Source organism: Lagenorhynchus albirostris, chromosome 5 (genome assembly GCF_949774975.1).
Source record: "Lagenorhynchus albirostris chromosome 5, mLagAlb1.1, whole genome shotgun sequence".
Taxonomy (NCBI): domain Eukaryota; kingdom Metazoa; phylum Chordata; class Mammalia; order Artiodactyla; family Delphinidae; genus Lagenorhynchus; species Lagenorhynchus albirostris.
Genome location: NC_083099.1, coordinates 72885579 through 73461903, shown reverse-complemented (window position 1 = coordinate 73461903; position 576325 = coordinate 72885579). Strand labels below are relative to the sequence as shown.

The window sequence follows — 576325 nt, the reverse complement described above, 5'->3', positions numbered from 1 at the left end:
GAATTATACATTTTTTAGCCTGGACTGGGGAGTGCAGGCAATGACTGCATAAAATATATTTGTTATACTATAAAACTGCTTTTTGCTATTCTGACATTTGTATTTCTTAAACTATAGCAAATGCCCAAAACATTTGCCTAAGAAAAGTTCAAAAATGCCTAGATGATTGATTTTATTGAAAAGCACTATTTGTAGGAGCTTAACACATGCTTTACTACTACTTTGACATTTGTGACTTTTTTTAAATTAGGGAATTATTTTTTATTCAAATCATTTAACAAGTTTTTATCTTTTGAAGAGGAGGAAGAGTAGAACAATGAAGGGAAAGGTCTTTTTTGACCTTTATTTTAGGTTTTTAATAAAATAATATGCACAGATTAAAAAGTCAGATAATCTTAAAGGAGTCATTATAAATAGTGCCAGTCCCCAGCTGCAGACTTTCTCACTGCAGAGTCCTCCACAGAGGCATCTGCTTTTAACTTTGAGCTGGTTTTAGCATGCATTAGTTTTCAGATTTCTATATTATATACTTATACAGGTATTTCTTTTTTTTTTTTACTTTTTTTATTTTTAATTAATTTTATTTATTTTGGCTGTGTTTGGTCTTAGTTGTTGCAACACGGGCTTTCTCTAGTTGCGGCGAGCGGGGGCTACTCTTTGTTGCAGTACGTGGGCTTCTCATTGCGGTGGCTTCTCTTGTTGCGGAGCACGGGCTCTAGGCGTGCAGGCTTCAGTAGTTGCAGCACACAGGCTCAGTAGTTGTGGCACACACAGCATGTGGGATCTTCCCGGACCGGGGCTCAAACCTGTGTCCCCTGCATTGGCAGGCGGATTCTTAACCACTGTGCCACCAGCGAAGTCCTACAGGTATTTCTTGACATTTTTGTATTTTTCTTTTTCTGGAAACTTACTGTTATGACAGTTGAGAATTTAGTTACTATTATACCATCCCATTTTCCCATTTCTACTCCCTCTAGTCTCCCAATTAAGAAAGGTGGCAAAGTTTTATTTGATTAGCAGTCAGTTTTTACCTTATGACTATGTAGGACTGTTGTTCACTTGAGTTGAGTAATTTATTATCACATGTCATTTCTTGTGCAACTCTTTGCTTTTCTTATTGTTAATTTTGTCTTTTTGTTTCCTTTGAAAGTTTCTATGTTCCTATCGCTAAGTTTTTCCAAACTCACTGCAAAAGCCCTCTGAAGACAATTTTCTGTAGAATTAAATGTCTTGGATAAGGACAGTTCCTTTTTCTTTCCGGGAACTTTATTAGGGCTCCAGTTTGGGCTCTTTCTCTACAGGCCTTCTGCCCTCGGGCATCTGAAACTCAGTTTCACTTTTCTCCTGACTTTAGATCCTTTGTTTCCTTTTGCTTGGTTTATTCCTCATTTTGGAGAAGTACATCTTTCATTAGTGTCCTGGAGAAGTACATCTTTCATTAGTGTCCTGAGGAAGGGTGCATATAGGTTAAGATTTTTAAGAGCTTGCATGTCTGAAAATGTCTCACATTTAATTGATAGTACAGGATTTTAGACTTGAAATAATCTTCCTTGAGAATTTTGAAGTCCCTGCTTCATTATCTTAAAAACCTGCCATTTCTGATAACATCTTTATATGTAACCCATTTTTCTGCCTCTCTGGAGCTTCTGTTCTGAAAATTTACCATGAAATGCCTTGGAGAGGGTCTATATGTTTAGCTTTCGGCAGGCCTTCATGATAACAGACTAATTTCCTTCAGTTCTGGTAAATTCTTGTATTATTTCTTTAATAATTGCCACTTTTTTTCCCTGTCATTTCTTTCTGGAATTCCAGCATTAATCTCCTGTTTTTCTTATCTTCCCTGCTTTCCATCTCTTTGCCTTTTGTTTTTAACTTTCTGGGAGAATTTCCTTGATTTTTATCTCTGACCCTTTTTTGAACATATATCAACTATCACTTTTTTTGTTGTTTTACTTATTTACTTATTTATTTATTTATTTTTGGCCTCGCCGTGCAGCTTGTGGGATCTTAGTTACCCAACCAGGGATTGAACCCGGGGCCACGGCAGTGAAAGTGCCAAGTCCTAACCACTGGACCACCAGGGAACTCCCTCACGTTTTTAAGATCATTCTCGTTTTCTGATCTTTTTACAGCCTTCTGTTCTTATTTCATAAATTCAATATCTTCCCTGGTGTATTAAAGAGTTTTTCCTTAGCTCAAGTTGCCATAACAAAATACCATACACTGAGTGGTTTCAACAACAGAAATTTATTTCTCACAGCTGCAGAGTCTTAAAAGTCCAAGATCAAGATGCCGGCAAAGTAGGTTTCATTCTGAGGCCTTTTGGCTTGTGGGTGGTCACCATCTAGCTGTGTGCTCACTGGACCCTCTTCTGTATATGTACACTTGGAAAGAGCAATCTCTCTGGAGTCTCTTCTTACAAGGACACTAATCCCATCAAAAGATCCCACCCTCATGACCTCATCTAACTTTAGTTACCTCCCAAAGACCCCATCTCCAGATTCTAATACAGTGAGAGGTAGGGCTTCGATATATGAATCGGGGGCAGACACAGACATTCAAGCCATAATAGGTCATTTTTTTAAAAGAGTTTTTTAGTTATCTCCAGGTTTGTTTATTTTTTCTGGGTTCTTTTTTAAAGTATAACACTGTCTGCAACTGCACTAAACATTTCACATTGGTTTTTCTCAGTTCTCAGCGGGGCCCACTGCTCATTCATTTCGCTCCTAGGTCTTTTTCTTCCTTTCTCATTTTTTCCAAACTATCTCATGACTTCCAACCCCTTTATCCCACCATCTCAACACTTTCTTCTCCCCTACTGCCAGAATTCTCTGGGTTTTTGACTTTGCCTTCTTCCTTTTGGTCTCAGTGAAAGATGTTCTTCCTCTCAGTGGCCAGACTCAGCGGGGACCCGTTCTCAGTATTCCACCACCTCCCAGGTCTCCAGGCCACTTTGACTGATCCTAACTCTCCTATACCTTTTACCTATGCCTCTGTTCTTTCCAACCCTCAGCAAAACAAGCATGCTCACCTATCTTCCTTTTAAAACAGTTTCCTTTGACTTTTCCTCAGGTAAACTTGTGGAAAGAGGAGACCATACTTGCTGTTTTTCTCATTATCATATTGCATCTACTGTCAACATGTCTTTGAAACTATCCCTACAAACATCTCCAAATCACTGAATTTCCAAAAGATTCTCAAAACATCAAAAAGATGACTTCCCTAGGGACTTCCCTGGTTCTCCAGTGGTTAACACTGTGCTCCCAATGTAGGGGGCCTGGGTTCGATCCCTGCTCAGGAAACTAGATACCACAAGCATGCTGCAACTAAGATTCCGCATGCCCGCAACTAAGACCCAGTGCATCCAAATAAATAAATAAATAAAGCAAAAAAACAAAAAAGTGACTTCCCTTGACTGTTAACTAGCGTGCTCACTGGTGTATTTGAGAATTTCTAAGATTCTACTCGTTATCAGTCTTCCTTTATGCAAAATAGAGGACTTTTATTCCTAGCTTTTTAAAAGTGCTGTGACCAGATATTTATTTGGGGCTAAGGTCCAGAATGTGATGCAGGTATGGATTTGGTAAGCTTTTAATCAGTAGGGTTCTGTTTTCACCACTGAATATAAAATATACAAGTAGCTCTTGGTAAACTTAGCAATCGGGAAGGAAGAGTGGTAAGGATAAAAAAAGAGCAAATTCTTAAAAATCTCTTCAGAACGTAATTTGTACTGTACATTATTTGAGTAGTCTTAAAACGTGTGTTCTTTGAGCATATTAATGTGGGCACCCAAAGGAGAAAGGCTTACCTAAGAATGTGCAGAGTGATGGAGGAAAGCCAGCCCAGCCTTAAAAACCAGTCATAGATTCTTGGTCAGAAATTAAGAGCTGATGAGTATAAAGAGATTTTTACAGCCTGTGTAGTCCTGATTATAACTTTTTAACCTAGGCATCTTAGTTTTTGTTTAGGGGAAAAGACTAAAAATATTGCCTTTCTAGAAAACAAAATATGTTCAGTATATAATGACAGCCTTTGTATAAATTTGTAACACATAAGGTTGATTATTTTGAAATGAACAACACTCATGTGTATATATAACTTCTGGTATACTCATTACTTTTTATCCACAGATCCCAGTTTGTGTTCTGTAGCAGATGAAAACATTCATCCTAGTTGTGCTGCCCTTTTTCTTTTTAAGCAATCAAAATGGAGTAACAGTGCCACATACATTCTTGTCTTTCATTTTTAGATCTGTAGGTATATACAGTATTGCCATGAATGCACTGCCAAAAAATGTTTTTCTCTATTTCTTAATGAATTACTTTACCTTGACTTCTCCTATATTTAAAAACAGAAATGCACCATTTTCAAAAACTATTTGATCTGGGCCATAAGATTAAGGAATGTCTAACAGTACAATCTGATTCTGATTACTTTAATATATTGTCTTTAAAATATTTAAAGAGTTTTGTGGTTGAAGCTAGGAGACCTCTTAATCACATTCAGTATTCCTTACACTTCAGGATACTATAAGTTTTGCTTCTAGTAACTTTGTTGAAGAGCTTTGTTTTTCAATAAACTAAAAAAAAAACTTGAACCATTTGACGTTTTACTACAGACATTGCCACTATTTTGATCACACTCTTCTTGGTGATACAAGAAGTATTTAAATGTTTTGCCTTTTCTTTTGTTCATCTGTAGATCTTTTGGAGTATGTTCTAAGATCAAGGATTCACTGAAAAATAAGTTTAGGCCATAGGCTGTTCAATACATGGATCAGCCACTTTCATATAACTTGTATTGTCAGCCAAGCAAATACTTTTCCACTTCCTTTCATCTATGCATGTTTTACTGCTGATACTCTCCACTGTGTGCCACTGTGTGTCCTGTTTCAGTATTTATTTTAATGACTGTGCACAGGTGACCATGGTCTTGACACAAGAAGTCTAAGTACTTGAGTATTTCTCGCTGCACATTTCTTCATCACTAAGCATTGTAAAGCAGAGCTTTATTAAAGCTTTTTTTTTTGTAACTTGGTTTCATCATATAGTTATTTGTGCTTAGGAGTTTCTTCTAAATAGAAATAAAATTGGAGTGTATAATTTTAAATTTTGCTGCCAATGGGAGAACCAGTTATGCTTTTAGTTAGTAACAGTATTACTCTAGTACACTGTGCACTGAAAATTGTTGCTGTGAATTGGTGGTTTTCTGTTTGTTTTGGGTGATAATAAAAGTGCCTACATTATAGGGATTTTTTTTTAGGGTCAGATGAGTTAATTTCACATAAAATGCTTGGAATGTGCCTAACACATACTTAGCACTCGATGAGTGTGATCTATCACTTTTTTTTTTTTTTTTTTTTGGCCACGCCGTGTGGCATGCAGAATCTTAGTTCCCTGAGCAGGGATTGAACCTGAGCCCCCCTGCATTGGAAGTGTGGAGCCTTAACCACTGAACTGCCAGGAAAGTCCCCACCTATCACTTTTTTTAACCATATTCATTGGACAGCCTTTTATGACAGTGCAGTAGCAGATAGGGGGGCTAATGAACTGAGAATGCTGCACAGAGCTATTTGCCCTTTCCCCCACCTCATCTTTCAAAAAATGTATGCATAATATATCTTAAGGAAATTATATTGCAAATATATGAAGACAGCCCCAATACATCATTGTTTGGTAACATACTATGAAATTACATATTTCATTTTACAATATTGCATAACTTGCAATATGAGACACTCTGTATTATAGTTTGGATAATCATTTTCCTGAAAGAGATTAAAAAATAAAAAGAAAAATATACTTTGGAATTGGTTTATATATCTATTATTAATAAGTTTGACTGTAAGTAACAGGTACCCAAGAGTGACTGAACAAGCAGGAATTTAAGTCACACCAAAAAAGTCCACTGGTAGTTTGGGTTGTCATAGAGTCCAGCGATGCCACCAAGAACTTGGGCTTTGTTCGTATTTTCACTCCACCATTCTTCACACGTAGGCCTATATCCTTATGCCTGTTGCCACACAGATGCACAATGGCTGCTCCACCTCCAGTCTCACGTCAGGCAAGAAGAAGAAAGGTGGGCAAAAGACAACGAGGAGGGGCTTCCCTGGTGGCGCAGCGGTTGAGAGTCCACCTGCCGATGCAGGGGACGCAGGTTCGTGCCCCGGTCTGGGAAGATCCCACATGCCACGGAGCAGCTGGGCCCGTGAACCATGGCCGCTGAGCCTGCACGTCCGGAGCCTGTGCTCCGCACGGGAGAGGCCACAGCAGTGAGAGGCCCGCGTATCGCAAAAAAAAAAAAAAAAAAAAAGATGAGGAAAGCAGGAAGGAGCAGTGCATGTATCCAGTAAAGAACATGTTCCCAGAAACCCTTAGTTTCTGTCTCATTGACCATAACTCTCATTTGGCTTCTCCTAGCTGCAAGAGATCTGGGGAAGAGTGTTTTTAAAAGCTGGGCACATTGCCTCCCCAGACAAAATCAGACTTGTTAGTAGAGAAGGGGGAATGGATGTGGTATACAGCAGTGGCCACCATAGCTTGCATGTGAAAACTGCACAGTTTCAATTTTTTATAGCTCTTCCCCTTAGTCTGTTCATGCTGCTGTAGCAGAATATCATACACTGAGTGGCTTATAAACAACAGAAACATTTCTCACAGTTCTGGAAACATTTCTCAGTCTGAGATCAAGGTGCCAGCAGATCTGGTATCTGGTGAGGTCCCTCTTCCTAGTTCATAGCTTTGCTTCTCACTGTGTCCTTATATGGTGGAAGAGGCAAAGGAACTCCTTGGGGGTCTCTTATAAGGGCACCCTCATGACCTAATCATCTCCCAAAGGCCCCACCTCTTCATACCATCACATTGAGGGTTAAGTCTCAACCTATGAATTTTGGGGGAGACAAACATTCAGTCTCTGGCATCCCCTTTCACATCTGTTGTCTCCTTTGATACTACATAGCTCATTTTTACATAGAAGAAAAAGGGTCAGAGAGGCTGAATAATTTACTCAGTAATGACCCAGCTAGAATTTCAGCCTTTCCATTACCCATCAACTCCTCAAGAGTTAACTGGAAACAACTCAGCTCCATAGGCTTCACCTCAGCTGTATAGATAGCTGATTTTGAAGGAATGTAATTGTTTACATAGCTTATGAAAACATAAATGCAATTTCAATATTGTTGCAGTGTTACACATTTAGTAATCCATCAGTGGGAAGAGACTACAAGTAGCTGCTATGAATTCTTGATGGAGTGATTGATTTAGCTTAGCTGAGGTAAGGCAGCTACCCAGGGCAGGAGCAGAGATGACCCACTTGCCCAGTGCAAATGGTCTTTCATGGCTTTGCCTTGCCTCTAGAGGGCGTTGCTGCCACTGACAGTCTGAAAGATCGATCCTGCGGAACACGAAAAAAACATGATTCTTGCCACTGCGGTGTGATACTCAGGTTTACAACACTACTCTGGAAGAATTTAGATGTAACAATCTGACTGTTTAGAAGCACGGACTCTCTTGGTTCTTTAGTCAAACTCAGTATCAGCAAAGCCACGTTCTTGTGGGGAGAAAACTAGGCGAGGCATCTCCCCCAACTTTCCGGTGCTCCAGAAAGCCCAACTCCTGTAATCATTTTTATTCTTTAAAAAATGTTTAACTACATAAGTAAAACAGGAATACATTCTCATTTCGTAACTAACAGCAATTCAGGTTTACTCAACTCCACTCCAAGTCCCTTTCCTGAAGGAAATCTTACCCATTTCTGTCTTTTCAGACTTTTCTCTATGTATTACATCTAGACAGTGACAGTAATGTAGACCAGGCAGTTCCTGAAGTGTGCAAAGAACATGTATTTTTTTTTTTTTTTTTTTTTTTTTGCGGTACGCGGGCCTCTCACTGCTGTGGCCTCTCCCGTTGCGGAGCACAGGCTCCGGACGTGCGGGCTCAGCGGCCGTGGCTCACGGGCCCAGCCGCTCCGCGGCATGTGGGATCTTCCCGGACCGGGGCACGAACCCGTGTCCCCTGCATTGGCAAGCGGACTCTCAACCACTGCGCCACCAGGGAAGCCCCAGAACATGTATTTTTGTTTCCCTCTCTTCTAATCCATTTTATGAGGCTAGTTATTACCTGTTCCCTGGATGAAATTTAGAGCAAAGACTCAGGCAGTTTTACCAGCAAGTTCTATAAATATTCAAGGAAAAATAATTCCAATCCTGCACAAACTATTCCAGGATGTAGAAAACACTCCCCAAATCCTGTTATGAGGATAGCATAAAGTGTGATACCAAAACAACATGTGAAAGGAAAAATTACAGGGCAGGCTTATTAATGAAAAACCAAATATGGCAATGTATAAAAAAGGTAGTACATCGTAGAGTTATGCACAGTTAGTAGAATTTTAAATCAATTTAATTTACCATATTAGTATATTAAATGAGCATCTCAAAAGGTGAAAAAGAATTTAGTAAAATTCAATATCAACTCAATTTTTAAAACAATATATTTTAGCAAAGTAGGACTGTACTTCTTTAAGCTGATGAAGTGTATGTACAAAAAACCTGCAGCAAGAAATCATAGGGACTTCCCTGGTGGTCCAGTGATAAAGACCCCACACTTCAACATTCAAAGAAAGATACACAAGATGAAAAGGCAGAGGGCTATGAACCAGATGAAGGAACAAGATAAAATCCCAGAAAACAACTAAATGAAGTGGACATAGGCAGCCTTCCAGAAAAAGAATTCAGAATAATGATAGTGAAGATGGTCCAGAACCTAAGAAAAAGAATGGAGGCAAAGATCGAGAAGATGCAAGAAACGTTTAACAAAGATCTAGAAGAATTAAAGAACAAACAGAGATGAACAATACAATAAGTGAAATGAAAAATACACTAGAAGGAATCAATAGCAGAATAACTGAGGCAGAAAAATGGATAAGTGACCTGGAAGACAGAATAGTGGCATTCACTGTTGTGGAACAGAATAAAGAACAAAGAATGAAAAGAAATGAAGACAGCCTAAGAGACCTCTGGGACAACATTAAATGCAACAACATTCGCATTATATAGGGGTCCAGAAGGAGAAGAGAGAGAGAGGATCAGAGAAAATATTTGAAGAGATTATAGTTGAAAACTTCCCTAACATGGGAAAGGAAATAGCCACCCAAGTCCAGGAGGCACAGAGAGTCCCATACAGGATAAACCCAAGGAGAAACACGACGAGACACATAGTAATCAAATTGGCAAAAATTAAAGACAAAAATTATTGAAAGCAGCAAGGGAAAAACGACAAATAACATACAAGGGAACTCCCATAATGTTAACAGCTGATTTCTCAGCAGAAACTCTACAAGCCAGAAGGGAGTGGCATGATAAAGTGATGAAAGGGAAGAACCTACAACCAAGATTACTCTACCTGGAAAGGATCTCATTCAGATTTGAAGAAGAAATCAAAAGCTCTACAGACAAGCAAAAGCTAAGAGAATTCAGCACCACCAAACCACCTCTACAACAAATGCTAAAGGAACTTCTCTAAGTGGGAAACACAAGAGAAGAAAAGGACCTACAAAAACAAACCCAAAACAATTAAGAAAATGGTCATAGGAACATACATATCGATAATTACCTTAAATGTGAATGGATTAAATGCTCCAACCAAAAGACACAGGCTTGCTGAATGGATACAAAAACAAGACCCATATATATGCTGTGTACAAGAGACCCACTTCAGACCTAGGAACATATACAGACTGAAAGTGACGGCATGGAAAAAGATATTCCATGCAAATGGAAATCAAAAGAAAGCTGGAGTAGCAATACTCATATCAGATAAAATAGACTTTAAAATAAAGAATGTTACAAGAGACAAGGAAGGACAGTACATAATGATCAAGGGATCAATCCAAGAAGAAGATATAACAATTATATATGCACCCAACATAGGAGCACCTCAATATATAAGGCAACTGCTAACAGCTATAAAAGAGGAAACTGACAGTGACACAATCATAGTGGGGGACTTTTAACACCTCACACCAATGGACACATCATCCAGACAGAAAATTAATAAGGAAACACAAGCTTTAAATGATACAGTAGACCAGATAGATTTAATTGATATTTATAGGACATTCCAACCAAAAACAGCAGATTACACTTTCTTCTCAAGTGCACATGGAACATTCTCCAGGATAGATCACATCGTGGGTCACATATCAAGCTCAGTAAATTTAAGAAAATTGAAATCATATCAAGCATCTTTTCTGACATGCTGTGAGATTAGAAATCAATTACAGGGAAAAAAAACATGAAAACACCAACACATGGAGGCTAAACAATACGTTACTAAATAACCAAGAGGTCACTGAAGAAATCAAAGAGGAAATCAGAAAATACCTAGAGACAAATGACAATGAAAACACGATGATCCAAAACCTATGGGATGCAGCAAAAGCAGTTCTAAGAGGGAAGTTTATAGCAATACAGTCCTACCTTAGGAAACAACAAACATCCCAAGTAAACAATCTAATCTAACCTTACACCTAAAGGAACTAGATAAAGAAGAACAAACAAAACCCAAATTTAGCAGAAGGAAAGAAATCATAAAGTCCAGAGCAGAAATAAATGAAATAGAAACAAAGAAAACAATAGCATAGATCAATGAAACTAAAAGCTGGTTCTTTGAGAAGATAAACAAAATTGATAAGCCATTAGCCAGACTCATCAAGAAAAAGAGGGAGAGGGGCTTCCCTGGTGGCGCTGTGGTTGAGAGTCCACCTGCCAATGCAGGGGACACGGGTTCGAGCCCTGGTCTGGGAAGATCCCGCATGCCGCGGAACGACTAAGCCCGTGAGCCACAACTACTGAGCCTGCGCGTCTGGAGCCTGTGCTCCGCAACAAGAGAGGCCACAATACTGAGAGACCCGCGCACTGCGATGAAGAGTGGTCCCCGCTTGCCACAAATAGAGAAAGCCCTCGCACAGAAACGAAGACCCAACATAGCTAAAAATAAATTAATTAATTAATAAACTTGTTGCAATCATTTACTTCAAAAAAAAAAAGAAAAAGAGGGAGAGGACTCAATAAAATTAGAAATGAAAAAGGAGACTTACAACAGACACTGCAGAAATACAAAGCATCCTAAGAGACTACTACAAGCAATCCTATGCCAATAAAGTGGACAACCTGGAAGAAATGGACAAATTCTTAGAAAGGTGTAACCTTCCAAGACTCAACCAGGAAGAAATAGAAAATATGAACAGACCAATCACAAGTAATGAAATTGAAACTGTGACTAAAAATCTTACCAACAAACAAAAGTCCAGGACCAGATGGCTTCACAGGTGAATTCTGCCAAACATTTAGAGAAGAGGTAACACCCATCCTTCTCAAACTCTTCCAAAAAATTGCAGAGGAAGGAACACTTCCAAACTCATTCTATGAGGCCACCATCACCCTGATACCAAAACCAGACAAAGATACTACAAAAAAAGAAATTTACAGACCAATATCACTGATGAATATCGGTGCAAAAATTCTCAACAAAATACTAGCAAACAGAATCCAACAGCACATTAAAAGGATCACACACCATGATCAAGTGGGATTTATCCCAGGGATGCAAGGATTCTTCAGTATATGCAAATCAATCCATGTGATACACCATATTAACAAATTGAAGAATAAAAATTATATGATCATCTCAATAGATGCAGAAAAAGCTTTTCACAAAATTCAACACCCATTTATGATAAAACTCTCCAGAAATTGGGCTTAGAGGGAACTACTTCAACATAATAAAGGCCATATACGACAAACCCACAGCAAACATCATTCTCGGTGAAAAACTGAAAGCATTTCCTCTAAGATAAGGAACAAGACAAGGATGTCCACTCTCACCACTATTATTCAGCATAGTTTTGGAAGTCCTAGCTACAGCAGTCAGAGAAGAAAAAGAAATAAAAGGTATCCAGACTGGAAAACAAGAAGTTAAACTGTCACTGTTTGCAGATGACATGATAGTATGCGTAGTAGATCCTAAAGATGCTACCAGAAAACTACTAGAGCTAATCAATGAATGTGGTAAAGTTGCAGGATACAAAATTAATGCACAGAAATCTCTTGCATTCCTATACACTAATGATGAAAAATCTGAAAGGGAAATTAAGGAAACACTGCCATTTACCACTGCAACAAAAAGAATAAAATACCTAGGAATAAACCTACCTAGGGAGACAAAAGATCTGTATGCAGAAAACTATAAGACACTGATGAAAGAAATTAAAGATGATAGCAACAGATGGAGAGATATACCATGTTCTTGGATTGGAAGAATCAATATTGTGAAAATGACTATACTACCCAAAGCAATCTACAGATTCAATGCAATCCCTATCAAATTACCAATGGCATTTTTTACGGAACTAGTACAAAATATTTTTTAATTTGTATGGAGACACAAAAGACCCTGAATAGCCAAAGCAGTCTTGAGGGAAAAAAACAGAGCTGGAGGAATCAGACTCCCTGACTTCAGACTATACTACAAAGCTACAGTAATCAAGACAATATGGCACTGGCACAAAAACAGAAATATAGATCAATGGAACAAGATAGAAAGCCCAGAGATAAACCCACGCACCTATAGTCAACTAATCTATGACAAAGGAGGCAAGGATATAAATGGAGAAAAGACAGTCTCTTCAATAAGTGGTGCTGGGAGAACTGGACAGCTGTATGTAAAAGAATGAAATTAGAACACTCCCTAACCCCATACTCAAAAATAAACTCAAAATGGACTAGAGACCTAAATGTAAGACTGGACACTATAAAACTCTGAGAGGAAAACATAGGAAGAACACTCTTTGATATAAATCACAGCAAGATCTTTTTTGATCCACCTCCTAGAGTAATGGAAATAAAAATAAACAAATGAGACCTAATGAAACTTAAAATCTTTTGCACAGTAAAGGAAACCACAAACAAGACGAAAAGACAACCCTCAGAATGGGAGAAAATATTTGCAAACGAATCAACGGACAAAGGATCAATCTCCAAAATATATAAACAGCTCGTGCATCTCAATATTAAAAAAACAACGCAGTCCAAAAATGGGCAGAAGACCTAAATAGACCTTTCTCCAAAGAAGACATACAGATGGCCAAGAAGCACATGAAAAGATGCTCAACGTCACTAATTATTAGAGGAATGCAAATCAAAACTACAATGAGGTATCACCTCACACCACTTAGAATGGGCATCATCAGAAAATCTACAGACAACAAATGCTGGAGAGGGTGTGGAGAAAAGGGAACCCTCTTGCACTGTTGGTGGGAATGTAAACTGATACAGCCACTATGGAGAACAGTATGGAGGTTCCTTAAAAAACTAAAAATAGAATTACCATATGACCCAGCAATCCCACTATTGGGCATATACCCAGAGAAAACCGTAAGTCAAAAAGACACATGCACCCCAATGTTCATTGCAGCAGTATTCACAATAGCCAGGTTGGAAGCAACCTAAATGCCCATTCACAGATGAATGGATAAAGAAGATGTGGTACATATATACAATGGAATATTACTCAGCCATAAAAAGGAATGAAATTGGGTCATTTGTTGAGACGTGGATGGATCTAGAGACTGTCATACAGAGTGAAGTAAGTCAGAAAGAGAAAAACAAATATCGTATACTAACGCATATATGTGGAACCTAGAAAAATGGTACAGATGAACCGGTTTTCAGGGCAGTATTTGAGACACAGATGTAGAGAACAAATGTATGGACACCAAGGGGGGAAAGCTCGGGGGTGTGGGGTGGGGGGGTGAATTGGGAGATTGGGATTGACATGTATACACTGATGTGTATAAAATGGATGACTAATAAGAACCTGCTGTATAAAAATTTTTTTAAATTAAGAAAAAGAAAAAAAAGACCCCACACTTCCACTGAAGGGGGGCCAGGTTCGATCCCTGGTCAGGGAATTAAGATCCCACATGCTGTGTGACGTGGCCAAAAAAAAAAAAAAAAAAGATATCAACTCAGTGGTGAAGCACTGAAAGCATTCTTTTGAGAATCAGAATAAGGGAAGGATACCCATATTCACCACTTCGATTTAAATTTGAAGTTGAAGACCCTAGTTAGTGTACTAAGATAAAGAAAAGATGTAAGAACTGGAAAGTAAGATTAAAAACAACCCTGTCATTGGCAGATAAGGTTGAGAATGGTGGGAACCCAAAAGAATACATGATGAATTATTAGAATTAATAAGAAATTTAGCAAGTTTGCTGGATACAAAACCAATGTGCAGAAGTCAATTCTATTGCTAAACACTAGCAACAACTAGAAAATATAATCTTAAAAGTCTACCATTTATAAGAGATAAAAAATATAGAGTACCTAGTACTAATACCAAAAAAGCATATGAAGTTTATAAAGAAAATGTGAAGATTTTTTAAAATTTTATTGAAGTAAAGTGGATTTACAATGTGTTAATTTCTGCTGTACAGCAAAGCGATTCAGTTATACATATATACTTTTTCATATTCTTTTCCGTTATGGTTTATCACAGGATATTGAATATAGTTCCCTGTTTTATACAATAGGACCTTGTTGTTTATCCATCCTATATAGTAGTTTGCATTTGCTAATACCAAGTTCCAAATCCTTTACTCCCCCACCCACCCCCTTGGCAACCATAAGTCTGTTCTCTGTGAGTCTGTTTCTGTTTTGTAGATATGTTCATTTCTATTTTAGATTCCACACATAAGTAATATCATATGATATTTGTCTTTCTCTTTCTGACTTACTTCACTTAGTATGATAATCTCTAGGTCCATCCATGTTGCTACAAATAGCATTATTTCATTCTTATTTATGGCTGAGTAGTGTTCCATTGTATATATATATCACATCTTCTTTATCCATTCATCTGTTGATGGACATTTAGTTTGTTTCCATGTCTTGGCTATTGTGAATAGTGCTGCTATGAACATTGGGGTGCATGTATCTTTTCGAATTATAGTTTTGTCTGGATATATGCCCAGGAGTGGGATTGCTGGATCATATGGTAACTCTGTTTTTAGCTTTTTGAGGGACCTCCATACTGTTCTCCACAGTGGCTGCACCAACTTATATTTCCATCAACAGCATAGAAGTGTTCTCTTTTCTCCACAGCTTCTCCAACATTTATTATTTGTAGACTTTTTAATGATGGCCATTCTGCCTGATGTGAGGTGATACCTCATTGTTTTGATTTGCATTTCCCTAATAATTAGCGATGATGACCATCTTTTCATGTGCCTGTTGGCCATCTGTATGTCTTCTTTGGAGAAATGTCTAGAAAATGTAAAGATTTTATTGAAAGATTTAAATTTTTGGATTGGAAATTTCTTTATGGATAGTTTCAATTGTGCATGTTTAAAGAAAATTAAAATTATGAAACAATTCCATTTAACCCAGAGAAACATTGGTTCAAAATCTGAAATATATAGTCCCCTGAATTTTGGTATAACGAGGCACTTCCTAGGAGCCATGAAGTGGCTTGTGTACTAATCTAGCACCTTTGGATAGTTTTTGTTTGTATGAGCCATGCAGCCAATACCCATCCATTTGCTATTCCCAGTTCTTTGGGGGAACTGGTCCCTAGAGAGCCACATCTCCTTATTGGCTGCTAACCATTCTGCCAGTCAAGAAACTTCATCAAATTCTAGAAGCCTCTTCTCACTTGGAGTTTTGTTGTGAAAGTTAAATTTTGTGATGCCCATAAAATGTTTAGTGCATGGTAAGAGCTCAATTAATAGCTATTTACGTCTTTAAAAATATTCTAGAGGAACTTCCCTGGTGGTCCAGTGGGTAAGACTCCATGCTCCCAATGCAGGGGGTCTGGGGTTGAATCCTGGTCAGGGAACTAGATCCCACATGCATGCCACAACTAAGAGTATGCATGCTGCAATGAAGATCCCACGTGCTGCAACGAAGATCCCACATGCTGCAACAAAGACCCGGTGCAGCCAAAATAAATAAATTTTAAAAAAATACCTTCTAGGGACTTCCCTGGTGGTCCAGTGGTAAAGAATCCACCTTCCAATGCAGGGGACGCGGATTAAATCCCTGGTCAGGGAACTAAGATCCCACATGCCACGGTGCAACTAAGCCTGTGTGCCACAACTACTGAGCTCATGTGCCTCAACTAGAGCCCGCTTGCCACAAACTACATAGCCCATGCTCTCTGGAGCCTGTGCACCACAACTAGAGAAGAGAAAACCCGCAGGCCACAACTAGAAAGAAGCCCACACACTACAACGGAGAGCCTGCGCGCTGCAACGAAAGATCCCACATGCCTCAGTGAAGATCCTGTGTGCCACAACGAAGACACAACACAGCCAAAAATAAATAATAAATAAATCTTAAAAAAAATCTTCTAGAGGACAAACTTAGGGCAACCAAATGATAACCAAATAAAGTATGGAAAAAAGGTTCTTCACTGAGCAATGGATCTATATAAATATCTAAGTCTAAAGAAATGTCAGAATTATAGTTATAAACAGGAGGTATCATTTATACAGCTGGGCATTGTGGACATGATAGAACTGAGTTTTACAAGTCACTTTTGCTTCCAAATAGGATGTAGTAGGTTGCAGCAGGACAATGTGCCTGCTACAACAACCTTAAAAAATGCAGAATAAGTTAAAAACATCATATTTTAAAATATATTAGAGGACTGTGAAATGACTAAGACTTTTTACCTTATTTTACGTAAACTAAAATTCCAGAGAGGGGAGGGCCCTTCTGAGGTGAATTGATAATCAGTGGCTGTTTTCTTTTGTGGAAACATTTGCTGGTTCTAGTTACAGGCTGAGGATCAGTCTTAACCTAGGCAGAGGTTGTCTAGTGGGGCAAAGAAAACCCAGAGGAACTTTTGGTGGTCATGTGGGACTATTGGGGAAGTTTGAAAACCGGAAGAGCCTCAGTGCATGGCTGATTTTCTGCGTGGGGCATTTGCTGTGTTCGAGACCTCCTTGGGAGGCTGCGGACCTGGGCCAAAACTTTTTAAAAGTCATGGTGTTTAGGAAACCATGCCCCATTAGAGGGACATGGCCTCCTCAAACACATGGCTACTCTCTCCCTCGAAACATTTCTCATATTTTGAAGCTGAATAGCTGGAGGTGAAAAAGCTAAGCTCAATGTCTCTAAAGAACTGAACTGAATAGTACTGTAGTATTTCAGGTCTGAGGAGATATACCCCGGAGGAACATGGATGAACCAGAAGTGGAATGAGTCTAAGTAAGAAGGAAACCTTGCCAAGACCCAGCTCGATCCCTAATTAGATTGTGATTATCAGACCCTCACTCTATCAACCTAATGGAGGGAAGGGGGAACTCTCACTGGGAGATGATATCATGTGGTAGCTCACTCTACAGTTCTTTTATACACACTGTCTGGCACAGAAGAAAACATTACCAAGTCTGTGAAGAGGCAGGAAAACATAATAATCACAAGAGAAAAATGAACCATTGAACTGGACCAACAGATGATTAAAATGTTGAAGTTAGCAGACAAAGAATGAAAAACAAAAACAAAAAACTGATGAATAAGATAAAACAGAGGAAAAGATGAACAAAATGGATGAAAAGATGGAGACTTTCAATGGATAACGAATCTATTTTAAAAATTATAAAAACAAATCAAATTCTAAAATTGAAAATACAATATTAAAAATTAAGAACAGGGCTTCCCTGGTGGCGCAGTGGTTGAGAGTCCGCCTGCCGATGCAGGGGACGCCGGTTCGTGCCCTGGTCTGGGAAGATCCCACATGCCGCGGAGCGGCTGGGTCCGTGAGCCATGGCTGCTGAGCCTGTGTGTCCGGAGCCTGTGCTCCGCAACGGGAGAGGCCACAACAGTGAGAGGCCCGCGTACCACAAAAAAAAAAAAAAAAAAAATTAAGAACACTGTGCAGATTTGATAACAGACTGGAGATTATAGAAGAGAGAATTAGTAAACTCAAAAACAGGTCCATAGAAAACATTCAAACTGAAATGTCAAGAGACAAAAAAAAGATGATACAAAGTATGAAACATATGGTGAACAAGGTCAAATAATCTTACATATGTAATTGGACTCCCAGAGGAACAGAGATAAGAGAATGGAGCAAAAACAATAGTCGAAGAGACAATGGCTGAGAATTTCCCCAAACTGATGAAAGATGTCAACCCACAAATTAGAGAAGCTCAGGGAAACCCAGGCCAGATAAATAAAAGGAAAACCACAGTAGGGAACAAAATAGTCAAATGGCTGAAAATCAACAACAAAGAGAAAATATTAAAAAGCAGCTAGAACTTTCTCTTTGTGCAGCTGTCTCTACACTGGGGACTCTTTCCTCTGAACTCTAGCTGCTTTGGCGTCTTCCCCTCAACACAAGGAGACCACCAGGCTCCTCTTGGTTTCCCCTACCTGTGACTGTCCTGGAGACTCTTGCCAGGCAGTAAACTGGTGCATTTGGGGGGGGCTCACCCCATTTATTGTCCATCTCTCAGGGATCACCATTCTTTTTTGCCTTATGTCAAATGTTTTTTAAATGTTGTTTCAGGGACTTCCCTAGTGGTCCAGTGGCTAAGACTCCGCGCTCCCAATACAGGGGGCCCGGGTTCGATCTCTGGTCAGGGAACTAGATCCCACATGCCACAACTAAGAGTTCACATGCCGCAACTAAAGATCCCGCATACTACAACTAAGATTCTGCATGCTCCAACTAAAAGATCCTACATGCTGCCAATGAAGATCTTGCGTGCCGCAACTAAGACCCAGTGCATCCAAATAAATAAATAAACAGCTATTAAAAAATAAATAAATGTTGCATATTTCTTGTCTGGTTTTTTAGTTGTTACAGTTGGAAGGGTAAAATCTGATTTCTTATTCCATCTTGGCTGGAAGTGGAAATCTCAAAAAGATTTACTTTTAAACTGAGGAAATGTGCCAAGCTGAGCTTACATATATACTATTAAAACTCAATAACTACAGAAATTGTTTATAAGGAAGACCAAGAAAAGCTTTTGTTTGTAAAGGACTACTTTATCACTGGCATTGGTTAGAATTTGCTGACACGTGTGATGATTAAAAGCAAACCACACTGTAGTCGCTTTTATTATTTTTTTAACCTTCTTTACAGTCAATGCACACCCTTATTGCTTGTGCCTGGGGCACAAGGCTCCCGGCACCCCACCCTTGGTATTCCATAGTATACATCTCCACTCTATTCCAAAAATCGAATATGGCCAAAATTGAATTCATCTTCCACAATAAATCTAGTATTATTATATTTTCCACCTATCAGGATATCGTATTAAAATTATGTATGTCTCCCCACAATTAGACTGAGGGCTTGCAAGAGAAATATTACTTCATGTTCACATTAAAAAAAAAATGCTTGTTGAAAGAATCGTGCTTTAATATAACAGACTGAAGTCACTTTCCTCTTTGTTCAGAAAAAGAATAATAGATTTATTGCACAGACTTACTAAGCACTTGTAGTCCAGTCACTATTTGGTGCTGGCTGGGGCTACAATGGTGAATAAGACCAGGTTCTTGCCCTCCTGGGGAAGTGTTCTCAGTTGAGGAGAGGCGGGTCAGAGATATAGAGGCACATCGCAATGCCAAGGGGAAAGATCACCATGGAAAAACCAGAGAAGAAAAGCTTGGGCCAGGCCTCAAAGTGCAGCCAGAGCAGGAATGTGGTCCTTCGCTTTTGACCAAAGGGAAAAAGGATTAGTGGAGGGAGACGCCGTATAGTAGCTACGGTTTGCCTTAGCCCTATGGGGGTTAAAAACTTGAGAGCAGGCTGTAAAGAAGTCTCAAACCCGTTCTGCAATGTTCAGATCGCAGTTTCTACAATCCTCACGCGCCACGAGGAAAGAGCCGAGTCCGCGACCAAAAGCGGAGTCCTGACGCCAGGGGCGCGGATCGTCAGAAAGACGTCCCGGGCGGGCGGGGGAGCGTTCGCCGCCGGAAGTGGAGGGAAGGCGGGGCCACGCCCCCAGCGCCGAGCCCTTGCTTCCCTCCCCCGTCCCCTGCACGCGGCGCGGGCGGGGCTGAGGCGGAAGGGCACCGAAGAAGGTGACGTTGTAAGTGAGCGCCGGCTTCTCGGCAGTGGCTCCAGAGGAAGCTCGGCGGCTGTGGCCGTTGTAAGCAGGCCGGACGTCTGCTGGCTGACGGGCTTCCCCCTAAAGCTGGCGAAGGCGGGGCCGCAGTCCGAACTGCCGCAGTATCTGGACCCACGGCGGGGCAGGTGCCGGCAGCGAGGGACGTAGGTAAGCGGGAGCCCGGGTGTCAAATACGGCGAATGACTGACGGACCAGGCTGGCTGGCCATTCTCGCGCCAGTGCGCGCCAGCTCAGCACCCTGGCCTGGAGGCCTCGAGCGCTGCTCTTCCCCCACCGCCGAACCAGAGGCAGCGGATTTCTCCCCGGGCGCTGTTGTGCCTTTCTGGGGGCGGGGAAGGAGCTCGTCCCGAGGGACCAGTGTCCCCTTTTTCTCGCCAGTCCGAGCTGTACGACGCAGAAGCGGAGAGGGCTAGCGCCCCCGGCCGCTCTTCCTGAAGCCGGGGGAATCTTTGAGCGGAAGAGCTGCTGGTAGAGGTCCTCCAGCTCCTGCCGTCTTGGGTTTTATTTGTTCGGACAATTCTGCTTCCTTCCTGCCTTTGGTTCCATCCTCACACTCCTGGGACCCTGTTCTAGTGAACGGGTATGGCACAATTGAACATTTGGGCGGTGGGAAGCCTGTTTTTCCCTTCTGTTTATGCTAGGCAGTATCAACCCCCGTTACAGTGTATGACCACTCTTTTGGGGGAGGAGGGGTGCGGAGAGGATGTCGGAGATAAGGGTTTTGGACTTGGAGTTCGAAAAGCTGGAGTTCGAAAAGCAGAATTGAAATCCTGGCCTGCCACTTGCTGGTGGCTTTAATCTTGTGTAGACATTTTTAACCCATATAAAGTGGAACTTTCTTATACCTATATAAATTAGTTGGGAGAATTAAATGAAATGAAGAAAGCAGAACGTTAATCATGAAATATTTTGGGAATCAGGTTAAAGTCGGTTTAAGAATACCCAGGACGCTTAATGGTAGGTTCTTAATTATGTCTTTTACCCAGAATAACTACGCTTGGTATGGAGAAGGGTGCCAGAAGAGATACTAGGATCTTGTGGTTAAAAGCTAACTGCAGTCTCTGCTTTGGGTCGGGCAGCATTAGAAAGAAAAGAGTTGCTCCTAGTCACCCAGAGGTCTCATGCTTATTGATTACACATTATTAGTGTATGAGGGATGACCTAAATCAGTTTTGCTTCTTGCTCAGTATGTCTAGTGGGCCCTTTCTAGGAGAAAAGCTGGGAGGGGCTTCATTCACACCTTGGCCCTCTTTAGAAGGAATTCTTTGCACGTTTCTGAGGACTCCTCCCTCTGCTTCTAAAGCATTTCATGTTAATTGAAAATGTTCAGAGAATAAATATAAGGACTTGAATCCTTTGAGTGGCTGAACATTACAGTTCTAAGTTAATATGAGGAGATACCTTTCTCTGTATTGGTGAGAGAAGACCATTCCCTGCTCTGAAGTTTAAGTAGACCCTAAGAGAAGTGTTTGGGGAGGGGAGAAGGGAGATGCAATCAGTGACTTGAGTGAGTAGCACCTGTTCTTACAGTTGCTTGGTCAGACAAATTAAGGATACTTGCCTTCCCTCATTGGAGTGTGATGATGCTCAGTGAAGCATGATGAAGTGCAATCTTCAGTTCCTTTGACACAGCATTGTCAATTTGGAATTTTAAGTCATGGATACGGAAGGGACCTTGAGGGTCATCTAATCCAGTGGTTCCAAAACCTGCAGGGACATCAGAATCAGTTGGGGAATTAAAACAAAACCCCAGATGCCCAGACACCACCTTAATAGATCTGAAATGGGACCTGGGTATTTGCGATTTTTAAAAAGCTTTTCAGGTGATATTCACCATTTGAAAACGCAGATTTTAGTTTATAAACAGGCTCAGAGAGGTGAAGTGTCAATTAGTTTGTTGCCTATGCTTTTTTTTTTTTAATTTATTTATTGTATTTATTTTTTTGACCGCGTTGCATCTTCGTTGCTGTGCGCGGGCTTTAGTTGCAGCGAGTGGGTCTTCGTTGCGGTGCGTGGGCTTCTTATTGTGGTGGCTTCTCTTGTTGCGGAGCATGGGCTCTAGGCACGTGGGCTTCAGTAGTTGTGGTGCCTGGGCTCAGTAGTTGTGGCTCGCGGGCTCTAGAGCACAGGCTCAGTAGTTGTGGCACATGGGCTTAGTTGCTCCATGGCATGTGGGATCTTCCCGGACCAGGGCTTGAACCCATGTTCTCTGCATTGGCAGGCGGATTCTTAACCACTGAGCCACCAGGGAAACCCTGTTGCCTATGCTTTTTAAATTTCTTTCTCTTTTTCTTCCTTTCCTTAACAAATAACCTTACTTGAATCAATAGTACTATTTCAGGTTTTGTATCTCTGAGAGCACAGAAGGGGAAAAAAGTCATTTGTCAGTAGCTCTATGTAATTCTGTTTTCATAGTTCCCTATGCAATTAGACTCCTTAATACTCTTTAATGAAAGTATTAGATTTTACAGTAAAATTTTTTACTAAATGTTGCTCAGGTTTTTTTGTTGTTGGCAGAATTATATAAAGACCATATCATTTTATAAATCAGTTTCTTAGTAGACTTTTATGCCAAGCCTTCATAAACCATGGAAGAATTCCAGTTAAAGAATATTTTCACTTTTGTTCTGGCTTGTCATAAACTCACTGTACTGTCCACAGGTTTCTCTCCACCACCATCCCCCACAATGCTGGTATGCATGACCTCTTATTTTGTGTCACTAGCCAGCTTCCTATGGAACTCAATTTGAGAACTGTTAGAGAAGCCCTATAACTTCTCTAATTGCCTTATAAACACCTGATTTAACCAGAGGCTCTTGGTATTGCCTTAAGCTTGTCCTTGAATTTTTAGTCCCTTTTTCTTTTTTGGTTAATTGTACCGTGCCACTGATTTAAAGAATTTGATAGATATCTAGAAAGGATGAACTGATAAGGAAGTAACAGTGCCTCATATGTATTTTTCTTGCCCATTACAGTGAAAATGTCGTGATTTTTTTAGGGGGGTGGTTAATATTTTCAGCATTCTTAAGGTAATAGATCAGGCAGAGTTGAACATTCTCTTTTGGGGAGATACATTCATTAGCAAATTATTCTTTGAATAAGAATCACTGAAACGATGAAAAGGCTGTGTTAGTAGAGCCAGAAATGGACCGTACATCACAAATCCTCTAAAGGAAGATGCTGAATTATTTTCTTTTTAAAAATGACCCTGTTTATAGCATGTTAACTTCCTACAACCAGATGACACAAGGGCATTCTGAATTCACTGATTAACAAAGCCATGTTAACAGAGAGGTAATCTATAAATTCAGCATCTAGAGAGACATATGGTATGTGTTTAAGATGAAAAACCAAGTCACTGAGTCTCTAATTTTTTTTTTTTTTTTTTTTTTTTTGGCCAAGCCGTGTGGCATGTGGGATCATAGTTCCCTGACCAGGGATTGAACCTGAGCCCCCTGCATTGGAAGCGTGGAGTCTTAACCACTGGACCACCAGAGAAGTCCCTCTAAATTTTTTAATTTTGTGTCTGAAATACCTTAATTCTGAAGCCTAAAAATTGGTGAATTTCAGATTCTGACAGAATACACTTTTCAAGTAGAGGTATTGAGAAAGGATAAATGGGAACCCAGGGTTCACAATTTTAATGTAAACTGATATTATGGATTTAACAGAAATAAAGGCAGGGGGAGGGTAGTGACAACTTGAAGACCCCATGAGAAGTGGAGTTTAGAAGTCACTTGCTGGTCCTTGAGGCAGTCTTCTCTGTCTGTAAGGACTTGAGACCAAAATTGGATATTTAACTTAATCTGCTTTATGTGTGTTAGCTGAATGTACCTATCACCAGTAGGTACCATAAATGTACAAGTCTCCAGTTCTCAATCTGGACCTTTTTATGGTTCATTCATGTCCTCTGATGCCAATGGGCAATACATTTTATTTTTGTTTTGTTTTGTTTTGTTTTGCGGTACGCGGGCCTCTCACTGTTGTGGCCTCTCCCGTTGTGGAGCACAGGCTTCGGACGCGCAGGCTCAGTGGCCACGGCTCACGGGCCCAGCCGCTCCACGGCATGTGGGATCCTCCCGGACCAGGGCACGAACCCGTGTCCCCTGCATCGCAGGCGGACTCTCAACCACTGCACCACCAGGGAAGCCCTTTGTTTTGTTTTTAATCTTGTTTCCTACTACAAACCATTCATTCTGTCTCATTTTTTGGGGGGGGGCGGATAACCTCTCCCCTGTTTATTCACTACACAGCAGCTATTCTCATTACTTCTTATTACCTACAGGAGAAAGAACTTTTTCATAGTGATGCTTCAGTTAATCTGTACAGTGGTTGCACTGCAAAATTTTACTCAAATAAATATTGAACCCCTCAAGGATTGTTCAGACTTCAGGCTGTCCTAGGGTCAGTGAGTATCTAATAAGAGTTGAAAGCTCACTTCTGTTTCCCTTGTGTGTGTGTTTTATCTTTTTTCTTAAAAACCATATTTGCTTTGCTCTTTATTTTATTATTATTATGACTTGACCACACCCCATGGCTTATGGGATCTTAGTTCCCCGACCAGGGATTGAACCTTGGTCCTCAGCAGTGAAAGCGTGGAGTCCCAACCACTGGACCACCAAGGAATTCCCTATTTTATCTTTGAAGGAATGTTGGTATTTGGTGAACACATAACAGTATGGCCGAGAATACAGGAGCAGAAATGTTAAGGGACCCCATGTGGAGGTTGCTTTTAATTTTAATTACATGTACTCTGAGTTCATGCTTGGGATATGTTGATTTTAGGGTACTCTGGCTGGACTCTTATTGGAGAACCTTCAACAGTATTATCTTTGTCTTTTTTCTTTGGCTAGGTAGATTTCCCAAAGAAGAATCTTCAGATCTCCTGCTTGGAGCTTATAAGCTGGGTTGTCAACAGTCTTGTAGCTAAACTGGGGGAAATGGTAGAGGTCTTAGCATTCAGTATGTAAACACTCATGTTCATTTAACTCAACTATTTTCAGTATGGTACCCTCATTCTCAACTGGACCAGATGTTTTCCAGTCCAGGAATCCTTTGTTTTTCCTTTAGAGCTGCGTTATCCAATGTGGTAGCCACTAGCCAAATGTAGCAACTTAAATTTAAATGAGTAAAATTAAATATTTCGTTCCTCAGTTGCACTACACACATTTCAAGTGGTCAGTAACCACATGTTTCCAGAGACTATCATATGGGGCAGGGCAGATACAGAATATTTCTATCATTGCAGAACTCCTGTTGGCCAGTGCTGTTTTAGTCTAGAAAGTAACACTCCAGGCTTCTGCAAGGATCAGGGAGGGGCAGTTGGCTGGTTTTTGTGGCGAGTAGAAGGGTATCTAAATGATTTGATTTATCCTCTTGTTTTTAGCACCATGTTCACACCCCACTTACAGAACTTCCTGCTGCCAATTCCTGACCTGTTTTGAGGCACTGTTGTATAAATTGGATTGCTTTCCTTCTTGCAAGCTTGACATTTAACTTTCTTTTTTTTTAAATTAATTAATTTATTTTTGGCTGCATTGGGTCTTTGTTGCTGCATGCGGGCTTTTTCTAGTTGCAGCGAGCAGGGGCTACTCTTTGTTGCGGTGCGCAGGCTTCTTATTGCAGTGGCTTCTCTTGTTGCAGAGCCCGGGCTCTAGGCGTGTGGGCTTCAGTAGTTGTGGCACGTGGGCTCAGTAGTTGTGGCTCGCGGGCTTAGTTGCTCCGCGGCATGTGGGATCTTCCCAGACCAGGGCTTGAACCCGTGTCCCCTGCGTTGGCAGGTGGATTCTTAACCACTGCGCCACCAGGGAAGCCCTGATTTTTATATTATTAATTAATTTATTTGGGAGGCACAAAAGGGCAGATACATGTATATTTTCTTATTTTTTCTTTTATGAAAGGTGGCTATATATAATATAGAAAAGAATTAACCTTGCACAAAAAGAAAGCCTTTATCCTTGGCTTTAAGGAGGTAATCTCTAAACCCTTGGAATGTTATGTCTGATTGGAGTGTCTTTATTTGCCTGTGGGCCTTGGGTCACTGATAATCTAACAATATGATATAGGATGGGGATTGGCCATGCCAGAAAAACCAACAGTGTGATTTAGGGTAATGACTTTGATATCAGTCGATCTCCAGAGGGGTTGAAGACTGAGCTCAGTCGTGTGGGCAATCAGTTATGCCTATGAACCCCCATAAAAACTCTGGACATCAAGGCTTAGGTGAGCTTCACTGGCTGGCAGTTCTTGTCACACTTTGTCACACATTGGTGCTGGGAAAGTAATGCTGTCTCTACTCCATGGGGAGAGGACAAATGGAAGCGCCTCATTTGTTACTTCCCCTAGACTCTGCACTATATAGTTCTTCACTTGGATGATTTTAATCCACAGTCTTCAGCTGTAATAAGCCATAACTATTAACAGTTTTTAGTGAGTTCTGTGCGTCCTTCTGACAAAGTATCAGACCTGAGGGTGGTTTTGGAAACTCCCTGAACTTTCAGTTGTTGTCAGAAGTGAGGGTGATCTTGTGTGGACTGTTCTCCCTAACTGTACATTGGCTAAACTATTGCAGTGGTTTACCATTGATACTCATTTGAACTCTGCTTTTTTCATTTAAACCGGAAATTACTCCATGTTAGTTCATAGACCTTATCCTTATTCTGTTACAGCTTCATTCATTGTACAGATGAACCATAGTTTATGCAACCACTGCCCTATGTATGGGCATTTAGGTTGTTTCCAGTATTTTGCAATTACAGACAGTGTTGCAGTGAATAACCATGTACTATGTATTTTCATTATTATTGGAGATGTATCTTCAGGGTAAATTCCTAAAAGTGGAGTTGTTGGATTAAAAGGTGAATACTTGTATGGTTTTGTTAGATATTACCAAATTCCCCTCCAAAATGATTTTATCAGTTTGTATTCCCAACCAGCACAGTATGAAAGTCTTTTTTCTCCCACCAACAAAACATGTTGCTATAACTTTTGCCAAATTTTTTTGAGGTATAATTGACATATATTAGTTTCAGGTGTACAACATAATGGTTTAACATTTGTATACATTGCAAAATAATTACAATAAGTCTAGTTAAATCCATCACCATACTTAGCTCCCCACCCCCCAAATTTTTTTTCTTGCGATGAGGGCTTTACTTTTAGCGGCTTTCAAATATGCAATACAGTATTATTAACTATAGTCACCATGCTGTACAGTACATCGTCATGAATGACTTGTTTATATGTTTATTTATGGAGGTTTGTACCTTTGACTCCTTTCACCCATTTTGCCTATCTCCCAAACCCCCTTGACAATTTTTTAATGCATGAAGTTGAACATCTTTACTTATGTTTAAGGGCCATTTAAAAAGATTTATTTGTGAATTGTTTCATTATGTCTTTTTCCCATTTTTCCATCAGCCTTTTCCTTTATCCCTCAATTTAAGATATTAAATATTAGTAATATTAGCCCTTTACTTTCTATTGAGTTTTTCATTTTTGCTATTTTAAGTGTCCTAAGCTCCTTTATTTTTTTAACTGTTCCTTTAAAAAAAAAATCCCATTCTTTTTTTCCCCAGTGGATGTAATGTTTTCTTCTTTGAGGATAGCATTGGGGTTTTTTTTCTTCTCTCTTTTTAAAAAAAAATTGTAAAATATACATAACATAAAATTTACCATTTAAATCATTTTTAGGTATACAGTTCAGTGGCATTAAATACATTCTTATTGCTGTGCAACCATCACCACCATCCATCCTGAGACCTATTTTAATTTTCCTAAACTGAAGCTCTTCACATTAAACAATAACTTCCCTTCTCTCCCCTTCTCAGGTTTTTTAAGTTGACTTCTCTAAATATGCTTTTGCTTTTTATCTGTTTGTTTTTGTCTACTTTTTATCCCTGGAAGTGTGGTGATTCTTAGTTATGCTGTCTTTTGACCACTAAGAAGTTGGTTGGAGGTTCTGAGCTTGTGGTGGGACTTGTCACTTGTGGGGTGCACTGTGGGCCATGCTGGGCCATTCTGTGGGGGCATACCTGTACTTATATATTTTCTTGTGGAATAATCAGTTTCTCTGAAGAAGAATCTTCCAATCTCCTGCTTGGACGGGAAAGACAGACTGCCAGCGTTTTGGGAGATGAGTGGGAAAGTGTTGTGGGGTCTTATATTCAATATATAATTCCATCTTCAAACTGTTCCTGGGATCCCCTTGTCTGCAGAACTTCCTTTCTGAAGGAGAAACTTCTAATCTTGGGTTGGGGAGGGACAGTTACCTGCTATGCGGAGTTGGGGAGGGATTTGGGGGTTTCATTGCTTCTTAAACTTTGGGGTAATTGTTTGGGCCTGTGTAGTTGTGTCATCCCCAAATATCAGTATCTGTTGGTCTTTTTGAATGATCTATCCCTACCCAACCCCCTGCCCACCCCCAGAACTGATCTCCTCCTTTGGGGTATAAACTTTTCTGGGAGCTGAGTGAGGAAAGAGGTTGGGGAGAAATTCCCTATGTAAACTGATTTATCCTCCTGTTTGTACCCCTGCCCTCAGTTGTACATGATGTGCCTGACTGTTCTAGTTCATTCCCTTGAGTAAGTGAAACTTTGATCATCTGCCATGGTAGGAGAAGGGATCTTAGAGTCTAATTGCTTCTTATTCAGACTTTCAACCAGTCCTTCCTTTTTCAGCTGTCCTCCATTCCCTGACCTTCATAGGTATTGTTGCTCTTGGTTCCTGAGCCTTTCTGAGGTCCTGTAACTTGCTGCTTGGCTTCCCCTACTGCTGGCTTAGATTTCAGCTCTTTTGGCTGGCTAAGTCTGTTATCACTCATTCATCTGCTTTCTTCTTTCAGCAGTTTTATTGCTCGTCTCCTTTTTTGTTGTCATTGTCCCTGAGAGGTTTTGCCTTTTTAAAAACTGCATTTCTGTCATCTTAATGGGATTTGGAAAGGAAGCAGAAGTAAACATGTGTTCAGTCCTCTTCTCCCCTCTGCCCCGCCCCCAGAGAAAACTGATGCACAGAAAGGTAATACAGCTTTTCCTAGTAAGTTATTAGTAGGCTGAAATTAGGATATTGGTTTTTGATTCTTCTCTTCCACCTGCAGTGGCTGGTGCCTTTCTTTCTAGGCTAAAGAGCCTTCAGTAATGTTAGATCTTATTAAGTCTGAGGGGAAATCATGTTTGTTTGTTTTTAATATTTATTTATTTGGATGTGCTGGGTCTTAGTTGCAGCACGCAGGATCTTCGTTGCGGCATGCGGGATCTCCAGTTGCGGCATGCGGGCTCTTAGTTGCAGCATGTGGGATCTAGTTCCCTTACCAGGGAACGAACCCGGTCCCACTGCATTGGGAGTGCAGTCTTAACCACTGGACAACCAGGGAAGTCCCAAACCATGTTTGGTTTTGACTATCATTTTCATCTACCCTTTCCTGTAAGTGTGTTCCTAAAGTTCACACACACACACACACACACACACACACACACACACACTTGTATTGGTTCTTTTTTCTTATACTTACTTGAGAGCCAGAACCATAACTGGTTGAGAGCACCTGATAGAGTCCTGTCTCCTCATAGTCACTCAGAAAGTCTTTGACTGACTGACAAAGAGGAGGCTGGTCGGTCTTCCTCTTGAAGTACTGATATTGCGTGCATATATTGACTGTCCGCCTGTGGATGACTGTACAGAATAAAAGTCCCTGCCTTTCCTTTCTGAAATTTGTTGTATGGGACTTCCCTGGCAGTCCAGTGGTTAAGACTTCACCTTCCAATGCAGGGGGTGTGGGTTCTATCCCTGGTCAGGAAGCTGAGATCCCACATGCCTTGTGGCCAAAAAACCAAAACATGAAACAGAAGCAATATTGTAACAAATTCAATAAAGACTTTAAATATGGTCTACATCAAAAAAAATCTTTAAAAGAAAATTCGTTGTATGGAACAAATTGTTTTGATGTGAACTCAGTCTTAAATGGTGTCTGGTCCCCTCTCCCTTCTCTATCCTTCATTTTACAAATGAGAACACAGAATTTGGGTGACTTGCTTAAAGTCACTTAGCTAATGAGAAACAAGGTCAACACTTAGAAATTCTCTCCTGACTCCCTGCCCTTTCTGCTTCATCAGAAACTGGCTGCATATTGGGAAATGATTCTTGAAACTTGTTTCTATCAGAGGCAGGTACAGCAAAATGGGGTCATGTTGGAGCACTCATGTCTTCCCTTATCCCTCATTTTCATTGTGGGGAAAACCTTGATCAGGTAGGATTTCATTATGTCTGATAGTATAAATTGAACTTCATATGCTTTTTTCAATTTTCTAATGTATATTGCTGTGAATATATCTTTTTTTTTTTTTTTTTTTTTTTTTTTGCGGTACATGGGCCTCTCACTGTTGTGGCCTCTCCCGTTACAGAGCACAGGCTCCGAACGCGCAGGCTCAGCGGCCATGGCTCACGGGCCCAGCCACTCCGTGGCATGTGGGATCCTCCCGGACCGGGGCACGAACCCGTGTCCCCTGCATTGGCAGGCGGACTCTCAACCACTGCGCCACCAGGGAAGCCAGTGAATGTATCTTTATGACCTTATTTTTAGGGTAGAAATGTAAATTTTCTTTCTCTTCTTTACAGCTGCATTCAGATCTCATTATGCATCAGAAAAATGAAAAAACAGAGGAAAATTCTGTGGAGGAAAGGAATCCACTTAGCTTTTTCTGAGAAATGGAATACTGGGTTTGGAGGCTTTAAGAAGTTCTACTTTCACCAACAGTTGTGCATTCTGAAAGCCAAGTTGGGAAGGCCAGTTACTTGGAGCAGGCATTTAAGGCATTTCCAGTGCAGAAAGAAGGCCCTTCAATTCCAGAAAACGTGGATCCAGGATGAACCCCTTTTTGCTAAGGCAAAGTCCAATGTGGCTGTTCAGAATCTTAGTACTTTGTCCTCTAAAGTGAAAGGAAAGGACACTAAACACTTCATTTCCTCCTCAAGGACCTTCCTGAAACTCCAAGCAGAGAAGTTGCTATCATCAGCAAAGAACTCTGATCATGAATACTCTGGAGAGAAAAGTCTCTTGAAGGCAGCCACTGACATACCAGCAAATAGTGTTTTAAGTCAGGCCAGTGGTCACAGACCTAGGACGGAGCCACAAGCTTCTGATCCTCCTATGAAGTTCAATGGGGAGAGCCAGAGTCCAGGTGAGAGTGGCACAATTGTGGTCACCTTGAGCAACCATAAGAGAAAGCGCTTTTGTTATGGCTGCTGCCGAGGGCTGGAGCACCACAGGAATTGGGGACCCCTGATTCCAAGAAAGTTCCAACTTAATCAACATAGAAGAATAAAAGTATCTCCTCATATGATGTATGAGAAATTATCCATGATTAGATTTCGGTACAGGATTCTCAGATCCCAGCACTTCAGAACAAAAAGCAAAGTTTGCAAGCTAAAAAAAGCCCAGCGAAGCTGGGTGCAGGTCACTGGGGACCATCAAGAGACCCTTAGGGAGAACAGTGAGGGTGGCAGTTGCAGCTTATTCCCTTCCCCAGAACCTAAAGACCCTTCTTGTCGGCATCAACCATACCTTCCAGATATGGACAGCAATGCTGTGGTGAAGGGAAAGAACTCTCATGTGCCTGATGGCCACACTAAAGGAAGCCCTCTCTTGGGCAAGGAACTTAGTTTAGATGAAGCATTCCCTGACCAACAGAATGGCAGTGCCACATACATCTGGGACCAGTCACCCTGTTCCTCTCCTAAGTGGGAGTGTACAGAGCTGATTCATGACATCCCCTTACCAGAACATCATTCTAATAACATGTTTATCTCGGAAACCGAGGGAGAAGTTATGGCTCTGGGTCAGGAAAATCGGACAAGTACTGTCAATGATGACAGAGTAAAACTGTCAGTGTCTGGGGCAGATCAATCTGTGAGTAGTGTAGATGGGCCTGTGTCCGAAGAGACTGTTCAGGATGAGAGTTCATGCCAGATGGATGAGGATGGATCTTTCAAGCAGAACATTCTTAGTTCTAAGTTGCTGGACCACCCTTACTGTAAAAGTCCACTGGAGGCTCCTCTGACGTGCAGTGGACTCAAACTAGAAAATCAAGTGGGAGGTGGGAAGAACAGTCAAAAAGCCTCTCCAGTGGATGATGAACAGCTGTCAATCTGCCTTTCTGGTATGCACTCTTCCTTTATTCTCCCTCAATCTCTGGCCCACACCTGCTGTCCATTATCCTTTCTAGGAGAGTCCTATTTGGTCCTTCCCCACATGGATTTCCCTTTAAGCATTTAGACATTCTTTTATATTGCTGTATTATATAGATGTTCCATAGTTTAGTAAGTTTTTGATTGACGGACACTTGTGTTGCTTTTAGTTGTTTCCCTCTATAAACAATGGTGCAGTGGAATTACTTCTTTATACTTCTATGGTTGTTTTTGTAAGTTAAATTCCTAGTAGTAGAAATGATGGTGGAAGGATAATCACACTTAAAATTTTAAGAGAATTGTTAAATTGCCCTCTAAAAAGTTGAACCCGTTTGCATTTGCTAAAGTTCGCTAGTCTCATAGATCACAAGAGAGTTCTTTGTTTTAATTTGCCTTTTTAAATTTAAAGTTTGAACATCTTTTTCTGTCTTTGCCATTTTTTGTTTGTATATAATTTTACTTTGCCTTTTTCTCTATTGGATTGTTTATATTTTATTTAATATATGAGAAGCTCCTATGTACCATTGTTGGCTCTAAGAATGTGGCAACAAACAGGATACACTGATTCCTACCCTCAAGGTCCTTAGCATCATTATAGTTTTTTTTTTAATGAGAACCACTATAAAGTTATAATGTAAATACATTTTTTTAAATGTAAAAAGGTATAAAATTTCCTTTATAGACAGCTTCTCATTTATCTGCCATGTAATGTAAAATGTGCCTATAATAAAATAAGTATGATTCTTATGAGAGAATAGAGCGAGATCAAATGCACCATTAAGAAAAACATGCATACGAGACTATGAATTCTACTGAGGACAAAGGCCATTACTTTAAATACTTTTAAATTCCCGAGTTCCTGATAGAGTTCTCAGAACAGAGTTTCTTGGTTAATGAATAGCAAATTGATTTATTGGTTAAATTAGCAACTGTGGAGCTTCCTGACAACAATATAAAATTAGTGGATAATTCACCAGAAACTGGCTTCTAGATTTTCATTTTAGTTACTATTTTGAAACAACATAATTTAGTACCAAAGGTTTAAACACCCAGTATAATTGCTAGACTGTGAAATCAGCATTATTTATATCTCATCAGCTATACAAAACTCATCATTTTTTCTTTCGGAAAAAAAACGGTAGTAGAAATCCCAAAGAATAAGGGAGAAACTACTAGTTAAAGGTCATGTTTACTAATCTAGCACCATAATTCCATTCTCAGGACCTCCCAAGTGGCTGGAAGGAGGAAGGGAAGAAGTGAGGATGTTGGAAAAGTAAGGGTTGTTCTTAACTTGTGGCCCCATTTGTGGTGTAAGGCAATGCAGGGTCTAGCAAAGAAGAAAATTGCTGAGGCTGGAGATAAAAACAAAAGCTTTTGGTTCAGATGGTAAAGGAGGCCCTCAAGAACAGTAGAATCAGTTTATCCAGGAGGCAGTGCTAGAGTCGGCCTCATGAACTAGGGGGTTTCTTCTTGGCGTCCACGTCCTTTTTAATTTCTTCAAGTATGTCGTAGTTCTGAGCCAGATACATTCCCACCACATTGCCAAGAGTAAATCCAAGCAGGAACTGGAGCATAGTGTCGGCAAGGAGGGCTCGAAGGGCGGCTGCAGCTCCTTGGGCCGTCCGAGCCTGCCTCCCCTGGCCTAGTTTTAAAGATGTTAAATTAAATTTTGGTAAAAGCCCTCAGTACCCTGACTGTGTGTATGACATTTTTGCTTAACAGAGAATTTCAGTTCTTATATAGTAAAATTTATTTGTCTTTACATTATGGCTTCAAGTTTTTACATAGTGCTTTAAAGTCATCTTGTCAAAATCTACCCCATGAAGTCATTTGGTATAAACACTTCTGGAAGATAATATGGCAGTATCAGTCTTTGACCCATTCCCCTTCTTGCAATTTAGCCAAGATATAAAAGAGTACAAATATATTTGTACAGGGACATTACTTATAGTATTGTCTTGGTAGTAAAACACTGAGGACAACCAAAGCAAGTGTTTTTATGGACCTATAAATTACAGCATATCCAGGCAGTATACTATGAAGCTATTAAAGAATAAATTCGAAAAGTGAAAAAAGCAAGTTGCAAAACAGAAGGAGGCCATTTTGTTAAAAGATACATGTGCACATAACGAGTACATGTATATATGTGTACACATGCATTTGTATAGGATATATCTGGACAGATATATCAAATTGTTATAAATGGCTTTTTCTGGGGAGTTAGGAGAGTTACTTCTTGGTGGTTTAAACAATTCTGAACACTTTGCTTTTTCAACCATTAAGTATGTATGAAAAACTTTTCCTCACAAAATGACAAAGTACAGAGTCCTAGAAAATCTTTCAAAAAAAATTCTGTTGTTTATGCTGTCCTAGAATGAAGACAAATTTCCCTACTAGGAGGTTAGCAGAACCATGATTCATAAATCTGAAAAAGTTAGCATTTACCCACAAATACCAATTAACTTACAAATATATATGTAGCACTTCCAAAAAAGTTGATAAATTGACTGTGTCCTATAGTAAAACTGTAGCATAACGTGAAGACAAGAATTTTTTACAGAATTCACATTTAGTGATCTGTAATGTAGTTATTTTAATAGGCTAAAAGAGAAAAGTCATGGTATCTCACCAAGTACTGAAAGCCTGATAATAAAGCTTAGCTTCCTTTGTGTTTAAATCTCTTTGAAAACTAGGAATAAAGAAAACTTCCTTCACTTAGTAAAGAATATCTGTCAGAAACCAATAGTAGATTTACGAGGATGAAGTAAGCCCATGGAATCTCTTCTTCCTCCTACCAAACCCATAGAAATTATGAAAAATATATTTAAAACATATGTATCTGTATACTCAAAAACAAAGAGAGTTTTGGTAGATCAAAAACTGAGAAACTAACAAGGCATAAAGTAGAGGGGAGATCCAGAGGGGAGCCCCAGTGACAGAAGGAAGATTAGTGCAGGAAAATGGTGCAACACTGAGGGTGTACCATTTCTGGAGATGGTGGAGGTGGAGAGGAAAGGGGAGACCCATGGTAAAAGACCGAGTAGTTGGAAAATCTCCACAAAAGCATCTCTCCCTGCCTGTGCCATATATCAGCAAGGAGGATATCTGCTATCAAGCTGAAATTTCTCCCCCCACCCCAATTTTATTGAGATATAATTGACATATAGCACTGAAATTCTAAGAATAGGAGATTGGTGTGGAGAGGCAGGACATTCCCCTCTGCTCCTGTCCCATTACTTATAATGCCTGGCAAGAATGAAGAACAACCCTTTCCAGAAGAACTGTTTTGGGGGTTCTTAGCATCCCCACATTGAAAATAGTTCAAGGCAGAGCAAAAGCTACTGCCCATCACAGCCTTCCCTCCACCCGCAAGTTATTCGAGTAGAGATGAGCCTGTAATCTATCACCAAACATCTGGAGAAAGCCAACACGATGGAAGAGACAAATTGAACTAAACTCGAGTAATCAGGATTAATAGAGCAATCAGAATAGGAATCAGTATAGGACAATCAGCATGGTATATGCTCCCTTAATTGACTTTGTAGTGTTAGCCAATATTCTGTGGTGTCCTGAATGCTGGCTCTTCTCTAATATAACTGCACATTATGCTCATTTTGTATTTATATATTTAATAAGAGCCCATTGTACTTATCAAAATTTACTTTTGTGTTTCATATTTTTATCAAATATTGCATAAACTGATGCAGTATTTGTTCAGAAAGTTACTCTCTTCAAAACCAAATTGAATACTTTGCAACAACAGTAGTGTTATGTTTGTACAAGACAACTTTAAAAAATTTCAGGGAGGGTAGGAAAGTCTAGGATTCTGTACTCAGATTAGCTGTTTTGGAAGGAAAAGAAATAGATTCCTGTATCACAATATGTTCCAGGTGGATTGAAAAGTTAACTAATTAGAAACAAATACAGATAAACAAAAACTTGTACACAAATATTCATAGCATCATTATTCATAGTAGCCAAAAAGTGGAAAAAACTTAAATATCCATCAACTGATGAATAGATGAATAAAATTTTGGTATATCTATACAATGGAATATTATTCTGCCATAAAAAGGAATGATATATTTCAGTTTGGGTGAACCTTGAAAACATGCTAAGTGAAAGAAGTCAGACACAAAAGGCTACATACCATATGATTCTGTCGTTTTGAAATGTTCAGAGTAGGCAAATACATAGAGATAAAAAGTAGATTAATGGTTGCCAGGGGGTGGGGAGGGGGGGAATAAGGAGTAATTGCTGATACATACAAAGTTTTTTTGTGGAGTGATGCAGATGTTCTGGAATTATGTAATGGTAATGGTTGTACAACTCTGAATTTAGGAGGATGAATTATGGTATGTGAATCATAGCTTAAGCTGTTAAAAAAAAACAAGACCATTTTTATAATCTCATATTGATAAGACATTTTAAAGCATGATAGGAAACTCAGAAGCAATAAAAGTATACCAATTTGACTCCATAAGCATTAAAATCTCGTAAATATAGATAACCAAATTCATAAGTGAAAATCTGCAAGTTTTAATGTCCTTTGACCCAGAAATTTGAAAATGTTTTTAGTTTTTAATTTTTGGCTTGCAGGGTCATAGTTCCCTGACTAGGGATCGAACTCTTGCCCTTGGCAGTGAAAGCATGGAATCCTAACCACTGGACCGCCAGGGAGTTCCCTCAGAAATTTGAATTTTAGCAAGTGTGTTCTAAGGAAACACTAGAACAAGGATATATTGAGGGTTTTAATTGTAACATTATTTAGAGAGCTAAAAATTAACAAATGGCCATCAGCACGGAATTGGTTAAAATATGCCAGATCAATTTAATGGACCACTAGATTGTTTTGAATTGACTTAGGGGAAAAAAATCCATGTATTGAATATAAAAAAGCAGCTTCCAGAAGAGTGAGTATAGTTTGCTACTTACATGTTTAAGACATACATGTTCATTAGGGCATAAAAGTTCTAAAGGAATTATGGGGTGGCTGCCACTTTATTTTAAAATGTTTATGGTCATGTATTGATACTAGCATAAATACTTAAAGCTTGTTCCCATTTCAAGTTTGTAAAAATATTCAGCCCTATTTTCTAGACTATTAATGTGTTATTTTTACATGTAGGTGTTTGGAAAAAACTAAAGATGGCTTCCTACTTTTTTTTTTTTTTTTTTTTTGCGGTACGCGGGCCTCTCACTGTTGTGGCCTCCCCGTTGCAGAGCACAGGCTCCGGACGCGCAGGCTCAGTGGCCATGGCTCATGGGCCCAGGCGCTCTGTGGCATATGGGATCTTCCTGGACCAGGGCACGAACCTGTGTCCCTTGCGTCGGCAGGCGGATTCTCAACCACTGCGCCACCAGGGAAGCCCGGATTCCTACATTCTTTACACCAAAATGAATTTCAACTGTGAACAAAAGATTTACTTGGTAGTTCTAATACTATTTATTGATTAATTCATCTTTTCCCCATGATTATGAGATGCTGCCTGCCATTCTGATTCCTATCTGGTTGGTTTCTCTGTTTCTGTGATAGCACTATTCTGCTTCAATCACTGTTATTTGGTTTTATAATTTGATGGGATTAGGCCCTCCTCCTCTTCTCTTTTGCCCCTATTCACCTCTCCTCCTTAATCTTTTTCAAAAATTTCTAAGAATTTCTCACATTTTTGTCCCAAGATGAATTTGGATTTGGTTTTTCAATTAAACCAATGAACAAACAGTGGCTTTTGATTGGTATTGCATTACATTAATAGACTAATTTAGGGGAAATTGCATTCATTTTAATATGGAGTTTTCCTGTCTAAAAACCAAAGAATTACTCCATTTATTGATCTGTGTCCCTTACTAGAATTTGGTAGTGCTTTTCACTTGTTTAATAAGTTTAATAAACTTAAGCACATTCCTTAAGTTTATTCTTAGATATTTTGTGCCTTTCTTATTTTTGATGGGACCTTTCTGACATGTGTATTGTATCTTGTTGGAGAACCAAGTGGTTGCATTTCATATGTGCACAACACAATGAACCCCTTCCACTTTCAGGGTGGGATGTGATCCAAGTGACCCATATCAGTTGTTGCAAGAAAAAGCTGTCTAACACAGTTGGTTTAACATGATGAGTAATTTAACTTCTAAAAAACACCTCAGCTTTTGTTTTTCACATTATTACCTTTTGTACTTACAAGATGGAATATAATTTGAACTCCAATTTTTCATAGTTTTGTTTTTTCCTAATATTTTATCCTTTGCTTCTAGGTCATACTAAAATTTTAGTACTTCTGGAATAAAAGAAATTGTATATTCCAAATGCATTTTCCTTGTTGGTTCATTGGTTTGGTGAAAACAAGTGGATAAATAGTGAATTTAACTCTCATTTTATTTTAATTTTTTGGCTGAGCCCTGCAGCAAGTGGGATCTAGTTCCCCAACCAGGGATAGAACCACTGCCCCCTGCAGTGGAAGCGTGGAATCCTAACTATTGGACCTCCAGGGAATTCTATAACTCTCATTTTAAGAAGTCTGTTTTTTGGGTTACTCTTGGCCCATGGGTATTAGAAGGGAAAGGTAAAATGAAGAACTAAGTTGTTTTGTAGAGAAGAGATAATAGATATTTCCTGCATTGGAGGTGGCACAGCATAGACGTTAACGGCTCAGTTTCTGTTGTCACATAACCTACAGTCAGAACCTGATTTCTGCCATATGCTAGTTAAGGGTCCTTGGGGAAGTTATTTAACCTCCTTAAGCCGCCTGTCTCCATTTTTAAAGTAGGGATACTGTCTAACACATAGGATAGTTATAAGGATGAAACGAGGTATGCTAGTGCTTGGCTTATGAGTGCTTTTTTTTTTTTTAAATTATGTATTTATTTTTGGCTGCATTGGGTCTTCGTTGATGTGCACGGGTTTTCTCTAGTTGAGGAGAGCAGGGGCTACTCTGTTGCAGTGCGCAGTCTTCTCAAGAGAAGCAGTGGCTTCTCTTGTTGTGGAGCACAGGCTCTAGGCACGCCGGCTTCAGTATGAGCGCGTTTTAACTGTTGTTTACTTCTGGTCCTAGTGAGATAATGGTGTGTGCATCAGTGAGACATTGTCATTAGGGTTGTCCTTGAAGATCCAGGTAGGGCTTTTCTACTGCATTACCAATCCATGTTTATCATCTGAAAGTGAAAACAAAAATACGGATAAGAGGAAAAAAACATAACAACTTAAACATAATAACTTAAAATCCCCCAAACACTGCCGTTCAGAAATAACATTGTTAACATAACAAGGACACCTCTTGTTACAAATTTGGAATTGGGTCCATATTCGATTGGTAGAAGAGATTGCTTTCTTATTTGAAGAGTCTCAATTAAGGTTGCTGGGCCTAAAGTTTAATTTTTTGTTATTAGGGGCAATATTTTTGTATAAAATTTGTTCCTTAAATTCAGTTTCTCAAATGTTGGGAATCCTTATCTTCTGTTTGGGTCCATTCTCCCATGTAGACACAAGACTATGCTTAGACAACTGTAAGATATGATATAGTAAACGCTATCGGCAAACATAGGCCGAATGGATTCCTAGTGTAGAAGCCCCAAGTCATCATCTCCTACTCTGACTAAACTGGAACATGAGACTCCCTTTGTCTTCTGTATGCCTAAAGCCTAGACCAGGAGCAGACATAAGCAAGCAACTCTTTCCTGCTTACTGTACTCTTAAGCCTTTCAAGTTGGGAGCTACTCTGGTGGGAGACTAACAGGAGGAAAATAGGTTTTTCACACATTTGTCTGCTCCTCCCCCATACAAAACACTCCATTTCCAGGACAGTTACTGTGTTGTGATCATTTCTGTCCATTTTATATAGATACTTAGCAGAGGCCATTCTTGAAGTTAGAAAGGGGGCTGGGTAAAATAAGTGGCTAACAGTCCTCATTTTTTCCATCTTAACTCGGTGGACTTAACTGTCAGACTGATGGTTAGCCAGACTGTTGTTCTCCCCACTCCCCACTCAGTGGATAGCCTAAGTCATATCTCCACTTCTGTGAGCCTCTAAGCCTTCCCTCAGCTTCTTTGTAGTTACTTAGAAATAATGGCCTGGTTTTATTTCCTAGCGTATTTTTAGGTATATTTCTTCATTGGATCCTCTTGGAAACCATTAAAATGCATATACCTATTACTTAAGTTGACGTAAAGACTAGCCTGTATCCTGGTCAAGAAGTCATTCTTTAATTCTGTTTCCTCTTTTAAAACATGCCTCACCAGCTGTTACCCAGTTAAGCTCACTTCAAAAGGTTTAGCTCACCTCATAGGGTTATGCAGTATCATGAGTATTAAAATAACTATCAAATTGTATATTAAAAATGCCTTAGTATATGTCCCTTGTTATGAGATGTGAAATTTCACACCTTTATCAAATAATAAATACAATGACAGTGATCTCAACAATTCTAATTGTGGTTTTAAAAAAGATAATTTCTTCAGTTACTAAATGTGATAGACACATTTAACTAGGTGATTAAACCCTTTAGGTTTTACCTTTGGGAGATAGGATTCTTCTCCAAGGTTAAGATACTGAAAAATGTCAGTCTTTAGTTTCAGTAGCTTAAAAATCCAATGTGAAATGATGCCTTAGAGCATTTCTCTCTAGATTGGAATGGTGAGGGCCTGATCCATTTAATTTTTTTTTAACAAAGTATAACTTTTAAAAGATTTCTTTTTATAGTGCATTTAGTAATGTAGGTTAAATGTATGTTAAGTGTTGTGTGTAAGTTAAGTAATGGGATGGTGACTTTGCTGAAAATGCCTTTTCCATCTTAAATTTTCTTTCTTCCTTTATTTAAGGATTCCTAGATGAGGTTATGAAGAAGTATGGCAGTTTGGTCCCACTCAGTGAAAAAGATGTCCTTGGAAGATTAAAAGATGTCTTTAATGAAGACTTTTCTAATAGGTTTGTCAATGATGCTTAAGTTAAGCCATTGAAAAGAAAATTATTGGCTTATATGACTTTTCTCTTGATTTAAAAAAAAAGGATACTTAGCAATAAACTGAGTTGAACTTTTGTTTCGTGTTTTTTTTTTTTTTTTTACTTTTTCTTTCAAAATATTTCTGTTTCAGAAAACCTTTTATCAATAGGGAGATAACAAACTATCGGGCCAGACATCAAAAATGCAACTTCCGCATCTTCTACAATAAGCACATGCTGGATATGGATGATCTGGCAACCCTGGATGGTCAGAATTGGCTGAATGACCAGGTTAGTGTATTGTATATTCTCAGCATGGAAGTTGCAGAGGATGTTGGACAATAAAATGTAATTAATAACCTCTAGGTTGGCCTCACAATTATCTTTTGGAATCAAGGATTCTTTATTCCTTACTGAAGTGACTCATTCACTAACGCAGTACAGTATTGGAAAGGTTTGATTACTTTTAGCAGTAGCAATATGTTATTCATTCTGAGTGGATGTTCTGAATTGCATAGGGTTATTAGTAAGCTGGTTTTATGTTGACTTTTTATAGGTCATTAATATGTACGGTGAGCTGATAATGGATGCAGTCCCAGACAAAGTAAGTGAAAACTTTCTCTTTAGGAGAAAGAATCCTTGTGTATTAAAGGAAGAAGCTTTTTTTTTTAACTTTATGTAATTATTGGATATTTCTTAGATTTTTAAAAGGAGATTTTTGTCTTGATATGTGCTAGGATTGCGCATAAGGTCTATAAAATCATTTCAGCATAAGAAAGTCATGATGCCAGTATTTTCCTGCTTATTTATTTCAGAATGGGTGTGTTTTTTGATATCTTGAAGAGGCTTTTTTTTTTCTTTAGTGGGTATATGCACAAGAAGGACTATTTGCTTTGAATTTTTAAATTTAACTTTAAAAAACTTTAACTTAATGTATTACTCCCTTTAAAAATGTAGTAAAGTAGTATTCATTTTCACTTTTTCTTGGATTAATCTTTGATACTCAGTTTAAATACAAACTAACCCCCCTTAAACTCTAAAATTCCCTCAAGAGCTTAGTTACTATTTTTTAAAATTTAATATATTAAATTTTCTTTCTGAGTACTCACATTGCCTGATGGGGAGGCTTTAATTTCAAGCAAAACCTTTCCAAGTACTTTATAAACTTTTATAAATCTAATAATTTAAACAGGTAAATATAATGAATCTCAGATTCCAACACTTTATTAATAAAGACAAAATGTCATAACTTTCCACTTAAAATCAAAAATCTGTTATACATTTTAAATTGGTATCATGAAGCTAATCTGTCAGATTCTCTATTTTGTCAAATTCTCTTAATCATCAGAAATCTAAACATACACCTGTATGTTTAGATTTAAACACCAGATGATTTTTAACATAAAAGTATTAATTTCAAGAGTATAATTTCCCTTCATTACCACTACATTTAATTCTAAACCTTCATTGGATGAAAAGGACACTTAACCAAGGCCGTGGTTCTCAAAGTATAGTCCCCAAACCAGCAGCATCAGCATCACCTGGGAATTTACTAGGAATGCAGAGTTTTGGATCTAACCGACACCTACTAAATCAGAAACTGGAGGTGGAGCTCAGCAGTCTGTGTTTTAACAAGCCCTGCAGATTCTGAAGGACTCAAAGTTTGAGGATTACTGTCTAGAGATAGCTACTACAAGCCTTTTTTATTAATATCTTAAACTGTGTGATTCTCAAAACAAATGTGCATCAGAATCCTCAGAAACCAGATTGCTGAGCCCTGCCCTCATAGTTTCTGTTTTAGTAGGACTGGAGTGGGGCCTGAGAATTTCCCTTTTAACAAGTTCCCAGGTGATGCTGATACTGCTGGTCTGAAGACCACACCCTGAGAACCTCAGCACTAAGGGAACAGTTTTATCATCTCAAGTGAGTCAAAGTTAGAGTGAACACTTTAAGACTGTAGTATGTTTACCGTCTCAGGTGAGCTCATACTCGTTTATAAGCCAGAATTTTGAAAAAGCCAAGGATGCAGGACATGATACTACATACGACTAGGGTAATTTTTTCAGTGCTAGAAATGATCATGCTAAAGCCTTTTTATAGTTGTTATGACTATAGGAGTCTCCAAATCCACATCCTTCAGATGGGGTTAGTTTTGTACTCCACATCCCTTGAGTTCAAAGTAATTGTTACCTGATTCTTTCATAGCCTGTTTCAACTTTATCACCTGATTTGACGAGATTTATCAGGTTGCTTCTTTACTTGATTGGATTCAGGTAATTTATTTACTGCCCCATTCCAGTTCTGACTATAGACCAACCACATCTGTGAGGTCATCCTAATGAAAATTTGAAACAGTCTTCTTTGAACTGGTTAATGTATGTTTTGGTCATTATTTTTAAGAAGAAACTTTTCCTCATTTTTTGGTCCATCTTACATTCAGGGATTTTAAAATTTCCATTTTCTTGTGAAGTTAAGTCTTGGCACAGCTTAATATAACCTGAGTGCTTGTATTTGATGTCTTTCTAGGTTCACTTCTTCAACAGCTTTTTTCATAGACAGCTGGTAACCAAAGGATATAATGGAGTAAAAAGATGGACTAAAAAGGTATTCTCTTTATTTCTTTTTTTTAATTTCTTTTTTATTCTAAATTTGAAATGCAGGTGATAAGCCACTTTGAGTGGAAGGATAACTTTATTGCCAATTATGATGTTAATTAGAAACAGGCTTTTCAGTGTAAGTTTTTTATTGTTTCTTTTGAATGCTTTTTATTTTTTTATCATCATCATTTGATTATGTTTAGTTTTTAATTTTATTTATTTTTATAGATCTTTATTGGAATATAATTGCTTCACAATACTGTGTTAGTTTCTGTTGTACAACAAAGTGAATCAGCCATATGCATACATATATCCCCATATCCCCTCCCTCTTGAGCCTCCCTCCTACCCTCCGTATCCCACCCCCTAGGTCATCGCAAAGGAATCTTTTTGCTTGAAAGACAAGACACTAGTAAAATTCTTGAGTCTATCCAGTTCATTGGAATCTGCTATAACAGAAAGCACTGGATTGGAAGTTCATGGTTCTGACATTGCTATTAGCTTGCTGTACAACTTAGATAAGACACTTAATTTGGGCTTCAGATTGCTTATTTATAAAACAAAATGATAAATTAGAGCAATCCCTAAGGTACTTTCCAACCTTAATTTCTCTCAGTATTCATTGACTGTCAGAAACATTATTTTAAAAGCCTATTTATATACTATTTTTGATATTTTGAAATTACCAACAAGTTCAAAATTCACAGTCATAGGTCTAGAGATACTGCAACTTTTCACTTTTTATACTGGATGGGCTAGAGAAGTTAGGAGTAAGTCTTGTCTTACGTAGTTGTGGGTGGAAATAATTTTTTGCAAAGTACAAACACCTGATTGAACATTGCTATATAGGTAATATGTTCAAGGCATCATCAGTAGTGGCAAGATAAACTATATGTGGTTGAAGTGTGCACATCTGGGGAAATAGATATAATGAACTCAGGATTCAGACCTGGGTTCAGATCCTTTTTTTTTTTTTTTTCACACACACACACACACACACACACACACACACACACACACTGTATTTTATTTTTACAAGAGATAGACAGACACCAAGCATTGTAAATGGATGACCACAACAAAAGCAACAATGATTGCAATTACCAAACATGAAACACACTCATACTATGTCATAATATTGACATTCAGTCCAGTAATCCTCCACTGTAACAGCTCCTTTACTTTGCAATGAAAATTGATTTGTATATTTTTTGCCCCTGAGTCCTTTGGGACTTTTTTTTTTTTTTTTTTTTTTTGCGGTACGCGGGCCTCTCACTGCTGTGGCCTCTCCCGTTGCGGAGCACAGGCTCCGGACACGCAGGCTCAGCGGCCATGGCTCATGGGCCCAGCCGCTCCGCGGCATGTGGGATCTTCCCAAACCGGGGCACGAACCCATGTCTCCTGCATCGGCAGGTGGACTCTCAACCACTGCGCCACCAGGGAAGCCCGGGACTTTTTTTTTTTATTCAAACAAAGTCACAAAAATTATAATCATCCTCATCAGTTCACTCAGTCCCATGTAATTAATTTTTTTTTATCTTGATCTTTTGTTAGCAGTTTTATGAGTTCATCAGTTTTCCATTAGAGTTCTGAAAATGCTATTCATTCAGTTCAGCAGTATAGTCAGTGACCAGAAACCTGTACTTGTCAGAGTCTTTTCCATGAATTCCTTGAAGATGAAAGAAACCCTTTTATAGGAGCATATTTGCAAAAGCATCAGAGTACACCCAGAACTGTCTGTAAATGACAGAAGAGTTAAAAATGACCATGGTTAAAGATTTGATGAAAGTTCATAATAATGCAATTGACAAGGAAATTTAGTTATTTCTGAGATATACATTTTAAAGTAATAACTAGAATTATGACTTACAACATTATACTGGAACATATAAGATTTTTGGGGTTCAGATCCTGGTTCAGCCACTTAACTGGTTGTAAGACCTTGGGTGAATTACTTAATTCCTTTAATCTTTAGTTTCATCATCTATAAAATAGGAGTATCAGTTTTATTTATCTTGTGAGGATTAAATGAGATAATGCATGTAAACCACTAAGCACATGATAAACACACATTAAGTGGTCATCATTTTTATATTGTGATGGTAGAAGCATGGGAGAAGACTAGTGTAGCTGGAATGCAGAGCAAAGAAGAGAGTGACATAAAGTGGATCTGATGCAGAGATCAGGGTCTTGAGGTCTGTGTTTTGAATTTTATCCTAAATGCGTAAGAATCTGTTGAAGGGTTGTAGGTGACGACATCCAATTTGTAGTCTACTCTAGTGGCACTGAAGAAGATGGACAAGTGTGGGAGCAAAGTTGATGTGGGTAGAACAGGAGGCCACTGCAGATTGATGATACTTTAAATTAGAATGGTATAGATGGAAGATGTACACAAATATGAGTGTGACCTAGGGAGTAAAATAACAGAACTTGGTGATGAGTAGGTTATGGGAATGAAGGAGAAGGAAGCGTGAAAGATGACTTCTGAGTATGTGGCTTGTGCCACTGGATGGGCTGTGGTGGTGTTTATATTAGAAAAATTGAGGACAACTAATTAGTAGGGGATTGGTCAAATTAAAACTGTACATACATATAATAGGATGCCACTTAACCAGGAAAAGTTACATAGCTGAGGAAAGATGATCATATGTAGTATGGATTAGAGAAAGGTTAGACAGGTATACCTTGGAGATATTGTAGGTTTGGTTCCAGACCACCACAATAAAGTGAGTATTGCAATAAAGTGAGTCACTGGATTTTTTGGTTTCCCAGTGCGTATAAAAGTTATGTTTACACTATATTGTAGTCCCTTATGTTTGCAATAGCATTATGTCTAAAAAAATAATGTGCATACCTTAATTAAAAATACTTTTTTGCTAAAAAAATGCTAACCATCCCCTTAGCCTTCAGTGAGTTGTAGCAGTAATATCAAAGATCATTGATCACAGATAACCATAACAAATAAAATAATAATAAAACAATTTGAAATATTGCAAGAATTACCAAAATGTGACACAGAGACATGAAGTAAACAAATGTTGTTGGAAAAGTGGTGCCAATAGACTATCTATGCAGGGTTGCCATAAACCTTTAATTTATAAAAAATGTAATATCTGCAAAGTACAGTAAAACAAGGTATGCCTTGTAAATAGCATGGAAAAATATATACTCATGGAAGAATTCCTGAATAATAAACAACATGAGAATGAAGGAATAAAGTAAAGTATAAATATGTGAGTCATTTCATTAAATAGAATAAATTAAATTGTTCCATCATCTGGACCCTCTCAGATTGGGTTAAATCAGAAAATCCAGCTATATGCTGTGTATAAGGAGTAAACATAAAATAATATGAAAAAGAAAGCTTGGAAGTAAAGTGACAGGTAAAGAGGTACTAGGCAAATGCAAACCAAAAGAAAGGAGTGGCAAGCAAAAAGGAGGAATAGCAGTATTAACAGCAGATGAGGTAGAATTTAAGGTGAAAAGTACACTGTATGATAAAACTTCAATACATAGGAGATATAACAATGATTACAAAAGCTAGGAGACCTTGGTAAATAGTGATAATGGGAGACCTCTTTCATAGTTGGACAAATCTAGTAGATAAAAAATAAGATCATAAATAAAAAATAATACAACCAGTGCTTTTGGTTTAATAGATATATACTAGATCTTTATACCCCTCAAAAAGAGAATATACATTTATTCCTATATCTAAGGAACATTTGTAAAAAATTGACCATGTACTTGGCCACAAAGAAAATTATTACACTATTCCTTAATCACAGTTCAGTTAAATTAAAAATAAATATTAAAAGATGACTAAAAACGTAATTAAAAAATTGCACTAGATATAAACCCTTGATATGACCCCTGGGTCTAAAAGAAAATAAAAAATGAAATTATATACAAACTGTCTAGAAAAGGATAGAAAGGGGAACACATCTTACCAACCACTATGGAACATAATGAAAGCTGTTTTGAGGAAAAAATAATGGCCATCAATGCATTATTATTAAAGAAAAAATGAAAGAAGAATTAAGTACTCACTAAATTAGACTACATTAAGATAAATTACAGAACGACCAAGGATTTGAATGCAACAAGACAGTGAAACAGTGGAAGTACAAAGGAAATCCATAGCAGAACTTTAAAAAAATAATCTCAGAGTAGCAAAGTCCATTCTGTGTACAACTTAAAGCTCAGATGACATTAAAAAAAAAAAAAAAGAATTAATTACCTAAAAGGACAAACAGTAAACTGGGAAAAAATATTTGCAATTCAAATCACAGAACTAATTTTTTAAATATATAAAGTGCTTCTACATATCAATAAGAAAAAGACCTCACCAACTCAATAGAAAAATGGGTGAATGATAAGAATGAAAAGTTTTGGGACTTCCCTGGTGGCGCAGTGATTAAGAATCCACCTGCCAATGCAGGGGACACAGGTTCGATCCCTGGTCCAGGAAGATCCCACATGCTGCGGGGCAGCTATGCCCATGTGCCACAACTACGGAGCTTGCGCTCTAGAGCCCGCAAGCCACAACTACTGAGCCCACATGCTGCAGTTACTGAAGCCTGCGTGCCTAGAACCCGTGCTACTCAACAAGAGAAGCCACTGCAGTGAGAAGCCCGCACACTGCAATGAAGAGTAGCCCCTGCTCGCCGCAACTAGAGAAAGCCCGCGTGCAGCAATGAAGACCCAACACAGCCAAAAATAGATAAATTAATTTTTTTAAAAAATGAAAAGTTTTTTAGTAAAGAAGTGCTTATTATTGAGTTCTGGTTGTAAGTCCTTTGTCAGATCTATACTTTTTTACTGCTTTCTCTCAGTCTGTGGCTTTTATACTTATTTCTTAAACAAGTGTTTTGTTTTTTTTTTTTTGGCCACACCGTGAGGCATTTGGGATCTTAGTTCCCTGACCAGGGATTGAACCAGTGCCCCTTGCATTGGGAGTGTGGAGTCTTAACCACTGGACCGCCAGGGAAGTCCCTAAACATGTGTTTTGATGAATGGAGGTTTTTATTTTGATGCAATCTAATTTACCATACTTTTTTCTTTTATAGTTCTGCTTTCTGTATCCAGTCTAAAAAATACTTGCCTCATATGTTTTCTTCTAACAGCTTTATAGTTTTAGGTTTTACATTTACATCTCTGGTACATCTCAGTTTTTGTGTAAGATACAAAGTAGGGGTCAAGTTCCTTTTTTTTTTTTCCCCCTCCATTGGCATTTCCTGAAAAGGCTTCTCTTTCCCACTTTAATTGCTTTGGCATCTTTGTAGAAAGTCAGTGGACAACATATGTATGGGTCTGTTTCTGGACTTTATGTTTTCTTGCATCGATCTCTTTGTTTTTATGCTAATACCACACTGTCTTGATCACTTTATCTTCACAATTTGTCTTAAAATCAGTGTAAGTGTCCAGCTTTAGCCTTCTTTTTCCAGATTGCTTTGGCAATTCTAGGTCCTTTTGCATTTTCATATAAATTTTAGAATCATTTTGTCAATCTCTACTTTTAAAAAACTTGCTGGATTATGATTGGGATTGTGTTTAATCTGTATGTTCATTTGGGTAGAATGGACATCTTAACAGTATTAAGTCTTCTAGCCCATGACATGGTATATTTTCCATTTATTTGAGTCTTTAATTTTTCTCAGCAGTATTTTATAAATCTTAGTGTACAGTCTTGCATGTATTTATTTATTTATTTACGTGGTTGTGCTGGGTCTTAGTTGCAGCAGGCGGGATCCTTAGTTGTGGCTCACCAGCTCCTTTAGTTGCAGCACATGTGCTCCTTAGTTGCAACTTGCAGGCTCCTTAGTTGCAGCCGCTGGGCTCCTTAATTGTGGCATGTGAGCTCTTATTTTTTTTAATGTATCCCTAAGTGTTTCATATTGATGAAACTGCTAAAAACAGAATTTTTAAAACGTTATCTTCCAATTGTTTGCAGTTAGTATATAGAAATACAATTGATTTCTATAAATTGACCTTGTATCCTGTGACTTGTCAGACTCACTGGTTTTAGGAGCTTTTTTGTAGATTCTGTGAGAATTTCATAGAAAGTCATGTCTGTAAGTAATGACTGTTTTATTTTTTCCTTTCCAAATCGTATGCCATCTTTTTCTTGCTTTATTGCACTGGCTAGGACTTCTAGTATGTTGTTGAATAAAAGTAATGAGAGAGGACACCTTTGCCTTGTTCCTAATCTTAGGAGGAAAGCATTCAGTTTTTCACTACTGTTTATGATGTCAGTTGTAGGTTTTTTGTAGATGCTCTTTACCAGGTTAAGGAAATTCCCTCCTATTCTTAGTTTGCTGAGAGCTTTTAATCATAGATGGATGTTGAGTTTTATCAGATGCTTTTCCCTATATCTAAGGAGATGATCCTGTCTTTTCTCATCTTTATTCCTTTAATGGGACCCAAACTGAAGGAGCAGCACCTAATCTTCAGACATGTCAGTCTCAGGGCCACATGATGGCTCTTGAAGTTTCAGCTTGGTCATGAGATAAATTCATTTCTCTTTACAGTGAATCATATGACTACATTTTTCCCGCTGGAAGGGGCAGTGAAGCCACATGGTAATAGGTAGTTCTGTATAATCCTTACAGGGAGGACACCAAGTAATTGAGATCAGTAATACAATTGACCACACACATCATTCTTTTTTTTTTTTTTTTGTCCCTCCTGCTGTAGCATATTCTTATTTTAGCATTTATTTCATCATTTTGAACTATATTTTCTACAATTTTAAAGTACTTTATATATTTGAAGCTCTTTTCATCTCCAAATCAAGGCATTATATTTCATTTTTTCCTGTAGTTTTTGGCAATATACAACTTGTTACTGTTTCAGATATTTTTTTCTTATAAATTTAAGTACTAACTTTGAATTAGATAAGTTCCCACTACTAGCTCTCCACTTTATTATGCAAATGAGAAACCAACTTTTTTAATACCTACAGAGAGGGCATAGTTCAGTGAGAAAGATTTTTGTAAACAATGCATTTTGAAAGTTCATCTTCTAATTCTACCTTATTAGCATGCCAAGCCCATGAGCCTCTCCCAGCTCTTTGCCATCTAGAGTAGATAACCCCCCATTTCTCCTGAAGCTAAATCCTCTGATAACTAGAGGGCTTTGTGCCTACCTTCTTGTTCATACACAAGTCTCAATACATAGTCTCAATACACACTCCACCTGACAAGTGAAATCTTTAACCTACACATGTTGAAGAAATGTGCTCCAAACTCAGTCTTGTTTAGACATTATCTCTCAATCCAAGAAAGCCTGTTAACAACCAGACTCTTCATCATCACATCCTCTATTTTTCTATCTTAGTCACTCCACACACATCATTCTTAATTACATATATGTAATAAGGTTGTGTGTGCGCGTGTGTGAACATTAATATATTAAAAAGAAGAAAAAGATCTGGAAAGACAAACTGAAATATATCTTTTATCTGTATTTCGCAATTTTTATTTTAAAATTGATTTATAATTAAGAAAAAAGTTTCTTTTTGAGAAAAATGTAAATTTGGTCTCATTTAATGCTGTATTTTAAATACGATTTCTTGTTTTAGATACTCAGAATTTTTGAGCTGGAAAGGACTAATTGTATGTCCTATTTAGTATTTCCTGTCCACCTCACCTCTCAGGTTTATGGATACAGAAACTGAAAAGCAGAAGTGGTTTGTTACAAGGTCATGTAGACTGGTAGAAGATTCTTCTAGAACAGGACATTATCTGAATATCAGAAAGCAAAGAACGCTTGAGAAATAGTTTCTAAGAATCTAGTTTAAAGTAGCCCTATAGGGACTTCCCTGGTGGCGCAGTGGTTGAGAACCCACCTGCCAGTGCAGGGGACACGGGTTCGATCCATGATCCAGGAAGGTCTCACATGCCGCAGAGCAACTAAGCCCATGCGCCACAACTACTGAGCCTGTGCTCTAGAGCCTGTGAGCCACAACTACTGAGCCCTCATGCTACAACTACTGAAGCCCTTGTGCCTAGAGCCTGTGCTCCGCAACAAGAAAAGCCATGGCAATGAGAAGCATGTGCACCGCAACGAAGACCCAACGCAGCCAAAAATAAAATAAAATAAGTAATTAAAGAAGAAAATAGCCCTGTAATTGTTTTAACCCAGGGAATCACTAAAATACAAAAAATGCCTGAGAAAAATCCATTCACTCTTTTACAAATGTTTATTGAGTACCTACTACTTTATCATCCAGTCCACAACTGGGATTTTGAGTGGTACAGTGAATGTTTCTAGATTTTTAAGTGATATGTATTACGATATGAAGGGTGAGTGAGGATGTAAAGGACATGAAGAATTATCAAGGCTCTTTTTCTCAATTTCGACATCTGAGAGATTTGAGGTAGTGATAACAACAGCTAAGATTTATTGGCTACATATAATTTGCTAAGCACACTTTTGTGCATTTTACATTTATTGTCACTCTCAACAACTTCATAAGGTGGGTACTATTGTTATCTGTATTTTATAATTGAGGAAATCAAGGCACAGAGAAGCTATGAAAATTGCCAAAGTCATCTGGCCAATAAGTGGCAGAGCTACAATTTGAACTTGACCAGACTTAACTTCAGAGCCTGTGATCATATTGCAAGGCTATGTTGTTTTCTAATACCACAATTCCTTCCTAAATAAGAATTGATTCTAGGTCAAATATGTATATAAGAAAATAAGTTAGGCTTAAAGATAAGGGGCTAAGTCATTTTAGGTAGTTAATAAACACAGGTTTAGCAGGTTAAATGGAAAACAGTGCTTTCTGTTATCTTCAATTTTCTTGTGTGTTTTAGCTTACTAGTTACAAACATGGGCTTTAGACTAAGATCTGGGTTCAGATTCTGGCTTCACCACTTCCTAGTTTTATGACCTTGGACAGGTCAAAGGTCAGTAAATGGAAGCTGCTGTTTGTTGTTGGTTTGGAAAGCCTGTGGTGATGGCTACATTTCTTTTTCTTTTCTTGATCAGGTGGATTTGTTTAAAAAGAGTCTTCTGTTGATTCCTATTCACCTGGAAGTCCACTGGTCTCTCATTACTGTGACACTCTCTAATCGAATTATTTCATTTTATGATTCCCAAGGCATTCATTTTAAGTTTTGTGTAGAGGTAAGTTAATATACTGCCCCCTGCTTTTTTTCCCCATTTATTTTGTGATTGACCAGATGGTATCTCAGCTTTAGGATAGAACAACAGAAGTCAGTACCACAGATGATCATTTTCTGTCATGTCATGTCAAAAATGTTGGCAGAGAAAAGGACAAGAGGAATCTCCAGGTGGGAAGAGGTAGCTGTCCACGATCTGGATCCCTCTCTGAGATACATGACCTGTTTTGGATTTCATCAGATTTTTTTCTGTCTTTCCCTTAAAACTACATTTTGAATGTGGATAGAAATCATTTTCCTTGGTTTCTCTTAGAGCTAAAATTGGCTTGTATCTTCAAAATAACTTCTGTAGAGTGTATTATAGCCAAGAGAATCAGCTGGCAAAATATTAGAGTTCAGTTAATAAGAGTTCAATAAGATGGTGGGATACAAAGCAAGAAAAATCAGTTTGTTTCCTGATTATCCCGCACAGTTAGAAAATGTAAATGAAAACAGGAAGATTCCATTTTCAAAAGTAGCAAAGACATGAATTACCCAGGAATATATCCTAACAAAAAATGGGGACATTCTTTGAGATGAAGACTCTAAAGTATTTAAAGGAAATCTGAATAGATGGGAAGACAGGCACACTCAGTATCGGAAGGAGATTAATTCTCCCTAAACTAATATAAACTAATTTCTGTCCTAATCAGTTTCCCAGGAGGATTTTGAATGAAACCTGATAAGCTCATCCTAGAATTCATATTGCAAAATTCATGTGCATGAACAGCTAAAATAGTTTTGAAGTAGATCAAAACTGAACAAAGGAATATTTGGTCTACTAGATGTCAAACCATATCACAAAGTTTTGAAAATTAAAGCTATTTTAATTATATTGGTTTAGGAATAGACAAGTGGATTGGTGGAACAGCATAGAGAATCTAGAAGTAGCTCATGTATATGTGGGAACTTAGTATATAATAAAGTTGGGGACGGACAGGCTATTCGATATATGCCATTGGGAAAATTAGCTCTCTATTTGGAAAAGTAAAATACAGGTTCTGTTTCATACTATTTATAAGAACAAATTCCAGATGGAATAATGACCTAAATATAAAACACAAAGAGTGTAGAAGGTCTTATACAGAACAAAAAAAAGCAAAAGACCTAAAGGAACAGATTGATAAATTTGACCATGTCATCATTTAAAACTTCTGTCTGTCATAAAGTTAAAAGGGATAGATTTGGAGAAAATGTTTGTGACATAGATAATAGTCACTATCCAGAATATAAAAAGAACTACAAATGAATAAGAAAAAGAAGGATCTAATGGAAAGGGACAAAGGATAAAATAAGTGATTTTTAGGAAAAATGCAAATAGCCATTAAACACATGGAGAGATGCTCAGCCTCACCAGAAATATGGGAAATGCAAATTAAAACTACCTCAGGGTTCCATTTTTTGCCTATTATGTTAGGAAAAGTTTGATGTTACTAAAGTGGGTGTAAGAAACAGGCACTCTCAATTTCTGGTGGAGTGTATAAATTGATACAGCCCCTTGGGGAACAATTGCAATTCTAAGTGCCTTATAAATTAAAAAGACACATATCATATTACATACCAGTTCTGTTTCTTGGTATATACTACATAAAAATACTTGCATATGCACACAAGAATGGGGCATACACCAGGATGTTCATTGCAGCATTACTGATAATAGTGAAAAGTCAAAACCTAAATTTAGCTCTACTAACAGAATAGCTAAATACATACATACACTGTAGTATATTCACAACATTAAACTGACCATAGCAGTTAAAAAGAATATAGTAGATCTTTGTGTCCTAACGTGGAAAGATCTCCAAGACATACTGAGTTTGGAAAAGCAAGTTGCAGAATGATACTATATATGGAAAGAAAATACGAATATGCAGATACGTGTATGTGTGTATGTATGTATATACAGACACATATTTGTATTTCTACATGTACATACATACTTCTGCTCCACCTTCAGGGGGTTAATTTAATTCATGTAACCTCTGACTTCACCCTTAGAAAAGATAGGCAGAGAAAGATACACAAAGAGGTGGAGGGCATAAGGGAAAATTAGGAACTTCAGTAGGCTTCATCTTGGTAGAGAATTCAGCAGTGGACTTGACTGTATTTAGTATCCAGGATGGGTTTTAAGTATCACTTTCTAGAAGCTGAATGATACTTTTACCTGCAGCCCTCAAAAACATGGAGTATATCTAAGGCTAGAATGTTTAAATTTCATTTATTAATGATTTCTGCCATGGGTTCCTTCCCTTTGTTGGGCATTGGCAGTAATTAAGGCTTTCTTTTTGTTTTGCCAGTATTTATTTAAGTTTCAAATTCAGCAAGTTGACTTACTCCTGGAAAAGGCTGACCATCTCATAAAAAGATCTAATTAAAGCATATACCAGTGTCCACAGTCTAAGTGCATACAGTACAGAAGGTCTGAGTCCTTCACTCTATAAATTGAAAAAGGTCTGAAATCAAGTTCCAGCTTTAAACTCTTTAATGCATACTCTGCCCAGTGGTGGGGCCACAGCCTCCTCCTTTGCTTCTGTCTGCTGCGGGCAGGTTCCATTTTTCACCAACTGATGGAACACAGCATCTGTGTTGTGGTTTCTTTTTAACCAGAATATAAGAAAGTATTTGCTGACTGAAGCCAGAGAAAAAAATAGACCTGAATTTCTTCAGGGTTGGCAGACTGCTGTTACCAAGGTAAGTAAGTGATAAAAATGAAAACCCAGGCATGTCAAGGGGCTGGAATTGTCTAAGGGGTGGGTGTCTTTAAAAGCACATGAAGACTGATCATGAAGATACCAATAGAGAGCCTAGAGGCTGCAGGGAGGCAGCTCAGAGTAAACCTCAGTTCAGTATTCATCACCTGGCTGCCCAATTTCCCACTGCCTGCTGGGGCAAATAAATTCAGTCATTTCATCCTGGGGGCAGCTGCTGCTGATATAGTTGCTCTGTTGAAAAAAAGGAAAAAAAAAATTTTTTGGTGGCACCTGCCTCTTGCCTCATGGCTCTTATTTCCAGATGACTCATGTAGACCCAGAGAAATACTGACATGACTATTTGCATTCACTAAGGGAGCAAGTGTACTGGGCTGCTTTCCAGGCATTTGGGGAAGACAAGTGGCCTGAGTGCTTCAGTCTGAACAGTCTAGAAGCAGCACTGTGTTTGGCCATAGACATAAAAGCTGTATGCGGGGCAGAGTGAGCAGGCCTAGCCTTTTAACCCTGTCACAAATATCAGTGTCTTCTGTTTTATGGGCACTGCTTTGTTTTCATAGTGTTTTTCTATGTATGATCTCATTTGATCCTTACAGTCTGTGAGGTAGGCAGGTCATTTAGGGATAAGAAGCTCTTTATTGTAGATGAGAAAGCTGAATCCTAGGTGTGAGCTTCCCCAAAGGCCATCAAAACTATTGACAGAGTGAAGTCTTTGAACTCAGGTCTATCCGGATCAAAGACACTGTTAAAAAGGCAGGGTCTTGAAATAAACCTTTAACCCAAACCCAAAGGGATAAGGCTTATTTGTTTATCCTTGAACTGTACTATATGCTAACTTGTAAACTTATGTTTTGTATTTTAAATAACCTAGTATATTAGTTCAAACCAGAACTGAACTTGTGAATATTCTGAATTTACCCAGTAGTATATGCAGGTATTCTAAATTTAATCAGGATCTTTCATATTCCAACACTTTAGGCAGAGTACAGTAACCAGTTCTTTGGAAAACATACTGCTTACCTTTACCATGTCTTTAAAAGAATAGGACAGAGTTGTGAAATATGAGATGAAAAGGGAAGACTACCAAGCAGCATTGTTACTATGTATTCAGAGTCCAGGCCATGCACTGCGTTCTCTGATCCACAATTCCATTTTGATTCCATTGTCAGTGAATTGATAGCAAAACTAATTATCCAAATGGAAGTTTTAAAATAGGATTTTATTTGATTTCCCACTTCTCATATTTAGGCAAAATGTTCTAAGTTGTGGTTGATTGATAGCTCTTTTCATGGCCAGATGCCTCCATAAACTCAAACACTTTGAATACCAGAGGTACACACCAGCTGTCTTGGATACAGACAAGTTTCCTGTCTCGCTCATTTTTCCATAAAAACAGCTTTTCTTATCTGAAGAGGAATACTTGGTTTTAATGATCGTTTTGTTTTTCCCCGTAGTGTATTCCACAACAGAAAAATGACAGTGACTGTGGAGTATTTGTGCTCCAGGTAAAGAAATAGTTTTTTCAGTATTTACAATTTATAAATTAAATTTATTGGGTTTAGGGAGAAGTGGGATCCCTCTGATGTATACAGGTACTAGGTACAGGTAACAGAACACTTTTCCTCCCAACCCTCCTTTGTTGTTGGGAAGCAGTAGTTCTGCATTTTCATATATTATCATTAGGAAGAATCACCTTCTAAGGCTGAAGATGAATAATTGGTATCATCCATGTCTTATCAGAGGCTATTGGTAAGCCACATTGGAGACTGATGTGAATTTGTCTGTTTCATAGACCCTTGGCATTGGTAGTATTAACTATATTTTTCTAACCATTGGTAGGTGGTCTTTAACCACAGAGTAAAACCTAATTAGATTTTAAATAAGGGCCACATTTAAACACTGTGCTTTCTCATGCTGTAGATCTTAGGTCTCAAAGGGCTATTGAAAAAGTTGTTATACATTTATGAAGGAAATTATAGTACATAATCCATGAATTTAGAGATATCCGAAGATCTTGGAAGATGGGCTCACTCATGAGACTCACGTTTGTAAACAAATTCAAGTTCTCACTTAAAGGCCATGTTAGGTCTGGCTGCATTCTCAGCAGATTTCACCTTTAGAAGAACTGGAGCCCCTTCATCGGTATGGCTTTTCACAGTATTGAGTGGGGAGGGAGGGAGAATCCCAAGACATATACTTGCCTGGAAAATTGACTATAATTTGGAGGTAAACGTTTTAAAACATTTTTACGAGTTTAAACAAACTTTAACATTTGCCTTAGACCCTATTCTATTAGGTCTGCATCTAGTAAAATACATTAGGCCGGTACATAACTCCACGTGCCACTTAAGTGTTTCTGGGACCTTTGCAGTACTGCAAGTGCCTCGCCTTAGAGCAGCCTTTCCAGTTTTCCCAAGAAGACATGCCCCGAGTGCGGAAGAGGATTTACAAGGAGCTGTGTGAGTGCCGGCTCATGGACTGAAACTCAGCAGGGACTCTGGGAAGTCTGACCAAGTTGGAGCAGATGGTTTGTTACTTGAATCTCCAAACACTTATTTGAATTTTTACAGATATTTCAGATCAGTGGTGTTGGGCCACTGTTGTTACCTCAAATTTATTTTCTGCCCTTACTCATTTCCCTAGTTACTATGTACTATTTTTTAATGTTCAGTTTGGTTTCATTTTTAATTTTATGGATTCTGTGTGTGTGTCCCCCCATATTTAATATTTATTATCCAAACGCATGCATATAGACAGAGCATGCAGTGCAGAGTATTAAAAAAAAAAAAAAAAGCCTAGTAGATTTGGTGCAGCTTTTGAAACTTAGTTAGATGTGAACTGAATACAGGTTTAAATTTTAATTCCAGAACCTATAAAAATGCAGGATGTTTTTGATACAGCGTAACTCTGAGAATAGTAGATGTTCCCTGGGGCATAAAGGGTAGCTAGAAGGGGTTTCAGACAAAGCCAGTCCTGTTTTATTTTTACCAGCAGCACCTTACACTGACTTCCCTCTCCAAGTGAGTCACATTCCTTTTGAAGGGTGAAAAGGAAGTGGCCATAAACTGACTGGTATGTTCTATTTATGGAGGCACACTTGTAAGCACAGTGCCTGCTTTGGGAAGAGTTGATTAAGGTATGAGAAAAAGACAGCGACCTTGAGGGTCCATTTATCTTCACACATGAGAGATTTCAATCTTGGTTTTAAGAAGCATTTATAATAAATGCTTTAATCTTACAAAGGCTTTTGCTGGAACACTGATTCCCTGGATTTTTCTGGTTTTGACCCATTAAAAAATTAGTATCTGTCAAAACTAGTGGTCAAACAAATGAGAATTCAGCCTTTCTACAGCAATTGTTTCCCATATGGAGGAAATTCAGATTTGCCAAATACCTTTCTATTTCAAGGGTATTTAAAATATAAACATTCAAAACCGAAGACTGACTTCAGGTATTTTGCACGTGGGTGGAGAGGAGAGAACAGGAAAGGTATTAAGGGAGACATGAAACTGTGGGAGTACAGCAAATGTTAGGAGTTTTTTCCCTCTTATTTCTCTAGTGATCTCAACAGCATGCAGGGCTCATCTGCCTCTGCTTGACCAACCCTGAGACTCTAGCACAGGAGTCCTTTTTTTTGCTTCCATGAACCTCATCTTCTGGGGGAAGGCAGAAGTGGCCCTGTCCTGATTTATTACCCTTGGCTGCATTAGGATTAAAGTAATGGATCTTGCATCTTTAATCTAACAAAGTTTTGTGATATTGGAAAGGAAAGGAAATAGGGAAAGATGCATGTTAAACTACATCTTTTCTGAACTGGGGGAGGAAAAACAACAAACGTGTATACAAGAAATTCAGAAGCTTGTACAGAAAAATACCAAGTAAATGGCAGAAGATGCTTTGGTTTATGCCTCGTTAGGTGTGAGGTGTTGAAAATAAAAAGCTAAAATGTGCAGTTTAACTTGGCCATAAGGTAGGGCTGACTGCCAGCAGTTGAGGGTGGAGTCAGAACATGTTTACATGCAGGGTTCCCATCCCCAGACATTCCAAGCACCAACACCAATGTTTACATTGCAAACAGCCCCAGCACTTTCCTAGTCACTCAAACTCCTTAGTATAATATAAAACCAGGTCAGTATTTCTTATTGTGCTTCAAGTCATTAAAAAGACTGCTATTAGAGGCACTTTGTGCTGCTACAGGTAGGGTTGTATCAGCATTAGGAAAGGTGACAAAATGGGTTGGGTGTCTTCTTGAGGTTTTCAGGCATAATTACACAAACATGAGATTTTTCAAACCTGTATGTGAGACATTTGCCTTTTTTTTTTTTTTGTAATGGGTAACTAGACTATTGATTTAAAATGTCTTATACTTTAGAGCTCCGTATCTCGTATCTCACTCTCTGACAGAACGAGGCATACAGAAGAGACAGAATTGTGTTCTGGCCAAAATCTTAATGCCCAAAGTTTCAGTTGCCATTTCCTCCACTCTGAGAAATGGTCATGCTCTTAACAGGGAGGCAGAGAGAATCTAAGGTGAGCTGTCCCAAGTCCAGGGTGCCTTTCACGTCCAGTTTAGTAGGGCACCTTGAGGTACATCGTCCAGCATGCTTTAGCTTAAATGTCAAATATTTTAAGTCTGGTTAAAATGTTTCTCTGTTGTTCACGAAACTTGCTTCAGCACACATAGTTGCTTCCCCCCATCTTGAGATTAGGTGCAAACCTCTATTTAGCCCAAGCCCTAAGTTTAGAATGGCCTTTATCCTGATGTTTGCAATAATGGCTTCCTTGCAACAGAAATTTTGGAAATACAGTCTGGGCTGTTGGTAGAAGAGACAGGCATTGTTTTACTGTCACTAGCTTGGCACTGAGTTGTTTGGGTGCCCTCAAGGTGGGCAGACCTTATGCTTTTGGGGTTGAGGGCAGGCCTTATCAAACTAAAAGCTGCTTATGATGTGCCTTCAACAAGCTGCTCAGTCCTCTCCATCAGCAAATTTACCAGTCTGTAGTTGCTTTTATCCTTTTGTTAAATCTATAGCAATGAATGTAGATTTAGTTCAACTTTTAGTTAAGTTCTACTCAAGAATCATACAGAACCAACCTTCTCTTAAGGAAGGGATGCACTTAAGGAAGGGAGAAGCAGCAGTTGCTGCCAGTAATCCCCAAATCATTTGTTTTGGCTTTGCAGTTTGTTTTCTACTTATCATTGAATATGATTAACATTGGTCACCTTGAATTCATAGTTGGAACAAAATAACAGACCTAACTGGGACACAGCCAGCACTAGCCTAAGTTGAGCTGCCCCTTTTCTTTGCAGTTGTGGTATACTACTTCCCTGGGTTAGAAGGAATAATTGGGAGCTCTGGGTGAATCAGACTCTTCAGGCGAGAACCAGTGTGTTAATAGTGTGAATTAGATATCCTGATTACCTGCTCTGCTTAATTGTTATGCAACTGAACTAATCAGCAGGTGTAAAGCACATACTTTGTTTTGTGCTAGGCTCTGCCTCCTGGCCTGTAGATAATTAAGAAGACCTAGGGAATGCCATCAGAAGTGCTAATTAATTGTATTTGGGTGTTAACAAAAGCAAATCTAGACAAGCTGTCCACTTAAATGGTACCTTTTGGTTAGAAAAAAATTATTTAAAGATTGTGATCATGTAAAAATCACTCAAACCTTCTAGCAAAAATATTTTTTTGAAAAATAAACTAAATGCCTTTATAAATGTGTGTTCTCTTGTGTTGGATAAAATGTACTGTTGTTTGGTAATTTTTCCCAGTGACATACCAGTCACGACAAGGCTCATCTATTAACAGTGACCAGTGTGGGCTCTAAGCAGCCCACACTGTCCATTAGTAGCATTTTTTGCAATGATGGAAATGTTCTGTATTGGCATCCTACAAATTCCATTATCTACAACAGCCATTAACCACGGGTGGCTATTGAGCATCTGAAATGTAGCTAATGTGACTGACTGAGGAACTGTTTTAATTTAGTTAATTAGCTACATGTGGCTAGTGACCAGCAATATTAGTAACTGTCAAATTAAAATGGACATGCAAATTCTGCATACTATTCATAGATTTCCCCCCAAAAATGTATTCCAGAGTAAAGACCGCTTCAATGTCATTATCGGTGAGGAAACACAGACAATAAGTTGGTCCAATTTTATTGAAATCTGTTACAGAAGACAATTCAAATAGGAACCACTGTGGTTTTAATGCCTATAGAAATCTGAGTTACGTTTTACTGCAAAATATAAAATACATTAATTCAAACTACAGTGTAAAAAAGATTTTAATTAATAATGAATTGTTTGTCCTCATTAAATTAGATACTTGCAAATGTTTTCCTAAATACAACTAATTTAGAGATATATTTCTTTTAAAGTTCAAATAGCCAGTTTAAATTTGAGAAAACATACACTTACTGTAACATGAAAGATGTTCAACTGAGATACTTCAGCCCCAACTTCACAAACTACTGGAAATTAGGAGATACTTTGTTGCTAGATGAAAAAATATCACTTACATCAGGGAAAATACTAGACTACCAGTTTAAAATGAGCAATAGTTCACATAATATTAGAGAAATTCTCTCTTGCCTTACAAATGCAAAATAAATCCTCCAGACTGCCTTCTCTGTAGAGACCACCAGCTCACTACCCAGGCTCTGAAACTCAGCACAGTTAGCTAGGGAACAAACAAGACAGACTTCAGTATGAGAATGAGCCAAAACATTTCCCGAGGGAAGCATTTCTGATTTTGTTAAGTATTCTCTTGATCTTTAAGCTCTTTTTTTAAAAAAACAAAACAAACAACCCCACTCAATTCCCAAGATCAGTTTGAAAATGAAAAATATAGATCTGCTGGCTCTAACAACCTTCATCATGTCAAGGCACTGGTTTAACTCACATCTCCTGATATTTCCTCCCCATTTCCTACTGACAGCGTCCCCCCCTTGCCCTTAGAGTAGTTGAGGTTCCCTCTAATACAGACCCTTGGTTTTTTTAGCGTTAGCGAAAACATATTTTGAAAAATGTGTTTAGTAAATACCCTTCAAGTCCTGACCTAATTTCCTGATATAAAAAGCACATAAGAAGTGGTGTCCCCTGCGACTGTCTAAGGCTTACCCAACTATTTAGGAAGTTCCCTTGACTCTAAGTTTGCCTTTAGAGGTTAAAATTCAACATAGAAAAAAATTCAGTTATCAAAATCTATTCCTAATTTAGAGTAAAGCTACATTACACAGCAAAACTCCACTTATTAAACTTTATCTCATGCAAACTTAAAATTATAAAAATAGTAATTCCAGGCCCCACGGTAGACCATAAACCTACTTAGATGCAAACATGGTAAACACTTAAAAATTTTTTTTTCCATTCTTCCTAAAAGAAGTGTGTTTTGGCTGATAGAGCAACATAACACATGAAGTCTGTTGCTAAGGAACACAATTTTTGACCTGGTAACAGAAATCATTCTGGTAATCTGACACACAACCAAGATGTTAAGACTATAGAATTAAAGGCATTCTTTTGGATTCTGTCCTTTAATAAGTTTTTAAGTGGAAAACCATGAAGAGCCTTCCAGCTCAGTAGAGACATATTAAATAAAGCTTGGTAAAAATAGGCAGGTTCGCAGACCTTGGGAATGCACATCAAATTCAACAGGCCAAAGGAGTGAGTTTTTCATGACGGGGCTCTCACCACTCACTGGTTTTGGGCCAGTTTTCCATAACCTCCTCTCCCAGCATCGTAGTCCTGACGATACTCATCTCGCACCTTAATTGAAAAGAACATGTTACAGTATAGAGAAGATGAGTGTAACAAACATGCTTCCTAAAATGTGTCAAATAACTACGCCTTTTCAGGTGTCATGATGTGAACATTTCAAGCAGAACAGAACATAATTTTAAGCAACTGATAATATAGCTCAACTGCCCTGCAAAATTATTTAAGACTACCTAATGGTGTTTTACCAAACACCAGGTTCATACTCAGCATTCAAAGATAGCACGTTGCAAAGAATAAACTATTTTAAAATAACAATGTAAAAGTCATTTTACTGCATTTTGTTTTTGTTCAACACTCTTGGCAGGTGGAGAACATTTAGCCCCTAGCAGAAGTCCAATTAATGGTTGCTTGTGATGTAGATAATATACTACTTAATGGTTTTTAAAAATAATTTATCATCACTTCTCAGCCTTTTGGCTAAGATCAAGTATAAAAATAATTTACCAACCCCAATGGGTGGTTTTCAGATTCACTTCAAGCCAAGGTTATAAGCACAAAGTTATTTTCAAAAGAGCAAATACAAATTGACAAAACACTTGTCATTTAGGACTGGAATCCCAGGCAAAGGCTGAACCCAGAGAACCTTTCTGCATACCTGGCCCCCAGAACGCCCACGGCCATACTGCCTGCCCTCCTTAAAGCCTGCGTCCCAGTCTGTGCGAATGATCCGGTCATCCAGACGAGTTCCATTTATGTACCGCATGGCATTTTCTGCATCTGCTCTTAAATAGTATCTTAATTATAATTATTAAGGAATTAGCATTTCTCCAGATATTTTTGTAAACAGAGGAAGCAACATCTAAATGAAGCTGAGTTAAGAAAAAGTACAAAAACTAATCCAACCAGATGGAGTTCAAAGACAATAATTTGTCTTGCACAGGCCTGTTTGAGATTGGTCCAGAAGCAGTCAAAAATGACACTTATCCGTGGCTACACTGATGATTTTTTTGATAATCCTGTTAAGTATCTGGTTCCACTGTCTCCATATTTTGGTTTGCAAAATATAAAATATGTTCAGTGCAGGTTTTAACCATGAACTGTTATCCAAGAAAACAGCATCTTTGGGTTCCCTGAATATGAAGCTGTATATTCAAGAACCTTACAAAGAGGTCACGGTACATATGAATTGCCATTGCATTTCATTAGAAGGAAACACTCAAAATATCACTCACATTAGTAGTTCCAAATCAGATCTACTAAATCTGTCTTTGGGGTGCTATTAAAAAAAAAAATCTCTGTAAGTAATACTTATGATCATTAGCTGGGTTTAGGAAATACTGATCTGGACTTTTTCCCCTTGTCTTTAATTACACAGGTAGGGAAACACTGAAATTCCAGTGTCAGCATCTACACAATGCCTAGCACACAGTGGGCATTCAATAATTTTTTGTTGAATGAAATGAATGCTAAAGGGCAAACTGAGGAAAAAAACACTAACAATGAACGGTAGCCTTTCAGGTATTTGCCATCATGATTGTTGATCTCTGACCTTCAAGGCAGATGCAAAAACACTCCAGTTCTTAGAGACTGGTTATTATCTAGTATTTTCTTTGCCTTTTCTGTCCCCCGTGAACTATTTTACAGTATTGCCACCAGAGGCAAAAGTAAAACCTAGGCACTCGTCCCTCGTATCTGAAGGAAGAGTGGGAAAAGCTTGCAGAATCCAGAAATCAGATACCGAAATCAAAAGTGGGGCTTCTGGGACTTCCCTGGTGGCGCAGTGGTTAAGAATCCGCCTGCCAATGCAGGGGACACGGGTTCAATCCCTGGTCCAAGAAGATCCCACATGCTGCAGAGTAACTAAGCCCATGCGCCACAACTACTGAGCCTGCACCCTAGAGCCCACGAGCCACAACTACTGAATCCCATGCGCCGAGAGCCCGTGCTCCGCAACGGGAGAAGCCACCGCAATGAGAAGCCCGCGCACCGCAACGAAGAGTAGCCCCTGCTTGCTGCAACTAGAGAAAGCCCGGGCACAGCAATGAAGACCCAACGCAGCCAATAAATAAATAAATAAATAAATATACATATTTTTTAAAAAGTGGGGCTTCTGGTTCAAGCTGATAGAGCACGTTTTCTCTTCTTTACTTCTCAAGGCCCCCATTAAAACAGAAAAGAAACACGTAGACAAAGAGGAGAAGAGACCATAAGCAGACTAGAGAGTCAACAGAAGGTGAAGAGTACTAGTGGATGAAACAAAGTCACAGTGCGAAATACCCTTGAAAGGGCTTAAAGGAGACAGCAAGCCCAGGAGGCTTTTTTTTTTTTTGGTACGCGGGCCTCTCACTGTTGTGGCCTCTCCCGTTGCGGAGCACAGGCTCCGGACGAGCAGGCTCAGCGGCCATGGCTCACGGGCCTAGCCACTCCGCGGCATGTGGCATCCTCCCGGACCAGGGCACGAACCCCTGCATTGGCAGGCGGACTCTCAACCACTGCGCCACCAGGAAAGCCCCCAGGAGGCTCTTTAATTCCAAGTTGAATAACAAGTGAGGCTGCATATAGGGTTTAATTAAAGGTGTCTATGTGGGGAAAAGACCTGTTAACAGAAAGGCATTTAATCCCAGGCAAATAAAAGTAAAATGATAGGGATCTGAACTGTCTGGAGGAACTAGGGCATTGTCTTTAACATTAGCAAGCCAAATAAAATCCCTTTTCATTCTAGCATTTGAGAAACCCACATGTCCCAAAGGCAAGGCAGCAACTTAAGAAGTTCTGCCTGGGGACTTCCCTAATGGTATAGTGGTTAAGACTCTGCGCTCCGAGCGCAAGGGGCCTGGGTTTGATCCCTGGTCAGGGAACTAGAGCAGCAACGAATCGTGTGCTGCAACTAAGACCCGGCGCAGCCAAATTAATTAATTAATTAATTATTTTAAAAAGTAGTTCCGCCTAGATCCACATAGTCTTTTTTCCCCTAATTATGATCAGAAATCCAGGGATCACCAGAAACTGAAGGAAATTTTACGGCATAAATACAACCAAAAGAAACAATTCAGGGCACAGAAAAGAAAATTCAAGACACGGTAGATCAGGTCTGGAAAATTTCTCAAACAAAATGACCGAAAAATATTAGTTAAAAAACAAAACATCAAAGGATAAATCCAGAAGGTCCAATATTTGGAGTTTCCAGGGAGAGAATACATGGTCACAAGTAAATACAGCTTTGGTTTTGACCTATAAAATCAAGCTATATACATCTACATAATGAAATACTATACAGTTGTTTTAAAAAGAAGTAGATCTACATATGCTAACATGAAGCAATTTCTAAGATAGGTGAAAAAAAAATGAGTGCATGCAGTACGCTACCACACATCCATAGGATTACTTCTGGAAAGACCCACGAGACTCGTAACTGATTGTCTCTGGACTTAGAATGGTATAGGGCTTTCATTTTCACTATGCTCTGGACATTTTGAAACACCATAAGCATATACATTTTCAAAGATTATTTTTCTTAATCAACTATGAAAAAATGGATTTCAGAAAGAATGTTAATGTTAATAGCTTTCCCAGTGTAAGAGTATAGGCACACTGGACAGAAGGAAGGAGAGGCAGAGATAAGTGTAGGGATGCTAATCAACGAATATCCTCACTCATCTTGTAAAATAGGGTACCAGTCACTCTGGGCCCCACCTCTGGCCAACAGCTACATCAAACATACAGGAAGGATACTCCACAAAGCAGAACCCACATGCTGTTTTCTTCATTTTATCCAGGCCCATGATGATTTTCTTTATGTCACCACTTTTGCTGAAGAGTTCATAGATTTGTTCTTCAGTTGTATAAAAGGAAAGATTTCCAACATACAATGTACAGCTTTTCTTCAGCAATTTTTCCTGTTCTTCATTGTCACCCTAGTATTTCCAAGAGCAAAGTGAAAAAAGAAAGGCACAAAACAATGTGAAGCGTATGCTCCAAGTTATATTTTTTAAAAGCATGAATATACATGGATACCACACACAAGAAACAGGTAATATGTCTGCCTCTAGGGAGAATCAAGGGACTGCAAGTCAGATCTCCATGTATGGAAGTCTCATTTAATTCTCAGAGTTGAATGAAGTAGGTCCTAATTTATTATCCTCATTCTACCTGAGGGAAGACAGTTAAGTAGCTTGTCCAGGGTCACACATATAATCAGTAGTTGTAGCTGGAATCCAAACCCAGTCTTATCCCCAATCCCATACTTCCTTAAAAGTTCACAGGACAAGAGTCATTTTAACGATACATTAAAAATAGGTTTTCCAGGACTCTGGAATGAGACATTAAATAAAGTAGATTCACTTTATCACTGCTGTTACTGATTTGTTAAAATTATGGTCAAGAAGCATTTTCCTTTTTCCTTCTTTTCTCACACATACAAGTCATGTCCCACCAAACAGCCTACAGTTTAGGACAACTGGTATAAGTACTTATTTAAGGTACGATAATAATGTGGATCCCATTCAGGAAACACTGTAGAAATTCTACAAGACAGTATCTTACTACTATCTAAATGAAGCTATAGGCTTTAGACTGCAGAGATAAACAACAGCAAAAGTTGAATCCTTTCACTGTTTTAATCTTGCAGGATGCTTGAAATTCAGGATGGTTATGATGTGGAACTTTCTAAAGTAATGAGACCTGTAAAAGTGATAGAATGAAAAATCATGCCTGGCATACAGTAAGCATTTAAAAACAGTTGACTGCGTGAAAATCTAAGATCCTTCTCAATTTGACCTCAAATTTCCATTTCCCTACCCTACTAATGCATTTTAAACATTCTCCACACCTACCTTCTTCTGTATGTGACCCCTCCTTTCCCCGTCACAGGGAATTTTCTGAATCCTCACAGCCCCTCCCTTTCCACTCATCATTTCTGCCTAGATTATGATCACTTACCTCCATTGTAAATCTGTACATTTACAGTCCTTCCATTTACAATCCCATAATCCCTAGAGGATTATGAAGTCTTAGGGTGTGGAAACTGTCTTCCCTCTCTAAGGTTTAGCAGAAGGCTTCAGCAACAGCACTCAATACAAATTTACTAAACAACCACTAGTTAATGAGTGTCAGTCACCTCCACCCCATCCCCGCCTTTGCTGATACTGAAGAACCCACCTTTAATAGCTGTAGCCTCCCCCTTTTCCACAGAATCTGCTGTGACGTGGGCCAAACGAAAATTTCCCTCTTCTGAAACCCAGCAGTTCTCCGATCTTGACATCCAGACACTTAACATGCTGGTCCCCCCTCTACACTCCAAGGGCTCCCTAAAAGTGGAGGCAGGGCTCAACTGTGTCTGCCGCTCACCACGTACAACTTGTGGAGGGCCGTTTAACTAGCCCAAGGAGAGGACGCGAAACGCCAAAGCGCAGTTTGGCTGATGTAACTGAAAATTTAAAAATAATTAAAAGCCCCGGTATCTGGGTCAGGATGGCGCCTCCACATGCTCCACGTGTCAAAAAGACACCGCTTTCCCTCATCATAAAGTCACCTTCCCGCCGCACCGTTCGGGAAAACCTGAGACGCCAGTACTACTGCCGCCCGTCTGCACTGCCCCGGGGATCAGGCAGCGGCTGCTAGGGAATGTGAGAGCGAGCCTCAAATTCCCTGCCTACGAGAGAAGAGGATTCAGTGATATCCAAACGCCCTTTCAGAATCCATTCCACAGCAGGCACCGAGGCTTCCCTTCGCGTTTCGGGATACCAGGGAATGGGAGACGACACAATGAGACAAGAGCAAACCAATTCTCAGCCTTCTGGCCCGGGGCCTCCCCTTCTCGCTGCCCCGCTTGCCTCACCCGGAAGTGCTGGTCCCGGTACTGGCTCAGCTCGACGTAGGAGTCGCTGCGCAGCGCCTTCAGGAGGCCACCCGACATAACGCACAGATTTCGGTCGAGGACGCCGCCACTGCGAGAAAAACGAAGCCGCCCCGGCGGTAGCGGAACCGGAAACGCTCGGAGGCCGCTGTGAAAAGTCTTAATCCCGTGCTCCAATCCCAGCGCGGCAGTGTCGTCATCCGGCGGCGCCGGCGCAGACGTGGTCCGTAGTCAGGCGTCGCCGATCAGAAGTGAGAGCGGCGTGCTCTGGATTCCGGGACGCTCCGAGGATGATTCTACGGCGGCTGCTGGCCGCCCTGTTGCACAGCCCGCAGCTGGTGGAGCGTCTCTCTGAGTCGCGGCCCATCCGGCGTGCGGCGCAGCTCACCGCCTTCGTACTGCTGCAGGCCCAGGTACACGGACAGGACGCGGCCCGGCGCCTGCGAGCCCTCGCGGCAGGGACCGCGGGCTCCCTGGGCTGCCGCGCTGCCCGCTTCAGAGACACCTTCATTCAGGAGCTACGCCGCAGCCTCCGGGAACGCCCGCGGCCACCACCAGGTAGCCAGAAGGGCCCGGGAGCAAACCCCTAAACCCAGGCCGGGCCGAGTCGAGGTCGCCTGCTTTCCCTTCCGGGCTCGACACCGGCCTCGGCGCTATGAAGTCATCCCGGACACTACGCATGGCTTGGAATCCGGACTCAGATGGTCCGCCTACAGAGGTCCCGCTCATCAGAGAGCCCAGGCCATACCGACACCCCTGGTGAAGGGAGCCCTGTGATCGGTCGGGACACAGCGTATGAGGAAAGCCCCCGAAGCCTGACAGAAGTAAAGACTGGTACCTGATACACCGCGCGGGCAGAGCGCCATGGACCAAAGTACAACCGGAAAGAGGGTCTGCCCTCTGAAATGGGACTAAAACTAGTGATGGATGCTGCTGCCTGTGCACTGATATAGCAGGACACTACTTCCAGGGGAGATCCTGGATGAAAAGACAATCCTGCAGTTGCCAAAATCCTCTGATTAAATGTGTGAGCTGAGAAATGGGTATTGTTACTGGACAAGGTTCTTTTGCCCCATGCGTAGAAAGCCAAACGCTGAGATGCAGAGGTTTGCAGCAAAGAGAGGGTTAACGCTCAAGGCAGCTAAAGGAGGAGGAGAACTAGTCTCAGATCCGTCTTCCCCAAGGCAAGGGGCTTCGGGTATTTTGGGGATAAAGAATAAAGAAGCAGGGCGGCCTGAGACGTGGGGAGCGTGGGGGAAAGGTGATTGGAGAAAGGTGTGATAATTGTAGTTCTGCACAGGTGTAACTAAGCCACATGCATCTGCAGCTTGAAAAATGGAGGCTTTAGCACCACCTGCCTCTGCCGGTGGAGTTTTCGGCCCTCTGATGTCAAAAGGTCAGGAGCATGCCCAGAGCTTGAACTAGACACAGCCAACTGCAAATTCCTGGAAAACAACTCCATCAAACATCTTATTGTTTAGGCTTTGTGCTGCTTGGAGGCCTTGTGAGTCTTAAAATGACCTTGATTAGTGAAGGCAGGTGAAATGGATTGACTCATTACCCATGGTTTCAGTGTGAGCTCCCTACTTCTCTGGCAAGGTGGATTTAGGATTCCTGGGGACTTGTAGGCCTATGGTAATAGTAGTTAGCACATATTGAGTACTTACTCTGTACTGGGCACTTGCTAACTGCACTCTGTGTGGGTTATCTCACTCCTTAAGACAACTTTCATATGAGGAAGTATAAGGCTACTTAAGTTGCCCAAGGCCTTACAGAGTGGAATGTGAATACAGGTGTTTGACTCCAGGGCCCACATCCCTAATCACATTTACCCTGACCTTCAAAGCCTCCCTTCCCTGCCACCAACCACTATCATCACTGGGTGTTAGGACAACTGCCTACCATGGAACAAGCTACCTGGATTCCTTGTCCCTATTTTAGAGGGTCTGGGATGCACTCTAAAGGCTATGCTCCAGCTAACAAACCCACGATTAGGAAATCCATTGTATGCATTGATTGTCTCTAATCAGGCTACACAGTTCATCTTGCAATCTAGAAAGCTCGAAGCCCAAGAAGCTTTTAGGCTGGTGATCAGTTTGTACTCTGGCATTCTGATAGTCACTGGATAGGGTGGAGAAGCAAAAGCAGCCTGTCCTCCACTTTCCTAATGGTCAAAGTTCTGATTTGACATTCCATCCTCCAGTCTTCCCATCAGAGGGGCTTCTATTTAATCCTCTCTGAGGCCAGTGTCCCACTCTCCTAATGACAGAGTTCTAATTTGGCATCCTACCCTCCTGTCCTCCCTCTCCCAGACCAGAGGCAACTCACTGGACTCTCCTTTGACCTTGGCAGTGAGGAGCCAGAGGAGCTTGTTCATTCTACTGCCTTGTTTGCCTCATTGGTTTCAATCCCACTCCTTGGTCTCTGGATCTGAATATCAGAGGAGCAGAATGTTAGCCGTCCCCAGCCCAATCCCTTACCCTCCACATAAACAAGCACACTCACAGTTGGGTCTTTTTCTAGACTAGCAGAGACAAAAAGGAAGTGCAGGAAGCAATGAAGCTTCTGGACAAGCTGGCCACTTGGTAAGAAAGGAAGGAAAGCAAGAAATGAAGGCAGTTTATTTTTTGCGGAAGAAGTGTGAAAACTAATTTCCCTCCGTTTTTGTAAAAGGAGCCTGAGAGCAGAGAGAGAGAACTGGGTCCTTTCTGCTCCAGCTAGAGGAGATTTGGATGCCTTCCCGCTTTGTTGGAGAAGCCTCCAGTGTTCGTAGTCAGTGGCTTGTCATCCCACCAGGTACCCTATTACTAAAGAAGCAGACCAAATTCTTCCCACCATCCCCAGTGACAACAATCTCCCAACATACCTTTCAGGCTCTTCTGAGCTTTGTCAGAAAGTGAAGCAGGGAAGTAACTGACTCCACTATCCTGCAGGACAATTCCAAATCACCCCTTGGTGCCACACAAATCTAGATACCAACACTTTACAGACAAATTTGTTACAGGTCATATCACTACAGTCTACACGGACTGCTACACCAACAGCTCCTCCAGGGAATTCTGAGGTTGTGAACCCAACTGGGGAAGAGAAGTCCCGAGAAGCCCAGAGGAATTTGGGACCTTTGAATCTGGGGTGTCTCAAGGTGGCATTTGGTTTTATCTGTTGGGCAGAAAAGCCATCTTTGGCTGCAAAGTAAATAAGTGCTGTCGGGTGCCAGAGATGATGCTAAGCAGTACAGGTAGGAAGATCAATCTGAAGTTCGTAACAAACCAACCAAAACAACAGTGAACTGTCATGAACAGGTACTGTAGAGTTTTAAAGAGGGAAATATCCGAACAGCCAGCTCAGGAGAGAGATCCTTGGCATCTCCTCCCAAGTTGAGTAACATCATTTTAGTAGTTTGAAATCAGCCACGGTAAGAGTATTTACACCACACAAGTCAGAAAACACTACAAATGGGGGCTAGTTTGCCCTTAGAGAACGGGTTGCTAAACATTTACTAGCATGGCGCTGACTTTTCTCTCCCTTGGGGTTGGAGTCCTGAGCAAAGTGTGGCACTAGGACCCAGCAGCAGCCACAGAGCAGCTTGCCTGCGGTGGGTGGAGCTTTAAGATGACCCGAGGCTTTAGCCAGCAGAAGGCGGGACTAGAAAAGCGCTCAGGTTTGGTCGGTTGTATAGGTTTGGCCGCCTGCTCTGTGCTCCTCCAGCATACAGCTCTCAGTGGCCTGGGTGCTTCTTGTTCTCACGAGATGGCAAGGGCGTGAGGAGGGAGAACGAGGACAAGCTTAGTGCCACAGCCCCTCATATTCCCAGCGGACCGGGCGGGGGCGCCCTGTGTTGTGAGGAGCAACACGCCCCGGTCTGATGGCTTCCACCAGGGCGGCAGGTGTGGGTTTGGCCCGGCGTCTGCTCTCCGTCCTGTGAAGGGGATCCAGACAGAAGCTTTGAGCTTGGAGAGTGACCAGACCACATTTAAGGTTTTGTGCTCAAGTGCCACCAGATACTGACTGAGCCTTCTATCTCCATTCCCACTGGGGCCAACTGAGAAGGGAGAACATCTGGGCTTGATCCCTCAAGGGTGAGATGCAGAAACGTTCCATCACCTCTCTCAGGGACAGGAGTAAGAGAGTGGGTGGGCAGAAAAGTTCCAGAACTACTTTTTTTGGTAATAACCAAGCACTGAGACGGTAGGTAGGCCCTGAAGTGCCATTAAATATGCCACACCCACTTCTATGCTTACAGAGCTTTGGGAGAGACATGCCTGTCTGGCCAGGGAACATGTGCTGCAGACCCAGGAATGACACAGTGTTAGCTGGCAGACACCTCAGAGACCTTCTGATCCATTGTACAGACTGGAAAACTGAGGCTGGGTGAGGGGAAGGGGCTCTCTTAAGATTACATAGCCAGTGTGTAGCAGACCAGGGACGAGAACTAACTCCTCTGAATATGAGCTACCTGCTCTTTCTACATCACTACACTGCCTCCTTCCAGGTATCTAGGAAGCCAAAGGGTTGTCATGACAGCAAGAGGTAAGGCATCCTGGAAGGTTTGGGGCGAGTCATTCAGGAAAGTCATTAGGAGATTGTTGTCTCCTTTCACAATCAGGTGCTATTTATATGTTTAAAACATCACAGTGGCTGGAAGGAATAGGGCAGGAACAGGCAGTTTGCGTCATTGATTTCACCAGGTTCTTTGGGGACCTTGGCATCAGGACTGTGACTGGTCAGATCTTTGGTTTTTGAGGGAAGATGGGTGTCAGTTTACCCAGAAGGTGGAGCAGTCAAAAGCTGTGCACAGGAGAGGTGGGGATTCTGGAAGGGAAAGGGAAGGAAGAGAGTCAGGGCTCTGTCCCAGCCCAGCTCTCTACCTAGAAGGTGGAGCAGCACCTTCACCTATGGCTGAGTCTTGGGCAGGGGCTTTTCTGTCATATTGTCAGGCTTCTCCCCCAGCTCCAGGATGTGAAGGCTGAGATGGTACCTCCAAGCCCCACTCAGCAGGGAGGACAGGGCCGGTGGGTCCTCCAGAGTCAAGTGGGGAAAGATGAGTGTCTCACTCTTGAGGGGGAAGCTGCACTTCTTCATGGCAGACCTGGTGGTGCCAGGGGTCACCACAAAAAGGCGGCAGAGCCACGGCCCACCAGCCACGTGGCAGGCTGGTCGTCTGGTGAGGTTGCTGAGGGCTTGGCACAGGAGCTGGTCCTCAGCCCCGCCCATGTCCACCACCTCCACAGGCGAGCCGAGGCCCGGGAGGTGCAGGAGGTGCCGGGGGGGCATGTAGGTGTGGGTGAATAGGAGTGTGTAGTGGGTGGGTACCTGTGGGAGCGCAGGAGCGCGAACCACCTGCTCCAGGTGCCCCAGGCCAGGCACTAGGCCCCCCTGGTGCAGGCAGCCGAAGAAGAGGGCACCCAGGGCATTGAAGAGGACCAGGGTGCCCTTGCAGGGTGCCAGTTGGGTCTGTAGACTACAAAGCAGGACGAGGGGGACCAGGAGGGGGATTAGGAACCGAGCCTCCTGGTGGCTAAAGACAGACAGCAGGGCCAGGGGCATGAAGTAGAGGAGCAGGAGGTGAGACCTGGGGCTGGACTGCAGGCTTCGGGCAGCCAGTGCCCTTGGGAAGCCCATCTGTGTGAAGGCCTGGAGGCAGGCTCGCAGCTGTTGCCACGCGGCCTGCAGGGCGTGGGCATGCAGCACCCCAAAGAGCAGGAAGCCATTGACTGCCAGGTGAGTGAGCCGCATGTGTGTGCCATGCCTCGCCAGGTTTACGGGATCCAGGTTGTAGTACAAGAAGTTGGCAGGTGTAAGGACAAGGGTACTGGGTCTAGATGGACTGGAGAAATAGCAGCTGTCCACAGCCACAAACCCCACTGCTGTGAGGGTCGCCCCTGGGAGCAGCACCAGGGCTTCCTTGGTCAGCGACTTGAAGCTGGGGTTTGTGGCTCCATAAGTACCCCAGAGGAAGAGGGGGACCAGAGCAAAGGCCAGAAAGGTGGGCCGGTTGAAGAAGCCAGCAGCCATGACACCCCCAAGAAGCCAACTGTGCCACGGCGGGCCTGGAGCAGGCTTCTTGGGAGTGCAGCTCCCAGCTACACGGGGGGATACCAGTACCAGCAGCCACGCAAAGAGCAGCCCCTCAATGGCATTGGAGAAGGTCCTTGTGTAGAAGACCAAGGTGACGTAGGAACCAGACAGCAGGACCAGGGCGTTCCAGCGCTCCGCCCCCCAGCGTGGGGCTAGGTGGTACACGGCCAAGTCCAGGGCAAAGGAGAGGGAAGCGAGGAGGAGGCGGGGCCCGACAAGCAGCGCATAGCCGCTCACCGGGCCAGGCCACGGCCCCCACTCTTCCCAGAGCCTGAGCAGCCAGAAGGCGGAGCCAGAGGTCAGCAGTGGGAAGACCACTGTACGGCAGGGGCTGCTGGGGTGAAACTCCCAGGGCCGCGCGGCCTTTATGCCCAGGACGTCCTCTGCAGAGAGAGAAGGAGAGGTGAGCCAGGTCCCAGCGCAGAGGATATTACGGACAAAATCCTAGGATGGCCCCCAAGATTTTCCAGCCCCCTGGTGTACATGCCGGACATAATCCCTGGGACTGGGAAGATGACAGAGTTCACTCCTGTGATTAGGTTACGTCACAGGGGTCAGCTGACCCTAAGATACAGAGATCACCCAGATGTGTGTGACAAAAATCACATGAGCCGTATAAATCAGAGACTTCTCTCCAGCTGGTGGCAGAAGAGGACATCAGAGGTGAGAAGGATTTGCTGGTTGAAAGGTGGAAGGGGCAGTTGGCAAGGCATGTGGGTGGCCTCTGGGAGCTGAGAGCAGCCCGTGGCTTACAGCGAGCAAGGAAATGGGGCTTTAGTTCCATAGCCTCAATGAACTAAATGTGTTCAACAGCAAGAATCGTCTTGGAAGCAGATTTTCTCCCAGAGCTTCCAGACAAGAACTCAGCCCAGCCCATACTATGATACCCTGACCAGAGAGCCCAGGCTGCACTTCTTCTCATTTACAGAACTGTGAGCTGCTGGTTTTAAGCTGCTAGGTCTGTGATGGTTCGTTACACAGCTCACACCTGGGAAGTGAGGTAACAGTGTGTCCTGGACAGGATGTATGAGGAGGAGCAGGGGGAGGCCCCATTCCTCTCCTTGAGTTCTAAAGTCTCCAAAGTCAGAGTCAAAAACGCATCTCCGTGATTATGACTGTTAGCCAGGACAGCCAGTGTGAGAATGGGGGAAGGGAATAAGCAACTGTGGTTATGGTCAAAAGCGACTGGTTTTGTCTATGATTCTTAATGTTTAAAATTAAGAATATACTCATGTAATTAAAATTACTTGCTGCCTGGGGCTAGTCTGTGACTCTGTGCCCCACTGTCCCAGAGCTCTAAGGGGTGGGGGTGAGGAAAATGAACTCTTAATTTTTGCATCTTAGCTCCAAGCTCTACAACATCTCACATTTATTTGATAACACTGCTGGTTGTCTAAGGCTCTTTGCTTCTCCTTATTCTTCTGGCCTTTTGGCAGTTTTTTCCTCTCTGTCAGAAGGTGAAAGGGAAACAGAAAACCTCGGATCAGATCAATCTGGCTGCTTTTTACTGGCTCAGGTTATAAAAAAACGGGGGGGGGGGATTGTGGAAAAATAAACTGGACCTTTCAACTTTAAAAACAAATCCACCTGTTGAGCCCTGTGGCAGAGATAGCTGATATCTCCCCAATCAATATCCATTCCTTCCTTCATCCTTAGTCTCTTTAGCTGGGCATTTGGTCAGATATAAACACTATATTTTTTAGCTTCCATTTGCAGGTACGTGTGGTCACATGATACATTCTGACCAATGGGATGGAATGGGCAAAAAGTATGTGACTTTCAAAATATGCCCTTAGGGCTTCCCTGGTGGCGCAGTGGTTGAGAGTCCGCCTGCCGATGCAGGGGACGCGGGTTCGTGCCCCGGTCCGGGAAGATCCCACATGCCGCGGAGCGGCTGGGCCCGTGAGCCATGGCCACTGAGCCTGCGCGTCCGGAGCCTGGGCTCCACAACGGGAGAGGCCACAACAGTGAGAGGCCCGCGTACTGCAAAAAAAAAAAAAAAATATATATATATATATATATATATATATATATATATGCCCTTAAAGAAAGTAGGCATGCCTAGCTCTCCTCTGGTGGCGGGAAAGACTTGGTGTCAGACCTGATGCCTGGAGCACAAGCAGCCATCTTGAACCATGAGGAGGAAGCCTTGTGACCACAGCATCTGAAAGGCCTCAAGGTTTCCAGCAACCATCTTCATGATGTGTCCTATACCACCTAGAAGTTAAGTTCTAAAAAGTGAGCATTCTAGGTCTGGGTTCCCTCAGCCATCACATGAACCTACAGAAGAAAAGTTTCGTTATTATTTTATGTTACAGCCCTGTGTAAGTTTCCCCAATCACTGGGGAAGCCCAACTCTAAAATCCTTCCACTGAGAAGCCCAAAATAGCTTTTGTTCTGAATGACCCGTACTGTTGTTATAAGCAGGAAGATGTCAAAGAGGCTGGCATTTCATCGGTATCATTTAGAAGGTCAATGTCACCACTCAGGAAGGAGATGCGAAGTCCCCACTCCCAAATTATTATGCCAAAGAGGCTTGTGGATTTACTGCTCATCTGCACAGACATTTTTCTCCCTCCGCACTAAATAGCCAATCAGCTCCTTGACCAGACTTTGCTGCAGCTTATTGTAACCACACATGGGGAGCTTTACCTGCCATGACCTCAGGAGACTGGAAGAACTCATCTGGGTGCACGTAGCCTGTCTGCGGAAGGAGACACCACACCAGGCGGAGCAGGCTGAGGCTGCCCCACAGCACCCTGGCTGCCATCTTCATATCAAATTGCTGCCAGGACACAGGGCCAAGAGCCTAGGATGACTTCAGCTGCTACAGATGCTATTCTGGTTCCACAGACCTGCATCTGAGGAGCATAGCATTTGTTGGTTATTATAAATTATATGTTCAGTTGCCTGAACAAACTCAATATGGGTCTACACACAATAAAAATGTTAGTAATAATAGCTGCTATTTACTAAGTACCTGCTAAATGCCAGGAACTTTACATCCATATCTCAATTAATCCTTTCCACAGTCTGGGGCAGTGGGTCGTATTATCTCCATTTTACAGATGGGGAAACTGAGGCCTCTGTTGAGTAACCTGGTTACTTGCTAACCATATTTGCTAAGTGTCTATATATGGCATTTGCTAAATATTTTTCCTAATATGACATTTTGCTAAGTGTCTAAATATGACATTTGCAGGTAGGAGTAGGGTACCTTCCAAATCTGGGTCTCACAGCCCCATCCTATTCACCAGCTCCTATTCACAAGCAAGCATGGCAGCCTGGCTCTTACACTTCTGAAAACTTAGGAACCTCAATGGATTCCATCCATTTCTTTGCAAAAACGAACTACATTCGACCCCATGGTCTTCAGTCACTCCCTCCAACTTTCACACATCCTGGATCCGACCTTTTGGAAGGTGATGGAAACACTGCTGGGGTTTGAATGTTTGTGCCCACCCCCTCCCCAAATTTATATGTTGAAATTCTAATTCTGAAATTCTAATGGTATCAGGAGGTGGGGCCTTTGGGAGCTGCTTAGGTCATGAGGGTGGAGCCCTCGTGAATGGGATTAGTGTCCTTATAAAAGAGACACAACCCGTTTATAAAAGAGCTCCCTCACCTCTTCCACCATGTGAGGACACAGCAAGAAGTTGCTGGCTATGAACCAGGAAGAAGGCCTTCATTATGCTGGCACCCTGATCTCAGACTTCCGGCCTCCAGAACTGTAAGAAATAAAGTTATGTTGTTTAAAAGCCACCCAGTCTGTGGTATCTTGTTAAAGCAGCCCAAACAGACTCCTCTTGGTGGAGGTTCTCACTCCCTTGACTCAAAGATCAGTGGGAATCTGAGTCCACAGCATGATGGACCTTTTTATCAACACCAGTAAATTATCACGGGTGCATAGAAAAACAAGTCTGACAACGTGTTTGTTACTCCTCCAGAAATACATATGGTCCCCTGACTTCCTGACTTTGATATTTTAAAGCTTGACCATAAACAGCTATTGTTCTCAGGTATGACATCAAGTCGTAACAGAGGAGACAAGACAAAGTGAAGCAACAGAACAGGGATCTGGCAGATGATGACAAGGAGCTTCCTGATACTAAAACCTCCTAGAGCTTAAAAGATACGTTTTGCAGCCTCTGCTCAAACTTTGCAACTGAATTGTGCAGACTATTTTTCCAGAGCCAGTGAATATCCTGACTTTTAGAGTTTTCAGATAGAAGATGAGGCCAAACTTAGCACTGGGAAGCAAAGGTTGAATCTGAATTTTTTTCATTAATAGCCAATTTGATACAGCAGGACAGGACAGGGGTGTGGGGTGGAGATAGGGGTAGGGGCAAAGCACGATACCCATCATACAGGACAAACTTTGCGGTCCTGTAGGCCTGGTTCAGATTCCAACTCTGCCATTAGGAGCTGTGTTACCTTGGACAAGCTGCCTATATCCCTAAACCTCAGATTCCTTATCAGGAAAGTCAGATAATAATATCAAGCTCACAGGGTTGAGGGAGATTTAAGAGCTGATGCGTGGAGGGCACTTAGTATACAGAGTTTGCACGTATAAGTGACCAAAGCTAAAAGCTATTACTACTTTTAGTTGAGGCACAAATAATGATCCATGCTGCTCCAGACACCTAGGTGTTAGTTTGCAACCTTCTTGGGAGCTTCTGAAACTGGCCCCATAGGTGAAGGGCAGGGAGAGACTGAAGAAAGAGGCAAACCACTGCAGATTGGTAGGTGGCAGGTTTAAGAAGCAAGAGAACCTACTTACCAAGCTTGTCTTGGGTGGCTGCAAGATGAACAGATCTCCACACCCGCCTGCCAGAATCCTGAAGTTTATACAGAGGACTGAACTGGGCTCCATCACGTACAACGTCCAGATGGTCTCAGCACCACATGACTATCTCAAAGCTGTGTCCTTGGGCAGCTTCTAGCGTGAGGAAGACAAGCAGAGCACACATTCCAAGGATGGGGAGGTGGTGAGGGGCCTCCAGTTGCCAGGGTCCAGCTCGTGGGTCACATGCTCTCTATGACCTCCTCCAACACTAGGAGATCCTCAAAACCAGCACTTCTACTGACTACGATAATAAACAGGATTTGGTATAGTCCAATTGTCAAGATACATTTATGCATGTGTTTGAAGCTTTTCTCAAGTATAGAACTTTTTTTTCAAGTATGGAACTTTCACTACATGATTAGATTAAAACACCAAATCCATTACACTGATAGGGAACACAGAAACCCAGCCTGCCCCGCCCTGGTGTGAGTCGGTACATAGCAAGCCTGGGTCCTAGTCTGTACTATTTTCCTTCTGCAGCAACAGAGGAGATTCATCCTGTTTAGTGCCCACCATCTATTCCCCCTTTCCAGTTAACAGTAGTCAGAATTCCCACTCAGAACTGTACTCTTCACCCCCATCACCTATTTTCAGCTATGTGGCTTGGGATTTGATCCCATCCCCAACCCAGGTATAGACCCTGAATTGTTTAAGCCAAATAACATTTCCCATCCCACTGGCCACACTAATTGGTTCAGGGTTGGGTGCATGACACGCTGGTCTGATCAGAGGAACTAAGAAAAGTACCGATAAAGGTGCGTCTTGGCCCTTCTCTTCTCTGCCAGGCTTGGTGGGATGAGGCTGCAGGGGTGAGAGGGACATCACTCCTTTGCTGGTATTAATAGTCTCTCCCACCTTTGTAAGTATTCCTCTGTGTTGTGGTGAAAAATGTGTCCTCTGCACCTTCCTGGGGCTGACGAGCAGGTCTTACAGAAGTACTCCACTCTAACATTCCAATCTCATATTCCCTGACTTTGTCTGTATAAATTGGGGAAATCATGCAGTGTTTTTGGTGAATAGCACACCTCTTCCTGCTTTACACTTCACCTTTAGGGACATGCTGGGACTTGAGACTAATTGTAGGTCTAGAAGCAAAGGGAGGGGTGGGAGTGGGTCCTGAGGAGAAACAGCACTGTCTTGCAAAGCAGCTGCTTTGGGGAGGCCATTACAGTTTCCAATGCAGGGTTAATCCCCTCAGATGCCAGTGGAAAGTCTGCTTCTACTGCTCGAAAGGTCTCACCAGAATTGAGGGACTCAACATCCCCATCTCTCTCAGGGTCTTCCCACTTGTCCTCATTCCAACTTTCAGTATCCCATCTCTTCGCAATCAGTGCCCTCACTTTAACAGTAGATACCATTGAGACTGGGAATTCAATTTGCATTATAATTCAGCCACTCACAGAGTGAGATATGGGGTTTGTTTTTCGGCCAGCTTTTGGGTCATTTTATGAGGATTTTGAGCTGGGAATTTAAAGCCTTGAGCTTATCCTTCTCTTTTCCCAATTTGTCCAGCACAGTTAGGAACTACCAGCCAATCTCATTATACTATTTAGTTTGACTAAAATGTTCGAAGGTCACCCAGGAAATTTCCCTGGTGGTCCAGTGGTTAGGACTCAGCGCATTCACTGCTGAGGGCCTAGGTTCAATCCCTAGTCGGGGAACTAAGATCCCACAAATCTCGTGGCATTGCCAAAAAAAAAAAAAGTTCAAAGGTCATCCAAACCCTTGCCTGGAGTATCCAATGGCAATATTTTTCATATCTCTAATATCATCACTCCATGGACTACCAGTACCCTCTTTACCACTTGAAATAGAGTCATTTGTGCCTTTAAATCTAATCAGACTACAGAAACAGTTCCAGCAAATCCAGGACCTATTCAGGAAACTTATCCTTAAGATTCTCTTCCTCTAGAACCACCTCCAGGACCAAAATCTGTCAGTCAGAGAAAGAGAATCAGTAGGAGACCTATATTAAGAAGATTTATTGCAAGGAATTGGCTTATGCATTTGTGGGGCTGGCTAGGTAAGTCCGAAATCTGCAGGGTAGGTCACTGGGAAGGGCAGGCAGCAACTTTTGGGCAGGAGCTGAAGCTGCAGTCCACAGTGGGAGTTTCTTCTTATTCAGGAAAGCCTTAGCTCTGCTCTGAAGGCCTTTCAACTGATTACAACAGGTCCATACAGATTATTATTAGAATAATCCCCCTTACCTAAAATCAAGTGATTATGGACTTTCATGCATCTATAAAATACCTTCACAGCAACACTTAGTGTTTGACTGAATAACTGGGAACTCTAGCCTACACAAACTGACACAAAAAACTGACCATCACACCCTAAATAATTCAGTGTTTGTAACTGTTTGAATTTTAGATCAATGGGATAATTCTTTATGTAACTCACTGATGATTTGCTTTTTTCCCCCAATGTTCTGATAATGGTATTCACCATATTGTTCTCTGTAGCTGCAGTTCCTTTCATTGCTATACGGGCTATACGGTATTCCCCTGGGTGAATATACTGAAGCTTATTTACTTACCCTTCTACTGTTGTTTATCAGCTAGGTTACCTCCAGGGGGTTACAAGATTTTTCTTTTTTATTCATAACAAAGAAAAATAAACTGCTATAGGAATAAAGACGCAGACCTCCTAGAGAACGGACTTGAGGTTATGGGGAGGGGGAAGGGTGAGCTGTGACAGGGCGAGAGAGAGTCATGGACATATACACACTAACAAACGTAGTAAGGTAGATAGCTAGTGGGAAGCAGCCGCATGGCACAGGGATATTGGCTTGGTGCTTTGTGACAGCCTGGAGGGGTGGGATAGGGAGGGTGGGAGGGAGGGAGACGCAAGAGGGAAGAGATATGGGAACATATGTTTATGTATGACTGATTCACTTTGTTATAAAGCAGAAACTAACACACCATTGTAAAGCAATTATACCCCAATAAAGATGTTAAAAAAATAAAATAAAATAAACTGCTATAAACATTAGTATTCAAGAGTTCTCTGAAGTACATACCTAGAAATGGAATTCCTGAGTCATAGGGTATGCATAGTTTTTTATTTTATTTTTTAAAAAATTTCTCAGTTTTTAATTTCTAATATGGTAAATAGCTACAGCTCACATAAACAAAAGCTCTTTGGGGTCCTCAATAAATTTTTAATGGGATCTTGATACTAAAATGTTTAATATAAGCTGGGTGAGGGAATAAATGCCCATTCAAAAAGAGAAAGTCAAATCCCATTATCAAGAGAATAAGAAGGATGTATTTAAAATTCAAATGAAGAAATCAATGCTGTAGTTAAAGGAAGAAAGAATTCAGAAATAAACAAAGATATTTTCAGTAAGATTAAGAAAAAAGGTGTTTTAGGCAAAAGATCCATATGGGTATGCCACTTTTAACTTCAGATAAGGCCAACTGTTTTCCAAAGGTTGCTACCAGCTAGCAGATAGTGTAGTGCCCCTGTTTCATATGCTCACTTATACTTGGTATTGTCTGACGTTTTGATTTTGTGACTCTCATAGGTATTAACATGCATTTCCTTGATTACTAATATGGTTAAACACCTTTCCTTTTCCTTTTTTGGCTGCGCCTCGAGGCATGCGGGATCTTAGTTCCCCGACCAGGGATCGAACCTGTGTCCCCTGCAGTGGAAGCACAGAGTCCTAACCACTGGACTGCCTGGGAACTCCCGAACACCTTTTCAAAAATTTGTGAAATGTTTCTTCTGTGGAATTCCTTTTGAAACACTGGCTGTCTATCTTTTTCTTACTCCGTATAGGAATTCTTTATATAGTCTTTATATTTATTGCATGACAAATATCCTTTTCTAGTTTGTGGCTTGTATCCTTAACTCATTTCTATTCCTAATATTGGTTACTTGTGCCTTCTTTTTGTTTCTTGATCATTGTCACCAGAATTTTGTCAATTTTATGAATATTTAAAAAAAATCAACTTCTGGCTTTGTTCATCTTCTTTTAAAACCTTTTTCTTATCTATAGTTTTTTTTCTTCCTTTTACTTTTTGGGGTGTTATTTTGATTGGACACTTAGCTCATTAATTTTGAGACTTTAACTTTTGAGCTTATTAATTTTTGAGCTTTTCTATGAGAAATATTTAAGGTTATATATTTCTCTAAATACTATATTAACTGCATCCCACAGGTTTTGTTATGTAATATTTTCATCAGCTCTTGTTTCTAAATATTTTCTAATTCCATTGTAATTTCTTCCTTGACTAATGCTTCATGGCTGAAGCAGTTGATTTTTTGATTAAGACTTTATTTTTTGGACTTCCCTGGTGGTGCAGTGGTTAAGAATCCACCTGCCAATGCAGGGGATATGGGTTCGATCCTTGGTCCGGGAAGATCCCACATGCCACGGAGCAACTAAGTCTGTGTTCCACAACTACTGAGCCCACGTGCTGCAACTACCAGAGCCCGTGCTCCGCAACAAGAGAAGCCACTGCAATGAGAAGTCCGTGCACCGCGATGAAGAGTAGCCCCGGCTCAACTAGAGAAAGCCTGCGCACAGCAACGAAGACTCTACACAGCCATAAATTAAAAAAAAAAAAATTAATTAAAAAGAAAGACTTTATTTTTTTTATAGCAGTTTTAGGTTCACTGCAAAATTGAGAAGAAGATATAGAAGTTTCCCACATATACTCAACCCCTACACATGCATAGCCTCTCCCATTATCAATATCCCCTGCCAGAGTGGTACAGTTGTTACAACTGATGAACCTACATCTACACATCATTGTCACCCAAAGTCTACCGTTTCCATTACTGTTTACTCTTGGTGTTGTACATTATACGGGTTTGGACAAATGTTTAATGACATGTATCCACCATTATAGTATTATACAGAGTATTTTCACTGCCTTAAAAAACTTCTGTGCTCTGCCTATTCATGCCCTCACCCCCAGCATTTAATTTTTAATGGTCCAGTTTTGTAGATATTCCACGGATGCTTGAAAATACCATATATTGGATAGTTATTGGATATGGAGTTCTATAGATGCTCATTAGATCATGCTTGTTAATTGTGTTCCTCAAATCTTTTATGTCCTTTATGATTATCTACTGCTTATTCACAGAAAATCACAGAAATGTGTGTTGAAATAGCTCATGAGATAGTGGTCTTGACTAATTTTCCATGTAATTTTGTCATTTCAGCTCATTTTTGAAGCTATATCATTATTTTTTTTTAATTGTTATACCGTATTAGAAAATTGAATATTTTATCATTATACAGTTATCTTTTTATCTCTAATAAGTTTTTTCCCTTAAAGTATTTTGTCTCCTATAGCTATATGACCTTTCTTTTATTTAGTATTTACCTAGTACATCATTTTCCACCCTTTTACTTTCAAACTTTCTGTACACTTATACTTTCATATGTCTCTTGTAAAGAACAAGTAGCTGGATTTTGTTTACCCGGTCTGACAATGTTTGTCTTTAAAATGCAGCTTTATTTCAAAATATTTAAATTTAGTGCAATTATTGATATATTTATTTCTTCCATCTTATACTGTGTTTTCTTTTTTCATGCCTTTCTATCTTTTGTTTCTCTCTCCTTTCTTGCCTTCTTTTGGATTGGTTTTTATTTTCTTCATTCCTTTTTCTCTAACACTTTGGAAGTTATACTCGATTTCTATTATGTTATAAAATGCAGTACATTATTTAATGTTTTAATATTTAGTATAGTATGTGCTATGGTTTTACTATGATGATTCTGAGTGTGATTTTTCTTTAATCATAGTCGGAATTTCTTTGTCTCCTTGACTCTGTGGATTAGGGTCCTTTGTCATCTATAGAAAGCAAAATCCTCCATTATATTTTCAAATATTGCCTCTTCCCTCATCTTTACTCTCTCTCTAGAATTATGACTGAATGTATGATACATCTTCTTGGTCTATCTTCCATGTCTTTTAAACTTCTATTTTATATTTTCCATCTCTCTGCCTCTCCTCTGTTCTATCTTCCATGTCCCTAATCATCCTTTCAGCTGTATCTAATCAGCTGTTAAACTTATCTATTGAATTTTAAATTTCGATTTGTCATTTCTAGGAGTTGTTTGATTTTTTTCTACATCTGCTTCCTCTTTTGTCATATTTTCAAGGCTCTCTCTTTTTTTTTTTTTTTTTTGCGGTACACAGGCCTCTCACTGTTGTGGCCTCTCCCGTTGCGGAGCACAGGCTCCGGATGCGCAGGCTCAGCAGCCATGGCTCACGGGCCCAGCCGCTCCGCGGCACGTGGGATCTTCCCAGACCGGGGCACGAACCTGTGTCCCCTGCATCGGCAGGCGGACTCTCAACCACTGTGTCACCAGCGAAGCCCGAGGCTCTCTTTTATTTACTATATTATATTAAGGGTACTTATTTGATATGCTAGATCTGATAATTCCAACATCTAAAGTTTTTCTGGGGTCCAAATTCTCAGGGAAACTGCCTTTCTTGGATTCTGATGCTAATTGAATTGGGGTAGGGCAATCTCCCCTGAGAGTCTGTATCCATGAGCTTACCCTCATATAGGTTTTCAGCATGAATTCACATGATTAGGCACTACCTCCCCCAAAAGAAAAAAATCCCTGGAGCCAATAATGCGATTAAAAATGATCCCACACTTAACAATGCACATACAGTTATATATATATATTAGGTTGGCACAAGAAATAGCCATGTTCTATACTACCCAAAGCAATCCACAGATTTAATGTGATCCCTAACAAAATACCCATGACATTTTTCACAGAACCAGAACAAATAATCCTAAAATTTATATGGAAGCACAAAAGACCCAGAATTGCCACAGCAATCCTGAGGAGAAAGAACAAAACTGGAGGCATAACCCTCCAAGACTTCAGAGAATACTACAAAGCTGCAATAGTGAACACAGCATGGTATCGGCACAAAAACAGACATATAGATCAATGGAACAGAATAGAGCCCAGAAGTAAACCCAACACCTGTGGTTAATTAACCATCAAAAAAGGAGGCAAGAATATACAATGGAGAAAAGACAGTCTCTTCAGCAAGTGGTGTTGGGAAAGTTGGGACAGCCTCATGTAAGTCAATGAAGTTAGAACAAACCCTCACACCATACACAAAAATAAACTCAAACTGGCTTAAAGACTTGGGACTTCCCTGGTGGTCCAGTGGTAAAGAATCCGCCTTCCAGTGCAGGGGAGCTGGGGCTATGGGCTGCCTCCTTTGAGGCACACAGACATCCAGAGGAGAGGGCTTACCCTAACAACATCAGGTTCTGTTAACAAGGAGGAAGTGAGACAGAGCATCAGCTGTGTAGCTGCGTCATGTGTGTGGCTGCCATGATGCCAGGCTCTGATTGATGGCTTTCCTCCTTCTTCTCTGACCATTTCTTCTTAGGCGCCTCTTCCTCTGTCCACTCCTGAAATGTCAGTGCTCCCTTCTCATCAACCACACTCTTTGGGTCATCTTATTTATTCTCATGGTTTCAATTTCCTTTTGACAACATCATAAATTGTTTCTTTTCTGAGCTTCAGATTTACTGATAATAATAATGAATATAAACAATAATAGAATTGCCATTTTTAGATACCTATTGCGTCCCAGGCACAGTACATTATCTCATTTTACTCTCATCGCAACCCTATAATTCTATTCTTATCCCTATCCTATAGATGAAAGAATAGGTTTAGAGAGATCAAGTTTTTTGCTCAAGGTAACTGAATGAGTAGGCTAATGAACGTAGGAGTTGGACCCCGTCTGTTTGACTCCAGAACCCTGATCTACTTCCTGTTGGGCTTCTGCGCCTCCCTCTAACACGGGGCAGCCGAAAAGAACGCATCATTTCCCCATGACCCAGCCTTACCCCCATGTTCTCTGCAGCAGTGAGGGAACTAGTTTATCCAGTTATTCAGTTCAGAGACCCAGGGGTCATCTGCCATCTTCACGCCTTTTTAAAAATTTTTTAAATTTATTTAATTAATTAATTTATTTTGCCTTCATTGGGTCTTTGTTGCTGCACGCAGGCTTTCTCTAGTTGCAGCGAGCGGGGGCTACTCTTCATTGCGGTGTGCAGCCTTCTCATTACAGTGGCTTCTCTTGTTGCGGAGCACAGGCTCTAGGCGTGCGGGCTTCAGTAGTTGTGGCGCACAGGCTTAGTTGCTCCGCAGCATGTGGGATCTTCCCGGACCAGGGCTCCAACCCGTGTCCCCTGTATTGGCAGGTGGATTCTTAACCACTGCGCCACCAGGGAAGCCCCATCTTCACACCTTTTATGTGACACTAACTTTGCTTCCTAATCATCCTTTGAGTCCAGCACTTGTTCTTCATCCTTCACTGTCACTACCTAAGTCCAGGTCCACTGTGACCGGGGTACATGTTGCCTGAGATTCCTCAGCCATAGGAGTGGCTGTGCAGGGATTTTAGATGGCTGGAGCCCCTGGGTTGGTTGCTCCTAGCTGCAAGCAGCCCTCTCCTTTATTACCCCAGTGTGTCATACAAAAGGAATCATTTTCTGTGTGTGCATAATGAGAAAAACATCCAGAAGCAAGATCTAGAGTACATGGCAGTCACCTCTCTGCTTTCCCTCCCCCCGACCTGCACCCACCCTCCTAACCGCTGCCAGAGAGAGAGTGCATTTCTTTCCTGTATAAAACCTCGGGGTGGGGGGTCAGCCACTCACCACCCTCAGGCCCAAGTCCACATTCCTGACTGTGACTTCCATGGCTCTCTCCAAGGCCCCCAGCATCCTCTCCAGCCTCCACTCTCACCCCTTTGTGTACAGAGCCTGGTGCTCCAGAAACAGTACGTTTTCCTGTAGTCTCCTCCTCTATTCTTTGCTCACATTGCTTCCTTTGTGGGATATGCTTATAATGTGGAGGTTAAGACAAGCTTTGGCATCGAGTAGACCCGGTTTCAAATCCTTGCTCTGTCAAGGTGAAAGAGCACTTAATCTCTCAACTCCAATGTATAATTTCTCTGTAAAATGAGTATAACCTACTTCAGGGCTGTTGTGAAGATGGATTAAACAAACTGCCTGGACCCCCAAGAAGCTCTCCCTGACCCCATTTTGGCAGCACCCTGTGCCAGGACTTGCACTGGGCTGTGCACCAACCACGGGTACCGTCTGATTGCTTCTCTGTGCTGTCTGAGGACTCCCAGTTCTGGGAGCCATTCGTATCCATCTCAGCGCCTTGAGCCCACCTGCATGGGACCACTGCGGGGCTAGGGTCAAGGATAGAGTCGGGGATCCCTGGAGGAGGTGGCAACGTAGCGGGGCATTGAGCTTAACAAATGTGGGAGCTCTTCAGAAGGAGACCCCCGCTGCTCAACCAGCGTCTGGCTCCCCAGGCTAAGGCCACGCTGGAGGAGTGGTCCCGCTGGGTGTTCTAGGGGGGTGGAGCCAACAGCATGGGGCAGGGCAACTACTCACCTAAACCCAATCAGTATGCAAGCCTGCTCATTTATGCCTATAAGCTCACTGAGCTGCCCAGCGGGGATCCAAATCCTGCAGATCCCACATCCTCCGGTGTCTGCAAGGACGAGGGAACGAGAGGCTTTGGCGTAAAGGGATAGCGCCCAGGGCTGTGGAGATTCGACTGTGGAGCAGGGGAGGGGTTGACGATAACCACAGACAGGGGCATCCAGCGCGCGCGCGCACGCGCGCTCGAGTGCGGGAGATGTCAGAGCTCAGGCAGCAGGGAGAGACCATCTCAGTGGCAGGGGTAGAGAGAAGCAGAAACCACTACGCCGGGCGCGGCTTGGGATGGGTGGGAAGGAAGGTGGGGAAGAGATCACTGTCAGTGGAGCGAGAGGACGGGAAGGTTGGGCAGAGACACTTGTCTTTCTCGCTGAGTCAGAGGGCCAGGGCTGGCTCTTGGTGCCCACATTTCTCTGCCGCCCACTGTGTGCGTAGCATCGTGTCCTGGAGACACAACTGTGAATGAGCATGGTCCAAGGAACGTCTTTACCTTCAAACTTAAACTTCTTCCTGACAAAACTGCAGGGTCGTTGCTTTATGGGAAAGGGCGGCGGGCCCAAGGTTCAGTCCCTTTTCTGGATCTAGTCAGTATTCGGTGCAGGTTTTAAAGACTGCATGGGAGGAAGTGCTGGAGAAGGGGGCCCCTGCGCAGCAGCCAAAGGCGTCTTCTCTGGCTCAAAACGCGCCAGGACCATGTCCCTCAAGGGCAAGGTCTTGTTCCAAACTCCGGGGTCCATCCCAGGGGCAGAGAGTGAGAGTGGCTTCCCTGAGTCCATTTTCCTGTTTGGTGTTGCATTTCATCCTCACCTCGACCCAGAGCGCGGCAGTAAACCCTGCAGGGCGCCCCATCGTGGAAGCATTGCTATGTGTGTCCCTGGTGCCTCCTTCTCTGGCTACCCAAACGGGCCCATGTTTATCCTTTGATTAACAGAGAATGCAACACACGGCATTAAACATACATAAGGGAGAGTGGAAGAGAGTAAGGTATTTCCACTAACTAGCATACATCATTTAACCATCTGTGACCTCGAGGTTCCCACCTGGAAAATGGGAACTCGGCTCTGTAGCAGGGAGTTTCCAGGTGTTAATGATTTCGACAGTGGTTCCCAGTTTCCCGAGGTGAAGGCGTCGGGGGAGAAGGTACGGTGGGGTATGTCCTCCTTAAGGAAAACTGTCCTCGTCATATCGTGCATCCCACGCAAAGGCTGGGACAGCCACCAACCAGAGCGCCACAGGGTCGCCTGGAGCAGCCTTGGTGACAGGGCTTTGGCTCTTGTCTGTGCCCCCATGTGACTCCTGGTCAGGGAGGCCATCCTCTCACCTTTCGAGAGGACAGGCCTGGCCCAAAGGGCACCCCATGAGACCGGAAGTGGCGATTCTTCTCCGGTACATGCGGACCTGTGCTCACAGGTTTCGGGCTCAGCACTTTGCAGCGTCTTTTGGCTTCATCTTCACAGGGACCCTGGGAGGTAGCATTATATTCCCATTTTATAGACGGGGAAAGTGAGGCTCAGTAAAGTTACGGAACCACCCAACAACACGGTAGTAGGAGAGGATTCAAGTCTAGGTCTCTGTCTGGGTCCAAAGCTAGCGCTCGAAAGTGGAGGATACCCACAGCCTCCCTTCCCCTTCCCAAGAAAACTGCGAGCTTCCTGTCTCCCCTAGATTGGGGCCGGTCAGTGCTCAGAGCCGGCGGATCCCGGTTTGAGGAAAGTTGCCCCCGAAAATGTGGAGGCCAAAGGTCCCTTGCTTGCCTCCTGAGTCTAGCTTCTGCTGGTCTCTGGGCAGCTAGCAAAGGTAAGAATGGAAACAATCGCCTTCCTCCCTGACCTTCCCTCCTTCCCCCTTGACCCCCATCAACTCTTCCCGAGCTGCTTGGGCGACTCACCGAGCGCTGCTCCGAGCTGCACCTGACCCGCTGGCGGCTTCCGGCCCCGCTAGAGCGCGCACAGGGGGTAGGTCCAGAGCCGCCCGAACAAGGGGCTGGAGCCGGGTGGCTTGTCCTCAGCGCGGCCGCCTCTGTCCGGTCTAGGGAATTAGGCAAGCCACGCAGTGCGCCAGGAGGGGCGGAGGTGTGGAGGAGAGGGCTGGAGACCAGCGCACCGGCGGGCGGGGCCGCCCAAGGCGTCCCTCGCGGTTCCAGCGAGGTGGGGGGAAGATGGAGGGTCCCCGGTGGCCCTTGGGCCGTGGCACGCCGGGCAGCGGCTGGTCTCTCCCCTCCCCCACTTCCAGCCCTTCCCCTTAGCAGCCCCCTCCTTGGCGAGCCACGCCTGGTGAGCCGACTTTTTAGCACGCGGGGCAATTAAGCAGAACATTTCTAGGCCATACTTCTTTGTCATTCAAAAGAAAAATTTCTGAGTTCTCTGTGGGTGGGGCTTGCTACGGCTTAGATGACCTGCTCTGTTGGTGGAGCAGGTCAGGGAGGACAGGCTCTGCGGGCCTGGTTTGGCAAGCCGCGCCGAAGACACAGGGTCGGTTTCACCCGGACGCAGCTCCTTCTCTGCAGCCGCCGCCGCCGCCGCAGCGCACTGCACCCTGGAAAGAGTGCAGCGGCGGGCGCCGCTTCCCCCCTCTGCATTCCACAAGTGGGGGACAGGTCACTAGCCCAGGGTTGCCCGACAGCCGGGACCGGAGGAGGTCACTGTGTGCCCGGGAGCCCAGGCTCCCTTCCCCGACGCGAGGCCCGCCGAGCCCGCCGCTCCTGGTCCCTCCGTGGGGTGACCGACCCCCCACTCGCGGGCTCCATGACGGAGCTCGGTGCGCCACTGGGGGGCTCGTAGCCTCCCGGGTCCCTCTGGGGTCCCTCTGGCTCCCCGGGGCTGTCGACGGATTGTGGTGGCCAGCGACTACTGCCCCCTAGCGCCGGAGTGTTTCACTAAGCCTGCCGGGGGAGGCTGACTTGGCCTAGAGGAGAGACTCCTGCCCTCTGTGCCCAAAAGTTTTTTGGAAGGTCTTAAGCAGAGTCCCTTCACCTGTATTCCCTTTCATGCTGCACAGCAGCCCTCACATTAAAAAACAACAAAACAGCCCCTACCTACTTTACTGAGATATTATGTACATACAGTAAATACCAGATGTTTGAAGTACTGAATAAAGTATAGACAAGGGCTCATTTCCCCCACTCTGGCCCAGCTGGAAGGTGCTGTCTGCCCCTCCCTTGGGTCCCCTGCCCCCTGGGGATCTTCATCTCTCTACTTGCCAGGGCCGGGCTTTGTCACCCTTCAGTTTCCTTGTATCTAACTGAAGTCTTTCCTGCTTGAGCCTACGTTTTTAATCAAAGGGATACATGGGCGCAGCTAAAAGAGTTCAGACGGATATACAAAGCTTACATGAGAAGCAGCAGCCTGGTATGAGAGCCCTTCCTAAGCCTGAAGGTGTAACCACGTAACCCCGAGGCCTTCTCTTCTCTGGTCAGGGTCCCCTTCTTCCAGTCCTCCAGTCCCCCCTGCTCTTCCTTTGTCCCCCCTCCTCGTTCATCTTCCTCCTCCTTGTCAACATCTGAAATCAGGACTAGACTCTAGGTAACTGAAAGACGGCTGCAGAGCCTGTGCTGGAACTGTCTTCAGTTCCTCCTCTCTCTGCCCTGGGCCCACATGGAGCGGGACAAAATTCTCAGATGGTGCAGGCTCCAGAACAGCTGAGGTCCTGGCTCAGGTCCTCCTGTGGTTTTTCTAGCTCACAAGTCATAGGTCAGTTGTAGCAACACTGTTTCCCGTCTCATCCGGGGTCTAGAAGCAGCTGGGATGGGGAGTCAGCACCTGGGTAATGACCTGGCTCTGCCACAAACTAGACAGATGTGTGACCCTGGGCAGGCTGATTCCTTTGTCTGTGCTCCAGCTTCTCCATCTGTAAAATGACACTGTCGTCTCTAGAAAACCGCAAAGCTCTTGGAGGTAAGTCACTTGAAATAGTCCTGGCCCTCTGCGGCCAGGATGGCTCTGACCAGTATCCCATGGCTTGGCCATTGTGATGCCCTCCCGATTCGCTGTGCCCAACCAGCTCAGGAGCCTTGGTGGTGGGGGGGCACCCTGCCTGCTTTACCGTTTCCTCAGCCTGCCTAACAAAGCAGCTTCTTCTCTTGGCCCCCAGGCAAAGGATGGGAGGAAGCAGCCATGGTATCATGGGAGGGAGTATTTGGCCATTTGATTTAAAGGACACTTTTTACCCCAAAGGAAGATTTGAATTAAAACACTTAATCCAAGTTACACAAATCCTGATTAATTTTTGGACAGAATTTTCCAGAGTGAACTTCACTAAGCTGACAATTACTTCATCAATTTTTTTTTTTAGTGGTGATTTTTCTTTCTTCTTTTAAAAATTAATTTTATTGATTTATTTATTATTTTTGGCTGCATTGGGTCTTCGTTGCTGTGCGCAGGCTTTCTCTAGTTGCAGTAAGCGGGGGTTACTCTTCATTGCGTGCACGGGCTTCTCATTGCGGTAGCTTCCCTTGTTGTGGAGCACAGGCTCTAGGTGCGTGGGCTTCAGTAGTTGTGGCATGCAGGCTCAGTAGCTGTGGCTCGCAAGCTTAGTAGTTGTGGCTTGCGGGCTCTAGAACACAGGCTCAGTAGTTGTGGCTTACGGGCTTAGTTGCTCCGTGGCATGTGGGATCTTCCCAGAGCAGGGCTCGAACCCATGTCCCCTGCATTGGCAGGTGGATTCTTAACCACTGCACCACCAGGGAAGTCCCAATTTTAAAAAAATTATACAGTTTCTAAAATTTTAATAAACTTTTAAATATCATTTTTAAAAACTATTGATTTAATGGCCTACCTTAATGGTTCTACTAACATCTTCTGCTCCTGTATGACACGAAGTGCTCAGACATCAGGTGTGTGCACCGGGATCAGCTTGGCCTGGGACCTCTGCGAGTTTCAATTTCCAGCGTGGAAGCCTCATCTTCTCCCTAAAACGGGAAGGGAAACCAGAGAATGTGAAGAGTGTGACCTAGGTCTGCCTCCCTCAGCTGTGTGATCCTGCATCACTTGCTTAAATCCCCTGAGCCTCATTTTTCTCACCTATAAAACGGGGATAGTAATATCTACTGCCTACCTCAGAAGAGCTGTTTGTAGTATATAAAAATAAGTAATTATTACCCTAAACCACAATAGCATTAAATAATCACTTGCGTAAAGCTCTAACCCCCAGCACGTAGTGGGAACTCCTACCTGTTATTTCAGATAACAGAAATGTTATTCTGTTATCATCACCATCATGATTAATGAAACAAGCGCCATTTGCTTGCTCTGACCACTGGGTGGCACCACAGATTTGGTTCTGTGACTATTTTGGTCTCAAAGGCAGCATTTGTGTTTGAACAATGTAACAGAGCTGTTTTTTGAAGGTCAAAACTAGCTGATTGTTGACAGTTTCATATGGTTCCGCCTATGCTGCCTGACTTGGGCTGTTTCCTTTTGGCTCTGTCTCAGCAAAGCAGGAACTCGCCAGTTGAAGCCTTTAGGAAGCCTGGGCTGTATCTATGACGTGGACGGTCTAGGCTGCTTGACTCGCCGCCAGAGACTCAGGGACAAGGGCCCATCCAAGCTGGGAAGAGAGAGCTAGAAGGACAGCATCAGAGTTAAGGACAGAGCCAGAGATACAGAGAAGCAGTAGGCTGGTGATCACAGGGATTTGTTCTGTAGAAGTGAAGGCCTCTCATTTTCCATGAGTTCAAATTTCCTTGCTGAGCCCAGAAAGCCATTTCCTGAGAAACTCAAAGGACATACCATGCCCAGATGACGCTGACCTTTGTTCCTTGCTTCCCGTTCCCTCACTCCCTCATGAGGAGTGCTGGCCTTCGGCCCCCAGCATAGTGAAAGAAGTTGAGAAACAGATCTCAAATCATTAACAGAATTGACTGGTGACCCTAAGAGGTGGGAGTGACTCACCTGAAGGCTAGATGGGGCTCCGGGCCTCAGAGCTCCCTGGGCCCAGGGATGGTCCTCAGGCAAAGAGCCCCCCTTGTCTGACCTAAAGCTAAGCAAAGCTTCATATTTGTATTGGCGGGGAGGGTTTTACTTTGGGCCATTTTCTGTGCCTCTCTAGCCATAGGGAACCTGGTTTTTCATATATAAATCAACTTGGATCTCTTAAAGGAACAAGAGCACTTGATGAGTAGCTTCTTTGTATTTTGCACATTTAATTTTTTTTCAGAGACAAGGGTTCAAATAAGAAAGTTTCTTTGTGTGTGAAGAATTCAAGTAATTAAAAAAATAGCTATCTTCCAGAAATATGAGAATCATTTAATATTAGGAAATCCATCAATATAATTTACCATATTAATAGATCAAAGGAGAATCATATGATTACCTCTATAAAGGCTGAAAAATTCAACAACTGAATCTTGGTAAACACTCTTAATAAAATAGGAGTAGGTGTATACTTCCTTAACATGATAAAATATATTTATCTCAATATTAAAGGCAGCACTGTGCTTAGTAGAGAGAAGCTCTCCCAACTCAAAGTCAGGAACGAGAGAGATTTGTCCACTTTTACAGCTGTCATTTTACAGCTACATCCATTGTTCTGTATGTAGTAGCCAATGTGATTTGACAAGAGTAGAACATAGAAGTATAGAACTCAGAAAGGAAGAGGAAAAATTACTATTTCCAGATAGCATAATTTTATACCTGGAAAACCCAAAGGATTTGACTCAAAATGTATTAAACACCAAATGCTGGTGAGGATGTGGCACAACAGGAACTCTCATTCGTTGCTCATGGGAATGCAAAAGGGTACAGCTACTCTGGAAGACAGTTTGGTGGTTCCTTACAAAACTAAACATATTATTATCATACAATCCAGCATTGTGCTCCTTGGTATTTACATAAATGAGTTGAAAACCTATGTCCACGTGAAAAACTGCACACATATGTTTATAGCAGCTTGATTCGTGATTGCCAAAACTCTGTAGCAACCAAGATGTCCTTCAGTAGATGAATGGATAAATAAACTGTGGTAGAGGCAGGCAATGGAATATTATTCAGTGCTAAAAAGAAGTGAGCCATCAAACCATGAAAAGACATGGAGGAAGTTTAAGTGCAAACTGCTAAGTGAAAGAAGCCAATCTAAACAGGCTACATACTGTAGCCAACTGTATACTGATCTCAACTGCATAATATTCTGGAAAAGGCAAAACTATAAAAGTAGTATAAACATCAGTGGTTACCAGAGGTTCACGACAGGGGAATGAATAGATGGAGTACAGAATTTTTAGGCCAGAGCAACTATTCTGTATGATACTATAATGATAGATACATGTCATTATGCACTTGTTAAAACCCATAGAATGTGCAACACAGAGAGTGAACTCTAATGTAAACTATGGATTTTGGTTGGTAATATGTCAATGTTGGTTCATCATTTGTAATAAATGTACCACTCTGATGTAGGATATTGATGGTGAGGGAGCTTGTGTATGTGGCAGGGGAAGGGCAGGGGCAGGGGGTATATGGGGACTCTTTATATTTTCCATTCAATTTTGCTGTGAACTTAAAACTGCTTTTTTTTAAAAAAAAATTTATTAAAAAGAAAATATTACAAATAGCAAAATAATGCAGTAAGATGTCTGGTTTAAAATGAATATTCAGAAACTATAGATTTCACATTTACAAACAACAGCTAGTTAGAAAAACTAATGGAAGAAAATAATCTATTTAAGAATCTGTAATAAAAAAAACTCCCTACAAACAAAAGTCCAGGACCAGATGGCTTCACAGGCGAATTCTACGAAACATAAGAAGAAGAACTTAAACTGATCCTTCTCAAACTCTTCCAAAAGATTGAAGAGGAGGGAACACTCCCAAAGACATTCTATGAAGCCACCATCACCCTGATACCAAAACCAGACAAAGACACGGCAAAAAAGAAAATTACAAGTCAATATCTTTGATGAATATAAATGCAAAAATTCTCAACAAAACATTAGCAAACCATAAACCAACACTTAAAAAGATCATACACCACAACCAACTTGGATCCAGCCCAGGGTTGCAAGGATGGTTCAACATAGGCAAATCAATCAATGCGATACACCACATCAACAAAAGACAAGACAAAAATCAAATGATCATCTCAATAGATGTAGAAAAAGCATTTGATAAAATTCAACATCCATTTATGATAAAAACTATTACCAAAGTGGGCATAGAAGGAACATATTTCAACATAATAAAAGCTATCTATGACAAACCCACAGCCAATATAATGCTCAATGGTGAAAAGTTGAAAGCCTTCCTACTAAAATCTGGAACAAGACAAGGATGACCATTCTCACCACTTCTATTCAACATAGTATTGGAAGTCCTAGCCACAGCAATTAGACATGAAAAAGAGATAAAATGTATCCAAATTGGAAGGGAAGAGTTAAAATTGTCATTATATGCAGATGACATGATACTATATATAGAAAACCATAAACACTCCACACAAAAACTACTAGAACTGATAAACAAATTCAGCAAAGTAGCAGGATACAAGATTAACATACAGAAGTTGGTTGCATTTCTTTACACTAACAATGAAATATCAGAAAAGAACTGAAAACAAACAATCCCTTTTAAAATTGCAGCAAACAAATAAAATACTTAGGAATAAATCTCACCAAGGATGAGAAGACTTATATACTGAGAACTATAAAACATTAATAAAGGAAAGTGAAGGTGATTCAAAGAAATAGAAAGATAACCCATACTCTTGGATTGGAGGAATCAATATTGTCAAAATGGCCATACTACACAAAGCAATCTACAGATTTAATGTGATCCCTATCAGATTACTCATGGCATTTTTCATAGAACTAAAACAAATACTCCTAAAATTTACATGGAACCAAAAAAGACCCAGAATTGCCAAAGCAATCCTAAGAAAAAAGAACAAAGCAGGAGGCATAACCCTCCCAGACTTCAGACAATACTACAAACCTACAGTAATCAAAACAGCATGGTATTGGCACAAAACCAGAAATATGGATCAATGGAACAGAATAGAGAGCCCAGAAATAAACCCACACAGCTATGAATAATTACTCTTCAACGAAGGAGACAAGAACATACACTGGGGAAAAGACAGTCTCTTCAGTGAGCGGTGTTGGCAAAGTTGGACAGCCACATGTAAATCAATGAAGTTAGAACACCAGACACAAAAATAAACTCAAAATGGCTTAAAGACTTAAATATAAGACCTGACGCCATAAAACTCCTAGAAGGGAATATAGGTGAAACATTCTCTGCATAAATCATACCAATGTTTTCTTAGGTCAGTCTCCCAAGGCAATAGAAATAAAACAAAGATAAACAAATGGGACCTAATCAAACCTACAAGCTTCTGTACAGCAAAGGAAACCATAAACAAAATGAAAAGACAACCCTCAGAATGGGAGAAAATGTTTGCAAATGATGTGACTGACAAGGGCTTAATTTCCAAAATATACAAACAGCTCATACAACTCAACAACAACAACAACAAAACTCAATCGAAAAATGGGCAGAAGACCTAAATAGACATTTCTCCAAAGAAGACATACGGATGGTCAACAGGTACGTGAAAAGGTGTTCAACATTGCTAATTATTAGGGAAATGCGAATCAAAACTACAATGAGGTACCACCTCACACCGATCAGAATGGCCATCATTAAAAGGTCTACAAATAATAAATGCTGGAGAGGTTGTGGAGAAAAGGGAACCCTCCTACACTGTTGGTGGGAATGTAAATTGGTACAGCCACTATGGAGAACAGTAAGGAGGTTCCTCAAAACACTAAAAATAGAGTTGCCATATGATCAAGCAATCCCACTCCTGGAAAAATATTTGAACAAGTCTATAATTTGAAAAGACACATGCACCCCTGTGTTCACAGCAGCACTATTCACAATAGCCAGGACATGGAGGCAACCTGAATGTCCATCGACAGAAGAATGGATAAAGAAGACGTAGTACATATATACAATGGAATAATACTCAGCCATAAAAAGAATGAAGTAATGCCATTTGCAGCAACATGGATGAACCTAGAAATTATACTAAGTGAAGTAAGTCAGAAAGAGAAAAACAAATACAATGTGCTATTACTTATATGTAGAATCTAAAACATGACACAAATGAACATATCTAGACTTACAGACATAAAGAAGAGACTTGTGGGGCTTCCTCGTGGCACAGTGGTTAAGAATCTGCCTGCCAATGCAGGGGACATGGGTTCGATCCCTGGTCCGGGAAGATCCCACATGCCACAGAGCAACTAAGCCCATGCACCACAGCTACTGAGCCTGTGCTCTAGAGCCCGTGAGCCACAACTACTAAAGCCTGCGCACCTAGAACCCATGCTCTGCAACAAAAGAAGCCACTGCAATGAGAGGCCTGCACACTGCAACGAAGAGTAGCCCCACTTGCTGCAACTAGAGAAAGCCTGCATGCAGCAACGAGGACCCAGTGCAGCCAAAAATAAATAAAATAAATACATTAAAAAAAAAAAAAACAGACTTGTGGTTGCCAAGGGTGAGGGGTTGGGGGGGAATGGGTTGGGAGTTTGGGGTTAGCAAATGCAAACTATTGTATATAGAATGGATAAACAGCAAGGTCCTACTGTATAGCACAGGGAACTATATTCAATATCCTGTGATAAACCATAATGGAAAAGAATATAAAAAAGAATATATATATGTGTGTGTATGTATGTATAACTGAATCACTTTGCTGTACAGCAGAAATTAACACATTGTAAATCAACTATACTTCAATAAAAAAATTTAATAAAAGGAAATCTATTTACAATTACAAAACAACACAAAATGAAAAAATTAGGAATAAACTTAATGAGATTTATGGAATATATTTATTAATAAAACTTTAAAATTCTACTAAGGGATACTAAAAATGATTTGAACAAACAGAAAAAAATTCCACATTTTTAGAAAGTCCATTACTCTAGGTTGTATAAATTTAACAAGAGTCCAGTAAAAATACCAACAGGTTAAATATTATAAATCAATGTTACCTCAATTAAAAAAAATACCAGCAGGATATATTTTTTTAAGGAAACAAGTAGAAATATCCAGGACAAATGAGAGGGAACCAGACTTATCAGCAATTAAAATGTCTTATCTTATCATGCCTATTATAATTAAACTAGTGTAGTACAGGCACAGGGCGAGACAGATCAATGGAACAGAATAGAAAGTACAGGAAAAGACTGAAATACAAGGGAATTTAGGGTATGATAAAGTCACAATTCCAAATCAGCAGAGGAAAACTATTCAATATAAAACTGCTAGGCAAACAGGGTAGTCATCTGAAAAAAAATAAGTGTTTTATCAATACCATATACTTCACAGCAAGATAATTCTGAGATGGACCAAATATGTAAACGTTAAAAAACTGAAACCACAAAATGAAGAAGCAATGGAAGAGTTAAAAAATAATTTTGCAGATGAGAAAGCACTTCGAAGTATGGCACAATACCCAGGAGACTTAAAAGAAAAGGAGAGGGCTTCTCTGGTGGTACAGTGGATAAGAATCCACCTGCCAATGCAGGGGACACGGGTTTGAGCCCTGGTCCGGGAAGATCCCACATGCTGCGGAGCAACTAAGCCCGTGTGCCACAACTACTGAGATCACGTGCCAAACTACTGAAGCCCACACGCCTAGAGCCCGTGCTTCGCAACAAGAGAAGCCACCGCAATGAGAAGCCTGTGCACCGCGATGAACTGTAGCCCCCGCTCACCGCAATTAGAGAAAGCCTGCACACAGTGACGAAGACCCAATGCAGCCCAAAACCCCCCCCCCAAAACAGTAATTCTTTAAAAAAAAAAAAGAGAGAAAATGGTACTACATAAATTAAACAAATTCTCTGTGGCAAAAGACACTATAATCACAGGCAAAGGCAAAAAATTAGGAAAGAATAACTATACCATGTCAACAGATTCATGGTAAAAGAAATGTAAATTAAAACTCACTGAGATAACATTTTTACCTATTTGTTTAGTAAAAATCATAAAGTCTGGTAATAGGTTATCAGAGAGTTGGAGAAATGGGTATTTTCTTGTGTTGCTGGTGGCTATGTAAACTGGCACAACCTCTGAGGTTGATAAAATCTATAAAAATTACCATTATTATTTTTAAAGACAATGGTTGTTTGGTTTATATAATATTATTTCCATTTACTTACTCAGCACACCCTCTTTCATCTTAAAGCTTAGACTGCTCTTGTGAAGTCATTTTTTCCCCTATAGTGCAGGTTTCTTGATGGTAAACTCTCAATTTTTATCACCCTCAATCTTGGAAGATAGTTTTATGGGTTCATAACTCTAGGTTGACAGTTATTTTCTATCAACATTTGCAAGATTATATTCACTATCTTCTGACTTCTGTGTTGCTGCTGAGGAGTCCACTGTCTTTCTAATTGTGGGTTCTTCGTGGGCCACCTCTCCTTTCTCTCTAGCTGTCTTTAAGATCTTACCTTTGTCTTTTGTGTCTTCAGTTTTACTGAGCTGTGTCTAGGTATGGATTTATTTTTATTTATCCTGCTAAGTATGCATTTTTGTTCCTAAACCTCTAATATGGTTTTCACTAGTTCTAAAAATTTCACAGCCATTATCCCTTTAAATATTTTCTTTCCTTCATTCTCTCTATTCTCCATTTTTGAGGATCTGATTATATACATTTGCTTATAATAGAGCTTTTTAGTCTAACCTTCCTATCTCTTAATTAGTGCTTCCTTTATGTTTTCTCTCTACTTATCTCTCAGTGTTGCACCTTTGGAGTTTATTAACTCCCACTTCTCTTTATCTGTGCCTAACATATTTTAAGAATTGTATTTTTCATTTCAAAAATATTAATCTGTTCATTCCTGGTATTCTCTTGTTGCTTTATTATTTCTCATCTCTGTGATTGCTTTATTACTTCTTTAAGCTTTTCATATATAGCTGTATTTTTTAAACTTTTATTTAAGAATAATTTTAGATTGCAGAATTGTAAAGATAGTTCATGTAGCATGGCTTCCCTTCATGTTAACATTTTATATAACCATGGCATATCACCAAAACTAAGAAATTAACATTCCACTAATGCCTTTTCTGTTCCAGGATCCCATTAGGATACTGTGATGCACTTCCGTCATCATTACTCCCTAGATAAGGGATAAGCTACAATTGTAGCTAGATAAGCTACAATTGTATCTGTCTTTCCTTGTTTTTCATGACCTTAACTTTTGAAGAATGCTGGTCAGTAATTTCATAGAATATCTCTCAATTTGGGTTTGTCTGATATCGTCTCATGATTAGTCTGGGGTTATGGATCTTAGGGGGAGAATCCCAGAGAGATGAAGTGCTCTCCTCATCAAATCATACAGGATTGATAACGTGATTTATTACTGGTAACATTAGTCTTGTTCATGTGGTCAAGGTGGTGTCTGTCAGACTTCTCCACTGTAAAGTTACTATTTTTCCCTTTCCAGATTCTATTCATGAGAAGCCAGTCACTAAGTCCAGCCCATCTCAAGGGGAGAGGAGTTAAACTCCTTTTCCCTGAGGGAAGAGTATCAAAGAAAACTGTTAAAACTAGTGTAGCAATTAACAATATTTTGGAGGAAATACTTTGAGTCTATGCAAATATCCTGCTTCCTCTGAGGGTTTTGCTCCCTGATTTTTGCATTTACTTGCGGGTCTTACCTGCAGGAATCACTGTGCAGTATTCTAATGTTGATTTTCTATTTCACTCATTCCTTCTCCATTTATCATTTGAAATTCTTCTGTAAGGGAGATTTGTCCCTCTCCTCCAATTTATTTATTCAATCATTCACAGGTGTATATTTTACATGGTTATAAAAAAAACACTTTCAAGCCAGAAGAAAATTGGACTATTTAATTGAAGGCAGGAAAGTAAAAAGCAACAATAAGATGTATAGTAAATAGAATATATAAAATAAGGTAGAAATAAGTCCTAATATAATAGTATTAATAATAATTATAAAGTATCACTAATTATAATTATATAAAGGCTGTATATATCTAGACAGAAGCTCTTAGTGTTGATACCTTGACTGTAAGGAATACACTTAAAACAAAATGATAGAGAAAGATTGAAAAGAAACAGAGAAAAAGGTGTATCAGGTGAATATGAACCAAAGAATGCCAGAGGAGCAACATTAATAACTAACAAAATATAATTCAAGACTAAAAAGCATCATATCGTCAAAGAGTGATATAACATATGGTAAAGTGGCCACAAACATGTGCATCAAACAATAGTCTTAAAATATATAAAGCAGCCACTGACAGAACTGCAGGAAAAAACAGCTCACCAATTGTGGTTGAAGATTTTAATGAAGCCATTTCCTCAGGAAGAGATAGTTTAGGGAAAAAAACAAACAAAAAAAAACCAAAAAAAGCAAAGATACAGATGATTTGTTTGACTCAGTTAAAAATCTTAAGAGTGAAGGTGTATCAGGAGATGGCGGCACCTGGTTGACCATCCCCCAAAGGTGACAGCCAGGATGAAATCCTCTGTGAATTAGAAATACATCATGGGATCTGGACTGGTTTGTAAAACATCACATTAAGTGAAAGATAAAGTGAGAAGGAGAATGAGATTTATTAGCACAGGATCACGTATATTAGTTCAAGACACATACCCATGAAAACACACGTGCTTTACACAAATGCAAGGAAGCACATCAAACACAGTGGAATGGATGCCCCTGGTAGCGTCAAGGAGGAATGGGGGCAAGAACTGGGCCCAGGGATAAAAGGGGATAATAAATAAATAAAACAGGAGATGGGCCTTGTGGGTTGGTAATAATGATAAACTCTGAACTGAGGTAGATGATAAACTCACCACCTTCTGGATACAAACCTGATTGTAATCTTTCCTATCAGCAGAAAGGTCTCAGCATGTGCTAAGTGACCCTAGTGGTCATGGGGCCTGTGGATAGCAAATTCTCCCCAGAAAATCTCAAGTGACTGGGAGCCCAAAGGCAGCTTTGGAGGTGGGCACTGCCCATTCCCAGCACCAGGCACTGGGTCAGCTGCCCTCCCAGCCCAGGTAAAACCCCCTCAAAACTGGCATCTCTTGGGGGAGGCATGCATTCTGAGCTGAGCCATCCAGAAACTGACTCCAGCTCAACTCAAGCTTCTGGATTTCTCAAGGTCTGAACTCCTGAGAGCAAAGTCCTCCAGGCCAGGTTCCAAGCTGACTGAGACTTCTCTTCATGGCTCCCTCACCTCCTGTTCCCACAGGAATGTCTGGGTGGCAGCAGATCTAGCCCCAGAATGGGCTGCAAGAAATCTCAGATAGAAATGGTCCCAATAACAACCTTCAGAGCATTAAGAATAGGAGTTTTAAAAAAATCTTACATTGTCTAAGGACTTGAATAGACATTTCTCCAAAGAAGATATACTAATGGCCAATAAGCACAGAAAAGATGCTCGACATCACTAATCATTAGGGAAATGCAAACCAAAACCACAATGGGAAACCTCTGCACACCCAGTTAGGATGGATAGTACAAAAAAGAAAAATAAAATAACAAGTGCTGAAGAGGATATGGAGAAATTGGAACCTTTGTTCATTGTTGGTGGGAATGTAAAATGGTGCAGCCTCTGTGGAAAACAGCATGGCAGTTCCTTAAAAAATTAAAGACCAAGTTACCATATGATCCAGCAATTCCATTTCTGGGTATATACACAAAACAGTCGAAAGCAGGAACTTGAAAAGTTACTTGTACACTCATGTACATAGCAACATTAAAAAGGAGGAAGCAACAGTGTCCATCGACAGATGAATATATAAACAAAATGTGATAGAGACATACAATGGAATATTATTTAGCCTTAAGAAGGAATGAAATTCTGACACACATGACATGGATGAACCTTGAAGATATCATGCTATGGGAAATATGAAATAAGCCAGGCACAAAAGGATAAATGATTCCTCTTGTATGAGGTCCCTAGAGTAGTCAAACTCATAGGTACAGAAAGTAGGATGGCTGTTGCCAGGGGCTGGGGAGGAATGGGAGGTTAGTATTTAATGTATACAGAGTTTCAGCTGGGGAAGAGGAAAAAGTTCTGGAGATGCATGGTGGTGATGGTTACAGAGCAGTGTACATGTACTTATTGCCACAGAACTATACACTTAAAAATTATTAAGGGGCTTCCCTGGTGGCGCAGTGGTTGAGAGTCCGCCTGCCGATGCAGGGGACATGGGTTCGTGCCCCGGTCCGGGAAGATCCCACATGCCGCAGAGCGGCTGGGCCCGTGAGCCATGGCCGCTGAGCCTGCGTGTCCGGAGCCTGTGCTCCGCAATGGGAGAGGCCACAACAGTGAGAGGCCTCCGTACCGCGCAAAAAAAAAAAAAAAAAAATATATATATATATATATATATATATATATATATATAAATGCTAAGTTTTTATGTCACGTATATTTTACCACAATAAAAAAAATATAAAGCTGCCTAAGATGAGATTCTGCAAAGCAGATGCATTTCTATTAAAGCAACCTCCACCTCACCACTTGTAGGTCTCAGAGGAAACCTAAGGTTGGGAGAGGAAGGAAGCCTGACTTTTAAAAAGTTCTTTAGCCTCTGATGGAAATGGAAATGGGAAGAAGAGTAAGGGCTTTAAAAACTTGGAGTCCTAAGACACCTCTGGGGGAGGGCATTTCCTGTCATCCTCTCTTGAGCAGGAGCCAGCAACCCTGTCCTTTTGCAGGAGGAAAGGTCTAGAAATGGGTGTACATGCTTACGCGTGTGTACACACATCCATCATGTACATGTGGGTACATGCACATACACTGACGCAGGCTGGTGTCTCTTACTGAAAGAAATAAGTTAATCAAACCACCCTCGAGCTTAGTAGCTGGGGCAGGTGGCCCTTGTCAGCCTGCATGTCCCTCCTCCCTAGTCATACCCATTCTTTGCTGTAGGTCTCTGGTCCAGGAGGGCTGATGGCACAGACCTGCAGGCAGAAACTGCTCTCAGCTCTTGGTAGCCCCTCAAAAGGAGGGACTTTATGCCCTGACGGCTAACAAACTTTGATGCAAAATTCTGTCCTTTCAGAGATAAGCTCAGTCCCCAACCCATCTCTAACCTGGGCGGGGCCTGCACTTCTGTTGTCAGTGAGGAGCCCACACTCCCACAAATGCTTGCCCAGGCTTCCTGGCTTGGGTCAGGGGCCCCCCTGACCAGGGCCCTGAGATGATCGGGTGGATCTGAGCACAGGAGATAAGGGCAATTGCACCTGGACTTTGGCTGGGGTGTCCTGGAGGCTGCAGGCAGGCAGTCCTGCCCTTGCTGTGGCAGGTGTGCCGACGCTGACTTGCCAGCACTGTGCTCTGCTGGCTGTGCCTGGGTTCAAATCCCAGGAAGTCCCGTGATTCTCATAGCCTCACTTTCCTGTCCTGTAGAATGGCAGGGGCAGGAGGGAGAGATGAGGTAACGATGAACGTTGGTAATTGATGGTACAAAATGCAACATCCTTGGAAAATGCCACACTGCCCATTTGCTTCCTTTCCAGCCCACGATGGGTGAAGCCAGTTTTGATACCCTAGGGCAGCTGGAGCTGAGACGGAAAAAAGAAAGTGGAGGAGAGAAAGGAAGGAGGGTGGGGGAACTGGGGCTGGGGCATGAGCACACTCCAGAGCAACTGGCACTGGGAGAGCCAGCTGCTTCTCTCTCCCAGATGTGTCAAAGCTGTGGAGAGAACTCTGAGCCAGGCTCTATCTGCAGGTCAGACCTGTCTGAACCTGCTCCTTTGCCTCTTTGCTGAGGGAAGGTAAGTGGAGGGTCAGAGCACATCTTGGGGCTGGGGGATCCCACCCAGACATCATTCATCTCGATAGCTCAGCATTGGTAGGCGTAGGACAGAGACACTGTGAGGCATTCTCTGCCCGACCCTGACCAACAGAATATGAGCAAACTGTCATGGGTTGAACGGTGTCCTCCCAAATTCCCATGTTGAAGTCCTAACCCCCAGTACCTCAGAATGTGACCTTATTTGAACATAGGGTTGCTGTAGATGGAATTGGTTAAGATGAGGTCATTAAGATGGGCCTGAATCCATTATGACTGATATCCTTATGAAAAGGGGAGATTTTGATATAGAGACACAGGCACACAGGGAGAATGGCATGTGAAGATACAGGCAGAGATTGGGGTGATCTACAAGCCAAGGAACCAACCTACTGACATCTTGATCTTGGACTTCTAGCCTCCAAAACTGAGACAATACATTTCTGTTGTTTAAGCCACCCAGCAAACTATATACACATCCTGGGAAAGGGGTCAGCCTCAGGACCAGGAAGAAACACTGGCCAGCCCTGATGTAAACAGCAACCCTTTCTTTAGCAGCTCCATAGTCCGGGAGTTGCCGGGGAGAACGAGGCTGCTCAGCGCTCTGGGAACTCCCACTGGAGCAGTCCACTTCCAGAATGCAAAACTACCATCTTCTCTCTCTCTCCCATTCTTTCTTTCTCTCTCCCATTCTCTCTCTTCCTTCCTTTCTTTCTTTCTCTCTCCCTTTCTTTCTCCCTTTCTCTCTCTCTCTCCCTTTCATTCCTTCCCCTCTTCCTTCTTTCTTTCCTTCCCCTCTTCCTTCTTTCCTTCCTTCCTCTTCCTTCCTTTCTTTCCTTCCTTCTCTCTTTCTCTCTCCCTTTCTCTCTTCCTTTTTCTCTCTTTCTCTCTCTCCCTTTTGCTTCCTTCCTCCCTCCTTTCTTTCTCTTTCTCTCTTTCTTTCTTTCTCTTTCCTTCCTTCCTTCCTTCTTTCCTTCCTTTCCTTCCTTCCTTCCTTCTTTCCTTTAATCTCTCTCTCTCTCTTTCAGCAAACACCTTATTAGGTCCTAGCTATGTTCCATATGGAGCTTGGCCCTGGGAATGCAGTGGACAGAGGGCGGGATCAGTCTCTGCCCTTGAAGAACTGGGGTGGGGGGAGGAGGACCTTTCCCAAACACAAATTGTTAATTGAGGAGGGGAGAGAAGAGCCTGGGGAGAGCATGGCAAGAGGACCTCTGGTCTGTTCCTCCCTGTCAGCCTTCCCTGTATAGCTGCCAGGCTTCGGGGCACATGGATCTGGGTTCCCAGGACAGCCCGTCAGCTCCACCCCACCCCCAAGGAGGCTCCACCCCACCCCCAAGGAGGAAACACACTATTTCCAAGGAATGTGGGGTTGCTGGCTGTCAAAGATCAACTTCTATTGGGGCTGATGATGCTGCAGAACACAACTAGCACTCGTGGTTTGCAACGTGGTTTGTATTATAATTGTTTCTCGCCAGCAGCCCTCTCAAAGGGACCTCTGGAGCAAGGCAAGGATGATAATGGGGATGACCCCCATTTACAGCTCTGTAAATTGAGCTTCCTGGAGTCCGAGGACCAGGGCTCTGCAGCAATTGTGGGGCCAAACCTTGCATCACCTGGTTGGCACCGGTACCAGTGGCCCTGCACAGACTTGAGCTGTGAGCAGGAGGGAGGTGTGGACTCCTCCGGCCAGACTTAGAGCAGGGAGCCTGCAGGTCAGCGCAGACCCTGGGTGGGCTCAGTCTCCTCAGCCAGCTGTCAGTCTGCAGACCAGTGGGCAACTCACAGAGGTCAAGTTCACCATGCTCTCCTCTTACTCCAAAAAACATTCAAAAAATGCACGTAATCCACAAGCTACTGAACAAGGGTCCAATTTGTCAGTAAAGTATGGCCTTATTATGTAGTGGCTCTGGGCTCATATCCTAGCTAATAATTGAGTGACCTTGGGGAAGTTACTTATTATCACCAAGCCTCAGGCTCTTCAACTGTAAAATGTGGCTGTAATACTATATACCTGCTTTTGAGGGTTGCTTTGAGAGGTAAGCCATATAATTTACAGATAGTGTCTGGTACAATGCCCAGCACAGTAAGCACACCCTTTAAGGATTAGACATTCATGTGAGTATTGAGATTAAGATGTGGGCTTTGCGTGCTCTTGGGTTGGAAGAATTAATATTGTAAAAATGGCCATACTACCCAAAGCAATCTACAGATTTAATGTGATCCCTATCAAATTACACATGACAATTTTCACAGAACTAGAACAAATAATCCTAAAATTTATAAGGAATCATAAAAGACCCAGAACTGCCAAAGCAACCCTGAGGAAAAAGAACAAAGCGGGAGGCACAACCCTCCCAGACTTCAGATTATACTAAAAAGCTACACTAATCAAAACAGCTTGGTACTGGCACAAAAGCAGACATATGGATCAATGGAACACAATAGAGAGCCCAGAAATAAACCCACACACCTATGGATAATTACTCTTCAACAAAGGAGGCAAGAATATACAATGGGGAAAAGACAGTCTCTTCAGCAAGTAGTGTTGGGAAAGTTGAACAGCCACATGTAAATCAGTGAAGTTAGAACACACCCTCATGTCAGACACAAAAATAAGCTCAAAGTGGTTTAAAGACTTAAATATAAGACACGACACCATAAAACTTTTAGAAGAGAACGTAGGCAAAACATTCTCTGACATAAGTCATACCAATGTTTTCTTAGGTCAGTCTTCCAAGGCAATAGAAATAAAAGCAAAAATAAACAAATGGGACCTAATCAAACTCATAAGCTTCTGTACAGCAAAGGAAACCATAAACTAAATGAAAAGAGAACCTATGGACTGGGAGAAAATATTTGCAAATGATGCAGCCAACAAGGATTAATCTCCAAAATATACAAACAGCTCATACAACTCAGCAAGAAAAAAACAAACAACCCAATAGAAAAATGGGCAGGCATTTCTCCAAAGACGACATACAGATGGTCAATAGGCACATGAAAAGATGCTCATAATCACTGATTATCAGAGAAATGCAAATCAAGACTACAGTGTGGTACCACCTCACACCAATCAGAATGGCCATCATTAAAAAGTCTACAAACAATAAATGCTGGAGAGAATGTGGAGAAAAGGGAACACTCCTACACTGTTGGTGGGAATGTAAATTGGTGCAGCCATTATGGAGAACAGTATGGAGGATATTTAAAAAACTAAAAGTAGAGTTTCCATATGATCCAGCAATCCTACTCCTGGGCATATACCCAGACAAAACTATAATTTGAAAAGATACATGCAGCCCTATGTTCATAGCAGCACTATTCACAATAGCCAAGACATGGAAACAACCTAAATATCCACCAACAGGTGAATGGATAAAGAAGATGTGGTATATAAATACAATGGAATATTACTCAGCCATCAAAAAGACTGAAATAATGCCATTTGCAGCAACATGGTTGGACCTAGAGATTATCATACTAAGTGAAGTAAGTCAGAAAGAGAAAGACAAATACCATATGCTATCACTTATATGTGGAATCTAAAATACAACACAAATCAGCATATCTACAAAACAGAAACAGACTCACAGACATAGAGAACAGACTTGTGGTTGCCAAGGGGGAGAGGAGGATTGGGAGCTTCGGATTAGCAGATACAAACTAGTATGTATAGGATGGATAAACAACAAGGTCCTACTGTATAGCACAGGGAACTATATCCAATATCCTGTGATAAACCATAATGGAAAAGAATATATATATATATATATATATAAAACTAAGTCACTTTGCTGTACAGCAGAAATTAATGCAACATTGTAAATCAACTACACTTCAATAAAATAAAATAAAAAAGATGTGGCTTTCGCCATCTGGATTTGAATTCAACTGCATCATTTACTGGCTGTGTGATCTCAGGCAAGTTTCTTCCCCCCTGCTGTAGTGGAGGCTGTGGTCTGCTGCCCAGAGCCCCTTCAGGACTGAGGCTCTCATTCCCCTGCTGCTGGGTTTCCCTCTGGGACTTGCCCTCAGCTGAAGAGAGCCACCCTGCTTAAGGTCATGTGTACCTTCCCGCTCAAACCTGCATCGCTGGAGGGTTGAGTGAGGAGTATGAAGGCCAGACCCTCCTGCTGTAAGGCAGGATAACCTGAAGGACATCAGAGCTCCTTGTAGGATCAACCAGGTTCTGCCTTACTACAGCATTGAATTTCAACTCCTCTCTGCCCATTCCATGAATCCTTACTCCCTCGTAGGTATTGTTCCTGAATGCTCTCCTCAGTAAACCTGCACACATCTGTCTCAGAGCACGTTTTCTGGGGAACCAACCTACGACAGTGAATAGTGGTGCCAGGAGCGCTGCTAGGAATAGACATCAAAATGGGATTTTGTTGCTGGATCACCTATGGTCCACTGGCCAATGAGGACCTTCGGAACATAGTTGTGGCATGATTGTTAAAGCTTTCCCAGGTGGTGAACTGGGTTGGGGTACTAGTGGAAGGGAATGCACTGGTGTGTGCTGGTCACTGTGCATTGTGTTCTGTTACCCAGACCTGGGGACTAGACTCTGAGTTTCAACCAGGAGCTATGTTCCCATCAGTAGAAAGTCCTGCCCTTGTTTTCCTGAAAGATGAGGGCTTGGGTCGCACTGATTGGACAAGCTGATTTACTGAGGGCCCTTCCAGCTCTAGCATCCTCCATAAGCTGTGAACTAGTAAAGGAAGCGGGTAGGGGGCTGGGGGCTGGGATGGGAGTGCCCTGGAGCCAAGAGTGTGAATGAGCGAGGGGGTGGAGGGGACTGGAGGTGATTTTCTGTCCCCACCTTGCCTGAAGCAGCCTGTCTGATCCTGGGCTCAGGACCCCAGACCTCCCCAAGGCTGGTGGGTTCTAATTCTGAGGCACTTGTAGCTGACCCCACTGAGCTTGGATTTTTGTCGGCTTCCCTCAGGATGATCCTGGCCTCATAGATTTCTCTTTCTTCCTCCCATGTCTGCCCACAATCTGGCAGGATGGTGTGGGCTCAGGATCACACAGTTGCAGAAGCGGGAGAGGTCAGACTTGCAGGCATGGGTGTCCGGTCCATGGGGCCTTGAGTTTGAGCTCCTGGACTGGCCTGGGCAGGCAGGACCTCACTCCATCCCCTCCAGAAGACCACATGGGCACTTGACCCACTCTTATCGCCTCCCACCATCCCATAAGGCAGACACTCAGGGAAGAAATGGAGGCTCTGAAGGGTTCACTGGCTTCTTGAAGGTCCCACAGCTCGTGGTAGAGCCACATCCACATCTAGCATGGAGTAGCTCCAAGCCTGGTCCTCCAGCAGCTCTGCTCCTCGTTGGGGCCGATTCAGAAGTGCTTGGCAAGAGATGAGAGGACGTGAGACATCAGGACTGTCATTGGGACAGCGGAAGGTTTTATTTTTTGTTTGCTTGTTTATTTATTCATTCCCAAGTGAAAATGATCAGTTATTTAGAATGCTTTAAAATTCAAAATCTAGAATTTAAAGAACAAAGTAAAAATTGCCCTTAAATTCCACCAACTGGAGATACTTACTGTTAACAGTTTGGTGAACAGATTTCCAGACAGCTCCGTGTGTGTGTGCGTGTGTGTGTGATATTTTATGATAATGGGATCATATACGGTTTCATAACCGACTCTTTTTACTCAACAATATGTCATGGAAATCTTTCCACAGGGGTAAATATAGCTCTGTCCTTCATTTGTTGGCTGCAGACCATCCATTGTATTCCACTGCAAGTGAAAATATGCAGCATCTTTCATTTATCCAACTTAAAATGCTGGGCATTTAGGTAGTTTCCAGGATTTTGCTGTCACAGAGACTCTTGGATGAACATTATCACACCTCTACCTTGGCCATTTGTCCATCTGCTGTGTCCAGGCACATTCTGATCTTAGAGAAAAATTCCCACAGCAACGGCGGTTACTCGGCTGCCTCATTCCAGTCACAGATTCTTGTTTTCCAGGGGCTCCTCCCTGAGGGGAGAGTGGCCTCCATTCCAGGTTCTCTCCCAGCAGCTCAGCAGAGGCACAGTTAGGAATATAGCTTTTTCCTTGGGCAGCTGTGAGTGAAGGGCAGGGATGAGCCCTTGCCCCCGACCTGTGAAATTTCCAAGTCCAAATCCAAAGACACAACCAGTCCACATGAATCAGTCCTGTCGAGTTTGCTGGGACTTGAGGGTGGCCTGCAACTCAGCAAGGTGCTTGGCTTTGCCCTCTAAGAGGCCAATGGGCCATGTGGGACCTAAAGAAACTTGGGCCAAAGGCTGCCAGTGGGCCAAGATGGGAGCCTGGGCTTGGTGACCCACTGATTCATTTATCGATCTGTGCTTTTATCCAGCAGGGCAGGTCTGTGGTAGGGCTGGTCACACAGAACTGAGGAAAGGAAGGCTCACAGTTGGTAGGGGAGAGCCCACAGACAGGTAGGGTGACTGACAATCCTCATGCATTTGAGGGGAGAAAGGTGGGGGATTGGAGGGTTTTGGGGGTGGTCACTTCATTACCAGCCTGTAGGCTATACCTCAGCCAGGCAAGGCCTATTTTAAAAAGAAACAAAGTGAGAGTAACTTTGATCATTATGATTTCACTCCCCCAACACTCACACATCGCTTTTTGCCCAGGGGGTGAACCTCTTTTACCATTTTCAAAGGCAAGGTTTCCTCTGCAGCCCTGCAGTGTGTCCCAAAGTCACAGGTTGGTTTGCTGGGGTACAATGATTCCATCAAGGGCTAGGCTTGGGGTCTGGAGGGGGCCTTCTAAAGGGGGTGAGAAGGGAGTGGGGGAGAGGACAGGAGAGTCCCAGAGTCTTGGCGTTGGGATCCTATTTATGAGGCCCTCAGGTTGTTGCCATGGAGGTGAGCATACGTGAGCTGACTCCCACTAGCCTGATCATGAACTTGGCTGTCATGGTTGCCAGTTAGTGCCTCCACCCAGGAGACGGCCTTTAAAAGTGCTTTTGGGAAAAATCTTACAACCAAGAATACTCTACCCAGCAAGGCTCTTGTTCAGATTCAATGGGGAAATCAAAAGCTTTACAGGCAAGCAAAAGCTAAGAGAATTCAGCACCACTAAACCAGCTTTACAACAAATGGTAAAGGAATTTCCCTAGATGGAAAAGCCCACAACTAGAAACAAGAAAATTACAAATGGGAAAGCTCACTGGTAAAGGCAAAATACAGGAAAGATAGGAAATCATCCACAGAAAATTATGACATCAAAACCAGCAATTGTGAGGAGAGTACAAATGCAGGATATTGGAAATGCATTTGAAATTTAGAGACCAGCAACTTAAAACAACCTTGTACATATATAGACTGCTATATCAAAACCTCATGGTAACCGCAAACCAAAAATCTACAATACACAGACAAAAGAGAAAAAGTAATCCAAACACAACCCCAAAGACAGTCATCAAATTGGGACTTCCCTGGTGGTCCAGTGGCTAAGACTCCATGCTCCTAATGCAGGGGGGCCAGGTTTGATCCCAGGTCAGGGAACTAGATCCCACACGCAACTAAGAGTTTGCATGCCGCAACTAAAAGATCCCAAGTGGGGCAACTAAAGATCCTGCATGCCACAACGAAGATCCCGTGTGCTGCAACAAAGACTCGATGTGGCCAAATAAATAAATAAATATTAAAAAAAATGTTTAAAACAAAAGGATAATCATCAAATCACAAGAGAGGAGACCAAAAGAAGAAGGGAAGAAAAAAGACCTACAAAAACAAATACAAGACAATTAACAAAATGGCAATAAGTACATACTTATAATTACCTTAAATGTAAATGAATTAAATGCTCTAACTGAAAGACATAGACTGGCTAAATGGATACAAAAACAAGACCCATAGATATGCTGACACACTTAAGATCTAGGGACACATACAGACTGAGAGTGAGGGGGCAGAAAAAGTTATTCCATGCAAATGGAAATCAAAAGAAAGCTGGAGTAGCAATACTCATATTAGACAAAATAGACTTTAAAATAAAGACTGTTACAAGAGACAAAGAAGGACGCTACCTAATGATCAAGGGATTAATCCAAGAAGAAGATATAACAATTGTAAATATATATGCACCCAACATAGGAGCACCTCAATATATAAGGCAAATAAGGCTAACAGTCATAAAAGGAGAAATCGACAGTAACACAATAATAATGGGGGACTTTAACACCCCACTTACTTCAATGGACAGATTCCAGACAGAAAATCAATAAGTAAATACAGGACTTAAATAACATCTTAGACATGATGGACTTAATTGATATTTATAGAACATTTCATCCAAAAGCAGCATAATACACATTCTTCTCAAGTGCACAAGGAACATTCTCCAGGATAGATCACATGCTGGGCCACAAAGCAAGCCTCGGTAAATTTAAGAAAACTGAAATCGTATCAAGCATCTTCTCCTACCACTAACGTTATGAGATTAGAAACCAACTACAAGAAAAAAACTGTAAAAAACACAAATACCTGGAGGCTAAACAACATGTTACTGGGACTTCCCTGGTGGTTCAGTGGTTAAGACTCCATACTTCCACTGCAGGGGGTACAGGTTCAATCCCTGGTTGGGGAATTAAGATCCTGCATGCCGCACACTGTGGCCAAAACAAAACAAAGCTACCAATATGTTATTAAACAATCAATGCATCACTGAAGAAATCAAACAGGAAATAAAAAATACCTAGAGACAAATGAAAACAAAAACATGACCATCCAAAATCTATGGGATGTTGCAAAAGCAGTTCTAAGAGGGATGTTGCAAAAGCAGTTCTAAGAGGGAAGTCCACAGCAATACAATCTAACCTCAGGAAACAAGAAAAATCTCCAACAACTTAACCTTACACCTAAAGCAACTAGACAAAGAAGAACAAAGCCCAAATTTAGTAGAAGGAAAGAAATCATAAAGATCAGAGCAGAAATAAATGAAATAGAGATGAAGAAAACAATAGAAAAGATCAATAAAACTAAACTCTGGTTCTTTGAGAAGATAAACAAAATTGATAAACCTTTAGCCAGACTCATCAAGAAAAGGGAGAGGGCTCAAATCAATGAAATTAGAAATAAAAAAGAGAAGTCACAACACCACAGAAATATAAAGGATCATAAATGACTACTACAAGCAGCTCTAAGCCAATAAAACGGACAACCTAGAAGAAAGGGACAAATTCTCAGAAAGGTACAATTTTCCAAGACTGAAACAGGAAGAAATAGAAAATATAAACAGACCAATCACAAGTACTGAAATTGAAACTGTGATTTAAAAATTCCAACAAACAAAAGTCCAGGACCAGATGGCTTCACAGGTGAATTCTGTCAAACCTTTAGAGAAGAGCTAACATCTATCCTTCTCAAACTCTTCCAAAAACTGCAGAGGGAGGACCACTCCCAAACTCATTGCATGAGGGCACCATCACCTTGATACCAAAACCAGACAAAGATACCACAAAAAAGAAAATTACAGGACAATATCACTGATAAATATAGACGCAAAAATCCTCAACAAAATACTAGCAAACCAAATCCAACAGCACATTAAAAGGATCATACACCATGATCAAGTGGGATTTATCCCAGGGATGCAAGGATTTTTCAATAACTGCAAATCAATCAGTGTGATACACATTAACAATTTGAAGAATATTAACAAATTGAAGAATAAAAAGAATAAAAAAATAAGAAAGAATAAATAAAAAATAAATAAAAAATAAAGAAAGAATAAAAGAATAAATAAAAAATATATTTATCCCAGGGATGCAAGGATTTTTCAATATCTGCAAATCAATCAGTGTGATACACATTAACAATTTGAAGAATATTAACAAATTGCAGAATAAAAAGAATAAAAAAATAAGAAAGAATAAAAGAAATAAATAAAAAATAAATAAAGAATAAAAGAATAAATAAAAACCATATGATCATCTCAATAGATGCAGAAAAAGCTTTTGACAAAATTCAACACCAATTTATGATAAAAACTCCCCAGAAAGTAGGCCTAGGGGAACCTAACCGCAACATAATAAAGGCCATATATGACAAACCCACAACTAACATCAAACTCAACAGTGAAACGTTGAAACCATTTCCTCTAAGATCAGGAACAAGACAAGGCTGTCCACTCTTGCCACTTTTTTTTTTTTTTTTTTTTTTTTTTTGCGGTATGCGGGCCTCTCACTGTTGTGACCTCTCCTGTTGTGGAGCACAGGCTCCGGACGTGCAGGCTCAGCGGCCATGGCTCACGGGCCCAGCTGCTCCGCGGCATGTGGGATCTTCCCAGACCGGGGCATGAACCTGTGTCCCCTGCATCGGCAGGCAGACTCTCAACCACTGTGCCACCAGGGAAGCCCACTCTTGCCACTTTTATTCAACATAGTCTTGGAAGTCCTAGCTATGGCAATCAGAGACGAAAAAGAAATAAAAGGAATCCAAATTGGAAAAGAAGAAGTAAAACGGTCACTCTTTGCAGATGACATGACACTATACATAGAAAATCCTAATGATGCTGCCAGAAAACTACTAGAGCTCATCAATGAATTCAGTAAAGTTGCAGGATACAAAATTAATACACAGAAATATGTTGCATTTCTATACCCTAACAACAAAAGATCAGAAAGAGAAATTAAGGAAATAATCCCATTGCATCAAAAAGAATAAAACACCTAGGAATAAACCTACCTAAGGAGGCAAAAGACTTGTACTCTGAAAACTATAAGATGCTGATGAAAGAAACTGAAGATGACAGAAACAGATGGAAGATATACCATGTTATTGGATTGGAAGAATCAATATTGTCAAAATGACTTGGACTAATGACCAAGGCAACCTACAGATTCAATGCAATCCCTATTAAATTACCAGTGGCAATTTCCACAGAACTAGAACAAAAAATGTTTAAATTTATATGGAAACACAAAAGACCATGAATAGTCTAAGTAATTATGAGAAAGAAAAATGGAGGTTGAGGAATCAGGCTCCCCAACTTCAAACTATACTACAAGGTACAGCAATCAAAACAGTATGGTACTGGCACAAAAACAGAAATATAGATCAATAGAACAGGATAGAAAGTCCAGAAATAAACCCACACACCTATGGTCAATTAATTTACGACAAAGGAGGCAAGAATATACAGTGGAGAAAAGACAGTCTCTTCAATAAGTGATGCTGGGAAAACTGAATAGCTACATGTAAAAGAATGAAACTAGAACATTCTCTAACACCATATACAAAAATAAACTCAAAATGGATTAAAGACCTAAGTGTAAGACCGGATATGCTAAAACTCTTAGAGAAAAACACAGGCAGAACACTCTCTGACATAAATTGCAGTAATATCTTTTTCGAGCCACCTCCTAGAGTAACGAAAATAAAAACAAAAAAAAACAAATGGTACCTAATTAAACTTAAAAGCTTTTGCATAGCAAAGGAAACCATAAACAAAATGAAAAGACTACTCACAGCATGGGAGAAAATATTTGCAAATGATGCAACCAACAAGGGATTAATTTCCAAAAAAAATATACAAACAGCTCATGTAGCTCAATAGCAAAAAAAAAAAAAAAAGCACATGAAAAGATGCTCAACATAGCTAATTATTAGAGAATTGCAAATCAAAACTACAATGAGGTATCACACTGGTCAGATGGCCATCATTAAAAAGTCTACAAACAATAAATATTGGAGGGACTTCCATAGTGGCACAGTGGTTAAGACTCTGCTCCCAATGCAAGGGGTCTGGGTTCAATCCCTGGTCAGGGAACTAAATCTCACATGCATGCTGCAACTCAGAGTCCACATGCTTCAACGAAGATCCTGCAATCGGCAACGAAGGTCACACATGCCGCAACTAAAACCGGGCACAGCCAAATAAATAAATTAATTAAAAAAACCCAAAACCAATAAATGCTGGAGAGGATGTGGAGAAAAGGGAACACTCCTACGCTGTTGGTGGGAATGTAAATTGGTACAGCTATTATTGAGAACGGTATAGAGGTTCCTTAAAAATCTAAAAATAGAACTACCATACGATCCAGCAATCCTACTACTGGGCATATATCTGGAGAAAACCATAATTTGAAAAGATACATGCACCCCAGTGTTCATTGCAGCACTATTTACAGTAGCCAAGACATGGAAGCAACCTAAATGTCCATCGACAGACGAATGGATAAAGAAGATATGGTGCATATATACAATGGAATTTTACTCAGCCATAGAAAAGAATGAAATAATGTCATTTGCAGCAACATGGAGGGACCTAGAGATTATCATACTAAGTGAAGTAAGTCAGACAAAGATCATAGGATATTACTTATATGTGGAATCTAAAAAAATAATACATGTGAACTTATTTACAAAACAGAATCAGACTTCGAAAACAAACTTATGGTTAAGAAGGGGAAACGTGGAGGGAGGGATAAATCAGGAGTTTGGGATTAGATATACACATGACTATATATAAAATAATCAACAAGGACCTACTGTACAGCACAGGGAACACTACTCAGTAGTCTGTAATAACCTATATGGGAAAAGAATCTGAAAGAGTGGACATATGTATATGCATATCTGAATCACTTTGCTGTACACCTAAAACTAACACCACATTGTAAATCAACTCTAATAAAAATTAAATTAAAATCTTTTAAAAGTGCTTCTGATGTATTCTTGCTCTTGCTGAGACAGCAGGGCCCCACCCTCACGTACTCAGGGAGCTCTCAGAATTGGCCGGTGCTGATAGGAATCCGTTTCAGGACAGGGCCGTGGCTGAGCCAGGGTGGAAGATGATACGGCTCCTCGCAGCCTCTGTCCATTTCTCAGGCTTTAATCACAGTACTCTGATTTCCTCCTTCCTTCCCTAATCTTAGGCCTTGTACTTTTAGGGGGATGGCTCTGCACCCCCAGAACTGGGGCTCTAACATATGACGCAGGCCTAAGCCAATCCATACATCACAGAGGACAACTCGTGACCTGGCTAACACCAATCAGAATTGTCTCAGGCTTCTCTCCTGCCTTGGCACCAGGCTCTGTCCTTCCCAGGAGCAGCTAGAGCTCCAGCTGGCCATCCACCTGACTACACGGACTGTGGGGCAGGGCACAGGTCTGCACAGCTACCCCGGGGCTCGTTTCAGGGACAAATGTGAACCACTCTGGGGACTCAGAGACTTACGACAACGGACTGAATTACTGCTGACACCTCTAATTCTGTGCTTCAGCTGAGCACTGATGAGACACAATCCTCACTGTGTCACCTATTCATAAGGTCACCTCCTGCCTTATCACTGAAATCCCCCCTTAAGCCCAGCCCTGGAACTCTCAGGTGGGACCAACTCTGGTTCTTGATTTTGAGCCACGAAAGTGCACAGAGCTACCCTGGAGAACAATTCATCCCCACAGATGAAGAAACAAGGGCCCAGAGAGGGGCCATGACTTTCCCTGAGACACACAGCCTTTTACAAAGCCAGGACAGGTCCCCAAAACCCATCTCGTGCCCTTCCCACTGTTAGTGCTATATCCCTTACCCATACATTCAGCTGAAACAACGGATTGGAAAATCAAATTAGAACAGTCCTGGCCTGGGTGCTGTTCCTCGCTCGACCCCAGCGTTTCCCTCTCTTTGCTTTGCTCTCCTCTGCTCGCCGTGTCCTCTTCCGAGTGCCTGTTGCCTCGCACAGCAAGACAGCTGCTCCATTTTCCAGCTCTCATGTCTGCTTTCTGGGTATGAGAAGAGAGAGCGCGCAGGGGCGCGGGGCTACGCTAGCCCAGGTGGTTCCTGTTAAACTCCTTCCTGAAATCCATACCCTGTAACTTCCACGTATCTCAGCAGCCAGGACTGGTTGCCCGGCCATACAGAGTGAATATTTTTAGCTGAGCACGTTGCCATTCTGAAGCAAATTGAGGTGTGCTAGGAAGGAAGAAGGGGAAGGGGGTATTGGATGCCACAGGCTGAGTCTGCCGGGAATCTGCCCGGATGGGGATTTTGGCTAAGAATGCCCTGCCCAGCATGTCGCCAGGCCCTTCTGTTCATCCCCCAATGTCCCAAAGGCTGGCCACAGTAGAGAATATGACGTGGAGCTGGAGGTTTCTGGGGATGTCAGAAGCTAGGAAGGTGGAAGGGGGTTACTCTGACTACACGTCCTTCTCGTGCTAGTCTTCGAGGGCTTTCCCCTTCCTGAAAGCCGCACTCAGAAATGCGCGGTGGGGAGCACGGGGGCATAGGACCAGGGGAGCCGAGAGCCACGTGCTGGGCAGGAAACTGAAGTCAGGACGCTGCTCCCACCCTCCCTTGCTGGGACCCCTGGGCTCCCTGCTTCGGCATCATCCTGCACCTTCCACCCCTCCCCCATGGAGGGCACGGAGCGTGGTCACCGGCCCAGCTCTCCTTCCAGGCTGGGCCCAGCTCCAAAAGGGCCTCCTAACCACTTGCCCTTCCCACCGGGCCTCCCGACCCGCCCCGCCGGGGTAGCACCTGTCACACTCTCGGGACGGGACGTGTGTGCTCACCTTCTTTAACAGTGAGACGGCCTGAGAGCAGCATCAGAAACGCAAATTCTTGGGCTCCACCGCGGCCCCGTGGAATCAGACTCTGGGGGTGGAGCCAGCACTGCTTTTACAAGCCCTCCAGGTGGTTCTGATACACGGTCCAGTTTGAGAATCACTAACATGTAATTACTTGCAGGCTGTGAAACAGCTTCTGGGCTGTTAGTGCCCACCCAAAGGCAGCTGGGAAAGGCAAAAATAAAAAGAGCTCACCTGGCGCCTCTGCACTTCGGCACCCACCAAGGCAATAATCCTGGGAAGACTGAGATTTTTGAGTCTGAGAATAATTGTTAGAGCCAGGAACTACAGAGGCACCATCCAAATCTCCATTTTATAGACTTGGGAACTGAGATTGGGACGGGGAAAGCATTTGTCTGAGGTGAACACCAAAAGTGGAACTAGAATTCAAATTTCTTGAATCCTACGTTGTTTTCCCCAAATTGAAATATCTTTTGAAAAACTGTAGCATGTATACCTATTGAGTGAATCTTTTACAGGTATGTGGTCCTAAGGAATCCATCCTCAATGCAAACGTGTAAAGAAAGCCCTGGGGAGGAGTCTGAAGGTGGGGTGATGCCTCATCCTCAATGTGCTGTGGAGCCAGGAGTCCCTGCCCCTCTTGTTGGGGGTCACGCATCTTCTCACTGTCCCTTCTTCCAAATATTAGCCCAGTGGCCCCACCAAATGAGCCCAAGGGCAGGGCCAGGAAGCTTTAACCGAACGTGTGTCTTCCAGATCCCTGACAAGAGGGTTGTCAGAGCTGGACAGCTGTGCACACAGCAGGCTGGTACAACGCTACCATCTGCGGGGCCCATGACAAGGGCACCAGTGGAGGCCCATCTACCACGTGGCTACAAATTTAAAACTTACAAATCAAGCTAACAAACTTAAATGTGTCCCGTCCCCCTACTTTGACAAATAAACCTTTATATAGACTCAGTCGAATGGAATATAAGGTTCAGAAGGAACAGGCTCCATCCCATAGCTCTTCTTACCCAGGCTCCATCCTGTACAAGAGGACACTGTGGCCTGTTCATCAAGCTCCAGCTACACCTCCCTGCAAAGGGCCACCTTTTGACCACCCTTTGGAGGCAGGATCTGGAGAAGAGGCCTGTCCAGACCCTGGAAGCTGGCTCAGGACTGCTTGGGATAAGAATTCCAGGAGCATGGCTAAAAGATGAGGTCTGGGTTTTGGGTGAATACCTCCCATTTCCCCATGACTCCAGCTGTGGGGGAGGGATATGGTCAGAGGAGGGCTCCAGGAGAGACCTCTGAGGGCTCGCCTCTCAAAATGTGGTCCCTGGACTGGCAGCATGGGCACCACCTGGGCGCTGGTTAGAGCTGCAGCCTCGCTCCAGACCTACTGAATCAGAACTGGCATTCTAACAAGGTCCCCAGGGGATTCATGTGCACATTGAGGTTTGAAAAGCACTGTTCTGAACCACAAAACCCAGGCCCAGGATCCCTCTTGTCCAGGTCTACGGGTACTAACAGTGGGTATTAATAAACATTTGCTCAGCGAATGCCAAACGTCCCCTAAAGCAGCTGGGGTGACTGGCTGCTGGCTCACAGTGCTTTAATCTCCTCTTTCTCTAGGGCCTCAGTGGCCAAGTTTCAGCTCTAGGCCCTGCTGTCGGCCTGAGCTGATTGGTCCAGCAGGAGTCACCTGACCCACATTGGGTCCATCAGATGATCTGTCCCAGGAATCCGCAACTTAAGCCCCCAAATCAAGCTCCCAGAGCAGCAGCAATGGTAATAGCCAACGTCTTTCCTGCATCGGTTATGTGCCAAGCACAGCACTGAGTGTTTTACATATAGTATAAATATCCCATCTTCACAACCACTTCACCAGGTAGGTATTATTATTCTGCTGTTGTTTAGATGGGGAGCTGTGGCTCAGATGTTAAGTAACTCTCCCAAAGGTTTAAGGGGGCAGGGACAGCACCAGGAGAGCTGAGCGACTGGCCAAACCCAAGCCATGTGGTGCACAACGTCATCAACATCATTCACATATTTTTTTTATGTGAATATGTTTTTAGTTTATTTAAATGGATTTATTTATTTTTGTATGTTAAGTATGATCTTATTTATAAAAAGAGTGTGTATACAAACATGTAAGTACAAATACATAAAGTACTGGAAGGTTTTGGATCCAAGTGCCTGCTGCTGTTTCATGTGATTGGTGGAAATAGGGGCAGGACAGGAATAAAGACGCAGACGTACAGAACGGACTTGAGGACACGGGGAGGGGGAAGGGGAAGCTGGGACGAAGTGAGAGAGCGGCACTGACATATATACACTCCCAAATGTAAAACAGATAGCTAGTGGGAAGCAGCCGCATAGCACAGGGAGATCAGCTCGGTGCCTTGTGACCACCTAGAGGGGTGGGGTAGGGAGGGTGGGAGGGAGGCTCAAGAGGGAGGGACATGAGGATATATATATGCATATGCCTGATTCACTTTGTTATACAGCAGAAACGAACACACCATTGTAAAGCAATTACACTCCAATAAAGATGTTAAAAAAAAATTCGTCATCAACTTCTGCTGCCAGGGCCCGGCTTCCGGGCTTCATGGTGATTGGGCAAGCAGGAGGCCCAGCTCTGTGAAGCGGCTGCAGGGAGGGAGGGAGGACTTCGGGCAGAATGAAGGGCAGGAGCTGTGGGAGACGGGAGCCCAGAGAACCTCCACTCTCCAAGCGAGCACAGGGCACCGGCCAAGAGCAGCCCACTCACCACACTTCAGTACAGGCCAGAGAGCCTGACCCCTCCTTTCCTCCAGTGAGCTAGCAGCCAGAGGAAAGGTGTGGGTGATTTATTTTGGAGACATAGGGCAGGGGCGGTGGAGAAGTCTGCATCCTGCTCTGTACCTGGTCCTCAGAGGAACGGACACCTAAGAGGCCGAGAGGGTGGAGGCAGCCGGGATGTGCTGGGACGACTAAGGCCAGAGAACCAGTCCATACTGGAGAAGGGAGTTGGAGGCCTCCCTGGCTGGAGGCCCTGGCTGGTTCCTGACGCTGGCTCTGAGTGGAATCTGCCATTCAGGGTGGCAGGGGGATGGCCTGGGGCACGTAGGCCTCTGACCACCTAAGAGGAAAAAACTAATCGTCAGCAGCAGGTTTCTATCAGAATCCAAGCCTCAGCAGGTGCAGGGCTGTTTGGCTTTATTTAAAAAACAAACCAACATCTTTCATTAGCATTAACCCAGCGGTGGCCCCCTGCCGTCACCTGAAAATCAGACGCCCACAGGTCACACCCTCGGCAGGCTCACAGTACAGGGTTACACCCTGGGCACCACCCCGGCCCAGGGCGGCCACACAGAAATACACTTCTCACTGCACAGATCCCCCTTTAAAAAAAAAAAGAAAAATCAAACAATCAGGTCAGAGAAGAATCACTTGCTCCTCCAGTGAAGAGGGTACACACTGGGTAGCCGAAGCCGGGTCCTCCTGGCTTCTCACAGTGGGGCGGGGGCCAGGACTCCTCAGGACCGTATGACTACGGCCGGGACACTGCCGGTGGCCTCGCTCCCTGCTGAGGGCGGAAGGGATCCATCCCAGCGCCCACGAGTGGCGGCGAAGTGCTGGGAGCCCAACCTGTCATCAGCATCCCCAGAGCCCCCGCAGACTGAGATGCAAATAGCTCCAGGCCCACGCAGCTCCCCGTCTGCTGACGAGGGTGGCTCACTCCTGTTTCTTCTCTTCTTACTTTTTTCAGGGAGCAGAGTTCAGAGTAAGAGCTGGCAGTTCTGGAAACTTTTCTTGCTCTTCAGACAACTGTGACAATCATGGAGACCCGCTCCAGACACTTTCCACTGACTCGAAGGGGATGGGAAGGAGGGACCCTTCCTCTGGAGTGAGTGGCCCTCGGGCCCAGTCTGTGCACGGCTGGGCGAGGAGACCCTGGGCTCACAGCTGAGGAGACGGAGCTCCTCTCAGCACCTCACCTGGCCTGTAGCTCCTCTGACAAAGAGAATGGCATCTTCCCCTTCCCGGCCCTTCAGAGGGCCTCCTGCTGCCTTAGCGACCTGGGCCGCCTGCTGCTCCAGGGCCTGGAGATTACTGGGCCACCCTAGAGGCTGAACCCTTCAGTCTGGAGGAAACTACCGCTGCTAGAGATACAGGAGTAGCTCCAGAGCAGTGGACATCACGCTGGGGTAGGAGGGGATAATCTGAAATGCCGCCTAAGGGGAGCAAACACAGGAGAGGGGATTCCTGCTGACTGGGCTTAGCCCCAGGACAGAGCCAGGTGCAGCTGAATCACCAAAGGACAGGGCACACAGAGCACGTCCGGTTCTGAGGCCTGCTGTCCTTACCACAGACAGGTATTTAGGCGAGATTTTAGACCCCCAACCCTGCATCAAGCCCCCACCTAGTAAAAGTTCTGAGAAGCACTTCGTCCTAGGACCCCTTGAGGATTTCACCCCTAGGGCCCAGCCCTGGCCTCCCTGCCCTCCCCAGCCCAGCACAGTCACGGGTCTGGTGGTCTGGGCCACGGCCGCCGAGCCGCAGAAGACAAGGACAAAGGGCTGCGTGTGCGCAGCAGCTCCGCCTCCTCGGGGGGTCTGGCTCCAGCCTCATCTGGTGATGCCTTGGTGAACAGACACAGCATCCTTGGGGGCGGGGTGGGGGGGAGGCTGGCATGGGGAGTCCAGAGGACAGACGGAGTGGGGGCTGATGGGAGGTGCTGGCTGTGGTGTCCCTTCTCCAGAGGGGGAGGTGGGAACTGTCAGGGAGGGGCCGGCCTGTCATCTCAGCAGGCCCCCTGGGCGGCTCAGCAGGGCAAGCTCCAGAAGAGAGGGCCGTGTGGGAAGCTCGGGTTCAGCCTGTTTCCCTGGCAACCGGTCTCTTCCAAAGTCAAGGCTGGCGAGGATCCGTGTGGTGGGAGCCTGCAGATCTGCAGGGCAGCGGCTGTACCAGCCTGTGGGTGGGACGTGACTGGGAGGCAGGCCAGCGCACCGCCTCAGGTAGCGGAGGGACAGGCGGCGCCGGGGAGGCAGCGGCTGGGTTCCAGCAGGAGGGGGAGACCTGTTCAGTCCAGCTGGGGGACTTTGCTGTAACGCCCCTCTTTATCCCACTCTGGAGCGATCACAGAAGCTTCAGTGTTGGAATCGCAGCCCTGGGGAGCTCTGTGGTTTCTCACTCTTCCTCTCCCTGCACACGTTTCCCCCTGAGCTGTGTTAACTGGATTTACTGAGGAGAACAGCCTTACTTAGGGAGATTTCTGAATAGGCTTCCATTCCAAGGGAGGGCGAGGCTTGCCCAGAGCGGCTTCAGAGGCAGGGCTGGAGGAGGCTGGCCGTGAGGGCCGGTGGGAGCAGCAGCAGGAGTGGGGAGACCCTGGAGGCCACGAGCGCTGAGGGATTAAACACAGGCGGTTAAGGCCTCCGAGTGCCGAGAGCCCTGTTTGTGGCCCGCGGGCACTCACGTGCAGGACTAGATGCAGAATACTTTCAGCACTACACTCACCTCGGGCTCCCTCTGGCTACCCTGTTACAATTTTTCTTTCCCCTGGTTTCTTTACATATTCATCTCTTTCACAATTATACTACATGTATATTTATGCAGTTGCCTGAATCCTGTCTGGGTGACTATTTTTAGCATTTATAATCATTATCCAGGTCTGTCTGGGTTCCACAGCCAGTGTTTCAGACCCTCCCAGGACACTTCACCTTGATCGTCTGCAAAGACCCAGAGGGCCCTTCAGTTCACTCAAGGTTTTGGGTGAAAGGCTTAGAAAGCTGCCCGGGGAGTATGCCCACTCTTCCTCTGTGGGGTGCGAACCCGCCTGTCCCGCCCTACCTGTGTCTGAGCACTGCTGAGACAGCATCCCTTCCAGAGCTGCCACGTAGTCGGGGCCTAGCCAGTCATGGTAAGTAGTTTTCTCTCCTACAGGTACTGCCCGGAGGGTGGCATCCTTGAAAAGCAGGTCTTGGCCATGATAGTTGGAGGAGTCGAACATTTTGAACCCATTCTTATTGTGGTCATCTCCAAACAGGTCCTGGAAGCACACAGCAGACCTGCTTTGCATCTGGGCTCACGAAGGGTCACCCGGGTATCACTTGCCACTAACTGCTTTATCCACCAAGCAGCAGGAAAAGTCAGATGCCAAGACTCTGCTTTGAAATCATAAGCTTGACAACTCATTGACCTCTGTTACCAAAGCAGATTTGGAGGAAGAGATGACCACAGCCACCACAGTAAGACAGCCATTCAGAAACATCACACCAAACCAGCTCTTGGATACAGAACTGAAGCCTGAGCCTCACAGGCAGAAGGACCCAGAAATGAGAGATGATGTAGTTGAGATTACTGAGGGGGTTGCTAAACCTGCTCAGCACTCCTCAACCTCTTCTACCAGGCTTCCTCACTCTTATCTTATCTTTTCCCCAAACCCAAATGATTTCATAAGAGAGCCTTTTGCTCTGTCACTAGCTCTAAGAAGGTACTAGGTGAGTTGAATACCCTTTACTAACCCACCCTCCTAGCACCCAAGAGATTCTTGCAGCAGCTGTTGTCTTCCCTTGCTGAGCGTCCTCGGGGTGAATGTGCTATGGCTCCCGCCCTGAGAGGGTCACTAAAGAGGCCAGAAGGGATGTGAGACATTATGAATCCATGCAGGACATCAGGAGAACATGGACGAATGCTTATGTCAGCTTTTAAATACCAATCAAGGGGGAAAGAAAGAGTAAGGCGGTTATTGATCTTTCTGGGGGGACTCGAGGATCCTCTTGAGGATCTGATGAAAGTTCTCAGCCTTCTCCCCAGAAAAGGGCACATCTACACAGGGCTCTTCCACATCACTTCAGAGGGTTTGGGGACCCGTGGGGAAGCCCAGGGACCCAGAGACAAGAACTCCTGGGACAGAGGGACTCTGTGGGGAAGATGAGAGCAAACATCATCTCAAAGGTTACGAACTGGCCTGGAGAGCCAGCTGGCTCTGCGAGTCTGTGGCGCTTATGGGGGGAGGGAAAGGAGGTCAGTTTCAGTCTATGTCAGGTCGGGGGTGCGTAGAGGGGGAGGTTGGGAACCAGGGGCCCTGCTGTCAGACAGCCTGGGTTCAAATTTTAGGTGTGTTTTAGGTGTTTGTTTTTAGGCCAGTAGGATTTGCTGATGCACGGGAAGTAGAGTGTGAGAGGAAGACAGGAGTCTGAGCTGACCCCTGAGGAGATGGAAAGGCTGAAGTTGCTCTTCACTGAAGTGGGGAAGATGGAGGGAAAAAGGGGAGTCCAACTTTGATTTGTTCAGCTCAAGATGCCTGTTAGAAATTGAAATGTCAAGTAGGTAGTTGTTAAAGATGCAAGTTTGAGATTAAAGGGTGGGACTGAAGCAGGGCTGAGGATGTACACTTAGGAGTCATCAGTATATAGACTGTAGTTAATGACCTGTGGCTGGACGAGATCAATATGGGTGCAGGTGCCGACTGAGAAGAGGGCTTAGGATTGAACCCTGGGGCACTCCGGTGGTCACCAGCCAGGGAAACGAGGAAGAACCAGCAAAGGAGACGGGAAGGAGAGGCCAGGGAGGTAGGAGGAGAGCCAGGCAAGCGTGGGGCCCTGGGAACCAAGTGGGGGAACTGCGTCCAGGAAGGAGGTGAACTTCAGGAAGAGGGAGCTGCAGCCAATGCTGCTGAGAGGTCAGGGAGAGGCAGACTGAGAAACGGCCGCTCTATTCAGCAACATGGGTCACTGCGACCTTGACCAAGGCAGTTTCAGGGCCCTGGTGGGGCCTCTCCAGAGTAGTCTCTATCCTTAAGAGAGACCAGGAGAGGATGACTGATGACTCCAGAGTAGAGATGGCTCTTTGAAGGAGTTTTGCTGTAGAAGGGAGTGGGATTACGGCTACAAGGGGATGTGAGGCCCAAAGAGGGTTCATTTGTTTTTACGAGATGGTAGAAATAACAGCAGGTTTGTATGTTGGCGAGAATGGTCCAGTGAGAAGGGAAAATTAATGATGTAGGTGACAGAGGGCACAGTGGTTGGAGGGAGGGCTTCGGCTAAGTGAAAATCACAGAATTCCCCTCAGGATTCCTCAGTTTCTCCTGAAGTCTGCTCCAGGTAGACTGAGGCGACCCGGGGTCTTGGCTCCCCTCTGTCACCCTCCTCCCAGTGAGGCAGCCCCTGCCCTGGCTCACCTGGGCCTTGTCCAGCAGTCCATACACAGTGAAGATGTTGGTGTCCGGCCGGACCATGACGGCATGGGACGGTATCTGTGCCAGGTTGCAGGCTGCGAACTGGGTCACCTCGGCCCGGGCGCCATTGGGACACAGCAGCTCGTAGTCCTCCGACATGAGCTCAGCAGCCCAGGGCTCAGAATTGTGGCCTGAGGGGATGGAGCAGAGGCAGGGAGAGGAATAGAGAGAGGCTGCTCTCCTCGGGGATCCCCAAATCCTTGGCTGGGGCGGGGCGGTGATACCTGGCCAGCTCCCCAGCCCTCTCCATTCTTCAGTTGCTATGCTCTATTACCAGGGTGAGAGAACCCAGCTGGGCTAATAAGGTTATTCGTAGGGCATAGGAAGTATGCACTGTGTAACTCTGCACTGTATGATCACTCCCATTTTACAGGTGGAGAAACTGAGGCTCTTAATCCCTCCCCGGCAAAGAACTCCATCTCTGTGTTACAGGTCTCAGGGCGGGATGGGCTCCTCCCCTAAGAGCTGAAGTTCTCAAGCCAGAAGAGGTATAACATCAAGTATGGATCTGTAAGATGCAGTTTCAAAGGCCCCTCCTTGCAAAGAATCTCATCAGGTAGGTCTAGAATGGGTACCAGGAATCTGCATTTTAAACTAGCAACCCAGTAATTCTGATGCAGGTGGTTGGTCCGAAGGCTTCCTGACAAACACTACTCTTAGGAATCACATTATTTTTATGTCTTCCTGTATTTCCAGGAGGAACTCCAGGTGGGCTCACAAGCAGAGATAAAAGAATTTGAGTGGCCCTGGGAGGCGGTCACCTCACTGCAGATGAACCTCGCAAGGGCCCCGCCTCCTCCCCGGCCCTCAGCCCAGGACCACAGAGGGCACAGGCTGGGACCAGGCAGCGCTCACAGCTCCTACAGGAGCACGCAGTTCCCTCCTCCTCGGGGATGATGCCCAGTGTTCTTGGTGGGAGGTTGGCAGGGGAGGGAGGGTATGGCAACAGGGCCTGGAACGCTTCCAGCTCTGTTGGGGCAACTGGTCTACAGCTTAGTGACTTTCATAGGCAGGGTGGGATCTGAGTTTTGAAATACTGACTGATGTCTTTTCCCTGCGTGTCTTGCTTTCCCTTCGCCAATGTCCTCCTCCCCTTCGGGCCTTCTGCCTTTCTGCCCTGAGTTCCCGGGAAGAGATGTGTTAGGACAGAGTGGAGAAGACTTAACCTCCAGTGTTTGGGGTTTCAAAGCCTGGGGTGTAGGCAGGGTATATAGAAAATGCAAACAATAAAGTGTTGAAGGGAAACAGCTTTCAGTCTTCAAAATGGATAGATTCCCTGAGGAGGGAGAACAGGATGGGGCAGGGGGGGTGATGCACGGTCAAGGGCCTGCACCCTGATAGGACCTCAGGTGGGGGCTTAGGGGTCCTGGAGGAGTTCCTGAGCTCTTCTTCCCGGGTGGAGCCCAGGAAGGTGACTCCAGAGAAAAAAACCACCTGTATGATGTGAACGGGGGTGTGCCCTGCCTCACACGGCTTGGGGGCTGCAGAGTGATTTCCCTGCGCGTGGCATTGACCTGCTTAGGACCAAACACCAGATGCTGATGTGAACTGATAACCCTGGGGAGAGAGGCCCCTGCCACCTCTACCCACACACCTGGGTGCCACATAGACACCCAAGAATGGGTTCTCTCCAAATTGATTGAGTTTCTACCGTTTCAGTGGAATGGGGATTTAGATGCCAGACAAATAAAGACTGTCATGTGATCTGTGCATCTGGATACGTGGCCTGAGGTCTGTTCTTACCACTCGGCCTTTGGGGCTCCTGGGATCCCCAAGGGGCAGAGCCTTCTAGACTCAGTCTTTCCTGGCTGCCACTTGGCCCCCAGTCCCAGCACCATCTAGTGTCTGGATTCTGCTGGAGATGGGGAACAGCCCCGCCAGAACCTGGCCCTGCCGTGTCCCAGCACCATCACATACCATTCGTGTTGTCGAAGACAGTCGTGTGCTTAACGAAGGCAACGTCCCCTGCATTCTCAACCAGGCATCTGCCACGCAAGAAGCCAAGACAGGTGTCGGCAGAAGGTCCCACCCCTGTGCCCGGCCCCAGGACCACCTCCCCACACCCCTCCCGGCCCGCCAGGTACCTGAAGGCGCCACTGTAGCCGTAGTACCTCTCCTGGCTGTTTCCCACACACTTGTTGTGGCCTTGCTCGTCTCCCACGCAGAGTGCGCACAGCGAGGACGGGTAGTTCTTGGGGTTGTTCACGGGCACACAGCTGGCACTGAAGAACTCACTCACCGCTGGGGCAGAGGGGGGGCTGTGCTGAGGGGCCAGCAGCAGAAAGGGCGGCCAGCGGGGAGATGCGTGGGCTGCTCCCCGCACAGATCTGCCCGCCCCATGGCTCAAGGCCACCCGTCCGCTCCAGTGCCCACCCAGCTCAGAGTGGCGTGTCTCCTCCTGTGAGGATCACGGGGACAGGGGCATTGCAGAGGTTGTCTAGATACAGGCACCCCCAGTGACAACCCCTGGTAAGTGGCCGCACAGCCTTCCCTTGAACTCCCTCAGGGACGGGGAACTCGCTACCTCATAAACTCTTCTGTTCCAGTCAGAGCAACCGCCCAGCTGTCTAGGAGTGGGAACAGCCAGTTCTAACACCTTACATGTGCTTGTGTGGGTGGTTAGAAAAAAAATGTGTTTTTTTCCCCTGAGGTGCCAGCCAGGACAGAGGTGTGTGTGCAGCCAGCTTCCTCCTGCCTTTCCCTCTCCAGGAATGTGCATGATTTAACACCCAGGGAGGGCCCTGCGTATGGCATATGGTGGGTGCCTGGTGAACGTGTCTTCTTCAGCACTTATACAGATGGCTGGCCACTTTCCAACAAGGTCCCCCAGATGCCCAGGGGGACAGCCCATGACTGGACGGTGGTACAGCCAGGCCCAGGCCAATGCACTCACCCTGCTCCCCATGCCCATTGGAACTATTCCACTCTTGAGTGAGTAAGTGGGTAGGGGCACTGGCACCTTCAACAGAACCAGACACCACTGACTGTCTCAAGTGTAGCCAAGAATATTCCCCAACCTTCCCAAGAGCAAGGGGCATGTCAAGGAGGAAGAGGACATCTCTCTGGGGCTGCCTTCTGTGGGGTCCTGCTGGGAGAGGACCCCAGCCCTCAGAGCTGGCCCTGACGCCAGCCAACCCCAAAGAAGAGCTTGCACACCTGTGTGTCTCTAGAGGATGGTACCTGTGAGGACGTCGCAGTCCCTGGGCCGGATGAAGCCCCTCTGCACAAGGGCGCCCACGGGGATGTCCCAGCCTGCAGGGCTGCCGAAGCCTGGGTGGCAGGAGCGCTTGCCCCGCAGCTCGTCCAGGGTGAAGGCATTGGAGCTGTTCCGCTTCACCACGGCCACCACGAAGTACGAGTTGCTCCTGTCCTCCGCTGGGGGAGGGGACACCAGTAAGGGCCCCTCATCTAATGCTTAGTGGCCTCAGCTGAGCAAGAGTCAGGGCCGGATCCTGACGGGGCGCTTCTTCCCTCAAACCCGTTCCCTCTTGCTGCTGCTGACCTCAGAGCAGTGGTCCTGGCCCCATACGCCTCTACCCGCTGGTACTAGGCCCTGCTGCCTGGGCTCAGGAGTGCCCAGGCCAAGGGCCGGGTGGGTGTTCAGGGAGCACATCCAGCAGCGGGACCCCTGCGTGTCCCCTCACTGCTGAGAAGCAGCCCGTGGGGCTCCACTTTTCAGCATTCTGTGCACCCTCCAACAGTCCTCACCCAGAGGAATTTGTTTCTTTCCTTACACTCAGGTGGTATTTTCTCACCTCCTGGGAGAAAGGTGGGGGCATAGCTGAGGCTGCAGAAGCGCTTTCGCTAAGATGAGAGAGTTTTCATGTCCAAGTGGAGGACACCTGAGGTCACCAGACCTCAGCACAGAGCACCTGGGCCCTGGCCCAGGCCACTGAGAAGGTGTTCATAAGCCGACAGGAAGGAGGGTCCCAGGGACACCTTCCGTGAGCCACGCGGTCTGGATGGAAGAGGCCAAGGAGGCTTTCTAGTTCAGGGCTTGGCAAATCACTCAGCCTGTTTTTGTACAGCCTGAGTTGCAAGTTAAAAATAATTTTTATATTTTTAAAGGGTTGTTAAAGAGAAAAAAGAAGGAGACGAGGAACATGCAGCAGAGTCTGTATGGGGCCTGCAGAGCCTGAAGTGTTTACTCTCTGACCCTTTACAGAAAGTTCTCCAAAGCCTGCCAGACTTCCAAACTTCCCATGCCCGGGGCCAGAGTGGCTTGCCTGTGATAGACAGCAACTGGCCTGGGGAGAAAGGCTCTGATGAGTCGTTTTTATAAATATAAAAATATCCACCAGCTCCCAGCCGAGGCCAGGTGGCCGGCACCTGCACTCACGGGCATAGTGCTCCCCAGCTGCTGGAACCAGGCCATATATCTTCCCCGCTGTGTAAATGTCCTGGCCCTTCAGGGTCACAGCGTCGATTTGCCCAGCCTGCAGGGGGGACAGAAAGAGTGGCCAGGCTAGAGTGGGCCCCAGGACAGCTCTGGGTGTCGGGATCTGACAGAGGTGCCAAGGCTGGGTCTCTCGGGGACTTTGGCCCCAGGCTCCCTTCCCCTGGGAATCCCATCTTGCCCTATCTGCCCCTTCCTCTCCTTGTGAAGATGGGCAGGCAAGAGAGGTGCTTGGAGGACCAGGGGCCTGAAACAAACCACCACCGGCATTCCCATTCATGGGTGTCTTTCAGTCTTTCAGCAAGTGTTTTCTGAGGGTCTCCCGTTGCCAGGCCCTGTTCTGAGCAGAACCTAGCACAGTGCCTGCTCTCACGCTCGGTGCGGGTCTCCCCACGGCTTGCCAGCCTCAGACACCTGCGGCACTGTGCCAAGGGCTGGCCCACAGCACGAATGCGATACGTATTTCTCAAATGCGTATGTGAACGGATGAATGAGCCAGGTCTGAAAAGACGGAGTCTCAGGGTCTGTGGGAGGAGGCTCCAGGGTTGAGGGATCCAGCCCTGCCTCAGAAGCCAGCAGGAGGGGCCCAGGACCCTCCTCCCTCGGAAACCTTCAGAGCCCTCCAGGTCATCTGCACCCCACCCCGCCTGTCCGTTCTGAAGTCTCCGGACAGGCGGCTCCTCAGACCCTGCCAAGAGGTTCACTGATAACCAAGCCACACCCCCAGGGACGAAGCTGGGGCCCGGGGACAGAGGGGACACCTGCACCCCGGGAAGGTGCCCGACGCTGTGCAGGGCCGGAGGCATGAGGTTACGACGATGGAATAACGGGCAGTGGCACTGACGTTTTGAGCCTGGAGGGTGCCTCTCTGGGGAACCCCTTTTGCTCCCACCCAGACCTTCTCCACAGTGGTGTGGTGCCGGGGAGGAATCCAGACCTTAACCCACAGCCCAGGGGCTGGGCCAGCTGACCCTTCCTTGCCGGCATCACTGCGGTCAGGCAGGAAATGGGTGTTAGGGCTACACTGGACATCACCTCTGAGAACCTTAGAAGTTAGAACTGAGGATCTCTGAGCCTTTGGCTGGGGTTCTCAGGGACTCTCCAGATCTACTCCTCTCTCCACAGGCCCCTGCGCAGCCCCTAGGCCCTCTGTGAGCTCAGGTGGAGAGAAGGATTGTGCCTGGAGACAGTTGCATCTCCCTGCATCTCTCCCTGCTCTGGTGCCCCTGGAACAGCCGCTCCTCTACAGGACAGCCTGCCCGGGATTAGAAAAAGAGTCCCCACCGCTAAGTCCCCCTTTCTTGATTCCCGCTGGGCTCCCCTCCCTCAGTGCCACATCCAGCTCTCATCAACCCCTGGGGATAGGGGCTCCCCCGCCCTTCAGCTGGGTGACCTGAGGCAAGTTACTTCCTCAGCCTCTCCCAGCCCCAGTCTCCACGTACGATAGTAATCGTATCCACCCCACAGTGTCGTCGTGAGGATTAATTGAAGAAACCCGCATGAAGGCTTAGCACAGTGCGAGGTACATAGGAAGTGCGTGCTCATGAGACTGTTAGTGTCACGATCCCGGGCCCCTGTGCTTCCTGCCCACTCGCCTCTTCTCAAGCCATGTGCTGCCTGGCTGGGGCAGGGTGGACGCACCTGAGGGGCTGTGACTTGACCTACACTCAGGGACCACCTTGAAAAGGGCTCCTCACCGTCAGGCCCCACCTAGTAGCTCTTGAAAAGCAGGAGAAAGTGAGTCCAGGAACCCGGGGTGGAGGAGAACCCTGTAGGACTTCATCCCTGACTGCAGGGCCTCGGGCGCGTCTCCCACTCCTGGTCTCAGTCTCCAGTCAGAGAAGCGAAGCAGGACAGAGCTGAATGGGCTTTCAGAGACAGGCCTGTGCTTCTAACTACAGGCGGCAGGCACGTTAACGAAGGCTTAGTCAGTTTAATGGGGACTAGGATAGACTAGCCCAGAGACTACCAGTGCACATTGTACTTAGTAAAGGTAAGTACTGTTTGGCTTCATATCTCTCTATAGGGGATACATAGTTTTACATGTTTATATCTGAAAGAACAGTTTTTGTGTACTAGACTGTGATTGATGGAAAATGTATCTCTGGGCTGCAGTTTAATAAACGAAGAGCCAAGGCCACCCCGTATTGTGCACAAGGGGAAACTGAGACTCAGAGAGGGGAAGGGGCTTGCCCAAGGCCACAAGGTCATGACTGCCAAGCTGAGCCGGTCTCACGGTCCTTCTGCCCCTGCCCACTTGCTCACTGGGGGGAAGCCCCCCTCTGCCCCACCCCCCAGGTGGGGTGGCTGTTTCCTGTGGCCACCTCCTCTTCCCCCTTCTCTGTGGCGTTGTCACAGGAGACTTTCTTCTCCCCAGGCTGCCCTGTGTCCTCCAGACCAGGTGGGACAGAGGGAGGGCCGGGAAGGACCGACTGTCCCACCCTCCCCGAGTGTTACAGCCCCCCCGCAGCAGGGCTCGCCGAATCCCGGGGCCAAGGGAGCAAGACCCGTGGCCGGGCTCTCCCCCCTCCCTGCGCCCACCCCCGCGGGGGGCTCTCCCGCGAGGGGGCGTTCCCCGCGGGGGCGCACTGGTGTCCGCCAGGGGGGCCGGGCCGCCCCTCCCACGGCGCGACCGCTCTCCACCGCCCACCCACCTGGCCCGCTCTGCCCCTCTCGACACGGCTCCCACCTGGATCCGTTCCATGCAGTGCTGGGGGGACTCGGCGGACACACACTGGATCTCCGGCTTGAGCCTCTGCCGGCTGAAGGCCACAGCCATGTCTCCACACTTCTGGATCTCGGGCGTGGACAGCACACACCAGCGCAGGTAGTGGGGCAGCCCTGTGTGGGTGTGGGCGTGTGGTCACGCTGGCCTGCCTCGGGGCTGGCCCCCAGCAGGAGGAGCCTAGAGTCAGACCCAAGGGAAATTCTGGCTCTTCCCCTGGTTAGCTACAAGGGGTAAGTTATTTCCCCATCTAATCCTGTTTCCTTACCCAGAAAGGGGACCACCGAACCTCTTTCAAGGGGCTGTGAGGATGCTTGAGGCAGATCATGGCTGTCGTGTATACAGCTCAGGCCTGGCATACCATCTCCCTGGCTGTAGGTGGTGGATACGCGGGGGCGGGGGATAGATGCAAAAGCCATTTGTAGACTACTTTAAGGGTCTAGGAGAGAGACAGTGCCAGAGCCAGGGCCGTGGCCACGTGGTGAGGGGGAGTGAGGCACGGTGGAGGGAGAATGACAGGACTTGACACATTCTGTATGGAGGGGCAAGGAGACCCTTCGGGTCTGCACCCCACCCCCTGGAGCAGGTGGGGTTTCCAGGGTACAGCAGGCCATGCGACTCCAGAGTCTTCTTCCCCTACCCCCAGAGGCAGGAAGGTGGAAGCAACAGGTTCCCATCGAGGCCAAGAGACACACACACCTTCTGGGGTGAGTGTCCTCCTTTGGCCACCTCTCCAGAAGGCCTGGCCACGCCTGCGGTCAGGCGAGGGCCGGCGGGAGAAGAGACAGCTGGACTTACGGTTGGGGTCACAGATGAGACCCTTCATGGCATGCAGGTACTCGCGGCCCAGCCACGCCTCATAGGTCTGCGTGGCGATGGGCACCAGCTCGGAGGTAGAGTCTTTGAACAGCAGGTTCTTCTGGCCGTAGGCCTCAGAGCTGAACATCTGGAAGCTGCTGCCCTCGTGGCTGAACAGGCGCTGTGTGTCAAGGGGTCGGGGTGTGGGCTGGTGAGCAGCTGCAGGGGCGAACCCTTTCCTCCCAGTTCAGCCACCACTTCCTTCTTCCTGGGCTCTCAGGCCAGGCGCCCACTCTGAGGACCAGGGGGGGCACCACCTCCCTCCTTGCCCTGTGCTCCCCCGGTGCATTCTGCCTCTCCTACTCAGCCGGTTGAACGCGTGGCTCGTGGCCCAGGTGTGCGACGATACTCGGCACAAGCAGTGGGGCTGAGCATCGGCGATATGGAGGAACAAGACTAACTAAAGCTGGTGTGGCCCACCGGCAGAAACTTGCTGCTCCTGTAAGCAGCGGTTTCAGCAAAACATTATTCACTTAATGAATGGTATACTTTGACATTTATTGGTTTTGTCATTTGGTTTATTTGCTCACATGTTCTGATTTTGGTTTTAAGAGCCACAAATACCAGGAGCTTTCTCTGAGGGGTGCCTGAGCCCCCTGGTCTCCCCACTCTGGCCAGCCCTCCTCGCTGCCAGCTGGCCCAGTTGGTCCCTTCTTCACTCTGAGCTGGCCTGAGGTCGAACGCCCCAGAGGTCTGGCTCCCCAGCTGGGGTCCGTCCCAGGGCAGGGCCTCGGGGTCCTGGCCCTCTGAGTCTGGCTGGCCCAGCCCCAGGATGGCTCTGAGCTCCAACCCCGGTGAGAGACGAGAAGGTCCGGCATCGCCCTAAGAAACTGTGTGGGGTGCCCTGAACTCACCTGGCCTTCGTTGAGCAGCCGGAAGATGAGACCCCCATCTGTGTCGGCCCGGACCACCACGGCATGAGCAGGCACCCGAGCCAGGTGGCATCGCCTCCATTCAGTGACATCAGCCCGGCTGCCATCCCGGCACAGCAGCTCGAAGTTCTGTGACAGCAGCGGCTGGCCCCAGGAGGGCAGGGTTTTCCCTGGGAAGATGGGAATCCCGTGGTGAGCCAACTCCTGTCCTGGGTGGGGCTTGGTGGGGACATCAGGGAGGACCCTTGAGAGGGAGTCTGGGGAGAGCCTAAGGGTTTCATGGCCACAGACCCACAGTGAAAAGAAACCCTTACGGGAGGTGAGAACCAGAGCCACACCAAGAAGTGAGAACCCAGAACCACACCAGGAGGTGAGACCAGAACTCAGAATGAAGAGGAGCTTGGTGGCTGCACCGCACAAAACCAGGTGTCTCTGTGGACTGTGTCTATTCACTTACCTTTTTTATTTGTCACCAATTTCTAGTAATAAAATGGATTTGAGATCTCTGACAAGAACACAATATATATAAACAGAACTGCTCATTAAAGGTAAAAAGAGTAAGAAAGTAAGAGAAGCTTAGGATGAGAGAGAGAAATGTGTCAGGAGTTCACCACTGCCGTCTGGCACTAAACTTAGCCCTGAGCAGAGGGCAGGGGACGGGGGCGCCATGGTGGAAACAAACCCCGACAGAATTCACCAGAACCGTGGCCCAGACAGAAGAGGGTAAATTCCCAAAGCTTCAGCCACAACTCCAGCTATTAATACTTTGGTATTTTTCCTCCATGTCCTTTTTTCTATTCTATTTTCTAACTATTTTAAATATGGTTAAGGACATACATGATAGGCAGTTTTGCATCCGACTTATTTAAAAATATTTTTCCACATTACTGGAAGCTTTCCATAAAACTCATTTATAAGAGTGACTATCAACACCAAATAGGAATATTAAGAAGACGAATTTCAAGGATTGTAAGTCATGCAATAACACATACCACAGATGGCCCTACACAACAATATTTTAATGACTTTTAAATTTTAAAATGAGTAGGAAAAACCTCTGCTAGAAAATAGGAGGGAAAAAGATAAATTTGTGGGGTCATGAACACTCTATTCACTATTTAAAAATAAACCAGAAAACCAAGAAAGTAATAGTTTGGAAAAGTCCATAAAGGTCATTTTTAATGACTGCATGGTAATTTATAGCACTCTCAACAATTACTCAGTGTCATTCTCTCCCCACTCCCCAACTTTCCTCTATTTATAAACTGCTACAAAACCTTTGCAATAGAGCTCCAAGGGATCATTTGGCCTTCCCTCCAGACAAATGCATCATTTAGGTATTTTGATCTGCCACTCCTGTTTTTCTTCACTAGGGACAATTAAAACCATATTACTTCACTACTTTGAACATTTATGTCAATTCCAGTCTTTTCCTCTTACCAACCTTTTTGCCTGAAGACAACTCTTTAAAAAATTACTTCCTTAGGTTTCCTTAGACTATCCTCAACATTTTAAAAGAGATGGGTTTAACCCAATACACCCCTAATTCTTTCTCCATCTTCCAAATTCTCGTTTGCTTGACTCATCATAGGATCGTCCTGCTCTGAAGACAATCCGGTCTCCTTTTTCAGATCAGTTTTTTCTCAAATCTGGTTCATGTTGTTTGCCTTCATGAATGTCAGACTACATGATGGACCTTCTGATTTAAAAGGAAAGATTAACAAAAAAAAAAGAGATAATGATTCTTTAAAAAAGACAATGATCAGAGCTTCCCTGGTGGCGCAGTGGTTGAGAGTCCGCCTGCCGATACAGGGGACACGGGTTCGTGCCCAGTCCGGGAGGATCCCACATGCCGCGGAGCGGCTGGGCCCGTGAGCCATGGCCGCTGGGCCTGCGCGTCCGGAGCCTGTGCTCCGCAACGGGAGAGGCCGCAGCAGTGAGAGGCCCGCGTACCGCAAAAGGAAAAAAAAGGCAATGATCAGACATTATGGAACAGGCAAAACTGTAGAGACAAAAGTCTGACTGGGGGGCATCAGGGAGGAGGTTGGAAGGGATTGACCAGAAAGGGGTATGAAGGAACTTTTGGGGTGAAAGGTCTGCCACAGTCACTATCTTGATTGTGGTGGTGGTTATACAACAGTATGTTTTTGGCAAAACTCATAGAACAGTACTTCAAAAAGGGTGCATTTTGCTTATGTAAATTATACCTCAATTAAAAAAAAAACTAGAAGATTCTTAGGCAAATCCAAATTAGGCTACATTCTATGAAATAACCGGCCTGACTCTTCAAAAATGTCCATGTCACTAAAAACAAAGATTGAGAAACTCTTCGAAGTTAAAGGAAACTAAAGCAACTTAAAAGCTAAATACCATGTGTGATCAAAGATCAGGCCCTGGCCTGAAAAAATTGCTACGAAGGACAGAATTGGGACAGTTAGTGAATCTGGAACATGGACTGTAGCTTAAATATTGTGTCTGTGTTACATTTCCTGAATTTGGTAACCGCACTGTGGTGAGGTCCACATCACCTTGCTCTTAGGAGACGTACTAAAGTATTAAAGGGTGTGATGTGGGCAAACATATTCTCAGGTGGTTCGGAAAGACACACACGTACAGAAAGAATGATCAGTTCCACGTGGCAAATGCTCAAAGCTGGAATCTGGATAAAGAATAAATGCGGGTTCTTTGAATTATTCTTGCAACTTTTCTAAAGCTCAATTATTTCAAAATCTAAAAATTTTAAAATGACAATGGTATAATGGATCGACACCTAACACCAACCCATCTTTTAACAAGTCCTCGTCCAGGGATAAGGGATGGCTTCTTCAGGAAAAGGAACAAAGGCTGGAAGGGACAGTAGATGACAGCTAGTGCAGAGGTTTGCAAACTTTTTTTCTTCAAAAGCAGAATCTTCACACGGAAACGGAACCCAAGGCCAGAAACGTATCAGAGCGGGGCAGAGCAGCTCAGCCGGTTCCCTTGCCCGCAGAGCAGCTGAGTTCCATCGGTGAGCCCCACCTCTTTCTTTCTGTCAGGGAGGGTTATGGGCCCTGAGATCCGCGGCTGGGGGCAGCCTCTCCACTCACCGTCTGTGTTCTCCAGCACCGTGCTGTGCTTCACAAAGGCCACATCCCCGGCCCCTTCTGCCAGGCACCTGCGCAGGTGGAACCAATGAGCTGCCATCCTCCACCTCGGGAGGTCTGGCCTGGGCGTGGGGTTGGGGTCATGGCGGGCACGGGTTTCACAGTCATGCTGTCCTGGGTCCCAGTTCCCCAGTTTGTTGGCTGTGTGGTTCTGGCAAGTTGTGGAGCCCTCCTAGCCTCTATCGCCTGTAAAGTGGGGATGAGAAAGTGGCTCCCGTAGGGAGAGACCCTTTAGAATCCGTATAGATCCTGTACAGCTGAGCTTGGGGCCCGAAAGGAGCAGGTGATCATAAGGCAGCTGCTTGGTCAGCAGCCTGAACACTCAGGATGTGTTGAAGATGACTCCCGAGGTCATACCAAAAACCCTGAGTGGAAGGGACAAGGATTTTGTGGATCCCCTATCTGTCACTGCCCAGGGACGGAGGCAGGTCAGGGCCTACTAGGCAAAGGGGCTGCCTGGGTCCCTACAGCCAGCAAACAAGCAGGGACTGGACTGGGGGGATGACACCAGGAGAGATGGGGTGGTGAGAGTTCTCTGGCTTGGAGGACCAAGAACTGTTTTTCTCTCTGTGCCCCAAACTGCATTTCCCTTATTGCACCCTGGGGCATGGGGCCCCAGCAGGCTCTCGGGTTCCAGGTGGAAACACTATGGCCAGGGCCATCAGAGGGACCTGGGAGACTCCCATGCCAGCCCCCATCGAGTGTTTCCTCCTTTGTGGACAGATGGAAGTGCACCACAAGCAGTTAGAGACTCTCTTGTCTCCATGGAGGGCTGCTCTAAAGTGCCAACCTGAACAGGGGCAGAGAGAGGCCAGCCCTGAGCAGCAAGCCTCGCGGGTCCCCCCCATGCTCCCCCACTCCAGCATCCTCCCTCCAGGTCTCAGACACCAGAACGGGGACCTGGGAGCAGCCAAAGGCTGTTTGGGCCATTTTCTTCTCTCTGAGCCCTTACTTCTCTAAATATACCAAACATGTTGATTTTATGAGCAAATCCCACCTGGCATATACCAGTTTGAGGTTTTTAAACTAACCAGGCACATGGACTATATAAAGGGTGCTTTGATGAGAGGCAGCTGACATCGCCACTCCCCCAGGGGCCCTCCCTGGGCCGAGGTGTTTTTCCCCTGCGCTTGTGGCCCCGTCCCAGCCCCTCTTACCGGAAGGCCCCGCTGTAGTCGTAGTATCTCTCCAGGGGGCTCTTGTCACACACCCCTTCCCCAGCGGTGTTGCCCCGGCAGAGTCGACAGAGGGACTCTGAGTAACTGGTCTCTCCTGCCCCGGGGACGCAGCTGCCCCCAAAGTAGTCGCTGACAGCTGTGGGAAAGAGACAGAAGGGGTCAGTCACACAGCATCAGACCCTGCCCCACCCTCCAGGGAGTGCTCAGGCCACTCGGGTTGGAGTCAGGAGGGCTGGGCTCCCCAACTCCCCAGGCTTCAGTCTGAGCAAAACCGCAGCGCTGGATCTGCTCAGTGGTTCCCAGACGGGGGCCACAAAAGTGTGGGCGTCGGAGAGTGACTACTGCTATTTAAAAATGGCTCAGGGGATCAAACGTTTACCCCCAAATGGCCACACAGGACAACTATCAACCAGATAGTGTTCTCATCGAGGGTTTCATTTCACAAGGAGTTATGTGTAATCAGTGAAAGTAGGGAAATAAATGATTACTTAAAGAGTATAATTAATTTTATAGAATACACTTCTCAAAACACAGGGAGGGGAGGGAAACAGCAGAGAAGGAGGCCTGGCTGGGGACAAATTCAGGATCTGCAGGATTCTGGGGCCCTTGCCAGCACCCAGGCCCCGAGTCCACCCTCCTGGCAAATATTTATCCTGTGCCCAAGGACCCCCTAGTGCCACGTAGGGTGAGCCAGTTGCATTGTGCTCGGCTAAACCAAGCTCTTCCGGGGCAGGTTCCTTCCTTGGTCTTTCTGCATCCTCGCAGGGGAGTGGACATTTAATAAATGTGCCAAATGACTGGTAAACCTCCCACAGCTGGGCGCCGTCTGAGAGGACACGGCTTCCAGGCCCTTGTGCGCGGTGCTGTACGGGGGGAGAGCATCCACGTGTATGTGTGTGTGCAGGTGGGGGCAGCATGCATGTGTGTAGCGTGTGGGTCTGTGCCTGCACGGATGGGTGTGCCCACGTACGCGTGCACGTATGCACACGTGTATGTGCGTGTGTGGGTTTGTGTGTGTGTGTATGCATCACGTGAGTGTGCACCACAGTGACCGGGAGGGAGGGAAGCTGAGCTCATGATAACAGCAGGTCCCTGCAGTGAGCACAGCCCCTGTGCCGTGCATTCTGCAAAGATGTTGTGGAGATTACCCCAGTCCTCCCAACGCCACAGCATTGGAGTAAGTGTTAATTTCCCCATTTTACAGGTGAGGACACTGAAGTTCAGTGTGTAGAGTAATCTTTCTGAGGGCAGGTCATGCTGAGCCAGGGTGTCAACTCACATGTACCCACAGCAAAGTCTGGGCTCTGAAAGACCGGGTGCTTGCCTATGTGCGGAGCAAACCAGGAAGCAGCACACTCAGGAACGAGGGGTTTGGGGACGCCTGAAACTCTCCTCAAGGGGTGGTGTGGTCCCAAGAGGGCAGTTTGAGAAGGTGGTCATGTGTCAGGGGCCACCTCAGACTGACACAGCTGGGTGGCCAGCGGGTGGCCAGGAAAAGAGGCCCAAAGCATGGGCCTCTGTCCAGGTCACCAGAACCAGGGCCCTGGGCTCCCAGCCAGGTCCCCTCAGCACCTCCTGCCCTCACTCAACTTTCATGGGGCACATGCTGTTCGCAGGACGGCCCTCTTCTCACCACCTGCGAGTCAATGGTGGGTCTCTGATTAGCCACTTGTGAGTTTCTGGGCGCAGGTCCGCAGCTTGCTTGGGTCCTGAAAAAATACGGCTTCTGACCCTGTAAAGCTAAGGACACATTCGTGGCCATGGCAACCATGTCTACACCAGGTGAGAGGTGCTCCTGGGCGATTCGCCGCCTCCCGTGGGGTGGGCCTGCAGGGCCTGTGCTTGGCTGTGCTGGGGGCCCCGGGAGGAGTGAGCGAGTGTTGAGTGCCTGGAGGAGCCAGCCAGGCAGAAATGTAAGTGGGGGCAGCAGCAGGCCGGCCAGCGGACAGGAGGGAGTGATGCCGTCGACGAGGGGTCCGGGGAGGCCCAGGGGAGGTGGCTGTGCTGCCCCTTAAAGGAGGCGCAGTGAAGTTGAGCCCGGAGGGAGGCTGTCCCACGAGGGGAAATGAAGAGCCCCTGTGGGAGAAGCCGCTGGCGGTCAAGCCCTCACCTTTGAGCACGTCGCAGCCCATCACCGAGAGGCGGCCACTCTCCACCAGGTAGCCCACGGGCACGTTCCAGCCCACCGTCCGGTTGATGCCCGTGTGGCAGGACGTCACGCCTTTCAGGGTGTTGATGGTCACGGAGGAGCCTCTCTTCACCACAGCCACGGCATAATAGGAGGTACCGACCTCTAGGAGGAGGGGAGAGGAGAGGAGTGAGGGTGGGAAGGAGGCTGGGACCCTGCCCGGGAAGGCTGTGGGAGAAGGGTGCGAGGGTGTGCACGGATGCATGTGTGCATGCATGCACATATGTGGATGTGCACGTGCGTGTGTGCATGGCATTCCAGTACCAAGAGAGCAAGTGGGTGCAATCCACGTGTTGTATCACAAGACCCCGCCCCCTCCAGCCTCTGCGTTAGCTGTTATCTTGAGATGTTAATTCATTCATTCATTTCCCCCTTGTCCTTCCCGAGCCAGCTGGCACTCAGCTGGGTCTACGTTTGCACACATCAAGGGAGCTCTGTAGCCAGACCAAAAGCAGAAGTAGCCTGCAAGTCTTTCGTCTTCCAGAAGTCTAGCCCCTTAGGAGAACTTAGAGGATGTGAGGGGATGGTATCACATTATGGGAAGAAGAGTGGTTGGGAGCAGGGCAGGGACTTCCCTCAGATTAGAAAAAGTGATTTCTCAGCGCTGGGCCAGGGACGCAGGGGTAGAGACAGAGAGAGACAGACACTCAGACGCTCACACACACACAGAGACACACAGACACACAGACACTCACACACACACAGAGAAGGAGAGAGACATGAACGATTTGGTCCCAAATCACTCAAGACCCGAATGGGGTGCATGTCGGTGGGCCAGGGTCTACAGCCTTGCAAAAGATTCCCCTGGGCCAGAGGTTGCCTGGAAGAGGCCATTCAGACAAGACAGGGATGACTCCGCTATGGGACTGATGACCAGAGGGCATCCATCACACACAGGCATGTACACGACTGCCTGGGGGTGGTCCGATGCCCATGATCATAACGAAGCTGAGTTCTAGAAAACCAAGCCAGTGTTATTTCTTGCACCCCTGAGCCTGGCCCCTGTCAACCTAAGCAGCCTGTCTGGTCCCACCCTCTGACTCCCCACTCTCTTTCTAGTTTCTTGAACTCACCAAGCTCTTTTCTACTTGGGACACTTTTCAGGGTGCAACTTTTTTTTTTTTTTTTTTTTTTTTTTGCAGTATGCGGGCCTCTCACTGTTGTGGCCTCTCCCCTTGCGGAGCACAGGCTCCGGACGTGCAGGCTCAGCGGCCATGGCTCACGGGCCCAGCCACTCCACGGCATGGGGGATCTTCCCGGACTGGGGCACGAACCCGTGTCCCCTGCAACGGCAGGCGGACTCTCAACCACTGCGCCACCAGGGAAGCCCCAGAGTGCGACTTTAATGTCACCTCTCCAGACAAGCCCTCCTGTCTGCTCTGTCTTAGCCGGTCTTCCACGGCCCTTATCTTCTCCCTCACGGCCCTTCCTTCCTTCACAGCACCCAGCACATTTGTAACTACAGTTTTTGGTGCTTATTTACTATGTGACTCTTGCTCTTGGAGGGCAGGAATGGGTTCTCTTGCTAACTGCTCTGTGCTCATGCCTGGCATGTAGTAGCTGCTCAATGAATGTGCTGAATTAATTAAAAAGGAAGAGCTATGTTTGGGGCCCACGAGGCAGGGCTGTTTCTGGTCATTGAGTGGAAAGCCTGGCTGGTTTGCAGGGTTGGACTGTGTCCTGTGTCATCTGACAGTCATCAATTCAACAGGTGACCAAGTGAGGCCCTGTGCTGGGTACCAGGCACCAGGGGTATACAAGGACGAAGACCAGGCTTGCCTCAGGGGACTCGCTGTGGTGAGGACAAAAAAAAACAGACAGAGGGGAAAGGACCTTGTGGAGTGAGTCAGTGCTCTGGAAAGCAGGAAAGAGAGGCCCTCTGCAGGGGTGGGAGGGCTCAGGGGAGCTCTTTGGAGGTGACAGCTGAGCTGGGCTGTGGCAGACGCTATGCACTGGGCAGGTAGAGGCGAGGGGTGGGTCTCCAGAGGGCAGGCTGTGCTAGAGGCATGTCTGGCGTGAGTGCAGGGCTGGGGCAAAGAAATGCATATTTCTGAGCACACACCATGTGTCAGGTACACACAGACTGGCTCATTTAATCCATGTGACACAGCAGGGACCACTATCCTGATTTTATGGTCAAGGAAGTGGAAGTTGTTCAAGGTCACACAAAATGACAGGAAGGGGCAGAACTGGGATTCCTTCTTGGTCTATGGGGCTCTGCAGCTCCTAGTCACCACTTCCTGTCTGGCCCCATCCCCACTCCACGCTGCATCTGACAGAGGGTACTGGAGAGTGCGGGGAGCTGGGCATCACTGATGCCTCGTTCACCTGGCAATCATGCCCCGCACTACTCCAGGCGTGGGGTAGCCCCTCAGTAAGAGCTTGTGGGTGACGGTTAGGGGGCTGCTGGGCTCCCCACGAGGAAGAACAAACTCAGGTCAGCCCTTCGTGTCTCTGGCACCCCCGGCTCTGGGGACAGGACTACTGACCAGCTAGGGGGCTGCAGGGTCGGGCCGGGCCCAGCAAGGACATACTGCTGAGTGAGCTCCTCTCTCCTTCCAGCCCCCTCCCACCTGGCCCTCTGACCTTGATCATACACCTCGCCCACCACGGGCTTCAGGCCGTGCTCCTTCCCCGCCTCGTAAATGGCTCCTCCGTCCAGAGTGATGGCGTCAGCTTCCCGGGCCTGCTGGGAACAGGTGGGTCAGTGCAGCCTGGCCCCAGGGGCACTCAGCCAGGAGGTCAGGGACACCTGCTCAGGGCCCTTGAAAAGCCCTGGAGGTCCACGTGGTCCTCCTCATCTGGCCTGGGAGCACTGTCTCGACTCAGCCTCTCAGGCCCCTCCCTGCCAGGGCCTAGGTGTCTCCGCCGACCAGGACCAAGGGCTCACCTTGTTTTTATAATTACGTTATTTAAAAAATATTAACGCTATAGGACTACGCATAGTTAAAAATCAGATAGCACAAAATGAAAAGTAGTGAAAAGTGAGCCTCCCTCACTTTCTTGTTTCTCAACCCCCTGCCTCTGCTACTCTCCTGTTTCTCGGGTTTTCTCTCTAAGATGCAGATCGAATCCTACACATATCCTCTTCAATGGTTTCCTTTTTGTTTTAAAACACAAATGGGGTCCACGGGTAAAATGATACTTCAACATAATTGGTTTCCACCCTCACGGTGGAGCCTGGCCCAAGCCCTTGGCCACATGGACTGTGACTGGATTAGCTCTGGGGGCGCACCAGGGGCTAAACTGGAATGAAAACCCAGGTCCCCTTGTGTTTGCCCCTGATGCTTCTCTCCACACTTTGTCCTGTACTGAAGTCCTGCCTCTTGAGTCCGTGCCAGTCAGCAGATCTCCTGCCCCTCAGAACAGCTCTCCCACCCACCATGCACCCACCCAGGACTGCTGGCCCTGTCCCTCCTGCCCCAGAAAACACACAAGCCCAGTTCTGGAAAACTCCAAGGAGGAGTGAGTAACTGCCATGGGCCACGGAGGGGTCTGCTGTCTGGGCTCCCCTGGGTGGGGCGGGTCATGTCCCCCATGTAGAGGGGCTCTGTGCAGGGAAACTCTGCCTCTCAGACAACTTTCACCACCGGTGCCCTGAGCAGGGCCCTCCCTGGGCCTCCCAGAGCCTGGGCAGGAAACAAGCTGGCCCTTGTTGCGGGGGAAACTCAGGAGATCCTATCGACCGGGCCCTGGCGGTGGGGAGGACTCCGGAGCCTTTCCCGGTGAATGAGGCTATTGTGCGCTCCCTCCTGAGTCAGAGCCCTCTCGTCTGTGCAGAGCGGAAGGGAGAGGACTCACCGTGATGAGCTGGATGCAGTGGTCAGCCGAGGTGCCCTGGACACACAGGAGGGAGGGCTGGATGCTGGCTTGCTGGAAGGCCTTGCTCATGTCACTGCACTTCTGCTGCTCCGGGTCTGAGATGGTGCACCATCGCACCTCCATCCCTCCGAGTGCTGGGGACGGCGTGGGGGGGATGGGGGCAAGAACAGTGAGGCCCGGCTCCTGCAGCCCCAGCCCATGTGTCCCATCAGCATGTATAGCCAGTCCTGTGCCTCAACCCTGCCCTCTCACTGTGGGGTACTGGGGCACAAAGAGGCGTCACAGGCTGGGAGGGGGCCGGGCTCACTGGCGAAGCTGTGCGTGGGCCATGCACTCCCTGCACTTGCCCAGCGCGGCTCAGAGCCGGGCCCTTTGCATAGGCCAGGGAGGGTTTCCCTAGGTAGCAGCTGGGCTTCCCCCACCCGCCCCTCCCTGGCCTGGAGCACAGCCTGGTGGGTGGAAGGAGCACTGGCTGTTTCCTGCCCCTCTTGGGTCTGTGTGTCTCCAGCAAGAGGGTGCTGGACTGGGTTTTCTCACTCAGTGGTGTCCCTGGGCCCTCATGAACTGGGACTTGAGACTGGGAAGTGGTTGTGGCTGCCCTTGAGGAGCCTTGCACCCTTTGGAGCATCTGTGATTATGCCCCCTGCAGACCTACCCTCTGTGGGCACAGTGCCAGGCCCCTGACAAGGGGAGGGTGAGGAGTCAGCAGGCTGGGTTCAAGTTCCTGCTCCTCCAGCTGGTGACTTCAGTAACCTATTTGACCTCTCTGAGCCTGTTTTGTCATCTGAGAAAGCAGATGAGGAAACCACCTTCTGCGTTGTAAGTAAACCTCTGTAGAGCCAGGACACAAGGTCCTCAGTGGACTGCCTCTTAGGCCCCTCCTCCTGATGGGGACCCTCTTGGGTCCGGTGATCTGGGGATCCTGGGGGCCCAGCAGACGTGGTGCCCAGCTCCCTGAGGTTGCTGCCTTTGCAGACCCGAGCTCCTCCACCACTCACCCTCCCAGCCAGCCCTGCCAGGGATGCCTGTGCTCCTGGGAAGCCTGAGGCTTTGGGTCCATTTCCACCCTCCAGGGACCCTCTCAAGGCAGACTGTGCTTTCCATCCCCACCCCAAGGGTCAAGACTGCCGGTTCTTCCACAGCCTCCCCTTGGCCCCCTCCGCCTCCCCTGGCTCCGGGTGGCCCCCTGGAATGTGGGGGTGCCCTCGCCCTCTCCAGTGCTCCAAGGCTGCACCCTGGTAGGCCTAGCAACTGCCGGGCCCGGACCGGGGTGGCAGGTCCATTTTTTGTACTGGCGAGGTCAGAGCGGTGGCTTGAAGCCATCCTTTCAGCAGCCTCCTCCCGCGATCCCCGCGGGCCTCTCCCGGAGGTCCGGCTTCACGTCTCAGCGTCCGGGACCGTGACTGCCTTGGGAGCGGCCCGTGCTGACGCGAGGAGTCCCGGTCTGCGCCTCCCACCCCCCACCCATGCAGGGCGCCCTGGAGCCCTCTCCTGGGCAGTATCTCTCTCCTCTTCCCCTCCGAATATTCTCCCGCCTCCCTCCTCACGGGGCTCAGGAGAAGTAGAGCCGTTCTGGCTCCCAAACCCTCCTTGGGCTTCCTCGCCCATCAAGAGCATTCACCCTCCGTGCCTCCCCCCCAACCCGACACTCCAGGCCTCTCCCCTCCACGCCTCTGCCCGCGCCTCTCCTTCCTCCAAGAAGCCCTCCAGACATCCTGGTCTGCCCGGGTCAGTGCTCGTTCCCTCCCCCGTCCTTCTTCGCGCCTCGCGCCTTTCTAGCCTTCCCCCTTTCCTGGGAGACAAAGGTTCAGGACACTTTTTCCAGCCCGCGGGACCCTCCTGGGTGGGTGGGTGGGTGGGTGTGTGTGTGTCTGGAGAACTCCAGGACCCCCGGCCCAGCTCCTACTCCCAGGGCCGGGCGGCGGGGTCTCACCAGTGCGCAGAGCCAGGATGAGCCACAGAGCCACGCTGGGGCCCCGCATGGCGCAGTCTAGAGCTAGCTGGGGCTGGGTTTGGCGCGGGTTTTGTCTAGGTGTCGGTCCAAGTGGGTCAACAGCAGCCGGAGCTTTCTTCCTCCTTCTTCCCTGGCACGGGCCTTCAGCTCCTTAAGTGCGGCCGGGGTGTGCCTTGGCGGTGTCCACGCCCCTAACGTGCACCCGCCCACCCCCGACTGGACACCTGGGCGCTGACCGGACTGGCCTTACGTTTCTCTTTGGCGCCCCCTGCTGGAGTCTGTGCCGGTGCGGGGGCTGAGTCTAACCGCAGGCCTCTCTTGATCCCCATGCTCCTAGGCCTGGACACACACGCTCAGCTGTTTCTGAGAGTAAGGTATCTGCTGTCTGGGGCCTGATTCCCCCAGCTCACGGGTGTTCCAGGGCTCTCTCACCTCAACAATCTGCCCTGAATTCCAGAACATCCTCCCCTCCTCTTGTCCTAGAAAGATCCCAAATATCTGGTCCAACTGGAGAGGGAAAAGTTCAGATTTGGAAAGAAGAGGTCAGAATCCTAGGGCCTGAGCTGGAAGGAAGCTCGAAGGCAATCAAATCCATTCACCAGCATCTCTTCAAGCACAGATTGTACAAAGGATCTGGGGCTACAGAGGTGAACCCAGGTTGATGTGGTTCTGACTGGGGAGGAGCTGCCAGTGGGGGTAACTCACTGCCTCTCTTTGGGCTTAGAGACAGGAAATGACTTGCCCTGGGTCACATATTTAGTCAGTGACAGTGCTGGAACTGGAACCCAGGTCTCCCGCAGAGCCTCGCTCATTCCATCATGCTTTGGAGGATGGGAAGAAGACCAAAGATGGACTAGGCTGGTGGTTCTCAAAGTGTGGTCCCCAAACCAGCAGCATCAGCATCACCTGGGAACTTGTTAGATATGCAGCTTCTTAGGCCCACATGTGACCCACTGAATCAAAAAATTTAGGGGAAGACAATCAACAATCTATGTTTTAGATTCTGATGCACAGCAGGGTTTAAGAAGCACTGTTCTATGTAGACCAGAAGTGCAGTTCTCCATGTGTACTGGGGACGAGGGGACTGGACTGCGGAAACGGTTACTCAGTGATCCATTTATGTCCTCATCTTTTGTCATCGCCACCCCTCCCCCACCCCCATGAGTACCCAGGAATGAGCTCCTCCCTGTCTTGGGTAGAGGACATGTGTAAAAAGAACACTGAGTGAGAGCGAAGGGAACTTGGGTCTGGGTTTGTCAGTCCTTGAGCCTGCTCTGCTCTCTGGGGAAGGGAGCCCTGGGTCCTCCGACTGGGCCATGAAACTGTTGCTTATCACACCCTGAGATGATCTGTGGACATTACATGGGCTGGGCTTTAGGAGACCTGAGCTGTACTCTTGTTATTACTGACTGACTGTGTGACCTTGGGCAAGTTCGTTCTCCTCTCTGGGCTTGTTTCCCCTGTAAAAGGCAGGTCATGATGGCTCTGATGTGCCATTCTTCTTCCCCCAATAGCTGTCTGCTCTGGAGAATCTGAGGGGGCATGTTTGGTGGAAGCTGTGTTTCCATCCCCAGCTGGATCCATCCGAAGGAGGGGCACCTCTTTCTAATTTGCATGAATAGATAGTAGGTGGCCCTGGCAGAAGGGCTATGGCTTGTCCTAAGGGGATGGAATAAATAGGTGTCCTTAGCAAGCCTCACCCCATGAGGATGAAGAGGCTCACTTTGTCACACTCAGGAACAACCAGAAGTTACTGGCAGGATTTGTGTTCATTAAGTCGTTCCTTCAGTAAAACTCCTGGTGACATCGATAAGGAGTCAAACAGCTACAAGCTAAGAGCTTGGGTGAGCTCTTTCACAACGGGTCCTTTCCCTATCTCTCAGGAGTCATTCCTCAACTGTGGCTCATCAGGGAACTTGCTGCTGCTGGGCTCCAGGGGCTTCTACATCAGGCCCATTTGCCTGGCCTTAGCATGGACATAGCTTTGTATTGATACCTGTGTGTAATGGGGAACTCTGCCTCAGCTTGAGCCTGGATCCTATTTCTGGGGTGCAGACATACCTGGGTGAATCAGAGGAGTGGGTGGGATGCAGCGAGAGTAGTTTAACCCAGGAATAGCCTTATAGAGGGCAGAAGCACTGAGGATAGTTTGGTCCCCATTCTGGACTCATACTGAGGTTAGAGGGAGAGTATAAAAAATATAAGAACTGGTTTCACTAACACTTCCGTAAGATGTTGGGGCCTAAGCAACAATGCTTTGGGACCTCCTGACCCTATTCCATAATACGAAATACAGAGAGCTCTTCTCTACCAAAGACACAGCTCTGGTTCTCCAAGGATTTGGGAGCTTGCTTGTCATGGAACTCAGGAACAGTAGCAGATGCTATTGGGTGGAACACCCTAAAGATAGCCTCTGGGGACTCAGAAAGAAGAGGGGGCCTTTGACAGGGAGCAGAGAACCTGTATTGGCAGATATAGGGGCTAACGAGACAGCAAAATGCGAACAATTCTTTTACCCAGAATCTTAGGAAAATTCATATTTTTTCATTTCAACAAACCATAATTTGTATTTTTCTATTTCTATGGGTTTTCAGGCCTATGACTAAGAAAAAGTCCAGACAATTTTTATTCTGGGGGACACTTGGAAGGGCTGGTATGCACAGAGAAATCAGGAATGGTGAACATTTGCAGCAGTAAATGTGTTATAAAAGGATATTACTGATGTCACTCCCCAAGTATTTGCTGTTTAACACATCTGAATTTGTATATTGAGATCAATGGTGGGCATATTAAGCAAGTTTTGTGAATAAAAGCTTTTGCCTCTCTAAAAGTATTTTCCTTATGAAACTGGACTTAGGGGAAGCCCTGTGTATTTGGGCTACATGATATTCTATGTGTAAGCTTTTCAAAGGCAGATTCTCTGTACTCATCACAGGGCCTTGAACAGGGAGGATGATTTCTAAGTGTGAGCTATTAGGTTTGAGGACGTTACTACTCATTGTTAAGGTGTCTCGTACTGCTGGAGGGGGATGCTGAGAAGAGCCACAGAATTTGGGGACTAGGTCCCCAGAAGCTTTGTCTGAGCTGTTTCAGTGGCATGGCAAGGGCTGAGCCTTGGACAGGAGGCTGAACTCCACAAGAGCCTGGGTGGTGTCTTGTCTGCCATCATTCCCAATGTCTAGCATCATGTCTGGGATAAGTAGACACTCAATAAATATTACTTAAGTGAAAAGTGGACAGTGTGTCTCTTTCAAGATATTTGGCTAGGAAAGGAAGAGAAGAGGGGTTGTTTTCAGGAGATTTGGGGTCAAGGGAAAGTTTTTATAGTATAGGAGAAATTTGATCATATAGTCAGAGCACAAGTAGCCCATGGAGGAAGGAGAATAACAGCACAGGAAAAGAGGGTAACGGAAGAAGATATGAGGAATAAGACCAGGAGGACAAGCATAGGGTGATCTTCAAAGGAAAAGAGAAAATGCTTCTTCCTCAGAGATGGGTAAAATGAAGGGTGGAAAACGCTCCACCAGGTGTCAGACCTGCATTCAAGGGTAGGTCTCTCATCCTGGAGCTCAGTTTATTATTTTAATTATCAAACCACAGAAGTTTTTTTTTTTCCCCCTGAAAATTCTCCTTGCAGTCCAGACTTTAAAATTCAGAAGAAGATTAGAAGGCTCCAAGATTAACTCTGGAGATACAGGTTTAAAGCCATTAAGAAATCTCCATCTATTTAGTTGAATATAAGATTTAATCTGAGTGGAAACCAGTATAAAGGGAGGCTAAAGAATAAAATCAAGAAGACTATATTTGGCTCCAATAAGACTTTCAGAGAAATTATTCATACCCAGCTACTTCCGAGGAGGTTTCAGATGACTTATAATGAAAACATATGCACAAGAAAGATAAAATTTATACAAAAAATGTCACAAAGCATGTTCAGGGAGAGAGATGGTTATTCCAGGAACCAGAAAGGAAAGGACTATAATTAAACAAAAACTTTTAGCTAATTTAGAGATTTATAGTCAGACCTTTTTATCCATTCTCATCCCCTACTCCATGCCCCCAACTCTACCAATTTGCAAATGAAGTCATTGCCAACACTTATACAAGTCTGTTTTCAGCCCATTAAAAACCACAGCAGTGAAGATGACCATGCTGTACAGAGGCTGGCAGGCTCTGGACAAGTAGAGGAGCTGTGTGCCCTGATCACCTGTCCCGGGCACTTCACTGGGGCAGAGGAATACAAGGTGAAGGCCACCTAATCTGTAAAGGCAGCACAAAGAGTGCACGCTCAGTATTAAGTGGACACCCAATAAGTACTGCAGGAATTCAGGCATCAAGGGCTATAACTGGGAAGGCTTCTGTAGGAGGGATTTAGGGTGGGTCTTGAAGAGAGGTAGAGTCTTGATGAGGGGACTTGGGTGGGGAGGACACAACAATCAGCACAGTAAGAATCTGCATGACCACCAGCCACAAGACAAGCACTGTAGGGGGTGTGTGACTAAAGATGACTGGGGAGGTAGGTGATTTATTGACCACATATTACGTTCCAGGAACTATATATGCAGGTCAATTGATTCGTTTGGATTTAGTACCCATGAAGGTCATGCAGGAGAGGAGATGCACAATGCAAGCTGCATCTTAGGAAAAGTCATCTGGTGGCTGACAGACTGGATTAGCAAGGAAGCAATTAGAGGTTGGGAGATGATTTAAGAGGCCACTGCAATAATTCAGGCCTGGGGGTGAGGGTGGGTTAAGGACCTGGATTACAGTGATGACAATGGAAATGACAGCAAGAAAAAATATGATGTTAAGGAAGAATCAGTAGTATCTAGTGACTGGATATTTGAGGAAGAGAATGTCAAGCAGCACTAAAATTAAAAACCTGGGTGATGGAAAGACTATTCTATTAAATACAACTATTATTAGCCACAGGTAGAAAAATAGTTAAAAGGTTAGTAAAGCTTTTTCCTAGTAAGGAAGTAGTGAGGAATGTCAGATAAACTAGATCTGAACCAAGTACTGAACTTTCAGAGAAAGAAATGGACCTATCATCAAGAGATATCCTTTCTAGTCTTAAATACCACTAGGGAAGTAGATATTTTTGTTCAAATGCCTCTCACAAGACTTAGAAAACCTTTCTGTAGAGATTTATAGTGTGGAACATATGGGACCTTTCTCTTGTTTTTAGCCCTCCCATCTGTGAGGTAAATGAACCTAATTTTATACATCCTAAAGAAAGATTACATCACTTGTTCTAATCTTTCCTTCCACCAGCAAATTCACTATATCTTGTTTCACATGCTAATTGCTTTGCACACTGACTTCTGTATAGTTTAAAAAAAAAATCATTCTACTGTGGTTAAAAACTGTCCAAATGAAATTTGTCATTAACAGCTAAATAGCAGAAGTAGGGATGATTATATGCTCGAGTACTTTATTCCTACTTTGGGTAAACACCAAGTAGTTCCTAAGGTTTAGTCTAGAACCGGTTTAAAGGCATGACCTAATTTTGTTTTGAAAACACACACGAGAAATAAGTCATATTACAATAAGAATGGAAAAGACCAACAAGGCTGAGTGTGCCATCCACATGCAAAAATGTTGAGGGTCAAACCAATCAGTCGGGGCCCAGCTCTGGTTCAGATTCTTTGAGTACACTGCACTAGAATTAGATTTCTGTTAATCACATATTAGTAATAATTAAGATGCAGAGAGAAACTCACAGCCAACATCATCCTCAATGGTGAAAAACTGAAAGCATTTCCTCTAAGATCAGGAACAAGACAAGGATGTCCACTCTCACCATTATTATTCAACATAATTTTGGAAGTTTTAGCCATGGCAATCAGAGAAGAAAAAGAAATAAAAGGAATCCAAATTGGAAAAGAAGTAGTAAAATGGTCACTGTTTGCGGATGACATGATACTATACATAGAGAATCCTAAAGATGCCACCAGAAAACTACTAGAGCTAATCAGTGAATTTGGTAAAGTAGCAGGATACAAAATTAATGCACAGAAATCTCTTGCATTCCTATACACTAACAACAAAAAATCAGAAAGGGAAATTAAGGAAACACTCTCATTTACCACTGCAACAGAAAGAATAAAATACCTAGGAATAGACCTACTTAAGAGGGCAAAAGACCTGTATGCAGAAAACTATAAGACACTGATGAAAGAAATCAAAGACAATACAAACAGATGGGGAGATATACCACGTTCTTGGATTGGAAGAATTAACATTATGAAAATGACTATACTGCCCAAAGCAATCTACAAATTCAATGCAATCACTATCAAATTACCAGTGGCATTTTTTCACAGAACTAGAACAAAAAATTTTACAATTTTGTATGGAAACACAAAAGACCCCGAACAGTGAAAGCAATCTTGAGAAAGAAAAATGGAGCTGGACGAATCAGGCTCCCTGACTCCAAACTATACTACAAATCTACAGTAATCAAGACAATGTGGTACTGGCATAAAAACAGGAACATAGGTCAATGGAACAGGATAGAAAGCCCAGAAATAAACCCACACACAAATGGTCACCTTATTTTTGACAAAGGAGGCAAGAATATACAATGGAGAAAAGACAGCCTCTTTCCCAGTGCTGGGAAAACTGGACAGCTACATGTAAAAGAATGAAATTAGAACACACCCTAACACCATACACAAAAATAAACTCAAAGTGGATTAAAGACCTAAATCTAAGGCCAGACACTATCAAACTCTTAGAGGAAAATATAGGCAGAACACTCTATGACATAAATCACAGCAAGATCCTTTTTGACCCACCTCCTAGAGTAATGGAAATAAAAACAAAAATAAACAAATGGGACCTAATGAAACAAAAGCTTTTGCACAGCAAAGGAAACCATAAACAAGATGAAAAGACAACCCTCAGAATGGGAGAAAATATTTGCAAACAAAGCAACTGACAAAGGACTCATCTCCAAAATATACAAGCAGCTCATGCAGGTCAATATCGAAAAAACAAAGAACCCAATCCAAAAATGGGCAAAAGACCTAAACAGACAGTTCTCCAAAGTAGACATACAGATTGCCAATAAACACATGAAAAGACGCTCAAAATCACTAATCATTAGAGAAATGCAAATCAAAACCACAATGAGGTATCACCTCACAGTGGTCAGAATGGCTATCATCAAAAAAATCTAGAAACATAAATGCTGGAGAGGGTGTGGAGAGAAAAAGGAACCCTCCTGCACTGTTGGTGGGAATGTAAATTGATACAGCCACTATGGAGAACAGTATGGAGGGTCCTTAAAAAACTAAAAATAGAACCACCATATGACACAGCAATCCCACTACTGGGCATATACCCTGAGAAAACCATAATTCAAAAAGAGACATATACCACAGTGTTCATTGCAGCACTCTTTACAATAGCCAGGACATGGAAGCAACCTAAATGTCCATAGACAGATGAATGGATAAAGAAGATGTGGCAGATATATACAATGGAATATTACTCAGCCATAAAAAGGAACGAAATTGAGTTATTTGTAATGAGGTGGTTGGACCTAGAGTCTGTCATACAGAGTGAAGTAAGTCATTAAGAGAAAAACAAATAGTGTATGCTAACACACATATATGGAATCTAAAAAAACGGTACCGATGAACCTAGTGGCAGGGCGGGAATAAAGACGCAGACGTAGAGAATGGACTTGAGGACACGGGGTGGGGGAGGGGAAGCTGGGATGAAGTGAGAGAGTAGCATTGACATATATACACTACCAAATGTAAAATGGATGGCTAGTGGGAAGCTGCTGCATAGCACATGGAGATCAGCTTCATGCTTTGTGACTACCTAGAGGGGTGGGATAGGGAGGGTGGGAGGGAGGCTCCAGAGGGAGGAGATATGGGGATATATGTATACATATAGCTGATTCACTTTGTTGTACAGCAGAAACACAACATTGTAAAGCAATTATACTCCAATAAAGTTATTTAAAAAGAAAAAAGATGCAGAGAGGTTACCACCTAAAGAAAATTGGTATTTTATTTTATTTTATTTTTTGCGGTACCCAGGCCTCTCACTGTTGTGGCCTCTTCCGTTGCAGAGCAACACGCTCCGCACGTGCAGGCTCAGCGGCTATGGCTCACGGGCGCAGCCGCTCCGCGGCATGTGGGATCTTCCCGGACCAGGGCACGAACCCGTGTCCCCTGCATCGGCAGGCGGACTCTCAACCACTGCGCCACCAGGGAAGCCCGAAAATTGGTAGTTTAATAATTTAAAAAACTACAGTCCTTAGGGTGTTCAACAAACTAGATTTTCTTAAGAGATTAGGGCTGTCTCCACGGACTGTTTTCTGAATTATAAGTCTATTAGACAATTTCATGTTTGACAAATAGCTCTTCTCATTTGTTGCTCAGACTACCTTCTTCTCGCTACCGTCCTAAACAAACTACATTTCCCTTAGGACACTGAGAACCTGGCACCAGTAGCTGGCACATCCAGCTACTGAATCATCTGTTATTCCCGGGAATTTGAAATTCTACAAATCCTGAATTGCTTATTCTAGCAGTCGCCTACTTTAGGCACAAGTTTGTTCTGTAAACAGGCTCTTGGGATCTATTATTCTGCATTTAAAGTTTGTTTTAGGACGATAGGCTCCTGTGCAACTGCCAAAATGCATGGCTGCTCACGGCAGATAAAGGTGTGCGTGGGGAGGGCCTGCTGTGGCTGTCAGATTCAAGGCCCATTTCTGGCTTTGCTCCTTGTTCCTGCAGGCCTATGGTTGTAACGAAGTACAAAAGCATAGTGGGGAAAACTGGAGACAATCCCAAAGTCCTTCAGTCAGGGAATGGATAAATGAATTGCAGCACATTCACAAACGGACTACTACTCAGAAGTGAAAATTAACCAACTATTGCAGCAAAAGGGATGAATCTCGGATGCATTTTGCTTAAGTGAACGAAGCCACACTCCACATGCTACATACGATACAATTCCATTTATATGACATTCTGGGAAAGGCAAAACTAGTAGAGGCACTAAGGAAAGATCAGTGCTTGCCAGAAGCTGGGGTTTGGAGGGGGTATTGGCTACACAGAGGCAAGAATAAGAGAAATTTTGGGGATAATGGAACTCTTGTATTCTTGACTGTGGGGGTGGTTACAGAACTCCATGCATGTCTCAAAACCCATAGAATTGTACACCATTTTACTGTACATAACCAAGAAGTATATACAGTAAGAAAATGAGGATAGTGGTCTCCCTTGCAGCAGGAAGTAGTGACCGGGAGTGAGCTGAGGGGTAGGGGTGCCTGCGGTGCTGGTCCCATTCTGTTTTTTGAGCTTCACGCTGGTTATTACACACACGACATTGGTTTGTAAAAACTCACTGAGGTATATGTACACTTATAATAATGCATTTTATATATGTATGTTATACTTCAAGAAAAAGTAAACAAGAGAGAGGGTGAGAGAGAATTCCAGCCTTCACTGTCCTTTGGTCTCATCCCCCTAATTCTTCACATATCTGTTTACTACTACTATAGGTGACAGAAACAGCTAGAAAAATCCTAGCGTGAAACTCTCCCTGGTAAGGTTTCGTACCTGTTCCTAAATGTCTCAAACAATAATACCAGGTTACCTGACCACCAATTCTGTTCACAATGCTGTTTAGCGGACCAGGATTTGTTTTGCCAGTTCTCAGGTAACCATATTTGGGGGTGGAATGGAGAAGTAGGAAACGAATGAGAAACCAGTCAGTGAGTAAGTAGTGACTATTTTATTCTTAAATTGGAAGACAATGTATTTTATCTGGGCAATTTAAGTAATTTTTTCCAGACCTGTTTCTAGACTCTCAATAATTAATGTTCTGGAGAATCGCTAGGGACAGTAGGGTCTAACACTGTACAGAGATGTGAGAATGGCTTATGAAATCTTGATGTCTTCCAGTTCCATGTTTAAGGCTGAGTTACGGTAGGTCACAATCACAGCATCTTTGACAAAGAGTAGGAATCCTTAGAAGAAGAGATGCGTTAACAAGATTATGGAGACTGAAATGTAAATAATTTCTTAACTAAAAGTCTGTCAAAATTTCTCTATAGGGATAAAGAATGGTGCACCATATTCTTCTTTCTCACTCTTCTGCAACCATAAACACACTCCAGAGCAAGAGGAAGAACAGATGTTGAGAGTCAAGTATCAGATGCTGTGATTGGTGTTTTGTACACACTGCTCTATTTAATCCTTATTAATAGTCCTGCAAGGTAGTCAATCAAATCTCATTTAAAATATGGCAAGGGACTTCCCTGGTGGTGCAGTGGTTAAGAATCCTCCTGCCAATGCAGGGGACACAGGTTCAAGCCCTGGTCCGGGAAGATCCCACATGCTGTGGAGCAACTAAGGCCGTGTGCCACAACTACTGAGCCTTCGCTCTAGAGCCCGCAAGCCACAACTTCTGAGCCTGCATGCCACAACTACTGAAGCCTGCGCACCGCAACGAAGAGTAGCCCCCGCTTGCTGCAACTAGAGAAAGCCCGCGCAGAGCAACGAAGACCCAACGCAGCCAAAAATAAATAAATAATATAATAAAATACGGCAAAATGAAGTCTCAAGTTAATCTATACAAGGGAAGTTGGAACAATTCCAGGCTTCTGATTCCAAGGAAAAGGGAATTAACTTTTAGGGTGCCCCCTTTATTTGTAATCTTACTGATTCTCAAAATATCTCCGTTTTACAGAGAAACCGAAAAAGGGATGACATGACTTGCCCAACTAACGTTACATAACCAGTAAGTGGTAAAGCTGGCATTCAAATCAAGTCATTCCATAGCCCACATTCTTCACATTATAGTACTCTGCTGCCAAAACCAACGAGAGCTATGTTGTGCAATTCTGGAGGGAGATCAATGGAATCTTCAACATTGGACTGAACCAGATAATCTAAATTTGGGTCAGAAAAGTGACATTTGTGTTTTTCCCTGATATCTTTCAAATCTGACCACCTCAATAAAATCTCTTAATTTCACTAATATTTACTTTCTTTCAGTCAATAATTCACATCCCAAGGGACTCAAGAGCCCACTAAATTCAGCTCACAGCAAGGGAGGAAAAGTAACTGGAATGGTAGAAAAACTACTGTTCCAGGAGCCAGGAGTTAAAGGCTCTAATCCTGGCTCTGTTCCTGGTTGCAGTGCAACTTTGATTAGGACACAGGGATCTCTGGGCTTCTGTTTCACCACCTGTAAATTAAGAGTATTCAAGGCAGAATCTTAGAAGGTAGCTGTTTAGTACTTTAGAAAACAAATTTTCCTCATTAGTAAAGTCCCCAAATTGCCAAGTTTGGAGTTTAAATACTGTGTGGTGGTTCAGCAGGTATTTGCTGACCAGAGTGTATTCTGCTAGAATGAGCCCCCCTTCAAGCTCGCTCCCATCATTTTTTGAAGAGCCCTGAGCAGATATGGAATAGGAAAGCAACCAAAGACGTGTAGTCACATTTAAGAGGCATTTTTATTTTTGCCGAATTAAGGGTATTAAGAAGCATATTAAAAATATGGAATATTTCATAAAACATTCAAAATAGTATTATTCCCTGTGTATTAGAACAGTGGACTTTTCCCCCTAATGAATAGTGTTCCATTTTTGGTTCTAAAGAGTTTCTTTCCTTGTATGTCACTATGACAGTGCTGGGCTGACTTGTTTCCCGAAACAGTCCTTCCAGCTGCGATGGGAATGACTTGTTCTGTGGGTCTGTCCTTACTTACTATGAGACTCTGGGTAAGGACCTTCATCTAAGTCTATCTTTATCTGTAAAGGGGCGGTAACATAACATAATTTAAGTCATAGTGCCTTCCACAGTAGGAGCTGAAAAATGAGGCAGCATAGTATATTAGAAAGAACTTGGGACAGAGAAACTTCGATACCAATACCCAGCACTGTCATTTACTAGCTAAGTAATCTTGGCCAAGAGATTCTGCTTAAGCCTTATAGTGCGGCCAGTAATTCTTATCTTCTTTTGAAAAATTAAATGATACTAAAGTGTCTGTTGCATAGTAGTACTAAACAATTAGTACTTTTATTAATAATTCTATACAATCTAGAAAGGTGCACAAAAGTGTCTTCTTACAAAAAATCACTTAACAAGGACATTCAGAAAGCAATGTAATATACATTTTAACACATAAATGGTGTCATTTTATAACCTCTTGATATTTTACAACATTCGACCAGTAAATACTTCAAAATGGTTTATGCTGGGGTCCTGCTATAAGATGATTTCTGAGGCTCTTGAGATCATTTTACAATAGTTTTCTCCTAATCTATTTATGCTTGGAAACAACTTATTATATTAGCATGTAACAGCTGTGGTATATATTTCAATGTGTTAACATATTCAATTCCAAAACCTACAGAAGAAATATGATTAGGTTGCCTAATGATTCTTGAATTCAGTTTACAAATCATGTGATGCCCCAACCTGTTCCAAGAAAATGCTAGCTTGTAAAATAATTTTTTCTTTCAGAATACAAGACACATTTAACATACAGATTTTACAATAAAGTTTATTAGCTGTTCTCCTCTTTCTCATAAATGGAATGGATAATGTTGATAATTCTTTACAAACCAGTACTCATTTGTTTAAGAAACTGTAATGAGGAGGTTGTCAAAAACACATATTTAATAAACTCCAAAAAAGCAATGGGAAGCCAAACAGTATTATTAATATAAAAGACCAGAGAAATTGATTTCTGAAATTGTTATCTACTTTTCACTAAAATTTCTTAATTGCTCACCATGAAGATCTGTGCAACTCTACTGCAGAGCAGCTACAAGAGATGAAAGGTGTACAGTCTGAGGGGAAAACACTCATACACATGAGGTTTTTGCCTGTTTGCCTATTAATGAAAGGAGAACTGGAAAGAGGTGGAGACCAAATCCAAACCCAATGACAAGAACAACGGGAACAACACCCAACACCCCCCGAAAAAAAAAAAAACCCACAAAAAAACCAACCAGGAACCATTTGAAAACTTTTATAGAAAAGAGGAGAACATGCCCATGTTTTTATGTATAACCTAATTTCCCTAAGGGCTTCTTTCCACAACCACCATCCTCCTGTTTTCACTTCACACGATTAAGGAAGATAAAGTCCAATCAATTAATATTTAACTTAAAACCAAACCAAGAGAGTAGGTGGCAAAAGAAAAAAAATATATTTTAAATATACATATATATGTTTGTGTGTGTGCAACTATGTAAAGAAAATAATTCCCATAGTTACAGAGTTTAAAGAAAGTTATATATATATTTATATATATATATTTTATTATAACAAAATAGTTATTGTGGGTAAAATATTCATTAAAATCTGACCCCTAAGAATGCATTTAAAATTTTAGACTATGAATTGGACTCCTTTCCCACTGCCATAATGATTACATCATCACTGTAACGTCTGTTTTGTATTTATCTCTATGAAATTTTCTCAACCTTATGTGTAAAAGGTAAACTCCCCTAGCACCTAAACATGGCCTCAATTCAGAAAATGTGATGATCATTATGTATGAACTTTTGTAAGACACTATAAATAGTGTTGCACAAGTAGATTAAAAACATTTAGACATTGTTATTCCTAGCAAATCTACTGGGAGGAAAAAAAAAACTTCAAACAATAAAAGACTTTAAGAAGATATGAATATCCCTTGTGAAATTATTAAAGTTAACTCAGATATTAATTTTGAAATTAAAAAACATATTTTCCTTATTTGTCTGTAATGAAATATTTGCTTTGATAACAGAAGTCAATTGAGAAAAGGACTTGAGAGCTAATATGTTGGCCAAACCATGCTATTAAAGTTAAGCGTGCATTGTTGCTCAAAGTTTACTAAATCATTGATTAAAACCACTTTTCTTTCATTTATATTGAAATTTGGAAAGAATGTATATAAAGCTTCTCTGAAAATCTCTTAAAGTTACTTTCCCTTAAACATTAAGGAATTTTACCACAATTTCCCCGTCTCCCCAAATCCTATTAATAGCTGGTCAGGCCATTCCATCTTCATTTGTGAAAAATGGCCACAAACCAATAGTGAGATAAAATAATACAGATGTTACAACTTGAAGGAGACACTAAGATGTCAAAAATAAGTGCAACTGCAGACCATGATGAGTGGGATATGATTCAACATGGAAGAAGTATTGAAGACAGACTCCAGAAGGAAAGGGCAAAGAAGTGTCAGAGAAAATGAGACTGGAAAAGAGAAACAGAGAAAACATCAGTCCTCATAACTTTTCTTTTGCTGGAACCCAGATGTAAGGACCAGACTGTTCTTCTATGATCTGCTTCACTTGGTTGTAAATGTCTTCCAGTGTATCTCCCTGTATAATAGCTGTAATGATAGAAACAAAATCAGAAACCTCCATTAAAATTGTCTATCTTCACCATTACAATTGTTGGTAAGACAGCAGAAGCTATATCTTAGAAATACTCATTCAGGAAGAGATACCATCTATGTATTGTTTGCTTAGACAGGGCTCATTTCATGAATTTTCTTATTTTTAAAATAGAAAAAAATTTATTTTAAAAATTTATCAGAAAGCAAGATTTGGTGATTTTTTACTTTGTTTTGTGTATTTGGGAAATAGACACTGAAGTAATTAGAGGCAAAAGAGCATTTGTCTGCAACTTACTCTTAAATGTTTCAGCAAAATTATAAATGTGGTAAAATGTTAACATTTGTGGAATACAGGTATATGAGAATTGCTGGTACTATTCTTGTGATTTTTCTGTAAGTCTGAAATTATTAAAAATCCTTAAAAACACACACACACACACACACACACACGGGTTACAACACCATGACACTTAATGGTACTTAATATGAACACCAAATATAAGCTAATCATTATTTCAAACAAACAATAAACAACAACAAAAACCTATCCAAAGATACCTAAGGAATAATTTAAAGAATAAAATGAATTTGGGAATTGCTACCTATTCTTCTCTTTTTAAACAAATAGTATCTTAAAATAGATCAAAATTTATAAAGAATAAGAGAAAAGTCAGTTTCACTGAAGAAGTCAAGTCTGAATGTTTTCCTCTGTACACGCTATCCTCATCGACAACCTAAGAAACACTAAATTTCAAGATTCCTCATCACTGCAACCTAGATTAGATGAATTATTCTGGAACTTAAGCACTTATTATTACTACTGGTAAATGTGGGCATAGTTCAAAATCCATTTCAATGGGCGAGTTCATATGGCTCCAAAGCAAAATTCTACCATAAAGGGCACTGCTACACATCATGCCAACCTGTGAAATGTTCAGTAAATTCTTGTTCCAGTTTCATGGCTCTCTCAAACGTCTTTCTGGCTTGTTCTTCCGTCAGACGCTTATTCATTTCCCTATACAAATAAATTTAGAAATTAGTAATTACTACATTATAATACTTTTGAAAAAGGATGACAAAGGAGAGAAGATATATAAAATCATGAAAAGTTGAGCTCTGTTGAGAATCTTAATGTCATTAAAAACTACATCCAGTCACTGACTATGTAGCTTTTTACTTGGAATGACAGAAGGGTTTCAACACATTTTTGCATTAGTTCAAGACAGCCAAAAAAACTAAGCATTAATTTGACAGTTTTGACTTCGATGAAAATTTCATATTAAAATATGACTTACAGATCTACTTACCAATTTATAGATAGTAAAGGGGATACATGAACACATTAAATAATACCATGAGAAGGCAATCAGCAAAATATAGTCTGGGGAAAATTGCAGAATAAATGAGTTGGTTTCTTCAACAAATAAACAGAAAAAAGAGAAAGATATGAAGGGAGAATCTGTAGATCAAAAGACTTAACAACCAACTGTCACAAACAGACCTTGTTTGGAACTTGATTCAAACAAATTGAAAAAATTAAACAAAACTTATGAATCAAGAAAACATGAACTGATGATATCAAGGAATTACTGTTTTAGTGTGACATAGTGATTTTTTTTCTTCTTTATGCTTGTTCATATTGCTTGGACCTTCTACAATGTGTACGTATTTTTTTTATACAGCAGGTTCTTATTAGTTATCCATTTTATACATATCAATGTATATATGTTTTAGTGTGACATCACAGTGATGTTTTTTAATAAAGAATTTTATCTTTCAAATATATACAAAGATGTACAGATGAGATCATATAATGTCTGCGGTTTGTTTCAAAATAATCTGGAGTGGAGAGGTAAGGAGGTGGGGGGATAGATGAAACGAGATTGGTCACAGTTGATAATTAATGTTACAGCTGGATGATGGATAAATGGAAGTTTGCTCCCAACTTAAGAGGGAAAGCTTTCAATGTTTCATCATCAAATATGATGTTTGCTTTGGTATTTTGTAGACGACCTTCATCAGATTAAGGAAATTCCCTTCTATTCATAGTTTACAAGATATTTTTGTCATGAATAGATGTTAATTTTATCAAATGCTTTTTCTGCATTTATTAAAATGATCATTTTTTTTAATACTAAAGCTGGTTTTTTTTTTTGGCTGTGCCGTGCGGCTTGCGGAATCTTAGCTCCTCAACCAGGGATTGAACTTGGGCCATCACAGTGAAAGTCCCGAGTCCTAACCACTGGACTGCCAGGGAATTCCCCGTAAAATCTGTTAATGCGGTACACTACACTGATTTTTTAAAAAATTGAAGTATAGTTGATTTACCATGTTGTTAGTTTCAGGTGTACAGCAAAGTGTTTCTGTTATATACATATCTATTCTTTTCATATATATATATTCTTTTTCAGATTCTCTTCCATTATAAGTTATACAAGATACTGAATATAGTTCCCTGTGCTATACAGTAGGTCCTTGGTGTTTATCCATTTTATGTATAGTAGTGTATATCTGTTAATCCCAAACTCCTACTTCATCCCTCCCCGTCCCCTTTGGTAATCACGTTTGTTTTCTATGTCTGCGAGTCTTACACTACACTGATCTTTAAAAATTACTTTAAAAATTGTGGTAAAATATACACAATATAAAAGTTACCATTTTAGCCATTTTAAAGTATACACTTCAGTGGCATTAGTACCTATGCAAGCATCACCACCATCCATCCCTATAATTCATTTCATCTGGTAAAACCAAAACTCTATACCTATTAAAAATAACTCTGCACTCTTGCTTCCCCCTGGCCCCTGGCAACCATCATTCTTTCTGTCTCTATAATTCTGACTACTCTAGGTGCCTCATATAAGTGGAATCATACAGTATTTGTCTTTTTGTGACTGGCTTACTTCACTTAGCATAATGTCTGCAAGGTTCATCCATGTTGTAACACATTGCAGAATTTCCTTCCTTTGTGTGCATATACTATATTTTGCTTAACCATTCATCTGTCCATGGACATTGAGTTTCTTCCATGTTTCAGCTATTGTGAGTAATGATAACATGAACATGGGTGTACAAATATCTCTTTAAGACCTTGTTTTCAATACTTTTGGGGATATACTCAGAGGTAGAATTGCAGGATCATATAGTAATTATGATTTTTAGTATTTTGAGGAAGTGCCATAACTATTTTCCACAGCCACTGTACCATTTTATATTCCCACCAACAGTGCACAAGAATTCCAGTTTTTCCACATCCTTGGCAGCAATTATTTTCTGTTTTTTTGACAGTAGCCATCCTAATGGGTGTGAGGTGGTATGTCATTGTAGTTTTGATTTGCATTTCCCTAGCGATTCGTGATGATAGGTATCTATTCACGTGCTTATTGGCCATTTGTTTATCTTTTTTGGAGAAATGTCTGTTCAAGTCTTGTGTCCATTTTTGAATCAAGTTTTTTGTTGTTGTTGAGTTTTAGTTTTCTATATATTCTGGATATTAATCTGTTATCAGACATATGACTTACAGATACTTTCTCCCATTCTGTGGGTTGCCTTTTTATTCTGTGGATAGTGTCGTTTGATATAAAAAGTTTTAAAATATTCACAAAGTCTAACCTTCCTTTTTTTCTTTTGTTACCTGTGTCTTTGGTGCCATATCTATGAAATCATTGCCAAATCCAGTGTTACGAAGCTTTCGTCCTGTTTCCTTCTAAGAGTTTTATTTTCTTACATTTAGGTCCTTGATCCATTTTTAGTTGACTTTTGTATGTGGTGTTAGGTAAGGATCCAACTTCATTCTTCTGTATGTGGACATGCAGTTTTCCTAGCACCATTTGTTGAACAGACTGTCCTTTCCTCATTGAATGGTCTTGCATCCTTGTCAAAAATCAACTGACCATTTCTTCCCCCTGGTCTTTTATCTCTGTTTTTATGCCAGTACCACAGCATTTTGATTTCTGTAGTTTGCAATAAAATTTGAAATCAGGAAGTATAAGTCTTCCATTTTTTTGTTCGTTTTTAAAGATTGTTTTCGCTATTTGGGGGTTCCTCAAGATCCTATATGAATTTTAGTATGGATTTTTCTATTTTTGCAAAAATGTCACTGGGATTTTGATAGGCATTGCATTGAATGTGTAGGTCACTTTGGGTGGTACTGACATTTTAACAATATTAAGTGTTCCAATCCATGAACATGGAATGTGTTTCTACTTATTTATATCTTAATTTCTTTCAGCAATGTTCTATAGTTTTTTTTTTTTTTTTTTTTTTTTGTGGTACGTGGGCCTCTCACTGTTGTGGCCTCTCCCGTTGCGGAGCACAGGCTCCGGACGCGTAGGCTCAGTGGCCATGGCTCACGGGCCCAGCTGCTCCGCGTCATGTGGGATACTCCCAGACCGAACCCGTGTCCCCTGCATCGGCAGGCGGACACTCAACCACTGCGCCACCAGGGAAGCCCTGTTCTACAGTTTTCATTGTACAAGTCTTTCACCTACTTGGTTAATTCCTAAGTATTTTATTCTTTTTGATGCTATTGTAAATAAAATTGTTTTTGTAACTTCCTTTTGAGACTGTTCATCGTTTATGTATGGAAATGTAACTGATTTTTGTATGTTGACTTTGCATACTTCTACTTTGCTGTATTTATTAGTTCTAATGGCTTTTGTGTGGAGTCTTTATGGTTTTCTACAGATAAGATCATATCATCTGCAAACAGAGATAATTTTGCTTCTTCCTTACCAATTTGGATGGCTTTTATTTTCTTGCTTAATTCCTCTGGATACAACTTCTAGTTCTACATTAAATAGAAGTGGTGAAAGCAGGCATCCTTGCCTTATTCCTGATCTTAGAAGAAAAGCCTTCAGTCTTTCACCATTGAGAATGATGTTTGCTGTCAGTTTTTCATAAATGGCTTTTATTATGTTGAGATAGTTTCCTTCTATTCTTATTTTGTTGAATGTTTTTATCATGAAAGGGTGCTGAATACTGTCAAATGCTTTTTCTACATCAGTTGATGATCATGTGATTTCCCCCTTCATTTTGTGGATGTGGTTTATTACAATGATCCATTTTCACATGTTGAAACATCCTTGCATTCCAGGAATAAATCCCACTTGCTCATGGTGTATAATTCTCTTAATATGTTGGTGAATTGTTTGCTAATATTTTGTTGAGGATTTTTACATCAATGTTAATAAGGGATATTGGTCTACAGTTTTCTTGTGGTTTTTTTTTTTTTTTAAAGAAGATGTTGGGGGTAGGAGTTTATTAATTAATTAATTTATTTTTGCTGTGTTGGGTCTTTGTTTCTGTGCCAGGGTTTTCTCCAGTTGTGGCAAGCGGGGCCACTCTTCATCACAGTGCGCGGGCCTCTCACTATCGCAGCCTCTCTTGTTGCGGAGCACAGGCTCCAGACGCGCAGGCTCAGTAGTTGTGGCTCATGGGCCTAGTTGCTCTGCGGCATGTGGGATCCTCCCAGACCAGGGCTCAAACCTGTGTCCCCTGCATTAGCAGGCAGATCCTCAACCACTGTGCCACCAGGGAAGCCCTTCTTGTAGTTTCTTTGTATGGCTTTTGTATCAGGGTAATGCTGGTCACACAGAATGAGTTAGGAGGGATTGGTGTTAGTTCTTCTTTTAAATGTTTGTTATAATGCACCAGGGAAGCCATCAGATCCAGAGTATTTCTTTGTTGGGAGTTTCTGACTACTGATTCAATTTTCTTAATATAGGGTGTATAAGTTATATGTATACAAAACTTACTATAGTTACAGGTATATTCAGATTTTCTATTTCTTTGTGATTTAGTCTTGGTAGGTTTTATGTTTCTAGCAATTTGTCCACCTAGGTTACCCATATTTTTGGTGCCCAATTGTTCATAATACTCTCAGAATCCTTTTTATTTCTGTATAATCAGTAGTAATGTCCCTACGTTCATTTCAGAGTTTAGTTTCAGTCTTATTTTGCCTTTGTCTGTCTGCCTAAAGGTTTGTCATTTTTCTTGATCTCTTTGAAGAATCAACTTTTGTGGCCTAACATATGGTCTTCCCGGGCAAATGTCCCATGTGCACTTAAGAACGTGTATTCTGTTATTACTGGCTGGAGTGTTCTGCATGTTTGTTACGTCTATCTGGTTTATTGTGTTGTTTAAGCCCTCTATTTCCTTATGTATCTTCTGTCTGGTTGTTCTATCCATTATTTTGAGTGGTGTACTGAAGTCTCCAACTATTATTGTAGAGCTGTTTCTCCCTTCAATTGTGTCAGTTTTTCCTTCATATATTTTGATGATCTGTTATTAGGTACATAACTGTTTATGATTGTTATATCTTCTTGCCATACTGAAACTTTAATTAATATACAATGTCCTTCTTGTCATATATAACCTTTTTCAATTTAAAGTCTACTTTGTCTGATATTGGTATAGCTACTCCTGATCTCTTTTGGTTACTATTTGAATAGAATATCTCTTTTACTTTCTCAACTTGTTTGTGTCTTTGGATTGCATGTGTTTTATCCAGTTTGCCCATCTTTGTCTTTTGATTGGACAGTTTAGTCCACTTACATAAATTATTGGAAATAAGGACTTCCGTATGTGGTAATTCACTTCTCTCTTGCTGCTTTCAAAATTCTGTCTCTGTCTCTTGATAGTTTGATTAAAATGTGTTTCAATGTGGGTCTCTTTGACTTCATTTTATTTAAAGATTGTTGAGCTTTTTGGATGTTTATATTCATGTCTCTCATCAAGTTTGGGACGATTTCAGCCATTATTTTTTCAAATATTCTCTCTGCCTTTTCTCTCTTTCTTCTAATACTGGGACTCCCAGATGCATATGTTCTTCCGATTGATGGTATCTCACAGGTTCCTTAGGATCTGTTCACTTTTCTTCAGTCTTTTCTCTTTCTGTTCATAGCCTTGATAATTTCCATTCTTCAAGTTTGACGAATCTTTGTTCCTGCCTGCTCAAATCTGTGTTTGAATCCCTGTTTGAATGAAATTTTCATTCAAAAATTTGAATGAAAATTTTCATTTCAGTTTTTGTACTTTTCAGCTCCAGAATTTCCTTTTGGTTTCTTACCTCTTTATTGATGTTTCCATTTGGTTCACACATTGTTTCCTTGACTTTTTCCCACATCTTCTTTGAGTTTGCTGAGAAACTTTAAGACAGCTGTCTTAAAGTCTTTGTCTAGTATATCTGCCATTAGGTCTTTTTCAGGGACAGTTTCTATTGATTTATTTTTTTCCCTTTGAATAGGTCATACTTTCTTCTTTCTTTGTATGCCTTATAAATTTCTGTTGAATACTGGACATTGGAATCTTATAATGTGATAATGCTAGAGGTAAAATTCTCTTTCCTTTAGGGTTTTTTGTTTGTTTTAAATTGTTATAGGATGTCTCCATGCCAGGGATTAGCCTGAGGTATACACGTAAGGTCTTCTCAGATCTTTTCTGAGCCTGTGCCTTTCCCTGGGCATGTGTGTTGACTTTCTGAATACTCCTGTATATGTGAACATCCTAGTCTGACTCCCAAATGGGAAAAAGAAAACGTGAAAGAGGGGAAAAAAAGGCACCAGCCCCTTAACTCTCTAGAAGTCACTTCAGCCTGAGAGGTGGGGCCCTGCAACAGTGGCAGTGGGGTTTGCAACAATGGCTTCCTGCTTCTGTGTCTGCACCTCCACAATTAGAAGCAGGAATCAGCTATCTGAGCACAGATTCCCCAGTGTTTGGAGGACAAGGTCCTTATTCCCCACCTTGGCTCCACAAACTTTATGTAAGCTGCTCAAGGAATGAGTGCATGGCTACCTGCTAGGGGGCTGAAGGTGGGGAAATGGGTAGTTGCTACCATGGTAAGAGGTGAAATAAATCAAATTTGACAGTTCAAACCATCCCCTAGAAGCTGCAAGCCTTCAATGAATTCCTGAGTTCCAAAATACAGTTGACCCTTGAACAATGTCAGGGTTAGGGGTGCCAACCAACCCTCCATGCAGTTGAAAATCCATGTATAACTCAACAGTTGGCCCTCCATATGCTTGGTTCCTCTGTATCCATGGTTCCGCATCCACAATCAACCGCAGATTGAGTAGTACTGAAATATTTACTACTGAAAAAAATCCATGTTTAAGTAGACCCATGCAGTTCAAAACTGTGATGTTCAAGGGTCAACATCAGACAGATTCTGCAAGTCCAACTGTTGTCTAGGTGGGGAGATAGATTCCTGGTGCTTCCTATTCCATCTTCTCTCTAGCTCTATCACTGATTAATCTTAAATGTTAACCTAGCCTTGCATTCCTTAAATAAACCCAACTTGGCTGTTGTATTTTATCTTATTAAAAAAATTGTTGGATTCAAATTGCTCATATTTTGGTAAGGATTTCTGTATCTATATTCATGGTAAGACTGGTTTGTCACTTTCATTTCCTGTGAAATCGTTCACAGGTTTTGGTATTAAATTAATGCCCATAAAATTAGTTGAAGAATCTTTATAAGACTGGTATTATTTCTTAGCTTTTGATAGAATTCAGTAAGTCCTTTTGGCTCTTTTATTTGTGGGAAGGCTTTTCATAACAAAGTCAAGTTCTTTAGGAGTACAGGTCTAGATTTTCTATTTCTTTTTTTCCTTTTCTATTTCTTCAGATTTTTTTAAAGCATAACTTTCAAACATAGAACAGAAATATCATAAATATATATCTTGATGAGTTTGCAGCAACTTACGCTTACCTGTATATCTGGTACCTAGACTGAGATAGAGAACATTACATCAGCACCTAAGTATCTGAGTGTCTTCACTCCAGTCACCAACCTACTCTCAAAGAGTAACCTCTATTTGATTTCTATAAGCAATGATTAAATTTGGGATCATGGAGTATATATACTTTTAGGTCTGAATTTTTTTTTACTCAAATTATGTTTGTGAGATTCTTCTATCTATACTTTTGCGTGTAGTTGGAGATTGCTCATTTTCATTACTGTAGAATATTTCATTTTGTGTGAATATGTCATATTTATGTAGGCTTTGATGGGTATTTGGATAGTTTCAAGTTCTTAGTTATTTAGTATAGTATTTCCAACTAATCTAGTACATTTCTTTGGTAAACATACGTAAAATTTCTGTTGAGAATATATCTAGGAATGAGACTTTTGGGTCCTAAGTTATGTGTATGTTCAGCTTTAGGAGATACTGTAAACAAGTTTACCAATGTGGATGTACCAATTTACACTCCTATCAGTGTTATGAGCTTCAGTTTTTCCACATCCTTGCCAACATTTGGTATTTTTTCATTTTAGCTATTTTAGTATAACATATGACCTTGTGGTTTTAACTTGCATTTCCATGATTAAGCATTATCTAAAATGTTTATTAACTATTTGGATCCTCTTGTGAAGTGCCTAAGTCCTTTGCTCATTTTTCTACTGGGTTGCCTGTGTTAACATTTTTAATGTCCACTGGATGTTTAGTGATATTCCCATTTTCATTCTTGATGTTATTTATGCCTTTAAAATTTTCTTTCCTTGATATTTCTTATTAATAGTTTTTTCAAAGAAAACATTTTTGATTTGTTAATCCTCTCTACCATATGTTTGTTTTCTAGGCTACTACATCCTCCAAATTTATTTACTTGACAATTTTGTTACCATTGAGTTCAAAACATTTATTAACTTATGGAGTGACTTATTCTTTGATCCACAGAATTTCCAAATATTTGGGGATTTTCCAGTGATCTTTTAATTATTCATTTCTACTCTAATTTCATCATGCTCAGAGATATTTGTTTTTAATCATTTGAAATCTGTGGCTTAGCATATAATTAGTTTTGGTAATTATTTTAAGTGCACTTGAAATCAAGCTGTAACTTTTGCAGATGTTGAGTGCAGTGGTCTATGTATGTCAGTTAGGTAAAGTTTCTAATTTGTGTTGTTGTATATCCTTATTTATTTTTTTATTTGTCTGTTTTCTTATTCTATTACTTTGTGATTCTTTTGTTACGTTCGCCCACTATGACTGTAGAATTATTATTTTTCCTATATAGCTGTTAATTTGTGCTTTAGATATTTTGAGACTGTGCTACTAAAAGTGCAAAACAAATGTATAAATATATCTTCGTAATGGAGTGAACCTTTAACTTCTATGAATGTTCCTCTTTATCTCTAGTAATACTTCTTACCTTAGAGTATACTTTGAAAGTAGTATAAACCAGCTGAATTTATTTACTGTTTGTATGGTATATCCCTTTTTTCTATTCTCTTTCAGCCCTTCCATAGACTAATAATTAAGGTATGTCTTATGAAAGCAACATATAATTGATGGGTTTTATAGCACACTATCCCAAAATATGGTACCTTGGCTTGAAGGAATTTGAAAAATGACAGGTACAGGAAGGACTCTCTGACCTTCCCCTGAAGCAGGTCAGTAAGACCCTCCTGTGAGAGGTGACCTCCCTATACCTGAAGAAAAGGACCATCCTTATCTCTGATGATGGAGGGAAGCTGAGAAGAATTTGAATGAACAAGCCTTACTAAGTTTCCATTAGTTTACTACCCTTAAGTCATATCGTCTGGTCCTATCACATTTTCCCATCACTCTCCCCTCATCTAACCTAGTATAAAAATGTTCAGGTTTAACCATTTCTTTGGGTTTTCATTTTCTTATGAAGGGTCCTATGTCATGTAAAACTTAAATAAATTTGCATGCTTTTCTCTTGTTCATCTGTCTTTTGTTACAGAGGCCCAGCTGAGAACCTGGAGGAATAGAAGGTAAAGATTCTTTTCCTTTTCTACAAAAGCAACATATAGTTATTTATTTCTCATTCCTCTATTCTGCCAATTTTTGTATTTTAATTGGACCATTTAGTCTAGAATTTAATTAATGAAACATTTGGGTTAATTTATACTATCTTACTATCTGTATCCTTTTGCCTCACCTATACTATGTTTCTATTTGCTCATTCCTCTCTTCTTTTAATATTTATTTAAATTCTATTTTTTGTCCTCTATTAGGTAAATATTTATGCATTATTTTATTCTCTTAATGGTTACCCAGAGCTGCACTGCCCAATTAAGTAGGTACTGGACACATGTGACTATTTAAACTTAAAAATTCTAACATATGTTACTTTATACTTTAGTATATTAACGTTGATGATTATGATAGTTAATATCGAGTGCTTATTTAATCCTCACAACAACCCTCTGAGTGGATATACTATTATTACCTGCATTTTACAGATAAAGGAATTGAGATGCAAGAAGGGTAAGTAAATTACCCAATCTAATAAGTAACAGAGACTAGATTTGTACTTAGAGGCTGTGCCTTAGGCATTTACACTTACATGATATTTTCCATGGATTTGGGTTTAATAAAAATGGAGATTGGGTAAAGTTGTGCAATCTGTAATCTCTTTATGGCATTTCCAGACACATCGAGGATACAGTGTTTGCCCTAAAACAGAGGGAATAGGGAAGAAAAACAAGTGAACCAAGTATTTTCAACTATATCAAAGGTACATTTCCTACAAGTACAAAATTGAATTATGATGTTTGGATCCTGTTCACTTTAAGCAAACTTGTCATTTCTGTTATGAAGACAATGAATAATGACTATGGATAACTGGTTTTCCATTCTCAAATATTACATTTAAAAAGGAATGAAAATACAGTTCCCTTACTCCTAGCTTTCACAGATCAGTAATCTCTCAAAACGGCAACCAATATGGGGTTCCTATCTTTTACTTCGCTGAGAAAGGGCACTAAAAAATACCCTAAGCTACCATCTTACCACAACCATCATTTCATAAAAGAATATATCATCAGGGCTTCCCTGGTGGCGCAGTGGTTGAGAGTCCGCCTGCCGATGCAGGGGACAAGGGTTCGTGCCCCGGTCTGGGAAGATCCCACATGCCGCGGAGTGGCTGGGCCTGTGAGCCATGGCCGCTGAGCCTGCGCGTCCGGAGCCTGTGCTCCGCAACAGGAGAGGCCACAACAGTGAGAGGCCCGTGTACCGCAAAAACAGACAAAAAAAACAAACAAAAAAACAAACAAAAAAAGAATATATGATCAAACAAGAATGTAAAAGTGTAGGATAAAGGCGAATCTTTAAAACTGAATAAATTTAAATTTATAAAACCTCACTACCACTCTCTGTTCTATTTTTCATCTTACTGGTGACCAGTAAAAACTTTATCACAAACTGAAGCATTTGGAAACCCCAATTCTGAATCTAAGACGCTTTCCTGACATGCTTAAATTCACTGCCAAAGGCCATTAAGATTTTTAGTAAAGATGAGCATTTCCATGTTAAATAGGGTAGTACTTCTAATTTATCAAACAGATTTTATTATAACTTTTAAAGTCAGGTCTACCCCATAATGCGTCTTGTAATCTAAGGGCTTGAATCCACCCGAATGAATGATAATTTCAACTCAGTAGGACTATTTAAAATAAAAAAATTAATATTTTATGAATATTTCAAACATATAGAAGGTAAATAACATATATACATGTACCCACCACCTCCTTTTAGTAGATATTACTATTTTACCTGATTGCTTAGAAATTTTAAAAAACTTTACATTGAAACATTAACATTCTATCTTGTTTGCTTTACCTCCCTGTATATATATGTACACAATAGTTTAACAGTAAATTGCAAACATAAAACTTCGTTACCCCTTATTTCCTAAACACAATGACATCTCTTAAATAACCACAGTATAATTTCAGTTGGTCATCTAGTATCCTTTACTGCAAAAGGAAAAAAAGTATTCTTGCTCTAGGGTCCAATCCAGGACCACACATTGCATTTAGTTGTATTGTCTCTTTAGCCTCTGTCAATCTGGCACAGTTCTTTAGTCTTTGTCTTTCATGATCTTGATATTTTTCAAGAGTACAGAACATTTTTTTTCATAGAATATGCCTCAACCTGGGTTTGCCTGAAGTTTCCCATCAGATGGCAGGATACACATTTTTGGTAGGAATACCACAGAAGTGATGTTGCATCCTTCTCAGTCCATCATATCAGGAAGCATAAGATGTCTACTAGTGATGTTAATTTTGATCACTTTTTAAAGGTTTTTGTCTGCCAGGTTTAGATTACTATTTTCCTTTTGTAGCTGATAAGTATTTGGGGCAAAGATATGTTGAAACTATGTAAATATCCTGTTTCTCATCAGGTATTGATTCACTCATTAATTTTAGCATACACTGATGATTCTTGCCTGAAACAATTATTATCATGGTGGTTGTCAAGAGAGCTCTCCTAATTCCATCATTCCTTCTAACCTTATTAGTAGACATTCTAATAATGTAAGGTAAATCTTTCCCTTCTATCTACTTATTTATTCATTCATATATTTATTTATACCATTATACCATTATGGACTCTTGGATTCTTGTTCTCTGTTATAATCAGTTATTATCATTTATTTTAATATTCCAATTATGCCAGACTTGGCCACTGTGGGGCCTTACAGGTTGGTTTCAGTGTCTTTTTGACATATTTGTATCATTCTTTAAGCACTTCCTTAGTTTTCTGACAGAGCAAAATGTTCTAGGCTCATCTTGTACTTTCCCAGTGGAATCAGCCGTTATTCTAATGAGTTCTGGACCTTTTTAATGGAGAATAGTATTTAGAAGCCAAGATCTAGACACTAGATATTCTCATTGTTTATTGACGAGTCATCATTTTTAGGCCTCCTTTGTGGACAGAGCAAGAAAACATATATACACATTTATATTTCTATATCTGTATTAAGATGCATGGGTTTATATTCATATCTCTAATTCCAATCCAATTACCACAGAGTTTATTCTACCCTCTCCCCTTTCCATATTTCTAAAATCCCTTCTTTGACAGTGAGAAATCTAGCTCCCATCAATTGTCAATATATTAATTTATTTGCTCAACTCTAAAATATACCTTAAAGTAGTTTCAGATCTATTAACCCATACCACTCTAATCAGAGTTCAATATTTGTTCATAGGCTTTCTGTCTTTAGCCTGTCTTCAAGGATTATTGGGATTAAGACTTCTCCCCTCCCTTCCTCTCTTCAATGAAGTTATTTGAAAATTAATTTAAAAATAACTATTTGAAACAGTTAGACTAGGTTTAGTCTGCTTATATATCATTCTGCTTTCCCCTCATCTTCTCTTTTTTTAATATACAAAATGCTAACACAGTTCTAAAGTCAAAATTATACAAAAAGGTATACTTGGAGAAATGCTGCACCTCCATCCCTTCTACCTCAATCCCAATCTCCCATCCTTTCCACTCCTCCCTCATAGGTAACTGATCTCAGGTTTGATTTATCATTTTTATATCTTATTTTTGTGTGAATTGTGTATTTATTTCTTTTGTCCATTTTCTAATAGATTCTGGTCTCTATTCGCTCAATTTTTAAGAGTTTTTAATATTCGGGAATATCAGCCCTTTTCTCGAAGATTTTTTGTCAGTTGTTTTTTGACATTGGTAATGGTGTTTTCTCTTAGTTTTAGGAAAAGTTTTTTTGTCAAGCAAAAGTCTTTTTGTTTTCATGTGTTCAGAAGTTGTCAGTCTTTTACTGCATCTGAATTTTGATTCATGGTTAAAAAAACTTCCCTATGCCCAGGTTATATTTTCTTCTGTCAATTGTTTATGGTGTGAATTTTTGTGTATGGTGTGAAGTATGGTTCTTTTATTTATTTATTTGGTTGCACTGGGTCTTAGTTGCAGCACCTGGGCTCCTTAGTTGTGGCATGCGAACTCTTAGTTGCGGCATGCATGTGGGATCTAGTTCCCTGACCAGGGATTGAACCCAGATCTCCTGCATTGGGAGCATGGAGTCTTACCCACTGTGCCATCAGGGAAGTCCCCCAGAAGTATGGTTCTAATTTACCTTTTCTCCAGTTGTTCCAGCACTATTTACTTAAAAGCCCATTATTAAAAGCCCCTGTGATATGAGATTGCACCTTTGTCATATACTATATTTTCATATGAATTTGGGTCTTCCTGGATTCTCTTTTCTATTCTACTCGTCTTTTTGTCCTATTCATGGGTCATTAACACACTGTTTTAATTAAGAAGTCTTAATAGTATTCTTTAATATCTGGTAGGGCTGGAATCTCTTGCAGCTTTTCTTTTTGTGTGGTCCTGGCTTCTCTTACGAACTTCAATTCGTCTAACCCCATAAAAAAGCTGGTAGTTATTTTTACCGGGATTGTGCTCATATATAAATCAGCTTAGACAGAACTGGCAGCTTTACAATGTTGAATAGTCATAGCTAAGAACAAGGGATGTCTTTACATTTGATTAAGTCTAATATTCTGTCTTTCAGGAGTGTTTTACAGATTTCTTCATGTAAGTCTGCATATTTCTCATTAAGTCTACTAAGTATTTTACATGCTATTTCTTACATTATAAATGGGGTTTTCTCTATAATAATCTTCTGATTACTGTTCATGTAAAAGAAAGCTATTAATTTCTGCATATTAATTTTATATGCTACCTTACTCTAGCTTTTTGTCTTTGATTTTATAAGTCTTTAATTTTATAATAAATTTATATTTTACAAAATAAATTTTATAATAAATTTTGTACGGTTTCTAGGTTACTATATTATCTGAAAACAGAGATAGTTTTATTTCTTTTCCAATTCTTATGCCTCTGATTGATTTGTATTGTATAATAGCATTGACTAGTACCTTGAGTAGTAGTAGAGATAATGGACATCCTTGCCTTGCTCCTATCATAATGGCACTGCCTCAATGTTTCTCCCATTAAGGATTTCGATCTGTCCCTCTCAATCTTTTTCTTTTTTCTCTTTAAAAAAATAACAACAATCTCTGTATTTTTGAGATTTCCCCCTCCCAGTAGAGGTACTGGATTTTACCAAATGCTTTTCAGGCATCTGTGAATATATGATTTTTCTCTTTAGATCTGTTAACGTGGTAGATTACATTAATGGATTTCCTAATATTGAGCTGACTTTAAATACCTTTAATCCCATTTGGTCATGGTATATCATTTTTGCAATGTGGTACTGGATTCTGTTTATTAAAATATTTAACACTTTTGTATTAATATTTATCAGTGATACTGATCTATAATTTTCACTGTCTTCATCAGGTTTAGATATCAATATTAGACTTGCTTCATAACAAGAATGCTCTTGAACAGTACTTATGGAGCTTTAGGATGATCTAACCTTTCAAGATTTATTAGAATTCCCCCATGAAGTCATCTGGGCCTGATGATTTTTGTGGCGTAGTTTCTTGATAACTTGCTCTATTTCTTCTAAAGATTTCTTCTTCTATAGAAATCTTTCCATCTCTAATAGGTCAATTTTGGTAAACTGTATTTTTCTAGGAAATTATCCATCTCAACCAAGTTTAAAATTTTATTTATATAAAGATATGCAATACAGTCTTTTATGATTTCATAATATTTCAATGGTTATGCCCTCTTGTCATTTCCTGTGTCTAGTGTTTGTGATTTTCCCCTTAAAAAAAATCAGGTTAGCTAGTAGTTTGTCTATTGTGTTATTTCTTTCTAGATCTTCTGCTTTTCTATTCTCCACCTTAATTTCTTACAAAAATCCATTTTATTATTTTTATTATAAAGAATATGTATGCAAGTGACAAAAATCTTAAGTAGTTCAGAAAGCATATAATGTTAAAGATACAAGTTCTGTTTTCCCCCAAAGCACTAGGAGGAATGTCAGTTAAAAGAAAAAAAGGCTTAGTTAAGGCATAACTGATACACAATAAACTGCAGATATTGAAAGTATACAATTTGGTTAAGTTTTGACAATGTGTATATACCTTGAAATCATCACCATAATCAAAATAATAAATGTATCAGTCACTCCCCAGTTTCATGCCTCTTTGTAACCTCTCCTTCCTGTCCTTCTCCAAGCAACCACTAGTCTGCTTTTTGTTACTATAGATTTGTATGAAATTTCTAAAACTTTATATAAGTACAGTTATTCAGTATGCAGTTTACTGTCTGGCTCCTTTCACTTAGCATAACTACTTTGGGATTCATCCATGTTGTTGTGTAACATCAACAATTTATTACTTTTTATTGCTGAGTAGTAGTCCATTACATGAATATACCACACTTTGTTTATCCATTCACCAGATGAGGGGCATCTGGGTTATTTCCAGTTTTTGCCCATTATAAATAAAGCTGTTACAAATATTCATGTTAAGTCTCTGTATGGACATATGATTTCTTTCCTCCTATCTCTGTCAAAACTTGGTAATGGTCAGTTTAAAAAAACTTAGCCATTCCAATGGGTATGTAGTGGCTCTTCATTAAGGTTTCAATCTGCATTTACCTAATGAATGACTGTGTTGAGTATCTTTTCACGTGTTTATTGGCCATTTTTATATCTTCCTTCGAGAAATGTCTTTTCAAATCCTTTGTTCATTTAAAAATAGGGTTGTCTTTATTATTGTGATGAAAGAGTTCTCTACATATTCTAGATACAAATCTTTTATGAAATATATGATGTGAAAATATTTTCTCCTAGTATATGGCTTGTCTTTTTATTCACCTAACAGTGCTTTTTTCTTTTTCCCCCAAGAGCAGAAGTTTTAATTTGATGAAGTCCAATTTATCATTTTTTTTCTTTTATAGATCGTGCTTTTGGTATATTATCTTAGGAATCACTGCCAAACCCAAAGTCATGAAGATTTTTCCTATGTTTATAGTTTTAGGATTCAGATTTAGGATCTATTTTGAGTTAATTTCTGTGTATGGTATGAGGCGTGGCTAGTCAACGTGGCTTGTTCCATCACCATTTGTTGAAAGAATATCCCTTTCTCCACTGAATTGCCTTTGCACCTTTGACCACAGCTGTCCATATATATGTGGGTCCATTTAAGGATTCTCTAGTATGTTACACTGATCTACCTTTTTTTTTTTTTTTTTTTTTTTGCGGTACGTGGGCCTCACCATTGTGGCCTCTCCCGCTGCGGAGCAGAGGCTCCGGACGCGCAGGCTCAGCGGCCATGGCTCATGAGCCCAGCCACTCCGCGGCATGTGGGATCCTCCCGGACGAGGGCACGAACCCTGTGAACCGCAACGAAGTAGTAGTGTCCCCTGCATCGGCAGGCAGACTCTCAACCACTGTGCCACCAGGGAAGCCCTGATCTACCTATCTTCATGCCAATATCTTTATGCATACCATCTTGATTAACTGTATTTTTATAAATTTCAAAATGAAGTAGTGTGAGTCCTTCAGCTTCGTTCTTTTTCAAAGTTGTTTTGGCTATTTTAGATCTTTTGCATTTCCATATGAACTTTAGTATTATTATCATGTCAATTTCCACAAAAAGAGCTCCTGGGATTTTTGATTGGGGTTGTACTGAGCCTAAAGTGCAAGTGAACAAAACTGATATCTAAACAACACTGAGCCTTTCAATCCATGAGCGTCGTGCATCTCTCCATTTATTTAGGTCTTCTTTAATTCTCTCAGCAATGCTTTGTAGTTTTTAGTGTACTGATCTGCAAATTTTTTTGGTCAGATTTATCTCTAAGTATTTAATATTTTTTTAATGCTACTACAAATAATGTTTTTTAAAATTTCAATTTGGTCTAGTATATAGAAATACAATTGATTTTTGTATATTGATCAATACTGTATCCTTTGATCTTGCTAAACTTATTTACTAGTTCTAGTAGCATTTTTTTTTCTTTTTGTAGATTCTATCAGATTTTTTACATAGACAATCATGTTGTCTGCAAATAAGGACAATTCTACTTCTTCCTTTCCAATCTGGATGACTTTGATTTCTCTCTCTTGTCTTACTGCACTGGCTAGGACCTCTAGTACAATGCTGAAAACAAGTGGTGAGAGTGGGTATCCTTGACATGTTTCTGATTTTAGGGGGAAAACACTGAGCTTCTTTTATCATTAAGTATGATGATAGGTGTAGGATTTTTAGAATATTATTTATCAGTTTGAGAAAGTTCTTTTCTATTCCCAGTTTGCGGAGAGTTTAATCAAGAATGGATGTTGGGGGACTTCTCTGGTGGTGCAGTGGTTAAGAATCTGCCTGCCAATGCAGGGGACACAGGTTTGATCCATGGTCCAGAAGATCCCATATGCTGTGAAGCAACTAAGCCTGTGCATCACAACTACTCAGCCTGTGCTCTAGAGCCCGTGAGCCACAACTACTGAAGCCCGTGTGCCAGAACTACTGAAGCCTGCGTGCTCCAGGGCCCATGTCCTGCAACTACTGAGCCTGCGTGCTGAAACTACTGAAGCCTGCGCGCCTAGAGCCCGCTCTCCGCAACAAGAAAAGCCACCGCAGTGAGAAGCCTGTGCACTGGAACGAAGAGTAGCTCCCACTTGCCGCAACTAGAGAAAGCCCGCGCACAGCAACGAACACTAATGCAGCCAAAAAAAAAAAAAAAAGGATGTTGGATTCTGTCAAAGCTTCTCCTAAACTATGGATATAATCATATGGTTTTCCTTTTTTAGTTTAATATGGTGAGGTAAACTGACTGCTTTCTCATGTTAAAATTTACCTGGAATTCACTGGATAAACCCTAACTTGGTGGTTATATTATCTCTTTTATATTGTTAGATCAAATTTGTAAAAATTTTGTTTAGAAATTCTGCATCTATGTTCACAGAAATTGGTCTGTAGTTTTTTTGGTAATGTGTAGTCAGGTTTTGAAATCTAGGTAATGCTGGACTCAGAATAAATTGGGAAGCACTCCCTCTTTTTAGATTTTATGGTAGAAAATGGGTATTATTTCTTCCTTAAGTGTTTGGTAAAATTTATTAGTGAAGCCATCTGGGCCTGGAGTTTTCTTTGTGGAAAGAAAGTTTTCTTTGTGGAAATTTTTAAATACAAATCAATTTCTTTAACAGATGTAGGGCTATTCAAATTATCTATTTCTTCTTGAGCTTAAGTAGTTTATTCCTTTCAAGGAATTTATCCTTTTCATCTAAATTGTTGAACTCAGTGGTATAAAGTTGTTACTAATTTCTGACTTTTCTTTAAATATTTGTAGATTTTGTTATTTCTCTCATTCCTGATTTTGGTAATTTGTGTCTTCTCTCCTTTTTTCTGACCAGTCTGGTTAAAGGTTTATCAATAACTTTGATCTTCTCAAAGGGCAAGTTTTGGTTTCATCGATTTTATCTATTGCTTTTGTTTTCTTATTAGTTTCCTCTCTGATCTTCATTTTCTTCCTTCTGCTTACCACATAATTTCTGCTTTTATTTATATCATGTTCTTCCTTTATCTTTTTCTAGTACTTTACACTAGGGATTTGGTTTATTTATTCTCATTCATAAAAGAAAATTATTTATTTAATTTTATTTTTTGGCTGCGTTGGGTCTTCGTTGTTGCATGTGGGCTTTCTCTAGTTGTGGTGAGTGGGGGCTACTCTTCGTTGCGGCACGCGGGCTTCTCATTGTGGTGGCTTCTCTTGTTGCAGAGCACGGGCTCTAGGCACGTGGGCTTCAGTGGTTGCAGTGCGCAGGCTCGGCAGTTGTGGTGCATGGGCTTGGTTGTTCTGCAGCATGTGGGATCTTCCCCAACCAGAGCTCAAACCTGTATCTTCTGCATTGGCAGGCAGATTCTTAACACTGTGCCACCAGGGAAATCCCTATTCGCATTCATTTTTCTTTGGAAAAGTTCTTAAGGCTATGAATTTTCCTTTGATCAGTGTTTTAAATGTATCCCATGGATTCTGATATGTACTACTTTCATTTTTAAGAAATTCTGTAATTTCATTTTGTATTTTCTCCTTCACTTAAGAGTTAAGAGGTGGCTTTAAATTTTCTAACTGGGATAGAGACTGGCCAAGATGGCAGAGTAGAAAGACCCTGAGCTCACCTCCTCTCATGAGCACACCAAAATCACAACTACGTGCAGAACGACCATGTATGAAAAAGATCAGAACTTACCAGCAAAGATCTACAACTAAACACATAGAGAAGGAATGACAACAATACAGGTAGGAGGGGTGTACTTGTGATATAATCAAGTTGCATACCCCTGGATGGGTGACCCATTAACTGGAGAATAATTATATTACAGAGGTTCTTCCACAGGAATGAGAGTTCTGAGCCCCTGGGGACCCTGCACCAGGAAGACAAGTCTCCACAGCATTTGGTTCTGAAGGCCAGTGGAGATCAATTTTGTGAGTCCCAAAGGACTGGGGGAAATAGAGACTTCACTATTAAAGGGTGCACACAGAATCTCACATGCACCAGCACCCAGGGCAAAAGCAGTAATCTGATGGGAGCGTGGGCTGACCTACCTGCTGGTCTTGGAGAATCTCCTGGAGAGGTGGGGTGGCTGCCACTCACCCTGGGGACACAGACACTGGTGGCAGCCACACGTGGGAGTTTTCTACCACGTGGACACTGGTGTGGGTGGTCGTCATAGTGGGATCCTCCTTATGGCTCATTAGTGCCAAGAACTGGCCCCACCTAACAGCCTGTAGGTGCCAGTGCTGTGATGCCTCAGGCCAAACAACTAACTGGGTGGGAATACATCTCCACCTATCAGCAGACAGGTTGCCTAAAGACTTCCTGAACCCACAGTCACCTCTAGACATGCCCCTGCCCAAGAGAGGGCCATGACCCAGCTACATCTACCAGTGGAAAGGCACCAGCTCTGCCTTCCAGGAAGCCTGAACTAGCCTCTAGACCAGCTTCACCCACCAGGAGGCAGACACCAGGTGTAAGAAAACCATAATCCTGCAGCCTGCGGACCCAGCCTGCCCACAGAAGGCCAACAGAAGCTTTGGGACTCCCCGGACACTGTGACCAACTGTATGAGGAACCGCTCTGCCACCAGTGATCTGACACCAGCTCTGGGATCCCATGGCCCTGCAGCCAGACTCCAGGACCTGGCTTTGCCTGCTAGTAGTCTGGCACTAACTCCACAGGACCTGGCTTCACCCAACAGTGGGTGGACAACAACCCCACAGTCTTTTGGGCCTTAACTCTGCCCATCAGTGAGCTCGCATAAGCCCTGAGGCATCCTGGGGTTCTGCAGTCACCCACTGTGTGACCAGGCCATGCTAACCAACAGCCAGCGGCCAGCAGTACAAGGCAGGGCCTGGCAACTAACTGGGCTAGGGGCCAACCAAGCCTACCACACTGCCCACATAGTCAGCCTCTCACAACAGAATGACCCCCCTTCATAGGGGGATCACCTGAAACATGTATCTTGGGTGACGAGATGTGAGTGTGCTGCTGGGACACATAGGGCATCTCTTACAGAAGGCCACTTGTCCAAGGCTGGGAAATGTAACCAACCTACCAGACACATAAAAATACAAATAGCAACTTAGATAAAATGAGGTGGCAGAGAAACATGTTCCAGACAAAGGAACAAGATAAAACCCCAGAAGAAGAACTAAGTGAAGTGGAGATAGGCAATCAACCCAAGAAAGAATTCAAGGTAATGATTGTAAAGATGATTAAAGAACTTGGGAGAAGAATGGATGCACAGAGTGAGCAGGTAGAAGTGTTTTTTTTTTTTTTTTTTTTTTTTTTTGGCTGCTCTGTGCAGCTTGTGGGATCTTAGTTCCCCAAGCAGGGATTGAACCTGTGCCCTCTGCAGTGGTGTGGAGTGCTAACTGCTGGACCATCTGGGAATTTCCAAATTAGAAGTTTTAAACAAAGAGTTAGAAAATATAAAGAACAACCAAACAGAGATGAAGAATACAATAACTAAAATGAAAAGTACACTAGAAGGAATCAATAATAAATTAAGTGATACAGAAGAATGGATTAGTGAGCTGGAAGACAGAGTAGTGGAAATTATTGCCACTGAAGAGAAAAAAGAAAAAAGAATGAAAACCAATGAGGACAGTTAAACAGACCTCTGGGACAACATCAAGCACATCAATATTTGCATTACATGGGTCCCAGAAGAAGAGAGAGAGAAAGGGGCTGAGAACATAAATGAAGACACAACAGCTGAAAACTTCCCTAACCTGGGAAAGGGAACAGTCACCCAAGTCCAGGTAGTGCAGAGTCCCAAACAGAATTAATCCAAAGAGGAACATACCAAGACACATTGTAATTAAAATGACAAAAATTAAAGATAAATGGAAAATGTTAAAAGCAGCAAGGGAAAAGCAACAAATAACATGCAAGGGAACACCCGTAAATTTTTGATTTTTCATCAGAAATTCTGCAGCCCAGAACGAAGTGGCATGATATATTTAAAGTGATGAAAGGGAAAAACCTACAACCAAGAATACTCTACCCAGTAAGGCTCTAATTTAGATTTGATGGAGATCAAAAGCTTTACAGACAAGCAAAAGCTAAGAGTTCAGCACCACCAAATCAGTTCTACAGCTAATGTTAAAGGAACTTCTCTAGGTGGAAAAGAAAAGGCCACAACAAGAAACAAGAACATTACAAAATGAAAATACTCAATGGTAAAGGCAAATATACAGTAAAGGCAGTAGGAAGGTTAAAAGAGAAAAGTAGTAAAATCATCTACATCCACAATAAGCAGTTAAGGGTTATATAAAACAATCAGATAAACAGTAATCGTGAAGGGAAGAGAGTACAAATGGCAGGTCTTTAAAATGCATCTGAAATGAAGAGATCAGCAACTTAAAACAATCACGTATACATACAGACTGCTATATAAAAGCCTCATGGTAATCACAAACCAAAAATCTGTAATAGATATACACACAAAAAAGAAAAAAGAATCCAAACATAACACTAAAGGCAGTCATTAAATCACAAGAGAACAAAAGAAGGGAAAAAAAGACATGCAAAAACAACTGCAAAGCAATTAACAAAATGGCAGGAAGAACATACATACTGATAATTATCTTAAATGTAAATGGACTAAACGCTGGAATCAAGGATACAAAAATAAGACTGGTGTATATGCTGCTTACAAGAGACTCACTTCAGATCTAAAGACACACACAGACTGAAAGTGAGGGGATGGAAAAAGGTATTCCATGCAAATGGAAATAAAAAAAAGCCAGAGTAGCAATACTTATATCAGATAAAATAGACTTTAAAATAAAGACTGTGACAAGAGACAAAAAAGGACACTACATAATGATCAAGGGATAAATCCAAGAAGACGTAACAAATGTAAATATATATGCACCCAACATAGGAACACTTAAATATATAAGGCAAAATTTAAAAACATAAAAGGAGGAATTGACAGAACACAGTTGTAGTAGGGGAGTTTAACATCCCACTTACACCAATGCGCAGATTGTCCAGATGGAAAATCAATAAGGAAATACTAGCCTTAAATGACACAATAGACCAGATGGACTTAATTGATAAAGAGCATTACATCTGAAAGCAGAATACATATTCTTTTCAAGTGCACATGGAACATTCTCCAGGACAGATCACATGCTAGGCCACAAAACAAGCCTTGGTAAATTTATGAAAACTGAAATCATATTAAGCATCTTTTCTGACCACAATGCTATGAGACTAGAAATCAACTACAGGAAAAAAAACTGCAAAAAACACAAATATGTGAAGGCTAAATAATAAGCTACTAAACCACCAATGGATCACTGAAGCAATCAACAAGCAAATAAAAAATACCTAGAGACAAATGAAAACAAAAACATGATGATCTAATAACTATGGAACACAGCAAAAAGCAGTTCTAAGAGGGAAGTTTATAGAGATACAGCTTACCTCAGGAAAAAAGAAAAATCTCAAATAAACAACCTAACCTTACATCTGAAAGAACTAGAAAAAGAAAAAAACCCCTCCAAGTTAGTAGAAGGAAAGAAATCATAAAGATCAGAGCAGAAATAAATGAAATAGAGATGAAGAAAACAATAGAAAAGATCAATGAAACTAAAAGCTGGTTCTTTGAAAAGATAAATAAAATTGATAAACCTATAGCCAGACTCATCAAAAAAAAAAGAGAGGGGGTCCAAATCAATAAAATCAGAAATGAAAAAGAAGTTACAACTGACACCACAGAAATACAAAGGATCATGAGTGACTACTAGAAACAACTATATGCCAATAAAATGGACAACCTAGAAGAAATAAACAGATTCTTAGAAAGGTACACTCTCCCAAGAGTGAAACAGCAAGAAATTGAAAATATGAGTAGACCCATTACCAGTAATGAAAACTGTATCAGTAATTAAAAACCGCCCAACAAACAAAAGCCCAGGACCACATGGTTTCACAAGTGAATTCTATCAAACATTTAGAGAAGAGTTAACACCTACCCTTCTCAAACTATTCCAAAAGACTGCAGAGGAAGGAATGCTTCTGAACTCATTCTATGAGGCTGGCATTACCCTGATACCAAAACCAGACAAAGATATCACAAGAAAAGAAAAAACTAGAGGCGAATTATCAATGATGAACATACATGCAAAAATCCTAAACAGAAATTTAGCAAACCATATCCAACAGTACATTAAAAGGATCATACACCACGATCAAGTGGGATTTATCCCAGATGCAAGGATTTTTCAGTATACACAAATCACTCAATATGATACACCACATTAACAAAATGAAGAATAAAAACCATACTATCATCTCAATAGATGCAGAAACAGCTTTTGACAAAATTCAGCACCCATTATGATAAAGCTCTCCAGAAATTGGGCACAGAAGGAACATACCTCAAGATAATAAAGTCCATTTACAACAAACCAACAGCTAACATGATACTCAAAGGTGAAAAGCTGAAGCATTTCCTCTAAGATCAGGAACAAGACAAGGATATCCACTCTTGCCACTTTTATTTAGTAGTAGAAGTCCTAGCTACAGCAACCAGACAAGAAAAAGAAATAAAATGAATCCAAATTGGAACTGAAGAAGTAAAACTGTCAGTGTCTGCAGATGACATGATACTGTATACACAGACTCCTAAACACATCACCAGAAAACTACTAGGGCTCATCAATAAATTTGGTATGAAGTTGCAGGATACAAAATTAACATACGGAAGTGTGTTGCATTTCTATACACTAACAACAAACTATTAGAAAGAGAAATTAATGAAACAATCCCATTTACCACTGCATCAAAAAGAATAAAATATGTAGGAATAAACCTACCTGAGGAGGTAGAAGACCTGTACTCAGAAAACTATAAGACACTGATGAAAGAAATTGAAGATGACGCAAATACATGGAAAGATATATCATGTTCTTGGATTGGAAGAATTCATATTGCTAAAATGAGCATACTACCCAAGGTAATCTACAGATTCAATGCAATCCCTATCAAAATACCAATGGCATTTTTCACAGAATGAGAACAAATAAATTTAAAATTTTTATGGAAACACGAAAGACCCCAAATAGCCACAACAATCTTGAAAAAGAAGGATGTAAGTGTAGGAATCATGCTCCCTGACTTCAGACTATACTACAAAGGTATAGTAATCAAAACAGTATGGTACTGGCACAAAAACTGACATCACTGGAACAGGATAGAAAGCCCAGAAATAAACCCATGCACTAATGGTCAACTAATCTATGACAAGGAGGCAAGAATAAACAATGGAGAAAAGACTTCACTCTTCAGTAAGTGCTGCTGGGAACACTGGACAGCTACATGTAAAACAATTAAATTAGAACATTCTCTAACACTACATACAAAAGTAAACTCAAAATGGATTAAAGACCCAAATGTAAGACCAGATAGTATAAAACTCCTAGAGTAAAACATAGGCAGAACACTTTTTGAAATAAATCACGGCAATATTTTTTTGGCTCTGTCTCCTAACACAAATGAAATAAAAGCAAAAATAAACAAACAGGACCTAATTAAACATAAAAGCTTTTGCACAGCAAAGGAAATCATTGACAAAATGAAAAGAAAACCTACTGAATGAGAGCAGATATTTGCAAATAGTAGAATTGATAAGGGATTAATATACAACATATATACAGCTCATACAACTCAGCATCAAATAAACAACCTGTTTAAAAAGTGGGCAGAAGTGAATAGACATTTTTCCAAACAGGCGATGCAGATGGCCAGCAGGCACATGAAAAGGTGCTCAACATCATTAATCATCAGGGAAATGAAAATCAAACCACAGTGAGATACCACCTCACATCTGTCAGAATAGCTATCATCAAACAGAGCACAAATAACAAATGTTGGCAAGGATGTGGAGAAAAAGGAACCCTTGTACACTGCTGGTGGGAATGTAAATTGGTGCAGTCACTGTGGAAAACAGTATGGAGGTTTATTAAAAAACTAAAAATAGAACTACCATATGACCCAACAATTTCACTCCTGGGATATACCTGAAAAAACAAAAACACTAATTCAAAAAGATACACGCACCCCAATGTTCACACCAGCATCATTTACAATTGCCAAGATATGGAAGCAACCTAAGTGTCCATCAACAGATGAATGGATAAAGAAGATGTGGTACATATACATAATGGACTACTACTCAGACATAAGAAGAATGAAATTTTGCCATGTGCAGCAACATGGACGGATTTGGAGGGTATTATGCTAAGTGAAATAAGTCAGACAGAGAAAGACAAATACTGTATGACATCACTTATATGTGGAATCTAAAAACACAACGAACTAGTGAATATAAGAAAAAAGAAGCAGACTCACAAATACAGAGAACAAACTAGTGGTTACCAGTGGGGAGAGGAAAGGGGGAGTGGCAATATAGGGGTAGGGGACTTAGAGTACAAACTATTATGTATAAAATAAGCTATAAGGATATTCTGTACAAAATGGGGAATATAGCCAACGTTTTATAATAACTATAAATAGAGTACAACCTTTAAAAACTGTGAATCACTATATTGGACACCTCTAACATATATAATATTGTACATCAACTATACTTTAATATGAATAAATAATAAAAATTTTCCAGTTGGCCTGGCTTTCAGTTTTTGATTTTCTAATAATTTATAGCTTTACTGCATTGTGATCACAGTGTTATTTGTAATATTTCTACTTTGTGGGACCTCCTGATATTTTCTTCTCCACAAGGTTTGCAGAAGAAATAGTTTGCTATGATATGGTGTTACTTTTCTATTTATCAATAATCTAAAGTTTGGATATTATTTGGCAGGCTGAGGTGTGTTTTTTAAATTTTTAAAAAATTTAAAAGAAATACAATATTACAAGTAAAGCTAAAGCTACAGTTTCCTTCCTTTTCTCTCAAAGGAAAACCACCGAATAGCAGCTACATATACACCTGAAGTAGATGTGTATCATTCCCATGCATTTTTTTTCCCAGTAAATATTTTTTTTTAAATTGAGGTACAGTTGATGTACAATATTATATAAGTTTCTGGTATACAACACAGTGATCACACTTTTTAAAGGTTATATTCTATTTATAATTATTCCCTGGGCTGTACTATATATCCTCATAGCTTATTTGATACCCATGCATGTTTTTATGTTTATGAAAACACGAAATATGTATTAATGAACTACCTTATGTTAATTAAAGTTTATATGAATAGTGTCATCCTGTATATATCCTTTGCAACTTCATTCATTCACCATATAATTTTGAGATTTATTAATGTGGATACACCTAATTAGTGGATATTTTAGTTTATTCACTCTAGCTTCTGTATCCTACTGCATGAATAAATAACAGTTAATTATCCATTCCCCTTTCCTGAGTCCAATTCTTCACTACTATAAAGTGCTACTATGCACATCATTATACATAATCCTTATGTGTGAATCTCTACTTAGATACCAAGAAATAGAATTTCTGAGTCACAGGTTATGTACATTTATTTGGTATTGCCAAATCGTTCTCAAATAAAGTGCTATTAATTTTACCCCCATTAGCAACATCTAATAAGATTTTCTATTTTCCCAAATTCTTGCCATCACTGAACATGTCCATTTTTTCGATTTTTAAAACTAATCACAATTAACCAAACCTCTTATTAAAGAAAGGAGCACTTACAGATGGAAAACTGAGATGTTGAATTACTGCTTTATATTTTGTAGGTATTTCATGACTAAGTCTTAAACTACTATAGTTTTGAAAGTATAAAATAATTTGTTGATGTTTATTTTCTAGGCCCAAAGATTGATTTAAGTATAGCAGCACATCTGGAGTACACTGTTTTGGCTTTACCATAAAACTGCCTTAACCCAATGTCAATATATCATCAGACTGCTTTCAAAAAATCTGTTGCTGTTACAATGTTACTGAGTATTTTTCCACACTGTCTTTTATTAAACGACCATTCAGGAGAAATTTTTGCCTAGTCTCAGTACCAGGAGCCACTTACACTTATCTTGAACATCTGGTTCATTTTTATTGATGATCTTAGCTTCTTAATTATGGTACTTGTTGGAAAGCTAGGGCTAAACACAAGGTCTATCTCTAGCAAATGTACAGGACCCCAAAATAATAACCTCCCCTCCTGCAGAGATTCATGTCATCATTTCTATTCTTATTTTCTTTGTTGCTCTTCTTTTTTTTTTTTTCAGTACGCGTGCCTCTCACCGCTGCGGCCTCTCCCGTTGCGGAGCACAGGCTCCAGACGCGCAGGCTCAGCGGTCATGGCTCACGGGCCCAGCCGCTCCGCGGCATGTGGGATCCTCCCGGACCGGGGCACAAACCCGCGTCCCCTGCATCGGCAGGCGGACTCCCAACCACTGTGCCACCAGGGAAGCCCGTTGCTCTTCTTATTCTACTTTATCTTATATATATTTTTCTAAGTCACCTAAAAGTAAATATTTAGTTGAATAAATTCATAACATTGCTTAGATTAATCAATGCTGCAACATGTATCTATATTTTTTCAAAAACATGAATTAAAAGTTTCTATCCATCATTCTTTCATACTGTCAAAGTATGAAAAAAAAAAAAGCGTATCTGATTAGAAACTTTATTCTGGGATCACTCTGATGCTTACCTTTTCTGCTACTTCTCGCACAGACTGAACACTTGTTCCATACAGATGGTTGTTATACTGCCCAGCTTCAATGAATTTATGTTCCTGGATATCTTTTTCCATTTGCTCTCTTGAAGTCACAAAATGATAATCTCTTCCATCTACCTCATAATCTCGTTTTGGTCTAGTTGTATCTTTAATAGAAAAGAACTTGAGGAAGTGTTTAATATTAAAAGGCACAACAAAGCCATTTTCTACTTAAAGAATCGTTTTGTAAAGTTCACTACAACAGAGATTGATTTAAATTTGAAAAGTGACAATAATATGGAGGATGAATAACTGATAAAATAAGTATAAACCATTAAAAAATGGTACTGTTTACTTTGACCACACACAGTGACAAAATGTTAAGAACAAAAATTAAGAATTTTTATGTGGGTTACTCACGAGGAACACATGATCCAAATTTGTCAGGAAATTCTGAGATCAAGTCATCATTTATCCTGTCTTTCATAGGTCCCAATATGATCACTGGTCGAGTATAATTAACTATAAAAATATACTGCATGTTAAAAGAAATAAACACTTAACAAACATCTGTGTATTTTACTTCACTAGAAAACAAAAGTATCCTTAACTGTTATGAAGAATTTATTTTTTATTCTTTCTCCACCAATGATGCCTAACTTGATAGTTTACAAACCTTTATTAAAATCTTACACTTCAGTCAATCTCCTGTTGGAAGTCATACACTTAGATAATTCAACCAAGTTATATTCAGCATTTTAGTAGATAATGTTTCTATACATTGCTAACATCATCTCATTACAAATGAGAAAACACAGTACAGTGTTTTACTGATCCCTTTTCAAGTAGAAACTGTAGGGAAGCAGATCAAAGAAGGGCAAAAAAGAAACTGGGTATAATCAGAGTAGTCATCGAGAAAGATGATCTAATAAAAGTGTATATGCTGGACTGTAAGGGACCATGTTGGAAGCAGGGAGATTGGTAGTGAAAATGAGACTTAACATTGTGGTAGGAGGGATGAAAGGAGGTTATAAATAAGAAAGGTATGATAAGAATAAATAGGGCCTAGAAACTGACTAGACAAGGGAGATGAAGAATAGAAAGATCAAAGATGATTCCAAGATTTTGAACAAGGATAGTGATACTATTATGAACACTGGAAAGAAGTTGCTTAGGAAATAAAACACCAATATAAAATGATAAGATTTTAATAATCTATGGGCTAAACCATGTTTCATAAAATACATATAGTAAATTTATATATATATATGTATAGTAAGAAAAAAGGCTAAAATTCTAATGAAACTTTTTTTAAGGTATGAGTTAGATCTATTTTCCAAATTACGTTTTTCCATAAGATTGTAAAACATCAACAGGCTTCACAAACCTTCTTGTTGATTCACTGGCTCATAAGATAAGACATATTCTTCTTGACCACCTATTAGAAAGTTAAAATACAGATGAGAAAATCTATAAAGAAAGCTATACTAATTTAATTCTTTAATATAACATATAAATTACTAGAATTTTCCCAAGAAAAGTAGCAAAGATGTAAAAAAAAGGGTACTTTACAAATTAATTATGGCAAGATTTAGGAAAAAAGTGATAAATTATCAAGTTTGGTATATGTAAAAACAAAATATAAATGTGCTAGTTAATAACTACCTTTCTGTTATTCTGGGTTTTACAGGTTATCAATAGACCAAATTAAAATCTTCACTTGGGATGTCAAGTATAAGCTATTAATTTTTTATTTAGAATCTAAGAGCTATTAAACAGTTCTTTAAAAATTAATACTTTAATGAGCAGTTCTACATATATGCATATTAGGTAATTTTCTGTTATTAATATGCTGCTTTTTTTGGTCCTACCAGGTATAACATTTAACATAGCACGAACATTTTTATAATTACAACTATTTTCTAACCAAAAGAATTTAATGCAAAGGTAAAACTAGTGTCACTATTTCACTGATGAAAAAAATTCATTATTATAATAATTGATTTATTCAATTTTAAAAAAATAACATTTTGAGTTAAAAAAATTTTAGATAAAATTAAATCCTTCCTTTTCAACAAAATGAATCACATAGATAGTAAAGGAGAAAAAATATATTTTGCTTTGATCTTAAAAGCACTTCAGAAGTTAAATTCTCTAGGATTAAATTAAAAGATTAGAGCTTATGAATATCCTAAATAGAAAAGTCTACGAATTATATCTCGACTCAATGAAAATAACTAAAAGTTAAAAATTTCAGGAGTTCTTAGCACACACATACACACACACACACATGTAGAAAACAAACAAGGAAGAGCTGTTAAATTCAAGTGGTTCAATGAAATCAATATTGCAGAATGTATTTGAAGATTTTCTTCTTGATTATTATGATTCTATAACAATCTTTTCACTAAATTTGTCATTGGTTTATATTACATGTATGCAGCTGTAAATCTTTTCAATTCATATACTGACATAAATATTCTTTCCAGCTTTAAAGTGTATTTTGTTGTTTTAAAATTTATAATACATAAAAAATGTATATTTACAAGCTGCTTTTTAAAGTACTGTATGTAAAACATGTTTTACATGTTATCAGAAACATGCAATTTGAATATTCCACACCTAATAATTCATGCAAATGGTGAGACAGACAGTATATACTTTCATTACCTCTTTTTAGTCTAGAAAGCTACTCAGCTACTCTCTGGTGAGTTCTAACTGTAAGTTAATAAAATGCTAAAATACGAGAAATCACATTCCCAAATCACATTCCCATTCCCATACCAAAAAAGAAAATCGTTAAATAACTATTATGCAGCAAAAATAACAACCAATCAAATGAATGAGGGTTAAAAGTATATACTGTCAATATGAAAAATATTAGAGACTGATATTAACAGGATGGACCTTTTGAGCAGCCATACTCATCTGTAATCAAGATTACTTTCATATTAGACAGCAGTAAAAAAAAAAAAGTTAGAAAAGCAATTTTAATTTTTAAAGTGCTACAACTGATAATATTCATGTACTCTCCCCTCCTCCCATGCCCAAATATGTTTAAAAAGTTCACACGCTTATATAGGTCCCTTAATAATATAATACCAAGACAGTACCATAAGAACCAAAAAAGAGATCAGTATTACTGTTTAAGCAACTGTTGAAAATTTTCCCTTCGCCATTTCTTATGTTCACCAAAAGCTGGCGATAAATAGTATCTTGACCCACACCAGTATTGGTGACACAGAATAAAAAAGGAAATAAAGCTAATTATAATTTAGCATTACTGAAAAATATTTTTATGATTAGTTAGAAACAGAATTACTAAATAAAATGGCAAAATACAAGTTTACTACTCATTTAACTAGGTATTTACTTCTTATAAGATACAAACACACATACACATACTGTGTACACGAATAGCACTTTTGTAAAATGAACTTTTGTATTTTATGAAAACCTTGGAAATTAACTTCTGTACATAGAGTGTGATTTTATTTATCAAGTAAAGAATTTTACTTGGCTCTACCTGATTTTAAAATATTAAGCACCTAATTTTTAGTTTTCAGAATACATCACTAAGGGAAAAAAACCCCAAAGGATATATTACTTGAGATAACAAAAGAACAAACAACTTAAAACACTTACGGTAACTACTTTCGCTATCACTGGCATTAGAAGTTACATGTTCTGAAATTGCAGGACAATGGAAAAAATAAAGAAAACACAGTGTCATGAGTTTAAAAAAAGCAAATTATCAAAATAAACACAAGGTGACTTAACAAAATGTCGAGATATAAACCACAGATACCCAAAGAGTTTTTAAAAACATTTCTGATTTTCTTTGAAAAGTTTAGTTATTTCAAGTAAATGAATATGAATTAGCAAGGAAAAAAAATCTGCAATCAAGGAAAATGTCTCATTTTCTGTTCAACAGTTTATGAACAAAATCTTATTATGAATAGATTATAATAGAATATAACAAAGTAGAATATAACAAAGTGATCCTAAATCAGTCCAACTGTCGTCATCAAAACCCCAAAGAGAAAATGTCATTGACACCATTTAATTTAGGTTATGATACAGTAATGACTAATAAAGGAAACAAGTTATATCTGAGCAAACAGATGCCCATTTCAATGAAGTGATATCTTAAAAAATAAATAATCTTGCTTTAGTTCAGCTTCTTTCTTGTTCCTGAAGAGAAATGAAAATGCATGTCTGAGATCATACAGATAAAGCATTTTGGATATCACAGATTCAGATGCCTCAAAAAAAAGTCAAATGGAACGGAATTCTAGAAGGTGGGATTGTATTTTAAAGTAGACTAATATTTCTGAGAAATTCTGCTTTGATAAAACTGACAATGGTTACTTTGCAAAATAAAAAAGATAAAGTAAACACACTCATCTGCTGCCTGGCCCCTCCTTCAAAGTGACCCCCATTTCATAACTTGACTGTTCAGTAAACAACCAGCACTCTTCTCATGTAAATATAATCTCTTGCACTCTCTCAATACGTGTCTCCTTTGAATTAAAAAAGGTAATTTTATCTATGAAAACTGAAAAACAAAATTTTCCATGGGAGAGAGGTAAATCTAAATTTCTTATGTCAGGCAAAGGAAAAAAAAAATTAACGGATGAGGAAAAAGCTTGAGGAGAGATATCTGCTGTACCATATCACCCACAGTCTCCTAAAATCAAGTAGCACTACTGAAAAGTTTAGGGAATGGTAGACAGTTCTTGAAATGGTAGTACAGTTTTTGAAAAACTGTCATAGTGAAAAATAAGTCTGTTATTCTAACCTACAAAGACAAGATACAACTTTCTTAATCATTATTATGTATACAGGAAGAACATTAAAAATTATAAGACTGAATAATGTATGATAGCACATATAAAATGGTGGTTTTCTAAAGTTTATATTTAAAAATTTCTTCTCATGTTACCACACAGATGTCAAAACAATCATTTTAAATTGCGGTATAATATTCTATTGGACTGTTACATCATGATTTACCTTACTACTTATTTAGATATTTTAGTTTGCTTTAAATTGTTTTCCACAAACATCAACAAATTATTAATGAACGTGTTCATTTACATGGCTTTCACCTTTTGTCCTATTTCCTTAAAATTCATTCCCAGAAGTAGGAATGCCACATAGAAAAAAAAAATTCTTAAATTTATACTAGGATTTGTATTACACTCTGCAATCTCTAATATACAAAAGAAAGAAATGTTATTGCACTCGAGTGAGTGGAAAGTGGGAGTATAGAAGAAACAAAATTAACCATGATTTGACAATTAGAGAAGTTGGATAAATGCATACTTGTGGGGTTTATTTTATTATTCCTCTACTATTGAATATGTCTGACATGTTATACATGTACAAAAAATTGAAGTTACTACAATCTCTTTTCTGGGAATTTCCCCTACTCATCTTGAGTTCTCTAAGATTACCAAGAGCTACGAAGCAGTCAAATTCTTCAAGTTCTTTCAAGTATCCTTTAAGTAACTCCTCTACAATAAACTCTTGCTACTTAAAGTACTGTCCTTGGAATGGCATCATTACCATTGTTTGGGAGCTTGTTCGAAAGTTAAAATGCTTTTTCCCTGAAAATTAAAAATAATCTTTTTCAAGGCATGTCATCAAAGAAGATGTTCAAATATCCAACAAGTATAAAAAAGTGTTCAAGCTTATTATCGGGGAAACGCAAATTAAAACCACAACAGATATCTCTATCATCCACCAGAATGACCAAAACGAAAAAACAAAAACAAAACAGGTATGTCAAGCGAAGAGAGAGATATGTAGCAACTGGAACTCACATACTACTTGGGGGTGGGGGTGGGGTAAACTGGTATAACCACTTTGGAAAACTACTTGGCACTATCTACTAATACCTAACATATTATATATCTGTGACCCAGCAATTCATTTCCTAGGTATTTTCCCAACATAAAAGGCATATATGCATACCAAAAGATGTATAAAAATGTTCAAAGCAACACTATTCAAAAATAGCCCTAAATATATGCGTTTACTTACAAATCTGAGATATATGTACAGTTTCATAGTTTACTTTTTTCATTTATATTGTGAGCATTTTCCAGGCCATTATGTTTTAATATGATTTTCAATGGCTATAAAATATTATACTATATAGTAAGTCATACTTCATTAACCACTTCCCAACTATAAGGCATTTTAGGATTATTTGAATTTTGGGGTGCTCTACTTTCTAAATAATATTAAACAAAACATCCTGATGTATAAACCTTTGTTTCCACCTCTGATTACATCCTATGGACAAATTCCTTGAAAAAGAATTAGTAGATCAAAAGATATGCTTTTCCAAAAAGGCTGTACCAATTTACACTCCCAGTAGTAATATGTTAAAAGTAGTCATTCCAAAGAACCATCTCCATCACTGGATTCGCCTTTAAAAGCAAAGTCTGCTAAGGTGATGGGTAAAACATGTCATTTTGTTTATTGATTATTAGGGCTGTTAAACATTTCTTATATGCTTATTTCATTTGCTTATCTTTTGAGCATTCTTCTTATATCTTTGTCCAGTTTTCTAATGGGGAGTGTTTGTTTCTTATTGGTCTGTTAGAAATTTATGTGCAAGAATATTACCCTTTTGACATAGTATAATCAGATTCTTAAAATTTTAATTTTTGTTTATATGTTTGATGATCACAACCATTTCAATTCTCTCTGACCAAGTCTCACCTTTCTAGTCAAACATTTCTTCCTGAGACTATATCATGTGTTTTCTCTTTGCTCTCCCTAAATACGACATATCCTCAGTCTTAAACAATTCTTGGCATCTTAAGAGCTCTGTACCACTCTACTCAAGTAAGTCTTTAAAATAGAAAAAGAAGAGATGTAATAGGAAATCTATATGCCTAACTGTAGAAGTTTCTGAGGTGTTCTACAAAGTGGAAAGCTATAAAAATAAACTGCATACAAAAGGTACAAACCTTGTCTGAAACTGTATAATTTCATTTCTGAGCACCTTATATAACTGCTCCTGAACTACACTTACTTTTAGTCTCTTTTAAAGGAATCTTACCCACTTTTTTCCTCTTGAATTTTTTCAAAATTGCCTTCTAAAAGCATAAAAGCTACACAGATTTCTATTTCTAGCTTTTTACAAGTATGATAATTTAGTTGTATCCTCCCAGATTTCTACCATACTTTAATTAGTTCTGTTAGTCAAAATTAGTTTTGGAAAGGCAATTTCTATTATTGTTTCATCTACTGTCAACAGGATACATCAATAATTTATTTGATCCTCTTCTTTGTAGAATCATTGAATTCTTGTCTACGAAAAGTATTCTAGGGTGTCACTTTTGTTTCCCTCTCTGCTCTTTAATTAAATACCCTACTTTTTCATAGCTTGTGTGAAATTACACGCAGGTATACATCTTTCTTGTTATTCAGTGTTATTCCACATCTCTTTAACAGGTTTATCTGGAATAATTTGTCCTTCTGTTTTCAGTCCCTTCATGAGTCCTGTTCCAGCAAGGTTTAATGAATATGAGGTCACATTTATCTTCTTACATTAAAATCGCACAGGATTTTGCTTAGTTTTTTCCCTGTATCCTGAACTTTAGAATATAGATAACTGAGATCTTAAATAATGCCCTTAACCCACCCTTCTTCCCAGTATTTTCTACTGTATAATAATGAGCATCTTGTTAGCTGCTAGTAATGTTTTATGTGATAACCTCCATCATATCCAGTTTAGAATTTTACTGATATTTTTCTGTCTCCGTCAACCTTTTCTAAATAAAATCTTTTTGATCTGATCAAGTTACCACGTGAATAAATTCTTTCAGTTCTTGTGATATGAAGCACAGAAACCTACCATTCAAGGGATCTTAAGTCACTGACCAGAAAATTAAATCAACGACATTGGTAATCAGTTATCATTTTTCATTTGTGTCTCTTCCCAAGTCTCAAACCTCAATTAAAATGAGAGATGAAAATACGATGTGGTCAAGGTGTAGTTATCTACTATAAAAATATCAACGTGGGAACCAAATTCTTCATTTAGTTCCTTTTTCCACGAGCTTTCCATAGTTCTCTGATGACTCAACAGGTAACAAAAATATGTGGGTTCATTTGATGATCCACACCACCTTATGATAATTCTCAAAATAAATTATATAGCATTAAGAATCTGTGGAAATATTTTCCAGTTTCTGAAGATTTCACTGATAATTTTTCCCAAAGGTAAGAGATTAAAAAAGGGTGCCACTAGTGATAGTAAATTTGTGGCTCTTGCCAGATCCTAAAATGGCAAATGCATAAATAATAAAGTGTGTGTAATAGAAATAATTACATATAAAGCATACTGCTTTCAATCTAATATAAACTTTTAATTGTTAAAGTTGAAATAAAAGTCAAGTACCTACAGTTAAGGTTAAAAGTCAAGTTAGCATTAATCAGGAAAAAAAATCTGTGAAATTTAATGTTTATTAAGGTAAACTTAGAAAGTTAAAAGATATTGGCTATATCCTTAATGATCAATGAATTATGAAGAAACAAGTTTTCAAGATGCTTAATAATGCAAACGGAAACAACTACTTAGAAAAAAACTTTAGCCTAAAAGATTACCTCTATGAGTCACCATCACCTAAAAGAACTTAGTAATATTTGGTAAAATTTCACATTTAATCAATCTGTAAACATTCACATTTAAAATTTTGTTTGCTAAAATGACTTCTTGTTTCATTCACTAATTCCAACATTTATTAAATGACTCCTACATTATCAGACTCTGTACCAAGCTTTATATGAAGATTAAGTACTAGCTAGAAAATTAAACAGGAACAACACACACAAAAGAACTCCCCCCAAACAGAGACAACACCTTGGTTAAAGAAAAAACAAAGGATAATATTTCTTATAATTCTTTTCATAACTTACAACTTCCTTAAAAAAATATACAATTTACCTACTACATAGACTGCTACTTGAACTTGAGTTCTACAATTCTTCTTTAATATTTAAGACCTATTGTGTTTTATAGTTTCACATTATAGCAATGCTTTTCTAACACAGGCTCAAAGCAATTTTAACTTGTTTTAACAAAAAAAAAGGGGGGGGACATAAAACTGTAAGGAAGATTATATTCTACCTTCTAATAATGAGGGCAGATAGCAGTATTTTAAAAAACATTAAAAGTCTTTCTTCATATTTAAAAAATTCCTAGAGAAAGTAATTGCCATAAAAATTACAACAAGGAAAATATAATTATGAGCAGAGAATTTTTCAAATGACATGTGAAAAATGGAGAAAAATAAAAGGTGTGTATTACAGAAATAAAAATCCCAAGCATATTATTAACATGAAGAATCTAAAAGCAATCTAAATCATACACCTCCTCATGCCAGCAGGGCACTACCATGAATCTCAAAATGTATCTGAAAAAGGTAGGTCTGTAGATGGAGGTTAAAAAATAACTTGGGAGTATTTTAATCACTTACTCAGGCCTTTTGATCCCATGTCGTCAGGGATCTCCTGTAGAGAGTAGTTCCCAGAGAGCAAGCAATAAAAAGATAATCAAAGAAAATAGTTGTCAGTAATGCATAAAATTGGTGCTACAATAAGAGACAGTTCCAAGACCATTACAGGTGCACGTATCTTACAGAGCATTTTTGTATATTTCTGAAAGTTTTAAATAAGCTAGCAGCTAGATATAATCTAATAAAAGAACGGAAGTTTTATATAAGAAGCTGATTAGGGTAGAGAAGCAAAAATTTTGACTATTTCTTGCTATTTTAAAAGTAAAATTCAGATTGTCTACATATAATGAAGAAATGGGATAAAACGTAATGATTTGAGGTAATCCATTATCAAAGATTGGCAATGCTATACCTAGAAATCAATAAGTAGCTTCTCAGGTACCCATGTTTTTCCTCTAAAATATTCTTCTGAGAGTGTAAATGTTTCTTATAAGAACCTTTACATAAAAAAATTCTATTTTAAACATAGCTAAAAATACCATTTACTTTAAATTAAGAATTCCTAAGGTGTTAGAAAAAGTTAAGATTGGTACGCAAATTAATTTATGCCTGTTAAATTGCCCCTAGTTAAGACAAGTAGTAACCTGTTGCAGCTCTTGAAACTGTCTCCATGGTAACAACCAACTGCAGGGCAGTAGGTCCCTCTACATTTATCTTCAGTTGACCACTGGATCCACATACTTACGGTCAGCATCACTTGTTTCCTGCTCACTCTGGTCCTTGTTCTTGTAGAAGGGGAATTTTCGGGAAAAGAGGTTCTTTTTACGCTTGTCATTGAATGACTGCTGAAGAAGAGAAGGAGGGGCAAAACAAAGGGATGTCTACTGTCTGTGTGTACAAAGGCCCAGCCTAATAGCTCTGTGAAAGCTGACTCTTGTGACCACAGTGTGCAGTTTGTATATGAATTTTGCGTTAATCACATATACAGTGAATTTTTAATTTAGTATTAACTTCTCTAATTCTAACATTTTATAACTGAAAACAGAAAAATTTCAAGAGTGTAATTCAATGATACGTAAAAATAAGGAGGAAGTGCTATTTGATAAAAAAGGGAAGAGTAAATCAGATTAGCTACTACTATAGTCCAAATCAAGCTTGCATCTGTTCATATCCATCCATATTTTTCTAGATTTCCAAGTATTAGGTGCTCTACAGCAAAAGTTATTACTTTAGCTGTTCAGATATTTAAAATTTTCCTTTCCTTCATTTTCCTTTGGCTTTAGCACATTTTTTCCCTTTCTCTCTCTCTTTTTTTGTGGCTCCAACAAACTAACAAAAAGCCACTACTAAAAAAGAGAACCAAAACAACTGAGCAAGTTGCTAAATATTTAAAAACCATCTTTTTTTTTTTTTTAAAGAAGAGAATTAGGATAACTAAATGCTTATCAGAAAATGGGAAGAAAACTAAGACGTGTCCATCAAGCACAGAGTCCAGCAAAAGAATTATCAATGCTATCTAACCAAGGAAGAAGAGTCAACTCTCCTGGCCAATTTAAATGTCATCATAACTGATTTATTAGCCTTTAAGCTCTACCATATTATCTATTTTTAAAGTATATATAAATAAAATAGAACCAAATTCAATTCATTAGCACCATGTCCTGAATAGGGAATAAAATGTTTGGTGCGGGCTTCCCTCGTGGCGCAGTGGTTGAGAGTCTGCCTGCTGATGCAGGGGACACGGGTTCGTGCCCAGATCTGGGAAGATCCCACATGCCGTGAAGCGGCTAGGCCTGTGAGCCATGGCTGCTGAGCCTGCGTGTCCGGAGCCTGTGCTCCGCAACGGGAGAGGCCACAACAGCGAGAGGCCCGCGTACCGCAAAAAAAAAAAAAAGTTTGGTGCTCATAATGTCAAAGAGGCAATTAAAAATCTAGTAGTTTATACATAATTGCTATGACAGCTGATTTGACGTCCCTTGTTGCACAGATGTCTGAGACAAGTTTTTTCTCTTCCTGAATGTCCCATTTGTGCATTCACACTTTTAAAAGCAGGTAGCACACAGAAAGATGATGCTAAAGAAGAGCAGCTTCTTCTGTAATTTGTCACAGGCACCCATGTCTTGAAGGAAATGGCCTTGCCTACCAGTGACAATAGGAATTATAATTTTTATCATTTTTTGAAGTGGGAACAATATAAAGGATAGAAATTCTGTTTTAATTTTTCTTGCGTTTATCCATGTCATAAGATGCTATCAATGTTGTGAAGTATATCAACACCAGGCAGTACTTTTTTCTGGCGTGCCGGTACTTTTAGTCATGTGATGCCAGGTGATTAAGGTGATGAAATGGATTAAAGTGACTTTTAGCTCAAGTTCTATTACTTGAAAAGATTTATTTTGGTAAGACTCTTTACAAAAACTTTCATTTTTATCTTTTTCAGATCAATAATTCAAAATTAATAAGTTCATAGTCATTAGACAAGCTGACTGTCTTGATATCAATCTTAAAATCTGAAGGCTCAGATAACCCTAAGCAGAAGTTAAAAATTAAGTTGAGAAAAAAAATACTGTGGAGAAATCTAAGCTTATAATTGTTTTATAAACTGTCAAGTAGCATTACTTGAATAAAAGTCTTTGCCTGAATCCAAATTTTAGAAAAGAGAAAGAGAAGAAAACATGTTTCAACAGAGAAAAATTTATGGTAATCTAATTTATGGAAGGACTAAGTCTTTTTGTTCATGACAATCACTGATTTTGAATTTAGTAATAATTTTTATGCTAACTGATAAAACTGATACATTTTTAATAAAAGGTTATTTACCTCTGCTACTGCATATATAGTGGTCAGAGTCAGTTTCACAGCAAACAACCAAAAGAAACATGAAGTTTAAAATGTTTTGATTTTTGATATCTTTTGCAGTTAGCCAAAATGAGATATCGTAAAGATATCATAATATAGGACAGAAAGAAATGCTTGTTAGTTAAGAAATGTATTAACTGTATTACATCTAACATCCTGCAGGTGAAGAATTTATTAAAAGTGAAAAATAGCACAAGCAAACAGGACAAAAATGTGTAGGGAAAACACAAAACTGAAAAAACATACTAACTTTAGTTTCTTTATATTTTCAATACAAAACAATCTGTTTAATTACTTATTGTTATTAATGCTATATTGCAAGAGAAAGTGTAATAAATATGAGGACTGATAAAATATTACAAATTCATGAAACATATCAAATATCTAATTTCCATATGTAGTATTTCAAAATAGCTAAATGAATGTTAAAAATGTTAATGAGAAACTGAAATGTTTTTAAAAAGTCTGTATTGGAAACAAAGTCCATAACCCACCATATAAGGAAAGGAAAAGAAGAGCTTAGAACGGGAAATGGTATTACAGAGAGAAATGCAGTTCTGTATCAATGGCAAGCGTATTTTTACCCCACTCAGTATCATGCATACTTTTGGTGCTGTGTTAGAACACAGTGACTGTGTATAAAGTTGGTTATAGTCAACAAACAAGACTAAGATTTAAAAATGTCGTTAATTCAGTTAACTTCTTACAGTTTGAAAGAAAAGTTACAACATGCAACCTCTTTTACAATACACTGACAGTGTATTTTACTAAAATACTTTAAAAGACATATATAAAACAAGCACAAAAACCATTGTATATATTTCAAATACTGAGCATTTACTTGGGATTTTTTCCTCCAAAGATTTTCTATTTTAAATATTGCTTCAGATTATACTATATAATTTTGTATTTTCTGAAAGGTACAAGTAAATTTTAAAAGAATTTATCATTTGTAAAATAACTGAATGCATTATATATAATTTACTCAGATTTAATTTCTTTGATCAAGGATCATATTCCTTTAAAATTTTAAAACTTTTAAGTCTGAGTGCTTAGTGATATCAAACATGTACAAAGAGTAGGGTTAATTTTTTTGCTGAGTTAACTTTCCATATTCATTTGAAATTTGATCAAAAGATGTTGCTTTAGATAAAAAATTTTTATCTATTTATTTTTTAGATAAAAAATCCCCAAAACACAAAACATTGCTATAAATAGTATTTCAACACAACATGTGTTTCAGCATTTTCTTCAGGCCTATTGCTAGAATATTCCATTGCACTAATTACACACATACTATAGGGTGAAGCCTGTGATATCATCCATTGACATCCACTAGATTCAAGAAGGACAAAGTAAATGAAAACAAAAATACGTCTAAAATATATATAAAAGAATTTTGATATATTTCTTGCCCACCTACAAAGTCCTCCTCTTGACTGTCCCTTTATTCCCTTAAGATAAAAATTCATACTGATTTAAACATTTAAAAGATGGATTTTATTAATGAGTAATATTAGCAATAAACAGGGAAAAAATAAGAAAATTTCCATAAATTCACTTGCAAAAACCCGTAAACTTACATTATGAACTAATTAATAGTTTTGGGAAGGCCTATTTTCTCAGATGTATTATTTATTAGCTTCATGACTAATACTGGTGACACAAGTTTATAGTTAATTGTTCATCTGAGTGAAGGCTGAAATCATTTCATTTATAAAAATAACGACCAAAAGTATGTTGTTAAGAATATATCAAACGACAGTTTTGATAATTTGGAAAAGTCTGTGAAATGGATGCTTTAATTTAATAAATTGTTTACTTTAGCATATCTACTATTGTAGGCCGCCACGGCAAGAGCAGTTGATAGTTAATTCTTATGGCAAAATCCTTCTCATTTTAATCATGTGCCTCAAACAAGAATTATGAAAAGGCCTATTACCTTCAATTATTAATTTCTAGAAATAATAGATTTCACATACTCACCCCTTTATCTCCTCTTGCTTTAGAATTGAATTTCACTGTTTTTAATCTGGCTCGTTCTTTCTTCTCAACCCTGGCGGAGCACAGATTATTTTTTAGTTATAATAAACATATCTAAAGTTCTAATTAGGAATCATCAGAACTGAGACTTTAATATGGAGCATTTTTATATTCTAAAGCCTTCAGAAGTCATTTGAATCCCATAATTTATAAGAATTTCTGAGAAATGAAATACAGGGCTCATTTTATTATGAAACAAAACCACTTGTGAAATATCAAAATACAGTACAAGTATGTGTACTTATATATGCACTCTATTCCATAATTACAATGAAATTATGAAGCACCACTTCTGAGTTTAGCAATTTTCCAGGTTTCCATTTGTTTTGTTGTTTAAATGTTATCTTAGCATGGAACACATATGCTAAAAACTCAGTGTTAGAAAGCAGATGGGGTAAAATATTAACTGATGAAAGTAGGTGAAGGATGATATGTGGGTGTTCTAAGTACTATTCTTGCATTTCTCTTATTTTTCTATAGCTCTGAAATTTTTGAAAATAAAAAGGAGGGAAATAAAAAAATTAAGCTTAATTCCAATGATATATTTGTGTAAATACATAAAGTAACCAATTATAGTGTACGAAATAGAGGGTTTTTTAAGAAAATATTTATTTGGCTGTGCTGGGTCTTAGTTGCGGCACGCGGGATCTTTGTTGCGACATCTTTTAGTTGCAGCACGTGGGATCTTTAGTTGTTGCAAGCAGAATCTTTTAGTTGCGGCATGAAGAATCTTCAGTTGCGGCATGTGGGATTTTTAGTTGTAGCATGCAGGATCTTTAGTTGCGGCATGCAAACTCTTAGTTGAGGCACGTGGGATCTAGTTCCCTGACCAGGGATCGAACCCAGGCCCCGTATTTTGGGAGTGCAGAGTCTTAGCCACTGGACCACCAGGGAAGTCCCCAAAATAGAGTTTTAAAGTATCTTTGGGAGGATATAGAAGAACTGGTAACCTTAGTTATCCCTAAGAAGGTGAAATGGGTGCTTGGGGAACAGGGTTAAGAGACAGCCTGTATAGCTTTTAAATCTTTTGAATTTTAAACCTTGTTAAAGATGTTACCTTTGAAATAAGCAAGCAAACAAAACTACAACAAATGTACAATCTGCAATCATGTAGATTGTTACAATATGAATCGTGCAAAATTTCATATAAATTAAGCTTTACAAACCCTTGATTTCAACATAGCAATTACATTAGTATATAGCAGAAAAATGTACCAAAACAGCCTATGAATAAATGCATATCTTCATTTTTTATTATCTAGCTATACAGTTTTACCATGGGTACAGAAGAACCCTAGCAGTCATGGATTTAAAACTTGCTTTTTCTAATTCCAGAGCAATCCTGAGGGTCCATGATATGAATAATTAATTTATAATTCTGCCTAGGCACTTACTGAGGGCACTGAAAAACTAACATTTAGTGAGTAAACATTTACAACTCAAAATGGTTTTGTTTTCTAATCATTATCTAGCTGAGTGACTTCAATTGTGTTTATTTGTCAACACGGTTCCCAAAAGAAAGCTAAGGATTGTAGGAACTACAATTCCTTGCGCTATTATTAGACATAAAGAGGTCTAAGAAAGATATCATTCTATTTAATGAAAGATATCATTCTATTTAAGAAAATACAAGTTTAGAATACACTGAAGAATGAAATGGCATAATTGGTTGTGATTTCATACTGCATTTTATGGAAGGAAAATTATATTCTATAATATTAGTCATGAATTTGGGGATCTGTAGAGGTCTCAAGGTATATCTCATCTCTTTTATCACTTCTGGCTTCAAAATCCAACCTTATAGAATTTTTATACACAAAATGAAAAATATCTCTTTCTACCAAAGTCAGCTGTATTTCTCATTTGTTGCAAGCACATGTAAAACCTTTGCAAGATATAAGACTCCAAGGGATAAAGACAATTTTTAGGAACTCTGACCTTGATATTTAAGATGTGAGGTTTCTATTGACTCAACAAGGCACAGTGGAAGCATTTCTGGATTTAAAGTGTACTACATTCTATTCCAGGAAAAAAGTTATGCAGCTGAGGGCTGCATTGCTAAAAGAGGAGTTGCCACCAAGTGTAAGATCCAGCCAAATAGTTGGATCTTGCTAAAAATATGGATCTAGCCAACAACAGTCATAAATTCCAAAACCACAATTACAAACCTTGGCAATATTTTAACATTTCTACTCTTCAACGTCTAAAAACAGGTGTACAAATATATATAAGGTAGAGAGGTTTATAAACAGGCATATGATTTGGCAAAAGTATCAATTTTAGAGACTTTTAACAAAATAAGTCCAACTTATTAATATGAAAAGAACAAGTTTATTACGTCATAAGCTTGACTTGAAGTGAATTAACTGGCTATAATAAACATTAATGTTTCACTGACAATTTTTACTGGCTATCTTAAAACTTTTAAGTTTTAGGCAATGATTTGGATGAATCAGATCTTATAAATAAGTTCTTTTGAGGAAATTATGAACTGATGTTTTAATACCTTTCCCATAGAAGTAGACATTGAATAGCATTTCATTGACCTTAGAGGGGGTTCTAAGTTGGGATCACCCTTTTCAAAGACAATCTGCACTTAACCACTTTTGCCACTAGATGGTTAAGTATGTACCAGTGAGTGAATCACTACAATAAATAGTTAAAAGCAAAGAGGAAAGAGCAGTGAATGCATGAATACTTTTAAATTAAACAAGAAAACAGAGATGTGAAACACATTCTTACATATTTCTAAAAATTTTGCATTTACTTAAAATGCTTTCATTTTTTAAGTCTAGAGGAGGAGGCAATTCACACAATCAAAACTCCTGAAAATTTAGGTTTTAACACCATCTACATGGGAAAACTACAGAGGCTTTTAATTCTCTCTCCCTCCACTGGTATAGATATATGGCACAGTGACTTAAAATATACTCATTTTGTTTTTAGCAACTAGTAGGAGTTTTAGAGAAATTTCTATTTGGGGGCATCATATTCTCTTACTATGTCATTGGTTACAACATAAGGTGAATAAAATTAAATGGTTGTGAAACACAATATATAAAACTGAGCATAAAATCACCACTTCAGTAAAAGAAATTTAAAGAAACAGCAATTATTTATGTTGTCCAATTTTCAAGTGGTAAAACTGTAACAGACTTATATTTACCTGCGTTTACTGGGAATCACCCCAACTTCATCACTTTCACCATCTGGTGTAACCTGCCTGGCCTGCCACCATTCGTCATCAGAAGCATTAATAACATGGAGGATATCTCCAAATTTGAAGTTCAATCCCTGACTAGGAAGGCCACTGTCTTTAGTCTTGTCATAATCAAAAAGGGCCCTAGATTAAGAAGAAAAAAGTCCATAATTATTTCTTATAATGATATTATGAATATTAAATAAACAGGATCCTAAAAATATATATATAATCTGGGTAGATAATTAAACAATGTACCATGGTAGGCAGAATAATGCCAAGCTCAATTTTGTACTATATTATTGGGTCGACCAAAAAGTTTGCTCGGGCTTTTCCGTGAGATGTTACAGAAAAGCCCGAAAGAACTTTTCGGCCAACCCAATACAAGAAGACAATGAGACTAAAAAAGAAATAGCAAAATTAACTTGTTATGTTAATAGATATACTACCTTATTTCTCTCAATGCTGTATGAGAAATAAAAAAATATACTTTTAGTACAATCCAATGGCAACCTGTATTGAATTCTAAAATGAAGACAAATCTGGTCAGTTGTTCTAAATTAATAAAGTAAATATTAAAAGAGACACTTCTCTTTATTTTGACTAGACACACTTGGGTAAACAAATTCCCTGACTGATCTGATTCATCATTTGTGGACTTTAATACTAGATCAACAGAGTGATTATTTTCCCAGTTAACTATTCCTTTCATTTATTCATAAAACTATAATTAATAGGGTTTTCAGAGTCAATAACAATGATGAAAACTAACTACAGATGACGATATGATGACTTTAACAGCTGCCAACCATTTTGGAAAAAATACTGTATTAATTTAATATAGTAATTGCAAAATGTTAGGAATATTGTAAAATTTGATAACAAGAAAATAGTGTACTGATACTTAATTAGTGTACAATATTTAAGCAAATTAAATTCTTTTTCTTTAACATCTTTATTGGAGTATAATTGCTTTAGAATGGTGACAAATTAAATTCTTATATTCAAAAAACCTCTAACAAGAGTACAGGAAGGATCCCAGGAATTACATTTATAATACAATTTATTCATTCTTTTGTTCTAATTTGGCAATGGGAAATTAGGATACAAATCATATTCCTTTTTATGCTACCCAACTCTTAAGACTATCTCTTGAAGTAAAACTGAAGAGGGTGAAATTATTTGATGGCTAAATGAATGAACTAGTTAATGGTTTTCAAATGTGTTCTTTCAAAGTCTTTTCAGTGGCTAACAGTGTGAAGGAAGTAGGTGAGAATCAAAAGTGGGAAGGCTTACTTAAACATATATTAAAACATATCCAATACATTGGATTTTATTTGAAGAAAGAATTCTACAACTGTAAGATAAACATTATAAATGATATAAATGTGAAGTCATTACTTCAGTAAATTCTGAATACTAAGGAAACGTCTTTCTACTGGAAAAGTATAGTTAACTTCAAATAATACAAAGGTTTGATATAGTTAGTAATTTACTAAATATTTATTTAAAAAGGTAATTAAGTAGATATGACAAAGATAAAGATGACAAAGATGATGAAGATACAAATAAACAGAATATAAAATAGCAAATAAAGTACCTTAAGAGGTAGAACAAATGCCACAGGATATTCAGAAAAGGGAAAATACTACATCTCAACGTTTTTATTATCATAAATTAATCTTTTGAATTACAAAATCAACACAACTATATTACCGATGAGCAACGAAGAAATCACTCACAATCTCTACTCCCTATGTTAGCATTTAAACTTTGTCTTTTAGTACTCGGATTAATAAAAAAAAGGAACTCATGGAATACTTACTTGAGCTATTAATCATAAGAATATAATGAACACCTGTTAATCTACTCTCCAACCTAAGACTATACACAAACTTTTATCAGTAACTTACATTCACCTATGTATTTTTCCCCTTGATCCTGTTTCCCTCAGATTAAGAGTTAAGCACTGTTAGAAGGTAACCACCATTCTGAATAGTGTTTATTATTTCCTTGCTCCTTACCCTTTTTTGTTGGTTTGGTTTTATCACACACATATGGATGACTAAGTAATTATGTATGATTTTACCTATTTCAGAGCTTTATAAAAAAGGTATCATACTGTATGTAGTCTTTTGTAGCCTTAACTTTATTTTTACTTTTGAAATTAAAAATACATTTACTAAAAAGAACCATAAGACTTCTGGTTAACTATGGCAGATTGGCTACATGTATCTACAGGCATACCTCATTTTATTGTGCTTTACCTTATTGCACTTGCCAGATATTGTGTTTTTTTTTTTTTACAAGATGAAGGTTTTGTGGCAACCCTGTGTTGGGTTGGCATAACCCTGTGGTAATCCCAAGTCTATTGGTGTCATTTTCCCGACATTTGCTCTCTGCATGTCTCTATGTCACATTTTGGTAATTCTCCCAATATTTCAAACTTTTTCATTATTATTATATTTATTATGGTGATCTTTAATGTTACTATTGTAATCATTTTGGTGCATCACGAACCATGCTCTTATACGATGGTAACTTAATTGATAAATGTGTGTGTTCTGACTGCTCTACCAACTGACCCTTCCCCATCTCCCTCCCATCTCCTTGGGACTCCCTATTCCCTGAGACACAATAATATTGAAATTAGGCCAATTAATAGACCTACAATGGCCTCTAAATGTTCACATGAAAGGAAGAGTCACAGGTCTCTCACTTTAAATTAGCTAGAAATTGTTAAGCTTAGTGAGGAAGGCATGTTGAAAGCCAAGACAGGCCAAAAACTAGGCTTCTTGCCATCAAACGGTTAGCTAAGTAGAAAAAAAATGAAAGTGCTACTTGAGTAAACACAGGAATAATAAAGTGAAACAGCCTTACTGCTGACACTAATAAAGTTTTAGTGGTCTGGATAGAAGATCAAACCAGCCACAACATTCCTTTAAGCCAAAGTGTAATCCAGAGGAAGGCCCAAACTCTCTTCAATTCCATGAAGGCTGAGAGAGGTGAGGAAGCTGCAGAAAAGTTCAAAGCTAGCAGAGGTTGGTTCATAAGGTTTCAGGAAAGAAGCCATCTCCGTAACATAGAAGTGCAAGGTAAAGCAGCAAGCGCTGATGTAGAAGCTGCAACAAGTTATCCAGAAGATCTAAGTAAGTAATGAAGGTGGTTACACTAAAGAACAGATTTTTGATGTGGACAAAACAGCCTTATATTGGAAGAAGATGCCATCTAGAACTTTCATAGCTAGAGAGAAGTCAATGCCGGGCTTCCAAGCTTCAAAGGGCAGGCTGACTCTCTTGTTAGGGGCTAATGCAGCTGGTGAGTTTAAGTTAAGCCAATGCTCATTTACCATTCTGAAAATCCTATGGTTCTTAAGAATTATGCTAAATCTACTCTGCCTGTGCTATAGAAATGAAACAACAAAGCCTGGATGACAGCACATTTGTTTACAACATGGTTTACTGAATATTTTAAGCACACTGTTGAGACCTACTGCTCAAAAAAAATTTTTTTTCTTTCAAAATATTACTGCTCATTGACAATGTACCTGGTCACCCAAGAGCTTTGATGGAAGTGTAAAATTAGATTAATGCTGTTTTCATGCCTGCTAAGACAACTTCCATTCTGTAGCCCATGGATCAAGGAGTAATTCTGACTTTCAAGACTTACTAGTTATGATAGTGATTCCTCTGATGGATCTGGACAAAGTAAATTGAAAACCTCCCATAAAGGATTCACCATTCTAGATGCCATTAAGAGCATTGGTGATTCACGGAAGAGGTCAAAATATCAATATTAACAGGAGTTTGCAAGAAGTTGATTCCAAACCTAACTGATGACTTTGAGGGGTTTGAGACCTCAGCGGAGGAAGTAACTACAGATGTGAACCCACTCTTGGTGAAGATGCTGTGAAGATTACTGAAATGTCAACAAGGGATGGAAATATTACATCAACTTAGTTGATAAAGCAGCGGCAGGATCTGAGAGAACTGAGTGCAATTTTGAAAGAAGTTGACTGTGGGTAAAATGCTGTCAAATAGCATTGCATGCTCCAGAGAAACTGTTCACGAACGGGAGAGTCAGTCAGTTTGCAAACTTCACTGGTGTCTTATTTTTAGGAAACTGCCACAGCCACCCCAACCTCCAGCAACACCACCTTGATCAGTCAGCAGTCATCAATATGGAGGCAGGACCATCCACCAGCAAAAAAAAACTATGACTTGTGTAAGGCTCATTGATGGTTAGCATTTTTAGCAATAAAATATTTTTAAATTGAGGTATGTATTGTTTTTAAAGACATAATTCTATTGCACATTTAACTGACTACAATATAGTGTAAACATAACTTTTATATACACTGGGAAACCAAAAAATTCGTGACTCGCTTTATTGTGATATTCACTGTATTGCAGTGGTCTGGAACTAAACCTGCAAAATCTCTGAGGTAATGCTTGTATTTCCTTTCCATCCTGAAACTCACTAAAATGATGACAACATCACCACCACCACCAAAAACAAACACAAGAGAGAGACGACAACAAGGAGAAAAGAGAGTTTAACATGGTTTTGGATGATGGTAAATTTAGCAGAGTAGAGGAAGCTCTAAATAGGGTGCCTGAAGAGAAGGATATTGAAACAAGATTTACTCCACGAGACCCCAGAAATGCTCACAAGTTAGAGGTGTACACTATCCAGGTAGGCAGAGATAAATTACTGCCATGAAAACAGAAGAACTGGTGGAACTTACTATAGAAATTAAATGTTACTCAAATGAAGAATATTTTATTATAAAAAGATACAGGTAAACAGAAGTGTTGGATGATATGACATATCAAGCTACACTAGTCACCCAGTAAAATATCAACTTAAAAAATTTTCTGGTTTGTATTTATTTTGTATTTCTTTATCATACTATTATTATTCAAGAGGTTATATAACTTTCATTAATAAAATTATAATAATACTCCAACTCCTGAAAGACACACTATCAGGAAATCAATCATAAAAAAACATTTCCTTGGTTTGCAATACACTTTTCTACAGTAAAACTAAGTCATGGTGAAAAACCTGAAAGAATCTGCATGCATGCATAAAGACTGCAATAATCAGAAATTTAAAAAATTTACCTGACATAGAGGGATCGCTTCTGGCTAGTTCGAAGAGAACCTGAACCTGAACTAATGCTACTATTCATCATCTGCTCCCGTAAGTCATGTATTTTGGCTTCAAAACGACTGTATTCTGATGGAAGAAAAAAGAGAAATAAATTCATATTTTATATTCTAGAAAAATAAGTTACTTGAAGATAAAGTATTAAATATGTAAGCTGTCTTATAATTGATTAAATGTGGTCAGAACCTTAAAAGAGTAATCTATACAAGATTTTGCCCAAGATGCAAATTTTAAAACTTAACAATCTCTAAGTGTACCAGGAATTAGAACTGGTTGAAAACGGTATTTTCAGTATGCTATTTTAAAGTTCGTATCACATTTAATAAAGGACAATTTCCATGTATCAAATAGCAGTATCAATTTTACTGTCGAATTTAACTGTAAATTTTAAAAAGTAGGATTTATTCTAATTTTTATACTTAAAAAAGCCTAAAATAATTTATACTAGATGCTTTGTTTACTGACTTTTTCTGTGAAGAAATCAGCTAATCCTATATTTTCAAATTATAGAACTTGTGCAGGGTCAATAATATGTGAAAAATATGCCTTAATAAGTTAATAAATGAAATTAAATTTACTTCAATTCATTATATAATTTATAAATTTTCAAAATGTTAAAATAAGATGCACAAAAGCAATCTGAAGAAATAAACATTTTATTTAAGATACTTTTTATACAAAAACAAATATGATTTTGAAGATGGACTATTTTAAACTATATCATACATTAAAAGCTACCAAACCTATTAATAACAAAAAGTTTAAGCACTTTTTCAAAAACACTGCAATTACACGGTTATACACACTTATACCTTTTTCTCTATTTACAACAAACAACTAACAGACAAGTCAGATTCCATTAGATTTTTTTTATAAAACCAGTCTTATAGCAAGAGCAAGTAACTTGTCTGGAGCGTGTGTAGTTTTAAGAAGACAGAGTAAGAGTAAGCATGATTATTGCTGAGTTACTCTTCCTTTCACCACAGTCATCAAGCTTGTTTTCTGGATACCAAGATTAAGGAATTGAAGCAACAATTCATCAAAAAACTCAGAAATATTTAAATGCTCACAATAATATGTAATAAAATATTCTTTTATTGCCCTTTAAAAATATAATAGAAAATTTAAAGTATAAACATTAGTAGACTGATTAGTAAAAATGAATCCCTGACAATTCAACAATTATCAACTCATGGCAAATCTTTAGTCTATGTAGACACAGCTAAGATACAGACAGATCGATGGATGAAGATAGAGATTAAAAATATGAAGTGAATCCTGAGTTTATACTGGTTCTTCTAATTAAAAATTAGGGCCATTAGGTTTTTACTTAATCTCTTCTTACTTTATATGCTTCCTTGCAATATGAAGAATCCTGGTTCTCAAGACACTGGGGGTAACAGAATTAGATGACCCATCACGACTTACTTGTTTTAACCCATATTATATTCACAACAGTCTTAAAATAACACCAAAACTAAAACCATGACATGATTACTAAAAACAGTTAATTACCTTTCCTAGTTCTTTTTATCTTTGGAGTATGGCTTATTAGGAATATACAGTTGAATACTGTTTTAAAGTCACTGGGAATAGTTCCTTCCTAGGTGTTAAGGCTGCCAGCTGGATATACATCCAGGTTCATTTGTTCATTTTAATTTTCAACTTCAATTTTTAGGGGTTGCTTTTTACATTTTTCATTGTTTTTATAGGTAGGTAAAACAGTTCCAAAGTCAAATCTATAAAACAAGGATATCAAACAAGAATATCCCTCTCTCCCTAACCTACTCTGTCCTGGTCATTATAAACATTTAAAGAAATGTTTATACTTCCACTTTTAATAATATAAGTAAACATATATGTAACATACAAATATGTTTATACTTATTCTATATTATTTTAATATATGTATATTTAAACTATATATATATTTTATAATTAATATGTATATGTACATACACATATATGTATTGTTCCTCCTTGTTTAATAAACAGTAACATACACATTTCTCCACATTGCTTAATTTTTTAAAAATTAATTAATTTTTTTGGCTGTGTTGGGTCTTTGTTTCTGTGTGAGGGCTATCTCTAGTTGTGGCAAGCGGGGGCCACTCTTCATTGCGGTGCGCGGGCCTCTCACTACTGCGGCCTCTCTTGTTGCGGAGCACAGGCTCCAGACGGGCCTAGCTGCTCCACGGCATGTGGGATCCTCCCAGACCAGGGCTTGAACCCGTGTCCCCTGCATTAGCAGGCAGATTCTCAACCACTGCGCCACCAGGGAAGCCCTGCTTATTTTATTTAATAATAAGTAGTCTTATTGCAGTAATAGTAAGAATGCTCCACAGCAGTATATACAGACGTCCCTCATTCTTTTTTTATAGCTATATTGTTGTTTTATTTCTAAACTCTAACTCTTTGTTACAACAAGATACTATATAGGGTTAGAGTTTGCTTTACTAGCAAATCTGAAAATTGTTTTCTTGTAACAATTAAGCTGAATTAACTTTTGATATAATTGAAGTTGTGTGATCTCCAGTTCTATTCATTCTGTTTTATATTTTATGTTCATATGCTGAATATATATATATACATGACTTTTATACACATAGCTTGTAGCAGATTATATATTCCAAAGATGCCTGGCATCCCACATGTTTTTGTACTATGTGACCTTGCCATTCCCTGAACAAGAGGTGGAGTCTAATCCCCTTCTTGAATTTGGGCTGGTCTTATGACTCAATTGTAAGCAAGTGAATGTGGTAGAAACGATCATATGTGACTTTCTAGGTTACATCAGAAGAGTCCATGGAACATTTGCCTGGTTCTTATGGGCTGCTTGATCTGGAGGAAGCCAGACACCATGTAAGAAGTCCAACTACTCTCAAAGCACCACTCTTCAGAGGTCATGTGATAGTTCTCTGAGCCCAAACTTCTAGCTGATGCCAACAAAGTCCCAAGACAAGGGGAGTGAAGCCATTTTGGACCTTCCAAAGCAGCTCATCCATCAGCTGAATCTCATTAAGTGACCTCGGTCTATGCCACAAGAGCCATACAAGCCAAAATTCCGGCGGAATTCCTAACATAGTGAATCCATAAAATGATGTTTTAATCCACTGAGCTTTAGGGGTGGTTATGAAGTAATAGTAACTGGAACACAGTTTCACTGTGCAGTCTATTTGTTCATATATATATACACATATATACATACACACACACACACACACACACAAGGACAAGCCTTCCTAAGTTTATATATATATATATATATATATATATATATATATACACGCACACATGCACATGCACACTAGATTCCTAAACAAGGGATCATATTATATGAATATATAAAATATTTATATAAAATTTGTATTTTAATAAATGTTTATAAAACACTTATAAACATTTATATATACTTAATAAAATATATTTAAATAAAATTTAAATATTTATAAAAGTAAATATATAAATATAAAATTAGGAAGCTTTATTCTGTTGTTCTAATGATAACTCTTGGTTTGGCTTTTGGCCCCCTACTATGAGCAATCTCCCCAGATCTAATTTGAAATATTATCCTTTTATATTAATAACTTCAAAGCAATCAGAAAGTTTATTCTAATTTTTTTTATCCTGTTGCGTTGGGTCTTCGTTGCTGCCTGCGGACTTTCTCTAGTTGCGGCGAGGGGGGGCTGCTCTTTGTTGCAGTGCGCGGGTTTCTCATTGCAGTGGCTTCTCTTGTTGCAGAGCATGGGCTCTAGGTGCACGGGCTTCAGTAGTTGCAGCACATGGGCTCAGCAGTTGCGGCATGCAGGCCCTAGAGCACACGGGCTCCAGCAGATGCGGAGCATGGGCTCAGTAGTTGTGGCCTGCAGGCTCTAGAGTGCAGGCTCAGTAGTTGTGGCGCATGGGCTTAGTTGCTCTGCGGTATGTGGGATCCTCCCAGACCAGGGCTTGAACCCATGTCCCCTGCATTGGCAGCTGGATTCTTAACTACTGAACCACCAGGCAAGTCCTTCTATTTTCACATTATCTACAATTCTACCCCCATTTTCTGATAACTGCATTTTTTCCAAACTGTCATAGCATACAGTGTTTTCATATTATACATTCTTTTCCTTATAACTATCTTAATTACTAACACCAGTCTTTATGTCAGCATCTCTTCCATTTTTGATGTCTGAAGTTTGTTCTTTCTCCTCAGGAAGGGTTTATGTGAACAATATCATCCTAATTCTCTGTTGATACATTTGATTGCAGTCTTTATATTTCAAGTCTGTTTGATTCACAGTTTCTTTCTTTGATTCTTAAATATGTTGACTCCATTGTCTCTTATAAATGATGGAGGATGAAGTTCTGATGACAACCTCATTTTCTTTTCTTTAAAAAAACATTTTTTGGGGGCCTGGAATTTCACCAAATTTTTTCTCTTAATTCCAATAATTTTATTAGAATGTTTCTCAGTGATGGTTATTACCTTAGGTACCTGGATTGTCCTTTCGATATGTAGCTTAAATTATTATTTTTAATTTCAGAAAAGTTTTCTTGTTTATATATTTTTATTATTTGTTTTGTTGTACTGTTTTGGTTTTTTCCTATGACACTATTATATGCATGTTGAATATTCTCTGCCTACTTTCTACATCTGTCACTCTCAAACCCTTTCTTATTCTTTTTTAAAAATTAATATATTTTTAAAGATTGAAGCAATCACAAACTTTTTCCTGAACCATTTGAGAGTAACATGCTACTCTGACGTCACTCTTGAATTCTCAGTGTGTAATGCCTACAAATAAAGATACTTTCTTATACAATCACAAGACCATCAAAATCAAGAAAGCAATGTTAATACATTACTACATCTAATGCTCACATCCCACTGAAGTTTCCCCAATAATGTCCTTAATAGCAAAAGGATCCATTTTGAAATCATGAGTTATATCAGAGCATATAGGCATTAAAATTGTCATATTTTTAAAGTCTCCTCCAGTCAGAGCAGTTTCTCAGTCTCTCCTTGACTTTGTAATCTTGCTACCGTTGAAAATTAGAGGACAATTATTTTGTAGAATGTCTTCTTTAGATTTCTCTGATGTTCCCACATTTAGTCCTGCAACTTTGGCAGGAATGTCACAGAAGAGATGTATGTTCTTTTCAATGTACCCTACCAGGTGGTATACATTTCTGATTTGTCCCATTACTGATGCTATAAACTTTCAGCACTTGATGAAGGTTGTGTCTGCCAGGTTTCTCTATTGCAAAATTACTCTTTTTCCATTTGCAAATAGCAAGTTAGTGAAACCATGTACACATCTCCATTCTCATCAAACTTTCAATTAATTCACTTATTTATATTAGTAAAGACCCATGATTCCTTAGTTTATTCAGTGGATTACTATCAGGTATTATTATCATCAATCTGATGTTCAAATTGTTCCCAATTTGGCCAGTGGGAACCCTTCCAAATTGGATTATGTGCCCTTTGACATGCCTCCATCATTCCTTGAGCACTTCCTTGCTTTCTGGCATAAAATATTACAGAGTAATCTGTAATATTTCCTTGCCCCACTCCTAGAACAGGCCATTTATCCAAACAGCCTTGGTAATTTAGATGGGGAATAGTATTTAGAAGCTAAGATCTGAGGCTTAGGTGTGCTCATTGCTACTGGGGTGGCATTGAGCCCAGGCCTTCTCAGTGGATAGAGCCAGGGAATTCCATATATATATGTAAAATAGATACACATTTATAACTATATGTTTATATTATGTAAACTGAAAATATGTTCATAAAAATTTCTCCAATTCTAATCTAATAATATATGGTCTATATTTAGTTTTCTCCCTTTCAATATTTATAACTCTCTTCTCCAACACTGAAAATCACAGACAACATTACCCTTAAAATATATATTCCTTTGATCAATCTCTCTGTATGTAACTAGCCTTCTGCTTCTAGTACCATCTACTTTCCAGACTGGGCTCTGACCAGTTCCATGTGTAACCATCTCACTCTGCTCAGGCTCCAACTCCTCACACCAGGACAGCTGCTTGTGTGGAAGCCCTCATCATGGTTAAGTCCTAACGGTTTACCATAGATGTCCCCCACCTTCCCAGCCCTGCAATGCACATAATTACCTTGCTATGCTTCACCTAATGGCTTTAATACAAAATTGATCAGGATGCGGAAGGGAAAGAACTCTTTATTTTTGATTTTTAAAAATTCCTCTTTTTTACCTACTTGCTTTAAATAACTATTGTGTGCTCCTTCTAGTTAAACTTAATTTTTAAAATAAAAGTTTTATCTCTAATAATTTCCTGAGTTCTATTAACTCATTTATGTTGTTCTTCCATATATTCATTTTCCTTTAACTTGTTTTGCAATATTAGGTTATACTTTTCATTTGTTTTGTGGGCATGTCTTTCTGGCATACTTTCATTGTAGAGACATTATTCTGATTCTTATTTTCATTTTTCAAATAGGTTTCCATTGGATTCAATCTTGATCCTTTTCTGTTGTTCATTTTTATGAGAAATTAGTTTTCCTAAACTTTTTAAGGTAAGAGTATTGCATCAGGATGGCTTTTCTATCTTCACAGCTCTAAAACTCCCTTTTGCTGTTTCTGTCAAGTGTTCAAAGATATATCTCATATACTGTGAGATCTCCTGGGCTTTCTCTCCCCCCACTCATCTGGACCTTCTATATCCTTTGGCTCTATTATCCCTATCCTGCTCAGTTTGGATTTTATTCCTAGTAATTGTTCCTTGGTGTGGGCCTTTGAACTAAAAGGGAGCTGTAGCTGGTTAATTGGGTCATGGGGCTCAGACTGCTCCAGCTTCTTCACACCTTATTGCAGATCCCTTGCACTCACATGTAGATTGTGCAAAAACCCTTATAGTTTCAGAGGCAGTTCTCAATAGATCCACCTCGTTTTTTAAATGAGTACAGATTGGCTTTTGGGCTTCTTCTACTGATTCTCCGGGTACAGATGCTGATATCATGGGGTCTTACAGCTGTTGACAGCTTGTTTATACCTGCTTTTATATTGAGGTTCATGGGGATACCTTTTCATCTGGTTTTGCTATCTTAATTTTTTTCTGGGGGTGAGGAGTGGGGAGTTCTGGGCAATTCAGTTTTTTTTTTTTTTTTTTTTGCAATTCAGTTTTAAATTTAACTTTTTTTTTTTAGATTTGAATTTTTATTTATTTTTAAAACACCTTTATTGGAGTATAATTGCTTTACAGTGGTGTGTTAGTTTCTGCTGTATAACAAACTGAATCAGCTATATATATACATACGTCCCCATAACTCCTCCCTCTGCGTCTCCCTCCCACCCTCCCTATCCCACCCATCTAGGTGGATACAAAGCACCAAGCTGATCTGCCCGTGCTATGCAGGTGCTTCCCACCAGTGATCTATTTTACATTTGGTAGTGTATATATGTCCACACCACTCTTTCACTTCATCCCAGCTTACCCTTCCCTCTTCCCATGTCCTCAAATCCATTCTCTATGTCTGCGTCTTTATTCCTGTCCTGCCCCTAGGTTCTTTAGAACCTTTTTTTTTTGATTCCATATATATGTGTTAGCATATGGTATTTTTCTCTTTCTGACTTACTTCACTCTGTATGACAGTCTCTAGGTCCATCCACCTCACTACAAATAACTCAATTTCATTCCTTTTATGGCTGAGTAATATTCCATTGTATATATGTGCCACATCTTTTTTATCCATTCATCTGTCGATGGACACTAAGGTTGCTTCCATGTCCTGGCTATTATAAATAGAGCTGCAATGAACATTGTGGTACATGACTCTTTTTGAATTATGGTTTTCTCAGGGTATGTGCCCAGTAGTGGGATTGCTGGGTCATATGGTAGTTCTATTTTTAGTTTTTTAAGGAACCTGCATACTGTTCTCCATAGTGGCTGTATCAATTTACATTCCCACCAACAGTGCAAGAGGGTTCCATTTTCTCCACACCCTCTCCAGCATTTACTGTTTGTAGATTTTTGGATGATGACCATTCTGACTGGTGTGAGCTGATACCTCATTGTAGTTTTGATTTGCATTTCTCTAATGATTAGTGATGTTGAACATCCTTTCATGTGTTTGTTGGCAATCTGTATGTCTTCTTTGAAGAAATGTTTGTTTAGGTCTTCTGTCCATTTTTGGATTGAGTTGTTTGCTCTTTTTATATTGAGCTGCTTGTAAATTTTGGAGATTAATCCTCTGTCAGTTGCTTCATCTGCAAATATTTTCTCCCATTCTGAGGGTTGTCTTTTCATCTCGTTTATGGTTTCCTTTGCTGTGCAAAAGCTTTTAAGTTTCATTAGGTTCCATTTATTTTTGCTTTTACTTCCATTTCTCTAGGAGGTGGGTCAAAAAGGATCTTGCTGTGATTTATGTCATAGAGTGTTCTGCCTATGTTTTCCTCTAAGAATTGTATAGTGTCTGGCCTTAGATTTAGGTCTTTAATCCATTTTGAATTTATTTTTGTATATGGTGTTAGGGTGTGTTCTAATTTCATTCTTTTACATGTAGCTGTCCAGTTTTTCCAGCACTGGGAAAGAGGCTGTCTTTTCTCTACTGTATATTTTTGCCTCCTATATCAAAGACAAGGTGACCATATGTGCGTGGGTTTATCTCTGGGCTTTCTATCCTGTTCCATTGATCTATATTTCTGTTTTTGTGCCAGTACCATACTGTCTTGATTACTGTAGCTTTGTAGTATAGTCTGAAGTCCAGGAGCCTGATTCCTCCAGCTCCGTTTTTCGTTCTCAAGATTGCTTAGGTTATTCGGGGTCTTTTCTGTTTCCATACAAATTGTGAAATTTTTTGTTCTACTTCTGTGAAAAATGCCATTGGTAGTTTGATAGGGATTGCACTGAATCTGTAGATCATTTTGGGTAGTACAGCCATTTTCACAATGTTCATTCTTCCAATTCAAGAACATGGTATATCTCTCCATCTGTTCGTATCATCTTTAATTTCCTTCATCAGTGTCTTATAGTTTTCTGCATACAGGTCTTTTTCTCCTTAGGTAGGCTTATTCCTAGGCATTTTATTCTTTTTGTTACAGTGGTAAATGGGAGTGTACCTTTAACTTCTCTTTCAGATTTTTCATTGTTAGTGTATAGGAATGCAAGAGATTTCTGTGCATTAATTTTGTATCCTGCTACTTTACCAAATTCAATGATTAGCTCTAGTAGTTTTCTGGTGGCATCTTTAGGATTCTCTATGTATAGTATCATGTCATCTGCACAGTGACAGTTTTACTTTTTCTTTTCCGATTTGGATTCCTTTTCTTTTTCTTCTGATTGCTGTGGCTAAAACTTCCAAAACTATGTTGAATAATAGTGGTGAAAGTGGGCAACTTTGTCTTGTTCCTGATCTTAGTGGAAATGCTTTCAGTTTTTCACCACTGAGAACAATGCTGGCTGTGGTTTTGTCATACATGGCCTTCATTATGTTGAGGTAAGTTCCTTCTATGCCTACTTTCTGGAGGGTCTTTATTATAAATGGGTGTTGAATATTGTCGAAAGCTTTTTCTGCATCTATTGACAGGATCATATGAGTTTTCTCCTTCAATTTGTTAATACGGTTTATCACATTGATTGATTTGCATATATTGAAGAATCCTTGCATTCCTGGGATAAACCCCACTTGATCATGGTGTATGATCCTTTTAATGTGCTGTTGGATTCTGTTTGCCAGTATTTTGTTGAGGATTTTTGCATCTGTGTTCATCAGTGATATTGGCCTGTGGTTTTCTTTCTTTGTGACATCCTTGTCTGGTTTTGGCATCAGGGTGATGGTGGCCTCGTAGAATGAGTTTGGGAGTGTTCCCCCTCTGCTATATTTTGGAACAGTTTGAGAAGGATAGGTGTTAGCTCTTCTCTAAATGTTTGATAGAATTTGCCTGTGAAGCCATCTGGTCCTGGGCTTTTGTTTGTTGGAAGATTTTTAAACACAGTTTCAATTTCAGTGCTTGTGATTGGTCTGTTTATATTTTCTATTTCTTCCTCGTTCAGTCTTGGAAGGTTGTGCTTTTCTAAGAATTTGTCCATTTCTTCCAGGTTGGCCATTTTATTGGCATATAGTTGCATGTAGTAATCGCTCATCATCCTTTGTATTTCTGCAGTGTCAGTAGTTACTTTTCCTTTTTCATTTCTAATTCTATTGATTTGAGTCTCCTTCCTTGTTTTCTTGATGAGTGTGGCTAATGGTTTATCAGTTTTGTTTATCTTCTCAAAGAACCAGCTTTTAGTTTTACTGATCTTTGCTATCGTTTCCTTCATTTCTTTTTCATTTTTTTTCTAATCTGATCTTCTTATTTCCTTCCTCCTGCTAACTTTGGGGTTATTTTGTTCTTCTTTCTCTAATTGCTTTAGGTGTAAGAGTAGGTTGTGTATTTGAGATGTTTTTTGTTTCTTGAGGTAGGATTGTATTGCTATAAACTTCCCTCTTGGAAATGCTTTTGCTGCATCCAATAGGTTTTGGGTCATCGTGTTTTCATTGTCATTTGTTTCTAGGTATTTTTTAATTTCCTCTTTGATTTCTTCAGTGATCTCTTGCTTATTTAGTGTGTATTGTTTAGCCTCCACATGTTTGTAATTTTTACAGATTTTTTCCTGTAATTGACATCTAGTCTCATAGTGTTGTGGGTGGAAAAGATACTTGATACGATTTCAATTTTCTTAAATTTACCAAGGCTTGATTTGTGACCCAAGATATGATCTATCCTGGAGAATGTTCCATGAGCACTTGAGAAAAATGTGTATTCTGTTGTTTTTGGATGGAATGCCCTATAAATATCAATTAAGTCCATCTTGTTTAATGTATCATTTAAAGCTTGTGTTTCCTTATTTATTTTCATCTTGGATGATCTGTCCATTGGTGAAAGTGGGGTGTTAAAGTCCCCTACTGTGATTGTGTTACTGTCGATTTCCCCTTTTATGGGTGTTAGCATTTGCCTTACGTATTGAGGTGCTCCTATGCTGGGTGCATAAATATTTAGAATTGTTATATCTTTTTCTTGGATTGATCCCTTCATCATTATGTAGTGTCCTTCTTTGTCTCTTGTAATAGTCTTCATTTTAAAGTCTATTTTGCCTGATATGAGAACTGCTACTCCAGCTTTCTTTTGATTTCCGTTTGCATGGAATATCTTTTTCCATCCCCTCACTTTCAGTCTGAATGTGTCCCTAGGTCTGAAGTGGGTTTCTCGTAGACACCATATATACGGGTCTTGTTTTTGTATCCATTCAGCCAGTCTATGTCTTTTGCTTGGAGCATTTAATCCATTTACGTTTAAGGTAGTTATCAGTATGTATGTTCTTAACTGCCATTTTCTTAATTGTTTTGGGTTTATTATTGTAGGTCTTTTCCTTCTCTTGTGTTTCCTGCCTAGAGAAGTTCCTTTAGCATTTGTTGTAAAGCTGGTTTGGTGGTGCTGAATTCTCTTAGCTTTTGCTTGTCTGTAAAGGTTTTAATTTCTCCATCAAATCTGAATGAGATCCTTGCTGGATACAGTAATCTTGGTTGTAGGTTTTTCCCTTTCATCACTTTAAATATGTCCTGCCACTCACTTCTGGCTTGCAGTTTCTGCTAAAAGATCAGCTATTAACCTTATGGGATTCCCTTGTATGTTATTTGTCACTTTTCCCTTGCTGCTTTTAATATTTTTTCGTTGTATTTAATTTTTGATAGTTTGATTAATATGTGTCTTGGCGTATTTCTCCTTGGATTTACCCTGTATGGGACCCTCTGTGCTTCCTGGCCTTGACTATTTCCTTTCCCATATTGGGGAAGTTTTCAACTATAATCTCTTCAAATATTTTCTCAGTCCCTTTCTCTTTCTCTTCTTTTTCTGGGACCCCTATAATTCGAACGTTGGTGTGTTTAATGTTGTCCCAGAGGTTTCTGAGACTGTCCTCCATTCTTTTCATTCTTCTTTATTCTGCTCTGTGGTAGTTATTTCCACTATTTTATCTTCCAGGTCATCTATCCGTTCTTCTGCCTCAGTTATTCTGCTATTGATTCTTTCTGGAGAATTTTTAACTTCATTTACTGTGCTGTTCATCATTGTTTGTTTGCTCTTTAGTTCTTCTAGGTCCTTGTTAAATGTTTCTTGTATTTTCTCCATTCTATTTTCAAGATTTTGGATCATCTTTACTATCATTACTCTGAATTCTTTCTCAGGTAGACTGCCTATGTCCTCTTCATTTGTTTGGTCTGGTCGGTTTTTACCTTGCTCCTTCATCTGCTGTGTGTTTCTCTGTCTTCTCATTTTGCTTAACTTACTGTGTTTGGGGTCTCCTTTTCACAGGCTGCAGGTTTGTAGTTCCCGTTGTTTTTGGTGTCTGCCCCCAGTGGCTAAGGTTGGTTCAGTTGCGTAGGCCTTCTGGTGGAGGGGACTGGTGCCTGTCCTCTGGTGGATGAGGCTGGATCTTGTCTTTCTGGTGGGCAGGACCACGTTCGGTGGTGTGTTTTGGGGTGTCTGTGACCTTATTATGATTTTAGGCAGCCTCTCTGCTAATGGGTGGGGTTGTGTTCCTGTCTTGCTAGTTGTTTGGCATAGGTTGTCCGGCACTGTAGCTTGCTGGGTGTTGAATGGAGCTGGGTCTTGGCATTGAGATGGAGATGTCTGGGAGAGCTTTCGCCATGTGATATTATGTGGAGCCGGGAGGTCTCTGGTCAGAGGCACAGGCCTGACACCCAGCCGGAGCACCAAGACCCTGTCAGCCACACGGCTGCTAGTGCTGGAGGGTCTCCTGCAGAGGCAGGGGTTGGCTGTGTTTCACCACGGGGACAAGAACACTGGCAGAAGTTCTGGGAAGTACTCCTTGGCAAGAGCCCTCTCAGAGTCCACCATTAGCCCTATCAAAGAGCCTGTCTAATTTTATTTTTAATAATGACCATGTTGGGACTTCCCTGGTGGCGCAGTGGTTAAGAATGCGCCTGCCAATGCAGAGGACACAGGTTTGAGCCCTGGTCCAGGAAGATCCCACATGCCACGGAACAACTAGGCCAGTGCACCACAACTACTGAACCTGTGCTCTAGAGCCCAAAAGCCACAACTACTGAGCCCGCGTGCCACAGCTACTGAAGCCCGCACCCTAGAGCCTATGCTCTGCAACAAGAGAAGCCAGGGCAGTGAGAAGCCCACGCACTGCAATAGTAGCCCCCACTTGCCGCAACTAGAGGAAGCCTGCGCACAGCAACAAAGACCCAACACAGCCAAAAATAAATAAATTTATATATAAAAAAAAAATGACCATGTTTAACAGCTAGTTTGCAAAATTCCTGAAAGTTTAACTGACCCTTGTAAGCCAGTACATCACTGCACTTATTCAAGTAACTTCTGTGATTCTTTAGTTCTCTGAGTTCCCAGTTTCCCTTCACTTTTTGTTTGATAATTCCTTACTGCCTTAGCAGCACTTTGATGCTTTTAATAAGACGTTCATTATATTTCACGTAACATTATTAGTTGTTTTCAGCCATCTTGCCAACTGAATTAACCAAAGTCCTAGTGATTTAAAATATTCTACGTTTTAGAAATTTAAAAACTTTCTGTAAAAAGATCACATTACCTTATTTTATAGTGAGGCAAAAAATTTCTTTCCTAAGAACTAAGTTACTACAAAGCAGTTACAGTCTCAGTCAACATTTAAGATATTGGAGACCTAAACTCAATTCCTGATAATTTCTTAAATATGTGCCTTTCTTATTTTGTTCACTCTGTTCAGATTTTCATATTTACGGTCTTTACTTACTATTAATAATTCCTCATAACCATCGGTCCGTCTGTTCCAAAGATACTTCAATACTTTCCTCAAAGTTACTTTTCCTTTAAACCTTCCATTTCATTCACCTAGCTAAGATTCTCATCTTTTCCTTTTGTTTCAATCAATTCATACTTTCAGCTCTAACAATTTCCACCTTACACCCATCCTGTGTACCCTTTCTTATATTTTATTTTGGAGGAAGTCTCATTTCTTTTTTTCTGCTAAGTCATTTGCACCCCTCTTCTAGAAATTACACCACAACTAATTTCAGGAAAGCTACCATTGGAGAGAACTAAAATGTTACCTAAGAGATAATCTCCACTAAGCATTTCAGAAATTCCTGAACCAAACTATATTTCCTGTCATGAAATATATTAGGGAGTCTCTGAACTACTGGCTGTAAGTTAAATAATATGTGTATGGTTATAAGAGGAGAGAAAATGTTTAATAGCGAACTTTCTGCATTTTATTCCGTTTTCAACTTCTCATCTTAGTTTGCACCTCCACACTTCAAGTGAAAAGATGGAGGAAAGCAGGGGGCAGAAGAGTGGGGAGAAATTTTACCTCTCCCAATTTCTTTGAAACTCACAATCCCAACTATGAAGAATAAAACTCATTTATACTCTATAATGAAATATATTAATTAAATACACAGTTAACATCTGAGAGCAACAAGTATCAGAGAATGGATATTATGACTGGTCTAGAAAAGAAAAATGGAAAGTTTCTGAGTAAGAAGTCAGGCTGGTTGTTTTAAGTAGTTAGGAAAGGGTAGAAAGGTATAGGAAGGAAAGTAAGATACTGAAAAAAATTAATTAGGAACCTGCTCCAGAAAACCACTTTAAGAGATGACATATGTTTCAAAAGAAATGCCACTAATCCAATACAACCTCTCCATTCAGTCTCCAGACTCTCTTTGGTTGTTACCAAAAGTAATTATGAAAATAAAATGAGAAGATGGGTTAAAACTCGATCTCTGCAACTCAGATTTAAATTAAACCTTTGAAACACGGAAAAGTGTCTATCGCCAAACCTCTCAGCTTTTCTAGACTTCAGTCACTTGAAGATTAGGGACAGTAACACCAATCTCAAAGATTTTTTTTCTTCTTACAAAAACGAAATAAAAATACCTCATAAGTTTAAGACATGTCCAATGGGAAACAGAACATATATTTAATATAAGTTTAATTCTTTCCCTTTGCTCTTTTTCCTTTATAATATCAATATAATTAATATTTTCTGAACCAAAAAATAAGGTCTGGAAGTTGGTATAGTATACCTGAGGAACACTGAGATAAAACATTTTTGAGTTTAGGGTTTGTGAAGGGAGGTAGCTTTAATGTATAGTTGAGAGGTGTTCAAGGTGTGGGGACCACTTGGAACCCCAGAGTTGTCACAGAGATTATTTTACGCTGAAGATATCTGAGGTTCAACAAATGTAGAAAAAAGCCTTCTTAGAGCTTTTCTTATCTGACTAAAAGGAGCTACTTCTGGGAAATGAGGCTATTGTAAATCTCCTCTCTTGGGGAGCTTTATGGCCTTGAAGAAGATGGAAAAACCACTCATACTGTAGAGACAAACATTATCACAAACTTTCTCCTAAAAATGTACTTTTCTTTCCTTAAGAAACCTGTTTATTTTTCCCACAGAAGGCTTTTATCTCCACTTCCTTTTCCATACTATGTTAGGTAGATAAGCCTTTAACTTTAATCATTTAATGAGCCAACTCCTTCTTTTGTTGGCTCTGTGTATGCAGGCAAAATAAAATATTTTCTTCTGTTAATCTGTCTTCTGTCAGTTTAATTCATAGGGCCCAGCTACTGAAACTAAAAGGGTAGAGGAAAAGTTTTTCCTCCTCTACAAAGGGCTAGAATGAATCTTAATCACTTAACAGCTATGTAACTGGCAAGTTACTTAACCTTTTTGTGCCTTATTTTACTCAACTGTAATGTAAAATGATGGTAAAAGTGCCCACTTTATAGGGCTTTATGGGAATTAAAAGAGCTAATAAATATGGTTAGATGCCCGGCACACATTTTTTTCTATTACAGTCTATCACCCAGCCCATAGAGTCTATAACTATAGACCAGGAACTATCTGTCCAAATTTTGTAACTTCTGGATATGGAGAAAAAACTAGAATTGTATTTCCAGTGCCCATGTTTGATTTCTGATTATAATTCCCCAGAATGCTTAGTAGTAAAGCTCTAAAAACAAACTGTTGCTTGTCTCTGGAGTTAGCAAAACTGGGGGAGCTAGGAGTTAAAGTCATTCTAAATGTATTGTGGAGATTATTTTTTCATACTTAGAGCCTATGTCATAAAAGTTCAAAGTATACAGGCTGAAAAACTCATAACAGTATTTCATGGGAGACCAACAGGCAAGCTATAGATCCTAAAAGATAAAAACTTACTCTTACCAAGAAGTTTTCCTCTTCACTCTTTGTCTGTTTGTATGTATGTATATATGTCAGATTATCAATGAAGCAGAGAATCCCAATGGATTCGTCATTAATAAAGTGAAGATACTAACTGCAAGGAGATGACTGATTATCAGAGTATCAGGCGACTCCTTTTGTACTTTGTAAAATAGCCCCCTCACTGAGAAAGAAAATCTGACTCTTATCTTCAATTTATATCCTTGGCCCTCACAGAAGTTACACACTGATGACGTGGAATATGTTTTTTAGAAAAAGTGCTGTACAACCAAAGTACATTTGTTAAAACTACATAGTTTTAAAACAAAACATAAAGCCATCAAGTCACTACCTAATAAACAAACATAAGGTAAGTAGCAATACAGCAAGGAGGACAGGTAAGTTTTTAAAGTACCGAAAAGATGCTTTTAAATTTTAACTCTCTTATCTTTGGTCTTCTGTTATTCTTTATAGAATGTCATTTCTTCTCTCTGCCCATCTAAAGACTACCCATTTTTCAGGTTTCCAGTTGAGCCCCAATTGTACTCTATGGCATTTTTTCCTCATACCAGGCAATATGATTTACCTCCTTTTGAATTCCTAAGGCAGTGTTTGTTTTCTGTGCTCTATTGGTACTTACCTTGTGTTTATTAGGCAATGACACCATAGCTATGGTAAAAGATTATAGTATAAATCAATACTGCCAGACTAAACACTCATCAAAATATTCCCAGTGAAAAGTATCTAGATTTTGAAGGCAACAGACCTGGGACTGAAGCCTAGCTATTACTAGCTTTGTTATTTGACTCTATATCATCACCTGTATGTAGGGATATAGCTATGTGTTTCATAAGCCTCTAGAGCAAGGCTTAAATAAACAAAAAGCCAACAGGCACCTAAATAAACATACAATTATAAACTGTGTTAAGTTGTTTAAAGAAAAAAATTGTCACAGTGCTATGACAAATGGAATTATGAGAAGGAGCCAATCATATAAAGAATAGGGGGAAAGAATATTCTACGAACAAACAGAATGAACAGAGAATTAGGAAAATACCTGGTGTAATCAAGGGTCTGAAAGAAGAAGTCCTGTGTGGTTAGACCTGAAGGAGCAAAGGAAGGAACAGAGGGCATGCAGTGAAGCCAAATGTACTGTGCTATGCTCGATCACACAGGGCCTTGCAGGCACTATTAAAGGCTTTGGATTTTATTCAGAGTATAATTGGAAGTGTTTTAAATAGAAAGTGATACAATCCAATCTTTGTATTTAAAAAGATCATTTTGGCTGATGAATGGATTGGAGAAAGTCAAGAAAGAAGTAAGAAGACTTGCTAGAGGCTATTAGAATAGGTAAGATATGATAGTGGGTTTGGTAAGGGTAGTGGCGGAGACATAGAGGTTGAGAAAAGGGGAGGGAAGTCAAGGATGACTCCTCGCCTTTTGGCTTAACCATCAGTGGAAGTGCCATTTACTGAGGGAGTAAAAGAATTTTCAGTCATGGTCAGTTTTGAACATTAAAGAGATATACACCTGGAGAAGTCAAACAGGACAAAAAGTCAGGTGTTGAGATGTTTGGAAAAAAAGATATATACACAACACTAATTAATATAAGGGTCTAACCTTGAAACATAGAAGATGTCTGCTAAATAGCAGCTACCTGGATAATCAACATACAATGCAAGTTCTCCTTGATACAAAAGTAGCTCCATCAAGATGAGAATAGTTTAAAAGTTTTGAACACAACTAAAGAAAAAGTATCAATCAGAAAGATTCATACAGAAAAAAAGTACAGAAATCACAAAAAAAGAGCAAAAGAAAAAAAATAGAGTACAAGCACAGAAAAAGATAATCTGAAAGAGAGATTCCTAGGTCCACGCAATAACTATCCTAGGAAAAGGGTAGCCCACCCTTGACAACCATCAGTGGCAAGTATACCTACTGCATACAGGGGTACATTAGGCTTAGTTAAGAGTCACTAAACATAAAAGTGGTAAAATTAACAATCCTTGTTCAGATCTATGCTCACCAAGCATTAGAGCAGTTCTTCCTTTTATCAATCAATTTTTACCTCCTTATTAATAACTTAATATTTTTATGGGGTTCCAGAAGTTTCTTTTCTTTTCTAATTTAACTATTTTATATTGGAATATAGACAATTAACAATGCTGTGATAGTTTCAGGTGCATAGCAAAGGGACTCAGACATACATATACATGTATCCATTCTCCCGCAAACTCCCCTCCCATCCAGGCTGCCACATAACATTGAGCAGAGTTCCCTGTGCTGTACAGTAGGGTCCTTGTTGGTTGTCCATTTTAAATATAGCAGTGTGTACATGTTGATCCCAAACTCCCTAACTATCCCTTCCCCTACTTCTTTCCCCCAGGTAACCATAAGTTCATTCTCTAAGTCTGTGAAATCTGTTTCTGTTTTGTAAATAAGTTCATTTGTATCATTTCTTTTAGATTCCACATATAAGGGATATTATACGATATTTCTCTTTCTCTGTCTGACTTACTTCACTCAGTATGACAATCTCTAGATCCATCCACGTTGCTCCAAATGGCACTATTTCATTCTTTTTAATAGCTGAGTAATATTCCATTGTATATATGTACCACATATACATATGTATATGTACCACATCTTCTTTAGCCTCTGTTGATGGACATTTAGGTTGCTTCCATGTCTTAGCTACTGTAAACAGTGCTGCAGTGAACACTGGGGTGCATGTACCCTTTCAGACCATGTTTTTCTCTGGATATATGCCCAGGAGTGGGACTGTAGGGTCATATGGTAGCTCTATTTTTACTTTTCTAAGGAACCTCTATATCGTTCTCCATATAGCTATACCAATTTACATTCCCACCAACAGTGTAGGAGGGTTCCCAACTCTCCATACCCTCTCCAGCATTTACTGTTTGTGGATTTTTTGTTGATAGCCATTTTGACTGCCATGAGGTGATATCTCATTGTAGTTTTGATTTGCATTTCTCTAATAATTAGTGATGTTGAACATCTTTTCCTGTGCTTCTTGGCCATTTGTATGTCTCTGGAGAAATGTCTATTTAGGTCTTCTGCCCATTTTTTTATTGGGCTGTTTGTTTTGATGATATTAAGCCTCATGAGCTATTTGTAAATTTTGGAGACTAATCCCTTGTTGGTCACATCATTTGCAAATATTTTCTCCAAATCTGTGGGTTGTCTTTCCATTTTGTTTATGGCTTCCTTTACTGTGCAAAGAATTTTGAGTTTAATCAGGTCCCATTTGTTTATTTTCGTTTTTATTTCCATTATTCTGGGAGATGGCTCAAAAAAGATATTGCTGCGATTTATGTCAGAGCATGTTCTGCCTATGTTTTCCTCTGGAGTTTTATAGGGTCCAGTCTCATGTTTAGGTCTTTAATCCATTTTGAGCTTATTTTTGTGTATGGTGTTAAAGAATGACCTAATTTCATTTTTTTACACGTATCTGTTCAGTTTTCCCAGCACCATTTGTTGAAGAGACTGTCTTTCCACCATTGTGTAGTCTTGCCTCCTCTGTTGTAGGTTAATTAACCATAGATGCATGGGTTTATTTCTGGGCTTTCTATCCTATTCCACTGATCTATATTTCTATTTGTGTATCAGTAGCATACTGTTTTGATGCCTGTAGTTTTGTAGTACAGTCTGAAGTCAAGGGGTCTGATTCCTCCAGCTCCATTTTTCTTTTCAAGATTGCTTTGGCTATTCAGGGTCTTTTGTGTCTCCATACAAATTTTAAGATTTTTTACTCTAGTTCTGTGAAAAATGCCATTGGTAATTTGATAGGGATTGCACGGAACCTGTAGATTGCCTTGGGTAGAGTAGCCATTTTGACAGTGTTGATTCTTCCAATCCATGCCATCTGTTTGAGTATTCTTTTATTTCTTTCATCAGTGTCTTATAGTTTTCGGAGTACAGGTCTTTTGTCTCCTTAGGTAGGTTTATTCCTAGGTATTTTATTCTTTTTGACGTGATGGTAAATGGAATTGTTTCTTGAATTTCTCTTTCTGATCTTCCATTGTTAGTGTATAGAAATGCAACAGATTTCTGTATTAATTTTGTAACCTACAACTTCACCAAATTCATTGATGAGCTCTAGTAGTCTTCTGGTAGCATCTGTAGGATCTTCTACATAAAGTATCATGTCATCTGCAAACAGTGACAGTTTTACTTCTTCTCCAGTTTGGATTCTTTTTATTTCTTTTTCTTCTCTGATTGCCATAGCTAGGACTTCCAAGACTACGTTGAATAAAAGTGGCAAGAGTGGACATCCTTGTCTTGTTCCTGATCTTAAAGGAAATGTTTTCAGCTTTTCACCATTGAGTATGATATTAGCTGTAGGTTTGTCGTATATGGCTTTTATTATGTTGACGTATGTTCACTCTATGCCCACTTTCTGGAGAGTTCTTTTTTTTTTTTTTTATCATAAACGGGTGCTGAATTTTGTCAAAAGCTTTTTCTCCATCTATTGAGATGATCATATGGTTTTTATTCTTCAATTTGTTGATGTGGTATATCACAATGATTGATATGCAGATACTGAAAAATCCTTGCATCCCTGGGATAAATCCCACTTGATCATGGTGTATAATCCTTTTCATGTATTGTTGGATTCAGTTTGCTAATGTTCTGTTGAGGACTTCTGCATCTATGTCCATCAGCCTGTAATTTTCTTTTGTGGTATCTTTGTCTGGTTTTGGTATCAGGGTGATGGTGGCCTCATAGAATGAGTTTGGGAGTGTTCCTTCCTCTGCAATTTTGTGAAACAGTTTCAGAAGGATAGGTGTTAGCTCTTATCTAAGTGTTGATAGAATTTGCCTGTGAGGCCACCAGGTCCTGGACTTTTGTTTGTTGGGAGTTTTAAAATCACAGTTTCAATTTCAGTGCTTGTGATTGGTCTGTTCATATTTTCTGTTTCTTCCTGGTTCAGTCTTGGAAGACTGTACCTTTCTAGGAATTTGTCTATTTCTTCCAGGTTGTCCATTTATTGGCATATAGTTGCCTGCAGCAGTCTCTTATGATGCTTTGTATTCCTGTGGTGTCAGTTGTAACTTCTCCTTTTTCATTTCTAATTTTATTGATTTGCGTCCTCTCCCTTTTTTTCTTGATGAGTCTGGCTAAAGATTTATCAATTTTGTTTATCTTTTCAAAGAACCAGCTTTTAGTTTCATTGATCATTGCTATTGTTTTGTCTCTATTTCATTTATTTCTGTTCCGATCTTTATGATTTCTTTCCTTCTACTAACTTTAGGTTTTGTTTGTTCTTCTTTCTCTAGTTCCTTCAGATGTAAGGTTAGGTTGTTTACTTGAGATTTTTCTTCTTTCCTGAGGTAAGATTGTATTGCTATAAACTTCCATCTTAGAACTGCTTTTGCTGCATCCCACAGGTTTTTTATCATTGTGCTTTCATTTTCATTTGTTTCTAGGTATTTTTTTCTTTCTTGATTTCTTCAGCAATCCACTGGTGGTTTAGTAGCATATTGCTTAACCTCCACGTGTTTGTGTTTTTTATAGTTTTTTTTTGTAGTTTATTTCTAATCTCATAGCATTGTGATTGGAAAAGATGTTTGATAAGATTTCAATTTTCTTAAATTTACTGAGGCTCGCCTTGTGTCCTAGCATGTGGGCAATCCTGGAGAATGTTCTGTGTGCACTTAAGAGGAATGTGTATTCTGGTTCTTTTGTATGGAATGCTCTACAGATATCAATTAAGTCCATCTGGTCTCATGTGTCATTTAAGGCCTGTGTTTCCTTATTTATTTTCTGTCTGGATATGTCCACTGATGAAAGTGGGGTGTTAAAGTCCCCCACTATTATTGTGTTACTGTCAATTTTTCCCTTTATGGCTGTTAGTATTTGCCTTATATATCGAGGTGATCCCATGTTGGGTGTATACATATTTACAATTGTTATATCTTCTTCTTGGATTGATGCCTTGATTGTTATGTAGTGTCCTTGTCTCTTATAACAGTCTTTCAAGTCTATTATGTCTGACATGAGTATTGCTACTCCAGCTTTCTTTTGATTTACAGTTGCATGGAGTACCTTCTTCCATCCCCTCACTTTCAGTCTGTATGTGTCCCTAGGTCTGAGGTAGGTCTCTCGCAGACTGTGTATATATGGGTCTTGTTTTTGTATCCACTCAGCCAGTCTATGTCTTTTGGTTGGCGCATTTAATACATTTACATTTAAGGTAATTATCGATATGTGTATTTCTACTGCCATTTTCTTAATTGTTTTGGGTTTGTTTTTGTGGGTCTTTTTTCTTCCCTTCCTCTTTTGTTCTCTTCTCTTGTGGTTTGGTGACCATCTTTAGTGCTGTGTTTGAGTTGCTTTTTCTTTTTTTGTGTGTGTATCTATTGTAGTTTTGGGGCTTGCTGTTCCCATGAGGTTTTGATATAACAGTCTATCTGTACAAGGCTTTTTTTTTTTTTTTAAAGTTGCTAGTCTCCTTCCTGCCTAGAGGAGTTCCTTTAGCATTTGTTGCAAAGTGGTCTGGTGGTGCTGAATTCTCTTAGCTTTGGCTTGTCTGTAAGGCTTTTGATTTCTCTGTCAAATATGAATGAGAACTGGGTACAGTATTCTTGGTTGTAGAGTATTCTTGGTTGTAGGTTGTAGGTTCTTCCCTTTCATCACTTTAAATATATCATGCCACTCCCTTCTGGCTTGCAGAGTTTCTGCTGAGAAATCAGCTGATAACTTAATGGGAGTTCCCTTGTATGTTGTCATTTTTCCCCTGTTGCTTTCAAATAATTTTTCTTTGTCTTTACTTTTTGTCAATTTGATTACTACATGTCTCGGTGTGTTTCTCCTTGGGTTTATCCTGCCTAGGACTCTCTGTGCTTCCTAGACTTGGTTGACTGTTTCCTTTCCCATGTTAGGGAAGTTTTCAGCTATTATTTCCTCAAATATTTTCTCAGGTCCTTTCTCTCTCTTTTCTCTTTCTGGGACCCCTATAATGCGAATGTTGGTGTGTTCAATGTTGTCCTTAGGCTGTCTTCATTTTTTTTCATTCTTTTTTCCTTATTCTGTTCTGCAGCAGTGATTTCCACAATTCTGTCTTCCCGGTCACTTATCAGTTCTTCTGCCTCAGTTATTTTGCTACTGATTCCTTCTAGTGTATTTTTCATTTCAGTTATTGTATCGTTCATTTTTTTGTTTGTTCTTTAGTTCTTCTAGGTCTTTGTTAAACATTTCTCTCATCTTCTTAATCTTTGCCTCCATTCTGGATCATCTTCACTATCATTATTCTGAATTCTTTTTCTGGAAGGTTGCCTATCTCCACTTCATTTAGTTGTTTTTCTGGGATTTTATCTTGTTCCTTCACCTGCGACATAATCCTCTGCCTTTTCATTTTGTTTAACTTTCTAGGATTGTGGTTTTCATTCTGCAGGCTGCAGGATTATAGTTCTTCTTGCTTCTGCTGTCTGCCCTCTGGTGGATGAGGCTAAGAGGCCTGTGCAAGCTTCCTGATGGGAGGGACTGGTGGTGGGTAGAAATGGGTCTTGCTCTGGTGGGCAAAGCCTTGCTCAGCAAAATTTTAATCCACTTGTCTGCTGACGGGTGGGGCTGTATTCCCTCCCTGTTGGTTGTTTGGCCTGAGGCAACCCAGCACTGGAGCCTACAGGCTGTTTGGTGGGGCTAATGGTGGCCTGAGGGAGGGCTCACGTCAGTGAGTACTTACCAGAACTACTGCTGCCAGTGCCCTTGTTCCCCTTGGTGAGCCACAGTCGCCCCCTGCCCCTGCAGAAGACCCTCCAACACTAGCAGGTAGGTTTGGTTCAGTCTCCTATGGGGTCACTGCTCCTTTCCCTTGGGTCCTGGTGTGCACAAGATTTTGTGTGTGCTCTCCAAGAGTGGAGTCTCTGTTTTGCCCAGTCCCGTGGAAGTCCTGCACTCAAATCCTGCTGCCTGTCAAAGCCAGAATCCCTGGAGATTGCTAGTCCTGTTGCTGGACCCCCAGGCTGGGACGCTGATGTGGGGCTCAGAACCTTCATTCCAGTGGGAGAACTTCTGTGGTTTAATTGTTCTCCAGTTTGTGCTTCCCCCACCTGGCAGGTATGAGATTTGATTTTATCACGATTGTGCTCCCCCTTCCCATCTCACTGAGGCTTCTCCTTTGTCTTTGGATGTGGGATATCTTTTTTGGTGGGTTCCAGTGTCTTCCCGTGAATGGTTGTTCAGCAGTTGTGATTTCAGTGCTCTTGCGAGAGGAGGTGAGCACACGTCCTTCTACTCCGCCATCTTGAACCAATACTCCAGAAGATTCTTTCTTGATAAAAATTAACCAGAATATGTCTGAATTTTGACCATTCTGAGTTAATTTTTTATCATGCTGTGTCTTTTCAATGTAAAGTTACTTCTTTTTAATCTAGTAAAGTTTTCTTGAATGAATTATAATTGCAAGCATTTATTCTTTTCTTTTAAAAAAATTTACTTTTTCCAGAAAGTCTAATTAAGTATATCCTGTGTGTGTGTGTATATATATATATGAAAATATATATATTATATATATATAATATGTATATATATATATAATATATATATATAATTGCCTGTCTTTTCTCTCTAACCTTTAAAAATTCTCTTCGTTTCTATTTCATTTTGTTTACTTTTCCTATTGTATCCTTTATGTCCCCTATTGATTGTTCTGCAGAGTCTCTTTGACTTTGTGTTCCAATTTAAGAAATTGGTTTGCTTTCTTCTTCTTTCCTGGGTTCTGCTAGCTCAAAATTAAACTCTTCTGGTTGTTAAGCCATCTCTTCCTACAGTTCTTTACATATCTACTGGTCTTCTTTCAAAGAAGTGAATGCATAAATTGTTTAAGAACATTAAAATCAAAGTTTCATCTGATACGTGCCAATTTTTTTTGTGTGTGTGTAAATGCATGTTTGTGACAACTTTTATCTCTTGCTAAGCTTTGCTTTTTGTTTCCATGTCTCCTTATTAATATCTTTGTATGAATGCCAGGCTAGCTCCTTTTAAATTGCTTATTACTGAATGAGTTGGCTGGACCAGAAAGTTTGGGGTGCAGGGTGGGGATGGAAGCACAGGTTATTTTTACAGCCTTTAAAACCAAAAGACTGCCTTGATAGCATCAGATAATCTGACAGACTGTTTTAACCAAATACTTCCTTTAAACAAAACCACATCAAGGATGGCTTCCGCTCTAGTTTGCTCACTCACAATTTTATGTGGCCTGCCATAAACAAGGGATAATGTTTTTATACTTCAAAAACAAGCCCCCCACCTTTAGGAAGTACAATTTTCTGTCATATTCTATGTTCTGCTACCACTGAGCATTCTCAACATTCCATGCTTTTACTCTTCCCTTCTTTACATGTAGCTTTTGCCAGATCTTAACCTGCTTAAGCAGCCTTTGCCTGTATTTTGTTGTCTAGGTATTACACCTGTCTTCTTAGTTTTGCTTAATGTGAAGTGAAGCTTTATGGGTAGAAATATGTGTTTATTTTCCTTGTTGCTTTTGTGTGTTTTCTGGGGAGGTCAAGGAGCAGATATTGACTTACCCTTAATCATACCTAAATAGTCTATATTTCTCATAAACATATAAATAAGAGGCTTTCTATAATACTAAGCAAGCACTGATTATACTTTGTTTCTGTATAATATGCCTATTGGGCAAGAATGTGTTGGCCAGAAGATAAAAGCATGTGTAGTCCCACTGGTAGTTTTGTTTCTCACAAAAATTAATGAATTAGCATTCTGACTTCATATATTAATCCCTATTTGCTTATTAATGTGATTTATTTGGAACTTACCCCTTACATAAATGAATTTATTCTTGTTCAGTTACTGAACCTAGAATGCTGAGGTTTATAAGAAATATTATGAAATAGCAAGCAGTGCCCAACATACTACTTTGATCAGGTAAAACACATATTAGGTTTTGTTACAGAAATAAATTCCACTCCAAGAAAAGAATAATACATGTAACAGCTGCTAAATCATAGAATGATTCACCTGGCTCCTTTACTCACAGCATTCTTTCCTTCTTCACCTTGTTTATGAACATTAAATAGTGTGTTATGTATTCTTTTGGGTGTTTAAGCTTTTTAAATTCCACCTAGGTTTTACTGAAGTGGTTATGTTGATGTAAACTAGAATTTTATGTATGTTTAATATGACCTCAGACTTTCCATTATCACCTTCTCCCAGTAGGAACTCGGTAAGGTCAAGTCCATGATACCTCACTATTTAGAAAAATATCATATCTCAAACTTACATTCTTTCTCTTTAAGTAACAATAAAGGCTATTAGAAACATATCTTAAACCCTGTTATTAATAAATATAACCTAATTCAAAGGTCAAAAAATACTGAAATAACCTAATTTTCTTTGGCAAAATTACTATCTTTGCTTTTCAACCACTGAGTTAGTCAAAGGTATACTTAAAGGTATGTGTTTGGTGAGATGACACATTTAAAAAGATAAACTCCTGAAAATTAATCCAAATAATAGAGAAATATTCAAAGAGTTGGCAGATACAAGTTCCTACATTCTATTAAAAACTCTTTGATCTGGACAGTGAATTAAGTTCAAACTAAACAAATAACAGATTAATAAATCAGACAAAAATATAAAAAGAAAGTTAAGCTTGGGAAGTTAAACATTATTAAGAGGAAGACTTCTAAAAACTGAAATAAAAAATAAATACAGACAACAAGAATTTATTACCTTCAGGTCGATATTGTGCAACAATTGTGACAGCTTGGCCAGCATTTTTTAAAGCAGCTGCTGCCTGCTCATGGCTGGCAGTTCTGAGGTCAACACTGTTTACCTGTAAATCAAACCACATATTAAATTCGAAAGAAAATCATCACACTGATTAGAAATCACAATAGCCTATTCTTTGAGTAGGCATAGATTAAAAAAAATTACTTGCAATTACTTTATCACTAAAATATTTTCTTGTTCTGATTTACTAAAAATGTTATACAGTAGAACAAAAATATATTATATAGTCAATCAAAACAATTTTATTCACTTAAAATATTCATTTTTTCACTTTGTCAAGTGAACAAATGCAAAACACTTTCCCCTGAGTGTTCCAGAAGGTTGTCTACCAATCTCTTGAGAAATGTACCTTAATTTGACAACTTGAAAAATCAGCAAGTGTCATCATTTTGTACATTTCATTTCACCAGTAACTCAGGCAATGAGAGGGAAATTCATTTTGTTTACAGCATACTTTCAACTCCTGCCACATTTTCACTATTACTCATCTCAGTTTCAATTCTCTTCCTTCCTTTCCCAAACTAAAGCTTCCATTCTTTTGGAGTAACAGGAAAGCAATTACTTTAAGTATTAAAATAGCTCAGATTTCACGGACTGACATTTAAACACAGTAAATGTTATTAAATGAGCAAGAAGACTTTTTTTTAAAACAGGGACCTTCCTTGGGTAAAATAATTAATGAGGTGATCAATCCCACTCTAGAAGAATAGGCAACTTCATTCTTATTTCTGAAAGGCTGCCAGCACCTAGTACGCTGCAAGGTACACTATCTTTAGAGACTGAACCTTTTCCACTACAAGAAAAACTTAATAGGACATTAATGTGAGCATTAAACTTAAATGTAATTAACTTTAAATATTTAAGTTGGCTTTTTTCCCTAAGAACCATGAATGAATAAAATACAGCAATGGGGGCTTCCCTGGTAGCACAGTGGTTGAGAGTCCGCCTGCCGATGCAGGGGACACGGGTTTGTGCCCTGGTCTGGGAAGATCCCACATGCCATGGAGCGGCTGGGCCCGTGAGCCATGGCCACTGAGCCTGTGCTCCACAACGGGAGGGGCCACAGCAGTGAGAGGCCTGCATACCGCGCAAAAAAAAAAAAAAAAAAATACAGCAATGTTTGGGACCTTTACTGAATATTTTTGGAAAGAAGAACTGTCACACAATTTTAGGATGACAGCCTGCTTCATTGATGTCTAATCTAAGACCTGTTAAAAATTACATACCAATTTTGGAAAATTTGACTATAGCCCAGAAATTCCTGGGATCATAAAATTTACATAAAAGAACATTTTTAATGTTTAATGTAAAACATTTAAAGACCTGATGTTTTACATTATCTATAAAGGATATTACTATGTAACTAAGTTAAAATGTACAGACACCTCTTAAATGAAAATCAAGATCCAAAAACCTTAATCTAAACAGGTGTAACATAATGTGGTTTTATTAGAGAATATCTCTAGCTTAATATCTTATTAGAGAATAACTGAACACAATGTATAAATAGTTCTATATTGAACATAAAGAAAATCCTAATTTCTAGCAGAAAAAATTAGAGAATATAAAAGGTAGACAAACTTTCATAGATTATTTTAGAAAAGATCACAATTTTTAATGAATTATTCCTAAGCACTGGATCCCTTTACTACAGAAAAGATCTGAAAACAACCTACATAGATTCAAAGGAGAATAATTTGTTAACAAGACTACAAATTAAAAATGTTCCTAAATAACGCCAAACATTTTAATGGAATACATTATCAAGGATATTTTAGAAGAAATCCTGGTACTGAGAAACATATCATGTAAACAGACTTAGGGTCACTTTTTTATGGAGATACAATTTATATAAAATCCAAACTTTTAAAGGGTACAATTTGTGTTTTTCAGAACATTCACAAGCATGTGCAACCATCACCATGCTTTAATTCCAAAACATTTTCATCAGCCCCCACCCCCCAAAAACCCACTACCCATTAGCATTCATTCCCCCCTTCCCTCTCCCCTTAGACCCTGGCAACCACTATTCTTCTTTCTAACTCTAAGGATTTGTCTGTTCTGTACATTTTATATAAAAGGAATATTACAATATGTGGCTATTTGTGTTTGCCTTCTCACTTAGCTTGTTTTCATGGTTCATCCTTGTTTTAGCCTGTTTTAGTACTTTGTTACTTATTATGGCTGAATCATATACCCCATTGGATGGATATTCCATATTTTGTTTATCCACTTTGTTAAAGTTATTCTTTTTGATACTACTATAAATAAAATTATTTTCTTAATTTCACTTTCAGGTTGTTCAACTCTGGTATATTAGAAACACAACTGTTTCTTGTATAGTGATTCTCTGTCCTGCAAACTTGCTGAGCTTGGTTATTATCTCTGATAGTTTTTTTGCATTTCCTAAGATTTTCTATATATAAGATCATGGCATCTGCAAATAAGAGATAATTTTCCTTCTTCCTTTTTAATCTAGAAAGCTTTTATTTCTTTTTCTTGCCTAACTGCCCAATCTAGAAACTCCAGCACAATGTTGAATAAAAGTGGCATGAGTGGACACCTCTGTCTTGTTTCTGATCTCACAGGGAAACCTTTCAGTGTTTCAGCATTTAGTGTGACATAAGTTATCAGTTTTTCATAGACATCTTTTATCAGGTTGAGGAAGTTCTCTACTATTCCTAATTTGTTTGGTGCTTTTATGATGCAAGCTGTTGGTTTTTGACAGGAGCTTTTTCTGTTGAGATGGTCATGTGGCTTATATCCTTAACTCTATTAACACGGTGTTTTACTTTGGTTATCCCTGTGTTGAACCAACTATGCATTCCTTGGACAAATTCCACTTGGTTATGGGGTATAATCCTTTTTTAATGCTGGTGTACAATCCTTTTTTTATGCTGCTGAATCCACATGGCTATTTTGTTGAGGATTTTTACATATAAATTCATAAGGGATATTGTAGTTTTCTTTTCTTGTGATGTCTTTGTTTGGTTTGATATAAGAATAATATTGGCCTTGTAGAATGAGTTGGGAAGTGTTCTTCACACCTATTCCCTTTTGGGGGAAGAGTTTGTGAATGGTGCTAATTCTTCTTTAAACGTTCTATAGATTGCACTAGTGAGGCCATCTGGTCCTGGGTTTTTTCCTTTGTGGGAAGTTTTGATTATCAATCTCCTTAATTGTTACAGGTCTACAGTTATAGTTTCCATTTCTTCTTGAGTCAGTTTCAAATGTTTATGTCTTTCTAGAAATTTATCAACAATTACACAATATGTATAACTATATATCACACATAATCTATATAACACATATATTATAAAATGTCCTTAGATTTTGAGAAATAATTTTTTTCCTAAAGTCTTTGTTTGATACTTGTATAGCCATTTTATGTGTTTCTTGGTTTCTGTTTGCATAGCATATCTTTTTCAACCTTTTACTTTCAACGAAGATTGAATCTAAAGTGTGTCTGTTGTAGAAAGTATATAATTTGATCTTTTTAAATCTACCCTGTCAATATCTGTCTTTTAGTTGGAGTATTTAACCCATTTACCTTCAATGTAATTTATCGAAAAAAAAAGATTTATGCCATCCATTTTGCTATTTGTTTTCTTCACACCTTGTCTTTTTTGTTCCTCTATTCCTCCATTACTAACTTCTTTTGTAAAATAGGTATTTTCCACTGTACTATCTTAATACCCTTTAAAAAATTATATATATTTTGAGTTATTTGCTTAGTGGTTTCTCTAGATCATAATTAACATTTTATAACCATTTACTCTGAATTAACACCAACTTAGTTTCAATAGTATATAAAAACTCTGCTCTTATAATTCTGTGCCCTCTATACTCCCTGTGATACTACTGTCATATAAATTACATCTTTATACAGTATGTGTGTGCCCATCAACACAGATTTAAAATTATTGCTTTATTTAGTTGTTGTTTAAATTATAAAGGAGAAAAAAAAGAGTTACAAACAAAAAATGCACTTATGCTGTTTTACATTTACCTATATAGTTACTTTTAACAGTGCTCTTTACTTCTTCATATGGATTTGGGCTACTCTCTAATGTCCTTTCTTTCTGGTCTGAGGGATGAGATGCTCTTTAGTACTCCTTGTAGGGCAGGTTTACTGTCTATAGGAGAAGTTAAGGAGATTAATAACTTCCTTAGCTTTTGTTTACCTGGGACTCAGATCTGTCCTTCGTTTCTGAAGGATAGTTTGACTGGGTATAGAAACCTGGGACAATGGCTTTTTTCTTTCAGAATTGCCTTCTGGCCTCCATGATTCTGACAAGAAATCAACTGTTAATCTTACTGAGGATTCCCTGTAATCAGTGATTTTTCTTTGCTTTCAGGAGTCTCCCTTTGTTTTTTGATATTTGATTATGATTTATCTGTGGTGTGGATCTCTTCAAGTTTATTCTACTTGTAGTTCACTGAGCTTCTCAGATGTGTACATTAAATTTGGGAAGTTTTTTGCCATTATTTATTCAAATATTCTTTCTGCCTCTTTCTCTCTCTCTTGTCATTCTGACTTCATTATACATACATTGGTACACTTGATGGTATCCCCACAGGTCTTTGAGCCTCTGACAATTTTTCTTAATTCTTTTTTCTTTCTGTTCTTCAGCCTGGGTAGTCTTAACGGACATATCTTCAAGTTGGTGGATTTTTTTCTTTTGCCAGGTCAAATCTGCTGTTGAAGTTGTCTAGAGGATTTTTTTTTCCCTTCATTTCAGTTATTGTACTCTTCAACACCAGAATTTCTGTTTGTTTCTTTTTCATAAAAGAAATCTCTTTATTGACATACTCTACTTGGTGCGTTATTGTTCCTATACTTTCCTTACATTCTTTAGACATGGTTTCCTTTAGTTCTTAGAATATATTTAAAATATCTGATTTAAAATCTTTGTCTAGTAGTATAGTGTTGGGCTTCCTTACAGTTTCTACTGATTGCTTTTCCCCCGGGTATATTTTCTTGTTTTGCTGCATGTCTCAATTTTTTACTGAAAACCGGACATTTAAAATAATATAAAGTAGCAATTCTGGGTATAAGATCTGTCCTCCTACCCAGGGCTTGATATTACTGCTGTTTGTTATAGTAGTTGTTTGGTGACTTTTCTGAATTCTGTAAGGCTTGTATTCTTTGTTGTATGTGCCAGTGAAGTGTCTGCCTGATTAGCAGAGTGGTCAGTTAATGACTGGACAGAGACTTCATTAAATGTGCACATGTTGGGTAATGCCTTCAACAATCAGCTAGGCAACTGATGATTCTGCCTTAATCTTCACTTCCTTCTTGCACAGAGTCTCATGGTCAGCCAGAGGTGAGAGTTTAGGGCCTTTTCAGGTCTTTCCTGAGCAGGCACACAACCCAAGACCATGCATGTGTCCTCCTAGATTCCAAAGTATAAGAGCTTTTCAAAGGTCCCATGGAGAGTTCACTCCCTAGCTTTTCCTTTTAAGTTTTTGATTAGTCTACTGTTTGCCCCAACTGTTACCAATGTCTCAGGCAGCCATAATATGCCTGTAATTGTTTTTGCAATTACCCCAAGGGAAAAGGCTTTTGCACTGGTGGAGCTTTGAATCAGGTCAAATACAGGGAACCTTTCAAATAGGATGTTCCAAGAACCCACCAGACAGGTCAAATTATGACAGTTCTTTGGAAAAGAAGCTCTGAACATTCTACCACCATTTTGCTCTCTCTAGTGGCTGTTGGGCCACTGGTTCTCACTGAAGAGGTGGGCTATTTTTCAAGGCTAATGTGGTGATAGAGAGCCAGGGATGGGACTTAGGCAAATTAAAATTCTACAAAGCTCATTCTTACAGAGATTCAGCAATTTTTTTTTTTTGAGTAAACACTTCCTGAATGGCTGTCAGTCTTTGGTTAATTTCCAGAGTTCTGAAAAAGTTTATTCTAAAAACAATTTTGGCCACTTTTCTCACTGTTTTTATGAAGGAGAGAATTTCTGTTGAACTCTCTTGGGTCACTTTCCATGTTTCTAAATTTTCAGGGAATATCAACTATATCCTGCCCTATGCTTGTCATCACTGGAAATAACAGTAATATTTCCATTTATACCATAGTGAAAAATGCACTGTCCAACATCTGTACAATAATAAATCTTGACTTAAAAAGCTTCTTTCTTCAACAAAATTAAATATATCAAAGGGAATATTTTATAAAAATTATTATTTATTTCCCTGCCTTCTCAAATATTTATGCTTTTCTCAGTAATGTGGGTTATCATTAAGAACATCAATAACAGGGATGTCTTTAGAACAGTGGTTCACAAGGTTTGGTCCCAGGAGCAGCAACATCAGTATCTCATGGAAACTTGTAAGAAATATAAATTTTCAGATCCTATCCAAGTCATACTGAATCAGAAACTTTGGGGATGGAATCTAGGAATCTGTTTTTTAATAACGCCTTGAGGTTATCCTGATACAAGCTGAAGACTGAAAATAGCTAAATTTTGTGTAAAGAGGTACTTAAATAAGTGTTTCTGGGTTTTATTTTAGAATATCTTTTCTCATGTTTTTCTCTTGTTCCTAAGGTCTTTCCTATTGCTTCTCAGGGTATTTCCCTAGGGTATTTCCCTAGAGCAGCTTAGTAACCATTAAAATATTTAAGATAATGGATGTATACTGACAAACAGAAGGCTGAATTTAACTTACAGTAACATTAGGGCAAGCAACTGGTTGGGAGGGTCTGGGTCTTTCAGTTTTAAAACTTAGCCTAAAGGGGTTTCCAGACATGGGGCTTTCAGTGCTAAAATTGGGAAAGTTCTGGGTGAACCACGTTGTGTTCGTCAGAGTAACATATTCTAGCAGTGTGACAGTAACCCACATAAAGAGGGCCCACATGGACAATTTAAAAAACATATATTTTTGTTTTGAGTTTTTCACACATACCTCTAAGCCAACTGAGAATTAATTTTGACACAAGGTGTGAAGTGAGGCTCTAAGCTAATTTTATTCCGCTAAGCAACTAGCTAATTTCTCCAACATTTATTTTTTAAACATTCATTCCTTATCACTAATTTGCCCTTATACTGTAAATTATTTTTAAAACTTAAATTACAGTATAACTTACAAGCAATAAAATGTACAAATTTAAACAGTTCAGTTGGAAGGATTTTTGACAACTGTATATGCCCATGAAACTAAAACCCCAAACATACCTTTTCCATCAACCAACCCAGAAATCTCCATTATGCCTCTTTTATAATAGGACAATTAGCGGCAACCACGTTCTGACTTACCAATACAAGTTAGTGTTGCCTGCACATGATTATAATTAGAATCATACAGTATGTATTTTTGTGGTGTGTTCTGTTTTACTCAACACGATGTGTTTTAATGTCATCCATGCTGTTTGAGTTTTATTATGGATAGGCTATTATGAACATTCCTGTTTTAGTGTAAACATAAGATTTCTTGGATAAAATCTGGGTGAGAAGGTTAGGTGTATGTATAATTTCTTTAAAACTTCCCCAAAAGTTCTTGTAGTGGTTGTGTAGTTTTACATGCCCACCAGTAAAGAATAAGAGTTATAACTGCTCCACATCCTCTCTAATGTTTGTTGTCATCATTTTTTCTTTAGCCATTCAACTGGATAGGATATGGTATTTCACTATGGCTTTAAAAATGTTTTTACTTAGGCATAATTTACATTCAATAGAGTAATCATTTTTAGTTTACAGGTAAGAGTGTTGACAACTGTGTATGTTGTATAGCCACCGCCACAATCAAGATGTAAAAAAGTGACGTTGCTCCCACCAAAATTCCTCTAACCCTGTTTTGCTTATTCATTGTGTTTTTTGCATTGCCCTGATGCCTAATGTTAAGTAAATTTTCATGTGTTTATAAGCCACTGATACACCTTGTTTTGTGAAATATCTGTTTAAGTCTTTTGCTCATTTATTTATTAGTATTATTATTTTGGCTGCGTTGGGTTTTCATTGCTGCACGTGGGTTTTCTCTAGTTGCAGCGAGTAGGGGTTACTCTTTGTTGTGGTGCACGGTCTTCTTACTGCGATGGCTTCTCTGGTTGCAGAGCACAGGCTCCAGCTGTGTGGGCTTCAGCAGTTGCAGCACGTGGGCTCAGCAGTTGCGACACGCGGGCCCTAGAGGGCACGGGCTTCATAGTTGCGGTGTGTGGGCTCTAGGGCATGTGGGCTTCCGTAGATGTGGCACACAGACTCAGTAGTCGTGGCTCGCAGGCTACACAGCACAGGATCAGTAGTTGTGGTGCATGGGCTTAGTTGCTTTGCGGCGTGGCGTGTGGGATCTTCCCGGACCAGGGATTGAACCTGTGTCCCCTGCATTGGCAGGTGGATTCTTAACCACTGCGCCACCAGGGAAATCTCCCCTCATTTTTAAATTGAGTTACTCACCTTTCACTGCTGCTTTGTGGGAGATGTTTATATATTCTGGATATAAGTTTTTTGTGAGATATATGTACTGGGAATATTTTTTCCCATTGTATAGCTTGCCTATTTGGTTTCTTAATGGCACATTTTTTTATGGTTAGTGTTTAACATATCTTGTCCAAGAAACTGTCGCCTACCTCAGGGTTGCAAAGATATCCTTCTATGTTTTCTTCCAGGAGGATTATGGCTCTGGGCTTCACACTTAGATTTATAAGATTTATAATCATCTAGAGTTAATTTTTATATCTGGAGTAAGACTGAGTTGAAATTTGTATTTTTCCATAAAGATATCCAGCTGTTTCAGCATTTATTAAAAAGACTTTCCTTTCACCACTGGACTGACTTGGTCCCTTGGTACCATTTAAGAAATCTTTGACTAATCCAAGTTCACTAAGATTTTCTTGTATGTTTTTTACTAGAAGTTTAGTTCTACAATCCATTTCAAGTTAATTTTTATAGATGATGAGTGGTAAGGCTAAAGTTATTTTCTTCTTTTCTCTACTTATTCTACCAGTTATAGAAGAGGGTGTTTAAATCCCCAACTCTGTAGATTTGTCCATTTCTCTCTTAATTCTGGGAATTTTTGCTTTATGTGCTTTGAAAGGATTACTAGGTACATGCACAATGAGGGCTGTTATGTCTTCTTGAAGAAATGATGCTTTCATTATATAAAATCTCTCAGTAATAACACCATTTGCCTTGAAGTCTATTTTGTCTCATATGAATATAGTCACACCATCTTTCATATGTTGTTTATATAGCATAATTTCTTCTACTCTTTTACTTACAACATATGAATCTTTATATTTAAAGTGAATTTCTGACAAAGGGTCTATATTTGGGTCTTGGTTTTTTTGAACCAAGCTGACAGTTTCTGCATCTTAAAGTGCTAACTATAATGTAGATATTAATATAGTTGCATTTTAACCTCACACCTTGGCACTGCTTTTTTCTACCTTGTCTTTTCTTCCTTTCCTACCTTTGTTTGGAGGAAGCATGTATTTTTTCATATTTCATTTTATTTCCTGTACTGACTTACATAAACTATACCCTTTTGGAGTATTTTTAGTGTTTCCTCTAGAGATTATAACATGCAAGTATAAATTATCACAGGCTACTTTCAATTAATTTTACACCACTTCTCAAACTGTATAAGAACCATCCTCCCCCTTTCTATTTGTGCTTTGGTGGCCTTATATCTTACTTCTACATATGCCATAACTCACACAATACGATGAAGTTATTTTGTTTTAAAGAGCCAATCATCTTATAATGAAACATGTAAAATTATTTCCTAAAAAATGTACCTTTTATACTTATCCAGGTATTTACCCCTTCTGTTATTCTTATTTCCTGTCTGCAGATTTAGGTTCCATCTGATATAATTTCTCTTTAACCAGAACAATTTCTTCTAGTATATCTTGTAGGTCTGTCAAGAACAACTTCTCTAAGATATACTGTCTGTTTGAAAATGTCTTTATTTCAACTTCATTTCTGATGACTAATTTCAGGAGATATAGGATTCTAGGTTGAAGGTTTTTTCTTTCACCACTTTAAAGATACTGTTCCATTCCTTTATGTCTTCTAATATTTCCAGTGAGAATCCAGCTGTCATTTGTACTGTTCCTATATATGTAATGTGTTTCTATGTTTACTTTTAACATGTGCTCTTTAGCATAGCTTTCTAGCACTTTACAATGTATCTAGGTCTGGTTTCCTTTGCATGTATTCTGCCTTGGCTTTGCTATGCTTCACAGATCTGTGGGTTGATATCTTTCATCAGTTTTTGAAAGTTCTTTGTCATTATGTCTTCAAAGATTCTGTCTCCTCTTTATTGTCTGACATCTCCTCTTTACTTCCCTAGACCTTGGATGCTCTGGTCTACTTTTTTTCCCTGATTTTCCCTCCACCCCTCCTGATTTACGTTTCAGTTTGGAAATTTTCTTTGACCTATGTTCAAATTCACTGATTCTTCCCTCTTCAGATTCCAGTGTGCTGTTATGCCTTTCAGACAAAATTTTCACTTGTGATAGTTAAAAAAAAAATTTCTAGCAATTCCATGTGACTCATTTTTCATATGTTCTATATCTTTGCTGAAATTCTCCCATCTTATCATCCATATTGTCTACCTTTACTCCTATATCCTTTAGTATTTTTATCATCATTTTATCTTATTTTAAAATACCTGTTTGATAAATCCAACATCTGAGCTTTTTCTCAAGTTACTTATACTGTTTTGTCTTGACAACCAGCTTTTCTTTCTTTTTTGCATGTTTTGTAATTTTTAATTATAAAGTAGACACTTTGGATAAAATAACAGTAGAGGTTGAAATAAAAAATAAATAATATTTAATTCCAGAATTGGGAATAATCCTTGTGCCAGGCCACTAGAGTGGGGCAGCTGTATCTATATGATCTATAGTTGAGCTGCTACTGGATTTTGTTGTAGCTTTAAGTTTAGTTTCAAATGTTTTGAGAGCAGAATTAAGACTTTTCTTTCTGAGGTGCTTAGGCTATGAGCACTGGTAAAATTCCCTTTACTGGTGTAAAGATCTCATCTCATTACACACACACACACACACACACAAACATACACCTTTATAACCCTGCTGCCAGCTTCTGAGGTTGCTGGTAAGTTTTCTTTGCTCTCTAGACCTGTCCCAGGCTTGCTATTTCTTGGAGGTATCTCTGTCCACACTGCCTCAGAGGGCTTTTTCTCAGCTTTCTTGCCCCACTCTCATCCCTGAGCAGCTCAAAGTATGGAGTTGCTGAGATTAGTTTTCACAGATCTTCTGCTCAAGGTCCCCTATTTACTGGCAGGTGCCTTGTATTTTGGGATGCTCTGTATGACTCAGTAATAACTTTTTCTTAATTCCCTGTTGTTTCACAACCTTCGGTTTACAAGCTCTGAGGTCTTAGTGAAGACCCATGGAAAAGAGTTGGCAGGTAGGTAAGGACTTGCTCTGCGGCTTCCCAGAATTTTTTATCAGTTTCACCAGTCCACTGAGGCCATTACATGTTGGGGTAAAGTTTGGTTGGTTCCTCACTATCCCCGTCTAACCCTTCTCTTTCTCCCACCGCTCTTCCAAGGAGCAGCTGCCATGGGTGTCTTCTCTTCTATGTAGGGCTAGTTACTATCTGGAAGTTACTTTACTTAGGTCACTTTGAATCCTCAGTTCTCTGATGAGTTTAGTTTTTCTAAACTTATCCAGATGGTTTGGGTTGTTATGGTTAAGAGTGATGGTCTCTTAAGGCCCTCAACATTCTAACACTGTAACTAAGGTGTATTTCTGCTTCACAGTTCTGTTCCAGTAATCACTATTTTGGGGTGGTACTATGCTATTTTAGTTGCTGTAGCCTGAAGCATATGGGTACAGTTTTCATTTACTTGCACTGCATATTAATAATTTCCTTTATTTTCTAAAATTGTAGTACTATAATCCTTAACAAAGTACCATAGCTTATTTGAAGACTCAAATTCCCAAGACTTTCATTCAAATATCAGTTAGTTATACCAATATCTCAGAACAGCTAAAACCAGAAAGAGCTCTACTTTTGTAAATGATTAGCCACCTTCTTTCTGTCTTAGACTCAGTCTATCTTGAACTATAAAGAATCCTCAAAAAGGTAGGCTGCAGGAATATGATGATATGTCTAAGTATATGCAGGGAAGGATCAGGTGGCAAGAGGGACTGCAATCTGAAAACTGCAATAAAAGATCCAATTTTTGGAATGCTTTTCCTATCATGTTCCAGCCACATGTATCTTCAGTTTGAAGAGTACTTTCTGATTTTCTTTACTTTATATTGAAAAAATGATTTAAAATAGTTATCAATACTGAATAGCATTGCTGACCCAGGATATAGGTTTTATCCCTATATCTCAGATCCCAAAATTTCAGAAAGCATTACTTAAATTTTTAATTAAAAACAAAATGACGTAGCATAATATAGTGGTTAAGGTAAATCCTGCCTATACCACTTATTAGGTTTTATTAGCTACTATGAGCAAATCACCCTTTAAACTTCAGTTTTCTCAATGGAAAAATGATGATAAGAATGATGCTCCCAAGTCTACCACAATCGACTTAAGATATTTTTCAAAGAATACCACTCCCCAATTCAGGCAGCACTGAATACCCACATGTGAAGTACATAAAGTACTACTGACATTAAGTTCACAATGAAAAATTCAGAACATAGGAAAACAATGTACTGTAAGTCACCATAAAGTAACATGTATTAGATACCTACAAACTTCAGAAAACAGAACTATTATTTATAGAATACAAGCTTATCTCATTTTACTGTGCTTCACTTTATTGTACTTTGCATTTTTTACAAATTGAAGGTTTGTGGCAACCCTGCTTTGAGCAAGTCTATTGGTGCCATTTTTCCAACAGCATTTGCTCACTTCGTGTCTCTGTCACATTTTAATAATTCTTGCAATATTTCAAACTCTCCACCAGCAAAAAGAGTATGACTTTCTGTAGGCTCAGATGATGGTTAGCATTTTTTAGCAATAAAGTATTTTTAAAATTAAGGTATGGACATTGTTTTTTAAGATATAATGCTAATCTAATAAACTACAATATAGTATAATTATAAGTTTTACATGTACTGGGAAACCAAAATATTTGTTTGACTTGTTTTATTGTAATATCTGTTTTGGTGGTGGTCTGGAACTGAACCTGCAATATCTTCAAGGTATGCCTGTGTAAGATAAATAGGTTTAAAAGAAAAACCTAAAAGAACATAAGAAACTTTAATCAAGACTCCCGCAAAACCACCAAGGAAGATTTCAAAAGAATTAGAAAGAACTTCCAGAAAGAAAATGGTACTTTGAAATGAAAAAGTTAGTTTTAGCCTAAAGAGCAGATTAGACACAGATGAAGAAAATTTATGAGCTAGAAAACAGATCTGACTGAAATTAAGTACAAGGAGATAGAGTTGATAAATATGAAATTGGGATTAAAAGACATGGAGAACAGAATGGTAATGTCCTCTCTCATAGGAGTTCAAGAAGGACAGAATACACAAAATGTGGGAAAGGCAAAATTTAAAAGATTCCAGAATTGATGAGACAGGACTCCTCTGATTCAGCAAGCATAATGAATTCCAGATAGAATAAATAAAATGCTAGACACAGACACATTTTAGTAAAACTGCAGTGTACCAAAGACTAAGAGACTTAAAAGCAATCAGTAAAAAAAAAGAAATCACCTACAAACAACAAAGAGTGATCTTTTTTGTTAAACAACAACGAAAGAAGACAGATAGTATAAAGTAATATGTTCATAGTATTGAGAGACAACACTTGTCAACATACAGTTCTAGACTAAATTTATAAGTGAGGGCAAATTAAAAACAGTTCCAGGTAAACGCTAAGAGTAATTACTATCAAGAAATCACTGCTAAAAGAACAATCTAAGAGCTCCCACTAAGGTGCATTTGGATATTTGAGGGACATTTTTGCTTTATGAAATAACTAAGGAGTTCTATTAGCATGAGGATGGGAGCTAGAAAAGCTAAATTTTCTACAGTGATCAAGATAGTCCTATACTATGAATCCAGTCCCAATGCTGGTAGTGACTTGCTGAGAAACACATAAGAAGTAAGATACAAGAAAGGATGATGAACAAAAAATTGTAGAACACTTGGATTAGCTGTTCATAAACAAAAAGAAAAATGACTAAGTTTGAGGGATATATAAATGAAACAAAAGTAAAATACTAGAAACAGCCCCATTATAATTAAGGTTTCCCCAAATCTGAGTCATTTGGGAGAACAGCTGAATTACTGATAAGGTTTTAGTCTAAAATTGTATGGGTAATAGCCACATAAGCACAGACACAAACTGAAAGTAAAAAATGGAGAAAAGATGAGGCAAATATCAAGCAAAAAAGTCAGCATAGCCACAGTAATATCAGGCATTATAGCTTCTAGGGTAAAAACCATTATTACAAGTAAAGAGGATCATAACCTAATGGTAAAAAATTTCAACTCACCAGGAAGGAATGCTGATTCTAAAATTAGATGCACATAGTAACATAGTTTCAAAGATATAAGGAAAATAATTGCTGCCAGGAAAAACTGTTAAACCCACCATTCAGATAAACTTAAAAAGTCTCCTTTAATAACAGATATGGTTGGGCTTCCCTGGTGGCGCAGTGGTTGAGAGTCCGCCTGCCGATGCAGGGGACACGGGTTCTTGCCCCGGTCCGGGAAGATCCCACATGCTGCGGAGCAGCTGGGCCCGTGAGCCATGGCTGCTGAGCCTGCGCGTCTGGAGCCTGTGCTCCGCGACAGGAGAGACCACAACAGTGAGAGGCCCGCGTACCACCAAAAAACAAAAAAAACAAAAAAAAACAGATAAGGCGATAACAGATTGAAGTATAAAGAAGATATGAACTATGCAAGTAACAAGGATGAGTTAACAGACATACAGAAAACCTTGCAGTCAACAAATAGAGAATACATACTTCCTTCAAGCACATTCATAAAGACTGATCTCTTATAAGTAAGTCAAATACCAAAAGAAAATCTATCATACAGAACATGTTCCCGGTCAACACTGTAATTCTACAATTAAGTTGTAAAATGTTAGGAGAAGATAGCCAAAATACCTCCCATAACTTTAGAATATAAAAAACAAAAGGTTTAATAATTAACAGGTCATAGTTAAAATAATAAAAACATTGTTTTGATTAACATATCCTACCGATATAATACGATCTCCTTTCCTGAGCTCTCCACTAAGATCAGCAGGTCCGCCAGCCAAAATAAAGGAAATAAATATTCCTTCTCCATCTTCACCTCCTACAATGTTGAAACCAAGGCCTGTTGAACCACGATGAAGAACAACTTTTCTAGGTTCCCTGAAAATTAAAAAAATATTGAATACCTTAAAACATATAGAGAACTTGACTTTCTATCAATGAGAATTCCCTACTGATAAATCATATTTCCATATTATAAAAAAAGTCAGATGAAATTTAAAGTTTTCTAAACTCTGGGGTAAAGAGATTCTTTCCAAGCCTAGAAATTAAAAGGAAAAATCCTAATTTTATATAGAAGCTAAAAATCCTTGTTAAGAAACAAACATAAAACTAAAATAAAAAGGAGAAAATGTGGAAATTAAAAAATAATGATATAAAGAGCATACTCAAAAAATAATACTCATGAAAAGCTGATGTTGCACACACTTCACTGCCTAAGAAGCAGTCACTGTCTCTACTTCTTACATGTTGTAAAAGGCAGATATCCCTTTGTCTTAGAGAAGGTAGGAAGGCCCCCTTTCTACTCTCAAACGGATCAATCATGAATAACTTATGCCAGTCACTGCAATTTCACTCCTGTTTGCTAAGGTGAGGCTATGACCCTATTCTGGTCTCTAAGAAATAACAGGAAATTTTACTGTCACTTCCCAAAGAAAGACTCTAACAAGGACAAAGCATATTCTGTCCCCATACAAAGCGTATTTGTTCCCCTCCTTATTCCAAATCACTCCCACACAAAAGAATGAACTATAAAATCCTGTTACTGATTTGGACATATCACAATCATGAAGATAACCAGCAGAATCCCAGAGATACCATGGACCTAGTTTTGCTACACAAATGTTAGAAATGCCCATCTCTAGACTTTCTATATAAAGTAATTAAATATCTTTATTTCTTAAGTCACATCCCTCCAATTCATCTACCTATCTCTGCTTTTCATCCATTCTAAGATGCATCTCTTTTGTTCCCTCCAACTCCCAATTTAAAATCTCTGAAATCAGAATACATCTTACCACTAATAACATTTCCCATTTGCTGCCACTTATACATAATTGTGTGAAAACCATTTACATCTTCCAGTAAGACCATGAAAATTCCAAGAGCTGACTGTTTTAGATATGATGAATCACAGAATATCATTTGAGATTAGAATGTATCATATTTGGTAAATATTTTAAAAATTTAATTTGCTTTTTCTAAAACACTGCAGAAAGCTTTTGGTAACAAACGGCTTAACAGAAGTAAATATTTCTAAAAACTGTATTTTAGGGATCCTTCCATATAATGTGGAATTAATCTTCTTAAATATTTGTCTGCTCAAAACTTAAAGCGGTGTGTTTTCTAGTCATACATAGGTATTCATCATTAATCAGCTTTGTCAGTTCACTTACAGGATTAACAAAATTATACTGAGTATTTTCTTGTCAAAAATGGCAAAATTCAACAATATGTTGTTTAGGAAATATATACATAAACACCTATATGAAAGAAAAAAGGGAATAGTAAATCCAAAATTCAGGAAAGGAGTTAACTTGGTGGGGCAATGTAGGAGAAGCAGGGTAGGATCAGGGGCACAAGACAGGTTTCACTATACTGGTCTTACTTCCTTGTTAGATTGTGGACTCATGGTTTAGGGTTCCTATAATACATTAAAATATATGTATGAATTATAATTTTGCATTAGCAAATAATAATTAAAAAATACCCTGCTGAAATCCAATAGTATTTCCAGAGGAAAATAAATTGAATTTTCAAATAACATAAGCACTTGAAGAGATGCTCAACATCATTAGGCACTAGGGAAATGCATCAACATCACAATGAAATACGTCTCACCTATAACAATGGCTATAAAACAAAACAAAAGAGAAAAAACAAATGTTGCTGAAGATGTGGAGAAACTGGAATCCTCATATATTGATGGTGGGAATGTAAAACGGGGTGGCTGGTACAGAAAACAGTTAGGTGGTTCCTCATGAACCTAAACATAGTTACCATATGACCCAGTAATTCCACTTCTAGGTATGTATCTAAAGGAACTAAAAGCAGGTATGCAAGCAGATATGTGCATGCCAGTGTTTATCCCAGCATTATTCACAATACCCAAAAGGTGGAAACAACCCAAGTGTCCATCAACAGATGAATGGATAAACAAAATGTTGTACATACATATAATGAAATGTTATTCAGCCATAACCAGAAATGAAGTTCTGATACATGCTACAACATGTATGAATCTTGAAAACATCATTATGCTATGTGAAAGAAGCCAGATACAACAGGTTAAGTATTATAAGATTCCACTACATGAACAATTTAGAATGTGAAAATTCAGAGAGAAAAAATGTAGATTAGAAGCTACCAGGAGCTGGGAGAACAGGGAAATGTGGAATTACTGCATAATGGTTATAGAGTTTGTCTGAGGTGATGAAAAGGGTTTGTTTCTTTTCTTTTGCTGCGCCATGCGGCATGTGGGATCTTAGTTCCCTGACCAGGGATCAAACCCACGCCCCCTGCATTGGAAGCGTAGTCTTTTTTTTTTAAAAAAAACATCTTTAGGGGCTTCCCTGGTGGCGCAGTGGTTGAGAGTCCGCCTGCCGATGCAGGGGACGCAGGTTCCTGCCCAGGTCCAGGAAGATCCCATATGCCACGGAGCAGCTGGGCCCGTGAGCCGTGGCCGCTGAGCCTGTGGGTCCGGAGCCTGTGCTCCGCAACGGAAGAGGTCACAACAGTGAGAGGCCCACATACGGCAAAAAAAAAAAAAAAAAAAAAATCTTTAATGGAGTATAATTGCTTTATAATGGTGTGTTAGTTTCTGCTTTATAACAAAGTGAATCAGATATACATATATTCCCATATCTCCTCCCTCCTGCGTCTCCCTCCCACCCTCCCAGGTGGTCACAAAGCACCGAGCTGATCTCCCTGTGCTATGCAGCTGGGAAGCGTGAAGTCTTAATCACTGGATCAGCAGAGAAGTCCTGAACAGGGTTTGGAAAAAGATAGTGGTGTTGGTCATAAACATCATAAATGCAATTAATGCCACTGAATCGCAATTTGAAAATGGTTACAATAGCAAATTTTATGTTATATATATTTTACCACAATTTAAAAAATTTATAATGTAATATACTAAAAATCACTGTGTTGTACATTTTAAATGGTAAACTGTATGGTTTGTAAATCATATCTCAATAAAGCTGTTAAAAAATGAACTTTAGAATTATTAACTGTTTGTATGTTGGGATTTCTTTTATTTTCTCTTTTTATTGGTAATGCGATATAATCTCTGAAAAATTGTTTAGGGTTAAATTGTGGAGAACTTCTAATATGAAGTAAAGATATCTGTACTTCATTATCTGGGCAAAGGAGTATAATGATCAAAAGGGAGTGATAAAACACTCACCATTTAGGAAGACATATTCAATAATCAACTGCCTGATTTTTACAGAAGAATACAGAAAACAGGTAGGCCTGTTGTGTAATACTACAGAGTCCAACAAATATTCTAGACAACAGATATGTAGTGAAAAAAGATGGGGAACAGCAATCAAGATGTTAATATGACATATTTTTAATTTGAAAAATATGCTGATTAAAGACTAGATAAGCTATTAACTACTTCCTCTTTACTTCTATAAATAAGCAGTATTAGAAAATAACAGCAACAATAAAACGACCATGATATGTCAGTATACTAGCACAGACTAAAGATTAACAGCCTTGAGAATTCACACCACAAACATATAATCACAAACACTATTCTTTCCAGTAATTTTCATCCTAAAACAATTACTGAGCACCTATTAAATTAAGTTCTCAATATTGCTAACTCCTGAAGAAGAGGACAAAGACAAACACCCCTATCTGACATTTAAGAGATCACTGCTTAGAGTCAGGAGTCTAACAAATAAAGAATAATTATAATTATAAAGGTTCAAAAATAATAATGCTAACAGTAATACAATTAATAAAAACATAAAATGACATGAATTGTCATACATTTTAACATTAAATGCTATAATATGAAATACTACTACATAATTTACTTCTACAAAAGCTATAAAGCAAACTGTTCAAACATATTATCATATTACTATGTTGAATAATGTGAAAAAGATCTAAAATATTTTTTCACTTTTTTTCCCACTTAGATAAAAGAGTTTTTTGGGGAATAAAAAGACAGTTAGGGCTTCCCTGGTGGCACAGTGGTTGAGAGTCTGCCTGCCGGTGCAGGGGACACGGGTTCGTGCCCCAGTCCGGGAGGATCCCACATGTCACGGAGCGGCTGGGCCCGTGAGCCATGGCCACTGAGCCTGCGCATCTGGACTATGCTCCGCAATGGGAGAGGCCACAACAGTGAGAGGCCCGAGTACCGCAAAAAAAAAAAAGACAGTTAATCTAAAAAACTGTTAGTGAGTAATGTTAGTAATGTTAGATGGAAGTAAATTTTAGGTGTCAGAATAAGTAGCAACACTAAAAAAAAGCAGTGATTTATTTGTAATATATATATATATTTTTTTGTGGTACACGGGCCTCTCACTGTTGTGGCCTCTCCCGTTGCGGAGCACAGGCTCCAGACGCGCAGGCTCAGCGGCCATGGCTCACGGGCCCAGCCGCTCCGCGGCATGTGGGATCTTCCCAGACCGGGGCACGAACCCGTGTCCCCTGCATCGGCAGGCGGACTCTCAACCACTGCGCCACCAGGGAAGCCCTCTAATATATTTTTACACTTATGGCCCTTCAATGAACCCTCCAATAAAAAAAAATAAGGTTTAGGTTCATTACCTGTTAATAAAATTAGTCCTGAAAATTGTGACTATCCTAGTTGGCTAACTATAACTCCATCTAATAGTTGGCTTTATGTAAGAAGGATGACTATTCAGTTCGTTACCTTGTAATTTCATCATCTCCAAGCACTGCTTTCGAAACAGGTGAATATCTGGCTGGTGATGCTGGTGTCTGGCCCAAGTAGGAAGATGTGCTAACATGGTTATCAACAGGCTGAGAAGAAGCTTCAAAATAAAGTAAGTAAAAAAACACTTGAAAAAGGAAACATACCATTTAGTACCACATTTGTGGATTATCAGTTTCAAAGTTAATTAATGTATAATTCATATTCGCTCATTTATATAATAAAATTTGGTAGAGAAAATTTATTTACTAGGTAAAAAAATTAGAGAAGCTCAAGTTTCCAGGTAAAAACTAGTTTAGAAATTCAGATCAGTAAAGCAAACTTATTCCATTTGGTTTCTCTGAGAAAACAGAACTAAAAAGGAGTTTAGTTTTACAGTAACTGGAGTTACAGTAACTGATTTGCACAATGAAATCCAGGCAAGATTAATCAAAAGACTGTCATAGGAAAGACTGAACCAAACCAGTCTTAAGTACAATAACCTTATTCTTCTAAGAAGTTATTTTGCAGACTAATGTTTTTAGAAAGTATATATGGCTGATTCCTGAACAACATGGGGGTTAGAAGCACTGACCCTCCAAAAAATTGAAAATGCACATATAACTTTATAGTTGGGCCTCCATATCCATGGTTCTGCATCCACAGATTCAGCTAACCGCAGATCTGTAGTACGTACTGAAAAAATCCACGTATAAGTGGACCCACATAGTTCAAACCCATGTTGTTCAATGATCAACTGTATACTCAAAATCTGATTGTGAATAACGAAAACCGAAAGCTTTGCAAAAAGCTATGCTTGACAAAGTTTTAGAATAAATTGAGGGACTTCTGGTTTCCAGCTTGGCATATAAGAAGCTTTGAGTCATTACTCTGTCCTAACAACAACTAAAAAGGTGAACAAACTGAAAAATCAACAACCCTTTTTAGATGCTTAAGATAGAAGTCATAGGGCAAAACACTGTCCCCCAAATTAAGGACACTGAAAGGTGAATACAGAAAATCACAACTTACTAGAGCAGAAATCTCTGTGGTAACAAGTGCTGGGGTAGAGTAACCTAAACTGTAATTAACAAATTGTTGGGGGCTCAGTGTGGATGACTTTGGGAGTCAAAAACTCCAGGGGGACCCCATCATCAGGGGCCCCACATTTTTGTGAGTTTTACCTCCTAGAACTCTACAGGTTCTCACAGTGAATACTGGAGAAAAATTCTGTCATGCTTCTGGCAGGAGGAGGGGAAAAGGAACCATTTTGAAATATATTACAAGCATTTTGTTCTTCTTAACAGTCTGTCCTCAGAAGAAACTATTTAACCAGAGCCTCACCTGCTGGGGTTTTGTCAGAGCCCAACAGAGCTGGGGGAAGGGAAATAACCAAATCTAGCCAATTCTAGCCATCCTGTCCTAAGGGAGCAGAACTGGGGAGAATACTGAGAAGCACTGTGAAGAGCACTGCAGAGGCACAAGGTCACTAAGGGACTGAGACTTAATCACAGGCCTATTCAACACTTTTCCACTCCAACACCTTATCACCATATTACTAAAGGCCTATTTACAGCAGTTCCTTTTATCCAGTACATCATGCCTGGCTATCAAGAAAAAATTACAAGACACACAAAAGGCAAAAACACAGTTTGAAGAGACAGAGCAAGCATAAGAGCCAGACTCATATATGTCAGTGATGTTGGAATTATCAGACCAGGAATTTGAAACAATAATGATTAACGTGCTAATGGCTCTAATGGATAAAGAACACGATGGGCAATACAAGTGGAGAGATGAAAACTCTAAGAAAGAAACAAAAAGAAACACTAGAGATCAAAAACTCTGTAACAGAAATGAAGAATGTCTTTGATGAGCTACTAGTAGTCTGGACATGGTTGAGGAAAGAATCTGAGCTTGAGGATATCTCAATGGCAACCTCTAAAACTGAAAAGCAAAGAGAAAAAATGACTGGGGGGGAAAAACCAGAACAGAATATCCAAGAACAGTGGTAGAACTACAAAAGGTGGAACATATATGTAATGGGAATACCAAAAGCAGAAAAAGGAGAGAAAGGAATAGAAGAAATCTTTGAAACAATAATGATGAGAATTTCCTCCAATTAATGTCAGACACCAAACCATAGATCTAGGAAGCTCAGAGAACACTAAGCAGGTTAAATGCAAAGAAAAGTTACACCTAGGCATATCCTTTTCAAACTACAGGATAAAAAAAAAGGGAAGAAAAGCCCTAAAAAAAGTCACGGGAAAAAACTGCACCTTACTGATAGAGGTGCAAGGTAAGAATTAAATATGACTTCTCAGAAACCATTCAAGCAAGACAGTGGAGTGTTAAGAGAAAAAACCCACCTGTGAAATTATCCTTCAAAAGTGAAAAAGAAATAAAGACTTCCTTAAACAAACAAAAATTGAGGGAACATTTATTGCTAGTAGATCTGCCTTTTGAAATGTTAAAAGAAGTCCTTTAGAGAGAAGGGAAGTTAGTAGGCCAGAAACTCAGTTACACAGAAAGAAAGGAAAAGCACTGATGAAGGAATAAGCAAAAGTAAAATAAAACTCATTTTTCTTATTTTTCTTATTCCTGATTGAGCTAACAAATAACACTCTGTTCAAAACAATAGCAATACTGTATTCGACTATGTCTGTATATATGTTTATGTATAAATGAAATGAATGTCAGCAATGATACAAGGGATGGGAGGGAGGAATTAGGATTATTTTGTTATTATAAGGCACTCACACTATCCAAAAAGCTGTAGTGTTACCTCAAAGTGGAATTAGATTACTATACATGTATATTGCAAACTCTAGGGCAACCACTAAAAAAAAGTAAAAGAATGTAACTAATACACTAAGAAATGAGAGAAAACAGAATCACGCAAAATGCTTAATTAAAGCCATAAAAGGCAGGAAAAAAAATGGATGACAAATACAGGAGCAAAGAACAGGGTAACAAACAGAAAAGAGTAGCAAATATCATAGACATTAATCCAACTATATCAATAATCACTTAGAACATCAATGGCCTAAATGCACCAATTCCAAGACAGATACTGTCAGAGTGGGTCAAAAAACCAAGACCCAAGATATACTGTCTACAAGAAAGCCAATTTAAATATAAAGGCCTATATATTAAAAGTAAAAGGATGGAGAAAGATATACCATGCTAACACTAATCAAAAGAAAGCAGGAGTAGCTATATTAATTTCAGAAAGAGAAGACTTCAAAGTAAGGAAAATTATCTGGATTAAAGAAAGGCATTTCTTAATGACAGAGTGGTCAGTTCTCCAAGAAGACATGATAATCTTTAACACCTAACAACAAAGGGTCAAACTATGTGAGGCCAAAACAGACAGACTGAAAAGAGAAATAGATTAATCCACACCTCTTTATCAGAAATGAACAAATATAGCAGGCAGAAAATCAGGAAGGACATAGCTGAACTCAGTAACATCACTAATCAACTGGATATGATGGACACCTATAGACTACTTCATCCAGCAACAGCAGAACACATATTTTTCTTAAGCTCCCACATAACGTTCACCAAGATAGATCATGTTCTGGGCTATGAAACATACCTTTACAAATTAAAAAAAAATAGAAATCATACAATGTCCGTTCTCAGACCACAGTGAAATTAAACTAGAAATCAATAAAAATATGATAGCTAAAAATCCCCCAATACATGGTGATTAAATAACACAAACACACTCTTAAATAACGCTTGGGTCAAAGAAGAAATCTCCAGAGAAATTTTAAAAATGTTTTGAACTAAATGAAAATGAAAACACAACCTATCAAAATCTGTGGGATAGGGGCTTCCCTGGTGGCGCAGTGGTTGACAGTCCCCCTGCCGATGCAGGGGACACGAGTTCGTGCCCCAGTCCGGGAACATCCCACATGCCGCGGAGCGGCTGGGCCCATGAGCCATAGCTGCTGAGCCTGCACGTCCGGAGCCTGTGCTCCACAACGGGAGAGGCCACAACAGTGAGAGGCCCGCGTACCGCAAAAAAAAAAAAAAAAAAAAATCTGTGGGATACAGCAAAAGCAGTGCTTAGAGGGAAATTTATAGTGCTGAATGCATATATTAGAAAAAAAAGAAAGATCTAAAATGAATCATCTTAGCTTCCACCTAATAAAACTAGAAAAAGAGTAAATTAAATTCAAAGTAAACTGAAGGAAAAAAAATAATAAAAAATTAGAGCAGAAATCAATGAAATTAAAAATAGGAAATCTGGGCTCCCTAGTGGTGCAGTGGTTAAGAATCCACCTGCCAACGCAGGGGACATGGGTTTGAGCCCTGGACCAAGAAGATCCCACATGCTGTGGAGCAATGAAGCCCGTGCACCACACCTACTGAGCCTGCGCTCTAGAGCCTGCGCGCCACAACTACTGAAGCCCACGCGCCTAGATCCTGAGCTCTGCGACAAGAGAAGCCACCTCAATGAGAAGCCCGCGCACTGAAACGAAGAGTAGCCCCTGCTTGCTGCAACTGGAGAAAGCCTGCGTGCAGCAAGGAAGACCCGATGGCAGCCAAAAATAAATAAATAAAATAAATAAATTAAAAATAAATAAATAAATAAAACAGGAAATCAACAGATTAAAAAAAATCAATAAAACCAAAAGTTGGTTCTTTGAAAAGATCAATAAAATCAATAAGCCTCCAGCCAGGCTAACTAAGAAAAAAAGAGAGAAGACAGAAATGAAAGAGGGCACATCACTACAGATTCCATGGAAATTAAAAGAATAGTAAGTACTATGAAGAACTTTATGCCCACAGATTTGATAACCTAGACGAAATGGACCAATTCCTTGAAAGACACAATCTGCCAAAACTCACAAAAAAGAAACAGGCAATCTGAACAAGCCTATATCTATTAAAGAAATTGAATCCATAATGATAACCTTCAGTGGTGAGTTCTACCAAACTTTTAAGAAAGGAATTACACCAATTCTCTATAACCTCTTCCAGCAGACAGAAGCCAAGGGAATACCTCCTCATTCTATGAGGCCAGCATTATCCTAACAAAACCAGACAAAGAAATCATAAGAAAAAACCCTCTAGAACAACATCGCTCATGAACATAAATGGAAAAAATCTTCAACAAGATATTAGCAAATCAAATCCAACAATATATAAAAAGAATTATATACCACAAGCATCTGGGATTTATCCCAGGTATGCAAGGCTGGTTCAACATTCAAAAAACAATATGATCCATCACAACAACAGGCTAAAGAAAAGTTACATAATCATATCAATAGATGAAGAAAAAGCATTTGATAAAATCCAAAATATCAATTTATACGAAAATCTCTCAGTTAACTAGGAATAGTGGGGAGTATTGTCAACCTGATCAAGAATACTCGGGCTTCCCTGGTGGCGCAGTGGTTGAGAGATGCAGGGGACACGGGTCTTGCCCTGGTCCGGGAAGATCCCACACACTGCGGAGCAGCTGGGCCCGTGAGCCATGGCCGCTGAGCCTGCGCGTCCGGAGCCTGTGCAATGGGAGAGGCCACAACAGTGAGAGGCCCACGTACCGCCAAAAAAAAAAAGAATACTCTACAAAAATCCTACAGCTAACATAATACTTAATGGTGAGGAGCTTGAAGCTTTACCACTAAAATTAGGAGCAAGTGAAGGATGTCTTAGTTAATGCATTAACATAAGAAAAGGAAACAAAAGGTATGCAGATTGAGAAAGAAGCAATAAAACTGTCTTTGTAGATGTCATGATTGTCAATGTAGAAAATCTGAAAGAACTGACAAAAAAAAACTCATGGAACTAGTAAGCAATTATAGCAAGGTTGAAAGATATATTATATATATTGTATATATTAACCTTTATACAAGGTTAATATATAAAGTTGACTGCTTTCCTGTATACCAGCAATGAACAAGTGAAATTTGAAATTAAAAACACACTACCATTTACATTAGCATCCCCTAAAATGATATACTTAGGTATAAATCTAATGATCTACGTGAGCAAAACTACAAAACTCTGATGAAAGATATCAAAGAAGAACTAAATAAACTGAGAGAGAGCCTATGTTCATGGATAGGAAGCCTCAATACTGTCAAGATGTTATTAGTTCTTCTCAACTTGATCTACAGATTCAATGCAACCCCAATCAAAATACCAGTAAGTTATTTTGTGGATATTGTCAAACGGATTGTAGAGTTTATATGGAGAGGCAAAACACCTAGAATAGACAACCCAATAATGAAACAGAAGAACAAAGTTGGAGGGCTGATACTACCTGAGTTCAAGACCTCCTAAAAAGCTACAGTAATCAAGACAGTGTGATATTGGCAAAAGAAAAGGAAAATATTGGATCAATGGAATATAACAGAGAATCCAGAAATAGACTCATATATAGGCAACTGATCATTGATAAAGGAGCAAAGGCAAACACAATGGAGCAAAGGCAGTCTTTTCAACAGATGTTATTAGAACAACTGGACAACCACATGCAAAAAAAAAAAAAAGAATCTAGATATAAACCATGTGAAAATTAACTCAAAATGGATCACAGACATAGTAAAACCCCAAACTATAAAAATCCTAGAAGATAACATAGGAGAACATCTTGATTACCTTGGGTTTGGCAATGGTGTTTTAGATACAACACCAAAGGCACAATCCATGAAAGAAAACTGACAAGGTAGACCTCATTAAAATTAAACATTTCTGCTCTGTGAAAGACACTGTCTAGTGAATGAAAAGACAAGCCACAGACTGAGAGAAAATATCTGCAAAAAATATATGTGATAATGAACTTTAGCCAAAACATGCAAAGAGCTCTTAAACTCAACAAGACAACAAACAATCCAATTTAAAAATGTGCCAAAGACTCTTAACAGACACCTCACGAAAAAAGATATACAGATGGCAAATAAGCATATGAACAGATACTCCTTATCATATGACATCAAGGAAATGCTTATTAAATCAATGTGATACTGCTGAATAACTATTAGAATAGCTAAAAACCACAGCACTGATAACACAAAATGCTTGTGAAGATGTGGAGTAACAGGAACTTTCATACGTTGTTGGTGGGAAAGCAAAATGGTACAGCCACTTTGGAAGACAATTTGGCTGTTTCTTATAAAACTAAACATATTCATACCATACGACCCAGCAATTGCACTCCTTGGTTATTTACCCAAAGGAGTTAAAAACTCATGCACATTACTACGTGAAAGAAGGTTTGTTTGTTTTTTTCAAACATCTAGGCCTTCTTTAATTCAAAAGTTTATGGAAAACTTTAGCCTGTGCTATATTTTAAAATATTTACTGAATTGTTATCTCAAATTTGACAAAATCAGCAGAGGGCTTAATTAATTACTTTAATTGTTTTTAAGGAGTTTGAGGCTTTTTGGTGTAATTTGGGTATTTCAATTGGACATATGTGATATATTCAATGCCACTTTGTGAGTTTCAGGTAAATTGGAAATGTTAATCAAATTATCTAAAATGTATTTTATGAAAAGTAAAACATGACATATTTGTTTTTAATTTTTATTGGAGTACAGTTGATTTACAATGTTGTGTTGTTTTAGGTGTAAAAAGTTAAGATTTTAAAAGGCTACATACTGTATGATTCCAACTACATGGCAATCTGGAAAAGGCAAAACTATGGAGGCAGCAAAATGATCAGTGGATGCCAGAGGTTAGAGGGGAGGGAGGGATGAATAGGCAGCGCACAGGATTTTTAGGGCAATGAAGCTACTCTGTATGATACTGATAGTGGGTACATGTCATTATACATTTGTCCAAACCCACAGAATGTACAACATCAAGAGTGAACCCTAATGTATACTATGGGCTTTGGGTAGTGATATGGCAATGTAGGGTCATCAATTTTAACAAACGTACCACTCTGGCAGATGTTGGTAATAGGAGAGGCTATGCAGGTGGGACATTTCTGTACCTTTGCTTAATATTTCTGTGAACCTAAAATTGCTCTAAAATATAAAGCCTATTAAAAATAAAAAGGACATGCCCTGACACCAGCTCAGATCTGCCAACCCAATTTATAATTATTCTTTTTAATGCACCATAAAAGAATGGAAACCTGGTAAAAAACCGGAATAAAAAATAAGCAAACATTATTTATCGGTTCATTTCAATAATAAAAAACATCATTATAGGGCTTCCCTGGTGGCGCAGTGGTTGAGTCCGCCTGCCGATGTAGGGGACACGGGTTTGTGCCCCGGTCCGGGAAGATCCCACATGCCGCGGAGCGGCTAGGCCCGTGAGCCATGGCTGCTAAGCCTGCGCGTCCGGAGCCTGTGCTCCGCAACGGGAGAGGCCACAACAGTGAGAGGCTCGCGTAACGCAAAAAAAAACCCAAAAAAAACCCTAAAACATCATTAGAGTTCATCGACTGTAATTCTAGTGAGAGCTAAGAACAGAAAATTATAAAGCTATTCCTGACCCAGGTAAGCAACACATTTCAGTTGTAACTTCCAAAAGCACAACACATCTGAATTATGTGCATTACTATCAGTAACACATAGAAACAATATTTAACTTTCTTGAGGTATTAACTATGATAAAGTTACTAGGTATTTCAAAATCTAGCTGTAATATTTATTATTTAACCATGAATCTCTTCTTTCACTACATTACCGAGTGCCTTCTATGCACAAAGCATTATAACACCCACTGGGAAAACAAAAGTGCAAGGATCATTACTTCAAATTACTACAGTGGCCAGATAGGTTACATATATGAGTGAAGTAACCTGAGTGAAAGACAGTAGGTAGTGACTGGAAGTATGGTGTACTGGAAACAATTATGTGCTATCAAAAGGAGACAGCAAAAAAACAAACAAAAAAAAAAGGAGATAGCATCTATACATCTCTTTCTGTAATCATACAAAAAGGAAAAAGTCTATAATGTCTATTAATAGTATAGAGCTTAGAAGTCCAGAGCCATCTTTGATTTTATACGTTTGCAGTCTCCAATAGCAATTTCTTCCCATCCAATTCATATATAAGATACTCTTCTGCATTTGAGCCAAAGGATTTTCTACCAATGGCTCTTCTGAAGTCCAAAGTCTTTCTTGGGTGATATGTAAGAATATATGTGATTTTCAAGGGAACCGGCATGTTGCCCTAAAGCAACAGACATGCACGTGAACCATTATAATCACTGGCCATTTAAAGTCTAGAGTTTACTGATTTTTTACTCAAATTTCTTTGCTGCATTATCAAGTTTGGCTGAAACAAACAAACAAAAAAACCCAACTGGGCAAGAAATTCGGTCAACTGCTCAAGCCAGAAAATGTACCTTTTCCCTACCATATCCAGACTGTGCCTTTATTCAATGGACCTTTTCTGAAGGAGTCATTCTCACATGTAAGGCATAGTATCTCATATGGCAGGAACTAAAAATTAATGCTCCTGTCAAAGAAATGACTGCCCAAAGAATGATTAGTTAAAACAGTGCTATTTCCTATACCCCAAATCCTAAGTAAAAAGATTCCTCAGAGAACTGCAAAACAAGGGAGGCTAAATTATTGTCCTTAGATACCAAGATTAATGACCCAAACCCTCCAAAGTTTAGGAAAGAAGCCAAGTGGAAGAGCTTAAAGTAAAAGCAGGAAGAGAGCAGTGGCCAAATCAGAAGTTTAACAAGGCCTTCCACCTGAACAGAATATAAAAGTGAAAAGATATATAAATGCAAAAGCATGAGAATTTTAATATCATCAAAGAAACTATGTTCTCTATCAGATCCGATGAACTTTTTTTTTTTTTCAGTAATAAACCTTCTATTCCTGGGTACCATATTTTGTCTATTATCCATATGTGGATTACAGCTATAGGAGTGTGACCCCATCTGAGATTTATGGTCATAACTTAAACTACAATTCTGTGCTTTTCTCTAGGCATGTTCTGCTTTTTAGGGAGCAGGAATGGATGAAGACAGCAGGTTGAACCAGGGTTGGGATTCTGCCAGTGAAGATGGAGAGGGCAAGAAAGTAGAAGATATATGCAATGAAGTGAATATCACGACAAACCAAGGAGGCTAAGTTAAAAAAAAGTAGACAAGTAGAAACACAAGGGGACAACCAAGTAATGGTGTCAAATGATTGAAGGTCAAAATGCGAATGAATTGTTAGAACAGGAGTAAATAAACTGATGGATGTAGTCAGAGAATGGGATGATTTAAATCAAGATTTTGGAGGTGGTGAAGGTATTGACGATGATAAGATCTAAATTATTGTCTTGGAACCAAGTATCTGAGTTGGAGTGGAGGGCAGGAGAGCTAGAAAGAAGGAGATCAACAAAGAAGCCAGGTTGTTGAATGAATCAGTGTGCATTTTGCCTGGACATCACTAAGAATGACAATGTGAATGTGTATCAAAGGACAATGGACCTGACACTAAAATCTTCAGTGACCAAAGCCAGATTGATGAGGAGGAAACTACATGACTAACAACATAAGGGACAGGCAGGTAAGTTGAATAGTCTGATGGCAAGGGCTTCACAAGAGCTGACAGGTAAAAATCATTTATGTAAAAAGTTTTCAAATACAAATGCTTTTTAAAACACACATAATAAGTTACTTATGAATTGCGTCTATAGTATAAGCATGGACTGTTAAGTGTACAACAAAATTCATAAGAAGAGAAACAGAACAGAAGTTGAACTAGCACGGTAAACTTCAACTTTTTCACAATATTCTATTAGTTCAATAACAGATGGAAAAAAAGGGACGAAATATTCTACATATGCCTATAGGGAAAACAATCATTATTTACTACTCTTTAGGACTAGCTCTGCCATTTTTTAAATGTCATATTATTTTATATAAAAAGAGATAATTCAATAAAAAGTAACATTTTTTCCAGTTCAACACATTTTTAAGAAGCAGCCTGGCTATTTGTATATTTGGCCATAATCAGGATGCCAACTCTCAATCTGTGGAACAACTGGGACATAGCTGTCTTGAACAGATAAAGCAGCATAATAAATAATATTTAAATTGGTGAATAAAAGAGCTCATCATTGAATTTGCATCTCCTAATAACAAATAAAATACATCAAGTCCTTATATAAAGCTTCTGTGAAAGACCAAATATATGGAAGAACTTTAAACAAGTAGTAAAGTTCTTTTCTGACACAAATGATGTATAAGACATCATTTCTGTCCATTAAAAAGACTGAATACTATTAAGAGAATAATTCAGCTATACTTGAGTAATTAATGAATCAATGAGCAGATAATGAAGATGCATCACTGGAGGACAGTATATATACACTTTAAAATATAATTTGTATTTAGCTTCTAATGATTAATGATTGTAATGAACTTTTTGACATTTTAAAACTGGAAACATTGCCACTTACAAAATCACAAAATCACAAATATCTTTAAAATTCTACAATTTAAAAAAGGAAAACTTGGAAAAGCAGATTACAGAGTACATTTATGATCTTTATTACACATGGATGATTCTAGTATTGACTCAACATACCAAACAAATAAAACTTTCATTTTTCAAACAACATGAACACATTAAGAATATATTTAAATCTCATCTCGGCTTGTACATTAAAAAAGAAAATCAAATAGGAAACTTAAAATTATAAGTACTTTCATTACAGTTCATTTCTAGGCAATACAATTGTACTGTGCACAAACAGAGTTAGGTAATACACTAAGAGTTTGAAGTACAAAGATAATATCTATGCTCACACAGTTGAGAGTATAGAAAAGCCCAGGTTTTACAAATATTTTAAGTTACTGTTTCTCAAAGTGCAGCCCATGAACCAGCAGCATCAGAAGCATCAGAATTGCCCTGCTTGTTAAAAGAATTAATTGCTTGCTAAAGTATATTTCTGTGCTCCATCCAAAAATTATTAGAACAAAATAAGAAGCCACATTACTTGCAAATACCTTTGGTGACTGTTACTTATATAAAAGTTTGAGAATCAATGCCTTAAATGTTAAAAGTAATTACTGCTATGAAATTACAGGTGAAAAGGTGAAAAAGCCATCTCCACTTATTATTATGAAGATTCTGACTTAAAATTGGTTTTTAAAATGATTAGGTTAAAATGCTTTATAGTTCTTTTAAAAATATTTGTATAATGTTTAAACTTTATATTGGGAATCTTCATTAAAATACATCACATCTAAGGAAACAAGATTTAAGCAAACAGACTTACAGTTGGTGATATCAGGTGGTGCATAGCCATCATTCATATACATACTTGTGGGTTTTGCCACTTTCAAAAAAACAAAATCAGATGTGTTCTTTAAGGCAGTTACTGCTTCTTCATGAGTAACTTCTTCTAAACACACAGTATTCACCTAAAAGAAAATCCCAAAAGTTTTACTTCTTCCTTCCCACTTGGAATGTCATTTTTTTCGCCCCTATTGCTCTGGGTATAATCTTCGGTACAATGTTGAATAGGAGTGGTAGTTTGTGTCTTTCTAGGACTTTGCCCATTTCATCTAAGTTACCTAAATGTGTTGGTATAGAGTTATTCATAAATAAAAGTATTCCCTTATGTTCTCTCTTTCATTCCTACTTTTAGAAATTTGAGTCATTTTTTTTTTTCCTGGTCAGTCTAGCTAAAGGTTTGTCAATTTTTTTTTTTTTTTTTTTGCTGTACACGGGCCTCTCACTGTTGTGGCCTCTCCCACTGCAGAGCACAGGCTCCGGACGCGCAGGCTCAGTGGCCATGGCTCACGGGCCCAGCCGCTCCGCGGCATGTGGGATCCTCCCGGACCAGGGCACGAACCCGCATCCCCTGCATCGGCAGGCAGACTCCCAACCACTGCACCACCAGGGAAGCCCAAGGTTTGTCAATTTTGTTGATCTTTTCTAAGACCCAAGTTTTGGTTTTGTTGATCTTCTCTACCAACATAGACAATATGGTTGTCCTATTTCCTATATTGTTAATTTCTGTTCTAATCCTTTCTCTTCTGCTAGCATTAGGTTTAGACTGCTCCTCTTTTTGGTAAACATTTTCTTTTAAAAAGAAATAAAACACTATAAATGTTTCTAGTGTTTTAAATTACAGTGCACTAAACAAATGTTCATTTTAGTATATTTTCCATTTCCCTAATACGTGACTTTATAATCGACTGCAGGAGACTTTTAAATGTTTTGACGAAAACTTCTAAAGGTCACAGAACAATCCTGACTTTCACCACTGATTACTAATAATGCTTTGCAGGATTTCAACTGCATGGTCATTTTTATGGTCCCACCCTACTGTGTACAGTGAGGACTTGCTGCATTTTGAAATACACAACTGTGGTATACTGTTCTTCTGATGGCCTGAAATGAGACATAAGTAACTGTGATGCAAAGAGAGGATTAATAAATGCCACACATTAGAGCTGTCTTCTTGGAAAAGCTCACTCTGGCATGTCCCTCTTGGAACCTGGCCACCACTTTGTGAGAAGCTCAAGTTAGCCATGTGGACAGCCCACTGGAGAACTGAATACCTGGCTAACAGCCCCAGTTGAGTTCCTAGATGACAGCCAAAACCAACCGGTCCACTATATGTGAGCCAACTTGGAGGTGGACCCCTGGCCCTAGTTGAGCCACCCCAGTAGACATTATATGGAATAAAGACAGGCTACCCTGGCCAAACATATCCAAATTGCAGAAGTGTAAGCAAATAAATAATTGTTGTCATTTTAGCCACTAATTTTTGTTTTTTCTTATGCAGCATTAGATAACTGATAAAAGAGCTGACAAGATTTGCTGAGGTGATTCAATGTGGAGTGGGAAAGAAAGAGAATGATCCTAAAGTTTTAGACTTGGGGAAATTAGAAGGATAAAGTTCCCGTTTAATGAGATGTGAAAATTATGCAAAGAGCAGAATTTGGGGGGGCAAGGTGGGGTGGGTTGCCGTGATTTGAAAGTTCATTTTTAGATACAGTTGTACTTCGGTATCTGTGGGGGAATGATTCTATAACCCCACTACCCCCCATCACCCTCCTCGAGGATAAAAAAATTTGCAGATTCTCATGTTCCTTAAGTAAAATGGCGTAGTATTTGCATATAAGCTACGCACACCCTCACCTTATACTTTAAATCATCTTTAGATCACTTATAATACCTAATATAAAATAAATGTCATGTAAATTCAAGTTTTGCTTTTTGGGAACTTTCTGGAATTTTTTTCCACCAAATATTTTCGATCTTCAGTTGGTTGAATCCACAGACGTGGAACCCACGGATACAAAGAGCCAACTGTATATTATATTTGAGATGACTCTTGAGACATAGAGAAGGAGACTGAAGTTCAGAAAACAATACTTATTACTATCATGTACAATAAGACGCAGTAAGTTATTTGACCACCTATCAAAGAGAGAAGAGAATATGTTCAAGTATTGAGTCCTGGATCACTTCAATGTTTAGAAGTTAGGGAGAAGATGCACCGAAAAGGAGAATGAGAAGGAATGGCTGGTGAGCTAAGAGGAATAGCAAGATAGAGGGTGACTATCAGGCGAACTGGAAAGAGTGTTTTAAGAAGGAAGAAGGTATGTCAAATGCCTGATACATCAATTAAGGTGAAAATTAAGAATTGAATAATTTCAGTGGAATTATGGCAACAAAAGCCTCCCTAAACGGTAAATCAGCATGAATTTCTGGCTCCCTACCCCTAAAATTGATTTTGGAAGAAGGATAAAGAAGACACAGTATGTAAGAAATTAAAAATAAAAGTGAGAAACGTAGTGGAGAAAGAAGGTTGTTTGGAAATGGTGTGTGTTGGTGGGGGGTGTATGCAATGATGAGGGAGTGTTGGTTGTAGCTTGGGGCAAAGAGTGGCAAGTCATAGCTGTGAGAGGATAAGTTAGAGAGAAGCAGTTGAAGGACAGTTCCTTCCTCCTCCCTGTCATTAACTCAAAAATAATTAGTTGCTCTTCCTAGCATAACTATTAAAAAAGGGCAAATAAATAAATAGGAGATAGACCAAATCACCACTATACCAGACTTTGTTTGTATGCCTTTTCAGATTCACTTGAGCCTATGTGTCCACTAGGCTTTGGTTGCTTGGTTAGGGGAGAGTCCTAGCTACTGCTACTCTCATATTGTCCCCTAACATTATGAGCTCTTTCAACCTCTTCTGGAGTAAAGGCTGGGCTTGGGTTTGGCTGACGTGTTCCACATAGTGAGAGCTGTAACATATTAGAAGACCACATCTGACCTGTCTAGACCACGAGGCTCTAGCTCTTCTCATGACTTCTGGGTTCAGGGGAAGTGCTGTGCCAGAGTGTGGGAACTGGCTTCCTTAGCATTTGTCCAGAGGGGCTGGGTAACACAGTCGAGAAATCTAGGACAGTTAACCCCCATGGGGTTAGACTCTAACTAACAAGAGACAAGAGACTAAAAGGCGTCAGTAGATAAAATCCTTTCTTTTCCCTGGATGGCTGGATCTAAGGTTTAGCAGTTCCACATTGCCTGCCTGGGAGACTGTCCTACATAACAAGCAATCAGCTACATTTTCTTATGATTTTATAGCCAGTTCAGAAACATAATACATTGTATTGGCTTTCCCTCATTCTCTGCCTCACTTTTCATTTTCACTCACTCTAGCTTCTCTGAAGTTATACCTCCCAATAATACCTTAGCAGAGTAGCTTTTCTTCAGGTTTTGTTTTTCTAGGGAACATGAACTAAGACAGTTATTGATGAAGATTGGATAAATAAATTGTGATACAGTCTACAGTCCCAGAATAGAATATTATGAAGAGGGTAAATGAATAAATCTCAGCTCTAGGCAACAATATGGATAAGTCTCAGTAAAACAATATTGAGTGAGAAAAGTATTAAAAAAGACTATATACAGCACAATAGCCTTTAAAAATTTTCAAAACACACACTACTAAACAAAACATTTAGGAATATGTATGTGCTAAAGCAATCTTTAAAAAACAAAGGAATGAGGAACACAAGTTGTTGATATTCTAGTTCTTGGGTTGGGTAATGACTAGCAGTTTTTACTATATTATAAATAAAATAATTGATTAATTAATTAAAGTAAGAAAGGGAAAAACAAGGTCACACATGAACAAAGGATGATGATGTTATGAACCTAAGGATTATGACTAAACAATTCTGTGCGTCCAAGCCCCTAAACAGAATGAAAGAAAAAGAGAGGGGAGCTAGTAGAGGAAATGGTAGTGGCAAATAAAGAATCATTTTTCAGGTTTTGACTAAAGCAAGACTAGTATTCACTCATGGAAATATCATTTAAACATTTTTGGCACGTAGAAATTCAGTCTGTCAGAAAAAAAAAGACATCAAAGTGATTTTTAAAACAATGGATTTCTTATACTCACTGCTAAAAGTTTATCTCCAATCTGAAGTTTACCATCTTTATGTGCTGCACCTCCTTCAATTATTTTGGTTACATAGATGCTATTATCCCCAGGAATATGTTGATTTCCAACACCTCCTGCAATGCTGAACCCAAGACCTGTATGGAAAACACTAGTTTTAGAATTTCACCAATATATGTAAACTTAAGTCCAAATGACTGAAAACTAGGTGATAACTTCACCAAACTAATGTTTTTTTAAAACAGAAAATTATCTATTTACCTATTTTAAAAATCCTAAGTATTTTGTAATCAGGGGCAATTACATATATAGGTGCTCCTATAGTTACAAATGAGAAACTTTTTACCCCCAGGTTACTTAAAAAAAAAAAAAATTTATTTATTTATTTATTTATTTAATTGGCTGTGCCAGGTCTTAGTTGTGACACACAGGATCTCTGTTGTGCCGTGCGGGATCTTTTAGCTGCGGCATGCAGGCTCCTTTAGTTGTGGCATATGGGATCTAGTTCCCTGACCAGGGATCGAACCCGGCCCCCTGCATTGGGAGCGTGGAGTCTTTAGCTGCTGGACCACCAGGCAAGACCCCCCCACCCCCAACCAGGTTACTTCTTAAAGTGTCTTTGTAAAATGCATTTGTTTATTAGTTCAAAGAGATGGTGTAAAATTGCTTCACTTTTGTTTCCATCATAATTGCACTTCTTACTAACACTTTTAACACTTCCACAAGATTAAAACTGAGAAAAAAAAATTAGTGGTGGGCAGAACCAACAGCTTCAGAAATGCAGATGCTGCTTCTCTTTTCAATATTCTATGAATTAATTTTAAGTAAGGAGCTTCAATAATTCATAAATCCCATAGCTTTGATGCCAAACCTGTAGCTCTCTATGCATTTTTCCATGAAGCCACAAATTAGAATCAATATTTCCATTTATCCTCAATCCCATCCATGTTTTCAAAATTCAGATCACATCCTAACAGTCTTCATTGCAGATGTAACTCCTGATGACATGTTCATAAATATTTTTTTCTTTTAGCCTGTGTATCTGCATTTTATGCACTTAGTAGATTAACGATTACAAGTTAATATCAACACTACACATGACTGCAAAATGTTTGCATAGTATTCTACTTAAGACAAAAATCAGTAGAAATAACACAGAAATTCTAAAAATTCACTAAGTTCTGTAGATTACCAGCATTGTTAATCTTAGAATGTGTGTCATAAATAACTTCATAGTTACATTTCACTTAGAGATTTCTTACTTAATAATTTGTCTTTGTTTGATTTATTTCATACCTTTAGGACCTTTAATGAGCTTTATTTCCATTATTTTTTCTGATACTGGTTTCCGTCTTTTTACGTACAAGCGTACAATAGATCCCGCTTCTTTCAATGCTTCAACTGCTTTGCTATGTGTCACATCACGAACGTCTACTTCATTTACTCGCAATATACAGTCATTGACCCTGAGGAAAAAAAACATTAAAAATTAAATATTAAAATTTTAATATCAATTTTTCTCTTTGCCAATTTTCTTTTCTTGACAAGAGAATTATTTACTGGAATTATTTATAAAAAACTGCATGTTAAATTCCAATGTATCAAAAACTCATATAAATACAAACATTTCCCAAGGGCCAGCAAAGGAAACAGTGCAAATAACAGATCATTATACAAAAATATTAAATAATAACGACAGCTATAATTTTTTTTTTGGGGGGGGCTGTGTCTGGGTCTTCGTTGCTGCACGTGGGCTTTCTCTAGTTGCGACGAATGGGGGCTACTCTTTGTTGCGGTGCATGGGCTGCACATTGCAGTGGCGGTCTCTTGTTGGGGAGCACAGGTTCTAGGCACGTGGGCTTCAGTAGTTGCAGCACATGGGCTCAGTAGTTGTGGAACACGGGCCTTAGAGGGCGTAGGCTTTAGTAGTGGCTGTGCATGGGCTTAGCAGTTGTGGCTCGCAGGCTCTAGAGCGCAGCCTCAGTAGTTGTGGCACATGGGCTTAGCTGCTCTGCAGCATGTGGGATCTTCCCAGACCAGGAAGCGAACCCGTGTCCCCTGCTTTGGCAGGCAGATTCCTAAACACTGTGCCACCAGGGAAGTCCTGACAGCTGTAATTTGTATGATTACGTATAGAAATTAAGATATTTTAGAAAAACAGCAAATATTTATTTAGCACTAACCACATGCTAGGAACTTCTTTTAGTGTTTTAACCCTTACAACAATCTGTAAGGTAGATACATATTTATATCCCCATTTTATAGGTAGAAAAACTGAGGTACAAAGTTTAAATAACTTTCTCAAGGCCACCCTGATAATGACTAACAGAGCAGTGATTCAAACATAAAAAATCTGAGGCTCAGACTGAATAACTAGCTTAAGGTCACAGCAGCAAAATTGAGATTAATTCATTGATTTACCAAAAAATAAACTAATCTCAGTTTCAACTGCATGGTATTCATGTAGAAAAAAAATAAGAAAACAAATTAAAAGATGGTCATCTCAAATTGGGCAGGGATGGGGAACACAACAATTAAAACATTTAAAGTGATCATGATAAACTTCTATATCTAATTAACTTTTTTAGAGAAAATAAATTCTATATCCAAAGACAGTGACACCTCAGAGTTAGTACTATAGGTATGTTCTCCAGTGAAACAAATGGAACATACTAATTTTCACACATGAAGCACAAATAAAAGGCCAATAGCAGGAAGCAGGAAGTAAATATTTACATTTACATGAAAGTCATTATTGATTTCATATTTAATTTCATTAATATACCACTTATCATATCCAGTGAGAAGTTTAGAAACTGAAAAGCTGTATAAGGCATGAACAGCCTTAAAATAAGATACTGTTTTTAACAGACCATATATAATCCTTAGTCCTAAAACTTTAGAAAACCATCACATCACCATGTATAAAAAGCAACAAATAAGGCAACAAGAAAAGTGCCACAGTCTATGGTCTAAGGAAACAACAAAGTATGCTAAAGATATTTTCTGAAATGGAACCTTACATTTAAACAAAAGACCAATATTACTTACATTTATTCAATTTAGAAAATAGATTAATTTATTTAAAGTCTGCATAATCTTTACTACTCTTTGTGGTCTGGGATACCAACTCAGATATATATGATTCCCTGTACCTTAAATAAGCGTATACACGTTTCCCACTCAGAAAATAACACATTTTGTGAATGTATTTGAACATACAATGGGAAATCTATGATTTCTATAAATTTGCTCAGAAATATTTAAACAGTCAAATTTATTATTCAAAATGCTTAACTTCTAAGATAAAACTGAATTCCTAATTGAAAAGAGGGAAAATGCTTAAAGCACAATTATCTCATTCATTCATTTGATATCTGAGCATCTACCTTATGTTAGTTATTATGATAGTGTTCATTTGTATTTATTCATTGTACAGTTGCCTCAAGAAAAAGATACAAAGAGGATTTGGTATCACAACATAAAGTGCAAAACATACCGCAATCTTCCATCTTGGGCAGCTGCTCCCCCTGCAATTATTTTGGTAATGAAAATACTTGAGTCATCTCCAATGTGTGGGTTGTCTGTACCTCCTGCAATGCTGAAACCAAGCCCTGAATTTCCCTGGGGATAGAGGGGAAAAAAATTGACACTGAATAATAATTATCTTTATTGATAGGTTCCCGTCATTATAGGACCTAGAAACTGTACTAACATAAGGAACACACACATAAAGGCATACGTATAGGAAATATGATGATTTTAAATTAAGAAATATAAGGAAAGCTCTTTTTCTCTATAAATTCAGAGGTATTACTGCTGAATATGTGAGGCTGATGATGTACTGAGTACTTTCTGGACTCTGGTCTACGATTCCTTCTTCAAAATTATGTGCAGTTTGTCCTTGGAGAGGTGTCACTATTAGGTCTCTTTCTTTTAGACTGCATCTTGCTCATGTTTGGTAAGGCAAATTGCTCCCAAGAGAAAAACAATGAAGTGATCCTTCTGTTGCTGTTATTTCCGAGTAGGTAATACCAATATATTATTTCATCTTAAATTTTTAAAAAAGGGGTACTGGGTGGTGCTTTTCTTCTGCTAACTTTGCCATCAGCTTATTTTAAAATGACCAAATTGTATGAGCTAAGTAACACAGCCATCATCCTTGATGTGTTTAACCAAGACACCTGACCAGCAAAAGGCAGTTTTTAATACTGAAGTCCAACTGGAGAACTTAACATTGGTGTACTTTCTTGACAGCAGTCAATTTTGCCAAAGTAGCATTACACTTCTTGCTTATTTTATTTATGTACTAGATTTCTGAATAATATTTTCTTTGAAGAAAGGGTTCTGCTACAAAAAGCAAAACTGATCTAAGCAAAGGTATTAAAAGTTTATTTTTGCAAGAATGTTCTAACTTTGGTTTTCAGGCAGCTCAAATAAGTGGGTATATCTGGATCTATTACTAAACTGTTTGTATTAAATAGCTTAGAATTTCACTAGACTATGACATGTCCTAAAATTCTATTTTAATAAAAAAATTTTTTCAGTCTAAACTCTTCAAGAGTTACTAGAGTATCAATAATAGTATCAATAGGTTGTATGGGGCTACCAAGTTACTCAGGTATTCGAGTTCTCGTTTTTACTTGTTTTTTAAAGAATTGAGATATAATTACAAATAACTTTGTGTAAGTTTAAGGTATACAACATATTGATTTGATACATTTATATAGTACAATATGATTACCACCTTAGCTTTATTTAGCTAACACCTGTATGAGGTCACATAACTGCCATTTATTTTTTGTGGTGAGAACATTTAAGATCTAGTCTCTTAGCAATTCTGAAGATTATAATACAGTATTGTTGATTATATTCACTACCTGTGCATTAGATCTCTGGAACTTATTCATCTTCTAGTTGCAAGTTTTTATACTTTAACAACATCTCCCCAATTCCTGGTACATAAGCTCTTTAATCAATGAAAAATACAATGTACAGTTCTGACTAAATAGAGGAATTTAAAAGGTACTGGGAAAAGATGAATAAGATAAAGAGTTAGGACTATATGTCAAGAAATCTCAATAAAGCTGGGAAAAAACCAACAAAATGCCACATTAAAATGTGTACAACACATTAATACTCTATTTACTTGTAAGACTCAGTCATCCATGTCACTTGAACAGGTGGGTCCAAATTCAGGTAAACAGGCAATAAAAATCTATTATCCCTCTGAAGTCTATTTTTATTCAGTTTATTCTGGCTTCAAACATAAACAAATCTAATTACCTAGGATTTTAAATATACAGACATTCAGTTACTTAGAAAATTCACTTATGCAGAGCACTTCATTTCTCAAAAATGCTGGTCAGACAAGGTGGCTCTGCTAAAATACAGTATCAATTAAATGCAGATATTCTTAAGGGGAAAATACATCAAGAAAGTTTACACATCTGAATTGTATCCTTAAATTATTTTCTGACTGGGGGAATGCATAAGAAGTTTTCAATAAGGTCTTTTCCATTAAATCTATGGTTTTTATCTTGCTGGGAAACAAAACTGATACAATGACCATATTACTAGGATATTAAATACTTATTTAAAATAAATATTTTACTATATGAAAGATAAATAATAAAATTAAAAACTGAGAAAAATCTGAGAAACTGTCAGTCTAGAGGAGCACAAGGAGACATCATAACTAAATGTAATGTGGTATTCCAGTTGTGATCCTGGAAGAGAAAAACATAAAAAGTAAGGAAATCCAAATAAAGTAGACTTTAGTTAATAATAATATATCACTATTGGTTCATTAGTTGAAAAAAATGTATTCTAGTAATGAAAAGATGTTAATAATAGGTGAAACTGAGTCCAGGGTAAATGGAAACTCTCTGTACTACTTTTCTGTAAATCTAAAACTATGTTAAATAAAAAGTTTATTTAAAAAAAAAGGTTATTAAAGAAAAGCAACATGTTCTGAAATGCCACGGCTAATTTTATACGTGGACTCATTAAAGAAACTAATATTATATGGTTCTGAAATGTGATCTTCCTTGGATCCTATATGAAAGAGCAGTATATTTAAAGAGTTATTTAAAGCAACAGGTTTATGCATAAAAACTTAAGATAATTAATAGTTTTTACCCTTTCAAGTGTGATTTCTTCATATTCATAATCTGCATCAGTGCCATTAACCTAATGGGGGAAAAAAAGAAGTAGCACAGAAATTGAGGGTGTGAAATTTAAAATGGCAAGACATAATTTTTGCATGATTTCTTAATAAAAACCTGTTAAATATGATAGTAATCAAATAATATAGCTTGATTTTAATAGTTTTAGGGAAGATTTTCAAAGAATGGAAGAATACAAATGTATTAATGAGTTGACACTCATGATATTGTGACTTTCACATACAGAAAGCGTACATTCAGCTTTTAATACTTACTGAACTCTTGACTCTCTTCTCTGCCTTGATCCACACATCTAATCAGCTGCCAATTCTTACTGACAAATATTTCATTTCTTCCTAAAACCATCACCCCTTCATTTTCATTGCTATTACCTTGCTTCAAAAGGTACCTTGCTTTGTTAACTCATCTGGACTACTGCAAGTGTAATCTACCCAATCTCTTAGATTACTGTTCTCCATTGCTCAAATCATTCTAATGTGTTTTAGTTACACAGATGGATCTTTATGGAGCCCATGTATAACATACTTGCTCCAAAATTCTCAAAAACTCTCATACAAGGCTCTGTATGAACTGACCCCAATCTATCACTCAACTTCATTCTAACATGTTTCTCACCTGTTCATGAGCCTTATATACCATCACACTTGAATGACTTGCTCCTTCCTTTACATATCCTGCAATTTCCTCCCTCCACATCTGTTACTTTATTGCTTCCTCTGTCAAATTTCAGTTACATATTTCATGTCCAACTTTGATTCACCATTCACAATCTTGCTTACACCATACAGACCAAGCACTTTCTCTCATTCCTTCTAATTTATTCCATGTCTCCTCCTGGAAGAAGTAATTCCCATAGCAAAGGCCACTGGTGAAGGCTGAATAGTGCTTGGAATCACATTAACTGGGATTCAAATCATTGCTTTAACATTTCTGGTGACACGAAGCTGGGCAAAATACCCAAACTAATAAGTCAAACAGGGATTGTGATAAACTTCATCTCTAGATGCATCCCATCCTTCCATCCCAAGTGCTCTTCTGCAATATGATTGAACCATCCTACCATCAAGAGATGTTATCTACTTCCCCTTCCCTTGGATCTAGGCAGGCTCTAGATGACCTCTGTTAAAAAGAATGTGGCACAAATGCTTTGTGGTTTTTGAATCTAGGTCATGTGATGCCTTGTAGTGTTTGCCTTTGTCTTAGAATGCACATTCTTAGAATCCAGAAGCTATAATGTGAGGAAGCTCAAAGATCCTATGAAGAGATTGAAATGAAGGCGCATCAAGACCCCTGGCCAAAAGCCCCAGCTGCACCTCTAACCAGCAACTAGCACTAACTGCCAGCCACGGTCAATGAGGCTACTTTGGATCTTCCAGTCTTTTCCAGTGCCCCAGCCAAGACCGTGTAAAACAGAACTATCCAGTTAACCCAGAAAATCATGAGAAATAATGAATTATTTTTAAAGCCACAAAGTTTCAGGGTGGTTTGTTATACAGCAATAAAATAATGAAACAACAGAATAATGAAATCCATGTAAGGTAGTCTGTTTTCTTCACCATACTATAAGAAGCAACCCCTAATTCAGGTCCAATGCAGGAGCTAGGGGTTTTTTTCCTGAGGATTTTTGAAACTCATCTCTACTACTTTTTTGGGTTCTTAATTCTTATGGTTCTAATGGATACAAACCCAAATGCTACTTTGTTTCACCTTCTTTTTCAACTGAAGATATTTTCTTCTTGTTTTTGAAATTATGTTATACATATGTGTGTATACACACACATATACACATATATACAAACATATATACATACACACAATATATATGTATATATATATATATAAATCTATGATTTATATGCCTATGGAGTACAGGAGGAGGGTTATACATATGCATATCCTGCCAACTTGACTGGAAGTTCTTTTTTTTTTTTTTTGCATACGTGGGCCTCTCACTGTTGTGGTCTCTCCCGTTGCGGAGCACAGGCTCCGGACACGCAGGCCCAGTGGCCATGGCCCACGGGCCCAGCCGCTCCGCGGCATGTGGGATCCTCCTGGACCGGAGCACGAATCCGCATCCCCCGCATCAGCAGGTGGACCCTCAACCACTGCAGCACCAGGGAAGCCCTGGAAGTTCTTTTTTATGAGTAAAAATAAAATCTGTATCTGCAGCTATACCACTCTTCTTATTCTAAAGGTTATTTGTATCATCTATATTTTTTCATGCTCAGACTTGCTAAAGGTCTATCAGTCTTTATCAAAGAAGTACTTTTAACATCACTGATTTATTACATTCTATGCTATTACATTCTGCTTTTATTTTTTATCAATTCTTTACTCTTTCCTTAGGCCCTTTTTAAAGCTTCTTGAGTTGAATGCGCAATTCATTTATGCTTATTACTTTTTCTATTTTTAGAAACACCCATTAAAGTTAATAAATTTTCCTTGGCATATGGCTTTGGCCAAATCCCCAAACTGCTACATTGGGCTCTATTTTTGTCCATTTGTTCATTTCCTAAATAGCCTGAAATTTTATTCTACAAAACATTTCCAAGTCAGTATACTTATACAGTCCTTTTGGTGTTAATATGTAATATAGTATAAATTTTTGTGCTGTGAGCTTATGGACTTCTGATTTAAGGTATTTGAGATTTTCACCATTAAGCCTTCTCAAAAGGTAGGTACTCCAAGCTCGACCCACCACCAGTCCCTCCCATCAGGAAACCTGCACAAGCCTCTCAGATAGCCTCATCCACCAGAGGACAGACAGCAGAAGCAAGAAGAACTATGATCCTGCAGCCTGTGGAACAGAAACCATATTCACAGAAAGATAGACAAGATGAAAAGGCAGAGGGCTATGTACCAGATGAAGGAACAAGATAAAACCCCAGAAAAACAACTAAATGAAGTGGAGATATGCAACCTTCCAGAAAAAGAATTCATAATAATGACAGTGAAGATGATCCAGGACCTCGGAAAAACAATGGAGGCAAAGATCGAGAAGATGCAAGAAATGTTTAACAAAGACCTAGAAGAATTAAAGAACAAACAGAGATGAACAATACAGTAACTGAAACGAAAACTACACTAGAGGAATCAGTAGCAGAATAAGTGAGGCAGAAGAATGGATAAGTGAACTGGAAGACAGAATGGTGGAATTCACTGCGGCAGAACAAAGAAAAAAGGATAAAAAGAAATGAAGACAGCCTAAGAGACCTCTGGGACAACATTAAACGCAACAACATTCGCATTACAGGGGTCCCAGAAGGAGAAGAGAGAGAGAAAGGAACCAAGAAAATATTTGAAGAGATTATAGTCGAAAACTTCCCTAACATGGGAAAGGAAATAGCCACCCAAGTCCAGGAAGCACAGCGAGTCCCAGGCAGGGTAAACCCAAGGAGAAACACGCCAAGACACACAGTAATCAAACTGACAAAAATTAAAGACAAAGAAAAATTATTGAAAGCAGCAAGGGAAAAATGACAAATAACATACAAGGGAACTCCCATAAGGTTAACAGCTGATTTCTCAGCAGAAACTCTACAAGCCAGAAGGGAGTGGCATGATATACTTAAAGTGATGAAAGGGAAGAACCTACAACCAAGATTACACTACCTGGCAAGAACCTCATTCAGATTCAATGGAGAAATCAAAAGCTTAACATACAAGCAAAAGCTAAGAGAATTCAGCACCACCAAACCAGCTCTGCAAAAAATGCTAAAGGAACTTCTCTAAGTGGGAAACACAAGAGAAGAAAAGGACCTACAAAAACAAACCAAAACAATTAAGAAAATGGTCATAGGAACATACATATCCATAATTACCTTAAATGTGAATGGATTAAATGCTCCAACCAAAAGACACAGGCTCACTGAATGGATACAAAAAACAAGACCCGTATATATGCTGTCTACAAGAGACCCACTTCAGACCTAGGGACACATACAGACTGAAAGTGAGGGCATGGAAAAAGATATTCCATGCAAATGGAAATCAAAAGAAAGCTGGAGTAGCAATACTCATATCAGACAAAATAGACTTTAAAGTAAAGAGTGTTACAAGAGACAAGGAAGGACACTACATAATGAACAAGGGATCAATCCAAGAAGAAGATATAACAATTATAAATATATATGCACCCAACATAGGAGCACCTCAATACATAAGGCAACTGCTAACAGCTGTAAAAGAGGAAATCAACAGTACACAATAATAGTGGGGGACTTTAACACCTCACTTACACCAATGGACAGATCATCCAAAATCAAAATAAATAAGGAAAGAGAAGCTTTAAATGACACAATAAATCAGATAGATTTAATTGATATTTATAGGACACTGCATCCAAAAACAGCAGATTACACTTTCTTCTCAAGTGCGCACGGAACATTCTCCAGGATAGATCACCTCTTGGGTCACAAATCAAGCCTCAGTAAATTTAAGAAAATTGAAATCATATCAAGCATCTTTTCTGATGACAACGCTATGAGATTAGAAATGAATTACAGGGGAAAAAAATGTAAAAAAACAAAAACACATGGAGGCTAAAAACTACATTACTAAATAACCAAGAGATCACTGAAGAAATCAAAGAGGAAATCAAAAAATACCTAGAGACAATGACAATGAAAACATGATGATCCAAAACCTATGGGATACAGCAAAAGCAGTTCTAAGAGGTAAGTTTACAGCTATACAAGCCTACCTCAAGAAACAAGAAAAATCTCAAATAAATAATCTAACCTTACACCTAAAGGAACTAGAGAAAGAACAAACAAAACCCAAAGTTAGCAGAAGGAAAGAAATCATAAAGATCAGAGCAGAAGTAAATGAAATAGAAACAAAGAAGACAATAGCAAAGATCAATAAAACTAAAAGCTGGTTCTTTGAGAAGATAAACTAAATTGATAAACCATTAGCCAGACTCATCAAGAAAAAGAGGGAGAGGACTCATATCAATAAAATTAGAATTGAAAAAGAAGTTACCACAGACACCACAGAAATACAAAGCATCCTAAGAGACTACTACAAGCAACTCTATGCCAACAAAATGGACAACCTGGAAAAAATGGACAAATTCTTAGAAAGGTATAACCTTCCAAGACTGAACCAGGAAGAAACAGAAAATATGAACAGACCAATCACAAGTAATGAAATTGAAACTGTGATTAAAAATCTTCCAACAAACAAAAGTCCAGGACCGGATGGCTTCACAGGTGAATTCTATCAAACATTTACAGAAGAGCTAACACCCATCCTTCTCAAACTCTTCCAAAAAAATGGAGGAAGGAACACTCCCAAACTCATTCTGTGAGGCCACCATCACCCTGATACCAAACCAGACAAAGATATTACAAAAAAGGAAAATTACAGACCAATATCACTCATGAATATAGATGCAAAAATCCTCAACAAAATACTAGCAAACAGAATCCAATGACACATTAAGAGGATCATAGACCATGATCAGGTGGGATTTATCCCAGGGATGCAAGGATTCCTCAGTATACGTAAATCAATCGATCTGATACACCATATTAACAAATTGAAGAAGAAAAACCATATGATCATCTCAATAGATGCAGAGAAAGCTTTTGACAAAATTCAACACCCATTTATGATGAAAACTCTCCAGAAAGTGGGCATAGAGGGAACATACCTGAACATAATAAAGACCATATATGACAAACCCACAGCAAACATCATTCTCAATGGTGAAAAACTGAAAGCATTTCCTCTAAGATCAGGAACAACACAAGGATGTCCACTCTCACCACTATTACTCAACATAGTTTTGGAAGTCCTAGCCACAGCAATCAGAGAAGAAAAAGAAATAAAAGGAATACAAATTGGAAAAGAAGTAAAACTGTCACTGTTTGCAGATGACATGATACTATACATAGAGAATCCTAAAGATGCCACCAGAAAACTACTAGAGCTAATCAATGACTTTGGTGAAGTTGCAGGATACAAAATTAATGCACAGAAATCTCTTGCATTCCTATACACTAATGATGAAATATCCAAAAGAGAAATTAAGGAAACACTCCCATTTACCATTGCAACAAAAAGAATAAAATACCTAGGGATAAACCTTCGTAGGGAGACAAAAGACCTGTATGCAGAAAACTATAAGACACTGATGAAAGAAATTAAAGATGACACCAACAGATGGAGAGATATACCAGGTTCTTGGATTGGAAGAATCAATACTGTGAAAATGACTACACTACCCAAAGCAATCTACAGATTCAATGCAATCCCTATCAAATTACCAATGGCAATTTTAATGGAACTAGAACAAAAAAATCTTAAAATGTGTATGGAGACACAAAAGACCCTGAATAGCCAAAGGAATCTTGAGGGAAAAAAACGTAGCTGCAGGAATCAGACTCCCTGACTTCAGACTATACTACAAAGCTACAGTAATCAAGACAATATGGTACTGGCACAAAAACAGAAACACAGATCAATGGAACATGATAGAAAGTCCAGAGGTAAACCCACGCACCTATGGTCAACTAATCTATGACGGGGCAAGGATATACAATGGAGAAAAGACAGTCTCTTCAATAAGTGGTGCTGGGAAAACTGGACAGCTACATGTAAAAGAATGAAATTAGAACACTCTCTAACACCATTCACAAAAATAAACTCAAAATGGATAAGAGACCTAAAGGTAAGACCAGACACTATAAAAGTCTTAGAGGAAAACATAGGAAGAACACTCTCTGACATAAATCACAGCAAGAATTTTTTGATCCACCTCCTAGAGTAATAGAAATAAAAACAAAAATAAAGAAATGGGACCTAATGAAACTTAAAAGTTTTGCACGGCAAAGGAAACCATAAAACAAGATGAAAAGACAACCCTCAGAATGGGAAAAAATATTTGCAAATGAATCAATGGAGACAGGATTAATCTCCAAAACATATAAACAGCTCATGCAGCTCGATATTAAAAAACAAACAACCCAATCCAAAAATGGGCAGAAGACCTAAATAGACATTTCTCCAAAGAAGACATACAGATGGCCAAGAAGCACATGAAAAGCTGCTCAACATCACTAATTATTAGAGAAATGCAAATCGAAACTACAATGAGGTATCAGCTCACACCAGTTAGAGGGCTTCATCAGAAAATCTACAAGCAACAAATGCTGGAAAAGGTGTGGAGAAAAGGGAACCCTCTTGCACTCTTGGTGGGAATGTAAGCTGATACAGCCACCATGGAGAACAGTATGGAAGTTCCTTAAAAAACTAAAAATAGAATTATCATATGATCCAGCAATCCCACTACTGGGCATATACCCAGAGAAAACCACAATTTAAAAAGACACACGCAGCCCAATGTTCACTGCAGCACTCTTTACAACAGCCAGGTCATGGAAGCAACCTAAATGCCCATCAACAGACGAATGGATAAGGAAGATGTGGCACATATATACAATGGAACATTACTCAGCCATAAAAAGGAATGAAATTGGGTCATTTGTTGAGACGTGGATGGATCTATAGACTGTCATACAGAGTGAAGTAAGTCAGAAAGAGAAAAATAAATATCGTATATTAACGCACATATGTGGAGCCTCGAAAAATGGTACAGATGAACCAGTTTTCAGGGCAGAAACTGAGACACAGATGTAGAGAACAAACGAGTGGACACCAAGAAGGGAAAGCTGCGGGGGGCTGGGGGTGGTGTTGTGATGAATTGGGAGATTGGAATTGACATGTATACACTGATGTGTATACAAACTGATGACTAATAAGAACCTGCTGTATTAAAAAAAAAAAAAAAGGTAGGTACTTAGTAAACATCCTTGACACTTCACTTAATGCCAAGTCATGATGTATTGATATCTGGTGAGGATTCCCGGTAGCACAGAGTAATTTAACAAAGGTGAAAAGTGAGAAGGCCATATGAACCCCAGATGACTTTATTCCTATATGCTTAATAACTTGAAACTGTCTGATAATTTCATGTATAGAGACAATTCAATAACATCATTAAACACATTCAAACTGGGCTTCTAAATGCCAAGAACACATTATCAAAACCACAATTACTCTACAAGTACCACTATTAACAGTAAATGTACAAAAATATAATGTTGGTGTAATATTTTCAAAAGCTATATGGTTTCCAGCAAAACTACAAAATGGTTGATTTGCTTGGTTTTCTTTCTATAATAGCTTTACAAAATGTGGCTTCCAACAGGAAAGAAATACTTGGCTAATGGGTTTATCACTCTCAATTAACAGGATAACGTGAGAGGTAAGCTGTGTATAAAATGAGAGAAGAGAGGTCAATCTTTAGACAACGTAGTATTTTACTGACAAAATATTTTTCCCCCTTAAAAATAGAAAAGAATAGATTTAGAATACTTCTTGAGAACTGTCATTTTAGTACTTCCTAGGTTTTGAATTTAGTCCTATTAACAAAATGGGATTGTGTATCAGGGGTGGGGGGGAAAGCTGGAGAAGAAACTAGAAGTGGATTGGAGCCTGATTGTGAAAGGTCTTGACTGCTTCCCTGATGAATGAGAAATATTCTTGAAAGTTTTGGAGCATCAAGTAGGTTTAATAGATTTTCCAGAAAAAGAACTGTGGCAGTATGTAACAGAAATGGAGAGAAATTGGAGAAAAGTAAATTGATAAAGAAGTTATGGCAATAATTTGGGTAAAAGGAAGAAATTCCAGAGACACTTAAGAATTGGTAAATTTCTAAATATTAAAAAAAATCTTAATATTAATGGGGAAAAAGTCCCATAAAGTCATAACTAAGAACAACTACTGTATAATAAACCTGACCAGGAAAAAAAATCAGATTATATAACATATAGCAAAGATGAGTTGTACTCCACTGATCTAATATGGTTTGGGACAAGAACTATGCTGCTTTAATTAAACAGTGTTTTATTATCTGCAGGGAAATCCCCCCAAATTACTTTTATTTAAAATTTTACTTTGTTATTTTGAGTTTTTAACTTTGCTATATCAACACTGTCCAAAAGAAGTTTCTGTGATGATGGAAGTGTAAAATAATCTGCCTTTTCCAATACAGGAGTTACTTACCCACACATGGTTACTAAGTGCTTGAAATGTGACTACTGAGACAGAGAAACTATATTTTAAATATTATTGAATTTTGATCAATATAAATTAAATACCAACACATGGCCAGTGGCTTACTATTTTGGAAGATGCAGCTCTAGATGAATCATTAAGTCTAACTCCATCCCTCCAAACCACACGTACATATTCTCTTTTTTCTCTCCTCCTTTTAAGTATTAATATCAATTAATACTTAAAACTGAGTATAATACATCATACTTAATGGTAAAAGACTGAAAGCTTTCTCCCAAGGATCAGGAACAAAACAAGAATGTTTGCTCTGCAACTTCTATAAAACATTTTAAGGGAGGTTCTAGCCATGGCAATTAGGCAAGAAAAATAAATAAAAGGCATCTTCATTGGAAAGGAAGAAGTAAAACTATCTCTGTAGATGACATGATCTTATATAGAAAGTCCAAAGGAATCTACATGAAAAAACCATAAATGAGTTCAGTAACATTGCAGGTAGAAGATCAATACCCCCAAATCCATTATATTCCCATGTTAGCAATGAAAAATCCATAAATGAAATTAAGAAAACAATTTCATTTATAATAGCATTAAAAGAATAAAAATACACAGGAATAAATTTAACAAAAGAAGTGGAAGACATGTACACTGAAAATTATAAAACATTGGTAACAAAATTAAAGATGTAAGTGAATGGAAAGACAGTCTGTGTTCATGGACTGAGAGACATAATGTTGATAAAATGACAATAATCCCCAGATACTTGTGTGCCCATGTTTACCACAGCATTATTCACAACAGGCAAAAGGTGGAAACAACCCAAGAGTCCATCAAGAGAAGGATGAATAAACAAAACGTGGTGTGTGTGTGTGTGTGTGTGTGTGTGTGTGTGTATAAAATGAAAAATAATTCAGCCATAAAAAGGAATGACATTCTGACACATGCTACAACACAGATGAACCTTGAAAACATTATGCTAAGTGAAAGCAGCCAGATACAAAAGGCCACATATTGTATGATTCTATTTATATGAACAGTCCAGAAAAGACAAAGCCATAGTGACAGAAAATAGATTAGTGGTTGCCAGGGGCTGAGGTAAGGGCAGAATGGGGAGTGATTGCTAACAGGTACAGGGTTTCCTTACAAGCTGATGAAAATGTTCTGGAATTTGAAAGTGGTGGTGACGGCACAACATTGTGAATAGACTAAAACCACTGCATCGTATACCTTAAAAAGGTAGATTTTGTGTTACGTGTCTCAACGTAAAATTTTTTAAGGTGAAAAAGTTGAAAAAGGTGAGATATAACATAAATTCAAGTTGAAACAATGAGTTAATACATTTTAAACATTATGCTAACAAAAGATCAAAAAGTTTATTAACACACCATGCTAGTGACAGTATGGGGTAAAAACAGTAGTAATTTTTGTTGAAGTATAAATGGATATAACTCTGTGAAGTACAATTTGGCAATAATGATCAAATCTAAAAATTGACACACCCTTTGAGCAATCTATCAATATATAAATATACTCTGATTATATAATTGCATATAAACACAAAAATATCTATACAAAAATTATCAGTGGGGCATTGATTTTTATATGGTAAAAGTTTGAAAACAACACATATATGCTTGTACATGCACAGAATGTTTACAGAAGGATATATATATTATATATATATATATAAATTACTTAATTTTAGAAAGCATGGTGACAACAATCAGGAAAAAAAGTGTTATAAAGCAATAGTTGCAAGTCTTCTTATTTTTATTCATCAATACATAGCTGGTATTAAACGATCAGGACTTAACAAAGGAATAACAAATAAGTTTAAAAACCATTCTGGAATATATTTTAAATTTCAGGATTAAATTAAAAACCTACAAAGAATAGTTATTAAACATTTTACACAGTGTTCTTCAAGTATGATAAAGTACCACACTCTGAAAAATCTTGCTTAAAGAATTGGAATTTATCTCATATCCTTATGTACAGAAAAGGTTTAATAAAGCACGCCCAAGGGTGTTATCACTAGAAGGCTCTTAGCAGGTATTTGAGAAATTGATTTTGGGTGTGTTCCCACCATTCCCTAAATGAAAGGGTTGCTTACTGTGGCTAGACTTTGCAAAGACAATGCATTTTATGCTGAACGCCTGTTTTCCTTCTGGGAGCTTGGAAATTTGGTATGCGCTGGACAAAGGGTGCCTATGTGATCATCACCAATAAATAACTTTGTGCTGTGTCCATAATGGGCTTCCCTGGGCAGAAAAACTGCATACGTGTTGCTACATTTTCACTGCTAGGTGAAAAGAGTGCTCTGTGGACCCCTCTGGGGAGGAAGAAAGTAGAAGGAAATCTAAACATGGACTCTTCTAGGCATACAGCCTTATAATCTGACTGTAGATCCTGACTTATCACATAGCTGTAATAAATCTTAGCCATAAGTACAACATGCTGAGTCTTGTGAATCCTTCTAGCAAATTTCTCACCGTGGGTAGTGAATGGTTTTCAAGACTCCCAACATACCCTGCTTTAGCAGGAAAAGTATTTTTTGAATAATATGTCATACAAACTTAAAATTAATACAACTTTTACTCTAAGTTTGCTGCTTGTATGCTAATCCTGCTTTTAATTTGTTGACATTTCCCCTAAAATGCATGTGTATTTATTTTCTTTGTTGATATCATTTTCTCTGTTAGTTCTTACATATTAACCTTTCAGTTGAAAGGGTTTTAAAATAAAAATAATTAATCACTGATTCTGTCCTTAAGCAAAACATAAGTCAACAAAAAGAACAAGTGAGGGAGAAAGAAATGTGAAGAAGAAAATATTGACAAAAGTACAAACAAAATTCTGCTTAAGTATTCTTTATCCATGTGAAAGGTGACATTGACTGAAAAGAGTATTTTTGGTTTGTATTATTATTTGAAGTTTTCAAAAATTCCCCCAAATTTGATATACCCATATAAACAGAAGATAAAGCCAAATATAATGTTTTAAAGTATAGACTGAAATCAACTATAGTTAAAAAATGGGAGAAAAAGATTTTTACAATCTATTAAATTATGCACCATTTGCTGTTTTTAAAATGTGCGAGCACAACTTCTACTTAAACATCTCTGAAGATATTTTAGTTGGGGTGAAAAATGTTAGATTCTGCTGTTCTGGCTATTTATCTTTAGGAGAAAGAAGGCTTTTTAACAAAAGAAGTTTAGAGAGAAGCACTAATCAATTTAAAGTTATAAAGTTATAACTAATTATTTTAATATGTGAACACCTATAAACCTGGTCACTAAAAATCTAGTCACTCAATTAGACTTCAAAAATGACTCTTTGAATATATGGCATTGTGTAAATGACCATTGGTCAGATAGCGAAAGTTATTCATTTTAATTTAAAAATAAAATTTCTCATTTCAACATTTCTGCTTTGCAAGAGTATAGAAAAAGAACAACCAAAAAAGGATGGTACTGCTTCATTTACTTTAACAATTACAGCTTAGTAACAGAACACTGTAAGTACAATGTATTAGAGAAAATAATGCTGTGAGTTTTGTATATCAAAACCTACAAAAGGGAAAACAGAATTATTTAAATATGGCAATGAATGGAACTTACATAAGTTGATGTTTCCAAGCTATCTGTGTTGACCAGTACTGGAGGAGGATTTGCCTTAGAGAAAGAATTGTAAATGTATTAGGCTTAACAGGAAAATTGACACATTACATAATAATGTTCACAAATGTTAGAAGTATATAAGAGATTTCCTATTTCTTTAAGTATAATTTTATATGAACTTTTCATACGTTAAACTATGTATCCAGTTTCTAGCACCAATGGAAAGATTTAGGTATAGGCAGTTGTTATATTTGCTTTTGAGAAATAAGTTCTTATTTCTGCTAAAACAGACACAATTTTCTTAAGATTTGCAAAGAAGTTCACCAGCCTTCTCAAAAAATCCACAAATATTCTCTAGCGTAACAAACAACTCTTCCCAAATTGGTTAGAGATCATTTGCTTTTCTAGTCTCAAGGATCCCATGAAGATTCCAATCATTTTATCACCCAGAAAAAAAATTCTGTCCCACACTGAACTGTGTTTAAATACTGGAATTAAAAAAAAAAGCCATACAAAGAAATCAATCGCAAACTTTTAGAATACTGGAAACACACTCAACGTAAAAGCCCTCAATTGTTATCAACTGCAATTACTGCTTTCCATGTGTTATTCTAGACCACTCACAGAATAACTAGTGGTCAAAAAACCCACAAAAAAACAAAAACAAAAAAGCCAAGTAGAATAATAACATAGGTCTAATTAAGTTTGGAATGAAAAAAGCTTGGCTTTCTGCTTAAGTTGAAAAGTGTTTATTATGTAGGTGCAATAAAATTTAAAGAATAAAATGCAATTAATACCAAATGAAAAACAGACCAGAATATACTAGAAAACTGATGTGATTCCTCTTAAAATTATCTTTCTTCTGCATATTTAAGAGTATAAAATTACCAAGTCAAATGACATCTTCAGAGAATCAAAAAGATGACTATCCTTTAAATAAATTTTAAGAGATGTGTTTAAATATTAACAGTTCTTCTACTCTAATTAAAGAATTACACAAAAAGGTTGTATGAAAGAAACGTAATACACAAAATAACCGTTTTCTTCCAAGTGTATGGGCTTTTCTAAAAGGTGAATGAATATTCAGAGTTCAAATGTTTTACATTATTTTCAGCGAAGTACTAGATCTGGATGATCATACGATAAAATGCTTAAAGACAACACCACTGCATGCTTAAACAATTGTACAGTATGCGTCTCAGCTACATAAAGCAGCAAGTTAAAAATGAGTAGGGACAAGGATTTACTGTACAGCACAGGGAACTATATTCAATATCTTGTAATAACCTATAATGGAAAATAATCTGAAAAAATGTATATAACTGAATCACTTCGCTGTACACCTGAAACAATAAAAAGTACCCTGAAAAAAACAAACAAACAAAATGAGTAGGGAATACTTTATTAAATATAAACATGATACTAACTACTTTATGTGTAGTCCTACCTTTGACTATAATAGTCTGTTTTCGAATGATTCAGTGAAAAGCAAACCTAATAGGTAAAAATACTATTTGTGAGAATGGTATTTAAGCAAAGCAAGTCAATTAACAGACATTTGAGATTTTATGAACATCTGAAATTATTCATTTCCCAATGACTACTGAGACTTCTCAAATTGATATTTTAATTCATTAAAAAATTAATGGTACTTCACCTTTTTTTGCTTATGAAATTACAGAAGAGGACAAGAAAGAACAAGGCTATTTAAAGTTATAAAACAAGTTACATTCTTCAAAAATTATGGCAAGAAAACCATTTGGTTCTCTCTGCTCATTTATTACCAAAAATATAGTGGAAAAAGTTGTTTATTACCAAAATCTAACTTATACAAAAATTATCACAACACTAGCTGTTCATGATCACCAACTCATCATCACTGTAGATAATTTATCTTTTCATTCTAGTCATATAAAAAGTCTAACTGATATTGAAATACATACAAACCAAACTATATGAAGGGTTAAATTTACTTCAAAATAAAATAATGACAATGAGAGATCAGGAGAAGGAGGGGCTATGGATCATATAAGAGTACATGAACTGAGGACTGTTGTAGTTGGGTGATGAGTATACATGGGAGTTCACTGTACTACTCCCTTTGTGTCTGAGCATTTTTGAAGTTTTTCATAATATACAGCAAAACAATTCTATTGAGTCAAGTACTCAGTTTGTAAGAGGTTAATAACTAATATAGTTGTAAAATATTATAGGTTAGAGTTGCTATTAAGATATTAGCATTCCCATCATAAAATTAATTTCAATTTTAAAGTTCAGTTCTGAATAAAGAATAATACAGACTAGTAAAAATAATTTGTAATTCTGACTTAATGAATATGATTAGATAATTAATATATGCATAATGTTTATTTGTAGATGTATCTTAGAATTAATATGAGTGAATGATCACACCTGAAGGGAAAGTGTGGGAATAAAGGACTTGAAACTGAACAAAACCTGGGAATGTTCACAATGAGGATTAAGCAAGAATTTCATTCAAAACTAATGTCAAGACAAGACAACCTAGCAATTTGAAAAAGACATATCACAAAATATAGTCTAAAATAAGAGCCTACGTAAATGACGCTCAAGAGGCATGATTTGACGGCCTCAAGTTTTAGCCGCCTAAAATAATGATAAAAATATTTAAGACTGTGTTAGCAGGTAGAGAATTAAAACATTACCTTAAAATTTACCCTTACTAACTTGAGATTTTCTAAATTCTTATATTACAGAATACAGAAATGGTATCTGACAAAGTAGTACTCCATTCCTCTCAAATTTGGAAGTGGTGGGAATGAGGTAGCACAATGGGCTTGGAGGGTATGATATACAACTCAGAAAGACATAATAACCTAGCGCCAAAGCCAGAACAGGTACTTCTGAAGCAAGAGATAGAGAAAAATTTGGCCATGGAATTTGCTACTTTCAGATAGCTAAAGTAGAGAGCACTAAAATAAAAAACAGTAGCAAATCTGGACAGTTTAAGACCTCAGGATCTGTATCTAGGACAGGGGATAGCAGAATAGGTAACAGGGAATTATCAGCTTTGCTTAGGGAGGAAATCAAACAACAGCATAATCTATGTGAAAGTTAGATTATTCAAATAATCTATGTGAAAGTTATTTCAAATGAAGGAAAAAAAACCCTTCCCTGCACCTCACCTTTAAGTGACACTTATCAAAAGATATGGTTCTAGATCTCTCTCTACCCTCACTCTACCATTCAACGACTTTGAATATACAGATAAATCACAAGTATTATTGAAACTTATTTTTTTACACCTGTAAAGCGATATACCTTTACTCAAGAGGACTGTGTGAGGACCTAGTGAAGTAATATAAAAAAAAATGTGTTGTAAACCACAGAAACCTATTGCTAATCCATTATTATTTACTAATAATATATACCATTGTGTATGTTTCAACTTAGACAATAATGAAGTCCTATATTCACTTAGAAATGGGGGGTGATTAGTAAGGGGGCAGGGATATACCAGAAAGAGAAACTTAACAAACCCCTAAAGAATATGACCCATGAATTAATAACAAGACTTAAGAAACGTAATTTTGCTCATCCAACTTTTACTATTTTATTTCATTATTAAAGGGCCTCATAGGGTCTACTGCTGTTAACACACTGCAGCATCCTTATACAATTTCAGAGCATAATATTACAGCTTAAAAATTCTGTGTTAAAATAATTCTAAGATCCAGTTATTTAAAAACAGGCCAAAATTAGGAGTTTAGAAAATGCTTTTATGCTGTATACTATATTTCTCCTTCTTAGCATGTATCAAAGTTTCATTGTATTATTATTGGCTTAGTGTCTCTTTCTCCCCTACTAAATTATAAACAAATGTTTTTCAAACACAGAACTCCCAAACCCCAGAGAATACATCTTGGATTCTAATTTGAGACACACTGCATTAAAAGTTAAGTGCTGTCACTTCAGTGATCACTGTAAGTTAAAGTGATTGTAAAAACAAATAGGGTGAATTCTGGGAAGATGGCAACACAAGAAGTCCCACAATTTTGTCTCTCCACCTAGATAACAACTGCACTGGCAAAAACGCAACTGCCAGTGTGATGTAACTATTTTGGAATTCTAGTCTATTGAAGGCTTACAACTCCCAGGGGAAGTATTAGATGGCAAACTGTGGTTAATCCAGTAAATTTCAGTTCTTAGCACAGTAGCAGCTACCCAACTCCCACCCCTCTTAAGTGTTCCTAGAGCAGCTGGCACAAACCAGGGTGGAGTGGGGATGGGGGTGGGCAGCAAAAAACACCCTGTTCTCCAAACATAGGGAATCTGTGCTCTTACTGCTGTTTCTGATCATGAAGGTGCAAAGAGGCAGTGGCCATTGTTGCTGAACCTCCTCCAATTGATATAAATCTCTCCCTCTCTGACTGAAGTGACTCCCAGGAGATTTAAAGGGCAAGTGTCTCCTCCCACCATTTCATTTTCCTCTTTTTCCCCTTCTGAAAAGGGGAAAAGCCAGACATTGAAGATTAGAATATTCAAAAGCAACCACATATATGAGGGAAATTAGAAAATCACTGCGTATACCTGGGGAAGGTACAGGCATAGAAAAAATCTGCGAAGATCTGAAAGTTATACCATAGGCTGATTTTTAGCACAGAGATAGCCTACAGAAATCAAAAAAACAAAACACCCAGCAAACCCTAGGAAAGGGGAGAATCAGGTTTCCAGAGAAATCATAAGATTCAAACGTCCAATTTTCAACAACAAAAAAATCACAAGGCATGCAAAGAAACAGGAACATATGGTCCATTCAAAGGAGAGAGAGAGAAGAAAAAAGAAACTGTCTCTGAAAGAGAGCTGGCGGCATACCTATTAGACAAAGGATTTAAAAGAACCACCTTAAAGATATCCAAAGAACTAAAAGACAAGGTAGACAAAGTCAAGAAAATGATGTATGAACAAAATGGAGATAAGAGAGAGAAAACCTAAAGAGAAACCAAAAGGAAATTCTGAAGCTGAAAAGTACAATAACTGAAATGAAAAATTCACTAGAGCAGACTGGAACACGCAGAAGAATCAGAAAACTTGAAGATAGGACAACGTAAATTATTAAGTCTGAAAACAGAGAGACTGAAGAAAAGTGACCAGAGTCTAAGAGACTTGTGGGCCATCATTAAGTGGACCAACACACACATTGTGGGAGTCCAAGAAAAAGAAGAGAGAGATCAAGGGGCAGAGAAAATATCTGAAGAAATAATGGCTAAAATATTCCCAAATTTGATGAAAGACACGAATATAAACATCCAAGAAGCTCAACAAACTCAAGGTAGGATTAACTCAAAGAGATTCACACTCAGACACATTATAATCAAACTCCTGAAAAGACAATGACAGGGAGAATTTTGAAAGCAGCATAAAAAAGTGACTCAATATACAAGGAATTCTCAATAATATTAATAGATTTTTCATCAGAATTCTGGAGGTCAGGAAGCAGTGGGTTGGTATATTCAAAGTGCTAACAGAAAAACACTGCCAACCAAGACTGGCAAAACTATCCTTCAAATATGAGGGAGAAATTAAGACATTCTTAGATAAACAAAAGCTGAAGGAGATCATTACCAATAGACTGGCCCTGAAAGAAATGCTAAAGGGAATCCTGCAGGTTGAAATGAAAGGACACAGGACAGCAACTTGAGGTGTTTGGAGAAATAAAGACCTTGGTAAGGATAAATACAAAAAAACTCTTATTATTTTAATAGCGTTTTGTAACATCACTTTTTGTTACCTACATGATTTAAGAGACTAATATTTTTTAAATTATATTTAAAAAATTAGTCTAAAAGCTACTTATTAGTACAGAAGTGAAGTCAACATTAGTAAATAACTAAAATCAATTACTAGTCCAGAAGCTAGTATCATAGTAACTTTGCTTTGAGATTCTACATTTGTTTTCTACATAATTTAAAAGAATGCATTTAAAAATTGTTGTTTTTGTACATACAATGTATAAAGTTGTAATTCTGTGATATCAACAACTGAAACAGGTGAGGATGGAACTGTTAAAAGGAGCAGAGTTTTTTTATATTATTGAAGTTAAGCTGGTTTAAATTCAAATTAGAGTGTTATAACTTTGGGATGTTAAATGTAATCCCCATGGTAACCACAGAGGAAATAGCTAAAGAATACACACAAAAGGAAATGGGAAAGGAATTTAAACATTTCACTACCAAAAAATCAACCAAACAAAAAATAAGACACTAATGCAGGAAATAAGGTACAAAAAACCTATAATGAATACAGAAAACAAACAGCAAAATGACAGAAGTCTCTCCTTATCAGTAATTACTTTAAATGTAAATTGATTAAACTCTCCAATTAACAAAAACAAAAACAGCAGAATGGATAAAAACACATAACCCAACTCTATGTTGTCTACAAGAGACTCAGTTGAGATCCAAAGACACAAACAGATTGAAAGTGAAAAGGTGGAAAAAGATATTCCATGCAAATAGTAACCAAAAGATAGTAGGAGTGACTATACTAACATTAGACAAAATAGAATTTAAATTTTAAAAAGTTACAAGAGACAAAGGACATTATATATTAATATAAGGTTCAAAACAGCAAGAAGATGTAACAATTACTAACATTTATGTACCTAATGACAGACCATCAGAATCTATGAAACAAAAAAATGACAGAATTAAAGAGAGTAGACAGTTCTACAATAATAGTTGGAGATTTCAATGCCCACTCAAAATAATGTGTAAAATAACCAGACAAAAGATAAGTATGGAAAAAGACGACTTAAACGACACAATAAAGCATCCTGACCTAACAGACATATTTAGAACATTCTGTCCAACAACAGGATACATTCTTCTCAAGTGCACTTGGGTCATTTTCCAGAATATACCATATATTAGGCCACAAATTAAGTCTCAGTAGATTTAGAAAGTCATCATACAAAGTATCTTTTATGGCCAAAATGGATGAAGATAGTAAGCAATAATAGAAGCAAGCTAGAAAATTCACCAAGCTGTGGAAATTAAACAACATACTCTTAACCACTGAATCAAAGAAGAAAAGCAAACTGGAAAAGACTTAAAGAGATGAATGAAAATGCAAATACAACATACCAAAGCTTATGAGACAGCAAAAGCAGTGATAAGGGGGAAGTTTACAACTACACGTTTATCTTAAAAAACAAGAAAGACCTCAAGTCAACAAACCGAACTTTACAAATCAAGGAACTAGAAAAAGAACAAACTAAACCCAAAGTTAGTACAAGGAAGGAAATAATAAAAATTAGAGCAGAGATAAGTACAATAGAGAACAGAAAAATAATAGAGAAAAAAGACCAACAGTTGTTTTTTTGAAAAGATCAACAAACTGACAAACTTTTAGTTAGATGGACTAAGGAAAAAAGAGAGAAGACTAAATTACTAAAATCAGAAATGAAAGTGGGAACATTATTACTAATTCTACAGAAATAAAAAGGACTATAAGAGTGTTATGAGCAAATGTAAGCCAACAAATTGGATAACCTACACAAAATGGACAAACTCCTACCAAGGCTGAATCATGAAGAGAAAATTTAAATAGACTTTATAATTAATAAGGAGATTGAATCAGTAATCAAAAATCTCCTGACAAATAAAAGCCCTTGAAATCTGATTGCTTTCCTGGTGAATTCTACCAAACATCTGAAGAACTAACATCAATTTTTCTCAAACTGCCCAAAAATTGAAGAGGAAGGTACATTCCCTAACTCATCCTATGAGCCAGCATTACCCTGATACTAAGGTCAAAGGCAAGGACACTAAAAGAAAACTGCAGACGAATATCCCTTATGAATATTGATCCAAAATTCTCAACAAAAACTGAATTCAGCAACATATTAAGAAGATTATATACCATGACCAAGTGGGATTTTTTCCTGGAATGCAAGGATGATTCAACATATGAAAACTGATCAATGTAATACACCACATCAACAGAATGAAGGAAAAAAACAACACGATCATCTCAATCAATGCAGGAAGTACCTGACAGTATGCAACATTCTTTCATGATAAAAACGTTTAACAAACTAAGAATATAAGGAAACCACCACAGCATAATAAAGGTCGTATATGAAAAACCTACAGCAAACATCATACTTTCATGGTGAAAGACTGAAAGCTTTCCCTCTAAGATCAGGAACAAGTCAAGCTGGCCCACTTTCACCACTTCTATCCAACACAGTATTAAAAATCAGTCAATTAGACAAATAAGAAAAATAAATGACAATCAAATGAGAAAGAAGGAAAATTATGTCTTCAGATAATATGATCATACATGTAGAAAACCCTAAAGAAACCACACAAAAACCTGTTCGAACTAATAAACTTAGCAAAGTAGCGGGATATGGTCTACACACAAAAATCAGTTGCATTCCTATACACAATCTGGAAAGAAAATTACAAAAACAATTCCATTTATAACAGCATCAAAAAGAATAAAATAATTTGGAATGAACTTAGCCAATGAGGTGAAAGATTTGTGCAATGAAAACTGTAACGTTGCTGAAAGAAATTAAAGACAACAGAAATAAATGGAAACATATTCCCTGTTCATGACCTCTTAATACTGTTAAGATGTCAATATTACCCAAAGCAATTTACAGATTTCATCCAATCCCAATCAAAATTCCAATGTTTTCTGCAGAAATAGAAAAATCCAACCTAAAATTCATATGGAATCTCAAGGGATCTGAATAGACAAAATAATTCTGAAAAAGACAAAGCTGGAGGACTCATACTTTCTCATTTCAAAACTTACTACAAAGCTACAGTACTCAAAAGTTTGGTACTGGCATAAAGACAGACATACACCGATGGAATTGAATAGACTGCAGAAATAAACCCTCACATATATAGTCAAATTGTTTTCAACAAGGGTGCTAAGACCATTCAATGGGGACAAGATAGTCTTTTTAACAAATGGTGCTGGGAAAACTGGATATCCAAATGCAAAAGACTGAATTTGGACCCTTACCTAACATCATATACAAAAATTAATTTAAAATGGACCCATGACCTAAATCAAAGACCTAAAAAACTATAAAACTATAAGAAGAAAACACAGGGTAAAAGCTTCAGGACACTACATTTGGTAGTGATTCAATGGATATAACACCAAATGCACAGGCAACAGAAGAAAATGTAGACAATTTGGACTTCCTAAAAATTAAAAGTTCTGTGCATTAAATGACACCACCCACAAATTAAAAAGGAAATCCACAGAATGGGAGAAATATTTGCAAATCATATATCTGATAAGGAACTAATATCCAGAATATATAAAGACTCCTAAAACTCTCAATTAAAAAAACTGCAATGCAATTCAAAAATGGGTAAAGGACTTCAATAGACATTTCTCCATAGAAGATATGCAAATGGCCAATAAACATATGAAAAGATGTTCAACATCACTAATCATTTGGGAGCTGCAAATCAAAACTACAATGAGATACCACCTCATACCCATCAGGCTGGCTACTATCATGAAAAGAGAATATAAGGAGTGTTGGTGAGGATGTGGAGAAATTGGAACCATTGTGTTCCACTGGTGGGAATATACAATGATATAACACTGTGGAAAATAGTATGATGGTTCCCCTAAAAATTAAAAATTAAGTTACAAAGTGATTTAGTTATTCCACTTTCAGGTATACACTCAAAAGAATTGAAAGCAGGGTCTTGAAGAGGTGTCTGTACACCTATGTTCACAGCAGCATTATTCACAAGAGCTAAAATGTGGAAGCAACTCAAGTTGTTCATTGACAGATGAATGGATAAGCAAAGTCTCATATATACATAAAATGGGATATTATTTAGCTTTCAAAAGAAGGGAAATTCTGATGCTACATATGCTACAACACAGTTAACCTTAAGGACATTATACTAAGTGAAATCAGCTAGCCACAAAAAGACAAATACTGTTATGATTTCACTTCCATGAGGTACTTGAGTCAAAACCATAGACACAGAAAGTAGAATGGTAGTTGCCAGGGCCTGGGCGGGGAGGAATGGGGAATTAAGTGTTTAATAGGTATAGTGTTTCAGTTTTGCAAGATGAAACAAGTTCTGCAGATGGATGATGGTGATGTTTGCACAACAATATGAACGTACTTAATACCACTGAACTGTAAACTTAAAAAGTTAAGGTGGTAAATTTTACATTATGTGTATTTGATCACAATTAAAAAAATGGAAAACAAATATATGACCTCAATCTAATTATTAAAATGCATAAAACACAAATTGCGGGATATTCTACAAAACGACTAGCCTGTTCCCTTGTAAAAGGTCACACACATGAAAGACAGATTGTGTAGCTACTTCAGATTAAAGTAGACTCATGAAAACTAACTGTGGTCTTGGATGGGCCAAAGTACCTTTTTGTTTTTCATATAAAAAAACATTACTAGGGCAACTGGCAAAACAGAATTACAGTGGGTAGTATTATATTAATGTTAATTTTCTGGTTTAGCTCACTGCACTATGGTAATATTTTTGTTCTTTGGAAAAATATTTAGTATTGTAAAGTATTAATATTTAGCGGTAAGAGGGGCATGAATAAAATTCCTTTTAACTGGTTTACAAAAAATAATATTATACTCAATTACAGAAGAACAGAAATGACAAAGCAGATGTGGCAGGTAAAAATATTAACAATTGGGAGATGTGGGTCAAAGTATATGGAATTTCTTTGTACAATTCTTGCAACTTTCTGTAAGTCTGAAATGATTTGAAAATAATATAAAAACAAACAAACCAACATAAAACCAACAAAAAAACCCAAAACACAAATAGAACAGTGGCACTGCAGTCAGATATTAGTGTGTGGCTTAAAAAGGCTCATCAAGGCAATCCAAGTATACTATTCTATTTAAGATTACTAGTAAAATGAAAATGGATCAAACCATGCTTTAGATTATACTAATGATCAAATCATTTAAGAGTCAACATTCAGATGTTCTGTGGAACCTGAATTATCCAGAAGCAACAGGATGTTCTATACTGGTTATACCTCTAACGTTAACTACTGTCATGTCATGTGGGAGTTATTTGTTAAGTTATGATTTGCATAAACAGAAAGTAGGCTCCTAGAGGACAAGAACAATGTTACATTCATCTTAGTATCTACATGATTGGAACAATAACAAATAATTGAACAAAAACCAATCCCTCCAAAGCACCTGTTTGCGTGTGAACAGAGACTTTCATACAAACACACAAAATTAGCTCTAAAGCATTTTCAACAACACTTTAATTACCCGATAGCTCCTCACAACTGGTAAAAAAGGAGGTCTAAAGAATCTGGTTTTAAAGCAGAGTATTTATTCTGGGTGTATATTTAATAGGCCAGTATCATAGAGATTATATGATTTTATCTCCAGCAGGAAGAGCTAGCATCTGTTATACAACTACTATGTGCTCAGTTTCTATGTGGAGAAACTGAGGCTATGAGAAACTGAGTAATGTCCCCACCATCACCCAGGCAAGGGTGAGGCCAGGAAGTGGTAGGGTCAGGTGTCACCATAAAGTCCAGGTTCTCTCTGCAACTTCAAAAAGTCATTCAATGTATCCTTTTCTGTACCACTCTGAGTAATAAGCATGATAATTCCTACTGCAGAGGGTTTTCATAAAATTTAAATGACATGATCAATATAAAAGTACTGTGAAAGTTTAAAGTTCTACAAATAATCAAAGACATATTAAAAAAAATTATCATCTACCTAGCTATCTGTCCTCAAACTCACTTTGAAGTAGTCAGGGAGGCGTCAGCCACCCTTTTGAATAGATGATGGGAGTAGAAATTCAGAGAGGTTAAGTAACTTGTTTGAGTCACAAAGTAGGACTAGAATCTAAATCTTGTATCTTCTGTTTCTATTTCTATTACATCCTGATGCATCTAAAATATAAAGTAGATCTTTAGAAGAAAAATATCTATTTAAAATGTTAAAATCAGGTTGTGTATTAGGTGTAGATTTCAAAATTCAATTGGGGACAAATATTTTAATCACTTTTATTAATTTTATAATGCACGTTATACTCAATTACTCGGCACACACTTACTTATTCTGGAAAATGAGGCACACCCACAGCCTTCTCACATAAACAACATCAATGGTTAAACTACTCTACTTTTGGACTTTTGTAAGTATATTTAAAACCTAAAATGAAGCTAGGTAGTATAAATAAGCCTCTTCTGTTCATTTGTTTTTTTAACTTGTTCCTTGGTTTACTGTCTCAAGGAAATATGAAACAACACTAATAACACAAATAGCCAAGATCATGTGCCAGCTGCACACACACACTCTTATTCTTTCAATCACTGTAAAACATTTCAAGTAAGTACTATCATCTTCAGTGTTACAGATGAGTAAAGAGAAGATCAGTGTTAAGTAAACTGCTCAGTTACACAGCCAGTTAAGTGGTAGGACTGGAATTCTAAACCAGATCAATCTGACTCTAAGTCCTTTATTTATAACTACATGGCTATGCAATGCCTCAACAATTTCCAAGTGTAGTGTGATGCTAAGTTAGGGACACTGGAGTAAATAAGTCAGAGAACTCTGAACTGGAAGGACTGGTTCCCTATTGAATATAAGAACAGAAACTACTACAAAATTTCAAAGGATTCTAGAAAACTATTTTAACATCAAAAGACAAATTGAGGTGACAAGAGTAAAATAAACTTTCAAACGTCCTACTTCAAAAAATATTGTACTACTAAATCCTAGTTACTTGGAAAGGTGTTACATTATTACAATAACGCTTTGGCTGCTTATGTAGAATTATATTTATAAATTCAATTTCTTCTCTGCAATACAGAGGAAATATCCAGCTGGACTTATCTATTCAATTCTTGGTAGTTTTACAATGATTTGACTTTTAATGATTTTCATAAAGGGTCAGAGATTATATAGAAGCAATAACATAATAACATGGACTGAAGTTTTAGTGTAATACCTATAATTTCCCCTAGAATCCTATTTTGTATAATGTTCTTACTGATTTTCATTTTTAGGAGAGGGGAAGGGCACTGAGATGTGAACAATCACAGCTGATAACCCATTTTTTCCCACAATAGGACTTACTTTGACACTGTGTTTTCACAGCAAAAACACCATTTTTACTAGATTTTATGCTATAGATGAATAATAATAAAAATACCTAAAGATGCATTTATTTACACTTTAAATGAGGTTGAGATCTTTCACACCAAAGATCACTATTATTATACATAATAATACTATCATTATTTTAACTTTGGATGACTCTGTTGGTTGGGTAGTTAATGTCTTAATAAACCATCCCTTGGAACTATTAAGTAAAGCTCTGAAAGCTAAAAATGTTCAGATTCTCTGACATTTGGCTATTGTTTCATTTTATTTTTTGACTGTTATACATTAACTTTAAAAAAATGAACTTATGATTTTAGAATAGTTTTAGATTTACAGAAAAGTTGCAAAGATACCACGAAGAGTTCCCCACTTTATATACATTAGCTATTGTTTTTAAATAATAAATGTGAAGTATGTTACCCTACCAAGTGACAGAAAGATGAGTATTTCCAAAGATAAATATATACTAGAAAACAAAATGCTATATATAAAATGACACATCCAGTACAAGATCAGGAGGACAATTATTTTTATTATCTTTAGAAAATAAACAAAATTTCCCAAAGCAAATAAATTAAAAAACTGTTTCGAACAGATTTACAAATATAAAAGGCATGATAACAAATCTAAGGCAGTTCAATATGATGAAGTTTAGAATGTATCTTATTTCACAGATAACCTAATAAAATGGCAAATATTAACCCATTTTATATTAAATCCCAGATATTTAACTCCCTAAAAATACCGTTTGAAGCCCAACGTGAATTACCAAATCTAACAAAGAAATAGTTAAAATGATTTGAAAAGAATACAAATGAAACATTAAAAACAAATGAAATTTTTATAAAGAAAAAAGAAAACTAATAAAAACCTGTGGTATGGTGGGTAGGATGACAGTATTCTCAGCAGGGACTGGCAGGACAGGGATCACAGGGACAGTGGGAGAAGAGGGAGGTACAGCTTCTGTTGGCTAAAAATCATCAACGACAAAAAATCAGGAAAAATATCAAATAAAAAGGAAACATAATAGAAAGTTTTGTCATAAAGATAAATTATAGTTTTCAGAAATAACTGAAATAGGTAAAATAATATATTACTTCAACTTAAATGAGAAAACGCTCAATTATACCACCAATAATAATTTTAATAACTCTGTAGTTAAAACGAGTGACTACTCTTTAGATGTTTAAATGAAAATAATAAAAGATAATGATTTAACAATACTCCTCCACTGGGAGGCAAGACACTCACTTCACAGACAGACTACAAAATATTTTTGTAGCATTCAGTATATATTTGACTACTTTCCTCCTTGCATTCAAAGAATCAAAAGTAATTTCATTAGCCCATGAGGTAGGCAATTGGGGCCTTTAAATCCACAAACAGAAGATTCAAAGGACTTAAAAACTGAATTTATATCATTTTAAGGAATCTGTGCTGTTAACCTCTACTGTCAAGAACTGTAATAACCTGTCTTAAACCTGCCTGTAAAGTCATTAAGTGGGAACTCTAGTGACATAATTTAAACTAAGAAGTTTTGATATTTATACTCAATCAAGCTTAATTACTATTTTAAAAAAAGGTGTAACTGGAACACAAAAGAGGTGTCTTGTAACGAGTCCCAATCTCTATAAACTGGATTAATTAATAAATATTTGCTATACCAATGACATATACTACATATATAAGAAAAACATTAAAATCAAATCTATAAGAAAACAATGTACATTAGAAGACACTTAAAACAGGAAGAACCAATTGCCAAACTTGAAACTATGCTTTTCCTCATTGATAAATACAAAATAAAATTATAATGTTGACCTTTTGCTGTCAATCAAATGAATCAAGATTTATCAAAAATGTATGGCATCTCTTCAATAATGGTGCTGGGACAACCAGATAGCAACATGCAAAAGAATAAAGTTAAACCACTACCACACATCCTATATAAAAACTAACTGGAAATTAATCAATGACCTAAATATAAGCATTAAAACCATAAAACTTTTAGAAGAAAACATAGGGATAAATCTTCATGACCTTGGATTTGACAATGGATTCTTAAATATGATATCAAATCATAAGTAAAAAAAAAATCAATTAGACTTTATCAGAATTAAAACCTTTTGTGCACCAAATGGCATTATCAAGAAAGGGGAAAGACAACGCATGGAATGGGAGAAAATCTTGTAAATCATACATCTGATGATAGTTTAACATGAAGAATATATAAAGAACTCCTACAACTCACCACAGAAAGACAATTAAAAATTAGGCAAAGGACTTGAACAGACATTTCTCCAAAGAAGATACACAAATGACCAATAAGCACATGAAAGTATACTCAGCAGCATCATTCATTAGGGAAATGTAAATCAAAGTTACAATGATATATCACTTCATACCTACCAGGATGCTGTAATAAAAAAGTGAAAACAAAAACAGAAAGTAACAAGTGTTGGCAAGGATGTGCAGAAACTGGAATCCTCAAAAACTGCTGGTGGGAATGCAAAATGGTGCAGTCACTGTGGAAAACAATTTGGTTTGGCAGTTCTTCAAAAAACTAACCCTAGGATTACCATATGATCCAGCAATTCTACTCCTAGGTAAATACTCAAAAGAACTAAAAAGAGGGACTTGAATACTTTTCCCCAGTGTTCAATGATGCATTATTCACAACAGCCAAAAGGTAAAAACAATCCAAGTGTCCATCAACAGATAAACAGCTACAAGATGTGGTATATTTATACAATGGATATTAATTCAGACATAAAAAGGGATGAAATTCTGATACATGCTACACATGGATGAATCTTGAAAACATTATACTAAGTGAAATTAACCAGACACAAAAGGTCAATATTGTGTGATTCCACTTATATGAAATATTTAGAATAGGTAAATTCATAAAAATAGACTAGAAGTTACCAGGGGCCAGGGAGAGAGGAGCATAAGGAGTTTACTGCTTAAGGGTTACAAAGTAAGTTTGAGATAATGAAAAGGTTTTGGAAATAGTAGATAGTGGTGATGGTTGGGCAACATTGGGAATGTAATTAATGCCACAGAATTGTGCAGTTAAAACTGGTTAAAATGGCAAATGTATTTTACCACAATTAAAAAACTCAAAAAAATTTTAATGCATGGAAACATGTCCTTTCACAGTGCTGCTGGATATATAACTTCATACAAACTTTACAAAAAGCAATCTAAGTAATTATCTGTAGCTTTAAAAATGTTCCAACTCTTTGACTTAGTATTTGTGGAAATCTATCCTAAGGGAATAATTCAAAAAGCAAATGTCTTAACAGTCACTATATTCTTTGTTTTTTTCTTTCTTTCTTTCTTTTTTTTTTTTGCGGTATGTGGGCCTCTCACTGTTGTGGCCTCTCCCGTTGCGGAGCACAGGCTCCGGACGCGCAGGCTCAGCAGCCATGGCTCACAGGCCAAGCCGCTCCGCGGCATGTGGGATCCCCCCAGACCGTGGCACAAACCTGTGCCACCTGCATTGGCAGGCGGACTCTCAACCACTGCGCTACCAGGGAAGCCCCCTCACTATATTCTTTTGAGCATTGTTTATACTTGGGGAAATGTAGGATATCCTAAATATAAGGTGTTGGAAGGGCTGAGCAAATAATGACAATTTTATAAGATTAAATATTATGCATCGGTTAACAAGAATCTGTAAGAACACCTGTAAGTCATAAAGGATATTGCCTATGACATGACATTAAGTAAAAAAGGGAAGATAAAGCTTTTATTCAAAAAATGGAAAGAAATGTTTGAAAAGTAAACCTCTGAGGGCAGAATTATGAATGGTTTTTCTCCCCTGCCTCTTTATTTCGAATTCTACTTTTCCAGTTGTCAACAATGAATACACAGTGATGCTATAATGCTGGGTGAGGGATGGAAGATCTATTCATATTAAGAGAAAAACAATTATTATGATCTTTTACCATCTCATTCTCTAGAAAATAAACTGAAAATGTGTTTCCCATTAATTGTTCTAAAAGGTGTTAACAAATTTCAATGATTTTACAAGACTATTAGAATTGAAGAAGCTAGGGATCAAGTTTAACCCTTCATTTTACAACTGAGCTAGGCTCACAAAAGGTAACCTGTAAGGAATTAGGAAAAGATATGCTAGATTATTGTTACCTGGATTTCTTATATCCTGTAGAAAGAGATTTTAAGCCATTAAATTTTGTTTCTTTTTTTCTTTCTTTTTAATGTTCCCAGTCTAAACCAGTTCCCTGTTTGGGATGACGGAAAAAATTATGGAGATGGACAACGGTGATGGCTGCACAACACTGTGAATGTATTTAATGACACTGAATTAATTGTACACTAAGAAAGGTTAAAATGGTAAAATTTTGTTATGTATATTTTACCACAATTTTTTAAAAAAAGGACATTAGGAATAAAGCCTCTGTGGGTCTTACTTGGGACTCCAGTCACCAATTATACATTGCTCCTATAGAAAAAGAAAATTCAAATTCCATAGTATGAGCTTAAAACAAATAATTTAAATGCTAACTAATTTTCAATGGAATACTTACAATTTTTTAAAAATGTTTGAAAAACCCAGAGATTCTAACTCCTAATTTATGACAAAGAGAAAAAGATAGTTTTAAAAGAATTTATGTTAAGTGAAATAATTCAGAGAAAGACAAATACCACATGATCTCACTACAAAACAAAACAAACAAAACAAAATGAAAAGAGACTCATAGATACAGAGAACAAATGTGTGGTTGTCAAAAGGGAGGGAAGCAGTGGGGCGGGGGTAGAGTGGACGAAAGAGGTGAAGGGAATTAAAAGGTATAAACCTCTAGTTATATAAGTCACAGGGATGTAATATACAGCACAAGAAATAAGGTCAATAATATTATAATAACTTTGTATGGGGAGAGATGGTTACTAGACTTACTGTGGTGATCATTTCACGATGTACATAAATATCAAATCATTTAGTATACCCAAAACTAACATAATACTGTACAACAACTATATTTCAATAATTTTAGAAAACTGCTGCTAAATCAACTGGATATACATATGGAAAATGAAATGAACCCTCTTCACTCCCTTACACCATACTTAAAATTAATTCCAGATGGCTTACTGACATAATTAAGAGATGTACAAAAATTAGGTTTCTAAAAGATAGTATTGATAGAATATCAGGATCTTGGTGTAGGCAAAGACTTCTTGAATAGGAAAGTACAGGTTGTTGAAATCGAGCAGGGTGAGGAGAGCCTCTGCGCACAGGGAGTGGAAGGGTGGCAGCAGTCTGGAGCAGGGTGTTGCGGAGTCTGAGCAGGATGAGGAGGGTATCCCATGTGGGCAAGTAGTGGCAGCAGCCTGATGTGTTTTGCTGGATCCCAAGTGTGATGGAGTATCTATGTGGCAGTAGTAGTAGTCTGGCAAGAAGTACAGGGACCCCAGTGGAACAAGGTGGGGATATCTCTTGGATCTTGAGCTGGGTGGGAAGGATGTCTACCTAGAGCATCGACAGTGACAGGAGATTGCTTATATACAGGGGATTTTTGATCCAAGGATAAAGGAAGCAAGGTTCCTCACGTCAGAGAACAGAGTCACAAATATGGAAAGGGAGAAAATTAGCCTGAAATCTATGGTTTTAGACTAGATTTGGAGGTACCTGTATGACTGCATGGTTTTCAATATATATAAATACAGAAATAAATGCATGTGTTTATATGTACATATATACCCTAGCTCTGTCTACAGAGAAGACCTGGGAGCAGTAACACCTCAAGAGCATGAAAATACTTGGCATTCAGATCCTGGTTTATAAATACCCATTCTTTGATTCAAAAAAAAAACAACAAAAGAGGAATCTTTGGAGAAATGGCTGATTCCAGTGCTAGAGTCCAGCAAGTACAATATAAGCCTAGAATATTCTGCTGTTCCAGAAAATAAGGAGGTGCTCGAAGAATAACGAGGGCATGACAAAGGACACTGGCAGTCAGCTTGAAGGGCTCTTATCAGTCAGACTGAGAATAATTTGAGACTCAAAATAAATAACAATAATGATGACATAAATCCCACTGAATTAAACAGGACTCCAGGAGTCTACACTGATATAATTACATAAAAATTAAATGAACAGAGAGAAGAGAGAGCATTTCCTTACAGCAGAATGCCCATTAAGAAATGTAGAAGGAATGATGGAGTTACAAAATCATCATTTGGCAACCACCATAGTAATAATTCATTCAAGAAACATCAACAAATGTTAAAACTTCCATTGCTGCTGAATGAACCCTCCATTTCATTCTAGTGGAAGAAAGTTTGAATGTGAGACACACACACACATACACACACATATCTCCCCTACAAAGATTTATTAATTACAGTGCAGAAATGTAGCAGACACTATCTTAAAGTTAACATCACTCACCAGGACAAATCAAAATCATATGCTACCTGATGGGATGTAATAAGAATACATCGCTTCTGCGACATTCTTATCAAAGATGCATAACTTGAACATTAAACATCAGACAAACCCAAATTGAGTGACAAACTACAAAATAACTGGCTGTAGTCATCCAAAATATCAAAGACAAGAAAGTCTAAAGTTTATCATTTATTTAATTTTTTTAAACAGCTGTGTTAAAGTATAACTGATATACAAAAACTGCACATATTTAATGTATACAATTTGATGAGTTTGGACATATGCATACACCTGTGACACAATCACCACAGTCAAAGTAGGAGACATATCTAACACCTATAAAAGTTTCTTTATGCCTCTTTAATAGGGTCAGCTATTAGCTAATTAATAATCCATTTTAACATAAAAAAGACAAAGCTGTATGCTTATATCAAATTTCAAGGCCAAGCACAAAAATTTCCTCCATTAGGCAGTTGCTCTCCAAAACTCTTTATGATAAACTATAAATTCTTTAATATTACATTTAAACCTCACTGTAATACTGGCTCAGAGCCTATTCTAAATCTATTTCCTTTCGATACGATAATCTAAAGGATCTGAATACCATTTTTTAAAAATCCTAAAAAAATGTACACCATCTGAATCCACCCCACTCTCTACAGGGCACTGAGCAAGTACTATGAAAAAGAACATATGCCCCTGCTTCTTCCTTAAGAAAGGCAAATACTGCTGAGAAAGTCTTCAAAACCAAATGGGTACCAACACACACAATTTCCTAGCCACAGCCAATAACCAGTTCAGGTAACACAGAATTACAGAACAACAAGTCATTTAGGTCATATGAAACAAAAATACCACGCTAAACAAATAATATCTAATCAAATGAACGTTGAGTGATGAGGAACAGCACAGATGTTAGATATGATAATACATATGAAGAGACAAGAGGCTATTTTCAGTGCAGGATTGAGAGCATGGTAAAATTCTGGGGAGTTGTATAACAAGATTCTAAATTGGAAAATGGCAAACTTAAGACTCTAATATAAATAATGAGGCAGCAATATACAGTAACCATTATATGTGGGTTATTACAGAAAAGAAGGAATTCACCATAAGCATTTTAAACTTCAAAAATCTTACATACATATTTTATTAGACAATATGACTTTTATGCCATCATCCTTCTCCTGCTCCATTTGTATATATCACTCAATAAGATCAGCTCCAACGAGTTTTAGTTGTTTTTTTTTTTTTTTAATCTTGACCATGTGACTAACAACGGTCTCAGCTGTTTCTATCCATAGCAACACCACGGAATCATTAGCCTCGGAGGCTGCCTTCAGAGACTTGTTTCCATGACAACAGAGGCTATAATATTAACACTGTCTCAAAGAACACTGCAGAAAATTGTAAATTCCAGGAAAGTAACTGGATTGTACATATTTTTAAAGTACCTTTTTAATGCCAGTATTGAAATGACAGCTTTCTGAAAAATGTTTTAACTAATTTTTAGAGATTCTTGTTATTTATTCACAGCTTTACATTTTAAATTTCATTTAAGATCTTAAAATTATGAAAGCAGCTTTTAAAAAAATTTTGATACAAAGTGGTCTGAAACCTCGTTAGGTATAGCCACATGCTTAATGTGTACTGCACATCTACATTTATGACTATGTACCTCCCTCTTTCACTTCCATTAATTCAACAATAAATGAAAAACAATATATAAATTGAGCGCCGTTACCTTTAATAAATCTCTATTTGCTTAAAATAGTTAAAGTGTTTTTTTTATATGTGCATCTGACTCCTGACTGATACAGGAAGAGACAGAAGGAACAATTAGGAGGCTGCTATAATAATCCAGCTGAGGTTATCAGTGGCTTTAACCAAATGATGGTGATGGTGAAAATGGACATGAGTAGTCAAATAAAGATAGATTTTGAATGTAGAATTGGTATATCTAGTGACTGATGGGAAGTTGGGAGGAAGGACTATTAAGAATAACACCAACAATGGCCACTAAAAAGTATCTTTTACATCATAGTTAGACCCAATCACAATAGATTTACAAGGCTTTCTGAACATATTTTTAAACTCTTTCTCACTTATTTTCTTTTTAATTTTTGGCTGCACCCCATGGCATGTGGGACCTTAGTTCCCTGACCAGGGATCAAACCCGCACCCCCTACACTGGAAGGCGTAGCCTTAACCACTGGACCACCGGAGAAGTCCCTCTCACTTATTTTCTTGCTTATTAAAATGGTCATCATAGCATAAGATCAAACTCTGAAGAAAGATAACTAATACCATACTACCAAGTAATTAATAATTGTTTACACCTTACATTAACATGTCACATGAATGGGGTAAACTGAGCTTAGAATACACACAAAGATTCAATAAGGTCAAAATAAATTTATACCACATTTACGGAAAATGAAATATATGAAATAGCAACTCTTTTGTTATCAATATCTTAGATAACAAGGAAAAAAAATTACCCCTATGCCACTGTTGGTCAATAAGGATTTTATTTTGTTTTTGTATGGCACAGTTTAATATTCTTAATCCAAGTTCCTTTGCTTCAATATCTACTATGTGGTAATGAGACATGTTTCTCTGAATAAATGTCAAAGAAGCTATCTAAGAGGAAAAGAGAAACCAGGGGAAAAAACTTCAAGCCTTTTGTATGTTTATAGAAGGATAAAATACAGCACAGCAGATTTATCAAAACTGTTTGGGAATCACTGTACTTAACAGGGGTCCAGTATCTTCAGAATAAAGGTGTTTTTCATTGCTTAGATCTGGTTCTTATTTGATTCAAATGCTCTTTTTGCCACAGTTACTCCAAATAAGTACCTTCAATATAAACTCCATGTTATTTGAACCAGCTGTATATGATACCTGTGTCATAATTATCTCAGAAGCAAATAGCAACGAAACCAGATACATTTTTTAACAAATACTAAGGGATTAAATATAAATTTTTGATTTTAAAATAACAAAGGGGGGGTAGGGAAATAGATGTAGTGATTAACAATCCTAGTATAGAAGCATGGGTACAAATTTGTTAGCTCACACACACAGAACATCTAGTTTACGGATCTATTTCTGCTTGCAAGATGCATGATAGTTAAGGTATGTCATCCCTTCATTATAAAAAGATGGTGTTCTATCAGCATTCAGCTGATTACTTTGTACTGGTAGAAGGATGAGCCAACAATCACTAAAAATTTCAAGTAGACAGAGATCCAAAAATTGGATTCAAAGATGTGGTTACATAATTAACAAATAGGTATGAAACTACCAACTGCAATATGCTGCCTGCTCCCCACCCCCCAATCTTATCAGACTATGGCTACAGAAACATACGCAACCGTGGAATCCATAATGACTAACCTAAAACGGGCCCTTAAATCTTCCTAGTAATAATATATTTACCCTATTCTATTCATTCTTGTACAAGTTCCTAGTGATTCAGGCCGCTGTTACCTTTCTGAAGTCGTCTTCTACTATTCTCCTCCCACTCAGCGTTTCGGCCATATTGACCTCTCTGTGCTCCAAACACTCTAAACATGCTCTGGCCTCAGAGTTTTTATTCACTCTTCCTCTGCATAGAATGCTCTTGCCCCAGATATCCATATGGCTCAACTCCATAACTTCTCTTATGCCGTTGCTCAAATATCGCCCTCCAGCTGAAGACACTCTTATTCTACTAACCCCACCCCACCCCCACCACGCACACACAAACATACACATTCCTGTTGCCTTCTCTTTTTACCTTTCCTCCAGCATACTACGTATTTTAATTACATTTGCCATCTGTCTTCCCCCCCTTTAATATAAGCTCTAGAAGAGCGTGGATTCTTGTTTTATTTACTCCTGTATGCCCAGTGCCTAGAATAGTATCTAGCACACAGTAAGTATTTAATACATTTGTTGGACGAATGAAACCATGCGATTGCCAAAAGAGATTGAGTTCATCAGCACTCTAAAGTGATAAAGTGACTCGGAATGGATTGTGTACATCCTCCCTCCCCATGCTATACACATAGCAGATATTGCTAAAAGATTCTGTGTGGTTGGGCGGTCACTACCAATCAGAAAGTGTTCAAGATGTTCTACCATTTGATAACCTTAGAAGTTTCAAAATACAAAAATGCCAAAAAATTGCCAGTTTCATGTTGTTCTCTATCTAGCAACAGCTAATTGCCTAATAATATCCCAACTGAAAATAAACATGTCTTGGTGAAGAACACTTGCCCCAAAGATTTTTACCTCTTTCCTTTTTAAGCTGTATTAGAAAGTAAATATCACTGACAGCTCATATTTAAAACCTGTGGTGCCCTTCCTCCAAACTTCTGGGTTCTACTAACCTTAACTTGGTCCCTAGGTCCCTCCTCAGAGGTTAGCTGCTTCTCTGTTTACCTTGGTGTTCCATGTTTCCTCTTCAGTTTCCTTTTTAACACTGACCCCCCCCATATTACATTTTCCTTGTTAAAATAATTACTGTGGTTTCTCTTTTCCTGGCTGGACCCAGTCAAGGTTACCAATCCTCTTGTTAAAACATAATTCTTCATCATTCTGTAATGAGGTTGCTTCTCCGTATCTCCAGATTCCTCACTTTTTAAAAGGCCAGAATATTCTGTGGGACGAATAATGATGGTGGTTGTGAAAGTGGTGATAAAGATGATGATGATGATGATGATGATAGGTACTTTACTGATGTCAGATATTATAATAAGGGCTTCGCATGTTTGTCCCATTAATTTTCACTAGATCTTAATCCCTGTTTTCTGCAGGTGGGAGAAGGAGACTCAGAATTTAGGTTATTTGTCCAAGGTGCTACAGCTAATAAATACAATAGAAATTTAAACCCAGGCCATCATCCTCTAAAGACAGCATTCTCAACTACTATACAACACTGTCTCTTCAAAATAGTTCAAAAAAAGAAAAAAGTTTGATTAGGTCATGAAAAGAACAGAATATAACTTCGGACACCTACATTAGTTTTTACTAACTATAGTTGGTTTAATTCTCTTGTAGTGCTTAACCTATGATAATAAAAACAAGCAACTCCTCCCCCAAAAAAGGGAATGAGAGAATTAAAAAAACAATAAATAGATATGAATATTTCAAGTTTCATCTAGAGTTCTTTAAAATATTTTTACAAAAAAGGCCTATATAGTAAAGCTGTGTTCTTATAACTGAAAGAATTTAGGATCTATACTGTATGTAGCCTTTCAGTTTGGAAAAAATGATTAGAATGATACGATTTTTGCTCTATTTCCCCTCTCCAAAATTCTGCTACGGCATTTAGTATAGCTGAAACAATTAATTCCTAAGGTTGGTATTCATCTTTCTCTTTTTCTTAAAATTAATTAATTAATTTCTGGCTGCATTGGGTCTTCATTGCTGCACACGGGCTTTCCCTGGTTGTGGCGAGTGGGAGCTACTCTTCATCGCGGTGCGTGGGCTTCTCATTTTAGTGGCTTCTCTTGTTGCGAAGCACGGGCTCTAGGCACACGGGCTTCAGTAGTTGTGGCTCACGGGCTCCAGTAGTTGTGGCTCACGGGCTCTAGAGTGCAGGCTCAGTAGTTGTGGCACACGGGCTTAGTTGTTCTGCGGCATGTGGGATCTTCCCAGACCAGGGCTCAAACCCGTGTCCCCTGCACTGGCAGGCGGATTCTTAACCACTGCACCACCAGGGAAATCCCATTCTTTATCTTTCAAAATACTTACAAACTGATTATTTTTCAAATTTATAATGCTTTGATATATTAGATGGTTCTACCAAGATTAGTCAGAGTTAAATACAGAAAAATTACGCTGGGATATGTTTTGATTCAAATTGCAGATTATAATCTCCAGTTATTTTCCTCAGGACCAACAAAAATTCTGTAAGGCAATCAGCTGGTCCCATTTTGTCATAATAATAATTTCTTCACACTCCACAGCTGGCTGAGTCAATAGTCACAGATCAGATTTCAAAAATACTGAAAATACTGTTCAGAAACAGGACTAAATTGGGGTTTAATAATGGATAAAGAATGAATAGGCAGGGCTCCTGTTAAGAGGTGAGGGGGAAAACATCTTTTAAATAAATTTATCTAGGGGCACAAGTTGTATTTAGGATTCTCCTAAAATTCCACTGCTTCCAGATGTGACACCAGTTGCTTTAAACTTGCACAAAATAGGTCCAGTCTTTGTTGATTGATTTGCATATGCCTGTAAAATTGCCACATCAGTTAGTTTATTTAAAGTTTGTAAAATAAGGTGATAATTGTACGCTACTGTTCTCCACATGGTCTGCACAACTATTTTTAGCTTTATCAAAATTCTAAATTTTGATATGAAAATGGAGGATTGAAAAAGTTATCTAAATAACAGTGCCAGGAAGTACAAAGAATAACGCAGTGAGAGCTCTGTAAAGAAAACGATACTAAGTCAAATTTTGACAATAAGAATTTAAGTTCTTCATATGTTAAGAAGATATACGCTTCAGTTTTTTCACAGAGGGCTTTGAATTACTTTAGAAATATACATGATTTTATAAAATCCTGTAATGGAGACTTGCTAATTTTAAAGCCATAGTTCTATATAAAAATGGCTTGGGAAATTTACAGTGGCCAAACCATATTTAGAAGTTCCAAATTTCCCTGTAGCCATCATCAGATTAAATGAAAACAGACACATATTAACATTTGTTTATTCATTCAACAAACAGTCAACACGGGCGTTCACTATGCTAGGCTCTGGGGATATAAGAGAAGAAAACATACATCTGTACTACCAGCTCTTGTGAAGCTTATGGTTTAGCAGCTGATATTAAACAAATCATTACCCAACTGATTACTGAAATGCAGCTGTGATAAGAGGTATGGAGTACAATTCTCAGGAAAACAAACACTGCTTGAAATAAGCAAAGGGAAAAAATGTTGTGCAGGCTGAATATCCTATTCTGACCTCAAAGCATATGGGCCAGTCATTCTTTAGCACTGTTATTAACACATTATTTTAAAAGTTAACTCTAAAACTATATATATATATATATATATAAAAAATACACATATACACATATATAATATACATACTAAAATACATAAATTGCAGCTTGTGAAATTTCTTTTTACCTATTTGTCCTTGACAAAAGGACAATCTAACAATCATGACACTCTATAGAAACTACAAAGATGAATGCAACACACTTCCTAATTATAAAGAGCTTATATAACAAATTTCACTTACTTAGTTCTTCAAACTATAGCCAATCTAATCCACCTTAAGATACCAATGTTGCTATTTTAACAGACTTTATTTTTTAGAGCCGAAGGTACAGAGTTCCCATATAACCTCTGCCCACACACATGCACTGCCTACCACTATCAATACTCCCCACCTGAGCTGTACATTGTACAGCTGATAAACCTACACTGACACACCATTATTATCCAAAGTTCATGGTTTACGCTAGGGTTCATTCTTGGTGTTGTACATTCTATGGGTTTGAACAAATTTATATATAATGTCATGTATCCACCATTATAGTACCCTACCTAATAGTTTCACTGGCCTAAAAATCCTCTGTGCTCTATCTATTCATCTCTCCCTCTTTCCTAACCATTGGCAACCACTAATCTTTTTACTGTCTCCATAGTTTTGCCTTTTCCAGAATGTCATATAGTTGGAAGCATACAGTATGTAGCCTTTTCAGATTGGTGTCTTTCACTTAGAAATATGCATTTAAAGTTCCTCCACATCTTTCCATTTGTTTTTAATGATTAATAACATTTCATTATCTGGCTGTAACAGTTTATTTATCCATTTACCTACTGAAGGTCATCTTGGTTGCGTCCAAGTTTTGGCAATCATGAATAAAGCTGCTATAAACATCAGTGTGCAGGTTTTCATGTGGACATAAATGTTCAACTCATCTGGGTAAAAACTAAGGAATGCAACTGATGGATTTTATGGTCAATCTGTTTTTTTTTTAATTAATTTTTTTGCCTGTGTTGGGTCTTTGTTTCTGTGCGAGGGCTTTCTCTAGTTGCGGCGAGTGGGGGCCACTTTTCACCGCGGTGCGCGGGCCTTTCACTGTTGCGGCCTCTCTTGTTGCAGAGCACAGGCTCCAGACGCGCAGGCTCAGTAGTTGTGGCTCACGGGCCCAAGTTGCTCCGTGGCATGTGGGATCTTCCCAGACCAGGGCTCGAACCCGTGTCCCCTGCATTGGCAGGCAGATGCTCAACCGTTGCGCCACCAGGGAAGCCCCAATCTGGTATTTTTTAAAAGCGAATACAACCATTGTAAACTTTTTGTTTAATCTTCATCTTTATGCTTTTCCAAAGTGTCCAACTATACAAATGACTGGGTCTCAAACACCATTTAAACATATTTTTGAGTAGATATTCTTTGGGTAAAAAGGGAAACAATTAATTTCCAAATCTGAGTAATGTTATTAATTTTACAAAATTACTGGCCTTTTGAGTAGGAAATTAAACTTTGCCAAGAGACAGCATTTCACAACCAAGTATAACAGAATTTTTATCCTAACTTTGATTGCTTGGTTAATCAATACTCAAAGAGACTATTTCTACCCATTCTCCTGGAAACTATTCTACTATCAGACTTGGCATTTCCAAAGTCGTTTAAGAGGATTATCTACTTACTCTCTATATATTTTAGTTTAATACAAAGGCATTATACTACTGAATATAAGCAATTTTATTCCTTAGAGATGAAGAAAAAAATATATATATATATATTTGATCTATCACTTCAAAACACAACTATTATTAGGCATGAGACCAAATGTTTGAAACATACATAGATAAGATTAGGCCAATCCGTGTCGGTCCAATGTGGAAATGTCTTGGTGTGAATATTTAGACCTGCTGCCTGGTAGAACTGTCAGAAGATAAATGGTTATAGATGATGACACCACATGCCTCTGTATGCCTGGGAAGTTCCCTCTTTCCATAAAAGTACTCCAAGTTTGGTCGATGAATTATATACTCATCCTAGTTATAAGGAAACCGAATGTTTTTTCTCCTCTTCTCTCCCTGTCTCACCTCCTCAAGGGTATTTCTTTCCATAAGGGTAAATAACAAGAGGATCATCAGCTAGAGGATCAGTATAACACTAAAGTGTGATATGTTTCACAGAAGGTCTAAGAGAGAATTCAGACAGATTAAAAATATATAATAATAAAGAATCAAGTAGTATTAAGTGCTATGAAGAAAAATATTTAAAAAGGTAAGAAGTCAGGGACATTTGGAGTGAAGAAGTGCCTGCTACCTTAGACAAGAATCTAGGAAGACCCTCTGAGAAGGTAACAGATGAGCAGAAATCTGAAGGAAGTGAGGAAATGAACTATGAGAATATCTGAGGAAAGAATGTTCCAGGCAGAGGAAACAGCAAGATTAAGGTTCTGAGATGGCCACATGCTTGATATATTTGAGGAACAGGAACAAGGCCAATACAGCTGGAACAAAGTAATTGAGGGAGCAGTAGGAAATGGGATTAGAGATACTGCCAGGGGCTAGATAATAAAGGGCCTTTTGGACTATGGTAAAGAAGGATTTAGAATTTTATTATATATCAAATTGGAAGCCACGGGAGAGTAAAAAGCAAGGTACTGACAAGAACTGACATTCCGTAAGGATGACTCTGGCTGCTGGGTGAAGAACAGACTGGTGAGAGTATAGAATGGAGCTAGGGAGACCAGATAGATATCTACTGCTATAGTTCAGGCAACAAATTAAATAATTTGAATTAGTAGTTGTAGAAGTGGTGAAAAGTGGTTAGATCATAATATATTCTAAACACAGAGCCCTCAGAATTTGCTATTAAGTTGCATGTGGAGCAAAGGGAAAAAGAACAGAAGATTATTCCAAGGGTTTTCATATTCAACATCTCAGTGACTGGTACACTGAATGAAGATGGGGGAGAACAATAAAATTAGAAACTCTGTTTTTGACATGTTAACTTTCAGATACTTAATCCAAGTGGAGATACTGAGTAGGAAAGCCAGACACACAAGTCTAGTGTACGGGGAATAGCTCTGGACTGAAGATATGAGTACTGATGTATTTAAAGGCACCTGGATGAGATCATCTGAAATATGAGTATAAAAAGAGAGAAGTTCAAGGACTAATGCCCTGAGTTACTCTAACTATTAGTGGTAAGAAGAGGAGGAGGATACTGCAAAGGAAACTGAGGTAGGGAGAGTATCAGGAGAATGGTGTTCAAGAGTCAAAGGAGAATTTAAAGGAGAGAGCAGTTAGTTGTGTAAAAAGCTGTTGTGGGGTCGAGTAAAATAAAGATTGAGAACTGATCACTGGATCTGACAGTCTACTCCTAGAGGGGTTCTGGCTGGTTGTTTTAATGAAAGGTATTTTAGCGGGTATGTACGCTGATCGGAATAATCCAGTATGGAGGGAAAGACGGACAATGCAATGAAGAGGAGAGAGAATTTCACAAGTCCCTGAACAGTCAAAAATGAAGATCTAGTACAGAAGTGAAGGGTGAGATTTAAGAACACAAGTGGATCATTTATTTTAACAGGATGGAATACAGAATAAGACCATCAATTGAGAATGAGGGCCAGGAAACAGGTATTGGAAGTTTAATGGGCAGCTTTGGAGCTGATGTGGAGGAGGCAGAGTTGCAATTAACCAAGGTTAGATCTTACCAATGAAGTGACAGAGGAGCAAGAGAGTTAAGATTATGAAAGGCAGTGTTTATAGTCATGGACCAAGGAATGTGAGCAAAGCAAGGAGGGAAGTGAGAGCATGAAAGAAATGATAGATAATAAAAAGTTGGGCTGGAAGTCTTTAAAGGGTAAAAAAAAAATTGTTGTAGGGGAGGTGAGCTGAAAAGAAAGGAAGTGCTAGTCAGTTTGAAATGCTTGCAGCTGAGATTTTGTAAGTGGTTCAGTCAATGGTAATGAGGTCTTGAATATAACCATTTCAGCAGGTCACTCAAGTGAAAGAAAAAATAAAGACTCCTAGAGGCAAGGATATCAAAGAACTGAGAAGTCAAGATTTTGGAAGGATCATACCAGGATACTGAAAATCACTAAGAATGATTACATGAATAGTGGACAGAGAAAAGACAGTTCAAATCATCAATGAGTAGGAGTGATTGTGAAAGATGCAGATGACTAGACAAGGAGGGGAAGTAGAAAATACTGTCTGATGATATATACATTTTTAAAAGGGAGGAGGTACAATCATCCATAAATACCAATGATAAGCAAGGAAGACATCAACTCCACTTGTTGGTCCCAAGGTACATGGGACGTGACAGATAAAAATTCCACTTTTTGTGAGGGGTAAAGAAAAAACAGTACTCTCGGGGGAACACCAGTTTTCTATGAGAGAAAAAAAGGTGAGATGAACCATCACAGAAGAGTTTGAGGAAAAAGGAAATTTTGCTGATCACGAACTGGGAGTTCCAAAGGGCAGAGTGAAAGAAATTGGGAGGTCACAGATAAATGGGAGTTTAAAACATACTGGAGATATACCAGAGTCAAACAGAGATAAGGAAATTAAGTGAAGGTGATCTGAAAGGCTTCAACTTTTTTTTTTTTTTTTTGTGGTACGTGGGCCTCTCACTGCTGTGGCCTCTCCCGTTGCGGAGCACAGGCTCCGGACGCGCAGGCTCAGCGGCCATGGCTCATGGGCCCAGCTGTTCCGTGGCATGTGGGATCTTCCCAGACTGGGGCACGAACCCGTGTCCCCTGCATCGGCAGGCGGACTCTCAACCACTGCGCCACCTGGGAAGCCCCAAGGCTTCAACTTTTTTTAGTGATTAAGATGTCCTGATGGTATGCTTGGTAAAAGGTGGATAATCAGTTAAATTTAGTTGTCTGCTTGTGACTGGTTTAGCATTTGCAGAAGGGGTGTTGGGCGGGAAAGCAAGGTCAGGAAATTGGTGTCTCACCAAGAATTTGAAGTGCTCTTTGGGGTCCCTCCTTTATATCCTGCAATTGAAGGTGTTGAGATATGTGGTTCTTTAAAAACTGTACAGCCTGCACTCACAGGAACTTATTCAGTCAACACTATTTACTGAATGTCTGAATGAACTGCACCATCCTAGATACTGTAATTCCTAATTATCTAATTTGAATTTGTTGAAGACTATTAAAATTAAGCAATATAAAAATAAAATAATAATAATAGCTTCCAGGCACTCTTCTAAGTGTTACATGCATTTAATCATTTAATACAATTAACTCAATGAAGTTGATGCTATTATCTTCATTTGGGGACAATATAACCAAGGCATAGCTCTAAAAATTAAATCCTTTCTACTCCAGAATGTACCTGTTTAGGACAAATCATATTCTTTTCATACAAATTAGCCTATTTATTTTTCTGGTATCTGAACAGTAGGCATCTATCTGAACAGCGTTTTCCTGTATTTTAATTTAGGACAGAGTTTCTTCCTCTAAAAAGCATATTATTCAATTCATGTGGCTAATATTCACTCTTGTTAAAATTTTATTGTTCTGCTTCAATTATAAGTCATTATGCCTGTTCCATTCACTCCTAGGAAGAGAATTTTGCTGTTTTCAGCTTAATTTGGCATGTCAATTATCTGGGGGAGGGTGGAAATTCTATTTGAATATTTGTAATGACCCACAATAGGGATTTTGAAGTAATCCAAAACATGGGAACAATTGCCAAATATACATCCGAAGTGACCTACCACATTACAGCTGTTCAAAGTTTATATATGACTACTATTTTCGTTAATAAACATTGACATCACCAAGTAGATAAAAGCTTTTACTTAGGAGATAATCAAGTAGCAAAGTCTAGAAGTATTGTGCTAGAGTTTTTTAAAGCCCTGTTGAATATAAAAATTGGTCTTGGATTTAACAGAGCTGCATCACTAAACAGGACAGGGCAGATTGGCATCAAAGGATCATAAATACAAGAACAGGAAGAAGGCTGAAGTGAGGAACTGAGGAGGGCTTGACAATGAGTAGCCCACGTTTTCTATATTATAATGACTATTCAAAATTAAGAACATAAGTAGTATGAAGCTCAAAATAGAAAACCTTACACCAAAGTAAAATAATTCACAAGAAACTCATCTTAGTTTAACACTAAAAACAAACAATAAAACCTCATATTGTAAACTTTTGGGATACAGCCAAATGACAAAAATTAGACATAGTCTTTAAGCTGTATGGTTATCATCATGGGTAAAGAGTCAAAGGGGTGAGGAAATCAGGTACATGGGGGGTTTGTGCAGCTTGAAGAAAATCTGAAGAATGGAGGGGAAGAAAAGGGAAGTGGAGGAAGAGATGGGCTACTGTGAAGAATCAAAGGCACGTATGACGGCAATAGAGTGAATCCAATAAATATAGGTACCCAAGAGGTTTCAGGTTAGGTGCCATTATTTCGGAAGGCCATGAGCTAACAAGGTTTCAGGTGACTGAAATGGTAATTAATCAATCAATTCCATAAACATTTACTGAGCACCAACTACATGGCAAGTCCCATCCTAGAAGCTGGGGTCCTGCAGAAATTTATAACCACTTGGCTTCCCTAACATTTAAAAATATTAATGACTTCCTACTAAGTTCCACATATTACAGTAGAATCTGACACAAAATCTTAGTTGTGAACACAAATATCTTAAACAGATGAGCAATTTAAGTGAATCTGTAAAGTACATTTTATTTTTTATTTATAGAGGCTATTTGGTGGGATATGAAATCATATAATGACTTTCAAATTACTAAAACTGCATTTAATAACAACTCTCCAAACTGCTAAAAGTACCATGCATCATAGTTATAAGGAATTAGATTCAAAGTTAATCTTGCTATCCAATCTTAGAAAAGAATATTTCTGACAATAGTGAAACAGGAGACCTGGTAATCACTTTTGCCATTTATCATTGACAGAACAAAACACTGTCATACATATATATTCATAGGTATATAGCATATGCTCAATAAACTAAAATTTCATTAATCTACTTTGTTTTTAACAATATAAAAATCCTCTTATGTTACAAAATAAAACTGCTAGCCATGAGTCAGTAAATGAAACAGAAAAATGTATCCTAGCATCAACTAAAATTTAAATACACCTAACATTCTTTCTCAGTCCTATTATATTTGATCCTGTAAAATGAATTCCAGTGAGTTACAACAAAAGACTTGGATATATAAAATATCCAACTCATTAGTGAGAAAAATAACATAGAATGCAAAATGATGTTGGTTCTCCAGAGCTGGGGAAATATAAGCTAAAACTCTGACCTAAAGTCTACATTTATAGATATGAAATACAAAGATAATGAAAAAGACAAAATAAGTAACAGAAAGAGGGCTGAAAGAAAGAAAAATAGTAATTTTTCAGTATACACAAGTGATCTGAACCAAACGGGAGGAAGATAAAATTTTAAATGGCTTTGTAGGATCAATTGCAAATAGAGTTTTTATTAAAATTGTGGCTATTTTAGTGCAATACAATAGCAACTTTTTGGCCCAACTCCTAAGTAACTATAATGTAATTCCATAGTTTCAGTAGTTTTATATGTAAACTATTTTGCTTGTCTTTCATTTGTATGCCTTTTACAAGATGAATTATATATCATTGGTTGTGTTTGTGTATATACATATAGTTGTGTGTATTTGACGTTTTTAACAGATCTTTCTTATTGACAATGGAAAAATATCACTTAATACTAACACAGAATGAATAACAATGCTAAGCTTTAGTCTCTGTGTCCCTTTTTGGTATATGTAATTGTAGTCAAAATCAAGTTAGTTAAATTCTTGGGGCAGTATTCAATCTAAGAGTTAAATCAATCGTTGCCTCTGAGTAAGTTTTGATTATAAGTAATCTCACTGCCTACATAAAAACTATTAATGACTCTCCCTAGCCCAGTAATTCCATTCCTCTCAAACATCTAAGAAAAAACAAGAATATTTTTACTTAAGAAATATGACATTACTTAAAAATAAAAACTATTGAAAGAAAATTCTAGTAACCAAAAACAAGAAGAAGCTGTTGACAGTTACTTTATACTTACTGTGCTGCTTCTAATTACTAAAAAAAAAAAAAAAAAAGATGGTTTTAAAGGAATTTATTTTTAAAAGGCCCTAAGGTATGTGTATATATTTAAATTTAAAGGACAAAAGCATTCTCACCTTGTTTTTTAAATTAGACTAATTTTTATGCTTTCATTTTTACTGAAGTTGAATATCTATTAAAAACATGTTTTAAAATGAAAATATTCCCCCAACCCTCCTTTAATACCAAATAATAGGTATTTCACTCAAATTATGATTAACTTTATATTTTCCTTATATTTTTAATACTCACTCCTCAAAAAGAAGTGGTTTTATGTGATTTTTTTTTAAAATTTGAGGACTTTTAGTATTTGCTCAGCTCTTTACACTGTCAATTGAATATTTGATAAAATATTCCTATAATCATGTAATTACACAAGTTTACTGCTTTCCAATTAACCCTAGATAATATATTTATAGAAATGGAAGGATTCATTAAATCCCTTGAATAAACCATAATGTAATAATTTTAAGATATTAGTATATACAATAGCCAACTGTATTCAGTTTAATCTATACTCAAAACACTAGAAAATAAAAATATTTCAAATTATCTTCTGTTTCTTTACTATAACAACCTCCTGAGGTTATCTAATGACATATAAAAGCTATACAAACAGGTATTTTCTTTGGTCAAACATCATACTTTATAGCGTTTAACACAATCTGAAAATAAGGAGACAAGCATTATTAATTTACATTTTAATTTATGTATGAATGGCTTTATATTTTTAGAGAAGTCATTCAACAGAATCTGAGACTGTTTTGTTTGGCATTACATAAGAGCAAAAGGGAAAATATTTTTGTTTCCCCTTTCACGCTAAAGACCTGCATAGATGGACTGAAAACATACATTTCTGCGTATCCAAGGTTTCAGGGCATAAGACTGTGTTTTAATAATAAGAAATCTATACTAATACATTTTTGCAAAGCAACATGAACCGAAAATAATTTCAACAAGTGGTATGTTACCTGGGTGGAGCTGGTGGCTACCGAGATGCAGTCAATAAAGCTGTGTCTTCGAGTGAAAAATGCAACTATCTGCTGCCAGCGTGAAGGTTCTGGCTCAGCTTGCAGTTCATCTGATGAGCCCTTTTTCGCCCAGTGTTTCTGCTTTGGGCCTACTGAGCCATGGCTAGAGCTAGTATTGCCTCCTCGACTGGCGCGAGAGTACAGAAGTGTGTTGTTCCCGAAAATGTAATTCATCTCTGCAGCCCTGCAGGTGGTTGCCAAGCAGTCTTACTTCTCTACCAGCTGCTGAGTGGTGAATGATCGGTAAAAACTGCAGCTAGAATTACAGCAGCATCACTTGTAGATCAGGGAAAATAAAAACCTTGAGAAATGATGCTCATTTTCTCTGTAATTTCTTCCCATGAAAGAGCTTGTATCTTCCCTCTGTACCTGTTAGCTGTATGATGGCTGAGTTTATATTTCTAGACAAAAAAGACGACATAAGGTGGTTTTCTTTCTCATGATTATTTTTTCACCAGCGTCTGCAGGAAAAGCTGTTCTTTTGTTAGCTGATAACTAGACGGACTGAAATCCAGGAAGTGAGGTCGATTAGCAGGTAAAGAAGGATGTTATAAACACTGGACTACCAAGACCCTTTGGGGCTGCCTGATTTAATGCACTGGGTGGAGAAACCCTGGATTACCAAGTTTCAATCACAGTCTGAAGTAAAATCCAATGGCATCTTCGCTGCTTAAATAAATTATAAATATGAACTGAATTTAAAAATACAAGAGGATTCTCTCTGCCAACAGTTCTGATTGTTTAAAACAATTTTACTAAAGAAATCTTTCTATTCACATATAAATTTCTACATCAGGAAGGCACTTACATTAAATAGCACTAAGGTTTTAAAAGGTACTATCTACATTAAACTCTGAGGATCTAATGACAGAGAGAAATCCATTTGGAATGTAACTTGATAATTTTATTTAACATATTGGTTTTTTTGATTAACTGAGTCTGAAGACAGAAACAGAATAATTAGCTAAATAAGTATTTGGCTTCTGGGACTTTTGTAATAAAAAAGTGCTATTATCAGCATCATCTCTCTCATATGTTATAAACATTAAGATTACCAAGTTATAAATTTGTAAAAATGCAAAAGAATTAAACATAAATTTTTTGTTTTATAGCCAGTAAAACATATTTTATCCAACATGACATAAAATAATACTCTGGTTCAAAAAATAGTACTGTTTGATTGCTAAATAGATACTTTCTAACATCTAATATCTAGGTCTGTGTTTCTCAACACAGTAGTCCACCTCAGAATCACCTCGGGTGCTGGTTAAAAAAAATACAGACTGATATCCCCTTCCCATTAGAATTTTTAGGGGTTAGGGAGATCTGGGAATTTTCATTTTTGAAAAGCCCCCCTAAGAGACTCTTAAGCACCCTCAAGTTTGAGAACCACAGATTCCTAAGTCTGTCCTCTTAATACTATGCTACATTAGTATATAAAACAACATTTCGCCATTAAAAACAATATATGAATAAAAATGCTACTTGATAACTAATAGTTGAGTAATTCAATTTTTAAGTTGATATAAGTACATCATAATCCCCAACCTCAGCCATGAATGAGGACCAACAAAATCTTGCTTGCTTTTGCTTACCAGCACCAACTAAATGCAGTCTATTGGAAAGTAGCATTGGCAAACTACAACCTCTAGGACTACTGCAAATCCTGATTTGGCAAGAAAAGATGCGAACACTGTCTCTATGATTCCGTCTCTAAGATACAAACACATGCCCAAGAAGGGTTGAGAGTCATGTGGGACTTCTGGAAGTAAGATGTTTTGTGACAGATTATAGCAAAGTTTGCTTCTTCCCAAGAACTGTACAGACAGTAGCTGGCAGCCTTATGGCCCTACACAGATTGATCTTATCTATTTGGGGGTAGGGGACTAGAGGAAAACACTAAGGGTAGACAGAGAACTAAGAATCCTCTCTAAAAGAAAAAAAATAAAACCTCCTAAAAATAAATTTTACTATGGACCAGATACTTAATAAAGAACTGATTAGTGTGGTTTATACAAATGCTCTAGTAATTGGTTTGACCCCGAAATATGTGTCTTGATCTGTATGATGGAAAGCCAGGGTGGGAGGGGGAACCTTAGAATTTATACAGATTCTGTTACTCTGGATTTGTAAGGATGAGGATATTTTAAAAATTTTGGCTGCACTGGGTCTTTGTTGCAGTGCGCAGGCTTCTCTCTAATTGCGGCATGCAGGCTCCAGCGCGTGAGGGCTCCAGAGGGCATGGGCTCAGTAGTTGTGGTGCACAGGCTTCGTCGCCCTGTGGCATGTGGGACCTTAGTTCCCCAATCAGGGATCAAACCCACGTCCCCTGCACTGGAAGGCAGATTCTTAACCACTGGACCACCAGGGAAGTCGTGGATAAGGATACTGAAAATGAATGTTGAATGCAAATATCCTACTCAAGTTGCAAACAGTACCAACACAGATGGAACAGTAAGGCATTCGTATACAATGATTTCTTATGCTAGAGAGCCAAAGAGCTTGGGAACAATCGAAAGTTGATGAACGCTCCATCCCATATATCCCGAGTACAGAGAAGAAATACTTCTCAATATATAAATTTCCTATTCAAATCGACTGACATCAAGAAAACAACTTTGAGTTTTGAGAAAGGCTTTTTTATGAAAATGTCCCATTACCTGAGCTACGGAAATCTAGGATCACCTCATCGACTGCACAACAGTCAATACACACATACAAAACCATATATGTACCTAAATCACAATTGGTTTCATATGATTTGATTGGGAAGCAGAGGCAACCAACTCCTCACTGATCTCTGCTTTAGAATAACCATACCCGTGTCACATATTGGAAATATAAGCTCTATTCCGTTAAACCAAAATTTAAATTCATTATAGAACCTGGAAAGTCTATTTAAAATAGTGAATTTTTAAAAATACTACACAACGTTTAAATCATCAAAAAGAACACTATTAAGATTTTAATATGATATATAAAGAATGGACATTTTTTTTCTGCAGTCAATTACTCTACCACTGAGCAATACTCTGCACCTAACATTCTTTTTTCTGTACAGTTTTTCTTTTTCACAGAATGATAATAATATTATCTATAGCAGAACTCTATAAACAGTAAGAGAAAGCATAAGTAAACTAAGTACATCCATTTAGTGATTACATACTTTAAATATGATTATGAAAAATTTATGACTGTTAGAAATGTTTATTTTATAACATTAAATGGAAGTAAAGACAGTTCAAAAATTTATATAGGATAGGCCCTCAATTATTTGTACCCTTTTCCAAACTTGCAAATAAGCCCAGAAGTCTTCAGGTATAGTAACAAAGGCAATGATTAAGTAATTTTAGTGAAAATTTTTAAAAGGTTGAAGGATGAGAGGAAAAACAATATTGAAACTCTAAAATATTAGGAAAAAAATTACTAAGTAACCACAAAGCCAATGTACTGTAAATGCAACAAGCATTTTCCTTACCTTTTTATCTTTATAATACGGCCTATTAAATTTCAAAACATGCAGCTGTACTAAGACAAGACTAAGAAGATTGATAACATAGATTTGTTATTTATCTAGAAAAAAGTGATCATATATATACAAATCGCTTCTGTATGAGCGCCATCTAGTGGTTAAATTGTATGCAAACTGTGTGCTCAACTTAGTACTCCAGGGTCATCCAAAAAAGATAAAATTCAAAAGTATTTTAATATATTCCAGAGTTGTAAAAACAAAGTTGACTTCAACAAAGCACTCAGTATGCACTCAAAATAGGAAAGATTCTCTTCCTGTAGCATTTAGTTCAACAGGCATATGTTTGCTTATAGCCATTCTTCTGCTACCTCCATTTCTCACAATATTTGAAAAACTACCGATTGCTGCTGGTGATTTCATTTGATAGTATTCTCAGTACTAGTGGATAAAATGTGTCCAGGCTAGAAGATACACTTATTTATAATAATTATCTGTTCACATACCCTGTTCTGTCTTCAATTTCAAGCCCCTTGTAACTACATTTACTTTGCACATATTAAACATAATTTTCCGTCATTGAAGACAAAAGCAAAATATGAACTCTTTTATTCAATGACCATTGCAATATCCCGCACTAAGCCATGTCACCCTTGTCATTTCATCTAGATTTAAATCTATTTTGAAAAAGGCTGAGGTTTTGTTTACTTGTTCAATTTACTGTTCTGACCATTTTTCCTAATTCTTAGATCATTTTCAGTTTTAGGAATCTTGACACTGTTCTTATTAGTACCATACTACTATATTTAGAACTGTTTAAAATTGAAGCTTACTTTTAAAGATTTTCATATACCACAAGAATTTACCCACTGTGTCTGTCCTTTTCTTCCACATTACAGTTTTTCACCATTATATTACCAATTTCTTTCTTGAAACTGTCTAGCACTGGCAAGAAACTTTCCCTTTTAGAGTCTTAAATCATAATTACTTTTTTAAAAAACTATTTTTTTTGGCTGTGCCACGTGGCATACAGAATCTTAGATCCCTGACCAGGGATCAAACCCGTGCCCCCTGCAGTGGAAGCACGGAGTCTTAACCACTGGATGCCAGGGAAGTCCAAATCATAGTTACTTTTACGTTTTATGCTAAGGCCTGAATAAAGTAACTTTCAATCACTATCTTATTTCATTCATTACTTCAGTAATGAGAATCAGCACTAGCACTACAAGATCCTGACAGATTATTTCACAGCATGTTTCATGGTGGCAAACCCTTCATAAGCCCACTCATCAGCTCAGGATCAAGGTCCTTCACACCTTGTCCTCATTTCCTAACAACCATCCTAAACATCAACTACAATATAATGAACTTTTCTGCATTTTTAGTCTCTTCAGACTATCACTCTCCTACTGTACTTATTTTCTCCAGTAACTGCCTTCTCCTCTGAATTAGCATATTGTATACATCCTTCAACACCTTGTCCAAATATCAACTTTGTTTTTTTACAATACTTCAAGAATTTAACTTCTCTTTATTTTTTCATGTTACATCATACCGTGTTATAACTATCTCTCCATAAAAAATACCAGTCACTGAAGCCTAACAAACTTACTAACATAGATGTTTAATAAATGCTAAATGCATGTTATTTGATAAACAAAACTAATATTATGTTGATTTTTAAAGCAATCATCTATTAATCTTATTTTTCTATTAGCTTTTATAAGAACTGTGAAGAACAAAGCAGTGCCTAATTTACATTCTACTCAGCAAACTGCTACTATTCAAAGATAATTTTTCAAATTACAAAAATAATAATTCATATACTGAGTTCTATGTACAGTACAACAGTTACTTGCTTCATTCCAAACCACAATACTATAAAAGTGGAAAAGTTCCTTATATTAGCTTTTTTGTTTCTAAAAAAAGACTGCTAATCTTATTTATATTTTAAATAACATATATTCCATTGTTGAGCTTCCTAAAACATTTGCAGTTATTTGAAAAAATTTTAAAAACATTAAAACTTGCCTTCTTATGTCAAAACAAAGTTATTTTTTAAAAATTTGGTTCTCTAGCAGAAAGTTAAAGTAATCCTAACCATTCTGCTATTACACTACCCCAATCCTATGCTCACTCCTCAAATTTTAATCTATGCATGAGATAGGAGAAGCAGGAAGAAATACCCCAAATGGGGCAGCTTTAATAATTCTTAAATTACAATTGTATCAGAATATAGTTTGTCAAAAGTCCAGCCTATCAAGATTTCTGACCCAGTAATTTGACTTCTGGAAATCCATCCTAAGAAAACAACTAAACATACTTTTTATGCCACAAGATGATTCACTGCAGCCTTCTTTACAAAACCTAGTAAAAATGGAAATAACAAATAGCGAAGACCAGAAGTGTTCAGCAAGTTAAGGTACCAATATACTATGTAATGTTACGTATCAAGTTTTAAAAAAATTTAACATGGGAAAATGTGTAAAACAAGTTTATAATAGGAAAAAACTCACATTTAAAAAAGTAAGATGTAAAGTATGATTTAGAAACAGATGAAGGAGTAGATAATTTCTTCTACTGGAAATGAAAATCCTAATCAGAGAGCCAGCAAGCCAAAGGGGGAATACGATGATGATACCCAACTGCTCTACCTATTTGCATCAGAAACTTATATTTATAACTGTTTCAGAGACTGATGCTGTTAATATCTAATAAAAGAAAACAAAATGAAAAGGAGCAAGAGAATGCCATGTAAGGATGGATAGATCCAGCTGCTTTTCACTGAGACCAGCTGAATTATTACCACAGTATACTAAGATGCTTTGAGGCTAGTACTTTCTTGATTTCTTGATTTTTGATTTTCAAAATTTGTCAAAGATTTGCATACAAATACTCAAACTGCCACTGCACTAAGGCAATAGTATAACACCAGCAACTATAAGATGTATGTCAATTGCAGAAAAGATAAACTGAAAAAGATGTGTTTTATAACTGTTAGTAAAAGGATATTTTAATCTCAATAACATACTCCTTTAAATAAGTCTCCGTCAAATTTGTCTTTAAAAAGCCCTCGGGGGGAAAAATGCTATGGGAGACATAATCCTTTAACATGTAATAATTAACTGTATGCAAAGGACAAGAGCATTTTTAAAGCAGATACCAAAAGAATCAGGCAAAATTCACTTAATTCTCTTATGGTAAGAAAATCAAGGGAAAAAGAGTCAAATTAAGGAAGCAAGTGAGAATCTTCAAAAAGTAATAATGCTTTCTCACTCAATAACTAGAAACACTTAAGTCTCACTGCAGAGTGAGGATTAAATAAAGAGATGTCAGAAATTTACTTTAAAATACTTCAAGACAGACAGTAAAGAAATATGTGTATGGTGGTTCAATTAAGCTAGGTTCTAGTGCATTACTTCTCAACAGTGGCTATCCCCTAGAAACACCTGGAGAACCTGTAAAACTCTCCAAAGCCAGACTATACCCCAGACCAGTTAAATCACAATCTCTGAGATGGCACTCAGATATAAATTTTAAAACCTTTTTAGGTGGTTCCGATATCCCACCACAACTGAGAACCATTACTATGGACAGTCAGTTGTCCTAATCAGGAATTAACATTCCTAGACTGGTCAGCTAACATTTAATTATAAAGTAAATGGCTGCTATAAGATTTTTGTTATGTTAATCTTTGATCAACACCAAAAGTTTGCCAATTATCATAATGAATGAAGTGGGCTTTCATTGGTGAAATCCATTGTATTTCAGTTATATGGATTGGCTAAATTAGACACAATCCACCCTTGCATAAGGGAAAGAAAGACTCTGAAGAGGCTTATACCTTTAGAGATGGCACCTTAAGGTTTAATACCTAAGATGTCTGGAAATTCTGGGTAACAAAATCTTGGTCTCTGGAATATTGTTTTATTTGCCTAGAGTGAGCATTTTATGCAACAAAAAAAAGTTGAGGCTTCATCACATTTAAAGAGGCTATATACAATATGTTATGTGGCTCACTGTCTGTTTAAATGTCTGCCTGTGTCAGAATCTGCATACACACAGAACTACCAAACAACCACCAAAAGACTGAGGAGTTGGGTGTGTGCAAATTGGCTTTGGATAATTTGTAACAATCATAAACATCAAAAATTCAAAATATCAGAAACAAAAGAATTATACATACCTGGGAAGGTTTTTCGACTGAAGTAAGAAATAGGCTTTATTAATTCAGTCAAGAGAAAATAGGCATAGACTGATAAGAACAGCATATAAAGCAGGAGGGAGTGCTTAGAATTCAAGTGTTCTAAGGTTCTTATGTTGTTCAAAATGAGGGTAAAAGATATATATTGAGTCTAAATTTTTGTAAGCGAAATATGTATATTAGAATTTCTAAAAAAAAAAAAAAATTTCTAGGATAACCATTAAAGGAAGAGAAACAGAACAGCTTCCAAGCTAAGAAGAAGGAAAAACGAGATGAGAAAATAAAATCTAAAAGAAGACATGTTGGAATAAATGTCTCGTATGTTTAAAATTAAGAAACATACTTTTAAATAACTCATGGGGCAAAGAAAAAAATAATAATGAAAGTAAGAAAAAAAGTTTGAATTATGATAAACATTTCATATTAAACCTGTGGGTTACAGCTAAAGTGTATTTAAAGGAAAATTTACAAATTCAAATACCGTTAGAAAAGGCTGATAATGCAGTTAAGTAACCAACTTGAGAAACTAGGGGAAAAATCCCAAACAGAATAAACTCAAAGAAAGCAGAAGAAAATAAAATAATAATGATAAGAGGAGAAAGGGGAAAAGATAAAATGAAAACTGTCTCTGTCACTAATAGACAACTGATTTTTTTTCCCATGTGTATCTCTCATTTAGCGTCCCAAAGTAAGATCAGATTGCCTTGGCCAAACGCAATCTTTGATTGATATGTAGGCTATCCACACATTTACATATTGCATAAACGTGTATATATTCATGTTTATGTGTGTATGAGAGGGGATGGAGGTGACAGCACATGGGGGAGGGGCACAGGAGAGGGTTTTTTTAGACATTTTTTTTCTTATTAAGTATAGTTGATTTACAATGTTGTGTTAAATACTGCTGTACAGCAGAGTGATTCAGTTATATATATATACATTTTTAATACTCTTTTCCATTATGGTTTACCATAGGATATATAGTTCTCTGTGCTATACAGTGGGACCTTGTTGTTTATCCATTCTATATATAAAAGTTTACATCTGCTAATCCCAAACTCCCATTCCATCCCTCCGTCAACCCCCTCGCCCTTGGTAACCACCAGTCTGTTCTCTATTAAAAGACATGGTTCTTTGAAATTGATCATCCTTTGGCAAGAAGGATCAAGAGGATAAAAAGCACAAATAAACAATACTAGGAATGAAAAAGGGGCTACACCTAAACATAAAATAATAGGATGTTGAGAATATTTCGAAGTAAGTATGAAATGGGCAAATACCTAGAAAAACTATTAACTGAAATCTGACTGGTACTATATAATCCATTACAATTAACCAGTAATATGAAATCATCCCTCAAAGAGAATTACAAAACCCACTTCAAGGTTTACAAGTAAGAAATGATCCTTATACACGATACATACAACTAACAAAGGATTAGTATCCGGAATATATAAAGAACTTGCACAAATCAGTAAAAAGAACAACCCGTTACAAAAATGAAAAAAAATCTTGAGAGGGTATGTCACAGAATAGGAAACCTGAATGATCAATATTATCAAACAGTGAAATGCACATTAAAATCACAGTAAGATACTACTTCAAACCCAAAACAATGGCAAAAATAACAATACCAAATATTGATGAGAATATAGATCAATTAAAACTGTTACATACTGCTGCTGAAAATGTAAATTATAGAACCTTTTGAAAATAATCTGGTGTTATCCACAAAGATGTGTATACATAACCTACGATTTTAACAGCATTTTTAATACTAGTAATAATCCAAAAATAACTTAACATCCATCAAAAGTAAGGTAAATTATAGTATATTCATAAAATAGAAAACTCTAGAGCAGTGAAGATAATGAATCTCAGGCATATAATGTTGACCAAAAACTGCAAGTTGAGAGTAGACACAGTATAATGCCAATTATATAAAAACCAAAACAGGCAAAAGAAACAATATATTGTTTAGAAATCTAAATATGTGAAACCAGGACTGTGGTTATTTCTGAGGGGAGAGACAAGGTGATGGGGTCAGGTAAAGTCACACACTGGACTTCAAAGATACTGTTAATGCTCTTTTTCTGTACTTACTAATATATTTTTTTAAAGTTTAAAGATATTTTGATGTGGGTATTTGAAATATAATAGTTACTTCCTTCATGAGAACTTTTAGGCTTAAAGATCGTTATCACTGAATAAAATTCATTTATAATATATATTTTTAAAAATGTTTTTAGAATGCTAACAAATACTATGAAATTCCTTATAATTACAAAACCAGAAACATCAAGGGGGGAAAATCCTACATGAAAAAATAGTTCTCTCTAAGCATGAGCTACATTAGTAACAAAAGTAATAAATAATTCATAGCAACAAAATAAAGTTACTATCTTACCTTTATTGGTGAAATATGAGAGTGAGAAACAAATCCATGGACATTTTCAATTTCTGACAGGTTCTTCTCTGAGACATGAACCAATTCCGGACCTATCACCTCATTAGTGATTTGTGGGGAAATGTGCTCTTGAGGAGGTGTATCTTCATCCTGATACCGGTATTTCTGTAACGTACAGCAAATTATTAAATATGAGGAAGCTCTGAAAAGCAACATGTGTTCAATCCAAATCATGATTTTCATAACTACCCAAATCATAATATTTAACTAAATGAAAAGTGTCTTTTACAGTTTAATACATAAAGTCTGAGAGAAATGGTTCTCCATTTTAAAGTCATGCCAATATTTTAATAAACTTATCTGATTATTAAAAATAAGTCAGACTCTGGAAAGATGGCAGAGTAGGAAACACCAGGAATCTGTTGCCCCACCTAAACAATAATTACAGAGGCATAATCTGTCTGATGTAATTTTGGAACTCTGGAGTGTGTTGAAGGCTTGCAACTTCAGGGGAAAATTTGGATGTAAACTGTGTTTAATTTGGATCAGTTTTACCACCTCTGTTCAGCATGGTACCGGAAGTCGTAGCCAGAACAATTAGGCAAGAAGAAACAATAAAAGGTATCCACTTAGAAAGGAAGTAATATTATCTCTGTCTTATATCAATAAACACTCAGCAAAAAAGCTGTTAGAACTACTGAATGTAGCAAAGCAGTATGATATACTGCTTTGTATCCTACAAAAGCTGACACACAAAAATCAGTTGCATTTCTATACACAAACAGTTGCATTTTATACACAACCTGAAAATTACAAAAACAGTTCCATTTACAACAGCATCAAAAAAAATAAGGTGAAAGACTTGTGCAATGAAAACTACAAAGACTTGTGCAATAATTAAGGTGAAAGACTTGTGCAATGAAAAGACCTGCTGAAAAAAAAAGTTAAAGACAACAGAAATAAATGGAAACACATCCCATGTTCATAGGTTGAAGATTTAATATTGGTAAGATGTCAATACTACTTAAAGCAATTTACAGATTTAATCCGATTCCTATCAAAATCCCAATGACATTTTTTGCAAAACAGAAAAACCCATCCTAAAATTCATTTGGATCTCAAGGGATTCAAATAGTCAAAATCACCATGAAAAAAAAGAACAAAGCTGAAGGACTCACTCTTTCTCATTTCAAAACTTACTACAAAGCTACAGTAATCAAAACAGTTTGGTACTCGCATAAAGACAGACATACAGACCAATAGAATGAAAGAGAGAGTCCAGAAATAAACCCTCACATACAAAAATTATTTTTCACAAGGGTGCCAAGACCATTCAATAGGGAAAGACAGCTTTTACAACAAATCGTGCTGCAAAAACTGGATATCCACACATAAAAGAATGAAGTTGGGCCCTTACCTAATACCATATACGAAAATTAACTCAAGGTGGATCAAGGACTTAAATGTAAGACCTAAAACAATAAAACTCTTAGAGGAAAAGCTTTAAGACATTGCGTTTGGCTATGAGTTTTTGGATATGACACCAAAGGCAGAAGTAACAAAAGAAGGAACAAATCTGACTTCATAAAAATTGAAAAATTTTGTGCATCAAATGACTCTAATCACAGAGTAAAAAGGCAACCCACAGAATGGGAGAAAATATTTACAAATCACATATCTGATAAGGGATTAATACCCAGAATATACAGAAAATTCCTAAAATTCAACAAAAAACTAAACAACTCAATTCAAAAATGGGCAAAGAACTCCAAAGAATATATACAAATAGCCAGTAAGCACATGAAAAGATGCTCAACATCACTAATCATTACAGAAATGCAAATCAAAACTCGAGGTACCACCTCACAACCACTGGAATGGCTACTATTAAAAAAAGCCAAGGACCTACTGTATTAACACAGAGAACTATATTCAATATCCTATGATAAACCATAATGGAAAAGAATATAAATAAAAAAGAATGTATACATATATACTTATAACTAAATTGCTTTGCTGTATAGCAGTAATTAACACAACACTGTAAATCAACTATACTTCAATAAAAAAATTATTAAAGAAAAGAAAGACTGGTTAAAAAAAAAAGCAGAAAACAAGTGTTGGTAAGGATGTAGAGAAATTGGAACACTTGTGCACTATTGGTGGGAATGTAAAATAGTCCAGCCATTGCAGAAAATGGTATGGTGGTTCCTCAAAAATTGAAAATACAATTACCATATGATTCAAGAATTCCACTTCTGGACATATACCCAAAAGAACTGAAAGCAGGGTCTTGAAGAAATATTTGTACACCAGTGTTCATAGTAGCATTATTCACAGTAGGTAAAACATGGAAGAAACCCAAGTATCTATCAATGGATAGATAGATAAGCAAAATGAGGTGTATATATATGTGTGTATACACACACACACACACACACACACACACACAAAATGGAATATTATTCAGCCTTTAAGGAAGGAAATTCTGCTATATGTTACAACATGGATGAACCTTGCAGACAGTACGCTAAGTGAAGTAAACCAGTCTCAAAAAGACAAATACTGTATGATTGAACTTACATGAGGTACTTAGAGTAGTCAAAATCATAAAGACAGAAAGTAGAATGGTGGCTATCATGGGCTGGTGGGAGGAGAGAATTCTGAGTTACTGTTCAATAGGCACAGAATTTCAGTTTTACTACACTAAACGTTATGGGGACGGATGGTGGTAATGGCTGCTCAACAATGTGGATGCATTTAATACCACTGAACTGCAAACTCAAAAATGGTTAAGGTGGTAAATTTTATGTTATGTGTATTTTTACCACAATAAAAAAATAAATACAAATAAGACTTCAAAGCTAGGTGAAAAAGAAACCTGAATACTGATTTGTCCATTTTTTACCCAATGTTAGCTGAACACTGTGTCTCTAAAGATACAGCTGTTTAAGTGAAGTCAACATAAAAAGCCAAAGTTGTTCAGCTAATTAAGTCTGGTCTTCTTATTCAATTAACTTGTACCAAAAAAAAAAGTCAGCCTTTTCAAATTCTAATTGAAAATTAATTACTAGATAACAGTATTTTTCTTTTACCTATAAAAGAATACTTGTTTCTTTCTCTCTCTTGCATGCTCACGCACGTAGAAAACCAAATCTACCTCACACCATACATAAAAGTAAAGGAAATCCTAATTATAGGAACTGGGAGAAAATAAAAGTGCATGTTTCTCAAATCAGGCTGGGAATGTGTATGCACATACACAAAAACAAAACAAACTTAGATACTACACCCCCCCCCCAAATTAAACACACATATAATGAAAAGACACAAAAAAGGTACAATAGAAAACAAATGTTTCTAACAATAAACACGATTATTAGCCACTATAAGCTGGCTTTTAGAAATCATTGAAAAAAAGAGTCAGTAAAGATTAATAAAGGGATACTCATAAAAGGCATACAAATGGGTCAGTAAACTTATAGGAAAAACATGCTCAACTTTTTTAGTAAGTAAGAATTACAGTGCCAACATTCAGAGAAATGGGCATAAATCATCACATTCCTGGCAGAGGTCTTTTTCTGGTGGGCAGTCTGGCGAAATGTTTCAAAAGTCCTGAAAATGTTTCTATTCCTCCAGTAATTCCACCTCTAGGAATTAATCTTAGAAGATATAGCATCAGTGAGGAGCATAGATATTTGTTGTATATAGACAAACATGTACATTGTAAAATATATTTTTAAAAACTTAGCTATGAATTTGCTGAAAGTTATTACACAACTTCCAGCATCACTTTTTAAACAACATCCTTCTGTGAAATGGTACAATTACATGGAAAACAACAATCAGGCCCACATCAACATCAGTTAATTTAACATGATATAAGAAACCTGGTTTTACATGTAGACTTCAATTATTTTCAAAACCAATGAAAAGAATTCACTAACTTTATCCTGAGTAAGGCTGAAATTAACATAGACATACTTACAAAACTTAACAGGTTATATGCTCAATTGAGTGAAAGCAAAATTTAAGTATTCTTATACCTTAGTAGTAGATATACTATAAGGAAGGAAACTTGATACCATGTTTTCAAACTTTAAGGATACTCCACAACTTAGTATGTACTTTAAAGAGAGATACATGTGGAAGGATATTCCCTATAGTACAGTCTGGAATAAAGAAAAACTGGAAACAAGCTGCCTTTCAATAGATTTTTTAAAAAAATTATGGTACAGTCATCCTAGGAAATGTTATGTGGAAGTTAAATTGGGTAAAAAGCTACTTATTCTAACAGAAAAAGATGAAGACACAATTACTGAATGAGGAAAGCATGTTTCAAAGCTAACACACACAACTTGAACATTTTAAAACAAAGCAATAGTGTATTTATATATGTGTACGTATGAATTAACATTATATGCACATGCAATATGTGTATGTGAAGCGTATCCATGAAGCATATCCATATGCAATTTGGGGGGTATGAAAAGATTTAAAACAAGAAATGGTTCATTCTGAAAAGTAAAGAAAGAAATCACTAAAAATTTTATGTCTTTTATGTATCTTTAATGTATGTTGCCCCCTGATCCCTTTTTACTCCTTATAATTACTGAGAAACTCAAGGCATTTAACCTGTAGGGTCCCCAGTATAATCACTTCATATTCATGGGACCATTCAGTGTGCTCCCTTGGCTTCTGTACTTCCTGCAAATTGGCAGCTAAATGTAATAGCTTGATCAGTCTCACGTTCAATCCTTTGGCAAGACTATAGATGGTACTATGTTCTTCTATCAAGAAGCACATAATGTCTTGGTTACATCTTTTTGTGATGTTAGGAGCTCTTGATACTCAATGCCTGAATCAATTCATTCAATGATGGTTGCAAAGTGATGACAATCTAATTCTATTATTCCTTTTTATTTATTAAAAGATATATGTATAAAAAGAGTAAGTCTCTTCACTTACTATTTGGTTACCTATTGGTATGATTCACACATGAATAACATGTCATTTTATCTACTAGTTTTCAAGACAGATAAAAAACTGGTTCCCTATCATCCTCCTAAAGCAATTAGGAGGTTTTTATATATCAATCAATGCAATTCCGATCAAAATGCCATCTGGCTTTCTTCAGAAATTGACAAGCTGACCCTAATACTCATAAAGAGCTGCAAAGGACCCAGAATAGTCGAAACAGTTTTGAAACAGAAGAAGAAAATGGAGGACTCACACTTCCCGATTTCAAAACTTCCTTCAAAGCTACATGAATCAAGATTGTCATACTGGCATAAGGATAGACACAGAGCAATATAATAATAGAATTAAGAGTCCAAAAATGTATCCTTAGATTATGGTCAACTGATTTTCAACATGAGTGCCAAGAGAACTTAATGAGAAAAGAACATCTTTTCAACAAATGATGCTCAAACATCTGGATGCAAAGGAGTTAAATTAGACCTCTTTTCTCAAAATGGATCAACACCTAAATATAAGAGCTAAAACTATAAACGTCTTAGAAGAAAACATAAGTGCAAATCTTTTGACCTTGTATTAGCCAATAAGCAACCAAAGTGGGGGGGAAAAACATAAATCTGCCTTCATACAAATGAAAAAAATTTTGATCATCAAAGGACATTATCAAAAAGGCAAAAAGATAACCCACAGAATGGGAGAAAATATTTGCAAATTATATATTTGATAAAGCTATTCACAAACAGTACATAAGGTAAGTATCTGATAAATACCCAGAATACATAAGAAAGTCTTTCAACTCAACAATAAAAAGACAACCCAATTTTAAAATGGGCAAAGGATTTACAGACATTTCTCCAAAGACGATACACTATTGGCCAATAAGCACATGAAAAGATGTTCAACATCATTAGTCATTGCAAAAATGCAAATCAAAACCACAATGAGATATTACTTCACAGCTACCAGGATGGCTATAATCAAAAAGACGGGCAAAACATATGTTGGTAAGGATGTCAAGATATAGGAATCCTCAAACAGTGCTGGAAGGAATGTAAAATGGTACAGGCACCCTAGAAAGCAGTTTGGCAGTTCCTCAAAAGGTAAAAAGAGTTACCATATGACTGAGCAATTCCACTCCTAGGTATATATCCAACAGAACTGAAAACATGCATCCACACAAAAACCTGTACACAAATGTTCATAGCATCACACTTCATAACAGCCCCAAAGTGGAAACAATCCAAATGTATATCAATTTATGAATGAATAAACAAAATGTGGTATATTCATATACTGAAATATTATTCAAATATAAAAAAGGAATTAAGTATTTATACATCCTACAACATGGAGCTTTGATTACATTATGCTAAGTGAAAGAAGCCAGATGCAAAAGGCCACATACTGTATAATTCCATTTATATGAACATATGTTCAGAATAGGCAAATTCACAGAACCAGAAGGTAGATTAGTGTTTTCCAAGGATGGGGTAGAGGGAAAATGGGAATCAAGTGCTGTGGGTATGGAGCTTCTTTGGGGTGTGACAAAAATGTTCTGGAATTAATTAGTGGTGATGGTTGCACAGCCTTGTATACAGAACTGTACAGCTTTAAAAGGTTAAGTGTTATGGTATGTGAATACTTTAATTTAAAAATTATTATAAAATGATGGACTACACATATATGATTGCTTTACATCCACTAAAAATGTCCTTTTTGATGCTGAAATTGTTTCATCTCTAGCCAGTAGAAACTCTTAATTTTCTGAGTTCCCTTGTACTTGGCACCTTTAAGAAAGCCTAATAAAACAAAATACAGTTACCAAAAGGAAAATTCTATTACTTATTAGTGATTTAAAAAAGGGATTTCTTTGGTTACAATTATTATTTGAGAAAGCATTTCCAAGTAGCTTTCCAGGCCCTCTATTACATTGCACAGCAACATTCATTTGTATTTCTTACTACCTAAAGGTTGATCTCAACATATTTTCAAAATAATTTTAACATAAAATTTCATATAAACACTGTTAATAGTTAGAATGCATAAAACTAAGCCTCCTACTGTGGTCCAAGCATAACTTATCTAACACCTAAACTAGAAAATAATTACAAAATGGGAATGAGAGAGTAGGGATAAAGGAGGAGGGGGATTTTAAAATGACTGTAATAAGAGCATTTTAAAATGATTGTAATAAGAGCATTCTAAATACATTTCCCCATCTTTTTAATGTTTTTAAGGCTTGTATCCTTAGTATAAAGCCTTCTACTGTCTTTAATCTAGAAAATATAAAAACGAACCAGTCAGACTGAAGAATAACTGAAACAAAAAACACACTAGAAGGAATTAACAGCAGACTAGGCGATACAGGAAAACAGATAAGTGATCTGGATGACAGAATAATGGACATCACCCAATCAGAACAGCAAAAAGAAAAACAAAAAAAATGAGAACTGTTTAAGGGATCTCTAGGACAACACCAAATGTACCAACATTCACATTACAAAAGGCACAGAAGGAGAAGCGGGAGAGAAGGGGGTCGAAAACGTATTTGATGAAATTATGACAGAAAATTTCCCAAACCTGAAGAAGGAAACAGATATCCAGGTATGAGGAGTACAGAGGGTCCTGAAAAGATGAACCCAAACAAACTCACGTCAAGACATATCATAATTAAATTGGCAAAAATTAAAGAGAGAATTCTAAACGCAGCATAAAAAAACAAAGAATCAGGCTATCAGCTGATTTTTCTGCAGAAACCTCTCAGGCCAGAAGGGAAGGGCAATTATCTCTGATAAATATAGGTGCAAAAATCCTTAACAAAATATTAGCAAACCAATTTCAACAATATATAAAACGAATCATACAGCATGATCAAGTGGAATTTATTCCAGGGATGCAAGGGTGGTTCAATATTCGCAAATGAATCAGTGTGATACACCACATTAACAAAAGGAAGGATAAATTAAAAAATCACATGATCATCTCAATAATCGCAGAGAAAGCATCTGACAAAATTCAACGTCCATTTATGATAAAAACTCCCAACAAAGTGGATATAGAGAGAATATATCTCAACATAATAAAGGCCATTTATGATAAACCCACAGCTAAAATCATACTCAACAGTGAAAAGCTGAAAGCCTTTCCTCTAAAATCAGGAACAAGACAAGAATGTCCACTCTCATCACTGCTATTTAACATAGTACTGGAAGTCCTAGCCACAGCAACCAGACAAGAAAAAGAAATACCAGGCATCCAAATAGAAAGGGAAGAACTAAAACTGTCACTATCTGCAGATGGCATGAAACTATATACAGAAAACCCTAAAGTTTCCATGCAAAAACTATTAGGATAAATGAATTAAGTAAATTTGCAGGAATACAAGATTAATACACAGAAGTCTGTTGCTTTTCTATACACTAATAATGAACTATCAGAAAGAGAAAGAAAACAATACCACTTGAAATTGCATCAAAAAAATAAAATAAAATACCTAGGAATAAACTTAACCAAGGAGATGAAAGACCTATACTGTGAAAACTGTAAAATACTGATGAAGGAAACTGAAGATGATACAAAGAAACAGAAAGATATTCCATGTTCTTGAATCAGAAAAATATTGTTAAAATGTCCACACCATCCAAAGCATTCTACGGAGTCAATACAATCCCTATCAAAATACCAACAGAACTAGAATACATAATCCTAAAATTTATATGGAACCACACAAAAGGCCCTGAAGTGCCAAGGCAAATTCTATGTGATTCTTTACAGGAACATTTGCTGACCCCGGATTTAAACTAAAAGCAATCAATCAGATGCTATAATGAAATAAAAGACTACATTTACAACAGAAGCAAAAAAGGTATGCCTAGGAATTAATAAATCTAAAGTATCCAAATGTCCAACTTCACCAAATACAAAGGTATACCATGTTCTTGGCAAAGAAAGCTAAGACGCCAACAGTAGTTAAATTAAAAGGGAGTACTTAAAAATATTCAAATAACCCAAAAGGAGACAAGGAGAACAAAGAAGCCTAAGAGAGAGGGTATAAAGATGAAAAAAAAATTTTTAATAAAAAATAAAAAGCAGATGTTAATCTAATCTTATTGATAATTATAGTAAATGTAAATAGACCTAAACACTAAGTAGAGTTTATCAGAATGGATAAAAAGGCAAGAGATGTACTTTATACATAAAGACAGAGATAGGGTGAAAGTATATGAATGAAAAAAGATATATCCTATAAATTGTAAGCATAAGAAAACTGGAGTGGCTACACTTATATCTGATAAAACAGACTTCGAGAAAAAGAGCATTACCTAAAGAAAAAGAGATTTCAAAATGATAAAAATTTAATTCACCAGGAGATAAAACAACCATAAATGTGTGCACCTAATCAAGAGCCTTAACATACACAAGCAAAAACAAAATAATTAAAGGGAGAAACAGACAATTCCACAATCTTGGTAAGAGATTTAAACTCCTTTATCATGAATTGATAGAACTATACAAATGTCAGTAAACAGACAATCTAAACTATCAACCATCTTGATCTAACTGATATTTATAGCTCGCTATGCTCAACAACTGAAGAAAATATATTCTTTTTGTTGTACATGATATGTTTGCCTAGATAGGACATGTGTTAGATCATAAAACAAGTCACAAATTTAAAAGGACTAAAATCATAAAGAATTTATTCTCTGACCACTACAGAACTAACTTGGGAACAAACAATAAGACATCTAGCTAAAACTCTTAAATCTGAATAATAAACAACATACTCCTAAAACTCATGCATCAAAAATGAACTCAATAAGGAAATCAGAAATATTCTGAAACTGAATGATAATGAAAATAAAACAGTTTTAAAATTTGTAGAATGAAGCTAAAGCAGTACTGTGTAGTAAAGAATTTAACTTTGCCCAAAGAGAGGTTTGGCCTTTGTCCTCAGCTCCTGGAAGGTAATCTCTAAACCCTTGGAATGTCCTACCTGATATGAATGTCTTTGCCAATCTGGGGGCTTTGTGACACACCAGATAGTATAACCATGTAATTTATGGTGGAGAGTTTGGATCATATATTATCAGCTTAGCCTCTAAGATGGGCTGGAGATAGGTCAGCATCATGAGCAGGCACCCATATAGATGTGACTAGGTCCCAATAAAAACTCTGGACACCAAGGCTTAGGTGAGTTTCTCTGGTTAGAAATATTCAGTGTGTATTATCACACATTGCTGCCAGAAAAGTTAAAGTCGTCCATGACTCCACAGGGAGAACACCTGGAAACTCCTCATTTGTAACTCTCTCAGACTCTACCCCATGTAACTCTCCCTTTGCTGATTTTAATTTCCATCCTTCACTATAATAAACCATAACCATGAATATAACAGCTTTCAATGAGTTCTTTGAGTCTTCTGTTGAATTACTGAACCAAAGAGTGGTTTTGGGAACCCCTAAACCTGCAACTGCTTTCAGTGAAATCTTTGAGTCTTCTACTGAATTACTGAAACTAAGAGTGGTTTTGGGAACCCCTACACCTGCAACTGGTGTCAAAAGTAAAAGTGGTCTTGTGATCTGTTCCTGAACTTTACAAGCACTTAGAAATAAATTTGTAGCTTCAAATGCTTATACTAGAGAAGGAAGTTTAAAATCAGTGACCTAAGGATTCACCTCAAGAGGCTACAAAAAGAAGACTAAAATAAACCAAAAATAAGAGAAAGAAGAAAATAATAAAGGACAGAAATCAATGAAGTTGAAAACAGACAATTGAGAATATTAACAAAGTCAAATGTTAACAAACTGAATAAACCCTTTTTCTAGACTGGTAGAGGAAAAAGAGAATGCAATCACCAATATCAAGAATGAAAGAGAAGTTATCACTACAAAAAAAAAAACTACAAACTTTAAAAAGACAAGAAAATAATTACGAACAACTTGAGGCCAAATAATTCAACACGTTAGATGAAATCAAGAAATTCCTTGAAAAATACTATTTTCCACACACAATATCTTGACACAACATGAAAACAGGTCTGAAGGGCCCCATATCTATTTTAAAAAACTGAATTTGTTATCAAAATTCTTCTACAGAGAAGTCCCAGATGGGAATTCTACCAAACATTTAAAACAGAGATGACATTTTTACACAAATTCTTTTAGAAAACAGAAACATTTCCCAACTATAAGACCAGCACAGCCTTAATATTAAACCCTGACAAAGACATTACAGAAGAAAATGATGAACCAATGTCCCTCACGAACACATGCAAGAAATCCTTTTTAAAATGTAGCAAATTCACCATGAAAATGATAATCCAAACAATAACACATCATGACTAATAATATTTATCACAAGACAAGGTTTAACATCTAAAAAAAAAGTGTAATTTTCCATATTAACATAATAAAGGAGAAAACCTACATGATCATTTCAACATATGGAAAACATATGACTCAATTTAAGCCAAATTCATGATAAAATTCTCAGCAAACTAAAAGTCCAGAAAAATCTCAATCCAGTAAAGGTCATATACAAAACCCCACCGCTAACCCGTCTAATGATGAAATGCTGAACATTATCCTCATTAAGATGGGGAACAAAACAAAGGATTCTCATGCTTCTTATTTCTATTTAACATGATGTTGAATGTCCTAACCATGGTTAGAGGGCAAGTAAAAGAAATAAAAAGCTTAAGAGCCAGTAAGGAAGAAGCAAAATTGTCTCTATTTACAAATGACATGATTGTTTATACTGAAAATTTACAAAGAATTTACAAAACTACTAAAACTAATAGTTAAATTTAATAAGGTTGCAGGATACTACATTAAGCAATCAAACTGTATTATTTTCCTAGCAAAAGCAAATAATTGGAAACCAAAACTTTCAAAAAATTCCATTTACACCAACTCCAAAAAAGATAAAATATTTAGGACTAAACTGTAGTGAATGATATGCAAGACGTCTTCACTGCGAATTACAGAACATTGCTAAAAGAAATTAAAACCTAAGAGAGACATAATATGTATGTGGGTTGGAAGACTCAATATTCTTAAGATGTTTGTTTTCTTCCAATGATTTATAGATTCAATGCAATCCCAATAATAATTCCAACACACTTTTTTTAAAAAATTTTATTTATTTTTGGCTGCGTTGGGTCTTCGTTGCTGCACGTGGGCTTTCTCTAGCTGCAGCGAGGGGGGGCTACTCTTTGTTGTGGTGCGTAGGCTTCTCATTGCAGTGGTTTCTCTTGTTGCAGAGCATGGGCTCTAGGCACACGGGCTTCAGCAGTTGTGGCTCGCGTGGGCTCAGTACTTGTGGCGCACGGCCTTAGTTGCTCCACGGCATATGAGATCTTCCCGGACCAGGAATTAAACCCGTGTCCCCTGCATTGGTAGGCAGATTCTTAACCACGGCACTACCAGGGAAGTCCCTCCAACACACCTTTTGTAGAAACTGATAAACTGATTGCAAACTGTTAAAAATGCAAATGACCTAGATTAGCTAAATCAAATTTTTAAAAAGAATGATGTTGAAAGGCTTACACTACTTGATGTCAACACAGTGTGGTATTGGTCAAAGGTGGACAGACTTATCAATGGAACAGACAAAAGAGTTCAAAAATAAATGTACACATATATGGTTAATTGTTTTTTGACAAAGTGCAATACAAATTCAGTGAAGGAGGGAAAAAGGCTTTTCAACAAATAATGCTGTTAACTACTGGATATTCATAAAGACATTAACATTGACCCTTACCTTACCTCACATGCAAAACTGATTCAAAATGAATCACAGACCTAAAAGTAAAATCTAAAACTATAAAATTTCTAGAAGAAAATATAAGAAAAAAAATTGCCAACTTTGGGTAGGAAAAGATTTACTATACAGAACACACAAACCAATAATAAAAACATTTCACAACCTAGGCTTTATTAAAAATTTTGCTCTTTAAAATCACCACTAAGGAAAGTAAAAGGCAAATTACAAAATGAGAGAAAATATTTGCAATAAATAAATCTGACAAAGGACTCATATCTGAATATATAAAGGCCTTTTACAACTCAGTAACAGGAAGACAAACAATCCAGTTTTATAAACTGGGGAATAAATTTATATAACACTTCATGTATTAGTTTCCTAAGGCTACTGTAACAAAGTACCAAAAACTGGGTGGCTTCAACAGCTTAAACAACTGAAATTCATTACCTCACAGTTCTGGAGACTACAAGTCTGAGATCAAGATATTAGCAGAGCTGGTTCCTTCTTAGGACTGTGAGGAAGAATCTATTCCATGCCTGGCTATAAAGCTAAATACTAGGTTTCCTACTTTCCCTTACTACTATGACATTTGACAGTCTGTACGACACAGTTCTAATCAGGGAAATATAAGCAGATGCCTTCTAGCTTTATAAACCACCCTGTTTCCCCCTTTCTACTTCTTTCTCTTTTTAGGGGCTACAGATCCAACAGTCACCTTTTCAATGAGGCAAAGGCCGAGATGTCAGCAGCTGTAGCAGCTGCATACTTCCAAGCTGATTATAATTATGAAAAAAATAAAGGTCCACTTGTTTCAAGCCATTTTCAGCTTAGTATTTAATTATGTGCAAACACAATCTTTAAGCATGAGTGAACTAAGTGAAGTAAATGGGCCACACTGGTCAAATCTATGCTGTAAGACTTCTTCCCTCCAGGGAAGGGTGCGGTGGGAGGTGGTGAGAAGGGGAAGGCAATTATGTAACAGAAAGACAGTGCTTCTCAAACTTTACCACCAAATGTCTTCTAACAGCAAAAAAAAAAAACAAAAAACAAATCATCACTTCAAGGATAGGAGGAGATATAGCAAGGAATCCTAGCTATACATACAATATTTCTTAAAAGCCTTACCTTTTATGTTATGTGAACTCCACACATACAATTACACCTATACAAATTATCCATATAAATTATCCATTAACCTACTCAAACAATTTATCACAAGTTTCAATATGAAAATATTTTAAAGTCTCTTTTTATTTAAAAATACATTCAAGAAAAACTGATTATATATACACTTTTTGATCTCCATTAACACATCATGTTTGTTCCTGAAGCTACCTGTATTCTAGGCCAAGAACCATAGCTGTAAGGGAACTGCATCTCTTCTGATAAAATAGAACCACCAAAGCTTAGCATCTTGGGATATCTTCCTGTGAGAAGACACTGACAAGAACATTCCTGACTTTTTACTGGCTGTGTTGAGTTCTCTCTGGGATTCTCTCACTTTAATAACTGCTGCCACCAAATACAATTTAATGTTCTATTACAAAAAGCTTTATAATGGCTTCCCTTAGGGACAGCTGGTAAAAGCAAGAACTTATAAGAGCTTCTACTCTTGTATTACAGAAGAGTAAAAAAAAGGTAATTTCTCCTTTACAAAATACAAGTTTTGATCTTATTAACACAGCTAATTTCCTCCCAAGGAATCTTAGGCTCTGGTCTTATTGCATCTACTATTTTGAAATAGCTAATTCTAATCTAGAGTGGGCACACCCTGGCACAATAAATCTGCTCAGTCTGTTAACATCCAGCCCTAAGGAAATGTACCCTAGACAGCTTTGCAACCTAGATTAGGAATCTGAGTACTCTCTGCATTTGCTCTACATTCTCCAGGGTCTTTACTCTGAGTTCTAATACTAGAGATGAAAGATAACCAAGCCTCTTTCTGGAGACTGACATTAGAAAGTAGCTTACCTTTTGGTGATACTACTCCACCTACCTACCTACCAACATAACTACCCACACACAGATGCTTTAACAGTTGACTCCTTCCTCATGATAACCAATTACTGTAATTGTCTTGGGTGGTTGTCTCATAAAGACTCACTCATACAGTCAGAGGTACGCTCCCATCACACAGAAATCTGACTTTTAAAAAAATATTTCATTTCCAACAAAAAAGGTGGGGCTTTTATTACTTTTCAAAAGTTCACAGCCATAAATGAAAATACTAAGTTTATTTTAAAATATGATTTCGAATTTACATGCGTAGCTTACTTGCTATTTACCTATAAACTAAGTAAGCAAACAATAATTGATATTAAAAGTACTAGCAGTATTAGAAAATAAAGCTCATGCTCACGTACAGTACTGGTATTATGCTTATGCACTGGAAAGGAAGGTCTGTTTATCCTTATCACTGCAAGCTATTTTTAATATGTATTAACCAAAAGTTGCAGGGTAATTTCACCTTTTATTAGTATTTTCCCCTGTCCTCCCCAAAAGTGCTCTGCTTTGATTGCATATTAAAATTTTAAATCCAAATTTAGTTGTATTTAGATACAATGCTTTAAATGATGAATTCTGAATATATAAAAATACATTAATGAAACATGCAGCTAGGACACTTGCAGTCTTAGAAACTTTATTTCTGTACTCAGGTATTCCTCCATTTTTCGAAGTTCACTTTAGGCCCCTTCGCTTTTATGAAGACCTACATTATTACCTGTTTTCCCTAACTGAAAGAAATCCGAAAAAGATTTTGGTTTTTATGAACAAAGGCAAAAAGCAAAAATAGTGTTCATCACTTGTTTTGCATCTCGCAAGCAGGGAGAGCGGCACCGCCAAGCTCCTTCCCTGGGAACTACAAGTCAAGCTGCCACAGCTTTGAACTGTGTCTGTGAGCATCTGTGCTTTATCTCAATTTATTTCCTACATCCATTTAGTAAGATATGTCCTAAGGTAATTGCTTCCTTTGGCTTTCAGAAGGGTTTCACAGGAACGCTCTACTTTTGGATAGTGGGGGCAACCTGTACAGTCTTTTATCAATGCTATCTGCTGTATAATTCAAACAATTTCGAAAAAAGGCTTGAAAAATTCTACCCACAAAAGTTTAAGCAAAGAAAAAACATTCTTTTTTACTATACAAATTAAATTATCTAATGATTTCCTAAGTAGATAAGTATAATGAATTAGATGTCCTTTTAACTATCTTAAATCGCCAAGTATGAGCACAGCAAGACATTCTCAATAAAACATTTTCTCAATTTTCCCACCAGGGGGCAAACAAGAACCTCAAGTGGTATTCTGTGAACCACAGGATGAAAGTGGTTTAAGGGGTGGTGGGGGTGCTGGGGGTAGAGGTGAAGTTCACAGACATTATTAAACTTATTATGAGCAATGGTATACCAACTTCTTAAAACTGATTCTGTGATAAGGACAGCATTCTTAAAACATCTTATAATACCTCATAAGGTATTTAATTTGCCTAAATACAAAAGAAGGAAAAATTTTAGTATGGTTGACTTTGTAAAAATATTATTTAAAAAATTCAAAACCCTTCTCCTAAGACATCCTGTTGCGCATACTGTGTGAAAAAAGCAGGCTTGACACTCAGGGAAAAACAAAAATGTAGCCTGAGCTATTTAAACCATGCATATGAATTTCACACTGGTTCAGTTTAATGACCAATACAAATCTTAAACTCTTTAAAAACCTGTTCCCGTAAGCAGCATATTTTCTTGCACAATCTTTCCATGTTAAATGTTTCTGAAAATTTCTGAAATATCATTAGGAAAATAAGATTTCTCTGATATTGCAAAGAGTTTAAAGTGGGGAGAAATAAAAGCCTTAGGGGACCAGAAAAGCAATATATTCTCAAATAAATGGATAAAAAACATTCTCAGTATAATTTTTTTAGTCAATTAGCAACTTGGACACCTCTTCACATCATCAGTTGGGAAGTTTCAGTCCTACAAAAACTAAGAAAAAGGTTTCATTCAAAAACCATACTTCAGAATAAGTAATTATTCCCCAAATACTATATTCATTAGAAAGCTCTTCCTGCTTTCAACTTGGTTTTAAATCATACGCTATTTTCTTATTACAGAAATCGGTAAAAATACATCGGTTCCTTATGCCATTTAATATAAAGAAACCATTAATCTTTAAGGCAAACTTTACATTTATTTTCTTTCTATATATACATCATATCACAAATTAACATAACCACTGGTTATGTTAATAGGGTACGGGTAGGGTCATGTTTCTTTTGTTGTTTGTATTGTTTAGAAGCTTTTTTCCCCCCTACACAGTCTTAATACCAACCAACATTTGATTTAGTACCAAAATTACAAAGCCTGTGACGTTAAACACAAAACCTGCCACCAATAATTTCTTCCAACAAATGATACTAGAAGGCATTTCCAGTCCTCCACATCAACGTTGTTTCCTGTATATTTAATTTTCCACAGTAGCAAAACATAAAAAACAAGTCAATAATTAATCTTCATTAATGGATAATGACAACACTTTACATACAGCGTGTATGAAAACTGTCAAAAAAACAATTTTTCCATTACACTTTCACTGTACACAAACCAATTCTTTACTTGTATCAGATACACAAAAAGAACAGGGAATTATATACCATGAATTAAAGTCAATTGAACTATCTAATCTGAATTATAATTATTTCTTTGCTGAAATACTACTGGATTTTAAAACTAAGCTTTTTTAGAAGTATTCAAACCCACCTTACACCCAAACAGTAAGGATACTGTGCTGTTGGTGCATGCTACTTTACAGTGGCATGACATCGGAGAAAAGCAATCCAAGTTTTTAATGTCAGGAAACATTTTTTCAGACCCTGAGCACTTCAATCGATCCAAGACTGAAATTCCAGAAAAATGCCTTGGTACATGTTGCTTGCTGACTGTCTTGAACATGTAATACAGACCCAAAGCACTCTTTTAAAAAATTTATATGAGAATGTTGCATTCTTCGGCTATTTCCACCCCCACAGCAGAGATCAGGTTGGCATAATACGAATGGAATTAAGATGTTGTTTCTTTTTCCTATATAATAAAACTTTCAAATTCCCAGAATGAAACTACTCATTCAGCACCACTTTGTAAGAGCCCAAAGCCTTCTAATATCTTTAAAATTTAATCCAGGATTGGATTCATCCCAGAAGCTCCACCCGCTGCAATGTATAAGCATTGCTACCTCCTCCATGAGAATGAGATACAACAGGTGTAGAACCACTATGCTGAAAAATATATGCTGGCTACTTTGGGGGAGAGGCAAGAGGTTGCAGCAAGGGACTCATTACGTAGTTCGACAGATGAGCCCAGAACATATTGGGTATGATGCATTCTTACAACAACACTAAACATTCTACGCTAATTTACAATATAGTTTAATGTAAAAAGAGTGCCTCAATCACATATTTTGTGCCTTGATTCCTCGCTACACCATTCAATAAAAAAAAAAGGCAATTATCTCGTAAAATTAAAGAGAATAGGAACAGAATTAAACTCTGACATTGAAAAAGTTCAGTGAGATGTAAATATTTTTAATACATCAAAATAACTTAAATTTTTGGGAAATGTAATTGAACCAATTTTGATGTATATCCAAACCATGTAGAAGGTTTAAAAGCAAAAAGTCAAGCAATTTATTTCACTGATAGATAGATCACTGATTTATTCACTCTTCCAAAGATTATTTTCTATGCTTTGGCTTTTTTTTTTTTTGCTGTATGCGGGCCTCTCACTGTTGTGGCCTCTCCCGTTGCGGAGCACAGACCCCGGACGCGCAGGCTCAGCGGCCATGGCTCACGGGGCCAGCCGCTCCGCGGCATGTGGGATCTTCCCAGACCGGGGCACGAACCCGCGTCTCCTGCATCGGCAAGTAGACTCTCAACCACTGCGCCACCAGGGAAGCCCAAGCAATATATTTTTGATTAAAATTTATGACACTTAAAACTGCAGAGAGAATGTGAGGAATATGAATTTCGGTCTTTACATGCAAAACGTAATTCTGACTGTTTTGAAAGTGAGTGAATCTGACAGATAAGCACTGAAGTATCTTGGGATTTTTTTGTTTGTTTGCTTTTAATGACACTGTTTAATAAATCAGTATCAGAAATACATTCTACAAATACTGATTTTCAAACTGCTTAAGGAACAAGATATTAGTAATAATAACAATAATAGTGGCATCATTGTTAGTAATAGCAGTTATTATTTAATAATTATCTACTACTTGTCAGGCATTGGGCAAAGTGCTTTACATGTGTAAGAAATATTAGTGTAAGAGGGCTTCCCTGGTAGCGCAGTGGTTGAGAGTCTGCCTGCCGATGCAGGGGACACGGGTTCGTGCCCCAGTCTGGGAAGATCCCACATGCTGTGGAGTGGCTGGGTCCGTGAGCCATGGCCGCTGAGCCTGCGCATCCGGAGAGCTGTGCTCCACAACGGCAGAGGCCACAACAGTGAGAGGTCCGCGTACCAAAAAAAAAAAAAAAAAATTAGTGTAAGAAAAATTACCAAAAACTTAGAAAAAAGGGGGAAATTAGGCAGTATATTCTTACAATGTTATATGGGTACAAAGGCCACTTAAGATTATCTAGGGCGATGGTTCTCAACCAGACACAATTTTGCCCCCCAGGGAACATCTGACAATGTCTTGGAGACATTTTTGTTGCTACACTGGAGGAGGGAGGGTCTACAGACATCTAGTAAGGAGGAGTCAGGGATGCTACTAAAAGTCCTACGATGCACAAGACAACACCCCACCACAAAGAATTATCTAGCCCTAAATGTCAATAATGCTGAGGTTAAAAAAATCCTGATTTAGCGGAATGTACTTCAACTCACTACTTGCTATTGATTAAAAAATCCCAGATTTAGTGAAGTTATATGTTTACCTATAAATTTTTATCCAGTAGAGAAGTAAATAATTTCTGCCCAGTTGAAAAGGTGACTACAAAGATTAAGTTTATGGTCTTGTTGGATATTAACCAGTTTCTATCTAACTCAGCAATCCTGTGTTAACACTGCCTATAAATAGCTAGATTCACAAATGCACTCTAGACTGGATTACCATCTTACTGGTTCCCGCATTTAATAAGTGGAATAAAAACTGTGATACGTGTTCATTCTCTGTTTGCTTAGTAGTAACTTCCCTTTTTTGAAAAGCATACTTTAACACAAGTATTTAGCTTATTTAATCCAAAAACTTCATGAGGTAAAAAATTACAATGTCTATGTGGTAAATGAGGAACCCAAGGCTTGGAGAGGTTAAAAAATTAATCCAACTTGTCATATAGCTAGCAGAAAAGAGAATCATGTTTGACTCCAAAGCCCTTTCCAACAATCAGGAAATGTAAATAATGGATATTTAGTGAGTCAACTTTGAAATTCAAAGTCCTTACTACTCTTTCTAGCTGCTAGAATGACAAATTAATATTATAAGGCAAGCTTCAAAACACTGTTATCAATTACTTATCTGTGTAAGGTGGCATTTTCTCAATACTGTACAACAAAATTAGAAAAAAAATATGTTGAGTCTAATAATATTGAAATGTTTTATATTATCAAAACTGCTCGGGCTTCCCTGGTGGCGCAGTGGTTGAGAGTCCGCCTGCCGATGCAGGGGACACAGGTTCATGCCCCGGTCCGGGAAGATCCTACGTGCCATGGAGTGGCTGGGCCCGTGAGCCATGGCCGCTGAGCTTGTGCGTCCGGAGCCTGCGCTCCGCAACGAGAGAGGCCACAACAGTGAGAGGCCCGCATACCGCAAAAAAAAAAAACCAAACTGCTTACTGTTCACATTTATAATAAAATAAGCAAATGTTTTATAAATCTGAACTTATAAGCAAATATGTGGTAATGAATACTACCTGTATTACATAGTACAGTTCCATGTATAAGATTTCACTTCCACTTAAAATCTTATAAAAAGGGGTGAGGGGTTAAAATACAAGAGGAATATCCAACCAAACTTTTAAACCTATCACATTAACAAGAGATCAGGGTTTAATACTGTGGAAAAATTACTTAGTAATAAAAATGATCCATCATATATAAACTGTGGTTACTAAAAAATGCTGAAGTTTTTATTAAGTTAGTATCATACAGCTAGGGTGAGCTAACAAATTTTTCTTCTTAAGTCCTTAAGAAGAAGCTAAATTTGGAGACCAGCAGCCCTTAAAAATGAGCAGGGTTTTGCATTTTTTTTCAGACCCCTTGATGAAACTGACATGTCCCTGTCCCCTAATCCACTCACGTTGAAAACATTACAACAGAGCTATCAATAGATATTTGAATTCAGTACTGAGAACTTAGTACCTTCTATTTTTTTAAATAAAACAATTATAATTCCTGCAAAGAGATGTTACATCTAAAGACCAGAAATTTAAATCTTAAAGAATATCTGAATTTAGTTTTCACACTTGCCAAAAAAAACAATAAGACTGCTAAGTAATATCTGCTAATAAGATACAGCACTCGGGGCTTCCCTGGTGGCACAGTAGTTGAGAATCTGCCTGCTAATGCAGGGGACACGGGTTCGAGCCCTGGTCTGGGAGGATCCCACATGCCACGGAGCAACTAGGCCCGTGAGCCACAACTACTGAGCCTGCGCGTCTGGAGCCTGTGCTCTGCAATACGAGAGGCCGCAATAGTGAGAGGCCCACGCACCATGATGAAGAGTGGCCCCCCGCTTGCCGCAACTAGAGAAAGCCCTCGCACAGAAACAAAGACCCAACACAGCAAAAATAAAATAAATTAATTAATAAAGTTATATAAAAAAAAACATACAGCACTATTTGCCAGGACTCTTCCAGTTGCTTTATAATAGTAATTAATTTAATAATTTTAATGGTAAATTTAGGTAAATAAGTTATAGATTATAACTAACTGATGTAACATCCGAGTTTCCATGGTAATGATTCAATGAAGAATTAACGTTTACTGATCATTTCAACATTAGAAACTACACCAAACAGAAGTTCCTAATAATTCTTACAATGAAGAAAATGCAGTTAGATCACAACACTGCAAGAAGGCCATATGGAATTCAAATGGTTAATGGAGTTAGAGAAACACTATTCTTAAGTCACATGAATGAAGAATTAGTTAGGGTTTTGCTTATTTGCTTTCTTTTTTAAACAGTAAGAATACAGCAATAACATCATATACCTATGAATTTGCTATCAACTTTTCCAGCAAAGAGTAGCCCAAGATAACATGCACATTTCTGTTTTAAGTAGACTTAAAAAGCTGACTGAGCAAAGGTACCATAAAACTGATTAAATAGGTGGCCACGATGGTGGAGTAGAAAGATCCTAAGCTCATCTCCCCGCATGTGCACACCAAAATTACAATTATTTACAGAGAAACTATTGGTGAGAATGACCCGAAGGCTAGCAGAAAAGACTTTCCACAACTAAAGATATAAAGAAAGAAGCACAAGATGGGTAAGAGGGGTGGAAATGCAATATAGTCAAGTTCCACACCTCTGGGTAGGCAACTCACAAACAGGATAATCACAACTACAGAGGTTCTTCCCAAGAAGCAAAGCCCTGCATCAGGATCCAAAGTCTCAGGAATCTGCGCTGGGAAGATGAGTTCCCAGAATGTCTAGCTTTGAAGGCCAGTGGGGCTTGTGTATGGAAGAGCAGGAGGGCTGTAGGAAACAGCCTCTGCTCTTCAAAGGCACACACAAAATCTCAATGCTTTGTGACCCAGCACAGAAGCAGTCATTTGAGAGGAACCTGGGTCAGGCCCACTTACTGATCTTGCAGAAGCCTCCCAGAGAGGCAGGAGGGACTCCCCATGGGGACACTGGTGGCAGCCATTTTGGGAGCTGGTTCTACCACTAGGACACTGATGCTGGCAAGCACCATTCTGAAGTCCTCCCTCTAACTATTGGTGCTGGGAACCAGCTTTGACAACCTGTGGGCTGGCCCCAGCCCCAGGCTCACTCAGGCCCCCCAGCAAGTCACTCAAGAACCAGCACCACCCACCAGCAGGCTGGGAGTAGCTCCAGGACTTTCAAGGCACCAGCCCTGCCCACAAGTGGGCCAGCACCAGCATAGGGATCCAGGTACCCTCAGCCAGCTGCCATGGGAGCTGCCAACACTCACCAGCTGACCAGAAACAGCACTCCCTGGCAGTGTAGCTACGGCATCAGTACTCAGCCTTGCCCAGGCCCTGCATGAGGTAGGGCCTGGTAATGAACCTACCTAATACATACAAGTAAACATGGAGAATTAAGCCAAGTGTAGTGACAAAAGAATATGTTCCAAATGAGGGAACACGATAAAACCCTAGAGGAACTAAGCAAAGAAGAGATAAGCAATCTATCCAATAAAGAGTTCAAAGAGTGATCATGAAGATCTCAACAAACTCAGAAGAATGGATGAACACAGTGAGAAGTTTAACAAGAGTTAGAAAATACAAAGAAGAACGAGAGCTGAAGAATGTAATAACTGAAATAGAAAATACACTGGAAGGAATCAACAGTAGATTAGATGATACAGAGGAACAGATCAGTGACAATGTAAGACAGTGAAATGGAAATCACCCAAGCCAAACAGAAAAAAGGAAGAATTTTTAAAAAGGAGGACAGTTTAAGAGACCTTGGGAAAATTTCAAGCAAACATTCAAATTACAGGGGTTCCAGAAGAGAAGAGAGTAAGAAAAGGGCGGAGAACTTATTTGAAAAGATAATAGCTGAAAAATTCCCTAACCCGTGAAAGGAAACAGACATCTAGGTCTAGGAAGCACAGAAAGTCCCAAACAAGATCAACCCAAAGAGGTCCACACCAAAGCACACTGTTAATTACAATGGCAAAAATTAAAGATAAAGAGAGAATATTAAAAGCATCAAGGGAAAAGTAACTAGTTACATTCAAAAGAATTTCCATAAGGCTGTCAGCCAACTTTTCAACAGAAACTCTGCAGGCCATAAGGGAGTGGCATGATATATTATAAATGATGAAAGGAAAACACCTACAATCCACAATACTCTACTCAGCAACGCTATTATTTAGGTTTGAAAGAGAGAGTTTTACAGACAAGGATAAGCTAAAAGAGCTCAGTACCACTAATCCAGCTTTAAAAGAAATGTTAAAGGGACTTCTCTAAGTGGAAAAGAAAAAGCCACAACTAGAAATATGAAACCTACGAAAGGAAAAATCTCATTGGTAAAGGCAAGCATACAGTAAAGGTAGTAGATTAACCACTTAAAATCATCTATATCCACAATAAGTAGTTAAGGGATACACAAAACAAAGAGATGTAAAATATGTCAAAAACATTAAATGTGGGTGGGAAGGAGTAAAAATGCAGGGCTGTTAAAATGCATTCGAACTTAAGTGACCATCATCTTAAGAAACTGTATATATAAACCTCACAGTAACCACAAACCAAAAATCTGTAGTAGTGCCCACACACAAGAGAGAAAGAAATCCAAACATAACACTAAAGATAGTGATCAAATCACAAGGGAAGAAAGGAAAAGAACAAAGGAACAAAGTGCAAAACAACCCCCAATTAACAAAATGACAATAAGTACATACCTATCAATAATTACCTTAAATGTAAATGGACTAAGTGCTCCAATCATAAGACAGAGTGGCTGAAAGGATACAAAAACAAGACCAATATATATGCTTCCCACAAGAGGTTCACTTCAGATCTAAAGACACACACAGATGGAAAGTGAAGAAATGGAAAAGGGAATTCCATGCAAATGGAAATGAAAAGAAAGCTGGAACAGCAATACTTATATTAAACAAAATGGACTTTAAAACAAAGATTGTAACAAGAGACAAAGAAGAGAATTAAGAAGAGAAAAAAAAGAGCATTAGGTAATGATAATCTTCCCACAAGAAGATATAACAATTGTAACATACATGCACATAATAAAGGAACACCTAAATACAGAAAGCAAGTATTAACAAACATAAAGAAAGAAATTGACAGTAACACAATAGTAGTAGGGGTTTTTACCACCCCACTTACATCAATGGACAGATCATCCAGACAGAAAATCAATAAGACAATACTGACTGGCCTTCACACATTAAATCAGGTGAACTTAATAGATATATAAAGAACATTCAACCCCAAAGCAGCAGAATACACATCCTTGGAACATTCTTCAGCATAGATCACATGCCAGGCCACAAAACAAGTCTCAATAAACTTAAGAAGACTGAAATAATACCAAGGATCTTTTCCAGCCACAGTGCTATGAGATTAGAAATCAACTATAAGAAAAAGAACTGCAAAACACACTAACATGTGGAAGCTAAAAATATGCTACTAGGGCTTCCCTGGTGGCGCAGTGGTTGAGAGTCCGCCTGCCGATGCGGGGGACGCGGGTTCATGCCCCGGTCCGGGAGGATCCCACATGCCGCAGAGCGGCTGGGCCTGTGAGCCATGGCCGCTGAGCCTGCGCATCCGGAGCCTGTGCGCTGCAGCAGGAGAGGCCACAGCAGTGAGAGGCCCGTGTACTGCAAAAAAAAAAAAAAAGCTACTAAACAACCAACTGGTCACTGAAGAAATCAAAGAGGAAATAAAAATCCTGGAGACAAATGAAAATAGGAACACAACAATCCAAAATTTATGGGACACAACAAAAGCAGTTCTAAGAGGGAAGTTTATAGTGATACAAGCCTACCTCAGGAAACAAGAAAACCTCAAACAACCTATTCTTACATGTAAAAAAAAAAAAAAAAAAAAAAAAGACCAAAATTAGTAGAAGGAAAGAAATAATAAAGATTACAGCAGAAATAAATGAAGTAGACACTAAAAAAAAAAAGAGAGAAGATAAAGAAACTAAAAGCTGGCTCTTTGAAAAATAAACAAAATAGATAAAACTTAAGCCAGATTCATCAAGAGAGGATCCAAATAAATAAAATCAGAAATGAAAAGTTACAGTCAACACCACAGAAATATAAAGGATCATAAGAGACTACTATATTGGCATATTTTATATGTCAACAAAATGGACAACCTAGAAGAAATGATAAATTCACAGAAATGAACAATCTCCAAGACTGAATGAGGAAAAAAAAGATTATATGAACAGAATAATTACCAGTAATGAAACTGAATCAGTAATTTAAAAAAACCCAACAAACAAAAGTACAGGACCAGAGAGCTCACACATGAATTCTCCCAAATATTTACAGAGGAATTAATGCCTATCCTTCTCAAACTATTCCAAAAAATTGAAGACAAAGAAATGCTTCTGAACTCATTCTACGTGGCCAGCACCACCTTAACACCAAAACCAGGCAAAGACACAACAAAAAAAGAAAATTACAGGCCAATATCACTGATGAACATAGATACAAAACCCTCAACAAAATGTTAACTGAATTCAACATACATTAAAAGAATCATATATGATCAAGTGAGACTTATCCCAGAAAGGCAAGTACAGTTCAATATCTGCAAATCAGTCAATGTGATACACCACATTAACAAACTGAAGAATGAATTCATATGATCATCTCAATAGATACAGAGAATGCTTCTGACAAAATTCAACATCCATTTATGACAAAAACTCTCAACAAAGTGAGTACAGAGGTAACCATCACAACATGATAAAGGCTATATATGACAAGCCCACATGTAACATCATAATGAATGGCAAAAAGCTTTTCCTCTAAGATTGGGAACAAGACAAAAATGCCCACTCTTGCCACTTTTACCTAAGCCATAGCAATCAGACAATAAAAAAGAAATAAAAGGAATCCAAAGTGGAAAGGAAGAAGTAAAATTGTCCAAATTGGAAAGGAAGAAGTAAAACTGTAACTGTTTGCAGATGACATGGTATTATATACACCACCAAAAAAACTACTAGAGCTCATCAATGAATTTGGTAAAGTTTGAGGATACAAAATTAATATACAGACATCTGTTGTGTTTCTATATAACAATGAACTATCAGAAACAGAAATTAAGAAAACAATCCAGCTTACAATCACATCAAAAAGAATAAAATATCTAGTAATAAATCTAACTAAGGATGCAAAAGACCTGTACTTGGAAAACTGTAACACACTGATGAAAGAAACTGAAGATGTCACAAAGAGATGGAAAGATATACCATGCTCATGGCCTGAAGAATTAATATTGTTAAAAGGACCATACTTCCCAAGGCAATCTACAAATTCAGTGCAATCCCTATCAAAATGCCATTTTTCAAAGAACTAGAATAATTTGAAAATTTTTATAGAAATATAAAAGACCCAAATAACCAAAGCCATCTTAAGAACAAAGGACAAATGTGGAGACGTTACACTCCCTGATTTCAAACTATACGACAAAGCTACAGTAATCAAAACAGTATGGTACTGGCACAAAAACAGACACAACAATCAATGAAACAGAATAGAGAGCCCAGAAATTATCCCACACTTATATGGTCAATACAACTATGACAAAGGAGGCAAGAATATACAGTGGGGAAGACACCCTTTTCAATAAATGGTGTTGGGAAAACTAGACGCTATTCACAAAAGAATCAAACTGGTCTACATTCTCACACCTTATACAAAATAAACCCAAAATGGATTGACGACTTAGACATTAAGACCTGAAACCATGAAGGCCCTAGAAGAAACCATAGGCAGTACACTCTCTGACGTCAGTCTCAGCAATATTTTTTTTGGATATGTCTCCTCAAGCAAGGGAAACAGAAGCAAAAATAAACAAATGGGACTACACCAAACTAAAAAGCTTTTGCAGAGCAAAGGAAACCAGCAACAAAACAAAAAGGCCATCTACTGAATGGGAGAAGATATTTGCAAATGATATATTCAATAATGGGTTAATATCCAAAATACACAAAAAATTCATATAAGTCAACTTCAAAAAAACAAGCAACCTGATTAAAAAAGGGTAGAGAACTGGAAGAGACATTTTTCAAGGGAAGACACACAGATGGCCAACAAATACATGGAAAGATTCTCTACAACAGGGAAATGTAAATCAAAACCACAATGAGTTATTACCTCACACCTGTAAAAATAGCTATTATTAAAAAGACAACGAACAAGTGTTGTCAAGGATGCAAAGAAAAGAGAACCCTCATACACTGCTGGTGGGGATGTAAATTGGTGCAGCCACTCCAGAAAACAGTATGGAGATGTCTCAAAAAATTAAAAACACAGCTACCATACAATCCAGCAATTCCATTTCTGGGTATTCTTCCAAAGAAAACAAAAACACTAATTTGAAAAGATATATGTGCTGCTACATTCATCATCACAGCATTATTCACAATAGCCAAGATATGGAAGTCACTTAAGTGCCCACTGACAGATGAATGGATAAAGGTAGGTAGGGGTGTGTGTGTGTGTGTGTCTGTGTGTCTGTGTGAGAGAGAGAGAGAGAGAGAGAGAGAGGGAGAGAGAGGGAGGGAGAGGGAGATAGATGGAATATTACTCAGCCATAAAAAAAGAATGAAATCTTGCCATTTGAAACAAGATGGATAGAACTAGAGGGGATTATGTTAGGTGATATAAGGCAGACAGAGAAAGACAAATACCATACAATTTCATTTATATGTGAAATGTAAAAAACAAATGAACAAACATAATAGAAACAGACTCATCGATACAGAGAACAAACAAGTGGTTGCCAGGGGGAGGCTGCAGGGGGGAATGAGTGAAATAGGTAAGGGAGATTAAGAGGTACAAATTTTCAGTTACAAAATAAATGAGACACGGGGATGAAATGTACACAGTGGGGAATATAGTCAATAATAATGTACTGTCTTTGTACGGTGACAGATGATGATGAGACTTATTGTGGAGATCATTTTGTAACATATAGAAATATCAAATCACTATGTTGTATACCAAGAACTAACATAGGGTTGCAGATCAATTACACTTCAAAACAAACAAACTCATAGAAAAAGATCATATTTGTGGTTACCAGAGGGGGGGAGGAGGAAGGGGGAATTAGTGGAACGCGGTCAAAAGGAACATACTTCCAGTTAAAGGATAAATAAGTACTAGGGATGTAATGTACAAAATGATTAATATAATTAACAGTGCTGTATATAATATATGAAAGTTGTTAAGAGAGTAAATCCTAAGAGTTCTTACCTCACAGAAAACATTTTTCTCTTTTATTTTGTAACTATACAACATGATGGATGTTCACTAACCTTACTGTGATAATCATTTCATGATGCATGTAAGTCAAATCACTATGCTATACACCTTAACTTATATAGTGCTGCATGTCAATTACATCTCAATAAAACTGGAAGAAAAAATTGATTACATTTTGCTGTAATTAAGAATACTAAAATGCTACTCTGTCAAATAAGATATTGAATAATTAAAATTAAAGCTAATGTTAAATCAAATCTATATTCATTATTAATCAAATTATACTACCTTGACTGATTTCAATTAACTATAGAATTTCAGCTTTCACAGTTGGACAGAGCCAATCAAAAAAAAAAAAGGCAGAAAAACAAAAAACCAAATTCAACTGTGACTATATACAATTTCAAATAATGGGGCAAATCTGTATGCTGCACACTGTACCATGAAACCTCACTGTATATGCCCAAAATAGAGACTACGATAGTCCAACTACAGGAGCATCAACAAATTAGTGTGATTTGCTTCGTCATATGGCTATTACCTATAAAGCGGTTCTAAAAGGAAATCTAGCACCATCTCAATCACCCCAATATGAATACAAGAAAGAAATGTAGCCCTGCTAAAATGATACTGCTCATGGTAATAACACCAACAAAAAAGCTATTATTTTAGGAAAAGTTAGAACTGGGCTCATTATTACTTAGGTTCTATAGCTATATATTTAGATGTTTAAAAACTGCTTTTAAAAATTTAGGGCTTCCCTGGTGGCGCAGTGGTTGAGAGTCCACCTGCCGATGCAGGGGACATGGGTTCGTGCCCCGGTCTGGGAAGATCCCACATGCCGCGGAGCGGCTGGGCCCATGAGCCATGGCTGCTGAGTCTGCGCATCCAGAGCCTGTGCTCCGCAACGGGACAGGCCACAACAGTGAGAGGCCCGCGTACCGCAAAAAAAAAAAAAAAAAAAAAAAAAATTAAACTCATAGAATAAGCAAAACTTTGTTATCATGCATCTGAAACTCTAACCTAGTAAATCTATATCTTTAGTGTTCATCAGAATCTAGTGCATTTGTTAGAAACACAAATTGCAGGCATTTCATGAATATTTGTTGAATGAATGACAGCAAATCATCTTTCATGGTTCTCATTTAAATCCAAATGATACGCAATGCACCAATGATACTAAAATCACCACCTATGTTAAAAAACAACAACATGAAAACCTTTGTGTCAAATTAAACATCTTTTTAAGAAGTGTCTCAATAGACATATAAAAAGCATGTGACAAACTCCAACATCCATTCACAATAAAAATTCTCTCAACAAACTTGGAAAATAAAGAAAATTCCTCAACCTGATAAAGGGTGCCTATAGAAAACCTACATCTAACATCATACTTAATGGTGAAAGACTGAATGTTTTCTCCTTAAGATCCTTAAAACAAGGAAAAAATGTACAATTTAGTCACTCCTAATCAAAACTGTATTGGAGTTTCCAGCCAGTGCAATCAGGCAAGAAACAAAAGGTATCCAGATTGGAAAGGAAGAAGTAAAACTGCTTTATTTGCAAATGCCATCATTCTATATGTAGAAAATCCTAAGGAGTCCCCCCCATCCCCCCACACAAAACCTATTAGAACTAATAAAGTTCAGTAAGGATGTAGAATACATCAGCAATATATGAAAATTAATGTAACTTTATATACCGTGAACAATCTGAAAATGAAATTAAGAACATAATTCCTTTCACATTAACATAAAAAAGCACTAAATATTCAGAAAAAATTTAATAAAAGTACAATACTCATACACTGACAATTACAAAACATTATTAATGTAAACTAAAGAAGATTTAAATAAATAGAGAAACATTCCATATTCACAGAATGGAAAAACTACCATGTATAGGTAGCAACTATGATTTTTTAACTTCTATTCAAAGATTTTAAGTATTGGATTAAAATAATTTATTAAAAATTTGTTCAATATACTCAACCATAAAGTAAAAATTATAACTTAAGAGTATGATATTTGGGAAACATCATATTTATATAACCATTTAAATAGTTTTTATAAGCTTTAACAAGCCATAACTCTTATGCAGCGACTTCTTTATATTTGAAGAGATAAACCCATCACACATCAGAGGCAGAGCTCTGATAAGCTATTACTGTGGTAAACACATTTCCTTTCCCATAAAACTTCTCTGAAACCATATCTTAGTTGGGTGCCCCCCCCGAAAAAAATAAATAAATAAAAGCAGAGAGGCTCTGGCTGAGGGTCAATGAGTTCCATCATATGTTCTTGTACATCCTCCTGAACCAATCAACGCACAGATCTTTAAGTAATCCTAGAGTACCAGAGATCATGTTTTGAATAGTGGTTCCCTAATGGTGACCTACCTGAATAAGATTCCCAGGTATTCAGTCTAATTCAAGCCTAAGAATCTTTATTTTTAACAAGCTCTCTATGCGATTCTAATATACAGATAGGCTTACAAATACAGGTGATCCAATTAATAAAAGAAAAGCACAGTTCTCAAAGTGAACCGAGTCCAAAATTTCAACAGAGAATACTTTCCTCAGAGAGGATGAAATGGATGAAACAAGGACAAAATATCCCCAAAAAAGTACAGAAGACAAAATTAGGAGTACAGTCTTTACTGACTAAAGATCTTACATTTGGAAATAATAAATGTTTAATCATAATCAATCCCATGTTGTCTGAATAAATGATAATACATTATTGTGATAAAAATCTTTAACTGCCATTACAACACACACAAATAGACACATACACTTTTAAAGAAAATGTAATGCCACAGAAAGCTATTCCAACCTGTATTTTCTAAAAGGAAAAAAATTGAAATTGGAGTAACAAAGAGGATTATGTGTTTATGTGCGCATGCCCCTCAATTATGTTTATAAGAAGTTACATATGCACCTAGAAAAATTAGTAGAACATACCAAAATGTTAACAGCGGTAGATACGGAGCCTGAATTTACAGATAAGGCTTATGTACATTGTTATCTATTTCTGTAGTTTTCAATGAAAATACATTACTTTTATATCTCCTTTACTGCCAAAGAGCAAGAATGTTATTTTTTTTTAAAGGCAACTATTGAAAAATAAGTTCATATTCCAGAGTAGGCCATCTTAAATCTATAAGTGAAATAGGATCTAAATAAATAAAATCGGAAAAACTGTGTCAGGCCACAAAGCAGTAACTGGTACAGAACTTACTCTTCTGCTTTAAAAAACTGGAAAACTAGGGAAAAAAATACATGCAGTAACAGTTTACAGACACTGGAACAACAAGCAGTACAGGATTGTGATACCTGAGAGAAAGAAAACAAATGAGATGAACAATACCATCTTTCTGGCTTTCTGCCTGGAGGCAAATTTGAGAACCTGGCACACAATGGGGAACTTCAAGCAAACACAGCCATCTCAGGGAACTGAAGAGATCAAGACTGGTTGAAGACATCAACACTGGTTTTCAGGGAGTCTAAAGCAGTTGGTATTTGCAAAACAGATTATCAGAAAGGAGGAAGCTAAGCAGAGAAAGAGCTCCAGAAATCTGTAGAGGGAGTGCCCTTGAGATTCTGGTCTGAATGTTAATTTACTTGATAACGTGAAACTCCACAAGGCCAAGAACTGTCAGGGAGGTGTTTAGATCTATATAGTCAGAGAAGAGAGACCTCAATGAACACCTGGAGCCCAGTATACACTCCTAGACAGTCAAGGCTTAGTAGTAAACCTAAGAAGAGGCTAGTGGAGACCCAACTTAAAAAAAGCCTAGGGCTTCCCTGGTGGCACAGTGGTTGAGAGTCCGCCTGCCGATGCAGGGAACACGGGTTCGTGCTCTGGTCTGGGAAGATCCCACATGCCGTGAAGCGGCTGGGCCCGTGAGCCATGGCCGCTGAGCCTGCGGGTCCGGAGCCTGTGCTCCGCAGCAGGAGAGGCCACAACAGTGAGAGGCCGACGTACCGGAAAAAAAAAAAAAAAAAAAAAGCCTAAAAAGAAGCCTTGAAAGTTATCAACCTTATTTGCAAAAGACCTAGCTGCCCATGAAAAAGTATGGACACTCTTTAGCGAAAACAATCTTATTCAGTGATAAAAAGAATGTGCCATCATGTGCCAAGCATGAAAAGACATGGAGAAACCTTAAATGCATGTTATAATGTGAAAGAAACCAAACTTAAAAGGCTATATACCACTATATACCAACTATATGACATTCTGGAAAAGGCAAAACTATGGAGGCGGAAAAAGATCGGTAGTTGCCAGGGGTGCACAGGGGGGAAGGGGAGATGAACAGGTGGAGCATTGGGGATTTTTAAGGAAATAAAACTATTCTGTATGATAATGTAATGGTAGATACACGTCATTATATATTTTCAAAACCCACAGAATATACAGCATACACAGTGAACCCTAATGCAAACAATGGACATTAGTTAATATTGTATCAATATTGGCTCATTAACTGGAACTCTGCATTTTCTCAATTTTTCTGTAAACATTAAACTGCTCTAAAATATTAAGTCTATTAATCTGAAAAGAAAAAGATAATTTTCTGTTTAAAGAAAAAATAAATAGCTTATAGGGTTTACGATACATGTAGAAGATGTATGATAACAGCAGCACAAATGAAAGGAGGAGGAAATGGAAGTGCATTGTTGCAAGATTTTAACATTGTATGTCAAGTGCTATAATATTTGAAGGTAAACTATGATAACTTAAAGATGCATATATTGTGTATCTTAGACTCTGGGGCCTGGAACAACAACTAAAACAATAAAGCAAAGAGGGATAGCTATTGTAATAAACCAATAGCTGAAGATAAAATGGAATCATAAAAGATACCCAATTACTACAAAGCAAGGTAGTAAAAGGAAAAAACAAAGAACAGATGGGACAAATATTAAACAAACAACAAGATGACAGATTTAAACCCAACTATATTGATAATTACATTAAATGTTAATTTTCTAAATGTGCCCATCAAATGGGGCATTCAAAGCCATGTGTCTGATCCCCAAATTATATTTTTAAAATATCAGGCTGCCAAAATTATAAATATTAGGTTTTTATTTACATATCACAAAATTTCTAATTCATTGAGTAATTTTATTTTCCACATAGATTTGTAAACTAAACAAAGTAAACAATTACAGAGTGATAAGCACTGAAAAGGAAACAGTGTGTGGTCAAGGGGGAACAGGGAAGATTTAAGTTAGTCAGAGAATGCTTCTTTGAGATGTGTCGTTTAGGCTGAACCCTAAAAGATTTCAAGAAGGTTGATATGTAAAAATCAAGAAGAGGGGCTTTCAGGCAGTAGGAGTACCTGATCCAAAAGTATTGGAATTTTAGGATCTGAAAGAAGGCTAGTATAACTAGAGAAGACTCAACCAGGAGAAGAGTAGCTTAAATCAACCAGGAGAAGAGTAGCTCAGAGTCCAGCTGAGGTAGGATCTAATATTCCAGAATGAGCGTATTCTAACTGGATTTTATTCTAACTGGAACTGTGAGCCATTCAGAGAATTTTAAACAAGGAAGAGATGAGACTCTGATTTAGATATTTTTTTCCCATTCTGGTTTATGTGGAGAATACGTTATATATCTAGGCAACCGAGGAAAGAGAGATCAACTACTAGGAACTTGGGTCCAAGTAAGAAATTACAATGAATTACAGAAGGATGCCAACAGTGTTGATAAGAAGAAGGGTTATGGTTCTATCTTGAAGATGCTGCAAGTTCTAGCCAGTGCAATAAGGCAAATGAAAGGAAATAAAAGCATAGAGATTAGAAAGTAAGAAATAAAAAACTCCCAATTTTCAGACAATCTACATTAAAAAATCTCAAGGAACCTACAAAGAAACTCCTACAACTAATAAGTGAGTTCAGCAAGGTCACAGGGTACAAGATAAAAATACAAAAGTAAACCGTATTTTTATACACTAGCAACAAACACATGACTGTCAAAAGATTTGCCACAAAAAGCATGACTCATGAAAGTATATATTAATAGACTGGACTTCATCAAAATTAAAAACCTTTGCTCCATGAAAGACCCTAATAAGAGGATGAAAAGACAAGCTACAGACTGAAAGAAAATATCTGCACATGACATATCTGACAAAGGACTAGTATACTAGATTATGTAAAGAACTCTCAAAATTCAACAACAACAAAAGTCAATTAGAATATGGGGAAAAGACATGAACAGGTATACAAGAAGGATATACAGATGGCAAATAAGGACATTAAAAGATATTCAACATCATTAGCCATTAGGAAAATGTAAATTAAAACCGCGATGAGATATCACTACATACCTATGAAAAGGGCTAAAATAAAAATTAGTGACAACACCAAATGTTGTCAAAGATGCAAAGAAATTGGATCAATCACACATTGCTGATGAGGATGTAAAAATGGTACAACCATTGTGGAAAGCAGTTTAGCAGTTTCTTAAAAAAATAAATATGCAACAACCATATGACCCAGCAATTTGCACTCCTGGGTGATTTATCCCAGAGAAATGAATACTTATGTTCACACAAAAACTGTACACAAATGTTTAATAGCAGCTTTACTTGTAATAGTCAAAAACTGGAAAACTCAAATGTCCTTCAACAGGTGAATGGTTATCAGTCGTACAGCCATATCATGGGAATAGTACCCAGCAACAGCAAAAAACCAAATTACTAATATAAACAACAATCATTTTTTGGATGAATCTCCAGAAAATTAGAGTTTAAAAAAAAAAAGCCAATCCCAAAAGGTTACATACTTATGATTCCATTTATATAAAATAAATGACAAAATTACAGAAATGGAATATTGATTAGAAGTTCCTATGAATTAAGAGGGTGATGGGGTGGAAGGAAAGTAGGTGTGGCTAGAAAAAAGCAGTATAATGGATCTCTGTGGTGATGGAAATGTTCTGGATCTTGACTATATTAATGTTAATATCCTGGTTAGTGACACTGTACTACAGTTACCTTTGAAGGAAATTGGGTAAAGGGCACATGAGATCTCTATACTATTTTTTACATACATACATGAATCTACAGTTATCACAAAAAGCTTCATTTTAAAAAACGGAAATTTCTGAACACAAATTAATCTCAGGAATCCAAATTCCAAAGAGATGAACCTTTTCTAGAGAAGGCAGACACTTACCTAAACGGAGTACTTAGCAAGTTTTGACCCAGGTGGGCAAAGGACTGGGCATGATCTAGGTTAAGGAACTCTGCTGGGGTAAGCAGTGGAGTTTTTTGTTTGTTTGTTTGTTTGTTTTTTGCGGTATGCGGGCCTCTCACTGCTGTGGCCTCTCCCGTTGCAGAGCACAGGCTCCGGACGTGCAGGCTCAGCGGCCATGGCTCACGGGCCCAGCCGCTCCGCAGCATGTGGGATCTTCCCAGACCGGGGCACGAACCCGTGTCCCCTGCATCGGCAGGCGGACTCTCAACCACTGCGCCACCAGGGAAGCCCAGCAGTGGAGTTTTTAATCACATGTGGGTTGGCATGTCAAGTTGGAATGTGGAGGAACCTAAAATGGAGAGCTTGTTGTCCCCACACACTGGATCACCCTCATGGGACATTTACTGAGAGTACTGAAGTGTAGGAGGCTGAGAATTGGGCTGGAAAAGCAGTGAAACATTTCTACAGTGTCACAGTTCTTAGGTCTTAAAGTCCTACTGGTGGAAAGGGAAAGGCACAGAACTGATCTCATCCTTATGATATTTGAAAATTGAAGTGAGCTGAAAGTAACTAATGTAGCAACCTAGCTCTAAACAAACAACTCCTAATTGATTAGTTTCATTCTAGCTTCTTACAAGGAAAAGAACACTGGTTCAGTCTCAATAGTTCTTTCACACATTACCTAAAGCACACAACAAAAAACTTTCAAGATATGGAAAGAATCAGAAAAACATGAACAATAAGAGAACAACAATCAAAAGTAGACCCATAGCAGAACCACAGAAGACACAGATGTCAGAACTAGAAGAAAAGGAGTTTAAAATGGCAACTTTAAATATACAAAATATATTAAATACAAATGATCCCACTGTTCTGCCAGGTCCTCCAACTTTCTCCAATCTCTCAGTCACGACAAAGACTACTAAATGACGACAGCACTCTTTCCTTCAACCTGCTATTAGACTTCTTAGCAAAGACCTCTAAACACCCAACATCAACCAAAGTTGGCATCAGAAAAAGAAAACCTATTTGATTTAGTCAAAAGGTAGGTTGCCTTAGTCACAGGGTTCATGAAGAAATGTAAAGGTGTCACTTTGTAATGGAGAGGTGGACAAGTCAAACTTAGTAAGTAGGTGAAAATGTGTCTTTGATTCCACCCTCCCACCTTGTCCTATTAAACAAACACTTTCTGGTAAGGACTCTACAAGATGAATTTAAAACTCTAACTCCCAGGTATATATGCCCAAGAGTAATAAATGCTTATGTCCACAAAAGACTTCCACAAAAATGTTCAAAGCAGCTTTAGTCTTAACAGCCCCAAACTGGAAACAACCCAAATTCCAACAACAGCAGAATAAAGTTGTGGTGTAGTCATACAATGGAATACTACACATAATAAAAAGGGACAAACTACTGACACACACAGAGACACACATGCTGAGTAAAAGAAACTGGAAATGACCATATACACTATATGACTACATTTGTAAGAAGTTCAAAGCTAATCTACAGTGATATAGGTCAGAAAAATGATTACTCCTGGGGAGGCCAAAATGTTTTAGGAAGAACAAAAGGGAGTATTCTGGGGTACTGAAAATGTTTTATATTTTTACATAGGTAGTGGTCACAGTTATAAAAAGACACTGAAGTGCCTACATAGATTTGTGCATTTTACAAAAAGAAAGTCATAATGGTAATGATGATAATGAGGTTGTGAAGCAGGATACTTGCTAATGTCTGATAAACAGGAATCTCTGGGAATTACTAGATGTTAGCACACTACTGAACTGGGAAGAACAGTGTTGATGATGAAAGCATATTTTCCTTTATTGCATGTTAACTTTATTTAAACTACTCCTGGCATTTTGTTTGTACGTCCTTTATAAATGCCCATTCTGAATTATCTTTTTAGATACTTATCTTCAACATCAGACCCCAAGTTCATCTGGGGCAAGGGTCAGAAAACATTCTCTATAAAGGGCCAGACAGTAAATATTTTCAGCTTTGCAGATCATATGGTCTCTGCTGCAACTGCTCAAACTCTGCCACTGTAGCATGAAAGCAGCCATGACATTAAGTAAATGACCACGGTCTGATTTGGCTAATTGGCTGACCCGATCTAGAGCAAGAACTATACTAACCATCTTTGTTTTTCCATTTCTATCTTATATACAGTAGATTACTTCATATACAATAGGTACTCAGTAAAACAAAGCTTAAGGTAATCTTAAAAATTATCTCTTCTAATCCTTTCATTTTACAGTGAAAAACCTGAAATCCAGAGGTTAAAATTTTGGTCAACATCACCACTGTTTAGGCAGGGCTTCCTTTTAGTAAACATATGAAGATCTTACATCCCTATTTAATATTGATTAGAATTTCAAATCAATTACATAAGATATTAAAACAATTTTTACTTTAGAAAAATACCTTTACCTGTAGAACTTTTTAGTTTGCTTATAAGCTATCAATACAAGCTCTGAATCTCACAACCATACAGAATCAATCAAGTGACCACCTAAAGTTCACCATGTAAAATAAGAAGCTAAGACTTTTGTTCCAAGATCCAAGTTTTTCTAAAAGCCAAAAAATGATGACAATGAACATATTTAATGGGAGTTAGCACTGAGTAATAAAAATAATTTAACAATTATGTTATCAGAATAATATTTTATATAGTTATACTCCAATCTAATAGTATACTCCAATCTAATACTTTAAAAAAAGTTATCCTAGTAGAGGTTACTGAACATTTTTACATGGCAGTAAAACAACTAGGCAACAGTAGAGGGCAGCATTTCTATGTATTATTAAAATTCAACTTCCTAAAATCTAAAAAACCTGAAATCTCTGTACTAGGATTTTCTTTAAAAAGGTCTCACACGCCTTTCAAAGCTGCTGGCTAATATACAATTTTAATACAACCCAGCACAACTAAAAGCGTCCTGACGTATAAATACAAACATTTAAATCAAAGACATTTCTATTCATAATTCTCAAACTGATAAGCCAAAACAATTCAACATTTCTCTGGTGATTTATTACCTACCATTATCAGTTATCTACTTGAATAGTTGTTGAGTATCCACTGGAATCACAAGTAAGTATCTTTTCCCACATATGGACAATCCTTTTTCTTTATCCATATAAGATGGTTACATACCAATCACCAAAAGAAGGATATATAGTCATAAACTTTTGGCAATCAGAGATTCAGGGAGCTGTCTCCAAAGACAGGCATTAGCATAACTCTAAAATCCAAAATAAAAGCAGCAAAAGAAGACATAGATAAAGCAGAACCAGGCATGTGTAAAAGTATCTTTAAATCTCATCCTTTTTCATTTTCCTTTTATTCCTAATGCCAGTTTGCCTTAATATATAGCTGTACCTAAACTATCCACCACCCTTAATAAAGAAAGAGAACCAGTACACTAGTCATAAAAGGCAGGGAACAAGAATTATAAAAGAGGGAACACCAACAGTGTAAAGGCAGAGAGAATGATTCAGAAAAGATTGTTCTGTCCAACCAGAAGGCTATATATTTTATTACTATTTAATAAAAATAATTAAAAATATCTGCTAACATTATTATTAAAGTCTTTCTATGTGGTAGTCATCATTTCACACACTTGACAGTGTGTAATTATTAGCTCAATTAATCTTTAATAACCATGTAAAGTAGGTGCCATTATTTCCCCTATTTTAGAGATGAGGAAACAAAACACAGAAGGAATAAATGACTTGTCCAGGAATCAAGGGTTGAGACTAGAACCTCAAAGGTCTCCAGAGCTTGAGCTCTTAACAATTATTCTTTATTCTGTCCAGACTAATGCACAATTTCAGTTGAGTGACTGCTGCAGAATGCAGACTATAAGGAATTTTAAAAAGTGAGAGACTGACAAAATAAGAGAAACAGAAGCCTTAGTTATCCTCATCCATTTGAAAGTCCAATTGTAAAAGGATAAGCAGAAATAGATAGTACTTGAAGCAACCTCTATTTTTCCAATGCAGTAGGTCCCAAATAAGGTAAACCCCGGATGAACACTGACTGGATATTAAAAGTTAACAAAAAGTGAAACAGTCGAGAAACTCAATCATTATGGATAAGATCAGAAGCTATAATGAATCCTTCCACATGTAAAATGCAGGACCAGTTCAGTGAAAACACACTTAATATAAAATAGGGTACTTTAACTGGAAAAATAATCTGAAGGTAATTAAAGTTTAGAAATTGTGGCAATATTTATCAAAACATTAAAAATGTTCATATCGGGCTTCCCTGGTGGCGCAGTGGTTGAGAGTGCGTCTGCCAATGCAAGGGACATGCGTTCAAGCCCTGGCCTGGGAAGATCCCACGGGCTGCAGAGCAGCTAAGCCCATGCGCCACAACTACTGAGCCTGTGCTCTAGAGCCCACAACCCACAACTGCTGAATCTCACACGCCTAGAGCCTGTGCTCCGCAACAAGAGAAGCCACCACAAAGAGAAGCCCGCGCACCACAGCGAAGACTGACTCCCGCCCGCCGCAACTAGAGAAGGCCCGCGCGCAGCAACAAAGACGCAACACAGCCATAAATAAATAATTAAATTTTTAAAAAATGTTCATACCTTCTATACTGAAATTCCTCACCTAAAGAATAATGGTTATGCTCAGAGACTAAGCATCAAGTACATCATTTTCAGAGAAAAAAACAGAAATAATCCAAATGCTGACTTAGTTATAAAACATCCAAACAGTAGAGTCATTTAAAATGCTATAAGGTGATAATGTGTAAGGATTTTCAAAACATTAAATACAAATGATCCCACTGCTCTACCAAGGCCCTCACCCTTCTCCAATCCCTCAGCCATGGCAAAGCCTATGAACTGACGACAGCACTTTTCCTTCAATCTGTTAGAATTCTCAACACAGCCCTCTAGGCATCCAACATAGACCGAAAATAAACCTATTTCACTTAGTCAAAAGGCAACTGGTAAACTTTGGCAATAAACAGGTAAAATGTGTCTTTGATTAAACAAAAATCAACTGGTAAGAACTGTTAAGAGATGAATTTAAAATCCTGTTCCCCAGGCTAGGGAATCAAAAAGACTATTGTCTACCCTTTTGTTGGCAGTTTATACTATTAGTTGGGAAGGTATGTAAGAGAAAATTTTACCAAACGCTCCTGCCTCTCCTTACTGGGCAAAAAAACTTTCCTTAAGTTCTATTCAGTCGTCCCTTGGTATCCGGTGAGGGGACTGGTTCCAGGATCCCCACAGATACCAAAATCCACAGACGCTCAAGTCCCTTATATAAAATGATGTAGTACAGTCATTCCTCTGTATTCACAGATACAGCACGTGAGACTACAGAGGGCTGACTGTACTTATTTAGAGGTTGTTCCCAATACTGAAACACTTTCTCAGACTAGATAAGTTGATTGTAAAATCTATATGGATAAACAAACAAGAAAGAATCATCCTTTTTTCAATAAAAAACTCAAAAACAGAGAAGCAAAGAGAAACAATAATTATATTAGATGTTAAGGCATACTAAAAAGCTTCAGTAAGTAAAACGCCATCAAGTTGGTTCTTAAATGGACAAACCAATGAAACAGAATTCGATGTCCAGAACAGACCTAAATACATATGTCAAAAAGTGGCATCTCGGGCTTCCCTGGTGGTGTGGTGGTTGGGAGTCCGCCTGCCGATGCAGGGGACACAGGTTCGTGCCCCGGTCCGGGAGGATCCCGCATGCCGCGGAGCGGCTGCGCCCGTGAGCCATGTCTGCTGAGCCTGCGCGTCCGGAGCCTGTTGCTCCGCAGCAGGAGAGGCCACAGCGGTGAGAGGCCCGCGTACCACCGAAAAAAAAAAAGTGGCATCTCAATCAAGTGGGGGTAAATATGAACTTTTAAATAAATGACGCTGGAACAAATGGGTAGCCATGTGGAAAAATATTACACCAGTTCCACAACTAACACTACAGATCAAGATAATCTTTAAATGGTCCTAAGACTTAAAAATGAAATCTTATATAAAGTACCAAAAGAATACTTGGGTGAATTTTTTATAACACCTGGGTGGAATTCCTTGTAACTCTGGAATATGAATGTGGAAGGTCTTGCTATGACCTCAAAATTCAGAAGAGAGAGAAGAGGGGAGGGGAGGGGAGGGGAGGGGAAGGGAGGGGAGAACTAATAATAACACCATGACAAAGTGTGGGGAAAAAATCTGCAACTCATCACAGACAAAGGCTAAGCTCCCTGTTATTATATAAAGAGCTCCTAGAAACTGAGAAGAAAAAGACCAACTCAGAAGGGAAAAAGTATGAAATATAATAAACCTTGTTTAAATATATGAGAAATGCAAATTAAAACTACATTTATATACCATTTCTCACCCAGGAAATTGGCAAAAATACAAAAATTTGAAAATACATTCTGTCGACAAAGTTTCAGGGAAACAATCACTCTCATACACTGCTGGTGGGAATGCAAAATGACACAACTCCAGTGGAGGAGAATCTGGCAATAGATACCTAAATTACAGCACATTTACTCTCTAAACCAGCAATCCTACATGATACAGATATACATGCACAAATATAAAATGACACACATACAAAGTTTTTTCACTGAAAAAAATTGTTTATAATAAGAGGTTAGAAAGAACTTTAGTGCTTAGCAAAAATATATTTATAACTTTTGAAAATTCGGAATTTTTCATGATATTCAGTACTAGGTACGTATCCAACTTTCATCTTTCTCCAATTAGAACCAGCTGTTACAGGTCATTTATTTAAAAGACCATGTTTGGTTAAGGAAACTGTTATCACACAACTAAACATTATACTTCTGAAAAATGAATGAGAAAAAGTTATGTATACTAAAATGGAGAGCCCTTCAGAATATTATAAGTAAAACCAGCAAGGGACAAAAGATTATATAAATATAAAACACATTATCTGTTGTATAGGGAAAGGGAGAAATAAAACATTCTTAATTCCTGTATATGCATAAACACTGGAAAAAATATAGAAACAAATAAAAATAGTTCCCTATGGGGACCAGGGTGAGAAGGGACAGAAGTGAGACATAACTATATAATTTTTTAAAGTGATTTTTGATTCCTGAGTTTATTTTGAATAATATGTAAGTTTATTACCCACTCAAAAAAATGTATAAAAAATTCAAGAATAAATACGTGAATGGTTGGCTGGTGTATGGAAATGGTTGCTACAATCAACAATCTAAGTCTACTTAAATTAATTAAAATTTAGTTCCTCTGTCAAACAGGCCATGTTTTATGTGTCAGTGGATAGGACAGCACAGATACACATTTCCATCACTGCATCAAGTTCTACTGGACAGTACTTAACTTGTTAGTCAACATTTTGCAGTCTAGAGATGGAAGTAAGCCCTGTAAAATGAAAAAGGATCTGACTCTCCCAAATTAAGTACAAGCAAGAAAAAAAATTATATATACAACCATTCAAAAAAAGTCAAATACTTAAGTGAATAGTAGACAAGTAAGTATCAAGACAAGATGATGTGGTCCAATATATACACTACCAAATGTAAAATAGATAGCTAGTGGGAAGCAGCCACCATAGCACAGGGAGATCAGCTCGGTGCTTTGTGACCACCTAGAGGGGTGGGATAGGGAGGGTGGGAGGGAGACACAAGAGGGAGGAGATATGGGGATAGATGTGTGTGTATAGTTGATTCACTCTGATATAAAGCAGAAACTAACACACCATTGCAAAGCAATTATACTCCAATAAAGATGTTAAAAAAAAAAAGATGATGTGGTCCATCCCCACCATAAACTAAGAAAGAGGTGGAAAACACTGGGAAGATGGGCCATTTTCTGGATTCTTTTGAATTCATAATAAATATAGAAAGATAAATAAATTTTAGTGACAATTTTCCAGGATGTCAACATACAACCATATTCAAAAGAGGGCTTAAATGCATTACAAAGTAAAAATATTCATTTATTTTTTTTAATCCACAAGTTTGGAACATCTGTGCCAAAGCCTCATTCATTCAACAATTATTTACTGAGTATCCACTATATGTAGATACTCAGACACTTGGTCAGGCCTCGGGAATACCATGAGAATAAAAGTCTTATTTTATAAAGTTTATAGTTCAGTGGAAGAAACATACACTAATAAAGAATCACACAAATACATGATACACTGTGTGCTAAAAGGAAAGTAAAGTATACTTACAGAAGTTATCAATAAAAGAACCTTATTTAATCTTGGGCCTCAAGGAAGGCTTCCCTGAGGAAATAATCTATAAACTGGAATCTGAAGGGTTAATAAGATTTGGGGGCAAGGACTTGCAAACAAAGGAAATCATTATGCATGAAGATCTCAAAGAACAAGGAACCACCTCACAAGAGCTGGGGGGAAAAAAAAGACCTGTTAATAAAAACAATGAAAACCTGGTCTGCAGCTCCTAATACATTTGTATTGGCAGTCCCTTAATTGGAAGAGACTCCCCAAGACTGCACAGACTTACAAATATTGCCCTAACAGAATTTAATATGGACTCCAAGTTTCGCCAAACAAGTTGAATAACCAAAATAATAACAACTGGTACTGAGTGTAAGAGAATCTCCTGAAATATGAACACTCCTTTCCACCTAATAAGCTTAATCAAGAACACACGAGAAAATTTTTTTCTTTTCAGGTCTTTCTCCTGCCACCTAAACTTCTGCTAAATGACCCTAAAATGAATAGAGAGAGAGAGAGAAAATATCCCTTTTCTACTTGATCAACAAATAGTATAACAAAAGATGGAGAAAGACATGATTCTACTGCAAGAAATTCTGATACGGAAGTTATGCAACTCCCTTTTCTCAGAAGTTAATAGACAGATGGGAAACCTCTATACTAAAGAATATGAATGCCTTTAGCTGAAGCTGCACAGCGCTTACCACTAAAAAAAGAAAACACACCGTATACAATACTCCCAAATCACTCTTGTTGGACTTCGTATACTTGGAGTTAATTTTCCCATAGGGATAATGAGTCTGACAAAACTACACATCTCTTCCTGGCCCTCTAACAATATTAATTCCACCTCAACTGACATACATTTACAAAGGAGCTAATTAAGAACAGAAGGATTTACAAACACAAAAACAAATATCTCTTAGACATTATGTGGAAAAGCACAAAATAAAATATTGTATCCAAGCTGATTAAATTACATAAAGATCTATGTATGTATACTAACAATAAAGAAATACTGCACAAGAGAAATGCTCACTAGGATCTTTTCCCCTGCAAAATACGTAAATTCAGAACAAGTATTTTTAAAAATTCAGACTGAAGAGGAAATACATTTTCATTTCCTACTAAGAGGCAAAACAAACATTACATGTGTTTAAAATGTATTAATCAGAAAAGGAACTAGAGCTATTTATGACTGCATTAATACTACTGTAAATGGAGGCCAAAATTTGGCTGTTCAGCAACAATGATGATTTAGTCATCACATCTCACAACCCAGTCATTTGCAAACATTTTAAAGTAACAGTCTTCATTGTGAAGAACATATAGTTATGGGGGGGAGCCCAGAAAACTAATCATCATTGCTTTAACTCAACCCACATGCCTGTTCTTAAGGGTATCCATGGTAGCAGTGATGCAACATGCCTACCTAGCTCACCATGCCTACACAAGTGGGAGAGAGGGGAGGCGGATGATGAAAAAAAATTCACTTGGAAAGGTGTTTTAGTATTAACATGATAGAATTACATCAACTATATTGTCAGACTTTAAAAATATATAAAAAACCATAAAGCTCTCTAAAGATCAGAAAAGCGAGAAAAGACTCAAGGGGGAGAAAACACTGCAGCACTTCAGTCGAAAAGAAAATTAAGATTTTTGCTCTTCCTGCTATAGCTATTGGTTAACTACGTTCAAAGGGGTTATTTCTAATAAAAGAAATCATTTTAATTTAGCTCTTTCAAAAGTAGCTACAAATAATATTTTAGGCTTCCTAATTTCCAACCTACATCTTTTCTATTTTTGCTTTAACAGTTACATAATAAAAACTTATTAAAACTTTAGATATTGATTCCATACAAATTTTTTTAACAATGGTAGCTCTCTTTTGCTTAAAAAGGATCAAATACAAAATATTTTAATGTATCAAAAAGGACAGGGGAGAGAGAAGATAGATCATTTCAAACAACCTTGCTATAATATTAGAAATAAAAATTAAAGTGAATGAAGTGATAAAAGGTAAATCACAGAGAGAACCAACCACCGACAACCATGAAAAGAACTTAGAGAAGGGAAAAAAAAAACCCAAACCAAACTAACTAGACTAAACCTGTGTCCCAGGCTTACTGCCCTTTAAACATTCTGTAAGAATATTTTGATAAGACAGTTTTACACAGAGGTACATGGAAGACATCCCTGATAAATAGAATGGGACCAGATAATGGGTATGTTAGTATCTGATGAAAACTCTTACTGTCTGAATTATAATTTTAAACAAAAAGCAAACAAAACTAATTTAGATCAATTTTCTTGCTTTTCCTTTTGTGAAAAATAATTCACTACATAAAAATAGACTACTTTCAGAATTCACAAATTTACTGATTCTTTTATTACTGAACATAATTTAAAAATCTCAACAATTTTGTCTAACACTGTGTCATAAGTTTATAGAAATAAAACCCCCAAAATAAATTATTCCATATTTTACAAACCAATATATAAATTTTAAATGTAAGCATCTGAATCTTACACAATCACACAATGTCCACAAACTGGTGCTCAGGAATAAAAGAAACCAAACTCAGAGCTTAAGTGAAGCATGTTGCACTTTGAAGATGAGCATAACAGACTTTAAAACAAATAACTTTAAGGAGTTCTTGCACAAGTTTAACCATTTTAAATCCAATCAACATCTTTCCAAAGGCAACACAATCAGAACTTCACTATTCTTCTTAAAACAAAAATTAACTATATTTGCAATAAATAAATGGGAGAGTCCAGAAAATGTTCTCAAAATGAGTTATACTTTCAACCAGCATGACATATGGGGACAGAAAATAAAGTAGAGGGGGAGAACTTTGAGAATATATTTATAAGATTTAAATATAATCAGGGTCCTATAAACCTTTGCTGTTGGGAGAAACGCTTCCTGTAAATCTCAGGGAAAAAAAATATCCGTTCAATATACTATTTTTAGCTATCTGAAACACATTTCAGAATATTACCTTTTCTAAAGGATATAAACTAAGCATCAAATGGATTCAAATATCTATTTTCAAATATATAACAATGGTTACACTTTATTTTTTAAATATATTATAAACAAAAAGGTCTCTCACACTGTCACTAACAAAGGTAGAAAGCATACTATATCTTACCTTTGTGGTTACAATGCACAGGCAATCCATTACTCTACCATTACAATATTTAATACATAAAGCAGTTTACTGCAAACTATTTTAAGTTGCCTATATGAACAAAAAGTAAAAATAAAGTTGTGAGATAAAACCACTGATGAAAAGTTATAACTGTGACAAGATCTCTCCAGGATCCATTCTTAGAGGTAGCAATTTTTCTACTACCTGAAATACAGGAAACCAGAATGTGTCACGTGCCCTACAATCTTCTTTATGTAATCTGTATCTGAAGAACTTGAAATTATCCCACAAAACACTGTGGAAGAGGTCAGGGTTTATTCCGCAAGAGTTCACTGCTGCTTCAGATGCTGTTTCATTAATCCCTCTTTTAAAGATATGAGGTTGACAGGGAGGCATCTAATGAAATGTTCCACAAAGAGGTTTCCCCGATATAAATTTAAAACTCCTCCTTGTTTGCTACAGTTTGGATATTCAAAAAATAACTACCAAAAGAAAAAAAAATCACTAAAAAAAAAAAAAAATGCAAGCAAACAGTTCTTCCACTAAACCATTTCAGCAACTGCAGCTTGCAAAGTAATGACTTTCTCAGACAGTAATGAATGGAATATTCCATGTGGTATTTTTGAGAAGGGGAGAGAGAAGAACAAAATGCAATAATTTAAAATATTAATTCTAAAACTTACCTTTTCTCCCTTTATTAAAAAATGGTAATAATAACATTTTACCAATTAAGTCAGATTTTAACTTTAGTGCCCTATTAAATCTATTTCACTTAATCCCTTAAAAAAAAAGAACACCACCACAAAAAGATAACTGTAACTATGTACCATTTCAAACTCTTCAAGAAGACTTCATTTTTAACCCAGAAGTAGCCTAACTTTGTGAATTCATGTCTTTTCCTCAAAAATCACTGAAAATAGAGCTAGACAGGCTGACAGGACAAGGCATAGGGCTACAACTGGCTTTCAGTCTCATAACCTTGCAGCCATGCTCCCCTGTAAAAATGTGTAATAAGGAAGAGCATTACCTGCAATTTCTGTCCACAAGGTTTCCTCATAGTCTACAGGTATTATAAACTGCCTCAAATTCAAACAAGTGAACTGTTCCCATTTTCTTCTTATACCTCACTCCTATAGTTGGTTTCTCCCTTAGTGTTCTGTGTTTATGTGTAATTTTTATTATCTAAAATAGTCTACCCTAGAGAGAGAAGGCATTCCTAAGTTTGGCAGACCTCATAACACTGGAGATTGAAAATCACTATAGCAAGAGTCAGAAATAGTGTTTCAGCCCATTAACAGAGTTGAAACTGTTTAACTTTTAAGTAGTCATATTCTTAGGTGAATACAGACGAAATAATCAAATATCTACTTTAAGCAGACTCAACATATATTTAACAACATATTATTAAAATAATATATCTAAAATATTACTTTATTCTACTCACATTCAGAAAACAATTATAGTCAAACTTCACATTCACCTTAAACGTTAGGGTCGTCATTATAACTACAGCCACTTTTTGAATTAACTCGTATCTCAAACATCATTTTCATTTCCATCTAAGTTGTTTAGATGCTGTACTTTTTTTAATCCATCTATTAAAATATCACCTGAGTCCTTTCTCTCTCTCTTCTCCTTCTGGGACCCCTATAATGCGAATGTTGGTACATTTAATGTTGTCCCAGAGGTCTCTCAGGCTTTCATCAAAATACTAGAAAACAGAATCCAACAACACATTAAAAGGATCATTCACCATGATCAAGTGAGATTTATCCCAGGGATGCAAGGATTCTTCAATATACGCAAATCAATCAATGTGATACACCATATTAACAAATTTAAGAATAAAAACCATATGATCATCTCAATATACGCAGAAAAATAGCTTTTGACAAAATTTAACACCCATTTATGATAAATACTCTAATAGGCACAGAGGGAACCTACCTCAACATAATAAAGACCATATATGACAAACCCACAGGAAATATCATTTCCAAAGGTGAAAAACTGAAAGCATTTCTTCTAAGATCAGGAAAAAGACCAGGATGTCCACTCTTGCCAATATTATTCAACATAGTTTTGGAAGTCCTAGCCACAACAATCAGAGAAGAAAAAGAAATAAAAGGAATACAAATTGGAAAAGAAGAAATAACTGTCATTGTTTGCAAATAACATGACACTATACATAGATAATCCTAAAGATGCCACCAGAAAACTACTATAGCTAATCAATGAATCTGGTAAAGTTGCAGGATATGAAATTAATGCACAGAAATCTCTTGCATTCCTATACACTAAAAACGAAAGATCAGAAAGAGAAATTAAGGAAACAATCCAATTCACCATTGCAAAAAAAAGAAAAAAATACCTAGGAATAAACCTACCTAAGGAAAGAAAGGTAGGTTTTTGTACTCAAAGTTTCTGTACTCAGAAAACTACAAGACGCTGATGAAAGAAATCAAAGATGACACAAACAGATGGAGAGATATACCATGTTCTTGGATTGGAAGAATCAATATTGTGAAAATGAATGAACTACACTACCCAAAGCAATCTACAGATTTAATGCAATCCCTATCAAATTACCAATGGCATTTTTTACAGAACTAGAACAAGAAATCTTAAAATTTGTATGGAGACACAAAAGACCCCGACTAGCCAAAGCAATCTTGAGGGGAAAAAACAGAGCTGGAGGAATCAGACTCCATGACTTTAGACTATACTACAAAGCTACAGTAATCAAGACAATATGGTATTGGCACAAAAACAGAAATATAGGTCAATGGAACAGGACAGAAGGCCCAGAAATAAACCCACACACCTATGGTCAACTAATCTATGACAAAGGAGGCAAGGATATACAATGGAAAAAAGACAGGGTCTTCAATAAGTGGTGCTGGGAAAACTGGACAGCTACACATAAAAGAATGAAATTAGAACACTCCCTAACACCATACACAAAAATAAACTCAAAATGGATTAAAGACCTAAATGTAAGACGGGACACTATAAAACTCTTAGAGGAGAACATAAAAAGAACACTCTTTGACATAAATCACAGCAAGATCTTTTCTGACTCACCTCCTAGAGTAATGGAAATAAAAACAAAAATAAACAAATGGTACATAATGAAACTTAAAAGCTTTTGCACAGCAAAGGAAACCATAAACAAGAGGAAAAGACAACCCTCAGAATGGGAGAAAATATTTGCAAGTGACTCAACGGACAAAGGATTAATCTCCAAAATATATAAACAGCTCATGCAGCTCAGTATTAAAAAAACAAATAACCCAACCAAAAAATGGGCAGAAGACCTTAACAGACATTTCTCCAAAGAAGACATCTCCAAAGATGGCCAAGAAGTACATGAAAAGCTGCTCAACATCACTCATTATTAGAGAAATGCAAATCAAAACTACAATGAGGTATCACCTCACACCAGTCAGAATGACCATCATCACAAAATCTACAAACAACAAATGCTGGAGAAGGAGAACAGGGAACCCTCCTGCACTGCTGGTGGGAATGTAAATTGATACAACCACTATGGAGAACAGTATGGAAGTTCCTTAAAAAAATAAAAATAGAATTATCATATGACCCAGCAATCACACTATTGGGCATATACCCAGGGAAAACCATAATTTAAAAAGACATATGCACCCCCATGTTCATTGCAGCACTATTTACAATAGCCAGGTCATGGAAGCAACCTAAATGCCCATTGACAGGTGAATGGATAAAGAAGATGTGGTACATATATACAATGGAATATTACTCAGCCATAAAAAGGAATGGAACTAGGTCATTTGTAGAGATGTGGATGGATCTAGAGACTGTCATACAGAGTGAAGTAAGTCAGAAAGAGAAAAACAAATATCGTATATTAACGCATATATGTGGAATCTAGAAAAATGGTACAGATGAACCGGTTTGCAAGGCAGAAATAGAGACACAGACGTAGAGAACAAACATATGGACACCAAAGGGGGAAAAGAGGGGTAGGATGAATTGGGAGATTGGGATTGACATATATACACTAATATGGATAAAACAGATAACTAATAAGAACCTGCTGTATAAAAAATAAAAATATTTTCACACACACCCCTAAAATAAATAAAATAAAATAAAATATCACCTGACACTTTATCCCAAATCACTGCTAGTACCTATTCACATAACAGACAATTTTTCCCATTGGTTTTCTCAGTATATATTATAATCTCTACAACATAATCACTTACTATGTTACTCTTTAGTATACTTTTTAATCCAATGCCTATAGTTTTTAAGGCCATACTCAGGAATGATTATTTAATCTGCCTTAAATTCTATACTCATTGCATCTTTTATAAACATCCAACCTGGCACTGATTAAGGACATAACAAGTCAATGTATTCTTCTCAAATAGTCATTTGCTGTGCAAAATAACTTATAAATTACTCTGTAATATGAGCAAGTTTAGAGGTCTCAAATATAAGCCTTTTGGGATGGCGACATCTCACCTAATATTCAGGCACATAAGATATTTAACAGTATTTTAGAATACCTATGGCTTTCTATATACAGGCAATTGTTTCCAACCATGATAGAATAATAGGGAACAGACTAACTCTCCCACTTTAAAACAACTAAAAAAATAGGACAAATAAGAAACAATGATTTTCAGATGTTGGACAAAGTCCCATAAATGCCCAGGAAACTGCCTGGAAAAACTTTCCATGCTGCAGCAGAGGGAGGGGGAAACTAAACAAAGTTCAGCAATCTAAGATAAGGAGACAGAGTTGAGAATTCAGGAAGGCCAAGGTGTGTAAAATTCACAGGTAAGAGTACCAGAGAGGAGAGGTGCATAGTGAGAGCTCCACAGATCTGCAGAATTCCTCTTCAGTCTTCATTATTTCTTTTTTTTTTTTAATTTTTATTGCAGTATAGTTGCTTTACAATGTTGTGTTAGTTTCTACTGTCCAGCAAGGTGAATCAGCTATACATATACATATATCCTCTCTTTTTTGGATTCCCTTCCCACTTAGGTCACCACAGAGCACTGAGTAGAGTTCTCTGTGCTATACAGTAGGTTCTCATTAGTTATCTATTTTATACATAGTATCAATAGTGTATATATGTCAACCCCAATCTCCCAATTCATCCCACCCCCACCCCCTTCCCCCTTGGTATCCATACGTTTGTTCTCTAGTCTGTGTCTCTATTTCTGCTTTGTAAATAAAGACTGTCTATACCATTTTTTTCAGATTCCACATATATGTGTTAATATACGATACTTGTTTTTCTCTTTCTGACTTACTTCATTCTGTATGACAGTCTCTAGGACCATCCATGCCTCTACAAGTGACCCAATTTCATTCCTTTTTATGGCTGAGTAATATTCCATTGTATATAGGTACCACATCTTATTTATCCATTCCTCTGTTGATTGACATTTAGATTGTTTCCATGTCCTGGCTACTGTAAACAGTGCTGCAATGAACATTGGGGTGCATGTGTCTTTTTATATTATGGTTTTCCCTGGGTATATGCCCAGTAGTGGGATTGCTGGGTCATATGGTAGTTCTATTTTTAGTTTTTTAAGGAACCTCCATACTGTTCTCCATAGTGGCTGTATCAATTTACATTCCCACCAACAGTGCAAGAGGGTTTCCTTTTCACCACACCCTCTCCAGCATTTAATGTTTGTAGATTTTGTGATGATGGCCATTCTGACTGGTGTGAGGTGATATCTTATTGTAGTTTTAATTTGCATTTCTCTAATAATTAGTGATGTTGAGCATTTTTTCATGTGTTTGTTGGCCATCGAGTATCTTCTTTGGAGAAATGTCTATTTAGGTCTTCTACCCATTTTTTGATTGGGTTGTTCCCTCAGAATAGGAAAAAATATTTGCAAACGAAGCAACTGACAAAGGATTAATCTCCAAAATATACTAATGGAGCTCAGAGTCTTCATTAGTTCTGATCAGTCATGCATATAAGGAAACTTGAGGCTGGGGAAAGAACCCTAGAAAGAAGCAGGTAGAACAATTCCCAGAACTCACACAGGACCAAGAATAATGGAAAAACTCATAATATACAGGCTCTGGGTGGAGTACCCAGAAGAGTACTGGGACAAAATTAACCCTATACTGAAGGCTGCTTGGTCCCACTAAAAAAAAGCTTTTTAAAAGCAAGTTTCAAAAGGATCACGCTGTTTCCAAGTAAGTTAACTGCATCCCAAAACAAACCTCAAGAATATTTAAAGCAGGGCTTCCCTGGTGGCGCAGTGGTTGAGAATCTGCCTACCAATGCAGGGGACATGGGTTCGAGCCCTGGTCTGGGAAGATCCCACATGCCGCAGAGCAACTAGGCCCATGAGTCACAATTACTGAGCCTGCGTGTCTGGAAACTGTGCTCCGCAGCAAGAGAGGCCACAATAGTGAGAGGCCCGCACACCGCGATGAAGAGTGGCCCCCACTTGCCACAACTAGAGAAAGCCCTCACACAGAAACGAAGACCCAACACAGCCATAAATAAATAAATTTTAAAAAATAAAAAAATTTAAAAAAAAGAATATTTAAAGCAATAGAAAAATATTTAGGACCTGAAAAGGTAAAATTCATAATGTCTGCCAAATCTAACTAAAAAACTTCCAGGTATTTAAAAAAGAGGTACATATAACCCAGAGAAGAGAAAAAACAATCAATAAAAAAACCCAGAACCACAGAAACAGACCCACAGACATAGAAAACAAACTTATGGTTACCAAAGGGGGAGGCAGTGGGGAGGGACAAATTAGGGGTATGGGATTAACAGATACAAACTACTAAACATAAAATAGATAAGCAACAAGAATTTATCTGTATAGCACAGGACATTATACCCAATATTTTATAATAACCTGTAATAAAATATAATCTGCAAAAAAACTGAATCACTATGCTGTACACCTGAAACACAATACTGTAAATCAACTATACTTCAATAAAAACAAACAAAAAAACCCACCCCAAAATGACAGATGATAGAAGTAGTACCCAAGGACATTTAAAAAATTGTTATAAATTTATCCCATATATCCATGAAAACAGAGAAAAGCATGAGCATGTTAATGAGACAGAAAATAAAAAAGGAACCAAATCAAACTTCTAGAGATAAAAATTTAAATGTCTGAAAAGAAAAACTGATTAAATGAGATTAACAGTAGATTCAATACTTCAGAAAATTAATGAACTGAATCAACACAGCAACAGAAACTGTCCAAAATATAACACATAGAGAAAGAAAGAAAAAAAATGAATCACATCAGTGAGCTATGGGACAAATTCAATCAACCCAATAAACATGTATTTAGAGTCCCTAAAACAAAGGAGAGGGAACAGAAAAAATATTACTGAAATAATGGAGAAAAAAATTTCCATATTTGGTGAAAATTATAAACCCACAGATCCAAGAAACTCAACAAATCCCAAAGGCATGAAGAAAATTGTAACAACGTAAAGTATATGGGAATGATAAGCACCAAACTCAGGACAGTGGTTAATTCTGGGGGATGAGGCAGAGAAGGAAATCAGGGTGGAAAATAAAGGATCTTCAACTATGTAACATTTTAAGTTACCTTAAGCTAGGTAATAGGTACATGGAGAGTCAAAATATTCTCTTTGGTTTCTGTATAACAAAGATCTTTTTTTTTCTAATAATGCTTACACAAAAAGAAGACAATCCAACAAGACAGTTGCCAAGAAGACAAAAAAACTGCAAAAACAGAAAGCAGACTGTAGCAAATGACATGAAGAAAAATCAGGGAAGGTAAAGGGCTAAAATGACATGGAAAAGGGATTTATGTTCTTTATCCTTTGCTACATTGATAAATTACTGAGTATGCAACATTTTAACATAAATAAAAAGATTATTTTATAAATCTACCATTTACTGAGCACTTAATATGTGTGTCAGACTCTGATGTAAGTTTTATATAAATTATCCCATTTCATACTTAAAGGCACCAAAGGAAGTGAGTTCTGTTTTCATTTCCACTTTACAGATGATGAAACTAAAAGAAGAGAAATTAAACAATCCGCCCTACATTATACAATATAATGCAACAGACCTAAATACAGACATGGAAAGAAAATTACAGAATGATACATATATGGCTTTCATTTTAAATATATATATGAGCTAAAAAATATATTCATTAACATATAGGATTAACTGAATAAACACATACCAAATGGTTAATGGTGGTTGTCTCAGTGAAAGAATATTTAAAAAAAGACTAATTTTCAACAATGTACATTTCTCTGTATATGTATGTTTTAAGATATGCCTGAATTATCTTTGTAATCAGAGAGTTTTTTTCTTTTTAAGTAAATAACTGAAAAAGAGCAACTCCTGTGGAAAAGCAGCATCAGAAGCCGGGTTACATTATATTGGGAATGAGAGGGAAGGACAGAATAAATGTAAACTACTTTTTTCAAGAAGCTTAGCTAGGAAGAGAAGGAATACTATAGAGGTCCTACTGAGAAGAACTTTTTCCTGTTTGTCTGGTTTTCTTTTAATGGAATCTTTGAACATATTTATAGGATAAAGGGAAGAAGGGAACAAAGGTCCACGAGAGAGGAAGAGGTTATAGCTATTACATGAGGAGTGCAGAGAATGAGATTCCAAAGATAAAAGGATCAAGAGCACAACAGAAGCTGTTAATATTTATTTGAGACAGTGACTTTCACATAATTGAAAACATATTTTTCTAAAAAGTTAGGAATTTTTGCAGTAAGTATGTATTACTTTGGTAATCCAAACAAAGAGGGAGGGTATTTTTTTTAATTTCCATACATTTTACTGGGAAAAATTATATATGCATTCTATTCCAACTCAAGATCCCCATATTTTTCACATCTGAAGAAACAGAAAGGGGAGGGTTTAAGAGCATATGAGAAGACATCAATGCTCTAGTACTGAAGATAGTAACAGATGCAGATATGGATATATAACAATCAAAATTATTTAAATGAGTTACTGAAAATGCCTTATAATCAAAACTCGTAAGTTAAGATGCCTTCTAATCGGGATGCCTTCTTGCAGCACATAAATCTATAACCACTGTGGCATACTTAAGCTTTAACAGAGATTTTTATTTTCTTAGTAACTATAACATTTTGCCAAGTTTTCTCCTAGATTAACAGCTTGGCATAATATGGTAGTTGTTTCACTTTTCTCATAACATTTTATTGTATTTCACTTCCATTTCAAAGTTACTGATTTAGGGGTATGTCCTTCAGTTCTAGAACTGGCAACTACCATTTAAACACTGCAATAAGACTGTCAGAGATATAAACATAAAAATATAAAAATTACATAATAGTGAATGTAAAATAACAGCATAGTAGTCATCAAAATCACTTGCAGAAACATTTAATGTACAACTCACTTAGTACACAGACTTGTCAGTTTTGGTCTTGATGAAATTTTTCAATTACAGGGTTTTTGCATAAGGGTTGTGCATTATTTCAAATTTTGTACATTTTATTTTCTTCGTAATACACCACTTAAAAACTGGAATTAAATGAGACAGCACTGTAAATCTGGTGGTACAGAGAGGGAGTTCAAACTAGTGTCTCTGGGATGTATTATCTGAGAGATAGAGACATTCTGTTAGAGAAATAAACATTAGGGAGAAGGATGAAAACCTTGAGAACACTGATAAAGGAAACAGGAAAAAGAACTGACCACCAATATAAAGGGACTGTCAACTGCAATTCAAAACTGTGAAAAATTATGAAGCTGTGCTATAAAATTTGGTCAGCTGTCTTCTAAAGTCCATAGTAAGAACTGAAGTGGAGGTCTGCATTAGGCATATACAATTATAAGATAGATGGTACCAAAAGTACTGAATTTGAATATGGACTGATAATAGCACTGTGTAGATAATAGCATTGTATCAATTTTAAATTTTCTCAGTCTGATAATTGTATACTAGATGTTTTTAGAAATGTTCATATAAAATAAAATAAATATTTTAATGAAAATATCCTCGTTCATAGGAGATACGTGCTGAAGCATTTAAGGGTAAAATCATGATGTCCGCAATTTGCTCTCAAATGGGTCAGCAAGAATAAAATTAAAAAGTGTGTGTGTATGTGTACAGAGAGCAAGAAAATGTGACAAAATGGCAATTTTACTATTCTTGTAAGTTTTCTGTAGATAAACATTTTTTTCAAAATAACAAATTTTTTACAAGAGAGAAATTGAAAAAAGGTCCAAAATAACAGTAAAATATAAGTCCTATAAGAAAAGTACAAAGTGCTATAGGCATTCAGAAGGGATTCATTTCGGAGAAAAGATGAGTGAAGACCTCACATGGAAGGTTTCTGAGCTGGGCCATGCAGGATAGGTAAAGTACAGACATTCCAGTTGGAATATATATACCAAACCATTTTCAGCAGCCACTGTTGCAGAGAGGGATTTCACTTTCTTATGTTAAATATCTCCTATTTTTTTCCTACAAACTTGCCTGTTATGTTTCTATCTCTATTAAAATTACTAGCTCTTTCTCTTATTTTATTAACTTTATTGTGGCATTTTCATTTGTCTAGGTAACAAATCCAATTACCAAGAAAGTTATTAAATAAAGTTAAGACAGAAACATCTGCCTTTGAAGCCTGAAGTTTTGAGTTCTAATCTCAGGTTTTCTACATGATAATAACGTAAGTTTGGGCAGTCACAACATCCCTGAACTACAGTTTGCTGAATTCTAAAGTTAGTATCAGCTCTAAGTACTAAAGACCAAAATCCGGCTTACCTCATATATATTAGGAGACTATACCAAGAATCCATGGTCCTATAACATCTCAAAATAAAATAATGTGTGTGAAGGTGCCCTTTAAAACTATGCAATTTGAAAATAATAAAATTATTCTTATAATCCTTTCCTACGGAACACGTGAACATTTTTTAAGAAAGGAAGAACATAATGTATCAGTTTTAAAAATTAATACAATAAGCCATTATTCCTGGCTGATTCTAGTTCTGGGGCAGTGAAACTTCAAAATGAACTTGGGAAAACTGTGCCAGCATGCAAGGACATGCTGAAAGACTAATGACCTCATGTCAAGAGGACATGGAGGGATCTCTTCAAGAGATCCCCCAAATTTGGGGTAATCTGAGTATCCAAAGAATAATAACTGAAATGGATTGTAAACACTAAATAAAATCCTTCAGTCCATAGTGACATTTTTTTTTTAAAGAGCAAGAAAAAGCGGGGAAACTTATCAGTCACTTTTGCAGGGGATCATCGTGCAAACAGAAAATATAAGCTTTACCCTATCTTTCTAGGAGAAACAAAGTTTCATCCCTAGCTGATGGAGATAAGTACTTTTTACAGAAGAATACCAACTAATAAATACAAATAGAATGATAAAATTAGAAGGGAAAAGCAACATTTTGAAACCTCTAATGGAATGTGATTCAGGCAAGGATCATTAATGGGTGAATCAGGTAAAATATTCACTCAATACAAGGTGCTAAAGTACTACCCCCATAGATTCTTAATAACTACAAAGAGAAAAACATAACTATACAAGGAGGACTTGGAGGTCACCACCTTTAAGTAATCATACTTATCATCAAAAGCACAACAACTTGATATTGTGTGCTTCCTGCTGCGATGCAACATGAAGTGCCATATATCACTATGAAGTCTGCTTACCAAAAATGAGTCTTATCAACCTTGACATCTAACTTCCTGTTATCAGAAATATAAGACTTAGTGGAATGACTTAAACAACATGAACAGACTACTAAACAAATACACAATGGGTGTTATTCTATAAGACAACTGGCATGGTCTCTACAAAAAGTCAGTCATTTAAAGAGGGGGAAAAAAAAGATGGGGAGGCCATTCCTCTAGATTGTAAGAGAGTAAAGACAATGAACCAGATTTGATATGTGCCCTCCCGACTCATTCCAATGCCTGCTCCCAGATCTTCACATTTGCTTTCCACCCTGAGCAGCCCTAGCAACACCTTGTGCCTCTGGCCTGCTGCCCACATCTCATCCTCTCACCTCCTCATTTGGGGCTTTCCTGCAAAGCACAAAACCAAATACCATATGCCCTGCACCCACAAATCCACAACCCTGAAGTGCAGGGGAATTCTTGTTCACTAGAAGCCAGTAGATAAATTCTTGCCCTTTCCCTCCTTGGATGCAGTATATATGGCTTCTCATGGATGCAATACCCAGGATCCAGCAATCAGTCACACTTAGTGGCAGGAAGCATTCCTGTATTAGTTTTCCCTTATTTCCAGCTTATTCAACTTTTCCCTCACTTGTGCTTCCTAGCAGTGAATGAACTCCCTAAATAAAGTACATAATAGCACATTAGCCCTCTGCCTCAAGTTCTGTTAATAGGGAAATCCAGATAATAGCAGAGACTTAATGTTCAAATGCAGTACATGAATCTTAACTGGATTCTGACTTTTAAAAGTCCTAAAAGATAGATCAGAAATGACTGTATGGATTGGAGAGAAAATTTAATAATTATTAACTTTCTTAGGTGTGATAATAGTTCTAAGGTTACACAGGAGAATATCTGACTATTCTTACTCATAGGAGATATGTGATAAAGTTTTTACAGTTTAAGTGCATGATGTCTGCGCCTGATTTTCAAATAGTTTCCCCAAATACACATATAGAGAAAAGGCAAATACTAAAAAATATTAGTAACTGTTGACTCTATATGGATGTTTGTTGGTCTATTCTTTCAATTTTACTGTACTTGGAAATGTTTTATGATAAGAAGAAAAAAATATAATCACCTTTAGCCTATTACTTAACTATAATATGGAAAGAACCACAGTTCTCACTTCATTCAAAAAACATTTACTGAACAACTACTACGTGCAAATACTAATATATTTCAGTAACTTCAGGTACTTACACTCAGGTAGAGAGACTAAAATACACACAAAATAATGTACATTGGAGCATTTAATTATGACAGTAATGAATACTATCAAGTAGAGGTAGAAAGTGCTATAATAGGAGCTCTGGCAATCTGAGAGGTAAAAGAAGCCTTCTATCAGGAAGTGACCTTGTAGTGATCCTTGACTCTCTTGTAGTGATCTCTGACTCTTACAACCCATTTCCAAACTGTCCTCGAATCCTTGAGATCTACACTCAAAATATCTCATAATTCAGCCATTTAGCACCTCCATTATCACATTTTGGTTCAAGCCTATATCCATCCTTAACTGGACTACTTAAACAGATTCCTAACAGGTCTCCTGCTTCTACCCTTACTACAGTATATTTTCAACAAAATAGCCTGAATGATCCTTTTAAAGGTTAGGTTAAATGATGTCACTCCTCTGCTCCAAAACTGCAAAAGCTTCACATGATCTGCCCCTGTCTTACCCTCTGACCTCATCTCCCATTACTCTCTCCCTTTCTCACTCTGCTCTAGCCATACTGGCCATCTTGCTATTTCTCATATATTCTAGCCTTCTTCTTGCCTTAGTCTTTGCAGTGGTTATCCCCCAAATAACTGTATCAACTTCCAATTCTTTGTACAAGTATCACTTCAACAAGGCCCATCATAAATACCCTACTTAAAACTGAAAAGCACACCCCCCATCTGGCATCCCTGCTCCCCTTAATCTGCTCTACCTTTTTTCCTCTCACATCGCTTATCACCTTCTAGCACACTAGATAAATGCATGATATACAATAGGTGCTCAGTATTTGACATTTAAAATAAAATGCTAAAAATGAGCAGGAGTTGGCAAAAGAAATAAGAAGCTTCTCGCAGAGGGAACATTATGTGGGGACCCCAAGCTAAGAGGATCCAGTGACCAAAGAAGGAAAGCACTCTAAAAGATGAGTGGAGAAACAGGCAGTGGCCAAATAACTCAGGATTTCTGAGTCTCATGAGGGATTTCCTACTTCACTCTGAGAGAAATGGAAAACCAATGAAAGGTAATAACATAATTTGCATTTTATAAAGATAATCTTGGAAGCAAACTGGCCATAAATTCAAAAGGGTAAAGTGTGAATGCAGACAGGCCAAAAATCTAGGCAAAAAATCAGGGTGGTTTAGACTAGAGTGGCAAGAATGGAGACACATTGGAATGCTGATTCATGTGAAATTTTGCAAACTGAAGCACAAATTAGATGTAAACGTGAAAAGCAAAATAAAAGCTTCTGACAAATAATATAGTAGAGTATCTTTATCACCTAGGAGTTGGAAAACACTCCAGTAGGCACAAAAAGCATTAAACACAAATTGGACTATATTAAATTTAAGAAATCTTGATCATTAAAAGATTTCACTAAGAAAAGCATGCTTCAGAGTGGGAAAAAATATACATTACACATATACCTGACAAAAGAATCATATCCAGATAGAGACCTCCTACAAATCAATAAGACAGAAGATGTAAAGCAACAAAAAAAGTGTTAAAAACTTGGACACTTCAAAAAGATAGCAAAATGAACAATAAATATATGAAATGGTGTTTGTTAATTGTTAATCTTGTTAATGATAAGGAAAGTACAAATACAACAATATGAAGTACCAGTACACACCTAATGGAATGGTTGAAATTATTAATAAAAAGACTGACAATAACAAGTGTTGACAATTATGCGAAACAAATGAAACTTGCACATACTGGTGGTAATTATAAAAACAGGCATAATCGCTCTGCAAAACAGTTTCCATTGTGTTCTAAAACTAAATGTATCATTTTCATAATTGGGTATATACCCAACAGAAATGCATACACAGGTGCCCAAAAAACATACACACTCAGTTCTGCTATAATGTTGTTCTGAAAATGCAAATTTGTTCCAACACAACTGATATATTAGGAAACAGTATGAACAAAGCACAATTTTCATGTTTGCTTATGCTCAATCATATCTATGAGAAACACTAGGTAAGGGCAGAAAACTGAACCCCGAAGAAACGAGCCACATAGGAATACATAAAATGCACATATTTCAAGGCTTTAGTTTGAGTGTTACGAGTCACACTCATCCATATCTGGTGTTACAACTTTTCATCCACTTTCAGATAATTCTCCCTGCCAGCACTTCACAGTAACTCACAAGTTGCAACCCGAACACACACTCCCATAGCAAACAAGACTTTTTTCAAGGTAAAATGTCATATTTATTGTAATATTATGCATTTCTTAGTCACTTATCATGTGTGAAACTGTGCTGCCATTTTTATTAGGTTCTTACCTTTTTTAAATGTGGCACTCACCAAGTTTTAAGTTTTGAGTCCCCTATTTTCTCAAGACATAAGCCCTGTGGGTTTCACTGCACACCTTTGCATAGTATGATGATTTTTAAGAACTTAAACATTATATTATGGCAGAAATAACTGTAAAAGAATATTCAAAAAGCAGCACTAACCCCAAACTGGAAACAAGTAAAATATCCACCATCAACAGAATGGATAAATATAGTGTGGTGTATCATACAATGGAATATTATACAGCAGTAATAATGAAAAAACTTCAAATCATGGAAGAAATTCACAAATGTAAGAAAAAAGCTAGACACAAGAAGCTAGAGTACATACTGTATAAATGTGTTAATATAGTTTTAAAAGAGGCAAAAAACACCAACACAATGGTGTTAGAAATCAGGATGGTCCTTTGAGGAAAAGGGATTAGGTAGTGAATAGGAAAGGTACAAGGGAGATTTTGGGGGTACTGGTACTTTTTTTTTTAATTGAGATTTAACGGACATACCATAAAATTCACCAAATTATAAGGTGTACTATTCACTGGTTTTTAGTATATTCTCAGAGCTGTGCAACGATCATCACTATTTAATTACAGAATCCGTTAGCAGTCATTTCATTTTTTTCCCATGGCCTGATGTATTCACAATGCAGTAATTCATCAAGCTGTACATTTATAATTTGTGGACCTTTATATATGAATATTACAAAGAACTTCAATAAATTTTTTAAAGTTAGTATTTAGAGGACTTCAGATTAAACCGTGCAGGCTGAATATACACTTCAACTCTGTCTCCTAACTCTACTTAAATTAAAGCAGATGGATTACTTTAAAGCATTAAATACAAGGTCAAAGAGAAGGGGAAAAGAGATATCCTCCCTATACCACTGAGTCAGATAATTTCCCTCCCGTAAAGATGAACTCAGAAGGAGTTCCATCAGTCCCCATCTGATACAGGAGACCTAGAGATAGCAGGGACAACTGAAAACGAGAGTACGTTACTGAAAGTGGGTATTCTTCTTAACCTACCTAAATTAATACTTTCTTTTTTCACAGAATCATACTGTATCTTCTGATCTGCAACCTGCTTTCAATCATTTAATAACATATAGTAGATACAGAGACTATATTTTTATGCCTGCTATTTTATATTACATTAAGTGGCTGTATGATATTATGTTTATCCAGTTTCTTACTGATAATCATTTAGATTGTTTTGGTTTTTATTAATATTACAAATAATACTGCAATGAGCAGGCATATATTTTTTAATATATATTAATAATTTTTGAGAGTACATCTGTGACATATACTGGATCAAAGGATATGAATATATACTGTCAGGCTGTCTTTCAAAATTGCTGCACCACTGTATTCTCCTACCAACAGAGTAAGAGTTTCTGCTTCCTCACGTTTAATTAATCTTTGACAATCAAGTTAGTTAAAAATATTCTGTTAATTTAATTTGCATTTTTTAAAGTTACATTGAACATCTCTTCATAGGCTTATTGGCCCATTTGTATCTCTTTTTCTCCAAACTGTCCGTTCATGTCCTTTGGTCACTTCCCTATTGAATTTGGCTTTTTCCTTCTTATTGATCGGTAAGAGGTTTCTTGAGTTTAAAGGGTTAGAAATTAGTTCCTTTTCATAAATGTGACAAAATTTTTTCCCAGTGTAACATTTCTTATTTGCTCATTGTATCTTTTAAGGTACAGAAATTCTATAATCAAAGTTCAAACAAACTTTGTAAAATCCACAAAGAAATTCTACAGTCAGTATTCTTAACCTTTTCTTCGAATTTTTCAAGGTTTTCTTTGTTGTGCTTAGAAAAGCTTTCCCTCTATCCAAAAAAGACTGAAAAGTTTATTTTTATGGTTTCATTTTTTTTTTAACCTTTTGATCCATTTGAAACGTACTGTATCATCAGGAATAGGACTGCCACAGACTAAATGTTTGTGTCCCCCTCCAAATTCACAGGTTGAAATTCTAACCCCCAACGTGACAGTACTGGAGTGGCCAAAAAGTTCCTTCGGTTTTAAGTAAAAATGAAAGACATATTTTTCATTTTCACCAAGAATTTTATTGAACAATGTACTCACTGTTTTGTTCCACTACCTTCTGCCATTTTTCAGGCAACTACATAATTCCATCTTCCCAAAACATTTTATCTTTTTGAGCAAAGAACTCTTCCAGGTGCCTTTTACAGTCTTCCAGGGAACTGAAATTTTTTCCATTAAGAGAATTTTGTAAAGACTGAAATAAATGGAAATCCTAAGGTGCAATGCCTGGTGAATACGGCAGATGAATCAGATCTTCCTAGCCAAGCTGTAACAATTTTTGCCTGGTCATCAAAGAAACATGCGATCACCCTGATGGAAGATTATGCGTTTTCTGTTGACTAATTCCGGAAGCTTTTCATCGAGTGCTGCTTTCAGTTAGTCTAACTGGGAGCAGTACTTGTTGGAATTAAACGTTTGGTTTTCCAGAAGGACCTCATAATAGAGGACTCCCTTCCAATCCCACCATATATACGACACCTCCTTTGCATGAAGACCGGCCTTTGGTGTGGTTGGTGGTGGTTCATTTTGCTTGCCCCACCATCTCTTCCGTTCCACATTATTGTACAGTATCCACTTTTCATTGCCCGTCACAATTTGTTTTAAAAATGGAACATTTCATTACGTTTAAATAGAGGATCACATGCAGGAACACTGTTAAGAAGGTTTTTTTCACTTAACTTACGTGCAACCCAAACATCAAAGCAATGAACATAACCAAGCTGGTGCAAATGATTTTCAATGCTTCATTTGGATATTTCGAGTATGTCAGCTATCTCCCACGTGGTATAATGTTGATTGTTCTCACTTAATCTCTCAATTTGATGGCTATCAACTTCAACTAGTCTACCCAACTGTGGAGAACTGTCCAGCGAGAAATCTCTAGCACAGAACTTTGCAAATTACTTTTGACACATTCAATTAGTCACAGCACCTTCTCCATACACTGCACAAATCTTTTTTTGTGTTTCAGTTGTGTTTTTACCTTTCTTGAAATAATAAAGCATAATATGCCAAAAATGTTGCTTTTTTCTTCCATCTTCGATATTAAAATGGCTACACAAAAATTCACCAATTCTGGTAAGTTTTTTTTTTAAATGTATGCTGATATGACAGCTGTCACAATACAATCTAACAAAATTTTTTTCAAATGAAGTTAAAGGCAACTAAGCACTAATAGAGCCATCTTACAGACAAAACTGAGTGAACTTTTTGGCCAACCCAGTATTAACAAATGGGGCCTTTGGGAAGTGATTAGGTCTTGAGAGTGGAGCTTTTGTGAATGGCATTAATGCCTTTATAAAAGAGATCCCAGAAAGCTTCCTCACACCTTCCTCAATGATAAGGACATACCAAGAAGATGGCCATCAATGAACCAGGAAGTGAGATCTCACTAGACAGTGAATCTATTAGTGACCTGATCTTAGACTTCCCAGCCTCCAGAACCATGAGGAATAAATCTGTGTTGTTTATAAGCCACTTAGTCTATGGTATTCTGTTATAGCAGCCCCAAAGAACTAAGATAGAATAGTGCATCCTTCTTTGTTGGAATTTCTCCTTAAATCAAACAATTTCTCCTACTCTTGCATTTTGCTTCCTTTCATATATTCTTCTTTACAATCTCTAAAAGTAATTGTTCTTATTTTAGAACAATTTAGATTTGTTTTTATAAAAATGACACATGCTCATTATTTTTAAAAAGTAACAGAAAAGTACTAAAAAAAACAAAATCCCCATTACCCACAATCATTAATATTAAGCAAACATATGCAAACATCTCACTAGACATATGTTCAAAGTAAAAGACATACCAAAACCAAAAAAAGTTATAACTAAATGGAATACTAATTATGTCACTTTAAAAATAAATGGTATTGGGCTTCCCTGCTGGCGCAGTGGTTGAGAGTCCACCTGCCGATGCAGGGGACACGGGTTCGTGCCCTGGTCTGGGAAGATCCCACATGCCGCGGAGCGGCTGGGCCCGTGAGCCATGGCCGCTGAGCCTGCACGTCCGGAGCCTGTGCTCCGCAATGGGAGAGCCCACAACAGTGAGAGGCCCGCGTACCACAAAAAAAAAAAAAAAAAAAAGTATTAATTTTCATTTTACTACATCAGAAGAAATAGAAGAAACACAGTCACAAGGCCACATATTAACTGACAAATGGGAATCTGGCAAGAGTTAGATCAGTTACCAACTGTTAAAATAAAAAAAAGACAAGAAAGAAAAGTGGATAGATGCTTTACAAGACAAAGATTTTTTACTTTAAGAGAATAAGAGAGGCAAGCCCTGGTGGAAATTGATCAATCTCAAATAATTTCTGCAACAACAACTCTCTTTAAGATAGTCCTGCAAAAGTGAACATAAAGTGAAAGAGACAAGATCATGTTGCATGCAATTTTGTCAGAAAAAGATTACCTTACTTTTTAATCCAAAAATTAGCGCACAGTGTAATAATAATCTAATTTTTTTGTACAAGACAAAATATTTTCATGATTTTAATTTTTTTCAAGTTATAGTCCAATAAAAACTTTTTTTGCATTTGTTTTGAGTCAGTGGATTCTCTTCAACTGTAAAACACTTGAGGTGAATTAAATTATCCAACTCTCTTTTCAGTCCCAAACACTGTGCCCCTAAGAGTTTAAAGTAGGAATTGAAATGAGAGATCAAGTTAAAGGTCACTTAGCCAAGTTTTCTGTCCAAATGAAGCATAAATGAATGGGTAATAGGGGAACATACTTTCCTTCTTTCCCTCAAAAGAAATCAAATCTCCAAATATTCCAAGCTTTTTTTTTAAGTCTTATGACTGTCATCCACCAGTGTGTTTCAAAACTATTTGCATTTTCAGACTATCATCTTCAGGGTATCCTGTCCTCTCTGAAAAACAGTACTTCCCCTTAACTGACCTTAGCTCACAGATATTTCTCTTTTTAAGAATCTAGGACTTGATGGATATATCCCCATGTTCCCTTTACTAAGTCTACCCATGAATGGGTACAGATTTCAAACATTACTACAGGATCTTCCATGCAACAAGCCCTAAACAACATTTTGTAACCATACTCCCTTCTCCTCCACATTCCTAATTAATAAGATCTGATATTTCAGTCTGAAAGGCCTTATTCTCCTCTTAATTTTAGATACCTTTATTACGTCCATAATATACCTTTCAGGACATGCAGAAACCAGCAATGCAAAAAGCATTCTAGGTACCAGTGCCTCATAATTTTATAAAAGTTGAAATGTTTCCCATACCATTCTTAACGGAATTCAATGCACAGTTGATCTTTCAGACTGAAATCTATATGGAAATTAACTTGCAGCTTGCAGAACTGTCCACTTATTTAACCTTAAAGAACATTTACTGGTTACAATGATCAGGTCATTATCTAAACAATCACCTATAAAAACAGACAAATCAACTTCAAGAACTCTATGCTTTATAATCATAGCTGACAATAGAAAAATAATTAAGTTATTAAATAAGAAGCCAATTCCCTTAAAATTTAACATGTTTCTTAAAATTTTTTAACCTAGGACCACAGTAAATGTGAAATAGAAACTGTATTACTGATTAACATTTTAAAAATCTATCTGAAATGGACTAACATAAGTACAAATGATATATCAATTAAAGGGAATGGAAACTGAAACTATCTAAGAGAAAATGATGATGAAAATAAGAGAAGAGAAAAATAAAGATACATAGGCAATACAACACTACATTCTCTAACCAAAGAGAAAAATACAAGGACATACTATGATTAGTAAAGAGAACTGTGAAATGGGTATTAAGATGCCTAAAATCCAAAGGTAAACTTGCCCAAATTAGCCAAATAAGCTGGGTCAAGTCATTCCTTTTCTTCTGGATCTCAGTTTCCTCATCTTCAAGATGAAGGGGAGGGATCAGATGTTCTCTGATTCTTCCTGCTCTAAAATTCTATAGTTCTACATTATTTAATATAAGAGAAAACCGAGAATCTGTTTCATTACCAAAGGGCTGTCTGGTTGCTGCCTACCACTACTTTTCCCTGATTCAATTTTCCAGGCACTTCTCCAGCAGTAAGATACTAGAATCAAAGTCAGTCAGACAACCACCTTCAAATGACTAATGTTCCTCAGACAGAATCCTCATTACAAAATGCTTCATATCTCTGTTATGTCATATCTACCAGCAACAGTAGATCACAACAAAAAAAGAACATTACTAAAACAGTTATGAAAACTCAAAGAAATAATTAGCTACAAAAAAAATAGAGAAACCAATGCTGTCCTTAAGATTTCTTGATCAGTCTCTAGTGAGATTTAACAATGCAATCCTTCAAGCCAATAAACAGAGAATCTGTGTAGCAACTGCTTTCTGAGAAAAAATACCAGAGCAAAACCATCTTTTCAAAGTAGTTTCCATCTAATTATTACACAGATGGGGCCTCACTAAGGTCTAGCAGGCAAAGTAATTTTTAATAAAGTAATATACTTTAAGTAATATTAATAAGCCTGAAGCATTGATAATACTAAGTAAGACTAAAGTAGTACTTTAATAGTCAAGTATTTCAGACCTTGAACCATTCACAACATTTTAAGACAGGGGTACCAGAAATTCTGAGCTTATCCTTTCAAAAGTATTTTTAATCCCATCCTTTTTATTCTATTATAAATGATACTTCCACAAAATATCCATTTTAATAAAATGAGAAAACTTAGGAGCCCCAATTAACTGATCACTGAAAAACAGCTTAAAGAAAAGTTTTTTTATCTTACCTCTACACTAGGGCTAAGGCTACTTGGTAGTGTTTCTGAAGTCACAGTAGTGCTTGGAAGGCTGGAAATTTCCCAAGTATTCACAGGCTGTATTGGTTCAGACTGCTTTGAATGATCTATACATTTTGGATTATCCAGTAAGGTCACTTCATAAAATTCTTGAATATCTAGATGTGAGGAAAGGAAAAGAAAAATTCAAAAGTATTTAAATTTTCTAATTAAACTATGTATTGCTGAAACAACATAACTCAAAAGCAAAATTTTTACTCTAGATTAGTAAAATAAATCCAATCTTATAATGTACTTATACAGTGAATAGTTTCTCATTTTATTATGTCACATATCAGAACCTGCAGGGCACAGTGTAAAAGTCATAGGCTTTTTATACTTCGAAGTCAGTGCTGAGTTCAAATCCCTATTCCATCATCAATTAGCTACATGTATAGGCAAGTTACTTAATCTCTGATAACTTGCTTCTTATCACTGTGAATTGTTTCAAGTATTCAGCGCAATACATGTAAAGTGCACACGGGCACACACTCGGCTCCTAACAGACAGCAGTTAATACTATTATTGTGAATTCTGCAGACATAAGTCATCACTGATATTTTATGTTTTTGTATCACCAATATCCAGGCTGGGAATGTAAACCCCTCAAGTGGTTTCAACTGCCCTTGTAACCAAAGTAAAACAAAAGAAGAATAATACATTAAAATAAAATCAAAGAACTAGGAAGTATTTTTTAGGTAGCCTCGAATTTGAATATTTGAAATAGTAAGTTAAAATATTTTGTTATTTTAGAAATAATCAGTTAAAAGTATGACAAAACTCTGAAAGAAATGATAAATGTACTTATAGCAACACAGGATAATCTGCAAGATCAAGTTACTCTGCTATCAGCTGGAATTACATGAACTTAGTATATTAACACCGGTTATTCATGCTGCTCAGAAGCTCTGAGTGGTAGTTATATCATGTTTAACTACCCCACTACTAGTTTTTTATCCACCTCCTGGTATAATTTTGAGTTGATTTTTTTTAAAGGAGGGAAATTATTATTTAGCAGTAAAGATGGGGTATTATCTTGTATAGAATCAAATAAAATAACTGTAAATAATATTTAGAAAGAATAACTTTTATTTCTTGTTTTCTCAATATGATTAAAAGATTAGTATCTCCCTTAAAAAACAACATCAGGGGCTTCCCTAGTGTCGCAGTGGTTGAGAGTCCACCTGCTGATTCAGGGGACACGGGTTCCTGCCCCGGTCCGGGAAGATCCCACATGCCCTGGAGTGGCTGGGCCCGTGAGCCATGGCCGCTGAGCCTGCGCGTCTGGAGCCTGTGCTCCGCCATGGGAGAGGCCACAACAGTGAGGGGCCCGCGTACCGCAAAGAAAAAAAAAAAAATCATAAGATACTAGAGACAAAGTAACTCCCTTTTTAGTTTTGATAACCAGTGGAATTGTAGAACTTTCTAGATAAAAGGCTAATAAAAACTCAGGTCTGACAGTGAGAATAATATCGGCCTACTTCACAGGATGTTAATATTGCTGCAGAAAATTGTATGTGAAAGCATTTTGTAAACCATGAATCACTATATAAAACTGTTCACATAACCATCATGGAAAAAATTAAAAACTCAAATTCAGAGCATTAGCTACAAATGGTTCTTACCAAACAAAAATTGTTTAATCTGAACCTAAATCAAGTCTTTAGAACCAACTTCTAGTTCAGAGGGAATACAGGGGACAGAAGAACAAGTTAAATGACACCAGAAAAGAAATCAAAACTGATTCAGAGGGAGACATTCTACAAGACAAATGGCCTGGTATCTTTAGAAAGCAATGTCACGAAAGGGAAAATAAATTGTTTGAAAGTAAGAATTTCTGTATAAAGGAAACAAAAAAGACACACCAACTAACTGCAATGTCAGAGCCTTAACTGGTGTGTGTGTGTGTGTGTGTGTGTGTTTGTTTGGGGAAGGCTGGGGAGGGGGGACGAACTATAAAAGACATTGTGACAAGAACAGGGAAACTTAAATACAGACTATCTTCCAGAAAACATTAGGGGAAAAAGTTTTTTTCTAGAAGATATATATGTGTGTGAGAGTATGCATATATTTATGTAGCAGGACATGTATTTCTATATATGTAAGAGGTATATTTTTTATATATGTAGGAGATAAATATTTGTAGATCTATCTACCTACCTGTCTATAGAGATCTCCTACCCCCCAAATCAAACAAACAAAAAACAGAGCTCCTAGTACAGTATTATGCCTCCCAAGAGCACTAAATCAGTGTTGATCAATCGGTTAGTTACCAGTCTCAATATAAATAGCCCACATCACTACATAAAATTTTTATTATATTATCCAATACTGTAAGTCAAGTTTCAAATCTTAAATTTCTATGTGACCTTTCATTCTATAATTAGCAGAAATACTGATATATTGTCCTTTAATAACATCTCTTAAAATTTTAGGCCAGTGCTGTCCAAAATAACTATCTGCAGTGATAAATGTTCTATAGCTATACTGTCAATACGGTAGCCACTAGCTATATATGCCTCTTGAGCATTTAAAATGTGACTAGTGTGACTGAGGAACTGAATTTATTATTTTATTTAGGTTTAATTAATTTAGGTACCTACTATGGTAGAGGACAACAGAGATCTAGACTAATATAATTCAGAGTAACACTTTACTATCTAGTATGGTCAAGGAATAAAGTGTTCCCTACACTTTATTATGAATTTTTCAAAAGTTCACTTGCAACTTGCTACTATTAATTGAAATACCTCATTTCTAGGTCTTACATTAATCTATCAAACAGTCCTTTCTAATTTGCTGTATATGAGCTCCTATGGACTAGAGAACCAAATATCCACATTATTAACTATATCACATTTAAGAAAAAACAAGCTGAGTAAACACCCACTAGGATGGTTATTATCAACAAAACAGTAAATAACAAGTGTCAATAAGGATATGGAGAAATTAAACCCTCGTGCATTGCTGGTAGGAATATAAAATGATGCAGCCACGTTGAAAACAGTATGGTGGTTTCTCAAAATATTAAAACACAGACTCACCATTTGATCCAGCAATTCCACTTCTGGGTATATTCCCAAAAGAATTGAAAGGACTCAAATAGATATTTATATACCCATGTTCATAGCAACATTATTCACAATATCCAAAAGGTGAAAACAACCCAAATGTTCAACAACAGATGAATGATTAATAAACAAAATGTGTTATATACAAACAATGTACTATTATTCAGCCTTTAAAAGCAATGAAATTCTGATACAATCTACAACATGGATGGATGAATCTTGAAGACACGATGCTAAGTGGAGTAAGCCAAACACAAAAAGACAAATATTGTATGATTCCACTTATATGAGGTACCTAGCATAGTCAAATTCATAGACAGAAAGAGAAGTTATTCCCAGGGACTGGGATAAGAAGAGAATGGGGAGTTACTGTTTAATGGGTAAAGAAATTCAATTTGAGATGGTGAAAAAGTTCCAGAGATGAATAGTGGTGATAGCTACTGAATGTGAATGTACTTAATGCCACTGAACTGCACACTTATTTTAAAAATGGTAAATTTTATGCTATACATATTTTATCACAATTTTAAAAATGAGCTGAATTGAGAGTCTAGGTGAGTTTAAATGAGTAAAGTGCATGGGATACAATATGTGGTTTTATAATATTTTAGCTATTTAGATATCTGTTTCTTACTAGGGTCAAGATAATTGATATTGCCAGATAAGACCCAACTTAAAAAGAGATTAGTTACCATACTTGGCTAACTAAAACCATAAGCAAAAGTACTGAAATATTTATTAACATATGTACAGTGTGGTGACATTTCTGATGACAGTCTGTCACAGTAGTTATCACTTTCCTTAAAAAAATATATTTATATACACACACACACATCTTTAATCTTAACCCATATTCCACCTCGACTAACATTCCAAAGTTTATACACTTTATTTCATTTGTCCACCACATTTCTTCATCTTTAGGGTGTTCCGAGACAATGGAGGTGAGCAACATAACAACACTCCTTCAGAAACTATTTCTCAATTACAATTCCTTCAGTTGTATCAGTGAAGCTTTTTCAAAGGTGCACCCAATCAAAAAAGGCACCCTCTGGAAAAACTGCACACAGAGATTGAGCTTTTCTTAGTAGTCCCAAGTATTAATATTTTATATTTCCCATGCAGTCCCTGTTCTTTATAGTTAATCAACATTTTATATGTCAGAAGTGAATTATTATAACTGTTCATAACTATAAAGATTTAGGAAAAAAGGTTAGATTATCATTATGACAAGATTAGCATTTCTACAAAGTAACATTCTAGAATTCAAAATGTTATCTTCTACATTTTCTTTAGTTTTCTAAACTCAGGAGCATAACATGGAGTACCATAAGATATCTAGTCTAAAGTAAAACAGAAGTTACTACACAAATATAAGACAAAAACAAACATGGTAAATTCTAGTATAATCCCAATCTCTCCTATTTCCTAAAAGTCTGTTCAACATGCCAATGTCTGAAAATCCAAGTTATTCTCAAAAGACCAATTTCATGAAAATAAAGAATTAAATTAATGAGCTTACTCTGAACACTTAAGACATTCAGCCAATAAATATTAATGGAGTGAGGGACTTCCCGGTGGCACAGTGGTCAAGAATCCACCTGCCAATGCAGGGGACACGGGTTTGATCCCTGGTCCAGGAAGATCCCACATGCCGCGGAGAAGCCCGTGAGCCACAACTACTGAGCCTGTGCTCTAGAACCCACGAGCCACAACTACTGAGCCCACGTGCCACAACTACTGAAGCCCGCATACCTAGAGCCTCTGGCTCTGCAACAAGAGAAGCCACCGCAATGAAAAGCCTGCGTACCACAACGAAGAGTAGCCCCCACTCGCTGCAACTAGAGAAAAGCCCATGAGCAGCAACAAAGACCCAACGCAGCCAAAAATAAATTAATTAATTTTAAAATATATATATATTAATGGAGTGAATACCTTCTGGAAGAGAAATAAGAGAATTAAAATATGAGATACAACCATAATGTCTTTGGGAGATTGAGATAACTGAGGAAAAAAATTATACAACACCTAAAGTTTTCCAATTTAAAGCACCTAAAAAGGCAGAATTCTATACAAGTTTGACAGCTATATTTTAAATCATAGTAAATCAAAGTGTAAAGAAAATGAGAGAATGCAGTTAAAATGACTGCCATGAAATAGACAAGAGTGATCCCATACTCATCCAAAAATACATACAGCTCACCCAGATATATACCAGACATATAATTTAAATGTCTGATACATTTTTATCACCTTGAAAAAAGTTATTTACTTTGAAAATAATGATGCACTAAAGCAAGAAGAGAAAACAAGAAAATGCAGGAATGTTAAAACATGCGTTAGAGGGAAACTACCCTTTAGTTGACTCCCAGTTGAAAATATTAATTTTGTCAAGCCTACAGATCAGTATTATCACAGTCTATTCCTCATTTTCCATTTATAGTCTGCAAGTGCTTTCACTGTTTTGGACTAAATTGGGTCCCCACAAGTGCAGTTCCTGAACAAAGATCTAAATTATAAGGTCACAAAGCTGTAACACGTACAATAGAAAAATTCTCAAAAATTAAACTTAAACACAACTAATTAGGCCAACAGAACTGAGAAGAATCATTCCTATTACAAAAAATTTTTTATTTGGAAATCCCTAAGATTACATGTATTTCATAAGTCTCCAAATCTAAGTAAAAATTTCTTTATTATTTTCTTGCTAAAATTCAAAGTTTGCAAACACTAGGAGTAAGGGAAGTACAGAATTCCAGAAATTCCCTCAAAGGAAGTTGAGAAAAAGTTTTCTAGCTTTTAGTGATAACTTACATCATCCTAAACAGAGAAACTCACAAACCATAAAACATTTCTCAAACTAAAGAAATAAGGCAGTACTAACTCAGGATCAGAATAGGAAGTCTAAACACAGGCTCAAGAATGTGTAATAATTTAATATAATATAGGTAATATCTCTAATCTATGAGTAATATTTTAGTTAATGGAAAAAATATTAAGACCTTAACAGACACCTCAGCAAAGAAGATATACAGACAGCCAATAAGCATATGGAAAGATGCTCCACCATATATCATCAGGGAAATGCACATAAAAACAAAAAGATCCCACTACACATCTATTAGAAAGGCCAAAATACAGAACTGACAACAACAAATGCTGGCAAAAATATGAAACAATGGGAACTCTCATTCACCGCTGGTGGGGATGCAAAATGATACAGCCACTTTGGAAAGCTATTTGGTGGTTTTTTACAAAACTAAACATACTCATCATACAATCCAGCAGTCATGTTCCTCAGTATTTACCCAAATGAGTTGAAAACTTATGTCCACACAAAAACCTGCACACAGATGTTTACAGCAGCTTTATTCATAAATGCCAAAAGTTGGAAGCAACCCAGATATTCGATAAGTGAATGAATAAACTGCAGTACATCCAGACAACAGAATATTATTCACACTCAAAAACAAAAATTAAACAAAAAACAAAAACTATGAAGCCATAAAAATATGTGGAGGAACCTTAAATGCATATTACTAAGTGAAAGAGGCCAACATGAAAAGGCTACATGCTGTGTGATTCCAAGTATATGACATTCTGGAAAAGGCAGAACTATGGAGACAGTAAAAAGATTAGTGATTGCCAGGGGCTGGAGGTAGAAGAGACATGAATAGGTAGAGTACAAAGGATTTTTAGGGCAGTAAAACTATTCTGTATAGTGTGGTGGATATATACAAATATAAATCTATAACGGTAGACATATGTCATGATACATTTGTCCAAACCTATAGAATGTACAACCCCAAGGGTGAACACTAAGGTAAAACTATAGACTTTGGGTGATAATGATGTGCTCATGTAGGTTCATCAATTGTGACAAATGCACCAATCTGGTGGAGATGCTGATAATAAGACAGTCTATGTATGTGTGGGGACAGGGGGTATATGGGAAATCTCTGTACCTTCCTCTCAATTTTGCTGTGAATCTATAACTGTTCTAAAAAATAAAGTCTTTAAAAACTTAAATTGAAACAGATATGAGCTATCAAGTCATGAAAAGACATGGAGAAACCTTAAATGCATATTGCTAAGTGAAAGAAACAATCTGAAAGGGCACACACTTGTGATTCCAACTATATAACATTCTGGAAAAGGCAAAACTACAGAGACAATAAAAAGATCACTGGTTGCCAGGGAATCGGGAGGAGGGAGAAAGAGATGAACAGGTGGAGCAAGAGACAGCAGAAAGATCAGTGGTTGCCAGGGGTTTGGGGGTAGGGAGGGAAGGGATGATTATGTGGAACACAGATTTTTAGGAGAGTGTAACTATTCTGTATGATACTGTAATAGTGGATACATTTGTCAAAGCAACAAATGTATATGTCAAGTTTATCGATGTATAATGCAAAGAGTGAACCCTAGTAAACTACGGACTTTAGTTAATAACAATATATTAATACTGGCTTATCAACTAACAAATATACCACACTAATGAAGACATCAATAAGAGGAGAAACAGGAGTGTGGGGTGGTAAGGATATGGGAACTCTCTGCTTTCCACTCAATTTTCTGTAAACCTGAAACTGCTGAAAAAGTTAAAAGTCTAATAATTTTTTTAAATGTTTAAGGGAGCATAATAATGAATTTATATTACAGAAACAAGCAATCGCATACTGTATTTCAAAATAATTTCCAAATGTATTAAGGATTTAAATGTTAAAAAAAGAAGCCATGACAGAATTTGAATATAGTAAAGATTTTTTATAATCTCAGGGATAGGAAAGGCTTTCTAAGCATAATACCACGGGTAAAAGCACAACAAAATTGATAAATCTAACCATATATGTGTTTTTTTAATTAAATTTTAAAAACAAATGACAAACAATGGAAGCTATTTGCAACTTGCAAGGCAGACAGAATTGGTATCTCTAATGTAGATTTTATACCTCTAAGAAAAAAATGAAAAAAAAAAGTGAGGATTAAAATATTTGACAAATTCCTCATGTTTTTCTAACTATAACACTTATATAAATGGTGATTATTGATATTAGTGTTTCATTTTTATGTATTTTATTAATTTGTTTTTGTTATTAAACTCATAAAACAAACAAATAAAAAGTGGTTGGAGGGGCAAATGACATGAACAAATAATTCATAGAAATTAAAATAAACAACAATGTAAGAAAATTCTTACATCGTTGGCTATTTATTTATTCAAAGAAATACATAATAAAACATCAAAATGATTGAAGGTGTATTCCACATATCAGAATAGAAAATATTAAAAAGATAGATAATACTCCATAGCTTAAGGTATAATAAATTAGTCATTCTTCCACATAATATCTAAAAACTTAAATTGATATAACATTTCTGACAGTAATTTTAAAAACTACATCAAAAGCCTTTTTAAATTGCACATCCCCTTTTACTAAGCAATTCAATTCTAGGAACTTACCCAAAGGACATCATCAAGGATGCAGAACAAAGAGGAATATACAAATGCAATGTTGTTTATAATTCAGAAAAATTATATACCTAAATGCTCCTAGGAAATCATTAATAAAACTACAATAAATCTATACAGTGAAATACAGTCTTTAAATGGTACAAATCCATTGATACGGAAAGGTACATAATGATAAATTTTGTGGGATAAAAATAGTTAAAATGTATAGCACAGAGAAGTCACACTGTATACACTTAAGCAAATTCAACCATAGCACCTCTTTCCACCAAAAAAAGGGCAATTCTACCTATCAGTCCACCTAGTAAGTAAATGTCAGCAAATAAAAAATGAGAAGGGAGGAGACTGTTCCCTCAGGTAGTCTCCATTTTCATAGCATCTCTCTATATCTCACTGTGCTGAATGTGATTCTAGAATTATGTGCTTTTAATACAAGAGGTCACTTAAACACAAGCCAACTACTTCATCTGTTGATCAACTGAAGAAACAATGATTTCAGGACTTCCCTGGTGGTCCAGTGGTTAAGAATTCACCTTCCCATGCAGGGGACGTGGGATGGATCCCTGGTCGGGGAGCTAAGAACCCACATGGCGGCGGGGCAACTAAGCCCGCGCACCACAATTATGGAGCACATGTGCCTCAACTAGAGAGAAGCCCGCACACCACAAACGAAAGATCACGCCTGCCACAATGAAGACCTGACGGCAGCCAAAAAAAGATTTTTCTTGGCTGAAATCAATGATTTCTTTCCACTACAGGGAAAAACAACTGTATTGTAGTTAATGAGAGACAGTGTTAAACTCCTGAAGGATTTTTAAGGATAATTTTAATTTGATATTTTTCACTTTATACACTGATTTTAAGTATCAATTCCCACTGAATTGTAGAAACAATTATACTATGTTTTGTGTAGCGAGTTTGTTTTGTAAAATGAAAGTGTGTATACATACATAAGAATAGCATTCGAGAAGGATATTCACCCTATGGAAGAAGTAGCAGGTGTTGGTGTGATAATTTTCTTGCTTATAATATTTTATATAAAGTACATGTATCTGACCTTAAATGTTTATAAATTCCATTTTGGAGGGTTAGAGAGAAGGCAACTAGAAAACTAAAAAACAATGAAATATAACTGTGCCATTTCAGAGGGAAAAATTTTATCAGTTAATTAACTAAAAGTACAATGTTTTTATAAACTAAAATACACAATAGTCAAACCTACTGAGGCACAGATACGCTGCTTTCATCTAAACCAACATGGATTTAAAAAGCCATTTTGACTCCCAAAGAGAAAAATATATAAAATTTTAAAGTATGTATTATAATTTGTTGTTTCACATACTAGAAAGAGAAAAAATGTCAAGCCAGTATCCAAAATAAATTATTCCAACACTTTAAATACTATATGACTAACAGCCACACGGTATTCCTTAAAACAAGGTATGTATCAAAAGGAAACAGAGCTTCTCAAAGAAATGGTTGATCCTAAGGCTGGAGCAGGATATGTACAAGATGAACCTGGAACATCTTGTTATGCCAAAAAGTAAGAAAGTGCTAAAAAAAAAAAAATGAGGGCATGCCATAAGAGCAAGCTTGAGAAGCCTCCTACTAGGCAAATCTGAGACAATCTGAACACCAAAATCATTAAGGATGGTAATAAATTATCCACCACTGAAAGAAATATGATAGCTAGGTAGCTAGCTAGGTAAGTAGCTAGATAGATAAACGGGAGAGGAGTGCTCTTAATTACAGTAAAATGCCAAGTGTTAGCTGGTAACTGTAGAAAAGTGCTGGTGTTAAAAATATATATATAATTATTCAACTGTCATTTTCAACATAGTAAAAACGGATTCAGGCAAGCATCATCAATGGATGCTAAGTCTAGATGGAAATTTTGCTAAAGAACAGGGTACATGCAAGGTGTTAGTGTCTCCCCCACATATTGCTTGTAAGTTGCAAAGGGGAAAAAAGTAACTACAGAGAAATCAGACAACACCTTAACTGGGTGATTAAAATTAACATTACCAATGAAGGGCAGAAGACATCATGTACCTCTGGATGTACAGAACCATACAGAATACATAACCTGAGTCTAATCACAAGCAAATATCAGACAAACCTAAAATGAGAAACATTATATATAAAAAAATAAGAGCAGAGGGGAACTGTATTCTTCAAATACGTCAATGTCATAAAAAGCAAAGGTTGTGGAAATGTGCCCAGATTAAAGGAGACTAAAGAGACATAACAACTAAATGCAGTACCTGGATAGCGTACTGGAAAAATAATTTGAAAAGGAAAATTTTAGTAGGAAAAAATTTATCCCTACATAGATGAAATAGTTTAGACTAGAATATTTACAGATGCTTTTACAGCTCTGTGATTGCAAGGTTCTAAAGAGAATTCAACCAGATTCAGCATAATCAAAGCACTGCTTCAAAGCAGGAGTAAGTAAAACTATTAACAAATAAATAACAATCCTATTCAATCAAAACCACCAACAGAAAAGTTAATAAAATTTTCCTCAAATTCCATAATTTTTAGTCAACAGTCTGATCCATATCCTGTTATAAATGCTTTCCTTTCTCAAACCTAGCCTACAAAGTTACACACACACACACACACACACACACACACACACACATGCAGGTGCACAAAGTTACCAACAGACTAAAAAATAACATCACTGGGACCAATAATAAACAAAAAAGCTAAGGAACTTTGACATTTTACCATTATAGCTGGAAGTTTGTAAACCTCGATAACTATGTAAATACCTTTCAAAGTGTGTAAATTCCATCATTATAAACATTCTCCTTCAAAGTAAAAACTATTTTAAAAACCACGTTTTAAAAACACTGATCGGGCTTCCCTGGTGGCGCGGCGGTTGAGAGTCCACCTGCCGATGCAGGGGACACGGGTTCATGCCCTGGTCTGGGAAGATCCCACATGCCGCGGAGCGGCTGGGCCCGTGAGCCATGGCCACTGAGCCTGCGCGTCCGGAGCCTGTGCTCCGCAGCGGGAGAGGCCACAACAGTGATAGGCCCGTGTACCGCAAGGAAAAAAAAAAAACACTCACCCTACAGATCAAGATCTATGTTAAACATATTGTCAGTGTTCTTTATCACTCTATTTAAGAACAATGTTCTTATAAATTAAAATACACAATAGTCAAACCTACTCAGGCTTTTGTCTAAACCAACGTACATTTAAAAAGCCATTTCGGGGGCTTCCCTGGTGGTGCAGTGGTTGAGAGTCCGCCTGCCGATGCAGGGGACACGGGTTCATGCCCCAGTCCGGCAAGATCCCACATGCCGCGGAGGGCTGGGCCCGTGAGCCATGGCCGCTGAGCCTGCGCGTCCAGAGCCTGTGCTCCGCAAAAGGAGAGGCCACAACAGTGAGAGGCCCGCGTACCGCAAAAAATAAAATAAAATAAAAAGCCATTTCGATTCCCAAAGAGGAAGTACATAAAATTTTAAAGTATGTATTATAATTTGATTGTCTTACAATTTATTGTTTCACACACTAGAAAGAGAAAAAAATGTCAGGCCAGTGTCCAAAATAAATTATTCCAATGCTTTAAATACTATATGACTAACAGTCATAGGCTATTCATATTAAAATACTCAACTTATGATAAAGAACACCCTAATGGTTGAAGGTGAAAAGAGGCTCTGGACTCAGATTAGTTGAGTCCAATTTCTGGCTCCACAATTTACTATGTGAGAGTCCTTGGGCAAGCTGCATAATCTCTCATTTCCTCTTTTTTCTAATCTATAAAATAGTATAATCACCTCATTAGTGAATATATGCCTCACAGGATTATGATGACTAAACGAGATACTTTTATTAGCACAGAGAAAGTGTTCAATAAATGTTAGCCATTATTACTTCTTACATACTTAAAAAGGAGTCATACTCTCACATCCATTAGTATGGCTACTATCAAAAAAACTGAAAATAACAAGTGTTGACAAGGCTGTGGAGAAATTAGAACCCTTCTGCACCATTGGTGGGATTATAAAATGGTGCAATCTCTACAGAAAACATTATGGTGGTTCTTTAAACATTTTACATGTAACTGTCATATGATCCCACAATCCCACTTCTGGGTGTACATTCAAAGGAACTGAAAGCAGGTTCTCAGAGACACTTGCACACTCACATTCAGAGCCACACTGTTCACAATAGTCAAGACGTAGAACGCAAATGTCTATCAATGGAGGAATGGATAAACAAAACTTTGACACACACACACATTTATATACATATACCCCAACACACAAGAATATAACTCAGCCTTAATAAGCAAGGGAGTCCTATCACATGCTACAACATGAATGAACCTTGAGGACATTATGCTAAGTAAATAAACCAGTCACAAAAAGACAAATACTTTATGATTTCCCTTATATGAGGTATTTACAGTAGTCAAAATCATAGATACAGAAAGTGGAATGGTGGTTACCAAGGGCTGGAGGGAGGAGGAAAAGGGGAGTTGTTGTTTCATAGGTATCGAGTTTCAGTTTTGCAAGATGAAAAAGTTCTGAATTGTTTCACAACAATATGACTGTACTTAACACTACTGACTGGTACATTTAAAAATGGTTAAGATGATAGATTTTATGTTTTTTTACAATTAAAATAAAAAAGTCACACTTGATACTCAGTATCTCCAAACTTAAAATGTCCTTCACCATGTTTACAAGGGCAAGTGAAACTGTTAGTTAATAAAGCAGCAATAAATGAATTAGATGCTAAAAAAATCTCAGAAATGGACAGTTTTATTACATAATCACCTTCATTCTGAATATCTGCAGAAATAAAATAGTGCATTAAAATAAGCTTGCTATTTATCGCAGACAAAATACAAATCAAATGACTCACTCACTAAAGTCTCTAAAGCCAGCCTGTTCTTGAGACCAGGTTTTGCTCCTGTGCACAAGGAAAGTAGATGAATTCTCTTATTCCGTAAGTAAACCCAAGGGTCTAGACTGGTACGAAATCTTTGAGGACTACCGAGGTCCTCTCAGATCCCAGACAAACGCAAGAATCAGAAATGACCTCAAACCACTATGGACCTGGAGAGCAGAGCTTTGACTGTTATCAAACCATATCCAGTCTATTTTACTCACAAAATTTTCAAATATAAGTACACAAAATGAGAATACAAAAATCAAATATATTTAGTTTTCAACCTGCTCACCTAAATCAGGGATTAAAATTAGGCAGACTTTATCTCCCATTTATACAAAAATAATCACCAGATGTTTTGGGAATAAATTTTAAACAAATGTATAGTTCATGGACTTTTTTTTAAGCTATAATTTAAATATTCACCTTTAAAGAAACAACTTAGCTGAAACTCAGAAGTTAATAAAAACTTTTCTGTTTTCAATAATTTTTAAATCTTCAAGCCATCCTTCAAGGATGCTACCAATATCAGGGCAAGAACAATGATTGCCATATTTCACTGAATTGAGGATATTGATATGGAGGATATCAACTGTAAAATGCACCATTATTTCACATGCCACTAAGAATGTAAAACCAATGCCAATATATATCCGTTAAAAAATGCACCCCAAATTCAGAGATACCAAAATTTTTAAAAACTGGTATCTTAGAACAGATGTAGTGCAATATGTGCATGCTGTTCCTCTGAATAACCCAAAGGTACCAGAAACCTAATCTTAATAATATATCAACTACAGAGGGAGGGGGGAAAAAAATCAACACTTCTATAACACCAAACCCCCAGGGCCTCACACTAAGTTTTTTTTAATGCATGAAAACAGCCGATACAAACTACCAATTCAAGAAATCAATCAATAAATAACCGCTGCAGAGTGCAAGTCCAAAGAAGTAACTAGATAATTCACTATAGCCTAAGGAAATGATTTCCAAACTCTAGAAGTCAAAAACCTAAGCACCATAGGACTTTCAAACAATTAGAGGTCAAGACCCCATGTCTCCTTTAATCCAATGGTCCACAGGTATCACCTTACAGAATAGAGTGCTACCTACTAAAGGAAAACAGTTAACACAGAATTTTTCAGTACACACTATGAACACAGTGGACTCTAGTTTAGCTTAGGGTAATTTACAGGATTAAAGTACATTACCACACTGTTTCAAAACCAATGGTACAGCTGCAAAGCAAAAAAAATCTTACTGACCTAAAAATTTTCAAAAAAAGGAATAAAGATTAATACATTAACCCAACTTAAGCATGCACCAAAAAATGCATTTATTAATTTAGCAGTGTCAACAATTAATTCAACTACAGTATGGAAACACAAAAAATCTCTACTAAATTTACCCATTTCAAAATTCCTAATTATTACTTTTCTTACACCAAAATCTGATCCCACATTCTATAAAATCTTAAAATATAAGCAAATCTAAATATCAAAGTAAATTCACAACCAATAAACTTATACAGGACAAAGAAGATTCACAAATATAACTCACAATTAGAAAATTAACTCTATCAGAATTCAATTATGCATAAGAATAAATACATTCAAAATAGGCGAGGCAGAATACATTAAAAAAAAAAAACCTTAAACATAGTAAATCTACCTCCAATCTATGGAGAAATCTAAGTGTAGGTTCTGTTTGGTTACTTCACTAACCATTTAATTTTCTTAAGTCGCAGATTCCACACAGAGGACTCCATCTATGTCCAAATGTACAAGAAGACATAGAAGTCATACTATTTTTCTCTAAACAGTGACCCTACTAAATAAAACACTCCTAGGTTTAATGGTGATTTAGAAAACCAAACAACTAAAACTGATTTTTCCCTTCTTTTTTTGTTTTTTCAGAGGAATCCAATTTGATCATCCATTTGGACCTTAAACCTCAGAGCTTAGAAATCCAAATGTAAAAAATGTCCATCAGTTTAAACAAAAAAGGCAAAATGCTGGTAATCTTTCAAGATGGGTGACAGATGCATACTAGTTCATTATACTGTTCTCTCTTTTGTTGTATATATTTTCAAAAGTCTATAATAATGCTAAATTTAAAAAAATTATTCAGATGTATTGAGTGATCTTCTTCAAAATCTTCTTTAATTCTAAAACTAATTTAGTATAGTATCAATTTACCAATTAGTTATTTGACAGGATACATTAACTTGAAAGTAGCCCTCAAGCCACATCAAAAGTTACTCCATCAATAGATAGATATAAGGCTGTAACTACTTTGAAGTTACTGAGGAAAAAGTTGTAATACAATGAAATATATGTCTTACTTTAATACGTTATATAGCCAATGACAAATAAAAACACATTTTATTCTTAGAATTGAAAGGGACAATTTTTCTAGTTCACTGGTTTGTATACTTTTCAAGATACCTAGAGAAGAGGGCCAGAGACAGAGCATCCTGTTTTATATATTGGGGATTATGTACAAAATATAAGATTTTGCATTAAAAAGGGGCCTAGCTACTTTTTAGAAAAAGGCTTAAAAACCACTGTTCCATTGCACCCACATGCTACAGCTAATAGTGACTTAGAAAAGATTAAATGACTTGTACCATATCATTCAATCAATGGCACTGTCAGGAGTAGAATTCAGCACTCTTGACTATGTATGTGTTCAATTCTCCTTTAAAACAATGCACCACATCAAATTTAAGTTACAGTTAAGAATAAAATTGTTTCAATATTCTTGTCTGTAAAATAAGATTAGACAAGATCATCTGTAAAATCATTTTCCAGGTCTAAAATTCTGACTTCACAAATACCAAGTTTAAACAGAGGTCTATATTAAGGGAATGAATGTTCTTAAACATAGCAGAAATCCTCAAACATTTTCAGGGATTCCAGAGAAATAGCAAGTCAAATACAGAAACAAGCTAACAGTTATTCAGTCATTACTTTTTGGATCCTGAAACATTTTTGCAACTTCTTCATCTTTTAATGTTAGGATGTTAAACTCTGTTATCAAAGACCACTGAAATAATCATACTGAAAGTTTTTTTGGTTATTAGATACTTTTGGAAAGAATATTGGCCTAAGTATCAAAATACACCACTCACTGGATGTTCAAGTTATTGAATGCCTCACAGAGAACCAAGTATATCACTCTCTGAAGTTTAAAATAAATGAATTTAGAGCAGCATTACGCCTATCTGACACATAATGGTCACAAATAAAGTTTTAATTCCCACCTATTAAAGCCTGAAAGAGGTTGCTCTGAAATATGTTAATAACCCGTTCTATGGAACTTCTGAGCTGTCTGTCTTCTGTTTGGCTTAGTTTCGAACGATAACCTTCCAAAAGGTGCAATGCTCTCTGGGTATCTGAAAAGAAAAAAGAGTCTGATTAGGGACTTCCCTGGCGGCACAGTGGTTAAGAATCCGCCTGCCAATGCAGGGGACACGGGTTCGATACCTGGTCCGGGAAGATCCCACATGCTGCAGTGCAACTAAGTCCGTGCACCACAACTACTGAGCCTGCGCTCTAGAGCCCACAAGCCACAACCAGTGAGCCTGCGTGCCACAACTACTGAAGCCTGCACGCCTAGAGCCCATGCAACTCAACAAGAGAAGCCACCGCAATGAGCAGCCCCCGTCTCTGCAACTAGAGAAAGCCCGCCCACAGGAATGAAGACCCAAACAGCCAAAAGAATAAAAAGTTTTTTAAAAATTATATATTTACAAGAAAGTATTACAAATTAGCTATGCAGCAAATGATTCTGCAAGGCACCTAAACAATTCCCAACATCCTCCAAGTCAATCCATGCCACTATGTTCATGTACACATATATATATTCCCTAGAATGATCCAAAAAATGTTCAACATGTTACAATAAAGGAAGGTGAGCAGTTTGTAATAAACGTGTACTAGTGATCATCTGATCAAAGTATTAGTAACACTGTTTCAGCTGATCTGACATACAAAAGCAGAATATCTACAATTTGTCATTATAATTCAAATATTACGTGCTTCAAAACTACTAGTTCTTAGCCAGTATCCCACATTCGCTCACAAAAGTGTTTGGTAAGAATGATAAAATGAAATATTAAAACACCAATACAGAATTTTTAAAAAGACATTTCAGAGGGAAAATGTTAATTGCCTCTCCAGTCACCAGAGAGATGTCAAGGAAAAAAGCTTGACAAACATTTAGGTGTTTCCATCGTCTGAATGATATGAGGCTTAGATTCCCTAAGTAGTAAGGTTAGGGCTGTGCTGTCTCATCAGAGTTACACAAACATCTTTAAAACATAGCAATCACAAAACAGACATACAGAAAAGCAAAAGACACCCACAGAAGAGTTCCGACATAAATTCTCACCTTGCTTCCGGACCGGCATTTTTCTCCAGAATCAGGAAGAGGGCACACACCTTTAAGAACACAAAACATAAAGGAAACTAAATTTAGAATAGAATCGAGGTTAAACTAGCATTTCCCCCTAACTCTCAAATCGAAAAACTCCTAGCCCTATTTGAAAAGCCCCCCTGGCAAAGTTTTCCCAAGTGAAAGGAAGAGCCGCACAATCCAGCAGTGTCAATCCAGAAAGCTTTTACCTAAGGTTGGGTTGCCCTGCAAATGTTAAGAGCAAACAGAAGCAAGATGCCAAATTCTCCTCGAAAGCTGCCCCCTCTCCAAAGGGCACTAAATGCCTGGACATGGGGCCAGCCTCCCCCGGCATAAGTATACATACCCCCCACCTACTACTGGGGGGCTGCAGAGGCTCTCCGACCCTTGGCCCCCAAGCCAGCAGAGGCTGTAGCGCACTGGGAGAAGGGATCAGCTGGACTGATCACCCCGCCCTGCTCGGGCCCCCTCCTCTCGCTTGCCTGTCTCCTTGCTCGCTTCCTCCGAGCTACTCCAGCGAGGGCCGGACAGGGCAGCGGCCGCTCTCCGCGACGCCCTCGCGCCCCACATGCACACCTCCGCGGGCCCCCACACCTGCGGCGCGGCCACAAAGTTCCAACGAGTGCCGTGCGCTCTGAGCTGGGGTGCGCCCCGGGCGGTCTCGGGGCGGCTCCCCAGCCCTGCCCCGCTCCACGTCCCCCCGCCCCGCCCGGGGCTCGCGGAGCTGAGCAGAGGGGGGTGAGGGAACGGGGGAGGAGCTCCCCTCAGCGGCCGCACCCCCGTTGCCTCTTCCTCCTCCTCGGCCGCCGCCGCCGCCGCCTCTACATTCGCCGCTGCCCGCTAGCCCGCTCGCCCTCTCCGCTCTTAGCCGCCCCACCCCCAGAACCTCGCCTCCTTCCGCGCCCCCAACCGCTCTCCCCCCAAACTTTCCGCCAAGATGGCGGCCCTGGATCTGGACTGCCGCGCTCCCACGTGACCGCTTTCCCGGCGCTCGCAGCCAATGGGAAGTGAGGAGGCGGCTTGCGCCGAGCCCCGGGCTCCCAGCGCTGCTACCTTTGGTTGGGGGGGGAGGAAGGCCAGGAGGGAGCTGGGGAAAGCAAAAGGGGACCTGGGGAGCATCTAAGTGCACTTCCTCACTTAAAGGGGCGGCCACCGAAGTGACTCTGAGGACAAAGGAGTTGACACACAGACTCTACAGGTGGCCCGGGGGGGCCCTGGAAGAGCCCGCGTTTACCTCGCCCTAGCCCACCGGTGTGTCCCGCGATTCTGAGGGAGTAACGCACCAGGCCGGGAAGGGTGAGGGTGTCGGAAGAGAGACGTGACTTCACCTACGCCAGATCCAGGACACACATTCCGAGACACCCTTTAACCTAACTAAACACGTGCCTGGCGCCCCCGAGGGTGGATCCCCAACCTGGAAAAGCGTTCTCCGGGAGGAATCATCAGCACCACCCAAAATAGGGGGCGGGAAAGGGCGGAGCCTGGGAGGAGGGAAAAGGGAGGCGTTTGGGCGGGTGGGGGGAGGGGTGCCGTCTCTGCACTCTTACACTTTGTACTAATATTTTAAAAGTTACTATTAGCCCCTCAGTAAAAAGTTTTGGGGGGATTGAATTAAAAAAGGGTAGGTAAAATAGGGAGATGAGTTAATTTGATAAGAGTTTGAGGGTTTCACTAGAGAATTTTTTAAGTCTAAGTGATTAATTCCAAGTATGAATGCATTTAAGGATGGGAAGAGAAAGTTGGTTCCCTCTTTTACTCACTCATTCATTCCCCCTTGCCTGCAACCCCCGCCCAGTCAACAGCTCCAGGTATTACCCAAGCTCTGGCTGCTCCTTTAAGAACTCACCTGTAGCTACCGCCTCCCAAGCCGCAAGTCAGCTGCCGCGGCTAGTTTAAGTTTCGTTTGCAACTGGAAGCGGGACTACGGGCCGGCCTGGACCCCGCTCTGGGGCTGAGCCTCCCAGGTTGTAGAAAGAGAATCGGGAAAATCTCTCCAAGTCACTCCCAGGTCTTCGAGCCTCTTCTGTGTAGCAGGGACCTCACTGCTCTGAGGTCCAGAGAGGATTTGCCTAAGATCACCCAGAGTTAGTGACAAAACTGGAACCACGGTGATCATGTCTTTCAACACTGGAAGGCTCTTGCCGGTAAATCAGATAGCCTTTCACCGAGGCAGTATCCTTGGGCTAATGAAGGCAAGTCCGGGGAACCTTGTACTGTAATCATAACAGTTGCTCAGAGGTATGCGGGTTTCACTTTTCGATTGCACCTTTGAATCCTAACTTGTTAAGAGAACCCAGCGATTTAAGAGTTCATCTAGACCTACTGTCTCAGTTTAAGATAAACTGATGTGCAGAGAGGGGAAGCAACTTGCCCAAGGACACATAGGCTAATCAGTGACAGCAGCCCAGAATTAACTCTCATAGCCCCAGTCCAAGGTTCCTAACACTGTGATTTTGGACAACTTGACCGTAGTATGTTGCTGGTATATTGGTAGCAAATCTCTTTATGCTCTCCTGCCTCATGGGAGCTTGAGTAACAGTTAAAGCAGCATTTCAGAGAAGAAATGGGATGGAAAAGTGAAAGGAAGCTCAAAACCAAGAAGCTGAAATAGAAGGATTTTTAAAATAGTGAAAATGGCTGATGGCATGCATGCTATTATTATTAAGACTTCATTGATGAACTGTGAATGAAATGGTTCCACTTAAGGGACCATTCTAAGAATGGAATCTCTGCAGAATTCAGAAGGAGGGAGGGATTTCACCTACCCCCTTAATTTCAACTGTTGTTCATGTATGTTCACTTGCCAGGCAACGGGGATAGAAATAAAGATCTAAGCCCTGCTCTCAAGGACCCGCAACCTAGTAACAAATGGATAAAGACCAACACAGGTTTTCTCAGGGACCACTGAAAAGTCAAAACCAAAATCTGTGTGAGTTCTCAATGTCTTCCTAGTCCTCTCCTAAAAACAAAAAAGAGGGGGAGGAAGAAGAAGAGATAAGAGGGCACGAAGCCCTTCCTTCTTGTCATCTTCTAGCCCTATGTGGTCAGCAGTGTCCAAAATGGACATGAATGAATGAAGCTAGTACCTGTTCCACCCTTGGGGGCCAGGACAAGTCCAGGCCTTGAATGAGAGGTCTTTACTCTTCATTCCTCCCTTCTATCCATCTGTATTATTTACCTATAGCTGCATAACAAATTCCTCAAAGCTTAGTAGCTTAAAACTCAGTAGCATAGTAACTAAAACAGCAATAAATATTATCTCACATTTTCTGTGCATCAGAAATTCAGGAGGACCTTAGCTGGATGGTTCTGGCTTGTAATCTCAAGAGATTGTACTCAAGATGTCTACCAGGGCTGCAATCATCTGAAGGCTTAACTGGGATTAAAGGAGGCTCTTCCGATATGGCTCCCTCACAAGGCCTCTGATTGCCGGCAGGAGGCCTCAGTTTCTCACCAAGAAACTCTGTCTATAGGGCTGCTCCACTGGCTTCATGACATGGTAGATGATTTCCTCCAGAGCAAGTGTTCCGAGAGAGCAAGGCAACAGCCACGACATCTTTCCTGACCTAATCTCAGAAGTAACATTCCATCATTTCCACAAGCTCCTATTTGTTATTTAGATCAGCCTCAAGGGTATGAATACCAGGAGGTAAGAATCATTAGAGGCTGGCTACCACATCATCACAACATACAAAGCAATGACATCTGGATTTTTCCAAACAACTTTTATTTCCTTGAAGTTCTCCTTACTTTATGCAGGTAGCAGCTGCCATCAACTAAGACCCGATACAGGATCTGATTACTTTTCCAACCTCCTCATTAAAAAAATAATAATAATAATGAAAAAAATGTATGTAGCAATATAAACTTTCCAGCTCCAAGTTAACTTTCCTTTCAAATAGCTTCAAAGCCTTAGGGAGTCAAAGGATACAGGGAAAGGCTCAAATCCCCCATTCTTCTATTGAGATGTCAGAGATTTGATTCTCAAAAAAATTGTTTCTCAGTTTTAAACTTCCCCTTCCCAATAATCCTTCTACCCAAGCCACCCTTGTAGCTCCACATCTCTATCTTTGTCCTCTCCCCTATCCAGGTCCCCAGCCCATCTTCTGTAAAAGTACTCAGGTCCTGCCAGACTCTACTGCGTCTTTTGCTCTCACTCCAGCAAGTGGTAGTGTGCTGCCGGTGCCACGGAAATCAATAAAAGGAAAGGACTTGATGCTGTCAAAACACTTAGGCCAGCTTAGGCTACAAGAAGAGGAACAATGTTGAGAATGGTAAAAGTGACCATGCTGGTTTAGACCTCCAGGAAAAGCTCAGCAGGCATTTCCTGGCAGCACACTTTAAGAGGGATCTAGACAACCAGCATCTGGAAAGAAAAAGAGTAACCAGAGCAATCAGGGATGTGAAACCTTACCCCAAGGGGAACAACTGTAGAATCTAGGGTCAGTTTTTTCAGAAACGAGAGGGCTTTAGGGAGCTTGACTTTAATCTTCAAACAAGCTTATTCTGTGTAGCCAGGGGACAGTACTAAAACTAATGGTTGAAAGTTACAGGGCCACAAGAAGTTCTTCTTTAATGTAATTTGTCATAACTGTCCAAAATTCCAAAGACCTGCCCCAAGGTGGTAGGAGTTTCCCATCAAGAAGAGTCTGAAAGAATCCAACAATGCTTCCTTGTCAGAGAGAGGTAGATACCCAGGACAGAGGATTGGACTAAGTGACCTTTGCGATGAGAGTTCTAAGCGCTTGAAACTTCTGTCCCTGCTGTGGTATTAGTACCATTTTATCTACATCAAGAATCCATTCTACCCATTTTTAGTGGTACTGAGACTGACTTTCTTCTGCAAAGATAACTCTTACCAGAACAGAAGGTACAAGTCGAAATCAATTCACTTTAAAATGTGGACAGTTGCCCACCTCCATGACAATTAGGCACTGAAAGTGGAGATAATTTTAATGGAAATAGGAATGTCGCCTCTGACCACAAAGGAATAAATATCCACACCCTAATTATATGTTATGACTAAATAAGTTTTTTTTAAATGCAAAGTTGTTTATCTAAAACACTCTGTAGTTTCCTTCTTTCCTTCCTTTACCCTGACAAGTACCCTTGAGGATTAATGAAAGGTTTCATAAATGTATGGGACATCTGGCCTGGAAGGGCCCTTAGACATCATCTAGGGCCATCCTCTCATTTCACAGACAGAAATGCTCCCAGACAGTATCAGCACACAATTATCAAAAGGCTTTTCCCTGATAGCAGAATGCTACTGGCATTTCAGGAATAATCAGTCTTCCTCTGGGCGGGGAGAGGGAGTGGGAACTAGTAATATTTTCTAAAAATACATTTCTAAGTTTAACCAGATTTGCCTTTCTGCCTGTGAAGAACTTGGGGTATTGACAGAAACTCTAGGATCCCATATTGAAATCCTTAGGATTATACTCAAATCTCTTTGAGACAGCCTCCTCACCCCACTTCCTGCCAAAAGGATTACCAGTGTCTATTCAAAGAAGGCTCTGGGTAGGGCCCCCTGGTCAGATTATCCTTTCATAGGAAACTTAGTTGGAATTTGAAGAAACACTACTAGAATTTTAGGAAATCATTTGTATTCCATTTCTGAGATGTGGCTTGGCTAATAGAATTCTGATAAGCAAAAGAATCCAAAAGATCCTTCATAATTGGACATGGATTGAGTCCCAGTGACCAATCTCCTTTAGCACAAAAAACTGCCACAGTATTCCAGAAGCTTTCTGTGCCAGTCTTTCATTTTTGGGAAATGACACTGGCTAGAGCTGTAATTTTCCTGTTCCTCATGTTGTATAACCCCATATTCTTTTATTATTTCCTTTTATTTTAAGCTCACCAGAACAGTAACAACAAAGAATCATTTAAATCTTACTTTCTATTTAAATTTCCTTTATGTTAGATTAATTTCTTCCAAAAGATAGTTTTTTATCAATTGAGATTAATTACCTATTATTAATAAATTGGGCTACAGTTCAGGAAACTTCCAGATATGCTTTTTAAAAACTCTGCAAAAATTCCACAAGTTGGAAATCATTTCAAATTGCAAATTAGTTTGTGAATAAATAAAGCCAAGCCCAAAGTGGGTGGAGGACAACAAAATAATACTTACAAAAACAAAAATTAAAAGGAGGGGACATTATCAATTGCTAATGAAGGTGATTAAAGTCTTTAAAGAAAAGGAAGGAGCAGATATTTGATAAGAAATGCTACCATAGTAATTTAGAGAAGCCTGGATTCAGGGGAGCAGAATAAAGCTATATCTCTATTCTCTTTTCTCTCAGAAAATCACTCCCAAAATATTAAAACAAAAACGAACTCGTTTCTTCATCCTCAATGAAAATAAGAGTGCTTAGTAACCTCAAAAAAGTAGTTAGAGAATTGGTCAAATTCAAGTGCCTGGGATAGGGGTTGAGGGAGTAAAAAATAAATAAAAATTAAAAAACCAAGTAGGGAAAAATGTGTGTGTGTGTGTGTGTGTGTGTGTGTGTGTGTGTGTGTGAGAGAGAGAGAGAGAGAGAGAGAGAGAGAGACGTATTAACATATTGATTAACGTAACAAGACTGTTCCACTTATTGTCTGTATTTTTGAAATATTTCTCAATTAAAATTTTATATCTAAAAAAAAGCAGGTACACTTGTCTTGAAGAACCCTAAAAGAGCTTAGGAAATAGAGGCTCCAGATACCAGTGAAGATGAGGTACAGCTAGGCATGGTGGGGCAGGGTTGTGGGGGAAGCTGAAAAAGGAGAATGGTTATATACCTGCATAAGGAGAAGTTAGATGCTAGGTTCCGACACACTCAGACATGTAACCACCTTCCCCTACTACTCCAAAAGACAAAAGTTTTATTTACCGGGTAAAAAGAGAGGTTTTAGATTTGGGGACACTAGACACAGAAGGTGGTAGTGAGTTACAGCAGTAAAAATAGGAGACTAAAAGAAAATTTGCACACTGAACCCAGTGATTCTCCCTCACCAGCCCACTTCCTCCCCCTAGATCCAGGAGCCATAGCTGGGCACATAGACTCCAGACAAAACAAAACAAAACAAACAAACAAAAATGGAACTGCCTGAGGAAAAAAGACCAATAGATATAGTTGGGAGGTTCACAACAAAAGTTAGTCTGAGCCATTAGGAAAATGCAAATCAAAACCACAATGAGGGGGCTTCCCTGGTGGCGCAGTGGTTAAGAATCCGCCTGCCAATGCAGGGGATGCGGGTTCGAGCCCTGGTCCGGGAAGATCCCACATGCCACGGAGCAACTAAGCCCGTGCGCCACAACTACTGAGCCTGTGTGCCACAGCTACTGAAGCCCACACTCCTAGAGCCTGTGCTCCGCAACAAGAGAAGCCACCGCAGTGAGAAGCCGGCACACTGCAATGAAGAGTAGCCCCCGCTCACCGCAACTAGAGAAAGCCCGTGCACAGCAACAAAGACCCAACACAGCCATAAATAAATTAATTAATTAATTAAAAAAAAAAAAAAAACCACAATGAGGGGGCTTTTCCCTGGTGGCGCAGTGGTTGAGAGTCCGCCTGCCGATGCAGGGGACACGGGTTCGTGCCCCGGTTCGGGAAGATCCCACATGCCGCGAAGCAGCTGGCCCATGAGCCATGGCTGCTGAGCCTGCACGTCTGGAGACTGTGCTCCGCAACGGGAGAGGCCATAACAGTGAGAGGCCCGTGTACCGAAAAAAAAAAAAAATTGAAAACAAAACATAAAACTCAACAAAAGTTTGGAAGATAAGGTCAAGGAAATTTCCAGAAAGAAAAAGAGAGGGAGGGAGGGAGGGAAGGAGGGAAAAAGAGAAAGAGAGAGTGAGAGAGAGAGAGAGAGAAAGGAAGAAAGAAAGGAAGGAAGAAAAGGAAGGAAGGAAGAAAAAGAGAGCAATGAGAAAGAAAATATAGGAAAATGAGAGGTTTGGTAAACAAAGATTATCAAATAGTAAATATTCTGGAAGAGAGATCAAGGGAGAAAACTAAGTAAATAATACTAGAAATTAACAAAATAAGGGGAGGAAGTGAATAAATAAATAATGCAAGAAATTTATCAGAACTGAAAGACAAGAGTCTACAAATCAAAAAAGGCCCACTGACCATCAAGCTTAATGGATGTAAAAAGACCCACACCAAAATACATCATTGTGATATTTTAGAACAATAAAAATGCAGTGTAGATCCTCAATGCTTCCAGAAAGAAAAAACAGTCCATATACTAAGAATTGGAAATCAGAATGGCATCAGAATTCTCAATAACTTTGGAAGTTAGAAGATAGTTAAACAATGTATTTAAAATTCTAAGGAAAAATTGCTTTTCCCAGGATCATATGCTAAACAGATTGCCAATCTGGGTACAATTAAAAAAAATTTTTTTTCACTCTCTCAAAAAAATTATCTCCCATGCATGCTTTTTCAGGAGGCTTCTAGATGGATGTATTTCAGCAAAACAAGAGCATAAACCAAAATAGGAAATGTGGGATCCAAGAAACAGGATCCAACTTGGAATAGGTGAAGGGAATTCCAGGATGCTGGTTTAAGACAATTTCAGTACTACAGCTGTGGAGCAGGACTTTGAGAGGAAGCAGTACAGATTGGAAGGTGGGAGGACTTTAGGATCAATGTTTCCAAGACAGACATGGAATTGGTAAACTAGCTGATAGTTTTGATCACATGGAAAATTTGATCAAGGAACGTTTCTCAGAGCTGTTGGAGGGGGTGGGAAAACTTAAGAAGATGTTGAAAGAAATCTAAACAAATGAAAAACATCTGTTAACTCCAGGAAAATAAATTGTGTAAGAAAGAAAATATCACTATATACTATTTGGCTCAAAAGTACAATATTTTTGTAGTCCTAGTAATGAAAACATAATATAGTAATGAAAAATAATTTAACAACAAAAAAGAGAGATACAATTGTAAAAGCAGGATGAGAATCAATAAATTAACGGTTTCAGATAAATCATACACAGGTAACAGAAAGTCAATTGATAATTTCAACTGCTGAATAAAAGTATCAATCTTCTATATTATTTAATAATATGGAAGTAAATTCCAGAAGAAACAGCTAAAAGAATTGAAGATTTTTCTCCAGAGTGGGATGGGCACATTGGAGAGGTGGGTAGAGGGCAAGGACCTTGTATTCTTTTATTATTACTATAGGACTTTTAGCACTCTTTGACCTTTAAAAACTATTTGCACGAAAAATTTGACTAGGGATAAAGATTATTTTAAAATTTATATAGGGAATTCCCTGGCAGTCCAGTGGTTAGGACTCCACGCTCTCACTGCCGAGGGCCCAAGTTCAATCCCTGGTCGGGGAACTAAGATCCTACAAGCTGCGCGGTGCAGCAAAAAAAAAAAAAAAAAAAAAAAAAAAAAGTATATTGAAAGTATCTTATAAAATTTATATAAAAAGAAGTTAGGTGATGCACAGTGACTTCCATGCACATTGACTCCTTAAGCGGCATTCCATTGCTAAATGTAAATGGAAAGAATCTGATAATTCCAGTTGCTGCTGCAGGAACCATCCCTCCTGGAGACTGAGACAGCTGAAGGAAGTGGACATTACAGGGCCAGAATGACAAGACTGCAGAATCCTTTTCTAAGGGGTGTCATATTTTTTCCAGAAAGGTTCAGATGTGGTTCTATTTGTAGACAGTTTTACATACTTCTCAGAACCTTTCCAACTTGATATGTGCGTGAGTCTCTAAGATTTCTAGAAACAAATAGAAGACCCTTTGAAAGTGAAATGTCATGTCTCCCCCACCTAAATCATAAACACCCTAAGAAAAAAATCACTCTTTATTAGCATCTAGTATTAAAATTTTAGTATGCCTTAAAGCAATTATACTCCAATAAAGATGTTAAAATAAAAGTAGAAAAATAAAATAAAATTTTAGTATGCCTTAACTTATATTCTGATGCTTTTTTTTTTTTTTCGGTACGTGGGCCTCTCACTGTTGTGGCCTCTCCCATTGCGGAGCACAGGCTCCGGACCCGCAGGCTCAGCGGCCATGGCTCACGGGCCCAGCCACTCCGCGGCATGTGGGATCTTCCTGGACCAGGGCACGAACCCGTGTCCCCTACATCGGCAGGTGGACTCTCAATCACTGCGCCACCAGGGAAGCCCTGATGCTTTCTTTAAGGATGTATTTTTAAACAAATACACAATTTAAAAAACTATGTAGCTAAGATCTGTTTATGGTTAAAAAAGAAAACTGCAAACAGTAGAAGCATGTATACTTAAAAGTAAAAGTATGCATTCCCATCTTTGGCCCCCTGCTCTGACTCACTCTTTAAGAGTGGATTTTAACAGCTTGGTAAATCACTTTGTGGGTCACTACCTTTTGATTTTTCAAAGTGGAAGGAGGTGAGAAAGCAACTCAAGAAACTGACTGCTATATATGATGAGAGACTGAACATATACACAGGTGTCGGCTAGACTCCACAGGACAATAGATCTCTGATCCACAACCTCTGCAGCGACCAGCCCAGGGAGCCAACCACAACCTCTGTAGCAACTGGCGCAGAATGATCAGGACTCTGTGAATGACTGCCAGCTTCCCTATGTTTTGCCCTTGCTTCTAACTCAGGACTAACCAGAGAAAACCAAATATGCTCCCCAAATGTCCTGCTGGTTATCCCACCTCCAACTTTCCTGTGTCAACAACCTCCAATCAGAGCATACCTGATGCCTTTTTTTTAAAAAAAAAAACTATAAGCTTTCTCACTCCCCTGTCTGCCTTTGAGTCTCTGCCGGACACAAGAGATGGTAGCTGATCCCACACTATAGTAAGCTTTGAATAAATAGCCACTGTTCTTATTCAGGTGTTCATCGTTTATTTCCACAATGACAAGAAAACGTTCCTACAAGGAGCAAAAATGATATCAGAATAACTGTTCAGTCTGCTGCTTCACTGGAAGCTTCATTTATTAGCCTCAACTAATATGTATTATGCTAGTATAAGCCAGCCACTAAAATAAACTGTATTTCCCTAGGACAAACTTAAACTTGTTTAAGAAGGAAACTACTGAGCTGAAGCCTTTAGGAGTTGGAACTTTGAATCTGAAACTATTTATTTCAAACTTCTCAAAGTTCCTTGGTTAAACATGAATGGAGAGAAGGCCTCAGCAATTAACATAATAGCATAAAAGGAATTAATAATAATGTTTCTCATGCCAGTCTTCTTATTTTTAAAAAATCTCTTACTTCCCCTGAAGATTTGTAACACTATTATTAGAGTTGGGTTTTTTTTAATTATATAAATAATTACTTGTCTAAGGATAATTGTTCCTCTCTCGCTCTCAATTATGTTCAATTTACTAAACCAGACTACAAAGTTTTTCTTTAGTAAAGTTGGGAAACAGAGCATCTGAAAACATTTTACTTCAGGGAATGATATTCTGGTAAGTTTTCCTGAAGATGACATTTTCATTAGCACTGCTAATGAACTATGCTTATTCCTTTGGGAAGCCATGATTTATTAAAAGAATTAAAAGTTTGAAAAAACACTAAAAGAATTGAACTCATTCATTTTGATGACTACGGTATTTGCAATAGAAAAATTAGTGAGTATTCCCTAAAGTTGTGGTGGCTTTTAAACACTGCATAATTCTGGGTATTGCCATCAGGAAAGCATTGCACCGATGCTCATTAGAAGGATAATGTCATTATAATAGCTTTACTCTGAGGCATAAACTAGTTAAATGAAGCACCAGAAAAAGAAAGGCAAAGTTTGTTTAGTGAATCAATCTTGTTCTAAAGTTTGGTGACTCTACATCAGGCCAGAAAGAAATGCAGCTAGTGGCTTAATTTGAAGAATCTTCCAAGGAAATGCTGCAAGAGCATACAACTCTTATAATTGGTCCCTAGGCTTCATTATGTCTTGTTCATGAAGCTGTCTGTTCACACTTAGCTTTGCAAGTTAATTGTGAACAAATCAGGAGAGAATAAAAACTCAAACAATACAGCATTGAGGAAGATCTTTTTGGATCAGTGCTTTTGATTCCCTTCTTTACATTGTGACCTTATACTGGAAACTTGGGTGTGACTGGTGCTCTTCTGGTCCAAAGTACCAGGAGGTTCAGATCAGGTTAAGGTCAAGCTCAGTGCAGGCTGACTCTGAGGTCAGCTTACTGACATGTCCTCTTTTAGGCTGGTGTTGCTTGAGGAACACAGGTTACTGGAGGTGAGTAGAGCTATTCTCCAAAGCCAAACGAGTTGGCTAGTCAGCAAAATTGTGCTGTTTGTTTGATCTGGGTTCTGAGCACAGAATCCTGTTGAATGCCGTTTAAATTTGGTCATGGAGAGAAGATGGTGCAGGAGTGAGCAAGGGAAACTCCTCTTCAGAGAAAGCTCTTACCCCAGAATCTTCTATACTCAAGGAGGAGACTGCTTCAAAATTTATAACTATGGTCTTCTTAAATGTGAAAGATAGGTTTCTGAAGAAGTGATGAGGTCAGGGGGGTTTATTTTAAGACTTCAGCCAGCCCTGAGCTAGTGCTGGTAGCAAGAGAACTGCATTGGTCCTTCTGCCCCTCCTGTCCAAGGAAACTGGTACAGGATGCTCTTGGGGATGGTGCCAGTGGATAGTGCCTTTGGTGGCTCTAGAAGGAGGCTGGATCTCAGGAGGTCCTAGAGCTTGGTCAATGCATCAAACTCAGTTGTCAGTGAAAAGGTTGCTCACCTTCAAGTAGGAAATGTGAAAGCCTTAGCAACAACAAAGCCTTAATTCTTCAATAGGTCAATTCAGTTCAAGCAATATTTAATCGTGCCTATTATGTACCAGGCACTGTGACCACACAGATGAAAATGACGGAGTTCTTACCCTCAAGGAACTTTTGGTTAAATGAAAGAAGTCAATATAGATACCTTAGGTATACTGTGACATGTAGTAAGAAAGCAAACCCTGTGCTGAGCCCTGAAGGATAAATTAGCTGAAGGAAGAAAGGTGGCAGTAGTTTCCAGGATGGAAAGAGGAGGATGAAAGTCAGTAACAAGGCATGGGAAATTCAGAGGCAAGCTAGGTACAGGGAGGGTCCTTCCTATTATCACAGATTTAGATTCCTCTGTTTTCTGAGAAGAGAAGTCTGAGTCCCTTTAGGCACAAGTGGTCGGGTGATGACCTGCACAGTCAGAAGCTGTATTCAGCACCTCACTGAAGTTGCTGCTGAAGCGTGTACTATGTCCTCCTGCACAGAAGGCTGGGATTTGGCCTTCACCCTTTCCTCCTTCCTCCCCCATGAGCTTCTCACATCTTCTGACATTTCTCTGTCAATCTTATATCCCTCCCTTTTCTTTGCTTTCCCCTTGAACTTCTCGAAAATGACCTCATTTCGTAAGGCAGGGAATTCTGAGCTGAATTCAGGTCTATAACATGGTCCCACTGGTGAGATACCTTGGAGTTCCCAACATCCTTTGCTCCCAGGGTACATAAGCACCCTGCTATCAGGCTAGTATTTGGGAAGTGATCCCATCAAGTGGGTGTTCTAGGAAGACAGCCTAATTGAGAAGCAGACTGAAAGGGGTGGAAGGCACAGGGAGGATGGGAGGAAGGGAGAGAAGGGGGCTCTGAGGGCCTGATCTTCCTGGGTGAGCAGCTGCTCTCTCACAGTCCTGCTCCTTCTGCAGATCCAAGCTGACCTGCAGAGGGATTATTAACTTCTGGACTCGGAAGAATAGACTGACACGGTTACCAAAGTATTCTTGAAAAATTTGCCATCGGATGGAGTGAACCTTAGAATTACTTTTTCTCCATTAACATTTTCTTCTAGTTTATGTGCTCACTAAGAAACATTAGAAAACAGAAAAGTACCAGGGAAAAAAAACAAAAATTAACCAAATTGCACACCCCAAAGATAACTACTAACATTTGCTCTAGATATTTCCAGTCTTTTCCATGCATATATATTTTTCTCACAGAAATAGTATCCTACATGTTGTTTTGTAGCCTCTTTATTTAAAGGGAATTTACATTTATTTTTCAGCTTCAAAGGGGCTTAACGATAATGACAGAAAATTAAGGATCTGTATGAGTGATGTACTTCTTGGAAAATGGGTGGTACAATTCAATTAATGGGTTAAACATTAGACATTGCAGTATTAGCCTTTTATAAAGATGTTTACTGGTTTAAGATGATCACTAAACATACATCATATGTCTACACAAACATACATCCTCTCACCAGGAAATCAGGAGATCTGAGTGATACTGTCAATATTCTGCCCTCAACTCAATAAGCAGTCTTAAGCAAATCAACTCAATATTGCTTTTCTAGATAAAGTCCAAATTCTTAAACATCGTGTATGAGGTCCTGTATTGTCTGGTCCATCCAGCTATATGGAATCACATGTAGTTCCCAGAATATACCATGCTTTCCTGTGCTTGTTGTTTTGTTTTTTTGCCTGAAACTTTCTTTCCATATGCCTTATTAATTCCTCCTTGCCTTTGAAAAAAATTTAATTATGGTAAAGTACATATAACATTAAAATTACCGTCTTAATCATTTTAAAGTGTATAGTCCAATCTCCAGAATCCTTTTTCTCTTGCAAAACTGAAACTCTATGCCCAATGAACGACAACTCTTCCTTCCCTCCTCCCCCCAGCTCTTGGCAACCATCATTCTACTCTCTGTCTCTATGAATTTGACTACCTTAAGTGCCTCTTGTAAATGGAATCATACGGTATTTGTCTTTTTGTGACTGGCTTATTTCATTTAGCATAATGTTCTCAGGTTCATTTATATTGTAGCATACGTCAGGATTGCCTTCCTTTTTAAGGTTGAATAATATTTCATTGTATGCATATACCACATTTTATTTATCTATACATCTGCCAGTGGACACTTGGGTGGCTTCTACTTTTTGGCTGTTGTGAGTAAAGCTGCTGTGAACGTGGGTGTACAAATATCTCTTCAAGATTCTGCTTTCAGTTTTGCGGGGTATATATCCAGATGTGGAATTGCTGGATTACATGGTGATTGTTTTTGTAGCCTCCTTTTTAAACTTTGCTTTTTTATACTTCTTTTCCCCACATTAATAATAAGCCACACTTTTCCAAAATGGCTTTTATTATCCCTGGAGGATTTTTTTTCAAATGACATGCTTATTTAAAGCGTTGCTTCCAATTTTCCATTATTAATAACAATGTTAGATGAATAAATATTCATTCATACGATGAATTCCTAGAAGTGGAACTGCTAGGTTAAGGAGCATACATTTTTAATGTAAGGTTTTGATGCATAGTGTTACAGCACATGCACAAGCTTCTAAAGGCTTCTTTTTATGTTACATCAGCCTCTATTGCCAGTACCCTGTGTCAGCAGGGCAAGGGCCCCAGCTTGAAGATCCTATGGTATCTTTATTTATTTATTTTTTTAACATCTTTATTGGAGTATAATTGCTTTACAATGGTATGTTAGTTTCAGCTTCACAACAAAATGAATCAGTTATATATACACATATATTCCCATATCTCTTCCCGCTTGCATCTCCCTCCCTCCCACCCTCCCTATCCCACCCCTCCAGGCGGTCACAAAGCACCGAGCTGATCTCCCTGTGCTATGCGGCTGCTTCCCACTAGCTAACTACCTTACGTTTGGTAGTGTATATATGTCCATGCCTCTTTATCGCTTTGTCACAGTTTACCCTTCCCCCTCCCCATAGCCTCAAGTCCATTCTCTAGTAAGTCTGTGTCTTTATTCCTGTTTCACCCCTAGGTTTTTCATGACATTTTTTTTTTAAATTCCATATATATGTGTTAGCATACGGTATTTGTCTCTCTCTTTCTGACTTACTTCACTCTGTATGACAGACTCTGTCATATAGGTCTATCCACCTCATTACAAATAGCTCAATTTCGTCTCTTTTTATGGCTGAGTAATATTCCATTGTATATATGTGCCACATCTTCTTTATCCATTCATCCGATGATGGACACTTAGGTTGTTTCCATCTCCGGGCTATTGTAAATAGAGCTGCAATAAACATTTTGGTACATGACTCTTTTTGAATTATGGTTTTCTCAGGGTATATGCCCAGTAGTGGGATTGCTGGGTCATATGGTAGTTCTATTTGTAGCTTTTTAAGGAACCTCCATACTGTTCTCCACAGTGGCTGTATCAATTTACATTCCCACCAACAGTGTAAGAGGGTTCCCTTTTCTCCACACCCTCTCCAGCATTTATTGTTTCTAGATTTTTTGATGATGGCCATTCTGACTGGTGTGAGATGATATCTCATTGTAGTTTTGATTTGCATTTCTCTAATGATTAGTGATGTTGAGCATTCTTTCATGTGTTTGTTGGCACTCTGTATATCTTCTTTGGAGAAATGTCTATTTAGGTCTTCTGCCCATTTTTGGATTGGGTTGTTTGTTTTTTTGTTACTGAGCTGCATGAGCTGCTTATAAATTTTGGAGATTAATCCTTTGTCAGTTGCTTCATTTGCAAATATTTTCTCCCATTCTGAGGGTTGTCTTTTGGTCTTCTTTATGGTTTCCTTTGCTGCGCAAAAGCTTTTAAGTTTCATTAGGTCCCATTTGTTTACTTTTGTTTTTATTTCCATTTCTCTAGGAGGTGGGTCAAAAAGGACCTTGCTGTGATTTATGTCATAGAGTGTTCTGCCTATGTTTTCCTCTAAGAGTTTGATAGTGTCTGGCCTTACATTTAGGTCTTTAATCCATTTTGAGCTTATTTTTGTGTATGGTGTTAGGGAGTGATCTAATCTCATACTTTTACATGTAGCTGTCCAGTTTTCCCAGCACCACTTATTGAATAGGCTGTCCTTTCTCCACTGTACATTTCTGCCTCCTTTGTCAAAGATAAGGTGACCATATGTGCGTGGGTTTATCTCTGGGCTTTCTATCCTGCCTATGGTATCTTTAAACTTTACTCCTAAAGAAAACAAATCTCTATATCAAAATTCTTATTCAGAAGTGAAAGTGTTGCATAAGTCATCAGTCACAAGAAACAAAATGAACGATCAGATCTTGCTGCTTAAATTTTCAATTAATATAAGTGATATCAATTCCATTTTAAAATGGCCCTTCTAAATAAACATGAAAAGTCCCTTCAAGTTTGTATATACTACTTTTCAGTTTATATACCACTTCCAGTTACAGTCTTCATAATTAGTTATCATTTTCCCTGGATTACACATGAAGAAATTAAAAAGAAAGAAAGAAAGAAAGGCACCATGAGAAAGACCCAGCAGAAACAGATGGCAGGAGGAGATGTTCAGACGTAAGTTACAACTAAACAACAAAAAGTTGATTAACATGTTTAAGGAAATGAAGATTTTAAAGAAATAAAATAAATTTAGCAAAAAAATTAAATTAATAAATTTTAAAAAAGAAATTGAGGCCCAGAGACATAACTTGCCTGAGGTCACAGAACTGATAATCTGTGTCTTCTGGTTCCAAGTTCATTGCTGTTCCAATTACAAATGATTTATTTCCAGTCCTTGAGATCTGATCACAATGAGTAAACATAGTATGGACTTTTCTAAGACTTTTTTTTTCCCCCCAAACTGGAAAGGTGGTAATGGTTTGGGGAAGGTCGCTGAAAGCTGTGATTTAATAAGAAGACATTTTGTGGCTGATACATAGTACAGAAATACAAATAGTATTTCTTCCTTCCCTAGGATTGGGTGATGCCCTTCATTATGGTGGTACAGTGTGGTGTTGAGCATGGTGGGCTCCGGGGTCAGCCTGCTTGGATTTGAACCTTGGTTCCACAGCACAAGTTATGTGATCTGAACAAGTTAACCTCTCTGCGCTTTTGTTTCTTCATTTATAAAATGGACATGAACAGCTCCCACCTCACTAGATTATTGTCAAGATTAGACGAGGTAATGTGAGTGCCTGGCACATGCTAATTGCCTGATACATAACAACTGGTATTACTAGTGATGAGGACCTAGGTAATAATGTTCTTTTGTTTTATCCTGGGTAGGAAGGTACGTGGAAGGGGCTGGTGCAGAACAAGGTAAGAGTGAAAACAGCCTTCTCAGATGCTGGCTGATTAAAAAACATAATTAAAGGGCTCCTCTGGTAGACTATCACCGGTTTTCAGAAATTTGATTACGATATGGTCTAATGTAGTTTAATTTGTGTTTGTTCTGTCTTGTGGTTTGTTGAGCTTCGTATATCTGTGGGCTTATAGTTTTTGTCAAATTTGAGGTATATTTGGCCATTATTTCTTCAATGATTTTCTGCCTTCCCTTCTGGGACTCTAATTACAAGAAGGTTTAACAGTTTGATATTATCTGACAGATCACTAAGACCTGGTTCAATTTTTCTCCTGCCTTTTTTTCTCTCTTCAGTTTGGAAATGTGCTTCAGTTTGGAAATCTTGCAACGTTATGTTTCTAAGTTTACGGGCCCTTTATTCTGCAGCATGTAATCTGCTATTAATCCAATGAAATCATAATCATTTCAGATATTGTATTTTTCAACTTCACAAAGCTCCATTTTGGTTCTCTATATCTTCCATTTCTCTCCACGAGATATTCATTTTCCATTAAATCTTTGAGCATTAAAGGAGGAGCGACACTGGCTTCTGTCAGAGAAAGATCCAGAACAAGATTCTGCCCACGCAGAAACAACGGCAATAGCGCCTTTCATTTACATAGCACACTGAGGTTCACAAAGCACTTTCACTTCTGTTATCCTCCATAACTTACACAACATCCTTTCCTGGCAACTGGGACAGGTACTACTATCACCAGGTTACAGATGAGAAAACTGATGCTCAGACATATTTAAGTGACTTGGCCAGAGTCCTATTCGCTCAGAAGTCTAAGAGCCATTGTTAACGTTCTTACTGACCTCTGACATTTTCCGTTCAGGTGTTTAGAAAACAAGCTTAGATTCTCTGCCTCAAGAAATTCTGATGCACACACGACACTGATAGACTCTCAGAGTTCTTTAACCTGCCTCCATCCCTTTGTAAATTTTTTTATGTAAGACTAAAAGATATTTGCTACCACTACCAATTTGTTAGTCCCTCCCAGAGTATAAAAGGCATTGTGCAGTGGATTGGGAGGATTCAGTAGTGCGTTCCTCATAAACTTATTGGCATTTATTAGCAGGGAGTCCACTGATGTCCTATGATGATCCTGGGACATCTAACTCACCTTCAGTCACTAATTAGCCCTTGCATCACTCTATATTGTAGCCTTCATTTTCAACTTTGGAGAGCCTAGTCTGAAAAATCATTGAATGATTTATACCTAGTGTAGTATAAATTGGACTAGGATTCATTTCTCTTTTTCTTTTTTCAAGAAATTACATCAGCAAATCAGTATCTATATCAGTAGTTTTAAAACTTTTTCTTTTTAGCAGAAGCATACCTTTAAAAAAACAATCTTTTTTTTTTTTTGGCTGCACACGTGACTTGCAGGACCCCAAACAGGGATGGAACCCGGGCCCCCTGCAGTGGAAGCGTGGAGTCCTAACTACTGGACCACCAGGGAATTCCCATAAAAATAAAATCTCAAGTGGACCCCAACTACATAACACAGATAAAAGTGGAACTGATCTGGTTGAAGAGGGGCGGGGCTGGCAGGGGCGGGGCTGGCAGAGGCGGTGCCACCAGAGTCCTGCCCTTAGATCCCACGTGGGAAACCTGAGGCCCTTCTGCTGAGCCCTAGAGCTCCAAAGAACTGGAAAAACACTGACCTGCATAATAAAATTAAAACATCCATTCATCCATCCATTTATCCTTCCTTCTATCCAAACAACATTTGCTGAGTCCCCATAGTGTGAGATACTGTATTAGACCTTGGAGGAGCAGTGGTAAGAGACAGTGCCTTAGCACAGGGTCAGGCACCAGGCAGGTGTTTGACAAATAGTATAGAGAATGAGGAAAAAGAAGCCCGAGGATCTGAGGCTGGATACAACAAGAATAATTCTAAGACTAAAACGAAAAAGGGGATCAAGAATGCAGGTGGAGTAGGCAGGGATAAAACGTTCCCTCAGGTAGTTTCTCTTCAAGGAAGACATTTTGTTGACCGCATCTTTTGCCAAGATCTGTTGCCACCTCACTTCCTGGGTTCCTACAACTCTATTTCTCTTCACTTCACAAAGTGGGGTCAAATTAGTTAGGGCTATTTTGCTTTAAAGTAACAGAAGCTTAATTTGTGAATTAAAATATAAAATAAAACCAGAGTGGGGGAGAACTTTTTTTGGAGGGAGGCTTGGGAAACTCTTAAAACTTAATAATGAGAAAACAAACATCTCAATTTAAAAAGGGCAAATACCGGAATAGACACTTCACCAAAGAAGATCTACAGATGGCAAGTAAGCACATGAAAAGATGCTCAAAATCAGTAGTCATTAGGGAAATGGAAATTAAAACCACAATGAAATACCACACCTACTGAGATGTCTACAATTAAAAAGACTGACTAGACCAAGTATTGACAAAGATATATCAATAGAACAAGTGGAGCTCTCATACACTTCTAGGGGCAAGTGAAAATGATACCGTGACTTTGAAAAACGGTTTGGCAGCTTCCTACGAAGTTAAATGCACATCTACCACATAACCCAACTGTTAGGCATTTACACTAGAGAAATAAAACATACGCCTATAAATAGACTTTTCACATCAATGTTCATAACAGTTTTGCTTGTAATGTCCAAAACTGTAAACCACCCAAATTTTCATCAACAGAGGAATGGATAAACAAATTGAGGTATATCCATGGACTGGAATACTACTTGGCAATAAAAAGGAATTAATTATTGATACACATGCATGAATATCAAAATAATTATGCTGCGCAAAGGAAGCCAGACACCTCCTGAAAAGAGCATGATCTCATTTATATAAAAGTCTAGAAAATGAAAACTGATCTATCATGATGGATAGCTGATCAGTGGTTACCTTGGGATGGGTTGAGGGGGCATGTAGGGCAGGAGAAAGGGATTACCAGGGGCCATGAGGAAACTTTTGGGGGGTAAAGGATGCATTTATTGTGGTGATGGTTTTAGGTTATACACTTCTTATTTATTTATTTACTTACTTACTTATTTATTTATATATGGCTGCGTTGGGTCCTCGTTGCTGTGTGCAGGCTTTCTCTAGTTGAGGCAAGTGGGGGCTACTCTTAGTTGCGGTGCACAGGCTTCTCATTGTGGTGGCTACTCTTGTTGCGGAGCACAGGCTCTAGGCACGTGGGCTTCAGTAGTTGTGGCACGCGGGCTCAGTAGTTGTGGCTTGCAGGCTCTAGAGTGCAGGCTTAGCAGTTGTGGTGCACGGGCTTAGCTGCTCCGTGGCATGTGGGATCCTCCCAGACCAGGGATCAAACCCGTGTCCCCTGCACTGGCAGGCAGATTCTCAACCACTGTGCCACCAGGGAAGCTCCCTCAGGTTATATACTTTTGTGAAAACATAAAATCGCACAATTTCAATACATGCAGCTTATTGTACATTGATTATACTTCAGTAAAGCTTTTTCTTTTTCCTTTAAAGCTAACAAACAAGGAATTTCTCTTAAAAGTAAACCTGCAGTTACCATACCCAGCAATTTCACTCTTGGGCATTTAGGCCAGAAAAATGAAAACTTATGTTTACACAAAAAAACTGTAGGAGTGTTCACAGAAGCTTTATTCATATTAGTAAAAACAAAAAAAAAAAACTGGAAACAATACAAATATTCTTTAATGGGTGAATGGCTAAACAAATTCTGGTACATTCATACAATGGCGTACTACTCAGCAATAAAAAGGAACAAATTATTGATACATGTAACAGCTTGGAGGATCTGAAGTCTATTATCTTAGTGATGAAAGGCAATCTGCAAAGGTTACACACTGTATGATTCCACTTATAATCATCCTCAAATTACAAAACTATAGAGATGCAGAGCAGATTCGTGGTTGCCCAGGGCCAGGGATGGGTCAAGGAGGTATGACCCTAAGAGGTTGCTTAAGGGAGCGCCTTTGTGGTGATGGAACTGTTCTGTATCCTGATTGTTCTGGTGGTTACATAATTTACGTGTGGTCAAATTGCATAGAAATACACACACACATTCATACACAACAGATGAGTGCATGTGAAAACTGAATGAGGTCTGTAGTCTACCTAACATCAATTTCTTGGTTTTGGTATTGTACCAAAGTCATATAAGATGTCACTATTGGGAGATGTTAATAGCTCATAACTCTATGAGCTATTTTTGCAACTTCCTGTGATCTATAATGATTTCAAAATAAAAAGTTTACAAACACGCATAATGGACAATAAAAAAAAACCTCTTCAGGAGATGGCAGTTTGGGCTGGTAAGGTGAATGCTCTCTAAGACATACTTGCCCCCCAAAGCTCTACCTAAATGCCTTTAATTAAGTAGCCAGTATGAGACAAAGAACAAAGGAATTCCTATTCCTCCTCACTTTAAACAGAGGCAAAACCCCCAAAATGTTGAACAAGCCTATGAACAAGTAGTCTTGATTGGTCTTATTTCTTCAAAGCAGGAGGCACAAGAATGTGAGTTTATAGAGGGCAGGGCCAGTGTCTTTATGATTCTAGCACCTAGTCCAGGGCTTGGCTCATAGGAGAAGCCCAGAAAAGGCTTTTGGAAGGAAGGAAGATAGGGAGGGAGGGAAAAAGAAAGGTAAGGAAAGGGAAGAGACCTCCGGTAGAACTTGAACCATCTTCTCTTTTGTGTCAGTTCAGAAAGGTCGTGTTAGTTAATGACAGACCAGTGTACAGGACCCATTCCACATATGGGGAGGAGTGTGGACAAGGAAGGATAAGGTCCACTGTGTGGACCTCCTCATCCTTAGAACGTGAAAATCATAACTCCTGATGGACTTCCCTTTCATCAGGGGTCAGGGTGGCCTGTATAGATGAGGCTACATCTAAATAGGCTAGAGCCAGGCTGGGAATGGGAGGGTCCGAAAGAGTCACTGAATCAGTCTGTAGTGGAAGACTTTAAGGATGAATATGAACTGAGGTCTTGACAGAGAGCTCAGATTCAGCCAAAGATGAACGAATTCCAAACCCAGTTCAGAAGTCCGGAGTGAATCCCAAGGGGAACCTATAATTAGGAGTCAGATGGCGCAGGACTGACACGATCAGAGACAAGCATGGATGTCTAAGCAGGGGCTGGGGTGGGGGCATTCCTTGCCCTCATCTGTCCTGGGGCCCACCTGATGACAGAGTTACAGACACAGCCAGAACTGATGACTTCATTGTGACTTATTTCATAAAGGAGTTAACAGGATATGAAGCTTCCTAGAATATCTTGAACTCCTCAAAATGTTAGGAAAATAGTTCATATTTATTCAGATTCTCAGGGTTCTTTTCTCAACATTATCATGAAGATTCTGTAATTCAGCTTTTGTAGATTGTCTAGGTTCAATGTCATATAACCAAATTGTCCCCTTGTTCTAGTTCATACATCCTTCTCCCCCTGGATTCCAAGGTTTTGTGTTTTTAAAAGGGTCAGGCTGTTTGGGGCCTGTTTGCACTTCATTATTTGCTTATACTGCCTCCCCCTATACTTATGTGACTTCAAATTCCACATTTTCTCTTACAATCCTTTACACTATGGCATAGCTACTCAAGTTTATAGGGCTCAAGGATATGGATTTAGCAGAAATATGGATAGCTTGTTTTATTAAGAAATACACTGAACATAATACCGTGGGGCTACATTTTCCCTCGTGACAGCTCTGGGCTTACATTTCTCATCCATCTTCTTAACCTTTCACATCATTTCCTGAAGCCATTTCATCTTCCTTCTAAAATGCCAACCTAAAAATAAGTAATCACACTGAAAAGGATCCAGATGGAAACAAAAACATGGACACACTCATTCGGTACGCAAAACATTTTCTATATTTGTCAGTAGACAAGTTTGCTTCTCATCTTCATGTTTGCCTCATTACAGGGGTGTATGAGAGATTAAAAGAAATGTTTTGGACCATTGGAACAAAATTCATTCTACATGGCTTTTGACTTCAGGTGGTAATAGTTTATTTGGGCACTGTAAAAGCCTAAGAAAATCCTCTGGAAATAAATATGACTAATTTATATTTTTTTATTTAATCAAACTAAGACTTCAGATTATTGTATGCATTCTTAAGAAGTATATTTTTGTTTCTATCAGTTGGGGAAAGAAGGCTGTGTCAGGCTCAGAACTTGGCAAATCCTGTCGTTTTTCTTGGTGTAGGAATATGGAACACTTTGTAAGGCATGTTTTTAGCTTCTTAGACACAATTACGACATGAGAGTCATGAAAACCAGAGGAATGCTGTAGATTACATGTAAAGTCATAAATGTAAAATAGACTAATCAGAATCCCCAGTGAGCTATTATTTTTCGAATGTTCTCATTTTATTCTCTTTTTAGAAGAAAGAAGAGCAACAAACACACTTTTATCAGAGGGGATTTTGTAACTTTTTTTTCAAAGGAATCTTCCCGTGTCAGTACACATTCATCTAAAACACTATGTTTTCTGTATCTACAGTCTTGTTCAATGGCAACTGGCATTCAGAATGAGAAAGCTGAGAGGCCACAAGATATTGAATCACCTAAGAAAAAATTAACATTCATCGTCAAAGTAAACAATCTTTCGACACCATATCAGAACAATTTTCAGAATAAAGAGTTGAAACAAAAAGTGTTTACTGAATAACTATCTTTCAGCCAGGAGAGGCCTTGTTCCCTAGGCAGGGTGATGAATCTTTGTGAGATTGTATTAAAGAATTATAAATTTTAGGACCAAGTTAACGATCTAAGCCACGGAAGTCTGCAAATTATTCCCCCACAACTTGAAAAAACATTAGCCCTTAAATTGTGTGGCTTTAGAAAATGGCCCACGTGTGCGACTTAGACTTTCTATCGTTAAGTTTAACTCTATGTGAATTGTCAGTCATGATTTGATTATCTTTTAGGCTCCAAAAATGCTGTTAAATTTCAAAGTACAGGTGCTGCAAAGGCAACCCAATGGTTGGTATGCACAGTTCCCTGAAAAAGATGTCGAGCCTCAAAACCAAGGGAGCACATTTTAAAATATTTTCAAGGCGACAAAAGTATAGCCACTCTATGCTGCACACTTACACATCCAAATCCCACCAGGTAGGTCCTGTGTAGACACAGCCCTGGCCCAAACCTGGATGTGGTCTCTCCCCTTTCAAACTCTCTGAAACGTGAAAGTACTAGCTTGTGATTCCAGGATATCTGTTCATTCCCTGGTCAGGAACTTGATTTTTCTTGTGACATGCACTAAATTGTACTCTGTACATGCTTCGTCTCCCCTACTAGATTATAAACTTTTCGAGTGCAAGGACCGTCTCTGTTTTATCTTCTTTGACATAACATAGATGAACATGGTAAATTATAAATTACTCTCGCAGGTCTAACTTTCTATTCTTGTGGCATTCTTTGCATCTATTAGTATGTTACACATCATAGGTGCCTAAGAAAGATTTGCTGACTGACTGACATACTGAATAAGTGAACGCCTTCAATTATTTCCAGAATTATTACCAGAATTCCACATGGTATCTAGTAAAGAAAGGCCCAGCAAACAGAAGGTCAGCTCTCTAAAGGGCATTTGTTGGAATGGAGCCTGGCAGGCTGACCTGCCACCCTCAGTTCACAGACCATCAGACACCATTGCCACCACCGATCCTTCCAGTTCACACTACAGGATTTGGTTGCACCCTGTAGCATACTGGCAAGGGGTCCTCAGGGACATGTGGCTGTCTGACCCCATGCTAAAAAGGTATTTCAGGACTGGTGAGTGCAGAGGTTGCCAAAAACCACCTCCACCCTTCGGATGTGCAAATAGCAAGCATTAGCACAACTCTCTCCCTCGAGAAGCAAGGGAAACTAAAACCAACCAAACCCACGTGAGGGTCTAATTAAAAGAAACCAAACCAGGCACTTTGCTTTGTTGCCCTTTCTATGCCAAATGTCTAGGACTGAATCCGTGCAGAAAACTGTCCCGTTTTCCAAATGCTTCCAAATTTTGCAAGGCTTTCTAGACTTTTTATCAATTGTAATCTGTCCTGGAACAGAGACGTCATCTTTAGGGGAGAAAGCACCACCTCATTTGAGTAGTATATGTGGGAAAACTCTCAATAAATCACTTTCTCATTACTAAATACTTCTCCTGTTTTAAAATCCAGAAAGGAAAAAATTAAGAAGGAAAAAGCTGAGATTTCAGAATGGTCACTTTCTGTGTTGAATTGGTAATCTAGAGGCCCACTGGCCACCTCCTCATCCTTCATCCTTAGCCAACCACAGGTGAAGTCAGGAGCACCCAGCTTCTCTGACGTTTGCTATGCCTCCCTTAGAACATTTACCAACTGCTGTATTTTTTTCCACAGAGTCTCACTATTCGCTATAAATACTAAAAGAACAGGCCCCTTGTTCTCAGGCAAGAAAACACAGAAGCTTCATTTGTTGACTATTTGTAGCCACTATGCATTTTGTGTGCTTTATAGCTTCTTGAATGATTGTTTAATTGTGAATATATTGGCATGTGATTTGAGGTCAGCTGTTTGTTCCCTGGGTGGTACAGTCAATCCATAATCCTGAAAGGGAGAAATCTCATTAAAGTTCAAGCTTCAGATTCTAGGCTATCAACATATAATCTCTAGCTCTTCAAATCCTATACGTCTCATGAAAACTTTCTCAAACTGTTTAAACTTCCTTGGATATAGTTTTTGCGGTACGCGGGCCTCTCACTGTTGTGGCCTCTCCCGTTGCGGAGCACAGGCTCCGGACGCGCAGGCTCAGCGGCCATGGCTCACGGGCGCAGCCGCTCCGCGGCATGTGGGATCTTCCCAGACCAGGGCACGAACCCGTGTCCCCTGCATCCGCAGGCGGACTCTCAACCACTGCGCCACCTGGGAAGCCCAATTTTCCTTGGATATAGTTTTAAAGCAGTTTCCCTTTTCTTCATTGCTCTAAAAAAAATGCAGATTGGCAAACAGAAAAGAAGATTGGTTCCAATTTCTCCACCCAAAGATACAATTAATATTTCGATACATAGTCTTCTCAGCTGGTTGACAGAGTTCTTTGAACTAGCACCAAAACAAACTCAAAATAAGCTTCACCAGGGCTTTAAGTGTTGCCACATTCTTCAAAATCTTTTTTTAAAGCCAAAACCACATAAAGTAAGATTTTCTTTAACGTTTTCAGTTTGCCACCAGTATACAGCTCAAGTGGGCCTTCAGTCTCTGGGTAAACGGTGTTTTTAAGAAAAAGGTGGATTTCTGCTGTTTCAAAGCCCATTACAAGAATGACTTAACTGATCACTGATGTCCTGCTCCTCCCAGATTACCTGCCACCCCATCCCAGCACTTCTCAAACACCTGCTCAGGGATCCCTACTTGGGGATCTTTGGCCTCCAATTTTGCCTCTGAGGGGTGAGAGAAGGGTCAAAGGAATAATATTGGAAGCAAATAAAACAATACTATAGTGGTCAACTCTGGAAAATTGGAACACAGGTGTTGGTTGTATTAGTTTCTATATTCTTACAGATATTTTTAAAGTTCTAAGTATCAATAAAACTAAGCAAAAGATATGGTCCTTGTATTCAAGGAGTTCAGGGTCTGGTGCAATGATCAATTACAGGACATACAAGATTTGCAAACACATCATCTGTCTAGAGAGCCTTCTAACAGAGGTTAGTACAAAGTGCTAGACTCTAGCAGCTAGAGGAACATAGAGCAGGGAGCACCCGACCCCTCCTCAGCAATGTCTTCTTAGAGAATGTAGGAAGGCTTCTGTAAGGTGGAAAGCTTGACTTGAGGCTGGGAGGATGAGTAGTTCTCTGTGGTTTCAAGTGTGAGTAAGAGTGCGCTGCAGAAATAATGACTTGTGAAATCAGACTCTGAGACCATACTGTGTGCTTGGAGAAGAGGGCATATTTTCAGCACGACTGGGGTTGTTCTGTGTCAGCTGATGAGCTTGGAGAGGTGGGCATTTACTAGGTGGTGAAGAGTCCCACATGACAAGTTACCCAGTGGTTGATAAAGAACCAGTGAAGCAAGTGAAGGGCATAATGCAAATTTTGGCAAAGTCCTTCGGGGGGCAGTGTGGAAGATAGATGGGAGGGAGGTGGAAGGGAGGCAGAGAAACCAATTAGGAGGCTCCTGCAATGATCTAGGTGAGAGATGATGAAGGTCTATAATAGGCCAATGGCAGAGGGGGAGCAGAGGACAAATGGGAGATGTTTAGAAGATAGAATCCACACTTCATGGAGACAAATTGGATGTGAAGGGAGGGAGAGGACAGAATTGAGAGTGATTGCAGGTCTTCTGACTTGCAGGTGGGTTGGATGATTGCGTAAATTCACTGAGACTGGGTGGAGAAGGAATGGAGACGGACACATGAGTAAAATTTGCAACATGCTGAGTTTGGGGAACCTGTGATACATCTTGGAGTTGCCCAAGAGACCACGAGGTACAGAGACTTGAGGTGAGTGTAGCAAGTGTGGTCTCTAGGCTAGAAGTAGACTCATCCATGCTGAACAATGGGGCTGAGGCCATGACTCTGCTGAAAGTGTTCTGGGAAGAATGAGGGAGAGAGAACAGAGGCTGCAACTCTGGGGATGCTCAGCGATTAAGAGGCTGAGGGGGAAGAAGACTCGAAGAGAGTGATGATGTCAGTCAATGTTGCATCTGTTAAAGGAGGAGATCACTTCAAGAAGGAAGGAACAGTCTCTAGATTAGAGCTGGCAGACAAGCCATGTAAGAGTTGGTGTTGCCAGATAAAATACAGAGTGCCCTATATGATCAACCATGCCAGTAAATAAAGCTAAAACTAATAATAAAAAAAAGAGCGCCCAATTAAATTGGTATTTCAGATTGAAACAAAGTTTTTTTAGTATAAGTAAATCCTCTACTTTTATTTGCTAAATACAGCAACCCTAGTAAGATAAAGACTAAAATGTGCTTGTCAGTGTGGTAGCTAAAGCAGGGTCAGAGGATGGCAGGGAGCAGAAGCAGGAGGAGACTTAGAGGCAGTGCATGTGAACCAACCTTTCCAGAAATCAGGCTGTGAAGCAATAGGGTCAGGGCGGGGTTAAGACACAGAGGATTCTCCTAAGGGGAGCAGGCACTGTATGCTTCATCCCTAGCCACCCCCACCAGCCAGAAACCACAAGGTTCAAGGCCATGTCTTACCTGTGTTTGTAATCAAAATGCTGATCTGCCCAGACCCTTTCTCTTGTGCATCAGAAACTCAATAAGAGGTTGCTAAATTAAATCCTTAGACTGGGTTTTTCCATACCTGTAGTAAAGAACTAACGTAATCCAGGAGATACCTCACTTTTGCCTCTAGCTGAAAATTATGACCCAGTATATTTGGGGCAAATATCGTTCATGTTTATCAGAATGACCTGAGAAACTGCCTCAGCTCCCCATTTCTACTTACCAGCAAACGCACTTCTCAGAGGCCAATTGTCCCCTCTCTCTGCCTGCGAATACACAGTAGCAACAGGAGCAGCTGGGAATCTCTTAATTGCCTTGTGCTTGTCAAGATGATGCAACTTTCCAGGTGAGTGAAACAGATTCCGAATATCTGGCTGAGGGGAAAACAAAATAAAACAAATCTTGCACCAAACCAGAAGAGTAAGTTTCTCAAGAGGCTTTCTGAGGCCAGTGGGAAACTACAGTATCCTTCAGCTCGAGCTGACGTCCGCTGCACCGCGTGGCTCACACACTGCCTTTCCTCCTTTACACAGCTAAGTGAAATCCACTCACCCTGTCGGAGGAATAAACCAAACACAAAAACATACCTATTAAAGGGCCGCTCAGCCCTGCCTTAAGTGATCGGAAGCTAGCAAGCAAATGCACAGGTGCTTCTCAAGACAGGTCTTTGCCATTTCTGCTCCTAACGCACCGTTGAGTCAACACTGGAGATGCCCTGGACTCTGCTCGGGAGGGAGGAAGGAGGCCCTGGCGCTGAAGTGAGGGCTCTGGGGCTTTGCACCTGCTGTGGCACAGAAAGGAGGCCCCAGGATATGTTGGAGGGGACAGGGTCTGGGGGTGCTTTCTGTTGGTGGAACGAAAAAGAAAAATGGCTTAATGGAAAAGCTTGAATTTTGAGGTTGGATTAGACCTGGGTTCAATCCCTTACTCTAGTTTTGTAGTACTGGGGTCTATAACATGGTAGTTGAGAGCTAAGCTTTAGAGTTGGACACTTTCGGATTTAATTTCTAGTGCTACAAGTGGAACGACGGTAACACTTTTCAAAATACCTTCCTTATATATTCTTCTTGCAGTCATTCTGCCTTTATGGCTCTAAGAAAGAGAATAAGATGGACGGCACCGCAAGAAGGAGGAGGATGCGACATAGGCACCATGCCTGTCAAACAGTTGGAGGGAAAGGAACAAGGAGACAAGGAGTGGGAGGCAGAAAGGAAAGGAAGAAGTGCCCAGAAGGTGAGGATTAGAAACCGTCAGTTCAGTTGAGGAAGATTCCAGAGCAAAAGGCTGTGCTCCTCTTCCTGCCTAAGAGACTCTGGGAGGAGACTGCCTTAGAGGATCCCACACTGACCAGGGGTCAGCTCACAGTGCAGGCCTGAGGCAGGACTGCCCCCCAGCTTGGTGCTTCCCAGCCTGAGCCAGAAGCTCCTGGGGGCCCCCAGTGGGGAATGCAAAAGGTCACCAAGAGCTGAGGCCAGCAGGCCCGCCACAGGGGGAAGTGACCCAAAGCAGAGTCTGTGAGGAGGAGCGCCCACACCGCAAGGGACTGCTGTATTGGTGAGAGCCGGGTGCCGCTGAGCCAGCAGCAGGGAGGAGTGAGGGAGGGGAAGTCCATCGCGTCAGCCGGGCCAGAGAACAGGCCACATGCTTGTGCGGCATGGACTTTGGCTGTAGGTGTGAATAGGGCCCTGTGAGCAGGCATAGTAGGGACTTAGGGCGGTGAGAACCTACAGAAGCGAACAAGGACCAGCCTTCTCAAGGGGCAGAGGGGAAGAGCAATAGCCTGGAGAGGGAGAGATAGCCTGGGAAGAAGTTTGAGCCTTGAATTATTTAGATACTTGTTCAAAAGAAACTGAGAAAACTGGGAAAAAATAAACACAAAAAATAACATCTCAAAAAAAAAAATCTCTTTTACTCCCATTCTTCCTCAAAAAAAACACCCTGAGATCTTTGACTTGACAAATTTTGATATTGTTTTCCCGCCTCTCAGTGAGATTTGGGGCTCTAGAGGTCAAAATCATCAGTTATGGACAATAAAGGACCCAACCAGGTATGCACATTTGAGGTACAGTGTATAAACCTACAGCACTCCCCTCTACTAGAGGAGCTTTGTAAACTAAACTTGGGTTATCTTAACTTCTTTGGGCCTCAGCTTCCTCATCTACAAAATGGGAATACTACTACTTCATAAATGCTGTTGGGTGTATTAAATGAAATGATGCATGTGAAGCACTGTACAGTACTCAGCACATAATTGTGCGTGTTCGTGGTTATATAACATTATTACTTAGCTTCCACCAGCTTCATTTTCTACCGCTGTAAACTGGGATTGCAATATTCATCTCACACAATAGGTTTGCAAATAGCATTACTTTCCCTTTCTCCTCTATTTCCTTTTCTAAAGAGCTACAGGTTATCTTATCTCGTCTTCTACCTCAAATAAAGACATCTCTATTCATTTATTCAATCAAGACTGTTTTCTGGGTTTCAGCTTCGTGCAGATCACTCTCGTGAGGGTTTCTGAGATGATACATGTACAGTATTTATCATTCATGGTCTGCTGGTTGAGGGGGGAGGGGGCAATATTTTTACATCTTTATCGTAGAAGGGAAAAATGATGAGTGGATAGCAAAAGCACTGCAGTAATTCAGAGGAGGCAGTGTTGATTTCTAGTTAGAAGTCAGGGAATGCTTCCTGCATAACCTGGAATTTGAACCAGACCTTGAAGAATGAGAAATACTTAGGCAAGTGAAGATTGGGGAGGGCACAAGGATGTGTGTTGAGATGGGTGGGTAGTTCTGTGTGACCAGTTCAGAGAAGATGAAAGGTTGGGAAGATAGGCTGGAGAGCTGGGTACAGGCCTGATATGATGAGCCCACGATGCTATTAAGCTAACAGTCGTCAACTTTTCTCTTTCTCATATTTCATGAAAGGAAGGAGAAGGAGAAGGAACTAAAATGTATTGAGCTCCAGATACATGTGAGCCACTGCACAGGGACTATTGTTCTATGTATAGTATCTCTAAACCTCATGGCCATGCTGGAAGGTAGGTATTCACAGAGGAGGACACTGAGGTTCAGGGAGGTTAAGTAACTTACCTAAGATCACACAGCTAGACAGTAATCCACTGAGAATAAAATCTGGGCTTGCCTGATCCAAAACTAGTGCTATGAGACAAGGCCTTTAGGCCTTACCTGTTCTACCTGTTTCCTTGTGAAAGCATCACTTCTTTCCAGCTCCTGTGTTTAAGGAAGTGCTGTCACCAATAAATTAGCAGTCAGGGTGAGCTGGAAGCATTCTGAGGGACTGAATCCCAATGGGGCGATGTTTTTGATTCCAGGATTCAGGGTCATGGAAAACTGCCAGAAGGATATGGGTCTTCTCCTCCTGCAAATGGCCCCATGAGTGTCCTGGCAATTTGAGCCACCTAAGGAGAGCAGTGTCGGGGATGAGACTCAGCTTTGGAAGGTAATGGGAGCCTAAATGAGGGACACCCAAGATACTTTCATCTTCTGTGTATTTGTGCTCCATTTAAGTCCCAGGGGATTACATTTTGAGGTGGATCTTAAGGCAGGATATATGACAGACTAATGTTTATTTGAGAAGGCTCAGAAATATGTGTCTCCCCAGCTGGAACCAACACAGCGAGACCCAGGACAGTTTTGGTTTTGTACCATAAATCTTCTCTCTGGGGAATGAGAAACCAGATCTGACCTTGTGAGCCCTGGGGTAGTGACTGAGGCTCAGAGAGAGAGGTTGACTTCTCCAAGCTCACACAGATGGGAAGAGGCAGAGTCAAGATGAGAGCCCGAGGACTGTGATCCTGGCTTCATTACTGTGCTGCTCACAGGAGAATAAACTCACCTAATCAGAGGACTAGAAAACAGTTTTACTGGCCTGTGGCTGGTTTTAAGAGAATCATAGAATTTTTACGATTAGAAGAGACAGTAAAGATCATTTCATCCAATTAACTCATTGTATAGACGAGAACACTGAGGTTCAGAATAGGAAATTGACTCGCCCAAGGTCACAACACTTAGTGGTGGGACTTGGCCTAGGTCACAGACACTGCCTGTGGTCAGTGCTCTTTCCACTGATGCTGAATAATATGTTCCACGGACTATTAACCACACCAACTCCCACGCCCCCATCCTGCCCACTCACATGTGGAGAGTCAAGAGGTCATCAATCACTACTTCCATTTAGACAGGCATACCTTTCTAATTTTATGAAGGAGATAAAAACATGTCCTAATTTCAAATCAGCCAGAGAAAGCAATTCCCCAAACATCTGGTACTTTTCTGGCTTGAAAGCCCCTACATTTTTTTCCGGCATAAGTCTTAGAAAGTCAAAGCAGAGAGTTGGCTCCCATGCTCCAGCTCATTTTTCACGAAGCTCCCCAAATGCTAAACAGATTTCCTGTACCCTCGGTGACAAGAACCTCCGCTCTGGCCAAAATCCTGCCCCATTTTCCCACCCCAGTAATATGCATGGCCTCATAGCCATCTCCTGCAGGGGCAGCCAGCAAGCATCCCAGGCTGTCTCATGCTCTGTAACAGAATGCCCGGAGCCCACCTCTTTCCTAGCCTCCTTTTTCTAGGAGGGGGCCATGACTTGCTCCCAGGAACCCAGGCAGGGGCTGTTTCCCATCACTTCTTGCAATGAGGTATTTCATGGGGCCTGAGAGAGGAAATCAAGTCTCTGCTCCCCCTGGGATTAGTGCCATTCTCTGGTCTGTTCTCCCAGAAGGCCCTTTCTCTAGGTCTGACATAACTTTCTCCTCCAAGAGAGGATCAGCGAGAATCCATTTGTGTTCCTGCCCTGCATTCCAGCAGAATCCCTCGGGCACTGTGGCTGGAAATGATTTGTGTAGGGAAGTTGGCCAGCTTCTCTTTTAATCACTCACATACTCACAGATACAGGGAATCCTGCCACGCTCACCTGGGGGATGGAAGAAACCTTCCTCACTTTGCCAGGGTCTCCCTAAGTGGGGCAATAAACAGTGAGTCTAGTCTCCAGGAAAGGTGTTCTAAACAGCCTCCTTCTCCGAGGGTTAATTGTAAAATCAGTATCTTCGGGAACCCCTCCCCTTTCCTGGGAGCTTCTGCAAAGCAGACACTTCTCAGACAATATCCAAACATCCATTCACCCTGCAGCGCTTCCTGAACACTACTCTGACTGGGGAGGAGGGTAGGGTGGAGCTGGGCCTGGAAGAAAGGGCAAGATTTGCTGAGAACATTTAGGCAGGGGGATGGTAGAAGCCAAGGCCTGGGAGAATGAATGATCGGGGTGGGTGAGGAAGGGGGAGTCAGGGGGCAACTGGAGGGGAACAGAAGTCTTGTTGGGGAGGAGGGAGTGATGACTAGTTAGGGTCCCAACAGGAAACAGAGGGCACACCCAAGATGGGATAATTTGAAAAGGGTTTATTTGCAAACGTGTGGGTGTAGGAGAGCCATAAAGAATAGCCCAGTAAACCAGGCTCAGTAAGAGCCAAGGCATTACACCTCTAGGCACAGAGAGACTGTGACTAGAACAGAGAGAGAGCGTGCAATAGAACAGCGGCCTTAGAAGAACAGAGGCCTCAGTCAAAGATGCAGCCAGTTCCAGGCAACCTTGCAGGGAGAGGTCCAGGCAGAGGCGGATTTACAATGAAACTGGTCAAGTTCAAGCTGTAGGGTTCAGAGTTGCCCAGGCCCCTTCCCAGGCCTGGGAAGGAACCCTAGCAAAGTTCATATGTTCTATGTTTTTATAAATTTAGGGGGGGTAAATTTTGTAAAAGTAAGATATTTTTGATCCTAGTTTCCCTCTGCCACACACATCCTATGTTGGGTGGCTTTGGAGGCGTCATGGGCATTTTTAGGATCTGGTTAAGGAGAAGATGAGTTTGGGTTTGGTGTGATATATTTAAGTTGCTCACAGTCACTCTGTATATATTTAATTCACCGCTAGCTGTCCTCATGAAGGAATGGCTTCCAGGAATACTCTTACCGCCAACTCACCTGATGTCATGACTTGAAGGTACAGAGAGGTCAGTTGTAATAAGAATGTGTCCTTTGGTGCCCAGCATGGATGTATGTGGGTAGTGAAGAGAACAGAGGTTTGTGTGAGGAACCAGGGCTGGTCTGTGGCCCATCATCAGACATAAAATTTTAAGTCTAGAATTCAGTTCTCATTGTCAGTAGTATAACGCAGCACCTGCAACTATAAACACACCATACTATTTCTTTTTAAATGGAATTTCACATATTAGTTCTCAGATTCCTGTGTTTATAGCCTATAGGCATAAAAAAATTTCACATCATATCAAAATTAGCAACTTATTAAGACGAAGAAAGAAAATGCAAATAGAATTAAAGGACCTTGGATTATTCGATAATCTTATTGATGGAGGAGTAAAGCATATGAACTCATTGGCAGAAGATTTACATTTCTTACTGCTTTGATACAAGATCCTGACATCTATGAAGATGTCCTAGATGGGGTTCCCTAGAAATGGCCTATGAAATGGAAAGTTGCATGTAACTTTTTTACCGTGGAGAGCTCTCAGGAGTTCTACTTGTGAGGAAATGAGGATGGCAGGACTGGGAAAAGCCGACCAGAATGTGGCAGGACTGGGAAAAGCCGACCAGAATGTGGCCCCAGCAGATCCTATATTCCAGCAGCTGAGGGATGGCTGCACTGACCCCATGAGGGAATCTGGGCAAAACCACACAGCACCCTCTATAAAAGATAACATAAAACTCATGGTATGCCACCACTATAATGGGGCCCAAAGGCAAGCTGGTTTACAGGTCTGAGCAATTCAAAGAGTATTTAAGATTAATTCCTGAACAAGAAAATTTGAAATGCTCTAAGTCTTAGTTATATATGGAAGAAAATGATAGAGGTCTTCCCAAATGGGACAGCAATCTCAGAATTTGACATGACATTACAAACGATGAGTTGTGAAACTGAAATTGTTCTACGTTACCAATATAAAAAGAATCCAATTCCAATCAAACCCACTAGGGGAAAGAATGGATTATATTTCCGTTCTTTCTCTAGAAAAATTGATTACAAAGTTGTCAGATGAAGAGGCAAATAGTATGCTGCTGAAAACAGAACAGTATTGCTATTTTTCTGCATTTGGTGATATTTTTGGTTTTTGTGGACCAATAAAATTGCAAGCTTCAGTCTCATAAAGCCAGCATCACACTTAGACCCAGAGGAATAAATACACTGTCATCACCCGCCCACACCACTCAGGTATCCCTCTGGAGCTCCCCAACAGCTGAATCCAACAGAAGCCAGAGGCTATTGTAGGATAGCCCCTGGGGCAGGGAGCAGGATGGAGAAGGGTAGCACGTATTGAAGACACCAGCCACAGCTAATTATCGTGGAACCAGGTTATGGTAGCCTTAACTGTCAAACTGAGCTTGCATTTTATTCATAGAAAGATGAAATCTGAAAGACATAAACATAAACTCATATGGAAGGAGCATTTAATCTGGAGTTGTAAAACATGCCTGCCACTCACCACTCACCAGCAGCCCACGAAGACAAAGTCCTGAACCCACATACAGGCGGGAGGACGTGTGTGCTCCTTGTCTCCTCTCTGAGGCCTGGGGAGAGTGGGCTCCCAAGCTAGCTGTAGGGGAGGAGCCAGTGGAGAACACCATGAAGGCGAGATGCAGAGCACTGTCACCTTGGACATGACCCCTAATCAGAGGATGTGGTTACTCCTTTCACTACTTAGCAATTCTTATATCCTGAATGTCCAGTTTATACCCCTCCCTCCTCCATGCTGTAAGCGAGGCCCTCTCTTCTTGTCTCTGCCTCACCCGGTCAGCTCCCAGCTGCAGCTCTGTGCAGCCAGTGCCAGATGCACACACAAAGTCAGATGGGCCACCACCCTTGGAGGGTAGGAGCCCAAGTTTGAGGTGGAAATGCCAGAACCCAATTCCTCTGTTGGCTCCTTTGTAACCTTCCTGGGTAACTGAAGTCCTGGCATCTTTCCCTAGATCTTTCCCTGTTTTGCTGAGATCCCAAGAGATTCCATAATGACCCTCTCCTTTCCTGGTCCCACACCAAGTGCTCTCCTTGACGGATCCTTCCCATGTTTTGTCCTCCACCCAGAAACAAGGACTCCTGAATCTGCTATCTCCAGCCAGCTGGCCTTCCCAAGGTCTTTTTTTTTTCTTTTAATTTTTATTTGATATTGGAGCATAGTTGATTAACAAAGTTGTGTTATTTTCAGGTACACAGCAAAATGTATTTATTGTTTGCCCCAGACAACATCTCCCCTCTCCCACCATTAGGCAGTGAAATTCGTTGGCACTCAGGAAGCATTAGATAAATAAATGAACGCTTTTGCCTTGGTTTCCCTTTCTAGCTGTATCATTTACTATTCTCCCCTACTTCCCCTCCCCCCTCAGGCTAGTCAAACTCAAGTGCTTACTGTTATCGCTCATCTCCTCCCAAATTCTCCCCTCATCTCCTCCCAAATTCTCTCCTCATCTGCTCTTGCACATACGGTTCTCCACTGGGCGTCTTCCTATTTCACTTACTGGTTTACACATCTTATCTCCTCTACCAGACAGAGAATGCCTCCAGGACTCAGCTACGTATGAGTCATTTCTTACCCCAGCAGCTACTGACTTACAGTGGGCATTTATGAATGGATTAATGGACGTATCTGCCCTTCAAAGCATGAAGGTCTTTCTTCTTGTTATGGGTTAAGTATATATTTAAATTACACACATGTGATTCATGATTACATTCCTACGGTAAAACACTCAAACAATATAGATAAAACTAAACTTCCCTTTGCTTACCTCCAATCCCAGTTCCCTCCCCATTTATATATCTATGCAATGAAGGTGTAATATAGTTTTGTGGGATTTTTTTTTTTACAATAGAGGTATATTATATAAATTATTTTGCAGCCTGCTTCTTTCACATTACAATACGTCAAAAGTATCTTCTCGTCTTTCTATACACAAATGGATTCTCGCTGGTCCTGTCTTGGAGGAGAAAGTTATGTCAGACCTAGAGAAAGGGCCTTCTGGGAGAACAGACCAGAGAATGGCACTAATCCCAGGGGGAGCAGAGACCTGATTTCCTCTCTCAGGCCCCATGAAATACCTCATTGCAAGAAGTGATGGGAAACAGTCCCTGCCTGGGTTCCTGGGAGCAAGTCATGGCCCCCTCCTAGAAAAAGGAGACTAGGAAAGAGGTGGGCTCCAGGCATTCTGTTACAGAGCATGAGACAGCCTGGGATGCTTGCTGGCTGCCCCTGCAGGAGATGGCTATGAGGCCATGCATATTACTGGGGTGGGAAAATGGGGCAGGATTTTGGCCAGAGCGGAGGTTCTTGTCACCGAGGGTACAGGAAATCTGTTTAGCATTTGGGGAGCTTCGTGAAAAATGAGCTGGAGCATGGGAGCCAACTCTCTGCTTTGACTTTCTAAGATTTATGCCATTGAGCTATTGAGAATACTTCTACTTCCCCCATTTTCTTCTCCTTATCCCAAGAGCCTCTTGGATGCTTTCACTCTGTATGCCCTGCCCCCAACACCTAGGTTTTGCTGAAGTAGCATGGTACTTTTCTTTCTAGATCTCATTAGAATATCCTTTGCAGTATTTCACCTCTATTTTAAGAATTCTTATTCAGCATTACACATTTCCAGTCTATCACTATCCATTTATACTGAACTATATATATGTGTATAAATCTATGCACATGTATATATATATACAAATGTGTGTGTGTATATATATAGGTAAGCATGTATATATACATGTGTGTATATGTATATATAAGGAAACATGATTTATTGCTCACCCCTGTTTCCTCTCTTCTCTAACCCATTTGATTTTGGTCAGAGTCTTTTTTTTTTTTTGTGGTACGCGGGCCTCTCACTGTTGTGGCCTCTCCCGTTGCGGAGCACAGGCTCCGGACGCGCAGGCTCAGTGGCCACGGCTCACGGGCCCAGCCGCTCCGCGGCATGTGGGATCTTCCCGGACCGGGGCACGAACCCATGTCCCCTGCATCGGCAGGCGGACTCTCAACCACTGCGCCACGAGGGAAGCCCGGTCAGAGTCTTTTTGAAACTATTTTCTTCAGAGAGTGCTATAATTGTTGGATCCTTGCATATCTGTAAAAACAAACAAAACAAAACAAAAAATATATATATATATCTCAACTTGTGGATGAATAATGTCTTCAAAGTTCATCCATGTTGTAGCATGTGTCAGGATTGCCTTCCTTTTCAAAGTTAAATAATAGTCCATTTGTATGTATATACCACATTTTGTTTGTCTATTCCTCTGTTTATGGACACTAGGGTTGTTTTCACCTGTTGGCTATTGTGAATAATGCCATCACCCAGCTTTAACAATGATCAACTCAGAGGCGATCCTGTTTCATCTGTAACCCCACTGCTTTCCCCTTCCATATTATTTTGAAGCAAATCTGAATGGGGTATTTTACAAATTATATTTTCTATTTGGTTGAAGATCATTCCCAGGGAGAATCAGAGTCTGGAAACCAACAATATTTCACCCCAAATAAGTTAAATCTGTTTGGCATAAAGATGAAGTGCAGATGAGGTGGGAAAGCTGCCACAGAAATGGTAGATGAGGAAGGAGAAGTAGGTCAGAGAGTGGCTAAGGCTGATCATATGTACTTGAGCTGCTCTCCCTACTGTCACCTCCTTCCCCCTCAAACCTCTACTCCCCACATCCCAGAAGCAGGAAAGACTCCAAAGCTCACAGACCGCTGCAGCCATCCTGGCTTTGGGGACCTCAAAAAAGGCTCTATAAATCTCTGTCCACTTGTCTACGGCCAGGGCATTTTGCTTTGGCAATGCTAGGGCTCAAGTCAAGCTATGCCTTGAGCTCACTGACACTGCCTTGGGAGCCAAGGTCTATTCCTGGAGAAGAGATTAGTGGAAATTCCTCCGGAAGAAATTGGCTGCCTGTGAATGCCAAGAGATATCACTAGATAAACTACCCAGAAACAAGAATTCGTATGTTCATTATCACTTTAAAATTATGCTGAGCACCTGAGTATGGTACAATTTAAGTAAATTAACTTGGCCTCTGTTGAGCCATCCTCCAGAGCACAAGGAGGCTCTCTTCTGGAACTCACCTTGGAGGTATGTTGTCCCTTGCCTTTGTTGCCTTGAGAAATGAAAACTTGTGCTAAGGGAACATGGCAGTAGCTGTTGTGGAAGGGCCCAAATTTATCTTCCAAGTGGCCTTGGAGAAAAACACAGTCATTCTCACCCTCCCTTAAAGGTCCCTTTACTGATGGTCCCCAGTTTTCTCTTCCTAACCCCATCAGTATCATAAATATCCCCTTAATATTCCGCAGGGACAGCTCAAACCTGGGATACATTCAAAGGAAATCATTGCAAGCAGAAAATCTTTTGGTCTCTTCCCCCAGGTCAGTAGCCCTGTCCTCTCCTCTCTTTTCTACTCTGCTGGTCTGAGATTTCTCTCCATCCTCAAGAGGAGCATCAGTAAGTGTGGGTTAGCCCAGAGTTTGACATGAACATTGTCCAACAGTAGCTGAAGCATCTGGGGCCTGTTTGTACCTCAGTCAGTAGGCGTGTGTCTTGAGCTGGTAACATGAAGTTGCTCTTGGGTGTCAGAGAGGCAGCATCACACACTGCAGACTCGGGACATGCATCTACCACGTCTACTCCATTGGGCTTTACCCCATCTTTCTATCATCTCTCTGATAAACATGGACCTATCACTTCTCTTCCCTCAGCCTCTGTTTTTTGATAAAATCAGGGGATTGAACTGGATGGTCCCCGAGTCCCCTTCTAGCTCTGAGTCTGTGAATAAACTCACAAACCCTGGAAATTAGAAGCACCTCCTTGGCTCCAGGCCCTAACTCCAGAGGCCACCTGGGCCAAAGATCGAGCTGGGAGGGAAGTGGGAGCTCCAGGTGGGGTTTCCCAAGGTGGACTCTTGGAGGTGCTTTGGCATGTATGAAAAAGAGACTGGAGAACATGGAGCAGCAAACGAGCCGATCCAGCCTGGGGTGGGCTGGGGGGGCTACTTGGGTTAGAAAGGCTCATTCCTGACAGCGTTCCTGGAACACCACTGCATCTAGGTGGCTGTGGATCTGAGGCCCAAAGCTGGACTTGGGGCCAAAACAGCAAAGAATCCCTTTTCTTCCTGCACTAAGGCAGCTGCAGAGATCAACCACGATCTAGGATCAAAAAAGGACTCCAAGATTTAGAACCCAAGGAGGAGCCCGACGGGAGCTGCAACAAGGAATGTCCAGGAGAGGACAATGGAGGCTCCTCACATATTCCAAAGAGGGTTTCGCAAGCTTTAACACACATTGGAATCCCCTTTAGGGCTTGTTGAAACACAGAGTGCTGGTCCCACATCCTAGATTCTGATTCTGTAGGTCTGGGATGGGGACAGCGAATTTGCATGTCTAACAAGTTCCCAGGGGATGCCAATGCTGCAGGTCTGGGGGCCACTCCTTGAGAATGACTTTATTAAAGAGACAGAGAGGAGACATCATAGGTGAGTGGCGAAGAGCTCAGCTAGCAGCTCTGCCCTTTACGTGTGCAAGCTACATAGCCTCTCCAAACCTGCTTCTTCATCTGTAGTTTGGGACTGATAATAAGTGAGGAGTGGAGAGGAGATCCACCTAAATAACTCGGAAAAGTTTCTGGCACAAAGTGAATGCTCCGAAACTGTTAGCTCTCTGTGCCTCTCAGCTTGGTGACTGATGAATGCAAAGCCTCCAGCATGTGGAAAGTGGTCAGTAGTGGTTGTTTTATACATATTATTAGGCTTGTGCTCAGGCACAAGTAAAAGAAACCAACTAGAGTGGCTTGAATAATTATTTTAGCTTTCCAGACTCTGTGGTAGAGATGGCAAGAAAAAGGAGGGGATCTCTCCCTCCTGTCAGAGGAGCCCAGCGGTGAGCAGTCCAGGGCAGGAGTGGCACCGCTTCAGGGGCCTCTCAGAACCCAGGTTCCTACCACCTCCCTGCCTGACTTGTTTTTGTCCCCATGGTTGCAGAATGGCTGCTGTACCTCCAGTCCTCATTCTAGGAAGGAAGTGGGGCTACGTGAAGGACACCAAGGCAAACACTTTCTCCTTGTGATGTTTGCCTTTATATTCTCAAAGGGAAGTCCTCCCAGGAACTTCTGCCAACATCTCACTGGCCTCATCTCATTCGGCTAGGGATGACCATCTCACGTGGCCACGCTTAGCTGCCGAGGAGGCTGGGAAGTTAAGTATTTTAGCTTTTCTGACTCTATGGTAGAGATGGCAAGAAAAAAAGAGGTTGAAGTGGGTGTTGAGAGAGCCACTCAAGGTATCTGCAATTTGATTGTTCAAAGCTATGAAAACGATGGCCAGTTCAGTGAGCCATGGGAGTATGAAGCCCACAATTCATCCTATGCCCTTAATTGACTCTGTGTGTGTGTGTGTGTGTGTGTGTGTGAGAGAGAGAGAGAGAGAGAGAGAGAGAGAGAGAGAGAGAGAGAGAGAGAGAGAGAGAGAGAGAGAGAGAGAGAGATTTTGCTATTTCTTTTAGAAAACTTATGTCGTGGCCTTCCCTGGTGGCGCAGTGGTTGAGAGTCCGCCTGCCGATGCAGGGGACATGGGTTCGTGCCCCGGTCCAGGAAGATCCCACATGCCGCGGAGCGGCTGGGCCCGTGAGCCATGGCCGCTGAGCCTGCGCGTCCGGAGCCTGTGCTCCGCAACGGGAGAGGCCGCGGCAGTGAGAGGCCCATGTACCGCAAAAAAAAAAAAAAAAAAAAGAAAGAAAACTTATGTCGCTCTGTCTTGTAGGATAATTTGTGAGCAGGCCTCCTGTTCCTCATCCCTTCTCCATCTCACAACCACCCCTGCAGGCCAGGAGCTTCCCCAGGTTCATGCTTTTCTAGACTACTCACTAGACCAGACACCATCTCAGCATTGGAGACAAACCGTGCACAAGGCACATCTCCAGGCCAGCCGCCATGAAGCTTAAAGCTTAGCAGGAAACACATTAAAAATTAAAATGAAAAAGCATTAACATTATTTTTTAAAGTCCCTAAATAATAGGGACTTGCTCGTGAAATTAAATTGAGTGTGGTTTGTTTGATCAAAAAAGGGAGTCAAATTTGCCATCAGACTTCCTCCAAAAAGCTTTTTTAAGGAATCCCTCATTCTGAATGCCTGGCACCTAGTAGGCCCTCAAAAAACATTTGTTGACTGTTGAACGCCCCTCCCTCTTTGAGTACCTATTTGATCTCCCTTCCTGGAGTGAATAAGCTCTTCTGGGTCGGAGCTCTGTGTCTAGTTCAGCACTGGCACACAACAGGAACTAAGGGAATATTTGTGGAATGGAATGGAATCAAGTTTATGTCAAATGAAGACTGCCAGATTAGCAATTGGGCCCAAATCCACTTTGGGTGTATATTCTCTGGGTCACTATTGTATTATTAGAGTAATGAATGCTTTTAAACCTCATGAACTCTTTCTGTGGGTGAAGCCACAGCCTTATCCTGGCACCAGACATACACAGCTTGTCCCCGTGAGGTCATTGCAGGGAGAGATCAACTCCAAGAGCCTCAGCAGGTTTAAACATCCCCGAGTGGGTGTGGCGTGTTGCGCTGCCTGGCTGCCTTTCAAGCCACCCTTTTCTCCCCTCTTGTTCGCAGAAACAATGGCTATGAATGGGACTCTTCTCTCTACTGAAAGAAGGAAGGAAGAGTCTACAGATAGATGGACCAAATGTCTTTTTTTTTTAACCTTTTTGTTTCTGAAGTTCTCTCTGACCTGAGAAGTGTAAGGCACACGCACTCCTCCTAATCACCGCTGATCAGAGGAGCAGCTACATTTGGGAGAAGGTCCCCCGGGAGCCCTTCCTTCCCTTCTTAGACCTTCGGGTCAAATCTAGTGAACAAAGTATCCTGCCACAATAATGAGAATGATGTCAATTTCATCCCAATTCAAAGAAAAGAAAAAAATACTAGAATTTTATCAATCGCAAATTTTTCTTCCATACCTTTTTCTTAAGCTTTTAATATCTGGTTTTTGTTTTTGTTTTAACCACTGGTAAGATGCAGCAAATGGAGTGTTTCCTGAAGCTCCACAGACATCACTGTGGGCCTTTGCTACCTAGACTGATCGGAACAGCACTGCTCCCGGACATGCTGAGAATCCACATGCTGCCTGGAAGGCAGGGAGGAGAGGTGAGCTTGACCAGGTGCTTCATTGTCTCCAAATATTCCTATCAATATATTCTGATCCACTCACAGAAAGGACACTCAGGTATGAAAAGAACCATTTCCACCTGACTAAAAATTTTTCTTCAGGGTGACAATGGGGCAAGCATGCAGCCTGGAGTCTGATGGTCCTAGATTCTAATCTCAGCTCTTCTACTCACTAGTTGTATAACTTTAGGCAAGTTACTTAACCTCTCTGAGCCTCAGTTTCTCCATCTGTAAAATGGAGAGAGGACTACTTACCTAGGATTTTTGGTAGGATTGACCAAGATATTATATTATACAAAGAGTGGCTGATAGTACCCCTGACCCAAGAGAAATGGCCCTTATTATTACTCTGATTCATATATTGGTTGCTGGGTGGCAATCTTTTTGCGGTGGTGGTCGCGGCGGGGAGTGGGGGATGAACTGGCCACAGGTGTGTACAGTCAGAAGCCCTGGACTCAGCTGCCCTTTCAAGCCTTTCAAGTTATGGGGCTCTGCGTTGCTGTACCTATTATATCTTCAGTAATTCTTTACCTATCCCTCAGCCCCAGCCCCACTCCCTCCAGCTCACTTAGAAAAAGCAGAAACCTGTGGTTTTCCAGCTGGCATTTTGTTCAGACACTGGTTTCTAAAGGTCTTTCCTGCCACTTGGAAGGACCAAAGAATACAGAGAATGAGAACACTGGCTCCCTGGGAGGGAGACACAGAGCTTCACGGATTCGCGGACACAGCATGTAATCACCTTTCCTCTGTGTCTCCCAGGATGAGTGGAGCCGCCCAACACTGTTGCTTATTTTTCTTGTTGTTGTTAGCATTTCTTTTTTTAACACCTTTATTGGAGTATAATTGCTTTACAAATGGTGTGTTAGTTTCTGCTGAATAAGCAAAGTAAATCAGCTATAAGTGAATGCCTCAGAGCCTGCTGTGCATGCCCAGAATGCCCTGGTGCCAGAGACAGTCTTCACGTGGCCAGAGGGCAAGTTCCAGCAAAACCGTTGTGCCCACCTGACACATGGGCCTGGCCCAGTGTCCACCTTGCTCTGTTCTGTGGGGCCTCTGGGAGGCCCTCGGTCCTGTTGGAGGTACAGTCTGGGCAGCTTTATTCAAGGATGAGAGAGAGACAGAGACAGCAAGAGCTGATCAGAGAGAGGCCAAGAGAGACTGAGGATGAAAGAGACAAAGACTGAAAGGGAGGCACAGAGAGAGACAGAGGGACAAAGAGATAGGAGAGGCAGAGAGAGACAGGGACAGAGAGGCACAGAGAGACAGGGAGAAACAGACACACACAGAGACACCTAGACACATGCAGAGGGGCGGAGAGAGACAGAACCGTAGAGAGGCAGCTACAGACACAGAAAAAGAGACCTTCAGAGGGAGAGGGAGAGAAACTCGGTTTTGAGGGAGATGAGGCTGGAGAGAGAAGCCAGACTTGGGGGTAAGCAGGACCAGCGGGGCTCCCTGGGGAGATGTGTGCACTTTGCACCCAGGAGTCCTCGTACTGAAGTGGTTTCTTAGTTCTCAGCAGCCAGCTGAGTGTCATGTCATGTTCAGAGGATACGTTTCAGAAGCGGCCTGGGCAGACGTACAGGGACAGCTGGCCTTTGGCTGCGGTTTACAGCTGCCAGCCCTTCACTCCACGGGCTGGTGGCCACAGGCAAGGCCTAGGAGCTCAGGGCTCTCCCCACGGCTCCCCCCGGGACCATGACATAGACCTGCAGCCCCAGGCAGCCAGGGCTGACTGAGCTGAGGGAGAGGAGTGGCCTCCTGCACAGCTGGGCATCCATCAGTCAGGAGCCTGCAGGGCCACTGGGGCTGCAGCCTGCAGCGGCTGGCCGGGCCTGGGGGCCCTGGCTCTGGGTGCGGGCCTCTGCTGTCATCTCAGGAATGGGGGAAGCAGCCAGTCCACTTCCTAAGCAAACCCCTCCCCCTCGGGCATGCATGTGTCCCGGTAGATTTAAACATTTTCCAGTCTGCTGGGGGAATGGCATCTCTTAAGCAGAGAGGACTTAGTAATTGAAGTCAGCTGTTGCAGAATTTCCCCATTTCCCAACACAAGTGGGGCAATGTGCTTCACCTAGGAAATCCTGGCTGCTTTCAGCATGGAACCTCCTGGAGGCCCCAAAGGCAGGGACCCTGGGCAGGAGAATCACTCTCAAACATCTGAAATGCTAAGAGATCATTTTGGGGCCCCTGTTCCCAGAGCCTCTCCCTCGCTCCTTCCAAGTTCTCACTCCCCGATCTGTCCTGTGTTCCCCTAACCCCTGCCTGTTCCCCTTGTGCTCTGAGGACCACGGAGGCTTCTCTTCCTCCACCCTTGCTCTCCTGGCCTCACAGGCTCTTTGGGAGCTTGTCTTTGTCCCTGGGACCCTACTTCGGGTGACTGGCTCTCTTGTGGGCCAGACCCAAACGTGGATGGGGGCATGAGGCATTGTCCCGAGGCTCCAGGAGATGTACTACCATCTCCCTGTTAGAAAGGAAGGTGATACCCTTTGACCCGGGGTCCTCAAAGTAGAAGTTACAATACAAACAAACTTATCAGAGAAATCAAAGCCCATCTATGGATTAGGAAACTGGGCCCAGGTAAACGTACAAGATGATTGCATTCCTGTGCCTGTTCTTAGGGCATTTGAAGCAGCCAGTGTCGTCAGTTTACCAAGCAGGAGGCCTGTATGGGACCTCGGTGTAGTGTTATAGCTGGGTCAGATGCACCCTGGGGACCTGGGGACCAGCCAGAGAGCTGGCACAGCACGTGGCTCTGTCAGCAGGCCAGCTCGGAGCCCTCATCAATACTAGCAGTCTTACTTTCTGTTTCCATTGTACTTTAGTTGGTAAAGTACTTTCCTGTTCATTATCATATTGCATTCTCCCCCACAATCCTTAGCAGGTAGGCAATCCCCTTTTTGCTCCACAGGTAAAGAAAGTGGGGATTGGAGAGGTGCATAGCTGCCTCAAATGAATAGTGCCCGAGCCATGACCCAGCCTGGATCGTCAGGATTCAAAAAGCAGGGGTGCTCTCCATTCTGGCCGCTTTCATGGTGAGACACTGTCCAGCCCCTGCCAGCATCCTATCTCCTGTCCTTTATTTTTCTCTGCAGAGGAAAAGCCAAAGTGGCAGGAGAGGTCCTGCCTTTCATTCCCCAGGGTGTTAGACAGTCCTAGACCCATGCAGAAAACTTCCAGCCTGAAGGCTCCTTTTGCAGCTGTCTGACTCGCAGTCCTCCCCGCCCCCGCTCCAAACATTCAGGCACCCTGCCTGGCACGTGGGCCAGAAAAAAGGCACAAATCCTTGGCCACAGAATGAGCACAGGCCACTGGCTCCAGGGTGACACAAGGGGACTGGGGATGAAGGAGATATGTTGTACCTTGTTGCTGGTTACTGCTGAACTGTAAGAAAGCTAGTGCTCTGAGGTGTGTAGCTCAGATCCACCCCTTTGCTGAAATCTCATTAATACTGGTAAGTGTTTCCAGCTGATTCTCTGGGAGTTTCTGATGATAATTTTCTCTCCTTTCCAAGAATTCTACTTATCTCTGTATCTTCATTGTTGATTTTAATGAGATTATGTCTAATGCTTTACAGTTAAATATTATGTTTGCTACAGTCATGGGTAGCATGAGTTGCATTTGATTGTGTTGAGGAAGTATTTTTCTATTCCTAGTTTCAAAAAAATGTTTTTAACAAGTCAGTGCTAAATTTCTCACAAAGATTTAGCAGCTGCAAAATGCCTTGAGCCAAAGGGCTGAATCAAGAAGAATGTCTGTTGGAGCATGTTGTGGTTGGCAGTGCAACCGTGGAGGTCTGACAGCCTTTGCCAAGAAGACCTGGAGGGACATGGCTCTGCTACTTGTCACCTGAGAGACTTGGGAGGTCACTTAACCTCTCTGAGTCTTAATCACCTCATCTGTAAAAGGGGATAAATAATGGCCTCCACCTGCTTGTTTTATGAGGCTGAAGCAAGATGGTATGTGTGAAGCACTGAGATGGCCTGTCTCCAAGATGTGCCTAATAATCTCTGCCTCCTGATGCTGATACCGTATGTAATCTCCTCCTTTAGAGCATTAGAAGTGGTCTGTCTGTGTGACCAGCAGAATACCGCAGATGTAATGGTGTGTCACTTCTAAGGCAGGGTCATAAAAGGGCATTCAGGTTCCCTACTTGGTCATGCTCCTTCTGGGTCACTTATTCCTGAGGGAAGATCACATGTTGTGAGCAGCGCTATGGAGAGGCCCACAAGGTAAGGAACTGAGACCTGCTGCCAACAACCATGTGCGTAAGCCGTTTTAGGACTAGATCCTCCAGCCCCAGGCAAGCCTTCAGAGACAGCTCCAGCTGACATGTTCACTGCAACCTCAGAGACCCTGAGCCAGGACCATGCAGCCAAGTGCTCCTTGATTATTGACCCTTGGAAATTAATAAATGACATAATAAATGTTCTTTGTTTTAAGCTGCTGAGTTTGGGGGTATTTTGTTACACAGCAATAGAGAACTAATACAAGTTACTAGCCTATAGTCAGTGCTCAGTCAAGGTTATCAATTTCATCAGAATTAGTATTAATGAGCATTCGAGTTACTACAAAATAATCCAGTTGACCCTAACATTGAAAACCAATGTAAAAGTTTAGCAAAAACCTCCATTCTTCAAAAGATCTTTCTTGTTATTCAGGCCTTAAATTCTAGCCACGTCAGGATTTCTACTAAGCACACCTGGCCTCAATTACACAAAAAGAGTTACATGAAAATGGAAAAGAGTTGCACGAAAATCAGTTCATATTTTAGGGAAAATAATTTTGCTGAGAAAGTCGCTTTGTTGGTTTCCTCACATGTGAATTGAAGAGGTTGGAATAGATCTGTCCTGTCCAAAACTGTAGCTACTGGCCTTGTGTGGCTATTTACACTTATATTTAAATTAATTAAATTTAAATAAAGTTACATATCAGTTTCCCAGTTGTACTAGCCACATTTCATGTGCTCAATAGTCACATGGGGCTAGTAGCCACAGTATTGGCACAGAGGATGTTTTCATCATCACAGAAAGTGCTATTGGACAGCTCTGGTCTAGATGTCTAGTGAGGGTGGGTATGTGGCTTGCGTGGAGCACCGGCACAATTCCTAGGCCACACTAGGTTCTCTTTCTTTCTTTCTTTCTGCCTCTTCACAACTCTGAGGCAGGCGCAGCTAGGCCTTTATCTTGAGGTAGCAACTCACCTTGGGAAGGACTTTCGCACCCTCGCTTGCTCACCGTCATTTCAGATTTCTATGTTACTATTACAGTTGTCTTATCAAATTGGGTCCCGTATCTCCAATACCAGTTCTACAATTCCAACTTGATGTCTAGTTGGCACCTCAAAAATGCACAAAACCAAAGTCACTCATTATCAGCTCCAGTCAGCCTGTCCTCTGGACATCCATGTTTCATCCACGGGACCTCCATCCTCCCTTGGAGGACTTCTCTTTGATTCTTCTCTCCCCTTGCCACGTTGGGTCTCTACTGACCACTTAACCCAGATCAAGTTCTTTTAATTCACCTTTCAAACTACTTTTTGTTCCTGTTTCCTCCTCTCCTCTCCTGCCAACACCCTATTTTGGGCTCCCATCATCATTGCTGCATGACTGGCCTTCCAAGTGTCTTGCTTTGTTAAAGACGCAGTGGAAAATCAGGAATGCAGCTTGGAAAGAAATGCAGACTGGTCATGTGGGGCCAGAAATAGGGAGTCTGCAAAGAAGTCAGACACAGGAGAATGACTTGGGGGAACAGTGAGTGGGCCACCATGATGTTCATTTCTAATGACAAGCTATCTGAGTAGTTGCCAGGGGAAAAGTGAGGCCCCTGAGAATCTCTAAAACACAGAGAGGTGAGGCCATGCACATGTGTGTCAGTGACCCTCTCATCCCTCTCTACTGTTCAACTGCTCCCCTCTCACCCTTTAGCAATCAAATCCTACTCTTTTATCACTCACTCATTCATTCATCCATTCAAGTAACACTTCCTGAACCTCTAACCTGGCTAGGGCTCTGAGTTGGACTTCGCTGTTCAGGACCCAGAGAAAAATAAGAGGTGTATTCTGCCCTCTGGGAGCTCACAATCCATTTGAGAAAAGTAGGTGGGTAGCTGGAGGGCCAAGGGATCCCAGAGAAGAAGTTCTCATTTTCTCCTGCCTATATCTTGCCCCCTCAAAAGGGACTCCGTGAACTTAGCAAGGACTTAAGAGAATAGAGTCTAGAGGCTGATGTGCAGCTGAGCAGTGCACAACCTGCGCAACTGCTCACGGAGGCCCTGGTGCTGATCTAGGTAAAGTATATACCATAAGCTGCCTGGAGGAGCAGAATCAAAGGGGTGGGTGGGAAGTCAGGAACCAGTGCTTAAGGGGGATGAGGTCCAAGTGACTTTTGCCAGCCTATAATCAGGAAACCAGCCCAGGAGTGTGGAGACAAAAATAGGAACAGGACAAAGAATGGCACATTACATGGACAATGGGCAAAGTTTTTGCTGGGAGTATTGAGGGCTATTTCTCAGGAGGTTTGACTTCCTGGTGCAGAGACATATAAGTGAGGGGGTAAAAGAGAATTTTTTGTTTGTTTTGTGGAGGGGTATCATTTTTTCTCTTTCTTTTCTTCTTACCTACAAATCTGTAAGGCAACGAAGGAGAGAACCAGAACTAACAGTGGAAGTTACAGGGGTCGAATTGCAGCAGAACAAAAAGAGGAGACTGCTAATACAGCCAGAGTTCACTCACAATGGGAGGGGCCATCTGGGGCTGGTGAGCTCTAAGTCATTTAAAATGCTCAGACAGAGAAAGGCTGGGTGGCCTCTGTCGGGGATGGTGTGTGTAGGGGGTCGTGGGGTGGGTGGGGAGTGAGTTCTGCTGACTAGGGACTCTGAGGTGCTTCCAACTCTTACAGTGTATGAAGTGTCGAGTGCCGTGTTTGCCAAGTGCACCGGGATAGCCAGGGATCTGTTTAACAGTCTGAGGACAGGCCTCGACTCAGTGGGGCCTTAGAGCATGTGCGTGGATACTTCTCAGTCGTTGGCATGTTTGAGCAAAGATTTTCTTCTGCCCTTTCTCAGATCTCCGGCCTCATAGGACAGAAAAGGAGCCAGGGGTCCAGTGGGAGAGTTGGGTGGCTGAGAGTCATCGCCATGCTGGCACCTGGCCCAGGGCATCAGGCTGGAAGTGTTTCCATGTCCCAGGTGGAAGGTGGGGGGCCATGGAGCGGGGAGCAGGCAGGGAGGGTAAGGCTGGAGAGGATTATATAGAGAAGCTGTTTGGCCATAACCCTGTCAGAGCCACAAGCCCATAAAACACATTTGTGTGGATAAGAAAAAGGCACTCCCTGCTCCAGGAAGACAGCAACCCACAGTCTTTTGACTTGACAAGAGGAGGAGTTCTGGATTTTAGCTCCCACTTACTCTCTCTTGCGCAGTGGTTAACATGAACCACCATACTCAGTGGCCCTCATGCCTACCCCCTGCCTTCTCCAAGCTGTGTCTCCTGGGTGCTATGAGCTCAGGACTGGGATGTAGAAGAGAACTGGATCAATCAATGAGAATGAGTGGAAACTCAAGGAACAGTTCCATGTAAGAAATCAGCCATCTGGAACACAAAGCCACACAAAGCCAACGTCTAATATGAGGACTGATGTCAGCTCTTCTAGGCCTTTCCCAGAGCTGCAGAGCACAGGGGAGGCTGAGGACAGAGGGAGACCTTGCAGGAACAAGTCCCCAGACTCCTTCTTCCCTCACCGGTTCATTAAATGCACTTACTCCTTTACTTGCACTTAAATACTTATGTGTTAAATAGTTTTTGATTTATGTATATGTTTAATCTATGCCTTCAATATATGTCCCTAATTTCATTCTCTGTCTTGAATTCCAAGTTCCTAGAAAGTACACTGCCTAACATGATTAATATTGCTCAGTAAAATGCTGGGCACATTGCTACCTGGTGCTATGCGATGATAACAATGATAATAAGTTCAAATCCCACATTCCAGACTTCCTATCATCTGACCCTCCCCCAACCTACTCCCCTCCCCACACCCCACTGTTTGGTTTTAGCATCTGGTACAACAGCCAAACTGGCTTACGTTCCTTGGGCATCCCATTTCCACGACTCATCTCAAGCTAGTTCCTTCATTTGCCTACCCTTATCCCACTTCTCCTATCCCTGAGTGTCCAAATGCAACCCATCTCTGGAAGATCTACTCTAATACTATTCCTTATGATATACTATTCCTTATGCAGGAGTGATCTCGCATCTTCGCTCTCCCATGATACTTCATGTCAATTTTTTATGGATCTAACTACATACTACCCTGCATCATTGCTCTCTGAACAAATGACTGCTTCCCCTGATAATCTGGGACTCCTCGAGGGCAGAGGCTGTGTCTTACCCATCGTGACCTCCACAGGGCTAACTCCAGGTCTGGCCACCTGGTTTTTATCTCTGTGACCTGGACAAGTCCTGTCCCTACTCTGAGTCTTGATTTGCTCATCAGTAAGCAAATGGGAGGAGATGATCTCTAAGGAGTGTGGTAGCTCCGAGGCCCGCAGAAGGCTCGTTGAATGACTAGAAGGCTGTGAAGAGGGCATTCCCCACCAGAAGAGGGAGAGCTTTGGAGACTTATTTACGGAGGCCTAAAAATTCCTGGATTGCCAAGAAGCTGGAAAGTCAAACCGGTTAGTCGTATGCACCAGACTTCTCTCTTCCCGTGAATGGGAATGACATTAAGTGACTCAGAGAATAGTTGGCACAGAGACGCAATCTCTGTTCTTCGAAGTTGGTGCTAGGGCTTCTCCTGCAGCTCCCATCCGTCCCCTCAAGAAGCAAAGGCGGGGTCCATGATACTCCCCCCGTGGCAGCTGGGGGTGCCGCCCTCACGGAAATCCAGCCCCTCCCGTGGTGGCAATCAGGCTGCGCATGTGGTGTCCTGGCCCCTTATCAAAGGAGCTGCCTACATCAGCCCCGGAGACCCTGAACCAATACCTATTCCTGGCAATAATTATCAAGCCTTTTGTAAGAGCCTGAGTACGCGAGCAGATCTTTTAAAAACAGGCTGATATTGCCTCCCCAGATTCCTGGTGGTGACTGAGGGCAGCGTACAGTAGCTGTGATTCACAGAGTGTGTGGGCACCGAAGGCCTGTGGGTGTCCTGGCAGCCGTTCAGCTCTCCCTACTAGAACCCATAGGGTCACAGCCAAGGAGACGAGGTATGCACACCCCACAGCCTCTGTCTTCCAGAATGCCACTGTCACCACCAAGACACAGGCTTCTCTGCCATATAGACACGGCCAACCGCCATGGCCAAGAGCATTAGGCAGGACAGCTCCAGAGCTGGGACAGGGTAGGGAAGGAGATACCATGGGATTCTGACAGCCCAACGTAGGGGCAGATGTCTACCTATGGCCTAGGGAAAATGAGGAGAAGGGGGTCCCTAGGAGGGGACAGGGAATGCCCCGGCTGATAGAGGCTCAGCCAGGAGTTTGGGGCTTGGGGCCCAGCTGGGCTGCTGACTCACTGTGGGCTCTTAATCTCCTGTGGGAGGCAGGCCCAGCTCCTAGAAGCCTAGAGGGCTTAGTGGTATTTATGCAGCTACAGAAGTGGGGCCTGGGGGCTGGCATGTAGCCCTGCCTGGCCATGCACAGGAGGGCAGGGGAGCAGAGTGGGGCAGGAAAGAGCAGTGAGAGGCAGGATGAGGCGTTTGGAGAGAGAGAGGTGAGCCTGCAATGACCTGCGACAGGAGTGTTTGCAGGGGGACTGACATGGAGACAGACATGTGGGAGGGGTGGGAGTGAGGGAAAGTCAGGTAAACCTACACCCATGGAGGCGGTCCAGACTGTACACTCAGGTTTACGTAGAGATGGCTTTCGCATTTCCCAGTTTTCACAGTCGAGTCAAAGACTTCACTTTTCTCAATAAAATATATTAGACCTACTCAGAGGTTTAAGAATCCCAAGAATTTCAGTACATTAACAGAAACTCAAGACCCACTTCAGAGCTCTCGTTTCTCTCCTTCTGGCCCCTCTACTCCACCCCTGCTCTCTGAGGGCCCCAGTGTTCACTGAAGTCTCTCCCCTGTCTCCTTGTACAAATATGAGATGGGAATGAAAATGCCCCCCTTCTATCTGCCTCCTCAAATGCTCCGACAGGGGTGACAGGAGATCCAGGAAGAGGCCTGTGCATCCCAAGGCTCTGTGTAAAATGCTGAATCTTGGCACAGAAATGTGGAGATCATGTTATTTTGAAATATTTTTAGAAGTGTTTCTGTAACCTATACATCTTTTTGCTCTGGGGCCTCCCATTCTGTGTAGCAGGGAGTGTCAGTGCTTCAGGGAAGGGCAGTCTCTGCCTTTGCTGAGGTTTCACTGTCAAATCAGATTTCCATGAGTTGCACTAATGACAATAGGCTTGAAAGTCAAGTGCTAGGGAGAGAGGATTTTCTAAAGGCCTGGAGGATCCTATCATAAAATTTTATCTGTCCTTCCAAGGCAGGAAGAGGAAGGGGGGAGCTTATCCCTCTATTTCCAACAGATCATGGGAAAAGGAAGACAGAGGGGGGTCAGACAGGCATGTGTCTCCAACTCCCTTCGGGGAGACATGTTTGCTAAGTTGAGGAGAATACTTTGTCTTCTTTTCAGAGTCTGCAGGGACGACCAAACACATTCCCTGCACCAGGGAACATGCAGGTGTCTGTGGCCACATCAAAGAAGACGCAGCACAGCATGGGAATCTCTGTGGCTCCTAGAGGCTGTTAAGGAACTTAGTTGAAAGTCTGACTGCAGAGCTGGTTGTGGAGGTGCTTGGCACTGTAGCCGAGATCAGAACCTGGATGTCCCACAGGGCCTTGGGCCTTGTGGGACCCAGAGAAAGTCCTGAGGGAGCCAAGTCATCGCAGCGACAACTGGCCAAATTGCAGCAGACATCAGCAGAACATCCATCCATTACCTGTGGCCCATGTGAGCCCTCAGACCAGCAACTCTCCACCATGGCTGCACGGCAGACTCACCTGCGATGACTGAGCCCAGGGTCCATACCCAAAGGTTCTGATTTAATTGGTCTGGGATGAAGCACTGATAGTTTTTTAAAAACCATCCTAGAGGGGCTTCTCTGGTGGTGCAGTGGTTAAGAATCTGCCTGCCAATGCAGGGGACACAGGTTCGAGCCCTGGTCCTGGAAGATCCCACATGCCGCGGAGCAACTAAGCCCGTGCGCCATAACTACTGAGCCTGCGCTCTACAGCCTGTGAGGCACAACTACTGAGCCCGTGTGCCACAACTACTGAAGCCTGCGCACCTAGAGCCGGTGATCCAAAACAAGAGAAGCCACCGCCATGAGACGCCCGCACACCGCAATGAAGAGTAGCCCCTGCTCACCACAACTAGGGAAAGCCCACGCGCAGCAACGAAGACCCAACACAGCCACAAATAAATAAATTTTTAAAAAAAGCATCCTGGAAAGCTTTTGCACAGCAAAGGAAACCATAAACAACACGAAAGACAACTTACAGAATGGGAGAAAATATTTGCAAACGATGTGACCGACAAGGGATTATTTTCCAAAATATACAAAGAGCTCATACAGCTCAATATCAAAAAAAACAAAACAAAACAAAAAACAACAACAACACACATCAAAAAATGGGCAGAAGACCTAAATAGACATTTCTCCAAAGAAGACATACAGATGACCAACAGGCACAGGAAAAGATGCTCAACATTGCTAATTATTAGAGAAATGCAAATCAAAACTACAATGAGGTATCATCTTCCGTGGTCAGAACTGCCATCATCAAAAAGTCTACGAATAATAAATGCTGGAGAGGGTGTGGAGGAAAGGGAACCCTCTTGCACTGTTGGTGGGAATGTAAATTGGTGCAGCCACTATGGAGAACAGTATGCAGGTTCCTTAAAAAACTAAAATAGAGTTGCCATATGACCCAGCAATCTCACTCCTGGGCATATTTCTGGAGAAAACTCTAATTTGAAAAGATACATGCATCCCAGTGTTCACAGCAGCACTATTTACAATAGCCAAGACATGGAAGCAACCTAAATGCCCATGGACAGATGAATGGATAAAGAAGATGTGGTACATATCTACAATGGAATATTACTCGGTCATAGAAAAGAATGAAATAATGCCATTTGCAGCAACATGGATGGACCTAGAGATTATCATACTAAGTGAAGTAAGCCAGACAAAGACAAATATATGATATTGCTTATATGTGGAATCTTAAAAAAAAGATACAAATGAACTTAATTTACTAAACAGAAATAGACCCACAGACATAGAAAACAAACTATGGTTACCAAAGGGGAGAGTGGCGGAAAGGGATAAATTAGGAGGTTGGGTTTAACATACACACACTACTATATATAAAATAGATAAATAACAAGGATCTACTATATAGCACAGGGAACTATACCCAATATTTTGTAATAACCTATAAGGGAAAAGAATCTGAAAAAGAATATATATATATAACTGAATCACTGTGCTGTGCACCTGAAACTAACACAATATTGTAAATCAACTATATTTTAATTTAAAAAAAGCATCCTGGGCTTGTGACCAGGGAGGTGCTTCCTTCAGAGTTAGAAATATCCTCCATGGGACCTCCCTGGTGGTACAGTGGTTAAGAATCCACTTGCCAATGCAGGGGACATGGGCTCGAGCCCTGGTCGGGAAGATCCCACATGCCATGGAGCAACTAAGCCTGTGCGCCACAACTACTGAGCCTGCACTCTAGAGCCCACGAGCCACAACTACTGAAGCCCACACGCCTAGAGCCCCTGCTCCGCAATAAGAGAAGCCACTGCAATGAGAAGCCTGCGCAAAGCAATGAAGAGTAGCCCCCGCTCAATGCAACTAGAGAAAGCCCACGCACAACAACAAAGACCCAACACAGCCAAAAATAAATTAATGAATTAATTAATTAATCAGTTAATTAAAAAAAGAAAAGAAATATCCTCCACACCAAGGCTAGGACTAGGGTGAGGCAAGTGAGGCACCGAGGATGCACAGTTTAGGGAGGCGCTCACTCAACGCCATGTAAGTGCAGGTAGGCACCTGAGAGTGCCTCCATCCATGTGTGCCCCAGGTGCTACCCTCCCTCACCTAGCCCTGCTCCACCTCCTCTCCAGGTAAGCTCCTTCCCTGGTCCAATTTGAGGAGGTAAGCCAGGCCATGAGTCCCTCTCCTTTAGAAGGCACCGGAAAGTTGCTGATGAAAGTGTCACGGGGCCAAGAGACCTCTGGGGAATGGGGGGAAGAGAGCGGGCAGAAAAATCAAAGAATGGACAGACTAAATCATTACCTTACATGCTTTGTCAGTTTCTGGGATGGGAATGACCTGCCATGACCATGGGCTGCAAAATACAGCTTAGTCATTTCCACCAGGCCTCTGAAGCCAGGACACTTTGATTTAACTCACTATGGGTGAGGGTGGACAAGTCCCAGGGTTCTTCAGGAAGGGATACAAGTTGCACAAACTAAAGTGTGCTCATGTTCTGTCACTGTCAGAGACAAAGTAGGCACGTCTGCCTGCAACAGTGTGTGGGCAAGCTTGGGGGACCCTGCCCGGCTCTTGGTTGCTCATCATTTGTCTCACCCAGAAATCCGTCCCCGTGGCAATGAATCAGAAATTGGCACCACGGAAGGTGGACTTCTGAGAAGCATTTGGAGCTGATTAGTTGGTTAGTATGAGCTCAGGGCTCCAGTGAATGGCTCAGGACTGTGTGAAAGCTCAGGGCTTTACACGCTGGGACAAATGAGTTCTTTGTCAGTAATAAGTGACCTTTGTTTCCCTTTGCCCTGCCTCCCCACCTCCCTGCTTCATCCTGGCCTCAGTCCAGATCCTGGGTCCTCCAGAAGAAAACCTGACCTGGCCTTGCCAATGGTGTTGGGTACCCTGAGCCTCCATACAAGGGGGGTGGGGTGTCACTCTGTGTTTTAAGCCAAAGTTGCTCTTACAAGGGGTCAGACAAGGGCCCTGGCCTTTAGGAGCAGAGCTGTGTTATGAGCTGTGTCAGAGCACTGTTTAAAACCCGGTTTTGTCAAAAAATTTCACAATTTGTATGGAAACACAAAAGACCCCGAATGGCCAAAGCAATCTTGAGAAAGAAAAACGGAGCTGGAGGAATCAGGCTCCCTGACTTCAGACTATACTACAAAGCTATAGTAATCAAGACAGTATGGTACTGGCACAAAAACAGAACTATAGATCAATGGAACAGGATAGAAAGCCCAGAGATAAACCCACGCACATATGGTCACCTTATCTTTGATAAAGGAGGTAAGAATATACAGTGGAGAAAAGACAGCCTCTTCAATAAGCGGTGCTGGGAAAACTGGACAGTTACATGTAAAAGAATGAAACTAGGACACTCCCTAACACCATACACAAAAATAAACTCAAAATGGATTAAAGACCTAAGTGTAAGGCCAGACACTATCAAACTCTTAGAGGAAAACATAGGCAGAACACTCTATGACATGAATCACAGCAAGATCCTTTTTGACACGCCTCCTAGAGAAATGGAAATAAAAACAAAAATAAACAAATGGGATCTTATGAAACTTAAAAGCTTTTGCACAGCAAAGGAAACCATAAATAAGACGAAAAGACAACCCTCAGAATGGGAGAAAATATTTGCAAATGAAGCAACAGACAAAGGATTAATCTCCAAAATTTACAAGCAGCTCATGCAGCTCAATATCAAAAAAACAAACTACCCAATCCAAAAATGGGCAGAAGACCTAAACAGACATTTCTCCAAAGAAGATATACAGAGTGCCAACAAACACATGAAAGGATGCTCAACATCACTAATCATTAGAGAAATGCATATCAAAACTACAATGAGGTATCACCTCACACCGGTCAGAATGGCCATTATCAAAAAAATCTACAAACAATAAATGCTGGAAAGGGTGTGGAGAAAAGGGAACCCTCTTGCACTGTTGGTGGGAATGTAAATTGATACAGCCACTATGGAGAACAGTATGGAGGTTCCTTAGAAAACTAAAAATAGAACTACCATACAACCCAGCAATCCCACTACTGGGCATATACCCTGAAAAACCCATAATTCAAAAAGAGTCATGTTCCACAGTGTTCATTGCAGCTCTATTTACAGTAGCCAGGACATGGAAGCAACCTAAGTGTCCATCAACAGATGAATGGATAAAGAAGATGTGGCACATATATACAATGGAATATTACTTAGCCATAAAAAGAAATGAAATTGAGTTATTTGCAGTGAGATGGATGGATCTAGAGTCTGTCATACAGAGTGAAGTAAGTCAGAAAGAGAAAAACAAATACTGTATGCTAACACATATATGTGGAATCTAAAAAAAAAAAAGTGGTTCTGAAGAACCTAGGGGCAAGACAGGAATAGAGACACAGATGTAGAGAATGGACTTGAGGACACGGGAAGGGGGAAGGGTAAGCTGGGACGAAGTGAGAGAGTAGTATGGACTTATATATACTACCAAATGTAAAATAGCTAGCTAGTGGGAAGTAGCCATATAGCACAGGGAGATCAGCTCGGTGCTTTGTGACCACCTAGAGGGGTGGGATAGGGAGGGTGAGAGGGAGACGCAAGAGGGAGGAGATAAAGAAGTTAAAATAAATAAATAAATTAAAATTAAAAAATTACACTGTAAAAACAAAAATCTGGTTTGGTCATCTCCTTTTTCTCAGTTTTTTTTTTAATAGAATTTTATTGGCGTATAATTGCTTCACAATACTGTGTTAGTGTCTATTGTACAACAAAGCAAATCAGCCATATGCATGCACATGTCCCCATATCCCCTCCCTCTTGCATCTCCCTCCCACCCTCCCTATCCCACCCCTCTAGGTGGTCACAAAGCACCGAGCTGATCTCCCTGTGCTATGCTGCCGCTTCCCACCAGCCAACTATTTTATATTTTATATAGTGTATGTATGTCGCTGCTACTCTCACTTCGCGCCCCCCCGCACCCCGCCACGTCCTTTTTCTGTTTTGACAGCAGTGGGGAGAGTTAGTGTCAGCAGGGGAAGATTGGGGGCAGGAGAGCAGCTCCCATCAGATGGCTGACTCCTGATCGCCGCACAGGGCCCTGTCAGCAGCCTCTGGTCCCAGGTCGCACACCTCCAGTCCCGAACCAATTTCCCGTAGCACGAGAATTTGAGGTCTGACTTCTTTCAGATCTGATGGCTTGGCCAGATCTGCTGGCAGAGGGGATCTGCCTGCTCTCAGGGCTCTGGAGATGGTTAACATGTGAGCAGCCACTGAGGCTTCCTAAGGAACTAGGCCACTTCTTTCTCTCTCAATCTTGATTTCTGCTGAGAGAAGCAGCATCAATGACCCATAAAACTTGAGAGCTTTCCCCTTACCCATTTGCTAGGATCTGTTAATCTCTTCCAAGAGCCAGAAGCTAACCCATCTGCGAGACACCTGGTCTTGATTTAATTAATGTGCAAAGCAAAAGAACATCAGGCAGGTAAAAATCTGTAATTAGCAATAGTCTCTCAAGATTTTCTTTGTTGGTTCCCCCCTCCTCCTCTTTCCAGGCAGTGAGAGGGGATGAAAAGGAGCCAAAGGTAGTTTGGCTTAATTCCATCTTGAGTTAATTCCATCTTGAGTAATTACTCTGGAAAGCCCTCTGAAAAACGGCTGGCTGTTTCATTCAGCAATTTGAACTTGCATTTGGGAACATCATCAAACTGTAAATGCTTTGATCTCTTTTATGCTTCTGTGCATAAGGAAAACCAAGTACACCTAATTCTTATGCCGTGTTGTCATAAGCATTAGAGACTCTTGGCACATGGCCACAAGTAGGAGGCTCGAGAGGTGCTGGCTTTGTCTGAGGAGGAAACAGCTGGATGCCTTGGAGCGAACATCATAAGAGAAGCCAAGAAGCCGGAGCTCTGATCCCTGTTCCCAGTGGCTCACGAGATGACACTGGGCAGGACATGCCCCCTCCTGACTTCCACTGTCTAGTCTTAAAATAAGGGGTAAGGTCAGCTGATTTCTAAATTGCAAAGTCCTCTCTCCCCCAACCCCCCAAGCTCTGCCATACTTCGCTTCTAGGAAACACATTCCTTTCTTACATCACAAAACCAGAGGTGAGGAAGGTTAAGCAGAAGCAAAGGTAACTAGGTCCAGAATCTTGCTCTGCAGGCTTATCAAAATGTTTAAGGAAAAGATAACCAACTGTGGATTTTGAGATTCCTTTCAACAGTGGGACACCTTGGATGCAGTGTAGAGCCTGTAGCCACAGAGGAGAAAAAAATTAACTGGCCTCCAGGGGGTTTGTGGGGCACCTGTGACCTCAGCCTTAAGCAGCATCTCATGCTCTCCTACCTACAACACTAGAAAACCACGTGGGTTTTAGACAATCACCCAAATTAAACCAATGCCATTGCCTTCCATGCTATCACAAGCTCCTCTTCTATGAAGGAAGAAAAGCAGAACTCGGACAACAGGGGCAGAGGTCTATTCATTCATATCTTCACTCAGGCATTTATTCAACAGATGCTAAGCACCTGTGATACATGAGGTCCTGGGCAGGTGTTAGGAACTGGATGAAGCCAACCCAGAGGCTGCCAGTGGTTCTTTGAGCACCTATATTCACATCTTTGGCAATTTCAGATTATATAGTAGATCTGTAACAAGAGAAAGTCATTCACAAGCAGACGTATCTTCTAGTTCTTAATGAGCCCCTGGATGGACACAGGTCCTTAACTAAGAATACCCACCTCTGTCTGGAAGGCAGTGCTAACTAACCACTGTACCACCACCAACTCTCCCAACTCTGTCGAGTTCCTAGTCTTCCTTCAAGGCCTGATTCCATGCCGTCTCCCCTGGGAAGCCTCTCCTGCTATCCCTAGGCAGATGTGATCTCTTCGTCTTCTGGTCATCCATGGCATTTGGTTGGTCCCACTCTGTTGGTTATCTTGTATCCAAAATTGCACTATCTTTGATTCTGCACGTCTCTTATTCTCCTTTATGCTGGTAGCTCCTCAAGGGCAGGGGCTTCTGAGGCACAGGAAGGACAGACTTTGTTGGAATAGTCAATATCCTGATTGTGAGATTGTACTAGAGTCTTGTAAGTCTTACCATTGAGAGAAACTGGGTAAAGGGCGCACCGGATCTCTCTGTATTGTATCTTATAACAGCATATGCGTCTACAATTATGTCCAAATAAAAATTTTAATTAAAAACAAAGCACACAGAATCATAAGACCTGAAAGATGGAAGAAACTCAAGAGGTCCTCTAGTCCTGTCTTTACCCAATGGATGAATTTCTGCCACAGCAGCCCACGTACAGACTTACCAGCCTTTTCCAAACCCCAGCAATGGAGAATTCACTGTTTCATGGGGGAGAGCATTCCATTTTCAGACAATTCCAGTTCTATTCTGAAACAAATGGGCCAGGCTATAACTTCTCCTTGGAGCCCACACAGAAGAAGCTGTTTCCTTATCCCCATGACAACCCTTCAGGGACATGAAGCTGGTGGTTATGTTCACCTGAGTCTCCTCTAGGCTGTAGAGTTTCTGTTTTCTTAACTTAACTCCATGTTTCAAGTTCTCATACCATTCTGGAACCTTTTCTCTGATTGTAACTCATATGTAACTCTGATCTGAAACAGGATTAACAGCCTCCTTTGTTCTGGACACTCCATTGGCTCCAAAGCTGTTAAGGACTACATTAGCATCTCTATGCCACCTGCATACCATTGGCTCATGTTAAATGTAGAGTCCACAATAACCCTTCAATCTTTTTGTTACACCAGCTACAGTCAAGATCCCCACCCCTGACACTGGCAATTATTGTCTTGTTTTGACTCAAAAGTAGGACTTTACATTTCTCTCTATACCTGGCTGCAGTTCACTTGACAACTTGAAGGAGGTCTGAGTCTGTGGTGGGATGTGGGTGGCCGGGAGCGGGAGGATGTGTGCATTCGAGCATGCTGTCATGGATTGGCCTTCATCCTGCCGCACTGTGCCCAGAGATGTCAGTACTTCCAGCGTTGGCAACCCTAGGGTATTGCTCATTGCTGTTGAATAGCAGGATAGGTTTATTTTTATGACACGTATTTACTGCAGAACGTCCTAGCAGAACCTCCTGGGTTTCACAAGTCTTCTGGCTCTATTACGTATGCAGAATGATGCCAGCCCGGCTCCCATCCTCATTCCCCATCCCCACAGAGACGCCGACTGGGAACCAGAGCATCGGGGTAAGGCTTAGTGTCAAGCATCCGTGCCCGTAGCTCAGGGAGATAGGGAGGATGCCTCTGCGGGACATTAGAGGGCGGGGCCGTCCTACCCCTAACAAAATGAGAAGAAAAGGCAAGGCTTCCAGGCTCTTTAGGGCAGGGTGGGACAGAGTACCTGGTTATGTAAATTCAGTGAGGTCCAATTCTTTTTGGGGTGGTATAAACACAGTCTAGAGCCCTATGCCCCAAAACTTCAGGCTATCCTGTGTTCTCTTCCTTTGCCTGTCTTGGCATCAAGCATTGTTGCTTTGGCCCCTGAGAGGCCAGCGGAAACATATCCCCATCTCTCCCCCTGTTCAAACATCGTCAGTGGCTCCTGTTAACTTGGATTCCATTCCTGCCGCTCTCGCCACATGATTGACATGTCTTCTTGGTGTGTCCTTCCTCTCCATCTATTGTCAAATAGATGGGACTCCACTCAAATGCACACTTACGTGAAGATTTCCTTAGTTCTTCCAAGGATTGTAATCTCACTCTTCTCTGTGCTTCTCTCTTCTCAGTATCCAAGGGGACACATCCTGGCAGGTTTCACAGAGGAGCTGCTGTGCTTGGTATCTGTACTGGCATTACATGGACCCTATCTTGCCTTGTTTGCATCTAGTGTATGCCTGTGGCAGAGACTGCTTGGTGTCCCCCAATACCTACTCTTCCTTCTTCCACAGCAGAAGACATTTTAGCAGAGCACATGGGCACCCAGAATAAAGACAATGATCCCCATTCTCATTTGTAGCTGGGCATTGCCACGTGACCAAGTTCTGGCCAATGGGATGGGAGTGCAAATGGCAAGAGCAATCTCTCTGCCTTTGAAGGGAAGGAGGCTCCTCCCCCCACCATGGCTCCTCCCCCCTTTCCATAGGGTGGAGTGTGGAGGTGGTGGTGAGCCTCGTTGGGCCATGCAAATGAGAACAACAACTTAGAGATGACCTGATGGAGCAAGAAAAGAAACGGAGCCTAAGCCTCTGATGATTCACTGCGCAGAACCATTTTACCAGCTCAGACTTTACTCGCGAAACACACTTCTGTCTTGTTTAAACCACAGTTCCTCTGGGTCTCTGTCCCACGTAGCTACACCTGCATCCTAACTAATAGAGTGTCCCACCCCACTTAATTCTTGGCTTCCTGTTCTGCTTCTGCCCTCTCCCCCCCTCTCTAACTATTAGTTCACTGCTTCATCTCCCAGCTTTTGGCTTGTCCCTTCCCGCTTGACCTACCCTGACCTCTCAAGGCAGCTTTGGATCCTTTCTCTGACACCTGTCCTGACAGGCAAGCATGGGGGAAAGGGTGGCATTTTCAGATTCTGTTTGCTCTCTGGTTCCAACCTCTGCTACGTGGGTGTCAGACACCAGACACTTAGTGCCTCCTGAGCCCTTACCTTCTCCACTTGCCTTAGTGAGTCCATGCCTTATTCCCCTGTGACCAGACTGTGAGCTCCCTGAGGGCAGACATTGTACCTGCCTCCTCTTGAAAGGTTCCCCAGTAACTTGTCCATAGCAGGCCCTTAATCAATATGTAGATTCGCATCTTAGGATTCCTAGAGCAGCACACTGAGTCCTGGACAGTGCAGAGAGCTGTGTGCTTCTCACTAGCTTTTCCCAGTTATTGAAGCCTTCCCAGGTGGGAAAGGCAATTGGATCAATAAATCCATTCACCAGCTGCTTCTCAATTGGGTTCTTCCCAGAAGTTCTCCTCTCCACACAAAGAAGAAGAGGGTTCAGCCTGACTCCATCCCCCAGCACTTCAGCTTTCTGAGATGAGCTATGCCCACTCACTGTTGACCTTTAAGCATTAAGCCACAAACCCAGAGCAGGCTAAATTTTAGTCACTGAGTTAAGAAGAAAGGATTGGTCTGCACTGTACTTCCCATAACACCCAAAAATAACTTCTCCCCATGAGCCTGAGTGGGGAAAATGACTGAAAAATACAGTAGAACCCCTTAATTAAGTAGCTGATGACAGTACACCCTCTGTACCAGCCTTTCCAGGGCTGGAGGAGCTAGAAGATGCATGCCTACGTGCTGAGGGCATGGTGCCCCTGAGGAGTAGATGAAATGTGGGGGAAAGGAGGCACACTGCACTGGGGCTTTACCACGTCCACTTCCAGCAACTAGTGTGGAGAGGGTTCCACGGGAAATCGGAAGCTGCTGGATGCAGAAGACAGAGCTCCAGCTTAGAAATGAGAAAACTGTCCCAAGTACCAGCTCTGCCACTTCCTGCTTCCCCCAGTGACCGGTCCTGAACAAGTGCCCGAGGCTTTCTGGACTCACTTTCCTCATCCTCTGATGGGAAGAGTGGACCAGATGCTCTCCAAGTCCTTCCTGGCCACAGCATCCTGGGAGTCTGGCTGTTCCTCCTGGTCATCTGCTTCATAGCTTCCTTCAGTCCCTGTCTGCCTTCACCCCGCCTGGCCACACTCACACACTGATGCCTTTCCTCACTCATCCCTCCCTGCTGCCTGCTCCTCGCAACGCTGGGCTAAAGAAACAGGCAAATCAGAGTCTCCAATAAACACAGACTCCCGTGAGCACCAAACAGAGAGGGTCTAGGAGGGCAAGGCTGTGCACGAGCCAGGCCCTGTGCACCCGGCTCCTTGGGTGACTGAGGCATTTGGTTACTGACTGCCTGCTCTGTGCGCAGCCAGGGGCAGAAAGGAGGCGGGAAAGGGCGGCTTGGAGCCCTCGGCACACGTTAGTGATTTCTTTAGGGCTCTGACTCCGTTTTATTTTATTTTACTTGTCTGGCCGGTTCCAAAGTCTTACCATACATCCTTATCACCTCATTCGCTCATCAACATGAGCCTCCTTTTAGCCTCTCTTGTTTCCTACCCAGATGAATAACCATAAGCTGCAACTGGCTCCCAAAGGTAAGCGTACCAAGAGTCAATATGTGGATCCCGCTCGCTCTCCCAGCGCAGTTTCTCCGAAACCATGTTCTACTGCAACAGCTTGGCCTTGTTCAGTTAAATGCCTGTCCACCCGTACAGCAGATGGCAAAACGGCCACATTAGTTTGTAGCTCCTCTCGCTAATAGGGGAGCCAAGTTCCCCACTCCTTTGTTTATGGTGGTAAGATACACATAAACAGAAAGCTTACCGTTTTAACCATTTAAAAATGTACAGTTCTGTGGCATTAAGTACATTCACACTGTTGTGCAGCCATCACCACCATCCATCTCCAGAACGTTTTCATCTTCCCCAGCTGAAACACTGCACCCGTCAGACACTAACTCCCCAGTCCCTCCTCTCTCCAGCTCCTGGAAACCACCATTCTACTTTCTGTCTCTATTAATTTGACTACTCTAAGAAGTCCATATACGTGGACTCACACAGTAGTTTTCTTTTTTTTTGCCGTACGCGGGCCTCTCACTGTTGTGGCCTCTCCCCTTGCGGAGCACAGGCTCCGGACGCGCAGGCTCAGTGGCCATGGCTCACGGGCCCAGCCACTCCGCTGCATGTGGGATCTTCCCGGACCAGGGCATGAACCCGTGTCCCCTGCATCGGCAGGCGGACTCTCAACCACTGCGCCAACAGGGAAGCCCCAGTATTTTTCTTTTTGATTAGCTTATTTCAATTACCAAAATGTCTTCCAGGTTCATCCATGTTGTAGCACGTGACAGGATTTCCTTCCTTTATAAGACTGAATAATAATTCCATTGTACACAGAAACCACATTTTGTTTATCTATTCACACTTGGATTAACCATTAGACACTTTCACCTTTTGGCTATTGTGAATAATGCTGCTATGTACAGGGGTGTACAAATATCTGTTGAAGTCCCTGCTTTCAATTCTTTTGGGTATATACCCAGAACTGGAATTGCTGGATCATACAGTAATTTTGTGTTTACTTTTTTGAGGAATCGCCATAATGTTTCCCACAGTGGCTGCACCATTTTACATTCCCACCAACAATACACAAATGTTCCAATTTCTCCACGTTCTCTAACACTTGTTATTTTCTGTTTTTTGGATAACAGCCTTCCTAATGAGTATGAAGTGGCATCTCACTGTGGCTTTGATTTGCATTTTCCTAATTATTAGTGATGTTACACATCTTTTCGTGTGTTTATTGGTCATTTTATATCTTCTTTGGAGAAAGGTCAAGTTCCCCATTCTTTGCACCTGGGCTGGCCATTAGAGTGACCAACTGTCCTGGTTTGTTCAGAACTCTCCCAATTTTTGTACTGGAAGTCCTGTGTCCTGGGAAACCCCTCAGCGCTGGGCAAACTAGGACAGTTGGTCACTCTAGCTGGCCTTTGATCAACAGAATGCATTGGAAGTGAAGATGTGCAGCTTTCAGCCTAGACCTCAAGGGGCTTTGCCGCTGCCTCTCACACAGCTCCTGGAAATCCGCTGCCCCATAAACAAACCCACGTTAGCCCACAGGATGATGAGTGGCGTGTGGCCGGGTCACATAACTCTTACTAACAGCCTACTGGCCACCAGACCTGTGAGTGATGCCACCCTCAGTCATTCAACTGCCAGCCGATTTGCCCGCTGATGGCAGGTGCGCAGCCCGGCGAAGCTCAGCCAAGCTGGCCCAGACCAAAGAACGGCCCAGCCAGCCCACAGAGCCGTCATTTCAGTAAGCGGTTGTTGCTTTAAGCCACTGAGGTTGGGGATAATTTGTTACTCGGTGCAAACTAATTCATACAGCTCCACATAAAGTCTGCTATGTTCAGGGCTCCTCTAAGACCTCTGCTGCAGACAGGACCCTCCTGTCCTTCCCGTGCCCCTGTTCTTAGTGAGAAGAGCATCACCTACTCTTTTGTTGCAGCATGGCCACTGAAGCAGTCAAGGGCCCTTTCATTCTCTCTGCCAAAAACAGACAAAAGCTTTCCCCTCGTCCCATCCCTTTGTCCTCCCCTCACTATTCACTTCTCACTGCACAAAGAGAGATGCACTCATTAGACTTAGATGCTGAAGTAGACTTAAGGGCCCCTTCCGTACACCACAGCCAGCTAATTTTCCTTACTCGGTTCCCATTTTTCTCTCACCAATCTTTTTCTTCTCGATCACAGCACATCTGAAAGAACTCTGACTTGCTTCAGATGCTCTTTCTCCAGTTGGCTGAAGCTTCTGTGACGCCAGCCCTGCTCCACTTGCTTGGTTCTCTGGGCAGTCGCAGCGCGAGGAGTTGTTTCGACACAGGAGCCTGGTCATTGCCATCCTAGAAGCTGTTTCAAAGCTGTTCAGAGGGTCTCATTCTGGGAAGTCAAGGTCAAGCAAGATTAGCCCACTCTTCTAAAGGAGACCTGCTTCCTGCTGGAACTTTCTGGCTCTTATCTCTCTCAAGAAACATTGAACTGTACTTAAGTGTCCAATGATAAAGGCCTAAAACATGCAGACTTCTTTCTTTCTTCTCATCAACCCTTGGTGAGCCCTTGCACCTGCAGTGAGAAGGATCTGGTCATAGTGCTACGCCCGCCTCCAGGGCATGCAGGTAGCTGGCTGTGGATGGCAGAGTTCATTCGCAGCCTCAGAGTGACGAGAATTCCATTTCAAGACTCCTTCCCTCATCCTGGGTCAATAAAGATCGAGCAATAGAAATGTCAGGACTTTAGAAATCACCTGGTCCAACACTGCCATTTGACAGATGAGGAAACTGAGGCCTAGACTTGCCCAAGTCTGGAAGTGACTTGTCCAAGGCAACCCAGCAAGATGGTGGCAAAGCCAGGGCTAGAACCATGGCCCTCTGACCTCTAGACTGGTGCTGTCTCAACTATCCATTGCTCATTGGTTGCTTTTTGAAAAATGAGCTAGGAGAAATGAAAGGAAGCCAGAGATTTTCTACAGACCAAACTGTTGGGCGGCAGAAGCCTAGGGTGGAGGGCAGTGCTGCCAAGATGAGAGATCTTAGAAAGCCTCCTCCTGTCCTCTCCTAGAGCTGAGAACATCCACAGGACAGAAACAAAACTTAAAGAAAAAGGAGCCGAGCCCCTTACCCAAGCCAGCACAGGAACACCCACCAGAGGAGAATGCCTTGTCCTCCCACCTTTCTATTTTATTTAGGAAACACTTTTCTTACGAACTTACACAACTTTTCCACAGGAAAACTCCATTGTGTATTAAATACCTATGTTCCTATTAATTCCCTTCTGATGCTTGTCAGGTTTGCACACTGTGCAATCACTGTAAGGATACACTTCTCAGGGTGTTTTTTCTCTAATATTATTTCATATTCAGGTTTTTATGTGTCAACGGAGGCCTCATGTTTGTCGATTATAATTGTAATACTGTGTCTATTATATGGGTGCATCATAATTTGCTTTCCAATTTGCCTCAGGTTGAATATTGTATGATTTCTAATTCATTAGTATTAACAACACCAGTATGGTTATTTCTGTATGAATAGTTCTTTTATCCCTTTGGGTTTATTTATTTGGAGTACGCTTCCCTGGACAGAATGGCTGGATCGTGGCAAGGACTCAGCTCTTGCTATTGGCAGATTACTATCTAGAAAGGTGCAATCAGTTTGCAGGGCCTTCACCTTCATTTAAATGTGCCATTTCTCCTAGCACAGAACTGGGCTATCATTGAGTTTTGTCATTTATATTCATTTTTGCCATGTCAAACGGGGGAAGCTAAACAGTCAGGATTATAGGATATGAATCAAGGGAGGAGGACCTGTGAGATAAAGCCAAGAAGCAGAACTGGGTAGAAGCTGTGACAAATGCTCCAAGTAGGACGAAGTGAATGAGAGTTATTTGTTACAGCCCCTTGTCCCTGGATACGTGGTGGGCTGGCCTGGACTGAAAATTCAGAGTTAGGGTGCACCTCAGTTTAACAAATGTGTGGTGGAGCCCAAAACCTGCTTCCAGCTTTGCATTTCCTTCTCTTTTTTAGCCAGGATGTGCATCTTTTTGTCGATAGTTTACTATCTGCACTCCTTCTGTGCACTATCTTTGATTTCTTGTCCTGAGGACACTTTTTCCTACTTTCACCAGCAAAAATCAGAGGTCCTGAGTCATAAAGGAGCATAAGAACCTTTCCACACGGGCTTCTCCTCACCCTGGGCCCCCGTGGCTCACAAGAAGGCGTGACTCCCAAGAGTCGTTCCTGAGAAACAGCTCTTCCTGGTTGTGTTTGATTTGGCCAAGATGATGATGACCAAACAGAGCTTCTCAGAAGTTCCAAGGAGAAAGGGGTGTCACAGGGAGCACAAACAGGGAACCAGCTCCTCGGGCCATCTCTGCTTTTGCCCATCCTTCCTCACACACATGCATCTTTTTTCAGAGTGGTTTCATACAGCCTAACATTCAGAGGTCCCCTCAGGGACTGGTAGGCCAAGTTTTGAGCCCACACCAAGAAGTCTGTCAACCGCATGGTCTGCTCTGAAGCCTACAACATGTGAAAAGTTATATTTAATATCCCTGGGAGAAACCAAATATAGAAAAGCCAGTTTGTGGGATGCAACTGCTCTTTTTTTAAGAAACATCTCTACCTAAGTGTTTGGTGAACTCTTAGCTCTTTAGAGTTGGGCTATGGATTCTCTAGTCTTAATTAGACACATGGACAAACAGAAGCTTTAAGAGGTACAGGGACATTCCAGGATCCTCGACAGCCCTAAAAAAGGTCATTGCCATCCTACTAGAACTGGTCAGCATATGACTGACACCAGAGCAGATAGTGTGAACACAGCATGACAGCACAGTCAGCACAGCATCCTGTCCAGTGGCCTGACCATGGGCGGGGCTATACTCCTTTCTTCCTGAAAGTCTGGAATTGATGGGGTAAGAGGGTGGTGGTGCAGAATGGATGATCTAATTTTCCACTGGGATAGTCAACAACTTGATCCCTACCACTGAGGTCTCTCCTTCTGTGAATATTTACCTATCTATGGACTGGGTCTCAAGGCTTCTGAATAGATGCTTCCTAGACAACCACACTTAGAATCTTAAAACGTGGCACAGCCTCCTTCCTTTCTTCACTGATTCTGAAAGAAAAAGCCACCCCCAGTCCCTGTCCTACCTCCTACCACTCCAGGCAGGCTAACGCTGGATAAAGCCCTCCTATACCCCTCAGAGTAAGGACCCCAAAAGTCCACTAAAAGACCTTCAGCCAAGCTGTCTTTGTTTAAAACACAGTGGCTGGTCTTTGAAGCAGCTAGTAGAGGTTCCAAACACTGACTGTTACATTTAAAGAAGACTTAAAGAAATAGGAGGCTAGTTAATGGACTTCCCTGAGCTCCCATCATATACCCAGAACAAAAGAAAGAGGGGAAAAGGAAGAGGAGAGGTTAAGCCCTTCTTCCCAGAGTGGTCCTGTTCCCTACCTACAGAGGAGCAAAGTAACAAGAACATTGAACTCTGGCCTTCTGGGTTTCAGCAAAGCACAAAGGTCAAATGAGGGCCCTTTCTAGGCCTCTTGGGCCCCAATCAGGATATGACCCTTCTCCAAAGGGAGCAGATGATATAGGCCACCCCCTATCACAGTGTGGGATCCAGCACGGGTCCAGGACAGGGACACACACTCAGGTTAGACAGAGAGAGCCAAGGGGCCAAGCAATCAGATTTGTTGGCCACTCTTGAGGTAAACATGTGACGCCAACAACCAGAATTTTGTAGAGCCACTGATGGAAGAAACACAATCTATACAAATCAATTGAAGATGTCTGTTCTCAAAGACTTTGAACTTAGAAGTAAGAGCTTGGAAAACAGGAAGGGGCACGAGCCTCATACAGCAGCAGAGGATGAAAACAGCATGAAGGAGAAAGGAAAGGTGCAGACACCCAGCAGAAGTCAGCAGAACTGGGTCCATGTGAGGGCAGGTGTGCAGATTGGACCAAACAGAGGTGATTCTCTCGGCCTTACAGTCCTTAGTAAAGAGAAAACGGAAGTTCACAGCATAACCCGTGCCCCGGCGGAGCCTCAGCTCCATCTAAGAGCAGATTCTACATTTGGAAAGTCTTGCCCTCTCCTTGAACTTGGTTTTCAAGGTTTCGGCAGTGTCGTTTCATTCCTCCTCAGCTCTGACGTGTCTGAACCTGCAAGCACCTCCAGAGCTGGAGCACGCGTCGTCTTCACACCACGGATGAATAACTATGGCTTGCTCACAGGCTCCGCGTTATCACAAAACAAAAATGCTCAAAGCTGAGGTTTTGGGAACAGTGGGTTTGAAAAGCTGCAGGAGCAGCAGACAGAGAAGGTGGCAATGAATTAACCTTTTGACAGGCCCTTGCAATGCTCAGGAACACAGGCCAAGCAACCCGGCATCCAGATAGGGTTTTCTCTTTGGCGGGACAGTATTGTTAATATCATTCATTACTGCCTCTGATTAGGTTCCCAGGCTCATTAAGATCTCTGGGCCTTTGAATGTTTCTCTTGGATCAGATTGGATTCCACTTTGCAGAGAATTGTCAGGGCTTTCTAGTATCCAGTGCAGGCCAGATAGTATCTCTTGGCTTGACTCCTTCCTAAAGTTTCTACCCTGTGCTTCTGTGTGTGCACCGCCGATGACGCAAATCATCGTCCCGGCACGCTGGCTATCAGACCCCTTGCTGCCAGATGAACTAGGGCTTCTAATCCAAACAAAGCCAACATATAAAGTCCAAAGCATGGAAACTAAACTTATTCTAAAAATTATGCAGGTATGTGTTAACACTTCAGTTAGACACAGAGAACAACAGCTAAGCCAACTTTTAAAAAGGAGAGTGAAGAGGGCTCTTACCCTCTCTGATATTAAGACATATTATAAAGCCATCACAATAAAAAGAGAAATTAAGAAAATGTACAAATAGGCCAACAAAACAGAATAGAGAGCTCAGACACAGAGTCATGTGTATGTCTGAACTTAATATAGGACCAATGTGCTACCACAAATTGGGGGAAGGATAGATCGTTTAGTAAATGGCATGGGGAACTGGCTTACTATATGGAGAAAAATAAAACTGAGTCCCTACTTAATACCACATACAAAAGAGGGCTCTGGGTCGTTAAAAGACCTAAGTGTAAAAGATTAAAGAAAAGTAGTAGAAACAAAATTTGTAGGATTAAGTTCAGGAAAATATCTTTGTGATTCAGGAAAGCTCTTTTAAAATGAAATTTCAAAAGCATAGACCATAGGCAAAATTTTATGAATTTGATTACATCAAAATTAAAGATTTCTAGTCAGCAAAATATCCCATGAACAAAGTTAATAGGCTGATTAAAAAAATAGACATCTGTAACATCTAAAACCAATGGGGAGTTTATATGAAGAATATGCAAGGATCTTGAACATTTATGACTGCAATAGAAAATGGGGAACTGATATAAACGGACACTGTACAGAAGACGAAACTCCAAAGAACTTGGTGTAGGTCAGTTTTCCTGGGAAGCAGATTCTGAGATGGAGAGTTTTGAGCAGGGTTTTTGGGGAGTGGTGAGGGAGTGAGGAAAGCAGCATTGGGTGGAGCCAGAATCTGAACTGTGATAAAGTTGCAGCTTAGGCTGACCCAATGGGGGAATGTGGGAACTGGGGTGTCTCTTCAGAGAGGTCCTGAATTCAGCAAGGGGACCAGGCTTTATTTCCCTGCAATGACCAGTCATTGGATGGATGCCACCCCCAAGAAGAGTTCATAACCCTGGGTGAAGCAGCTTCCTCTGGCTGAGGATAATTGCTGGGGAGGGTCTCATCTATGAGCCATCAGCAACCAGCACTACTGGTAGCTGGGTTAACAAGGACCTCGGTCTTAGAGCAGGAATCTGAACAGTACACTATGTAGCCACTATGGCAGATATGAAGGAAGACTCAAAAGCATTAGTAATATGAAAAATGCAAATTAAAACATCAAAGAGCTCTCACCGTATGCCTTTTATATTAGTAAAATATAGAAAGAAGTGTAGTGCCAAGTATTGGCAGGATTATGGGACATGACAGCTCTTATGGACTGCTGGTGAGAAGACAAACATCAGAAAAGTGCATCGGCAAACATTCTTGGGAACGTTCCGGCATTATGAGTCAAATTCAGTGTCGCATACTAGCAATTCCTCCACTAGGTATACATCCCAAGAAATTCTTATACAATTCCGTAAGGGGACGTGTATGCAAATGTTTTCTGCACGGTTATTTGCGGTGGAAGTGGGGGGCTACCTGAGTTTCCATCACTAAGATTGAGAAATAAAATATAGTGAATGCACACTCGGGAATTCTGTGTAGTAGGATTGTAGCAAATGATCAGATGTACACATAGCAACATGGATGGATCTTAAGAACGATGAAAAGATGGGGAGGGGGCGGGGGAGGAAGAAAGGAAAGAAACGTGATGAGATGGAACGTTCACATAAATTAAAAATACTGGGGCTTCCCTGGTGGAGCAGTGGTTGAGAGTCCGCCTGCCGATGCAGGGGACGCGGGTTCGTGCCCCGGTCCGGGAGGATCCCGCATGCTGCGGAGCGGCTGGGCCCGTGGGCCATGGCCGCTGAGCCTGCGCGTCCGGAGCCTGTGCTGCGCAACGGGAGAGGCCACGACAGTGAGAGGCCCGCGTACCGCAAAAAAAAAAAAAAACGGAAAGCACAGGGAACTATATTCAGTACCTTGTAATAAACTATAATGGAAAAGAATCTGAAAAAGAATATGTGTGTGTGTGTGTGTGTGTGTGTGTGTGTAACAATCATTTTGCTGTACACCAGAAACTAATATTGTAAATAACTATACTTCAATAAATAGAAATAAATAAATAAATACTGCAAGCAAATAGCGTTTGTATGAAAGCAAACGAAAGGATACATCCTAAACACATAAGAATCACCGTGGGTGAGAGAGGGGTATGGAACTGTGGGATGGGGAGTAAAAGGAATAAGGCAGTAAATAAATTCAAGAGAGGGGTCTTGCAGAGACCAATGATCTCCGCTGGTTCCATGGTCCCATGAACAAAGGAGTCAGGTTAATCCAACTCTCTACACCTGATTTCTAAAACTAGTGGCAGCAGCAAACACCACTTGAGCCCTGGAAAAGCAAGCTCATGTTCTGTACCTTCTCTTTCTCTGAAATCTCTCCTAAAAGGTCACAGGCTGAGTCACTGGAAAATCACAGAGCCCTGCTACACACCGCTCCCTGCTCTTACCTGCGAATGAAATGACATCAACCTCCCATCTTCAGTGGGATGAAATGGCTGGCACCTGGATAAAGGTTCACGCCTCTCCCGGGCAGAAGGACTTTGCTCACAGGATGCCTTTTCATCTTCTATCCCTTGAACTTTCCCACCTGAGATTCCAATCAAAGTCATCACCTTAACTGAAATGCAATAGGCAACACAGCCACCGCCCCCCCTTGATCAGTACTGGTATGCAAGATAGGGGAAATACAACCAATTTGGGGTGCTGTCTTAGACCCTGCCCACCTGGGAGAGGACACCAAACAGGGAGATGACATCCCACTGGGAAATGGGCTCGCTTTGGCCCACTCATCTGGCAAGCCCTCTCTGTTCACGGGGAATGGGTGAGGTGTGAACTCCCCTTGTGAAATCTATCCTGCATGACCCATCAGTCCCAGAAAAACTGGAGATCCTGAGAGAGCCAGAAGAATAATGAGGCTTATCAGTCGGTCTTGGATCCCATTCCCCACGGTGGCTATTCCAAACCCCAACTGCTGTCCCTGAAGTCCCCCACAAGCAATTGAGAACCAAGTTCAGGTTACCAGTCCAAAGGGAGGAACACAGAGATTAAGATCTAGGGATGCAGAGAAGAACTGAGCCGGGAAGTCTGAGAGAAGACCTGCTTCTCAGGCTCAAAAGGTAGAACCAGAATGTCAGGGTGCCCTTAAACACTGCTCTGAACCTCTTGGCTGGCACCAGGTCCCGACTCCAAGGTTAACCCCTTCCTTGCCCAGGGCATGCCTTCCTCAACACTATAGAAAAGGTCTCTTCTAGACACCAGCATTGTGTTCACAAACAAGTCTCTGTAATAGATAGGATCCCTAGGCAAAATGAGAATCCCAGGATACATGGTAAGAGAGTTGGTGTGGGTACCATTTTTATCATGCTTTTTTCTGGGTCCAGAAAATAAACTTCTGTACCAGCTTTAAGACTTTTAATTCAGGAAAGTGCAGGGGGAGATGGGTCTTGCTGTTTAAAGGCTTCCTCAGGACAGAAGTTGTCTGGTGAACGTGTAAACTGCCTGTGCCCAGTAGGCCTTCTGCAAGTGTTAACTCCCTTCCCCACCCCCGCTTCTTCTTCTCCCCTTTTTGGTGTAGTTGAGGAGTCATGCAGGAACCCAGGAGGCGTGGCCTCTGCTCACGGCTCAGACATCTTTGTACAGAATGATCTCAAGCAAGAGTCTCTCCCTTCTCCCAGCCCTCTGCTTCCCTGCCTCTAGTTTCTCATGTTTAGAATTGGAGGGAGTAAACTCTGTCTTGCGGGTGGCCAGGTTGGTCCCTGCCCCCTTTTCTCTAGGTTCTAGGGAATGAAAAATATTGTTAAATTTTAATTTTCTAATAGAAAACTATGAAGTAGAAGCAAAAAAATTAGCCTAATCCTATGATCTAGGTAAAATCTGTTGGCATTAAAAGATGGGATGTTAGAAAACAGAAGCAATATAGAAACATACAAAATGAAAATTGAAAGTCACCTTCTCCCATTCACACTGTCCACAGTAAATAACTACTTCCCAAAGGTAAACAACTACTATTGTTTCTTATCATTCCATCCAGAAAAATTATGCATATTTATATGTATTCTTTCTAAAAAGTTTGCAGAAGTGATCATACCGTATATGGTACTATCTAATTTGCTCTCTTTTAACTTGATACATGTTTTTATATATATATATGTATGTATATATATATGTATGTATATATACTTTATTCTTTATAATAGCTAAATAATATTTCATCATATGCATTGTAACTCAGTCCAGGAGGACTGTGAATTTCTCTCCTTTTGCGAACACCAACCAGCTCAGCCTCTTGCTCCTTGATTTCCTCCCGAGGGTCAGAGTTGGTGAGAAGCTGTGATTCAGGTACCAGGTGAGACAGAGAAGTCCCCATACATCCAAAATTTCCAGGTTAGTCTCTGCGAAACTGTCATGGTGCCAGTGTTTGCTTATTTCCCTTTCTGGAGAAAATGCCCACAAGCCAATGGCCAATTTGCCACACATGTTGATGGCTGAACATTTTGGACAAACTTCAGTGTGTCCAAATGATGAAATATCAGGTTTGGAAAGGACCTCAAGGTCATTTGGCTTAAGCTTCTTGAGCCCACTGTAGGAATCCCTTCTACGAGCTTCTGTGTCATTCATTTACCATCACTCCATCATACCATGGAACAGCTTTTACTAACAGAAAATTCTTTCTAATTTTCCCAAACCAGCTCCCATGCAATGTACCTGCATTGGTCCTAGCCCTGCCCTTTCAGACATCCTTGAACAAGTGTGTTTCTCTTCCCATGGCCACCCTCCAGAAGTTTGACAAAAATGCTCGCATCCCTCGGAGTCTCCCCTCTATTCATTTAACAAATATTCTTCCAGAGACTATGTACGTACCAAGCACTGTGTTAGGCATACTGTAAACTCTGTGAGGGCAGAGAGCTTAGTCTGTGTTATTATGTGCTGTCTCCACACCACCTAAAAGGGCCTTACATACAGTAGGCATTCAATAAATATTTGCTGAATGAATGAATACAAAGATGAATCCCATAGTCTCTGCCCTCAATGACCTCTTAGTCTAGTGGGAGGCGGAACAGAACAATAAGCAATTATAATCCAGGGACAGAGAAAGGATGTGGGTTAGGAGAACCTCAAAGGAGAGGTTCTAACCCAGCATTCATCGTTCCCACCTCCTTCTTCCACTGTAATGTTGCTCACATGTTGATCACATATCATGTTGTCATGATATGTCTGCACGTCTGTCTTCACCACTGGATTGTTAGCTCTTTGAGGACAGAAACTGTACTATGTGTCACTTAGCTTTGTATCCCTTACACTTAACACAGGGGCTGGCATAGGGGAGGCGTTTCATATTTGTTCAATGAAGTGACTGATTAATGGATGGCTAAATGAATTAATATACTAATATTCCCAGAGGAAAAAAAAATTAAGGAAACTGCTTTTATTGGCCTAAACTGGTGTTACCTTAAGTTTCACGAACACAAAAAATTGGTGAAGTAGCAGTGACAGAAATCTTGGGAGAAAGCAACCATGTCATCCTAGGGCTCCCCAAAGTCTCATTTTTGCAACAAACATTTAATGAGCACCTCCTCTGAGTTTGATACACTGCCAGACGCTAGGACAAGGCAAACAACACATAATTCCTACCTTTCAGATCTCCCAGACTAGCTGGTGATGAGTGCTCTGACAATGTGCAGAGGCTGCTGTGAGGGGCCGGGGGGTCAGGAAGGCTTCCTGAAAGTGGAGATGCCTGAACTGAGGGCTGAGGAAACTGTCCAGGTGGGGAGAGGGAGGAAGGCAGTCCTAGGCAGAGGGATGCGCAGGCAGAAGTCCAGAGGTGTGAGAACTCAGCAGTTTGGGAGCATCATGTTGGGGGAGTGGGAGGAAGAAATAGAGATGGAGACAAGGCCCTGCCAAGGAATTGAGATTTGACCCTGAGGGCAGGAGGGAGCCATTGAAAGAATTCTAAAATCCCACGATGATCAGACTTGCATAGTAGAAGATTATTCTTACGGCAGTGTAGAGAACGGATTGGAGGAACAAGAATGCTATAAGAAAGATCAGTTAGGAGACTATTTGGAACTTACTTGGAAAGCAGATGGAAAGAAGAACAGACATCAAAGACATTAAAGGGTAGCTGCCAGAACACAGTGACCCACCGTGCACACCGGCTCTCAAGCTTCAGACTTGGGTTACTGGGGGGGTGGAAACACCATCACCCAGCGGGGAGAACAGGCGAAGGAGCAGGCTTGCGAGTGAAGACAATGAGTTCAATGGCAAGTCTGAGGGCTTGGGGGCCGTCTAGGCTGATCCTCGAGAAAGATGCACATGTGGGTCAGGAGCTCAAGGAAGGGAGCTGGCCATGATACAGACCCAGGAGCCTCCAGGGGACACAGGCAGAGGATGAAAGAGTGCGAGTGTGCCAAGCACCCAGGGAGAGGGTGTGGGGTGGGGAGAGGGAGGGGTTATCTGAGAGCCTCAATAATCTTTCGTAAAGATTTCCAAAACATTTTAAAGAATCCTCAGAGTTATTACCAATTTAGAGCAGCCTCCTGTCTCAAAGCTAATACAGCAATGCATGAGGAAAGCAATTAGAGGAAAACAGCAGTACTGAGAGAGGAGCCTGATTTTCAGATGTCCTTTGTGGGTAACAACAAAGGGACATGAAGGGAGCTTCATGAAAGAAAAGAGGAAGGCATCCAGATGAGGCCTGCCTGAGTGACGTGGTTTTTGCTTATTTGAGATGACGCCCGGGGCCTGACCTGTACCCCCGCATCCCACCCCCAGGTCCAACATTAAGCAGCAGGCTTCCCAGGAAGCTGCATCCTTGCCTCCCCGGCTGCTTCAGTCATGAAATCTTTGCAAGTTACAGGCATCTGAGGTACACGATGGCCCAATCAAGCCACATGCCTGTGTAAAGCTGCCTCCTGGCTGTGAGGAATAAAAATCAATATTTTAAAATCTGAGTTATTCAGATGCTGTACCCCGGAGGTGATTCATAACCTAAGGAGCTCCTCAGTAGGAGAACAGCGGCTGAGGGCTTGTGTGAACATGGCTTAGCCCATGATTTCCCATGCCATCAGTCAAAGGACTAACAAAAGATTAAATAACAGAATTGTTCTTACACAGTGTCCCAAGGAGCGCCCGAGAAGCTGGGCTACTCCGGCTAAGAAGTCTAGACTGTCATAATAAGGAGAGAAGCAACTTGCCCTCATGAAGGAGCAGAGGGTCCCCTGGGCTCTCCAAGCGTTGGTGTCTTCAAGTCTCCTGGGTCCTTAGCACAGGGAAAGCAGGTTAAGCTGGGGGAGAGGGGATACTTCCAAGTACTCCCTTTTAGAATAAAATTTAAGAGCTCCCCTGAGAAAAGTGACAAGGGTCATATCCCTGACCCCAAATCCCCATGTCATGTAGGTAGGCACTTAAACCTATTGCAGCGGCGGGGCAGGGCCTGTGCTGTGAAGACCATGAACTATGTCTGGACTGGCCTAGGGGAGGGGGATGAGGATGGAGTGTAATTGGTTTGGTGACGACTCACCTCACAAAGGGAGGAAGCACAGAAACCCATTCTAGAGAGAGGGACGCAGTGTGGCCTAGCGCACGTTCCCTGGACTTGGAGGAATGAAGACCTGAGCTTTGGGTCCTTGGCTCTACCACCATGTGACCTTGGACAAGACAGTTCTCTCTCTCAGCCTCAGATTCTGTAACACCAAAATGCTGATAATAATCCCCTACTTACTGGGTTCCTGGGAAGATCAGATGAATAGAAGCAGAAACACCTTGCTGCTCCCTCACACTGTGTACTAGTTAGGATATTACTTTGGTCGTTCTAACAGAGGGACCAGAATAACAGTGGCTTAAACGAGGTAGGAGTCTATTTCTCTCTCATATAAAACTCCAAGCGGCTGTGGCCTCTCTGGTCTGAGAGCTCATCAGAGGCCCAGGCGGCTTCTATCTGGTCACCAGGGGTGTCACCTTCCTTGACTTACTCCGAGAAGGCTCCCCACCACTGCCACGTTGCAGCAGGTAGAAGGGGCAAAGGGGCAAGAGGAGGGTCAGCTCCCTTCCCCAAATCCAGGAGTTTACACTCCACCTCTTTTCATTTCCCACGGGCCAGAAGGTAGTCACCTATTCCCACGGGCCAGAATCTAGTCACATCTGGCTGTAAGAGGGGCTGGGAACTGTAGTTGTTTTCTGGGAAGTCACAGACTCAACAGAAAATTCTGCGATTATGGAAGAAGAGGAGGTGGCTACTGAGAGACAATTCACAGTCCCTGCCACCCCATTTGTCTAATTCCTCTTGATCCCCAGATCTCGGATTTATGTCACTTCCCTTGGGAGGCCTTCCCCGACCCTCCAGCCTACTTAGATGCTCCTCCCTTAGCTCCCTCACATCATCTTTGGCTTGCTATCTGTTTTTCTGACTAGAATGTAACCTCAATGAGTTTGGGGATGTGTCCGTCTTCCTCCCCGCTGTCTCCCGTGCCCCCCAGAGCTGGGCACAGGGTGGACATGAGTTACACCCACGCCGACTAAGGAGGTCTGTCACCAAAGGGCCTTGGGATGTCCTTGGGGTGCAACTTTATAGCTTTGAGGCCAGCAGTGCTCACCAGTCCAGGATTCGTTTGGAACAAAACTGGTACCTCCTGCTGCTGCCCAGGCAATGGGGGGTAGTGGTCGCCCTGAAGACAGGTGGAATTTTCTTTTTACCCCTTAGTCCTCTCTCTGTGTACGTCTTTAGAACTGTGCCCATCCTTTGTCAGAGCCCTTGGGTGGGCAACGCTGACTCTGCAGCTCTGTTTTTCAGATCTGGGAATGAACGGTTGGGGGAAGAGCTTTCCCTAGCACAGTGGCCAGAACTGAGGATGCAAGTAGAGACTTGGTTTTCCATTCCCAGTCTCTACAGTGCAGCTGCCAGCCTGAAGCCTGCCCTGTGAGGAGGGGGAAGGGACCTCAGAGAGGCCGTCCCAGGGCAGTCAGCCTGCACCCCCTGTGGGGAAAAATGGCCTCCCAGAGTCTGGGCCGTGTGAACCCACTGTTTAGTCCCTGAGCAGCTCCTTGGGGCTTCACTTTAATGCCCTCCAGCTCACTCCTGATCTGACATAAACGTCACCATTTTCTTAGAAATCTTCTTCTTAGCTCATTTTCTCTGTTACCAGGATTTCTTTAGGGATCCCAGCCAACATGACTCTGGCTCCCGTGAGGAGGGGAGGCTGCACCCCAGGACGGACCTCCAGCCCCTCAGACACATTCTCATCACCTTCCATGTCTTCCTTTGATTGGAACTAGAGGACAACCAGGCCTGAGCTCTGAGAGACCAGCCCTTTTTGGCAGTCTCCAGAGCCACTGAGGGGTAAGTCACCAGAGACGAAGCCCTGGGGGTTGCTGGGTGCTCACGTTACACTCATACACAAAATGAACCTATTCAAGAACCAAGTTCAAATTTCCTTGCTTGTATTTTTCCAGAGAGTTGGGGAGAGAGCAGCCATATCCTGCCAGTAGCCCTTGGGAACTTGCCCCTGCCTCCCCCCATGCCTGGCATCAAGGGAATCCTTGCCCTCCTGACTGTGGCACTGGGCTTAGCTGAGAACAGACAGTTTCATTCCAGCAGCCGGGTTTTTCCCCCCATAAAATGGCAGTGTCCCTTTAAGTCCCTGCCTGTCTCCTCTCTTGGACTGGCTGTAGGTTAAATAAACTGACCAGACTTTTCTGACTGGGGGTTCTGAGCTGGAAATTCCTCCTACTTGCTTCAGCTTGTGTGCGGAAACAAAGAGCAGTTAAAAAGGGATTAACTTTTCCCTTTGTTGGTTTCTCTCTCCTTTCTCAGAATAATTCCTTTTCTAACTCAGGGATTTAGGTTCCTCTTGGAGCGCTGCTTCTTTCCTGGTTCTTTATTGACTGTCCGTAGAGCTACAGAAAGTTTCCCTGCACCCAACGTGGGGGAGCAAGTGTCTCTCTGCATGGGTTTCACAGTGTGGCTTCTTGCACCCCTGACTCCTGGATTCACCCATTTCTCTCCAGCACAAACCCTGGACTGGCCCTCTGAAACTCCGAGTAACATTCTATTAATCATGTTATTTCCCCAGGCAGTCTTCTCTTCTGGGAAAAGAATATGCTCATCAACTTACACACATAGTCTGGTTCTCATTAAAATCTGAAAGCAAAGGGTGGTAGAAAGAGCATTGTGTGGGAGTTGGGATTTCTGGGTTCTCCTCCTACCTCTGGCACTAACTAGTGTGTGACCTTGAGAAAGTCATTTCTCTTGGCTAAGCCTTACAGACCCCTCTGTAATGTAAGAGGTTCCTTCTAGTGCTAACATTCTAGTGTCTACATTAAATAGTCTTGCAATCCCCAATGACACTTGACCATCATGAATATGCACAGATGAGGAGCTGACCTGGGGTCCAAGGTGATTATTATACTCAGGAGTAGGACCCTGAAGCACCTGGCTTCAGCAGCCAGTTACCCCAGGCTGGATCTTGCTCTATCTGTACCCTTTATAGAAAAGGATCTAGCAGGTTAATGGAGCCCAGTGGTAACTGGGACCAGGCTCAGAATGGACAGACCAGAGGCCTGATATCCCAGGATCTATGCCATTCCGTTTTTACTCCCAAAAAGGACACTAGGTTTTTCTGTAGTCTCATGCTAAATAGAGGCCTGAACTAGAATCAACTGGTGTCTAGGACAGGGTCAGGGTGGGGTAGGGGCAGGGTTCAAGACAGACCATCATACACCTTGTTCAGTTCTTCTCTCTGAGTTTCTGCAGACAGAAGTACCACTCTCAGCAGCCCTGGGGCGGTTCCACAACAGTTTCACCCCTCCCTCCTCCTGGCATGGCCTAAAAGCAGGTTTGGCTATGCTGGGAACAAGTGATGTTTGCACTCAGCGACAATATCACTCAGCAGCCATGTGTCAGTGACCAGCTTTCCAAAAACCTGGAAAGAAATCTGCTCGCCAAACAAATGTGAAATATTTGCAAGTTTTCAAAAAGAAGCTGGGTCTGTCTTCCGTAGGAGAGAAAAGGGAGCTGTAAATGTTGTAATTAGAAACAGACATTTCTTCCATTCTTTAAAGCAACGAAGATGTTATAAGGCTTGCAGATCAGACCTCTCTGTGAGAAGGACCACTTGGGGACACGTGAATTTGGCAAACCAATTTCAGGGAAGCAGGCTCTGCCTCAGCAGGGAAGCTGCAGACCTGTAGCAGCCAGGATGTCTTTTCTGGAGTGTGGTCGTGTCTGGTACACAGAGCTGCCTTCAGGATTGGCCCAGGGTGTGTGTGTTGGGGGTCGGGGGGGGAAGGGTGGATGTGGTGGAGTGGAGAAAACATCCTTGAGGTGGATGCTTCGGGTTGTCATGGAATTCTCAAGAAGAAGATGCCACAGTCTTCAGTGGTCCCAATGTTGGTGTGAGGAGGCTGTATCCTGGGTCTGATCTCAGCTGTCCCCACCCCCCAGTAGTGCAGTTAGACCTTGGCTTCCAACCAGGCTCCCTCAATGGAGAGAATGAAGAGTGAATGTTGACACCTCAACAGCCCCGGGCTACTAGAAACGTGCCAGATAAGAAACTGGTTGCTAAAACGTTTTTTGGCCAGATTTGTTTATGTTATTGTTTTATGACCTCCAAAGATCTGGCTAATCTAAGTGGCATTGGAACATGACTATTTTTCACTATATAGATATAGCTTCCTGTTGGCTTTATTTGACTTGAAGTATGACTATGTTAAGTTTTATACAAATATTAAATTAATAGTCATTGTGCAAGCAAAACTCATACTCATTAATTTTGATCGTGTTTAAAACAGTGATTCGCATCCATGGCTGCACATTGCTAAAACCAGGGAAGCTTTATAAAAATTCCCATGCCTCAGGCCCACCTCCAGAAAATCTATTTTAATTGATTTGGAGTGGGGCCTGGGCATTGATTTTTTTTTAAAGGTCCCCAGATGATTCTAATTGCAGCCAGGATTGAGAACCATTGTTGCGAATGATGCCTGAGAAATGTGCTAATTTAGTGGGGGGAAAACAATCAAATGAGATCTTGGTTCAAACTGGCTGGCTTGTTTTGTCAGTGTTCAGCCCAGTATCTGGATAGGAACAAAGCCAAGATTACAGTGCAGTTATGTAAGGTTTGGAGGGTAAGATTCTTCTCCTAAAACCGACTTATTACTGTATGTGTATTTCATCTACAGCAATAAATTGGAAATATTGGGAGGGAACCTCATGCTCTGTGAATATAGAGTCCCTTAATAGTCAATAATAATCACTCCATGATCTAAATGGACAGGGGACAATAATAAAGAACTCTCATATTTAAAACAATCGGCACTGAAAATGTTTCTGGTAATACCAGTCCATAATGAGCCAAATGGCACGGATTTATATTGCCTTGAATTTCAAGACTTCACCAGTGATTTATGATGGCTAGATGCTCAAATCACCATCTCTTGCCCCTCAGGTGAACTTTTGGTTCAACGTATCTGAAGGCGGAGTGAGGAAGACAATTCAGGTAGCAGAGAATTGAACAAAGGCCAATCACTGAATAGGCGAATTTGAGCTCGTTATCCGGCTGGGACTGATCACCTCTCAGCGGGATGATTCAGGAGTTGCAAATGGCTGGAAGCTTTGTTTTCCCTTCTCTGGGAAAGGCAGGTCCATTAGCTCTCCTGCTGCTTTAGAGCTTAATTTGTTTTCGTTTTTGTTTTTTTTTTTCTGACACTATGGAGGGGACAATACATTCCAAAAATTAGAGGACAGCTAAGGAAAATTCTCCCTCTTTATTGGATATCATTAAGCACATGCTGCCTCAGGGGGATGGGGAAGGCCATTAACAGACAGGAGCCAAGAGAGAGATTAGCTCACAAAAGAGAAGGCTGTTGAGAGCAGCTCGGCTAGATACAGGAAAAGCTGCCAGGTAGAGACCCAAGCTTGGGCATTAAAACTCAGCTCTCATCGTGTTTTTAAAGAGTTATCATCTTTTGTATATAATAAAGGTAGAGTTAGGAACTGCCCTTAGGAAGGAGATGCATTAAATTCACTGAGGACAAAAACCCCCAAAGCTACAGCACCCGGGGCCATTCCCGGGGGGGCGGGGCTGATTCCTAGACAGTGTGTCTGGCTGCCCCCCACCAACGTCAGGGATCCTTGGTTTAAGAGTACAGGCTGAAGCACTCAGGGGGTTACCTTATCCCACATTTGCAGAGGCAAGGAGCTGACATTTATAGCTTGACTAGTGCTCCTTTTACAAGTAAATGACTACCCGGAGAGAGGACTAACTAAGTCACGTGCTTGGCATTTTCTAGCTGATTTTCTATTCAAAGAGACCCAGATTAACTTTCACTCCCATCAAGCTTTCCCCCAAACCTCCTGGTGGAAAGGGAATCCCCAGGCCCATCGTGGTCCCTGAATGATGCTCAGTCATGCGCCTGGCTTAGCCTGCTGTCCCTTCCCCAGGTCTGTGTCTTCAGTGGGATGAGAAAGACTTTGGCGGAGGCTTTTAGGCTGCGAATAAGCCAAGCGCATATAGCTGGCAGTGTAAACAACAGCAAAAAGACAAGGTGGAGAACGTGGCTGCATAATTGCGGACTGAGCAGAACTTTGAGCCTGAATCCTGAATTCCATGGCCCTTGCCTGGTGGTTGTGGATTAAATATAAATATCTACCCATACTGGAGGCTGAATTCAACTCCTTGACCAAATAAGCAAAATATCGGTATCTGTTATATACAGGTAGATCTCTATTTGCCAACCTATCTCCTTCTACAATCCCTGACGGGCCTGAGACAAGGCAAACCACCTCTCCTCCGTGCTCCCGAAGCAGTGCCTTCCATGGGTGTTACGGAGCTCGTTGCCTTGGACTGTGGTTGGCAGGGAAAGCGGATCTCCCAGGCTCCGATGGACCCGTGTCTTATTTATCTAGCATCCTCAGCAGTGGAAGGCTCTCAGTGAATGTCTACTGAATGAAACTGTGTGTCCCCGTATTCCATCTATCATCGCTAATAAACGTTGAAAGCCAAAGGACAAAGATGGAGTAATCAGGAAACAGAGAAAGAGGTATCCGGTAATAATAAAGTAGAAGTATAGGGTTGAAACATATTATTAAACCATTCACAGAAGGTTAAATTCTCTCTCTCTCTGCCTATGTCACCTCACTCTGCACATCTGCAAAGGAGGAAGTGCAGTGGACAGTTCTATGGCAGGGGACCTGGATCAAGAGTCAGGGGAGCTGTCTTTTGCCTAACTGACTATGTGACCTGTGGCAAGTCCCCTCTTATGGGGACTAGATTACACTAGATGATCTCCCAAGGTCCTTACACTTCTGTCATTTTTGTAATTTTATGCTTTTTATGCACCATTATCCCAAGGTATTTCATATGGCTGAAGTCTGTCCAGGCGGTTCTCAGTGAATCCTGCCTACTCAGGTCATTGGCTGTGGGGCAGTTCTTTTCCACCCAACAGCGATCCTAATGATAAATGCAGGCTCTCTCCAGTTCTGGCCCCAGCTCTCTCAGGAATCAGACTTGAAAGTCATTTTCAAATTCACCTTTGGACTGCCTTTTAAATGCTTCCTCCAGAGGCAAAAATCACAAAATGCTTTCACTAGAATGGATTTTAGAGATCATCTCGTGATTCTAATTTAATCCCCTGTCCGTGGAGAAACACAACATCCCAGGTAGGGAGATGCCTTGCTCAAAGTCACATAGAGAGGTCAAGGGGAAGCATCCTGATGCCCATTTCAGGTTCTTTCCATTTCCACACCACCTCCAGCCACAGGGCCGATTCTCTGCTACCTTCTCACGCAGCTGTTTCCAAACCAATCAACCTGCCAACCAGGTAACCAACCTGTGCGTGCTTCCTACGAACCCAGGACTGTGAACTCTGAGGCAAGTTATGTTTTTATTGTCCCAAAGTGCAAGAGTAAACACTCACCTTTTGGCACAGAGCAGGGCTGGCCTGCATAGTTGAGTCTTCCTTTGATCTCTGGAACTGGCACTTAGAGTTCCACTTATTCCTTGAAAAACATCTAGAGTTAGTTAGAAAGAGTTGCCTGTTTTCCAGTGGGTCAGATCCCGGTTCTGGGGCAGGATGGTTTAGGTCTGGGTAGCGCTCCGACCACGCAGGCAGCAACTCCAGGAAGAGAGGAGGCCCCAGCCAGAGCAGGTGCAAACCCAGGCGCCCGCCCAGCGCAGCCCCCTCTGTCTGCTGCAGCCACACCCCCTCTTCCTGAGGTTTCAAGGCTGGACCAAGTGCAGCCCTTGCCCAGATGATGCACTTCAGGCTCACTCACTCGAGATGGTAATAGCCCCTTTCCTTCTTAGGCCACCACAGACAAGGAGAGAATCCTTTTCCATGTAAATATATTAAATATTTAATGTAACAGACAACATAAACATTTATACATACATGTATGTATGGTCAAGCCATTCAAGAATGGCTGCTCTCTTGCTCTCTGTACATCCCCTGCTCAACCAGTCCCTGCTTCGCTCACATGACTATCCAATCCTCTTAATTACATAGGCCTTAATTAGTCCCTAGTAATTGATGAGCCCACCTGACATCAATTCCCCCTATAAATGGTAGCCTCCTTCTTCCCTGAGTAGTGGAGATTGCTGCCATGTCCTGCCCACTCTCTGCTGCACACAGTGGGGTGTTGCTCCAGGACCCTTTGTGTAAGATCCCATGTCCAATAAACCATTGGTGCCTCTGTCCCTGTTTCCAAGCTCTTTCTTTGGTCTCGAGGCTGGGCAACTACAAGGCTCACAAGCCTGTGGGGTGCAGCCCAACAGTGTATTTTATATGTTTACAAATACTTGCACCATAAAGTGATTTAAGAAGACATTTTTTGAATTGCTTACTCACAGGTATCTCTTGGAAGTCCTTTGCTGTTCATGTTACTGCTGTCCAGAAATAGTATAATCTGTTATTTCAAACTTTGCTGCTACGTGGTAGGAAATGATCTCCTCGGTAGAAATGATCCATTTTAAGAGGAAACATTTACTAAAATAAAATTGAAAATAAACAAAACCAGATGTGATAACATTTATAGATTGGGGATTTATAAAATAAAATTTAAAACACGTTTGTGGTAGAAAACTTGAAAAATACTTTTTAAGACTCTGCAATCCCGTCACCTAGCGCGGTGCCATTGAATACGGCAGCACTAGCCACGTGTTGCCATGAGCACTTGAAATGTGAACATCTGAACTGAGATGTGCTATAGGTGTAATATACACCCTGTATTTTGAAGATTCAGTATCAAAAAAAAGAGTATAAAGTCTATCATTAAACACTTAGGTGCTTGACATATTTTGGACACATTAAACAAAATATATTATTAAAATTAATTTCACCTGTTTTTAATGCAGCTACTAAAAACCTTAAAATGACATACGTGACTCATGTTACATTTCTATTAGACAGCTAGGTCTAGAGAAAACACTGCTAATATTTTGGTGTATTTCATCCATTGTGTGTGTTTCTACAGTTGAGGAGTCCAGCTCCTGCTTACAAACCCGTGTGATTTTCCAGGCCTGACCCCAGGTAAGGCTCTCCCTGGCAGCCATACCGGGAAAGCTGCTCTCCATGCACTGGCCTCGGTGCACAGCCTGGGCAAAACAGTCTCTGGAGAGAGTTGCAGCCTAGTCTCAGGCTCCTTGACCAGTCAAGCCCTTCACATATTTACATCCCTATCCCTGGTGTCTTCATGCCTAGGTCTGTTTATCTGAGGGCTTGGGCAGAGGTCTTCCAGGTACCTCTGCTGAGACCTCTGTATAAAGGGAGGTGGGAGGACCTTGCCGTTTCTCCCCACTGGGACTCAGTACCCAGCACTTCTCCATTCTCGGTCCTCCCCCCAACCCGCTCCCAGGTCTGTCAAGCTGCCAGAGCCTCTTATTCAGAACCCCTTCAACACTGAGGTCACCCCACAGCAGCGCTGATCCACCTGGCCCTACACCAAGGTGTCGTTTCACGGAGAAAATGAAACAGGAGGGAATCAGCGCCTTCTCGGGTTTAGCCTCCTGCTTATACTATCACAGCAAGTGATTAAAGGCTTCACTGTTACTTTCATTTTGGCTCATTGTAGCTTCAATCAGCTATTCTGACACCTGACTGCTCTTTCTTCCAGCTCAACTGAGCTCCTGACTATTTCTTTTTTAAACAAAATGGGGATCTTACTGAAATACGATTTTCTATCTGTATCAGTCAGGGTTCTAACAGGGGACAAACAGCACTGTCAAATTAGGATAATTCAAGGAGGTTTTACTTATAAACGGGCTAACTAATAACAAAGATAAGGTTGGAGTATGGGACAACCACAAAGGACAGTTTAGAAACCCAGGGCTAACAGAGCAGAGCTGCTACTCTCCCTAAGTCTGACGGGATAAGGAGAGAGAGAGGTTCCCAGAACCACAAAAGAGAGCTGTGCAGAGTTGGGATGCATTGAAAGGAAGGAAACAGCCAGACTAAGGCCATGTCATAGGATGGAGTTGGGGGAATAAATACCTGACACCCCTCCCTTCCTTCCCTCTAACGCTGAGGTTCTCCATCAGCTGAAACCAATCAAAAGCCAGAGGACAGGGAACCCCTACGGCTGTGGTCCTCTGTCCGTGCAGAAAGCAGAGTGGAGAAGGGGGAAAGTGAATCTAGAAGCAAATTACTACCCGGCACCTTCCTCGTGTAGCGTTGCCCTAAGTCATAGCCTATTAACCTGATTTCCTTCCTAATGTAACCAGTGGCTAGTCCTAGTGCCTACACTGACTGCGTGGGCACAGTTTACAGGACACCCAACCCAAATACCTCAGTCCCATTTGGGTTTCTAGCCTGGGGTAGATTCAGAGGATACTGTTTGATGCTGTGTGTGTGTGTGTGTGTGTGCGCACACACGCACGCACATGCAAACATGCATGTGTTATAATCTCAGTCCCTCCCAGAACATGCTTCCTTCAATATTAGCTCTGGGTAGGACCCTACCGCTCCAGGGCCTACATGCCTATGGCTTTGCAGAGGTGACCCACTTCTGGTGGGCTGGTTCCCACCCACCCTGGAGTCTTCTTTCCTAACCTTCTCCCACACCTCTCACCCACCCACCCCACTCCACTACTGTTTCTCCTTGCTGGGCAACCACAAGTGACTGATGCCCTCCTAGACACCAGTAATCCACTAAGAGGGGGGTCTGGGAATGGTGAATCTCCCTGGGACAGCATGCAGAATGCCCCACTCTCTAACTAAATCTCCAATTGTCTAGTCCAAGTGTGCTGGGAAATTAGATAAAGAAACTACCAAGGCTAAACAATCCTGGAGCTGAGGTCCTGGGAAGGTGGCAGGGAGAGGACTGCACGTGAGAAGACAGGGTTGACCTTCCTCTTTTATCATCTGTCTACAAAGCCAAGGGATGCTGAGTTGGGGCTGAGACCTGCCAGATGCCAGGCAAGGGGTTCCAGTGTCAGTGGGGAATCTGTGCTCAGGGACAAGGAAGCTCCTATTTGAAAAGTAAGCTGGAGTCCAAGAGAGGACTGTAGAAAACACTGAGAGAAGGTAATGCCACGGTGGGGATGTGGCGAGCAGAAGGGAGTCGTTTTATAGAACAGGAAACAATCTGTTGCAGGGATTATTATACCTCAGGAGGAAGAAGAGACAATTTAAGTTTTGGAGAAGGCAATTTGAATGTAACCTGATGAGGGTGCCATCCGAAGGAGCATTCATTCTGTGCTTGTCAAGGCCCTGAAAATGCAGGAGGACCCACAGCCACCAGGGCAAGCCCAAGGGGCAAAGAAGCCTTTCTGGCTGGGAGGGAGGTGAGCCAGCAGCAGTGATGTCCTCCCAGCACAAAGGAGGCACATTGATGCCAGCCTGGTCGTCAGTGTCTGCCCAGTCATCTGACGTCCATATCAGATGCAGCTTTACATGCCTTCATTCATCCCCTCGTTCATTCACTGGTCCAACAAACATTTAATGGAGCTCTGTGCTGGGTGAAGTGCCAGGCACAGAGAGACATGAAAGGAAAACAAGCCAGTGTTTCCACCACCAGGGAGCTAAGAGTGTTGTGGAGGAGACACATTTCCAAGTTTCCAATGCAGTGAGGGGCTGTGATGGGAAGGAAGGAAGTTTTAAGGATGAGGGAGGAGTGAGGAGGACTTCACTTAGAAGTGGAGGGCTGTGGGAAGGAGGAGGAGAATAAGAGTTTGTCAGGCAGGTTAGGGTTAACAAGTATTTCTTGACCTCCTCCCAATAAAAATGGAATGCAGGGGCTTCCCGGGTGGCGCAGTGGTTGAGAGTCCGCCTGCCGATGCAGGGGACACGGGTTCGTGCCCCGGTCCGGGAAGATCCCACATGCCCCGGAGCGGCTAGGCCCGTGAGCCATGGCCGCTGAGCCTGCATGTCCGGAGCCTGTGCTCCGCAACGGGAGAGGCCACAACAGTGACAGGCCTGTGTACTGCAAAAAAAAAAAAAAAAAAAAAATGGAATGCAAAAAAAGCAAACACAAAACCAAGACAAAACAGTGGAATGCATAATTCATAAGGATGTACTAATCTTTCTTGTGAATCCTGTGACAGAGTTTTTCTCTTGGATTTAAGGTGGCATCTGCACGTTAGGTTTTCCATGGATAAGGATGAGGGACCCTGGAATCCCTTTGTGTTCCCAAGTCCTCCAGGGGCTGGCCCTTGGTCAGCTGCTGACGAGTATACAGATCTGAGGAACTGCTAATGGTGGAAAGCTGTGAAAAGATCCCTGGGTAAGGATTCCAGGTTTCCAAGTCAGAGAGATTGAGAACTGCCAACGGCAGCTCACGGCCTTTAAGATGCTCCTGGGTGAGAACCTGACAGGCTGATCCCACTGAGCCCCCAGGCTTGAGGGACCTCGGATAGAAGGCTTTTTCTTCTGTCCCCCTTGTCCAGCCTCACCCTCCAGTTTACACTCAGCTTTGTCTCCTGCACTTGGGAAGTCTGCTCCCCTTAGAATGGGGCTCAGCGCATATCCCATTCCCAACTCCTCCATCCTGTCGTAGATTTCTGGCACAATACCTTCTCCTACGGCAGACCGAACAAGGCTCCAGTTTCCGCTTCTGCTAAACCCAGGGGAGTCTGGACACAGTAGAAACGATAGCCTCTAAAAAGCACTCACTTTTTCTAACTTACCTTACTGTTCTCTTCCCCACAGGACTGGACCCTCTGGCCTTCCCATTGTCAATCACTACTGGCCCTTTGAGAGCCTGCCATCTTGGAACCCACTCTTCCAGCCACAGGCTTAAGGTAACCAATAACCTCCAGCAGAAAGCACATAAAATTACAACATGCACATAGATCCTGTCTCGATGAGAGTGAGCAGAAATGACGCCCAGTCTCCCATCTCCAAGCAGCCCAAACTGAGTGTGTACCACACACGGCTGATAGCCTGAGAGCTGCAGACAAACCGAGAATTGAAAGAGGCTCTTGAAGAAGCCAAAGCAATGGCAAGGAGAAGTCTGATGAGTCCACCAAGGGCTCATCTACGTATCACCAAACAACTGTCTATGTCTTGTTCTCCTCTGTGTTCCCTGGATGGTTCCTGTTTTCCACATGCAAGACACTCAGTACTTATTTGTTGGATGAACGAATGAATACGTGAATACTTAGATGGATTTGTCTCAAACTGTCTGAGGTTTTGACTACTCTGATGAGCTATTTTGGGGTCATAAAGACCCAGGCATTGAATATTTCAGTACATATGAAACCATCTGGAACTCACATATTTCCCTGTCATTTGCACCCTAGGAAACTATGCATTACTGGGCAGAAGCAAGAAAAAAATCTCTGGTGCTTGTTGATAATCATGAGGGAAAGAAGAAATTGTGGTGTGTATGTCTGTGTGTATGTGTAGCTGAGGATAGGGAAGAAGAGAAATCATTCAAAAATGGAATATCTGAAGTTTTAAATATTTTTCTTTATGAGGACTTCCCTGATCAGCTCCCTTAAAGAGGACCCCATCCCTTGCCGTTCACATCATCCATCAATCAGTCTTCAGGGCTCTGCTCTGAGGTTGTAGTTGGTGTCCAACTACAAGAGGTTGGTGTCCACTTTCCCAGCTCTGGGGCCTCCCGAGCAGATGTCAGGGCCTTGTGCAGGAATGATGACAGCATCTAACTCCGTGGCTCTCTCACTGCAAGCAAGACCATCCTAACTGTCCACCAGATGCCTGCTGTCCCCTCTTAGGGATGATGATGTGTTGGGTAATTCTATAATTAGGTCTAGACCCGCTGCAGAAAAGGTAGAAGCCCTGTCTTGGGTCGTGGCTCAGTACCGGCCAATGGAGTAGTGGATTCCGCTTCCATCCTAAGGGGTCAAGGGTGCTGGAGAAGGAGGTAGGCAGCTAGAGCTGTATAACAAAGGTTAGAGGGGAAGAGATTGTTCCCCGTGACCCCAGTGGCTTGGATTGGGTCTGGGTAGCAGCTTAGGTGTGGTGAATGCCAGGCAAACCTGCCAGCTCCACAGAGACAGGGCTTTTGCCTCCCAGCTGATGCACAAGCAGGGGAAGCCAGGGCTGCCGCAGGAAATGGGGTGTTCCTGGGGTGCAGCCACCAGTGTGGTTCGGGGGCCTCACAGTCATGCTGCCTGGGAGAGGAGGGCTCAGGGAGCAGGCAGGAGGGCCATGGCTAACGGGCTGAGAACTGGCCACATTTGAGAAGTCTCTTCCTCCCCGCCAAATCGCAAACTTTCCCTAAACACTGACATGAAGCTGTTTATATTTCCTAGGCAAAGATGAAATCTCTCACTGACCAGATTTGAAGACAAACAGATTGTAAACTTTCTTTCTCTTCATGTGGTATTGGGGTGGGAGGCCAGAGAGACATTCATAGAAACACACACAGACTGACACAACCATGATGAATTAGTTTTTCTATGAAGTATTTGACCACACACATGAAATTAACTGGAAATCAGCAGTGAGCCCTAATATCTGTTTATACCCAAGTGAAAAAAAGTCAGACTAAGTTTCTGTTTTTCTGACATTTTAAATAGCATGAAATAAAAATCCAACAATGACAGACAGCAAACGCTTTGTTTCTTTTATCTGGGGGGTGGGGAGTGAGGAATAAAAATATATCTCCTACCCTTGTCAGTTAATAGATTTTAGTGGAATTGCCAGGCCAGAGAGTATCCTATTACACTGAAAAAACCAGATTGGGTTTCCACATTATTACTAGCTCTGGGATCACCTTCACGGTTTGACTGATGTTTTCTTTTTTTTTTTCTTTTTCTTTAATTAAAATGAAAGTCCTTTGTTCACAATCTCTCTAAACTTTTAGAATAATCTAATTGTTCTTAAGTCACATGGTTCCTGTGCAGACACACGAAGGGCACTTCTAAAACCATAATCCTAGGCTATAAAAAAAATCTAGGGTGAATGATCAAAGGTGAACTGCCCATTTACAACCCCTCTTTCAAGGCCCCTTCCCATCTTCCTGACAGTTTTATAGAAGTGTTTCTCTGTTGCTGCAACCCAGATCAAAGATTTGGATGCGAGGTTCTCCCCACCCCCGACCTGGCACGGAAGGAAGGGATTACCCCAGGAATTAAAAACCTCAGAGAAGTGGGCTTACCCACCTCCCTGGGGGGCGGGGGAGAGCCCTGGAGCCTTTTCTTGATGATAGGAACAGAGCCAAATGGAAGCAGGGGTGCCCTCTCTCTGTTCTTGCAGCAGAGGAGATAAACCTACTGGGTCATCCAGCCTTCAAAGAGAAATTTTCTGATCTTTTGTGCATAGTTTTAGTTAATATCTACAAGTTGCTAGAATCATGTTTATTTATTGGCCAATGACCTTCTTTTTCCTCCCACCCATGTTAAACCCAAGCAACAATCCCCTCCCAGGGCACTGGAAGCTCCCCCAAAACCCTGAGTCTGGGCCGCAGTAAGCAGAGAGGGAGGCGGGAAGAAGCTGCAGGGCTTCATTGTTTTACTTCATCCATTTGGTGATTTGTTTTCAATACCACCCGCTACCTTTTCCTGGTCACACCTGGATCTACTTTAGATTTTAATGGTCAAGATAAATTTCCTGAGAATGCTACTTTGAGGGCTGGACCTGCCTCCATCCCTGGGGACTCAGCTCCTAATCCTGTAATGAGACACCAAGATCAGAAACAGGAGTGCCATGAAGCTCTTCTTCCTCTGGGAAGCACCAGGCCCACTTCCCCCACTTCTGTTCAGCCCTGACCCTGCATACCAGGGTTTGATTAGGGCAGACCCTCACGGCAGGGGTGTTGACAGGGGTGGAACACGCAGATTCCCAAAATTATGTAATCTTTTTGTTTAAAGGGACTTGAGAGATCATCTAAGACCCCACCCCCCACCCCTGTGGTATAGGGGAACCCTACAGAGAAGGACAAGCCTGGTTCACCCAGAGTCACCCATCCAAGCCAGATCCTGAAGCCAGATCTCCTGACTCAGGCCTCTGCTACCTTAGAGCTCAACATAGGACGCCCCCTAAAGAACTTACACTCTTGGAGTATTTGGTCCCTTGGGGACTGCTAGTTTGACTGGCTGTTCAGGGTTTAATGACAATGGGTATAGAGAATTGCTTTGGGAGATTGGTAATTGGTTTGGGAGATTGGTAATCGCTTTGGGAGATTGGTAATCCAGGCATATTCTCCAAAACTGCCACTTCTAGGGGGGACATTCAAGCCCCGAGGACCCTCTGCATTCTGGCTGGGCCAGTTTCTCCACCTCCAGTTCCCTAGTCCCAGTAATTGCCCCTGCTCTGGCCAGATCCCTCTACTCACTGTTCCTGCTTCCTCTCCTTGCATAGTCCCCTTTGTCCTGCCCGGAATGCGTCCTGCTCTCATCTCCATTTAAGCAATTCCTACCCACGCTTTAAAGCCCATTTCAAGTTCCAGCTTGTCTTCCTCCTGGAGTAGTACTTGTTATCTACTCCAGACCTTTGCCACTCAACGTGTGGCCACAGACCTGCGATACCAGCCCCACCACAGAACTGCTTAGTCAGAGCCCGCATTTTAACAAGGTACCCTGGTGATTGGTATGTACAGTCAAGTGTGAGACTCACTGCTCTTAGAGAGTGTTGCAAGTGTAGTCCGAGGACCAGGACCAGCAGCATCAGCATCACCTGAGAATTTGTTAGATGCAAATTCTTGAGCCCCACCCCAGGCCTACAATCAGAAACTCTGGGGGTGGTACCCAACAATCTGTGCTTTGACCAGCCCTCCACAGGATTCTGATGCATGCCGAAGTTCAAGAAACCATACACAGTCCTTATCTTACCCAGGGACCTCACAGGCATATGATCATGGTTTAAGGCTCCATATTGCTGTCTTGAAATTCCTGACTTTATCTTTGAACTTGTGTTTTGCAAGTGAAGTCTGATGAGACATTGGAGCCCGCACATGAACAGAGGAGACGTCCACCACCATTCCTTGCTCCTCCATTTGCATAGAGCATTCACAAAGCCCATGAGTGCAGAATGCCAGTGGATCCATAATGCATGGAGTTCAGCCAGAACTCAAAGTGAGTACAAGGTAAGTGTGTTATATCTATGACTGAGTCAGTGGGCTGATGACAGATCTGGGAAGCTACATTCTCCCTTAGAACTAGAACTTGCTTTGTACACTGAGGAAGGTAATTTAAGAAACACAAATGACCATGGAACCCTATCATATCCTTTCTTACTCAAGTTACTTCCCTCCAGCCAATCACTTATGCCGAATACTGTGACACAGAAGGAAAGGGAAAGCAAGGACAACCCATAGTTCCTTTTCCTTTCCATCCTTTCTTTCTCATCAATAAGCCAAAGGTAAAGAGTGTTGGTCGAATGTATGAATGTCAAAAGGTTAAATAAAAACAGCTGAGTCTGTTTTTGCAACATTTCCTCTGTTCTGGTAAGATAGAATAAATATACACACACAAACTGCAAAATGTGAATTGCGTAATTTTGGTGGTTCCAAACGCTAGTTAAATGCTCTTATATTGCATTACATAATATAAAGATGAAAGGTAAAATTCATGTTAATAATTGAAAAAAATTTTTAATTAGAACAACATAAAATAAAAAACACCACAGCAAGTCAAGAGAGACTGCAGAAGAAAGGGAAAAGTTTTATATTTTAGGACCTTTAACGGCACTTTTTTCCTGCTTTTTGAACAAGGGCCTCCACATTTTAATTTTGCACTGGGGTTAGTAAATTATGCAGCCATTTCTGTCCTATCTTGTCCAGTATTCAAACGAGAACACTTCTGAGAATGACATGGAATGCTATTAATAATTCCCTCAGGCCACAGGTACAACTGGGCCTATCCTAAGCAGCCTAGGACATATGGTCATCCTAAATTTAAAAGTCCATAATGGTGAAGGAGGAAGCAACATAGCAGTAAAGGCATTCTGCTTTATTCCTGTCAATTGTAGGAAACTTTACAAAATTACATTTTCTAAATGTGCATTGTGTTAACTAGCAGGCTAACTCTAGATGTTTTAACAGACCATACGATGGGCTTGGAAATGGATGATGCCTGCTCTTTCCCTGTTCTGCACATAGTCAGAAGAATCTTCTTGGTTATTTATCTTTAGCTTCCCCACCCTCGAAACCTCAACTTTTTGTGTGCTTTTGCTTTCCTCTGACATTCTTAAAAGTTTGTGGCATTCTATACACATCCTTGATTTTGTGCCCCTCCTCCCACCTTTGTGTGTGTGCCCTCTTAAAATGGGGGCTCATCAGCAGAAATACTGTTTTCTTTAGACATTTTTTTTCTTCCTCATCAGGATCATTCACAATTTTAGGCTCTGAATTTTATTTTTAGAACCATCCTTTTTTTAGCCATACTCCCTTTCAGAGATTCTCACCATGAGATCATCCATTTTGAACTTTTTGAAGTCTGCTTTCTTCAAGTCTGTAAGTCTGAAGATACACATCTGACTTGTCCTGCTTGAATGGGATGGGCACTCTCTTCGAAACCCTCATGAGTTTCACCTCACTAACAGTTCTTTGCTGGCAGAATCCAGTCTGGACTATGAGTACCCCTTTGCTGTCACCTGTTCCTTTCAAGTGATGAGATTTTCAATCAAGCGGCTTAAGAATTTACTAAATATCCTGCTTTTCAAAACAGTAGGGGACTTACAGGCTTCCACTACATGTCTATTTAAAAAGTCAGCATAGGGCTTCCCTGGTGGCACAGTGGTTGAGAGTCCGCCTGCCGATGCAGGGGACACGGGTTCGTGCCCCGGTCTGGGAAGATCCCACATGCCGCGGAGCGGCTGGGCCCGTGAGCCATGGCCGCTGAGCCTGCGCGTCCGGAGCCTGTGCTCCGCAACAGGAGAGGCCACAACAGTGAGAGGCCCACGTACCGCAAAAAAAAAAAAAAAAAAAAAGTCATCATTTGTCATTGTGTTTTGTCTATAGTTTTCAAAAAATATCTGCAACAGTATCTCCCATCCAATTTAATCTTCTTACTATGTGACTATGACATTTCTCCCCTCAATAGGTGGGATCTGTATTCCCGTCTCTTAAACAGAGCAATCTTGTGACTGTGGCAGAAGGAATGCTATGTGACTTCAAGGCTAGATCATAATGTGTGATACAGCTTCTACCTGGTTCTCTCTAGGGACACTCATTCCTGCAACCCAGTAGCCACCCTGTGCGGAAGGCCAAATGAGGTCGGGGGAGAAACCACATGGAGAAATCACATGTAGGTGTTTGGAAGACAGCCCGGGTGAGGTCCCAGCCAATAACCAGCAACGATGGCCAGACTTATGTGTGGAGAAGCTTCCCAAATCAGATGATTAGAGCCTCCCAGACTTCACATCTTCCCAACTGAGGTCCTAGAGACTGTGAGACAAAGACAAGCCATCTCTGCTTTGTCCTGTCCTAATTCCTGATCCACAGAAACTGTGAGAGAGAATACATGATGGTTTTGAAAGCCACTGAATCTTGGGGGATGATTTGTAATGCAGCAATGGAGAACTCATGCAATAATTTAAAAACACATTAACTAAGAAACAAAAATTAAGACTAATTAAGAATGCATCGGACTTCCCTGGTGGCACAGTGGTTAAGAATCCGCCTGCCAGTGCAGGGGACACGGGTTTGAGCCCTGGTCCGGGAAGATCCCACATGCCGCGGAGCAACTAAGCCCGTGCGCCACAACTACTGAGTCAGCGCTCTAGAGCCCATGAGCCACAACTACTGAGCCCATGTGCCACAACTACTGAAGCCTGTGCGCCCAGAGCCTGTGCTCCACAACAAGAGAAGCACCACAATGAGAAGGCCGTGCACCGCAACAAAGAGTAGCCCCTACTCACCTCAACTAGAGAAAGCCTGCGCGCAGCAACAAAGACCCAATGCAGCCATAAATAAATAAATAAATAAATAAATTTATTTTTCTTTTAAAAAGAATGCATCAACTCTAACCATTCTTCTGACTGATTGCTACTTGGTTTTACTGCCATTCCAAAAAGCTATCCCTGTAATTTAAATTCCACTCCACCAGGTGGAAGTGAAGCCATGATTGTACTAATCCCCAGTCACTGGGCAGAGATTGTACTCCCTTTTCTATTTTAAAAAAATTTTTTGGCCACAGCTGTGCGGCTTGTGGGATCTTAGTTCCCAGATCAGGGATTGAACCCGCATCCTCGGCAGTGAAAGCACAGAGTCCTAACCACTGGACAACCAGGGAATTCCCTGTACTCCCTTTTATAAATTATACTTTTGTATGACATTTAATCTTAGTTATTAAAGCAGTTAGATCATCCCTGCTTAGTATACTGTGTGAATTTAAGAAAGAGCAAATTAAAACATTTCTCACATACTTCTCTAGCTGATTAACATAACACACAATTCTAATTTCAGACCCCCTGCTGGAAAATGTTCCCTCCTAATTTAATTTATTGAGTCAGAGATCATTTGGTTGCAATGAACAGAACCCATTCAAACTGGCTTAAGCAAAAAAGAAAAGTGATTAGAAATAGAGGGATCTGGTGGAACCCAAAGACAGGAAGTGAGGCCAGGCTTCAAAAAGAATGATGCCAGAAATGGCAAAACTGATGAGAGCCAGCCTGGCTTGTCTCTCTGAATCTCTTTCGAGCTGTATTGTCTATTTTTTAAAAATTAATTAATTAATTAATTTTTGGCTGCGCTGGGTCTTTGTTGCTGCACGTGGGCTTTCTCTAGTTGCGGTGAGCGGGGGCTACTCTTCATTGCGGTGCATGGGCTTCTCATTGCGGTGCTTCTCCTGTTGCAGAGCACAGGCTCTGGGCGCGTGGGCTTCAGTAGTTGTGGCACGTGGGCTCAGTAGTTGTGGCTCACGGGCTCTAGAGCACAGGCTCAGTAGTTGTGGTGCCCGGGCTTGCTCTGCGGCACGTGGGATCTTCCCGGAGCAGGGCTCAAACCCGTGTCCCCTGGATTGACAGGCGGATTCTTAACCACTGCGCCACCAGGGTAGTTCCTCTACTGTCTCTTATATCTGAATCTTTAGGGTACATGCCTCATCTCTCTCTCTCCTCCTCCTCCCTCCACGTGCCGCCGACCACTTCCAGGGAGCAGTTTAACATATGGTTATGGACACTCTGAAGTCAAAATGCCTAGATTCAAATACTATTTCCACTAATGTCATGGACAAATCAATAGTGCTTTAAATCACGGAGCAGAGCTAATTAGTTAGTGGTCCTCCCTGGGAGATGAGATGGCTGCATCTGCCCACTCAGTGCTAAGCCTGTCTCCAAACTGGCATGAGCTGACCTTTTCCCTGGGCTTGCTTATTCTTTTATTGGTGATTCTTTCTGTAAAGTCTCAGAAACCTTACAATGGCTGATATTCTCATTGTTTTAGGGTGTTACCATTAGACTTTCTTTCTTAGTTTCTGAGCCTTGTGCATTCTTAAGGATCCTTTCAGAGAAAATAAGAGGTTTTTAGGGGGAAATGACCCATGACTGATCATTAGCTCTGTGAAATGAAAAACTTGCAAGGAGGTATAATGTTCCCATCAACTATAAATGAGAAGATTGCTCACAACTTATGGTCCATATTCCCTGTATCCAATGTCTCCATTTCCTCCCCTCTGAGTCAGCCTTTAATGAATTGATTGCTTCCCCCATTTTTTTCTTCATGGAAATTGCTCTCTATGCAAGGTTGTAAGACTTATTTGCAGTTTGGGCCAAAGAAGCAATCTCTTTCACTCACTCCCTCCACTTCCACTAGAAGTAGACAAAACTATCTTAATCCAATCTAATAAAGCTTAGAAGAAAACAAGATGTGTGGCCTGTTATTAAATTATTGCTATACTTAATAAACTGTAGATGTCAGAAATAATACATATAAATGCTCCAGGGCATGTGGAGACAATTAACACAATTTACTCCAGTAATAATTATAGGGCCGTTTGTGTTCAATTCAGATACCCACAAGAAGTATTACACATTTTGCTGAACTTCCCTGACCAGCTCCTCCAAAGAGACCACCCACTTCTCTTCAGCCTATCACTCTAATTCCATATTTTGTGTAGTACTTACTAGTCTCTGATATTTTTATAGTTCTGGTTTATAGTTTTTTACTTATTTCTTTTTTACATTATCTATGAATGTAATGTGGATCAGAGCACTTTCCTGTGTCTCTCTCACCACTCTATTCTCAATGCCTAGAACAAAGCCTAGTATATAGAGGCGCCTAATAAATATTTGCTGCATTAATGTGCCCCCGAGTGCCCAGAGCCTCCCAGCCTCACTATCAACTCCTAAAGAGTGTATCATCTCGCATCCTGGACCCTCCTTGGCATGGAACTCTGTTGTCTCTCCATAATCCATGATAGTTGTAGCTGTAGCTATTGCTGCTGCTGGCAATGGTGAGGGTGGCTAGGGGATCAGTTTGCTAGGGAAAAGGAGATGTAACCTCTGGAGACATTCCACGGGCTAGCCCCATTTTCAGAAGGCATTTGTTTCCCTTGGGCAAACTCTGAAAGAGTCAAGTTTCGCTACAAACTTAGTGTCTAATTAGAACCCGGTCAGGCACATAGAGCACAAATTCATGCAGCAGCCCATGAGGTGCACTAAACTCCAGAAAGCACCCAGAAACCAGGTCTAGTGTGTGCTCAGCAATCGGAAGTATAGTTCTAGCAGCACAGGGTACAAAATGGAACCAGATCCTCCTCAAAAACCTCCATATTCCTGAATCCAGTCTTGAGAGCTTAGTCATCTGTGACCTCAACGCCCTTCTACTTGCATCATGTCCAAGGCACACCAAGTCCTCTGCAAACCCTCTTGCTTTGGCCGTTGCACCGCACCCCTCAAGCACTTACAAATTCCTGTTGCAGGTCAGTTACTTATTTACATTTGTCATCATTCCTTCCAGTCAGAGACCATGTCTTGTTATTTTCCTCCCCCTTCCCCAGCATGATGACTTTTTATTTTATTTTATTTATGTTTTTTTTTTTGTGGTTCGGCCCGCTCACTGCTGTGGCCTCTCCCGCTGCAGAGCACAGGCTCCGGACGCGCAGGCCCAGCAGCCATGGCTCACAGGCCCAGTCGCTCCGCGGCATGTGGGATCCTCCCGGACCGGGGCACGAACCCACGTCCCCTGAATCGGCAGGCGGACTACCAACCACTTCGCCACCGGGGAAGCCCTTATTTTATTTTATTTTTAACTAAATTTCAGAGTTTATTCAGATTTCACGAGTTCTTCCACTCGTGTCCTTTTTCTGTTCCATAATCTGAGACAGGAAACCACATTGTGTTTGGTCCTTATGTCTCCTTACTCTCCTCTGGTCTATGATAGTTTCCCACTTTTCTTTTTTTTTCATGACGCTGACAGTTTTGAGTACTGGTTAGGTGTTTTGTAGTGTGTCCCTCCGTTTTCTTTTCTTATGAGGAATAATGTAACTTTAAAATTGAGTGATTTGTCTAAGGCCAAAGAACAAGGTTGTTTTTTTTTTTAATTGGAGTATAATTGCTTTACAATGTTGTGTTAGTGTCTGCTGTACAATGAAGTGAATCAGCCATACATATACCTATATCCCCTCCCTCCCACCCCCACCATCCCACCCATCTAGGTCATCACAGAGCACCGAGCTGAGCTCCCTGTGCTATACAGCACGTTCCCACTAGTTATCTATTTTACACATGGTAGTGTATATATGTCAATCCTAATCTCCCCATTCATCCCACCCTCCCTACCCCCACCCCGTGTCCACCCCACCCATTCTCTATGTCTGCGTCTCTATTCCTGCCCTGCAAATGGGTTCAGCTGTACCATTTTTCTAGAGTCCACATGTATGCGTTAATATACAATATTTGTTTTTCTCTTTCTGACTTACTTCACTCTGTATGACAGACTCTAGGTCCATCCACATCTCTACAAATGACCCCATTTCATTCCTTTTTATGGCTGAGTAATATTCCACTGTATATATGTACCACATCTTCTTTATCCACTCATCTGCCGATGGACATTTAGGCTGCTTCCATGTCCTGGCTATTGTAAACAATGCTGCAATGAACTTTGGGGTACATGTGTCTTTTTGAAATGACCCACCTCCTAGAGTAATGAAAATAAAAACAAAAAAACCCAAATGGGACCTAATTAAAGTTAAAAGCTTTTGCACAGCAAAGGAAACCATAAACAAGATGAAAAGACAACCCTCAGAAAGGGAGAAAATATTTGCAAATGAAGCAACTGACAAAGGATTAATGTCCAAAATATACAAGCAGCTCATGCAGCTCAATATCAAAAAACAAACAACCCAATCAAAACATGGGCGGAAGATCTAAATAGACATTTCTCCAGAGAAGACATACAGATGGCCAAGAGGCACATGAAAAGATGCTCGACATCACTAATTATTAGAGATATGCAAATCAAAACTACCATGAGGTATCACCTCACACTGGTCAGAATGGCCATCATCAAAAAATCTACAAGCAATAGATGACTTTTAATAATTTAAAAAACATATTATCAGCCTAATATTTATGTCTTCCTAAGCAACAGTGCTAATCTAGAGAAAGACTAGGGCTCATACGTAAATATAAAATGTAATGGAGAAATTTAGGGGATGGTAAAACAGTGCATTTTTATCCTTAGTTCCTGGTTGTTTGGCAACTCCCATATCAAAGGCCAAGCCTGGGGGCCTCACCTCCTAACTCCTTCCACAGCATAGAGAAGAGCCCTACTTTCATCATGATGGCCAGGCTATGAAGGTGTTGCCCTATGGAAGTTGGAGGATATGATATAAGATGAAGTGGTGGGGGTCCTCCCCCTCCTGCTCCAGGGGGCAGTTGGAGAAGGAAAAGAGATGAAAATTGTGGAAGGAATTAATCAGGTTGGAAGTTTATAGTTTACCTTATCCCCCAAGTTTGAATCCAGGCAGGTGGAGATGCTAGATGGCTTTGGGGAAAAGCCAAAAGCAAAGATTTTTTATGAGCCTTTCATTCCATGGTGGTCCCCTGTGAGGGAATCAGCTTGTTCCCCATACTAACAGGAAGAGGTCACATTAAGAGCTGAAAAGTTCAAACAATGGCCAGCATTAGTGCTTTCAGGCCTGACTCCAGGCTTAGGAGCCATGGAAGGGCCCCTAAGTCCCCATATGCCCCTTGGAAAATAGAGATGGTAGCTGAGGTACAAGTGAGTGGGCCCGACAGGGGTCTCCGGGAAAGGGACAGAGTGAGCCCACATCAAAGGCCTCAGGGCAGATGGGGAAAGTGGCTGAGACTCAGAGGGTGTGAGCCAGCAGGGTACCCTGGGCCCTGACTGAACCACAAGGTCTCTGTGGAAGCCAGAAACTCGTCAGACACCTGGCTGGCAATAGGAACCCACAGGACCTAGAGGCCAGCACATGACAAGCAAGAGCTCCAGGGCCACTGCCACCACCTTTGGGTGGGACGGGGGGAGCAGAAAGACATCAGAACTTCTAAGCATTTAGCCCCATGAGCCTCTCAAAACTGGAACAGACTGAGCTACTCTTGATTGGCAAGTTACCATTATCTTTACTCCCTTTACTATACAACAGGGACAGGATTCATGAGAAAGATTAGATCAGTCATGGAAAAAATCCTGCATTTCCTCTTCATGTCTGAGTGGTGTGTACAGACTTGCAACTGTACTACATATATTTATCGAGTATTTGCTCTCTATCTGAAGCTTCATAAAAGTATGGCCTAGTGTTATGACTACCAGTGACACCAAAAAATATTGAGTGTCTTTAGAACTCTTTCAAAAATTGACATCTAGCAAATGGACGTGGTTCCAAGATAACACCAAGTTTGAAAGAGTACTTCAGTTGGTACCATCAAGCACAAAACACATCTTCCTGCTTGGCTTGTACAAAGCCACAGTAGGATCCCCACGTGTGCTAAGATGAGTCCTCTCAGGGCTGTCTTCCAGCTTCCTACCCTCCCCTGTGAACTGCAGACAAATTTAGAGAAAAGGAAGGCAAGGAGAAAACTCCAACAGAAGGGCAAGTTGATAAACATGCCTATTTATCACTGCAAAATCCTCTGCCTTTTTTATCCTATTGATTTTCATGCTCTCTTGTGTATGCCACTGTGTCTAGGGGAACGAATGTACTTGTGAGCAACCTTGCAGTTGAGTGATGATAACTTAGGTAAATTAGAGCTTCAGTCAAACTCTCCCCAGCCCCAACCTGTCCTCTGGTCCCCACTCTTCAGGAGAAAGAACCATGTGTGGTAGAAGGGGGTGGAACCTGTCTGCAAGTCTCCATCCATTACCATCTGTGTGTCCCCGTTGACTGTGAGCTCTGGAGGCCCAGGGCTCTGCAGTGTATCCATCTCAGCAGCCTTGAGCTATTTCCCCGGTGTCAGATGAATGAGTGATACATGAAAGAATGCATGAATGAGTCTGAAGCAGAGCTGGTAGCCCAACTCTCTTAGAAGACAGTAAATCCCCATGGGCTTGATGTGACTGGGGAAAGGTCAAGAAGCATGTCAGTCTTCCATGGGGGAGATTTGCTGGTCCCTGTCTTCTCCTCGCCTATGAAACATGTCTGGGGAAGCATAGAGGATCTTGGGGTAGCCTGAGATCCTGGCATGACAGTGAGAGCTCTAGGGTAGCCCAGATTATTCCTGATCCAGAGGAGCCTCAAGAATCTGGGATGATTCTAAGATAAAGATTCTAGGGCCTTCAAAGTACACCCAGGTTCCACTTACCTGACAAGAACCCCTGGGGGGATTGTGGGACCATAGGGAGGGTTGGGGAAAAAAGGGAGAAACCCTGCATGCCTTCAACTGTCATTTCAATGAGGGAGAGTACAGAAGGATGGGAATTCCTTGAGAAAAGGAATATGAGAATGAGCAGGGAGAAAGAGGTAAGAAATGGAGAAGGGCCTCAGAGAGGGCTGGGGGCTCCTGCCTCAGAGAGGCAGGAGGGAATGATGGAGAACTGGGGTCCCAAGGGCTGTGGTCACAGCAGTTTGAGGTTTGGGAGTCATTGCTGGTGTGGGGAGGGAGAAGGCAGAAGTTGCTACATGTTAGAAATGCCAAGGAATACCGAAACCTTCGTAAAATCAGAGACACAAGAGCCAGAAAGCCTCAACTCTCCAACACTCTCCTTTTTTTTTTTTAACAAGAACACTGAGGCCATAAGTCAAGCCAGTATCGGGGCCATACAAGCCAATAGCCCAGGGCTATGGAGGCAGGGCTGGGGCGGGGGGGGGGGGGGCGCGGTGAAGGCTCCTGTACTGTGCCCCTTGAGTCTCGTGCAGCACCTCTGGAACCCCAAGAAGAGGCAGTTTGACTGAAGAAGTAGCCAGAGTAAAGAAGAAGGATAAAAGGATTAAAAAAAGTCAGGAAGTCTATGAAACTTTGCCCAGTAATAATAGACACCATTCAGTGAACAGTATTTAATCCTGTTAAGGCTCTGGAAGGAATTGGCAAATCACTGAGACTTTCTTGAGTAGAAAGGAATTTCTGATGAAAGAATTTAATTGAGGCCACTGCCCTTCCCCAGAGGATCCCAGAGCAGCCATGAACATCAAGTGTAGCTCTTCTGAGATGCCAGCAAGACTCCCTGTGCCTCCCCAAACCCCTACTTCCCCCACCCCAAAAGAAACCAAACTCTCCTGAGCATGATCCCAAGGACAAGATAAATACATTTCTAACGAAGGATGTTTTCATTATGGGTTTAGACTCTACTGTTTCTGAGCTTTCTTTAAACAGTCAACCAGTTGAAAGAAGAAATAGGCCTGATACGAAAACTCACATAAGAGGCTCCTATTGTCTAGGACCACAGGTCTAGAGCATCCTCCCCGAGGGCTCTATGAGATAAGGGAGCACAAATATCAATGCTCATTTCTCTGCCACCTGGGTGTTACCGGGGTCTTCACGGTAACAAGGACCCAGAGAGAGCATGCTTTATGTGTTCTGGACTCAGAGATTAGAGATGGCGTTGACAAATCTGAGAGCACGTGAGTCAGGTCAGGAGAAGGAGAAACTGCTGTCAGAGGAAGCTCAGTGCAGCGTTGTTATCTGTGGCAAGGAAGTTGAAGGTCACCCAGAGTCCACTGTGGAGGGAGAGAGGGGAAAGCCGGCTTGAAGTGCACAGAGCAGCGCACACAGATTTTAAAAGCACAGTGCGGGGGGAAGAAGGGAGAAAAAGAATGTGCATGTGACACAGCACCATTTACATAAAATAAAAACACAACACAGGAAATACACAAAAAGATATAGGCTAAATCCATGGTTGCCTATAAGGGAAGGAGAATGGGAGGTGTGCACAGAGGAAAAAGGGAATGAACACAGGAGCAGGGACTTGTACAGACCAAAGATGACAGTGTGCCTTGAGGTCCATGGGAGTTGGGGCATCCAAGGGCCCTCCTTAAGAAGATCAAAGTCTTTCCTTGTGAGCTTCAGGAAAAAGTCCAAATAAACTAGTGCTCTAGGTTCTTTTCCTACTCTCTGAAGATGGCCTAATCCTTCAGGAAGGAAATCTGCCTGTGCCTTGTGTGTGATCTTATGGGGGCTGAAGGGCCAGCGGGCCAGGAGAAGAGGGGCCTCTTCCACTCAGCTGCCTCTTGAATGTCACAGCCTATCTGGGGGACTATGGCTTAGGATTCCAGGTGTCTTCAGGGGTACAGGATGGTGGCCCCCAATGAGGTAGCATCAGTAGAAAGAAGTGCTACTATCCACCAGAAAGGATGCATGCTCACGACACTGATGGAACCTTCTAATTAACTCTGAAACAAATTTTATGCTTGGAGAGGCAGAAAGTCCCCAGAAAACTCCTGGGGTGCATATAATCAATTTGCATATAAGTAAACTGAGGCTTAGAAAAGTTTGGCAGTTTGATTGAGGTCATGCAACTAATAAGTGGCAGAGGCAGGATTTAAACCTTGGTGTGTATGACTCCAAAACCTGAGCTCACTGCCAGGTTATAATGCCTCCAGCCTAAGTCTTTGTGTCACACACACACACACTTACATAGGCATGTTACCAAAGTTACATGTCATGAAACAAAATCATACTCTGGTTGCTTCTTCCAACCTGAGCCCTCAAGGACACCATGGAACAGTATTTCTCAGGGGCAGACAAGGGCAGTTGGGATCGCCGCAGAGTTCCTTGTGCAAAACCGACAAGAATGGTAAGAAGGGGAGCACAGGGGAGAAAATGGGGAGGTTTCCCAGTGTGTAATGTGGCTTCAGAAATAGCCATTGAAGACAGATCAGAGAAACGCTTTGCAGCAGACACGTCCTTCTGTGTAATTCCATCTGAGGCCAAGAGAAGAGATGAAAAAAGTGACTGTCATCCATGCACTGACTAGTGGGTCCACATGCACTAACTCTTCCCTGAAGCACCTCTCACGGCGGATGGTGATGGGAGAAGAGGTAGTGGAATTTCAGGGGCTGAAGGGATATTAAAGATCATCTCAATGAACTCTTCAGTGGGCGGTGGAGAAACAATTACTTGAGCCAGGCCACCCAAGAACAAGAAACTAGGTCTCTGGCTCCTGGGCTGATGCCTGCCCACCTTGCCACATGGCTGCCCTCGTCAAGTCAGCTTGGAGGGACGACCCGCTATGGCCCACCAAAGACCCTGCTCCTCCTTTCTGCTCCTTCTCTGCCAGAATTCCCACTCTCTCTGGGAAATGACTGCTTCTCAGGAGAAGGACGAGAGGCAGTGAGGCCAAGAGACGTCTCTTGGATTGGAGGGCAAGCACCCAGGGGTGAGATTCTGGACAGATGAGCAGTTTGGCCACGGCTGACCTCCTTCCACGCACCTTCTTTTCCAGCCTCTTCTTCAGGAAGCCCTCCCCACATCTTCTAAGCCTGCCCACTCTTTCTTTCTAAACCTGGGGCAGGGGCCATGACCTTACTTTTTAAAATTCTGGTCAATTTATTTTTCAAAGAAAGACCCAGGCCCTGTTACAACTACATAGGGGGCTCTCTCAGCAGGAGAAGCAGAGCCTGTCAAAACAGATTTTCTTTCTTTCCACCAAAGCAAGAGACACTCCCAAAAGACAAAAGACACTGAGAATCCTGTCTCCTTGAGGGATTTAATTATTGCTGGTAGTTGTTCTCCTCTTCCGCAGTGGCATCTTTGCCTCACTGCTTCTGGAGAAGAGGGACATAGAATTTCAATTCTTAGCCAGGCTGGGCGAGAGCCATTCCCCCAGAGGCACCCAGCGGGAGGTAAGATGAGTTGCCACCTACACAGTTTCAGAGGCTCTAAGCCTCCAAACACAGCCACTATTCACTAGCTGATCCCTGAACTCCACCATCAGAGTTTTATTTATTTAGCTTTGGAGTTTATTTGACTTTCAAAATTCAAATATTCCTGGAAGGGATGATAGTTATGGCCAGCCATTTGCAACTTAGTAGAATTTTTTTTCAGATCACACTCCAAAGGGCATTTTTTAGAGTGAGAGAGAAAATCAGATGGCCAGGGAAGGGAAGAAAGTGGAGAGGGAAAAGGGTCCACAAATTAGAGGGTAGGGAAGGGCCCAAGAGGAGGCTGGAGCGCAGAGGGCAGACGCAGCATGCCTCACCGGCTGGCCTAGAGCCCTGCATCTCAGTGTGCGCTCGGCTTCAGCAGCACCAGTGCCACCTGGATCCTGTCAGACACGCAGATTCTGGGGCTCCATCCCAGACCTACTGAATCAGAAACTCTGGGGGCAGGGCCCAGAGGTCTCTGTTTTAACAAGTCCATACACGACTGACTTTGGGGCATCGTCAAGGCTGAGAAGCACTGGCTTGCAGTGTCTGTCCTATGCGGCAGGACCGTTCCCCCACCCCGCTGCTCATCAAGCTCGACTCCTCTGATTTGCCTCCTTCTCTCTGCCCTGTAAGAGTGAGGCATGAGAAACCACCACCGTGTGTGACCAGGAGAGTGTTCAGCACACTGGAAACCTCTGTAGGCATAGGAGGTGGGATGGTGACAGAGCAGGGCTGCCTTTGGCCAAAAGAGCAAGGGCTTGGGGCAGAGCCTGGGGAATTGCTGATGAAGTTTGACGAGTGAAAGTGAGGGAGCAACTGAAGGAAATTCCCCAGAGCAGCCATCTGGGCTTCCGAGAAACTCGAGTGGGGATCATGCTGAGTGAGGTAGAAATATGGAGACAGAAGTCTGCTCAAGCCCTGACTGGGGTCCCATAGGGTGTGGGTTCTGGGCCATGAGGCACCACTGGGTGCCTCCCTTCCCTCCACATCAACTCTCCTTGCGTCGATATGCGCAAGATGCATCTCTTAGGCCAGCTCATCTCCTGCTTATCCCCACCAACCCTCAACTCTCAACCCCCATCCCTTGCCCAGGCAACCTTGTAGCCGAGGCAAGGAGGAGCCCCAAGGAATCAGACGGTGAAGCCTGAAGCAATCCTCTGCAAATTGGACATTGTTTTGAAGTCCGCTTCTCTGCTCTACTTTTCTCCATAGACCTTGTCAGCATCTGAAATATTATGGGGTGGTTTTTGTTTTGTTTTGTGTTTTGGTCTATTTCCTTCTACTAGAGGGTGAGCCCCATGAGGGCAGGGATTTTTTTTTTTTTTTTACTGTGTACTGTATATTTATCTTTCAATCCTCAGGGCTTAGGACAAGGCCTGGCACACAGTATGCATTCAATAAATATTTTTTGGAAAAAAATGAATGAATCTTAAATTTGTTCCATGATCTATCAATACTTATTTTAACATAAAAAATTATGCCCCCCCAATACTTCAGTAAAAATTGATGTCTCACATCTTCCACAAAGTGAGGGCTTCAGATGGCTGTACATACCACAGCTCCAGGCTCCACTACAGAGTGAAGCTTCATTTCTGATCAGACAGCCAGGATGAGAGAGGACGAGGCTGGGAGGGTCAGGGCCTCCTTGTGAAGGGAGGATCAGTCACCATGGCTCTTGTCTCTGGCCTCAGCCAGAGCAGTGTTTCTGGGAGGTGGAAGTGCAGGAAAGTTATAGCTCAGTGACAGACGATGTACACAAACTTGTCTACCCAGTGCCTGGCACACAGTGGACACCCAGGTTAGCAAAATCTCTATTTGCATCTGAACTCCAGTGAAATCTTGATGAACGAGACATTCAGGAAACAGCCTTGCAAGATTTGCTCTCCTTGACCTCAGGAACTGGGTCTTAGATCCTATGTTTCCCTGGTACTTGGCACAGTATGTGTCTAGAAGGCCTAAATGAATGCTTGATGAATGAAACATATTGTTTCCATTGATATTTTTCTGGATATTAAATTATATTTCAGGCCATGTGGCTGAAAATCATTCTAAAATGCATTTTGCAACGTTTCTATGTTAGCGAGTGAAGAGTACTGAACCTCCTCGCATCTTCCTACACAAAATCACAGAATCTTGCAAGTGGTCATCAGCAAGTACCGCAACTTCCCTGATCATGTATCACTGAGGGATGCAAAAAGGGTGTGTGAGATTGAATTTGTTTTAACCCTCAGAAATCATGGGGTGTTAAAAGAATTCCCTGCTCTTTTTTCTTAAATCTCAGGTTTAGAGCTCATAAGGGACTAACATCATCTAGCCCCAGTAGCCTAACTTGACAAATGGAGAAACCAAGGCCCAGAGAGGGGAAGGGCACTCAGTATGTGAAAAACATTGTCAGAACTGGAACCTTGGTCTTTTGCTCCCCAGTTCAGCACTCTTCCATTTTGTTGATTTGTCTCTATCTCCTAAGACTAGAAAGCAGAGAAAAATTCTGATTAATTCATGTTTAAATTCCATATTAAGGGAAAGATATAAATTTCTTGCTAAGGATATGTTTATTGAACTCTTTATACTTAGTACTGTCTTAGCTACTGCAGGGGACAAAGCAGACACAAAACCGTCCCTATCTATTGCATATTGATGATCACGATGATAACGGTAAGTTTCAATTTTTGAGTACATGTTCTATAAAAGCACTGGGTGCTTTACATGTGTTACCACAAACAATTCTCACAGCAGCCTTATCAAATAGACTTCTATGTTAGGCCTCTTTGGGTTGCTCACGACAGAAACCCAACTCATACAAGCTAAAGAAAAAAGGGAATTATTGGCACATATGAACGAAAATACCAGGAGCTGTCTAGTTTCTGGGTAGGCTGGATCCATGTGCTCACACGATATTATCAAAAAGTTCTCTCTCCTTCCACCTCCTCTGTGTAAGCTTCACTCTCTACTATATTCTTTCCATGTGATAGAAAAGATGAGCCCCAGTAGCTGTGACTCCCATGAGCCTTACAGTTTATAATTTCAGAAGGAAAGAGCCCTATTCTGACCTGACATCCACATGAGCCCTCTTCAAGACCTCAACGGATGCTCTTTGGGTTATGTGAGCACATCTGCACTTATCATTATATCTAGGAAAATGAGATACTTTGGCCACTCCATATCTCCATATGGGGGAGGAGAGGGTCTTTTATCAGGGGAATGGAGGAGGAGCAATTCATAATCCCATTTTACATAGGTTGAAACTGAGACTTACAGAAATTAAGTAATTGCCCAAGGCCACGGGGCCTGTTAGAGGCAGAGATGGGATATAAATTCAAAATATTTGTCTCCACAGCCTATGCTTTTAATTTTTCCTGATTTTTTTTTTGGAAAAAAATCATACTTTAAAATTCACCATTCTAAAAGTGTACAGTTCAGTGAAAAGCCTGTTTTAATCATCATCCCAACTTTGGTGTGATTGGTGCTCAGTTGTGAAGTATGTGGTAAGTAATTTGTTGCTATTAATGGTTGAATTACCAAAGTTATTGAATGATTTACTTTTAAAAATAGAAATCAGAATTAATTAAAGATTACCCATCTAATAATGTCGTCCTCATTTCCTTGTACTACGATATACTCTTTTAGGTATAGCCAGCAACACTCCTGCTGAAGAGGGTGCTGTCACCCATTTTTAGTGTTTCCTAGGGAAAAAAAAAAATGCTACAGCTTGGAGTACTGCTGTGTCTTCCCATAAATAAAGGTTTCCACATTATAAGAGAGAATGGACATGCCCTCCAAGAAAGAGACAGAGAATCTAGAAATATTAGTAGAAATGACAAATCTGTTCAGCAACATTGCAGATTATAAGATTCAAATTAAATCAATACCATTTCTAGATTCCAGTGTTGAGGACTAGAAAGAAATACAATGGAAAAAAGAGAGAGAATCTAAACATTAAGTATTTTGCATTTAACCTAAAAGGACATGCAAAAATCTATTCAAAGAAAATTACAAACCTCTAATGGGGAAAAAAAAAGACTTATTGAACAAATGGAGCTTTTGGCTGGGAAGATTCTATTTGGTAAATGATACAAAAGCTAATGCAATCTTGGGCCACATTAATAATCTGTTTTAGAAGGAAAGAGGTGGTAATCCTGCTTCCCCTAAGTTGCTCAGACCACACTTTTAGGGAAACCCAAACAAACTATGATAGAACATGTCTTCGGGGGGGTGTTGTATGTGGCCAGGCTGGCAACAGGTCTGGAAACCACGTTACACAGGGAACTGAGCAGGTATCATCTGGATGTTAGAGCACTGTGGTCATTTCCATTGGGTTAGAGAAGATTTAGAGGTGAGTTGAAAGGCTGTGGCATACAAGTATTAGACTTGCTCTGTGAACAAAAATTATAGGAAGAGAGATGTTGGCTCGAATAAGGTAGCGGCTTTCTGAAAGTCAGAACCGTCACTGATCTAAAGTACATAACCTTAGGTAGAGTTCCCTGTGCTATACCATGTGTGCCCATCCGTTGTCAATTTTATACATAGGGAGGGGATATCTGTATGTGTACGGCTGATTCATTTTGTTATGCAGGGGAGGCCGACACAACATTGTAAAGCAACCATACTCCAATAAAAATTAATTTTTAAATAAATAAATAAAGTAAATAACCTTGTGAAGCAGGCAGAATGGTGATATTATCATCCCTAACAAAGAGATGAGGAAAAGGCCCAGCAAGCAAAAATGACTTGTCTGTAATCAGCCAAGAGGGGCACATGAGACCGTGGATGCCCCAGTGCAGTTCCCCCTGGCCCAGGCTGCTTCCGGACCCAGCGCTGAGCTTCAAGAGATGAAGCAAAACAGGTGTGAACAGCCAGCAGGATGGAAGTCACAGGAAAGCTATCAATGTCAAAGTGTGACAAACAATTCTGAATATTCTGTGGACAGAAGGATCAGGCAAGGAGCAGCGATTTCCAGTGGGAAAGTAATGACTTCTGACAACAAACAGGGATCTCTGTCAGAAGAGCTGGAATTTCTGACAGGAGAGCAGGGATTTTTGACAGGAGAGCAATGGTTTATGACAGGAAAACAGGGATTTCTGACAGAAAATGTTGACTTCTGACAGGATATTAGTGCATTTCTGACAAGAGAACAAGGATTTCTGAAGAGTGGTGATTTTTCTCAGAACAGTGATTTTTAAAGGAAGAGGGGTGATTCCTGACCACAACAGTGATTTCTGACAGGAAAACAGGGATTGCTGATAGGAGAGCCCGGATTTCTGACAAGACATCTGTGCCCATTACATAGGACAGAAGTGATTTCTGACAGGTCTCTGACAGGAATGAGGGGTTTTTTGAGGAAGGACAAAAAGCAGCAGCACAAAACAAAATGGAAAACAACAGGGAGGAACCAAATTCCCTCTGAAAGTAGGGAATTGTTGGTCCTGGGTGTGGAGGGAGGTTCATTGATAATAAGAACAAGCTGGATCTGGGGAGGCTCAAATTGGGCGAGATCTTGGGTCCAGCATGTCATTCGGCAGAGGGGGATTGAGTGGGCTGGAGGGAGAGTATCTAGAAGATTTACATCACCGATGTGAGCCTAAATGACTACGAAATGCCTTCCCATCAAGAGACCTGGAGGAAGTCGAAGAGAGGTAAATCTGCTCCTTCTTCGACCCCCCCCCCCCCACCGCAACCCAGAAATAACAAAGCCTTGGTTTTGACTCAGGAAATTCGAATGAAAGCTTTAGCCCTCTTAATTAATTACAGATCCTTGGCAAAGGGGTAGGGGAGGAGGGAAATGATCTCTCTAAAGCTCTCGCCCTACAGTTATTCAGGAATGAGATCCTAGCTTGGTGAGAAGTCAGCCTTGTGGTAGAGAGGAAAATGAATTAAAGGAGATGGAGGTACCAATAACGAGCCTCTGATAAAAAAAAAAATCCTAGTCTGAAGGGAAAGTGCTTCCCTTCGTCCCGGCTCACCACGCATGCGCCTGAGACTCGCGCGTGCGGGGGGAGCCCAGCAACCTGGCCTGGGTCACCGGCCGGAGCCTCTTCCCGCAGGTGGTGAGGTTTCCTGTGAGGAAAAGCCCAGCAGTGCATAGTGAAGCAGGATATGTCTCAGAGGGAAGGAATGCTTTTTCAGAGGGAATGAACGCTTTTTCTCGCAGACTGAGCTCTCATTGACCCCCAGCTCCAGGCACCACGTCCACCACGTGACTAGATTCCTGCGGGCACGAAGCGCTAGGAGAATTCTGATTGTGCAGATCCCCGAGCAGCTGCAGCATCCCGAGCCAGGAGCTGCAGGCTTGTACTTCCGACCGGATGCAGGGCTCAGCACAGCTCTTCACACTCAGCGCTGCAGGCCTACGGCGGAGATGGACACGCACGGTGCCCTGCAGAGGACCACCCCCGACATCCCCTGCCCCCCTTTTGCTCTCTCTGGGGACCGCTTTCCTCCTACAGACCCAGGGAGCGTGGTCTTTCCTTTGCAGCTGCTACCACCTCTCCTCCCTCTTGGGGTTCCTTTCTACCCCACACTTGATTCAGAGAAGGACACGAAATTCCCCAACTTTCCTCCCCGCCACCCCTTGATGCCCCTGACTGACCTTCCAGCTATTTTATTGCTGCATATGTCAACTAGGAAATAGGGTGGTCATTATAAAATTACAGATGAGAAGCAAATTTGAGATTCTTTTTTTTAATCTCAAAAAATTTGCATTTCTGAAGAGAGCAGTGATTTTTCTCAGGAGATGCTAGGTGGCCGGTCCTGCCTCACTCTGAGAACTGCCCTAACAGACCTTCCCAGGCAAAGCCCTTTCCTGCGTTCCTGTCTGAGGAGGCAGGTGAAATCTCTTATGTCCTCAGTGTGATTCTTAGTCCTTCATTGCCTGGGTCACTGCTTATCCACAATTTCCCAGGGAGAGCAGCAGTGGGAAACAGCAGGCTGTTCACAGCCTCCAGATCAGTTCCTTTCTGTGAAGACTCAAAAAAAAGTCTTCCTAGCTGGGTGATTTGGGGCAAGTTGCTTAACCTTGCTAAGCCTTAGTTACCTCATCTTTATAATGGGGATAAAAATGCCTACTTCACATGATGGTTGAGGTGATTAAATGAAATTGTGTGTGTGTGTGTGTGTGTGTGTGTGTGTGTGTGTGTGTGTAGTATCTGGCATCCAGTAGGCTTCATAAATTGGGTCTCCTTACTTCTCACTGGGGTGAGCAGGGCCACAGCAGGAAAGACCGTGCAGTCTGTACCAGTCTGAAGGCACCCAGCTGAGCAGCTGAGCCAGGCTGAAATACCATGGGTGCTTCACTTTCAGTGTCAGGTGCCCTGGGTGGGGCTTTTCCACACAAAGACTACAGTATGTGTCTTGTGCACAAAGGCACCATAGGGCAGGCAGCAGCTGCTGGGTGTCTGCTGGCACCCAGCCCACCCTGCTGGGGAAGAGAGAAGGGCACTTGTAAGGCAAGCCTTTATCTTACCCCCTGCCTCACAGTTAGACCAGGTTCCCCTATTTTCCTGCTTGTCATGGGAGGCCTTGGCCAGGTGGAGAACAGCTGCCACTGCGATGGGTTCCCCATCTCTCATTAGAGGGGTCTCCTTGAGTGAGGGCTAGCCTGCTTGCACTTCCTCCTCCCAGCAGGCTTCTCGCTGGGGGTGATTTGCAAGGTCTCAAACTCAGAACCTCTACCTTTATAACTCAGGGACCCCAAAGAGGCTCTCTTTAACCCCAAGCAGGGTTTTTTTTCCCCTTTTCCCCAGCAGGAAAAGACTAAAAGATTGGGGAATTCCCCGGCAGTCCAGTGGTTAGGATGCCGTGCTTCCACTGTAGGGGTCACAGTTTCGATCCCTGGTTGGGGAACTAAGAACCCACAAGCCACGTGGTGCAGCAAAAAAAAAAAAAAAAAAAAAAATGGAGTTCAAGGCCCCAGCCATCCTGAGTCTCTACGTAGCTTGCATGGGAACGGGCTTCCTGTGCAGGGCTGCCTTGATCATTACCCCTTTTCATCTTCATTTCTGTCTCAAATAGTTGGTAAGACACAAGACAGGGTTACATCTCCAAGAGGTAACCTGTATATTTCCCTTTTGCTCTGCTTCTCACTGGTACACAAGGGCACTCTAGTCCACACTGAGAGAAATACACACAAGCGCATACAATTCAATATCAAAAAAAACCAACCCAACCAAAAATGGGCAGAAGACTGAAATAGACATTTCTCCAAAGAAGAAACATAGACGGCCAACAGGCATGTAAAAAGATGCTCAACATCGCTAATTATCAGAGAAGTGCAAATCAAAAAAAAAATAAATCACAATGAGGTATCACCTCACACCAGTCAGAATGGCTATCATCAAAAAAGTCTACAAATAATAAATGCTGGAGAAGGTGTGGAGAAAAGGGAACCCTCCTACACTGCTGGTGGGAGTGTAAATTGGTGCAACCACTATAGAAAACAGTATGGAGGGTACTTAAAAAAATAAAAATAGAGCTACCATATGATCCAGCAATCCCACTCCTGGGCATATATCCAGAAAAGATGAAAGAAAATCTAATTCGAAAAGGTACATGCACCCCAATGTTCATAGCAGCACTATTTACAACAGCCAAGACATGGAAGCAACCCAAGTGCCCATCAACAGGTGATTGGCTTAAGAAGATGTGTATATATATATATATACGTATATATACAATGGAATATTACTCAGCCATAAAATAGAATGAAATATTGCCATTTGCAGCAACATGGATAGACCTAAAGAATATCATACTAAGTGAAGTAAGTTAGGCAGAGAAAGACAAATATAATATGATATCACTTATATGTGGAATCTAAAAAATAATACAAATGAATCTATGTACAAAAGAGAAAAAAATCCACGGACATAGAAAACAAACTTATGGTTACCAAAGGGAAAAGGGAGGTGGGAGAGGGATAAATTAGGAGTATGGGATTAACAGATACACACTATTATACATAAAATAAAAAAAAAACAAGGATTTACCATATAACACAGGGAATTATATTCAATATCTTGTAATAACCTATAATAGAAAATAATCTGAAAAAAATATAAATATATAAGTGAAACAATAAATAAATATGGAAACCACAGAACCTGGGTTTAGACACAAAAGCTCAGAGAGTGCTTGTGGAACCAGATTTTCTTCTCCCCGACTAGACAGAACTGAGCTTGGGGAGGCAGGAAGAGGCAGCTGGGCGGGGATGAGAGGAGGGAAAACACCTGAGTCCTTGAAATGGGGGAGGGGCGGGGGAAGAAGGGAGCCCGTGGAGGCATTCAGCGTGGGGCTCAGTGTGAACCCTCACTGGGCACCAGCTCTCAGTGCTTATAAGGCCTGGAACAGCAAATGATGGCCTGGGGAGCAGGGATGAGGCCAAGGGGGAAAACCCCACTCCTGAATGGAACTAGGTGGAAATTTCTCTGTGTAAGTAGGAGCAGTGATGAACTCTATGCTGCTGAAGGGTTTGACTGTGGTGAGAATGCTCTTCTCAGAAGAAGGAATTTCCAGTGGAAGAATTATTTAGGGAAATCTGGAACCATTTTAGCAAAAATCCTCAATTTAGTGCACAAAACTAATTGAATTTCTCAGGTAATTGAAATGTCTTTTTTTGTACTGTTTTAAGAAGGAAGAGGTAAATAATAAGAAATCAAAAACCAATCAAGGGGGCTTCCCTGGTGGCGCAGTGGTTGAGAGTCCGCCTGCCGATGCAGGGGACATGGGTTCGTGCCCCGGTCCGGGAAGATCCCACATGCCGTGGAGCGGCTGGGCCCGTGAGCCATGGCCGCTGAGCCTGCGCGTCCGGAGCCTGTGCTCCGCAACAGGAGAGGCCGCGGCAGTGAGAGGCCCGCGTACCGCAAAAAAAAAACCAAACAAACAAATCAAGGATTTATTTTTAAAATCAACAAAATATCAACACCTTACAGGGACTCCCCTAGTCAGCACAATCCATCCCTATTACACTTTTAAAAAAGGAGCAGTTGATGTTCCGAAGAATGACCTAGAATCACCAGGGCATCAGAGGGAAGTTTCAGTTCACTCAGCTGCCAGAATCCCTATTTCCTTTGCATTATAGTGAAGTGGAGCTTGACCATATTTCTGAATTAACACAAGCTCCTTGAAAGTGATTTTTTAAGAATTCTAACATCTTTTGGATAAAGGTGACACTGTATATAAATTGAAGGTACTGTAATTTGGGAATGAGCTAGTCTTTGAGAAGAACCCCATGTGGTTGCATCCTGTAGACATTTAACTAGAATGGTTCATGCCAGTGGTTCTCAACTGGGCGGGGGAACAGGGGCATCATTCCCCCTGGCCTAGGAATATTTGGCAATGTCTGCAGACAGTTTTGGTTGTCACAACTCGGGGTGGGGGGGGCAGGGGCAGGGGCAGGATGCTACTGCTGTATATTAGGGAGCAGCCAGGGATGCTGCTCAACATACTACAATGCACAAAACAGCACTCCACGACAAAGCAGTATTGGATCCAAAATGTCAGTAGTGCTGAGGTTGAGAAATCATGGCTTGCGGTAATGAAAAAAGAAGATATGCTCCAAGTGAGGACCAATAGGGTGGCTGCCCCAAGACTACTCACAGGCCTCAGGGCCAGGTTCAGCCCTGTCAGCCATTGCTCGGGGCTGGTCTCAGCTTACCCAAGCTCTTAGGATGGCTATATGATCTACAGCCAAGACATTCATCTGCAATGAAATACAACAGTCAGGATGTCCAGCTGCTCTCAGCTGGCAGCAAGGATACTCAGTTGAGCCTGGAGTGGAACAGAAGGAGTTGTTCCACCAGGACCTGAGACTGAGTCTCTAGGTCAGTGCACATCTTCCCGGGCAGGGCTGCAAGGGTGCTGCCTCATCTGAGTGGAGCTACCTCCTCTGGCTTCCACTGGCAACCAAGTCTTCTTGTAAACAACACCTTGTTTCTTTGGATATGTTAATGTCATCGGTAAAGTCTGACTTCAGCCTGGGGCCAGAGTCCACTTAAGATGATTGTATTACTTGCCTCTGACCTGTTCATTATATTTACATTTCACTGTTCAATGCAGGATTTCCTGATTTGAGAGCAGAGGGAAGTCTTTTGAGAAGCCAACTAATCTGTGAGTGCTTGGTGGTTGAATAACTAACACAGTTTGCTTTAATCTAGTACCAGTATTTGTCAAAATTATTAATACAATGTAGCAATTAAACAGTGGACATAACTCATAATAGCTTTTGGTCAGTATGTATTTTCTTAATCGACAAATACTGTAAGTACAAATATCATGTGGGAGCGGGTCTGGGGAAGATTTTGATGATAAAAAGGAGGGTTTATACCAGAAAAAGTTGGGAACCACTGGTTTGACTCTCAGAAGGTGAATTTCCTATATTTCTTAGTTCTTGAGCAGGGAGGCACAGTACCCCGGGGTTGCCCTCCACCCCCATGCTCCAAAGGATCTGCTTGGTTACTCTGTCCCTAGGGACACATCGAGAACAGTGCATGCTTTACAAGTTCTAAAACGTTTTCACATCTGTTCTCTCATTGGCTCTTCCAAGCTCCAGTGAGGAAGGTGGAACAGTGGCTATCACTTCTACTTTAGGGGTTAGGGCAGGGCTTGGTGACCTGATTCACCTCAGGATCTATAGCTCCAGAGCTGGGGCCTGGGCCCCATCTGACTCAGGACCCAGAGTTCTTTCCACTCTCCTTGCATTGGTAATAGACCCCTCTGAATGTTCTGATCCACCGAATACCGAACTCCACTCCATAGTAACTAGTGGATAAAAAGATCCAAGAAGTATTTAAGAGTTTTGATGAACTAGTCTTTCATGTACTTCTGAATCCCAGCTAGTTTCTGAGAATTGCACAAATGTAAAGAGAGCAGAAAGTAATGAAATAGCCCATGTTCTGTTGCCATGGGAACCCATGCTTACCTTAGGGTTCATATTTGGTACAATTTCCTGAAATTCCTCTTGAGGGTTCCAAGTGATCTTGGGGTTCTCTGAACCTTGCTTTTGTAATCTGAAAAGTGAAAAAATACCGAACCAGATTGTTTTATCTTTGACATTCTATTAGTCTAAATCTATGAGTTCTATTAGCATCATCAAAGGAAGAACTCTCTAGGATAAATGAATGTTTTGTCACCTCTGTGTAAGAGATATCCATCTAATCATTCATTCATTCACCTAGTCATTCAACAAACATTGATCAAGTGTAAGGTACTATGCTAAGCTCTATACAGAGTACAAACTTGAAAACGTCTATTGAACACAAATCTGTGCAGCTATCCTCTGTAAGAAAATCAAGAACAACTACAAAAAAGTCATTATAATTGGCTTACAGCTGATGCTTTAAACCACTTTTGACGAAAAGTTAAGAGCTCTTCTATTGGAATGTAAAGTATGCAGACAAAGAAAATTTCTTGCAAGTGACTCAGAAATTCTCTCAACTCTAAACAGGCTCTCAAATGGCTATAGTGGTTAGAGAAAACTAGTAATGGAACTCTTTACCTTCAGTTCTCTGTGATGAGAATCTAAAATTTCATCATAAAAACTTCAAAACAAGTTCCAGTGCAACTGTCTCAAGGGCAAGGAAAAGAATATTTGTCAGATTTAATCTAGAGTCTGGTATTGACTGCTGTCCACTAAGGGACTTTCCTCCTGTCTTAATAAAATTTTTATACAGTATAATTCCATTATTCATACAATATCTTTTCATTTGATCAAGAAGTAACGACCTTTTATTTGGTAGGGGGAGATGAGATTGATTTGGCAAATGGAAATCAAGGAGATATTTCTAGATGGATGTTTTTATTTTCACTGTTATATGAAAGATGACAAAATTAGGCAGGAAATTACAAAAGCCTATGACACAAAGGAGGAAATTACTTGTGTGTGGTACCGTGTAGAGAGGATACACTGAGAAGGTGCTGCAGACAGATAAAGTGAGGGGCTCACCAAGCTTTATTTTTTTTTCGTTTCTGACCATCACTGTCCACACCAATACCAAGCACCATGCCCCGAGCAGGGGTACAAAGACGGGTAAGATGCTGTCCCTGCTTTCAAGGTACCTGTAGTCCATTTGGGGGAAGCTGAGCCAAGTAACTGGACAGTTCCAGCTCAGTGTGATCAGGACCCCAATGAGGCCAGTACTGGGATTACAGGCATACATAGCAGGGCCCTCACACCCAGGCTGGGGGCCTCTGGTGCTGCCTGGACAGGAGTCCTATCAACATGCTTTCCAGGACTGATGTTTCACCTGTGGCTCTGAAGAGATTAAATATATACAAAATCACAGGTGTGATAAGAAACCCCTCAGAGGAATAACAAGGGACGTGAAAATACCATCAAATCCTCTAATGCCTTTATTCAGTTACACTTGGAAAGAGGAGACAGGTACACACGAAGCCTCTGGGGTCGACAACACCTTCCTCCCAGGTTTGCTCAGATTGTTAGGGGATCTCCAGGGACATCCATTCTTCCCATTAGCAGTGCGTTGGGCCAAAGGATGCACCACGGCTGCACTAATATTCGCTATATTGGATTACGAAGCTGAGTAATTGCCATGTAAGTGTCAAGTAATGGTGAGAGCGTTCATCTGTGTTTTCATTCATTTGGACGGCAATTAATTTGTACCTAAATTAACAATAAAAATGGTTATGTGATCCAATAAAGTAGAAATGGTGGCAGGAAAAAAATATAATGTCTGTTTTACCCTACTAGCAAGGCCAAATCACTCTTTTCCCCTCCCACTGTTGTCTTTCTGGAGAAGGTTATTTTCAGGCAGGCAGAGCAGGAACCGGGCGTGCGTGCTGGCCCCTGTCAGAGGTCCAGCCTGAAAGGCTGTGGACAGGAAAATGGGATTTGTGGGATGAAAAGTATTGTTGACTTGAAATGGTACAGGCAGGTCACTACTGCAGCATGCTCCCAAGTAAGGCCAGGAAACAGGCCCTCTGGAATTGTTTAAGGCAAAGATAGACACAAACTCAGATGTTAACACAGAATTAACAAACTGGTGCTTTTGGGCAGCATATGGCTAGCAGACACATTTGTCATGAAAGGTTTTAAGTCTTTGGATTTGTTGCCAATGTTTAAAAATTAGGCTATTTCACATGAATATTCAGATCTCCAGTTCTCTTGAGAAGCTGGAATATTGTCTGCACTGCGTCTACATTCCTGCTTGGCAAAACTTGGTTGGAGCTCAGTAGTCACCGTTCCCTTTAGTCAGGTAGTGCTTGCCAGTTTACTGCAGTCCCCACCACTGCCTATTGTCCTGTACTGTGCCTGCCTCTCTCGTTATTAACTTGGCTGGCTCCTGCAGGAGTTTCTAACCCCTGTTTTCACATTTGCTTAGTCACTTACAGAAGTAACCTGCTTTGTTCACTCTTTATATCGGCTTCACTTTTTAACTTCCTGGATCATTTTGTTTTTATAGAGTTTGGATGTCTTGGGCATAGAGGGCTCTCCCTAACCAAAAGTCTTACGCCTGCTGCTATGCTGTTTGGTTTTGGCATTGAACCTTTTGCCATAGAACCATAGACCTATCCAAAGGGAAGTTACTTTGGAAAGCATCCTATCCACCTGCCTCATTTAGAAACTGAGTCTCATAGAGGCCAAGGTACTTGTTTAAGTCACACAGAAACTTGAGACAGAGCCAAGACTGGAACCAATTCTGGTACTTTTCCTACTACATTTCAGCCCCTTCTGGGTGCTCATTCATGATACTGCATGTCTCAAAGCAAGAATATAATTTCTCAAGTTATTGTTCAATCTTCCCACATTTGAAAAGTTTGAACAATGTAGCCCTGTTGGGCACGGCTATCTGCTCTCTAAGATGGCCCCTGGTGATGAGTTACAGTATTTAAAGCTTATTATCTGATTCCATCTGCTGACTTCTGAGAGCCTTGAACTGGGAGTGAGGCCAACTGGGTTGGAGTCCCAGCTCTCCCTCTTACCAGCTGTGTGACCTTGGGCAAGTTTCCTCACTTCTCTGAGTCAGAATTTCCCAAGTGCAAGACAGGAATGTCTGCCCCACAGGACGTTATGACCATCACGGGACATAACAAACATGAAAGTTCTCAGAAAAATGTAAAAAGTTAGATAAATACAAGTTACTATTACAGGCTATTGAGCTTAGATATCAGAGAATCCCAGAATTCCCTCGTTTTACAAGTGAGGCACTGAGCCTCAGGGAACAGGGTCATCCAGCCAGCTATGGGCAGAACTCAGATTAGAGAGCAAGTCTCAAGTCTTCCCTGCTATTACCATAGTTGGATTCACAGATCTCAGTTAAAGCCATGTGGGCCCCAGCACGTGGGCAGCTAGCCACGGGGTGAAATGGGAAACGCCGTAACCTCCCCTCACAAAGGTTTGGGGAATCAGGGTCCCAGCCTCAGACACAGAACAATTCAAGGGCTCTCATTCTAGGGGCAGAGCCCACACTCGCTGGTGGCTGATTCCCAGTCTGCGAGCATGGACTTGGGAGACATTATACTGTGCAAATGAATGCTGTTTTTGCAAATTTGTGGGACCTGCCAGCTCTCTCAGTTTAACTAGATCTCTGCAGTGACATCCAGACATGTTCTGCATTAAATTAGAGCTGGTAATTTCAGAGGGAAACAGCTCTGAAATGGCAAGAAAGACAAAAATCTGTTCCTTGAAAAATGACACCATATGTGCCCGCATCGCTGCAGTTAGGGTAAAAGGCTTTTCCTCCCTTTGTTTCTCCTCAAGCCGCCAATGTTAATGTCAGATTTGCAACAGAACCATATACTAATGGAACCCAAATTAGCTCTAAAATTAGATCTTAACAAGAAACTGGAGGCTAGCTCAAGGCAAGCAGATTTCTCTGTGAGACAGAAAGCATTTTAGCAAAGCAGCCGCATATTGATATTCTCAAGCCTCAAAAAAGATCTTTCTTTGCTCTGAGTGCACAGCCTGCTGCCTGCCTGTGCGTCAGAACTGGCAGCTCAACCTGCAGTTTTAAGAAAACCTTCCCTCAAGCAAAGCAGCTATTGGGAGTCTGGAGTGTGGGTGAGGAGAAAGGGATTTCGGGGGTCAGATCTGGGTTGGAGACTGGGTCCTGGGAGTGGTAATGTTCCAGATTTTAGAGGATGTTTCATTATCGCTGTTTGTCTGACACCTTTAGAGAACCCAGAGACTATGGAAAAACCAGAGATGGAAAATATTTATATAGATAAGCAATATTTAGCAGCTAAAACGGCTAATTGTGAGTTATCTTCCAGCATCCTGAAAAATTACCATCTGAAAATTTTTCTAAAGAGTGTCCTATCAGTAGTAACATTTCTAAGATGTTAATAGAAAGGTAAATTTCATTAATGGGCCTCCAGACCCATCAAGTTTTTGCTACCCCTGGTTCCTCAGTGGCTGCAGGTTGGAATTTGAAGGTCGATGGGTCTACATGTTGAAAGCCACTTTGTTTTTGGAGTTTCTCCAGGTTTGTGGACCAGGGCTGGGGGCAGGAGGGCACAGGAGGTAGAGTCGGTGGTTAGAACCACTGACACCTACCCAAGGAAAAAAACAAAAGAGTGAAGAAACCAAAGTAAAGAAGCAGTTGGGGAGTAGCAAGAAGATGGCATTAGTTTAGGTGTGGGGTAGTGTGAATTAGTCATCCTTCCATCAGGAAAAATGTATCCAGTTCTTGTAGATGTTTGGCCAAGGAGCACCTCTGAACCTGACATTTGGGGCACGTGAGTGCAATTCATCTTCACGTCCTTAACACACATTGAGCACTGTCGGTTGAGCATTGGGGTGGCTGGGCTGAGGAAGTCCTCCTCTCAGCCTCACAGAGCTCAGTCTATTGGGATGATAAAATGGGTACATAGAAAACCAAAATATAAGCAAAAGGGAGTGAGAACTGTGAGAAAGGGCCTGAAAAAGTGCTCGGGGGCTGCAGATGAAGGAGCGATTAGTTCTGTGTTGTGAATTATCTGGGGAGTCTACACAGAAGAGGTGACATCTGAACTGGTCCAGGAAGGATGGGCAGGAAATTAGTTCCAGGACTTTTAGACCATCAGAGGCCAAACTCTAAGCCTATTTGTAAAGAAAAAAGATGGTGTCATGGAAGAAGCTCTGGCTTGAATTCTAATCCCAGTTCAACATTAAAGATTGCTGTGTATCTTCAACCAATTCATTTAACTTCTCTGGCAATTAAACAAGATGGTGTATATGAATGTAAGAGATAAAACCCTCCACAAATGCTAGTTGTTAGTAATGATATGTGTACTGCCTCACAGGGTTGTTATGCGACTTCTTTGAAACTGCTATTCAAAAGAAAGTTGTTTTTATAAAAAAGTCTAGAATCTTCTGGCCCCAGAAAGAACTACAAATGTACTAAAGGTTTACTGAATTATCAACAACTGAAGCCCAGAACATTTTAGGTTAGCTGGAATTATAACTGGCAGAAACATATTTCTTGTTAAATAAAAAAGAGCCTTTTAAGTGAAACAAGTATCAAGTTCTCTAATGATGCTTACAAATCAATTTTTAAGATGAAAAACTTGCTATCATAATTACTCATTTTTCCTGCTACTGCTTGGCAGGACAAATCCCATCAACTCACAACCTCTTGTGTCAATACAAATACATCCATCTCCTCCGATTATCTCTATGGTTTAGGATACGTGGTGCAAATACACTGACATTGGTGAGCGTGGGCTTGCATTTTGTCTTTTTCTAAATCTGCCAAAGAGCTTCAGCAGGTGATTTCTAGCAAATCTTACTCATCAATAAAACAACCTCCCCTTGAATCTATCCTTCAAACTCAAGAAAAAGAAAGAGTCCCAATTAAAAACAAAAACAGGCTAAGGCTTCCGGGAAGATGGCGGAAGAGTAAGACGCGGAGATCACCTTCCTCCCCACACACCAGAAATACATCTACATGTGGAACAACTCCTAGAGAACACCTACTGAACGCTGGCAGAAGACCTCTGACCTCCCAAAAGGCAAGAAACCCCCCCCCACGTACCTGGGTAGGGCAAAAGAAAAAAGAATAAACAGAGAGAAAAGGAAAGGGACGGGACCTACACCAGTGGGAGGGCGCTGTGGAGGAGGAAAGCTTTCCACACACTAGGAAGCCCCTTCGCGGGCGGAGACTGCGGGTGGCGGAGGGGGAAAGCTTTGGAGCCGCGGAGGAGAGCACAGCAACAGGGGTGCGGAGGGCGAAGCGGGGAGATTCCCGCACAGAGGGCTGACGAGCACTCACCAGCCCGAGAGGCTTGTCGGCTCCCCCGCCGGGGCGGGCGGGGCTGGAACCTGAGGCTCAGGCTTCGGTCGGAGCGCAGGGAGAGGACTGGGGTTGGCGGCATGAACACAGCCTGAAGGGGTTAGTGCGCCACGGCTAGCCGGGAGGGAGTCCGGGGAAAAGTCTGGACCTGCCGAAGAGGCAAGAGACTTTTTCTTCCCTCTTTGTTTCCTGGTGCGCGAGGAGAGGGGATTAAGAGCGCTGCTTAAAGGAGCTCCAGAGACGGGTGCGAGCCGCGGCTAAAAGCGCGGACCCCAGAGACGGGCATGAGACGCTAAGGCTGCTGCTGCCGCCACCAAGAAGCCTGTGTGCGAGCACAGGTCACTATCGACACCCCCCTTCCGGGGAGCCTGTGCAGCCCGCCACTGCCAGGGTACCGGGATCCAGGGACAACTCTCCCGGGAGAACGCACGGCGCGCCTCAGGCTGGTGCAACGTCACGCCGGCCTCTGCCGCCGCAGGCCCGCCCCGCACTCCGTGCCCCTCCCTCCCCCCCGGCCTGAGTGAGCCAGAGCCCCCGAATCAGCGGCTCCTTTAACCCCGTCCTGTCTGAGCGAAGAACAGATGCCCTCCGGCGACCTACATGCAGAGGCGGGGCCAAATCCAAAGCTGAGCCCCTGGGAGCTGTGAGAACAAAGAAGAGAAAAGGAAATCTCTCCCAGCAGCCTCAGAAGCAGCGGATTAAAGCTCCACAATCAACTTGATGTACCCTGCATTTGTGGAATACATGAATAGACAACGAATCATCCCAAATTAAGGAGGTGGACTCTGAGAGGAAGATTTATGATCTTTTTCCCCTTTTCCTCTTTTTGTGAGTGTGTATGTGTATGCTTCTGTGTGAGATTTTGTATGTATAGCTTTGCTTCCACCATTTGTCCTAGGGTTCTATCTGTCCATGTTTTTTGTTTGTTTCGTTTTTTGTTTTTTAATAATTATTTTTTATTTAAATTATTTTATTTTACTTTATCTTCTTTCTTTCTTTCTTTCCTTCCTTCCTTCCTTCCCTCCTTTGACAACGAATCATCCCAAATTGAAGAGGTGGACTTTGAGAGCAAGATTTATGATTTTTTCCCCTTTTCCTCTTTTTGTGAGTGTGTATGTGTATGCTTCTGTGTGAGATTTTGTATGTATAGCTTTGCTTCCACCATTTGTCCTAGAGTTCTATCCGTCCGTTTTTTTTGTTTTGTTTTAATTTACTTTTTCTTAATAATAATTTTTTTATTTTAATAACTTTATTATATTTTATCTTACTTTATTTTATTTTACTTTATCTTCTTTCTTTTTTCCTTCCTTCCCTCCTTCCTCCCTCCCTCCTTTCTTTCTTTCTTTCTTTCTTTCTTTCTACTTCTACTAATTCTTTCTTTCTACTTTTTCTCCCTTTTATTCTGAGCCATGTGGATGAAAGGCTCTTGGTGCTGCAGCCAGGAGTCAGTGCTGTGCCTCTGACTCTGGGAGAGCCAACTTCAGGACACTGGTCCACAAGAGACTTCCCAGCTCCACATAATATCAAATGGCAAAAATCTCCCAGAGATCTCCATCTCAACACCAGCACCCAGCTACACTCAACGACCAGCAAGCTACAGTGCTGGACATCCTATGCCAAACAACTAGCAAGACAGGAACACAACCCGACCCATTAGCAGAGAGGCTGCCTAAAATCATAATAAGTCCACAGACACCCCAAAACACACCACCAGACGTGGACCTGCCCACCAGAAAGACAACCTCCAGCCTCATCCACCAGAACACAGGCACTAGTCCCCTCCACCAGGAAGCCTACACAACCCACTGAACCAACCTTAGCCACTGGGGACAGACACCAAAAACAACGGGAACTACGAACCTGCGGCCTGCAAAAAGGAGACCCCAAACACAGTAAGATAAGCAAAATGAAAAGACAGAAAAACACACAGCAGATGAAGGAGCAAGATAAAAACCCACCAGACCTAACAAATGAAGAGGAAATAGGCAGTCTACCTGAAAAAGAATTCAGAATAATGACAGTAAACATGATCCAAAATCTTGGAAATAGAATAGAGAAAATGCAAGAAACATTTAACAAGGACCTAGAAGAACTAAAGATGAAACAAACAATGATGAACAACACAATAAATGAAATGAAAAATACTCTAGATGGGATCAATAGCAGAATAACTGAGGCAGAAGAACGGATAAGTGACCTGGAAGATAAAATAGTGGAAATAACTACTGCAGAGCAGAATAAAGAAAAAAGAATGAAAAGAACTGAGGACAGTCTCAGAGACCTCTGGGACAACATTAAACGCACCAACATTCGAATTATAGGGGTTCCAGAAGAAGAAGAGAAAAAGAAAGGGACTGAGAAAATATTTGAAGAGATTATAGTTGAAAACTTCCCTAATATGGGAAAGGAAATAGTTAATGAAGTCCAGGAAGCACAGAGAGTCCCATACAGGATAAATCCAAGGAGAAATAAGCCAAGACATATATTAATCAAACTGTCAAAAAGTAAATACAAAGAAAGCATATTAAAAGCAACAAGGGAAAAACAACAAATAACACACAAGGGAATCCTCATAAGGTTAACAGCTGATCTTTCAGCAGAAACTCTGCAAGCCAGGAAGGGACTGGCAGGACATATTTAAAGTGATGAAGGAGAAAAACCTGCAACCAAGATTACTCTACCCAGCAAAGATCTCATTCAGATTTCATGGAGAAATTGAAACGTTTACACTCAAGCAAAAGCTGAGAGAGTTCAGCACCACCAAACCAGCTTTACAACAAATGCTAAAGGAACTTCTCTAGGCAAGAAACACAAGAGAAGGAAAAGACCTACAATAACAAACCCAAAACAATTAAGAAAATGGGAATAGGAAGATACATATCGATAATTACCTTAAATGTAAATGGATTAAATGCTCCCACCAAAAGACACAGACTGGCTGAATGGATACAAAAACAAGACCCATATATATGCTGTCTACAAGAGACCCACTTCAGACCTAGAGACACACACAGACTGAAGGTAAGGGGATGGAAAAAGATATTCCATGCAAATGGAAACCAAAAGAAAGCTGGAGTAGCAATTCTCACATCAGACAAAATAGACATTAAAATAAAGACTATTAGAAGAGACAAAGAAGGACACTACATAATGATCAAGGGATCGATCCAAGAAGAAGATATAACAATTGTAAATATTTATGCACCCAACATAGGAGCACCTCAATACATAAGGCAAATACTAACAGCCATAAAAGGGGAAATTGACAGTACCACATTCATAGTAGGGGACTTTAACACCCCACTTTCACCAACAGACAGATCATCCAAAATGAAAATAAATAAGGAAACACAAGCTTTAATTGATACATTAAACAAGATGGACTTAATTGATATTTATAGGACATTCCATCCAAACACAACAAAATACACATTTTTCTCAAGTGCTTATGGAACATTCTCCAGGATAGACCATATCTTGGGTCACAAATCAAGCCTTGGTAAATTTAAGACAGTTGAAATTGTATCAAGTATCTTTTCTGACCATAATGCTATGAAACTAGATATCAATTACAGGAAAAGGGCTGTAAAAAATACAAACACATGGAGGCTAAACAACACACTACTTAATAACGAAGTGATCACTGAAGAAATCAAAGAGGAAATCAAAAAATACCTAGAAACAAATGACAATGGAGACACAACGACCCAAAACCTATGGGATGCAGCAAAAGCAGTTCTAAGAAGGAAGTTTATAGCAATACAATCCTACCTTAAGAAACAGGAAACATCTCGAATAAACAACCTAACCTTGCACCTAAAGCAATTAGAGAAAGAAGAACAAAAAAAGCCCAAAGTTAGCAGAAGGAAAGAAATCATAAAGATCAGATCAGAAATAAATGAAAAAGAAATGAAGGAAACGATAGCAAACATCAATAAAACTAAAAGCTGGTTCTTTGAGAACATAAACAAAATTGATAAACCATTAGCCAGACTCATCAAGAAAAAAAGGGAGAAGACTCAAATCAATAGAATTAGAAATGAAAAAGGAGAAGTAACAACTGACACGGCAGAAATACAAAAGATCATGAGAGATTACTACAAGCAACTCTATGCCCATAAAATGGACATTGAAGAAATGGACAAATTCTTAGAAATGCACAACCTGCCAAGACTGAATCAGGAAGAAATAGAAAATATGAACAGACCAATCACAAGCACTGAAATTGAAACTGTGATTAAAAATCTTCCAACAAACAAAAGCCCAGGACCACATGGCTTCACAGGCGAATTCTATCAAACATTTAGAGAAGAGCTAACACCTATCCTTCTCAAACTCTTCCAAAATATGGCAGAGGGAGGAACACTCCCAAACTCATTCTACGAGGCCACCATCACCCTGATACCAAAACCAGACAAGGATGTCACAAAGAAAGAAAACTACAGGCCAATGTCACTGAGGAACATAGATGCAAAAATCCTCAACAAATACTAGCAAACAGAATCTAACAGCACATTAAACGGATCGTACACCATGACCAAGTGGGGTTTATTCCAGGAATGCAAGGATTCTTCAATATATGCAAATCAGTCAATGTGATACACCATATTAACAAACTGAAGGAGAAAAACCATATGATCATCTCAATAGATGCAGAGAAAGCTTTTGACAAAATTCAACACCCATTTATGATAAAAACCCTCCAGAAAGTAGGCATAGAGGGAACTTTCCTCAACATAATAAAGGCCGTATATGACAAACCCACATCCAACATCGTCCTCAATGGTGAAAAACTGAAAGCCTTTCCACTAAGATCAGGAACAAGACAAGGTCGCCCACTCCCACCACTCTTATTCAACATAGTTTTGGAAGTTTTAGCCACAGCAATCAGAGAACAAAAGGAAATAAAAGGAATCCAAATCGGAAAAGAAGAAGTAAAGCTGTCACTCTTTGCAGATGACATGATATTATACATGGAGAATCCCAAAGATGCTACCAGAAAACTACTGGAGCTAATCAATGAATTTGGTAAAGCAGCAGGATACAAAATTAATGCACAGAAATCTCTGGCATTCCTATACACTAATGAAAAATCTGAAAGTGAAATCAAGAAAACACTCCCATTTACCATTGCAACAAAAAGAATAAAATATCTAGGAATAAACCTACCTAAGGAGACAAAAGACCTGTATGCTGAAAATTATAAGACACTGATGAAAGAAATTAAAGATGATACAAATAGATGGAGAGATATACCATGTTCTTGGATGGGAAGAATCAACATTGTGAAAATGACTCTACTACCCAAAGCAATCTACAGATTCAATGCCTGCCTATCAAACTACCACTGGCATTTTTCACAGAAGTAGAACAAAAAATTTCACAATTTGTATGGAAACAGAAAAGACCCCGAATAACCTAAGCAATCTTGAGAACGAAAAACGGAGCTGGAGGAATCAGGCTCCCTGACTTCAGACTATAATACAAAGCTATAGTAATCAAGACAGTATGGTACTGGCACAAAAACAGAAAGATAGATAAATGGAACAGGATAGAAAGCCCAGAGATAAACCCACGCACATATGGTCACCTTATCTTTGATAAAGTAGGCAGGAATGTACAGTGGAGAAAGGACAGCCTCTTCAATAAGTGGTTCTGGGAAAACTGGACAGGTCCATGTAAAAGTATGAGATTAGATCACTCCCTAACACCATACACAAAAATAAGCTCAAAATGGATTAAAGACCTAAATGTAAGGCCAGAAGCTATCAAACTCTTAGAGGAAAACATAGGCAGAACACTCTGACATAAATCACAGCAAGATCCTTTTTGACCCACCTCTTAGAGAAATGGAAATAAAACCAAAAATAAACAAATGGGATCTAATGAAACTTCAAAGCTTTTGCACAGCAAAGGAAACCATAAACAAGACGAAAAGACAACCCTCAGAATGGGAGAAAATATTTGCAAATGAAGCAACAGACAAAGGATTAATCTCCAAAATTTATAAGCAGCTCATGCAGCTCAGTAACAAAAAAACAAACAACCCAATCCAAAAATGGGCAGAAGACCTAAATAGACATTTCTCCAAAAAAGGCATACAGACTGCCAACAAACACATGAAAGAATGCTCAACATCATTAATCATTAGAGAAATGCAAATCAAAACTACAATGAGATATCATCTCACACCAGTCAGAATGGCCATCATCAAAAAATCTAGAAACAATAAATGCTGGAGAGGGTGTGGAGAAAAAGGAACCCTCTTGCACTGTTGGTGGGAATGTAAATTGATATAGCCACTGTGGAGCACAGTACAGAGGTTCCTTAAAGAACTACAAATAGAACTACCATATGACCCAGCAATCCCACTACTGGGCATATACCCTGAGAAAACCATAATTCAAAGAGTCATGTACCAAAATGTTCATTGCAGCTCTATTTACAATAGGCTGGAGATGGAAACAACCTAAGTGTCCATCATCGGATGAATGGATAAAGAAGATGTGGCACATATATACAATGGAATATTACTCAGCCATAAAAAGCAACGAAATTGAGCTATTTGTAATGAGGTGGATAGACCTAGAGTCTGTCATACAGAGTGAAGTAAGTCAGAAAGAGAAAGACAAATACTGTATGCTAACACATATATATGGAATTTAAGGAAAATATAATGTCATGAAGAACCTAGGGGTAAGACAGGAATAAAGACATAGACCTACTAGAGAATGGACTTGAGGATATGGGGAGGGGGAAGGGTGAGCTGTGACAAAGCGAGAGAGAGGCGTGGACATATATACACTACCAAACGTAAGGTAGATAGCTAGTGGGAAGCAGCCGCATAGCACAGGGAGATCAGCTCGGTGCTTTGTGACCACCTGGAGGGGTGGGATAGGGAGGGTGGGAGGGAGGGAAACGCAAGAGGGAAGAGATATGGGAACATATGTATATGTATAACTGATTCGCTTTGTTATAAAGCAGAAACTAACACACCATTTTAAATCAATTATACTCCAAAAAAAAAAACAAAAAACAGACCACAAAACTTGACAGTGCATAAATGGGAAGTACACTTTGTTAGGGATGCCATAACAAGTACCATAGTCTGGATGGCTTAAACAATGGAAATTTATTTCCTCACAGTTCTGGAGGCTAGAAGTCCAAGATCAATGTGTCAGCAGTGTTGGTTTCTCCCGAAGCCTCTCTCGTTGGCTTGTAGATGGCTATCTTCTCCCTATATCTTCACATGGTCTTTTCTCTGTACCTGTCTGTGGCGAAATTTCTTCTTATAAGGATACCAGTCATATTGGATGAGGGCCCATCCATATGACCTAATTTTACCTTACTTAACCTCTTTAAAGGTTTTATCTCCAAATCCAGTCACATTCTTAGGTACTGGGGGTTAGGACTTAAATATTTGAATTGCGGATGAGGGGGAAGGCAGCACTCGGTATCTCGTGTAACCTTTGAAAAAACCAAAAGCCTATAGATGACAATGATTCACACTCTCCTGCACAAACTGCGCACATCTGTAATGTGTGTTTCACCCACTCATGGAGCTGTGTGTGGCCCAAGAAAGGGCACAAGTGGCGCAAGGCCATACCTTTCAGTTAAAGGAGCCCCACAGCAATGGGTTGTGGGAAAGGAGGCGGGCCTTGTCTGTCAGTGTCAAGCTCAGCTGTGCCGGCATCAGAAGAGCAGCTTCTGGAGCAGTGGGAAGGAAGAGGAGAAGGAGGGAGGTTAGCTGTGAAACTTTTCCAGGAACCACCTTGGTCTCCTTCCCCAACATTCTTTTTTTTTTTTGCGGTACGTGGGCCTCTCACTGTTGTGGCCTCTCCCGTTGCGGAGCACAGGCTCCGGACGCGCAGGCTCAGCGGCCATGGCTCACGGGCCCAGCCGCTCCGCGGCATGTGGGATCCTCCCGGACCGGGGCACAAACGTGTGTCCCCTGCATCAGCAGGCGGACTCTCAACCATGCGCCACCAGGGAAGCCCCCCCCCAACATTCTTTTAAAGGAATTCTTCCTAGCCAGTTAGGAAATCTGGGGGCAGATCCTGAGCCCCTGGAGATCTGATCCCCTCCCATACCCCCAAGCCTAATGACAGACAACATCTGAGAGGGAAGATACAGATGGAAAACACTGTCTCGTTAGCAATAGGCTCTGCCCTTTCAGATTGCCAAAAAAAAATCTGCAAAGAAAAACAAGTGTGTTCAAATACCACTCCACCCCACCCTCCAGATGGGGGGCCTGGGCCCTTCAGTCTGGAAGCTTCCTGATTTTCCTGTGGGAACAATGGGTGTGCTTTGAGGCAAGCTCCAGAATGCCTGTAATTTTTCACCTGTAGACCTCCCTGACAGATACAAGCCTAAACAGGAGTGACCAAGGGAACCAGGGAAGCACGGCTTCCAGTCTAACAAAATAGGATCACCTAGAGACACCGGGACTAAACCAGTCATGACAATGACCGTAATTACTGAGTGCCTCCGTGTGCCAGGAACTTACATATATTATACAATTTAATCTCCTCGCTCTGAGGTAGAGATCATTACCTTCATTTAGCAGATGAGGAGGCCCAAGTTCAGCAAAGTTAAATGACTCACTTCCCCAAGACCACCAACTCTGAATGACAGAGCTGGTGTTTGAACCAAAGCTAGGACAGCTGTCCACAGTACTGTGCTGCCTTCCCCTGTGCCCTGGATACTGGTGACAGAAACCCACAGCCCCTGCTGCTTCCCTGCAGGACTACCATACCTTGGGGGCCACAGTCACTGGAGTCAGCACCAAATGGTTCTCTCTTCTGCCTCTCTGCCAAGTGCAGCCTCACTCAGTGCCCTGCTCAGACAGCACATAGAAGGCCCTTAACAAAGGGGGACTGAACTCAGGTATCATCAGGTCATGATACAAGCCACACAAGGTCACTGGGGCGAACGCCAGCACCCTGATTCCAGACAAAGGTCCTGGGAGGCCCAGGAGAGTCCTCGCTGGCTTAGCAGAGTGCTGGCCTGTCAGCCACTGATGAGACGTCAGCTTTAGAATGAGAAAAAAAAACAAATGTCCAGACCTGAAGGAATGGCCCTCTGTGATCCCTGGTGCCCCTCTTCTCCCCTCTTTACAATGAGGTCCTTAATCTCATTGGGTCCTTACCATAATTTCTAGTCTGAAACAGCAACTTAATCAAGAAGACAAAGTGGAAAACAACTATGCCTAACACTGTTGCTGTGTTCTTTTGGACAAATCAGTCCCCCATCACATGCTTTGCTTTACTAACTGCCAAACTGGGCCGATAATGCTGACCACCTAAATCCCTTAGGGGAAAGAAGAGAGTGTTTACACACGGCAGGGCCTGGAACTCCTGGAGAAAAGTATTAGATAGACACCTTACCATTCAAATGGAATCTGGGCTTGTTTTTACTTTCACTGCCAAGGTAGAAGTACACAGCATTTCAAATACATCCTCTAGAGCTTTAAAAGCCTTTTTCATTTTCCTGAGTGCTTTGGGAAAGAAGGTACTAATATGTTTTAGAAAACTATGTAATTTTCTCTTTTGGAATTTGGAATCTCTGGATGGGTAAGGGAAGATCAGATTAAGAAATCAATCTAGGGCTTCCCTGGTGGCACAGTGGTTGAGAATCTGCCTGCCAATGCAGGGGACACGGGTTCGAGCCCTGGTCCGGGAAGATCCCACATGCCGCGGAGCAACTAAGCCCGTGCGCTACAACTACTGAGCCTGCGCTCTAGAGCCCACAAGCCACAAGTACTGAAGCCCGTGTGCCTAGAGCCCGTGCTCCACAGCAAGAGAAGCCACTGCTCACCACAACTAGAGAAAGCCCGCATGCAGCAACAAAGACCCAATGCAGACAAAAATAAATAAATGTATTTTTTAAAAAAGGAAAGAAAATCAATCTAGTGGTTCATTTCTACTCACACACACAGACCCTCCTTCTTGGCAGGTGTCAGTCAAAAGTTTATAGAAACACTGTCAATCTGGGGAAAATCCTGACTCATCCTCTCACCCTCACTCACGGAGAGCAAGTATTTGTTTTTCCTTTTTCTTCATCGGCACTTGTTTCTTCCCCAAAGCCCTTTCTAGGGAGCTATTGATTTCCTCTGACTTGAGTAGGCCGTCAATAACGCTGGGTCCTCAGGAGTCCCTTTCATGTCTTGTCTTCGAATGGGGTTGCATTTGCTTGCCGGGGCCCTCTGGGGGCCTGCCTCCCAGCCGGAGGTGAGCAGCCCAAATGGGCTTTCAGGGTGATTCACATCACAGCCACACGCCAACCTAGGACCGAGGGTGGGGAAGTGAGCTTGCCTGATGCCCACCCTGTCCCCGGCACCTCCACCCCGTGACACGTCCAAGCCGTGTCTGGCTCCCGTCCTCAGGGGTCACCAGCAGGCAAGCACCTGCTAAAGAGCTAACTGGTAACCCAGGCGACAGCTGCTAATAATAAGATGAAGGACCGTCCCTGAACCAGATACCACATGGGCATCTCCAGAATCTCTCTGGCCTCTCCAAAGGCCACTTGTTTCAGCCCCAGTCTCCACTGCAGACCAGTTCTGTGTGGGTCCCAATAACCTTCACCCAGGCCTGGCCACCACAGTGCTTCACCTCAAGGCCACCGTCATGGGGATGGGGCTTACCTGTTGACGCTGACACATAAAGTGCCTCGTGGCCTGCCTGGTGCTCACGCATGTGCAATGTGAAAGAGCAGAGGAACTTATGCCCATGGGCCAAATGCCTCCATAGGAGATGGGAGCTTGCAGATGCATTCTTCTTCCTTCCTCTCCTGACTGAGAAGGAATGTTGTATATGGTTGTCATACGGCCTCTCAGAAGATGGTCTCGTGAAAGCAGCACTTGTGGTTTTTATACAAGTTGTGGCCAGCTTGAAAATATGCCCTTCTATTGGATCTCCCTCCGCCTCACTCCCCTTTGCCCTTACTTCTGCTCCTGGGGTTGCACACCCTAATAAAACAGATACTTAAGCTTATTTACCTCAGGCTCTGCTGTCTGAGGAACTCAGGGTAGACAGTCCTTCATAAGGATGTGAGCATTTTTAAAGGGACATCTTGGAGGAGGAAGGGGGTGTTGAGATTCAAAGAAAGGCAGTCTAGTGATGAGATCATGGATAGTGGGGCTGAAGGAGGGTAAAGTCAATCCAGATTTTCAGAAGCGGGTATAGGAAGGGAATGATTTCCTCTTTTGCTGCCTCGTCACCGCATACCAACAAGCCTCCTCCTCCTCTGCCCTTGCTGCGACCCAATTTTCTCTCTGCCCAGCTCTGCTGTGACACGCCTTTTTTCCACTTGTACATTCTGCTTCCCAAGGTGCTTCATCCCAGAGAAACACCTGCTCCCTCTGAAGGAGGTTGCCTGAATTATAAATGAGTCTCCAACAGAGAAAGATGTGCTCAAGTGAGGGGAAAGAGAAAAACAGGTAAACAAGTGGGTCAGAACGTTTCTCTGAGCATCCTAGGACAGTGCAAACTTTGCTTTCCCTTGAGTCCCTGGTTTGAACCCTGAGACCAACCTCAGAATGGTCTGAAATCTCCCTGATCACCACTTTCTTCTTGTGTTCTGGGCTTCTCCAGCTCTGTTCCTTGCCTTGCGCTCTCCTCTGCTTGTGTGTGACCTGTCTCCCCCACCCACCCATCACTACATGTCCAAATCCTATGTGTGCTTCAGCCCTCACAACAAAATGCTAGCTCCTCCAGGAAGCCTTCCTGGATTCCTCAGTTGGGCATGATCTCAGGCCTCAGTTCTTTCCCCTTCTTAACTTTCTTGCCTCTGATTGTAGGCATCCTATTAGTGGGACTCTGGCTGATTCTCCTCTGTGAGTAGTTAGTCAGGAAATAATGAGGAAAGGCAGGAAGGAAGGGAAGGAAGGAGACACTGGGGCCAGACAAGTGTCTCCTGAGGCGGGAGTACAGCACGGTCAGTGGCCAGTGTTCTTTGCTTTCTCCTTTTTGTGCACGTCTGGTGTTGCTAATGACAAGTTATGCAGAAAATCTCAAATTTGCTTCCCTCAGAAGAGGCGTTGCCCAGGGTAATTCCCTCACTGCTTCCCTTCACCTCACTGAAAAGCCTGTGTCCAAAGCCCACTAGTGACAGCAATGTGTGGACTTTGCAGGGAGGAGTTGCATAAGGGCATGACAGTTAGGGGGTCCAAGCGCCCAGTCAGCAGGGAAAGAGGCTGTGCTGGGGGATGGGAAGCCCCTGCCCCTGGCTTCTCCTCAGTCCTCCTCCCAGCAAACAGCCTCCTCACCTTTCACCTTGTTGTCTCCTTTGAGTCTGGTCTCCTCTCCTTCCTCTAACGCTCTCTGAGCTTTAAGTCTACAGTGACTAGATTTATGGTCTTGCACATTTAGACAATGCCCTTTCGTACATAGGAAGCCCTCAAACACACATACTGAATTAGTAAAGGCAGACCATTTCCTTAATCCGAATTGCTTGAAGGGTAAGGAGACCCTACGCTGAAAGCAGGGCACTCTCCTGGGGACACGAGTGAGGCATATTGACCACCCGCGTGGCTTTCTAGACCTACTGAATCCTCTGCTTGATGTGACCCAGGCATCCTGTAGAGCTGCCGGATAACAATGAATAATTTTTTAGTATAAGTATATCCCATGCAATATTTGGAACATACTTATACTAAAAATTATGTGTTGTTTATCTGAAATTCCAACTTAACTGGACATACTGTAGTTTTATTTACTTGATCTGGCAACCCTCCCTGGGAGGCTCCTGGAACCCTGTGTTGTAGCCATTCTCTGGCACCCAGTTACACCCCCTCTTCTGGGCCCCTGGGGCCAGGGAGATGTCAACTTCGAGAAACTCCAGGAGTTTCTGGATTATTGATTTCTTCCCCCCTAAACTATTTTGCAACTAGAAAAGAATGATTCCATTCTTTTTTCTCTTAGGGTTAATTTTAAGATGGGTTAAAAATACACACTTTGTCGTATTCTATATGCTATACGTCACAGAAACCACTAAACTTGGAGAGGGGCCTACAGTTTACGGAGCATGGCCATATGCATTCTCTCTTCACCTTCAGGGTGACCCTGGAAGCACAGGACAGGAAGGTGGACAATCACTATCTGCTTTGTAGTTGGGGAACCAGAGGCCCAGGGAGGTCAGTGAATTACTGACAGTCCCAGGAATGGTGCTGGAGGAAGCCAAGCAAGCCCCAGGTCTTAGCTGCTGGTGCACGGCTCCTCCCTCCTTCCAGCCACCTCCTTCACAGGCCACTGGGCTCCAAGTTAACTAGGCAGGAAAGAAGTCTT

General features: G+C 40.0%; 7 protein-coding genes and 2 long non-coding RNA genes across 23 annotated transcripts in view; 2 read left to right on the top strand and 7 right to left on the bottom strand.

Moving 5' to 3' along the window:
• Positions 1-20145: 20145 nt before the first annotated feature.
• Positions 20146-61451, top strand: SENP5 (SUMO specific peptidase 5). Of its 4 annotated transcripts, XM_060150356.1 has the most exons (10): positions 20146-20289; positions 30754-32294; positions 41138-41243; positions 41411-41549; positions 41815-41862; positions 43785-43862; positions 52852-52989; positions 55632-55715; positions 57187-57237; positions 58104-61451. In XM_060150356.1, the coding sequence occupies exons 2-10, from the start codon at positions 30785-30787 to the stop codon at positions 58212-58214; spliced, it is 2265 nt and encodes a 754-aa protein (XP_060006339.1). In that variant the 5' UTR covers positions 20146-20289; positions 30754-30784; the 3' UTR covers positions 58215-61451. The 4 variants fall into 4 exon arrangements, with proteins under 4 accessions (XP_060006339.1, XP_060006340.1, XP_060006341.1 ...); XM_060150357.1 differs by lacking the exon at positions 52852-52989; XM_060150358.1 differs by lacking the exons at positions 52852-52989; positions 55632-55715; positions 57187-57237; positions 58104-61451 and adding an exon at positions 51437-51986.
• On the bottom strand, positions 33419-33958 carry LOC132520557 (short transmembrane mitochondrial protein 1-like). The gene has a single exon (XM_060149289.1). The coding sequence runs from the start codon at positions 33894-33896 to the stop codon at positions 33771-33773; it is 126 nt and encodes a 41-aa protein (XP_060005272.1). The 5' UTR covers positions 33897-33958; the 3' UTR covers positions 33419-33770.
• Positions 61452-61878: 427 nt separating the features above from the next.
• NCBP2 (nuclear cap binding protein subunit 2) lies at positions 61879-69458 on the bottom strand. Of its 4 annotated transcripts, none has more exons than XM_060150362.1 (5): positions 69295-69457; positions 67191-67372; positions 64114-64252; positions 63432-63506; positions 61879-62418 (listed from the first exon to the last, which is right to left on the bottom strand). In XM_060150362.1, exons 1-4 carry the CDS (start codon positions 69370-69372, stop codon positions 63435-63437), a joined length of 471 nt encoding a protein of 156 aa, XP_060006345.1. In that variant the 5' UTR covers positions 69373-69457; the 3' UTR covers positions 61879-62418; positions 63432-63434. The 4 variants fall into 4 exon arrangements, with proteins under 4 accessions (XP_060006345.1, XP_060006344.1, XP_060006347.1 ...); XM_060150361.1 differs by having other exon boundaries at positions 63439-63506; XM_060150364.1 differs by having other exon boundaries at positions 61879-63506; positions 69295-69458.
• A 33-nt stretch (positions 69459-69491) lies between these two features.
• On the top strand, positions 69492-70352 carry NCBP2AS2 (NCBP2 antisense 2 (head to head)). The gene has a single exon (XM_060150365.1). It carries the CDS (start codon positions 69603-69605, stop codon positions 69900-69902), a length of 300 nt encoding a protein of 99 aa, XP_060006348.1. The 5' UTR covers positions 69492-69602; the 3' UTR covers positions 69903-70352.
• Positions 70353-71924: 1572 nt separating this feature from the next.
• PIGZ (phosphatidylinositol glycan anchor biosynthesis class Z) lies at positions 71925-91763 on the bottom strand. Of its 2 annotated transcripts, XM_060150354.1 has the most exons (5): positions 91593-91763; positions 80171-80329; positions 79016-79118; positions 78043-78251; positions 71925-75773 (listed from the first exon to the last, which is right to left on the bottom strand). In XM_060150354.1, the coding sequence occupies exons 4-5, from the start codon at positions 78164-78166 to the stop codon at positions 74206-74208; spliced, it is 1692 nt and encodes a 563-aa protein (XP_060006337.1). In that variant the 5' UTR covers positions 78167-78251; positions 79016-79118; positions 80171-80329; positions 91593-91763; the 3' UTR covers positions 71925-74205. The 2 variants fall into 2 exon arrangements, with proteins under 2 accessions (XP_060006337.1, XP_060006338.1); XM_060150355.1 differs by lacking the exon at positions 79016-79118.
• A 33406-nt stretch (positions 91764-125169) lies between these two features.
• Positions 125170-151492, bottom strand: MELTF (melanotransferrin). Its single transcript, XM_060149288.1, has 16 exons — positions 151356-151492; positions 149402-149556; positions 148187-148286; positions 145523-145705; positions 143392-143548; positions 142178-142245; positions 139074-139261; positions 138160-138340; positions 137326-137477; positions 134580-134676; positions 133421-133615; positions 132325-132481; positions 132158-132225; positions 130184-130371; positions 127852-128050; positions 125170-127405 (listed from the first exon to the last, which is right to left on the bottom strand). Exons 1-16 carry the CDS (start codon positions 151402-151404, stop codon positions 127323-127325), a joined length of 2220 nt encoding a protein of 739 aa, XP_060005271.1. The 5' UTR covers positions 151405-151492; the 3' UTR covers positions 125170-127322.
• A 12404-nt stretch (positions 151493-163896) lies between these two features.
• DLG1 (discs large MAGUK scaffold protein 1) lies at positions 163897-434781 on the bottom strand. 7 transcript variants are annotated; one of them, XM_060150350.1, is made up of 26 exons: positions 434430-434781; positions 433924-433973; positions 432794-432925; positions 416026-416192; positions 346484-346648; positions 314725-314823; positions 300692-300745; positions 287944-287994; positions 285302-285426; positions 283099-283268; positions 281803-281939; positions 277663-277807; positions 265451-265571; positions 260499-260655; positions 245284-245386; positions 218325-218439; positions 213166-213342; positions 209943-210012; positions 205843-205939; positions 199264-199305; positions 197006-197056; positions 196039-196140; positions 195613-195785; positions 177068-177177; positions 166673-166764; positions 163897-165743 (listed from the first exon to the last, which is right to left on the bottom strand). In XM_060150350.1, exons 2-26 carry the CDS (start codon positions 433940-433942, stop codon positions 165637-165639), a joined length of 2781 nt encoding a protein of 926 aa, XP_060006333.1. In that variant the 5' UTR covers positions 433943-433973; positions 434430-434781; the 3' UTR covers positions 163897-165636. The 7 variants fall into 7 exon arrangements, with proteins under 7 accessions (XP_060006333.1, XP_060006334.1, XP_060006330.1 ...); XM_060150351.1 differs by lacking the exon at positions 205843-205939 and adding an exon at positions 205119-205152; XM_060150347.1 differs by having other exon boundaries at positions 205843-205942; positions 434430-434780.
• Positions 434782-473036: 38255 nt separating this feature from the next.
• LOC132521105 (uncharacterized) lies at positions 473037-556821 on the bottom strand. Its single transcript, XR_009540734.1, has 3 exons — positions 556733-556821; positions 523058-523195; positions 473037-473279 (listed from the first exon to the last, which is right to left on the bottom strand). It is a non-coding gene; the product is annotated as an uncharacterized LOC132521105 (long non-coding RNA).
• A 13268-nt stretch (positions 556822-570089) lies between these two features.
• LOC132521104 (uncharacterized) overlaps positions 570090-576325 on the bottom strand; it is an 11990-nt gene continuing 5754 nt past the window's right edge. Inside the window, exons 1-4 of one of the 2 annotated variants that reach the window (XR_009540732.1) lie at positions 573685-576325; positions 570649-570749; positions 570397-570509; positions 570090-570313 (exon numbers count right to left, since the gene is read on the bottom strand). The exon at positions 573685-576325 is cut by the window's right edge and continues 726 nt beyond it. This is a non-coding gene — a long non-coding RNA (uncharacterized LOC132521104). The remainder of the gene's footprint in view (positions 570314-570396; positions 570510-570648; positions 570750-573684) is intronic. The other variant, XR_009540733.1, reaches the window with a different exon arrangement.

Coding starts and splice junctions, on each gene's coding strand:
- SENP5 (XM_060150356.1), top strand. CDS start 30,785: ATGAAAAAACAGAGGAAAATTCTGTGGAGGAAAGGAATCCACTTAGCT. Junction 32,295..41,137: donor GCTGTCAATCTGCCTTTCTG/GTATGCACTCTT, acceptor CCTTTATTTAAG/GATTCCTAGATGAGGTTATG. Junction 41,244..41,410: donor AATGAAGACTTTTCTAATAG/GTTTGTCAATGA, acceptor TTTCTGTTTCAG/AAAACCTTTTATCAATAGGG.
- LOC132520557 (XM_060149289.1), bottom strand. CDS start 33,896: ATGCTCCAGTTCCTGCTTGGATTTACTCTTGGCAATGTGGTGGGAATG.
- NCBP2 (XM_060150364.1), bottom strand. CDS start 69,372: ATGTCGGGTGGCCTCCTGAAGGCGCTGCGCAGCGACTCCTACGTCGAG. Junction 67,373..69,294: donor ACCGGGACCAGCACTTCCGG/GTGAGGCAAGCG, acceptor TGGAAATACTAG/GGTGACAATGAAGAACAGGA. Junction 63,507..64,113: donor GTGGGCGTTCTGGGGGCCAG/GTATGCAGAAAG, acceptor TTTTCAATTAAG/GTGCGAGATGAGTATCGTCA.
- NCBP2AS2 (XM_060150365.1), top strand. CDS start 69,603: ATGATTCTACGGCGGCTGCTGGCCGCCCTGTTGCACAGCCCGCAGCTG.
- PIGZ (XM_060150354.1), bottom strand. CDS start 78,166: ATGAAGATGGCAGCCAGGGTGCTGTGGGGCAGCCTCAGCCTGCTCCGC. Junction 75,774..78,042: donor GTCTCCTGAGGTCATGGCAG/GTAAAGCTCCCC, acceptor CTCTCTCTGCAG/AGGACGTCCTGGGCATAAAG.
- MELTF (XM_060149288.1), bottom strand. CDS start 151,404: ATGCGGGGCCCCAGCGTGGCTCTGTGGCTCATCCTGGCTCTGCGCACT. Junction 138,341..139,073: donor GGCTGCTCAACGAAGGCCAG/GTGAGTTCAGGG, acceptor CTTGACACACAG/CGCCTGTTCAGCCACGAGGG. Junction 132,226..132,324: donor GGCTACAGTGGCGCCTTCAG/GTACCTGGCGGG, acceptor CTTGCGTGGCAG/ATGCCTGGTTGAGAATGCAG.
- DLG1 (XM_060150347.1), bottom strand. Junction 245,387..260,498: donor AAGGAGATCGTATTATATCG/GTAGGATATGTT, acceptor TTTGATTTACAG/GTAAACAGTGTTGACCTCAG. Junction 213,343..218,324: donor AAGCGATCCCTCTATGTCAG/GTAAATTTTTTA, acceptor TTCTTAATCTAG/GGCCCTTTTTGATTATGACA.